At 41.7% G+C, this 518,968-nt stretch overlaps 12 protein-coding genes and 1 long non-coding RNA gene across 35 annotated transcripts; 10 read left to right on the top strand and 3 right to left on the bottom strand.

The window, feature by feature from the left end:
* The first annotated feature begins 12,170 nt into the window (after positions 1 to 12,170).
* LOC136101007 (albumin) lies at positions 12,171 to 445,685 on the top strand. 3 transcript variants are annotated; one of them, XM_071807911.1, is made up of 15 exons: positions 12,171 to 12,318; positions 13,147 to 13,207; positions 14,028 to 14,160; positions 15,078 to 15,292; positions 16,016 to 16,148; positions 17,211 to 17,308; positions 18,351 to 18,480; positions 19,280 to 19,494; positions 20,044 to 20,176; positions 20,771 to 20,868; positions 21,028 to 21,166; positions 21,669 to 21,892; positions 22,406 to 22,538; positions 23,573 to 23,630; positions 445,675 to 445,685. In XM_071807911.1, the coding sequence occupies exons 1-14, from the start codon at positions 12,234 to 12,236 to the stop codon at positions 23,621 to 23,623; spliced, it is 1,848 nt and encodes a 615-aa protein (XP_071664012.1). In that variant the 5' UTR covers positions 12,171 to 12,233; the 3' UTR covers positions 23,624 to 23,630; positions 445,675 to 445,685. The 3 variants fall into 3 exon arrangements, with proteins under 3 accessions (XP_071664012.1, XP_071664011.1, XP_065692772.2); XM_071807910.1 differs by lacking the exon at positions 445,675 to 445,685 and adding an exon at positions 249,973 to 249,984; XM_065836700.2 differs by lacking the exon at positions 445,675 to 445,685 and adding an exon at positions 23,866 to 24,057 and having other exon boundaries at positions 23,573 to 23,629.
* Positions 44,260 to 54,664, top strand: LOC136101430 (alpha-fetoprotein-like). Its single transcript, XM_071808363.1, is given in 14 exon segments — positions 44,260 to 44,344; positions 45,859 to 45,919; positions 46,138 to 46,235; positions 46,238 to 46,269; positions 47,226 to 47,331; positions 47,334 to 47,427; positions 47,979 to 48,123; positions 48,754 to 48,851; positions 49,576 to 49,705; positions 50,304 to 50,518; positions 51,469 to 51,607; positions 52,239 to 52,333; positions 53,537 to 53,690; positions 54,437 to 54,664. Coding segments are annotated over 14 exon segments (1,680 nt in total).
* Positions 60,700 to 81,448, bottom strand: RASSF6 (Ras association domain family member 6). 5 transcript variants are annotated; one of them, XM_071807903.1, is made up of 11 exons: positions 80,637 to 80,661; positions 75,197 to 75,286; positions 69,357 to 69,435; positions 67,942 to 68,093; positions 66,305 to 66,396; positions 65,691 to 65,875; positions 65,182 to 65,283; positions 63,861 to 63,912; positions 62,832 to 62,950; positions 62,646 to 62,743; positions 60,700 to 61,884 (listed from the first exon to the last, which is right to left on the bottom strand). In XM_071807903.1, exons 2-11 carry the CDS (start codon positions 75,265 to 75,267, stop codon positions 61,809 to 61,811), a joined length of 1,026 nt encoding a protein of 341 aa, XP_071664004.1. In that variant the 5' UTR covers positions 75,268 to 75,286; positions 80,637 to 80,661; the 3' UTR covers positions 60,700 to 61,808. The 5 variants fall into 5 exon arrangements, with proteins under 5 accessions (XP_071664004.1, XP_071664003.1, XP_065693120.1 ...); XM_071807902.1 differs by lacking the exon at positions 80,637 to 80,661 and adding an exon at positions 80,428 to 80,626; XM_065837048.2 differs by lacking the exon at positions 80,637 to 80,661 and adding an exon at positions 80,466 to 80,625.
* LOC136101431 (interleukin-8-like) lies at positions 107,730 to 109,570 on the top strand. Its single transcript, XM_065837575.2, has 4 exons — positions 107,730 to 107,793; positions 107,968 to 108,103; positions 108,872 to 108,955; positions 109,540 to 109,570. The coding sequence occupies exons 1-4, from the start codon at positions 107,730 to 107,732 to the stop codon at positions 109,568 to 109,570; spliced, it is 315 nt and encodes a 104-aa protein (XP_065693647.2).
* On the top strand, positions 115,650 to 118,403 carry LOC136101432 (interleukin-8-like). The gene is made up of 4 exons (XM_071808364.1): positions 115,650 to 115,713; positions 116,465 to 116,603; positions 117,655 to 117,738; positions 118,346 to 118,403. The coding sequence occupies exons 1-4, from the start codon at positions 115,650 to 115,652 to the stop codon at positions 118,401 to 118,403; spliced, it is 345 nt and encodes a 114-aa protein (XP_071664465.1).
* Positions 125,034 to 129,003, top strand: LOC136101267 (interleukin-8-like). Its single transcript, XM_065837269.2, has 4 exons — positions 125,034 to 125,225; positions 126,001 to 126,136; positions 126,817 to 126,900; positions 128,194 to 129,003. The coding sequence occupies exons 1-4, from the start codon at positions 125,165 to 125,167 to the stop codon at positions 128,222 to 128,224; spliced, it is 312 nt and encodes a 103-aa protein (XP_065693341.1). The 5' UTR covers positions 125,034 to 125,164; the 3' UTR covers positions 128,225 to 129,003.
* Positions 165,493 to 167,743, top strand: LOC136101514 (alveolar macrophage chemotactic factor-like). Of its 2 annotated transcripts, XM_071807906.1 has the most exons (4): positions 165,493 to 165,943; positions 166,078 to 166,204; positions 166,276 to 166,359; positions 166,545 to 167,743. In XM_071807906.1, exons 1-4 carry the CDS (start codon positions 165,892 to 165,894, stop codon positions 166,561 to 166,563), a joined length of 282 nt encoding a protein of 93 aa, XP_071664007.1. In that variant the 5' UTR covers positions 165,493 to 165,891; the 3' UTR covers positions 166,564 to 167,743. The 2 variants fall into 2 exon arrangements, with proteins under 2 accessions (XP_071664007.1, XP_065693767.1); XM_065837695.2 differs by having other exon boundaries at positions 166,276 to 167,743.
* Positions 207,525 to 215,361, bottom strand: LOC139827823 (uncharacterized). 2 transcript variants are annotated; one of them, XR_011738848.1, is made up of 2 exons: positions 215,166 to 215,361; positions 207,525 to 212,840 (listed from the first exon to the last, which is right to left on the bottom strand). It is a non-coding gene; the product is annotated as an uncharacterized lncRNA (long non-coding RNA). The 2 variants fall into 2 exon arrangements; XR_011738847.1 differs by having other exon boundaries at positions 214,561 to 215,361.
* LOC136101208 (epigen) lies at positions 215,367 to 290,279 on the top strand. 9 transcript variants are annotated; one of them, XR_011738844.1, is made up of 13 exons: positions 215,367 to 215,503; positions 222,346 to 222,530; positions 223,887 to 224,009; positions 229,076 to 229,228; positions 229,986 to 230,093; positions 235,807 to 235,899; positions 242,241 to 242,366; positions 260,138 to 260,258; positions 261,398 to 261,550; positions 261,830 to 261,967; positions 272,136 to 272,302; positions 273,283 to 273,431; positions 290,196 to 290,279. XR_011738844.1 is itself a non-coding variant. In XM_071807912.1 (10 exons), exons 1-10 carry the CDS (start codon positions 215,367 to 215,369, stop codon positions 261,882 to 261,884), a joined length of 1,254 nt encoding a protein of 417 aa, XP_071664013.1. In that variant the 3' UTR covers positions 261,885 to 264,641. The 9 variants fall into 9 exon arrangements, 6 of the variants coding, with proteins under 6 accessions (XP_071664013.1, XP_065693203.2, XP_071664014.1 ...); XR_011738845.1 differs by lacking the exon at positions 272,136 to 272,302; XR_011738846.1 differs by lacking the exons at positions 272,136 to 272,302; positions 273,283 to 273,431; positions 290,196 to 290,279 and having other exon boundaries at positions 260,138 to 260,254; positions 261,830 to 263,450.
* On the top strand, positions 281,968 to 293,177 carry EREG (epiregulin). The gene is made up of 5 exons (XM_065837137.2): positions 281,968 to 284,649; positions 290,196 to 290,279; positions 290,717 to 290,840; positions 291,591 to 291,737; positions 292,766 to 293,177. The coding sequence occupies exons 1-5, from the start codon at positions 284,604 to 284,606 to the stop codon at positions 292,824 to 292,826; spliced, it is 462 nt and encodes a 153-aa protein (XP_065693209.2). The 5' UTR covers positions 281,968 to 284,603; the 3' UTR covers positions 292,827 to 293,177.
* On the top strand, positions 307,228 to 315,369 carry AREG (amphiregulin). Its single transcript, XM_065837469.2, has 6 exons — positions 307,228 to 307,447; positions 307,653 to 307,835; positions 310,484 to 310,667; positions 311,118 to 311,276; positions 313,043 to 313,145; positions 314,097 to 315,369. Exons 1-5 carry the CDS (start codon positions 307,405 to 307,407, stop codon positions 313,128 to 313,130), a joined length of 657 nt encoding a protein of 218 aa, XP_065693541.2. The 5' UTR covers positions 307,228 to 307,404; the 3' UTR covers positions 313,131 to 313,145; positions 314,097 to 315,369.
* On the bottom strand, positions 393,948 to 431,915 carry USO1 (USO1 vesicle transport factor). 6 transcript variants are annotated; one of them, XM_071807907.1, is made up of 26 exons: positions 431,757 to 431,915; positions 430,947 to 431,033; positions 430,762 to 430,826; positions 423,603 to 423,682; positions 421,422 to 421,433; positions 418,212 to 418,312; positions 416,414 to 416,516; positions 416,198 to 416,253; positions 415,441 to 415,561; positions 413,525 to 413,703; positions 412,164 to 412,304; positions 411,241 to 411,329; positions 410,358 to 410,512; positions 409,894 to 410,105; positions 409,027 to 409,047; positions 404,668 to 404,778; positions 403,894 to 404,012; positions 403,119 to 403,300; positions 402,075 to 402,196; positions 400,925 to 401,063; positions 399,545 to 399,708; positions 398,904 to 398,990; positions 398,068 to 398,154; positions 396,420 to 396,518; positions 395,744 to 395,959; positions 393,948 to 394,863 (listed from the first exon to the last, which is right to left on the bottom strand). In XM_071807907.1, exons 1-26 carry the CDS (start codon positions 431,820 to 431,822, stop codon positions 394,786 to 394,788), a joined length of 2,892 nt encoding a protein of 963 aa, XP_071664008.1. In that variant the 5' UTR covers positions 431,823 to 431,915; the 3' UTR covers positions 393,948 to 394,785. The 6 variants fall into 6 exon arrangements, with proteins under 6 accessions (XP_071664008.1, XP_071664010.1, XP_065692240.1 ...); XM_071807909.1 differs by lacking the exon at positions 431,757 to 431,915 and adding an exon at positions 431,288 to 431,401; XM_065836168.2 differs by lacking the exon at positions 421,422 to 421,433.
* G3BP2 (G3BP stress granule assembly factor 2) lies at positions 435,763 to 465,716 on the top strand. 2 transcript variants are annotated; one of them, XM_065836349.2, is made up of 12 exons: positions 435,763 to 435,966; positions 444,866 to 444,984; positions 449,927 to 450,008; positions 451,016 to 451,189; positions 452,093 to 452,183; positions 453,147 to 453,249; positions 454,679 to 454,859; positions 456,131 to 456,229; positions 459,431 to 459,533; positions 461,628 to 461,756; positions 461,947 to 462,065; positions 462,777 to 465,716. In XM_065836349.2, exons 2-12 carry the CDS (start codon positions 444,890 to 444,892, stop codon positions 463,047 to 463,049), a joined length of 1,449 nt encoding a protein of 482 aa, XP_065692421.1. In that variant the 5' UTR covers positions 435,763 to 435,966; positions 444,866 to 444,889; the 3' UTR covers positions 463,050 to 465,716. The 2 variants fall into 2 exon arrangements, with proteins under 2 accessions (XP_065692421.1, XP_065692422.1); XM_065836350.2 differs by lacking the exon at positions 456,131 to 456,229 and having other exon boundaries at positions 435,764 to 435,966.
* Positions 465,717 to 518,968: the final 53,252 nt, after the last annotated feature.

Genomic DNA, 518,968 nt, shown 5'->3' on the forward strand with positions numbered 1-518,968 from the left:
CTTGTTTTCAATGGTCACATTTGTAATGGAAGGTCCATTTACAAGATGTCTTCTAATTCACATTTCACTACTGCGTGAAATCAGGTACTAACCAAAACTTTGGTTTTGCAGGTATAATTCACATTGCATTTGTCTAGATTCACTAACTTTCAGGGGATAGTCAGTGTAAGGCAAAATGGGGCCTACAGGACTAGAAATGTTATTCTGTGTTAGTGGGAATAGTGTCAAACATTCTGAACTTATACTGCTGCTAATGATGTAGCCTGCACTTTCCATATGTAGAATTTCAACTGAAACTTCACTTCCTCATGGCCATCTAATTTTACTCATACCGTGTTCCTTTTCGTATGGATTTTCTGACAGTAAGAAAGTACCCAAGGAACATGAGGCTTGGTCTTTTCAAGACAAATTGAGCTTTGTACATATTCCAGTGTAAGATCTCCATGAACTACATTAATCAACTTTTGGCTGACTGTTTCAATCCTTTCAAGTTTTGAGATTTAAGATTGTTCAACACTCAGATTTTCATTTGCAACTTGGGAGACTTGGAGTGGGTGTGGGTTTACATGTCTGAGAGTGTCACTGTGACTAATACAATCTAATCTGCACATTCCTAAAACTCTGAAGAGGCGAATAATAACCACTCTAAAGGCTAAATCTTTTGCAAATGGCCAGTCTTGGTGTCTGAGAAGAGATATCAAGGTCACACACACAGTAGCTGGACTCTGTCGTTCCTTGTCTGAGAAATGGGCATTTGTCCATGTAGGTCATAGGTGAGTACTAGTCCTAGGGTCGTAGTGTTGTAGTTTGTTAATTTGTTTTGAATTTTTATTGGACATAGGTCAGGGTTAGCAGATTAAAAGATATATGTCATTTGAAAGGTTTGAGCATTTTAAATGTTAACTGTTTCTTGAACTGCTTTGGTTGTAGATCACAAAACACCATCCCCAGGAACAATGGATGCATTCATAAGCGTAATTTCACATGGAATCAGTGCTGCCCTAGCTCAGGCTCCTGTTAGGAGTTTTACTGTTGTCTTCAGTAGGAGCAAAGGTGTTCTGGTGATATTTCTAAGCAAGCAACCATTATGACATAAAGTAGACATGATCTACTGATTTGTTGCCCAGTTTTTACATAAAATATTTCACTGGAAACATCAGAGTTCTGATAAACTTTCATGAAATCCAAGTTTATGTTTCCTATATATGTTTCCTATATTTCCATGTTGGCTTTAACAAACCTGTAGGGAGGCAGCCCTGCGCTTGTAGCATTTCTAGCTTTGGGGCGCACAGTCAAATGAGCCAAGAACATCAGAGTCCTGGGATGCCAAAGCATCCACACTCCCTGACAGGAAGCTGGGAATCCCCAAACTCTTACAGGGCTGACAGCAATGAGACTACAGTGACTGACTGTGCAGCAGGACTTTGGAGACTGTGAGACTCATGTTCATGTCAGACTCTCAGTATTTTCAGGTTTCCTGTTCTTTCACCAGGAACTGAGTCCTAAGTCTTGGCTCAGCACTGGGCTCTCCACTCTGCCAATAGGAACTATAAGAAATTTGGTTCAACACCTAATTGGCACAGCTTCCACCTTCCCTTCTCAGGGAGCGAGGAGTCTGACAACCTTAGGCAACCCTGGTATGGAGAATCCACAAGAAACTGGAGGAAGATGTAACATATAAATCAGGTAATATGACTAGCTATGGACAGGAGGACTCCTCATCCCACCCCATTGCTGTAAGAGACACAGGGCAGGATTCATCTCTTTCTAAATCAAGCGCCTACTTTTGGTTACATGACATGTGTCCTTAACTCCATGGCTATATTGACTAGATCTGCACTGACTTTCAAGAAAGCCTCAAGTCTCTTTGCAGTGAGAATAGCTCATATGCCTGTGTTGTAGATACCTGAAGCTTAGTAAGACGAATCCCACTCTGTTTCCAGCTCTCATATTCATGCAGAAAAGTCAGAAACCTAAGTTCACTTAAAAGTGCAGGAGCCAGATAAGAGCAACTGCAAATTCACTCATATAATTTAAAGAGTTAATTTTGAGACCTATAATTTGATTATGAACATGCTTAACTGGCAATATTGGACCACTGTTGATATTAGAACAAAAGGCATTTGAACAGAAAGCAAATGTCAAAGACTGTCAGTGTGGGGTTGGAAGGCAGTATAGAGGAATGCCCTAGCAACTACAGCCACTGGCTAGTTGATCCAAAGGACAACACTAAAAGGCTCATGTGCAACGAGTTTGTTAATATTTCCTTTCATGACTTGAGAAGGATTCTTGGGTTAGCATTCGAATTAAAAAAAGTAAAAAGCTATTCAGCCTTTGAAAAACCACAGATCTATCCAGTGCCTCTTTTTGCTTCCTTTGATGTAGCTATCTGGATAAATTCTTTTATTACTGGAGAGAACCACATTAATCATATGGGTATTTGTTAAGCTTAATCAGATGAAATTTTTCTGATTCTTAGAACTTACTGAGAAACCTCTCTTTTAAAATTGGGTCTTACTGAAGTCTATCAATTTAGGTACCCCAGATCACTTGTCTCTTTGGAAAATCAGAGTTTGGAAGTGCTATTCTAAAGAAAAACAAACAAAACGTGCAACATGTCCTCCATTTCATGCTATTTTTAGGCACTTCCTTAACATTGAGAATCCCAGGTTTCCAGTATTACATGGTATATTGTAACAAATACAGGAAAAGGAGAACATATGAAGGACAATTGCAACCAGAAGCATGACGATTTTTGTTGCTGGTGCTGCAAATCAAATTCTCTTCTAAGAGGTCAGTGGGACTTTTTTTCGTTTTTAAGGGTAGTACTAGATCTGGAACTATAAGCCAGAGTTCACCCAATAAACATGGTCTGTTTGAATGCTGCTTCAAAAGCTTTTAGCTGTTAAAAACAATTGATTTTTTGGACAGAAAAGTACACATGCTTAGGTTTGACTAATTGAACTTTGATTCTGAGGCTAAGACAAAAGTGTTGAAATATTTCACTGTGTTTTTAGATTTCACCTTCGGGGACAAAAAGCTTCACATTTAATTCATGGAGCCTCAGAATAATATGCAGAAGTGGATTATCTTTTATATGTCAGTGAGTAAATTATGGTGGCAACTTCCAAAATTTCTTAAACTGCCTGCTTCCAAAGAATGCAACAGGCTCAGTCCTAGCTGTGGCAGGCCTGCTTGGTGGCCTGCAGATCTCTGGACCCCGTTTCTTCCAGTCCATCCTTACTCCTCTGCTCTTAGAGTTTCAGCGTTCTGTGCCATGATGTCAGGAGGTGAGTCCTACCTCTATCCAGATACCGGCTTTGAGAGAAATTGAAAACCTGAGTTCTGATAGAAGTGCTGAAAGGAGCAATACTTTTGAATACAACTGTGATAGAACTTTGTTCAGTATACATAAGACTGAAAAGATTCTTCCCTACACATTCACTTGTCTCTCTTACACTATAAATATTCCTCCAGCGACAAGGACCTACAAATGGCTCTATAAACTTGTATTTCCCTGTTAAGGTGCCAGTTCAGGAGTCGTAGCTAAAGAAATTTCCAAGGCAGTATGGGATATTTGAGATGGAAAATATCACTCCTGAACACCATTTAGAATAAACATATTTCTATTTTTCAAAGTAATTGCTTACTAAGAAATGGAAGAAAGAATGAGAACAGGATCACTCTATTTTTTTCCTTAATGCTTGAAGATTTGCAAATTGTCTCAAATAGATAAACTAGTATCTTCCCAAGAAACAAACCAACTTAAAAAAATCCAGAGACCCTAACAGAAAAACCAGCACAAAATGACAGCACAATTACAACAGTAACACAGAATCTGTTTCTATAGAGGTGGACATGAAAGGAGAAATATTTATCAGCTCTACAGTTTTTAGGCCAGAATGGGAAAACTGTAAGTTTATGATGGAACTAATGGAAAATAGGGCAAAGTAAGAGTGTCAGCACTGCTAAGGCTAAGGGGCAAAGGCTGTCAGTGGCACAGTAACACTTGAGTGTGTCAGCTGCAAAATGGGGGAGTCCATGTAAAATCTCAGAAATTTTGCAGAAGTCCTACAACCCCACTGGACAAAGCGATTTTTTTCAATACTTAAAGTGTTTCAAGTTGGGAGCAAAACCAGTGGCTCACAAAATCATTAGTTCATTCTCAACATGTTTCTGATTTTAGCAAATAGACATGCTTACACTTAGAAGAAAGCTATTTTTGTAGCTATTTTTTTGGTAAATTTGGGGTCGCAGATAAATGCCTTAAAAGAATTCAAAATTAAAAAATCTCCAAACGTTTCCTGACATTGCTCAGAACTTTTCAGTATCTCTTTCACTGCTAAGCCTGAAGTACATTAAATCTAGAAAAGAAATATTAAAAATCTCTTGCCAAAGAAAAGTTTTCAGCTTTGGCTCTTGACTGAACTGTGTTAACTGATGCTTCTGTACTGCTGAAGACCACCAAGCTACAGTTGATTGCAATTGCACTTTTCCAGGCACAGTGCCACCAACAATTTCTTTGAGGATGAATGCCATTTATTGGCAATCGGAAACAAAATATAATAGCATGATGGAGACAGACTGGTGAAAAGGATGAACCTCAGAGACACTTCGTGAGAATGTTGAGAGAACTTCCAGCAGATCTGTTAGGATCATTAGAAATACATGAAGTAGCTCACAGCTAAACATAAGTGTAAGTAGAATAGATTCAACAACAGTTTATCAAACATGAAAATATGGAAAAAAATATCAAAATTAGTGGGAATGGAAGCACAGAAATAAAAATAGTTTAAACAAAACCAATGCTTCATGTACTATTGAGAATGCACACTAACGAAATGTATGTATCAGCTATGCCAACTGTTTTTAAATGGCACCTTAAAGAAGAATGCAAGCAGCTGCTGAGAATATGAGCTTCTCTGCAGATGTGGCATCAGCAGGATATAAAACAGCAAAAATAGGTGGGTGATAAAACTCAGAACAACACAGACTGCAGAGCTCAGGCAGCAACATGAAAATGGGAAACTGGCTGCCAAATAGTTTCTAGGGCACAAGTGAACGTGCTGGATTCCAAAGGTCTCTGGAGAATTATGTAAGAGGAAGAAAAAAAGATCACCACCGACAGTCACATCATGAAACGAACATCAATCATACCACCACAACTTAAATTACAGATAGCGTATTAAAGAAATTTATACAAAATACTGGAGCAAAAGGTTGTTTCAGATAAGGACTTAATGAATGAAGTAATACTGCACCTAGGATAATTCCTTCCTACATCTGTTTTGTAATTAGATGTATACTTAACCTGTATAATATCATCATGCTGATGTTTTTTAAGGAACCTGATAACTAGAAATGGATAAAATTATCAAGCCAATACCTCATCTACTTTGCATATTACCTACCTGTATTGACATGAAAAAAAAGTCACAGGGATATGGAAAAGGAGACTCATTCTTAGAAGTCATAGAACTTGCCAGCTGATAGCCCTCACAAAACACTGAAGGCTGTATATTTGGATAAATTCAAGCAGTTTAATGCATTATAGAGGACTCAATATGAAATGCCTGCAATCAATAAGGTATTACCTCACAAGGCATAACAAAACTATTCTTGTACTTGCTGCAGAAGGATGAAGTTGGCAACTGTTACTTGATAAGGAAAGCACCTACACCACCATGTTTTGGATTTTGTGAGACAAATTGGTAGGGATGGTGGATCCCCTGGGGATCAAATACGCAGCATTCGAAATGGAGGACAGGCAACAAGACTCACTCACAGGACTCAAACGCTTTAGAGATTAATGTTGAAACAGAATAATTTGGATGTAAAAACAACATAAAAAAGAAGTATAGCAAGGTAGGAACTCAGTCTCTTCTTCTCAATGTAAGTAGGGAAGATGGAAGAGCAAGGTGATTTCTGGCTCATTGCTGCACCATGATATACTGACTAATTCACCTGCACTTCCCTTCAACAGGTAAAACCAGCACAGAAAATATCCCACATTGAAGAGGTATTTTTACATCTTATCAAAGGCTTCATTAAAAAGTATTTAACATATTTTTTGTCAATGTTAGCATAGTATATATAAAATCAAAGCATGAGCAGAGGATGGAAATGCAAATCAGACACAGTTCATCTAAACAATGAAGTGTAGGGACTAACTTGCCTATTCTGCAATTCAGTGATATTCTGCAGTGTGCATGAGTAGACAACTGCCAAGCGTTGCCACAGAGATGGGGATTGGGACATTGTTTCTAGAAATATGCTAGCCAGGAGCTTTCACGTTAATCTTACTACTACCACAGAAAAATGTATGCATGACTCAAGTGTCTTGTAATCACCTGCAGGTGTAATAAGCTCCACCAGCATCTTGGGTAAGGAGAGTCTTCAGAACCTACTGTAAATGATCATAAGGCATTTGTATGAAGTACCCCACACATCCTTAGAATGCTGTCAAATGACGTTCTTGGAATAGCAGAGCTAAAACTGAGATACTGTGAGATGTATATAGATGATTTCTCACACAACAGTCCTAGATCATGAAAAGAAGGGTATTAAAAATGCAATTTTGTTCCTAGGGGAAAACATCATTTAAAGTAACTATGTAGGAGATTGAAGGCAGGAACTTGAAAGAACAATAAGCTCTGATCAGAGGGTTATGATTGCTACTAGCATCCTAAGGGTACTTAGAAGATCCACATATAAAACAAGACATCAAGTATAAAAAGCAATATGCTACTAAACACACATTCTCAAGGAAAGATGATATTATTGAAAATATACATTAGAGCCATTTTGACTACTTATATGCAGACAACTATAATAGAGATGAAAGACCTGGTAAATAGCTATGTCATACATTGGAAAATCCATAGCCAGCCAATGAAAATGTGCAGCATTCCCAATAGAGCCCAGTGGCTTCTCCATCTGCTTGCGAGACCTTCCTAGGACCTTTAGGGCTAGCATAGTGTGAAAGAACCTTTTTCCAGCTCCTGCCACTGTAAATGCCTTGTTAACAGGTAATTAGGGGACTACCTAACCAAAAAAAGAAAAAAAAGTTATAACTTTAAAAGCAGAATCTTTCATGTGTGTGTGTATGTGTGTCTTGAGGTGGACTTTGGAAGGTATGATGTTAAATTATGCAATCAGGTTATCAAAGTCAAGGTTATGTTTGCAATGTGGGGAACATCCACTATACGTAAAAAAACCTAGAGAAAACATTTTCATACACGTATGAAAACCATTTTTTTGGGTATGTTTTTCAGCATAATTAAGAAATGTCTACTTTCCAGATGGACTTGATGATAGAGCATAGAGGGGTCAATGAGGTCTACTTGTTATCCAGTCTGAGGTCCTTGAAGTAAGCGTCAAATACTGCATGTGCTGTCTGCTTTTGTCTGTGTTCTGGATTTGGGTATGCAGTTCAGGTTCACAAAACTATTTAGGTGCTGAGAATGCAGACTTTTGGTCTTGAATCTGTTCTAGTAGAAGACTACAGGAATAAAACAGTAAACTACAGATTTATCTTTTTGGAATTAAGTGTTTGAAATATTTAGGTGCAATGAGACTATGAATAGTCATTCTGATTGTTTTTAAAATGCTTATTTTAATGAGAGAAAACTCTGTAAAACTGTAGAGGAGTGGCTGATCAGCCAAGGTGAATGGTTTAATGTCAGAACGGAGGATGTGCCCCAGAAGATATTCCCTGTCATGGGATGCTGCTAGAGACACCTTAGCAGGTCTCTGCCTGTTCTGCTACAGTAATCAAATTCCTTACATGTTTATCTTTGCTCATCAGATGGGCCTTCTTGCTCATTTTATATCTATGAGTCCATCTCTGTTCAAATAAAAGGCATCTATCTGTTTGAGATGTTTGACTTGGTTTGCATGTGAGCCAAATATCAGCGATAAGAATAGCAAACATAAAGCACCAGAGCAGTAAAAGTCTGGTAGCTGACCACACGTCCAGAACTACAGACACTTATTTAGAAATACACTGATAGTTACAGTTATTTTAAAAATGAACTACTCTGCATTGGAAAAAACAGCTAAGCCCCATGTCTATAGGCACAGGACTGGAAATAGGAGATGGCAACACCTTTTTCAGCATTTTCTCACATCCACCTGCAGACCAATGAGAAGGGAAATTCCTTTTGCTGGTTCCATTCACTTTGGCAGCCCTCTTCGTTTTGAGGAAAAAAACCCACAATTGCCTGTTGGTTGCCCTCCTTCCTGTTATTGTTTGATACATAAAAGGCAAAGCAAAACAAAGAAAAACCACCTTCAAAACAGAATTGCTGTTACTGGCAGTAGTTGTGATTGTGCCACATGAATATCTCAAGGTTTGGAGTTACGTCTCACAGTTCCTTCACACAAACAAACTTTTGGTCTTTAATCACAAAGAAGAAACAGCAGTAGATAAAATGGAGGGCCACAACATTAGAGGGTTAACTAATAGTCTTTGTTTTTTGAGAGATCACTTCGAATGGTACTTACTTTCCAAAAGTGCTCTGGCCATTGTTCTTACAAAGATATGAGAGACTGGTTATTCAAAAGGTTCATGTAATTTCAGTACATTTTGGTCCACATATACGTAATTTTTAGTAGGGACATTAATCCCAGTGAAATATGAGTAGCTTTCACTTCAAATGCTGAATGCTTCCCACTCTCCTGATATCTCCTTTAAGTGCAAATCACCTGAACGCAGAATTGAATGAGTGTTTTTTTATCTGATAAAGGAGGTGTTATTGTAAAATTCATGGCTCAGAAATTCCATAAGAGCTATGAGTCTACAATGGCATCTTTTCATCCTTACTGATTATGTTGTATCCAGCATAAGTGGGGACACAGCACAAAACAAAGCCTGGCCATATGCAAACAGAAGTTGGTTAAATAAGTATCCCTGAAAGTATTTCTCCAGTGGGAGTCTGAGAATGAAGTTACCACTTTCTATTTACTCTCACCTAACACAGCATGTTATGATGGAATATTTTAAAATGCTGTGTCCTTTTTTTGCAGGTCAGTTGCACTTGGAATATTCTTTGGTCCCTCACATCTGAAATAACGCTAGTTATCATCTGTAACTTTAGACATAAATGTGTGTGAAAAAATGTGAAGACGTGTGCATGTCTTAAAATGCAATTGATTTGTTTCTTTCTGTAATACCAGGACAACTTTGTTGAACATGTAGTCAATACAGTATGGAAGAATTGAGTAACAGGAAGCTCAGTGTAGCATCTAATATTGTTAAACACACATCAGCATTGGAGTTCAGATCTCTATTTCAGCAGTTATATGAAATGTTGGCATGAAGTACAGGACAGACAACAGAAGATATCTAGAAATAAACATGGACCCTGTATTACAAACTTACATATTAACTCTAGCAGACTAGTAGTATTCTTGCTAACACTGCACAATGCTGCAGAGGAAAATTCCAGATAGCTTCCAAGATGCAACATAACAAATTGAGGCTTTTTCTTGTGCTAAATTTCAGCATAACAGAAAATACTTTCCCCTTCCACTCCTTAGCTGTCATTTTCTGAAAACTGCTTCAATACAGCCTGAGAACATCTCAAGAGCTGTTCTAAAGCATGATTTGCCACTAACCCATTTTTTCACCACTTTGATTTGGACAATGCAATGTTCCAGTGTGGTTGCATTTTATAGTTACTTCATGGTTATGAACACGACACCTAAATATGTGTTTATATGTCACTGAATGCTCTGTTATGATTTGGAAGGAGACATGGGTTCAATACTCGTGTAAATCAGGCTTATGTTTGTAGGAAAGTTGTTTCATTTTTACATTGGCTTTCATTGGATCAGAGAGTACTCGTCAGACTGATGACTTAGCTCCTTGTATTCGTTTTATTTGAGATCTTGGAAAAAGTATTGTTAAGCCCCTTGATCCATCATTCCGCCTCTCTCTGTTTATATCAATGTAAAATGTGTGCAGAAGTTTCCAAACTCAGAATGCTGATATATCCCAATGTCAGTGATTTAAGGAACTGTGCAAAAAAATGCTATGTACTCTTCAGCCATTCTGAAGGTTACAGGTTAATAAAAAAGATCCACGTTTTAGTGAAGGCTCATTCTTTGACAGAGGGATATGGTCAGTAAAACAAGTTACACGATGACGTGTTTAACCGGTTCTTTCCTGAGATTTTGTTAGGAGAAAACAGCACAGGTCTGAAAGGGCCAGATTATTCATCATAATTGTTCATCATCATTGTTCCTATAATTCTCCAGAAAGTTGTGATTTTGCTAGGACCACCTAAAAATAATGCTTATTTCTAACATTCTGACAAACCCAGAGGGCTTTTCTGCAAAATTGTCTTTCTCCCGCTATCTTTCATGTAAGAGTTCTCCAGATAACCTTTAATTCCTAAAATAGATAGCCATTCATTTAAATTGCTAACAAGAATGCTGGTTTTCACCTACACAGATATCAGAAGCAGGTGTGGGAAAATGCAAAACTTTTTGCAAAAGCAGCAGCTAGTACAAATTTCAAGGTATCAAATTATTCTGTAAACTCATCTAAGTTTCATGTGATTATTCATGGAGAACCAAATGGTCTTTTTGAAAGACAAGATGCGTTGCCTTGACATTCTTCTACATGAGAATTGCCTGCACATATTTTATTCTTGGACATGTCATTTATTTAGGAAATGTTTAAAAATGCAAGTCTGGAAACAAAGTGAAGTAATTTTTTCATTTGTCAAATATCCAGAAAACTGAAAATTGAGCTATTCATACTACTCCCAGTAGGAATAATACTGAGTTGTGGTAAAATTGCTCGCTTGAGAAAAAAAATAGAACACGAAAGGAAAGTTCATGGACTACAGAAGTATTACAAGACCTCACTCCAAGCTATACCGGGTGGATACTTGCTTCCAGAAGCAATGAGTTGCGAGGCAGAGCACAACCTCCAGATACTCACTGAGAGTAGTTGGGTGGGTTGTAATCCAACCACCAGAGAGAGAAATTAATTAAAAGTAAATCATAGTATTTCCTGCTGTGGAACTACATTGCTTCACATTCAGTAAGGATCCAACCTCATACTTCCTTTTTTTTTTTTTTTTTAAGACTTTCACTGAGCGTTCTGGAAAAATAACTTCAGTTTTTCCATGCCCATGGCCTGTGTGCAAACTTCACAATTCTTCCTGCATCTGATCGCCTATGTTACCAACTAATCAACAGAAACTTTTGAAGAGCAGAGTGGTGCTTAATTGAGATATTACTCTCAGGAGGATCTCAGCTCAAATGAGGAACTGCGAAAATTATGAAATGACAGCTCTTGCAAATGAGCAAGTCTTGGGCAGTTTTCTGGATCCTGGTGAGTAGCAGTACCTACAGAAAACCAGAACAGGACCTCACAAATCAGGTGTTTAAATCAGGCCCTTGGCTGTTTGAGCAGCCTTCCTCTTGGATGTTAGCCTAAGCGTATGTCCCAAAATTTGGAGTGAGATGCAGTCCTGAATAGCGTGGAAGTGTCAGTTCCCACTCACTGACTCAGGTCCTTTGTCTGCATGAAATTGTTCCACTCTGGAGCTACATGTATTGTGAGACTCGGATTCCTCGGTACCCATTCCACACTTTACCTTCTGTTTCTTAAGAATTTGGAAGCCGATTGAAATTGGAGGTGCTGTTTAGCTGTATGTTTGTGATCATTGCTGTATTTTACCAATCTGTATTTTTAATACTGAAGTCTAAATGAGTCACTTCATCTTTGTAAATTGATCTAAAATTTAAATTCTCTAGTTATGAGCAAGTATGTGAACAGAGTCCTATCTGGACGAATTGTGTTACTGTACAATACCAACTGGCTTGGCTTTTGAACAAATACTAGCAAAAAAAAAAAAAAAAAGGCATGGCTGTAGGATTAGACTTGATGACTTTTTTGTCTGATGCCTTGAACTCCTTGTTTGTCCTTTGATAAGGAAATTTACGCAAAACTTTATCTACTTGGGTGCTGGAAGGTTCAATCTTTTCAGGACAAAAAGGCCCAGAGTAACCCATAATAAACAAATGATATCAAATTCATTTTTGGCAAGGACAATCCAAGTTTTGTAATCTTCCTCAGACAAAACGGAAATCTACAAGCGCCAGCTCTATAGTTAATGTTTTACAGACACAGGTAGTAAAGAGTATATAAGCAAATGCTTTCTTTTCAATCTCCCTAGCATTTCTGAATAGTTTAGCCCACATCATAATCTGCAGTCATGAAGTGGGTAACATTAATTTCATTTATTTTCCTCCTTAGTTCTGCTGCATCCAGGAATCTGCAAAGATTTGCTCGAGGGGCAGGTAAGAAAGGACTAATTAGTTGTCTTTGAAGTCTTTGTCATATCCATTTGATGACTTTAATGCAATTTCACGAACAATTCTTGCAAGTTTGATCCAAAGAGAACAGAAAATTTTACTGACTTAAAAAACTGAACTAAGAAGTCTTGAAGAGATGGATAGAATGCTCCAGGCAGTTACTTAACTGGGTGAGATGATATGCACTGGGTGGAGCAAGAATATGAATCTGCCAAGTTAATAATTTTGTATTCAAAGAAAGAAAATTCTACTAAAGCTTACTCTAATCAGACTGTAGCTACGTTCTTTTATTTGTAATGTAGACATGATCATGTGGTTGGTTATGTAATGGCTATGTATGGGTATGTACATGTTTGCTACCCCTTGACAATAAGCTGCAACAGTCATTTTGAATGTCTGAATTAAGTATGTGCTTACAGAGGTAGCTAGTGTATTAGAATCCCCAAAATTACATGCTTGGATTCCTTCAGAGAGATGAGCATGCATAGGAGTTAGGTATCTGTGGACAAACAGACAAGAATGTTCATCTGGGGCAACAAAGACTTCAAAGTGACCTGAAGAAAGCTCTAGATTCAAGTTCCCAGAAAAGCCGTATTCATTACCCAGGGTGGTGTACCTCAGTGTGGGATTTTACAAGTGCTCAACATTAGCTTTATTTCTTCCCAAATAATGTTAGTCCCTTAAGTATAAGAGATGGGTTAATGCTGAACACGTCTGAAAACCTGGTCCAAGGTGCCCTGAACATATTCTTTAAGGGGTCTACCACAGTGAGCATAAATTTTTGGGGATTTGTTTTTGTTTTTTTTTTCCTAGAGCACAAGAGTGAGATTGCTCATCGCTACAATGATTTGAAGGAAGAGACATTTAAGGCAGTGTAAGTGAATGTTCTGCTTACGATTTCTAATTGTTTTCCATCTCTGTTGGTAACAGACAAAAAAGAGAAACTAAAATGTGTTGCATGAGCTAGTGAAGAGTGTATGTCTCACTGTAACAGGGCACTGAGTTAGCATTCTTACTGTTAGTATAGAAAACCTATAAATATTTTAAGGCCTGCAGAACTCAAAATTACTTTCTTACTCTCTGAGAGAAAAGAACTCACTGCAAACCTTATAAGAAGACTTGTGTTTCTTATGTGAAAAGAAAATAGGTGTGAATAATACAGCTTCAATAACCTTAGGATGGAAAGGAGTTAGGCTGGATTGAGACATTAACAAAAAGACCCCAAATCAACCTAGAAAAATAAATGTGTGGCAGGTTTCCTGGGAAAATTCTTTTTTTTTTTCTTTTGACACTGATTTTGGGAATGGCAGAGGGCCCTGACAGGAACATAAACTGTTGTGAAAGAAGGCAGCCTGAAGGTAATAATTTGTAACAATGGCAAAAACCTGCTTAGTTTGTGGCACTTATGGATATGCTGGTAAAAGGGGTAGAAAACTCAAATCACAGTCACTTCTGTTTTGTTTCTAATGCATTATTCAAGTCTTTTGTTCTTGGTAAGCAAAGTCAAAACTATTTTTCAGAAAGGAGGTGTGAAAAGGAAGGATATGGGATCTGGTACTATACTCTTCATGTTACTTTGTTTAAGCATTTGTGCGTATCATTTGAACAAACAGTTTTGACTCCAGAAGCACCTTTGAAAATAATGACTGTTATGTTTCTTATCTCCCTGTTCCAAAATGTGCTTTGTGTTTCAGTACCATGATCACATTTGCCCAGTATCTCCAGAGATGTTCTTATGAAGGGCTGTCTAAACTGGTGAAGAATGTTCTTGATCTGGCACAGGCGTGTTCAGCCAATGAGGATGGTCCTAAGTGCGGAAATTCACTGGTAGGCAGCTAACCCTTTGGTACTGTGTTTCTCCTCATATTATGCAGCTATCATCCTCATGAAAGCTTTATGCCTGAGCCTTGCAGGTGTTGCTGTTGTCACCAGCCAATGCTCAGATTTTAGTGCTGAAACAAAGGAATTCTTTTTTGTCAGATTCTGAAACTTTGCCTTTCAAAAGTGCCTAAATGATCTGTGGAGCCATGTGTTCGAGCCCTAAAACCAGATTTTGGCACATTAAGTTTAGCATTGCCTGGAAATAAATGTTATAATTTAGTACAAATATGCCAGCTGCAAAATACAAGTCTAATTCTAGGTATTCAAGTGACCCAAGCACTTGGGTTTTTGCAGTGGGGTGACTTGAAAAGGTATCTGTGCTCATTTAAGGTACTTAGGTAAAGACTTCTTTTAAAAAAACTCCTCCAAGATCAGGTATCAAAGAAGTTTGCAGGTATGAAATACCCCTGAATGTCTAGCAGGTTCAGACAGGCCCTTAAGCAAGTTAGTTGCTTGTGTTCTTGCGAGCTCTAACATTCAGACCAAATTACGTGACCACATCAGTTCTCCCTAAAGGTTTCCCAAGCTGATCATCAAGTAGTATATCGAATTCGTCAATTCATCAGAAAATTCACTTTGGTCAGATTATAAGTAAAAGGAGATCACTGTCATGCGTGGAGTATTTTAAATAACAATTTAAATTGTTTTTTTCAATAAAGCATTGCAACAGTTTTGATACTGGACCACATAAAATAAAACTTTCAGAAATTGTGTTGAAAACTGGATTATTCTGATGTATGATCTAAATCTTACTGAGTAAAAATTTATTTACTTTTCAGTCTGGGTTTTCTTTTAAAGATAAATAGAATGTACATTACCCTTTCTATAAACTATAATTCTGACCCCCAATATCATCCTTATAGCCCTCCATTTTCCTGGATGAAATCTGCCAAGTAAAAGAACTTCGTGACTCGTATGGTGCAATGGCTGACTGCTGTGCCAAAGCTGATCCTGAAAGAAATGAGTGTTTCCTGACATTTAAAGTTCCCCAACCAGACTTTGTTCAGCCATACCAAAGACCAGGTGCTGATGTGATATGCAAGGAGTACCAGGACAACAGGGTGTCACTCCTGGGACAGTAAGAAAAATAGCCATTTTGTACTATTTAAATATTTGGTCATGTAGAAGGGGGATGCAAGGCTATACAGAGTGTGTGGGCATGCAGGACATTTGAAAAAGTTGTGTATCCTCATATCAACCTCATATCTGCATGTATAAAACAGCTGCTCAATCCTTACATATCCAAAGCTCTGATCATGTTTGTCATTCCATGTTAGTATGGAATACAACCTGCTAGAACAGGTTTTCCCATTCAAAAATGGGCTTTAAGAGATCACATTTTATAAATCTTGGGGGATTTTTTTTGCCTAAAAAAACATGGTGTTTCCAATATTGATTTAATGATTTACGTGCTCCAGCTTTCCACTACCCACATTGGATCTGGAAAAGATACGAAGATAACAGTAAAAAGAACAAAAATTGGCAATAAAATCTCAGTGAAATGGCCACAGATTAATTTTTAACACTCAAAATCAGAATTTTTAAGTATTCGGTAGTGCATTTTTAAAAAACATATGTACATTAAACTAAGTGGCCAACGATATAAGTAGTTCATTCTTCCATCACTATTATTGAGCCCTCCTTTGGAAACAGTGAGAGCATTTACCATTAGCAGGCATTATTTCAGCAAGGTAGATTGTGTTTCTAAGCTAGAAATAAAAGTCATAGAAGCGTTAAGAGACTTCAGGCCATGTGCTGTTGCTGTTCAAATATCTAATTTATGTTTTCCTTTTCCTTTTAGTTTCATCTACACAGTAGCAAGAAGAAACCCCTTCTTGTATGCCCCAACAATCCTCGCCCTGGCTGCTGATTATGAGCACGCACTTCAGACCTGTTGCAAAGAGAGTGATATCAATGCTTGCTTAGATGAAAAGGTAAACCAAATCTTTCACTGTGGATGAAAACTAATCAACTGGTCTGCAACATAAAGGTTTTTTTCTGATATTAGCAGCAATTCTCTTCAAAGCAAGAAGTGATTTTGTAAGGCAAATGTTAAATATCAGTTTATAATCTGAAATTGTGCTTTCCCATGGTGGTTTTCAGTAAACTTTGTGTATGGCTTCATAGAAACTAAGATGGTAAAAAAAAAAATAATATTTTGATTTTATTTAAGTGAAAAACCAAAATAATTAAACTGTAGATAATTAAGCTTGTCTTTCCGTCCTTTTGCTAACACATTATTAGGCAGCCAAGAGTATCATGCAGATGCGCTGAGTCCAAATAATGTGTATCACTTGGGATTTTTCATCTGTGGTGAAATGCAGCAAGAAGGCATGCTACCAAAGAAGCACTAGGGAAAGACTGATCTCACTCGACAGCCTAACGTACCCTTGCCACATCCAACATGTAGGCGTATAAGAGGTCTCTCCTATTCTTCCCCTATTTGTTGCCCAAGCAAATGGAGAAGAGTGAGAAATGGGTAGAATCTTCCTGTTTCTGAAAGTCTTTGTATGAAGAACTTGTAGAGAAGTGCCAGGATTGATCTGATATGAATCAATAGCAGATGATTTCAACCTAGCCTTGCTTTTTAAATAACTGTAGACAAGATTTCATGTTAGCCTTGAGCCTGGCATGAGCCAAACTTTCCCTTGGCTTCAAACTCAGCCCAAGTGACTTCCATGTAATCTTGCAGTGCTTTGAATGACAACTTATGGTCCTTTGAAGCCACTGGGTTTCAATGCAATTGAGGTATTTGATCAATGTCTGTAGAAAAATTTCACCATGCCATAAGGTCTAGGGTACAGACTAGAAGTTAGGTGCTGGCTTGTGAACTGGTTAGGGCTACCAAAGGAATTGTCAGTTTGCTTGACTTTTCATCAGAGCTAACTGGACCAGAACCTGCTGTGTTTCTGAAGTGGGATTTTCAGATTTCCTTTTTTTCTCAGTCCACTAGATGTAATCAGTTTAATGTGACAATCTGCATCCTGTTACTGTAGGCAACTGCCATTAAAGAAAAAGCCAAGAAAGTAAGTGTGAAGCACCAGTATGCTTGTGGAGTCCTCAACAAGTTTGGAGAGAGAACTTTCCAAGCAAAGTAAGTTCCAATCCATTTTTTATAAAAAGTGGGCTAGTTAACCTTAACCTGAAACTACTCAAGAAGAAAATATCAGTGTGTATAATTCACTTCTATATGCTGAGTTTGAAAACTGCACTCATGGTACTTCTTAGCATACTTTTGGCTACGGACCATTGTCCAACAGAATAGAGATCAGCGGAACAGACTTTCAACACTAGGCCAACAGTGATTTCTTAGACTATTTATTTTAATGTATAATTTGATTCCAATCAGGTTTCACTGTAAAGACAGGATGCAAAGGGGAACCTGTGTTTTCCAGGCTGATAGTGAGCAAAAAATCAGTCATGAGAGTTCAAAAGAAATGAAACCAGCTCTAGAACCAATCCAGGAGATGTGGAGTAATTTGACAGAGTATCACTAGAGATTCCAATGTATTTAATCTACATTTTTGCCAAAGCTGTTGTGATACCTACAGCTTTTAGTTGTAGGCATGTTGGTAATCAGCAATTAAGTTGCCAGTTTGAACCTGAAAGTAAGCAAAGAATCAGATTTGGCAGAATCACAGTTTTTGTCAAAGGTGCGTTTTTAAGATTAAGAAAGACTTTTGCAATTACTAAGTGTGTCACTTGCCTAAGCTCAGAGAACTGCTTTCATCCTGTGGCTAGTCAAATACACTAATATTGACTAGGATTACATTATTAGATATAGTCAGCTTTGATTTAAAGGTTTAGTTAGAACTATATATGTCTGTGGTAAGTAATCTAGACATGCTTGATGCAAGAGTGATGGGGAATTGTAGGGTGTGATTCTTACATAGACAGCTCTTTTACATAGAACAGAGGAGTCATAATCATATTACTTTCCATTTTAAAGGAGTTCTGGGTTACTGGTGCAGGTGTATATTCCCTTTTTTTTTCTAGCCACCAGAAATTAGATGAGAAGAATGAATATTTACTTGAAACAATGCTGATCTACAGTACCATAAGTATTAGTGACTTGCAAGGTTTCTGTTTGAAATGGAGCTTTAAAGCAAGTGTATTTTTCTTCTTTTTCCATCTAGTAAACTTGCTCTCCTGAGCCAGAAATATCCTCAGGCTCCATTCTCAGAAATTCTTAAAATTCTCCGTGATACTCAGAGTACCTACAAAGAGTGCTGTGGAGGGGACATGGTAGAGTGCATGGATGACAGGGTAAGCTAAATATTTTTCAGAAATTTTTACATGCTTGAAAAATGTTTGGGAAGACAATTTGTGCAGCTATTAGTTCACAGCCCAAGGAACTAGTACTCAGCATTGCTGGAAGGTTCCTCAGCCCTGAAAAACTCAGGGGCATCTCAGCTGAGTGTTATTGGAACTAGGTTTTGGACCAGTTCCAGATCTAGTGCAGAGAGCAGAGGCAAAAAGGCCACAGTTGGGGTTTTTTTTTGCCATCCAGTTGTGTGTGCTGTCATTAATCCAGCTTTTCTGTAGTGCAAATGACCTCTGCAGGACAGCGTGCTTGGGAGAATTAGCAAAACTATGCAATAGCAACATGATTTAAGTATTGCCTGTTCAGCTGCAACTTACACACACTTCTTACAGCAACTGGTGTCCAGTGCTGTTTTTTTGAAGCTCCGAGGCTTTTCATCTTTTGTCCTTTATCAGAACTGAGCACATGACAGGATTGAAAAGATTAATAAGGCATCCTTGTGACAGACTGCTCAATGACTTTCCTTGGCTTTCCAGAGTTTGACTTCTCAAAGTTTCTAAGATCAGGGAGGAAACGTCGTTCTCTCCTGTGGCTGTGAACGTCGTGCTCAATACATACAGGGCATGCCTGTGCCTCTGATAATTCCTTTTTGTTTGGAGACAGCTTTTCTTTAGGCAAGTGCTAAGTAAATGGGTGACCTGAAGGAAAAGGGAACAGCCTGATAAAGAGAGAGGAGATGAATTAATCTGCCTTTGAATTATTATCTCATAGCTTGTCTGGTAATATGTTTTAATTTTGCAGGCAGAGATTGTGGCCTATATGTGCTCTAAACAAGATGTTTTCTCAAGTAAAATCAAAGGCTGCTGTGAGAAGTCAATTGTGGAACGAAGCCAGTGCATTCTAGAAGCAGAATTTGATGACAAACCTGAAGGTCTTCCTTCACTAGTTGAAAAATACATACAAGATAAGGAAATATGTAAAAGCTTTGAGGCAGGCCACGATGAATTCTTGTCAGAGTAAGTAGTGCCAACAGTACACACGCTTGTATTTGAACACTCCTACATGTGATCTGCAGTCTTTTTGGGACTATGGCCTATGCAGGACTCAAAAAACTTTCCTCTTGGATGTTTCAAGTGCATATGCAGAAAACAGATGACTGCATGAAAGTCTGATGTAACTAATGTAGTTTCTACCCTAGTTGAACCCTTAGCTTCACATTAATGCTTTGAGACTGTTTCTGTTCAGCATTGTTGTACCTATCTAAGCTGAGTTTATCAGTACCTTTCTTTTACACAGGGGCTTTGTACATACCGCCATACATTATCTGCTTAAGAAGTATTATGTCCTGGGGAACTGTTTTGTTCCTCTCACATTTACTCTGTTGGCAGACAACAGAATGACCAAAATTTTTTTTTTTTCTAAAACAAGCAAACGGCATTCCAAGCTCATTGGCCACCTTACTTGATCTCATCTGAGAAACTGCCATTGTCAATTACTGTGTTGTGTGTGAAGAAAGAAGCATATTATTTGGAAGCGCTGATACTCACAGCCTGTGTGTCTTTCAGGTTTGTTTATGAATATGCACGAAGACACCCTGAGTTCTCCACACAGCTGATTCTGAGAGTTGCTAAGGGATTTGAAACACTCCTGGAAAAGTGCTGCAAAACAGACAACCCTGCTGAGTGCTATGGAAATGCTGTAGGTGCAAAGCTTTGTTTACACATAACTAGAATGCTTAGTTGGTACTGATGATGAATAGCCAGTTAGTTGAATTATTCTATGAACTCCACTGCCTGTACCGAGTATGGCTCTTCATGGATTATGGTGGGAACCTGCATGGTCAGCTCACATTAAAACTCCTAAACTTAGGCCTCCCAATCTTTAACTGAATTGCACTCAAGCCATGGCACAATTTGAGTCACGGACAGCTTTGGCTAAAAGATAGAGGATGTTGCTCTCCCAGTTGACAATCCTATACTGTAAAAATATTCACCAATTTAAACAAACAAACAAACAAAACTCATAGCCTAATAAGTAGAGTCCGATGGGTAGTTAATTTAAATTAAATGACAAAAATCTTGCTGCTTTTTTAACTGAATATGTGTTAGAACTGAAGACTCACATAAAAAACAAGTCCTCCCTACGCCAGCCAGGCAATACTGAAGTGATCGGCCTTGAAAATAGAGTGTCTTCTAGCTAATAAGTTTTAGAAGAGATCAAAAGGTGTATTTGTATGACAGTTACCAGGACGTCCTGTTTCAGCTTTCCTAATAAATTCATATGTTTTTGCAGCAAGAGGAATTGAACAAACATATCAAAGAAACTCAGGATGTTGTAAAGACAAACTGTGACCTTCTCACCACCCATGGCGAGCCAGACTTCCTTAAGGCGTAAGTACTTTCTGATAAGTATTCTTGAGTGTAGACGATGATTTTGGCTGCTTCGAGCAAATTTATTTGGTCTTCACTTCTGTTTTCACTTCACTGGTTTAGCTCATTAGAGCATTCTTCAAATGTGAGCAAACAATCATTTTGATATGATTTTTTCAGAATTCTGATCCGCTACACTAAGAAAATGCCTCAGGTATCAACTGATACCTTGCTTGAAATTGGAAAGAAAATGACAGCTGTTGGTACTAAGTGCTGTCAGCTTCCTGAAGACAAACGCCTACCTTGTTCTGAGGGATATGTGAGTACATTTATTTATTCTCTCTACTCTTCTTGGAGATATCTTTTGTTCTCAAAAATGTCAAATTCTGATGAGACCATAAGCACAATCATTTTTCCTAAACCCCAAGTTAAGCATCCACCTAACAGAATTTGAAGTCTGTTCATTTTTAATGGGTATGAGAACTTAAGTAGTTCTCTCTGATGGCAGCTTGTGAAAATTTTAGCTAAACTTGGGTCTCCCTCAGAAAGCAAAAGTAAGTCAATTTGGTCCGTGGTAGCTTGGATTTGGAAAAGCTGAAGTCTGTTTGTAAGCCCAATAGACAGGCAATTTGCAGATTAAAGAATGCCCAACTCAAGGAACATATATTTATTTAAAATTTTAAGACCGTGCCATTTCCAAACAGGTGTTTAGATCCAAGAGGTTGCACTTCCAGCTGTGCTAGCGTGACATGAACATCATATACTTCTTCTGTTACTGCAGAAGGTGTAACTCATGTTTGTCCTTCCTCTTTCCTTCTCAGCTGAGCATTGTGATTCAGGACATGTGCAGAAGACAAGAGACCACACCTATAAATGATAATGTTTCACACTGCTGCAGCGACTCCTATGCTTACAGGAGACCATGTTTCACTGCCATGGGAGTAGATACCAAATATGTGCCTCCACCATTTAACCCTGACATGTTCAACTTTGATGAAAAATTGTGCAGTGCTCCTCCTGCTGAACAGGAATTAGGGCAGATGAAGTAAGCTAAAAGAAATATCTTGTAGAGAAACTTCTGAACTGTTACACTTTAGGTGGGAGACAAGGAAGCTACAAAACCCCTGTTTTGTCATCTGACTGGGACTTCAGTAGCAACAGAGAGAAAACCAGATGGAACTATGTGTTTGTACTGAGCTTGTCAGTGCATAACATCATGTATTTCAGAAGAGGCAGAATAGGGTATTTTTATCGAATGAAATCTATGTTTTAGCTAACCAGTTTCATGTAGGTTCCCTGCCAGTGCAAGTCTTTGGATTTACTTAATTAAGACAACCTACAGAAAATTTCAGTAAGTTGTTTCCCACCTGTAACCATGATAACAAAAAACTAACAAACAATTGTGGTAGACTGGGAGTTTAGAATCACCAACAGGCACAGGCTCCTCTAGGCAGGACAAAAAAGCCTCATAATTGAGCTGCATAGAGTTGTGTATTTTAAATTGGTAAATCAAACTACAACAGGTATCATTAACTATGTGTTGTGGCTTTGTTTTCAGATTGCTTGTCAACCTCATTAAACGCAAACCCCTGATGACAGAAGATCAAATAAAGACAATTGCTGCTGGTTTCACTGCCATGGTAGACAAGTGCTGCAAACAATCAGATATTGAGACATGCTTTGGGGAAGAGGTATTTCCTATCTCCTGTTAAAAAAAAAGAAAAGTATACAGGAAACTGGAAGCTCACTAGGAAACCACACACTATGAAAGTGGTTCTGCAAACTCCTATGGTTACTTGCCCATGTGCTTTTACAGTAAATTTACCTTCAGAACATAACATACATCTTAACTGTGCAGACTATTGTCACAGATTATAGTCACTGTACAATTTCACGTGGAGATAAGAAGTTGTTGGAGATAATGTAGTCCAATCCTCTGCTAAAAGCAGGGCTAAATTCCAGATTACATAAGGTTCAGGGCCTTGTCTAGAAAACTTGAATATTTAGAAGCCATAATTGAAAAATATTTTTGTGTAGAATTTAAACTATATTTCTAGCATATGTAAACTTCCTTTTTTGCTACATATTCTAATAGAACTCTGAAGGATTACCTGTAAAAAGTGCATCTGGATCAATTATCAAAGATGTCTAGCAAATAGAGATAATATTGGCAGCAGGAGTCCAGCTGTTTATGTCCTATGAACAGTTATTCCTTTTTTTTTTTTTCCCCCAAACTCATCAACCACAAATAAATTAATTCATGCCACATTCACTCGTCTCTGAAGTAACCAAGAGAGAAGTTTTTCTGTGGCCATATTGCTGAACAAGAGCAAAGCCTTTGCAGGAAGTGTAAATGACAGTTTTGAACATCAACCTATTTATTATTTGAAGCACAGAACTGTATTACTCACAGCTTAAACTGCTTATTGATTGAATTATTTTTTATTTATAATCAAAATATTGCCTAGGTAAATATGTTAGGAAGACTTAGACAGGAGTTATTTTGTCCATAATTCACTCCAAAAGTTGATTTTCTACCTTTGCAAGACTGAAAAATACCCAATATACAAGAGTGCACAGATTCTAAGGTTAGAAAGTGCCATTAGTATTATCCTTCAAACCATGACACAGACACAAGTTTAAGTTTATAAAAGTTCCTGCTCAAGCACTACATACTCTGCTCCATTGGTTTGTCTCTCACAACTGTTTGTATTCCTTTTTCTAGGGTGCAAACCTAATAGTTCAGAGCAGAGCCACGTTAGGAATTGGTGCTTAACACATGGTAGGTAACAGCAATAATGCATATTTATCAGGCCATCTGTCTACCCCTCTCTGCCCACAGTTCCACTCATTTAACTCCTTCAACTGAAGAAAGCATCTAGCTTCCCTTTAACCACCAGATATTTGCTTTTTCTAATGGGTGGTTTACCATCTGCCATTATATAGCATACAAAAAGTTGAAGTCCTGCTAGTATGCTACCATTTTACAAAATAATCCTTTTTGTTTCTCCAATATAGGTTGCCAGTGGGAAAAAATATGAAGAAAAATACGTCTGTATAACTTCTACCCATTACCTTTTTCCCTTTGGTATTGAATGAGTATTTCTTAAATCTCCAGTGTTTTGTCAAGCCACATACTTTTCCAGAAACTTTTCAATTCTATTACTTTGAAAAAAAATGAATAATAAATAAAAGCTTTATACATCTGCATCGGTCCTTGTCTGCTGCTGACTATTGTAAGGCAAAGTTCTGCAGTGCTCCCTACACAAAATGGTTGCCATAAGTAGTATACATGGACAGAGTTTCCATATTTCTTTTCCTGTTTCTAGCTCTTGGAAAGTATGTATGAGATAGTATGAATGGTGGTAAGATATTTAGCTAGGCTTTAATACCCTGAGATTCAATTACAGGATCATTTTATGCTTTACTTCGACAATTGTAATTACATAGTAAGAGGACAGTCAAAGGAACTGTTCAGTCTAAATAAGATGGCTCGCAACATGTTCTTACAATATTTTTTTTAAGTTGTTTTTATATCAGCCACAAATCCACTATCTCTTCACTTACAAAGAGTTGCCAACAGATCAGGTTTTAGACACATCTTATGTCTTAAGTTGTTTATAAAACAGCTTTTGACTTCAGAGATGCCTCTTGAAAAGCCAACAGTCTAAATCATGCCCTTCATTGGACAAAGCTCCTAAGAGAGAAATTTTTCAGTTCTATGCCACTAAAGCACTGTGATTTTCTAGTATATGCTTAGTTTCGGTCCATGAACACAAAACCCCCAAGTTTTCTACACTTTAATGAGAGCCCTTGCATAACCCTTGCACAGTTGAAGCACTTGCATAATAAGGAATTTCATAAGGGCAGTTTCTTGGCCCCGAACCTCTTCATGTCCTAACTGGGAATCTTCTCCAGACCCATAGAAGTACACCCAGAATGAAATATTCCGAGTCACAGGGTTCAAAATTTAAAAGCAACAATCATGTATCTTGTTATGGTTGAAAGGTTTGTACATTCAATTTCTCTAAGTCATAGTTACATATTGGTATAGAAGAGTTTTTGTGATCCCAAGGCATTCACAAATTTCTCATTCAAGACTTAGAGTTTCGTAAATTTGAGCACGAATCATTCATCAGTTGCATAAGTTTTCTCTTAGTTTCAGGGAGTAAATAGTCATTATAAAGACCATTCCCATTATCTAATTCAGCATCCAAAAAGCTGCCAGTCATTCATTGGAGCTAAGATTAACCTGCTCTAGGACAGTGTAGCTGTAGTTAATTAGGACAAGTTAAGCTTGTCCAGGGAAGAAGTTTGGTGAAGAGTCTGAGGCACAGAAATCAGCGCTAGCCCTACCATGTTTCACATTGGATTTCCAGTCTTTAATAAAATCTAGGCCATATCGCATTACGATTCTTACATGTGCTAGTTAGCTTTTTGTCACACCTGGTACAGCTTTTTAGCTACGCGTTGAATAATTCCAAATACAAAACAGGTTAAGGAATCCATTAAGATCAGTAATTGAAAATGTGTTTATAATCAATGCATTTGTAATTTAGCTGCCTCCAGAAAGATACAGAATTCAAATATAAATTCTTTCCAGGCTGCATTCATCATTTATCAATGCTGAAAAGAGTAATGTGTCAAGAGAGAAGCATCAAATATCATAATACCAGAAATATGTGTAACGAATTGATTCCCCCTCTCCTCACCCACATTTCTACAGTTCATAGGAACATATCTGTTTGACTCTTGCATGTGATGGTGTCTTTCAGTTTACAGAAATAGTACCACAGCCATGCTGCAGCACTTAAAGGAGTATCTTAAGCTTTAGTGTTGATGTGGTTTTGAAAATTACAAGAGATTTTGCTCCCATGGTAAACAACCTTCCTTGTATTCCTATGGCTCTCTTTTGGGCTGTGGTTTTCCATAGCTGATACATCTTTGTTCATCTGGGTTTCTTTGTAACGAGGTGACTTTCCATTTTCCCTGTATAGGCTGAGTTCAGAAGGCAGAGGAGCAAGCACACCTATTGCTGTAACTAACACCAAACTTGTACAAAAGTATTCTTTAACCACCTAGAGTGTCACTTAAAGTGGTAGGGAAACCTCCCACTATTACCCAGAACATAATTAAATTTCTGCAACCAAACTTGAATGATGTCTTTAAATTTCAGAAAGGCCAACTGTTATGATAACTACTAGCATAACACCTGTGACTTGTTTTCATGCAGCAGCTTTTGTTAGGTTATTTCAAGAGTCTTTTAAGTTTAATATTCCTTCTACTGCAACTTCTAGTCTCTAGAACTCACTGAAAACCACACAAGTATTCCTCACTATTCAAAAGGGAAAACAAAACAAAAACCAGCACATCCATTTTAAGGCAGACACCAGTTTTTTGACAAAGCAGATAGAATGTTCTTCCAGCTCTCTGTACCAACTTAAGATGTCCATTTTACAGTACTCAAGCCCAGTAAAAATGCATTAAAGTGTGCCCAGGCTTGGTAATGGGTGGTGGCTTTGGGCCAGGGCACATTCCCAGGCTTCCAAAAAATTCCTCTTGGTTGCCCACATACTTAGGCCTTTCTGCTCTCAGGTAAGTGTCATGAAGCCTTTTTGACTGCAGGAGATGGAAGACATGCAAAGTTTTTAAAATATACCAGAAATCGACTAGTACATTTGGGTATACGTTTTCTTAGTATAAATCTTGACAACCTATTTTACTGCCTATGGCTGTTCTCTGTTACCTGACACTAAGGGCATCACTTGCCTTGCTGCACAGCAAGGAAAATAACTTTTTTTATTTATTGTAAGTAAGTATACTTCGCTGTCACTGCTGTCTAAGTGACCTCATTCAATTTTTGGTGTTGGTGTTGCCCAAAGATTGAATGTGACTTTATCGCATACTATAATTACTAAATTGCGTTTCAACTGACATTAAACTACTACACACCAGCAGTACCAGGATTAAAACATACGGAATTTTGTTTTGGTTGCAGCAGTGGATCATTCAAATCTGACAAACTTCATGCAAGCATTGAACCAGATCCACAAGTGCATTCTGTTTGTTCTGGTCTCCTTTATGAACAAAAATGAACCTCTGCTTTAGTTCTTTCAGTGGAAGTGTGTAAAGCATTGAGAACATTCCAATGAAACCATACCTCAGCTCACGTAAAGCAACTGAAATTCTAAATTAGCTTTCTAATACTTGCAGTTTTAACTGGACTGTGACAGGAGGTCTCACCTCTGCCTGTCTGTCTTCACCACTGACAACCTCCCCCACCCCCCCAAAAAAGGAGGGACAGAGGAGAGCACAATTCTAAGGTTAGAACAAGTTACACTTTACATCAGATCTTAATTTGTACCTTTTCTTATGTAGCTGGGTAAGGCTAAAATCTGACTTTATGAGGTCTTTTCGAAACTGCCCCCTCTAAATCACAAACCTAATAATTTATTACACTCCCTTTTAGCAAGGCTGGGTTCAGTCTGGGAGCCCTCTCCAAGTCTGAATGGAAATTTACAGCAATCAGCATTTGTATGGCTAATTGTTTATAGACACTGTTTGATAACAGCAGATAAATTATTTCGTTGCCTTCACTCATATGCATTTCCAAGCTCCCCTGTATCATCTACACCTGCAAATATTCCACAGGAATGAAGTGGATACTGCTTATTTTCTTTATTTTCTCTGGTTTAGCTTCATCCAAAAATAAGAAAAAGCTTGCTCAAATTGCAGGTAAGAACATTCTAGTTGAATTGCTTTCCTTCTTATGATGTCCTTACAAGCTTTGCAAAAGTGTCAGTAACTGGTTGGAATTAATTCTGCATAATGTCATGATGAACATGAAGTGGAATACCCTTATTTTCAGCCAGCTGAACTTCATACAATATGCTAACTACTGTGAACTAAACACTGTAGTTTGGGATTTTTTGGGGGTTGGAGGATTTTCTTTGTTTATTTTTCCTTCTAACAGGAGGAATCTGTACTTTTAAGATTCTGATATCATTTTAGAAAAAGAAAAAGATGTAACAAATTTCAGTGAAAGGTAAAAATCTTTATTTTCAATGAAACATTCACTACTTCTACACAAACTGTGGGTTTAATTAAAAAAAATTGTTTACAGAAATCAACAAAATCCCCAAATAGCATCATTTAAAATGTCATTTTTCAGCATATAGTAATCCTCATTATCTTGCAAGTTTTAGTAATCGCATTACATATGTTTCAGATTTTTCAATGAATGTTAGAGAAAGGAGTTCAGATTTGCATGTTGACACACACTGCAAAGACCTGCCTTTTTCAAATACATTCATTTCAAGTGGGACAAATTGAAAATTTCAACTGATCCCATCTCTTAAAGAAGTTAAATAGTTGTGATTTGTATAGAATGCAATCAGAATCCTATCCAAGAGTTCTTTCTTTTCAGGATCTCAAAAATTAAAAGTTCTGCCAATATTTTCAAACTAAACTGTGGATACAGGAGTTTATTTGACACTATTTGCTAAAACAGAGTGAGTGTTGCAAAAAAAAAAAAAACAACCAAACAACAACAAACAAAACCAATACTTGCAGATTGCCCTTGCTGACACACTAATTATTTCGTGTAACTGAACTATAAACAGACAAATGCACAGACACTGTCATCAGAGACCTAGAGAACCCTATAAGGACGTAGAGTTAAGAAACACGAATGCCCTAGAACCAGACAGTCTAAAGGTGACATGTCATTCATCATAGAATATCAGGTCAGAAGGGACCTCAAGAATCACCTGGTCCAAACTTGCTTGGCAAAAGCAGGGTCTAGATAAGCTGGCCCAGCACCCTGTCCAGTTGAATCTTAAGTGTTCAGTGTTGGGGAATGTACCACTTCCCTGGGGAGATTATTGTAATGGTTGATTGTTCTCATTGTGAAAATTTTTCCTTTCTGCAGTTCCCCTAAATGAACAAAAACTAGTTTAGTCTCAGTACTCCCCTCATTGGTCTCCAACAGAATTGCTTAACTAAAAGTAGAGCTGCTCTATGCAGCTCTGTGAGTTGCCTAGGTTATATTCACTGTTAGCAGTAAAGCTCAGTGATCACCATGTAAAGGAAAACTTCAAAAATAAGCCTCTTTCAGTTACCCAGAGGAAGAAACTTTGAAGGGCTCAAGCTAATACGTGAAATCTCTTTAGGAAATGTACTCTTTTCTCTGATAACGAGAAACCCTAAAATGACTACCTACAGTATCTGTAATTCTGTTATTATAGTGCATCTCTCTTTATTGGACTCTGCCAACTCCCAGTTGCCAACTCCCACTCCTGTGTATTTTTGAAATGTAAAAAAATAAGTTTGCTTCCTTTAAAATACCAAAACTAACTGTTGCTGCAGCATTTTCTCTCTCTTTGGTCAGCTGGACATGGAGCTTCACAAAATGTACAAAAATGATGAGACCACACCTCTAAGTGACTAAGTCACTCACCAGCACAGTAATCCTATGCTCACACAAGGCCATGTTATTTCAGAGTAGGAGCAGAAGAAAGTTTTGTGTCACTAGCATTTGACACTGCCACAATAAAAAATTCTGTACTGCTCCAGCAGAAACACGGGACACATTGGCCAGGAGAAGTGTGACACCTCTTGGTTAATGCACAGTCTGTTAAACTTGGGATCGTCTGCTGCAACTGTGCTAGAATCAAGTTCTAAACTTACTTTACTAGTTATAACTATCCTAAGCAAAGCCGAGCCTTCCAACCCAGTTTTAGCAATGCTGCAAGTGATTACTGAAGGAAAAGTTCAGTGAGTCCAATCCACTCATAGTAGGGAGTTTATGAGTACAATTTCTTCACTCCACAGTTGATGCATGCAGTTCTGGTGGTTTTTTCCTTTGGAGAATGAAATGTAAAGTCCATTTGTTTTTAAGGCTTCTGTAGGCAAATAAAAACTTTATTCCAATGACATTCCACCTTGAAAGACAAGATTATTAGGACAGGTCAGTTATAATACAAAATGCAGCTATGCAGGAAAGATAGTTTCTTATCAATGTAAGTATCTCAGTTGACTAGATGGACATCTGTATCCCAGCAGATGCAAGTCTTATTGATGGGTTTCACTGAAAATGTCGATTTGTGCTTAAGAATAATATTCCACCACAGTTGTGGAAGAAGTAGACCAAGTGAGATAGAAATAGATCCATGGATGGCAGTCATGGTGTATGCTCTTCTAGACATACTGTACAGTTACAAACTTTGGATGATATTACAGTCTGTCAGTCTTCAGTAACTAGTCCTAATGCTGCATTTGACTTCCTTTCCAGATCGCTTGTTCATCTCATTAAATGCAACCCTCAGATGGCGGATGAACAAGTCAAGAAAATGATCACCGATTTTACTGCTATGAGAGACAAATGCTGCAAGCAAACAGACACTGGGACATACTTGGGGGAAGAGATATTTTGTACCTTTACAAACCACTTGACAACAGAAGCTGATATAGCAAATGTCAGTGAACGCATTTAGATCAAGAAGTTTAACCAGCTAGAGTGGCCATTTGTACAGCTAGTTTTGCCATGCATTTGCCCCCAGATAATAAACTACTCCTCTATATATACACAGACTATTTAATGTTTACATTGCACTGCAAAACATATGTTATCCATGACACATGTAAGGGTGTAAAAGGGGTCAAAAAAAATAGGAAAACAGATGAAGAGCTGGGGTGGTTGTGGTCTCAAGTTACACAACTTTTTTTTTTTTTTTTACCTCTGTTTTGACAGCATTCATTTCTTTATGCTGGCTATCACTGCATGCTATGTCAAAACAACTCAACAGTAGAAATCAAAGCTGAAAAAAAAAATCCACATCAACCCTACATGCAGCAGTTGAGAAGTCTCAAACTAGTTTCAGAAAGTGTAAATAATCAGTTTCTAAGCCTAAATTTTGCTCTGAAAAAACTTAAGAACTTAACAGTATTTCAGACTTTCCATACAATTTGGTTACATTTTCCGTATTATCCTGATCCTTCAGTGTGAACTCATTAGCTCCAAGAGGAAGTATTTTCTATTAACAATTCAAAAAATTAGTCTTTCTAGAATGGTATATTCTATGTCTTTCGAGAAATTAAAAAACCCTCTACACTAATACATGCCTTTTGAGTATAGCAATAGCTACGGGAAACATCCAGTTTGATACCAGACCACTAGGCATAAACTGTGTGAAAGATTGTGTTAAAGGTCCCTGTCCTGGTTTTGTTAAAAAACAAGTTTCTCTTTTAGTGAATTTTTGCCTGTCAGCTAAAGCCTTCATATTAGCTGCATTTTCCTGGAGAACCCAACACATGTTTTGGTTAAACCTAGCAATGGAATGCAAACTTATTGATAAGCACGGATGGACATCTCGCGAGAGGGGCAACGAGAAACTGGTGATCGAGAGACTGACCAACGGTGTATAACATGCCATTCACGTGAATACTTTATATAAAAGTGGGAGATCATGAGGTTCTCGTCCCTTTTCCCTTTTTTGCCTTTTTCCTTCCCTTTTTCCTCATGGCTGACATTAGGAGAGGACCTTGCTGGTCGTCCCTGCAAACTGAGGCCTAGTGAGAGACTGAATCCAGCTCCAGTTGGCTACAGAGTCTAATCCAGGACTTTGGGTGCTGGCTCTGCAGTTGCTGGAACTTACAAGATTGGTTTTGTATATTTTGTATTATTTTCTCTATTCTTATTAGTAGCATTAGTAAAACATCTTTAACTTTTCCAACTCTCTTCTCTCTGTCCTTCTTTCCCTCCCGATCACCTGTCCTGAGTGGGAAGGGGGGAGAGGGAGGGGCAAAAGGGGGAAGTGGGGGGGAGAAGAGGTTAACAATACATCTGCCAGGGTTTGATTGTCACCCCACAATCTTAACCCTCGACAGTCCCCTTTGACTCTATGTTTGTATTCTTCTTCTAGTTTGCAAACCCGATAACCCAAAGCAGAGCCATGTTAGGAAGTTGTATCCAAACCACTGCACATAACAGCAACCTCCCTCTGCTATACGTACGTTTTCAGACCAACTATGTGTATAATTACTTCTCTACTCTACTACCACATATAAGACCTATTGTCATGAGACAAAAGGCCTCAGTCCTAGAAAAAGATGACTGCAAAACAAAATTGTAGGAGAGAAAAATATTTTAAAATATAGCATAAAGGTGAAGAACAGTCTTGGGTCTTATAGCATGCCAAGTCTGAGACCATGAACTTCATCTTCCTGGATGCAAGCACTCCTCTGTTATCACTAGTGCTATAGGTTTTGAACAGCTTTGACTCATGTTATTAATCAATGCTCTGTTGAGATGCAGGTTTGACAGGGTATCACCAAGGCTGATCAGGAGCATAAATGTCCCTTTTCAGAACACAAGATGAAACTGATATGCTCTTGTATTTAGAGGAATCTAGGTTTCATAAACCTACTTACTTTTGTAAGCTGAGCTCTGCAGTGAGGCTGATCTTGCTTTCTTCAAGTCAGAGGTAAAGAGCACCCACGTTCTGAGTGACTAGCACTACGCACTTAAGCCTGAACTGCACCATGGACTTGTTACCAGCTTTGGTAGGTGACTTACATAAGCATTAGACTTTTATATAGTCTTTTTGATTTCTCTTCTTTTAGGTTAACAACACTAATGAGGAACAATCCTTTTGCTCAGCCCCTCCTTTTCTTTCAGGCAGCAAAGTAGTCACTTAAAATAAGTCTGAGAATACATCAATTTTTCATACCCTTTTCAATTCTATTGTCTGTTTAAATGGGTGTTCCGGTTTTGTTAAAAACAGGACCTGTTCTCTTTTAGTGAATTTTCCTTTCAGCCATGTTCTTCTAAGTGCCTTCTAAGTAACTGCACTTTTCTGAATTTTTGCCTCCAAAATTTTTGCCTGACAGATTTTATTGGTGGCATGACTTGGATTCGAATGAAAAATGCTGACAGTTTTATGAGCCCCAGAACAAGGACAAGATTGGCAAGGAGATTAGGTTTCTCTATTCTTATTATCACCAGGTGGCTCCTCAATTTCTTTCCTGTGAGCTAAAACACACCCTAACAAGTTCTTTTCAGAATACCACTACTGTGCTGTCCTCCCATTATGATTAATACAGAACAATACAGCTCATAACAAATACAAACTAGGAGTATTAATACATATATCAATACTCCACAGATAATACCAAAAGCTACTCACAACATACAATCCCCACTCTCTCCAAAACTTCCAATTAACACAAAACAATTCAGGCGCACAGCTCAAATCTATGTAACACTCAGTTCTACAGTTAGGACACTTTACAACATAGCTGGGTTCACAACACTCACACTCCTTACAAGTTAAAGCCACAGCAGCTTCTGTTATATTTTTAGTCATTAAAGTGCATAACTATGAACAAAACTACAATATACTTTACAACTATATGCAGAGCTGGCTTTAGGCCACAACAGCTTCAGCAGAGAAAGTTTTCACATCACAACCACCACAGCAGAGAGAGTTTTCCACACAAACCACTCTGCAGCAGCTACTGGCAACTGCATTGCCACTACAGTATACCTTCAAGGTGCTAGCAATCTGGTATATGCTATCTTGCATACGACTTATGGATAGTTCGGACTGGTCCCCTTTTACATTTTTCTTATTTTTGAAAAGAATGCCTTCTTACCAGAAGTCCTTGTCTGTCCCCACAGCAATCTGATTGAGACAAGGAGTGTGCCCAGAGAAATCTCCAGGGCATGCCAAGAGAGTCCTTGACTCAACAGGTCCTGCAGCCGGGCAGAGTGGGACCTCCTGGCCTGGTTCACCAACTGAAACGGAGAAATAAACTTAACAGTAGAGTCAATTATACTGTTAAGTAGCATTCTTTATTTTATCAGCGCTCAGGAACAGTGGGGATCATCCTCCATAAGTGCTCCAAAAACTGGATGCTCTTGTGTTGCTTATATTCACATAAATATTACATATGCATTACAATTTTTGAAAATTTTGACATACTATACATCTACACTAAGAAATAATTGATGATGTTAGTTATAATTGTTTAGTTTCTTACTTACAATACATCTATTAATTATTAGTTAAATATAAACTAAGCACTCTGCTTCTAAACAATGTATCACTTAATCTTCTGTCTCCCTTGTCTCCCTCTTGTCATGCAGAAGGATCTGTAACTTGAAAAATATCCCCTCATTTTACAGGTGGTCAGAAAGCATTTATCTCATGTCAATTGGTTAATGATGGATACGTCTTTTGTCGTTTAATCACAGTGTACGTTAATTGGGCAGCTTCTCTTCAGGTGGAGTAGAAGAACTTTCCCCTTTCAAGTACAAGGCAAAAATGGACACTATGTGCACTTGAACCAAGGGAAATCCTCATCTGTTTAAGCAAGTGGTATGAAATATCAGGCAGCATGGCTTCAAAAAGGAATTTGGACTTGACAGCTGTCCCTGCTCTGTGGGACCACTGCGGGGTAGGCTGCAAATGGAGGAGTCTTAGGAGTGCTACCAGTGTAAAGAAAACTAACCCAATGAAAGGATGACTGTCAGAAGAGAAATCCTCGACAAGGCAATGCCAGACACTTGACTCCAGGAATCAAGGAAGAATTTTTACTCCATAACCTAAAACTGCACTAGGTCCAGAATGAGCTGTACAATAGTCAACATCTTGACACCAGTGGCTTCCACAAAGCAGCCTCAAGGAACGTGGCCTTTTCAAAAGTGCATGATTTTTGTTTTGATAGCTGTGGGCAGATATAGGAAGTTCTCCACCTTACTCAAAAGTGCTGTGTAAGCAGGTCACAGTAACCAAAGTTTGTGTTGTGTTAAGATAACAGGGATTGTGTTGTATTAAGATAACTTGGTTTGACATTTGGCAATGGTGTTTCCCTTGGCTAGATCATCATGCGTACAGGTGCCAGATAAAGACAAGGACAAGCTGTAAATGTCACCCTTTGTACTTTGCTGTGTTCAGTTCAGTTGTAGCCAACTCAACATGGGATTTGGAACACAAATAAAAGTAGGACTGTTTTGCTTAGGAAGCTGGAGCGGGGAGGTGGGGAATAGAAGGAGTGAGTGGGAAGGATTATATCTTGAGGAATTGCTTACCTGTTCCATTTCAGATGTCATAGGTTCGTGTATGCTCTCATACTCACACGGATTTGCTTCCCGATAAGGAACATGTTGTGTTCGTAACAAACATAGAATCATATGCAGCAGCCTCTACAAAATATCACTCCTTTAACATTTTCACACTAAATATTGAGCTGCAGATTCCCCTCTTGATACTCAGGAACCACTGAGTGTCAATGATTGCTTTTTTCCCCCTCTTAGGGGGTGGTAACTACTGCAATTCAGAAGCTCCTGAAGGACACTCATTGCACTGAACAGGGAAAATAGGAGAGCATCTCCTGGAAGTGATCATCACCTAAGGCAAAACAAGGTTATATCGAACGAAACCATCTCATTATGGTGTGAAAGAAAGGATCCTACAGAGCAAAAGCAGAAACTCAGGTCCCTTGATGAAGCCATACTGGCACCAATACCACTCTCTTGACCTAGACTGGATCATGAGCTCACCCTAAACCTGATCCTGAATATAACCCTAACCCTAACGCTAACCCTGAACCTAACCCTAAAACTAACCCTAACCCCTAAACATGACCTTGACCCTAACCCTAACCCTGACACTGAACCTAACCCTAACCCTAATACTAATCCTAACCCCTAACCATAACCCTGACCCTGACCCTAACCCTAACCATAACCCTAAATCCTAACCCTAACCTAAGCCTAACCCAGACCCTAACACTAACCTCTAAAGCTAAGCCTGATCCTGACCCTAACACTAACCCTGACCCTGAACCCTGACCCTAACCCTGACCCTGACCATGACCCTAACCCTTACCCAAAACCTGACCCTAACCCTAACCAGGACCCTGACCCTAACTCCAACCAGGACCCTGACCCTAGCACTAACCCGGACTCTCACCCTAACCCTAACCGTGACCCCTAACACTAACCCTAACCCTGACCATGACCCTATCCCTAAACCTGACCCTGACACTGAAATTGAACCTAAACCCAACCCTAGCACAAATCCTAACCCCTAACCCTAACCCTGACCCTGACTCTGACAATAACGCGAACTCTAACCCTTACCCTAACCCTAACCCCTAACCCAAACCAGGATCCTACCCTAACCCTGACCCTGACCCTATTTCTAACCCTGATCCTGACCCTGACCCTAACCCTAAACCTAACTATAACCCTAACCAGGACCCTGACTCTGACCCTAACACTAACTCAGACTCTCACCCTGACCCTAACCCTAACCCCTAACACCTAACCCTGATCCTGACCCTGACCCTAATCCTAAACCTGACCGTAACCCTAACCAGGACCCTGACCCTGACCCTAACACTGACCTGGACTGTCACCCTGACCCTAACCCCAACCCTAACACTAACCCTAACCCCTAACACCTAACCCTGACCCTATCCCTAAACCTGACACTGACAATGAACCTGAAACTAACACTAACACTAACCCTAACACCTAACCCTAACCCTGACACTAACCCTAACACTAACCCTAACTGTAACCCCTAACCCTGATCCTTACCCTGACCCTAACCCTGATCCTAACCCAACCCTAACCCTAAACCCCAACCCAGACCCTAACCCTAACTCTAATCCTAACCGTAACCCAACCCTAACCCTAAACCTTACCCTGAAGCCTGCCCATTACCCTGACCCTGATCCTGAAAATAACCCTAACCCAAACCCTAGCCCTGACCCTGACCCTATGCCAGACCCTGACCCTGACCCCAACCCTGACCCTAACCCCTAACTCTAACCCTAACCAGGACCCTGACCTGACCCTAACACTAGCACGGACTCTGACCCTGACCCTAAGCCTGACCCTGATCCTAACCCTAACCAGGACACTGAACCTAACACTAACCCAGACTCTGACCCTAACCCTGACCCTGAAGCTAACCCTAACCCTAACCCTAACGCTAACCCTAACCCTAACCCTAACCATGACCCTAAGCCGTTACCCTGATCCTAACGCCAACCCTAACCATGACCCTGACCCTAGCACTAACACCTAAACCTAACCCTTACCATAAGCCTACACACTGACGCTGACCATAACTCTAATCTCTAGCCCTAACCCTGACACTGATCCGACTGTAACCTGACCTGGACCCTGACCCTAACCCTAACCCTAACCCTAACCCTAACCCTAACCCTAACCCTAACCCCTGATCCTGACCCTAAGCCTAACCCTATCCCTAACCCCTAACCCCTAACCCTAAGCCCTAACTCTGACCCTGACCCTTACACTAACCCTAACCCTGACCCTGACACTGAACCTGAACCTAACCCTAACCCCTAACCCTAACCTTGACCCTGACGCTAACCCTAACCCTTACCCCTAACCGTAAGCCCTAACTCTGACCCTGACCCTAACCTTAAGCCTAAGCCTAACCCTAACCCTGACCCTGACTATAAGCCTAAGCCTAAGCCTAACCCCGACCCTGACTATAACCCTAAGCCTAACCCTGACCCTGATCCTAACCCTAACCCTAAGCCTAACCCTAACCTTAAGCCTAACCCTAACCCTAAGCCTAACCCTAACCCTAACATTAATCCTAACCCTACTCCTAACCCTGACCCCTAATCCCTAACCCTAACATAAATCCTAATCCTAACCGTAACCCTGACCCTAACCCTAACCCTGATCCTGACCCTGACCATAACCCTAATCCTATCCCTAACCCTAACCCTGACCCTAACTCTAACCTCTGACCATGACCCTAACCCTGACCCTGACCATAACCCTGACTCTAAGCCCAATGCTAACCCTAAACCCTAACCCTAAACCCTGACCATGACCCTGACTCTAACCCCAATGCTAACCCTAACCCTAAACCCTAACCCAGACCCTAACCCTAACCAGTACCCTGACCCTGACCCTAACCCTAACCTGGACCCTGATCCTAACCCGTAATCCTAACCCTAACCCCTAACCCTGACCCTGACCCTGGCCCTGACCCTAACCCTGACCCTACCTCTAACCCTACCCTTAATCCTAACCCTAACCATAACCCCTAACTCTTAACCCCTAATCCTAACCTCTAACCCTGACCCTGATCCTGGCCCTGACCCCAACCGCTAACCCTAGCCCTCAGCCTAAACCCTACCCCTTCCCCTAACCCTACTCTTACCCCTAACCCTCGCCTGTAACTCCTAACCCGAACCCTAACACCCACCCCTGACCCTAACACCTAACCCTGACCCTAACCCTATCCCTAACCCTGACCCTACCCCTAACCCTGACCTGAACCATAACCCCTGATCCTGACCTGAACCCTAACCCTGATCCTGACCCTAACCCATAATCCTGACCCTAACGCTAACCCTTACCCTAACCCTAACCCTAACCGTAACCATGACCCAAATCCTAACCCTAACCCTGACCCTAACCCTAACACTAACACTAATTCTACCCTAACCCTAAACCCTAACCCAACCCTAACCCTAAATCTGAACCCTAACCCTAACCTCATGAGTCAGTTCTCGAAGTCCAAAATAGGTATCTATTTACTCTCCTTTTTTTCAACTGAAAAAAATGACTGTTATAAAAGAGATTCTTTGTGAGATGAGCAATAGCTCCTGGATTTAGTAGACTATTTATTTTCTACTCTGTAGGAGAACTACACTTTGCTGCTGACATGGTCCAGGAATCAAATGGAAGGGGAGGAGTAGGGCATGGTGGAAAATGGAGTTACAAAACTTACAGGGTACTCATGCCATAGACATGACCAAAATGCATTTTATGTGAAAGCTTGACATCCTGTACTCAGCAAGACTGAAGTAAAAGGGTGACTGTCTGTTGCATGGAGTAAGTGGGAACACTGCCACAGAGCAGTGGTGAGATGGTTGCTTTTTCCTCCTAAGCTCTTGTTGCTTAACAACATGCCTCTGAGAATGGCACAGTTTCATGCAACTGAAGCTGGGAGAACAGCCCTGAATATGGATGAAACCTGGATCTTTTCTTACAAAGTCAAGGAGTAAATCCCTCAAGAACAGGTCACCCAGAAATCCTTCAGCATTTATAAACAGCAACCATGTCTGTTAGGGGAATAAGGTGACCTTTCATGGGGTATCAGTCACAGACCGAACCTCATTAGGAAAACTAGATGGCTCTGTCGCCCTGCCATCCACATGGTATAACAGCCTGCAGACATTCTGGAGAGCAGCCACCCCTCTTTCAGCATCTCATCAATGTCACTGCAAAAATAAAGGGGAAGAGAAGGGGGACAAAGGGAAAGAGAAATCACAAAGCAAGAAAGGTTGAGAATTTTTTGTGAAATTATCTTGCAAAGAGAGCTACAGAGTCTGAAGCAAATGAATAGACCCTATACATGAAGATTTTAACCTGTCTGCTTTTTAACAGGCTTTGTTCCTTCTTGTTTCTCTTTCTAGTACTAAAGAAAAAATTACCAGCATCAAAGGAGCTGAAGACAAGGCAAGATTTCTAGTGCTTGACCTTAGGTGCAGTAACACTGAAGGATGGACAGCGGGACTGGCAGCCCACTAATCTGGTGAGCTTCACCAGCCCCTGTAACAGGCTACGTCTCACAGCTGGTGCACCAGGACAAAAAAGGAGAACCGTGTTTGCTATCACTAGACTTCCTCGGAACCCCTCTTGGGAGTGATCTGCATTGGACTCTCTGCCATATGCCAATCTCAGACTCCTGCAAAAAGAGCTGTTTTTTTTTGGAGACCTGCACTGTAAAGCTAAGCTGTCTCCTGCGTTGACGTGTTAGAGAGCTACACTAAAAATACACATATAGACAAGTCCTCCTGGGACATCTGTCAATTTATTTTGCACACTGAGACCATGCAAAGCACCCAGTGCGCTTTCCCCAACATGTGACTCTGACACAAAACACACAGCAAATGTGTCCTCACAAGCAAATGGGATGGAGAGAAGCACTGCCAGAAAAGCAATGAAGAAAGTTGTTTCATTCCCAGCCAAGTGACTCAAAGGAACCAAAGGACAAAGGAATTTGTTGCCAACTTATGGCAGCACATAGGTGTGTGTGGCCTGGGCATGCTCCCACCTGTACAGCCAAAGGTTATCCTGTCTCCTGTGCCAACATGCTTATATACCCACAGGGTAAGTACTCCTGAACACAAGAAACCCAGGAAAAACAATGAAATATCAAAACAAGGGGCCGTGCGAAACACCTAAGAATGACTAAAAAGGGGGAGAAGTCAGGCATTCTATGCTTTTCATTCCCTAAAATTTAAAGAATTCAAACAGAAACCTTTTAGCTAGACAAATTATGGTTTGTATTACGGTATGCGTATCTTTTCAACATAGCAAAGAGGTGGCATGGCTGGGGAACAAGATAGTACTTTAATTCCATGTCGAAGATGGCCTGTTTTTCATTAAACCAGTAATACTTCTCCATGGACTGACAGTCCCTAAATTTACAAGCCTTTTAAAACTTATAAAGTCAGGATTACATATATAGTCAGAAAACAGGTTAAGACATACACTTCTGGAAAATATACCCGTTCAGGCAACTATCTCCAGGTCAAACAGAAGTCCACAAATTATTTTGATATAATTAGTCATTTACATGGGCTGTAAAGAGCAATTCTTATCCTCAAGACTTCCTGACATTGCCAAATAATCTGTTAAATCATTTGCAGCAATGAAATGAACAACTTGAATTTCCTCCCTGTGTTGCCTCTAGGCTACATACACCAGAAAAGATTTACTGAATATACAAGTGATAAAGTTGTATATAATATATTCCGTGCTACACCTTAAGCTTGCGGCATAGATTCAGCAATGAGTACTAATTGTCGTATTGTCACAGGTGATCTTAAAACAAAAACTTCCAGTCTCTTCCATAAGCTTAGAATGCACAGTAAATTCAGGGTATTTTAGGAGGAGGAGCTGAGCATAATCCCAGTTCAGAGCACTCTGAATGCCATTCACACACAAGTGCGTCAGGACAACAAGAGGACAGAGGACTGTTGTTGACTTTAGAGCCAAGTATTTGCAGGAAGATCTCAAATATGTTGTAGGAAAGTGGATTTTTTAAAGGAATCTGCAGTTAAATACCTGAATAACATGTAAAAGCTGAATTGTTTTTGGCTTTCAATGGAAAATTCTGCGTATTCAACCGCAAAGAAGTTACTGGAAGATGGGAAGGAAAGCAGCAAGGTTTTCAATGCAAGAAAAACAAAGCAAACCTGCAAAAATGAACCAGACTGACTTTGTTACATTTTTAGCATATGAAACAATACTTTTTTATCTTTCAATCCAGACATAACAAGTTCTTGTTGTTCATAGCAGGGAAGTATTCCTCTTTTCCAAAAAGGTGTTATTTCTGTTGCTGGAGCAGAACAGCTGCCACCCACCATTCTAACAGTGACTTTGCTACCACTGTGGGAAAACATGCTCAGCAGATAAAGAAGTGCAAGCTGCATTTTACTTATCAGGTTTGTTTCTTGATCAACCAGGGCAAGCAAGCTCAAGTTATTACAGACAGCCCAATCACAATATTTACAGTCAGTGCTAGATGCCTTATAGACAACACAAGCTGTTTCCATACACATCAACCAACCTCCACACCAGCTGGATTCTTTATTCTTAAAAACAGAGGATGAAACTTCTTATGGATGAGATTTTTTCACAGGTGATCTGTAGCCACCTCAGCTTTACAGTATTGATAAGCAGTTAGGAGATTTTTTAATGTAGGTATACATCCATCTGTGTGTATGTGTGTAAAAGTATTTATTTACTTCCATCTTTTGACACAACTGTTTACAGGAAGGAAGTGAGGAAATGCACCAGTGACCCCTCATCCTCTAATGGTCATCATTTATGTTTTTATTCACTTTCCTTGAAAAGCCAAAATAGCACATGAGATAAGAAAGGACTTAGGAGCCTTTACTGAACAGATGAAGTGGCAAGCTGAGTCCTACAAAGATAGAGCTAAATTAGATACGTATAAAGCGTAAAGGCTTCAGGAGCAACAATACAGTCTCACTGCTGCTCAATGGAACAAAAAATCTAAGTAGGGAGACCTCAGGAGGGAAACAAAGACCCAGAGTATTAAAGGGCATGTTTACAACAGACCGTCTCTCCAGCATATGATCTAAACCTCATCTTTCTTGGCTGTGCAAACAAATGTTTTGAATAATGAGGTTGCAATAACCTCTAAGTTAGAGACACTCATACTGTGCAGCTTTCAGGGGAGATGGATCCACAGAAGTTACAGAAACATTCACCATTTGCGACTTATTACCAAGTTGCCAACATTTTTCTCCTCACCCCATTTTCTTTCTTTTGCAGGTTTTTTGTTTTCTTTAGTCAAGAAACATCCAAGGGCTCAGTTTTCAGATATTCACAATATTGAAATGCCTCAGTTACCAGCAAGGACTGCTTTGCCAGAAACACAGTAAATGACAAAAAAGTTTGTCCTTTATATGCTAACGTATTTACAATTATTAAGAGTGCTACTTCTCACTGCTATTTCCACTTCTCTTCTGGCCAGCTCATGCCTCAGCTGACCAGCAACAAAAAAAACCTGCATGACCAGCAAATTCAGCCTAGATTTCCAGCTAATGTAAATTGGGATAATTACACTGCCTTCAGCAGAACTAGCTTACACAAACTAGGACTGTCGCTCTTCTTAATTCATATACATTTCCTTGGAATATAATTTGTTCACTTCTGTAAATGTAAAGCATCCTCTCAGACATGGATGTAGGTTTGACAGGGTCATAAAAGAGTACAGCCTAGTGCACTCAAATAGATGTCAAGGCAACTTGCCAAATGCAAATGGCTCTGCACACAATACAAGAGAGAACATAGTTGGCAAACTGCTGATGTCCTGCTTCCCAGATCACCCACTGCTACCCATGCACTGGGCTATGCTGAGGTTTGCTACCTGCAGCTGGTTCCCCAGTATGAGAAAATAATTCCGTTGCCAAAGGAACTGATAAGACCTGTGGTGACTTGGGCCCACAACAGAGACAAGCACTGGGAAGGAAGTGTGGGGAAATCATCAACTCATGTTTCTGAAGAGCTGCTGCATCATATATTCTCCCAGCAGAAGACCCCAGTACCAAAACAAGACATAATCAAAAAAACATAATCAGATGAAGTCTTGTCAGCTTCCTTTTGTCATATCTCCATCTAATATCATGAACAGTAGCATAAAATAGGTTGTCTTCATATAAGAGTCTATAAAGATCCAACATAGTTCTTACACAGCACATCTCAGTACCTGAAGGTATGACAGGGATGTGATTGTATCATATACATGTGTTACTTGGAATCTATAGAATACCTCAAGAAGGAAGGGACCCATGAGGATCATCAAGTCCAACTCTCTGCACCTCACATAACTACCTAAAACCAACCTAATCTAAAAAGTGATTCACAAATTCCGTTCTCATTAGTAAGAACAGAAACAATATCTGAGTTTTGGGAAGACGTTCGCACTTTGTTGGCCTAGTTTGAGAATGATAATCTATGATCGACGTCTATAAGGAACATACACCAGCATAAACCACAGAAACCTTCCCCAAAAGAGGATAATTAACATCACAGAGAAATATCCAGTAAGAAGTAACTTACCTCTCTGCTGCATAACACACAAAGTGAAAGGGCTCTAAAAAAAACAGAAAAAAAAAACAAACTGGGATTTTTATCGTGCTGATGTTTATGGGATACTTTTAAAAAAATGATTAAAATAACTGTAGCAACTGGATTTTTTTCCCTTCATTCTACAGTTTTGGAGTTGTTTTGCTTTCAAAATTTGGAGACATTTTGATGGTAACCATTAATATTGCAAATATATTGTGGGGGATATTCAGCCTTTTCACCATGACACCTTGGAAGCTGGGAGCAAGAGACAGCTTGTTCAGCAAGGAGGGATGCAAAAATATCAAGTTAACAGGTGAAGTTGGAACTTTTCAGTCAACATCATCTTACAAAGGCATCTTCTGCACAGCAACCACCTTTGAACAAATTTGTAAGTAGGTAAGATCAGTATGTAGGATAAAAAGCCCAGGAGTGTTTAAACTTGTTTGGAGTGTGATAAGTTAAAAATGTCTATTTGTCTAGATTTCAGGGGGAAAAAGAAAGGAATCTACAAGGTCCTTTTTTTTTGCAACAAAATGGTCAGTTCATTATACTGAGCAAATAATGTCATGTTTAATTATTATGGGAATATTCTGAACAGCTAATGTCATATATGAAGTAAAAGGGTTTTGATTAACCAGAATGTCTTTGTGAGAATATAAAAGTAACTCTCTGCCCTTAATTCTTTCTGTCTTCCACAGTTGAACCAAGTCTACCTCAGGCCCCTGTCAAAATCTGACAATATGAAGTGGAGAACAATAATTCATGTTATTTTATTGGTGAGTCTTACTGTAGTCAAAGCCCTGACTCTAAGTTATTGAGAAACAGGTAAGACTACATCTCATCTTTTTACTCTCTTCTTTCCTAAAGTACTGATGGCTACAAATTAGCATGCATGCTTATTTGGTATCTCATTTTGCCACCGCCTGTTCTACACAGGCATTTTCTTATGGGTCAAAGGTATACAACAAAACTGTAGCAGTGTATTTTGTGATCAACTTTAGATGTGTTGCTTCTTAATGGCTTGAGAATCTATGTAGTGTGCAGGATGGCCAGCAATTCCTGAGAGGAAGTGTACTGAAGGGTAATTTAATCCACAGGGGTGCGGTTACACTACTGATTTTACTCCAAAAACTGCTGAAGTAAGGACTGTCGTTGTGCCAGCCTCCCTCCATACTCCACGAGGAAGCAAGACAGAGAAGTAACAAGATGGATAGCTAAGAAAAGGTTAAAAGGTGTTTTTATGGTGCTTATTTAATCATGGGGGGTGCATAATGTGCAACGATGTGACAATACTACATCCACATGGCTATTCAGAGTAGCTAAGCTATTGCTCTGTATGATCCTTTGGAGCGATTTTACTCTCTTCACTGACTACTAACCATGACCAAACTTCGCACAAAGGTTAAGTGCTTAAGATGAGACAACTGAAACCCTTCAACAGTGTGTACTTCAGATGCTGCTTTCACATTATGTATTTTTATCATTAGTCAACTTTTTTTTTTTTGTCTTTAGGACTTCCAAATGCGCTAAATGGCCCAACAGTGTAACACACAACCAATGGTTCTGTTGTTCATCTCATGTTATTATCTCAGTTAATGCCTCCACATTACTCAGAGGGAGAAGCTGGCTTATTTCTTTGATTTGTTCGACCCTTTTATACGGATCTCAGCCCTACCAACAAAAGTGTGAGACAGTAATGTCTTGAATCAGGAACAGGCTCCTTCTGTTAAAATTAATCTCAGAATATTCTCTCACAAACAAGAAACTCAAAAAATGATCGCATTTAGGTTTGCCCAGTAAGAAAGGCCTAGTGGCAGAGAAATAATATTTGAACATGTACTTCAGACAGAATGGACACATTTATTTTCTGCTGGACCAGTTCATGGCACATACAGAAAGATGCAGCTCTGTGAATTTTTGAGGTGCTTTGCCCATCAGTGTAGTCCTCAATTTATCCCACATTTTCTGCGTAGAAAAAACCTTCATCTCTAGCTAAAGAGTGATGAAGTACTCACCTTCAAATATTCAAGGTTAACAGGTGTTTTGTGCAATGTTTATTTAATCATGTGAGGTACATCATCAAAGTAGCTGAACACTCTCCATGTTTTAGCATATTTCTCTCCACAACACTTGAGGTAGGCAGGGAAATTATATTGGCCCTGTAGGGCAGAAACAAATAGTTTCACCTCAAATAGGAAGTTCAATCTTGTGCCTTCCTACCCCCAGTGCCACAACCCCAGGCCTTGAATTATCTTTCTACAAGACTCCAATACCAAAGAAAAATGGTAATTGATGAGGTATTTACTAAATATTTTAATTCAAATTGTCTTCTTTTTCAGAGGAAAAGGTCAGTATTGGCCAACATTTTTCTCATCTTCAAGAGAATAATTTTAAAGTCATGTAAGCAGTCAACGTAGAGCATCTACTTGCAAATTCACTGCCACTGAACATCCCCATAGCATTTTGTGGCACTTGGAAATCAGCATGTACCACAAGTTAAATACTCCCCTGTTCTGCCAACCTGGGGCAATTCCGATCTTCTGTCTCACACGTAAGAGTTATACAATTAGGTTTTAGGACGCCAGCAACAGATTTAGTGCTGTGTGTTCTCCTTATAGTGCCATGATCATGTTTGCTCAGTACATGCAAGGAGGGACATTTGATAAAGCAGTGAAAATGGCCGAAGACATCACAGACCTTGCCAAAAGGTGTGCTGCTGCAGAGACAACACCGACTGCCTGGAGCCTTTGGTAAGCACATTTATGCTTCTACTGTGGCAAAGCTTTTCAGAAATGACTTGTGTTTTCAGAACGCTAGTACGCATTTTTCCAAAATTAAATTAATACATTTATTAAGAAACATGAACTCCTTGTGCACTTGTGTACATATGTGTGGCCTTCCTGACTCTTTAGTTCTCCAGGCTCCCATCAATAAAGCATTGTAAGCTAAGTGGAAAAAAACAAAGCCCCTCTCCTTCCTACCCCAAATATCACAGTGTGTTTTAAAATCCTTGACCCGTATCTTTCTAAAACGTGTTCATAAAGTTGAGCTTTTATGGCTGGTGTAACAAAATTTAGGAGCAGCCAAACTGGATATTTCTAGCAAACATGACATTTGTAGGCATATGCTCCACTCCACTAACTCACATTCCTGGGTTTTGATGGTGTCTGCTCCAACCCGCTTTTGGAGCTGGCAGATGAAGTCATGAAACCTGAATGTCAGTCTGTGTTACAGGTAATTTCTGACTTGTTAAACACACTGAAACAAGCTCTGAGTTAAAACAGTTCTCAGCTGAGGCATGACTGACACCTGAACCTGAGCACTGCTACCTGACGAATAAGAAAAAAGATTATTTTCATTGTATAAACCTGACTGTAATTAAAAAAGGGTAGATCCTGTTATGCCACAAACTGTAGTATACAAATAGAACAATTATCCTGATTGCTATTAAAAAAAATAAAAGCAGTCTGAATATTGTTATCAGTTCAGAGTGTTAGAAAATGATTCTACTTTCAAGTCTTTCTTGGCATAATAGTATGTATCCAAGTTTGAGAAATCAGCACTTTTAGAGATCAGTCTGATATTCACTGCAGTCAAAACAGTTGGTAATAAAGAGGGCTTGTTGGCTTAAAGCAGCCTTTGCACAGAACTCACAGGAATAAAATGGGATCCTCACAGAAAGTAAATTTTTTCTAATTTTTCACAGGACAGGGTTTTGCTCAATACAATATGCCAGGAGGAAAATCTTCCACAGTTTACTGACTGCTGTGCTAAAAAGGATCCTGAAAGACATGACTGCTTCCTCTCCCTTAAAAAAATGCATCAGGAGACATTTCTCCTTTCGAGAGGCCAAATGTCAAAGCTGCCTGCAAAAACCATTCGCAGCATCAACATCCATTAATGGGACAGGAAGTAAATAAATCATAGGTTTGTTGCCTAGATATGACAGTTATGAGCCTGGAGACAGCAAATGGAGTATCAACCAAAAAGATCAGGACAAGATTCTCCATAATCTCATACTTGTTTTTCTTCCTAATGTGAATTATTTGCATCTTTCATCTAGCTGTAATTTGTCATTATGTGAAGTCTGTTCTGCCACCTCCTGCTTTGGATATAGGCCCAAATGACAAACAATCTGACCTGTTTCATTGTAGTCTGTGTAAAGGACTCACCTGAAACCAAGGGCCTCTCTGCAGTCCTTAAAAACCAAGCAGATATTTTGCTACCTGTAAGTCAGAACTGGCAGGATTTGAGATTTCAGTTTCCAGGAAAATGGCAGCCCCATCAGAATTTTTCCAAGATAAACACTGCACTGCACTTACAGTTTGTTTTGTACGACAGGAAAACAATCATTTTTAATTGCTGTCATTTTAATTTACCAGCAAGTGCTGCAATAACACTGCTGCCCCCAGCATGTAAGGGCTTACTCCAAAACCAAAGATATTTCTCTCAGTTTTAGTTTAATCTATGAGGTTTCCCTAGGGCATTCTTTCCTCTATGCCCCAACAATTCTTTCTGCTGCAATCCATTATGATGAGATGATGAACTGCTGCAGAAATGCTGAAGACCCCACTCACAACCAGGAGGAATGCTTTCAGAAACAGGTATTCCATCACAGGGTTTTACTTTAATAATGTGCAACCAGGGACTTTCCTATGGATATCTGTATGGGATTTGTTTTAAGAATGCTGAGAGAGGATGTGGCACTACACATAGTGCAGAAACCTGATTTTTATTTTTCCTGTTGATTAGCCCCATGACGCATCTCCTGCTCAGCCAACTGTTTGCGCTGTGGAGACACACCCCACATCTAACCAGTGTCAGAATTCAGAGCAAAATACCTGTAAAGGCGGAAAACAAGCAGCATGGAGAACTTGCCCTTGCTGAATGGCTGAACATGCCTTTTATGCAGTTTGGCTGGGCTGCCAGCAATTACACAGTTTGACATTAGCTGATAGTAATACAAAGTTTGTCAGTCGTGTAGGTCACAGACAACCATTTCTTACCCTGTGCTAAATACAGTGAAATAGTGTCTAAAAGGGTTCTGGGTTCTTTTCACAGAACACTTACTTGATAAATGGTTGTGACTGAATAGCAAGCCCAACAGCTAGTTCATATTGCATCTTGGTCAGCAATTTTCTTTCACTACTGAAAAATTCCTATTTGAAAAATATAAGTCGCTGTGATAGTTGTCTTTTCTTCCACTTCCATGGTCTGCATCTTCTTTCTACCAGGCACCTAAGGTGGTGAAGCCAATAAAAGAAGACAGCCTGAGGCAGGAACATACATGTGGAATCTTGAACAAGTTTGGAGAAAGGACCTTAAAGGCTCTGTGAGTCTTCCCCTTGTCTATCAAATGAGGCTTCACTTTGTTTGCTTTGGCTGCAGAACAGCCACACTCAGTGCTGAGATGCAAAGGTTGTTCAGGGTTGTTACTTTGAATACTTCCTGACCTCTTCAGCAGGCTCTATTCAGCACGCGCATTTTGAAATCAAGTGTGGGTGTTGCTGAAGGTGACTCCACACCTGCACACATTACAGTGACCCTGACTACCAGCCTTGTAGTTTTTGTATGCTGGTTACTAGGAGCATCTGACAAGGAACACAGCTTAGAAACACAAATTTATACATGAGAGCAGTCACCGTTTCTTTACAAACTGCTCTTAGCTTTTAAAATCTAAACCCAAAGTTTGAAACGAATGCATCTCTCTATGATGCAAGTTAGTGTGATTGTGAGCGAAATACAACTCATCTCAATCATTTTTGCCACAAGGTTGCTCCTGTAATTTCCAGTTCACCTACCACATTTATTTTCATCATGCCACAGGGAAATTTACTTGGGATCCTTAGATAACTCTGGGAAAAAAAAAAAAAAAAAAAAAAAAAAAGAAATCACAGCTATTGGCTTCAAGGGACATCTGTCTGTTAACTTCAGTGGGAGCAGGGAGAAACCATTCCCAAGCATCTTGGATACACCCCCCCTCCACAGAAAAATGATGGTAGCCATCACAGTGTCACATTGTGAATATAAGCAATACCTGTTTTCCTTCATTGTAGGAAGCTTGCTCAGATAAGCCAAAAATTTCCTAAAGCTGATTTTGTTACCGTTAACAAACTTGTGATGGATATTGCTAACATGCACAAGGACTGCTGTTGTGGAGATATGCTGGACTGTATGCATGATAGGGTAAAACTCATTTAATATTTACGTGTTTACAGAAACTACATGCATTTTTGTTATATTTTCAGATTATTTTCTATTCCTCCTGTAGTGTACTGATTGCTCTCCAAAACTGGAGTTTAATTCTTCACTCTAAAAACCTTGTCCATTGTCTCATTTGACTTTTTCTGTCAGGAAGTCATCCAAAAGGGCAGAAAGATCACTTTGTGACTAAATAGACCTAACAATGCTTCAGCAGATTCAGTTGCACCTTCTAGCTGTGCCACCAATTTTCTGTGCGACTTTCAGCAAAACACAGTACCTGCCTGTCCTCTTTGCTCTACTTTCTTCTAACACAGCAAATCCATTTACCTCACCACTTCTCTGTGGCATCTAGCTAGACAGCCAACTTCTCAGTTTAGGTGGTTACCTACCACCTATAGAATGGTAAACAAGGGACTGCAGCAAATAGATCAACAGAACTTCAGTCTTCTTCCTCGTTCTGCCAGTTGTCTGTTGCACAGGTCACATTTTCTGTCTGTAAAATGAAGTTTAAAACACTGATGAAAAAAAAAAATTACTAAAATCTGGTTACATTTCCCTCCTTCATTTTTTGGCTTTGCAGGAAAGGATTCTATACTATGTCTGCACCAACTAAGACATCATATCAAGTAAAATTAAGAAGTCCTGTGAAAAGCCTCTGCTACAAAGAAGTGAATGCATAGTTAATGCAGAAAATGACAACAAACCTGCAGACTTGTCCCCTCACATCAGAGAGTTTATAGAAGACAAAGAAATACATTAATGTTTTGCCCAGGAAAAAGATAGGTACTTAGCCAGGTAACATGAGTCTTTCTCTACTATTTAATTTTGCTGATTCTCTACTTGGGTCAAAAGATGACAGTTTGGACATTAAAGCACATCTCATCAGACTCAGATTCATCTGCTCTGTGAGCATGTAGCAATGTGACATTGTGCATGTTGATCTTCATAAAATACCACTCGACCCTAGAAAGTATGGAATGGAAACAAATGCAGAACAGGGCACAAGTGTTACTTCAGAAACAAAAATGAAGAAACACGTGAAATTTGGGTACTACCAGTTCTGATCTCAGCCCAAAAATATAGCTTTGATCCACTCTTCCGAGGGAATTCAATACTACTTGTTTAAATCAGATTCATGTCTTGATTTCTTCATAATTGATCCATTTTTGTTCTAGCCGTGTTCCTTTGTGCAATGAAGACTTGATCCTACCTGCAGTAAACCTGAGCAAAAATGCCACAGGCTGCAACAGAAACAGCATTGAGTCCCAAAGACAGAGAATTCACTGACTTCAAATAACATACATCATTTAATAACATACATACATTTATGAAAAGTGTAGCTAATTGATCGAGCACAATTTGTCTGCAGGGTGACTGCTTCAGTAGAGCCAATCTTTTCAGCATCTACTGAGAAATGCGTCTGTTACTGGAAATTATTTTTTTATGCTTTAAACAGAATTAAGAAAAAAAAAAGAAAAAAAAAGGTGTAAAACCCCAAGTCCCACAAGGCTCCAAGCTATGCCTGAGTCAAGCTGACACTGAGCTGGAAATGTTACATGCACAGGACTTGTAACGCAATGCTGTGCTCAGGTTCAGGGTCAGTCCCAGACTGAGATGCTGTACAATTGTCCCTGTTCCATGCAAAGTCAGATGAAACCATCCTGAGAGCACCCCTGCTGTCCTCACCCATTTCGAGGGCAGTTGTTTTGGTTTATTGCTAATTCCTGATATTCCACATATTGTAGGTTTATGTATGAATCTTCCAGGAGACACCCTGAATTTTCTGCTCAAATGCTTCTAAGAATTGGTAAAGGATACAAGGACCTGCTGAAAGAGTGCTGCAAAACCAGTTGTCCAGCTGACTGCTTGCAGCAGAGGGGTAAAGTGCCATCGTGATTCACACAACATACCGATGGATTCAAGCATGTGACCACATGACTGGTTTTGGCTACACAGGGAATATCCCTCTCCCAGGTCTAGAGCGAGTACCCACAGCTCCTGTAACAAACCCAACAAATCTCACAAAGCCTGATTAATTCATGTATGGAAAAAGTAACAACAGAGCCCTTGCCATCTTCAGTTGTGAAGCAATTTACCACAGACAGACAGAAATACCAGGGAAAGGGATGGAGCTAACATTTCTGTGAGGCACTGCTCTCTTTGGGCTCCCTAGCAATGCCAACTGCCCTCTTACAAATGTAAAAGGCACTTATTGTCTCAAAGAAAGACATGGGTGTTATAAATATCTGAAGTTACAAGCCACCCTGTGTCTCAGACCTCACCTTTCCTCGGGCATACAAAATGAAATATTTCAAGGTGATTTAGGGGGGACATTTATCACATTCAGGCAGTTTAGTGGTTTCAGACAGATGAAGACTTTCTAACGGCGTTAAAAATGGGCAGCATATACCAGGTGGCAGGCAGTTATGGATATCCAGGCTTTATCATGAGGCAATAGGGCATTTGGCATTCCCATGATACAAAGCCTCCTCAGATTAATTTTTTTTTTTAGGAGGAAGAACTGAGGAAACATATTTATGAAACTGAAAGTGTCATGAAGACAAGTTGTGACCTTTACAAGGAGAAAGGAGATTACTATTTCCAAAACGAGTATCACTTTTTCAGACACTTACACAATTCCCATACCAACTGGACACAACTCTGGTTGGACTAGAGGCACAGCTGTCAAAAAAGCTAGGCTAAGAGACACCACTTGAATGCTTGGACCAAAGTATCAATGACCTCTGGGATTTTATTTTTTATTTTAATATTTTCTAAGATGATGTTCTGGCCTGTCACAAGTTCTCTCTTTAAACCAACTCATGAAGTAATGAAATGGCAACTTGATCCCATATGTGTTTCCTGTGATTTTCCTGCTCTATATTATAGCTGCATTTTAAACTGCAAGCTATAACATAGGATTCATAAATTTGACCAAAAGACAGTTGCTGTGTCTTTTGTAAAAGACTTTGCTCTATCCAGTTCCCTCAGCAGATGTAAATTTTAACAATTTTAACAAAAACCTAACTAGCAAAACCAGACTAGCTGAAATGTATGCTATGCTTAAATGTAACACGCAAGCACAAGCCTACTGGAGGAACTTTGGCCATAATTTGCAGTGTTAATGAGCACATGCCTAACTTGAAGTATGCAAGCAATCTCAGTGAAATCTCTGGACTGCTCGTGCATTTACAGTCAGGCTTCAACCAGCCTTCTCTGGGGAGGTGTATTGGTCTTTCTGCACTCCCAAGCATGTCTAATCTTTAAAAGACCTTTGGAACTAGAGGTTTCCAACAACCATGGTGAGCTGCTTCTTGCCCTTCTGCCTCCTGTATCACTTGTTAAGGTTTTCTTGGCCATGATGGTTAATAAGCACAGGTTTGGGTTTTTTGCTTGTTTTTTTGTGGGGGATTTATTTTTTGGTTGGTTGGTTTGTTTATCAAGTTAACTTTTTTGAGCTTTATCTTCTCCTTCATCTAGTCTGTCAAAAAGTCACTTCAGTTCAATTTTGCTCTTAGGGAAATGAATAACATGACAAAAATATATGTACCAGCTCATAAGAAGGCACATCAACATGTAACTGGCAATATTGTTAATTTTATTTGTTTAACCTGGTAAGAGACTGGTCAGAAAAAGGAAAGAGCTCAAACAAACTTAGCACTGTTATGCTTGCCTACATGAGTTTTTAAATACCAAGCTTAGTCCTGCCGTTGGATTGATGAGTGTTCTGTGGGGTTTGGCTGGAGCTTTACACATGCAAACGCAGCAACTTGCTCACTGCTGCCTGGTGGAACAAAAACACCAATATCTAAGAAATTATCATTTCGGGCTTCTCTTGAGTTCCACCAAGAAGATGCCTTAGCTAACATCTGCAGAGCTGATAAAATTCACCAAGCAAATTACTACAATTGGCTCCAAATGCTGCCAGTTAAGCCAGGACAAGCTACTACCTTGTTCTGAGGAAAATGTGAGTATTTTTCTTATCTTGGCCTCACTTCTTGAAACTCTGACACAAAATCTGCTGCCACCAGAGTCCAAGGGCTTTTGGAGCAAGGGTAAACGAGAAAAATATTCACCGAGCTATTGAACTGGCCTGGAGTTTTATTTCTAGACACGTGCCTGAAGTAGGCACAGTTCAGCATCATGGAAGTTAATGCTCAAATTAAACCAGATGAAGAATGCCAGGCTAGTGCTAGGCGGTTAACGGTTATGCAGTGTGGGCCATCTGACCCCGTTCCTTCCACAGCTAATGGTCTCCTGTCCAAATTCATAATTTCTAGATGCCTGAAGCTGTAGCGCTCTGTGAAAAGGATCGATTTTTTGTAGCTCTTCTTGAAGAATTCTCCAGGCCCACAAATAAGCCAAAGTACTTAAAAACCTTCAGCCCTTTTGTACAAGAACAGTCAAACATACCCACAGAAACCCTGCTGATTCAAACAAATGAAATGCAAGCATGGTTTTATGAAAAAATTGCATCATTTCCGTGTGCAAAGGATAATCCCTAAAACTGCATATACATATTTATTCTGAAAAACCTGGGCCATTTTTGCACTGACAAAATCAGCATTCGGCAGAAAAACTGTTATCTATCTTACACACAAGGATGAATTTAATTTTGTTTTTTTTTAATAACTTTACTAAGAGCAGCATGTGTTTCAGGGATTTCTGAAAATGAGACAATAAAATTGGTTTTTTCCACCTCCTTTAGTAAAGCTGGATCTCATGCTTGGAGGAATACATAGAAGACACCTGACCAATCCTATAAACCCAGGTATCTGTCACTGCTGTAGTAGCTCCTATGCTCTTAGGAGGCCATGCATGGGCAAACTAGGCAGTGATGAGAGTTATGTGCCTTTATCATTGACTCCTGGTCTCTTCAGTTTCCATGACGACTTGTGTACAACTGAAGAGGACAAATTACAGCAAAAGAAACAGGAGTAAGACATAGCTGTTTTACTCTGTTACCCCTGGGTTTCTTATTCTCATGCTGGCAATGCTCACCTTTCCTTTGTGCATTCTGTCCAGCCTTCTTGTTCTGCAATACAGCCACGGAAAACAGCCATACCCCTCTCAGCCTCTCTTCCAAGCTGTTTTTTCTTTACTGTCATGCTGGTCCCAGTTTCTTCTACCATCTACATCAACCTATATTTCCCTGCCTCAGAGCAAAAGAAAGTCATTTTCAGAGGTCAGTAGCTGTACTGGTTGGTGTAGACACCACTAGAACACAAGAAACAGGCATCCAAAGTTAGGTCTGATAAACTTGCCCTCCCACTGCCTGTGATGGGAACTGCATAGAAAGATACCAGAAGAACAAGGAAGTTACTGCCTCAAGTTCTGCATTACCTTTATGGCTTAATTAGGGCTAATTTCCCAGAATGGAAAAGCCCATGTGTTCTTCCTCATCCCAGGCACTCCTTCCATCTCTGAGAAGTTCTAGTCTTTGGTTGTCTTGGTCAGAGAGAACTGGACACACATCACAGTCACTGCAAGAAAAAAACCCAAACTGCTATGGCCATTGATTCATACTGTGGTGATCCCACACTGTCCTGGACCTTCTAGAGTGGTGCATGACATATAAACCATCTGGGTGGTTTACTCATGGATATTCATGGTGGAATAACTCCAAAAAGAAGCACTGATATTTTATTTCTGAGGGGAATGGGACACATCCCTGCTCCCTGCTGCAAATAGTGGGTGATAGATAAAAATGAAAAAGCTGCAGAAAAGACGTGGGCAGTAACAAAACAGGGACTGGACTTTGCAGGACTAGCATTACAGAAGTGCTTTGTGAACAACATGATTACCTCCCAGCTTAACAGAGCTTGCTTTGCTTTTCTTGCAGAATGCTCATCTACCTCATCAAATACAAGCCCTAGATCACAAAGGAGCAGCTGAGCTCCACCATAGTGGCCTTTACTGCCATGAGGGAGCAGTGGTGCAAAGAAGAAAACCATGAAGCATGTTTTGTGAAAGAGGTATAATTTCTGTTTTCACATACACGTTCTGAATCAAAGTGGAAACATTGAGTATACATAAAAGTGCTTCATTCCTTCATTAGGCAGCAAAAGCAAGGCATGATGAGACAGAATTCCTGCAGTTATATTTCCAAAACCAAACACTGTTGCCTGCACAGGCAGATATGTGTACCAGTTGAATGATCAATATAGAATTTATCTAGTTAGTCAGATATTTATATGGAGCAATGTAGAGATACAGAGCTCAGCTACATCTGTTGCTTCTGGGGAGTCATTGGGACTTGCCCTGTTGAAGGATTCGAGTCTTCCCCTGCCTAACCATTCTTAAATAACTTTCTCTTTAAAAGTTCCTCTGCACTAAGGAAAGAAAGGATATTCCAAATTGTAGGTCAAAGTGTTTTCCCTGTTTATTTCCCTCACCTCTGTGTGCTTCTTTTCTTTCCTCTGTTATTTTAGCTCACTGTACTTCATACCACAGAGCTACTTTGGCTTCTCTTTACCTTCCAGTAAATCTGCTTCTCCCTACTTCTCATCTCTGCCCCTCCTTGATATATTCTGTAACTGAACTTTAACAAACCATTCACAACCCTTGAGCCTTGCTCTCTCTCTCGAAATCTTTGCCTTGTTTTGCTTTTGATGATCAAATACAGAAAATTCTCTCTTCTATTAAGAAGAAATTTACACCTCTGAATCTACCCAAAAAGCACATCTGCAAAGAACCTTTCTACTAAATCTTCCTCATAGAATTGCATTTCAGCATTTTTCCAAGAAATACCAAATCTTGTAAGGCAATCTGAGCTGAACAGTAAAAGCAAAACATACGTTAAACACAGTGATTTATATTTATGAATTCTACATATACAGTGTCTGTACACAACTTGCAAAAATTATTGAACATTACTTAGTGCTACCATACTCAGGTAAGTTGCTCACATGTGCTTCATTGCCTGATTTGCTCATGTATGTTTTGCTTTTTTTCAGGGTCCAGAACTTGTGGAAAAGAAGTGAAAAAATGTTGACAGTGTAAAGAGCTTACATAGCATAATGGAAATTATTTGATGAGTGATAGAAAGACAGACAAATTTAACGTGAGCATCTCTTTTCTAAACATTTGTCTTAGTGGAGAAAAAAGATGTTGCAGCTTTTTACTCACAAAACAAATGAAGTTGTGATGGTTTACACCAGCTACAGTTCTGCTACTGTCCGATTTGCCACTGTAAACCAGATAAAAGAGGTGCCTCAGAATGAAACATCAAATTCCTGCAAAGAATCTGCTGAGCTGTGGAACTGTAAAGCTCATCTGCTCAGAGAGTTCAGCTCATCTGAATGTTAAATGTGTGCATAAACTGTATTCAGATGCGGAAGGAATCTGCACACAAACTTCGTACATGTTTCCCATCACTTTGATTCAAAATGATCAATGGCATGTAAAATTTAAACTAAAACAAGTAATGCAAATGCAGATTAAGTCAAGAGAGAGGGTGTACTGCTTAGGGGAAATCCACCAAAAGAGTAAGTTGAATAGATAGAAGAAATTCAGGGTTCATATGTGGCCACCATCTTATGCTATGGAATATTATTTTTCTTAAAGCAAATAGTAACAGACAAAAATAAAACTGTTCTAAATCTTAGACTTACAAAGCATAAAGGCAAAGCAGATCAATTTTTAAGAAAATCTGCCTGTAACCACTTTTAAATTATTTTCAATCACCAAATAATTACTTTTGCATTTGTACAGCACTGTCCCTGAAATACAACACATTCATTCACTAATATGGGTTGATCTAGGGTAGTTATAAAGTTGTCTTTAAGCAAAGAAAAAATTATCTTGGGCATCCTGGAACAGGCAAGGAAGAATTGAGATAAGAAACATGTCATGGAAAGGACAGAAGATGAAACACCAGAACTCTTGATCAGCAGGGAAAGCACCAGATGGCTGCTATATTTATACTCAAGATACTCAAGATAGCTTGACACACAAACAGCATTTGGGTTTTTACTTTCTATTCAAATAAAAAGAGATTAGAAGGCATGTTAAAAAAAAAAAAAATCAAAACAGTAAAAGAAATTTTTTTTTTCTGGAAACCTGTGCCTTCAAGGAGGAGATACCCAGATTTTCAGATTTTTTTGGTGGATGTACCTAGCAGTTGTTATCCTAGGAGCATTTGAAAATATCTGTAAAACTTTGTGCAAACAAATGTCTCATATAATGCAAGCCTAGCTTAAAGTATTGTCATCAGAGAGAAGTTTCAGAGTCAGACTGAATAGCTCAACCAAACTGAGTCCCATAGGAATTCATCCTGTATATACTGCTAGGCAATATTTTAATTGAGGACAGAATAACAAAAATAACACACATGCACTACATTTGTGGCTGACAGAAAGACGGAGAGAAGACGGTGCAACATTTTAAATGTCAAAATCACCTTGGCTAGTTAGAGAATTAGTGTTGAAAAAAACAACGATGTTTTATGAGAACAAAATTGACATACGACATAGGTACAACTAAGCAGCTGCACAATTTCAGTACAGGAAAACTACTCGTTAAGAAGTTGTATGGATAACAATGCGGTTACAACAAATCAGAAGCTAACTCACCACTGGTTAGCTGCTGATTCAAGTCTATCATGGTGCTTGTGTACTAGGAGTATAAGCAGAAGAAAACCAGATGAACAAGATGAATAAGCCATGTAATGCACTGTGCAAGTATTCTGACATCGGGCCTGTGAGAAACTCCAAGAGTCAACAGCATAAGGACAAGCAGTGGAAAAAATACAAGAAGCAAGGACTGTATGCTACTTGATACATCAAGGACAGAGGGATTGATACACGATTGATACATCAAGGACAGGGGGGGTAACTTGTGATAGACAAAAAACTGCTTTTATAGCAGTAACTTTGGTGGGAACACAAACTACATCACTTATGTAACAACCAACTTAGCAAATCAGCAAATGTTTGAGCAAGCATCATAGCAAGTATAAGTGCAAGCCTGAGATTGTAATAAATGTCTCTCACGGCACCTTACCGAGAGCCTGTGCCTCTTTTGCTACAATGCACATATTGTGTGTCCATTTTCCTCACCTCCAATAAGAACAGTTCTTGGGCACTTCACTTCTAGAAAGTATTTCACTGAAAAGAGAGCAAGGGTAATGGTCAATGATCCGGAAAACATGAAAAGGAAAGCTCAAATAGATTGCAGTTGCCAAGTTTAGTAAGAAAGGCTGTAGGAACTCGCAGATCTTCACATAGCAAAAAAAAAAAAAATTGAACCCAGGACAATGAGCAGCCAGTCAGGGCCCAGTAAGGGGAACGAAGCACCAAGACCAACAGTCTGAAAAAGGTGGGGAGCTGAGAGCAATAGAGAAATATTTAACAAGCGTTTCCCAAGTATCAGTGATAGTTCTAATTTAAAAAAAAAAAAAAAAAAAATTAATAGATGACCCTCTAAGGCTTCTCTTAGCATTGTGCTTTGTTAGGATTTTACGTTCTGATGAAGATCAGTCTTCTGGAATTTGGAATCTGGGGAGGGGTTTGGGTTTTCAGCTTTTATTATTTTCCTTTTTTTTTTTTTTTTTAACCTTTGTTGTTGTTGGTTTTTGGGTTTTTTTGTGTGGTTGGTTGGTTTGGTTTTTTTGTTGTTTTGTTTTTTGTAAATCCCATGTTGATTTAGGATTTTTCTCATAGGGTAGCCTGGTAGTACAAATTGAGGTACGATTATACTCTAATTGATGCCTTAATGGTTAACATGTTAGACTCCGAATTCAATAGCAACCCCTATTTCCTCCATCACCTTTGTTTTTCATAGCTGTCTTACTCTGAATATCCAATAACGCTCTGGAATACGTTCATCCCCTATTCTCGTCTGTATTTATCAGAAACTATTCATTTAAATGACCACAGTATTCCCGAAGAACTAACACTGCAGCAGAGTTGCAGCTTTCACTAGTGCTTAAAACCCAGAAGACCTTAGATAGCCTGTGCTATGTTCTGTAGTTATTTTCCAGAATCTTTTAGTCCCAATTCAGCAGGACAGATAAAAAAAAGATTCAAGTATTTAACATCAGACAATAGCTAAAAGGCTCAATTTACAAATTGTGTACACACACAGAGGACTGGAGAACCTACCTGAAAATAATTTCTTTACCACACGGTCTGTGCGTTGAGTTTTGTTTTAAACTCAGACAAAGGAATTATTAATATTTCATACTCCAAAAATTTTCATACTTCACCTTCATACAACTACTCAAGCATTTACTGAATGGAACACACAACAGATATAGCCTATTCTGCATTAAAAAACAACCTAAATACTTTTTTACTGGTTCTAACAGATGGCAGCAGCACAGATCTCTGTAGCACTTGCAATTTCCCAGTGAGTGCAGACTGCTTCCCTGCTCCTGACCTTCAGCTATCTGAATCCTGCTTTGCAAACGAGTTCCCACTTGCTCCTTATAGTAACTTAAGCAGAAGAAAGCCAGAAATCCAGACAAACAGGTCTGCCCCTATTCTGACTTGAGCACCGTTTTCATAGTGCTTCTGTATACCCAGCTGGTGCCCGAGATGCATCTGGCTGCAGAGGGATGAGCAACTCAATACACGACATTGCTACAACTGTCACCTTGGAGTTTGGGTAGGGCCTTGACCATGAACTACTTCAAGACAACTGAAATTTCACTTTATCTTGCAAGTACATATCTCCTGCAGCAGGTATTTGAGTGGTCCCTGGGGAAATTTCAGTGATGCTTGTGTGCATACTTTTGTTGCTTCAAGGAAGTTATTATACATTTGCACCTCTATGTTATCTGTTATTTAATACCATGCATCTTGATTGCCGAGTTTTTGTCATCTTTCCTCTTTGTGCTCCCTTGCCTTTGATTATTTTCCTGGACAAGATAATAGACTGCACATTAAATTGAGGCCCTGAGCACAATAGCTTCAATTAGCACAGTGGTATTTCACTTTTAAATTACCATACAAGTAACAGCATCTCAAGCAATGTGATGTTTTCCACATTTGATTTATTCCACAGGATTTCTAGGCAACATTTTCTACACATTGATTTCCTCATCTCACAGTATTTTTCTTATTATCTGCATAAGCCAAAGGTAGCTGAGGCAAAACACAGATACCATGTAAAAGAGACAACCTAATGCAGGAGGACAATTAATTGTGCACAAATTGGATTTTATTTACATTTCTACAATTTGAGCTTTACTATTCAACATGACTCAAACAGACAGGATCCAATAGCTGGCTCCTGTACACTGCACTGTTCAAAAATTTCACTTGTGGGGAGGACACCAACCTGATGCTATCATGGCTGTGATGTTCAGCCTCTCTCACTGAACACTTATAATTTCCACCTTCAAATATAAAACACAGGAAGCAACACAGAATAATTTTTTTCAGTAACAACAACAAATGCTGAGGTGCCTTCCAGGACCTGACTGAGCAGATAAAACAGTATTTAGTCAGAGTTCTTATTTTGCAGTTCAAGAGATACTTCAGAGATATGCTTAAGAGCCAAGTAGCTATAAAGTGGGAGGGTTTCAATTTATGTTTTTCAAACTGTAGCTCAAAGCTTAAGCAAGTTAGGCATCTATTAATACCAATCTGAAGCCAGTGGGATTTCATGGTCTCTCTTGCCTGCCTATTTTTGTAAGGTAAGTGAAAAGCGTAACTGCAATCTTAGATACATAAATACCTTTTGCCACTTAACTCTACTGAAAAGAGTAATTCACACATTAAATTAGCATATCTGTTATCACAATATTTTTCATATATGCTAAACTTTTGCTAATGGTTTGGAAAATGGTAGGTTTTAAAGCCTTGTGCTTTTCCCAGGATTTTTTTCCCTATCTGAATTGTCTAGTTGGATTCAGCATCTGACTTCTGAGGGATTTAGTGAATCTTCTTAGGTGGTTCCCAACTTGTGTTCCAGAGCTGAGGCAGCATGAGTTCATTTTCAGTTGCGTAATAAGACAAGCTTCAGCACTTTGAACACCTTTGTGCTTGAAGTAATCTTCAGTCACAACACATGGAAGTAAACATAGTTACTGTCCTTTGGTAGAACTGGTGCATGGAGTATTCACAATAAACCTTTTACATCAAACTGTGGTCTCTGTTTTTTGAACAGTTCGACTATGAAGGTGCTGACATATCACACTCTTCTCTTTAAGGTACCTGAGATGAAGAGAGGGAGAAAGCATTTAAGTAGCATAGAATGCTGCATAAGTTCAACCCAAATTTTAACATGCCAGTTGAATGGCTGAAAACTGCTGTAATGAAAGCTTTTCTCATAGAAAATGGCAATGGCTATTTACTGTTTTCTTTACGTTTCCCTACCACTTTGATTCAAAGTGATTATCAGATGGTAATTTGATAAAATTGTACAGACTCTCATTACTTTTGACCTCTGGTCTCAGATACATGTTCAGACATACCGATGCATTTATAACTTATACCCATTGTGCATTTGAGCTACCATCAGAAGAACACACGCCACTTATCAGAAGCTAAGTTTTAAAGGGATGTCAAGAATTTGGCACTAATCTAGATTAAACGGTATGGCTATCTGAATAGTATCACAGTCTTTACTGCATTTATACTTTCCAAGGAAATACTGAGCAGCAAGTAGAACCTGGGGAACCAGTGTAAAGCTTAGAACAAAAGAAGTCCAATAGAAGTGACCACAAGGGTCCGAATTTTCTGGGAAGGTCCACCCATATATATGTAGTCTAGTATTTATTCTGGAACCTTTAACAGCAACAGTTCATCTGGGGATGCAGGATACAGAAAGGATTATAAATCCCACCAAGTTTCAGTCAAACAGTCACAACACAGTGTTCTAACTGCACACTGCTACATAAACCTCTTGAGCCAACCCATAACTGTAAATATTCACCTGGACTGTAAGCAATACCACTAATTTTACCTCTATTTACCTTGCAATTGTTTGTTGAATCTCCTGTTGTTCTTCTTCATTTATTCTGCGCAGAATTGATTCCAAAAAGGGAAGATGAAATTGAAGATACTGAGCAACCTATCAAGAAGACAACAAGAAATGCACATTAGTGAGTATGTGAGTTGGGAAAAACCCTGTGAAGTTTTAGAATTGAAGATATACATACATCACTGCTGATCTCTTCCACATCCCTGTCCATGAGAAAAAACTTGGCAATCTTCTGGGAGGGCCCCTGTAAGAGTCTGTGCAGTAAGGGAATATCTCTGCTCCTCAGCTGCTTCTTTTCTGTGATTCAGAAGAAATGTCATGATTCACAGACCATATAACCTAGCCTCTAGGTACCTCATGCAATCAGCAATCTTTTTTAATTGACAAAGATCCTATATGTGACTGATAGACAATTATTAGACACATATCAAGTATGTAACACATAAATGCAGGAGGACGTGTCACCTCACTTATGCTGTGCATTTTGAAAGAAATTGGTATATTTGACACAAAGGAGATGCAATTTAGGTACCCAAGTATGCAGTTAAGAGACTGATCCAGGCCCATCAGCTTGACCAGAACTTCCTAAACTACAGCCACTCCATAATTGTGAAACATTGCTTCAACTTCATATTTTGCCATTTAAGGTACACGCCCATCAGCTCTCTCTCCTGTTTTTTCAGGTTTTGTTTTTAATAAAGATTAAAGCTGCTTCATCCTGAAGCAATAGAATAGATGATGCTGCATAAGCAATACTTTTCCTCTACAAAATTAGTACTTTAAACCAGGCATCTGCAAATCAAGACTACAATCCAAACCATCCAGTGTCTGTGACACCACCAGCTGGAGCCTGGTATCCCACAGCTGCAGTGTGGCTGTGCAGAACATAAGTTAGACCAGAAAAGCATCTTAAACACAGCTGTCAAATACAGGAAAAAACTAAGGCCTGTTTAGCTGAACCAACCACACTCACAGCACTCAGAGCACACAGAAAAAAGTACTCATATTTTCCTTGCCATCAGAGGACCACACATCTCTAAGGGGTCTCTAGAAAAGCCCAAAAGCCACACCATGTCTACACTGCCTGAACAAGGACAGACGCCTGGGATTAATTCTGTCACTCCCAGTTAAGCGCTGCACACACACGCGTGCACACACACAGAGGATAATTAGAGATGAAGCAATCAAACAGCAATGTCTGGCTTACCTCCAGATGCATGGATAATATAAAGTGCAAATTCATGTGGACTGTTTTCTATCTGTTAAACACAAAACAACAACAACAAATCTATTCAGACTGACTGATACACGTCCCTAACATTTAATTAGCATCAGATATTCTCTGTGCTTTTCAACTCAGATATTTAAATCTAAGTCTGAGAGTGGGATCCCATCAGTGGAAAAGTTAAAGGATGGTGGATTTGAGTAAGATATAAAGCTGTGCTGCCATGTTCATTGTCCCTGTACCCCACCACATCATCTTTGCTTTCATTATCATGTTGCCCACATCAGTAACATGCCCTCTCAGCAATAACAGATCTTTCCAGTCTCGTTTCCTTGGAACATCCTTAACTAGTTCAGATAACTTCCTTTTCAGGTGATCAGCAGATTTACCAAGGGTATTAGGACTAGGGTAAAACCCTAGGATCTCTTCCTGCACCCTTGTCTACACAACCACATTCAAAAAATAGCAGTCCTCCTGAACACTTACTTTTTGACTTGTTCTCTACAACTTTGCAACCTGCTCAGTAATTCCATTCAATGTTATCATCCATAGCAGTCAAATTATCCTTTTTAGTATTTCACTACCAAGTCTCACTAAGCATGTGAAGTCATTCTGCAATAGCAAAGTCTAGACAAGCTAAACAGAGTTATCAAAAATTGTACACTAAAAAGCTATGTAGAATAAAGATATTGGAGAAACACACAGCACTAGTGGTAAATATATATTTCTGACTGGGTATAATCATGTAAGATGGTACCAAAGAAACTCCAAGGGGTGGGGGCAAAAAAGAAAAAAACAGCGTGACACTGATCTTGAGCATGATTTTTAACCCTGACTTTCTGGAGCTTTTGATGTGCCTGGATCTAACAGAACACTTACCTCAGCCACTCAGGCTATAAGAGAACTCCCTTTTGTTTCAAGCAAAAGACAATTACGAGGGCCTGTCATTAGAGGGAAGCACGGCTACGTGCATTTAACACACAACCCTCCTCTGTGCTTGGAAACGCTGACGGTGCAGCAGCACTTTCCCTTCCTGTGCATGAGTTTATACATTCTGTGGTTCTTCCTTCACTGCCAACTATACACTTAAAATACCTCTTCTAGACTCAAATAGCTGTGGAATAGTTGTAAAATAAAACTGTTCCTTAAAAAATGCTCTTTTTTTTTTTTTTTCCTGCGCTCTGTTCCATGAACTATACCCTCCCAGTCATTTCCTGCCTTTCACCCAGCACTGGTGTGACACAATTGATTTAACATTTCTAAACACGGCTGCACTTGCTTCTGCAACCACACAGATGGTTACCTTAAACTTTTGAAGCAATTGTTCTATTACTTGTCTTGTTCTCATCTGGCTGTTTATTCTTATTTTGGTTTCTGATCCAAAAGCCGGAGTAAAAACTGATGTCTAGGAATAAAAACAGCAGCAAAAGAGCATAATATGAGAACTCCTTTACTCAACAGCTGGGACTCAAAAGGATCTAAACCAGCATAGCTCCAGAGTAAACTGTAGGGTATATAGATAAGGGCTGGCAGTGTCCTCAGGAAAAGGAAACAGCACCCCCAGGATGCAGCACCACTGAGGATCCTGCACACCCTTGCCTCATGCAGTTGGCCATGCAGACTTGACCCACCTCTGAGGAAGACCCAGAAAATAGACCCCAGGGGCTGAGCCCAAGGCCCAGTGATGGGGAACAGTGGGGAGTGCCCCTCTTGGCTGAGAGGGGGCAGGGGAAGTCCAGAAACTTGCTGGACATTTTTATATGTCCCAGTAGCCAACCTCAGGTGATGAAACACAAGCACAAACATTTGTACCTCATGGTTGTAGAAATGTCCATTAATTGAAAACCTGTGAGTTTCTACTTCTGTCCTTGCTATCATGGGGAACTTGGTCCTCTTGCGCACAGCAGCTGCACTGCTGACAGTGCTGGGCAGGGTAGCAGAATCATGTTCCTTCTTGCTCTTGGGCTTCAGAGTACAGCTTTCGTAACATGGGTAACCTGGACAAAATGAAACTACATCGGCATATTGTACAGCTGCTCCCTACCCTCCTTGCCAGCAGCACCGCAGGAGGAAGGTTCTTGGTGGAGAGATGGTTTTCGCATTATTTTTTTAGGTGGCTGGGGGGATGGTAGTAGAACAGTGCATGGGTGTACAACTAAGAGCAACAGGCTGTTTGCAAAGGCCACACTTTAACATTTTGTTCACTTCTAGGGAATTATATATTTGGTGAAAACACAGCCCATCATTACTGTCCATTTGAAAAGTTTTCTACACAGTAATTGTCTTCACTAACCTATCATATGCCAGTATTTCGCTAGCATGCAATAGACATTTAACAGAGACAGATTTCCCTTTACTGGTCAAATTATTTTTGCATGGTCACAGAACAAAGAATTTTTAAGGAATGTAAGAACACAGACACGAACTTTGCTCAAGATTTGGCTTTTCTTCAGTAGATGTCAATGTCTCCCTGCTAAGACAATGCAGATCATCAAATTCTCCCCAGCGAGTCATTCCCCTGAAATACCAAACATATAGTTATAGTTAATTATTCCTCATTAACTCAGTGAATTCAATTTATCCTGTAGCCAGGCTTCACATGATACATTCCTATTGCTGTTCAACACTTTATAGATTATGACTACAGACTTCACTGTGGTATATGAAGGCAGTAATTTTTAGCTCAGATCGTAATAAAACTAGTTGGTAATGCATGGTATGACTAGGGATCCCAAATGCAACAGTCCTATTTAGAGCCTGTTGAACATTGACCATGATGTTCCTTAAATTATTTGGAGTAATTCTCTATCTGTTTTATAGTAATACCTTGCATAAACCACAGGAAGGATAGCAGGCAGGCATACAGAAAAAAAAAAAATCCATATATTATGGTTTGAACAGTCATAAGACATATCATGTCTTCACACAGATGGGGACATGAAAGATTGAGTTACCCCGCTGGCCTCTCATGTTATCCAAACCATTTCTGTAGGGGAACAGGGAATTCAGTCCAGCCTGCTTCAAACCCCAAATTTCTTTATGCCAATACTTCTATAAATCATTGCATAAACTCTCTAGCAATAAGTCTGTGGTCTGTTACTGTTCTAATGGAAAATGAACCAATTTTCAGGAAAAATATTAAAAACTCATTTCCTATATATATTCAAAACAATATTCAACTAACTCCAATGAACAGGCCAAAAACAATCTCTGTTTTGTTCCATACATTTAAAAAGTTAATTCAAGATCAAACAGTCAAGCTGCTCTGCCTACCTTAAAAAAGCAAGTCAGGGCAACTTCCCGTTTCTGTTATCATTAATTAATATTTACCTTAAGATTCAAATCTCCACCAGTCATATGTTTCTTAAGAAATAAAAGGCAAAGCTAAACTTGAACTGCCTAAAAGGCCACACACACCCCGTACCACTAGACCTGGTCAAGGTAAACAAAGAGAACCAGATTTGTCTCAGACTCTAGTTGTTTGTTAGTTACTCCTGACAAGTGACATCCCTTAATGTCAAAAGCAAGAGACAGGGATTTTACCGGAGCTACACTGAGTGGTAGAATTAAATTCACAATTCAAACTTGTACCATGGGCAACTTAAGGCAGTGGGTAATTAAGAAAGTGAGCTCTTAAATACAAAAATTATCAGGGAATTGTTCAGGGTAAACATTGGCTTAGCCTCCTTATTACACATTACTCAGCTTTAGTTCATCAGATGTAATAAAAAAAAAAAAAAAAAAATCACTAACCAAGGTTTGGAAAATAGTGTTCAAAACACAAAGAATAAATACTCTAAACACCTACCTCCATTTTTTTTTTTTTTTTTCAAAGATAGGCCAAATATAGCAAGTGTCAGATCAGCACAATGGACTCTAACATGAAATGTCACAGACAGCAGTCTGAAGAAGCAGATGATCTCTGTGTATTTCTAAGGTGTTTTAACAGAATTTGCATGACCAAAGCCCTGGCTTTAACTTCGCCCTGAGAAGCAATGGTATCACACCTGAGGTGCTTTGAAAGGTAATCTGTGATAGACAATCGCTTATCACTAACCCTTACCTTTTACTAGGGAACAAACCCACATTTTCTGTGGACTTCAAAGTTACAAAAGAGGGTATCTGCTTCTCATCCTGAATTTTTAATTGGATAGGATGTCGGACTCCCCAAAATATCAACAAGATTCCTTCAATAAATGGTTTGCTTCCTTCTTGCTGAAGAAAAAAAAAAAAACAAAAAACAAAAAAAAAAAAAAACAAAAAACCACAAACAAAAAAAAAAAACAAATAAAAAAAAAAGAGAGAGTATATAAAAAATAACCAGTGCAGTGCTCCATATTAACCAAATAATAATAGAGTAATAACAACTGATTTCTCCTCAAATTAACAGGAACATGTTGAAATTGGTCAAGACAGAGTCCTGGAACAGGTTACCCAGAGAGTTCATGTAACCTCCATCCATAAGGTATTTCCAAAACAGCTAAAGCCACTGCTGACCTGATCTCACTTCAGCCTTAGTATGACTTTAACCAAGAGTTTTTCCAAACAACATGTCTGCAGCTCCATGCAATTATAAGTCAAATCCTATTTGTTCTACTTGTACGACGAGCTCTTCTGAAACCAGGGCACTAACAAGGTAGGAAGGGGAAGAATTACAGCTGGTAAATGAAGAAGAAACAGTTAATTAATCTGTCCTTGTTGACACAGGGCACTGCATCAGTCCAAACCCCGTTATCAGTCCCATGCTTGCTGACATCAAACTGTCACAGCAGAATGAGCTCGGACAGAAAAGTAAGGACTATCTGTTTTCAGACCATTTTTGCTCCAAATTTCTCTAAGTGTCCTTTTTGGGTCTTAATATCAGCAGAACAAAAGAAATGCAGCTTGTGAAGGGAAGGAAGCTCAGACCTCTAAACGAGGCACTGTGTGGTATGAGAGACAGTTCATACTTCCATCATTCCTTCAGTGCCACAGGGTCTTCTAGTCTGCACAGAAGACACATTCCTGGGGCTACGCTTACAAGTGTACTGTAGATTTAACATTTGAGGAAGGAGTGACAGTACCTCCTTGACCAGAGTGATGGTAGTCCTGCCATCACATGCTTTTGGTTCAAGCTAGAGGGACAGGGGAGAACTGAACACTGAAGATTTGCAGTTCTGCTCACTCCCAGCTAATAATATTAGATTTGAGAAGTCACCCCAAAGAATGATTTCCTGTGGTACATGCAATGTGATGGCGAGGAGATCACACTTAAAAATCTGAAACTCTCACTAGTCTGAACATACCTATTTCTGTTCTCTTCACAGGATCTGACTCTCGCTGTGCTGTTTTGTTTACAGTGAAATACTCCATCTAATATACTGACACAAAACAGGTATCTCACACTGTTCAGCATAGCTGCATTAAACATCAGCACCTGTTACTGCTTTTCCTACTGTTATGCTGTGCTTTTCATATTATTTTTACATAGACCCTTACCTGATTATATGACAGCTGCAGATTTTCTTGATCAGAATAGTAAGAGTTGTAAGTCTTCAGAAGAGAATTGAGCTGCTCTCTAGAATAAAAGATCACAATGAAAAGATAATTTTTAAACATCTCTGTCACTGTAAAATCCAGGTGATAAGTGGCAGGGTAACACCCTGTATCTGTGTTACCCACTGAATCTTCGTACATGTTTGTTAATCATTAATACAGGAACTTCAGGAATAAAATTTTGTCAAGATCCTGGATTGCTTCTAAGTTGCTTGTTTAAAGACCTGATACACAGTGGAAATTAATTAGTCACAGTCTGACGTGACGTTAATAACAATGCCCTAGAATAACTTGTACTTTGGTCTTCCGTTACAGTTATGAGGAGAAAGCAAGCAGGAACAACACTCCCATCTACAAATGTTGCAGATAAAGTAGGTTACAATTTGTTTTCCCTGCATGGTGGTTTCCATGTTGTTTTTTTTTTGTTTTTTTTTTTTAATTATTTTTTTCAGATACTCTTCTTATTTCAAAATATCTACAGCATGCTTAGACAAAACACTTGAGTTTCCTTCTACTTGAAAGATAACAGATTTGCACTAAGTCTTTGCTCAGTAGAAAAAAGATGAAGAGAACCTCCGTCAACAAGCAAGGATAAGCCTGCACATCATCTCAGATTTCAAATAGAAATTCAGGATGCAATTGAAAAAACGTAGTATAGCGTTCTGCTGCAGAAACACTGCATAGAGGCAGGAAGGCAATGTGAGACACGCTGGTGCTAATTATGTTTAAAACTTAGTATTTAAGACCCACTGTGGGAAATAACTATGCCTGTCTCCACTTCTCAAAAACTCACAACACTGCAGAAGAAGAGAGTTTCAGAAAATGGTTCAAATTTGATGAAATTTCAAAATTACCAAATTAGAGCTACTGCACAGGTGAGTTGCTAGGCCATGGTCTCTACCTCCTCCCTTTGGCAACTTCATCTGGAAAGAACTTTAGCTACTGGATTTTAACTGAGTGATTGCCAAATCTCCTGGGAAATTCCAGCAGAGACTGAGATGCTTTTGAAGAAGGAGACACACCAAGTTGACAAGGTCCAAAGAAGAGCAAGGGGAGTGATAAGTGGTATGAATCATGATGAAGACAAGCAAGTTGCAGCTCAGGTTAAAGGAGGGCTGAACAAAGACAGAGTTAAGTGATGTCTATTTCAGGACTATCAAGAATGAAATGCTCTTCCCCATACCAATTAAACAGCAAACATTTAGACTGTAATTCAAGAAAGCAATTTCCACCAGCAGAGACAATTAGGCATGGGAAACAATTGCACGGAAAGGTACACATTCTTCCTCACAGACAAACCCTGAAGCACCAGATGAGCCAAAAAAACATCAAAATGGTTTAATGTACTGTCTTGCAGTGGTGAGTGAAGACACCAAGTTTGTTTCCAAATACTGTATATTACTTCCATGTTTTTGTCTAGTATGAGATAATGTAAGAGCCAAAATGTAGGCAAAACACATCTCTCAGTAAGTTCCACAGAGACTTATTGAAACTATTTAAGAGTTATGTACTACCAGAAGCACAACTGCAACTTCTACATCAATTTTAAGTTAAAAAAAAAAAAAGAAAAAATAAAACAAAAACTCACACCACAACAAAACACCCCAAAACCAAAAGCTGACTTCTAACACTGTCACAAAAAAAAAAAAACAAAAAAAAACAAAAAAGCAAATGAAAAACACCAAAAAAAACCACCCCCACACCCAAAAAAACCCAACCCACACTCAAAAAAACCCAAACCCCCCCCCCCCCCCCAAGAATGCTACTCAGTAGTACTCAGCAGAAATCACATTTTAAATATTTCACCAGAGTTCACCAAGAACAAAGAAATAACATCAGAGATGCAGGAATATATGAACAAAAACCATATACAAAATATTAGACACCTCCTTCTATGAGAGATATATTTAGAGAGAGGGGCTTCACAATACAGCCTTGGGGAACAGGAGACACTATCATGTATAGTTTCAGCAGAATTTTTAACTGTTGTTTTCCTGTAAAAGTCACAACACACCTACATCCCAAATTGCAAGGATATTATCAATGGTGACAGTGGCACTCTTATCAGAGATTACAAACCAAAGAGTGATCTCTACCCTAGGAACAGGAACAAGATCAGCTTGTCAGTTGTTGCAAAGAAGACCAGAAGGATATTTTCAGGGGGGAAATCAATGTTATTTCATAGCATCTCTCTGATCAAACTATGCCTCAATTTACTCAAGCTGACCATTTAAATGTCTGCACAATTGACTGTGTTAATTTAAAAAACAAACAAACAAACAAAAATCAGCATTGCTTAGGAGATCTCACTTTAGATACTAGGAAATGCCAAGAAATCAGTGCAAGAGAAGAGGAAAATAATGGATTATGCTAAGAAATGCAAATAATGTAGGTGGAAACTGCTATGTTTGATTTTAAGTGTACCAACTAGACAAAGGAAGTATCTTCTGTGACACTGTCATACAGTCTTACTCCAGCAGCCTACACCTTCTGTGGCTTATGATGCACACACTCTTCTTTCATTTTCAGCCTTTGCTGTCCACAGTCCCTTCAAGAGCTCAAGCAGGAACTTTCAACAGGGTGATGTTTCTCAGTCACCTGGTACTATTTCTATGTTTCCGAAGCATCTGGATACATATCTCTTAATAACACTAAGCAGAACTATATCATGGTGTGTCTCTACATGGGATACAGACCTGTAGCACCTGCTTCTTTGTTTGGAGTGAGGCAGGCAGATATCTGACAGGCTGGAGAGAGAAATAGGGGGGGACGCTTGGAGGCCAGTTAAGGTGTGTGTGCATGTGCTTGGAGTGGGGGGAATGCAGAGTGTACAAGTGAAAAACTTCCCCTGGCATACTCTATCCATTCCTTGCTCCACCTAATAAATCAAACTTGGCAATGTGCTGTTAGCTGGTGAGAAGGGAGAATATAAACCAGGCTTTCATTCAGCAGGTGACATTAGGACAAGGGCTGCACCACTAAACCCAACAAGGTTAACTGCATTCTCTTCTAACACTCTGGATGTAAACTAGCTACTTTGTTAACTTACTGCAACTCCTCAAAACATATTTTGAAGTGTCTTTATCAAGAGCGCTGGGTTCTAAACCAGCATTTTCAACATTTATTGCAAATCACTTTCATCTTAAATCCTAGTAACATGGGTGGTGAAAGCCTTTATTTCGTTGTGTTGGAATAGCTCATCATAGGTTCTTCGTGTCTCGTGAGCTATGAGGGATCATATTTCGGTCAACCCAACAAAAGTGTTAATGGACTTGGATATGAATCAGGTATAAGCTAAGGGTCAGCAAGATTAAGGACATCTTGGCCTCATAGACAGACAAAATACATATGCAATATAAGATTAACATACAAGTAGGAGATATGTAGGTTTCTTTGACCTATGTTGTGATAGACCTGCTTGTGGAATGTTTAAAACCTAAGTCTTTTTATGCTTAGGAGCCTAATATCTTTGGCAATCATTTTATTGACAGCTGTTATTTTTGCAAGCTTTTTCCAGGTAAAAAGTTGGGTAGATCAGTTCCCTGAAGACAGATTAGGAATACATAAGGATTTAGGTCACAATCTGAGACCCAGCTGTTACTCTTAGTCCATGTTGGCAGCATAAGCAAATAAAACCACAGTCTAAAAGCACTAAGTGATGTTTTAAGGGCTATCTCTGAGGCAGATGCCATTTCTCAGAGTAAGCTCTGAAAATTTTCACTTAGTTTCTTGCATTGTCTAGAAAAACTTTCCAGTAACTTCCACGGAAGTTTGCACATCGAAATCTTTTAAGTTTCAGTCTTGCATTAGTGCAAGCAGCTGTGATGAACCACACAAGCCATTAGAAAAGCCCTGAGGGAGAGATTTAACAGTAGCTCACACTGACTCGTTTGTCCTTTTGTAGTGTAAGAGGACAGAAAATTATTTTTTTTTTTTTTTAGCACCAGAATGAAGTAACACATGCATCAGCCTACTAGTTCTAGAACGAGTCTTCGTGTAACACAGCTCCACTACAAAGGCCCAAAGATGGCCCTAATCAAGATCCAGATGGTTGTCATCTCAGAGTTATGCTGCCAGAAAAATCAGTGGCTCTTGTTGTTTTGCAAGACTGATTCCCATAGCACAGCTTTTTGACAACAGCCGAATGCAGCCAGTAACGGAAGCCAAAGATAAGTAACTGGTAGAAAGACATAGTGATAACCCCAAAAAAAGGTAATGTTTACTGCAGATTCACCACTTTCTTCAGTAAAGAAGGTAGGATACAAGGGAGAAGTAAGGTCAAGACTCCCAGTGGTAAACCACAAGAGACCCCAAATTATGTTTGTTCCAAATACTAACCCAGAACAATTCACCTGTGTCCTCTTCTCCCCTAAGCCCTGTGCATTCATCCATGAATATTTATGACAGTTATGCTTAAAGACACAATAGTTCAGCCAGCCAAATAATCTCACGTGCTTTGGTCAGCCTTTTGATCCAGCCATTGTGCAATTCCCGAAGAGCAGGCTTGCCATGTCAGCAAGATTTGCATGATACCACTGTAAGAGTAGTTACCTAACAGCAGATTCAAGGCATAGATGAGGGATGATAGTCTGGAAATTCCACTGGAAGCAAGTTTGAGTGCATATGGAATACACCAGTGATTCTTGAAATGCTTATTAGTTTTTTCTTAAGACAAAGAAGCATGAAAAGTGCTTTAAACCATGACTGTAATGCAAAATGGTCTCGATCAGGAGGAAAAAAACACCACCACAAAACCCACAACACACAAAAACAAACAAAAAAACCAACAAAGACACTGGTTCATTTAGAACATTTCCAAATGCTTTTGTATGCCATACAAAAGTTCACACAGATTAATTACCCCTGATGTAGAAGCAGTATGTCCCAAAGCAGCAGCAATACAAAGAGAACAACTATTTAGGAGAAGGGAAGGGATGCTTTTATTGCCTGTCTGTTTTGGGCAAAGCTCCAACACTCCTTCTTAAGAAGGGAGAAATGAAGAGCAGTGGTCATGCTGCATATAAGAGTATCAGGATTCAGATGCAAATACCTATGGGAGCACGAGACATTTTACCCTAGGCTCCATCCCTGGGTGCATTTATGGTCTGCTTCTTCAGTGGTCCCACAGAAACATCAAGAGGCATGGAAGTGAAGTAAGAAAAGAACCCCCTCTTCCAACTCCTGTGCTCTGGGGAGCAAGGGAAAATTTAATCCCCTAAAAAAGTGATGGAACTACACGCCAGGAGAGACAGGGTTTATGGCATCATTAGGAAGAATTCCTACCAGCCAGATTTAACTGTGGAAAAGCATCCCACAAAAGCCAGTTCAAGTGCAATTCCAAGCTTTTTAAAGAACCACTTTCACTTGCCACAGAATAAAGATTGCAGCCTGACAGGTCTTTCTGCAAGTAAAGCCTGCCATTTGGGGCTAGAGATGAAAACCCGTATCTTAAACAAGTAGAGCTCGAGTTAAACACTAGAATTCATGTTCCATTTCAATTGATTTCAAAGACAGGAATGTCTTCCTCCCTAATATGAAATTTTATTTCAATATCCACTAAAAGCACTGTTTTACCTAATGAACAAAATGCACAGACCAAAAGGTTTAATGTTCTGTTCTTTGAAATCCAAATAAAGGGCAACTTTGCCCTGTAGATACTTCACAGAAGGCAAGTTGTAGGAATTGCTGCTGCTACTATGGGCTCAGGTCACTACAGGATCCTCTGAGTAGGGGGGACTAGCTTGAATTAATTGTCATTAAATGTGGGGGTTTTAATAATTTACCTTGTTATGGACTTCTCCTCATTGATGGAAACAGATGGTAGATGCTGTGCTTTCATAGTCACTTTCTTCATTTATTCAGAAGAGATGAAACTCAACAAAAGGTTAAAAAAAAAGAAGTTACATCCCCTAATGCCACTAACAAAAATACATGGTAAACACAATAATAAAACTTTAGTTTGCTAAATGACACAGGCCCAGACACTCATTCTAAGGGCTGACTACACCGTATTTTGACAACTTTACACTTGGCATTAACGCCTAAATATTTCCCACTCCTACTAAAAAAAGCCATAAGTCTTTCCCACCAAGTACATCACAGTACCTTAAATCCCAAATACTACATGTACAAGTAGTTTCAGGATTACTCTGCTACTCAATGATTATTCTTCACTTGCTAACAGACTGACACTGCAACCCATTTTCTGGTTAGCATTCATTTGTTAATTATGGATAGAGCATTGCCCAGGATCACACACGCTTAAGAAAAAAAGACGACTCCGCAAACCACCCTTAACCAGGTTTGTGAAATTAAACAAGAGGTGTTGATCATTGGCAGAGTCCTGCAGCACAAAAAGAAAGCAGTTGAGACACTGCAGAGAGAACAAGGTTATAATTAAAGTGATGTAGCAATATAATTTACAGGTCTCCATGTAGTGATTCTAGCGCACCATGTAGGCAGCAAGCCAGACCCACGAGACTCCAACAATGCATTTCTCAATAAGCTTAATTATGGAGTCTTGGCCACTTTCATTCCCCCTCAGATACTAGAAGAACAGGCAGACTGAGGAAAGTAAGTGAAGAGACTCAGACTCAAGATTGACAACTGATACTACACTGAAAGAAACCTTCATCTCAGCCCAAGAAGTGGTTTTCCGAGACGGGGAAAACAACAACCAAGCCAACCAACCAAAACAAAAACATGAATCACACTGAAAGCAATAAGATCTCTACAGACTGCAATGGAAGTGGATTACTCCATTTTTTATTTTTATTCTTTAGGCATGATGGCAGAGGAATCTGCCTAACAGGACGTGATGTCCTTCCTCCCTTGTGCCAGGAGACCGACTTGAATCTCATCTCACACTGCATTGGACAGAGCCTGGTCCTGGTGAGACCACATCTGGAATATTGTGTCCAGTTCTGGGCCCCTCAGTTCAAGAAGGACAGGGAACTGCTGGAGAGAGTCCAGCGCAGAGCCACGAAGATGGTTAAGGGAGTGGAGCATCTCCCTTATGAGGAAAGGCTGTAGGGAGCTGGGTCTCTTTAGCTTGGAGAAGAGGAGACTGAGGGGTGATCTTATTAATGTTTACAAATATATAAAGGGTGAGTGTCACGAGGATGAAGCCAGGCTCTTCCCGATGACAACCAATGGTAGGACAAGAGGTAATGTGTTCAAACTGGAACACAAGATGTTCCACTTAAATTTGAGAAGAAACTTCTTCTCAGTGAGCGTATCAAAACACTGGAACAGGCTGTCCACGGGGGTTGTGGAGTCTCCTTCTCTGGAGACATTCAAAACCTGCCTGGACACCTTCCTGTGTAACCTCATCTAGGTGTTACTGCTCTGGCAGGGGGATTGGACTGGATGATCTTTTGAGGTCCCTTCCAATCCCTAACATTCTGTGATTCTGTGGTTGAAGATGTCCGAAAACTGCTCTCTACAGTACTCATGACAAGTAGCATTCAGAAAACAAATTCAGAAGAGAAATTAAAAGCTTGAAAAGACCAGGGCTACCTTAAGAGTTAGCGCCTAGCTTCTGTGCAAACTATCCTAAACTACTGAGCTGCTTTTTTAGAAGAATAGAATCATTTAAGCCTGAAAAGAAGTTACATAAAGCTTCCATAGTCATAGATGAGCAGCTTCTAAAAATACATATGTGGACAAATTAGAAGTTTTGCAGAAAAATACATTATCTTCAACCTACAAAAGATACAGGAAGTTATTTCACAACCTCTAAAACTGAAGGCACTACCAAAATGAGCTTCATGCAAGCAACAGGGGTTTCTAATAGCCCTTCACCAGTAGTTCACCAAAAAAAGTAGGAAGGCTCCCATATATCCCCTGTCCTCTGGCTGACATCCACTGAGGCAAAAACATACCTGAAAGCCAAATAAGCCCAGGGACCTCTGTACAGACATGAGATTGTATATAAGGAAGAGATTGCTGTACGCTGGGATAATAGTGGGTTTTTTTGCCTCCGAAATGAGTTCAGTAACCATTGGCCGCACCTTGAAACCTGCTTTTATGTGATTTATTACCTCCAACTGAATCGACTGCCTATGCCAATCTAATTGCAAAACAATTTTAGAAGATGCAGAGGAGTTTATGTACATTGGCACCTGAGTAACTGGATATACACTAGGCTTCCTCCCATCTGTCAGGAAACAACATGTTCAGAAGAGCAGATAGCCAAGTCACCACTATTAAACATCAAGCATTAATGCTAGCAAGCTCTAGCACTGCTTCGTTGCACATAGTTGCATTCTTTTCAATATAATTTGACCTTGAAATGATTCATATGAAAGAAAAAGCCGATCTCTACAGATTAAGAGAAGTGATCTTTACACACACACTGAAAGAGTGAGATAATCACAGAACTATCTGTTCTGTTACAAAGTGAATGGCTCTCACTAAATTAGTTGCCTAAAAGCCTTATGCATATCTTAAATCAGGTGGCTGCCATTAAAATGAAACAAACTGGAAAACCAGTGGGTGACGGAAATCATTCTTCACCGATGCCACCCCTGTTCTCTCCCTCTCTGGCTGATTAGCCTGGACAAATACTGACCTTTCCTCCTACAGTTGGCACAGAAGCACAAAAAATGCTTGTTATATTTTCCTCAGTTATGTGACCTGTTTTACTTATTGGGCTTGTACAAAACATTTCCAGACAGCCAGTTCATCCTAGAGATAAAACACTTCTTTTCCATGTACCCTTCCCATCATCAGCCAGCAGGTTGAGAACACACAATGATGTTCCCAGCACAATTATTTGACACCAAAAATGACAGTATATTTACACTGGTGCTCCACAGATCCATAAAGCTGTCACATTTTCTATCACCTCCCAGTATTTCTTTGTTTTCCATGTCACTTCCCCATAGCTCTTTTGAGGAAGCAAACAGGGGAAGAAAGATTTTTTTTTTTCATAAATCCCATTCATTTGTAATAACAAGAAGTGCGGAAACTTTTCAGTTCTTCCAACAGTGTGTGACTGTGGCCATCTATTCACAGCTATCTCCAGATGTGCTCAGTGTCAGACAGTTGACTTCATCATTGAGCTCAATTGGACTACAACCACAAAATTCTCTCAGATAGGAAGACTTTGTAAGTGGGACCTTGGCTGGACTAACCTCCTGGCCTGAGAATTAACTAAGAACTGTAATGCACAGAGAAAGACTGACTGAAGCCTAAAATATTTCTGGAAGGAAAGAAAAGAAACAGATGGGAAATAGAGGAGTAAATGAGAAGTGGAACAGATGAAAAAAGAGCCCCTCCAGAAGAAGACTGCAACTATGGGAGAAATCAAGGAAAAACAAATGGAAAAAAAGAACACTGCACAATCCCAAAGCTGCGAGAGGAGCTATAGCTTCATCAAGGGCACAAAACAAATCTCACCAAGGTACTTAACTTTACTTTTCTATAAGATCAATACATTTCCTAAAGCATTTTTTTCTCCAAGAAAAAGTCAAAGCATTAGCAGAGAGGCAGATGAGAGGACCTGTTCAATCTTACCGAGTACAGCGATTTTTAAGCTATTTGCTTAAGGGGACAGCACATGGACAGGACAGCGGACGGATGATGAAGCAAGGGTAAGAGCTAACAGCCATGCAGATATTTACACAAGTATAAAAGGAGGCAACTGTAGAGGAAGCCTGGAAGGAGAGAGACACCTGATACCCAGAGTTAAGCCAAGCAGGAGCAGCCAAGTAGCTTTTTAATTTGTATGTAACAGCCTAGACGTGCTTTTTGGTGCCTCCCCATATTAAACTAGGGACTGCAGAGCTAGTAGTGTGCTATGCAGAGCTCCTACGACTGGTAAAAAAAACCCTCAAATCTGAACCTCTCCAAAGACTGAGGTATTTTTACCCAGTGCTTCCCAAAGTTGTTCCAAGAACACAGGAAATAAGAAGGTGGTGAGTGTTCTCAGTTTCTCATATAAACAACCACAAGGCTCAGTTCTATGAACTTGCTATCGACAACATATACCTCTATTATTTTGTACAGCACACAGAGCTTTGCACTGTAGGTACAATAGCCACATACCTACATGGTTTTCCTGACTCAGAAGTTTCTAGTATTTAGTAAACTTTTGGACCATTCTGTTTTTCTATAAAAACAAGATTAGGATTTATTCACAGATATAAGAAATTCAGTATTAGCAGATTAATTTTATTAGTCTTTTTTAGTCACACACTCTGGTTATACGACTCTTCATGTCGTCTTGTTTTCAAGTTAGATGTCCTCACCACCAATGCAGAAGTCTCAGCAAGAGAAAGTATTTACTCTGAACACTTGCATTTTTCCCACAAAAACCAAGGGTTTTTTCTGTTTTGTTCTTCCTTTTGTAAACTTATTTACACTTGATTTTAAAAACTAACCACCACAGTCCAAAGCAGTAACAGCACTACTTGAATATGAAACACAGCATAAACCCTCTGTTCAGGCAGGTTCAGAATGGGCCTTGATTACCAAAACCAAAAGTTGTTATACATCAGTGAAAATGGCCCCTTATCATTCCAAGTCATGACAGGAGAAATACACAAGCTACCTCCCTTCACACAAATGATTATGGTAGAGCAAGTCTTGCACTAAATCTATTTCAAACACTAAGTAATCCATTATTATAGTTACTTTCTATTTCAGGTTGCTTAGGGAAGATAGCTTTTACCCACCAAAAAGAACCGACAAGGTCACCCACATAACCTTTTCAATCACACTGGTAACCGAATGAAGGGCAGCAAAGGCTTATGCTTGTGTACACCCTTAGCAGCAACACTACCTATTACCTGCGTATTTTAATTACAACTCTGACTCATGCAAGTCACCTCAAGGTTTAGGAACATCTTTGACGAGAATTTCTGACCAAATATTTCTTCTTCCCTTGAGCACCTTAATTACCCAGAAGGAATCTGACTGAAGTTATAGGTGACTGCAAAGAACCCTGCTTTCTACTGACATTGCAGGTTACATAGCAAGCAGAACAGCTCCGGCTTTACATTTCACTTACCTTTACATATATATAAGCAGAGGAGGAGTTTCACATACCTTTCACCGAGTCCTGGAAGAGGCATGACAGTATCGCACTGGCTGACAGCTACCTCTGCTACTTCACAGAACCCACAGAGCTGTTAATTACTATTTTGCTTAACAAACTGGGAGTGCTGAAAACCCAGGACACTCCCCACACCTCAGTGCATGTCGGGAATATTTACCTACCTGCTTTCCTTCCTCCAAGCAGCTGACAGAAACACTCCCTTAGTCATGGTTACACCTACAGGGAGGCTCCTGTTAACACTTTAATCACTAACTTTATGATGAGAGGCAACCTGCTGACTCTTAGTAATTATTTGCTGACAGGGTGCACCCTGAAACATCCTGTGCCGAAAGGACTGTTAGGCTTTAACCTCTTGTCTTGTCTGTTTTCTAATCCATAATTAAATAGTTTTTCTTTCTCCAGATGTACACGGAAGTCTTTAGTGTTTAGTGGAATAACTAATACATACAACCAGATCACGCCACAGTGTAAATATATGGATTTATAACATTATGACAGAAATTATGAGAACACATATTGATCACTCAATCACACAGCTTTATACTCCATTTCTTGCTTAACTGTATAATACCGTTATGAATATTATTCATAGGGCAAGAGTTGTGTCTGTAAGAGAGAATGCATCACTCCTTCGCTTTATTTGCTCAGTAGGTAACTGATAAGCAGAATTTAAGCTCTAAAAACTATCTGAACCAACACAGATCTTCCAAGTTCCTACTGTTTGCCATCCATTTATAGTAATCAATTTATTCATAGAATCAAGACTGAAACTGGAAGTTTTTGGGCCACAGAGATAAAGTATGTACTGAGCCTGAATTTGCCTTCATACCTGCCTTATTGTGCCAGGATTTATATCAAGTTACTTGTGGTTTATATCATTTTATGTTAGGGAAAGGCAGAACAGACCTGTGAATATTTGATTCCTGCTCACACTATTATCCTCTGGTGTAATTCTGATGTGTCCCTCACAACAGCTAAACTCACAGCTGTACATGCTACTTGAAATTAGGGATTACCATTCCTGATGCAGCATTTGTAGTTCTGCACCTGAAAGACATTTACATAAGGATCTCATTGGTACATATAACGTTGAGAGGTATCTGAAAACACAGGAAGGAATCAACATACGAGATTTTTACTCAATTCACAACAGCATAGAAGCTCTGTGCTGTGGTCAGCTTGGAGTTTCACACCAAGCTCAAACTCTGGAGCTACTCCCACTCTTCTGTCATTGTTTAACACAAATCAATACCATGTCTCAGCTTGTTAAGAAAATCCAGAGGTTTGATTTTTCCTGTCACAGCTTCAGCCACTAGAGTACTCTGCCTGACACTCCTGGATTAGACAAGTAAACACAGAGCAAGCACAGCCTGGCACCTTCAAGTCTATAAACCAAGATAATGTCAAATCTGTTTCTGACAAGTATACCAGCCTGCTGGACACATATACCAGAAAGCTGTTAGGTACCAGGAATACTTTTAGCACTGAAGACCAGGTCCTTAGCTTAAAAGAGAGCATGTGTTCTTAACCCTTCAGTGTAACTCAAGCTTCATCCTGATTTTCAACTTTAAAGGTTTGTGGTTTGGTTTGTTTGTTTGGTGGTAACTTGTTGTTATTGTTGTTGTGGGGTTTTTTTAATACTTTTTTTTTCCCCAGGACTGATGTAAGTTTTTAGAGATGACTTTTTAAAGCTTACAAGCATGTTTTGAAAATTCAGTGCTTAAATTAGTTAGATTCATGCAGAGATGTCTGCAGACAGAATTAAACATAGTAAAGCCGTAAAAACCCCTGTTGTAATAATGGACTCATTTCCAATTAAACCAGGTGGGTTAATTTTTACATCAGCTTGGTGAATGTGGATCAGATTTCATTCTCACATTTGAACAACTCCTCCCAACAGGTGAGTTCCAAACTCGCTTGAGTTAAATGCTATTATCTGATAAGTACTTTGAGAAAGGAGACTGGGCATACGTATCACACTGGATGAGGAGGGTGAGGAACCAAAAAAAGTTATTTAGGGTCACAAAGCAGAAATTAATTTATTTACTGTAAATTACAAGAAAGAGAATGCTTCTATTCCTTTCACAGCAAGGTAAATAATCACATGCAAAGGGTACGTGATTATTTTCATCTTTCAGACTCAACAAAGTTTATATGCCCTGGAAACCTAACAAGTTACAACCTAACAACAATCTTGCCCCTTAAATGGAAGAGTAATGATGGTTTCTTTAGAACAGGCAGGGAATGTGATTATCTGTGAGTCTTTAAGGGATGGGTTGCATTTCTGGCTCCTTGCATCATTAACATTGAAATAATACTCAGTTAATAAATAATGGGAAGTTGGAGTTCAGCTGCTTCTTAATTTGGCCTCAAATCTTTAACAGATAGAAGGATAAAGCTAGAAGAACACCTGAAAAAGAAAAAAATCAAGAGGTTGCTGATGTATCTTTATTGTACACAGTCATGATAACCAGGCTGGCCATGGCAAGATTATAAAGGCATGCTGCACTTCAGTGGAAGTGTTTTTGAAAAATACAACAGAATATATGTGAGATCACAACAGATTTCTTTGCTTTCTAGTGAGAAAGGAAATCCCCGATTTTGTTTGCAAACAGCTGTTTCCGGACAACTTCAGATCATTATCTCCAAACCAGAAAATTCTTGAACTTTCTGGACCAGATATTGCAATGCAAAGGTAAAGCCTTAACTGATAAGATCTGAAATTAACAGAAAACAAGTAATCCATTATTTCCTTTACTTTACAAACCTGACCAGGAGGTTTGTGCTGATAACAGCAACAAATAAAAATAATAATAAAAAAACAACGAACCAACAAAACAACAACAAAAAAACAACCAACCAAACACAAACAAGCAAAAAAACCCCAAACTGGATTTACCCTGAAAAGGACCTCCCATTCTTTAGAAGGATTATTTTCTGCCATCATGCCAAAGTGCCAACAGCAATACTTGTGTGCCAGGACATGCTGTGCAGACAGAACTGATAAGCATGGAAAACAGAAACTAGGAAACAGATGGTTAACTCAAATCACTAAATATGCAATGTACACATCTATTAAAATGCATTGTTATCTATTATGAGCCATAATCCTTCACATGCACCATTTTGTGAATCTTGGGGCCCACCAATTTCTAAGGAATAGAAAGAAGCAGAGCTAATGTTTGCAGCAGCACAGGTGTTAAAGGCTTTGAGTTTTGACATCGTTTAAACAACTGGAACTGACCTTTGCCTGCATGGAAAACAGCTTGCAGATACCACCGCTTTTACTCATGAAGACACTGTTAAAGAGGCAGGTCTTACCTAAGAGTCTAAAACATCATTAGTTATGTGTCATAGATTAGCATTGATTATATACACCCATCAAGTCATCCATTTGAAATTACAGAGCTTTATAAAACCATATAAGAATTTTCATTGCCTAGAGCTATAAAATATTATGAAGAGCAAAAACAGGGGAACTGTCCTATCCAAAGGAGCTACAGTCATACACCTCCGCACTCCCATCAGAACTCAACCTTACACAACCTTACCACACCCAGCCAACTTCTAAGCCCTAACTCCTTTGCTCACCAAGTTTCCAGACCCAGATTTTCCTGAAATACTAGGTTTTCTGTGAAACACCGTTTCCACAGATTTCTGGCTGTGTATCCCTCTACATCTATGCTCTTCTGTCTTCAACACAGAAAATATTGCTGACATTCCTGTGAAAGCATACCCACTTGCTGCAGTTGGAACTGCAAATGATCTGTTATTTACTTCGTTACTTCTACACTTGCCTTTAGATTGTGTAGAAATGAGATTTGATTTGCAGCTGTTGTATGAATATTGGAGAGTGGACAATCATTGTGTCCAAATTTCCCCCATTCTCCTTATCCTACCATCACCCAAATCATAAAGGAAACTTCAGCAATAACACTAATTCCAGTATATTTTGCATCACAGACGTAGGTATGCAAGTCCATATTTTCTTCACAAACTCACTGAAGAAACAGAAAACGTCTCTGCTCCACTGAAGATCAGTCCTAGAGTCACATTATAAATACATGAACCTTATACAAAAAAGTCTAACAGTGATCAGACTGACTTTAATTTCTAATGAACACAATGCAAATTAGACGTGGTTTTCTTGATGGTGCTGCAGTACATGGCACTGTGTAATGCAATGATTGCCTCTGGCAAAAGGTTTGCAGCACTATTTTAAGCCCCGTGGAAGATGTCTGCATGTCACAGCACACAGGGAATCTGGGAGGCTCTCTGCTGACATGCTGTCAGTGTTCACTGCCCTATCAGTCAGATTTTAAATGGTACTATATCTTTTTCCTCAGAATTTAATTTTCTGAAAATCTATACAGTTCCAGATTCTCAGATGCTCGGAAATTTTGGAGAAGAGGTTGGCAGCAAATTTTTTTCGTGTGTAAACTGCAAGATATATCTGGGGAAAAAAAAAAAAAAGTTTGAAGTAAACTGCACTTCAGGCTTGTCACTATTGTATATTGTTCTGCCTAAATGCAGTAATGTACTACTAAACCAAATATTCCTGCTTCACAGCTAGTCAAGCAGAGCCATAATTACAAGGCAAAAATCTCCTGATGTCAAATTAGCTTAATGCCAGGCTGTATATGGGTTAAAGAACACTCATGAAAATACCTCATGATTGTCTATGTAAATACTTCAGTGGTTAAAGAAAGTAGTCTAAATTTCTAGGTATCATTCTCTTCATAACTGTCCATAGAAAGTACGATTTCTTCACACAACACTCTGCTTTGGGGCACTAAATGAACGTAACTTTAAGAATGAGAACCTATACTAGCCACCATTACTAGAACTTAAAAACTTCAAGAAAATGGTAAGGATGAGAGAGAATGTGGAAACTGGATTTAGCAGATGTTTTACTGAAACAGTTTTAATAAATAATGTGCGATACAAAACTATGTGACTTTATCCACCATATTTTACATGACTGTAATTTACTGGATCAAATTTCCTGATGCCATAAAATGATACAACACCATCAATACTAAAGGAAAATGAACTTTTGGTGTGTATAGCATCATTTGGAGACCTAGGAAACTGAACCACAAGTCCCCTGGAAAGAGCTCAGCACCTATAATGGGTTCTCATATTAGGTGCTCAGATAAACAGTATGAAGAGCACATGCACACTTGCTCCACCTCATCTGTTCCAGCATCTGTTCTAGAACAAAGTCAGATTTTCTTAAAGAACCATTACACACAAGAGCTTCTTCTAGGCAGATGAGGACGTAGTTTCTCACTGCATTAAAGCACACTGAAATGAGTTTCAGTTAGCCTTACATGTGTAACTCTTTGTGCAATAAAAATGTTCAGGTTGAAAACTAATGGCATGAGAAACAGTACTCTCTAGTTTTTACTCTGTAATTATAAAGTGAGAAATCAGAGGCTGGTGGGCATGGAGGGAATGTGTGGCAATTGCAGTCCACCTCTGTGTCTGAGCAACCCACACTCCTTTGCTCACAGTTGCTGCAGAATGCAGACATTCTTCATGTCCTGTTCCACTGTCTCTGTACGGCATACACTTCTTCCTTGTATGCTGCTAAGCACAAGTAACTTGAGTGATACATCAAATTGCTGGGAAGCTATCATAAAAACAGTGATGTCTGAGACCTAAAAACATTTTCATAACGAATACAACTTTGTAAGCAAGTAACATTCCCGAAGCGCATCATAAAAATTGGTCAGAGAAAGAACTGACTTCAATTTTGGTACTGCATTAGATACCTAAACAACTGGTAGAGCAGAACATCTAGAAGCATCTGTAGCACTTGTTTATTAATTTGCTCTTAAAAATCTCACATGAGCACAGACGGTACTGCAGGAGAATGCAAACCAAAAAAGACTGGGCTGACTCAGTGAGGTTCTGCCTCAGGTCTGGCTGTTTGAAGAGACCTCTGTGACTCCACCCTCTGATTCTGAGACACTTCTCACATCTGTTTGCTCTTCTTGCTGAAATCACCCCCAAATCACTGCTTGCTCTGGATTGTTTCTGCCCTTCTGTTGCTTTTCTATTGCAATATCAAATAACGCCTGTAGGTATTCAGCTATCTAGCATCCTCTACCAAGACTAAATACACTTATATACTTACTGTGTCATATTCATATCCGTCCCCTGAATGTCTGATTGCATGGAACACATTTTCCTCGTCATTCAGATATCCAGGACCCAAACTCTTCTGATTGGGGTCCTAGAGCACAGTGAACACTGCATGCTATGGGTGACAGTTATGTGCCAGTTCAAGGCAGAGGCAGTGGCATTTCAGTGGTGCTGGATGGAAAAATAGTGTCTCTAATTCTGAAGCACTAACTCTTCTCTCAGTCCTTAGCTAACACATTTACAACCTATGCTAGTTTTCAGGGAAATTAATTAGGCTAAAATTTGTCCTCATTGTTGAGGCCATCTGAACATCTTTTTGGCCTGTAAGAGCTTTGGAAAAACAAAGCCAGATGAGAATGGAACACAAAGGTATATAAAATCACTGTCTGATTTGAACTATGAGTTCTGCATGTAAGGCAACATAAGTCAATAGTTGTGCAGGAGATGCTGAAATTCTGGAAAGATTCTTCCCTGCCTTGTTGTTCTAAGGCTGTGTTTTCCAGTTTGGAATTCGATCCATCTGAAACCGTCATTCTGAGCCCTGCGGGCAATACCTTGCTTCTAGCCAGTACACATGTCCTTACAAGTGAAGAATCTGAACAAGCTGCCCACTAGAAATGCAAATTCAGCCTCTGGGATGGTGGTGTCCTAGCTTCCACAGCACATGCTGCACAGGGGAAATGTACTGCACTTGCAGGAGGAAATCCTCCCCTCAGGACCCCATGGGCTGCCAGATGAGAAAGGCAATCTCTAATAGGAGGAAGTTCAATCAGTCTTTAGGGCTGCAAGCTGAACAGCATGCTCACCCAGATCCATGTGGAGAGCACAGGTTCTAACAGGTGCAGGAATAGAAACAATTTCAGGAATGAAATATCACACTGAAGTTGTTGCAGAAATGAGAACCAGCTATTACTGGAGGCATAGGGACAGGGAGCTGAACGCCTCTCTCCCAGAGCACCTGGTAGCTGCACAGATCCTCTTGAGCTCCTATGCACTTCTCTGGTAGTTAGCTCAATAGTGCTGCAAGAGTTGGCACTGGATTTTCATGCCTTCATTTACAACAATAAACTTCAGAATTTCAGATACCTTTGTGAAAAATTAAGAAATATTAACTGAAATACCCTGAATTTGAAGGCTCACAGATCAATGACCATTTTTACAAGATTGATGTGAGTGTTCAAGCTCGGCACCTCTCTCTTGATATCAATCACAGATCTGCACTTAAATGGCAATGTTTTTCGAAGAGACACAGTCCTTTGTCTCTGCTGTTCACAGACTGCTGCCTTGTTACCTGAAATTTCAAAGGTGACATTCTTCTGGGGTTGGATCCTTCTGCTTCCTCAACTCCACACCAACGAGCAGGGCCCTGCCAAGTGCAGGATATGCTTTTTCCTAGCATAATAGACTTCATACAAGAATGACACATGCATAACTGCTGTAAAATGAAAAGTAGAAGCTCTTTCAATGTCTGTACTCTGAGGGTAATATAATTATCCTGATTTGCCTCACCTGGAATCTGCCCCCACTGACCCACACCTACAGGCCCATGACCCTATTTAAGCTCAGCCTTACAAGAGTTACCCTTTTTTTGAGCTGTGTTGTAAAAGTGTTGGTCTTTGTCTCAGCTGTTAATATATCTGTGTCTGACTACAGATGCTATCAATCCTGATCTATGGACTGGTTGTTCTCTTGTCCCTCTAGACTTGATGGACAGTCACCAGATGATCTAGCTGTAACCTGGGAGTTGACTTTTTGGCTTTATTTTGGTCTGCTTTGATCACCATGACTTTGCCTGGTACTTGGACTCTTGGTTGAACATGGCTATAGTCTTTGGCTCTGCTCAGCTTGCCTTGCTAAGGGATAATTTTACCAAGTAACATGACAAAAGGCTGTGCTGAGTAGCTAAAATGCTGCCAGGGAAGTAGCAGGGTAGGATGCCTGCCAGTGCTAGCTGGGCTTGGGCTGCTGGTAAGGTTGCAGCCCAATATGGTTAAGTTTACACTGGCCCCTGCTGGCTTCTGCAGCAAAACGTGCACCAGAGACCCAACATGAGTCATGGCTACTCCTGCTCTGCTTCATCTCTGAGCACAACTGAGGCTGCTGTGCCAGACACTGTACCCAAGACACAGTTACTGACAGATATTTATTTATTTAAACTACAAAAAGTAAACACAATGGCAAATGTAGTTAAAAAGGACCGAGCTAAAATACTGCAATCTTCATGCCTCAGGTTGTACCCAGGAACTTAGATCTATGGCACAATTGCACATGTCACTGCAGTACTTTATTTTTATAAGCTGCTAGGGGCTCTACAGAGCAAAAATAATTTTAATAATGTTAAAATATTTTCAGCAGTAGAGTAATTTTTAAAATTAATGCCATGTCTGTTTAAACACTGATGCTTGGAACGAAAATTTCATAACTTCAAATGTCTTACAAAATGTATAATTTCATATTTAATTTAACAGCTGAAACAAAACTAAAATGGCAATGGATTTTGTCAGAAGTTTTCATGAACACAAAAATAATTTCTGCCAGCTCTCACTTACCTCATCTATTCTGATCTCTTCTGACTTTCTTCTGCTCCTGTTTCCACCAAGTCTGTTTCCTGTAAAACATGTTATTGCAAGCCTTCCCTACTGCATCAACTGAATAAACATTGTTGCATTAAAAGTTCTATGTAATGATGATAGACTAATCAATATTATTTGATACGCTGACCATTTATCTTACATTGGGCTTGTTCCTTAGTACTTTACCTTTTCTTGACTCTTTAGGCAATAAATGCTCCCGATTACACATTGGTTTGCTTTTGTCACAGTCTCTACAGAACCAAAAAGAAATCAGCATTCCAATAGAAACACTAATACTAATAAATATATCTAACTGAAGCCAACGACACTATAATTCAGGAAAACCTGTAACTCTAGGATAATTAGGATGCAGTGGAGTGGGAGTATCAAAAGGTGACGTAGGCCCAGGGAGGAGCCTATTTGGCTGACAGAATTTGCCTTGACAAAAGTTTGTATTTAACTTGGCAAAGCTGAAAGAGATTTACTCTCCCACCAGCAGAGGAGACCTGTCAGCATTTGTGTAGCAAAGTTTAATGCTTGTGAGAATGCTTCACTGACCCTGGGCTGCAGAAAAAAATAACTGTTAAATTTATGCTGGAAAGATGTTTTAAGAGCCTATACAATTAAACAGTGTTAAGGAGGCTATTGGAATGGAAGGTAGATTCCAAGGCCTAAGGAATGGTCAAATGAAGAAAAGATGAAAGGAGTACCATTCTGGCATGCTATATGTGGAGATAAGGTACAAAGATATTAAATTTCTCATTTACACCTGCCTTGGTACCAGACTTGAAAATGGCCCAGTTTTAAAAGATTTCTGAATGTCTGGAAAACTACAGACAAGTTGACGTCATTACCAGGCAAATTAGTAGAAAAGAGAACATAGAATAGAGTCAGTGAACACAGGGCTACACCGAAAATATTGGGGAAGGGTTGACGCAGCTTTTGTTGGTGAAAGCCATAGCTCAGGATCTGCCAGGATGCCTGTAAGCAGTGGGGACCTGGCTGATAGGGATAGCCAGGCTCCCTGGAGGATATCAACAATGTCCAATCACCAAAGATTCAAGAAAGAGAAGAAATAACTCACAAAGAAGAATAAAAGGTTAGAAACAGAAGGCAGGATTAAATAATGGTCACTTTTCCTATTGGAGAAAGGTGGTCTAAGTCCCACAGAACTGTTTTGGGATCGATGCTGTTAGAGAATAAGCAAATCAGGAAGGTGAAAATTTCCGTCTTAAAGAGCTGAGTTACATACAAAGAGGAAAAAGTTCTTATTGTCCTCTAGACCTCTTCACATACATACAAATATGTACAATATAAGCATAGTACAGCAAGTGTCAAGCAAGTCTCCCATCTGTGACCCTTTAATCATATCTAATGACACATCATCACAGCTAGGGATAACCATGGGGAACAAATTCAGTCGCAATGCAGCGGTAGCTCCCGAGACGAAGGGAAAAGATTCTTGTACATAAGTAGTGGTCAGGTGGAATGAACTTGATGTGTATGAAAAGTGCAGGGCCAGACACACAGATTTTGGACTTGGTTTTGAATTGTCTCAATGATATTAAGTGTAAGCTCTAAACAGTGACAAGAGTTTGCTGTATCAGACTTGGCCTCCAGGTGGAACTATGGACCTGCCTGGACCCACAGAAAGAAGAAAGCAATCACTAAGGCACTACCCGCGTTTCTCTTGCCGCAGAAATGCCTGCAGTCACTGCAACATCAAGTCTGGGAATTGTTTACCCAGTTTTTATTTAACAGAAAAACCGGTGAGGGACGAACGCCGAGCAGGATCCTGGCAGCAGGATGTTTCATGCCCGAGTTCTGCTGCCTTACCAGTATTTTCATGTACCTCCTGGCTAAAACATACATGGGAGAAAACTTGGCTTCTTAATTAAATTGCTTCAAGAAGCACTGTAATTACATGTTATTGTGCTGCATTTTACTGTGGTGACCTGGGGTCAAAAAAGAGGGAGGGAGGGAGGTAAGGAGAATAAAAATGCAGGGAGGGAAAGCATGGACTTAGATACATTTCTGTCTTCCATACACTCTCCACAGTACACCAGTAGCCAGATTTCTGCACTTAAAAATCGTACTTATCAGATGTGAAACAGAAAATGAGTTCATCCTCAGGGATATCAGGACACCTTCCTGGACAAGAAATAAGAGCAGGAAAAGGATATGAGATATCTGGTTCTGGTTATAAGCTTTACTGTGATCCAGTGACAGCAAAGGTAACTGGTCCTGGACAGGGAAGCTGAAGTTGCTCCTACTTGCTTGAAGTTGTTAGTGAAACACTTGCAAAGAGAAATCCCAATATTCCTAGCAAAGCCAAATATTACTAAAGGAAAAAATCTGGACTAAAAATCCTAAGTCCTGGATAAAACAAGAGATAACTATGTCCACTCTAGCCCATTCTGTCTCAAGTGCAAGAGGCTGCTTCTGCCACTGTTGTAGATAGGAAAATATATTTTCTGTTAGCTTTCAGATTAATGAGTCTCTAGGCTGCAAAGAAACAAAACGTGCTCTTCCCATGGAACACTGCAATCAAGTAAAAAGGGCTGAGCTCTTATCTGCTAGATCTGTCAGCACCTAAAATGACTGAGATACTGGTGTGCTTAAGAGGCATGTCAGCACTGCATCACCTGCGGAAGGGTATAGATGTTATTTTTCATCCTGGTTGCTGTTCTCACTAAATGGAGAGCAAATAAAAACTGAATGTGAAAGACAGGGAGTGATACTGGCACTAGCACTACAAGAGGAATCTGTTGAGAGGGCTTCTCCTGAGATGAAACCCACATTGTCTATTAGACATAATTTTCACTGAGGCTGCTCAATGACATCTTGTTAATAAACAGAAGCTTCTTACCAGTTATGACCCATAACAATTTTCAGGACCAGGCAGATGTGCCTAAAACTGACTCAGCAAAACACAAGCACAAACTCCAAACTAGACTTGACAATACAATGCAGCACTTGTACTCAAAAGAGAAGGCTCAGTTAGTCAGGCAACAGCTTGCTATTTCCTGTGTTATTTGTGTACACATGCAGTAGCTTGTTGCTGCAGATAACTTTCAAGGTAGGATCATAAATTATGCTGTTTCTCGGAAAATAATATATGAGCACCTCTTTGTCACCAATTCCGGAAATCACATGGGGATCAGATTATTGTATTTCTTTTCAAAGCAGTTCTCAAGAACACAATTTAAGTCCATGTTTGGACACCATATTGGGGTGTATTGAAAAGCTTTTAAACATGCAGTTTACAAGTCTACAAGAGAGGCCAGTATTTTATTTTAGGTGTTATTCTACATTTCTCATATGTTTCACCGATAACACTTCTGGTGCTATCAAAGTGCCCTGCTCATGTATTATCGCATCTTGTTCTAAAATAAACACCAGACCAAAATGTGGGGGAAAACGCTTAATTTCATTGTACAAAATGTCAGGGGGAGAGAGGGAATGATTCTTTATTGTTTTTTCTGCTACAACAGTAAAAAAAAATTCCCTAGGAAAACCAAACCAAACCAAACCAAATCCCAAAAAACTCTGCAGTGATTGTTAACATTAAAAACCTGCCTCTGTGTAACACCTCCCACTCGGGAATATGAATGGATTTAGTCAAAAACGTCAACACTAGTGACAAAAACATTAATATTAGAAGCCAAAGGAATGGTGAAATCCATGGACAAGGGGTTTTCCAAATGATGACATGGTTTTGGCTACCTACTTTGAGATTCAAATATACCTGGCTTACAAAAAGAACTCAAGATGCACTCTGAAAATCACACCGCTTTCCAGCTTTCAGCAAAACTGAAGGCATCTGCAGCCAAAAGCTGGCCCACTAAACACAACACTAGGAGAATTTTGCCACTGCTGATGAGTGACACAAGATGAAGCCCATAGCAAGCACATGCAATTTAAAATCCCTTCAGAATCTGGCACTGAGCAGGTAATCTCACACAGTATAGTAGTAAAGGACTGCTGACACTGAGAAGCATGTATTGGAGACAATTACAAAAAAGCTATATGTTTCTAAAGCTTGGTTGTCATTTGAAGATGGTAGACAAAATATTCAGAAAGCGCTTTACTACTGTGCCACAGCTGGAAGGGAAAACTCTGTATTTTTCCTTTGCTGTTCAGAAGTTATTTTGATTGAGTTTTATTTCTGTAAAGAATATTTGGGGAAGTCTGGGAGGTCACAGAAGGTCACAGGTGGCCTCATAAGCTGCAACTTCAATTTCTGCAGTCTGTAACTGAAGGAAGAAAGGCTGCTGTGTCTTATTAAGTTTTGCTCCTTCGGTATTTCCAGCCAAATTCTTGAATGCTCTTGTTGAGCTCCTCTAGCAATGACAAGCAGGCAAAAATATGGTATTTCCAGCATTAGGGATTTCACCGCAATAGAGGGTGCCTGCTGTCAGGGCCCTGAATGCACCAATTGGCCTTACTAGCTCTGACAAGCCTCAGCCAGAGTCTATCCCAACCACACCCTCACCCACACGCCCAGAAACTCATTTAAACTCTGGCTTTGGCATTTTTGCCCTTTTTGAGCTACATAGGAGGACTGCCTGTCTCTGGTTCAGCATCAGCATTGGGTCTGCCTAGCTAGAGACAGCACTGATCCAGACCCCTGATCTGTCAGCTCAACTTTCTGGCTTGACTTTGGATTTGCCTCACTGTCATGAACTTGCTTGGTGATGTGGACTCTTGGCTGAACCTGTCTGATGTCTGGGCTTGCCTGGCTCACTTTGCTCAGGTACTATGGGGGGGGCCCTGGGAGTTATTTGGTTTAGAACCTCTGTTTAAATAAAGATGCTTTCAAATGAATTCCATGTGTTTACTTCTGGTGTAAGCAACACTATTCTCACTTTGTACCCTCCTATAACATCCCCTTTTTACACATCTCCTCATACATATCAACAATGCTTGATCTCAAGCTTTTTGAAGTAAAAGATTCCAATGGACTGTAATGGTCATTTAATAATCAGATGCTTATTATATTCATACATTTCATTCCTTCTGAAACAGGACAATTAAACTTCTGAATTCAAAAGACAGGTGAACTATGCACATGTACAAAGAATTTGATGTTATAGAAATGTCAGCAGCTGTAGAACTTGTGTGTAGTTACAATACAATTCTTTGATACCTAGTTGCTTGAAGCTTGCCCTGTGTCACATACCAGAAGAAAATCCAGGTACTATTTTAACTGAAGTGATATTGTTAAGGCATGTGAGATCAGGAAAACAAATCTCAGGTTACACAAGTGAAAACTGTGGTAGGGAAATCACCTCAATGATCTCAGTGGGGTGAACAAGACCCTTGCAATCCTCAACAATGTGTTAGGTCAAGTAATGCAGAAGAGAAATAGATCATACAAATTCTGTATTAGAAGTGTTACCTATATGAGCTTATGGCAGCAATTTCAACTTTCAGCTAGTGTCTATAACTGGCATTACAAGGAAAACAAAACAGGCTCAGATGAGGACCAGTGTGTCAACCATAGCTGAATTTCCTGGCTCTAAGGCGCAGACCAAAACCATAATCCAACTTAATACCTTTTTCTGTGTTAATTTATTTGTTTATGAAATTTGATAAGTGTGAAATATATTGTTTGAATCCTTTCCAGGGGATTATAAGACAGATTTCTTTCAGAAAGGAAGAAAACAAGCATTTGTTTTTCAGAATTACTGATTCTGTTTCAATTTTAAAAGGTTGAAGTGCCTAAAGTGTTAAAGATAAGCTTGTGGCCCAAATTTGCATATTTTCAAGCAAAATACACAGAAAAAAGGTGCTGGTTCTTTCAAGGGTCTTCTAGATTCACACTTGAAAGTATACTTGATAAGCCACAAAGCCTAATTTTGTAAAAATAAAACCCAGTCTTGCTTACATTGTCTGAGGTCTGTGCCTATTGTGTAGAAGAACTGTGCTAGTACTTCATGTAATCACATAACCCAGGGCAATTCTTTGCTCCTCTTTGTTTAAGCATATATATTCTTTATTAAAATAAAAATATTAATCACTCAGTTCTCAAGGCCTTTAAAGCAACTTTCGTCCATGCTTTGTACTTTTTTTTCTTTTTTCTGAACCTCTAGAAGAGTCACAGTAACTCAAATACATCTCCTGTGGGACAGGTAGCTTCAAGCTCTGCAGCTATGTAATTTTATAGAGGAGAAGTCAGGCACAAAGAAATAAAACCTGATCTTCAGAGGTAATGAATTTGCTCTGGAATTACTTTTGAGGATTACAGTCTCATCTTCGATGAGAACCTTGCAGGTCCTGGCCTAATCAACTATCTCAGATTCACAAAACTCAGCAACAAAGCCATGAGCTATCCTGAACTCTTCCGAATTCTAGGTTAATGCTTTAGGCATGTGATTATCTTTTCTCTGAGTTATCCACCTTCCACACCATGTACATGCAATAAATCTAATTTACTTGCTGATTTTTCCCTGGGTTGTCCCTATATTTTTCTTTCACAAGGGACCTTGCTTAATCTGGAAGTTCCTAATGCTTTCACATGGGCACTTCTAAAGCAAGGCATTGAATTTTTCTTGATTATTGCTCTCACAGATACCCAGCAACTTCAACAGTTACAAATACACAGCAGATGTGAAAATCAGGCCATTTATTTATTTAAGAATTCATATGTAGATTCAAGGGTACAACTTTAAATGTCAAAGGCCATGTAGTTAATGTGCCAGCAGAACGTTAACATCATATCCTGTACCAGAAACACACTAACTAGAAAACATGTATGGCTATGTTTTATTCTCTCAAAGTGATTTCAGATCCTTGGGGTGAGCCTGAGCCAAAGTTTCTGTATTCAAATACCCAAATGGGAATAGGAGCTTCAGATCCATATTCTGCTCTCAGCTTTGCAATTCAGGGCTCTCCTTGGCTGCTTGGGACAAAAGCAAATAGCTGCTGGTTGTGCAAGAGTGCTGACAGGTGTGGAAAGGCTTTGTCCGATTTCAAAGAGCTGCGGCTCAGCCATGGGGCAGTATGCAGAACATCCCAGGGCTGAGCCACTGTTACTATGCTTCACTTTTATTGAGGCAGTGTGTAAAAGCTTGGTTTCAGATTAGTTGCCCATTATTCTAGATACTCTTCAAAAAAAAGAAAATGGGAGGCTTTCTGGTGCTAGAGTCTTAGAAACAGCTGTAAGCTTTGCACCAAATGCGCGAAGATGCCATCTCTGGTAAGATGGCAAGTGTTGCTAGAAAGCCTGTATAAGCACTCTGCTATTCCTGTATGTTGTCTGCTGAGTTTATGCTGAAATAAAGGAACTAATTTATCTGCTTACTGATGCCCTTACAGGGACAGATGATTATGCTGGACTCACAAATGAGCTACAGCAGGAACTTACACTGAGTGGTGGTGAAATGCTTACTGCTCAGAGCAGAAGTATTCCCACTTAGCAGAAATGTTAAAATGCTGATGACTGCTCCCAGGCAAGAAGCTGTCCTGCTGCCCTTAAAGAGGGGCCACCACCGCTGTTTCAAAATGGCAGTGTCCTTGCTTGCGTGCCATTAGTGCAGAAGTGACTTCTTACATGGGGCTCCCAGGATGACTCTGTGCAACACAAAGAGATTGCAACATGATGTGGGTATGATTTTATTGTCTTGCTGGAAGTCATTACCAAGTTCCTGCCTCAAAGTAAAAGGATGTCATGAAAATGGCCTTTGGATGTCCCCACAGCAAATGATTTATTGTGAAACAAGTGATGGCTGGTGCATGGGCCTGAGGACAGTGCCCTGAAAAAGAGCAAAAGCGCAATATACTGACACTGCCTTTTGCAAATAAACAGCACAGGGAGACAAATACTGAGTCTGAAAGACAGGAGTCTGAAAGACAGGAGTCTGAAAGACATGTCTGTGAGCAGCTCATCTTAGGCAACAACTGGTCTTCTGGCTCTGGCCTGTTTGTTTTCTCTTTATAGCATCGGAGTCACATGCAACTCAACGCTGTAGCTGTAATGCTGTAGTTGTGATAGTAGATGTAAACTAGAAACAATAACAGTATGGTCTAGTTGCTTCCTGAGTAGCACTGAGTTCCTGATACCCACTCTGGTTTCTGTTGAGGTTCAGGCATTCAGCACATTATTACAGTTATCCAACACTTCCTTAATTCACACCCATGCCAGGAAGAGCCAACATGACTGAACTTGCCATGAAATCAAGTGACCTATGTGTTAGTAAGGCTTAATAAAGACAGTTTTTGTTCTGTGATAAAAATGTCTTGTAATTCTGTTGTGTCGTATTTGATAGTACCTTAGTTCTTTAAGACTTCAGAGCAATTGTTGCTAATCCTTCAGATGTTATCTGCCAGCTAATACAGCATGTCTGATGCTTCATACGATGGATTACAGTAAATAATTTTCTAGGCTATGTGGTTACAACTAAGGATGTAGTTCGAGGCATACAGTTTCAGGGAAGCCAACGTAAGAAGTTCCTATGCCTTCCTCAACCCTGGGGCTCTTGTTCCCACCTCTCAGTACAACTTTTGCACCACCTTCTGAGTTATTTCACTACCATTGTAGTAGAACCAGAGTATAAAATGGGACCACCTCAAAAAATAAGAAAGAAGCACCCAAAAGTGAAAAGATCGGCACTGGACTGAAAAAAACCCGTCCATTATAAGAATCATCTCAGAAATCTCCGCTCATTCCTATTCCCAGATCGCAAAGTAAGTCCCAAGTCTTCCACTGAAACTCTGATGTGACTGCATGTTAATGGGAAACATTATTACTTTCTGGATTAATCTGTCCAAAACCTGGTAAAACAGCACAATAATGTTAGTTATTGGGAAATATCTTTGATTCCAAAAAGAAACAAGGAGAGGCCAATAAAGGAGGACTCCCAGGATCTCACCATGGTGCAACACAACTTCCCTTAATGTTCTGCCTGAAAAGTAAGACATAATTTTTAGTATCTTCAGAAGGGAAGCAATTCTTTTGTCATCTGAACATGTGCCATCTGGTTTATACTTCCTACTGTCAACAAATCACAGAAGTACTCAAAAAATGTGTATGAAAACCAAACTTCTTTGCTCTTATTCCTTCTGTTACAGGTACATGTTTTTCTTCTGTAATTTCTTTTGGTAAATGATTACCATAATGTTTGGCATTTCCTTTCAATCTGAGTTGTGAAAAGAGTAGGACATGCACTGGCTTATATGGAATTACAAGCATTCCTTTCAGAATGCACTGTGTTGAGTTTAAGACATGACACACAATTTTTAATTAGTAACTTCTTAAACAAGTATCACAAAACACCAAATAAAAAAGTACATAATAAAAAGTACTACTGTGAAGGAAAGCTTTGGACAGGATCTTCTTGTCTATCATGGCAAGAGTGTTTATGTCAGAGTAATAAAGAACACTTCAGTTTTTCCATTTTCAATGTATTTTTCATGTAGACAGTGATGATAAATTGAGCTCCATCTTGACACTGGGCATAAAAGACTAAACATTTTGATGAGGCTGCACAAATATACTCCAGAACTCATTTTTTTCCCTTTCTGTCCAACTCCATGCCCTGAAGCAGACTTGGAGCTCTTCAGGGATCTGCTCAGAAGAATCCCATGGGATTCTGGATGCTGGAGAGCAGAGGTGTCCAGGAGCACTGGTTGATTTTCAAGTACCACCTCCCTGCCAGACTCAAGACTGGTCCATTCCAGTATGCAGGACGTCAAGCAAAGGCAGCAGGAGGCCTGTGTGGATGAACAAGGAGTTCCTGACAAAACTCTAACATTAAAAAATCATACAGGACGTGGACGCAGGAGTAGGGAAAATACTTTTAGTTCTGTTAGTCTTGATATTAGTACCTGAAAAAGATGAAGCGGGGAAGTTCTCGCTTTCAGGGCTTTGTTACGAATCAGAAAGCGAATGGTGAGCTTATATTTACTTCCTACCTGCTCTGAGGAATCCCTAGTCTCTAAGGTTTATTCCATCAGACCTCCTGGGTACTGGGAAGACAGAGTTGCTTTTGGACCATCTCAAAGATCCCTATGAATGACACACTAAGCATGAAGGAGAAAAATATTGTCTCAAAGTATCTGAAGTCCTTTAAGACTGGCAAGTCATAGTGGATTTGGTGGAACAAAACTTAGCCAAATGCATCAAGTAGAACAGTAAAACTAGAATACATGAGGACAATCTTTTCAGGAGAGAACTTTATAAACTTCACCATAGCCACAAGTAGATGCAAACATAAAGTTTAACCAAGAAGAAGGGGTCCTAGGTCTCTTGCATTTCTCATTTATTATCTGACAGTCTGTGAGAAACTCTTCTGGAGGGCATCATACTACCAAAGGAGTTTTTGTCCTCTGAAACTGAAGAAATCATGGAGATTTTACAGAAGACATGGAAATATTTTCTGAAGAATATGTGTGATTGACAGGATGAACGTTATGAAAGACTGTCAGCCAGTGTGTCATCGTGCATGCCACTTCAGAAATGAAAATGATTAAAGAGATGCTGAAATCAAAGCTTGTAATGACTCTTAACAGTTCCCAAGCTCTCCAGTGGTTATTATACTTAAGAAGAATGAGGAAGGGATATTGTTTGGTGTAGGTGATTAAACATTCCTCTTAGTGACTACCCTCGGTGCATGTCTTAGACTCATAATGGGTGGTTTTCTGGTTAACTGCACTGGGACTGGATATATCAATGGGTTGGACTTAACACACTGATATTGGCAGACCTTCAGCAAAAAAGTGCTAGGGAAAATAAAACACCTTGCTATAGGCTTATATCCTTGATGTACATGAAAGATTCAAATGTCTAGGTCTGACATAGACCACTGCTGGTCTGTGTCAACGCAGCTGTTTATGCTAAGTTGGAAGTGAAGAAATTTCTTTATTCTAATTACACTATTTTATATGAGAATAAATTAGCTCTGGGCTGGGAGTAAGTAAAACAGAGATGTTGGAGTGAATAAAGGACCCTGCACTCCGATTCAATGTGAATCACGCTAGAGTCATTTATTACAGAAACAAGCCTCCTTATATATGCAACTATTCTTTGATCACACATCCATGCTCCAATCATGCATTCACTAATTGGATATCATCTATGCTCACAAGCTGTCCACGCGCTGGAGTCTCACTGCTGATAGGTCTGTTGATTTACATCATATTGAGGCCTTGTTATTGTAGAAATGCCTCTCCCCATGGTAGGTCCTATTTTCAGCTTTCTGAGGTGGCCTTGAAATTCCTTTGGGCCTGGCTAGTTCAGTAACAAATCTCCATCTAATAGAAACCCATCCACACAGAGATACATAAAATTAATTTTCACATCTTTTATTGGATCACAATGACAAATACTTTCCCTACAATAAGTAGAATCATGGAATAATTCAGGTTACAAAAGACCTTTAAGATCATCAAATCCAGCTGTTAACACTGTCAAGTCCACCACTAAACCAAGTGCCATGTCTACCTGTCTTTTAAATACCTCCAGAGATGGTGATTCAACAACTTCCCTGGGCAGCCTGTCCCAATGCTTGACAAACCCTTCCATTAAGAAATTCTCCTAATATCTAATTTAAAACTCCCCTGATGCAACTTGAGACCATTCTCTCTTGTCCTATCACTTGTGACCTGGGAGAAGAGACCAACATCCTCCTCGCTACAACCTCCTATCAGGTAGTTGTAGAGAGCAATAAGGTCTCCCCTCAGCCTCCTTTTCTCCAGGCTAAACAGCCCCAGCTCCCTCAACTACTCTTCATCAGACTTGTACTCCAGACCCCTCACCAGCTTCATTGTCCTTCTCTGAACTCACTCCACCATCTCAAGGTCTTTCCTGTAGTGAGGGGCCCAAAAGTGAACATAGGATTCAAAGTGCGACCTCACTGGTGCAGAGTACAAAGGGACAATAACTTCCCTCATCCTGCAGGCCACACTGTTTCTGATACAAGCCAGGATGATGACGACCTAATAGGATAAATAGGAGAACATGTCTTTTTTTCAAAGAGAATCCAAGCCCAGAAAGGACAAATGCTGAAGCATGATACTGAAGGGAAGGTAAGATGTGAATGGCAGTTGGAGAATAGGGCTTTCAGAAGTTCAGGACACACTTTAGCAATTGATAAAGGTATAAAGCCACTTGTAAGTCTAATGGTGACAGTTCAATCTAGCTCAGGTCTTTGTTGATGACCCACAATCATACTGTACACATATCAGTCACACAGAGGTAAAATCTGCCTCAAATTAGGAAGATCAATCTAGGTAAGAAGTGTTTACGTTAGATTACAAATGACTACTTTCAATTGTCAAGTCACATTCCTTTGAAGAGTTCAAGAATAGCTTCATCACTTTCCCCAAAGCACCAAGGTGAATTGCAAATACTAGAAATGTAGGATGTGAGGAGATATGATCGACAGTATAACTACCAAGATGGTTAGACATAGATTTACACTGCTAACCAATAGTCTTTTTAATTTCAGGTTCATAAAATATGAGAAAATTTATACGCAAATAGACCTGCTTTCCAAAAGTGCTATAATACTGCAGGCAACCTACAGAGCCTTAAAAAATGAAAAAAAAAAAAAAAAGAATGCCACACACGCAGCAGGGCAAATATTTAACCTGTAAATAAACAAGCAGAAATCTACTCCCAGGTACAAGTTACCTGCTTGGACTAAGCTAATATTTCTGCAGTGTCTGACCAGCAGGACTGCACCAGAAGCAGATTCCTGAGCATGTGCTTGTTCCATTTTGGCCTTCAGTTTGGCACTTACTCAAGAGCATTTTCCCTCCACTACAGTGTCAGAAGTCTTTGTTTAAGGAGCCAAAAAGTCTGTCTTGGTTTCATGTGATGAGGATGTACATAGAGTCTGCTCAGTGACAATCAGCCCCATGAGGAGCCAGTTTCCCACATAATGGGAATAGGACCTCATGGATAAAATGCAGACTGCAGCTCTCTTCCTCTCCAGGTTCTTCTGTATTCACCCTTCGTTCTCTCAGGTGAAGGCAGGAGGCATACATGGACTGTCTCCAGTTCAAACTAATTTTTCCTCCATACAGCCAACACTTTGGAAATAAAAAATACCTTGATGATTTACACACAAGAATTCCAGGTTAAGGCACCCTCTTCTGTCTCCTAGTAGCTGTTTTGCTTCACATCATCTCACTGCCTCTGAGTTCAGGACCTCATTCCCTTCATAATTAGATCCAATGCAAAAGCACAAATTCACTGATTTTCATTTATTCCCGATTTACACCAGGGGGTGGATGTTTAGAATTGTAATACCCACATAGCACACAGTTGTTAATTTTGCTTTGTTTTGCAATAAGCTTGAAATAGATTTGGAAAAACGGTCATTAATTTAGTCTCCTCCTCAAGCAGAAGAAAGCTAACTAGAAAACAGACTTGTAGTTTTGGCATAGCTGAGGGGACAGAAATTTGAAAATGGGATGTCAGGGAGTAAGGAAGGGAATGCGAGGACAGGAGCAAGTGCTACTCGTAAGTGTCTTCTCTGGTTCTTTCCTTACTCTCCGCTACTGTTTCTTAGTCCTGGAAGTCTTTGCTTTGTCACATTAATTAAAATATTTGTTTGAGTAACTCTTTGGTTCATGTATTGTAGTTGGTTTTCAGTTACCTACTAATGAAAAAAAGTTGTTTATTTAATATGACAGACAACACATGGTGATACTGGGTGAAAAATTGGAAAGTCCCTGAGTAATCCTACTGCATTCTTTTTTTCCTTGCTGCACATTGAGTAGCATGACCATCCTGATCATGCTTCTGGCAGCATTGTTGGTTTTTTTTTTTTTGGCTTGCAATACTGCTTCCCTTTCTGGAGATTACTTCATTTCCTATGCAGTTACTAAATATGTGGGGAAACCCCAGGAATATACGAAGGGAGATATTTTCCATTAAACCTGACCAGTAGATGGCTTTTGATTGTATTGTAGATGAGCCAAAGGGCACAGAAAAGAAGGACTGCAATTTTGGATTCCTTTGGACTGCTGAAAACTGTGAATGAAATTCTGAGTCAGCCAAAAATGTTCTGACTGACACTTGAGGACTTTGCTGAAGCAATGCTCAACATCACACTGAAGAATTTTAGAAGTGCAGCAGCAAGAGTGCAGGATTAAATACATAGCACTAGAATCCAGAAAGAGCTAGCAAGATCAACAAAGTGAAATTAAGCCAGCTAAGAGAAAATTCAGAAGAGAGAGAAAGAATTGATATTGATGGTTTTACATGGTATGTAATTGTTCATTGCTGGAGCACTTGCTTGTGCTGCAGTGATATTCACATGCCAGATCCTCCCAAGACAGAACTTTAAGGCACTTCTGCCTCCAAAACAGAGATTTCATCAGCAGTATAGATGGAAAAAAATATTCACCAGTGTTGCAACTGTCATTCTCTGCAGCAAGAATCACCGGCTGCGCGGAAAATACAGGAACAGGGATCATCATCTGCTGTGCTGTGAGGAAGTGGCACTGTGGTACAGCAGAACTCTGGCTCTCACCTTTGTTCTCAGAAGACTTTGTGCAACGTTATGACTAATTAATGTTCATTTGTTAAAGCATTCACACAGTGACTTTTGTAACACCTGCCCAGTAGAGGACGGATTCAGAAAATACACTTCACTCCATGGCCAGCACTTCTAGAAATAAATGCAATTTCTATTCCTGTGAATGGTGGTAAATATGAAGTATAAACAGCTTCAGGAAGAGGGGCAGAGACAACCACACAAATTTCAGTAAGCCTATCCTGAGAAGAAGTGCTCATCAAAATGAGTTAGGCTTTCAGAATTGCATATTAACTAAATAAAAGAAAACACATATTTTTGTAGAGGGCTGACCCAGCCACTGCTGAAGCTCGTCAGGAAGATAGGTACTAAATATGTATCTCATGGTTGCATGTCTATTTACAGCCATTTATTCCACATCTTTTGTATAAATTTATTCAATGTGACAGCTGGCAAACTTAAAATCTTGGCTTTTTTGTTGCTATCTACTTAAGGAATAGTTAGGGGCAAAAAACATATTTATGTCATTTTTAGTTGTAAGTTCTGTGTTTGGCCTGCTCAAGTCAGTCAATTTGCCCCAGGTAAGGTTCAGAGTAGACACTGTCTCACCACCAAAGGAAATACAGATGACATTGAAGTCCCAGACTGTCAGACAAGACACAAAGAATTTGAGATATTTTGCTTTTATAGGTCAAAAGTATGCATAGATTTTGCACACAGTGTCACAGAAGTACAAGAAAACAAGAGGAAGAATTTGCCTGAAGGAAATCTAAATCTCAAACAGGACTACACTTTCCTGTTGAACCTAATATTTTTAAAATAAACAAACAAAAAACTCCAAACCAAAACAAACAAACAAACATAACCAAACCATACACTGACTCAGCTTTTCACCCATTTCTAAATGGTCTTTCACATATTTGAATCTAAAATTCCAGTTATGAGGTAGAATTTTTAAGGATATCCATGAGCAATCATTGAGGAAGACAAGGACAAATCAGTGCAAGGGTTTCCCCAGGGGAAAGAAATCCCCCACTGCTCATAGGAGTGTAAGGAAACGTAAAGTTTCAGGTCACTCACAAGTGAGGGAAAGTTGTGGAGAAGCATACTGAGACACCCCACATTTTTCACTCAGGTACCTCAGGTTCTCTTTTGTCCTCTGCTATGCTGTATCATAGCTGACATGGAAACCTTGATTAGTGGTATTAACAAATTTCACGCTTGCAGTAGCACCTACAAATTGATTTGTACTAATCTAGCATGTACTAGTTTGTGGTATGACTTGGACAGGCACTTCTGTACCACACATCATCAGAAGTTAGATGCAGGATAGTCTCCATTCCTATGTGCCGTATGTTGCTGATAAGCCCATCATTTCTCAGAAATCTTATAAAGAACAAGTGATGAAACTTGGTTGGTGTTAAGGCACTACTATGCCAAGAAAACCAAAGCTTCTCAATAACTATATGTATGACCCTGACAACAAAGGAAGTGTTTGTTCAGCAGGAGGCTACCAGGTATGGTTTATGATACTCATATTTAAGGCTTAGAAGTTATTCTTTTTAGTCAGAGTCTGTGTGTATCAGAAATTCAGCAGCTTTTAATTCACCTTCTTCGTGTCTCCAAAACCAAGTGCTTGTAATTAATTTGAAACAACAGCTCCTCTCTTTTGCCCAAATCATAGGAGTTTAAAATAAAACATGTGATCTTTTAATTTATGATTCATCTTTTCTGACTTCTCTCTGTAACCACAAAAGGAATTTTATCTTTGTTGGCTGTGGGTTTTTTGCAGGTCAAGTCTTCTGCTCACTAGCTCTTGCTTTTCTGTCTTTGACTTTTAAACTACAGATCAAAACATGAGCTCAGAGGTTCTTGTTGCTCTATATCAAGATTTGTTATACTGTAATCAATATTTCATGTATAATAGAGTTAAGACACCTATACCCTTTCTTTATATTTGAATAATATCATACAAGAGTCACAAACATCTCGTCTGTCTGGATCAAGAAAACAGAAATAATGCTTTCTTAAAACACAGTGAGTTTTATGCAAAGAAGACAAAGGATATCATCTTCATTGCATATGCAGTACAGAAACAATTTTATCTGAGTTAATGAAAATAGTTAATGAAATCAAAGAACAGGTTCTTGGGTTTATTTAGAAAAGAGGTCTACATTCCTCAGGCAGTACAATTCATACTTCCATTTTCTCCTTGTATGCAGGCCAGAAGACCTTTCCATTGATGCTGTAGTTTGCATTTCTATAAACAGTTTCCTGTGAGTGGAAATAGGGTGTTAGGGAGAAATAAAAAAGTCCAGAGATAGGAATTAACAACACCATCCATGCTGCTATTAGGCAACAAGACAATGTTTTGTAAAAAGAGATCAACCTGGAGATGTAATAAAGGTCTACAGAATTATGATTGAGAAGGAAAACAAAGATACTGATCAATTTCTAACTTGTTTCCCCATAAAAGAACCACGAGGCAACAAATGAAACCAGGATCAGAGAGACTACTAGGGATAAGTCTCAAACACACTTGACTTTCCTTACACATTCCTGGCCACCTGCTGATGGTCACAGCTGGAGAGAGGATACTCAGTAGGCAGACCTCTGGTTTAACACAGAAACGCAGTAGTTAAGTGCTCATGTGCACACATTACCTAATCCAGCTATCTTCACTACAAGCTGAAAATTACTGGAAAAACAGGTGCTTGGCTCCATATGTACACATCTTATCAAGTTACTATTGAGAACACACCCTCTAAGACTACAAACTTAATTGTGTAAAACTACAGACACTGATATAGGTGTTAACATTAAGTGTAATTCAGTCTGGCACACAGAAATCTCTCTGTCCTTCATGGTGGGTCAGAGAACAATAACCCTCTATTAGTTCATATCTGGTCCTACGGTTTGTTCCTTCGACTGTCTCCATTGCCAGGCAGAAGAACAATAATGGCATTCCTTAATGTTTAACCCAAAAAAAGGCCACTTGTGTTTTAGGGTTGTACATCTCTGATTTTATCTGAATAATTCTCCTTCATGATCTCATCTTCACTTTTCCTTTAATGTTACCATAATCAGAAGAAATCTTTTCTTTACAAGATCAAATTTAAACTTGTGAAAGTGTCTCGATGAATTTCAGAAGCAGACCCCTGAAGCAACTTCGAGAATCTTCCCCTGTCCAAATTCAAAGGAGCAAATAGTTAAGAAGTTTTGGCTTCAGAAGAAGCAGTCATTCTAAAAAAAATCTACCTGATTAGGCAAAGCAATTAATCATATCATAATAATATATTAGGTATGTTCTCGATAGTACGACAAAGTCAGTCTGGATTCTGTTGTTTATTTCAGTGATGTTAGGTTTTAATATATTAAAAAGTACTGTAAGTATTCCTGTAGAAGTTATCTCAGCATATAAAGAAAGATTATTTTTTTTTAAATGTAATTTCATATAAAGACAAGGGAAGCTCATTAAAATCCAGGTCTAGTACATATCATTTCTACAAAGTATTAGTTCCTATTTCTATCATGTCTTCAAATTTAAAAAAAATCAAATCCCAAAAACATATGGATACATACATACAGATTGTGTGCTTTCCACCAGGAGTGGAAACTCCCAGAGAGTAACACAAAATAACAGCAAAAGTACGAAAGTATGGAAGAAAATCACAAGAAATATGAGTATTACAGAAGAACTACAGATTCCACAAGGTCAGGTACAGGGCAATTTTGTACATGGTCTATGTTTTTATATTTCTTTAATTAATAAGGTGTTTTCTGTTAATGAAAAGCAATTTTGTGGTCATCTAGGGAAAGGGATTTACCCACTCACCTGTGACTCATCTCACAGTAGCATCTTACAGTTTTGGGAGTTTCCATGGGTATGACCCACACATGGTGCCTGAGCACACAGGGGAGGCCAAGGCAGTATATAAATCAGGCAGGTGCCAGAGCCCCAGCACTGGCCACCCTCAGGGCTGTGGGAGCTCACCTCATCACAGAAACAGACCCAGGCAACACAAGGAAGAAACATTCTTGCCTCATGATGTGCAAGGCTGCAGCTGCTGTGCTGACTCTTCTCCTGATCGCAGTGCTTGGAACAAAAGGTAAAGAAATTCTTCCTAAAGCTCTCCTACTGTAAATACTGACAAGAGAGATACTATGCTGTCTTACAAGTGAAGCAAATAACTCTTCTAATACCATAAGCAAAAAGAACATGGTGTGCTTCCTTTGGAAATGGTAAAACAGTTCACTTTTTTTTTATTCTTCTTGTTTTACAGGTAAGGCCCTGCCACGCTCAGTGATTGAACTCCGATGCCAGTGCATAAGCACCCATTCCAAGTTCATCCATCCCAAGTTCATTCATAACGTGAACCTCATCCCCAGTGGACCTCACTGCAAGAATGTTGAAGTCATGTAAGTGCTCTTGCAAAATCTTCCATTTACTTAACAAGGAGGAAACAGATTTTTGCATTAAGGATGATCTAAGTGTTCCCTGAAAGATGGAACAAGCCAGCAGGCATGGCTACACAGAATATACAACAGCAACACTTGTTGCTCTTACAAATCATATGCGATGTGTTATAAATTGCCCATTATTTTTGTCCATTATTTTTTAAACAACCCATGCAATATTTCAACCTAAAACTACAGTAATCAGACAGCAAATAACTTTCTAAAACTGAATTCCACCAGCATGTGAAAAGAGAATTAAACCCGTGAAGGCATGCTAAGCAAGTGATCAAAACATGAATTTTAATGACTAAGAAAATTATGATGACACTTCTACTCAAGTCAATGAAATAACTACCATTGCCATATAAATAATATAATCTCATCACAATTGCAGAATTCTTACTGTAACAAAATTCCTGTGGACTGGCTAGTAGTTTCTGAATCAAGATAGAAAGGTTTTGCCCTTCCATTAAACACCACCACAAAGGAAGCTGTAGGAAAAAAAAAAATCAATTTTGAAAAGACAGGCCTGCAAATGATTTAATGCATTCAAATAAATAAGATATGAAAACATTTTTTAAAAGAGTTTATGTTAGGCTACAGCCACATACATACAGCTTAAAGTAAAGGAGAACATGTCAGTGTACACCCAGGGTTATGTTATGAGAGAAACGGGAAATCGCCTTGGAAGTTACTAAGCAGACCTTTTCCCTTTTTTCTCTGTTGCAGAGCTACTCTGACAGATGGCAGAGAAGTGTGTCTGGAACCCACTGCTCCCTGGGTGAAGTTGATCATCAAAGCAATTCTGGACAAGTAAGTCAAGTGTTCTTAATGAGCTTATCAAAAAACAGTATTTTAAATGAGGTAGCAAACACGCACAGCGTAAAGCGTTCAAAAATTGTCTCCTCAGGCAACTGTTAGTATTTGTGTTCACTAACTGGGACAAACATTGTGATCACTTTGAACTTTAATTATAGTATTAGGTTAAATCCCTTACTGTGCCACACACCCAGTGTGAACTCCATTTACGTAAAGCACAAGCATATTGAAAACCTGCAGCTCAAGTGATCAGGAAATCCAGGCATTGACTAACTGGATTTCTCTTGCTTACAATGGTAAAAGGCAATAATCCGTTTTTCAAAACTAATGACGTTTAGATGAGTGGGGGAAAAATCAGGCCCAAGAGGTGTTAAGTGGAGCATCAAACTATGGAAGTGCACAGTTACTGAGTACTTGTGAAAAGGTCAAAATGTACCAGCATCCTTTATGTTCAGTAGCAGCTTTTAAGAAGCTTGGACAAAAAAGCACAAACTTATAGTTTAATATGATTCCAGTAAGTGATGTTTATTTCATGAACAAGTTCTAACTGTCTCCTTTTCCATTTTCTTTCTTTTTAGGCCAAATGCCAAACCTGAGACAGTGTCCTAAGACGAAGAAGAAAAATGTCCTAGTTCCTCCAGGAAGGCAGCCAGGAACAACCAGAGACAGACAGCCATTCCGCTTCGAGCAGCTCACCTCCTCCTGCCACCCATATTCACACTTTTAACAGCATCTAGAGAGTAAGGATTCCCTGTTTTCATAGTTGGAAACACTAGTTTAAATCTTTTGAAGAGTTCTCACTATATAGGAGAGAAACCTTTGACACCAGAAAAATCAGGCAGAAAAAATGGATTATGAAAAGAGCTGGAGATGATTCTCGAGTCATTTATGCTGAACACAGCTGTATCAGTGCAGTGCACTCTCAGCAGAGCTTTCACTAAATGATGCCTCCTCTTTTTGCCAATAGTTTAGGAATAGACCAGTAACTCCTCTCCAGGAAAGCAAGGATAGGTACCATCAACTGTACCTAGGCTACTGGCAGTCAGAGTGGGCTACTGACTGTAAAATTACTGGCTTGTAAAATTACTGACTATAAAATTTACTGGCTTGTAAAATTAGGAAGACAAAATTCTGAGGCATCAGTTTTTGTGCCATCATTTTCAAGATATTATTTATTATGAGTTAGTGTTGTGAAGGTGTAAATATTTATTTAACGACATATTTTTGTTATTAAAAAGCACTTTATTTATGTATTTATTTGTATTTATTTACTTTTGCATAAGAATGTAGTTGTCTTCAATATTTATTTATGGGAAATTATTTGTGTTTATGTACCTAATAAATGCTTGTTGATATATTTTCACTTCAATATTGTGTTATTAAGTTCCTTCTTTAAATACAAAACTGAAAAAGAGGATGCATTTTCTATCATTCTGTATCATGTAAGGGCTTCTCAGAAGGGCAAGTGGTGGCTGAGTTGTGGATTGCAGCTAATTACAACAGCAAGTTATGTCTATGAGTGTACATGGTTTCCAACAGGAGGAAATATAAAAATGATCTACTTTCTTCCTCCTTCCTTGCCAGACTGTGTTTTCAGAGGCCTGGGTGATAAAATTCACTGATAGAAAGTAATGAACAAATAATGGTTAGTCACAAAAATTCCAAGGCCATAGCAGTGGTGGTGCTCGGACAGCTCGGACTAACCTGGCACTGAACAAGGTTTTCATTAACTTTAATAAGCAGGGAAACTTGATAAACACCAAGGAAGTCACTGAGCATCCTCCCTAATTCCACTAAGGAGGGAGGACCAGATCAGGAGAAGTCCTAAGAAATACAACTCCGATTGTATGGCCATGTATCTGCCTGTGACACAGCCATTTACAGAGAAACGGCTGGAATACAAGCAGTGAACACTTGAGAAAATGGGAAAATTGGACAAATGTTTTGATATTTGTTTTACTTCAGTCTCTTTCAATAGGGAGCTGCTCCATATTTTGCATGAACAGCCCAAGTTTGCTCATAATGCAAGATAAAAAGGGAGTTTCTGGTACTGTTTGAGCAAGCTCTTATGCAAGATGACAACTATTTCAAGCATACTTGACTCCCTCTCTCCAGTGGATGAGCAACTGGCTGACAGGCTGGGCTCAAAGGGTTCCAGTAAATGGGGTTATGTCGGGCTGGCAACCAGTCACTAGTGGGGTTCCACAGGGATCCATCTTAGGGCCAGCACTCTTCAATGTCTTTTTAAATGACTTAGACTGAAGATTGAGGGATTGCTTAGCAAGTTCGCTGATGACACAAAATTGGGGGGGAGCTGTTGACACTCTTGAGGGTAGAGAGGCCCTGCAGAGGGATCTGAACAAATCAGAGAACTGAGCTATCACCAGCCCCATGAAGTTCAACAAAAACAAGTGCCGCATTTTGCACCTGGGACATGGCAACCCTGGCTATACATACAGACCAGGGGACAAGATGCTGGAAAGCAGCTCCGCGGAGAAGGATCTGGGGGTTCTGGTCGATGAGCCAACAGTGTCCCTGGCAGCCAAGAAAGCCATCTGTGTCCTGGGGTGCATCAAGCACAGCATTGCCAGCCACTCGAAGGAGGGGATTGTCCCACTCTGCTCTGCACTGGTGCGGCCTCACCTGGAGCACTGTGTGCAGTTCTGGGCACCACAGTATAAAAAAGATATTAAGCTGCTAGAGAGTGTCCAGAAGAGGGCTACGAAGTTGGTGAAGGGTTTGGAAAAGAATCTGTATGAGGAGTGGCTAAAGCCGCTTAGTTTGTTCAGTTTGAAGAAGAGGAGACTGAGAGGAGACCTCATTGTGGTCTACAGCTTCCTCACAAGGCAAGGAGGAAGGGCAGGCACTGAACTCTTCTCTTTAGTGACCAATGACAGAACCCAAAGGAAGATGTGCCAGGGGAGGTTTAGACTGGACATTAGGAAAAGGTTCTTCACCCAGAGGGTGTTGGAGCACTGGAACAGGCTCCACAGGGAGGCGTCACAGCCCCAAGCCTGTCAATATTCAAGAAGAGACTGGACAACGCCCTCAGACACACGGTGTGAACTGTGGGGCTGTCATATGCAGGGACATGAGTTGGACTCTATGATCCCTGTGGTTCCCTTCTAGCTGAGGACGTTCTATGATTCTGTCCCACAGCACTGCATTACACAGCCTGCTAGAACTCAGCCTCAGAATGTAAAGCAAATTTCTCAAGGAGACAGGTTCTGTTCAGACTTGTTTTACAACACTAAGCATTCTTGTTTTCCAAGTGATTTTTACAAGCTGGCTTCTTTCAGAAATCTAATTTGAAGGGACGCATGCTAGAAATATCAGCCAAGAATGGGGAGAAGTGGGGGAGAACCCCTTTATACACACACCCCATAAAAGCAGGTGTGTAGCCTAAAGGACTGGTACCAGTTTTAGTGCTATACCGATACTTATAGTAAGCGCATAACTTTTTGTCACCAGCAAAACCCCAGTCAAGTTACTGGGAGCTGAATCACAGTCAAGGAAGGATTCTTGTCATAAATTCTTCTGTCCAGAAATGTCAGCAATGGTTGTGCTCCCAGGACTCCAGGTAGGGCTTCTGCACAATGGCTGCACTGTATCCATGCTTTCTCCATAGGTTATCACTCAGTGGTGAGACATGATTCGGAGGCTGGCTAGAAATGACAAAATATTGCATTTCTGTTCTGTGTGCACTCACAAGATACCTTTCTTAGGAACACAACAACAATCCCCATACTTCCAAAAACATGTTTCAGTGTTCTCATAGCCAGCTAAGAGAAGCACTGCAGCTGTTCTGACTTGATGACTACCTTTGTCAAATGCTGGCTGTTCTTCTGTGTTGTTTCTGCTTTGCTAATACTGCCTCTCCAAAGACAAACTCTGACGCCATGAAAATTCTTCTGGCAAAATATTTTAATGTTGAGACACTTAACAATCCAACCAATTATTCACTAGTTAACAATCTTAGCTGACACATCCATAGTGTTTTCCTGCTCCCAGTGAGCAAAAACAATATGCCATATATGTTCAGGATAAACTGCCATCTCCCTTACATAAAATACCAAAGCTCTCCTTTGGCAGGTTCCTTTATGTTAGAGAATGGCTTGGAAATGGGGGACGTAGGTCTGCGGAGCAGTTGTACGAGCAGAACCTATTCTGATTGGACTAGATGATCTTTTGAGGTCCCTTCCAATCCCAAACATACTGTGATACTGTATTGAGGAGGTGTGGTCTAGACAATAGAGTAGTGAGGTGGGTTGCAAACTGGCTTAAAGAGAGAAGCCAGAGAGCGGTGGTCAATGGTGCGGAGTCCAGTTGGAGGCCAGTATCTAGTGGAGTGCCTCAGGGGTCAGTACTGGGGCCAATATTATTCAATATATTCATTAATGATTTAGACGAGGGAATTGAGTGTACTATTGGCAAGTTTGCTGATGACACTAAGCTGGGAGGAGTGGCTGACACTGTGCCGCCATCCAGCGGGACCTGGACAGGCTGGAGAGTTGGGCGGGGGATAACCTGATGGAATTTAACAAGGGAAAGTGTAGAGTCCTGCATCTGGGCAGGAACAATCCCAAGTTCCAGTATAGGTTGGGGCATGACCTATTAGAGAGCAGTGTAGGGGAAAGGGACCTGGGGGTCCTGGTGGACAACAGGATGACCATGAGCCAGCACTGTGCCCTTGTGGCCAGGAAGGCTAATGGCATCCTTGGGTGTATTACAAGGAGGGTGGTCAGTAGATCGAGAGAGGTCCTCCTTCCCCTCTACTCCACCCTGGTGAGACCCCATCTGGAATATTGTGTCCAGTTCTGGGCCCCTCAGTTCAAGAAGGACAGGGAACTGCTGGAGAGGGTCCAGCGTAGGGCAACAAAGATGATTAAGGGAGTGGAGCATCTCCCTTATGAAGAAAGGCTGAGGGAGCTGGGGCTCTTTAGTTTGGAGAAGAGGAGACTGAGGGGTGACCTCATTAATGTTTATAAATATATAAAGGGTGAGTGCCACGAGAACGGAGTCAGGCTCTTCTCAGTGGCAAACAATGATAGGACAAGGGGCAATGCGATCAAGCTGGAACACAAGAGGTTCCACTTAAATTTGAGAAAGAACTTCTTCTCAGTGAGGGTAACAGAGCACTGGAACAGGCTACCCAGGGAGGTTGTGGAGTCTCCTTCCCTGGAGACATTCAAAGCCCGCCTGGACACATTCCTGTGCAACCTCACCTAGGCGTTCCTGCTCCAGCAGGGGGAATGGACTAGATGATCTTTTGAGGTCCCTTCCAATCCCAAACATACTGTGATACTGTGATACTGTGAAGGCCTCAGCATAAGTAGCAAGACTAGGCCGCAGTGGGAACCGCTGACTGTTTCAGTAAAATCAGCAAGGTCACTGAGACCTTGGCAGAGTTTCACAAACGGCTTTCAAGAGCACAAGAATGTAGAATAAGCATAGCTAGCAGCTGCAAGTAGGAGGACCATGCAAATGTGACTGTTAGAGCTTAAGCCAATTAGTAGGTGACAGGTATGCATAATTATCGTGAACTGTATAAGTATATGCTATTCGGGCTAATAAAACTAACTATGCTTTATCACTTATATTGAGTCGACCCGCGTGTTCCTCCACCGCTCAAACCTTTACAAAACCCAATTGCTTTCTTAATTTTAGTAAAGTAATGAAATTCAAATGGACAAGATATTTTATCAGATCATAATGTGGTCCAGTTTCTTTCCTTGAGATCACCTTTTTTTCACCTCACAAAAATAAGAATATCCAATATCCCAATAAGTAAACAATGCACACTCTAGAAATGGATTCCTGAGGAATACTTGAGATATTTACTTATGACACATATTTAGCTTCTGTTTTAAACACCTATGATTATTCTAGATGCATAAGGTTACAAACAAGTGCTTATTTCAATCAGGTGTTGTTACAACTCTTATTGTCAGATACTTTATCTTTTCATATTCTGAATAAATGAAATATTCAGGAGAGCTTAAGTGATATAGGTGACAGTGCCTTAGTCATTTTAAGCTCATATTTTCCTGCCCAATGACTGGAGAGGCTTTACAGTACAGAATCAAGCATCCAAATTCCTTTAGCCAAACTGAAAATGACAAAATCATTTCAGAGAACAAAAGAAACTAGTTACATCTTGCCTTCATAAGGCACTGGCTAAATAACTTCATTAGATCCTTATGAAAATGTGGTCCATTAAGTTGCAGCAATTGTGTTGGGTAAAAGCTTGTGCACAACTCAATGCAAAGAGCTAAACACAAATTCTATATTAAGAGAGGGGGGAAAATTTGGGATGAGGCATGTCTGATAATGCTGTACTTTTTTCCAAGTGCAAGCTCAACATTGTTGGTTAAAACTAATATCCCATAAAGATCATGCAAACAGATAGTGATGGATAATAATCACAATTTAAATAAATAAATAAAAACATAAAGCAGCAGAAGTTACAGAGTTCTGAAGTGCTGCTGAACAGACTGCACAGAGATTTGGATTTCTTATGCAACACTCTCACACATTAGGAAACCTGCATGTACAGAACATTGTCCGTTGTGCTAGAGTACATTTGTTCAGCACTCAGGCTGCTGGGAGTGCACCTTTCCAATACAAAATGTAATGTGAAATAGAACTAGAGCAGGACATCTGTCAAGAAGAAAACTTCTGTGCAGTAATGGGTGACAAATATGTTGCTGTAGCTTTGGTTCTCTATTTGGTCTTAATGGTGGGATCAGAAGGCAAGAAAATGATTTCTTAAAACTCACATAACCATATAATACATATGCAAATGCAAGTGGGCTTATGCTATGTTAATGTCGACTTTTTGCGAGAGACGTACATCATCAATAAACTATCATTCAGAAATAAAAAGTATAATTTGTATTTGCATCTGTTAGGATGCTGTGGCTGTTTGTGGGGGTAAAATGTGCTTCCATCAGGAAATTAGTTTATTCTTATGCCTTAATATATGCCCAACCCTAGATTATAAGAAATATTTGAATTAAGACAGGACCTTATTCTAAATATGCTCAAACATTTTTTCTTTTCCAAATGACAACTTTCTCCTATTTGTACTTCTTTTTTGGTAGGCAGGTTAATGGTCACGCTTCCTCAAAGCAAGAATTATGCAATTTGCAGAAGAGAATAAAGAATATGAGCAGATGATTATGGCAGAAACTAGTAAAGAATATGTGGATATAGTTTATGATGTTTACCTACTTTGCATGATGCAATTTAGGTGTAGAATCTGTTCAGGCACAAATGCATTATGAAAACGGTAAAGTATTTTCACTTAGAGAAGCAAACTTATATGTAAGTGTATTTGCGTAACAGCAGCTCTGAAAATGTAACCTCTGCTGTTGTGCAGGTGCAGTTAATTTTACCTCTGACACTCAGAGTGTCTGAGTAACAAGAATAAGGCTTCTTCTTCATAGGAACAAATAATGAGATTGTTCATTTACGCAGACATAATTCATTTTTGTTCTATAGGCAGGGTCCTGGTGAAGACAGAGGAAAAAGGCTTCCAATGCCTGTGCATAAGCACTCATTCCAAGTTCATCCCTCCCAAGGCTGTTCAGAATGTGAGATTAAGCCAAAGAGGACCTGGCTGCAAAAATGTGGAAATCATGTGAGCACTTTTGCAAAATAGCACCTTGCTTTCAATAGAAGGAAGTGGCTTGGCATTTTGCATGCTAGTTACTTATTTACTTTGAGTGAAATTATATTGATATATCCCTTGCAAAGCCTCATAGACACCAAGTATAAGGTATTAGGCCTTCTATCCAAAGGAATGAGCTCATTTCCTGCCGATGTTACACGCCACTTCCAGACAGTGTTCTATAAGTCTCTCTATGCTAGTATCTTAAATATGACCAACATCAGAGGAGAGAATGAAACGCCTATAACATATTCATGGCACTATTAATAATTTAGACAATGAAGAATCAAAGATACAATCTTGATCCCACTGACATAAATTCAAGCAATTTCCTCTAACTTGGTCTGCATGTGGCAAAGCTGGAAATACCCCAAGTTATTCCCTATGTCAGTGTTCCCTGCGAGCATTTTCCTTTGCAAGGAATGTGGAACTTCAACTGTAAAATCCACATGAGTACCAAGCATAAGACAAAAAAATCCCATCAAGAACTATTCACATGAATTGAATCAATGTATTCATGTAAACAGAAGGGAGCTTTCAGGTTTTCGTGTTTTCGCTATGGTTTCCTAAACACATAACACCCGTACAATCAAACCCTCTGTGAAGCATTGCATGTCATTCAATTCAACCTCACCAGTAATCGGTAATTTCAGCCAGATTTTATTTCCAAGATAATTGAGTTCCTGAAAGATCTGCTAAACTATGACCAGATAGAGAAGAGAAACCTAATCTATAATTCATCTGGCTCATTAAAAAGTTTGCATCATAAGCACCTACACTGACACCATTCATTAAGAAAAAGGTTTTTTAAATGCCCCAGTATGGAAAAAGTACAGGAAAATATATTTTCCCCAGTTCTCTCAGAACTTCTAGTTGGAAAATCTCGAACAATTTTAATAAATGGAAGTTCATACCATGTCCTCCAGTTACTTAATTGTCAAATAGCTCATACAAATTTCAAAATATTAGGAGAGTGGCAGGGATCCACCTAGCCATAACTTCTTTGTTTCTTTCTTGGCAGAGCTACACTGAAAGGTGGTCAACAAGTGTGTTTGGAACCCACCGCTCCCTGGGTCTGGCTCACTGTAAAAACTATTTTAGCCAGGTAAGATGTTTTCTTCACCAGAATGCTTCAGCTGAAAGCTAGTTTTAGAAGGTAAAGTTTAGTTTCCTGGCATGAAAATGGTCACACTCTTCAGGCATTAGTAATTCTTCAGAACAGTTCCCTCTAAATCTATGTTTCTAAGTGCCTGAGGATTGTAATTCTTCCCTAGCTCTCACACAGCCCCTGTCTGTTAAGCCACCCAAAAGACCACAGGTATGATGCACCTAAACATCTGCTGAGACAGTAAAAAGCAAGCGTGTGGTTGACACTTCCAAAAATCAAGGTCTAAAAGGCTCCCTTCCTCTTTCCGACTATAATTTAGACCTGTTGCTGGCATTTCTAAGCTTCACTGCTGTACATGGGAACAATCAGGTACCTTCTTTGCTCAATTTGGACCCAGGCATAATGGAATTCCTTACTGTTGGAGCAGTACTTGTGTAAATACAGGATTTTTTTTTTGTCTTTGCACATATGCCAATTGGTTGATACAGTAAAAATAGGCCATTAACAACTTGTAAGCACCTGTTGCTCTACCTGTACTTCATATTAATGGTAATTGTTTCATTAATAAATTTCTGAATTCACTTTATACTTCATCTAATTATAGGGCCAGAGACAATACTGAGTCACCAATCAAAGAAAAATCAAGGAAAAATATACCTTGAAGTTTTTCAAGGATATAAAATGAGAGGAAACACTTGCTGATCAGAATGTTAAGTAAGAGAAAATCTTCTGCTATATTACTACATTTGATTTCTTTCTTTTTCCTCAAAATGGGTTACTGATTCTGCTAATTTCCTTTGCTGAGCATCTCTCTAAAACTCTCTGATGGATCAAGTGGTTCAAGCTTAATGAATGTGTTTTTAATGCTGTAAGGACAAAAATAAACAAGGTGAAATTAAATGGCCTTACTTAAAGTAGAAATATAAAAGATAAAATTAGTAAACACATGAATAAACACATAATAAGGAAGAGTTTGTGTAGCTTTGCAGGAAGCTTACTTTCATGCACTTGTTACAGTTCTTTGAAGATGACAACAAGCCTATGAATGTGGAAGGTCCTACAGGCATGGCCAAACTATCTTTCTGAAATCTTTTCACAGCCCTCACCAAACATTAGAAATAATGAGGCTAAGAAAGAAGTTTTGGAAATGGATCCATAACAGGTGAATACATAGAAATGAAGGACAGAATAGAAAGGTCAGCTTTTTTTTTAGTAAGTGGACATCACCCATGGCTTCCTACAGCAGTTTGTGTGGGGTCGTTTTGATTGGCATATCCACAAGTGGTCTGAAAAAGTAATTTGCTACAAGCTAAAGTATTCTGATGATACTAATTGAAGAGCAGTAGAAACTAGGCTCAACTCTGAAGAACTGCAGAAGGACCTTAGAAGACTCATTGAGCTGGCAATAAACTCCTAGGTAAAATTCACTGCAGGAAGTAGAGGAAATGATTGACATAGGAGAAAAAAATTATAAATTAGGCATTCTAGGTCAGCCATTAGCACACAGGAGAGAGATCGTGGGATTATGCCAAATTGTATGATAGGAATATCAGATCAGAGCTCTTCTGCAAAGACCAAAGACAACTTCATTTTCTATGAGTACCCAGAAAATATTTTTTTTAGCATAATATACTTTAAATGATCCATGAGACATGCCACTCATTGGAATGGGGAATGATGATTAAAGTACAACTGACTGAAGGAAATTAGGAGTACTTTAAGTCTAAGTGACTTTAGTTAAACAGTATTTGACTAGGGGTACTTGCAGCACAACTGCAAACAGCAAGGGTGGACTCCTTACTACTGCTGCAACTAAATTACCTCCGGTAAGGTGCTTCGCTATGTCATCAGCAGTTTTAAGTCACTGCCAGCCTTGGAGTAGCCCAATGAATACCGGTTAATGGCTTTCAGAAGGAAGCAGCTAAAATTAGAGATACTAATTACCTCTGTTACTTCTGAAGGGGTTTTTATTGTGTGCTGGTTTCCACTTATAGATAGGAAAAGGCAGGCACAGAAGCGCATATACACACTGTCCTGGTTTTGTTAAAAAACAAGTTTCTCTTTTAGTGAATTTTGCCTGTCAGCTAAAGCCTTCATATTAGCTGCATTTTCCTGGAGAACCAGATGCAGATTTTGGTAAACATAGCAATGGAATGCTAATTTATTCATAAGGACAGATTCACATCTTGCGAGAGGGGCAACGAGAAACAGGTGACCAAGAAACTGACCAACGGTGTATAACATTCCATTCACGTGAATACTTCATATAAAAGTGGGAGATCATGAGGATCTCGTCCCTTTTTCCCTTGTTTTCCCTTCTGCTTATGGCTGACATTAGGAAAGGACCTTGCTAGTCTCCCCTGTGAACTGAGACCTAGTGAGAGACTGAATCCAGCTCCGGTTGGCTGCAGAGTCCAATCCAGGACTTTGGGTGCTGGCTCTGCAGTTGCTGAGACTTTCAAGATTGGTTTTGTATATCTTGTATTATTTTCTCTATTCTTATTAGTAGCATTAGTAAAACATCTTTAACTTTTCCAACTCTCTTCTCTCTGTCCTTCTTTCCCTCCCGATCGCCTGTCCTGAGTGGGAAGGGGGGAGAGGGAGGGGCAAAAACGGGAAAGTGGTGGGGGAGAGGAGGTTAACAATACATCTGCCAGGGTTTGATTGTCACCCCGCAATCTAAACTCTCGACACACATATATAGAAAAAGTTTAGAAGTCATATTTCTGAAGAAAAGCACACACTATTTATTTTAATATAATGGGATTTTTTTCTCTCACTTTACTTCTACCTGACACTATAACAGACTACTTTTTTTTTTGCTTTGCAAAAGGATTTTGCAGCTTACATTGTTTATTATGTTGAATGTTGCTGCTCAAGGGCCCAGGAGATTATTTATGGGACTAGACATTGGTTTAATGTTTTAATTCCCATTGAATTTATTGTTAATTTCTTTCTACAGTCTAAAAAAAAATGTTAAAGATGTTTTCTGTTCATGATTTGCTACACCTCATTTATGCCTTGCAATAGAAATCTAGTTGCTGAGGATAGAAACCATTAAAGAGCAGATTCCAGCAGCAATCACCAGACCAGAGATAGGTGGTCAGAGCAATGGGAGACTGCGGGCCGAAATACCGTGACTGCCCTGTAGAGTTTGATCTTCTGAGTCCCAGAGTGAGAGAGCGGAGGTTTGGCTTTTGTGAAGAGCTGCAGGCTAAGCAGAGCAGCAGACTGCAAACAGACTTATAAGAAATTCTCAAGACAGTCTTGTTTTTGGCAGGGATGGACCCTCACTGGAACCCCCAACCAGAGCAACTCTGCACTCAAATCTGAATTTGTATGCCAACTAAATACATCGATTGTTCCTCCCTGCTGCAGCCTCCCTTAGGTTTTAGCAAACATTGAGATCCAATGGATAAGCAAGATTATATATAACAGCTTTTATGCAAAGCAGATCTTCCTCATAATACTAAACAGATTCAGAGTCCTACATTTTTGCTCTCCTTTCACAGGAGGGCCACCTACCTATGTTCACCCAAGTGCTACAGAGAAATTAACCATCTCTATGCACACCCTATCATGATTGCACTGCCAGGCAGTGTTCAGACTCACATCTGCAAAGCTACACTGGCTGTAGTTTAAACAAACAGCAAGCTAACAGCAAGTGACATTTTGAAAGTCAGAGATGAATGCATGATGTATATTATGTCTCCTGACCACTTCTAATTTAATCAAAAGTTCCCAGCAGGAACTTCCTAAAACTTACAGTGTTTCCTCCTGTCACTTCCATATCTTATTTCCACCATCTGCTGAGCAGGAAGAAAGTGCTTCCTGCCAAAGTCATGAAATGGAAATGCAGCTAAAGCAATAAATGCAGCCTTCCTGGAGCCTTCAAAACCCTAGCTGCTGGTCCCTAACAATTCTCTAGTTGGACTTAGTATCTCTTCTGTTAAGACCAGGTAGAATGAATTTATTTATAATGCAAATATTTGTGAATATTTGCTATTATTTTATGTTCATATTATCATTAATATTAATATAATGTGTAATTTTCGAGTATTGATAGATACTTTACGTTAATGTTTTTAATGACTTTTCCCATTTAATTGAATCAAACAAAACATTTCACTTAATTCACAACATTTTATAACTGAAAACTATAATAAAGAATTGACTGCTTTCAAATAGAGCTGAAACACATATCATAAAGAAATACACAGTCACATAAATGTATGGTGATACTCTTGTATTTACAAACATGTAAACTAAAAGGCAAATCAACTAAAAAGCTGCAATATTTTGTGATTCCAGAGGGGTTCGGGAAAGTCCAACACTTGCCATGATCTAAGGATACATAATCATCTATATTTAGACACTTATGAAAAAAAAATTACGAATTGACCTAAGCTTTTTTTCTTTCTTTGCTACAACTTCCTCATATAAAATAGCAAGTCAAAACCCACATATTTAGGAGACATTCTGCTTTTTACTTATCTGCTCCCTGTGCTCTGCCTCACTGTAAACTTCAACAAGTGTTTGCACAACACTGGACCCAGGTTTTGAACAATGGAAGTGATTATTTCCCAGCCCCTGTACTTCCCCCTTCCACTCCCCGCATGTCAAGTGGAATGGCAGGCAAATGCCAAGCCCTTTGAGGGGAATAGAGGTGGCTTTAGAAGACAGAGTGGGATTTTTTCCCTGAGGAACAAAAGTAGGGTGGTAGTGAGGACACACAGGAGGCAGGAGTTGACAAGGGTTGACCTTCCACAAGCTGAACCCTCGTTCCCGTGAAAGCTTTGTCTCCTGGGCCTTTGGGGTCTTGTGTGCACAACTTCTCAAGTGAGAGGTCTGAATTTGTCTAAAAAAGTACATATTCTTGATTTTCTTGAAGTAACCTTATCAGTCCCTGGAACTGAGGTGACCCAAGCCAGCCAGCAACTGGATCCAAGCTCTCCCCCATCCCTTGTGATGGTCCTGGTCACCAGAGTATGCATGAATCCTCCTCACTGTGGTCCTTGTGTTTGGATGTCCTTTGTTACATGCAAAGGCTAAATGATGTCAGCCAGATCCAAAAAGATTCCCATTTGACCTTTGTGCTCATTAGACAAGGTAATGAGTCATGAAATACAAAAACTACTAGTTTCCATCCTGCAGCAGAGAACACATCCTATACACTGACCTGAAACACAGGCAAGGGAGATATTTCCTTCCCTTTTCAGCAGTCTTTCAGTAGTCATCCTATTGCATAACTGTTGTTCTGTTCGTTAAAAGCGTGCTTTTAACAGGGTTAAGCATGGACGGTCTCTGCTTGCGGCTGTATCAGCTCAGTCAGTGACATTACCCTTCAGAAGGAGCTGCAATTATAGTTGCAAAAGTCGTCTCTGATAGCTGGCAGGGAAAACATGCTGCCAAAATCTGACAATAAATTTGGAGTTCCCATAGGCAAGGGCTGAGACAAGATCCTAGGCAAAGTGTTGAAGGGATGTAGGGAGAAGTTGGGCGAAGCACGGCACTCCCAGCAACACAGGTTAGGAGTGCATGGCCCTGGGGCTTGATCTCACATCTTAACCTTTTTATGCCATTATCATCACTATTACACTCCCTTTACATAGTCCCGATGAAACTGTGTCATATCAAGAAAAAGCGGAAGTAGAGGAGATGCTTTAGCTCTCAGAAAACATAGTGGATTTTTATTTCATGACAAATATCTTGCTCTTTTAGGCAGCTACTCACCCTTAGCTCAGGGGCAGGGTTAATCACACAGGTGGAGTAGGCTCTTGACTTCACTTTTGACCTGGGGATTTCTGCATATCTCTTACTGCCACACTCAGGAAATAGCTGAGTCTAGCGGTAAGGAGGACAAGCAATCCTTGTTTTTACTTGGGGACTTGAGGGGGAATTTTCTTTTTTTTGCCTCAGGCATTGATGCTATTTCAGTACACACCAAAATTAGACAATAAAGCTTCAAATAGTACCTTAGAAAAATGGGATCACTAATTAAATTTGAATTACCCTGTGCATGTGCATACATATGTAGAGACACAGAGAGAAAGAAAGAGATCCCAAAATAAATTAAAAAAAAAAAATCAGCAAAATCTTATTCAAATAAAGCTGGTTAAAGCTTCAACATCCAGAATTTTAACACTAGTGAAACGTGAAACCACCCTGTTATTTTAACATAACATGTAAGATGTAATAAAACATAAACCATAAAATATAACCTTCTTTACCTGCTAAAATCCTCTTCTTTTTCATGCCTTCAGAGAATTAAATTTATTTTTCAGTAAAGCTCCTAATCACACACACTCCAGATGGGTTAAAAAAACCAGATCTTCATTTAAGCAACAGATCAGCATTTGAGCCCAAGACTTCCCTTGAAATTGTCTCCCTTGCAAGGCAATATCTCCACCAGACACAGCAAATAAGCACTCAGCATTCATGCAACAAGGTTCTTTTACTGAAGTATTTATAGCAGTGCCATAATGTTATTTCCTTTTGTTAAAACCTAAGGTTATGATCATTGAAAAAAATTACAGAAAAGACTTATTAACAATATCTAGCACTTACAAAGAAAAAAAAAAAGCAGTTGCATTTGGCAAGTCATGCTATTTTGATTCCACACAAAGCTTCCTCTACTGATCATTCATTAACATGTGTGACATGAAAAATGCAGGCATGATTTTCCAAGCCATTTAGAATTCAGTATCTGCTTCCCACAGGAATCTTTGAATATTGCTGGCTCAAATTCTTTATTGAACAGGTAGTTTTAGAGATGAATTTACTTTGGAGGATACCACCTCAACAGAAAAAAAAAAAATCTGTAAGATCAAAATAACACTGAGGTAAAATCCTGATGCCAGTGAAAAAGCTGTTCAGTTATTCTAGCACTGCTTGATTCCTAATCTAGTTGTTTAAAATCAGATAAGTAGAACCTATTACCATAAACGGAGATAAGAAATTAAATGGCTTAAGTATAGATCTGGCAACCCTACAAAGAATAGTTACGACTCTGAAGAAAATAATAAATAGTTATAATATGAATGTAACTGAAACCATCATAAGGTTGTATTACCAAATAAAGGTATGCATTGGAAAAAGCACAACATTTACAGAAGTCTACAAAAGAAATTAGAACGCATGGTTATAATTTATTTTAATAAATTAATACATTACCTAATTCTCAGCAGAATAATTCCTCGTCATTGAGGAAGGAATTTCACAACAGTCACATGACTCATCTTTACTGCATCTGGGAAATTCCTCTAACGCAATCTACATGCTAGCAGAGCACACATTTTGGGTACAAAACAGTATATAAGGAAGATGGATCCTCAGACCAGGCATCAGCAATCCTCCAGACAAGAGGGGTCACTGCTCCACAGAACCAGAGATAAACAATCCAGCAAAAAACTCCTGACTAATCATGAACAGCAAACTTGTGGCTGTCCTGGCTCTTTTCCTGATTTCAGTGGCTGTGTCTCAAGGTGAGTAAATCCCTCCTAAGATTCTTCATGTAGTATTGTGTACGCATCTATCGAGATGCATGTCCTTGCAGAGAGGTAGCTTTGTATTTATATTTATATTTCAACAAATTAGTGGTTTTTTGAGATATTTTCAGCAACTTGTCTTCAGTCAGAAGTCTACCAAGCAGCCCTTGTCCTGAAGAGTTACTGACATCTTTGGGGAAAAATTTTAAGGATGCAACTTAAATTTGCTTTGTTTCAATGTTTCTCTTGAAGTGTATGTGACTGGAGACACGATCTTCTGCTTAAGTGTTTGAATGTTTCTCTGCCTTTCCACACACAGGACAGTTTATGATCTCATATTTGTTACTCAATGATCATACTGCCTCAAGCAAATAGTATAAAGCTGGGAACAGAGAACAAACAATATGAACATAGAAGCATGGGCAAGCCTCCTATAAATGAAATAAATTAGGGCTCTGTTTTCTGTATAGTTTCCAGTTTGTCAATCCAGATATTAAAATGATGCAACTAACTGTAAAGTGCGGTCAGTACAAGTAACCACAAAAGATGTGGCTTTGTTTTAAAAAGATGTGATAATTTAGTTTTAAATGTACTTGGGCATCAGCTCCTCTGAAATAAATAAGCAATTGATCTTGATACTGTGAGGACTTAGGCAACTCGGACAAGTGCAGTATTTCAATCAAGAAAATAAAATAAAGCAGTCATGCTCTATATCTGATACAGGGATAGTAAGACCACCTCTCAAAGCATGATATTCCTTTTCTGCTCACAGGTAGGACCCTGCCAAGGATGGCAACTGAGCTGCGGTGCCAGTGCATAGCCACTCATTCCAAGTTCATCCCACCTAAAGCCATTCAAGACGTGAAGCTGACACAGAGTGGCCCCCACTGCAAGAACGTTGAAGTCATGTAAGTAGCTCTGCGACAGCCTCCCTCTCCCTCACCTACACTCTGCTGCTGCTTGCAGGGGCTTTTAATATTCACAAGTATGACAGCAGGTTGACATTATGTAGTCTGATGTGGTTATTATTTTGAAAGAGACCATTTTAAGTAATATGCCATGTTTTTTGTTGTCTCTATGACCTTATGTATTCCTGAACTGATCATTATTTACCTGTCCTGGGACATATTAAATCATTCAGGAAAAACCCCCATTAAAAGAGTATGCATCAGTTTTAGAGAGAAAAACTAAGTCCCCACAAGCAGATTTAGAGAAGCAATGAAACTAATCTGGTCTTGAATGGCATGGAGGAGGGACTAAAATGTTGAAATCCTTATACTGCCAAAATTCCTTTTTACCACTGGAGGTTTCAATCATTGTGTAAGAAACCTTTACTAAAGTAGACAAATCCAAAACAAGTACTCATATCTACTGAGAAAGATTTTTGGGAATGTGTGACTGCTTTGAGAGCAGGTACACAAACTCACAAAACTTCTTGACAATTTTCCCCTCCTCAGCTGTGGAACACATCCCAGAGCACATTGGAATGAATTTATACTAATTAATCTAAACATTCAGTATTAAATTCTGTGAATAAAACAAATTCACATAGTAGTTTCCTGACTTTTCTTTTTTCCCTGTTTTGCAGAGCTACTCTGAAGGACAGCAGAGAGGTGTGCTTGGATCCCACTGCTCCCTGGGTGCAGCGGATTGTAAATGCAATTCTGGCCAAGTAAGTCACATTTGCTCTCAATTTGGGCAGTGGAGTGGTGAATCTTCCCCCCCAAAAAAAGCCAATTTGTAGGATTTCTTAGTGATTTTCTCATAATCAGATTTAAAGAACATGGAAACTTGCTGCTTAGTTATAGAATTAGTCTTTCTGACTCTGCTGCAGAGTCCTTGTTCAAGCCGATATGTCACAGAATCACAGAATCATAGAATCACAGAATGTTAGGGATTGGAAGGGACCTCAAAAGATCATCCAGTTCAATCCCCCTGCCAGAGCAGGAACACCTAGATGAGGTTACACAGGAATGTGTCCAGGTGGGTTTTGAATGTCTCCAGACTCCACAATCTCCCCGGATAGCCTGTTCCAGTGCTCTGTCACCCGCACTGTGAAGAAGTTTCTTCTCATATTTAGGCGGAATCTCCTGTGTTCCAGTTTGTACCAATTGCCCATTGTTCTATCATTGGTTGTCACTGAGAAGAGCCTGGCTCCATCCTTGTAACACTCACCCTTTACATATTTATAAACATTAATGAGGTCACCCTTCAGTCTCCCCCAAGCTAAAGAGACCCAGCTGCCTCAGCCTTTCCTCATAAGGGAGATGCTCCACTCCCTTAATCATCTTTGTTGCCCTGCGCTGGACCCTCTCCAGCAGTTCCCTGTCCTTCTTGAACTGAGGGGCCCAGAACTGGACACAATATTCCAGATGTGGTCTCATCAAGGCAGAGTAGAGGGGAAGGAGAACCTCTCTCGACCTACTAACCACCTCCCTTGTAATACACCCCAGGATGCCACTGACCTTCCTGGCCACGAGGGCACAGTGCTGGCTCATGGTCATCCTGCTGTCCACCAGGACCCCCAGGTCCCTTTCCTCTATACTGCTCTCTAATAGGTCATTCCCCAACTTATAGTGAACATGTCACTATCAAACTTTTGGGTACCAGCAACTCCATCTGGAAGGAAAGGAATACGGAAGTGTTTTGACTCCCATTGAAACACTAGGCATTAAAAAAATTCATCTTCCCCTTATTTGCAGTATCATATGTTAGTAATTCATATTTCCAGGTCAATTCGTTTCTTGATTCAAGTAAATGCAGAGACTCATACTGCAGATGTTTCCTAGCTGAGTACCAGATGTGCACACACTGTGACTTCAGTAATTGCTTTCAAAACACACCTCAATGTAGCACATAGGTTTGGAAACAGAACACTCATCCTTAACTGTTCATGCAATGCTAAGCAATAATAATGGTTCTTGAAACTCCTTTTAAATTATCCTCTTCCCTCACCTCTTAACAGGGCTCAACTCAATTCTGACTCGCCACTCTAAGAAACACCAGGACAGAAAAATCTGGGAACTCGTGCCGTTCCTCCATTGAGAGAAACAAGAGGGAAAAGCGTAATTCAGGCCACATACCACCTTCCACCTCCTGCATTAGTTTTATGATGTTAATTGTGGATTAATTTATCTATTTATCTATTTATTTATTTATTTGTGTGTATTTAAGAAAGGCTGTCAAAATGGTTCACGTTGTCTGTGGGACATGCTGTTTATTTACACTGAAGATGTCGAACAGGTAAAGTGCTAAAGGAAATGAAGAACCTTTGGAAGCCGCTTTAGCAAAACACAATCAGTTAAGTGCAATGCACTTACAGCATAGCTCATTTACACTAAGCCTTACTATTTTGCTATTGCACCAGCAAACTGATAATTCCTCTTGCTCCCCTGGAGTGCAATAGTATGTTGTGTCAACAACAGTTTCCTTAGACATGGTCTGCCTGTGGCTAGACTGTGATCTGTGATTTCTGACTTCAAAATCTAGTCTACAGAATGTAAGATAGTGGGTTTGGTATTTATTTATTGTGAATTCCATGCTGTTTATAAAAATATTGATTGAGTAGTTTTTGTACAAGAGAAAAAAGGATGATAATTAATTCTTACTGGATTTTTCATTCATACTATTCATTTCTTAAGAATTTTTCACAACCTCATTGCTCTGTACAAGCATGTCTAATTAGCTACTCAATCAGCTAATGGTAAAAAATTTAGCGTACATACGCAGAATTTGCTTGTGAGAGTGTATTTGTTCCTAACAATGTATTGTTATAATAAATGTTTTCTACCAAAAAAAAAAAAAGTTATCTATTGTTATTTTACATTTTCATTTGCTTTATTTGGAAACAGTCAGCTTCATTTTTGCTACCTCTGCCTGATTTCTGGAGCTGAAATGCAAATTTTTAGTACATAGTACTATAACTCACCTGGCAACCTGACATCACTGAACGCAATAGCAATGTCTTAGGGAAGGGTAATGTGCATCCTCCTCTCTTCAGGTTGTTCCCAGTCCTTGTGGACTGGTGGCCTGTAGAGCAAGACTCCTTATTTGAGTACCTTGCAGACAAGAGAATTTTACGCTCTGGTGCCTAAATACTGCCAGTGTCCAGTTCAGACCCAGAGCTGTAAATCTTTATGACATCAAAAGGCCACAATTTGACCATCAAAATGGGAATTTGTGACCTTTACTTTGGGTACCCAAGTATCAAGCATTTGCCCTTGTGCAGCACAGCCCTTGTGGATACCTTTCTGTGAGAGTCCCAGTACAGTTCATAAGACAGGAGTATAAAACAACCATCCTTAACAATTCTCTGAAATCAGCAGCTCAAAGTGCAACAGCAGCCAAATGAAAGCTTGTGGAACATTGGTCATCTTCAGGAATGGAACTGAGAATGAGAGAGAGAGGTCACAGGTTTGTTGCTGTGTAAACGATTTTAGCATGCTCAACTTTTGAACACTGTGTGCAGTTTAGATCTCTGCATGTCAAGAAGCAGGTACCTGAGCTGGAAAAGCTACAGGAAAGGGCAGCGGCAGTGATGAAAAGGACAGAGCAGATGCTCTACATGAGAGATTATACAGGACTTCCAATTTGGAAAAGAGGAGGTTGCGGAGAATTCGAGCAAGCCTTACCAAATCCTGAAGGCAAAGGGTGATGTACAGAGGACTGTGATTCATCAAATCCCACTCTTTAGGATACTTGATGAAATCTGCAGGTCAGTGTAGAACAGATAAGAGAAAGTACTTTTTTAGACAGCATACAGTCACCTGTTGGCAGAAGGCAGATACAGATACTAAAAGGAATACTGAGTGATGTATTCCTCATACCCCTAAAACATGCTAAGTTGTGGTACTGTGGGGATAAGGGAGAACAGCCCAGGGTGGCACACTCTCCTATTGCCACTGCTGGACACGGGCTGCTGGGCTGGGTGGACAGTAGTACTGATCTACTAGGAAGTCTGTATGTTCTGTGTTCTGGAGAATTCAACACATGTAAATGATCAGATCAGGCTTAGTTGATCTGAAAACATGGCTTCTATTTTCCTCTCTTCTTCAGTATCACTCCAAGAGCAAAAGGGAAGAAAGAGGCCCCCTCACGTCACCACAACAGTACAGGATTAGCATCATAGTTAACATCTGCGCAGAACAAGTTCTGCTCTCCCCTGACCTGTTGTCTACCCATTTGTGCATTGCATAACTAAAGGATGAATGATATAAGGAAACAGCCCTGCTTCTTCTCTTGAGAGAGGAGAGGGTTTTAAGATTTCAAGGGATTTTCCCTGGACAGGAGAAAAGAGGAACGTGAGAGAGCTATTGAGTGTTTTGGCAACTTGAAATCTGAAAGATATCCATTAGGTCCTTGTCCTGGTTGATTAGGAACAGAGGTCAGAACCTATACATGAAGGAGATCCAATAGGCTTCCACATGTACCTCTTTCTGTTGCAGATACTACCACTTCCATGAAAACTGAAAAATTCATGTGATGAAATCAACAGAGATTGACTATGCTGCAGCCCCGAGTAAGTGGTACTTACTCAGAATATGGCAAAAATAGGGCAGATTCCTGCTTTCTAACAGCAATAAAAGCAGTTGAAACAGAGGTGAATCCCTATCCATCAGACAACGCAAGTGTCTTTCTGAAGCAATCAGGAAAAGGTATGTTTCTATATGTGTTTCTACAGCAGAAATTGTTTTATTCCACCAGATGCAACACTCTCTTCAGCTGAAAGAGCTTTGAAAGAGCTTTCAGCTTTGATTGAAAGTAAGTAGCCATGTGACAAAATAGCACCATGTATTAGTTGGATTAAGCTGCCTAAGTGCAATATGCACAGGAGATGCATGACCATTCAAGGAATTTTAAACTAATGTTTATCTGTTTATTTGAGGTGTGCACAATTTAGTGCGCTTTAACCTGTTGTCTAGATATTCTTGAAACTGCAGGATTATTGCCATTTTGTGATCCTAGAAGAGGAGAGCTATCTTTGGCTTGCTTTGTCTTGAAGACCCTGTGCAGTGAGACTGAATGGTCCCCTCCTCGACCCATATCATTTTGCCATCAGATTGAGGTGTTCAACCATTGAACTCTAAACAATGTATCCGGTGGCCCTCCAGTTACCAAGCCATGCAGAAGCCACAGAAGAAAACTTCAGCCTTTGAGAACACATACGCTATTTAGCGTCTGTGTGTCTGCGCATTCCGGTCCGTGTAACACACCAGAAAGCTGAATGGGTGGTGAGTAAGAGTCAGCACATTTGCATCACAACCAAAGAAAGGCCCTTGAGATTTCACTGCAGCTAACTATATGTTCTTGCCCATCTTCTCCTTTCCCCAATCTCATCTAAGTTTATGCTCCTCTTGTCCACTTCATTTGGCATCAAAATTGTATTTCTACAATGCTGACAGAAGGTCATTCCATGTTACAGATGTGTATTCATCACCCTCCATTCATTTCTCTACTGCCCTCTTTTCAATCAAATGTAGCAAAGGTGTTTACATGTCCTTTCTGGCCTCAGCTATCTTCTCGCTCCCTTACTTCATCTTCCTTCCAAACCACTTTCACTTCCTTTTTCACCAACAATTTCAGTTTGGGAGCAAAAAGGACAGTAGTAACAACCAAACAATGAAGTAACAATCTCGTGCCATCTCTTATCCTCGAACTCCCTCTCTCGCAGCTGGTTGTTGTAGTTCCGCTCTTGTATCTAGAGCCTTTTCAGTCACGAGTTGTAATTTGTTCCCTTGAATTTCAATGTTACTGTTATTAAAATACTGAAAGCATATTTGTCTCTAATGTATAAATGCTGTAAACCATAGAGGAAGTTATTGAAAGAAATATTGGAAAGTCCCTGACAAATAATTTAAACTCTTCCTTAAAAGAACAAAGAATACAAACACTAGTTTGCTGGCCTCCAGTAATCTGTCTGTGCTGAAAATTGACTAATCCAAACATCCTGGTTATGTATCAGGTGACAAATGAATTATCCATGCTTTACTTGCTTTTGTTTTATGGATTGCTTCCCATTCTGGACATGATTCCATTTCTTACATTGCTATCACATAATATGGGAAAATCCCAGGAAAATTACACATAGTGCTGGCTTGATATTGCAGACTTGTTCCAAACTTTGCATGTGTTCTTGTTTATAACAGGATATTATCACAGAATCACAGAATCAACTGGGTTGGAAAAGGCCTCACAGATCAAGTCCAACCCTTGGTCCAATTTCAGTCCATTTACTAGATCACGGCACAAAGTGCCATATCGAATCTCAGTTTAAAAACCTCCAGGAATGGTGAGTCCACCACCTCCCTGGGCAGGCCATTCCAATGCCTGATCACTCTCTCCGTAAAGAATTTCTTTCTAATATCCAGCCTAAATTTCCCCTGGCAGAGTTTAAGCCCATGCCTCCTTGTCCTATTGCTGACTGCCTGGGAGAGGAGACCAATCCCCACCTGGCTATAACTTCTCTTCAGGTAGTTATAGGGACTGATGAGGTCACCTCTAAGCCTCCTCTTCTCCAGACTGAACAACCCCAGCTCCCTCAGCCTCTCACCATAGGTCTTGTGTTCAAGTCCCTTCACCAGTCTTGTTGCTCTTCTCTGGACCCGTTCCATCTTTCCTGAACTGAGGGGCCCAGAACTGAACACAATACTCCAGGTGTGGCCTCACCAATGCAGAGTACAGGGGAAGGATCACTTCCCTTGTCCTGCTGACCACGCTATTTTTGATACAGGACAGGATACCATTGGCCACCTGGGCACACTGTTGGCTCATGTTGAGCTTCCTGTCAATCAGTACCCCCAGGTCCCTTTCTGCCTCACTGCTCTCCAGCCACTCTGTGTTCAGCCTGTAGCACTGCAGGGGGTTGTTGTGGCCAAAGTGCAGGACCCGGCACTTGGCCTTGTTGAACTTCATCCCATTGGAATCAGCCCATTTTTCCAGTCTATCCAGATACCCCTGCAGAGCCCTCCTGCCTTCCAGCAGGCCAACACTCCCTCCCAACTTGGTGTCATTAGCAAATTTGCTGCTGATGGTCTCAATTCCTTCACCTAAATGATCAATAAAGATGTTAAACAGGACTGGACCCAACACTGACCCCTGGGGGACACCACTAGTGACTGGCCGCCAGCTAGATGCAGCCCCATTCACCAACACTCTCTGGGCTCGGCCCTCCAGCCAGTTCTTAACCCAGCAGAGAGTGCACTTGTCCAAGCCATGGGCTATCAGCTTTTGAAGGATTTTATTATGGGAGACAGTGTCAAAGGCTTTGCTGAAATCTAGATAGACCATGTCTACAGCTTTCCCCTCATCCACCAGGTGGGTCACCTGATCATAAAAGGAGATCAGGTTGGTCAGACAGGACCTGCCCCTCCTAAACCCATGCTGGCTGGGTCTGATCCCTTGTCCATCCTGAAGGTGCTGTGTGATTGCATTCAGGATGATCTGCTCCATCACCCTGCCAGGCACCGAGGTCAGGCTGACAGGCCTGTAGTTGCCAGAGTCAGCTTTGCAGCCCTTTTTGTGGATTGGGGTAACATTTGCCTATTTCCAATCATACGGGACCTCCCCAGTGAGCCAGGACTGTTGGAAGATGATAGAGAGCGGCTAGGCAAGCTCTTCTGCTAGCTCCCTCATCACCCTAGGATGGATCCCGTCTGGTCCCATAGACTTGTGAGGATCCAGATGGCTCAGTAAGTCACCAACTATTTCCTCCTGGAATACAAGGGGACTATTTGGCTTCCTATCTCTGTCAACCACCTCCAGAGGGAGTTGTCCGGAGGGCCACCTGTCTTACTGGTAAAAACTGAGGCAAAGTAGGTATTAAGTACCTCAGCTTTCTCCTCATCTTTGTTAACTGTGTTTCCCTCAAGTCAAACACAGAATGGAGGTTTTCCTTGCCCCTCCTTTTGTTATTAATGTATTTAAAAAAGGACTTTTTATTATCCCTAACAGAATTGGCCAAATTAACTTCAAATTGCACTTTTGTTTCCCTGATTTTTTTTCTGCACAATCTTGCTGTTTTCATAAATTCTTCATAAGTAGCCAGCCCTTTCTTCCGCAGTCAGTAAACTCTCTTTTCATTTCTGATTTCCTACAAAATCTACCTGTTTAGCCAAGCTGGTTGTCTTCCCCACTGGCTAGCCTTTCAGCACACTGGTATAGCCTGTTCCTGTGCACTCAAAACCTCCTGCTTGAAGCATGTCCAACCCTCCAGGGTTTCCCAGGGTATACCTTCAACCACTACTTCTCCCACCAGCCCTTCTCTGTTTGTAAACAGTAGGTCTAGTGGGGCCTTACCCCCTGGTAGACTAATTTACCAGCTGATGAAGGAAAACGTCCTCTATACACTCCAGGAAATTCCTAGACTGCCTCTACTGTGCAGTATTGAACTCGCAGCAGATATCCGCCAGGTTAAAGTCACCCACAAGAACAAGGGCTGTCGATTTTGAGACATCTGCCAGCTGCTTGTAGAATAATTCATCTCCTTCATCATCCTGGTTGGGCGGTCTATAACAAACACCCACGAGGATGTCAGCCTTGTTGAACTCCCTCCTGATTCTGGCCCACAGGCACTCAACCTTGCCACTGCTGACCTCAAATTTAGCAGAGTCAAGAGACTCTCTAACATATAAAGCCACCCCTCCACCTCTCTTACCCTGCCTGTCTTTTCTGAAGAGTTTGTAGCCACACATAGCAGCACTCCAGCCATATGAGTCATCCCACCAGGTTTCTGTGATGGCAACTATGTCATAGCTTTCCTGCTGCACAATGGCTTCCAGCTCCTCTCGTTTGTTGCCCATATTGCATGCATTAGTGTACATGCACTTCAAGTGGGCTGCTGATTTCAGTCTTAATTCAGGCTTTCTGCCCTTAGGCTGATCTTTGGAGAGCCCAGTTTCAATCCCTTCCCCCTTCAAACCTAGTTTAAAGCCCTCCTGATCAGCCCCGCCAACTTATGGGCTATAGTCCTCTTGCTCTTCCTAGAAGGATGAAGCCCATCTGATTTGAGGAGAAGCTCATCCGATTTGAGGGGAGAGAGAGAGAGAGAGAGAGAGAGAGATCCCGCAGAAAATGGATCCTTTGGAAATAATATAGACTGCCATGGATATTTTTGAGCCTGCAAAAGTGAAACAAGAATTTCACCACCTATAAAAATAAGCCTGAGATGTCTATTGTTAAAAATCATTGTGAAAATTTATTTTTAATATAACCTACAGTTAACTATGTTAATAATAACAACTATTAGAGCCAGTCAGTGCACTGATGACTTAACAATTTGCATGGATTTCTAGAGAGGAAGATACTATGTATGACAGAATCTAGAAGGCAGGCTGAGACACAATTTGAAAATTACAAAAGGAATAAGCTGTTTTCCTTTAGCCAGATCTAATGCTTAGTAAGTTCAAATGTAAACTCTGTACTATTAGAGCTGCATATCTACAGTGCTTACAATGTATTTTCTTCAAACCCGTCATACTTTCGGCCTGCTCAGCATCTTGTGACCATGACTACCCAGAACTTCACAGAGCTATTTACTTTCAACCTGAAAAGTTGAAAGCAATAATATTTTCGCTTATTTTACTTCTTTTTTTTTCTTCTTCTTTTTTTCCCCTGATGCCTTCCTAAATGCTTCCTAAAACTCAGGATGTCTTTTCGACTGCCATAATACATCAAACCTGTGACACCCAGATCTATTTCCTCAGTGACAAAAGCTAATTTACAGTTCCTTCTGTGCATATACAATAAGCTTATAGGTATAATTAAGCTCACCAGTACTAAACTTAATCTGCCCTTTCATGGAACAGGCAACATTGTGACATCTTGCTACAACTTTCTGCAGGCATATTTCAACATAGCTATGCCCAATAATTTTGCATCATTATCAGCCTCTGATAGGACCAACTGTCTTATTCCATGACAGTTAAAATTCATGAGGAACATTATCAATTATTTTTGAAAGAAAAGCATGCTAGGTTGACCAGATCCCAATTGCTTGTAGATCCACTGATTCAACCAATGACTTTAGTGAATATGTGAAGTAAGGTCTTTCATTCCAAAAGGTGCACTGGCAACTCCAGTATCAGCCTATCAGTTTCTCCTATTCTATACTGAAAGGTAAGTAAACTGGGGAAAATGTAATTTTTTTTTCTTTTTGAAGATCACTATTTTTCATAGATTTATACCTTAAAAAAAGCCGTGGGAATAAAATTTCATTAGACAAGTAGCTTGTTTTGATACCACATTTGGACCCAGTTAGTCACCTTTCCTCCTACAAGCCTTCAGTTTTTAGAGAAAGCAGTGGTGAGAGGAAAGTTTTTCTGATTCAGCTATAAGCTATATGCCAGAATGTCAAGACCATTTTTTAAGCACTGAAGCAACACTCACACTGAGCTGCTGAGATTAATTATTACTGCTTTTTCATCACAAGTGTTTCCTGAAATGACAAAAGTTGCATAAGACATTCAAATGAGTAAGTCTACCCTCTTATCCTGTTGGGGTGTTTTTTTGTTAAAGATATATGATACCTTCTTCCACAGAAATTATGAGACTTCAAAAATATGGACAATTGTTTTTTTCCTCCTTTTTTTTTTTTTTTTGGTTTTGAGATCATATCTCTTTCAAGATTGCAAGCAGGCAAGAAAATCACAATTCAGTTGCACAAGCTAAAACCAAAATGTCAACAGAATTGTAAAAGCTTGAAATACTCACCACTTCTGATTACCTTTAGTGGTAACTCTGCAAATGTTTTTATCACGTTGACCTTTTTTGTTAGGTAAGGATATCATGGAGAAGGGAGCCTTCTCATATTCAGGGGCATGGATCCACATTTCACCTTTTTTGTTGCCACCAAGTCAGGGCAATGAGAGTATTTATGGTGCTTGGATTCCCATCTGTTCTATTTTGACAGTTCTGTCTTGCTATGGAGTTGGGATCAAGACACGAGTGTGAAAATGATGAGGGGATCTTAAACGAACTATTAGCATTCCCAAGATTAAAAAAGAAAAATGCCAGGACCCTGGGCTCCTGCTCATCCCTCTGCCCTCAGAACTATACTTTCTCTGTGACAACCTGTTCAGATTCCCTTGGTGGGACAAACAAGATTACACAGCTGTGCTTACTCCACAGGGGATGCAAGCCCAGAGTTTCAGGTGATCGACTTGTAGATCTGTAATAGAGCTGAGCAGTGTTTGATCTTTGGGTTTGTACTCAGGCCTCTGCCACCAAAGCTACTCTCTTATTTATTTAATCTCACTTCTACTGTCTTACCTATCACATGACATCTGGCAAATTAAAGGAGTTGGGTGGTGCCAGGGAGAATTTCCCCCTGGGAAATAATGAATGACTTAAGAGAAACTAAAACATAAGCAGATGATAGGAAGACAAACCTTAGATCCAAGAAATTGAAAGGGCTTTTTTGTTTACAAACTATTAGCAGTGTATTCTTTCCTTCTTGACCATTTTATTAAGTGTGGAACACATATAGAAGCACACCTCTTCCTGTCCTATAGACTACAATCTCTCTTCGACTTCTCCTAGTGTATATTCAAACTATAGTAATCTTCAGCAGTGACTACTGCTAACTTTTGACAGGACTTTTCATGTCTCATTTTGTAGTGACTTTTTAAAATCCGAATAAGAAGGAACACATACATTTTGTGAAAACAAACTCTGTCCTTTTCCATTCACTTGAAGGAAACTCCATTTATGGCTATGAAGTGTCAATAACACCAAAGCACTAACAGAAGACATTCTTGCCCCATTAGCTGAACGCTAAAGCATTGAGTGGCAGATTTCATTAATCATAAGACTGGACATGCTAGTGAAAGCCTGGATTGCAAGTGTTTCTTTTCTCTTGATGCAGAACATCTAGAAGGAATGAAACTTCAGGAGAATGAGCCACTGCATGGTGGCAGAAAACAAGCATCAAGGAAACAATTAATGCCATGATCAAAAGGAAAGTACATGTTTACCAGTGCTTGGGAAAGCATGGCCACCAGCTGTAATGGGTCACGAGAAAATTAATGAGTAGACAGGCAACAGATGAGTGCCTTATGTTCTCCCTTCAGACAGACTTTCACAGAAGTAAAGGAGAAGCAATATATACCAAGCACAGCAAAGGGCCAAAGAGTAGAATTTCGAATGTCACCAGCCACTACCCAACCTTGGACATGGGACAGAACTGTTGCAGTATTCCTTCCCATACAGAGACATCTAGGGTGAAATCCTCCTCAGGGTCTGCAGCACTTCAGATTTAAGCCTCCACTGATGTTCAGATTGGATTTTTCTACTGATTGAAACCACACAAACTTTTATGTCCCTTAAAACTAAAAAATCTCGAAACTTGTTGGGACAACGATGTATCTAAATCCTTAGGCAGCATTCAAAAGAGGAACCAAAATCCATTTGCAAACAGAGCCATCCTAGATGCTTATATTGATTTAAATCTCCCAGGCTGACAGGAAATGACTCTTGATCAGGAAGTGAAAACACTCAAAACTGAGACGACTAATTTCTTGGTTTGTTTAGGTATGCTACTCTTCCCTTGCAATGTGCCTGAAAACAAAGGGGCCTTCTTGTGGTTAACTTTCCTCATAGGTAGAAAGAAAAAGTAGAAATTGGCTTTATATTCAAATCTATAACACTAGGTTTGAAATACAGATCTGGCATTTTGACTGAAACCACACGTTCCACAGAAATAAAAAACGTTAAATCTTAAAACATGTTAACTGTTAATGTGGTGAGAATACAAACTGGCAAGTGATGATATGGAAATAGAGCACCCAAGAAAATAAGCTACATTGCTGATTGTGGTAGTACACTCCCCTACCCTCCCCAACCTGGCTAAAAACTGATGTGGCAGCTGCATGTGTGCACACTCCCACACCTTCCTCAACACCTCCCCCCTCTCCTGCAATGGGGGAAGTTAGTGGCTCTTATTGTGAGACCCAGGCCAGAGTCCTTAGGAGAGAGGAGGGGATGCAGGTAGCCACAGTAGTGGGGTACAGAGGTGCAGGTAGCCACAGTAGTGGGATGCAGGGGTGCACATAGACACAGCAGGGTGGTGCAGAGAAGCCGCGAAGCTTCTAGACTGCCCACATCCAGATCTGACAAGACTATAACACAGGGTCCCGCCGAGGCTGCTTTTGTGTGGTCCTCTCGGATTGCAGGCCAAATGCTACCGCTGAGAGCCTTCCCGGGACTGGGATGCCGTCTAAGGTAACCTCCCGAAAGAAAAATGGGACTGCCTCATCTCCGCGTGTGGGTGAGTTACAACTTAGATATTTCCTCACCAGATAAGCGAGTATATTAAATAATTCCTCACTGCTTGGGCGGGTGTTTTCCTCACTAGAACAGTGAGTGTATTCCATACTTAAATATAAGCATGCGTAGTTTCCTGGAGTCAGGGATGGCTCCAGCGTTGTTTTCGGTGAGCCACGTGTATGCACACTGTGGATCTCTGTTACTCTTATTTGCTGTACCCCAATAATTTCCTCAAGTTGATATTCGAATCTGTATTTTATGTTACCGGAGTATAAAATGATTTTATAAGCCCCGTTTGTAATTGGTCGTTTTCCCGGACTTTCCCGAACGGAATAAAAGCCTGTTTTGGATCTTGTTGTCCGCCTAAAACTAATTTTGGGGTCCCTCCAAGACGCTGATACACTGGAAATAGATTTTTTCCATAAATTTCCACATATCTTACATCTGATTGTGTTTCTGTCTTTCATGAGGCTTCTAGTATGCATAGTAAGTTCACTACAATCCAGGGTGACATGCTGCTCATAGGAAAATTTTAGCTTTGCAACATGTAGGAATTTTTTAGGACATCACCAACCACTGAATGTGAAACACAAATTCTAGGGTGCAATATACACTCCACAGATGTCCATTTTGCTCTGGAACAAGTGACATCTGCATAGATTGAAATCTCTTATCTAATAATGAATGGCGTTACTGCTGCCCTGGCTCTTCCTGGAATCAGGAGTTGTGTCCAAAAGCAAGCAAATTTTTCCAGCCCTTATGACTAAAACCAGAGTAGCTTTCCAAAAATATCCAGTCACCTGCATGTTAAAACCTGACTATGCCTTTGCATGCATAGGCAGTGACAAAATCCTGGCAAGCAATTTTCAGGTTCAACAGCCTATGCTCATTGAGAAAGTTACCTGCTCTGCTCAGTACTTACTCTGAACATCAGGCATACATTTAAAGAAATAGTCCATTCACATTAGAAAATTATTTGTGCCCTATCTTCTGCTTGTCTGACCTCATTCTGGTTCAGTGTAGCAATGATTCTATACGAAAAGGGATTTTACAAATGGAAGAAGCATCTACATACATGCTTCAAAGCAATAACAAATACATATTTTGAAAGGCATTAATGCATGTTTAATATAACATAACTTACCATAAATTGTGCTTATATCAGGTTCTGGGTGCTCAAAACCAAACCTTTACCTTTTTCTTTATAAATACTTAGGTAGTTTAGAACAGGGATCAGAGACAATTCTTTATTCATGTGTCATTGATAACAGAGTATTCTTCTAATATGAGAACTAGGGCCATCATGTAAAGCTAGAGGAAGCAAAATCCAGACAAACAATCAGAGATGGTTCTTCATGCAACAAATACTTGACCTGGGGAACTTCTCGCCAAATAACTCATTGTATTTCAAAAGTGTACAGAGACTGAAGGCAAGATTCAGCAAGAACATAGAAGAAAATCCACTGAGGACAGCTAGATACACAGAAATGTGATCCAGGTCAGAAAATCCTTGCTCTAAAATTGGCTAGAGTGTGATGGTATTCCAGACAGGTAGCCCTAAATGTTTGTATTCCTCTTCTCCAAGGCATCTCCTCTTTTCCAAGGCATCCCCAGCTCAGGAATAAAATAACAACTTCGATGCACCTTTACACTGATCCTCAATGGCCATTATTACATTTTTCTGGTGTACATCAGAAAGTAATGTGATATATGAAGGAAACTTAAAAGTCACGTTGCAGATGCAAGATCAGGGCAGCCTGTCTGAATGAAATTTGTATAGGATTACTTCTAGAGATAGTGTCTGATAGTACCTACTTAATGATGCCTTCTCAGATAACAAAATATTTAAAGGTTATTGTCCAGTCAGATAGAACTAGTAAGTGTCAAGAAATCAGACAAAGTACGATACATGGAAGAGCATTTGGTCAAAATTTCTGAAGATGCTTAAAAAGGAGTAAAATTAATTCTTGTGATACTAAGCCAATTTCACTCCAAGCATTATGGGCACCACATAACAGTGCCACTAACTCCACCACTGACCTCAGCTTAAGCTTTTACAGACTGTCCCTGCATCTGTAGGGACACAAACAAGAGCATAATCCTCTCATACCAATTCACATGTCCTGTTGCCAGCCAATTATTATTCTAGCTCTTAAGAGCTATGAATTCTCTCTGTTGCTGTCAAACAACTGTCTCCATCTACAAGGAAATGCAAGAACCAGTACCCAAAGTAATTTTAGATCAACATTTCAGCCTCACTGGTGGGAACGGGAAGCACAACTATGTTCTTCTGTGGAAATATAGTAAATGCTTTTAAATGAATAGACTTAGTCTCTAAAACAATGTGACTCACTAACTCAATTTGCTTCCGTTTAACATATCAACAATTAGATACGATTGACAAGTGTACTTTGTCACCTTGCAACCAAAAGAGTCCTCAGAGCTGCAGTGTTGGAAATCCTGCACATTCTACTTTTAAGAAAGGCTGTAAATCAAATAGCCACATTCTAAATATATCTAAATGCCAAGTATTTGATCTGAGTGAGAAAAAATGTTTGCATACATTAATTCTTTCCTGTTTTATGCAAATCTTTAGGGTCACTGAAAGATTAAGATAACAGATTTTTTTCATTTCACTTAAGTCATCATGAGTCAGAAATTACTATAATGCCATCAAATTCCAGTACAGTTGCCCCATGATATTAAAGATGCAAATACATATTTAGGGAAAATTTTTCCCCAGCACTCAAAGGGCAACTGAACTTACTCAAGGCACATCCTTAATTCCAATTGATTTCAGTCATTGCACTGTAGGAGGTTTCTGACTCCCACCCAAAACAGACTGCAAACAATACCAGATTCATAAAATAAGGCACAAGATCCAATGTTCCTCATGTGTCCAAAAAATATAAAAAGTTGCTCTGCCCTTGCTACAGTGAGAGGTCATTTACCTTTTTTTTCACCTCTCTCCCATTTGCATTCCAGATCAATGAGGCTTGTTTGGATAAGAAAGATAGCATCAGCAAACACACTAACCTCTTCTGTTCATCTAATCTCCTCTTTCTGGTCAGCCTCAGCTCTTCTGCATAGTGAAGTGCCTGTGCAGCTCCAAACAAGGACATTTCCTTCTGAATGAGATCTAAAAATAATTTTTTACAATACTGCTGCCTTCAGCAGAAGCTGCTGTTGCCCTGCTTCCCCTATCTGGTCTCCACATTTCCTCTTATTTTCCAACCCTTCTAACATGCAGCCGCAAGTGTTTGTGCAGTTGCATGGTGCATCACACTGAAGAACTGATAACTGGAAAATAACACATCACAAAGTAAGAGTTAGCTCCATTCTCTTGACTTGTTCATTCTGTGAGAACCTGTATTGGCTTAACCAACAAGAGGGAATAAAGGCCACGAGTGAATATCTATAGTGGGATGGGGACCATTTCAACCAATACAAAGATCACTGCTACCAACTGTTAAACAGCAGCCTAGGATTGTAGGGCTCTCTTTTTCATCACGTAACAGAAACACACTAGTTTGTCCAGATTTTCCAGCATAATTAAGTGAGAACATGTTTGAGCTATAGCATTTAACTACAGCATCTAATAGCTTGAGTTTGGGGTATGATGATGTCCTGTGATGATCTGAACTGGTATCAGTCAATGCAAAGGCTTTATGCAATCCTTATACCTTTATGTTTAGCTTTATTCTATTTTTCTCCTGGTAGCCATATATTAACAGACTCTAGACTCTTTACAAGGCATCCTGTATATTTCTGAGACCAAATACTCTAAACCCCACAGCACCCTACAGTAACTGGCTTTGAAAGAAACACAAATACAAATTATACCACAGTGCAAATTTCTTCCCTGTGGGACAGCAAGTAAAAGGTTTAGAAATAGAAGGTATTTGAACCTCACCCATTTCTGGGGAAACCATAGAAACTGATCCATTTACTTGCTCAAGGAAACTGAGATGTTATTCAGTAAACATCCTAACTATAGTGAGCCAAGCATAGATACTCAATGCTGTTGACTGCACTGTTTCATTCAATTCTAGTCTGTGCTACTGGGCATCTGGTATATTGCATGTATGCATATGGCTGATGTTTTCATGGTAAATGTGGCGGGTTTGGTTTTGAAAAACATCCTCCCTTCCTCCAGCATTGAATGCTGAAAGTATTTGGGAGAGAGCGTGCAAGTCCTTTTCAATCCACATGCCGCATCTCCTGCCCTTATCAGATTAACAGAACTGTGAACAAAAGCTTTCTTTTTTTGTTCCTCCTTTATACTTCAGCACTGTTACTGTGTCAGGTATTTGGAAGCGGTTTTTCAAGCTTAGCTCTGAGCTCACAGATCATTAAGTACAGAGTAATGAATTGTTCCTAGGTGCTCATGAGATGTTGGTGCACCTGACTTGTTTTCTTACTCCCCAGGGGCACTTTCTCTGAGCAGCCTTACCTTATTGCAATGATTACAAAAGCCAAAGGGCACCGCCACCATGCTCAGCACCATCACTTCCTCAAGGTTCCTCATTTGTACTCTCATCCTGCCCTGCATCACTGCTGCATTCGCTGTAAAGAAGCTGAGGCAAGTACAACCCCAGTGCATCTACTCCACTACCTGTTGGTAGCATACAGGCAAAAGCTTGCATCCAAAGCGGAGATATTATCATATTATGTGTGCCATAGTTAATAACATTTTGCTTTCATGTTGCCTAGGCTAAGATGCAACTGAACAGAGTGAAAACATGAGACAGCCAGTACTGTGTGTTCAAAACTGGGACTGCTTCACCCCAAACCACAATGAAAATACCTTCCTGAGCTGTCCCCAGCTATCTGCCTATCCCAGGAACTGGCATTTCCAACTGATCAGCTTGATAATCAGCAGTTTGTTTACAAAGCAACAATTTCCCCCTCATAACTTTGATCTCACACCATCTCACAGTAATTTGTTGATGACAGATATCAAGAGACAGCTCTGCTTCTTCCGAGCTCTCTTGTGTTGTGTCATATATTCTCACAGGAAATAAGGCAACTCCAGGTTCTTGTTGAGCAAAATGACCATGATATGCTATTATTAACAAGTGATATCTTTTCCAGATGATCAAAACTAGCAGCAAAACAAGAACCCATTTCACTATGCAAAACAAAGACCTACGAAAAGCATGTGCAAGTAAAGGGATATCACAGAGTGATGTAAGCCAGACTGGATTATACCCATTCCCAGCAGCTCAACCTAAAATGACAGTTTTGAGAGCACTCCCCAACTCTCAGAGCTGCACAAATGACCCAGCTGCATCCCAGCTGCAGGTCAGGACAACATCTGGATTTTCGTCATCCCCTGCCGGATCCTGGTGTTCATAGGAAAGAAACCTGGATAAGCAGGGAACAGGATTAGGCACCAGGTTGGAAAATTTCTGTTTTCTATATACTAGGAAGACAAGGTCAGAGATGGAAATGAAGCAAGATAAACAAATGTGTACACCCAGCCCAGAAAAGCACTAGGAATATAGTCCTCAGAAAAAACTAAGGACATGCCGAGATAATTTCTGTCTGGAAAAAGTAGTGTAAACATTTTTTGCTACTTGCATCCAGACAAAAAAACCTTTGTGCTATCTTTGTAAGCAAAACAATTTCATCAAAGCAATATCTGACTTCATTGCAACTTCCGTTTCCGAAATGTACCTCCCTGAACCCCAAATTTAGGTCTGGTCAGCACAAAAACTGGTGATGTTATTTGCATGTCTCAGTGTGTTAACTACAGGTTCTACTATTAACTATGAAGGGAAATTGGTCTTTTGATGGGGGGAATACAAATAAGAACTTATTCACTTGGCCCTGGAAACCAGAAGCCTGAGCGCGTGAACTCATTTTCTGTGAAAGGGGTCAAGTGGGCACATCAAAATAAGACCTAAAATGTGGTACATTGTGAAAATCCTGATTTTAGATCTGACCCCTAGAAATCCCTCAGATCTGGCCCACGTACTTGATTAAAAAACCCCAAACATTAAAGCACTTTCATAAGTAACCTTGTACATTTAGAACTCCAGAAGGAAGACATTTTGAAAACAGAAAAACAAACAAAAAACCAATCAACCAAGTGATTGTTTTTCTGAGGTCATACTGGTTGTAAAGATTTTAAATTGAACATGATTACAGCATGTCTAGAGATCAAATATAATACAAGGAAATGCAGATTCTTTGTACATATTTAATAGTGGAATATTTGAGATCACTAAAGATATGATGAATACACTCAGCTACATTTTGCATCTGGAAGAGGGTAGATAAGGCAATTTTTTTTAGTGTTCTACAAAATAGCCAAGAGCTTTCAGTCCAAGTCGAATATCATCGGCATCAAATTTTTATCTACTGAGAAAGGAACATCTAAAACATGTGTTCACCATGTTAGTTAGAAAATGCAATTAGTTGCAGTTGTCGTGGTCATTCTGAAATATTGTGAGCCACATAAGGCTTATTTTAAGTTGTCTTCAGGATATTGCTCCAGACAGTATGCTGCTGACAGTTTGGCAGCTATGTTTTTGTGTGTGCTTCCATTATTTGTTGAAGTACCACTCACAGTATTCCAACTATGAACTCAGCTGTCCATAAACAAGAGCATAGCTGAACTCTTCCTACCAAGCCAGAGTTCACTGGAAACAGACAGCATCTCAGAGATGCAATTTGAGGGAATACATCTGTGTGCTTCAGGCTTCACAAGTCCCTCAGGATTTATCCAGTCTGCAGTAAGAAAAATTGTGTGAAGATTCTGCAGCTAAGAAGCAAAAGTTTCTGGGTCATTCCTCTCACCAGAATCCAGCAGGTAGGAAGACTGATGATTTCTTTCCCTTACTGCGGCAGAGGCAGGCAGCTTTTTATTTTTCATGTATACAGGGAATCTATTATTACCATGCCCCCAAGAAATGAAATCTGGAAAACATTTCATATTTGGAAGTTAATTCTTAAGTCCCTCTGTGTCATCCAGGAAAAAGAAGGAATCTGATTTTCAAGTAAAATATAGGTGAAATTGAGAAAAAATAGACAAAAGTGACATAATGCACAGGAAAGACCCATCACTATCATTCAGTTACCTTTCTCTGAACAATTACATAAGGCAGGCTGCCTAGAACAAATAGCTGGTGTTTTCAAACTGAAAAAATTAGCAGTAAAATTGATGAGAACATGACCTGCAGAAAACATGATCATGCACCATTGTAGCTTAAATAACACAGAGCCTTTCCACTCCGTAGCTTACCACTCCACCCTTTGTATTGAATGCTCTGCTGATGATTCTCTGTGAATCCCTCTGCTCCTCTTGAGGCTTTGCTATCAGTTTCTTCAATGAAATGCATGAATCCTCTCAGAGATTGCTTGCCCAAGTGCAGGGTGTTGGTAAACAAATGTTTGGTTGAAGACATTCAGAGGTTTTGGTTCAGTTTAATTATCCTTCCCCACTGGCAGGAAACTCATGGCTACTGAAGAAAATGCACAGATTAGAGCCAGCAGCAGGTGGTGACAGCAAGGCATTGTTCATCCTCCCTCAGTGGCAAACTGATGGAGTTCGAGAGTCACAACTCCAGGTTCTAGGTAGGAAATGCTAATACCTCCAGAATATACAGGGCCCAAGGTGCAATTATGTAGACAATCAGGTGGTTACACATATTGTAATACAAATACAAGAACAATGAAACACTCAGAAAATACCATCAGAAAGAAAGGCTGAAAGACAGGCCTCCAAGAATTGTTCTGTGTTTAAGATTAAGGTCAAAGCATTAAGGAGGGAATGCTTTGTTCATCACAATAAATACATGAGGTTATATGAAAGTACTTAATTCCATCAAGAAATCTTTTCTTCTGACCAACAAAGCACAATTGCTTCATCACCAATAACAAGAAAGGGTGACACTGGCATGAGAAGTAGATTCAACTTTCAAAGAAGATACACGGTCAGCTAGCATTTCTGATGGAACAGGATGAAATAAGTGAAGGAGCTGTTGTGGGTGGATGGGTATGGAGAGAGACTGGAAGAAAACGGGCAAAAGGAATTAAAACAAAGTGAGACTATGAAATCAAAGAGATGGAGAAGGTTCAAAATAAGCTATGATATTCTAAAACGAGGGCTGGAAGTCTTCCAAAGAAAGCTGCAAAATATGTGTGGTTAGACGTGAAAATACTTTTTTTTTGAACAGCATGAAATTTTTATTGTGAGTCTGCTAGCTGCAGACTTGCCAGTTCAGAATGGTGTAGAAATTAGGGAAGAGATGGGTAAATTGATCTTGTCCTCAAAACTGTGCGAGTCAGTCAGTAAATTTTGCATTTACTCTAGAAATCACCAGGTCTAAGCTGCTGGTCAAACACACCATAATTTTATTTTATTTAAAGAAAACAACAACAGCAGCAAAACAACAACAACAACAAAACCCAAAACAAACAAACAAACAAACACAAACAAACAAACAAACAAACAAACAAGTAATTTGCCCTAGAAGAACAATCAGTGAGAAGGTGATTTCCATAATTTGGAAGTTTTCATAATTTGAAGCTATATAGAATTGGTCAAGCCTCCATAGAAGCCCAGAGGTCCAGACTGATAGGTTTCTCACCCCGTTACACAAAACTTAATTTTGGAATTGCTTTTATTGTAAAACTATTACACTGGCTGAGCAAAAAAGGAAAGTACTACAGTGGTCAACAGTATATTCACTCAGCAGTTTTACTGACAAAAGGAACTCCTGACTTCAATTGCCCATGTTTCCAAATTTCTTTCACATCAGTTGTAGATGCTAATGCCTACAGTTATGAACAGTATTGACTGAACAACCCCAAACTCAAGTCCAAGGTTTCCTCCACAAAATATTTTACCCAGCAGAAGATTCTTGAACTTATTAACCTTTTTGTTACTTTTACATAGAAAAAAAAAGAAAAAAAAGAAAAACCTTATGGTCAGGATAAATCATACTGCCTTGCATCAAAATCCTGGGACAACCTCCGAACAAGCTACAAGCTACAAAGCTATGATCTCATTACTATTCACAAATCCAAGCACAATCATGATAGTGCTTGTACATTGCTTAACTAGCACTGGTAACTGTTTCACAAAATGGTCTGTCATTGACCCTTCAAAAAGCTATGTTGACAGTAGCAGATGCCCCTGTGAAGTAATTATTCATCATACCTGAAAAGCAAAGTGATTAAACAAGTGTGAAGAGAATTCCAGCAATTTAATGGCTTCTAGGCTCATGAAACACATCCCATATCTGCACACTGACAATTTAAGTGGGTGGTAAGAACGGTGGGGACAGTGAAGCACCTGCCTCTGCAGAATGAAACACAAGCACAGAGACCAGCACACGCCATTGCATTTAAGAGTTTACAGAACATCCGTCAGTAAGGCTATAAACCACACCTTAGGGCAGCTCGGGTTTGGACTTCACCCAGCATCGTAACACAATGATACCAAAGCATGCAAATGAAATCTGAATACAACCTACATGGTCTTTCTGCCAAATCAGAACGATATTTGTAAGCAGAACACCAGAGTCAGAATTTCATTTGCACCTCACTGCGCCACATTGGGTCTGGGAGAAGTTTGTAGGTAGCATACTGTAACTGGAAGCAGAACGGCATGCTTAAAATCAAGTACGATCCACGATGTGAACATAGAGGTTCTGTTCTCTTTCATTAAAAGGACACTGTGTTGCACCTTCTCCACATGGATCTGAACTATAGCCTGTACTTCCCTGTCACTGTTTACTGCAGGGCGACACTAAACCATGGCAGATGCTCTCTGTTAACCCCCCGTCCTACCCACTAAGGAAAGGTAATAGGAGGAAAAGGGAGAGAGACTCACAAGTTGGAAAAGTTTAAAATGCTTTACTAATGCTATTAATAAATATAGAAAATAATACAAGATATACAAAACCAATCTTGAATTTCCTGGGGCAGCACAGCAGCAGCACTGCAGTGGAGCTGGCGTGGTTCCAATGGCTGCATGGCAGGCACCCAGAAGTCCTGGGCTGAATGCCGCAGTAAACCAGAACTGGATTCAGGGATGCAAGGTCTGGATCCAGGCCTCAGATCGCAGGGACCACAGGCAGGGTCCTTTTCAGATGCCGGCCATGGTCAAAGTGAGCGAGTCCCCTCATGATCTCCTGCTTTTATAGGGTGTATGACATGTATGCGATGGAATACTCAGACGGTCAATTTTAGTCATCTGTTCTGTCTGCCCCTCCTTGCAAATACGCCCCTCTCACTTAAGGGACATGCAAAATTTATCAGTAACCTTGGCTGCCATAGCAATAAACCTAAACCCGGGCCTCTTCTGCATACCATTGCTCCCCTTATCAGCTCCAGAGCCCACTGCCTGAAAAAAAACCAAACATGCATCTAAATTCAGAAAAGTGCAGTTACTCAGAAGAACTTAGCTGAAAGGAAAAATTAACTAAGAGAGGAACTGGTCTTGTTTTTCGCAAAACCAGGACATGCCCCCAGAACTTCTGGGCCATCAACCTACACAGTCCTTCCTTAAGTACTAATTCGTATTTAATGCAGCTCAGTTGATCTTACTGAAAAGTGAGAACTGTCTACGCAGGTGTCAAACATTCATGTGAAAGGCACTTAGTCACTCAACACAAATAATGAAGAGCAAGTGACTTGTCAAGAAGTCTGATGCTCTGAAAGTTTTATCTTGGAATTATCAATAACTGATAAACAAATGCACAAGCAATCCAGGATGGTTCATGGCTGACTAAGCCAGAGATTGCCAGCAGCATACCAGTAATCAAGCCAATAAAAACACATTTGCTGACTCACTGGATTCCTGTTGTTGAAATTCTATCAACTCCTCACTTTCTGATAATTCCTTTTCCAGAAAGTTAAGGCAGGTGGAGTCCCTGTGTCCCTTGGGTCCTGCTGTGCGAGGCAGAGTGCACAAGACTGCAACAACTCCTCCTTCTCTCTCATTCCACTCTGGGCTTTCTCTATTTTGTACTTCACCTCCATCAGAAAAGACTGTCATTCTACAGAACAGAAGCCATTTATATAAGCACTGTTCACCATGAACACAACTTTAATAAAAAGAGAGACTAAGAAAACAGACATCGTTGTAGCTGGTTCATACTGCGCACTGTGGCTTTGCCCACTCCTGGTTAAGATTAACACACACAAAAAAAAGGGTTTTTTTGCAAACTCAAATCTTTTATGCAAGTCAGCAGAAAAATAGATTGAGTAATAAACACGGGAAAGAGTCGTAAATCTATCTGCACCTGTTTCACCTCATGGCAGGCCAAATCCTACTGAAAAGTTTCTATGTGGGAAAATTCTCATAATACTACTCCTGCTTGGAGGAAAGGATGAAGGAGAGCATCCACATGCTTCTGATACTAGAATATCTATTAAAAGAAACAGAATAAGAAGCAAATGGGTAATGCTGGATCAACAAGGTCTAGAAGAGGGAGTTCTCAGTACGAAGTACTGATTACATTTTTTTTCAAATGATGTGTGCCATGAATATAGCCTAGAATGCCCAGATGGAAACTATGTTGATAGAACAGTGGCCCACTAGAAAAATGTTGATTCAAACATGCTGAAAAACTTCCCTAAAAAGCCATGGTTTTGTCAAATGTAGGCGTATATTTGAATGCTAGTGGCCAGCTTCTTATCTAAATTAGACTATAAAAAATACAGCAAGAGTATTTAGAGATCAAAGAAATACAAGACAGATAAGGTAATGAGGAAGATAACCATTGACAGTAACCTCAGTGGTGATCACATTTATCAAACACATTATCAGTGTTTTCCGACTAAATACCTCCATCTCTAAACACCCTCATTTAATGAGCTGAAATTAATATCTCCACCTCTTGCTGTTTTCTATGCTATTTTGGATCATTCACTGAGAAACAAGCAAACTTATTAATATTGTTTTTTCTTCCATTTCCACTTAGAAGCAGGCTTTTTTTGCCCCAGCAATTTTACTACAGAGTCCAAATGCGCTGAAGAATGAACCTGCACGTAGCATTCAAAGAAATGCTTTAAGAAAGCATTCCCTGAGATAGCAGCTTTGTTATCTTCTAGGCTGTAGGTCAAGTATGACTTCTTAATTTTTCCTTCATTGCAACACACTCAATGAAAATAACATAGAGGGTTACAGTGTGGATGTCATAAGACTTGAAAGATTTTGTGATGATTCCAATGAGCATTCCCATCTTCATGTGGCCACAAGTCTTGTGTCACTGCTTTCTCAACTGATGTCATCACTTCAAACAAAAGACCACAGCTATCCAAAGCACAATCTCAAAAATTAATCAGCTCCACTGAACCTGAAAACTTAGTTGGATTGAGTTGGCTTAACCAAGGTTTGCTTTTTTGTTGTTGTTGTTTTGAGGTTTTGTTTTTCAATTGGGTGAACAGTTCATTTTTAGGAGACTCATGTTTCATTTACATCTATTTGCAGATGTAATATTTCTATGTATTTATTTTGAAACAGCCCATTTCCCACTTGAGGGAAATATTTGCTATCAGGCTTAAAGTGTAAGGATGTGAGGACTTTGTCTTTCACAGCTTCTTTGAGGAGTCCTGTTGGAAAGCAAAAATTTTATTTCAGGTAACAATGCTCTCAAATAAAACAGGTATTTTACTGCTTACGAGCTGCTCAGCTTAAACTGAATATACTGTTATGAGTTTTCAAACTGAAAACAACCCACACTTATTTTCATCAATCTTTTGATCATGCTCCCTGGGGAGCCTCACATATTTCTATCCACCACTTCAAAATATTACTACCTAGAAAGTATCAGTACAATGGTGGCATATTGCTGGCTCTGCATCCTTTTTCCCATGCTTAGATAACACCACTGGAACAACAATCAACTGTTGCACAATATGCTGTGTCATGCTTGTACAAGCCACTGGCAAAGTGTAAGTTCTTCTATCAGATGTTACAGCCAGATACACCAGTAACAGTGGCCAGTTGCGTATTCAGTATAATTGTATCTGAATTAATTTGCAAACCATAGGACCAAGATCTGCCTCAGCAATCAGAAAATTTGCTTGCTTCTGGCAGGCAAGCAGGACCTAACAGCTCACACCTCTCCACCTTCTGAATAAAGGAATGCTCCTGATGTTTTTACAGATCCAAGGGTAAAAACCTGCAGGAAGTTCATAAGATGCAGAGCATTTTAAGCTGCAGATAAGTCCAGGAGGACATCATAATGCCTTTCAGGAGTTGTGATGAATTCAAAGGCTTATCAACTGAACAGCTATGTGGAGTGCAAGGAGTAACCAAACTGTCATCTTTATCCAGGATCATACCTGCCACTAAAAAGTCTGGGGATTCTTCCCCCTTAGCGGGGGTAAGAACAAATTGCTGAATAATTTGCCGCCATCATCAAAAAGAAGCAGTCCTTGCCCTTGTATGTTAGATATGCATTCCCAGAACCACTCGGTCCACCACCAGCCAGTCAATCTATGCATTTTTTGTAATCATTTTATGTCTAGGAGTCACACAAAGTAATGTCACAATGTGGCCGTAATTGCAATCCCATTAGCTATCTCAGAAAAGGTACGTTGGCACTTGAAACTGAATAACTGAGAAATTATTACCAAATGAACTGATGTCAAAGCCAACCCTTTTTATTTGCAAAGTCAATGCTTGAGTAATACAAACACATTCCTTTGCAGTTATTAACTGTGTTTGTTCACGCTCTTATTGTCACCAGTAAGCATAAGTAAAGGAGGACCTCTAATTCTGTTGAGGGGAAAGAGAAAGACCTAAAGACTTCAGCATGTTGAAATTAGGTGAAGATCCAGGAAGACAGCTAAGAAAATACTGACTATCATTTGCTACATATCATCATTTTAAATGCAAATGTTACCATCTGAAAAAGTATTAAAGAAACGACTGCATGACTGCGACAATGAGAATCACGCATACAGACGCAGACAGAGATGCACAGAGTTCTTGTTAGCAGCAAGAGCAAAGCCAGGCAGAGTTGACTTCTATTAACAGTTCTCAATACAGATACAGGCCTGGACCAAGAGGTTAGACTGGATTTTTTTTCAAAAAATGTTATTCCAAATACACCACACTCGTGTCTGTTTTCAGTCACGTTCCCATGCATATCTTGTGGGTGGTGTTCCGACCCACTCATTCACATGCCTAGGCCAAACATTCACACATCATACATATGGGGGCGGTTTTCCAACCTGAGAGATCATTCTCACTGGCCTGGGCTATCACTCCTTACACTCATAAAAAGCATACTTCTGTATAACCTGTCCAAGGCCCTTTAGCTGGAACCACACGTCCTGCTGTTCCCACACACAACAGCATGTGACGTATGCCACAATGCAGTTGACAAAACTGAGTTGAGACCCTTCGTGACACAAGTTGAACAATGGCACATTTGTATTTCTTACATCCTCAGGTATTATTTACAAGGGAATATGGACTGGAAACTGTTGAAACATCTGAAAAATTCAAAATAACTATGAAACATATTTTACATCAAATTGTAGCATGATAGTGAAATTTGGCTACAGCTTCCAGCAAATCTTCCTAGAGATTGAAAAGCCACAGTACTGGCTCCCCAAGAGCAGAGCTGATTATATGTTTGCATGTCATGACAGAGCTGGATCCACAGAAGGATTCACAGGTGCAAGGGAACAGCACCCTGTCATAGCCAAGGAATACTGTGAATCATTCTAAATCTGCTTGGTGATACCTTGGTTCATGACAGCCTCAGCTGCAGTGATTACAATATTGTGAAGTTCGAGATCCTGCTGAGTACGCTGAAGGTAAGTACTACGACAAAGGTTTTAGATTTTAGAAGAGCAAACTGCAGCTCGGAACACAGTTGGGCAGGATTCCATGGGATGTTTCCACAGGTGATAAAGGAGCTAGCAAGTGCTGGGAGTTTTTCAAGAACACTCTTCTGGAAGCACAAAAACAGTTCATCCCCTTTAAAAGTAAGGGAAGCAGGCAAAGCAAGACATGCCCTTGGCTTAACTGCAAGCTTCTGAGCTTGTGCAGTTAGAAAAAGTCCTCACTTGTCGAAATGAAAGCAACTTTGTCTCTTCTTTAATTGACTTTTAGCTTTCCTGGACATGCCACCAGCAAATGTATGCTCTTACTACAGATGTCAAGCCAAATACCTACTGTGGAAAGGCAAGCAGCCAAAGTGTGCAACAAAGCAACAGAATCACTTCCTGTATTTAACGAATTAACAACTGGATGACATGAAAATGATAAAGTCATGTGCCCGGTAATACTTGTCGAGGGTTAGGATTGCGGGGTGACAATCAAACCCTGGCAGATGTATTGTTAACCTCCTCTCCCCCCACTTCCCCCTTTTGCCCCTCCCTCTCCCCCCTTCCCACTCAGGACAGGCGATCGGGAGGGAAAGAAGGACAGAGAGAAGAGAGTTGGAAAAGTTAAAGATGTTTTACTAATGCTACTAATAAGAATAGAGAAAATAATACAAAATATACAAAACCAATCTTGAAAGTCTCAGCAACTGCAGAGCCAGCACCCAAAGTCCTGGATTAGACTCTGTAGCCAACCGGAGCTGGATTCAGTCTCTCACTAGGCCTCAGTTCACAGGGACGACCAGCAAGGTCCTCTCCTAATGTCGGCCATAAGCAGAAGGGAAGGAAAAGGGAAGCAAAAGGGGAAAAAGGGACGAGATCCTCGTGATCTCCCACTTTTATATGAAGTATTCACGTGAATGGAATGTTATACACCGTTGGTCAGTCTCTCGGTCATCAGTTTTCTCGTTGCCCCTCTCGCGAGATGTCCATCCATGCTTATCAATAAGTTTGCATTCCATTGCTGGGTTTAACCAAAACATGTGTTGGGTTCTCCAGGAAAATGCAGCTAATATGAAGGCTTTAGCTGACAGGCAAATTCACTAAAAGAGAAACTTGTTTTTAACAAAACCAGGACATTCCACTCCTTATAATATGACATTCACTGAATACTTAAACCTTATCAATACCATCTATCAATACAATCTAATTAATCACTACTACTATATATATATATATATATATATATATATACATATGTACATATATACACAGGAGTAATTAATCAGTGGACCATCCTTTGAAAAGTTCATTAAGTTCATTTTGTCACAACAGTCTCCCAGGGCAGGAAAAATCGTACAAGTGCATCTCATGACCACTGTTTGTGGGTTAAGGACACCAACTTCGAAGAAGGTGTTGGGCGCCACTCGAAGAAGCCAGCTCTAGTTTCATCACCGTTGTCTTGATCTGAAAGACACTTATTAAACATTGTTAGTGCGGCAATTCACATCATACAGTTCAGCATTGCATATTTTCACCTAAAATCAAATCCCCTTGACGTACACACCGAACTTCTCCATCCTTAAGCATCACCCACCAGGTGCTGCCAGGTCCCTGGGCAAAAACAATCCCACGAATAGGTTTGCCTTTGCCTGAGGCAGGAGTAACCCAGACTGCCTTTCCTAACATATTTTTCATGTGTACTACAGGGACTTTATCTCCTTCTACAGTCTGTAGAATTTCTGATTGGGCAGGCCCGGCTCGATTGGTTGATCCCCTAGTGTTGACCAACCAAGTGGCTTTTGCTAAATGTGAATCCCAGTTTTTAAAGGTTCCACCACCAAGTGCCTTTAGTGTAGTTTTTAACAAACCATTGTACCTTTCAATTTTCCCAGAGGCTGGTGCATGATATGGAATATGATATACCCACTCAATACCATGTTCTTTGGCCCAATTGTCTATAATACTGTTTTTGAAATGAGTACCATTGTCTGATTCAATTCTTTCTGGCGTACCGTGCCGCCAAAGGACTTGCTTCTCAAGGCCCAAGATAGTATTTCGGGCTGTAGCATGAGGTACGGCATATGTTTCCAACCATCCAGTGGTTGCTTCCACCATTGTAAGTACATAACGCTTACCTTGACGTGTTTGTGGAAGTGTAATATAATCAATCTGCCAAGCTTCTCCATACTTATACTTTAACCATCACCCCCCATACCATACAGGTTTTAACCGTTTTGCTTGTTTGATTTCGGCGCAAGTTTCACATTCATGAATAACCTGTGAAATAGTGTCCATAGTTAAATCCACCCCTCGATCACCAGCCCATTTGTATGTTGCATCTCTACCTTGATGCCCTGAAGCATCATGGGTCCACCGAGCTAGGAAAAGTTCACCTTTATGTTGCCAGTCCAAGTCCACCTCAGCTACTTTAATCTTAGCAACCTCATCTGCTTGCTGGTTATTTAGATGTTCCTCAGTGTCTTGACTTTTAGGCACATGAGGATCCACATGACGTACTTTTACAGACAGGCTTTCTGGCCGAGCAGCAATGTGTGGCAGCCCAAATGGGTTTACCTCTGCGCTGCCAGTTGCTTTTCTTCCATTGCTGTAGCCACCCCCACAAGGCATTTGCTACCATCGATGAGTCAGTAAAGAGATAAAGTATTGGCCACTTCTCTCGTTCAGCAATGTCCAAAGCCAGCTGGATGGCTTTCACTTCTGCAAACTGACTGGATTCACCTTGTCCTTCAGTGGCTTCTGTAACTTGTTGTGTGGGACTCCACACAGCAGCTTTCCACCTTCGATGTTTTCCTACAAGACGACAGGATCCATCTGTGAACAGTGCATACTGCTTATCAGTCTCTGAAAGCGTATTATACGGTGGTGCTTCTTCAGCACGTTTTACTTCCTCCTCATCTGGAGACATCCCAAAGTCTTTGCTTTCTGGCCAGTCTGTAATCACTTCTAAGATCCCTGGACGGTTGGGACTTCCAATCCGAGCTCGTTGTGTGATCAGTGCAATCCATTTACTCCATGTAACTTCGGTTGCATGATGTGGAGAGGGAACCGTCCCATTGAACATCCAGCTCAGCACCGGCAGTCGAGGTGCCAGGAGGAGCTGTGCTTCAGTACTGATCACTTCTGAAGCAGCTTGAACTCCTTCATATGCTGCTAGTATCTCCTTTTCAGTTGGAGTATAGTTGGCCTCAGATCCTTTGTATCCTCGACTCCAAAATGCTAAGGGTCGACCTCAGGTTTCTCCTGGTGCTTTCTGCCAGAGGCTCCAGGTAAGTCCATTATCTCCGGCTGCGGTGTAGAGCACATTTTTAACATCTAGTCCAGTTCGGACTGGTCCAAGGGCCACCGCATGAGTTATCTCACGCTTAATTTGTTCAAAGGCTTGTTGTTGTTCAGGGCCCCACTCAAATTGGCTCTTTTTACGAGTCACTCGATAGAGAGGGCTCACAATGTGGCTGTAGTCAGGAATATGCATTCTCCAAAAACCTACAACGCCCAAGAAAGTCTGTGTCTCCTTTTTATTAGTAGGTGGAGACATTGCTGCAATTTTGTTGATCATATCCATTGGGATCTGACGACGGCCATCTTGCCATTTTATTCCTAAAAACTGGATCTCTCGTGCAGGTCCCTTGACCTTGCTTCGTTTTATGGCAAAACCAGCATCCAAAAGAATCTGAATCATTCTCTCACCTTTCTCAAAGACTTCTTTCGCTGTGTTGCCCCATATGATGATGTCATCAATATATTGCAAGTGTTCTGGAGCTTCACCTTGCTCCAGCATGGTCTGGATCAGTCCATGGCAGATGGTAGGACTGTGTTTCCACCCCTGGGGCAAGTGATTCCATGCATACTGGATGCCCCTCCAGGTGAAAGCAAACTGTGGCCTGCACTCTGCTGCTACAGGAATAGAGAAAAATGCATTAGCAATGTCAATTGTAGCACACCACTTGGCTGCCTTTGACTCCAGTTCAAATTGCAGTTCTAGCATGTCAGGCACAGCAGCACTCAGTGGTGGTGTAACTTCATTCAGGCCACGATAGTCTACAGTTAGTCTCCACTCATCACTAGACTTACACACTGGCCAGATTGGGCTGTTAAAAGGTGAGCGAGTCTTACTGATCACACCCTGGCTTTCCAATTGACGGATCAGCTTCTGGATAGGAATCAAAGAGTCTCGATTGGTGCGATATTGCCAGCGATGCACTGTCATGGTAGCAATTGGCACCTGCTGATCGTCAACCATCAGCAGTCCTACAACAGAAGGGTCATCTGAAAGACCAGGCAAATCAGACAGCTGTTCAATTTTCTCAGTGTCCACAGCTGCTATACCAAATGCCCACCTATACCCTTTTGGGTCCTTAAAATACCCTCTCCTGAGGTAGTCTATACCCAGGATGCATGGAGCATCTGGACCAGTCACAATGGGAGGCTTTTGCCAGTTTTTTCCAGTTAGGCTCATTTCAGCCTCTACAACAGTCAGCTCCTGGGATCCCCCAGTCACTCCAACAATATTGATGGATTGCGTTCCTTTATAATTAGAAGGAATTATTGTGCACTGAGCACCAGTGTCCACTAAAGCTTTGTACTCCTGGGGTTGTGTTGTACCAGGCCATAGTATTTGTACAGTCCAATAAACTCTGTTATCCCTTTCCTCCACCTGGTTGGAGGCAGGGCACCTCTTATTTCTGTTTTGCACAGTCTCTGGGTGTGAATTAGAGGTTCCTTCAAGAGCATCAGAATCTCTTCTGCTCCTTTCGTAAACTGGAGCAGCCACCTTCCTAGGAGTTTTTCCTTTTATCTCACGTACTCGTTCTTGAAGTTCTGAGGTAGGCCTTCCATGCCACTTATCCATGTTTTCTCCCTGCTCATGTAGGAAGAACCACAGTGAACCTCTTTTTGTGGGCTGTCTCTGCCCTCTCTCTCAAGATTGGAAACGCCTTCTCCTAACAACTGAAACATAGGTTTGTGCAGGTCATGAACGGTACGAGTCTTCTCTGAGCTCTTTGATTTCTTGCAACAGCTTTTCAAACCGGTCATCAGATTTTTCACACAGTTTCTCCACAGCGGAGACACAAGCCCATAGAGAACCAGCAAGGCTGTCCTCAAAGTACCGGAGCTGCTCAATCACTTCATTAATTTATTGTGCACCTCTAGCTGACCAGACCATTCCTGCCAATGACTTAGCATATGCAGGTGGTGCACTTTGTACAAATCTGCGCCACATAGATTTTGTACAATTGATTCTATCTGGGTCTGTCCCCTCTTGGCTGTTTGGTCCAAAATAGATGATCTCTCGCACAGCTAATTCTCTCAGGAACTGGATACCTCTCGCCATAGTATTCCATTTCCCTAACGTGGATATACAATCTTCCTTGTAGGGAAATCTGACTTTCATAGCTGCCAGGAGTCGGGTCCAGAGAGTAGCGGCATTAGACTCTCTTGAAATTGCCCTATCAATGGTGGAATATTTTGACAGAGATCCCAGCTGCCTGGCTTCACCACCTTCTAATTCAATTGTTTCTGCCCCATTGTCCCAGCATCGCAGCAGCCAGGTTAAAATATTCTCGCCTTCACGACGGCTAAAGTCTTTTCACAGATCTCTCAGTTCACCTGGAGAAAAGGACCGAGTGGTGGTCACTTCATCTCCACCCTGTCCTGATGATTCCCCTTGGATTGATGTTGACCCTGTGCCATCACCTGCTGCATGGGTAGTCTTTCTAGTGACTTTCTTACAACCAGCAACTGATGCTGAGATGGGTTCACCATCTTTTGATTCATTTTCAGAGTCTGAATGACTGTCACAGTGATTGCTGTGGTTACAGCAGCAACAGTGCCCAGTGTGTGAAGACGGGGGGGCTGCCTTGTTAGCCTTGGAGGCTGGAGAGGTAACGTTATCTGCAGCGACCTTGGCAGAGGAGCTCTGCGGAGGAGCTGTAGCTTCAGCCTGTGAAGCCGCGGTTGGGGGGGCAGTGGCTGCAGCAGCAGCTTTGGCTGTTTTGCCTTTTCTCGAGCGGCTAGGAGTGCTTTTTGCTAAAGCTTCCGAAGACGCACTGCAAATCTCAGGACTAAAAACAGACGCAAACCTCCTACTGAACCTCATTTCTCTTAACAGTAACACAAACTGACACACATTCAGCAAACCAGATAACACCATCACAGTTCTATCAAAGCTCCAAGGATGTTCAAAGCTCTCTAAAACACTTGCAAACTGTCCTAGCAAAAACACGAAAGTATTGTTAGTCAGCCTTTCTGAAGATTCGCTTGACCAATTAGCAAATATAGAGCCATTCTGCTCTTTAATCTCTCCTGGAGGTTTTTCAAGGTAAAGCAGAAGCGAGTAGAAATTCATTAGCGGCTGCAGTATAATGAAATAAACCAGTGCCATACCACACAGAATCATCATGGCCGCTGTCCAGTTTCTTGTTGTTATATAATGAATACTTCGATTCAGAAAGAAACACCAACACAGATATGGGATCAGCGAGCACAATGTAGAAAATAACTGATACAACTTTTGCCATAACATCTTTAAATCAATGTAATTCACTTTGCCTTAATACCACTAAAAAATATCCGAAGCAAACAGACGCGCGAGTATCACAACTCTATGAGTTGGCACCGTGCCAAGAAAATTGAAAGGTACGTCAGAGCAGTAGAAAAGCCAAAAATCTCCAAATTTACCTCTTTCTCTTTGCCCCACGTTGGGCGCCAATTATCTGTCAAGGGTTAGGATTGCGGGGTGACAATCAAACCCTGGCAGATGTATTGTTAACCTCCTCTCCCCCCACTTCCCCCTTTTGCCCCTCCCTCTCCCCCCTTCCCACTCAGGACAGGCGATCGGGAGGGAAAGAAGGACAGAGAGTTGGAAAAGTTAAAGATGTTTTACTAATGCTACTAATAAGAATAGAGAAAATAATACAAAATATACAAAACCAATCTTGAAAGTCTCAGCAACTGCAGAGCCAGCACCCAAAGTCCTGGATTAGACTCTGTAGCCAACCGGAGCTGGATTCAGTCTCTCACTAGGCCTCAGTTCGCAGGGACGACCAGCAAGGTCCTCTCCTAATGTCGGCCATAAGCAGAAGGGAAGGAGAAGGAAAAGCACGAGATCCTCGTGATCTCCCACTTTTATATGAAGTATTCACGTGAATGGAATGTTATACACCATTGGTCAGTCTCTCGGTCATCAGTTTTCTCGTTGCCCCTCTCGCAAGATGTCCATCCGTGCTTATCAATAAGTTTGCATTCCATTGCTAGGTTTAACCAAAACATGTGTTGAGTTCTCCAGGGAAATGCAGCTAATATGAAGGCTTTAGCTGACAGGCAAAAATTCACTAAAAGAGAAACTTGTTTTTAACAAAACCAGGACATACTCTGTATGCATTTCCTTAAGGCCTGCCTAAGGTGGGACAGCTTTCTATGCTCCACTAACCCTGAGACCCACACTAAGGACGCTGAGGGATTTCAGCATGTCTTCACACAGCAGATAAGAAAAGGATGGTAAATTGAATAGTAGCTTCAAAGAGGCAAATACAAACACTTCTGTGAGTTCCATCTATATTATATATACTTATACTCTCTCTATATTGACCGCACCACTCATGATAGCTAATTCAAACTTAACTCAAATGTATCTGTACCATCAATGTACCGTCAATGTGTGACAGACATCTATAATGAAAGAGAGATGGCAGCAGGCAGGGAAGAACTCAGCTTTCTGAATTTTGGTTGCTGTGATGCTATCTCTTCCCTGTCTTTTCCTTACTTTCAAAAGGAAACATGTCAAAGGCAGTGAGGGTAGCTGGAGGAAAGACTAAAATCCAGTAGAGTTCATCTGCTTATCAGCCCTGTTGCTGTTATAATCTGGACTTGAAGAGGGCCTACCCACATACACAAGGAAAGTAGCTAGAGGTGATCTGGAAGCCTGCAGGAGCAAAGCCTTGCTCAGGCAGATGGTCTTGACTTCTGAAATACTCCCAGAGATACCCAATTCCACTTTGCCAAGCCTGTTTGTGTCAGTACTGACTCACAGAATGAAGCTCTGTAATGCCCACTGCACCTCAGCATGTTCTTGACCTCTCTGACTATAGCTCATCTCAGCACAAGTCTCTGCTGGAGAGCTGACTGCCAAGTTCCACACATTGCTGCTCTGTGTCCAAAACAGCTTCATGTTTCAGACCCCAGGAGGCTTCTTCTGGAATTTCCTCAGCAGTAACCACTGTGGAATGAGTCTGACAGTTCAGATATTGTGAACAGTCATTCAGGCATAAAATCAAGCACTGTCACGTAACCTGTCCTTACTCATGTGTACTGTCCAAGAACAACATGTAATCTGACTGAATATGAATGACAATTTCTTACTCAACTGATCTGCTCTCTGCATTTATTCAGAGCTGGATCTGCTAATGGTAGCTTCAATGACTTGCACTGGATTATCTTTGCATCATACTAACTGTTTATTGCCTCAGTTTGCTACAGCTAGGCAAATCCTTCTTCCTGGTAATAGAGTGTAAGCCTCACTTCTGCTGTTCAGCTTGCAAGGGCTAAGTTTAGGAGAAAACTACTTATGAACACACAGAGGGTGGAATAGGGCACTTGATCCCCATAGATTAAGGTCGTTCAAATGTGTGTGCTCCTATCAACATAGTAATGTACATATACAAATAAAATCTGTGCTCATCAGTGTTGTCTGCAAAGCACATGGCACTTCCTTGGGGCAGCCGTACCTGGAGCTGAGAGTGCAATTCTTCTGGTGTTATAGCCTAGAGGAAATGGTGCCTCCACCCCTATGATTTCAAGGTATCCCAGGGAAGGTTTGTAACTTTTCTATTTAGTAGTTGCCCCTGAACACTGTGGCCAATTGTCCATTCTAAACAGATGTGTTTGCTATGGTTTTCTTAAGGAGTCTTTCTAGTTTTCAAGGCAAGCAAGCCTCTGCCTCTCCCTGACTCCAACCTCTTCAGCTGCTGCTCTACTGGCTTAAAAAAAATCTTACAACACTACTTACCAGGGTCTACTACAACTATTACTACTTAGAAGGGTGAGTCAGGCTGGAAAAACAGAGCCTGGAAGAGCACCACTGCTGCAAAGCTTTGTCTTGAAGCCAGAAGCTCAAGTTACACGATGCATCAGCTTTATGCACAATTTCATATACATATCAGTGAAGAATTACTTTTAATTAAAAAAAAATAATTAGTTTTCAACTAATAAAAATAATGTGGTATATGACTCATGGGAATGTAACAAGTTCAGATGTAAAGATGTATGCTTTTTCCAATCTACTCAGTGTAATACCCACTGGACTCCCACAGAACCTCTACGTCCCCTAGTAGACTACAAGTCCTCCTCATGTCCACAGTTGATTCTCTTGTAACATCATTTCTTCCCAAGGCCATATAAATCACCTGCATTTCCTCAAAAGTTTTCAGCAGCACAAGGGACAGTGCAGGAGGTAGCTAACTCTAAGCTATGCACTGACTGCAAGCAGGAATGTCTGGACTGGCCAGCTGGAAGGAGCACATCTTACGCTGCAGATTTTCCCTTAACGGCAGTGCTGGTCCTCCCTCCATCCACCACTGACTCTCCACAAACTTATACTAACTTGGTTGATATTCCTTAGACTTATAGTACTTTGTCAAATCTTTCTAAAGCTGGAAAAACAATACAAACTTTACTGGAGGGGTGAAATTGAGGAGTGGGGGAAATGACAGAGCAGGACAGAGAGGTATCTTGATCATGTAATTTGCTTTTAAGACCAAACGACAAGCCAAGATCTTGCAAGGATGTCATTACCAAACTGCAATTGGAAAGGGGTACCAATAAGTCATTAGCTATTTCCTGATTATATGGGGCAATCACCATTTGCTTATGACGTACAATCTTCTCACAATCCTGATCTCCCAATAGACTATGCCAGCAGCCATATGAACTATCTGATCTGTGGGTGACAAAGCTCAGGATTGAGAGTCTCCATGTGCCACTAGGATGTCACCTAATTAAGTTCTCACTAGGACTGATTCACATGCTACATCTTACCTGTTTTGAGTCCTGACTTGGTTTTGTTTTCAGACAGTAAATCTTCTAATGGGATTACAGTACTGTGATCCTTGTAATTTCAAAAATGACCTTGTTTTGCTTTCTATCTTGGCATCCCTGCCAGTACAGTTTTACCTACAGTTAATTTGTGTTCTATCCTGTTAATGTCATTATAATACAATGATTATTTTGCTTGTCTCTAAAAAAAAATAAGTATAATCTATACCCTTCAGTTGCAAGAAGCTACCTCTGTGCTGGCAGTCTTCTTATCAGGAAACAATGTCAATTTTCCCCTGAAAATCAAGTCAAGCCACTTCAAAACAGTCATGGTTGGTTTCAAGTAATTCTAATTATGATTCATGAGCAGATCTATTCTTCACAAACCAGGAATGTTTCACTTAAATATGACTAGGCTTATCCGATTTTCCATTAGTGCTTAAAGTTTCAGAGGTATAGTCTACAGCAACAGGGATTAGAAAGTTTCAAGGGGAAGGAGATGTAAGAACGTGCTTGCAAATCTTAAATTCCCACACAGCCATAAACACATCATAAATCAAAACAATACATGATGTGGTACAAAAAACCTGACCTATTAGCTTTAGGGATACACAAGGCATTTAAGCTGTTAGGGCAAGACATATGGCAGCCTGATCCAGGAACAATTTGATTTAATGAACTCCACTCATGTTCACAAGGACCTGTGAAGAGAGAAAAAGGGTAGGCTGCAAAAAGAGAAGTTCAAAATCATATCTCATACCAAAAGTAATTACAAAAGAAAGTGCTTTGACCATATCTGAACTAAACTATGTGTAAATAAATCTCAGAAATGTTGCATCTAATTTTCTTCAAAAGCTCCCAGAAAACTAGTGACCTGTCTGTTCAGAGAAGTGGAATAAAAGGCCTGTAGAAGTGGAGTGTAGGTAGGGAAATTTGAGTGTCTCCAGGTCGTAGGAAAAACAGATTAGCAGCTTTCAAAAGGCAGGTGAATATAGGGGTGCTCAGGGGAGCAATCACCACCGGATGAGAGTGAGTTGTTGCATGGGGTTAGCCATCAAGCCAAGCTTCAGAACCCAAACCCTTCTTCAGCTCAGCACCCTGCACTGGAACTAACCAAAGGCAAACTGATATCCCCCACAAAGGAGCCTCAGTTCCTTCCAAAGAATGGGGTGAGTCGGCTCGAGGTTCCCCGTAAAGCCTGAGAAATCCTGGGGGCTGTGCAGTGCCATGCTTTTCCCGTTCCTGAAAGAACAGCTGTGCCGGGAGCCTCTCGGGGCAGGGAGCAACTCCATTTCTCTCCCTGCTCCGCTCCTTCAGCAACCCATACCTGAAAGTAGAAAGGGGCCCAAGGGGCTTCCCTTCCGGTCCGGCCCGGCCCGGCCGCCCCACTTGGCCCGGGGCAAGAAAGGTGAGCAGCTAGCTTCACCCCCACCCCCGGCTGCACTCTGCGCTCAGGGAATTCCCCGACAGCTCCCGGCAAGAGATAAAAGCAACGGCGGACAACAGGACCGCACAGACGGTTCCCGCAGTACCTCAGCCGCCAGCACTAGCCATGAACACACGTCTCTGCCTCGTCCTCCTCCTGGCCACCGCTCTCTGCCGGGGTAAGCGGCTGCGGACGCCGAGCCGGAGCCACCCAGCCGTTCGCGGGGGGTCGGGGCCGGGGGGATCCCGCCGGCAGGCGGGGCTGCGGGGAGGCCCCGGAACGGAGGCTCAGGCGGCGCCTCCCGTCTCCCAGGTTCGCCGCTGGCCGGGGAGCTGCGCTGCCGTTGTGTGCGGACCGTGTCCGAGGTGATCCCGCCGCGGCGACTGGCCCGCGTGGAGTTCGTCGCCGAGGGGCCGCACTGCGCCGTGCCCGAAGTCATGTAAGTGTCGCCGGCTTTACCCCTGCCCGCCGCGGGCCCTGCACCGGCCTCACCCCTCCCTCGTCCCGCAGAGCCACGACGAAGCACGGACAGACGGTCTGCCTGAGCCCCTTCGCACCCTGGGTCAAGCTCATCGTCACCAGGATCCTCAACAGGTACCTGCCGCGGGCGGAGGGCAGCGCGTCCCGCCCCAGCTGCAGCACACTCATAGAAACCCTCACTGGCTAAAGCTGGGGGGAGCCTCTTTCACCTCCTCCGAATCCCGCTTACAAGCAAGCTGAAGGCTGGCAGGTGATGGCAGGCAGTGCTGACCTCCGTGTTCTTGGCTTTTGGCTTTCAGCTCAACACAGAAAAACTGACAGGGTAGAGCAATTCGCCGGAAGGGAGATGACACCAAGCCTGAAACTTCTGGGGCTTTCTTCTTTTGAAATGCACTGCGTTTGTGTCAGCCTATTTATTGAGGACTTTAATGTAATGATATCTGACTCTACTTATTTAAATATTGCAAGTACTATCTAAGATGTATCCTTAATTTGGACATTGTCTGAAAAGCAAAATTTGAAGTGCTGTACTAATTTACTGCCTTTAAAACCTTGCTTTTGGGCTGAAGTGCAAAAGAAAAGATACAGGGAACATCTGGACTTCTTTCAGTGGAAAAACTTTGCCTGTGCTCCAGCATAAGCAAGCCAGTGGTGAGACTTCAGCATCAGCATGTAGCCTCTCCATGCTACACTCCTTTCTAAGTGTTCGAGTAACTCTCATAGAAACATTTACTTTACACAGCAGCTATGAGTAGAGAAGGGAAACTGCAGCCTCCCAAAACACGTTTGTTTTGTTTTGCACATCTTACAGCTATGTGCCTGGGGAAAAAAAGCTTTCCGAGTTATTGTGGGAAAGCCATGCAACATGCTGTGCCAGAGCCAAAGGTTAACTCAGCAATGTGAGGTCACCAGCAGCTTCCAATTCTCTTCTCCTGCCAGAAGTCCTGGCATTATACACAGCACTGCTTACCTTTCACATTTGAATTTTGAATGAGATAGTGTTATTTCCTCCTTGCAACCTCAGATGTGTTATGTCTTTTTTTTTTTTTTGTATGGCATAGTGTCCTAATTTATATAAAGTTATATATAAGTGAACATGCTGTTGCGCTGATGGTTGGTTACTTATTCTAGTTCAAATTCATTTTGGAACTGTGTATATGCAGTTTCCCTTGCTCCTCCTTTTTCTGTCCAGCAGAAAATTAAAAAGAAAGGGGATCTAAACCACTTTTGAATACTTGTACTTAAATGTCATCATGGCAAGACCGTATGATTTCTATAAATCTACTAATTTTCCAAAATGTTGAGGAAACCTTCAGAGTTACATGATTGTGTAGATGCATCATCATATATCCAGAATAATCATAGTAAGTTCCTGTAAATTAAATAGAATTTTTTTCTAATGGTTTTATTACTACCTATGTTTCCTAGTTGAAATTTTTCCCTCATTACCTACAGAGTTTTGTTGTTTGGTTTTTTTTAATAAATATTTAGATAAACACGTCTGATGTGTGTTTCCATTTGTTAATATAAATGACAGTTCTTACAACACCAAATTGTGTTGGTTTAGTTAATGGCTTGTATAAGCTGTGTCTATTAATATACTTTCACCATTGCAAAACTCCAGTTCTCAGGCTTCCTTTGCCTGAATGGTACTTCTGCACTGAGAGAGCAGTAGAACTGAGCCTCTTCTATTTGGTATGGCTTGCAGGGAAATTAAATTATTTAGGAAGCTGATGTGAAAAGCGCTATGGTTCCATATTCCTCTCTTACGTTTCACACTGTATTCACCTAAAAGCTGAAAACTGGGCTTGAGACAACAGGATTCGAAGCCATGAAACAACACTTTCCTCTCCTCACCACTAGCCCAAATTTCTGTGCCAGTTTCTGGTTCCTTTTGAAATGACGAAAAGGACAGGTCTCATATGGTAAAACAGCTTAGGCCTTTTCTTAGCAAGGTTATGAAAGGGTTTTGCCCTTACATCTTCTTGCTGTGCTTGAAATAAGCTAGTGCCACCACTGACCTTTTGGCAGAGCCCTTGGAGACCAAGGGCAGGGAGCAAGTTTGAGCTGATTTAGATTGAATAAAGCCAGTAAACTGTGGTCTGGATTGCATGGAGATAATGTAACTTCACCTGTGATAACAGATTGACACATGAAGCCGTATGATTGTCTCAGGTTTCTCAAGCCTAAGAGGCTCTTCTTTCTGTCTACTGGCACACTTCTGTCATTTAACCTACTGCAAAAAAGCAAGGCTATTTTCACAATACATTTTTTTCTAACACATCCTCCATGAAAACGCAGCAGGAGGTGGTAGGGTGTGGGTAAAGTAAGAGCAATTCTACATATTTCAGCCCTGATTAGTCTGCTGCTAATTTGTTCCTCATCATGCTGACATTTATGATGGCTTCATAAAGTTAATTTCCAGCCTCTGTGAAAAACAAGATCAGGCCGGACATTCTCCATAATGAAAGGGAAATTGTTGGGAATGTGGTATTTCAAGAGCTTACAGAACTTGCTTTGCAAATTGCCTAGTTGTTCCAGTAACAAATCCATGCTGTAAATGAGCAATCAGAGTTGTTCATATGTACTACAGTATCTGCTGTTTGCGACATCTGACACTGCCTTTCCCAGTTCATACGGATTGTTGTGACTCAGCTCTGGAAGCCTTTTTTGGGGAAGAGTGATCAGTTCGGTCCACATTTGCACAGTGCCTAGGACTGAGGCTTCTGGTCCCTGTTTGGGAAATGCATACACTGCCTTAACGCAAATCTGGCTTTGGGGCCATTACTCCAAGAAAATTCTTCTGCTGCAATAGGGAAAGAAGGCACATTCTTCCTTTCCTCAAATTTACCTCAGTTTAAAAAGGCTGGAGATCAGGAGGTTCATAGCAGAGAAGTAACTGAGCAGATTTTCAAACCTGTTTGTTGGACCTAAGAGGAGATATGGCTTCCCCAGCACTCTCTCCATGACGTTTGGACATCCTCTGGCTACTGGGGCACTTCTAGGTGTATAAAGGAGATTGAAGAACAAACCAAGCACAAGCTTGACTGTGATTCACAACTCACTTTGTGAGTAGAAGCAGGATTTCATCATTTTTGTCCTCATCTGAGTATCTTTATTTTCACCTCCACTCCCCCATCTCCTCAGTACACACATATTTAAATACGTCCTGAATGGTTGGATATCCTTTTCTCGCTACCCCTGCTACATGTCTACAGCTGCCATAGACAACATGAGGATTTTCTTTCTGCATAGCTATTTTGCAAATATGATGACTTTATTTGGATGACCACATGGGAGTGGAACATTACTGAAATCCAGTTTGACATCTGTTTGGCAGCATCTAGCCTGGTTTTCTTAGTAAAAAAAAGTCTATTATGTGATGAAGTTGGCTTGATTGTTCTGTATTCCTCTGTTCCCCTTTTGAGTAGTGAACATTTTCAAAGCATTAGGATCAAAGACATTCCCTTTCTAGATGTTTTCTGAAAGTCTATGGGTGGTTGTAGAAATTGCTATTGTGTTTACACTGAGGAAAAGGCTGCAGTGTAAGGACATAACACAGTCCCATAACACACTAGAGAAAATAAGGTAGAGGAAGAGAGAGAAGTTAAAGTGACTTAACTAGAGGAAGTTCCTCGGTTGGATTGTGTACCTAATTTGACATCAGAGAATCCAATCACAAACCCCAACTCCATTGAAAACCAAGCTTTGTCAGTTCTGTCACTTGTCTGCTCAAAGCGCCTTAATCATGCATTGCAATAATCCTCACCTGGTGGGAGCAGGGTCAGGTCTACCATTTCCCAGTGTCAAGCAGAGGTTAATGCTACTGGGCTTTATTAAAGTTTCCTAAAAAAAAATATCATCTATGCAGATGAGCAGGATGAGCTGTGCAGATTGCACATCTTCCTTACATTACAATACCCATATTTATCCTCTTTGTGTCATCAGACAGACTTCTCGACAAACTAACCTCATTACAGATCAATGCTTTTAAAGTTACTCCTTCTCCTTGGGCTTCCCTGATTCATATTCACTGGCACAAGAAAATTATCTCCAGGAGGCAAAAGGAGAGTATATATATGGCCTTTCATCACACTAATGGGCAGTGGACCAGTCAGCCTCTCTTATCTCTCACCAGTAACAAATGACCAAGTGTGACCAACTGGTTGTGTCAATTAGAAAAGGGAGGGGAATTTCCCCGTAGCCGGAAAAGTCTGGCCAGGAGTTTGGGCTGATCCCACTTGCAAAATTCAGCTAATCGCCCAAGGCATCATCCTTGAAAGAGTTCACTTCTTCAGTGTTGGAGTGATAAAGGACTCAGCATTCCGATTCAATGTGAATCACGCAAAGCCATTTATTACAGAAACAAGCCTCCTTATATATGCAACTATTCTCTGATCACACATCCACGCTCCAAGCATGCATTCACTAATTGGATATCATCTGTGTTCACGAACTGTCCACACGCTGAAGTCTCACTGCTGATAGGTCCGTTGATTTACGTCATGTTGAGGCCTTGTTATTGTAGAAATGCCTCTCTCCCATGGCAGGTCCTGTTTACAGCTTTCTGAGTTGGACTTGAAATTCCTTTGGGCCTGGCTAGTTCAATAACAAATCTCCATCTAGCAGAAACCCATCCACAATTCCCCCTTTTTGTTCTTGAACTAGCCAGGCCTAATTTACAGCGTGCTGAATCATCTTTGAAATACACTGCAACATATAATATGTGATTAACAACATACTTACAATTACATATAATGCAGTTAAGCCTTACTTAATAACATCAAACAACTACCCACCTATTCCCAAGCTTTTAAACCATTTGTCAAACCCTAATTCTACTATGACAATCTTCTTAACATGCTGTTTTAGTTTGTCTAAAGTACTATGAATAGATTCAGAGGATCAGACAAGTTAATACAACACATTCTCTCAAATTCTTCACAACCGTGACCTAGTTAAAAGATCTATAACTGTGTGATTTTGTAGAGTAGCATGCCTAATACCATCAACATCTACTATTAATTGAGTTAGTATTTCAAAAGTAAGATTAACCTGTTTAAAAGGCCAATAGCTTAACTTTGATATGTCTCCTAAAGCTTTACCAGCTGCTAGATCAGGGAGAAAGAGTACAATAGATGCTATGGTAGGAATGTCCTACAATTTTACCTCAGTTCTATCTAAGTGTTATATTGCCCTTTTGGCTCTCCTCCTGACTGTTCAAATTGCCATTCTCCACAGAAGGTACGCCACCTGCTTGCTAACAGGCTTCTAGACCACCAGGTCTGTGAGCATCTATAACATTGAATTAGGATCCATGGTTTACATCTGAAACAGTCCTCACAATTTATCTCCCTCCTGTCCACCTGCATCCGTTCAATCTCTGTTGTCTTTATTCAGCCATGACTTGACCCATTTCACGGGAATCCACTTCGATCATTGGCCTGTACCGACACAAGCATAACCTTTTCCCCAGGTTATCAATTGATGTGACCTTTTGCATTGACCATTAACTAATGATTTGACCATAACTAATGTAGGTTCTTTCTGATTTGACATGGTTTTGGGTCATACTTGCAAAGTGTTTCATCAGATACAGTGCTTTTGACAATTGGTTTTGTGGTGATTCCCCCACTTCGACCCCTTTCTGTTGTTTTGTTGTTTGTTGGTTGGTTTGGTTTTGTTTGGTTTTTTTGGGGGGGTGTTTTTGTTTAAAAAACAAACAAACAAACAAAACAAAACCAGTTCAGAATCAGATACATGTGTTGAACCTTGACTACATACTCAGAATCACAAATCAAATTTAGAGGTTCCTCCTTGAAAAGCTCTAAATAATGTAAAGCTGCACCAAGTTCTGCTAATTGGGTTGAACCTTCAATAATTTTTACAAAATGATGCCAATTGTTATCTTCGTGCCAGACCACTCCAGCTTTATGAGACTTCCCAGAACCATCAACAAAAACTTTGCAAGTATGTAGGATCAGACCAAATACAAGTATGGTCTGTGACCTGATGTTAAAGACTTGCAGGTTCTGCAGCAATTTACATTTAGGCATGCCAACAGCTGTGCTGTTAAGAAAATCAGCTAGTGCAATTTACAAGGACATAGATTGCAAAATTAAAAAAATCAAAATTAAATTTCACAAATGGTACATATATGACAAAAGGATCATGGCCTATTAAGACTTAAATTCATTCCCTGCATTTTCTTGATCAGAGTGACAATTGGTATATAACAATCAGTATATCAGTCTGTTTGCAATCTCATCATACTGTCCCACAATAGCCACAGGTTGTTTCTATGTTGTAGCTATAAATAGACAAATCTGCAAGTCTAATCAAATGCAGTTAGCTTGTAAGGTTGTCATAAATTTATTCATCAAAATTTCTAACTCCATTTTGGCTGTCATATTTATTGGATATCGTTTTCCCTTACCAGATTGAAGTCCTGTTTCAGTTCTATCAGTGTAGTATTTGATTTATTGAAACATTGACTGTTAATACTAGTGGAAATACAGCATTCAGAATTTCCCTGGAGATTTCTTACTTGCAGCAAGCAGATCTGCACCATCCAAGCAGTTTCTTGTAGGACAGGCAACTAAACAGAATTCTCAGAAAACGTTGTTTGAGCTTACAATTTACTTAACAAATCTTGACCCAAGAGAGGTATAGGGCTTTCTGGCAAATACGAGAATTCATCAGTAAAAACTTAGTTCCAAATTTGGCATTCCATTGGTCTCAAAAAAATGGCCTTTCTTTCATTCTCTCCCATGACCTCAAAAACTATCACAGTGATTTTACTAAGAAGTCTTTCACAACTAGTTACCACAGAATAAGTCTATTAACAAATTTTTTGTTTAATTTTCCAGTTTAATTAGAACTGCAGATCTGCTAGGGATGCCTTTAAACTTCACCCTCAGACTGCTCCATTCAGTATTACAACATTGCTGCAGTGGGGAGGAGAGAAAACCCCCCTTTCACCGCCTTGAAAGCAGGCAGCCAGGTTTTTCTTTTCTTTTTTTTTTTTTTTTTTCCTTCTTGCTGCAGTTCAGATGTAGCCAAGGCCACACAGGTGGTGTAATCACTGGTACAAAGTAGGAGGCTCTGGCAAACTCCTCAGTTACAATGAGCTGCATTTACCTTGCAGCTTGACACAGGCCTGAAATACATGTTCAAGCACAGGCCTCTTTTGTTTTCCCATTTCATTCCAACCATAATACACTTTATATGCAATTCCAAGTAGCTCAGCAATAGTTACATTTCTTAGCTCCATTTACCTTTTGTAATTTACAGATGTCAAAAAACAGCATATTAAACATCCATCCATGATTCCATTTTCCTAAATCCAAATCAGTTCATATTCTCACAACTTTTAAATACAACCTCTTCCAAATTCACATCTATCATAGCATTTAATTTTAGTTCACATACCTCCAACAAACACATGCATTCAATGCGAATCAGAGTTTAACAACCTCAATTATTTTCTGGTCTCAAAATTATTAGATAACAATATAAGCAATTACTCTGAAGTGTAAGGATGCATCCTAAGTGGGGAGCAAGGTGGTATTTTAGTAGTGGAACCAGTTCCCATTTTGTAATTATCTCCCCAAACAAAATTCTTTTGGTACCAAATATATATATATGCAAACTAAAATACTGAGCTCAGATATGAAAACCAAGTACCAAGTTCAAATATGCAGATGGATCACAGTTACGCTTATTCAAGACAACATCTCGATTTTAGCATTGCACCTTTGAACTGCTTACTGCTCAGCCAGGTGGAGGCACTGCTGGGTCTCCCTGACAAAACAGGTCAGTGCGCGCTGGAGCCCAATCGGCACCCACGCCCCTGCTGTTGCAGCAAGCTGGACTGGGCAAGGCTGTTATTAGCTTCTCATCTGGTGTGCTACAATTGTTTTCCCAAAACCAGGATTCTTTACATGGCGTGCATACAAAAGAGCCAAATCCACCACATCGAGATGAGACACAGCCTATCACAGAGTTGCGCAAATCTGGATACCGGCATAAAGCTAGCATGCTAGAAAGAAAAGTAACAGCTACTACACACAAAAATTTTACCATCACATTCATACAGTAAAGAACTAAATTACTCATGGTTTTCTATATTATCACAAAACACACATTTCGAGTCAACGGATTCTCATGATTTAACAATCTGTGAATTCATTGTACCATATAACAAAGACCTACCAAAACTGTAACATACTTAAACAGATACCCACAAAGAAAAGAGGTTAATAAGGAAAGCATCTTGCAGACTTCATCAAGTTTTCTGACCTGTGTGTTATCAGTTAACTCTCTCAGCTTGTTGAAGTTCAAAACGTCCCGCCTGTCAAACCGTCTGAAATGATCTAATGATCTCTTGTAGAGTTTTATTTTCGTCCTGTTCTTCTCACCTTAAAAACAACATTAATTGCAACAAAGTATTATACTTTAAGATTCTATTCTCTGGACACTTTTCCCAATCATTTAACTTATACAGCAACCACCATTAATTACAATATTTAACAAGATCATCTTTCCTCCTTTTTCCAAGTGCTTTCCTATGTTCTAAAACACTTCCCAATACCGATTACTTAGGAACATGACTGAAAACATTTCTGACCCCATCTCGTAAGTAAAAACCTTGAGAAGAGGGGGCGGGGGGGAAGCACAGGGCTGCTTGTAGCATGAGTGGGAAAAATGGGGAGAAGGTTTTACAGTGCACTTAAAAACAACTAGTAAAACAATTAACTCACATTCCTGACAAGCTGCTTGATTTTCAGAGAGGCAATACACAGGAGCACATAATATGTACTGTAAAACTCGCAGATAACACATTGATAGCAAACATTAGCATTCTCTACTGCTAATTTCAACACTAGTGCTTCCTTAACTTCTAAGTTTTCAACCTGCTTTTTGATGGACTCTTGAAGATGGTCAATAAATTGCATGTAATTCTCATTGGGACCCTGATTAATAGTTGCAAATGATTTGGCTGCTTTGTTGGTTTCAAGCACCTCTATCATAGCTTGATATGCATGGCCTGCTGACTGCCTCAGGATTTCAGAAACTAATAGCGCCTGTAATTGTGGTGTGTCAATTAGTGTCCCTTCCAAGAGTTGGGGGATACCCACCCCTTTCAACGAATCCGCATCATCCCGTCCTAGATGATCGATAGCTGTTACATTGCATAGGTCTAATTTTGCTTGAGTCTTTAATGGTTTTTATCTGATCTTGGGGCAACACCTACACATACTTCTTTTCCTTTTAACTTAAAAAAAAAAAAAAAATGCTGCAACCCCCCATCCTCATCCCAGTCATCAGATAATGTGGACTTGAATGGTGCTGGAGAATCATTAGTAACAGGGGGTTTCGGAACAGTGCACATTCTCGCCAATACTTTCTAGCATCATCATTATTTGTATAACCTGAGTTCCCAAGTGCACCTCCTTTCCCATCACGATCAGCATGACTGCATTGCCGACTGCTGGATTCACTCGCTATTAGCTGATCTAATCTTTCACATAGTTCTTTTGCCCAGTTCTTATCCAGCAACTCCTTCTGCTCTCTCGTGGAAGTTGGAGGGTTAAAAGGTGGTAAAGGCAGACACAAATTGGTAAAAGTGTTAGCAATCAGGACACATAACCACGGACGTAGTTATATGCGGTGCTTTATTTCAGCGTTGGGAAACCAGGGGTTCGCACCCAAAGCTGGCTTCGAACAGCTGATTCAGACCATACCTTATTATACAAATTAGTCACATACATATTCATTACACCCCTGACAACCATTAGCATATTCCACACCTATTCTAATACAAACTTTCTATCTAAAAGATGTTATGATTATCAGTTATTTTCTATGGTACCAACTTTAAAAGAATATATCGTAAATCTATGTCCACCTTAAGAATAAGGCTCGGTTACAGTTACCTGCCTTATAAGAATATACCATAAATCTATGTCAGCTTTAAGAACAGAGTTTGGTTACTGATTACAAGAGTTCTATGGCTACAGGGCTGGTTGCTATCCTAATATTAATTCAACTGTAACAGATCCAGCGATATTCAGGGAAGACCCATCCTGTCCTGTTCCATGGAAAAAAAACATCTTGTAAGGTTGATTACTATCAAAAGGACTGATAGTACGCTTGTTTACGACTTTAGCATTCTCGGCTTTCACAGGTTCTTTGGGCAAGTTGTTTGATTCCAATCCTTTGGACTTGCTGTTCTCGTCAGGGTTGGGTAATAGTGTAGGAGGACACCCGCTCGGCATTTTTCTTCCCCCCGCCCCAGACTGCTGAACCATCGGGGGTGCCGAAGGCACAGCAGGGGATGGAGTAGGGAGGATATCAAAGACACGAACTGGGTAAACTTCACAGCGACTTTCAGGATACTTATCAGGCTGCAACACTACAAAAATTCCAGCAGCAGGAGACCATTCAGCCTTAAGATCTTTTAAGGTAGTGATTATAAGCTTCCATGTAGTTCCTAATGATTTAGCTTCTTTATCTCCATTGCTGACCTTATCCCATAATTTCTGCCCTATATTGTCCCAAAGTTCAAGTTTAAAAGCCTTCTCGGTTTCTGCTGGATAGCCGTTAGTTCTACACCAAACTAACAGTCTATGTATGTTACTTTCTTCCTATTTAAGTCCTCTCACAGAGAGAATATCAGGAGGAGCTTCACTCTTCCCGCCTCTTGCCCCAGCCGCTCACCTTTTCCAGTGATTTCTTCAACAAATTTGTCTGTGGAATGTCCGTATGCCTCCACCCGGTTCTCAGTCCAGCTGATCCGCCTCCGGCTGGGCCACTCCAGGCTTTTCCCCGATCGTAGTGATACGCCGTTCAGAATATCACGTAGGGGTCACCATTTGTTGGAGTTATAAAGGACTCAGCATTCCGATTCAATGTGAATCACGCAAAGCCATTTATTACAGAAACAAGCCTCCTTATATATGCAACTATTCTCTGATCACACGTCCACGCTCCAAGCATGCATTCACTAATTCGATATCATCTGTGTTCACGAGCTGTGGCAGGATGCAAATCCCCCTCTTTCCCCCTCCCTCCTTCGATATGGAAGGAGTAGGCACATCTCCCTCTCTCTCTGCTGTTTGAGGCTAACAGCTTCTTTTGTTTGGTCCCAGAGCACCCTGGCCAGGGCCATTAGGAGAAGGGAGTGCCCATGCCCCAGGGAGCTGCTGGACGCTGGTGGCCAGTGTGGGGAATGTTTGGAAGCTTCAGGGGCACCCCACAGCCAGTGTGGGGGTGCAGAGAAGCTTCTGGAATGCCTACAGTCAGATCTGATGAGCCAATAAAAAACGGGACTCTCCTCCAGACTCCGTTGTCGCGGGTCTGTAGGTAAAATTAACCCTCGCAGGATTGCAAGTGCATCTACTTTCCATACACATTTGCACATGTATTTATAGTTTCCATGCACATTTGCACATGTATTTCTCCTCGCAGGACTGCAAGTGTATTATAAATTTACCCTCGCAGAATCTCAAGTGTACACTTTCTGTACTCAATACGAGTACGCGTAACCCTTTAAAATAATCCCACACCATGTTCAGGCAAGTGTGTACCCTTCCCAGACTCAGGGGCAGCTCTGGCATTGTTTTGGGTGAAGCCATGTGCATGCACACTGTGGACCTCCTGTTGTATTAGTTGCTGCCCCTTAATAATTTACTCAACTGATATCCGAACCTGTATTCAAGTCACTTTGGAGTGCTAAAACCCTGTTTCTCAACGGTTTACCCTCTTGTCCCTTAAACTAACCTCGGGGTACCTCCATGACACGAACTGTCCACGCACTGAAGTCTCACTGCTGATAGGTCCATTGATTTACGCCATGTTGAGGCCTTGTTATTGTAGAAATGCCTCTCTCCCATGGCAGGTCCTGTTTACAGCTTTCTGAGTTAGCCTTGAAATTCCTTTGGGCCTGGCTAGTTCAATAACAAATCTCCATCTAACAGAAACCCATCCACACTTCAGGATGATCTTGAGTTGTTTTCCTCTTAACTTTGTTGAGAGTCTATCTAAAAGTGACAGTGTGGACTACATATTTGCAATTTCAGCTGCCTCCCAGACACAGCCTTCACTGAAGACTATTTTATTGGTTCCAATACAAAGGAATAGTTGTAGAATATCCTGAGCACCAGTACAAAAGGCACAAGTTCTTGTTTCACAGGGTCAGAAACAGAATAAATGATGCTCATCTGACTTTTTATTGTCTTTTTCTTTTAAAACATAATCCTGATAATACTGCTTTCGGTGTCCCCTGATGGAGCCAGATGTGTAGGGTTAGTCTAGCATAGCTTAAAAGGAAGACACTGAGCAATGCTCCCGGGTATGAGACATTTTTTTGTGTCTTCATACATCTTGAGTTTTCTCTTGCTCAATTAGTATGGTGGGTATTTGCACAAGACTTTCCCAGAAGTCTAGCCTGGGCTAGAGGTCAGGCCAGCTGTTGAAGAGTTTGATATGTCAGAGATTCTAACCCATCAAAAATGTTGTTGTGAACATCAAACAAAATGGTTAATTACATCACAGGAAAATGACTGGGCAAATAAGCTTCTTCATAAGCACTGCAGATGTTCCACATTTGTCAACAAGCCACATTTGTCATTGAATAGTATTTCCTTTTTGGCATGGTGAAGCAGTCTCATAACTTCTTCCCTTCTTTCTCCAGTGAGTTTTTGCTTCCCTGACACGTCATTATTTCATTGTTATAAACTGCTCAATGATCAGATTTCCCTTTAAAAGTAACATACCTTAACAAGATTATCTGCTGAATTCATGCTGAATCATGTTATAATTCACATCAAGAGAAGTCAGTGGCAAATGAATAGGCACTGGGAGGTGCTGCTAAGCCCAAGAGAACACAGGCACGTTGTCCATTTAATTTTATGAGCCCTGAACAGGTTAAGTTCCAAATCTTACAAAAACCAGCCCTACAGATTTGGAGCATGACTGTCTCATCAAAAAGATGGCATTTTTTCCAGTACACAAGAAGCACAGCTTTACTTCAAGGTAGCTTGGATTTTTAAGGTCCTCGCAGTTACCTGTTATGAAATCTCCCTCTGGGCACAGGAAAGACTAGAAAGTGGCTTTCCAGATGTTTGAGAAGGAAGAGGAAAATAAAGTAATTTAGGATCATATTGCTGGAGTTGATAGTTCGAAATCCACAGGGCAGAAGGCACATTAGGAAGATTCTCACTGTATGGGGGATTTATCACTGCTGTTTTACCATTTGCATGTTGAATAGATGAACTGATCTGATAACTGGTATTGCTATGTATTTTATTTAGCTCAACCTATTCCTGGACATTAATTCTTGCTGAGCCCCAGTTGTTCCTCTATCTCTTGTCTACTGGAAGTGACAACTGAAGTCAGTGATGAAAAGCCTGTTTTACCTAAGTTGACATTGACGTGAGTGGGATGAGGACTTCACGCCAACAAGTACATTTACCCTGAAAACCAAGAGGGTTTTGTCTTTCATTTTAGCAGAAGATGACTGTGTTCAGAACCAGGCTGCTATTGATCTGACAGTTTCCAAAGCAGAAAGTCTGTTTGCACAGAAAGTTGCAAAAAAAAAAAAAAAAAAACAAAAAACACAACACTGGTAACATCAGAAAGATTTCCCCAAATAAACAGAAGACAGCACATAATGTTGTATCTTATAAACAGCCACAAGCCAAGAAATGTTAGTTTATACAGGGGATGTGGGAGGAAGTGGGAAACCTGAAATACAGGGAGAAAAAAGTCAGGAAACAGTTCAGAGAGACTATATTGCTTACATTTTAAAGCTAGTCTGCATCTTTATGATCCCTTTGCATCTGGCACACCTAGCATATCACTTCAGGTTCTACTCTGAATATTTTTTGTATTGGAGAAACAGAATTCTCAGCATTAAGCAGTCATTCTTCTCTTGGCACCTTGTAAGGAAATATTGCAATAACAGGCAGGCTTGTAGCTGAGATTCAGTGTTGTGAAGCAAGGACTAGCATACAGGCTACTGTTAGATAGTTGGTGCTAACCTATTGAGCTAGCACCTCTAGTTCTTTCAGAAAACTCATGAGCAAGGCAGAAAGAATCACAAGTAGGAATTAGTTATTTGCTCCCTACCCTTTGGCAGACTGAGCACAATGAGAGGCAGGTGCTTTGGAGAGAAATACAAACCCACACTGATCTGAAATCTTCCCCTCCTGGTTACTTTAGTGCTTCCATAACTTCTTGCATGGTGGCCAAATCACGCAATATTTAAGTGCCACAAGGCTTACAGATCTGATGGTCCTAGAACCACAGACACTGCAGTTGCAAAGCTCAAACCAGGGAGTTCACACCCAGGACCAAGAGGAGAAAAGTCAGCTCATTAACAGCAAGGCAGTCAAATTGGTCAGTGTGCAACAAAATATTTGACAGACTAATTATGACCACAAACTTATCTCTGTTCTCAGCTTCTCTCTTCCTGAGAATATTTTGCAATTAACCTGAGAGCTGGTTTATAGGCTTGCAGACACCACATTATTTTTTCTTCCCACTGCCTGAACAAAAAGAAATGAGATAGCCATTGCCTAATATCAAATTTGTTCTTTTGCTGATGAGGGCAAGGAAAAAAGTTAAGACATTTATTACGTCTCAGGAGAAAACATTTAACCTCTCTTCACTGCCCCAGAAAGCACAATAGCATTGCAAAGAAAAGCTGCAGGCCTGAAACGAAGGAACACACAGTCTCCAAAGACTGGAAACAGAGGGTGTGATGGCTGTGACACCTCTGGACTGCACCTGCTGTGCAGAGGCAGCCCTGGAACTTCCAGCAGACTTTATGCCGTGACATCTTCCTTTCAAGAAGGCTGGAGGGGGCCCCTACCACTCACTCTTTTCCATAACAATCAAGGCTCTTTGCTTTGAAAACTGACAACTAAATCCTCAATGAAACTACTGTGTGTTTGACAGAGAAACCCAGGTGCTAAAATTAAATGTGAACTTAACTTGTGGATGCATAAACCAAATTATTCTACATCTCAGTTTCCACTAGCATCTTTCGGTCTTATGAACTTAACAAAAACTTGAGCTGGACTAAGTTTAGCCTCCACATTCTGGTGTTTAAAAAGCAGTCTGTTCCTGTGTGAGTTCCCATGTCTGGCTCTGAGGCACTGGTGGGCTCCCTGGGAAGTGGAGCAGGCTGAACAGACACAACTGCCAGACACAGACACTTCCGGAGGGCCAAAAGCAATGGAGCAGGAACACTGGTCAAGCACTGAAACCAACCCCTTGTACCCTGGAGGGTGCCGGGTGATGCCATGCCGACCTGGAGGATCACAGGCAGAGAAGAGGGTGAGCAGCAGCCATCCGGAGATGTACAGGGAGGAAAGATTTGTGACGGCGTTTGAATCATGTTTCTCCTGCCTGCCTCTGCACCCTGGGTCAAGCTCATCATCACCAGGATCCTCAACAGGTACTTGCTGTGAGCCAGGGACAGCTATTGTTTTCCTTGTGGGGATGAAGACATGCACCACTCAGCAGCCACCTCCAATACAAGCCCTTTTGGAGGCCAAGCTTAGCTTTTGGCTGGGTTTTAAACCAATATCAGTGTCACAGGAACAACAAACCTCATTCTGCCATTAATTTATATGGGAAAATCTGTTTAGTTATGGCACAGACTTGCCCACGAAGTGGCTTGTTTGTTGGGAAACAAAAACCTTGTGGGTCAGGTAGAGTAGTCACAGAAAATGCCTGATTCAATGCAAAACCAGCTGTAAAACAGGGCCAGTGTGTTTCACCATCACCACCAGTCATCTTTTCCAGAAGACACATCTCCTACGGGTCTTATTATCTGGGGTATGCAAGAAGATTTAAGGAAAGATTTCCTGATTGGCTTTACAGTTTGGTTTCTGCCTGTTGCAGTCCACATAACCAGCTCTGAAGGAAGAAACGTGTCCAAATGAAGCTACCTGTGTTTGCCATAAGATACTAAGAAATAGATGCTGAAAGAAGATAATAACCTCTGTTTTTGATGAGTTTGTAGACCAGATATTCTTTGTTCAATCCTCCTAAGACTCTCCTCATATTTATTATTGCCTATTCCTGTATATGTATTTATTGACTCAGCTAAAGTGATTGAATCCATTTGATAAGACAGCATACACTTTGCTAGGCACCTCTCGGTGACCTTGCTGCATTTCTCACAATATGAGTAAGCTCCTTCCTTCTAAACAATATTTGCCAACTAGTTCCTATAAATAGCATTAGTATCAGAAAAGAAGATGGGTCCATTGTGGAGACCATTGTACAAATGTCCGCAGATAGTCCGATATATCAAGGTTTGAATGGCTAGGGTTGTGAATAGTGGGTAATCCTTCTGTTAGGAATAACAAGATCACTGCATGTGACTGTTGTTTGGTGTTTAGCGTTTTAGTGCCCATTCAGGTTTACACAAGAATAAAAACTGGTTGAAGCAAGCACAGTACTTCGCTGCCACGCTAAATCTGTTGTCGCATGTGCCTAAATAAAGCCCAGGTTCAGAAGGATATGCTAAATCCTTTTCCCCCTCTAACTTGCTAAAGTTTACAGTAGAATGCCTAGGATTTTTTGTTGCATAAGATACAGAAAGCCTGCTCCTGAAGTGTCACTCTATTTAATACAACAGTTTAAGAATTGCCATGAAATTGTGGGTTTCATGCCTAGAATGTTTTTGTTCTAAAAAGATAATTTTGGTGTCTGTGTACTTGGTTTTAAATGTTTACATTTAATTTTTTTTTATTTATACACAGGATGTAAAGGAACAGTATATGTCCTGAAGAGATTTAGATATTTTATGACATACTGTCATAATTAATACACAATAAGTAATTTTTCTTATTCTGCTTTGGAAAAAAAATGTATTTATGCAAAAAGTGGATTTATCATGAAATGATAATGTCATTAAATGCAGTGCAATAAAAATATTTTCTTGTTGAAAAATATACTGGGTTTTCCAATCTATCCTGCGTCAAAATAGACCTGTGTACCTGTGTCAGCTGGCTAGATGAGAAGTAGGGAAGCAGTAACCTCTGTGGTGCCCAGGGGTTCCCAGGCACACCAGCAGTCCAGCTCTCTCTGAAATGTCTGGGAAAATTCGTCCTGAACAAACATACTTTTAGATTCAGAGACATGTTATTTAAACCTTTTACTCAGAGTTGCCAATGTGGAGAGATCAGCCCTAGGATAGATGTAGTGAACTCAAGTAAGCCCCTGAAATCTACAGGAGCCTGTATTCTGATCTAATAAAGTAGGGCTGTGCTTAGAGCTTAACATGTTTTGCTGAGTAGGAAGAAGCAACTGTGTCTGCTGCGGTAAGAAACCATCACAGTTTACAAGTGGAAACAGTAAATTTGTTTCCAGAAAAAGAAACTGTTCGAGTCCCAGATGTAACAAGGAGCCACCAAACATTTTTAAACAAAGAATCTCCATTTCTGGATTATTTTTTAGTGCACATTTCTAGTGCAAATAGTATATTCAGTCACAAGGCACATAGTACTTATTTAGTGACAGAAAAATCAACTACTGTTTGCTCATGAAATTCAATAAGACCTTACCTGACAGTATGATCATATTCTGGCCTTGTTGACATGACTGAGAGTCATATAGTGTTCTCCCATGACACCTGTGGAAAGCTGATTCATCCTTGTAACACAGCCTAGCCTTTCTTTGAGGAATCATTGGAAAGAAAATTCATTTAAAAAGATTGCTCTTGTTCCTTATTTCTTCCTCTTCATGTAGCAACTCAGACAATCTTGGGGCACTGGAAGTTATTTTTTCTAGTTTTGAAAACTTCTTGATGTATAAGATAACTTTTCTCTCTGCAATGCCAGAATTTTCAAGTCCAGTATTTAGGCTGTTGTGGTCAGGAGAAAGTGTTACTGTCCTGGTTTTGTTAAAAACAAGACTAGTTCTCTTTTGGTGATTTTTCTTTCAGCTAAGTTCTTCTAGGTGGCTGTACTTTTCTGAGTTTTAGCCTGCATATTTTTTCCTAGGATGCTGTACTCAGTCCTGATAAGAAGACCAACAGAATGCTGAAGAAACTCATGTTTAGATTTATTACTATGGTAGCCAAGAAAGACTGATAAGTTTTCCCACGTTCTGTTGTGAGAGAGGCATGTTTGAGGAGGGGTGGATGGAACAGGTGACTAGGACTGACCAACTGAAGTATTCCATCCCATAACAATCATACTCCCTATATAAGAGGGTGATCATGAGGGTCAAGCTCTCTTCAACCATGGCTATGATCTAGAGAGGACCCTGTCTGTCTGCCTGTGATCTACAGGCCTCAGGCCCTGCATCCCTGCAACCAGGTTCCGGTTTGCTGTAAAGTCCCACCCATGACTTCTGGGGACCTGAGCTGCACCTGATGGAGCTGCCAGCTCCACACACCCAGCTCTGCTGCTGGAGTGACACCAGCTCCACATCGAGCATTCGAGTTTGGTTTTGTATATTTTGTATATATTCTCTATTTATTAGTAGCACTAGTAAAACCCTTTAAAACTCTCCAGCTTGAAGTCTAAGCCTCTCTTCCTTTCCTCTTATCTTTCCAATCATCTTTCCCATCTGAAGGAAAGGGGTGGCAGGAAGTGAGGGGATAACAGGGAGCGTCTGCCATGGTTTATTGCCACCTTGCCTTAAACCTTGACAGTTACATCACTCAGAAAAGGAGAAATTATTACTTTTTTTTTTTTTTTTTAAGTGATACTATCTTTCTACTGTTGCTCTTGCAGGAAAAAATTCTTACTATGTTAAAAACATTTCCAGGGAAAAGAATTCATTCTGCTTGACTTATCCAGCAGATGAGTGCAGAAATGTAGAGGAGGAAAGGGTTAAAAAGATGTCCTGCATTTGAGGAAAAATAATCAAAGTTTGCAAATATGAAAGAGAGAAGAATTCGGGGAGAGTGTAAGCTGGACAAAGCTACATATCAAAAAGCAATGGAGAATGGGAGGGGTTACCTATATCTGTATAATTAAATAAAATGCCTATCAAAGGGTGCATTTTACAATATGAGAACTATATATACATATATATATGCACAGATCTACTTAGATCAACTGCATATTAGGAAATCACAAAATGACTCAAGTGATAGATATTTTCTACCCAACTGGCTATTCCGTTGGGTCATGATGTGAACTACCTGAAAGTTGGAGGTATTTACATGACTGGTGTTATTGGTTCAGTCATATAACAGAATCACAGAGTGTTAGGGATTGGAAGGGACCTCAAAAGATCATCCAGTCCAATCCCCCTGCCGGAGCAGGAACACCTAGATGAGGTTACACAGGAATGTGTCCAGATGGGTTTTGAATGTCTCCAGAGTAGGAGACTCCACAACACCCCTGGGCAGCCTGTTCCGGTGATCTGTTACCCTCACTGAGAAGAAATTTCCTCTCAAATTTAAGTGGAACCCCTTGTGTTCCAGTTTGAACCCATTACCCCTTGTCCTAACACTGGCTGTCACCAAGAAGAGCCTGGCTCCATCCTCATGACACTCACCCTTTACATATCTATAAACATTAATGAGATCACCCCTCAGTCTCCTCTTCTCCAAACTAAAGAGACCCAGCTCCCTCAGCCTTTCCTCGTAAGGGAGATGCTCCACTCCCTTAATCATCTTTTTGGCTCTGCGCTGGACTCCCTCCAGCAGTTCCCTGTCCTTCTTGAACTGAGGGGCCCAGAACTGGACACAACATTTCAGACACGGTCTCACCAGGGCAGAGTAGAGGGGGAGGAGAATCTCTCTTGACCTACTAACCACCCCCCTTCTAATACACCCCAGGATGCCATTGGCCTTCTTGGCCACAAGGACACAGTGCTGGCTCATGGTCACCCTGCTGTCCACCAGGACCCCCAGGTCCCTTTCCCTACGCTGCTCTCTAACAGATCATTCCCCAACTTATACTGGAACCTGGGGTTGTTCCTACCCAGATGCAATACTTTACACTTGCCCTTGTTATATTTCATTAAATTTTTCCCTGCCCAACTCTCCAGCCTGTTCAGGTCTCCCTGGATGGTAGCACAGCCTTCTGGTATGTCAGCCACTCCTCCCAGATTGGTGTCATCAGCAGACTTGCTGATAGTACATTCTATTCCCTCATCTCAGTCAGTGATGAATATATTGAATAACACTGGCCCCAGTACTGACTCTTGAGGCACTCCACTAGATACAGGCCTCCAACTAGACTCCATCCCATTGACCACAGCTCTCTGGCTTCTTTCCTTCAGCCAGTTCGCAGTCCACCTCACTACCTGATCATCCAGACCGCACTCCCTCAGTTTAGCTGTGAGGATGCTGTGGGAGACTGTGTCAAATGCTTTACTGAAATCTAGACAGACCACACCCACCTCTCTGCCATCACCTATCCACCTCGTTATGTCCTCATAAAAGGCGATGAGGTTGGTCAAGCACAGCTTGCCCTTGGTGAAGCCATGTTGACTGCCCCTAATGACACTCTTATCCTTGATGTGCCTTGAGATGGCACCAAGGATAAGTTGTTCCATCACCTTCCCAGTGATGGAGGTGAGGTTGACCAGTCTATAGTTACTTGGGTCCTCCTTCCTGCCCTTTTTGAAGACTGGAGTGACATTTGCTTCCCTCCAGTCCTCAGGCACCTCTGCTGTTTCCCAAGACTTGACAAAGATGATGGAGAGCGGCCTACCAATGACCTCAGCCAGCTCCCTCAGCACCCACAGGTGCATCCCATGTGGACTCACGGATTCATGGATGTCCAGATTGCTTAATTGGTCCCTAACCCGGTCCTCATCAACTAAGGCAGACTCCTCCATCGTCTGACTTCCTCTGGGGCCTCAGGGGTACGGGGCTCCTCAGGACAGCCTCCGGCAGAGTAGACAGAGACAAAAAAGGTATTCAGTAACTATGACTTCTCTGTATCTTCTGTCACCAGGGCACCCACCTCATTCATCAGTGGGCCTACATTGCCTCTGGTGCTAGTTTTATCTGTCATGTATTTGAAAAATCTCTTTCTGTTGTCCTTGACCCCTCTCACCACGTTTAAGTCTAAGGAGGCCTTAGCTTTCCTAGTTGCCTCCCTATATTCTCTGACAATAGCCTTATATTCTTCCCAAGTGGCCAGCCCTGCCTTCCATGATCTGTAAACTCTCCTCTTCCACTTGAGCTTACCCAGCAGTTCCTTGTTTAACCAGGCAGGTGTCCTGGTTCCCTTCCTTGACTTCCTATGTGTTGGGATGCTCTGATCTTGAGCTTGGTAGAAGCAGTCCCCGAATGCTACCCAACTATCTTGGGCCCCTTTACCTTCAAGCAGCCTTGCCCATGGGATTTCCCCTAGCAATTGTCCGAAAAGGCCAAAGTTTGCCCTGCTGAAATCCAGGGTTGCAATTCTGCTTGCTATTCTGTTCCTGCCACATGAGATCCTGAACTCCACCATTTCATGGTCACTCCAACCAAGGCAGCCCTCAACCTTTACTACTTCAAACAGACCCTCCTTGTTAGTAAGGATGAGATTCAGCAGTGCACCTCTCCTAGTTGGCTCATCCACCATTTGCATGAAGAAGTTATCGTCAAGGCACTGGAGGTCGGGAGATTATGATCTGGTGGCAATTACAGAAACGTGGTGGGACAGTTCACATGACTGGAATGTGGTCATGGATGGCTACGCCCTTTTCAGGAAAGACAGGCCAGCCAGGCGTGGTGGTGGAGTTGCTCTCTATGTGAGAGAGCAACTGCAATGTACTAAATTCTGCCCAGGAGCGGATGAGGAACGAGTTGAGAGTGTATGGGTCAGGATCAAGGGACAGGCTGGCAGGGGTGATACTGTTGTAGGTGTCTATTATAGGCCACCGGATCAGACTGAGGAAGTTGATGAGGCCTTCTATGCGCAGCTGAGAGTGGCCTCACAGTCACAGGCCCTGGTTGTTGTGGGTGATTTTAACTTCCCTGATGTTTGCTGGAAGGACCATTCAGCCAGCCAGCCACAGTCCAGGAGGTTCCTCCAGTGCATTGATGATAACTTCCTCATGCAGATGGTGGAGGAGCCGACCAGGAGAGGTACACTGCTGGATCTCTTCCTCACTAACAAAGAGGGTCTGGTCGAAGCAGTAAAGGTCGAGGGCTGCCTGGGTTGCAGTGACCACGAGATGGTGGAGTTCAGCATCTCGTGTGGCAGGAACAGAATAGCAAGTAGAATTGCAACCCTGGACTTTGGCAGGGCTAATTTCGGCCTTTTCAAGCAATTGCTGGGGGAAATCCCCTGGGCAAGACTGCTTGAAGGAAAAGGGGCCCAAGAGAGCTGGATTGCATTCAGAGATTGCTTCTTCCATGCTCAGGATCAGAGCATCCCCACACGTAGGAAGTCGAGGAAGGGAGCCAGAAGGCCTGCGTGGTTGAATAGGGATCTGTTGGGTACGCTCAAGCAGAAGAGGCGAGTTTACAGGTCATGGAAGCAGGGACTGGCCACTTGGGAGGAATATAAGGCTGCTGTTAGAGGATGCAGGAAGGCAGCTAGGGTAGCCAAGGCCTCCTTAGAATTACAGCTGGCGAGAGGGGTCAAGGACAGCAAGAAGAACTTTTTCAAATACATAGCAGATAAAACTAATACCAGAGGCAATGTAGGCCCACTGATGAATGAGGTGGGTGCCCTGGTGGCAGAAGACACAGAGAAGGCAGAATTGCTGAATGCCTTTTTTGTCTCTGTCTACTCTGCTGGAGGCTGTCCTGGGGAACCCTGTACCCCTGAGACCCCGGATGAAGCCAGGTTAATGGAGGAGTTTGCTTTAGTCGATGAGGACTGGGTTAGGGAACAATTAAATAGTCTGGACGTCCATAAATCCATGGGTCCAGATGGGATGCATCCGCGGGTGCTGAGGGAGCTGGCTGAAGTCATTGCTAGACCGCTATCCATCATTTTTGCCAAGTCTTGGGAAACGGGAGAGGTGCCCGAGGACTGGAGGAAAGCAAATGTCACTCCAGTCTTCAAAAAGGGCAAGAAGGAGGACCCGGGTAATTATAGACCGGTCAGCCTCACCTCTGTCCCTGGGAAAGTAATGGAACAGCTTATCCTTGGTGTCATCTTAAGGCACATCAGGGATAAGAGGGTCATTAGGGGCAGTCAGCATGGCTTTACCAAGGGTAAGTCATGCTTGACCAACCTCATAGCCTTTTATGAGAATGTAACAAGGTGGATGGATGATGGCAGAGCGGTGGATGTGGTCTACCTTGACTTCAGTAAAGCCTTTGACACAGTCCCTCACAGCATCCTCACAGCTAAATTGAGGAGGTGTGGTCTAGACAATAGAGTAGTGAGGTGGGTTGCAAACTGCCTTAAAGAGAGAAGCCAGAGAGTGGTGGTCAATGGTGCAGAGTCCAGTTGGAGGCCAGTATCTAGTGGAGTGCCTCAGGGGTCAGTACTGGGGCCAATATAATTCAATATATTCACTAATGATTTAGACGAGGGAATTGAGTGTACTATTGGCAAGTTTGCTGATGACATTAAGCTGGGAGGAGTGGCTGACACGCCAGAAGGCTGTGCTGCCATCCAGCGGGACCTGGACAGGCTGGAGAGTTGGGCGGGGGATAACCTGATGGAATTTAACAAGGGAAAGTGTAGAGTCCTGCATCTGGGCAGGAACAATCCCAAGTTCCAGTATAGGTTGGGGAATGACCTATTAGAGAGCAGTGTAGGGGAAAGGGACCTGGGGGTCCTGGTGGACAACAGGATGACCATGAGCCAGCACTGTGCCCCTGTGGCATCCTTGGGTGTATTACAAGGGGGGTGGTCAGTAGATCGAGAGAGGTCCTCCTTCCCCTCTACTCCGCCCTGGTGAGACCCCATCTGGAATATTGTGTCCAGTTCTGGGCCCCTCAGTTCAAGAAGGACAGGGAACTGCTGGAGAGGGTGCCAGCGTAGGGCAACAAAGATGATTAAGGGAGTGGAGCATCTCCCTTATGAAGAAAGGCTGAGGGAGCTGGGTCTCTTTAGTTTGGAGAAGAGGAGACTGAGGGGTGACCTTATTAATGTTTATAAATATATAAAGGGTGAGTGCCACGAGGATGGAGTCAGGCTCTTCTCAGTGGCAAACAATGATAGGACAAGGGGCAATGGGATCAAGCTGGAACACAAGAGGTTCCACTTAAATTTGAGAAAGAATTTCTTCTCAGTGAGGGTAACAGAGCACTGGAACAGGCTACCCAGAGAGGTTGTGGAGTCTCCTTCCCTGGAGACATTCAAAGCCCGCCTGGACACCTTCCTGTGCGACCTCACCTAGGCGTTCCTGCTCCAGCAGGGGGAATGGACTAGATGATCTTTTGAGGTCCCTTCCAATCCCAAACATACTGTGATACTGTGACTGTGGCTGGCTGGCTGAGTACTCCTTCCAGCAAACATCAGGGAAGTTAAAATACCCCATGACAACCAGGGCCTGTGATTGTGAGGCCGCTCTCAGTTGCCTGTAGAAGGCCTCATCAACTTCCTCATCCTGATCTGATGGCCTGTAGTAGACACCCATAACATTATCACCCCTGCCAGCCTGCCCCTTAATTCTCACCCATAGACTCTCAACTCTCTCCTCATCTGTGCCTGGACAGTACTCAGTACACTGCAGTTGCTCTCTCACATAAAGAGCAACTCTACCATCTCGCCTGGCTGGCCTGTCTTTCCTGAGAAGGACATAGCCGTCCATAACCACATTCCAGTCATGTGTGCTGTCCCACCATGTCTCTGTAATTGCCACTAGATCATAAACACCTGCCCGAACACAGGTTTCTAACTACTTCTGCTTATTCCCCACGCTGCATGCATTGGTGTACAGGCATTTCAGGGAGCAAGCTGACCACACTGATTTCACCCTAGGGGTATGGGAGGCCTCCGGGTCTTTATCAGTTCTAGAGTGCTGCCCCACTGGTGCAAGCTCAGCTACAACCTCATCCCCCTTTGAATTTAGTTTTAAGCTCTCCAAAGGAGCCCTGCTAATTCCTGTCCCAGCATCCTTTTGCCCCTGCAAGATTACATTAAAAAAAAAAAAAAAAAAAAATCTGGCTGTAAAGAAAAGCAGTAGCTTTCAAACTGCTATTATACTGTTTGTCAGACAAAAATAATCAGATTTTTCCCCCATAGTCCACATTGCTAAGAGAGATGGAGTGATTTCTTGCTGTCTTCCTCAAGAACATTTTCCTTCTCAAAATTTATCCTAGTAGACTGTTTCCTATTTGCATTTTTCAGCCTTTTGTCCTCTTTTAGACTACATTTCACTTTGTATTAGTGAGAAAACGACAAACTTTGCTCTTTTTTCTCTCAGTGAGAGTTCTATTTCATATGCATTTAAGTCTCTGTGCCATTTAGTACCTAAGCCAGAGGTCCCCCTTGTAGAGATCCTTACTGGGAGACACTTGTGCATTAATGATCCACCAAGCTCAGTTAACCTGAGCTGTGCTGTGCTGCACATACAGTTTGGCCTTCAGGCCTGTGCTGCACTGCACATATCCCCTGGCTGCAGGATAAATTTAGCCAGCTCATTTTAACGAAAAATTCTGCAAGCAGTTCCCACTCCATGCTGATGGCTAGCTCCGTGTCCTTGCCCTTAACTAAAATTGCAGCAACAAGTTCTCATATGAACATCTTTCTTATCTGACAGTAGAAATTATAAGTAGTGCTGTTTTCTTTTTAGAAAATCCTCAGAAACACACAGGAAAGCACCATCACCTGTTACATCACCATACAATGAGACCTCACTGCTCTAGACAGTTTCTGATGAGGCTCATCCAGACAATGAAGCAAGACTACTGGTTTTCCCACTTCTCCAAGCAGAGCAAAAAGTTCTCAGACAGGAAGCACAATGACAAATTATCTCAGCCCCCTTCTTTCTCACCTCTAGTTACACCATGTTGGTCTGCAGAACCAGAATTGTGTGTGGCTTCTTCCTCTTTTCCTCCTTTCCTCTGCTATCCAGCTCTTTTCTCCATCATCCTCATTCCACCACAGAAATGGATGCTTCTTTCCAAGAAAGGACCATGGTGTTCACATTTCCACTGGGCATCATTATGTTGAAACCGCAAGTCTCCCCTCCTGGCCATCCCATTAATGTCATTTGTCACTATATGCCTACAACCCAGCCTTGCTGGTTTTGTAGAGCTTTTACCTGTTCATTGAGGAATTCCACAAGATACTCCTCCGCCGGTCGCCTGTCCCAGAATTTATGCCTTGCTTTGCACACTAGTTGTTCTCCATTAAGGACAAGCTTGAGATTATAAATTTTCAGATGGTGGTAACAAGCATATTGGGCTGTGGATAGTGGACCAGGAGGTGCAGCAAAAATGCAAGTATTACGATGTCACAGAAATGTTCAGATATAGCAGAGCAGCCCTGCAGTTGATGCCTGCTGAGAATACAAAAACATGTGCCTTGATGTTCCTTACAAAGTAAAACTCTCTGCAAATTAACATACGGACCAAAAGTGAAAGGTTATGTTGCATGACATGTCAGCAACTTCTCGGAAAGACATATATACAGATACATGTAGAACAAGTCTTTTATCCTGGTCCTTAGAGTAACCAATAATGCTTTTCTACTGTGTACTTCACCAAACTTATACAGTTTTCCATTGCTTTATGAAACAACCTCAGTTGTGAAAATAACCTTAGATCTGTAGAGTGTTTTATTATATGTTTTTGAAAACAAATTATTTTCTAAATATATACTTTAGAAAAAATGTTCTTACTTGTACTTTTGAGTTAATAATCAAAAATACTTGCAATTAGGTACCTCTTAGCATTTTAACCTCTTTTTTTCAGTCCTTCTCAAAAATTACTAACATTTTAGTAACTTCACAAAATGTCCAGTGTAACAATATGCAAATACACACAGAGAACCACGAACAACCGTTCATTTTGTGAGCTACCATTTGCATAGCAATACAAAACATTTCTGTGTTGACTGGATAGGCTTGAGTGCCTGAAGTTCAGGGATCTTTTCTGAATACAGTATTTTAGGTATATCAATACTTTAGGCATATCAAAATCATCAGCAATTCATGACAACAGAAAGCAGGGCTGGACTGGGATTTCAATCAGTGTAGTGTGCATGCCTGGTAATAGTCCAGGAGACAGTGACCAGTGGTGTGGCAAATGAATGCGTATTTTTTTAGTACAGATCTGAATTTTCCTCTCAGGAGAGGCACATAGAAAGGAGTGAGAAGAAGAGATCTGAAAAAAAAAAAAAATAAATGAAAGAAAAAGAGACACATTCTATAGGGTTAAGTGCAAGAGTGCAATAAGAGGCAGCCTCTTTGTGCTTGCAAATCTGAAGGGACTTGCAAGAAGGAATTAAATTGCCCTTGACTGAGAAAAACAGAGTAAACCAAAGAGGGCTAAGGGCAGGGAAGGGACTGTGAACAGATGGTGGCTGTTCCCACCATTTCCACCATTGTCTGGTTTTTTTTTTCGTGTGTGTGGTGTTGCACAAGTAACTCAAATGCTCGTTTTACCAAATCCTGAACCACACATTATTAGTCCCATTTTAAAGGAATGGGAGCTGAAATGACAAAGTTAAGCATAGCTATAAGTGCTTTCTAAAACACCACATAATATTCAGAGGTGTTGAAAATGGAAAGCTGCTTAAAAATTTTTTTTTTTTTTTTTAGTTATACAATATGAATAAGCATAGGAGGTCAGGAGCTGTTTTCTGGACATCGACGCATGTGGAATGGAATGTCTTGTCCATACAGCTGAAGTCTCCTTTCCTACAAAACAGTGTGTCCTCACCCACAGGGAGAGTCCCTTATTCGTTCTGGCCCATGAATTTGCTGGGCATTTTATGGGACAGTGGCTAAGTATATGTAAGAAGTTCTTCAAATCATTACCTTAATGTGATAATACCCTGACTTCCTCATCCTATCCAAATAACACAATTACCTAGATTTTTGCCAATGTTCTATTATTAAGTTGATTCTGTCTTGTATTTCAGCACTGAGAGAAAATAAAGTACTGAGCTATAAATGATGACAACAAAGCCTAGTATCCCTCTCATTGCTTTAACCAACATGTTCTCTCTCAGTATTTTACTATTTTCTTGGAATTAAGAAGCAATCAAAGCAGCAGAGTGGCTTCAACTTAGTGCTGGGTTAGAGGTGTGTTTAGTACAAACTGTTTAATCTTGATTTTTCCCACTAGTTCTTCTGCTTATGGCAAAAGGCAGCCACAAGAGTAATTACATCTGTATATACATGTTCATAAGAAACAAATCCTGGAGTATAACAGTCCCATGTGGTCTGAAGATACTGGAGTTTGTTTTCAGTTCACCATAAAAAGGCATAAAGAACAGTCATGGATAGCAAGACTGTAATCTCCCTCCTGATTCTCTCTTTTATGGGCAACTTTCCTAAAAAAAATTCAATTTATTTTCCTTTATAATACAACTCTTCTGCAATATGGTTTAGCTAAACAGAATGTTTTCAAGGTGTGTAAGACTTGTGTGTTCACACTGTCTTTGAGGTAGCAGGTCAAGAAAAACATATTCATGGAGAGTCAGAGCAGGCCAATTTCTTGTCTCCTATTACTCTTCTGCTAGCTGAGATTCACTGACATTGGTGAACTTGTTCTTTAAATATTTTGAGAAAAATGAGATTAAAACCAGGACCTGAGAATAATAGCCTGTAATAACTTTGGCATATTGCATCGCTATCACTTTTCATGCTGGTTTTATAACAACAGGCCCTGAGATGAAAACTGGGAATATTCCACTTAGTTTGAACTAATCTACTTCTAATCAGCAACCATCTGTTAGATCTCTTTCCTGAGAAGTGTGAGGGTAAAAAAACCCACAAAATCTGCTGGGAAAGTCCAAAAAGTATTTTGCAGGCAGAAAGTATGCCCAGTTTAGAGGTCTGGAATGCTTCCAAGACTCAGCACCTGTGGATGCTTGCTCCTACTGCATGCTGGCTTCATGTTGGGATGACACACCTCCGCAGTCTCTTGTGAGCCACAACAGAGCTGTATGTGGCTAGTCTCCAGGCTGGACAGCAGGCTAACAGGATGTCTGTATCATTACACACACCTGCATCGAAGCCCTGGCACAGCTTTGGGAATCTAATCTTCTGTTGAGCCTGCAGATGGAATGCTGCTGCTCTGCTGTGACACTATGTGCTACCTAACGTTTGGCCTTCAAGTGCATTTGTTTCTGCTTTCTGTCAGGTAGGTAGAGAGGTGTTGGTCAGCTAAAAGAAGCATCAGTAGATTCAATTAGGCAGAAGGTAAGTGAAGAAGGGAAACAAGTGGATGATGGTATCAAGATACGGAGGGTGACATAAAGGGTGTTGCTGTTTGATCCTAAGGGATGTCAAGACTATAGACAATAAGAGAGGATTGATGAGCTAACTGGGATTTTGGCTCCTGTGGCCATCTCAGTAGCAGGAGCATGCATGTGCCCCACACCCATTTATCTGGAGCTTGTCTTTGCTGCTTGGTGATACTGCTCTCAAAGTACTCAATCTTCTTTTTCAAGTATGTTCCACAGTTCAGCTGTCAGGAATTTGATGCTGAAGATGCAGCTTACCTTAGTAGGAAAAATGGACAAATATTGTGATTGTAAATTTTAACCTGTGATATCTGACTTGAAAACAGGAAGACACCCCAGGGTTTGTAGTGGATTGAGCTGGGGAAGCCCTGGGCTTCATGGCTTGTGATCTTGAATACCTACTGTCACTTTCCTGGTGTTCTGTACTCAGTTTCTAAAGCTGGAAGCTGGAATAACTTTTTTTTTTTTTTCTTCAGTAGGGAAACATGCGTCTGAAAAGATTGTCAGAGAACAGCAAATTCAATCTATGGACTTGCATACTGTACAAGTGGGGCGTAATTTTATCAAACTCCATGCCAAAGCTTGTTGGGTTTCTTACTCCTTGCAGTTACACAGAGATGCTTCTCCAGAGGTCTCCACACCTTTCCTAGCATCTTAATTAAGCTTCTAACTGAAATATATTGGTGGTTCTTTCACACCAAGTAGCAGTGTAGAATTTTAGCTCCAACAGGTTTCACCTCCAGACGGTATGCATGGGGAGTAGCAATCTGCCTCTTCAGCTAGGTTTTTTCTTCCTCTCATATGACAGAACCCCACACTTCCAGGAATCTTTCATTGCACTTGGTGTTGTGGGCTTTCAAAATGTTATAATGGCAACTTATAAACTGTTACTTGTTCAAAGTCTGCAGATCTCAAATGCCCTGTTCTTCCTCAGTGAAGGTACTAGCTCAAACCCATAAAAAGCAATAAAAAATCAACTTTTTATCCCTCCTGCTTTCTCCAATTATATTTTTCGTTTTTAGTTTGGTTCACTTACAGACATTATAAGCTTTCCTTTTATTTCCTTTCCTCTCAGAGATGATACTGGCAGTGGAGCTGTGGTGTCACTGCATCCAGACTGTCACAGGATTAGTGTTTCCTAAGCACGTGGCCAACATGGAAATCATTCCTAGGGGCCCACACTGCAACACTGTTGAAATCATGTAAATAAAGTCAGCAGGCAAGAAAAGGTATGGCTTACAAATACCAAAGAGTTGACAGCACTTAAGCTTATAATCCTCAGCCTTTTCTTTGTCCTCCTCTGACCTCCTCAGGTAACAATATTATAATAACTACAGTGAAATATTCTTTCAATTGCAGAACAACACTGAAGAAAAGACAGCAAATCTGTTTAGATCCCCAGGCCAAACGACTGAAGCAGATAATTAACAAGATTTTGTACAGGTAACTGCCAGGATTAGCTAGTAACTGGATTTAGTCCACCAAAGGGCATATTTTCTCCACTATAAACACCAAAGTGCATGCAGTCTTCAGCTATTTCTCTGAGAGCCATTTGATTAGTGTAGGCCTAGTGTTAGCAATCAGGACACATAACCACGGGCGTAGTTATATGTGGTGCTTTATTTCAGCGCTGGGAAACCAGGGGTTCGCACCCAAAGCTGGCTTCCATCGCCAGTTTAGGTTACACAGTATTTATGCAGTCCATTCACATACATATTCATATATTCATTAGGATCATTAGAATATGTAACAGTTGCTCAACATTTATTGCAACATCGATTGCAACACCTTGGAACTACTTTGATCATGCGCAGTGTCCTCTGGTGGTCTTTCAGGGGGTCTTCAGGAGGAAGTAAGTAGTCTTCATCGCTTCTCTCCTTTTCACCTTTTGATGCTGCACATGCGCACTACTCTAAAATTGCACAACTGCTGACTAGCTTAATTTCCAGAGATACTGTATATATTTCTCCTCATTCTAAGCATATTTGGGCTAAGATAAACACTAGGTTGATAAGATAAAGGTATGCTCAATTCCCTTATTAGGTAAAACACGGTATGCAAAGGTTGAATCAGCCTGGTACCCATCCCAGAAAAGAACATCTTGTAAAATTGATCCTGTTAGTCTCCTATTAAGATTGACTGTATTGATTGTATTAGTATAATCCCCTATAAAATTGATTCTATCTCTAACATGTCCCCACTTTGAGAATGCTTTTCTATTCTTAGACAATGCATTCTCACCTTAATCAACTATTTTGATTATTCTTCATAAGCTGGAGGGTTTTCGAATACAGGATTATCATAATTCCTACTCAAGACACTAAAAATGCGATCATTCCTAGCACTTGTTTGACTAAGTACACGCCTAATACCTACATACAATAAGCAAAGAAGCACAATCACAATTGCAAGTACAACTACACTTTCTAGTAGTGAATGTACCCATCCTCCCAAATTTAAACCAAATGTATTCAACAGAGCGCCCATCCAGCTCTGTTCTGCATCCTGCTTTTCTTTTTGCAGCTCCATCTCTGTTTGGGTCAGTTGGGAAATGTCCTTCTCAACTTCTGAAGTTACATTTGGAACATAGATGCAGCAATGATCAGTTCTGTCTTTCAAATATCCACAGACACCATTTTCTTTCAGTAACATTACGTCGAGTGCCATTCTATTCTGCAAGGTCATTTTAGTTGTAGCCTGTAATTGTATATTAAGTTCCCGAAAACCCTTTTTAGTTATTCTGGCCAATCGATCCATTTGCCCAATCAATTTATTAATCATTTCTCGGTTTCTGTATGCCGCAATTGGTGCAAAGAAAGATTCTAGTGCCCAGCCAAATTTAACACTGCTTGATGGTTCGTGCCACACATCTTCATCTATGTCTCGTTTGTGCCTAACCTGTAGAAGTTCTTGCCTATTTTCCAAGGGTGACTTTTTCCAAATAGGACATAGGGTTGGCAGTCCCAGAGTAATTTCCCTTACTGGTCCTCCTATTGGTAGGTGAGTTGTCCAGGTCCCATCACTTAAGGCCCAAACCAGATGTCCCACACTACCTATAACGCCTCTACAATCAATTCTATCTCCGTCAGTGCCTATCTTGGTTGCTTCCTTTGGATCCAATTGTTTCTGACAAATGCAATCTGCAATTGTTGCAACTTTAATGATGGACAGAGGTATCTCTTTTACATCTGTCTGGCAGGTTATTACTTGTGAACAATTCCACCATGGTACTATTGTTCCTCCTGTTACATTGGACCACCGTACACACCATGGAAATGCTTCACTATATTGGTACTGTTGTACAATACTCAGTGTCCACATGTTATTCCATGATTCAGTTATATTTTTGCTATTTTGATCTTTGCATTCCCAGTAAGTCCGTTCAATCTTTTCATTTACCGTCTCTTTGGTCCAGCTTTCATAGGTGCACCCGGTTTTCCATCCACCTGAACCAATTTTCCCTCTGAGTCTCATACAATCTTCTATTGTCATTACTTCTGTCTTGGGTCCGCTTTTTACCCATCGCTCAGTTGGGACTTCTTCTATTCTAGTGCGAGATTCACATGCTATTTTACTAGTTTTATTTACTTCTGGTAAGGTGGTAGATATTATTTCCCACTGTATTGGATCTTCAGCCGATTTTGGAACTGGAAGGCAAGCAGTGATGCTACTGGTATTCTGGGTCAATGCAAAATCTCGAATTAGCCCTATCATCAGATTCTCTGCCTGATTCTGTACGCTTTGTACTACCTGTGGCACCTGGGTACTTTCATTATTGTTTACTGCTCTTCGTGGCCTAATTTGCAATCCCATTTGAATTGTCCCATTTTCCCACCGTTTATCAGAGGCCTTGTGGAATAGAGTGGCACTTCCCCCTCCAATTTTTAAAAGTACAAACACTCTAACCAAAATCACAATTCGGTAATAAAAACCAGACATTACTGCGATGTAATCTTGAGCGTGGTAGGACCCACTATCTGCGATTTCCACAGTCTTGGAACTCTTTTCACTCGGGTATAGTGTATCCAGGAGTCTACTCCAGAAACTTTGACTGCGGTGAATGTAGTCAGGAGCACTTGATAGGGTCCGTCCCAGCGCTCTTTTAAGGGTTCTTCATTCCAAGTTCTTATATACACCGTGTCTCCAGGCTCTATATCATGTACCGGATTTTCGAGTGCTAGTGGGCGATTCCACACCAGTGCAGATCTAAGTTGGTTCAATGTCCTGCCAAGAGACAACACATAATTGTGCAAGTCCTGATTACCTTTCACATGTACCTCTGGGTTTGGGTCTGGTGCTTCATATGGTTTGCCATACAAAATCTCGTATGGACTTACTGACATCCCACTCCTAGGTTTAATCCTAATATGCAGCAATGCTATTGGCAATGCCTGAGGCCATTGAATTTTTGCTTCCTGACAGATCTTGCTAAGTTGCCTTTTTAGAGTTTGATTCATTTTCTCCACTTGTCCACTAGATTGGGGTCTCCATGGGGTATGTAACTCCCATTTAATTCCCAAACATCTGCTGATTTCTTTTACTAATTGTGCCGCAAAGTGTGGTCCTCTATCAGAAGATATCCCCAGTGGTACCCCAAATCTAGGGATTATTTCCTTTAGTAACCATTTTACAGTTTCTTTTGCTTGGTTGGTGCGACAAGGGAAAGCTTCCGGCCATCCTGAAAAGGTATCTACCCCAACTAGTATATACCTGAATCCTCGGGTTCTGGGGAGCTCTACATAATCTATTTGCCAATAATCCCCAGGTTGTACACCTGTCTTAATTTTCCCATTTCTATTTTTCTTTTTACTAAAGGATTATTTTTCAAGCAAATTTCACACTTAGCTGTAATAGACTTTGCCATTGTTAACATCTGGACCGAGATAATTTGTTTTCTTAGATAAGCTACCAATGCTTCTGCACCCCAGTGACACTTCTGGTGTTCCGTCTGAAGTATTCCTCTCATAATAGTGGTTGGTACCACAACTTGTCCATGGGTGGTTACATACCACCCAGAATTATTCTTGCTGGCTCTTACTAGACTTACCAATTTTTCATCTTCTGTAGAATATTTAGGTGGTTCTGAAGGTAATAAATCAATTGCTCTTACCTTCTGAGAGACAAGACCCACCATTGTTCTTACTTGCCGTGCTACTGACCGAGCTGTTTGATCAGCAAGCCGATTTCCCTCGATGATTTTTGATGTTCCACTTTCATGAGCTTTACAGTGCATTACAGCAACTTGTGATGGTTTTTGGATGGCCTTAATCAGGTTCAGTATCTCCTCCTGGTATTTAATGTTTGTTCCTTGTGAAGAGAGCAGTCCCCGCTCTTTCCAAAGGGCTCCATGCACATGAACAACTCCGAAAGCATATTTTGAATCAGTCCATATATTAACTTTCTTGTTTTCGCTGAGTTCCAATGCCCTGGTTAAAGCGATTAACTCCGCTTTTTGTGCTGAGGTGTTTGGTGGTAAGGGCTTAGCCTCAATTACTGTCTTGGCAGTAGTGATCGCATATCCTGCATACCGCATTCCATTCTCCACAAAGCTACTGCCATCAGTAAAGAGTTCCCAGTCAGTTTCTGCCAGCGAGTGTCTTTCAAATCAGGGCGACTTGCGTGGGTATATTCGATGACTTCCACGCAATCATGTTCCAGGTCTCCTTCTTCAGTACCTGCACCCAAAAACTTAGCAGGATTCATTAGGTTAGTAGTTTTTAGAACAACATCATCTTGTTCTGTCAGAATTACCTGGTATTTCATCATTCTGCTTGGGGAAAGCCAATGGCCCCCCTTTTGTTCCAGTACTGTTGTCACCATATGGGATACAAACACTTCTATCCTTTTTCCCATAGTTAGTTTTCGGACCTCCTGGATCAGTATTACTGTAGCAGCTACCGCTCGTAAGCATGCCGGCCACCCAGCACTTACTGGATCTAGCTGTTTAGAAAAATAGCCGACAGGTCTTTTCCAAGATCCCAGTCGTTAGGTTAATACCCCCAAGGCAAGTCTTTGTCGCTCATGTACAAACAACTGGAAATCTTTGCTCAAGTCCGGCAGGCCCAAAGCAGGTGCCTGCATCAAAGCTTGTTTCAATTTTCGGAAAGCCTCTCGTTGTGGCTTTCCCCACACTAGGGTCTTATTCTTCTGTGCCTCATATAAAGGTTTGGCAATAAGTCCATAGTCCATGATCCAGAGCCTGCACCATCCTGTCATTCCTAAAAAGGATCTTCATTCATGTAAGTTTCGTGGTTTTGAAATAGCACAGATAGCATGCACACGGTTTGTACCTAATTTCCGCTGTCCTTGAGAAAGCTCGCATCCTAAATAAATCAGTCTCGGATGCGATTTGAGCTTTACTTTTCGATACTTTGTACCCATTCATTCCCAATTGGTTCAGTATTTCAATTGTTACCTGGATGCAGAGTTCTCGTGTCTCAGTCACGATCAAAATGTCATCCACGTATTGTAGCAACAGGTACCGCTGTCGAGGGATTACGATGTGGCCTTTCGTAGTCCATTCCTCGAGTTCCTTAGCCAACTGATTTCCAAACATGGTTGGGCTATTCTTGAATCCTTGCGGAAGACGTGTCCAGGTTAACTGAGTTTTCCTTCCATTGTGTGGATTTTCCCATTCAAAGGCAAATAACTTTTTGCTTTCCTGGTCAAGGGGTATGCAGAAGAAGGCATCTTTTAAATCAAGTACAGTAAACCATTTATATTTCTCCTTCACAGATGTTAACAAGGTATATGGGTTTGCAACTACCGGATAAATATCCTTAGTGATCTGGTTTACAGCCCGCAAATCTTGGACTAATCGGTAACTACCATCGGGTTTCTTTACTGGAAAAATTGGAGTATTATATTCTGATTCACATTCCTCTAGGATTTCATATCTCAAAAATTTCTCAATTAGAGGAACTATTCCTAACCTAGCTTCTAATTTCAGTGGGTACTGTCTCAACTATACTGGCTTGGCCTCTTCCTTTAATTCCACTTTTACGGGCTGGGCTGCTTTCGATTTCCCAGGTATGTCAGTCGCCCATACCATAGGGATCACCGCCTCCTCCACAGCTTGTGGTACCTCCGCTACCGGGTTTTCTTTTAATAACAGAATTTGTCCTACCTTGGATTCTGGAATTTTCATTACCAGGTTTCCATTCTCGAATGTTATTACAGCATCCAATTTGGTCAATAAGTCCCGTCCTAAAAGGGAAACTGGACAGTCTGGAACATATAAGAACTCATGGGTTAATTCCTTTTCTCCGAAACACAGATCTAAGGGTTGAAGGAATGGCCGTACTTCTTCCTTCCCTGTGGCACCAACAATCGTTGTCTTTTTATGACTTACTGTTCCCTGTAAAGAATTTAGCACAGAATAAGTAGCCCCTGTGTCCACCAAAAATCTCACATCCTGATCCCCCACTTGTATTGTCACCAGGGGTTCCTTATTCTGGATATCTGTTTCTGTGCTGCCATATAGTCAGCTGCTGTTATTATACTCCCCCAACACTATAGTTTGTATTGCATTCCCTGCTGCGCTTGGTACCTGACCCGTAGAGCCCGGACGATTCGGGCATTCAGTTTTCCAGTGTCCTTCCTCCTTACAATAAGTACATTGATTTATACCAAGCTTTACAACAGGCCTCAGAGAGGTTCCTTGAACATTCCGAAAACTGCACCCTCAGCCGCCTCTAGCTCCCCTGCCGCGGGCTTCCATTCCTATTCCTCTGCCTTGCCCTTGGACCAGGGCCAACAAGTCTTGCTGAGAACGCCTCGACTGCTCCTTTTCTCTATTAGTATAAACTTTCCAGGCTGTTTCTAACATAACATCCAGATCTCGCAATTGTGCCCCCTCCAGTTTCTGTGATTTCTTCTGAATATCATCCTGAGACTGCCCCAAAAAGATCAAAGCCAACTGGACCCTTGCTTGTTCCGTTTCAATATCTAAATCCGTATATCTTTTTGCAGTTTCCTTCAATCTTTCTAAAAAGGCTGAAGGGGATTCATTCTTTTCCTGCCTAACATTATACAATTTTGACCAATTCATTTGTTTCGGCATAGCAGTCTGAACACCAATTAATAACCAGTCCTGATATCTCCAGAGGCAAAGCTGACCACCTCCAGTATTATAATCCCACCGGGGATCCTCTTTTGGGAAATTTTCATTAACATTACCGCCCACAGTCCCATTCCGAATATCCTCTCTTACTTTATCTCTTGCTACCCATATAACCATATCTTTTTCTGTAGAATCCATTAATGTGTTAAGAATCACCTGCAAATCATCCCAATCAGGATTCTGTGTTTTAATTATCATCTTAATTATCCTTGCAACCTTGTCTGGGTTTTCCCGGTAAGGACCAGCTGATTGTTTCCAAATCATTAGATCTCCTGGTGAAAACGGGACTTTTACATAAACTGGTTCTCCCCCCACTCCTACCGCTTGTCTCAAGGGTGCTATTACATTTGACGGTTCACCTGCCTGTTTCAAAGGTGCTATTACATTTGACGGTTCACTCCCCTTTTGGGCTTCCTTTTCTCTGTTCCTAGTTCTGTGGGATATTGGTGTAGTTGTTACTCCTTTTACTCCGGTTGCTGCCCCCTCATCCCCACTGGAATCAATATCATTTTCAGTAAGACGCACAGGTGCCGAGGGTTTAAGGGGTTTAGGTGCAGAGGGTTCAATTTCTGAAGGCGCAACGTCTAAACACGGCAGATCTGAAGCGTTGCCGCGGCTACTCTCTACTGCCAAACACGTTATGCATTTCTTTTCCACCGTACAGCCCGTACATTTATGATTAGTACCGCTCCTCTGGACTAACATTAACCCACATTCCTTCCTCCAGTCCTGTTTCTGTTCAAGATAGAAAAAGAGATCCACATACTGTACTTCATCCCATTTACCTTCCCTTTGACAAAACCTCATTAATTCAACAATAGTTCCATGTTCTAAAGTACCCTCCGGTGGCCAACGTACTTCATTAGGCAAGTCATATTCAGGCCACCAGTGAGTACAATATTCAATTAATTTCTTTTTACTCATTGATTGTCCAAATCCAGCCTCCTTCCAATGTTTCAGCAAACAATCTAATGGTGGCATCATGTACCACACATACCAACACAAAAGACTAACGCAGAAACGGGTTAATACAGAAAGATAACACACGGATAACTTTGAAATCACCAGTCTCAACAGCGAACACAGGTCAAATTACCAGAACGATGATCTGTACTCACTGTTGAAACCGGCAACCCCAGACAACCAGATAAATAACCAGACCAAGTGGTGAGCCTGAATAACACTAATAACAGACCAGGTGTGCACAAATAATCCAGACCCTAAGTGCGCGCAGATAACCAGACAGGCAAAACCAGAACCAGACAACCAGATACCAGATGCCAAACCTGCAGAGGTTTCCCTCTGTCTAACGGATGGCTGCCTAGGCAATACCTCAGGAGCTCCCTGCCCAACCGAGTGTGGCTTTCGCCGCCTCTGACTGGCAGGCTACCGGATGCCTGACCAACAGGCTACAGGACCAGAACAGAACCAGACCAGATGGGTACCAAATAATCCAGGTAAAACAACAGATAAAGCACCTTCTTACCAATCAGAGGTCCGTCGTGAGCAGCGGAGAGCCGGTCGCGTCCGATGCACTCCCCAAGAATACCTCGGTGCCGGCCAGAGCAGGATCGAGACGCGAGCCGTCTCAGCAATGCCCGCGAGGTCCCATCTGGGTCGCCAAAATGTTAGCAATCAGGACACATAACCACGGGCGTAGTTACATGCGGTGCTTTATTTCAGCGCTGGGAAACCAGGGGTTCGCACCCAAAGCTGGCTTCCATTGTCAGTTTAGGTTACACAGTATTTATGCAGTCCATTCACATACATATTCATATATTCATTAGGATCATTAGAATATGTAACAGTTGCTCAACATTTATTGCAACATCGATTGCAACACCTTGGAACTACTTTGATCATGCGCAGTGTCCTCTGGTGGTCTTTCAGGGGGTCTTCAGGATGAAGTAAGTAGTCTTCATCGCTTCTCTCCTTTTCACCTTTTGATGCTGCACATGCGCACTACTTTAAAATTGCACAACAGCTGACTAGCTTAATTTCCAGAGATACTGTATATATTTCTCCTCATTCTAAGCATATTTGGGCTAAGATAAACACTAGGTTGATAAGATAAAGGTATGCTCAATTCCCTTATTAGGTAAAACACGGTATGCAAAGGTTGAATCAGCCTGGTACCCATCCCAGAAAAGAACATCTTGTAAAATTGACCCTGTTAGTCTCCTATTAAGATTGTATTAGTATAATCCCCTATAAAATTGATTCTATCTCTAACACTAGGAATGCAGAAGGACTAGAACAAGTTGATCTCCAGACAAGGCCAACAAAAACAAGGCCAACGTGACATATCTCTGTAACTTAGCACAAACAACCAAACAGATATGTGTCATACTTTTCAAGCAAGTATATTGATCCAGGGTTCCTCAGGATTGTGTTCAGCACCACATCGCCTGGGGCCATGTTTAGGCTTTCTGGAGGAAGAGCCTTGAAAGCAATACAATGTTGCTCAGCACTGCCCTGTGCAAACTGGTCTGGCCAAGAGATAGGATGATCAACAGAACAAGCTTCTCTTGGGTCCATGGGAGGGTGCATTTCCTCAGAGATAAATTACACACAACAGCTATCTGGACAAAGTTATTCCAGAATAGTTTCAAGTGACTTCCCACTAGTGCAAATTAAACAAACGTTCAACTAAAAAGAAACAAGGAAGAAATATTTTTGTTTGTCTCCCACTAAAAGTGAATCTGGTTTTGTCAGGTTTTAAGGTTTGTAAATTAATCTCACTGTTTTGTGTCTGCTGTAATTCATTACAATATCTGCATTACAGCTCATACAAGAAATGGCATCAGTAAAGGAAACAGAGGCACCTCTGCAAACAAGCAAAAACTGCATAGGAATGCCGTTAGCCTTCAAGTGTCTTCAGGGTCAGAGTATTCATTATTTTATTCTAGCTCTTTCTATCCTTACTGCTCTCCATGTACAGGTTGTTAATCTGCAACAGGAAACTGCTGGGCTCAATAGGCTGTCACAACACTAGCAGACTCTTATATTTTATGGCAAAATTTTACATGGTGCTTAACCACACAGAAATTTAAAGCAATTTCCTAACCTCTCGTGGTTTAACCCAAGCTAGCAATACAACCACGATAGCTGCTCACTCAATCCCTCCCCCCAAATAGGGGAGAGAATTGAAAGGGAAGGGAGAAATTTTGACTGAGATAAACACAGTTTAATAAAATAACAAAATACTGATACACTACTAGTAAATACATATATAAATTAGAAATAAAAGATGCTCAAGACAATTCCTCATGAACTTGGTTCATGAGCAGCCAGTCCCAGGAAGCAACAGCCTGGTCCTGATCTCAAAGAGGAGGAAAAAAAAAAAAAAAAGGCAGAAAGGCTCAGAGGCCTTTGCAAAACAGCAAAAGATCAAACAAACTGTTCCAAACCAAAACTCCCCCAGCTCGAGAGAGAAGGTATCTGGAAGCAAGCAAGAATGATGCCCCAAAGAGAGAGACCAAAAGATCTCCCCTCACCCTCCTTAACTATGAAGCATGACACTAACGGGATGGAATACTCTTATTGGTCAGTCTGGATGACAATCAAGCTCCACTTCATCCTGAAATATGACACCATTCATGTAGAGCCAGAGTTTTTTACTGGAAGGTAGCCACAGAGTTTGAATTCTGCACTTCTTGTCCCAGCATAATTCTTCTTGTCCCTAATGACAAATTGATGTGGCCACTGCACTGAGCATTGCTGTGGGAACATACCAGTGAGTGCACAGCACCAGGGTGAGATCACATTCAGACCAGACCAGCAGACACATGATTTGTTGCGGCGATGAGGAATGATGCATACCAGGACGCAGACAAAGATGCATACATAGACAGAGATCTTGTTCAGGAAGGAGCGCAGAGCCAGACAGAGCAGAGAGCTGAGCCAGGCTGAGACCCTCTTTATTAGCCATTGACAATTTACAGGATTTACAGATATGGGCCTGGACTACATAAGATATTTTTCCAATACTTGTTATTAAAAACACACCACACTCATGTTATGTTTGTTTCAGTTACATTCCCACTCATTCACAGAAGAGGCTCAAGGACATTCACACATCCCATGCACTTGGTTCATCCAGTCTGAGATACCATTCTCACGAGTCTGGGCTATCACTCTTTACAATTACGAGAAACGTACTTCAGCACAATCTGTCCATGGCCCTTTATATTTTGCTATGATCTAATTATGTTAGTACTATTTCTTTGACCATCCAGATGGTCATGTTAGTATTGATTGTCCTGTATCATCCAGGTGGCTGGAACTGCACATCTTACTTTCCCACAATTTATAAAGCTGCATTCAGGATGCCACATCCTTATTGGTGTTGCACTCTGTGCCATCTTTGGATATCTTGAGGCTTTAATATGATGAGCTGCTTCATGATTCTTTCTAAGTGAATTATGGGAGCAATCATTCTGTGAAAAACAGGAGTAAGTGGTCACTGGAAGACTTGTGCATTCAAAACGTTCAGTGTGGTTGCTGCAAAGGTTGTGACTTATCCATGAGGGAATCAGGTCAGAATTCAGAAATGGACCCAATTAATGAGAATGAAAGCACCAATAATTCTGCATGAAAAGCCCTTGTATACATCTTCAGATCAAAACCCCAATTAAGTTAATTATACCCTCTTACCTCCTTCAACAGGTTTCACGTGTGACCTTTAATTCCCAGCTACATGTTACTTTCTAGTTCAGCTAACACAGGTTACAAATAGTTTCTTACAACAGTTGAACAAGAAGATGAAAGAGGAAAAATAATCCAAAGGGCAAAACAGCTGGACAAGTCCAGACTAAAAGGAAAAGAAAGAAGGATGAAGAAACAAAGGAGCTCTGGAATATAATGAAATAGTAAAGATTCCTTAAAGGGTGTGGAATCTTCCTGCTCCCATTTGCAATGGCCTGAGTCATTACAGCATTAGTTTTGGCACTCTAAATTACTACCCTTGTCATCCTATGTCAGATGGAAATGTCCTTTTCTGATGCCTGATGTAGGAAATTATGTGGGAAGTACTGATTCACTGCAAGGAAAAAAGAATATTCACAAATATTCACCTGTGAGGCTGGTGGCACACTAAATAAAAATAGTATTAAATAAAAGTGGTGAATACACATATTAATTCTTCAATCATATAGAAAGAGTCAAAAAAAAAAAAAAAAGAAGCGATTTCTTTTAAAATCCATTTTGATATTTTGAATACTAGCATTTGGGGCTTGAAAGGGCCTCTTCTGTCCAGTTCTTCATTCTAAGCCACAAGGGTGCAAAGGTCCACTGGTCAGCAAGACAGGATTTCTTGGTAATGACAATATATTTATTAGACTTACTGGTAATGATAATACCTTTATTAGACCAGCTATTTATGTAGGAGAAGTAAGTATATGGACCACAAAGCTTTCATCATGCCACTTACGTATTTCCTTATAAAGTGAAAATACACAGGTTATTTAGCTGTTCAGTAGAGTTTTGTATTTTTTTGGCAGAAAACTCAGCAGGCACTTTAAGAACAACACTCTCAAAGCACAACTTAGGAGCCTTCTACAGTGAAGAACTGAATCTCTGCTCTACAGGAGGTAAAGATCTATTATCACCCTTGGCTTAAAAATGGAGAAATTGAAGTCCAGGATATTTAAATTCCACCTATAATTAAATCCAAATAAAAGTTGCAAAGCATCTGGTTTGTAGAGTAAGGAAAACAGAATTATGTTAATAAAGTTTTTTAAAACTACAATAAAAGCAAACAAATTTAGATCCAGATAAATGTATTCAATAAAAGATTGCTTATAAAAGGCCTATTTATTCCTTATCAAACTCTGTTCATGTGACATACCAGTTTTTTGTAATTTTTACTTGCACTTTCATTTTGACTAATATTTGCTTTACAGGAACAGTGCACTCCTCACCATAAGGATATTCAATTAGATTTTTACTGCTACACAATCAGATAACATAGACCCTTTTTCTTTCTACACTTAAACTAGAACATTTCAAGATATTCTTTGTGAGTTTACGCCCATGCCCTCCTCTCTAAGAGACAAGACCCCAAAGTAACATTTTCAGAGATTTATTTAAGCTTTTTTTTTCTGTAATTCTCCTCCTTAACCTAGACAGCTGCCACGATACAGGCTCTCTAAACATGACATACCCAAATCCCTTATACCCTGGATACCAGTTTATCAACACCCATCAGCATATAGAGGTGTCTTCTAAAAAGAAGAGTCCTCAGATATTAGTTCAGCAACCAAATGCAAATTTGCCTGTGTTTCCTCAACCCCAGCCTACCACAGTCTTCGTAGCTTTTCCCAGGTGGTTTTCAGCCTTTTACAGCCCTGCTCCTAAAGTTCAATCAGCTGGTCATCTCAGGCATAAATGCCAGCATTCCACGGTTTGCTCAGAATTAAAGACGTCTTCAGACCCCAGAAGCAAAACTTTGGTAGGAACAACCTGTCCTTGCCTGAAAGAAAAACCATAGAACATAAAGTCAGCAACGGAAAGGTAGAGAATTTCAACTCTGTATTGGACAGAAACTTAGTGCCGTTAAAAAAAACAAAACAATAACAAACCAGATATGAAGAGACAGGAACTTGGCACCAGTGGCACATTACTGCCGCCATGTTTCTAATTCCCTGAAAAGGAGGATGGTGATATTGTGAAGATATATATGAGAATAGCAACTGTAATGCACAGATGACAGCTATTTTAAACTCATAACGACATCTTTTGTTGTCTTCAGTAGCAGTGCTAATACTGAAGTAGAAGTAACATAGAATGGCGGTTTTATGTTTTGCTGAAGCATGTTATTAGATTTTTTTTTTTTTTTGAACAGAACAAGCTTTACTGTAAGATCCATGGCGAGATCCTTTATCAGACATAATTTGTAATGTGTGGTTAAACTACATGCTAGAAGTCTCAACAATGTTCATAATTCTTAATGATTATTTCAGAATAACCTAAAAGATAATATAAATGTAATTAAGATATGTCAATCAAGCTTAAAAGAAGCTTCCCAAGGCAAAAAGTTGTGTTCCCTTCTGTTGTACTCATAGGAAAGAGGTCAAGTACCAACTCACCAACTAGATATCTGATTTTCATTTGTGCATAGTTATATAGTCAGTTACAGTAACCAGAACAAACATAGCTGACTATTACAAATTTGTCTGGGAAACAATCTAGTTTCAGTAGAATTTACTTAAACTTACAGCACATTTTACATTCCTTACAATTCAAATAGACTACTTGGTTTGTTTGTCTAAAAATGAAAAACAACAAAAAAATCAAATATATTACAGAATTTGGAGCTTGTTACCATTTAGAAATACATGTTACTATTAATAATAGCAGTAGTCTTTACTGTCTACCAATGATTTTGTAATAACACAAACTGTTGTGCCATTTAAAATCATGTAAAAATAATTTCCTTGTTTCTCCACAAAAATAAGCATTTAAAGGATCCAAGAATATTTGTGAAAGGCATTATAAATTTATATTGCTGTGGTTAATGATTCCTATTTTATTTACATTTTTTAAAAAATACCAGAATCTTTGCTTCAAATTCAATCCTGCACCAAATGCTAGAATTTTCTTTTTTCACATAAAAAGGTACTTTTTGCTGTTTCTACTGTAAGATTCTTCAGAGTGCAATACTAGGACAGGGTAAAAAGAAAAGCAAAACTTTAATTAATTTTAGTTGTGATAGAGAAAGATGGCTATAGCTGAGAAAAAAACATGCTCAATATTTAGGACCTCTGTAGAAATACAATGCACTGTTACTGAATTACACAATCTACCTACCTTGCATCAGCGCTTCCAATGCTGTACTCACTTAAAAAGACATTTCAGAGTCAGACCATGACAGAAAATGTTAGTTAATAAAAAATGCATCTATCCATAAACTTCAGCACTCTGAGAGCACTGATTTACTGTCTTGATATCGGTAGAAAGGGATGCCAAAATAACTAAGATTAAAAACTCTCATTAAAAGAGAATTGGCTGGGTATTTATTTCTTCAGTTTGTGCCTTAAAACTGTGTATCCGAACCTGTCTTTTGATGTCTATATTTATCTTCAAAAGCATAAATATGAATTTCCTTCTTCAACCTAGTTCTCTTTCATCTCCTACAGAAAAAATTAATATCTGCTTTCTATTGCAGCTGACACCTACGTTGAACGGAATTTGTTCTCCCGTTTGACACTGTTTCCCTGACACCATCATCCAGGAGCAGGTCCTAAGGGAAAATAAGCTATTAAAACAAGTGACGTGGCCGGAGGCTCTTATTTTATGTCTGAGAATAATGACTACATAGCAGTAGATGTAGCTAAGGCCATCATTAATGCTTTTCATGACATTCAAACTGAACTTTGGCTTCCCAAGTAGTGCATTTCCAAAGATGGCAGCAGCAGGGCAAGGCAAGACTAACAAGTGGGCTGCCTGCCTCCAGGTGGCTACCTTCCCATGGGGCAGCCACAACCAGGGAGGGCAAGCACTCACTTTTCTAATTATCCTAATACACTCACAGACTTTATATATAAGAACAACAAAAAAGTACAGTTCAGATTACTGATGCTGATGATGCGCACTTCAATAGAGTCACAGCACATAGTAACTTGCGCACACACAGGCACAAACCAGAAGTTGTGATGTTGGATCAAGGTGCAAAAAAATGCATCTGTTAAATACATCAATAACGCATTTTTTTCTTTAGTCTCTCTTCTGGCTTCAGCAGTAACTGTGACTCTCATTTTTGTTCACATTCCACAAATTCCCAGTATTCTGCTGTCAGGGTCCAGGTTACATATACCATTTGTTGTTGCAGAAGGCAGACTCTGCAGCAGGTGTTGAAAGTATCAGATCATGGGATCTCAAGCAGGGTTTCTTCAAATACAGTAATATGTTCATCCTGAATACTATGTTCATTCCAAATGCTGGTGTCCTTCGAAAACAGAAAGTGAGGGTGGGGTGAGGGTGGGACTGCTAGAAAGTAAAAAAAGACAGCAAATACATTTCCTTAAAGTACAAAGTTTCCTAAGGGTGACATTCTGTTTTCTTAAACAATGTTTTTCTTGGGTTTTTCCTCAACTAGGACTCCAAAACAGGAGATGATTCACCTTTCTTCTTAACCTCTTGGTCTTATACAAATGTACACCACCTTCCAGCAGCTGGGAAAAAAAAAAAAAAAAAAAAAATACAGAGAAGAAAAAAGTGGAGAAGTGAACAGAAAGACATAATATTCTCCCAGGATATAAAAAGAAATCACTTACAAAATTGTTTGTAAAGCTATATTTCCTGATACAGGTTTTCATAAGATGAGAGAACAGTGATATGGCTACAACCATGTTTGACTTCCTCTTCACACACAAATAATTGTTGAGATAATTTTAAGTTGATGAGATTGTTAATGCCCTAGACAGTATTTTATAGATATAGTCCATTAGCATGTGCACATAAAGCTCCATTTCTTCACAGCTCTCAATGTCTAGCTCTGCTTTAACTCTTAGGCAAAGCAAATTGCACATTTTCAGTTTTATCCTTTCTAGCAATTTCATCAGTGCATTTTTGTGGATCATATGGATACTGTTATTTATTATTGTAGCATTTTCATAACATTTTGTATATAATGTCTTCAGCCGATCTTTAGCAATAGTAAGGTGGTCATTTTTGTAGACTACGCTCTGCAAACTGTTAATAATAAATATTATTGTAGCAGTGGTACTCTTTCAGATTTATTTTTTCAGGAATGATATGAAAATGGAGCATATTAGTTTGGTGTGAATTACAGATGCTGGTAGCATTTTTAAATATGTGCAAGACTATAGCTTCAAGGTCAAAGCTGAGGAGTGGATAATCTTTTTCATCTCAGACAAAAAGCAACTTTTGACAGAATTAACTCTTCTGTGATACAAATGTTTAGGACTACTGATCTTTTTTTCACTTCTCCATTGTGTTTTCTGTTATCTTAATCAGATTTTTTTTTTTAATACCTTGCCTATTCTTTGTGATATATATATATACACCTCCTTCAAGAAACCTACTCTCTTTTTTAGGATTATTTACAATTGCTCTGCCCACTACCACATAAAGTGCCATCATTTTGTTTCAGGTTCTGTGTTCCCAGGCAATGTCTAATAACTGAAAGAAATTAAAATGATCAAGACAATTAAATTAAACAGTATTCCCTGAAAATAAAACAAAGAGTTTCAGAACAAATATGAGGCCTTGGTACTTATCCAGAATCAGCATCAAGTGGCCTGCAGGTAAAGAAGGATGTGTCATTATCCTTCTGGCTTTGTAATCAGTAAAATCTTTTTGCTTTAGATGAAAGCTTAAATATCATCTATATATATGCATTGGCTTAATATCTTAATGTTAGTGAGTTAAGATCAGTATAAAAATGAGAAACTCACATTAAATTTCTGAATACGAATAATTCAATTTGGAATACTAAGTAGTCTAAGCAAAGCACTAGTTAATGCTATACAGCTAAAAACTAGAATGAGACTTTTAATCTATCTGTATTTGAACATCTCTGCTTCGATGGAAACATAGATATGACAGGCCTTAAAAAAAAATAAAAGAAGACATTCAAAAAATAGCTAGTTTTTATATACATGAGCTTAAATATTCAATTTACATTCATAATCTTCAGTTCTTTAGAAGCTGGATAGGATAGATTAGCATTGAAGATTTTTGTTCTATCTTAAAGACCCACTATCTGTTCAGGACTGTAAAATTTCATGGTACTTCCTATATCCTCACATTCATTTTTCTCCAAACAGGATAGTAACAAGAATCATAGGAGTAAGCACCAGCATATGTGTATCAATGAATCTTGATAAGTGTACATTTTTAAAAAAGCTTTATAATACATGCAGTACATACATGCTAGACAGTGATCTGATTAAAAAAAATTGCCAGTGCCATAGCAGAAACAGCAACTTCAGTAATCTGGTGCATCTTTTCAAAGCTTTCACCAGCTTGCCAACTGTCAGTAGACTCAGTATTGCAGTTAAGGTTGACATTATTTCGGCACGCTTCGTATATGGAATTTCAGATCTGCTGTTTTCTTTTTCCTCTCTGCACAGAGGAATTTTTTCCACAGTTTTTAGTGATAAATCTGCCACAGACCAAAACAGAAAGCACTAATACGCAAGTTGCAAGAAGTCCAGGAGGCTTCCTCTGGGAAAACACGAGGGTGCAACTAAGAACTACGACTCGATGTTTGTGTGTGTAGGTCTGACTCGGTGTCGGGAGTGGGAACACGTTGTCGGTGGTGGTAAGAGAAGTTCACACAAATCAAGGGATGCAGACGAAAACCGCTTTTTGCATCATTTGCAGAGGTTCCCATCACAATCCGCTGAAACACTTGAAGGGTGGCATGAAGTGGAAAGGGGATATGCTCCTCGCCCTTTCAGCACACAAACCCGCAGGGTCTACCAGCCCCGGGCCATCACACGGATGACAGCCTGCCCACAGGTGTGCCTTACCTGGAGACGCTGTCACCGCCCACCCTTTCAATTTTACCGGGTGGTGTACACGCCTCGCGTCCCAAGCCCACCATCCCTTCCACGAAAACCGGCGGCGCCGCCCCTCCCTCAGCATCACCCCAGCGCGGCCCGAGGCCCGCTACTTGCCCTGGCTCCTCCCTTTCCTCGTTTGGTTGAGGCGGTGCTTCCGTCGACACAGGCATGGCGGCCGCTGCAGTCGTTCTTTCTTGCTCTGCGCTGCGCCCGGGCTTGGCGCCGCTGAGGAGATGGCGAGCCCACTCGCTCCCGGCGCCCTGGGTGGACTACAGCGCGAGCAGCTCCCCACGTAGCGCCTCCAGGTATGCCGCACTGCTCGGGGCGTCTTCATACTCCCTCCTTCTTCTTCCTCTTCCTCCTTCCGATGTGGCGAGAAGCATTCAGGGGGACGGCGGGCTGGGCAGCCGCCGATGTGCGCGCCGCGGCCGTTTAACGGTCGTCCTTGGCAGCCCGCGAGGGCGCGGCGGGCTGAATGGGCACCAGCCGTTGGGGGGAAGGGGAGTTGGGGAGCTTGCTCCTGATACCTCAAAGAGCAACTCAGTTGATTTATGTAGAATTTATATATATATTTGTTTTCTAGGATTATTTGTGATGATGGGTTGTAGGTGAGTATTTTGATCTTTGCGAAATAATGTTATTGTTTGTAAGGAAGACTTGTGATGGCGGAAGCCCATTGCGTCTCACTTGTCCTCAGAAATACAGATGGTGTGATACTGTGGTGCTGCTTTGTGCTTGAAAAAATAAACAAAAAATTAAAATTAAGAATTAAAATAATTTTTTAAAAATTAAGAACACATAATCACTCTGTAGCTCATGTAGTGCTGCAGTGTGAAGGGGTCTGCTGGTGTTTGCTGGAAGGCTGGATCCCTGAGGTGAGCAGGGCACGCTTGAACACAGCAAGGACTGGTCTCCTGGCTTTGTTACCCCCTGCGTTTCATTTGATGTACTGGCTTGATTGAATCTCTCGCATTGGTGGTGTGACATAGCTGCTACAAGTGCTTGTCTGGGTGTGGAAGGGAAGGTTTCAGCTGAGCTGTTGCTGTTTGGGGCTTTGATTTTTTTACTGGAGTTTTGTGTTAAATATGACCTGAAGGTTGGCTAAGTTCATCAGGTCACAAGTAGCCTATACTGAAAGCTTTGTAGCTGCTTTATGTTTTCAAGCATGAAGAGTTTAGTGAGCAGTACTGTGACAGTTGAAGTAAATGCCTGACCTCCTAGGTATTCTGTATATCCTGTACGATAGAGGATTAGATTCTGCTGGTTTTGGCACAAATAACTATTTCTGGAAAAGTGTGTGCCTACTTCTGGTTTTTGCAGCTGGTAACTGTTTTTGCCAGTTCTGCTGAAAGCAGATGCTCCCATGATGGTGATTTTACAGTTTTTCGTGTTCCAAGTATAGGATTGAGAAAATACCTTTGTGATGCCCCATAGGATTTTTGATTTTTACTGTAAAGGTTGAGCTAAAATAGCAGCAGCAAACTTCGTTGTTTGTGTAATGTCCTAGATGCGTTAACAAGAAGGATTCGGTATGTGAATTGTTCTGTTGCTAACTCACACAAGGTTCAGAATAAAAGCATCCATGAGTGGGTAGAATAATAGTGGGACAGGATGGCATATTATTAAATCTGTCATAACACCTGGTCAAGCCTTCATGTGAATGAAATTAAAAATAATAATTTACTCCGTAATTTCAGTGTCTTGGATAGCTTGCTGCAGCATAGCTTTTCTGTACAGCTGATGCTTTACTTTTTTGTGTAGTTCTTGGTTAATATTTCCATGGAAGGACTTAAACTGTCTAGATTCTAAACCCAAAAAGCATCAACATATTACAATATTTGCTTTTCTCATATTTGACATTTGTGCCAACTTTTCTTTCCCTGAGAAGCCTTGTAGATAAGATTTTGAAGAGCCTGAGGGAAATGTCAAGGTATTGGTATTTTTTCCTTAGCTATATATTTGAAGCTTGGGTGGGTTTGGGTTTGTTTGCTTGTTTTTTCTCCTGCATGAGTTAACTTTATAACTGTGCAGTTTTGCTGAGACAGAGTTCTGAAGGTACAAATAACAGATGTGATAGTATTAACTGAGCTGTAGTGAAGTGTTCTTGATATTTATTTCACATATGAAAATACTAGCTGATTCATAGAAGACAAATTACAGTTGAATTCAGGAAATCACAGGTGTTTCAAGGTGACCTCTGTTTTGCTTAAAAAACCACTTTGTTCAGGAGGTTGCTAGAATCGGAAGCTGAGCTGATTTTAAGTATGTATTGGCAGCAGGTGTGTGTGTGTAGGCTGCTGCTTCATCCTTCCCTGATAAGCTCTCAGCACTTCATGCATCACATTTGGAAGAAGCAGCTTGAAACTTTAATGGTTGTGAGGTTAATCCAGAGACTTCAAAAATGTGTTTTGAGTAGATGGTGACTGTGTAGCAGAAAGTCGGTTCTTAAGGAAATGCCCTTGAGAAAAATGAAATACTGTATAAATCAGATATGCTACATAAAAAGTCATGTCAGTGCAGCTGTTTCTTTAGAGGAGGGTGATTTCTGGAGTCATGAGGAATAGAGAATAATCTTGAAAGAAGGAGAACTAGAAACTTCTCTGTTTGGAATGGTAACTGACAATGCATTGTTACTTGATTGGTTTCCTTTTTAATATTTGCATCTAAACCCAGGAAGTTTTTGTTTGCTTGCTCTTAGCCATTGGCATTTTAACCAGTTTCTTTCAGTAGTTTGGTAGGTGCTAGCAAAAATGCTCTGGTGGTGTTTTGGGTCCAGTTAAAATGTGTGGAAAGTTGTTAATTTCTTGCAGAAGTGATGTCAACAGCTTACAAATATGATCTTACTTAAGCAAAGGGATGAACTATGTTGTGGGTAGGATGATGCTTCTGGCAGTTTATCCTTCTTGGATATTTTTTTTTTCCTGTCTTCAAGACCAGCAGATGAAAGAAGTTATTTCCAAACTCACCACTGTGCATTTCTTCCATATGCCATTAGGGTGATATTTAAAAATCCTTAATGTTCTGCTATCCATGGGTCAATAAGGCTTAAACATAGTATGGTATCTGCTGGATTTTAGATATTTTCCCTGTGTGTTTAATTGTTAACATTTTTCATGTTTGAGTATGCTGATAAACAGACCAATATGCATCTTATGACAAAGCATTCATCACAAGTTGTTTTACTCTAGTTGTGTAGTTTCTTGTCATAGAGAGAATGCAGAACTGGTTTAAGACCAGAGAGCGTGATGGGTTTTTCCTGAATGCTGTTCCAGGTGCAGACTCATTCATCCCCTTAAAGACTTTAAAGCACTTTGAAAATCAGTCCAGTGTTGACATAAAACCAGAATCATTTATAGTTTTTACGAATTGCTTTGAACTACTTTCATCAGGACAAACTAACTCAACATATTTTAAATATCAATGTTAAACATGTTGGTGTACACGTGCACATTAAAACTTCAAGTATATATATTCACAGAGGGTGTTGAAATGTGTTTTTTGTTCTGGATATTTGGAGTGGTAAAGCAAAGATAAGATTACTGCTGAAGGATGTTGAGCCTTTATTCTCCTAATATTGCATCAAACATTTTTTAATCTACTAGGTCTTTTTTTTTTTTTTCTTCTTTCTTTCTCCTTTTCAGGGAGGTTTGTCTTTGGAACTGAACGCACACTCCTGTTACATAACAGATAAATCATGTTTCCACAATATACTGAGTTTGTACCCTTGTCTTAGAATTCCACATTAGAACAGATAGTGATGAAGAGAAATTAAAAATGCAGCTGTCTTCATAGAAAATAGCAGTAAAATAATGTGTAGAGTGCTTTTAATAGCATGGAACTTTTGACTACTGGGACACTTGGTTTCTGACCCGTTATAAAATTATTAGCTGTGTTCCAAAAAAGATTTGCATTACTGACATTGTACTGATATTGGTAAACTATGGGTGATTGAGCCCATGTGGCTTAAGACAGGTGTATGATCATCTGCTATAAGGTTTCTTGCCTTAAACAAGTAGTGAAATTTAGAGAATGATTAGCAAAAAAAGTGTCCTTAAAGGAAAGAGCAATACATTTGTAACTTAATAGGTTCTTTATCTGTAACTCTATAAGATACAAAACTGACTTTTCACACCCTATTTCACCAAAATTCGATAATTTCAGTTGCTCTGTCGTTTGTCGCTGGTCTCCAAAGCAAAGGCTGAAAGTTTTATCAAAATGTTGGATTTATTTATTTTTTTTTCTCTGTACATTCTCTTAACTGAGATTCTCCTTGAGTTCTGGAATCTCTTCCATAAATGTTTACTGTAAATGTGGATGTTGTTTATGATGTCACTTCCCAGCACCTTTAAGTTATGACTAAGGAAACAGCACTACTCCGCATTGATTCCTTGACTTCCACAAAGTATCGATTTAGCTGTTGGAATGCCAAAAGAGAATAACTCATTTAAAATAGGGTGATCCCATGACTTCTTACTAAGGTATAATTTTTCTTATGTTCTTCTGCATATGTGAACTAACCTGGAATCATTTTAATCGTCTACATTTGAGCAGCCCCGGAGTATTAATTTTTCAGAGTAACCTTAACTGGAAACATTTCTGTTTTCCGTCAAGCTTTTTGTCATTTACAAATAACATTCACTTAGGCTTGTAGAACTTACTGTATGTTGTCTTCAGAAAGTTTGAAGTGTTGAAGAGCCTTTTCACAGTGCCTCCTGGGCTATGATGTTTTACATACATTTTGTCCTAGCTTCTAACCTGTGTGAGGGTTTTCTTATTCTGTGTTTTGGGGTGTTGCGGGGGCGTGTAATATGTGCTTTTGCACATATACATTGCACATAAATGTATCAGCAGGGTATGTTTGTTTTTCTTCTTTTAATACTAGGCACTGTAATTTTTTTTTGAGTTGCAATGACACCAAGAAGGTGTCATTATAAGTCACCTGGAGTTCTTCCTAAACTATGTTAGTTAGAAATGGTAGCCATGTTGAATTAATTTATTTAATTCAAAAGAGGGGTGTTACAATCTGTGTGTATACATGTAAAGCTTATCTTACTGAAGGAAGTGAAGGGTGTTTGCAGAGGAGAAACCCTCTCATAGTCAGGCTTACTATCTAGTAAGAAAGATCAAGTAGTCAGTCAACAGTCTTTGGTTAGGAGCTGATATACCACGAGTGTGGGTTGTTTGTTGGTTTTGGTTTTGTTTTTTTTTTTTTTTTTTACAGTGTGGCACAGTTGTGCTCATTAGAAGAGGGGTGAACTTGTCTAGTAGGAACTTCAGCTTTGTGTCTGTCTTGGTAGTTCTGCTTCTAGGGAGTTGGTATTATTTTACTTCATTTTTACAGTTACAGTAATATTTAATTTCTTGTTATATAAAAAATTTGCCAAGGAACACTGTTAACTGTGTTTATGTATCATTATGTTTAGATTTTTGGAGTGTCTTTCAGAAGATGAGAGGTTCAATTAGTGAAGGACATAATGTAGAATCTAGCTTAAAAGCTTAAATCATGGTAAAATAGATCCCATGGATATGGACAAGGTGATAAGCATCTATACTTACAGTGAGCAGACAGGCAGGGAGATGGAGAAGTCTCCAGAGACTAGGAAAACAACTGGACTAAGACAAAGCTGTCACTTGGGAGATCTGAATGAAATAGTCCTTATAGAAGTGCTGTTCAGTGGAGAGGGACTTGATCTTTGAGCAGTTAGCTGGTGAGGTGAGCATAGGAAGTTTATAAAGGAAATTGTTAAAGCCCTTAGAGGGCGAGTCTTCATTTTATTGTCACCGAAGTGTCATTTGAGGGGCAGGACTTGTAATCTTAAGTAAGTTGACTTCCATTCCATGGTGGTGTTGGAGAACTGTTAAGGTCTACCTTGTATGCCATTTGAAGTAAAATTTATTTTAAAAAACATTTTGTGGATTGTCGTCTCACTACTTGCAAGTTATTTATTTATTTGAAGAGACTGAGCAGTGTTAGAATTTAGAAAGTTGGATACAATTGTTTCTCAAACAGAGAATTGTTTTTTTGATATCTTGCTGTTCTTGGTCTGGCAGAGTCCTCTTAGAACCCTTCTTTGGCAACCTAAAATGTAGAGTGGATTTCTTAATTTATCAGTCAGATACAGGGGTTAAGTTTGGGCAATTACTTTGTTTAAGACCATAAATAGTCTGTGACTTTGGGTGGTTTTGTGGGTGTCCTGTCCTGTGTGGTGTTATCACTGCTGCTCCTTCCCTACCTTCCTTCCTCCATACCTTCCTTGGTCATGAAGATTTGGCTGCCTAAAATTGTTTGAATCTTATAATGTACCATGTTTTAATCCAGATCAGTGACAGAATTTCTTCCTGTAAAGTTTTATCATTCTTCATTCTTTCTCCCTTGCAAGCACCATCACCTCCAAACAATAAAATTAGTATCTAAAGGCTGCTTGTCTGATACAAAAAGAATCAATATCTTAGCATGTGAAATTTTTACGTGCTGGAGGTTTCTTGTTTGTTGTGGGTTGGTGGGGTGCGTGTGTGGGTTCCACATCATTGTTTGGGGTGATGATCGTAGCAATGATAGAGGGAAAGAGCAGGGCTGAGGAGTTCTGGGACAAGTTGAAGGCACAAGATTCAGTTTTCCTCTGCGTCTTTTACATGGGTGGGGCAATGGTTGTGGGCCCTTGACCCAAGGAGAATGTATGTCTGCTGTAGTGCTGCTTGAGCCGTAGAAGGATGTTACTAGAAAATCAGGGAATTAAAGAACAGAAGCTCCTGAATTAGTCAGCATTAGCTTATATGGGTTAAGTCCCAAGAAAGCTGAGAAGTAGTATCATCTAGGCTTGAACAAAATAAGTGTGAATAATCCCATGTCAAATAGATTTTTAAGGAAACTTGTATTCAAGCAGGCTGGCTATGTGTGTGAGAAGGTGGGTTGTGACAGGTGAGCTCCTCTTCTGTATGCACCAGTGGCACATTCCTGCTCTTCAACTAAGAGGCCTGGGAACCATTTCTCTCCCCAAGTGGATTTGCAGCATGCTAGCATTTTTCAAATAATATTTTGAATACTAGCAAGTTAACTAATCAAAGCATTTGCAAGTATTTAACATGATAGGCGTCTTGTGCATTAAATTTTAGACTTAAATATTATGTATCTTTTTTGTCTTTCTAGTGATGAAGCAACCATTATCTCGGGGACAAAGCTTGCTAAACAAGTTTTGAAAGAAATTCAAAGGGATGTAGAATCATGGATATCATTTGGAAACAAGAGACCTCATCTCACTGTAATATTGGTAGGAGACAATCCAGCTAGTCATATCTATGTCAGAAACAAGATAAAAGCAGCTGCAGCTGTAGGTATGTTTTCATGCAATAGAGATGATCCTTTGGTAAGCACAAGATATTGTTCAACAAAAAAACAAACAAAAAACCCCAAACAAGCAAACAAAACCGAACAAAAAACACACACAGGAAGTGCAGGACAACCCCGTTGTATTTTCATTTAATTTGGCACTGTTTTCTTCCTCATCTTCTCTGAGGAACCTAAAGAAAAGGAGTTGCATTGATATGTGTAGAAAGTAGTTTTAATGGTATATGAATGCTAGCCATAAGTTTAATTCTGTATTTTAAAATGTTGTTAGGAAATAGTTTGCACCCTTACTGTTAGAAACTAAAAACTAAAGGAAAACACTAGGGAAGCCTTTTGACAAGTAAATGTCGTAACCGTCTTTGAGAAGCTTGGTGAATAAAGATAACAGGAGATAAATTGTGTAAGTTTTTAGTTGTTACTGCAAGATACTTTGATATCCTTTTGATTGTGAAATATTTATTATGGAGTTTTCCTCCCCAGTACCTCTTAGGTTTCCACTTTAATATGCAAGCTTTTCAGCCTACCTCAAATTATGGTAGCAAACCCTGCTGCCCTGGAATTAATGGGAACAGTGGTTAAGTAACCACTTTCACAGGAAGATGAGAGAAGATCCTTTTCTTTTTTGTGTCAGCAATTTTGTCATAATGTGACATGTACATCTGCCGTATCTCATGTAATATCCATCCTGTTGCATGCTTTGGTCCACAGTAAAGCCAGGCAAGTAAATCCAAAAGCAAGGTGTCACAGTTCTGCATATGAAGGGCAAAATTTCAGACATAATGAAATTAAACAGTAAAGCTGAGTGATCACCCGGGCTAAATCCCAGTCGCTACAACATCTCATCTCCAAATGAAAGAGTATCATGCCTAAACAAGGAACTTAATGTTGTTGCAATCACTGAAACTGCAGTCTTATGAAGTAACTTGAAAAATTTTCTTTTCAAATAACAAGTTTTGTCCCACAGAAGTATGAAAGTTATCAGGTAAAGTGGTGGTAATGGTAGTGTAGGTTGCTCTGCTCAGTTTTAGTTGTAATTCTCAAGAGCGCATTTGTAGAAAAGATACATGCTTTGTTTTCCAAGTATTTCTAAACTGTTGTTGAATTTTTGAGCTACTGTGTCCTACTCTAGGTTATTTTTTCCTGTGTATTTCATCGTAAGATACTTGATGTCTAGAAAAAGAGCATTAAAGACCAAATGGCGAAAGCAGAATTTTTAGCAAGTCTTCCATGCTTATTTAAGACAGTTGTTAAGGATCAGAGAGGTTTTTAGGCAAAATTCCTAAGCTGTCCATCGATAAATTTCCTGATACTAACATATGTCTTCTGATTTTGTTTTTTATCAGGCATTTCTAGTGAGGTCATACTGAGACCTAAAGACATTTCTCAGGAAGAACTCTTAGATATGATGGTAAAACTCAACAAGGATTCAACAGTTAGTGGTATATTAGTTCAGCTACCTCTCCCAGGTAGGTAACATCTTTTGTCCCACTTGTCATATACAGTTAACATAAGAGGAAAAAGTTTGAGAATTTGGCATTGCAAATATATCTTAATGACTCAAGAAGCTCTTGAAAGGTGGTATGCATAATGAAGGACTAGTTGAGATACAGTTTTTGTTGTACACTAGCTTGCAGTTCATTTTAAACAACAAAAAAAGCAAATTAAATAATAGCAATAATTTCATATTATCAACCTTGCCTTTTTTTCAGTTCAGACAGAATGCTATTTCAAGGAGTGCACACCCCTGCTTTATCCACTTTATTTATCTGCTTTTGTTTGCTTTTTTTTTAACCATCTTGTGATGTTTTGCCTATAACTCCAAGACTTTTGCCATATTTTCATCCCCTATATTGTGCCAAGTTATGCTGTCTAGAAGATGGTACTACGACCTTTCTCACAGTGATTCTAGTTTTTGCCCTAAACATTTTTTTCGTTTTCTATACTGTCCCTAATGTTCCAGATGAGCTCTGTGTTAAGATCCTAAAAACCTGTACTATATTTTTATTTATAATTTCCTTCCTATTTTTTACTACAATCTCACTAAAATATCACGTGGCAGCAGCTGGCAAGATGGTATTTTGTCAGTGATAACACTTGCAGCTTTCTATCCAAATCTATGGAAGTCAATTTACTTAAACCACTGTATGCTTCCTAATGGAGAGATAACTACATTAGTAGAGTTGTAATAAATTGACTGGCATATTGGGCTTCCCCTGTCTTTGTGTTTCCAAATATTGTCTTTTGGATTGTATGTTTAGAAGGTATGCTCTGAAGGGCAGGAGCTGTCTTTATGGCCTATATAGGCATGATTTATAGGGCTAGCTGGGACTGCAGGGGTTACTCTCAGGATGGTGAAGTTGAAACTTTGTTTCTAGGTAAGCTCTTACTTGTAGCCTTGGTCTTCACTTTCAGACAGTTCAAACTGTCTTCATTTCATACCTGCAAAACAGCAAAAATTGGGGCAGGTGCTGAATGCTACAGAGGAAGAGTGATATGTTTTGTTAGTATTTGTAATAAAAGTCAGGGTTCATGATTTGGAAGTTTTAATGCTTTGTATTAGGTGAAAGCTAACTGAAATCAGCCTCTTGCCACAAGGTGGAAGTATAACACAAGTAAGGAGGCTGAAATCTTGGACACTAAGTAACCAGCTTTGGAAGCTGATTGAATGCTGTTGGTTTACTTTGAACAAACATGTCTCCCGCTAATAACAGGTTAGGGGAAACAGGTAACTTCAAAAAACTTTATTTCAGTAATAAGAACTTGTGCAAAAGATTGAGCACTGACAGCCTAGGGGTGGAAATTTTTCTGGCTGAAGTGTATAGCAAAGGAAAAAGATGGATCCACTGGATTCTGGATCCATTGGATTCCCAATCCACTGTTGTGTTCCCCAGAAATGGGAGATGTCACTTGCCACATGTTTTACTTGTGAGAATACTCGCTAAAATTGTTAGGTATCAGTTGCAGAAATGTGTTTTTTTTATTGAGGAGGAGATCAGGTCATCACAGTCTGTTCTTACACTGTCTGCATTCATTGATACCTAGTTCAACAACAGACTTAAGCCTTGAAGCTTAGGGAATTTCAACCTGTTGAGCATTTGAATAGGAAAAAATATCTGAAAATAATTCTAGTTGTGTCAATTCAAATGTCTCATGCTAGTACACCTAGATGTTTTGAGCCCTAAAGAAATTGATTGAAGATCCCTCTCAAGAGCTACCATACATCTGTCATAATAACTACAAGAAGACTAATTAGCCGTCCTCTAACGTGTAAAACCTGCTAGTTTGAGGCTTGGCTGTTGCCTACCTTAGTGAAAAGCTTGGAGTAATTTTATCAATAGATCTTTTTCAATATTACATTTTCTGTATAGTCAAGTTAAATATGCGAGTTATCATGAACTTAAAATATTCAGGAAGTTCTTTACTTAATAGGTGTCAGATATAATTAATTACTGAAAACTTTTTTTTTTCTCCCCAAGAAACTTCAGAAACAGAAAGGCAGAATGCCAAGTTAACTCAGTTTCCAAAATTCTTTTGATCTGTACTGTAATGGAAGGAGACAAAGCTCAGAAGTTGTAAAAACTTTATCATTAGAGGCTGCTTATTCTGGAGTTGGGGTTGTTGTGTGGTATTTTGGGTTTCTTGGAGTAAAGCACACACAGGTGTGGCTTTTGATCAATAGTGGAATAAAAATAGTAGCAGAAATAACTTTGTTCTCTTTCACTTTTGTGAGCCAGGGCAACTTGACTTTGAGGATTATGATCTTTGCCTGAGGAAAACAATACAAATGAGTACATTACTTCTGATGTGGTAATTATTTTGTGGAGAGTTTCCTGTATCTTTTTGAAACTGCCTGGAAGGATGGCTATGATATGTTAAATATTTGAGATAGAATATGAAAAACTCAAAATTCTCTTAGTTTTAAGCAGCAAAGAACTGTGAGACAAATGAGTATAAACGTCATGTGCTTCTGTTATGAAAGACTATGCTAGCTTAAGCGGGGCCTACTTTGGTGGAACTGTCTGTTAAAATCATAGCAGTTTTGCAGTACAGCTTCTCAAAATTATTTCCAGGGAACTCGGTGCTGCTGCTGAACAACTTCCTGGTATTTCTTGATCTGTATGCTATGTTTTCAGATCTCTTTTGTGCCATGTTTTTATTTTCAGCAGTCTTCCCTTTTGAAAACCAGTCTTAATTTTCTGCATGTTGACATTAGAGGTGAATTTTGTTTATGATGTAAATATAGTAAGAGTTTCTCTATGGGCCTGTCAGAGTAGGTAGGCAAGTGCTGCTCAGTGTCATCTTGCAGATTTGGTTAAGAAGTGAAAGGATGAGGTGTGGAGAGAAACTTGGCATGGAGAATAGCTTGGGATGGCAGCAAGTAGGTTTGTCTGAGTATCATTTGAGAGGAGGTTATCCATGTGCTGTGAGACTGAAGCTGATGTATTAAATTTTTTTGTTCGCCTGAAAAAAATGAGGTGATCTGCAGTCAGTGGAAACAAACCAGGAAAAAACATTTCTTGATGCAAATAAAATGTACACATTATGTAACATATTAACTATTTATACAGTTTTAACTGGGTTGATTTGTTTGCAGGATGACCCATCCAAATAGTGTTTTCTAAGTGTCTCTGAGGAGGAGGGGAACGTGTCTACATCCTCTTTTCTCAGGGCCATGTCAGCCTTCTTGTTCCCAACTATGCAGCTGCATCTTTTTCCAGCACTATGTGTCCTTTTCTGAAATTCTGCGAATCGGTTTTGAGTGGAAAAACAAATCTATGTAAAGCGTGATTTCTTTTCCATTTACATGAATGTATCTATTATCTTTCTATTTCTGAGACACTGAAGACAGACAGCAATGAGGAGTGTTAGTCAGAGCATATCCCAGGCACAAAGAAAAGTATGACTACTGACTTTTTTAAATTGATGAATAACTAGCTTGCCTAAGATTAACAAGTTTTCTTTTGCAAAAACTGTTTAATAGGTTACTCTAAATTTCTTTTTTTTCCCTATTATTTTATTTATTCCCCAAGTTGACATAAAACCAAGATTATTGTTGCCTTCCATCTGAAATAGTCTTGCTTGGCTTTTAAGAGACTCTTTCATCAATGTACTTAACATAATTCGCACTGGCCTTTCTCATTAGTATTCAGAATGGAACTTCCTCCCTTCAGAAAATGGAGAATTAAATTGTAGATCCTAGCATCCTACTTCAACTCTAGGATTTTTTTTTATTTGGAAATCTTTTAACAAGAGACTACCATGCTTTAAGTCTTATAACATGTGTAATATCTTTTGGTTGATGCTCTCTTTTTAAGGGAAAAAACACAAAATACCTAGACTTAATTGACTACTAAAATCAAATGTCTATGTTTACAAAATATTTTTCTGGAATTGCCTGAATTTCATAATCAACACGCATTTCTCTTTATTTGGCTTTTTTAATCATGCTGTTATGCTCTCTGAATCAGACATTGGGATATATAGCTTCACAACTGCAGAGTTCTTTTAGGGATCTAGTCTAGAATGGGCTTTGTATATTGTAGAAAAGATGCAAAAATAATCATTCTGAGATGGAAGTAAAGATAAAGGTGTAATCCTGGAAGCAGTTTGGGAAGTTATTAAATGATGAAGCAAGAGACTGAAATTGTGACTGAGATACTGCTGGGTAAATATATTTATAAAACGAAGGTTTCTTTCTGAGTCAGTATGAGGATGTTTTGTAGAGCTGTTCCTCCAGAGTGTGTCTATGTAAGTTTTATATTTGGGTATGTAACTTTGCAGAAGTAGGACTGGCTAATGTGTCTGTTCTTTTCATAATCAATACTAATGTGTATGTAGTACAAGCTTTAGGCAGTTGCAGGCCTATTCCCTGTCAGTAGTGCATATGAAAAATGTTAGTTACTAGTAGATATGAACAGTCAATTATGCATATGGTGTCATCATGTAAGCCATACTCAGTGTTTTGAGCTCATCAGTATTAAACAATTTTATGCATTCTCACAGTTTTCCAGTGAAGTAGGATATGTTTCGGTCCTACTAATTAGCAAATTCCTCAAAAACAGTTGTATGGTTGTAAAATCCAAAATGAAATTTAGACCTGCAAAGTTATGTTAGTTTAAGTCTTAGGTCATGTATCCTGTGTGATCTTGCATAGATAATGTGAACAAGAACTTTTTCTGCTTTTTTTTTTTTTTGAGCTGCTTTGTAATTAACACTTCCATAATGCAGAAGTGACTCTGAAGTATCTTGCTTAAACATTTATTTTCATAGTTACGGAGTCATCATTCTCAGTTGAGTATCAACCTCTGACATTTTTATTAAATCTGTTCTATTAGCAGTGTCACAAACAGAATAATTTTCAGTAGATGACTTAAGAAGTTGAAGTTGTAACTGCTGCCTTTGAGAGAAGGGGTGTAGTGTATTTACAATGAAAAATAATAATTATACTAGCTAGATGAAACTTGTGTCTTTTTCTGATAGCATTGATAACTCCTGACAAGTGAGTGTAATTTGAAAGCAATGTGTTTCCTAGATCACATAGATGAGCGAACAGTTTGTAACGCTATCACACTTGAAAAGGATGTAGATGGATTTCATATTATGAATATTGGACGTCTGTGTCTTGATCAGCCTTCTATAATACCTGCCACTGCTTCTGCCGTGTGGGAAATTATAAAACGAACAGGTAAGAAATTAAACTTATTGAAACTCTTTTTATCATGGAAGATGAATGAAAGAAAGTCTAGTGTGAGTTAAAAGGTCTAGGCTATATTAATGCAATGGGCTTATTGAAGAACAAACATTTAGAGGATTCATCTAAATAATGAGGAGATGCCAAATAGATGAGAATTTTTGCCAGCAGCACAACTATTAATTGAAGTGTAGACCATAGTCCATGTCCATTACTTGGTGAAACACTTTGGTAACTTATTTTCTGTATTTTAAAAGGTTGCAAGGAACTTTCTGTGATATTATTAACCTCCTGATTATTTATTCAAATGGAAGACTTGAATGCATAAGTTATTGTGGGGGGAAAAAATAAGAACAAAAATGAGAATGTTTAATTTGGTAGTAGAAGGGGAAAAGAATGTATGTATTCGGTAACTGCTGTTTTAAAATTGTAAGACTGATCTTATTGATAGACGTAAGAGATACCATTTCCCTCTGTGGTCAGAGAGATGAAGTCTCTCCAAAGGGTGATTCAGATAACCTGAATGAGTTGCCAGTTTAGTTTCTCTAAGGTGAAGGGTGAAAGTTGTTTCATGGATTCATCCCTCGAGTTCAGACTTAGGGATTTTCAAGTCATGCTGGTGTCAGCAGTCCACAACAGCAATTAATTATGTCTTGGGGATTGAGAAGAAGGGTTTAGATATATCAAAAGAGCGGAATACAGCATTTTGATAGTTGTGGTTTGTTTGTTTGTTTGTTTGTTTTCCTATAAGGAATACAAACATTTGGAAAAAATGTTGTTGTAGCTGGAAGATCAAAGAATGTTGGAATGCCTATTTCAATGCTTTTACACACTGACGGAGAGCACGAAAGGCCTGGAGGTAAGTCTATGAATATTGTTTTAGTGTTGACATTTGTGAAATCACTGAAATAAAGCTGAGGGTTCAGGTAAAAAGAGAAATCTTTTATCTCTTCTGTGTTATTTGCAACCAGAGCAAGGAAATAAATTTGCTAATATATTTACTGATATATTCTTAGGTAAGCAAGGCAGTTTCTGGACTTGACTTACTCTGGTGTTATGTCATCATTTTGTCTTCCATTTGAAACAGCTACTGTTTAAATATGGTTAACAGTTAATGTTGAGGTCAATACCTGACTGTGTGACCTTGAAGTGTTGTGGAAGTTCATGTGATGTTTATGCAAAGTAATATACCTGTATGCCTTAACCTCATATTTATGAAATATTAATGTCAGGTTTTTCATACACACACGTGTGCTCACACACCACATATATATATGTGTGTGTGTGTGTATATATATATACACACACATATTTTTAAAAAAATGACATTATACCTGTGTTGTGGTGTGTTAGTTAGGTGATGATTATGAAAATATTGAAATGACCAACAAAGTAACTTCCAGTGTAAGCTCTGTGATATTACATGTTGACCTGGGGGATTTTTCTGCACTGCAGTTTATATTGCCCTGGAAATTCAGGGTTGTAATGGAAATATTTTTAACTAATTAGAGAAGCATGTGTGTGCTGCTATAATTGTGTTGTAGAAAGGAAAACAAATTTAAATAGAATACTGTCCTTTTGCAACTTCATTTTGATGTTAGAAACTGCCAAAGTGGTATGTGCAAATGAAGTAACCATGGTTGTTTAATCCCTGGCTTATTTAATAGTGGAGTGAAATCTGTTATTAATACAATAAAAGACTAAAAGCTTCTTACTAATCATGGAGTGGGTTTTTCTATTTAGTCTCTGTGGGAAACTTGCTATTTAAAAATTCTCTCAGTATTTGAATCGTAATTACCATCAATGTATAGTTCTAGTCTCATCCCCATTCCTATGAAAATTAGTAGCATTTTTGCTATTTGCTGCAAATATTGGGATTTATATATTCCTGGCAGTGCAGTTTGGTGAGCCAGCAATGGAGTTTGAAATAAGCTTTATACAATGCAGTTACGTTGCAATTACTTGAATGTTTCTAATTTAAAAATTAGAAAACTTGATGACCTGTGATTCTCTCAGCAACTTGTTACAAAACCTAAAGTAGTTGCATGGAAATTTTCTAGCTGTAACTAAATGCTGGTTGGAGCTTTCAGTTTTTTATTTAGTTGGATCTGTGACTCAGTTTTGTTCTCTTGTATTCTAGGTTTGTAGTTCTTATTGACTGGTAGTAGTGTTCCTTGTTTTGAGGTCCTTGTCTGTGAATTTGTTAGCCTATGAATGAATTTTGTTCTGCTTCATGGTCATTTGCCTATGTTCCGATTTCTGACATAGTACACATAACTTGACTGGTAGCTCTGTTTACTGGCATAGTTATTGGTGCTATGTATGTCAGGTATTCTATAGGGGGACAGAAAGACATATGGATGCTCCTGTGCTCACAACACTGGAATTGGGATGTAAAAGAGTTTACTCATTAAAATTATCTTGGCTTATTCTGAAGAAATTTATATATTTTTAAAGTAGTCTGTCTTCTTTTCCAAGCTGCCAAGTGGTAGTGTACAGTACAAAGCAGCTGACAGTGACAAAAGAGGAATTTATGTACTTCTTTCAAAATAAATGAGCATTAAGTATGTATTTGTCATGTACATGGTGATAAATCCTTTCATAGTTGGGGTAGTCTTGGTTTAGTTTTCATTTCTGACTCACAGATTGGGCTATCCTTGGAGATCTGGTTGATCTTCTATAGTTAGCGTTCTCTTCTGCTCTGAGCAACAAGAGGCCAGCATGTACAGCATGTGGAAAGAAAGAGTAGTTTCAGCTTTACCCCAATGGTTATGAAAATTTCTGGATGTATCTTGATGGAGGAGAAACTGAGGGCAGTTGAGATAAGCTGAGAGATACAGTGAAAGGGAATGCGTAAATCTAATGTATAATAAGACCAAGGGGTTGGAACTAAAGGAGAGATTTCAACTGTGAACATAATAAAAATAATAGCTTAATCAAAATAATCTTTTCCATCTGTATTCTTAGCAGCTAATGGCAGAGCAAAATTTGTGCATTATGATCAGAGTCATCTGTCATGGTACAAGATGAGGTAGCTTTAGCAAGTGTGTTAATTTTCTAGATGAAGTGTATTTTGAAGTTGAAAATTGCGTCAGTATTGCTAATTTTATTTTTTACTAAACAAAGGCAGGCTTTCTTGTTAAGTGAATGTTTAGAACACTTTAAACCTGTTAATGCAAATGAAGTGGAAAGTTTTTCTTATTTTTTATTTTAATCCAGGGGCGCGAGGGCCAGACAAGACCTACAGTTAAGTGCTGAGAAAGAGCTTTCTCAGGTTATCGGTCAGGATAGGGTTTTATCAGCAATTGGACTGTTTTAATTAAATTATTTTTCTTGAAGTGATGCAAGATCTGTGTGATCCTTTTTTTTTTTTTTTTTTTTCCCCCCTCCACTCTGTTTGGTAGGTTTTAGTTGTTGACTTTTTACACATGATAAACAAAACTGAAAAGCTGGACTCTATTAATCTGGTATTTTACATGTAGAAACTGTAATGTCCTGCAGGTGGCAATATCTGATCAGATAGGAAAACCATCTGAGCCCTTACAAAACAGGTCAAGATACTATCTCTGTTTTATAAGGTAGTGAATTGACTCATCAGTGTCATGCAGACTCTTAATTGCTAGATATTTTCCTCTGTCTTCGTTCAGCAGAAGTAGCAGTGTAAAAATAGTTGTTTATTTTCTGTTTTTGGCATTATTGCAAATAAATGGAAAACTTACTCTTTCTGGGGTGTCTGTGAGCTTCTGGACTGCTATTCTGAAGGCAGGGACTTTCGTTTTGCCTTTTTTTTTGTAGTGAGAGGAATTCCTTGGTTTCAGGTACTGATGACAGACATGTTTTGCACTATAATCTTGATGGGAAAATAACACTGATTTTATTTCTAAGGCAGTGTGAATATTTGTAACTTTGGATTTAATCCATTGGGTTTTCTCTCAGAATAAGAGGTCAAAAGAATGTCGTGTATATATTTTTGGAAGCAATGATTGTGTTTTGGGTAGATATCCTTCATTTGCTCAAAACAGGTACCAGAAGAGTTCTTAATGTTTGTAGAATGAGGCCTCCAAAGAGGGGAAGACTGACCATCTGTAGAACCTTTATGCTGCTCACTCAGAAGAGAGCGTATGTGGCCTATGTGCAAACAAATGAACATCTGGAGAGATGTTGCTTTAGATGAGTAAAATAAGGAGTATTGATTAATAATTCTTGGGTCCTGTTCCATTTGTTTTGTTTGTGTGAGTTATTTCTTGATCCCAGAGATAGTAAAGGAAGAAAGCTGAAGGAATATCAACATGCAAGCTTTATGTACTGGCTGGGATGTTGCTATCACAGGAACAGTGTCTAAGCTCTTGATGCGCTTGAATTCATGGGAACTTATAGAGAGCTGGTGAGAGACTTCTCACTTCTGGCAGTTTGCCTTATGTCATGGAATTGCTGATGCATATCTGTACTTCTCATTTTCTGAGAATGTATTCATCTGCATCTCTTTGAGGAGATGTTATGCATTGTACAGACTGAAGGAGGAGAGGTGGTGATTGAAGGAGAAGAGGGATCAAAGATCATAGAATAGTTTGGGTTGGAAGGGACCTTCAAAGCTTATCTAGTCCAACACCCCTGCAATGAGTAGGGACATCAACCAGATCAGGTTGCTCAGAGCCCCGTCCAGCCTGGCCTTGAATGTTTCCAGGGATGTGGCATCTACCACCTCTCTGGGAAACCTGGGCCAGTGTTTTATTACCCTCATTGTAAAAAATTTCTTCCTCATTTCTAGCCTGAATGTCCCCTCTTTTAGTTTAAAACCATTACCCCTTGTCCTATTGCAGCAGGTCCATGAGGGGAAAGAGAGCAGTCAGAGCACAGACGGATTGAAGATGAGATGCTTGAGGAAGAGAGTTAATGAAGCGAGAGGCACAGATTAGATCAGTCAGACACATTCCAGAGGAAGCAATGCCATAGTAACATCTGAGATGGTAATTACTTCTAGTTTAATGCCTAATGATGTGGCTTAGGACTCTATGATAAGTGGAGTGTGGAGATGAGGGGATGTAACATCTGAACACTGTGCGGTAGAAGTAGTTGACAAGGGAGAGTGTTAGGAGGAGCCTCCTTTGATAACTGTTGTCTTTGTTCTTTTCTTGGGCAGTCCTTGTGGGATCACCATGATTGCTGTTGGATACAGTATGAAACTTCAGTCTGTATTCCCATGACAATTCATTTTGTGTGTAGTGGTCCCTCCTCAGTATATCCACCAAACAGCACAAGGTTTTTCATGTGTTCCAAGGAGGATTTATTTATAGTTTCTTGCCAAGCAACACAGATACGTGCAGGAGCAGGTCCCAGATCTTTTGAGTTTGCCCAAATGGATGTGGGCTTCTGTTTGTGATAACTTCAAACGCTTACTACTCTGCTGTAAAGTAAGGGTTCAGCAGTTTTTGTTGTATCAGGAGATACAAGAGATGGCAAGACACATCTAAAAATCTGAACTCCTTTTTGTCCAGTTTTTTCCATTCCTGTTGTTGTGTTTGAACTACATGAAATGATGAGTTGGAATGCTTTGAGCATGTGGAAAAATATATGCATTGGATGTATTAATTCCTTAAGTGGTTATGATGATAAACCTTCTCAGATCCATCCAGTTGGAATTTTGTAAATACTGATGCTGCTGTTCCTCATATATGTTCCAAGAATGCATCTCCTTGATGAAATCTGTTTGTGTTCCGCTCAAGAGGGATTTTGCTGTGTGACCCATGCAATTATTGGTCAACTGGTTTTCTAAGCAAAGACCCTTGGCCCAGAGGTGTCCTTATTGTCACAGCTGCTAGATTTGTTCCCTGTGCAACCAGGCCCTACAAAGAGAAGAGCCTCTGTTGTCATCTGTTTTTGCTGGACAAGTTATCAGCCATGTTAATTCTTGAGAGGAGGAGTATCAGTAAGAAATAGTGCTACTTCACTGAACTTGAATTACCATTTATTCCTTAAGCACTCGATCTGTCAAAAGCAGATGCCGAAGACTAAACTTTCACTCGAGGGAAATGCTGTTATGAATTCAAGTCGCGGGTACAGGGAATACAATGATCTGCCTTCCTGTCTATACAAGAGAATGTCAAAGGAAGCATTTAAGGAGCTTCAGGACAGATGAATGACAAATGTGATTGAGGACAGAGGTCTGAACATAGTGATCTTTTACTACAAGCTTTAGTTTGTGACAAACAACTGGGTTTTATGTTTTATGGTACACTATATAAATCATGTTTAATAAGGTAGACACCACATTCCATACTGGGCTTGCTCTGTGTAATTCTGCTAAGTGTAGTGAACCTGATGAAGGAGTAAGTTACTCTACAGTGTATGAATCAGTTCCGTGAGAATTTTTTAGATTAAATGTCTTGTCATGTGTGTGAAAAGCTAGTGTTATGAGCATTCTGCCTATGCTGAAATAAATGATGTCTTCCAGGAGAAATCTGATATCATCTGTACTATTGTTAATGTACAGGAGTCATTCATTTGTACCTGAAAGTTAATGCTATACATGTGGTTTTTATGTGATAATTAAGTGATCATCTCTTTCTTTTCAGGTGATGCTACAGTGACCATTACTCACAGATACACGCCAAAAGAGCAACTCAAGATCCATACACAGCTTGCTGACATTGTAATAGTAGCTGCAGGTAATGCTAGTTGTTGTTCATATTTCTGTCACAAAATTAAAAACCTAAAAAATGTGTTGGTGGCACTGCTGACTATTTCATGTTTTGCCAAATAATTGCTGCTCATGCTTGAGGAGGTTGTTGCAGTAAGTAGGATTTCTTGTTGTAAGAGGGGCAAGTGATTTGCCTCTTTGTTCTTGCTCTTCACATTTGCAGACGTAAACTGTTTCTCATCACATGTGACACCTTTCCCTTAGGGAGACTTCAGAGTGAACTCAAGATTGGAAACCAGTCAGTGCATAGTTTATACATGTATAATTATGTAAATTAAAACATTATTTGTGCAGTGCAAAAGTCATGAGTCATTTAAATTTTTACAGGAGGGTTTCTGTAAATTAGCTGGAGGCTGCATTCTTAAAACAATGGTATAATTCCCTTGCTGTTAGAATTAAGGGCAACCTTGCCAAATTAACTGGTAGTTTTGGTAACATATGTTATTAATATCTGAATTTTTTTTTCTTTTACGATTATCGTATAATGCAGAAGAGAGAATGATAACTGCCTAGATGAAGGGATCTGAAAGATCAGCGTCTATATTCTTTAAACTATGTAGAGTGAAATATTTGCAGTTTGACTAGTCTTGGACAAAGAAAGAAACAGAGCTCTGAGCAACCTCTGTTTTTTTCTTTACAGGTATTATAAATAGAAATATTAGTTAATAAAAAAAATAACCCACCTTGGTAAAATTCTGTGTCCCCTTGCAGCTCAGGATACCCTCCTTATCTTGTATGATTTTGGAGGACTAAAAATGGATTGTGTCTTTCCTCTTTTTTCCTCCCTTCCTCTCTCATCATAATCCTCAAGACCCAAGTCTTGCTTGCTGATTTTGTGTCTGAATACAGATGTGTGCCTGTCTAAAGCTCATAACTTTCTGGTGAAGTGACATGTCCTTCGCTTCAGGGCTTAACTGTACTATCTCTTTCTCATGCCAGGTCAGGAACAAGAAACAGCTTAGTTCTTCCATATGTGATTGCTAAACTGTGGGCCTGACCAGAATTCACACACTGTGAATGAAAAGTAAAAATGTGTGTGCTCATTGGAAATAAACTTGAAACTTTTTATCCAAATTCGCTGCTTCAAATTTAATCATTGCTTCTGATTTTTGTGCTAGACATAGCTTGTCATCATTTATGCTTGTAGTTCAACAGTTTAGTAGCATCCCAGCTGTGTAAGTTCTTTACATTATTTTCCTCATGTCATTTGTAACAGGAGCATGATACAACACTCATTACACAACGCAAAATACACTTGGAATGATGAAAAAACCTAGGGCTAGATTGTGCAAACAGTATGCAGCCCTGCCTCAGTGGATGCTCTGGGAAAGATTGCACTTCAAAAAAAGGTGGAATCCCTCCAAGTTCCCCTTGACCTGTTCAGTGAGTGTTGCAAAGAAAGTAACTTCTACCCTGCCTGGTAGAAACAGCTGCTGCTATAGGCTGCTGTGTGAGATGTGCAAATGGAAGATGGCTTTTTGTCTGCATATCAGAGCGAGATTTCTATTCTTGTTTTCCTTGTCCCATATAATACTTTTAGAAGAGCCATTTGCATTCTTCCTCCGGGTTTGGTGACCTGTTGCAATGTATCTATTCATTCTGATGTAGTACTCCATCTCTTAGAAGTCATGGCTTTTGTAACCCTTCAAATCAGGTGCTTCTGTTTTTACTCTTGAGTTTGAGAAAACTCATCTTCATATGTTGTCTGTCCTTCAGCCCCAGCCTTGGGACCCTAGTTTTCCTGCTTACTGTGATTTTAACTGTCCATGTAGCTTATTCCTTCCCTCTTGTTCCCACTCAGCTCCTTGCGTCGTAAGTTCTAACAATGCTGCTCTCGTCCAGCCTACCCCTCCCTAAAATTTCCCTTTGCTTCCAGGTGGAGTTTCCTAAACTCTTTCAGTGCCATGCAGCTTTTGGATTTTTAGCCAAAGCATAATGTTTCCTCCTAAGCACATTTGGCATTTCTCATCTCACTGTAGCCTTTCCTATCCTTGTCTGCTATCCATGTCTATACGGACATCCCACGGAGTCTGTTCTCTTTGTCATCAGCCCAGAACTGTAGTAGAAGACTAAGTGCAGCTTTACCTGTGGTGCTTGCATAGCCACTAGGATACTTCCAGGGTGGTAATGGAGGCAGTAGGCAGTCTTTGAGTCGTCCGCCTGCTGTTGCTGTCTTGTCTTTCCAGTCTGCCTTGAGAGAGAAGGCTCATTGTTCTGCTAGACTTGAAGAGAAGGAATGGGGGGGTGGGGGGCAAATGCCAGATTAAATTGTTCTGGGATTACTTGGACTGTCCTTTGGCACACGATCTGTGGCCACATTGTATAGAAATTGCTGATTTGTCAGACTTCTATTCAGATAGTGGTTGGTTAGCTTTCTCAGGAGTTAGGTACAAGGCCTGTAAAATAGCTGAGCTGAAATTAGGTAGGGCTTTGTTTCTTCTTTAAATTGTGATTCACTGTTTTCTACAAAAATTACCAATGAAAGATTCTCCCATATTCTTCAGTCAGTGCATTTTAGGAATAGCTGCTCTAATGCTTATCTCTTTCTACTTGATATGTAAAGTAGGCTTAAGTAAATAGATCTGCCTGCTTGGTTTGCGGGTTAGTTTATTTGTTGCTATTAGGTATTTGGCCTACTATCAAACCATTTTACAAAGAGTGTAACTGTGCAGCTTCCATTAATATGGTTCCATCCCTATCACACACAGATCATTTACTCCTGTAAGACTGAGGCATTATCCAATTACCAGCCAGCTTGAAATTGATTGCATAAGAGTGTGATGTAGTAGTCGCAGCCAGATGTTATCAAATGGCATAAGAAAGAATTTGAGGTCCTGGGTTGCTCAACATTAGAAGCAGAGTTTCAAGTTTATGTCCTATAGGGGACTGAAAAACAGAGAGCAAAGTAGGTTCTTGTATTGCTTGTATTTAAATGACTGGCTGTGATCCAGCACTTCAAGTGAAGCAAAAGCCCTCGTATAGCAGCGCTTGTCTCTAATAAAACTATAGCTTCAAAACATATTGATTTTATTCCTTTTCCTCTTTTTTCCTTTTCTCCACCTAACAGAAAGCTGCTTTGGTGGGAAGAGAGGAGCTTAGGCTCTTCCTTGGGAGATAATCTGTTACTAGAATGAACATTTCTCACAGAACATAGAACTGAGGGAATAACTCAAGAAACAGAGTGAATTGTGATTTTTAAAGCTGGAATTTCCTATCACTCAGATTTGGAGGTTGCATAGTAGGAAAGAAATGTAGGAGGTGGTTTAAAGTGGCTACAAGAAGATTGCTGCTGCAATTAAGGCCTGATAGGCTATTGCAGATGATGTGTAAGGGCTTGATATTCTTGGCTGTCCAATAGCATGCAGGGACTACAATTGCAGATATTGTTTTGCTTTCACGTTTCAGGAGATACTTCATTTGTTGTGACTGTCCAGGAATGAATTTTCAGCTGTCTCGTCACATAGTGATGTTCCTGTTTGTAAAGCAATGCTAGTACATTTGTTCTAAGATAGCAAAGAGCAATTTTAGTTACAGGAAAGGCTAAGAGGCCTCCTTCTGAACTCCTGCTCTTGAAAGTGAGGTCTTTTCTGTGCATCCCGTGGAGCTGTTGGCATGCCATAGAAGTCTTTACCTCTCATTTCAGCACATTGGGGGAGCCAGATGAGCTTGAGCTCCTCAAAGTAAATGTGTGGTACCACCTGGAGTTTAAAATCCCATGTGGCAGTGATCTTTACAGACTGGAAAACATTTACTGTCCAGGACTACTGCCTTAGAAAATGGTGTTTTGCCATCCCCTTCAGTAGGACTCAGGTCAGATTTTATCTGTAATGGAGTTGTAATTTTTGTACTTAAGTTCTTTTAATACCTAAATAACTGTTTTGGTATCTCTTGCTATGGATATAGATATCTCAACTGTGCTGACTGGAATTGTACAGCCATTGACTCACCTCTTCATCTGGAACTTGTAGTGACCTTTTAGGCTCTCTGGATCCTGACTGAACATCTTGGTGATGAATATCAAGATTCTTATATTTAAATGTGATCAAGAAATACGGTGTGTATGAAAGAGCTGAGGCAGCTTGCTGCAGCTCTCTGTTTTAGCTGGTGTTTCTTAATAGCAGAAAATAGTACTCCAGGATGCTATACAGATGTAACCCACTGGGAGATGGTGAATGTGTGTAGTGCCGAGGCCAGGCCCTCTTTTGTCAAGCAGGGAGGTCTCCTCTTGATATAAATAGGACATGGAGTTTTGTAGCAGCTCCCCTGTGAAAGGTTGGTGTCACACACTTGAGTTACCAGCAAAACAGTTTCACTTGCTTGTTAGCAGAGTATGTTTATTCAACCAAAACCAATACTGTTGTACAGCTTATGGTGGTTTGTTTTGTCTTTGTGTTTTGTTTGTTTGCTTTTTCTTCCTGTACTAGTAGTAGAAACTAACATTAAAAAGCCTCAGCTGTTTCTGATTCAGTCTCAGGCTGCTATCCTTCACACTTAAATTTTGATAAATGTGTTTGCCAAGTGTCAAAGGCTTCATAATCTAAGGAGTGCAAGAGTCAGCAGTGTTTTCTCTATATCACTGAAATATGAATCCAGGAGATCTTCTCAGTTCTCCTTTACTGTGTCTAAATGGAAATCGTAGACTAGCAGGGCAAAAATAATCTTTTGAAAGCCCATATAGTCCATACTAGTGCACCAAAAGTAATATGTTGTGCACACAAGTACGTACTAGTTCAGTCTACTCTCTCAAATCTCTAGCGATGGAGACCACTTTATACTTCTTAGGCTACTTGTGCCAATGTTTTTCTCTTCTTGTGGTTAAAAAGTTCTGAACAGTGCAGCAAGGAAACAAATGCAAGTCTCTTATTTTGTGTCACATTGGTAATAGACATGGCAAAGAAAAGCATAGTTCCTCTTCTTGTGCCAAAAGTTGTTTGTGTCCTTGAAGACTGTCATGAGATCAACAAGGTTAATTGTTTGCAAAATTTCCTCATGATCCTAATTGTTCCTGGTGTTTTATAGAATTGTGAACAAAAACATATGTTAGGTCTGGCACCCACAGCAAGAATAGGGTATCCCAGCTGATGTCATATATTGGAGATCAGGGCTTCTATGTGTGTCTAGCAGTAGCCTGACTGTGGCTATTTGTGTTCAGTTGATCTAATCTAAAATTATTTTTCTGAAGAATTACTGCCTGTTTGTTTCGTATCTTGCCTTTGTGACGGGTAATTATTCATATGTAAATGCGGTGTCTTGCCTTCCTCCCAGTTGAATGTCAAATGGTTTTTGATGCTTTGCTCTTTTTTGCAAGTGACATTTGAAATCTGAGCTAATCTGTTTAAAGTTCTTTCAGCTTTGTTATCTGCACCTTGTGCTACTACTAAATAACAAGTGCTCTCTACTATTGTGCTAGTGGCATTATAAACAAACACTTGGCTGTTTTGGAATTCCTTCCATACATACTTTCATTTTCATAAAATACCACTGGACCTTCCTACCCAGGTACAACTACCCAACTGGTTTTCCAACCAGTACGTTTTTCTTGATTATGAGATCAAATAGAAAAAGTTTTACCTGAAAGGTAGTTACTTCTTTCCTGCAGTTTGTGCTGATGCTGTTTATTATGTGCAAATCTAAGCTGGCTTTTTTTTTTCTTGTTGTCTATCCGTTGTTTATAAATCACAGGAATCAAAAATAAGATTAGGAGATAGATCAGATTCTCTCAAGTTAGCCATTTTATTTTTTGTAGCAGTGGTATTTCATGTAGTTCATGTTCATTGTTTAACTGCTCAAAATGTCATGCATCTAATAAGTATATGAGAAATCAGATAAGCCAAGAGTAGCACAAATACAATACAGATATTTAAAAAAGCAAAGACTAAAGAAAATGCTGCAGGAATAACATACACAGCTTGCTTCAACAGTTGACAGAATTTCTGGATCGGCAGATCTCTGACAAGGCTAACCACCTCTTGAGGCTTGCAGAACATCTTTATAATCCAGGTTTCTTTTGGAAATGCTGTGAAAGTGACTTATTGCCACAAAACAGCAAGTCCTTTCTTCCTTGGCATCATGTTGACTATGTTTGTGACTGCAGGTTTAGCTGAAAATATTTAGCCAAAATAAACAAATACCAGCTTATAATTGTGAACTGTATGAAACAGATAAATAATTTTCTGTGTGTGATGTATCAAGAAAAATTGAAGTGGAATAATTATCTTCTTTCCCATATGCATGCACACCCCTTGACATAATTTGAAACTGATGACCCAAAACTACCTGGCCATGTTAATTGTCTCTTTATGATTTCAGGTATCCCAAAGCTGATTACGGCTGATATGGTTAAAGAAGGTGCAGCTGTTATTGATGTAGGCATCAACTATATTCATAATACTCTTTCAGGAAAAACCAAATTGGTTGGGGATGTGGACTTCGAAGGTTAGTGAAATGTTCTTTATATGAACCTGTTGGATAATTATCTTGAAGTTTGTGGGATTCTTTTATGATAAACACATGGGATAGTCAGTGTCTGAAATGAGATGACACTTGGAGGAATTATTTTAAATTTGTTTCCTTAAATAACAGAGCAAACTATGTTTGTATATCTGCTCTTAAAAAAATGGCATGTTATTCAAGAGAGGAGGTGTTACTTGTGATTGCACATACCAGTGACCTTTAAGAGATGCAGATGCGCTATTATGGCAGCATGGTGTCAAAAGATGCTTGTATCCAGGTTTCTTTAATCTTTGTGAGTCTGTGAAGTGTTTCAAGAGTAAGCAATAAAAACAGTTTCTGCTTTTTCACAAGAATAGGGTCTCCCACTGTTTATAAGCAATATACTGCAGCTTCTAAGCTTCCTTTTATGCTCGCACTCTAAATTTGTATGTGCAAATATTAACTTGTGCTTCCAAAGTAGTCTTTATGCTAAGGTTTAATCTGAGCTCATCTTAAACTCCTGAAAATCTTGGTCCAGGCAAGCCTGAGATAAAAATTCGTGTTACATATTGATCTTTTTATGTTTAATGTGTTTCAAAGCAAGTTCACAATGTAACTTGATTAAATATCTCTCTTCTGGAGGAGTTCCAGACTGGAATAGCAGGATTGTTGCAGTGAAAAATTAAAGCTTATTGGTGGAGTTGATTGTGGGAAGTTTAGACAGCATTTACCCACATTATTAATGGTTCTCAACATTTCCTTATTTTGATAAGTATGAAAATCACCCACTTTTTATTTTTTTTTCACGGTTATTATCATCTTGGCTGGCGTAGTGTCTCAAAGCTTAATTATATTCAGAATATTTCTAACCGGCTGTATCTATTTTTAATTATGTCAGTCCCTTAGTTCCTGCTTCTTTTACTCATACATGATACCTGTCTGTTAAAGTCAATGAAATTACCTGCACGAGTGCAGCTAAGTGATTGTCTCAGCATGCATTTGAAAACATATAACTGTATGTGTACAATGGAGTTCCAGAAGAAAAATACTCTTAGAGTTACAACCTGAACATTTTTGTTCTGTTATCCTGCTTATGTTATCACAAATAGAGGGTTATATTTTCTGTTTTCAGAAGTGAAGTATATAACACTTTCAGGATTTTTTTGTTTGCTTTAGCAGGTTTGGGGAAATAAGCTGTAACTTTCAGAAACATTAAATTGTATAGTTTTTGTTCTTTAAGTGTGCAACCTTTTGAATGTAATATAGGTGCAGATTCAGTGGGAAGACTGTGATTCAGAGTTTCAGCAATGCACTGTATGTGTCTTGTCATGTCTGCTGTGGGTTGTGCTTGGGATTTTACCTGGGGGGAGGGAAGATCCAAAAAAGAGGGAGGAACTTCAACTTGGATGATGCCACTACAGTTGCAAGTAGCATTTCATTGTGCATTGCCAAAGGGAAATTGTTGTTGGTTCATTGGTATCGGTGAAAGTTTCGCTAAATCTCTAACAAGAATAAAAAACATCCTGGTGTATACAATTCTGAATACTAAAAAGTAAAACACCCTTGCCAAATATTTGATTTGGCAGTTAGGAAATGGAATAAGCTAGTGTATTCATGTAGCAAATCATTTCATCCTTTTTCTCTGATTCCTTGACCTAGTTTATATTTAAGCCTAAGCAAAAATGTCTTTGGCAGGTTAAGGCCAGATACGTAAGTGACTGGTGTGACATACAGCATCTATTTAACATCATGTAGCCCACCAGTATCTCTTGTCTTTTTATCCCCTTCCTTAAGTAAAGGAATGTGTTGGGGAGAGCAGAGATTTAACTGGGCAGTTGGAGGTTAAATTTGTTTTACTTGAAATAGGTGGAAATGGCTGCCTGGACCAGGTCATCTGACTGAACAAGTTGGATAGTGGATGTAAAGTTTAATAGATAGTTGAAACTGTTTTGAGTTCTCAGATCCTAGCAATATTTGGATGCCATCCTCTAATCTCTAGAAGATATGTTAGACACTGAAGTTTAATTTTATCTCTTTAACAGCAAAAGGATATAATTGCAACTTTTTTGTGTAGTTCGTTATTAAATTCTATGTAAGAAATGTCTGGAGATGAAAAATCCTATCACAAGCTGAGAGGAATTCGATAGCTGCTCAAAATGAGTTTTAAAGTTTTGAAATCTGTTCTAAAATGTGCATTTGAGTCATGTCCACTTCTGCTGTGAGCAATGGAGTTGTATGCAGTCACCTGCAGCCAGAGACTTTGCCTATGACTGTGCTTCTTGCTGACCATTGCTATATCGTAGTGTACATGGATACATGTTCTCAAGCCACTGAACACACTTTGGCTGTCCTTTAAACTCCTCTAGATGAGGAGGAGCAACAAGATTGTTTAGTTTACTTAAAAAAAATTCAACAGTATCAGACCCATGTGTATCAGTATTACAGCTGCTATAATGGTTGGCCTGGTAGTGATGGCATCGAGGTGGTGTTGTGGTTGTTAGGCTTAGCTGTTTATTTTGACAAAAAAATCCCAGACTGTGTTGTGGAATGCCTTCAAACAATATTTGTGACTTCCCCTACCTCCATATGCTCTCTTTGTTTTGACACTCCATTTATAAAAAAAAAAAAAAAAAAAAAAAAAGTTGTTCAGAATAGTTATGCAGAGGTCAGCTGCAAAGCACTGCAGTACCTAGCCCTGATATTGCTAGGGTATCTTAGACTGCCTGTGCATCTCTCCATATATAACCAGCCCAACACATTCAGTGTGTCCCTATTTATGTTAAGAATTTGCCAAAATAAGTGGTCTGGGGAGGAAGTGTTTTGTAACTTCTGGGAGCCACAAGAGGGAGAGTGAAGTGGCAGGAAGGAGGAGAAACAGTGGCATCCTTAGGTTATTGCCAGTGTTATTAGTTACTTTTGGGCAGTGAATTTCAGTCGCAGAAAGGGAGACATGTTTCTGCGAAGAGGGTAATATGTGTGTGGGTGTACTTGGCCCTGTTTTATATGGCTTTTGTTGCCACAGCAAAAATGCTAAGGGGGGAGGAGGGCTACAAGAACCAGGAACATGAAATAAAGCAATAACTTACATAGAGCATTTAACTGGAACGGCTTTTTTGGGTGGAGCACCATTTCCAGGAGTGACTGGTAGAGCAGGGTAGTAACGTGCCAATGTAGGAGCTAACCTTTGTTACAGAGCTCCTTGTTACAAGCTGCTTGTCTCTACGCTGCTCCTGCCCTGCTGCCTGGCACGCAGCCATGGCAGTTTCCAGGAGCACAGCATTCAGAGATCCTTCCTGAGCTGCAAACCGAAATCCAACTCAAAGGTTTTCATCAGTGTGCTGGCAAAGTGGGCTAATGTCACCCATGGGTATTCCTTCTAGTAGCTGACTGGGACTGGCTTTTTCAAAGGCTCCTGGGTCCATTTGTCATGGAGTTCAATAATAAAATGAGGAAGGAGCTTCTGTACTTGAATTGCTACTGCAATTTTGGTAGCTCATGAGAAGGGGATGTTACTGCTGAAGAATTATGTCATGCTGTTTATGGGATTCGCAGATGTTCCTCGTGTAGAACAAAAATGCCGAAAGTTACTAGTATTAACTGCAAATGAACTGGAAGGGCCCATGAAACCAAAGTGTACAGAACTGGAGTGGGATTTGCTTAAAATGCTCCCTGTATTTTTATATGAATCCTCCCATATCTTTGACAAGCAGGTGGTAATGCTGTTTTTTGAGTGTTCATTGGGTGCATATATAGAAAATAAATTATTCGTAGGTGATACAGTTTCAATATCAGTGAAGGGGTTTATAAATGGGAATTTTCATGACTCATCTGTGTTCTGTGCAACCTAGACAGTGCAAAAGAGATTCTGGCACATGGGTGCCACCAGGAGCCAGGGAGAGTTTCCCAATACTGAACAGCAGAAGAGAGTTCCTCACCGAATGATTGATATAGAGAGGGGTGATGGGTGTATATTATGATTTTCCTTTGAATGAGGGACAGTTGGATGGAGGTGAAGGCAGGAAAATCTGGGAAATGATATGTTTAATACTATAGAGGTGGAGAATGGAGATTCATATATCACTTCTGGGTAGACCAAGTGTACCCAAAATAATTGATTTAATGAAAAGTGGGTAAATGTATCCTTTCCACATCAGCTACAGGACTAATGACTGCAAAGTAATCGAACAAGTTGACAAGTTTCTTGACATTTGTTCACGTAGCTTGAAAGATTTACCTCAGTAATCTTTTAATTCAGTTTCTTAATGGAAATGGTGGTCCTACAGTTGTACCTTAGCAACATTTTACACGATACAAAAATGTTTAACCCAGGCTTCATGGCAGCCATCATTTCCAATGGTTGTTTGCTGCTGCTTTGTGTTCATTGTGTTACCTTCCAGGCTGTAGGCTTCTTTTCAGATTATTGAATCCTTTCCAAAGTCTCTCTCTGGACAGCTTATCCAAACAACAGTCATGAAAATAGAACATGTGTGTTCCAGCTGCTTTTGTTATAGCTTTGTTAGTTAATTTCTAAGTTGATTTTGAAGACCTGGCATTCATTTTGCAATCTATAGAAGTCTGTGTAATGTTGTCACCATATTGCTACCCTGCAAAAATCAGGGGGAGCATTGCCTGTTGTTGTGCTCCATTAGTGCAAGAAATACACCAGAATGTTGGCATTAGTCTGGGACTGTCAGAAGGCCAGTCTGATTGGTGCTAACTGGTGGCAGAAAGCTGCTGGATTGCCAAGTCTAGTACTTCTCTGTAGAAGAGTATGTTATGGAGGGATCTAAGTAAGTTATCTTTGGTATCTTGAATTTCTGCTGCTTCTGCTTATTATCCCACAGCTACAGTGATACCCTATCCACCTCTCTGTACTAAGTAACTGAATGCAAAGAAACTGTTGTGCGTACTTTTATGATGGAATTCTCTGCCTGGGATGCCCTTGTTGCTTGGCTTTCATAGGTACTGGAAGGGAAAGATGTGTACATTATGAGAATTACAGTACTGGGCAGTAATTCCTTGGTTTTCCTTTATATTGCTGTAAGAATAGTTGCAGTAGGAGAAACAGAGACAATGTCAAAGAGAAGGAACTGTGAGAAACGGGGTAGATGTTTGCTTGTCAGTATCCCAGAGTTCGTAGTGAGGAAAAAACCCAGTATGTGTAGAGGAGGACATGTGATATTTACTGTGATTGCTGAGCACGTGATTCACACTTACGCACCGCTGCGGGGATGTAGTGATCCAGAGCAGCTTTGCAGGGCCTAATAAAGCTGTGTGGAAATAGTGCTTAGGCAGGAATTTTTCTGCATCACTTAATGCAGATGCACAAGACCCAGAAATGCCTTCAGGTTGAGACTTGCCCTTGGTTTGTGTGATTAACCCTATTAGGTGTATGATGTCCTTAGCTTTAGAGGAACCTAGGAATGAAGGGCTGTATCCAAAGCAGTGGATCCTGTTTTTCAAGGAAACAATCTACATTTCATTTCTTTTGAAGAATCAAAGGAAGATTTTAAGGTTCTACATATGCTGCAAAATGGCATCTCCTCTCCCATAGGCACCTAATTTGTATAGCAACATTATTCAGATTGGCAGAGGAATTCCTGGGAGAAGGGCACACATCTTGAGAAAGCAGAGTTAAAGCTAGGGGCAAAGTTTTAATGTTGCTGAGAAGCAGATCTCCTGAAGGAACCAACAGTGTGGCACCTAATTTGCCAATAAGAGATCAGTCACACTGAAGTGCTGCCTTGGAATTGTGCTTTTGCCTACTACACTTCACAAGGAAAGGAAAATCTGTTTATATTTTTGAGAGCCAGGTTATTTTTCCCCCTTTGGTTACTGGCATTTATCTTCAAAAATTGCATTCACCATATCTATATTTACTCTGATAGGTGGAAACTTATCAGATAGTAGCTTCCCCAACTTAGACACCTGTTGTATGTTTTAAAATCTTGATCAGCTGTTGTGAATAAGCTATCCAGGTGGCTCTCTGCTAACTTAATATGTTCTCTTACCCCACTGACCCACAAGGATTTTCATAATGATAGAGGCTGGGGAATTTCTCTACCCATAAACTTGTGAAAACAGTGTACTGTGTGTTTACTGCTGTGTACAGTTTCTAATACTAGAGGCAATGAATGGTGTACATGATACTCATTAGAAGGCTTTCTTTATTTAAGGCATGGTGTAGTTGTGGATTGTAGGTCTTCATAAGTAACATAGGAATAGTGTGAATAATACCACAGAAAGAGGCATCTAACATTATCATGGAAACTTACTTATTTCAATTAAAAATGCGTAAAATTAATTATTGTATTAACTTCAGATCTGGCTACATTCCAGTAATTGGCATTCACCTGGGAATTTGCAGTAACTGTATTGACTGTAAACACCAATCTCAAATGGTAGTTAGTTCAAAATAATATAACTCATAAAAAGACAAATTATTTGTGTTTGAGGATATTAAGAATAACTGTCACGTGTTATCTTAATTAATTGGTTAAAATTAGCATGTTAAAAAACCCTACATTGCAGTTTGTTTACCTTTCTAAGTATTTTAACAGTATTGCTCAGTTGACTGATACCACCAGATATAAAAACCTTCCCAGTTGTAATTACTATCCCTCTTCAATGAGGCTTAATCTTCTGTTCTTCAGTTCAGTGAGTTAGTTGCTGCGAACTTCTTTGCATGCTCTTGTTGGATCACTGGCTTGGTGAGTTCAGACAATGGGTTTTTGTTTATTCTATTTACCCCCATCTAGAACTTAGTAAGTGTTCTGTCAAAACAATATCCAACTTTTCAAATTATTTTTAATATTTCTTTTTTTAAAACCTTGTTATTCTGAACAGTAAAGCACAAAATAAATTCAAGATTAGTATACTGTGAGCAGAGGCAATTATCTTGTTTGTTCCAAAATGAAGGTGCCTAATTTTCCATCCATTCATCTCTTCTAATGGCCAGGTATAGATTCTTCTCTGTGGTAACTTCAGTGGAAATGTGTGTGCTTGTATCAGAGTTATATTTGCTGCATTTTCTCCTGTGTATGTGTGTGTGCTGTTTTAAAAACAATGCCTTTAAAATTAGAGTGTGAGTTTCCAATAAAAAATTTCTAAGCAAGCAAAGAAACCTCAAACTAACAAACAACAAATCTCTCACAGTGACATTTAAAGGAAAAAAACATTCCATAGTAATCAGATTAGTAATATGCTGTTTGGACTAATCATTATTGGCCAATAACTGCTCATTAATTTGTCATGGAATGAATTCCCAGCCAGTTGCATGTGATTTCTTTGCAAGTAACCTGCAATTCCAGTTGATTGGTTTTTGCACAGTAGGTAATAATATCAAGTCCAGATTTATTGGTACGTTGTGCTCCTTTGTTGTACAAAGAGGTTAACTTGACAGATGTTAATTAAATGCTTTAAAAAAGTATACAGATTTACCTTGTAGCACAAGGATTCAAGTTATATACTAGCTTTGGATAGTCTGTGGTTCATGGTTGGAGGTACTTCAGCTATAAGAGTTTCCTTTCTGTTGAGATTTGGTAAGATCTGTGCCTCCAGGTCTCTTCTCTGAAGGAGGTGACTATGGCTGAGGGTTGCAATGGGAGTTTTGCCAGTGGAATCTGTTTTTCCTTTAAGAAAATTCTCATTTTTGTTCTTTGTCCATCTTTTGAAGCATTTAAAAAAAAAAATCATTCAGGAAAGAGTACTAAATCCATCTGTGGTTTTAAGTTGCCTTTTCTGATTGTAAAAAATCCTTGTTAGAAGCTGCAAGCCAGAGTGGGGGAAAGTGGCTGAATAGGTGACCTAACTGCTGGTGACGCAGGTCAAACAGCTGAAAACTTGTCCTTAGCAAAAAAATTTGTCAGGAATAACTTTTCACATGGCTGGCCACAGGCTGCATGAGTGTGTGTTGCTCCCATAAGGAAAGTGCAGCCTTCTGCAGTAAATCAGCTTGCACAGTTTGTAACACCATGCCCCGGAATTAGCCCCTGGGTAATGATATTCAGATGAAGAAAACTACAGCCTGGTCCTGACTGCATCCTGATGCTACTACCATTGCTGTAATAAGACTTCTGCCTTAGTTTTTCCCATATTCTTCAGTATTCTCCAAGTCAGTCTTTTATGCTCACTACCAGTTAGGTATCCATGGACAACTGAAAAATAAAAAAAGTTCTGGAAACATTCTTAGTCAATACCTTTTTCTCTTTTCTCTTAGAAGTGAAGAAGAAGGCTGGCTTTATCACTCCAGTGCCAGGAGGGGTGGGACCTATGACTGTTGCAATGCTTCTGAAGAACACACTCATAATTGCTAAAAAACTCATTTACTAGAGCAAGCGGGCTACCTTGGAAGAAGAATCCAAGTTATTCTATTTCTTGAAACACAAAATGTTTATTTTTTACTACAAATATATTTATTTCTACATTGTATTTATTTTTTAATGTAAAGTATACTGAGCGCGATGGTTTACAAACTGTTAAAATACTTTGTGTTACCTCCTACTGACTTATGAGCAAAAACAAGTTGAAGAATGCAGCCTATGCAGATACATTCTTGGTGGTAAATTATGTGTGTGAAAATGAAGAATCAAGCAGGAATCACAAATACACCTGTGTATCTGGGGATGGAGTGCAGTTACCAAAATCTTCGAAGCATTCAGGACCGTCAGTTTTGATCAGAGTGTAAAAACTAAGTTTCAACATGATAGATATCTTTTAGAAGAATGTAGTTTGCCTTCTGAGGTCGTGAAGAGCTCTGAATGTAGTTTGAAGTCTTGAATTTTTATTTTTTTAAAATACTTAAAAGCTAACCATAGGGATCTTGAATCTGAAAGGAGTGAAAGACTGGAATTTTTATTTCAACTGCCAGGCAATGATGTTGATATGAATGCAAATGATCAGTGCATGTTTTAAAATATTCATGTACACTTGAATGTGAGTAAAATTCTGATGTTAAATGTAGGTAAGAGGTATGCATGAATAAATAGCTAGAATTGAGGCTAGAATTATTTTCTTTCCATGTTTAGATGGAAATGTTTTGGTGCATAATGCCTTCATCCCACAAAAGAAACCTGAGAAGATTTACTGGCCTGAATCGGACTTTAATTGGGTAGACTGTAGTTAAAATTATTATGCACGTGCAGTGTGTGTGTGTATATATATATATATATATGCAAAAGTTTGTCCCTGATGAACTATTTATTGTCTGAATTCTAAGTAATTTAATTACTCCCTTATTTTTCGAAACTGCATGAAGTTGTTTTGTTGTGTTTTGTTGTGTTTTTTTTTCTGTCTTGTAAGGTTGAGCCATATGAATTCTTGGCTACAATGTTTTGCTGCTTGGAGAGTTTCGGTTCTAAAGATGGATCTGGAATAGTCTTGTGGAATGCAAAAACTGGACTAGAATAACTGCTAAGATACCAGTTGAACCGTGTATGTGCACTATGGATATGAAGAGCCTACCCCAGTTTCCACTGGAGTAATTGAGAGTCAGTTTGAGCTCTTATCTTCGTGTTTTTATCTCAGTTGAGATAACTTTGATTTATTTTCATCAAGAACCTTAGGTGTTTGCCAGTACGCTATAGATAACTTGAAAGAGGGAGAAAAAAAAACGTGGCTTAGTACTACTGCCATTAAACAAAAAAACACGCTTTGTCTAATAAAAGAAACAAGATGGAGTGTCACTTCTGTGCTGATTGTTCTTATGATCATCTTTCTGAGAGTTTTGTTTAATGCAGTGTTTGCAAAAGGGGTTGGCAGAATCACTACTAAATATAGAGTACCATTAGTGCAGATGCTTGCTTATCTGTTTAAATAGTGGTAGAAATGTTGGGAGGATTATGGTGGCTATGGAGATAATAGTTAGACTGGTCAACCTGTCATTGACTAAGATGAAATAAAATCTGTTCACTGTTATGTTCATCTTTGTGAAAAATATTAATACAGTTTGGAGGGTGGTTGGTTGTTTTTTTTTTTATCAGTGTGTTGGGAGTGAAGCAAATGGAGGTGGTTTGTTTGTTCAGTCATTTACTTTTTTTCATCTGTTTACATTGCTGTGCTAGGTTCTCTTTTATTTGATTTAACTGAAAGAATCTCTGCAGTTTTTGGCATAAAAACAATTTATGACACACTTATGTCACGTGACTGAGCCTGTTTCTTTCATGTCTTGCAAACAGTTTATTGTGCATCTTAAGCTTTTTCTGTGTTCACCTTTGGTGGATCAACTAGCATTACACAAAAGCCAGTGAGAGTGAGGTTTTACTCAACAGCTTACTCTTTTCAGAGCTGCCAGACACATCTGTGAGCGTGTTCTTCACTGAGAGAACATCCAGAAGTAGCATCCAGAGGGAAAGGCTTAGCTCATGTGCCAGACCTGGTTAAGTCTGGTCCAAGCATGAATGCCCTGTGGCAGACAAAGGCATGGCCTTATCCACTGAAGCCTTCTCACAGGTCTGCCGCTCCCAGCTGTATTGCCTAATGACAAAGCCACCTTGGATTCAAGCTGGATTAAGTTCCCATTGTGTAGATGTGTGTTGAAAGCAGGGCTCATCATACTTAGCCCTGCTTTGGACTGATAGCAGAGGTTATCCAGGTAGGCATAACCACTCCCGTCAATTCGGGGAGTGCACAAACTGCACTTGATCAGTGTGCAGGCATGCAGCAATTCAGGATAGCAAGGGAAGGGAAAAAGCCTCTTGGAATGTAGTCCATGAGCAGGAGAACACCTAATTAAAAATGTGCCTAACTAGCTTGTGTTTTTCTCTTAATATGTGAAGTGGTTAGATGTAATCCTGGGGATCATTTGGGAGAGTGTAGCATAGAGGGAGAACTTGAGCTGACCAGAGTTATTAAAGCATTTATCAAGATTTTGGTTTTAACATAGAGATGTTGTGAAATGTTTGTTTTTTGCTTGGGGTTCACAGTTGAGAAAGTAGAAATTGTTATTGGGGTGAAGTCTGTAGCTCTCCTTCAGTGAGAGTCAAGATTTTGGGGGTTGTTGGGGGGGGTGTGTGTGTATATGTATTATTGAACTGGGCCTTTTTGGCAACCTGCTCTAGTATGTCAGCCAAGGTAAGTACCCTTCAGAGGGTCCAGTCCTACTTGTTCCAAGTTGCCTGTGGCCCATGAAGTTGGACAGTGTTTGGGGCTGTGGAGAGTGCTCTTTTTTCCCCAAGAAATGTGTGTGATGACTGTGTCATAGAGACCTACAAACACTTTACATAAAAAGTATAATTCTCTCATTATGCATACCCAATTTTTTAAAAATGTAGAGGTGGGCTTTTATGACAGTATACTGGCAGCAGCAATGAAGGGATTGCCTAATATGGGAACCAACAGCTGACTTGTCTTTCAGCCTGTGTTTTCTTGGCACCTGCACTTTCCCAGCTTTCAGTTTCTGCCCTGCATAGCTATGTGTAGCTCCAGCCAGCAATCCAAGTCCTTGAGCAAAGCTGGTGGCCTGCCTTGCTTCAGTGTTGTTCAAACAGGAAGGCTAAATGAAAGGTGGTTAGCATGCCCCACGGGCTCACCAGGGCCTGTGTTCAAAGGCCTCTTGCTGGTAGTCACAGATGGAGAACATCATCTGTTATCTTTGTGTCTGATTGCTTCCTAATCTTGGCACTAGCCGTTCTCCCAGTTCCTCTTGGGGATGGCAGGGAACTGAGGTACAGGAAGGAACATGCACAAAGTAGGGGTTGGACCCTGAACTCCAGAATAGCCTGCTGAATGCTGACTGACCTCCTAGAAGTAGCACAAGACCTACATTGCTAAGGGAAAGAATGATCCTGTTTTTTACCAGACATGATTTTTCATTTTGCTCACCTCTGTTTTATTGTATTTCGTTGATCTGCTCTGGCAGATACCATGTCTTCCTTTAAAACTGTATCTTTGCATGCTCAATTATGCCCACAGGTAATAGGAAACCAGGGTTTCAAAAGAAAACCTGATCCCATTTCTAGATAATAGCAGTTTCCTAAATAAATGTGTGGTTGCCCTGGGGGTTGAGGTCGTTGCCAGATGCACCTTTTTCTGATTGGTGAGAACAGCAGGTGACGCTTCATGTCATATAAGTGCAAGAGAAAACACAGGACAGATAAGCAGAGCAAGTGAGCCATCTGAAAAGAAGAGTTGAGAAGGTATTAAAGCAGCTGCTTGCCATGGCATTTGGAATGCTTATCTATATTTTGCTGAAAGGTGGGTTTGGAGGAGACTTTTCAATGGCATAAGGTTCCAGGCTTTGAACAGTAGTTCAGTCTTTCTGAAATAAGCAGTGGTGGTGGGAAGCATGCAAAGATGCTGCAAAGCAGAATTGTTTTAGCAGTTTTAAACTTGGATGAGATTTTAACTGATGGGGTATAATTTATACTCTTTGCAAAGAAGCTACTTAGGCTGGTAAGAGGTGTAGTATATTACACGTATCTGTGTTATAATTTGCATAAGACAGAATGGAGAACATAATGGATATCTGTTTTGGAATTTTGCGAACAGTAGTTTGTTACCGCACAATCGTAATTATGCTGTGGCAAAAGGAAGTTTGAGGCAAGAATGTTTTAAATGAATTATTATATTGCTTCATTGTATCGGAATTGTATTAAGTGAGTACTTGTTTTCTGAATTAAATGAACCTTGCATAGATATGCTGAGTTTTTCTGTTACAGTAAGCATCTATTTGCATTACACAGCAATGGGGGTGCTGAGTGAAGAGTCAGCTGTTAATGTTTCATCCCTCAGCACAGACTTATGGAATAATTGGACAAAATACAATGCTGAAGGTATTTCTTTTTTGTTTTGTTTGCCTCTATTAATCTGTCACTTAAAAAAAATCCCCCCAAACCTCAGTCTGTTAGGATGATTGCTGATAAAATGCTCCTATCGTGTGGACCCTGTTGAATTTTGTGTGGTGTATTTGTGAGATGAGCAGCTTGTTTTTGTGGAACCTTAAAAACCTCTCTGAAGGAATAGATGCCATTCAGCTGAGGTAGGCTCAGTATTGACCAACTAAAGGATCACTTATACAAAGACAGTTATAATTTGAAGATATTTTAAGATTAATTGGGATAGATGATCTGCATTTCTGATTGCCATTTCTGTTACTTTTAACTAGTGCTTGGTTTTTAATCTGTCTTCAGCGTGAATTTTCATACACCCGAGTGAGAATGCAGCAAGCATAGTGATGCATCTCCCTGCTGTTACTCAGTAGTTTCTTTCTTGGTTGCAGTTTTCCTTTCAGCTACCACAGCTTCCACAGCCTTTTGCAGAATGCTAGCTCTCTCTTTTTTTCTTTTCTGACTGAAATGTGAACTCAAGCTATTTACCTGCCAACATCTGAGACCAGAGGGCTGTCTTTATTCTACATGCTGCATTCTTGATGTTACTTGAGGTGCTAATGATGTCATTACTTTGGGAGAACTGTGCAATCTGGAGCTGAGGTTTTGGCAGGTCAGTAAAGGAGGAAAGGATTTTAACTGTGATACTTATTAATGTCTTTGTACTTTAAAAGGAACATAAACATGCATACAAATCATCTTCTGTTAATTCTAAGTCATCACAGGATGTCTTAGAAGCGTTTTTTAGTAACTCCATAAGCTTTTTATTTTACTCATAAAAAGTCAAACTGTTCTCTTTTTGGTCTAATTTGTCATAGTGGTACAGTATAATATCTGTGTATACATTCATACATATATACATGTGGGCTTCATATATATGTGATAAATATTTTTGCGTAATATTTGTTTTATATATATATGAAGTCAAGATGGTGTTGATTTTGACTGTAGTAGTTTTATCACACTATGGTCTGGCTTAGTGGATTTGTCTGTGAGACGATTCTAGAGCTGCATACAGAGCAAACAGGAATATAATGAAATACAAATATGTTGTGAGTTATTAAGTACCTTGTTCATTTTATTTCTAGAAAGCAGGAGCTCTGGGTCATTGAACAAAGAAGATGCTTATTTGCACAAACAGAGCCATGTCTGTGATTGCCCTGTGTGCCTTTACACCAGCTGTGACTGTGCAAGTTGAGTAGATACCAGCACTTTTAGACGACAGAATGTTCCCTTCAAAGCTAGACACAAATGCACAAGCATACAGACACACATTTACACAGGTAGTTAAAAGTATGTTTTGGTGGACCTTTCACAAAGTTGTTGAAAAGTTTAGAGAACAGCATTTCTAGAAAGAAGATTGAAAAGAAATGCATAAAGAGTCACCAAAGAAACTGGCTGTATCTCTGTGAAGTTTTCTTGCAGCTCCTACTCTGGTACCAGTTAAGTTTGTAGTGAGGGTTATAACCGAAGTTCAGTAATACTGGTTCCTGAGAAAATTAATTCCTGGTTAAGTATTATTGAAGAACTTGCAGTTTCTTTTGGGATTGCAAGTCCCTGGGGACTGAAGTGCAGTTTGTTAAAAAGCATTATTTTCTACTCAAGCCATTTGCCTCCTATTGACAAGATTATGTCCTATTTCCATATTTTACATTATGTAGATTTTACTTGTCACCAGTGCTGGGACTAGGAAATATTAGGCTTGGTGATCACCTTGGGGGGGAAAAGGTAACGGAAAGGGTGCCTGGCTGGGAGCTGACATGGCAGGCATGAAGAACTTGAGACACTGTTTGGACTGAAGGGGAGCCTTCGTAGCAAAGTGAACAGCTAGGATACAGGAAGGGCTTGGTTTTACTGGGGAAAGAATGAGAACCCTTTATTGCCATGAGCTTGTTCTTCCTTGCAGCCTGCAAGCGAGACCCTGAACCTGGGGCTGATCCCTCCCCTTTCTGACTCCTGTGTTCCTCTCAGATGCACCATACTTAAAAGCTGAGCTGTCATGGTCTTAGTGGTGGACTCTTTGTGTTGCCGGTCTGTCAGTTTTTGCATGCCCAAGCTTCCAAGTACCTGGAGTTTTGATTTCATGTCAGATCTTGCCAAGTGTATCTGCTTGAATGACTCACCTGCAGGCAGCTGTCAAGTGCTTACACAGCATGCTTTTCTTTCCTCATGTGACTTGAAAGGCACATGGATGTGTTTATTCAACAGCTTATTTAGTATCTAGATGGATAATATGATATGAATTATCATAATGCTCTGGGATGGGTTAGAAAATAATTCTTTTTGTTTTTGAGACTCATCATTCTTTCAGAGGTAATTATTTATACTTTTGCAACATCAAAATAATTAGCACTCAGTTTTTATGTGTACATTTAAGATCTGATCTTGCAACCCACACTGGACAGAGACCTTGCTCCTGACAACAAGGGAGGAATGTATTGTTCATTTGTGGCCTGTGCAAGAAGATGCTTGAAACGCTCTCTAGGCAGGCTTCTGCTCTAGGCTGACTGTTTCTAGTGACAGGACTAACTTTCATGGCACTCAGGGGAAGAGGTTTCAGGTACCTTCATGAAGTGAGGTTTCTTCCAGATGTTGGTATGTGGAAGGCCGCCACCTCTTGGCAGTAGTGTTGTGAGGAAGGATATTCTGGCTCTGTGAATCCATCTGGGGGAAGATTGAATAGAGGTAGCTGGGGATTTAATGCCTCTGGCATATAGATTGGTACCTTCCGCATTTATTTTTTTCACTTGTGGCAGAGATACAAGTGAAATATTAAGTGTTTTCAGGGCCTGGTAGAAAAGTAGTACTTTGGGTGTCAGGAAACTGAAGAGTCCTGTTGAGTGGTTATATTTAGTGGTTTCATAGCGCACTGTTCAGCCCCCCTTTGCACTCAAAAGATGATTCAAAGCAGTTGGTGCTGGAACATTTGAAGAGAGACACAGGATGCTTTAAGTTGCTGAAGCTCTTCCCTGCAGAGTTTTGGTAGCTGGTCTGCAGGTACTTTAGTGAAAACGGGCTTTTGCAGATCTTGTACATTCTGGATCTCCTTGGCATGTTAAACCCTGCAGCTGTCTTGACCATGTGCTTTGTTTTGCTTTGTGCTTTCCCCAGCAGCGAGCATCATACAGTCCTCCTGTGGAAAAAATCTATCATCCCTCTCTTGTCCTAAAATCTGTCTTTTCTTCCTTAAATCTATTCTTTCTCAAGTTGTTCTTCTCTTCCTTAAATCAGTCCCTCCAAGGCCTGGTCCTGTGCTGACTCTGCTCTCGGTCAACAAGCTGCTGTGTGATGCTGCCCACAAATTTAGTCTGAGAGGCACTTGAGGCAGGGTCTGATAGAGATAGGGCCTACGTCTTGGTACGTCCTTCGCGTGTATGTATTGCCACTTCATTGCTAGGCTGCAACTGGGTTTGCTTTATAGTTTTTAGCATTGTGTTTCTAGCTCTAGGCCTGCCTTCTCCACAGTGTGAAGAGAAACTTCAGATTATTCATTACAAGAATGGAAAGATGCCCTTTTCCCAGACTGAAGCCATTCGTTTTAAAGCAAGACATGTTATTTCGCTGCTCTGTAGCTTTTCCTGAGAGAGTAAACCAGCATCTTTATTTTCAAGCAGACTTGAATTGTTAATTGTTCCATTTTATCAAGAGACTTAAAGAGAAGTCTGATGACTCTGTCAGATTTTAGAGGGCACTGTTTTCCAAGTAGTGTTATTTGATCTGAGTAGCAATGATAGTATCAAGCCTCTTTGGTGTCCAAGCCATGTGATTCACAATGGAATTGCCATAACACACAGGTGTAGAGTAGAGCAGCTGTTTACCATTGCTCATCATCTCTGTGAAGCTCTATAAAGGACAAAGCAAAAAAAAAAAGTCGCTTAGTTGAGCACACGTGGAGTTTCTGCCATGAAATGGCTCAAACTGGAATTCTGTCAAGAATTTAGGAGGCTGATGGTGTTACTCCTGAAAAATGTGTTGTGGGATCTCAAGTTGCCTGCAGGAAGACTGGAGGCTTATGTCTCTGACAATCGTTCCATCAGCGTAGTATCTCCAGACCTTGATTCAGCACTTAGTCAGAAAGGAAGACTTTTTGCTTGCCGCACCATTGATTAGTCACATTGCGCAGAACTTGTCACCTTCCTGTGTGATGTTATTTTTCTTGTGGTCATAACTGAAAGTTGGTGTTGACATGCACTTAGGAAATTGCCTTCAACCATCACTAAAACAGTCCCCTGAAATACTAAGGCACTGCTTGGACACCCCACCTCACCAGTGATTCCTGTAACTGGGTAGAGAGACCAGTTCAAACAGATACTTGCGTTGACAGTGAAGCTTTCGAGCTTTCTCTTGGGAATAAGGTAGTTGTTTTCTGTGCTTTCAAAGCAGAAGCATGCTTATTGACCTGGATGCTTTTAACTATGCACAAGTTCAGAAACTTAGTAGTTGTGGACAGTGGTTTTGCACAGGAAGAGCATCTGGGCCATCTTGAGTGTTTACAAACATAATATGGATGGGAGGGAGCAATCCCACCATTCATCACTCACTCATAGTTGCAGAGCTGGCATGCAGGAGTGTTAGAAATGTAGTAGTTTGTCTTGTGATGGGGAAAAGAAAACAAAAAATTCAGACTGGGAAGCATATTGAGAATAATTAAATGCTCTCATTGTGTCCTAAATACCTGATATTCCTGGGATGGTTTTTCTGATGGATTGCAGGTTGGATAGTGTTGGATATTTTTTTTATTCTTTCTCTAAAGCTATGCTGGAACATCTTAGAAGCCAGTGCTGTGTGGTAGTGTTTGAATCAGCTCATGAGACTTATCACAGTAAATTTATGTATTCTCTTTCTACAGGCAATGTCTGTTCATCTTGAGTTGTGAAAATATATTAAAATGTTTGTTGTGTTGGGTTTTTTTCCTCCCTGAATGTAACTTGACTTTTCCCCTTTTCACAGTAGACTACACAGAGCCGCCGAAGCTCTTGAAGCTTATGCAGACCTGTCTTGAAGAACACTACAGCTATTGTATCAATGGGCTTTGTGCTTTCCACAGTGAACTGAGGAAACCCATATGCAAGTACATAATACTACTTATGAGTATCCTGCTTAGAAAATAGCAACTGTAGCATTGTTTCTTTGTCTGCTACATGTTTTCAAAGTGATGTGGCAGCCAAGTATTTGGGGGCTTAAACTTTGTCACAGGCTTGAGTGCTATAGTCACAGTTTATTGTGTGTGGCCTTTCAATAATTAAGGGAGGCTTATAAGTAAGATGGGGACAAACTTTTAGTATGGCCTGTTTTGATAGGAAATGGGATGATGGTTCTAAAAAAAAAAAAGAGTCAATTCAGAAATTCAGACTAGGTATAAGGGAGACTTCTTTTTCCCTTTCCGTTTTTTTGTTGGTGTTTTGTTGTTTTGTTTGTTTGTTTGTTTACACTGGGAGTGGTGAAACGCTGGCCCAGGTTGCCCAGAGAGGTGGTGGATGCCCCATCCCTGGAAACATTCAAGGCCAGACTGGACGGGGCTCTGAGCAACCTGATCTGGTTGAAGATGTCCCTACTCATTGCCGGGAGGCGGACTACATGACCTGTAAAGGTCCCTTCCAACAGAAACCATTCTGTGATTTTTAAAGTGACTCAGGACTGTTACCGAGGCACTAGTGCTCTGCTAGTGTAACACTCAGGAAGCAAGAGGGAACATTCACATCCTTATAGGTCTCTGATTTGATGGCATCTCAAATCACAACTGATGCTATAGTGAATAGTAGAGGAATAAGTAGATTTTCACAGTGGGCACGATGAAGGAGGCAAGATGTCAGCTGCAACTCCCTTATTCTGCAACTGCTTACACACCCATCAGGACCATGGTACTCTTAAAATTTTCTAGGGTCCATACTGGACTGCCTTGGCTGTTGGAAGCATAGCAGCTAAGGATCAGCAGAGGACAGGGCTCTTAGTCCACACCCTCTGTGATGAGGGTATGTTTAGATTGTGTTTGTTGCTGTGACTGCAGTACTTGAACTAGCTTTTAACTAGGTAGACTGGGATAACTGGTAGTCTTTGTGGAGTAAAGAGGTTCTGACAGCACCAGATTCAGCCCATCCTCATTTAGACTTGTTCTAAATTGTTTAAAACTGATGTAAACTAACATGTTTCTGAAATTCAAAGCATAAGAAGTTCTGAATAATTTTTACATGGTGTGTATTTATTTTGTAGGTGCCTTGCGGGTTATAATGGAGAGAGGTGTGAACATTTAACACTGAACTTGTATGCACATAATTCTTACGAACGCTACATTGCTGTGGGAATTGGTATAGGAATACTGACAAGTGGGATACTTGCTATCATCTACTGCTACGTGAAAAAGAGGTATGGGAGAGATATAACCTTTTGATTACATTCATCTGAATTACAGTGGGCAGAAAAGCTGTGCAGTTTTGAGGGCACTGGGAGTGAGTTCTTGCCTGTTACTCATTTGCTGTGTGATATTAAAGGAGCTGATACTTGATAATTCTGCTTTCCCATCTGCTAAAACATGGGTTTCATTAGGTCTACCTAACAGAGTTAGGAGATGAAATTTCAGTTCTGTTCAGACTACTGTGTGTTTAGATTTGTCCAGTTAAAATCACTTGATATTGTCTGTTTTAGATGCAGAAAACTGAAATCACCCTACAAAGTCTGCATGGGTGAGACAGCATTGTGAAGATCTGGCATTGGGACACTGACCAATTTGCCTGTAAATGAGAGGAAGTTCTGCTGGGAAGGCTGCTCTGCGCCATCTGGCAGGTACCCCAGCTTCAATGATTAGATGAAATAAAGGGAATAACGGGGAGTACATGAAGGAAACTCCTGCAGAACTGATGGGCTCCATTCACTTTTGAAGAAAAACCCTCTTTTCAGTAAATGTTGCTAGATGAACAGATCAGAACAGCTATTGATACTTTCAGCCCTCTCAACACTTTCCTGTGGCTGGTAGTTGTTAAGGGGAGGACTGATTCGTTTTAGCTGTTTTCAGTCATTTCAAACCTTAGTAGAGTGTTCTGCTCTAGCCTTTTCTGTCTTTTGTTGGGTTTTTGTGTGTTTTGGTTTTTTTCTTCTCTGGAGGAAATGTACAACCTGTCTCCCAATGGAGCTATATTCTGAACATCATATGCTGACAAGAAACCGTTTGGCTACTGATTTCATCATCTACTGCCTTTACATGTGAATAAACAGTCCTCTTCAAACACTGCTGGTATCTTCACTGTACTATGCAAAGTATAGGCTTCTGTTGTCATAATGGACAAAATCACCAAATGCTTTGAACTGAGGAAAATGGATGGTTCTCAGAGGCTTACTTAAACTTAGGAACAGAATCAGCAGTTCCTGGAAAAAACAGGCCATGACATCCCTGGACATGGCAACTTCCTTACTGTTTTCACAAGTAAAGGAATTGGAATCTTTCTCCAAATGGATTATTGAGTGTGTTCATGACAGAGAACCCTACTCTTCCATAACAACATAAAACAATTCATTAAACTCAAGGAACTTCAGGCAGAACATTATGTTGCTGCACCTGATTTCAGTTGCTTGAGAAGCTACACTTCAGTTTACCTCTGCCCAGGAAACAGACTCTCTTTATTCTGTTCGCACATTATGTGCACAATGTGACCACTCAAATAAGAAAAAAATAATGACTGGGATTTTTTTCCACCCTGGACAAACAGTTTGCATATCAGATGCTTGATTTTCTTTATCTTGTCTACGAAGAATCACAAAGGTAAAAAGATTTTGTTCAAGGAAAAGAGAAGAAAATTGCTTCTGGAGAAGATGGAACTAACTGTGACTTTTCACTGACAGTTGGAGTATTTGCCAATGATGATGAAACTGGAGATAGCTCTGAGAGGTTTTCATTTCAGCTGTTGCATGTTATAGGTGCCTCTGTTATGCTTAGTCACCTATGAGAAAAAGGCAGTTGGGTACTTTGTGATGTTATGGGGTGATACAGGCTCCTAAATTTAGGTGCCCTGCCAGAAAGCTCTATTTTTGTTGTGTGTTCATTTTCACAAAAGGTTGCATGTCTTTTGTTTCAAAAAGCCCTCTGTATTTGTGAGACTACAATGGTAATACTGAAATGTGTATGAAAGGCTGGGTTTTGAAAGAGTAAATGTACATTTGTCACTTGAATGGTCTGAAGTTCTGTGGGTTTCTCCCACAGGGCATTCTGATCAGCAGCTGAGTCATCTTGGCTCTCGATTTGATACCCTTCAATAAAACGACATGTCACACACTGGCTAGACTCCCTGTGCAACAGACTAGAGGAAGCAACATATGCATATGCAGAAAGGATTGTTGATGAGGAGCTGGATGGAGACAGCAGTGCATTCTTCTATGTGTTGACATGAGTGTTTTTTAAGAGGCACTGAACTGATTTTTCTGACTCTCTGAAGCCTTTTTGTTTTCTTCATCTCAAGTTACATCTTCAGATTTCCTTGTTGTTTGCTCCTTTCCATCTTTCTGGTATTTTCTTAGTAACCACTGAGAGACAGCTGCTGGTTGTCATGATTTTCAAGTCAGTTTTCAGTATCTGGCCTAACATCTTTTGTGTCACATTTATGCAGTGCGAGTGCAATTAGATGTGAATTAGATTCTGCACATCCACACACAGACACACAAAAACCACCCTTCATCCCTCATATACTGGACAGACTGATGTGAAATACCTATTAGAAATATGCATGTCATCAGGAAATACAGGTGAGAGGTCTTTCTCATCGAGCTCTGAGAAAATTTTAAGAGCTAGATAGGCCAAAGGATGAAAATCTGTCATGTGAGTGAATCTCCTCTGCACTGAGTTGTGTCTTCCTCCATGCACATTGTGAGTGCTGCATTCACTTCCAGAGGAAGAGGCATTGGAGAGGCTACGTCTTGCAGCAGATATGCACAGTAACGCAACTTGCTCTGGGTATACATGCAGTTGTTAAAGAAGTTCTAAGGGTGGGAATTTTAACAACTGGACTTCTGTTTGTCCAAAAAAAAAAAAGCTGTTAGGGAGAGGTGGACTTGGTTTTAACCATTTTCCTGTCCTTTTACTGACTTTTTTCATATCCTTTATATATCAGTGGCCAAGCAGGTGCCTTGCAGGATATGTAAGTGCTTCTTGAAAAGTATTTACTCATTGCAGTGAGGCACTGTGTACCTACAGAAACACACTGACTTTTTTTTTTTTTTCATGTTTGGTTAAACATAAGTGGAAAAAACGTTTATTTCAACACCACAATTCAGCAGGAAACTAAATAGTGAAATATTTGTTCTAGTTCATTTTCTGGTCCAAGGAAGCTTTGGAAGGGCTGCCAGTGAAAGTTTGCCAGTAGAAGAAGAGCTTGAGAGCGAAACATCGGATGAGTCTGTGCCATGCAAAATGTGACTTTGTGCAAGGGCAGAAGGAGAATAAAATGGAAAGACAATGATAGGAAAATGATGTCTTTGCTTTATTTTTTGATTTTTTTTTTTTTTTTTTTCCCAAGTGGTATTGAGGCTTCTAGAAGTGGGTCCCTCACCACCTGCACATTGCATGCCATTTATGCTGAAGCACAAGGTGGGAGTGGGCTGCCAGATTCCCAGTCTGGTGGCATCAATGCAGATGATGGCTTTCTCCATCAGTCTGCAGCATTTACAGACTGTAGTCCATGTGGGAGAAGAGTGTTGTCATTGCAGTTTCAAGGTATTTCTTCAGGCCCAAGCTGTGTTTGAGGGATCACGGCATGAGTTAATTGCACTGCTGTTTGACCCAGCTGAGGAAGCCTGTGTTGCCTCAGATTGCTTTGTGGAGTCAGCTGTGCTGAGGGCTGCCCTGATAAGTGACAGGTGTTACTGGGCTGGTATGGTGTGTTGCTACTTAAGGTGCTGAATTTCCTGCAAAACTGGCCTGTCAGAAGATCAGGATCATCTTTCCTGGCTCATTTATCAGGCTCAGACTCTTTCTGTAATTAAGAACATGGTATCTTCTTCTTTCTGTTAGCTGCATGTGCCAAAAACGGTCATTCAAGAGGAGACCGTGTGTTTCTGTGACTTTTGGGTAGCCCTGTACCAGCTTTGGGGCACTGGCTCAGCAGGGTCAAGACAGAGATGTTAAAGACTGGGACCTGCCTTTCCGAATGACAGAGCACTGGCCCTGCATGTGATGCTGGCTCCTGGAACCACACTGGCTTTTCCTCAAGCCTAGTTTGCCCTTAAGCCACTGAGCCCTCTCCCTGCTTCACTGGCAACTGCAGTCAACATGAGAGTGTACTTTGTTGCTAATGCTTTGCTGTGACTTCAATACCTCTCCTGCATTCAACACATATTTTCTATTGAAGTGTGTGGCTGGCCTGCAGTTTACCTCATCCCTGCAAGGTCCTTCTAAAAACAGTAGGTGCAAGCCTGTGTAAAAGATGACTGTCCTTGCAAAATATGACTTTTAATCTTGGAAGTAAGCATCACGAAGTGTATTGGTTGCTGATGTTCAGAGTATGTGGTGTCCCTGGGAGCAAGCAAAACTGTCTTGTCTGCCTGACAGGATATACTGTTGATTGACAATGGTGTCATAGCAAACCAATGCCTGCAGACAGTGCCAGGGCCGCCTGAAGAAGGTCTTGGAGATCTGATGGCAGGCAGGTAGGTAGGAGACAGTTTTCCCTCGGAGAAGGTTTTCTTTTATTCTTTATAACCAATAATATGTTTTGCATAATAACACATCAGGGTTTCTGGTCATTCCCACTTAATACAGCAACATAGCTTCTTCTGGTGCATTTTAAAAGAAAAAAAAATGATTTGTGCTCATGTGGCTAGCAGAATGCTAACTACCATACAGTGTAAGTATTGGGTTGTGTCCTAAAAACTAGCTGTGAAGCTGGTTGCTTGCTATTGACTTTGGACTTCATACAACAACCCCGCCCTGCCCCACCGAAAAAACCTCTAAAATTTTATAACTGTTATTCTTTACACCCATTATAGGTTTTATTTAATTTCTGTTCCATGAAATATACTGTAGTTGGAAAAGCATCTCACAAAGAGAAGGCTAACTTGGCAAAATGCTGGATTTAATCATTAAGTTTAGAATAGCTCCAATGACTCTTGAAGCTTGTGGTCCTGTGTGGCTTGGTCTTTGGAGCAACCCTATGCTTTGGGGATGATATAGTGTGGAGAACTAAGACAGGAAGGGATTAAAGTCCATGAAGGAGAGGCATCAAACCTGCTTTTAGTGCTGTAGGTGATAGACCAGTGAAATGCCTGTAGAGGTCCCTATTGTACTATAAATCCAGGAAATCAGCTGGGACTCCTTAACGACAGAGTTAACAAACAAACAAAAAAGTGCAGGTACTCATTAAAAGCTCAGTGTAAGTAGTCATTAATTATCATGACAGCAATAAAATCATGTGCTATGACTAGATTTGAGGCTGCTCCTACTCTCGCTGAATTAAATGGGAGGAAGAGCAGGCTTTGTAAGAAGCAGCTCTTAAGAAGATGAAGGAGGTGTCACAGCACAGCTGGTACCTCTGATTTGTGCAGAAGAGGAGAAGGTTTATTGTGGTATCACTTGGAGCACTGTTATGGCAGGCCTCCTTTGCTGGTTGTGCTGATGAGAAGAGTACCCTTTCATGGGGTTGTTTGGGGGTAAGAGATAGTTTTGGTTGAGAGCAGAGTTTGCCTTGGTATGCAATCCCATTGCCAGTGTTGGCAAGCAGGCCCCTAAATGAGAGGTGAAATTAGATAACCGTAGGAATAAGAGGTGAGTTCCTCTTTTCTGGATGAAACAATATGAGAGGCAACTGAGGCACAAAAAGAAGTTGTTACTTGATCTGAATTGCTCGAAGTTGGACATGGGCATAGACCCTGGCCTGTTCGCCTACCTGTCCACAACCTGGGTGACTCCTGTTTGCAGGCCAACATTTCATCCTTATATTTAAGGGAAACAGTAGAGGCCTAAGGCTTGGATAGAGAGCCAAGATGCTGTTTGCTGGATTTGGTGGACACCTCGTTAGTGTAAGGATAGAAATTGGTAGTGCTCTGCTGGGACTTTAAATTGTTCACAAAGAAAAAGGAAGACAACAAGTGGCACAAAAATAGATGAACGTAACATTCAGAGAACTCTGACATGGGGTTTTCGATGCAGCTGATTTTTTTTTTTTTTAAGATTAGTTATGGTCCACATCCTGCTTTTAATTCCATGTAGAAGCAATGGTTCACATTACCACATTGAGGCTGTCATATAGCTGGTCCAATTGCATTGTTAGGTTGGTCAAGTCAGGCAACTTAAAATTCTAATTTTATTTTTAATAAATAAAAACAAAAATGTCTTCGATATTTTTGTCTCGTGGACTAAATTAGGATAAAAATTGTTTTACATGCTCATTCTTTAGAGTAGTTCAAGAAGAGCAGAACTTGGGAATCAAGGCATCTTGCATAGGCATTTTTGGGAGTTTTCCTTCTGATTTCCCCCACACACCCCATTGTGGAAATAAGGCCACCTGTGAAATGGAGCTGTAGCTCTTGACTCAGTTTGTGAACTCATAAAACGGTCAGAGGTATCCAAATACAAGGTTTTGATTTAATGCCTACCATTAAGCCACTAAAATTCAACGTGACATTTTCATTAAAAATTGGTGTTTATCTTCTGAATGTTGGCAAGCAAGTTTTTTCCATGTCAAGATTCACTACTGACTTGTTTAAGCAATATTTTGCACTTAAGCAGAACTACAATTTTTTTGCAGTTTTGCACTTTAAGCAAAAATACAATTTGCTTTACTTAAAATACACAATTTTTGAATGTCAAGCTGTGTTTTCTGGTCATGCCTGACCAAAATGCAGCACTGGAGCTGTCTGATGGGTGACTGGCTGATGGAGAACCATCCCGAAGCAGCCAGTATGAGAAGGTTGCTCAGGCATAGTGTGTCTGGGAGCTTGGAGTTGAGTGCATGTACCTGCTGTGCAGGGACTAAAAGCCCCAAATTGCTCCTGGAAGCCCCGTCTTTGGTGTAGCTACTACTGTTTGCAAACTTATCAGTGGTATTCTTCACCTTCCCAAGACAAGGACCTGTGTTATGACTCAAGGATGTAAGTGTTAGAGCTGCATCACTGTCACTCCGTGAAATATGTTATGCTCTCTGCTTTTTGTGGTTTGTTGTTTGAGTTTTTCTTTTTTGTTTGGGGAGAGAAAGCAGCAAATTTAAATCCCAGGACCCTTCCCCTGCCTTAGATGTTCAAGACTGGAGTGCAAAGATGCATCTCTATAGCTCTGTCTGACAAATAGTACAACCAGGATTGAGACATGAGAAGAGAGGGCTGTGCTTTGCGTCTGACTAACTTTTGCAAAGATAATTTGTTTGACATCATTTCTATATGTAAGACTAAGTCTATTTATGTCACATTGTTATGGCAAGTGCCATGATGAACTGCATTTTATTGACTTCTGCTAGCCATTTGATGAAGCTGAGCAGCAGGTTTGAATATGAACACTGTTCCAGGAATCTGTCTTAATAGATACTAATTCAGAATTTAAAGGTTGTGGGGCAACAAATTGTCCTCACATGTGGCAGTGGCAGCTTTACGTAGCAGGGAGGACAAGCGTGCTTTGGTGCCTCTCCACTTTGCAAGCCAGTCAGCTCAGCAGCCGCCCATCAGGTGAATGAAGCAGGCTGAGATGAGTCACTGTCAGGCAGGGGACAGGGTCAGGGCACCTTAAGTTACGGGTCATCCCACGAAGCTAGAATGTGCACTATTTGGCTACTAGTTTTGTGCTTTTTCCCCTCTTTTCAAGGCTACAGCTTCACACGTGTTTATTGGGGGCATGCTGTTCAGACTGAGAAACACAAGAAGGACCCCAAAGTGGCCTTGTCTGTGTTTGTGATTTTTGGAAACTTAGCATCTAAAGTGTTCATTTGTTGGTCTTTGTAGCTCTGGCACAACACTTGTTGGACATGGGCAGCTTCATCTGCCTTCTGTTTGTAGCAGTGCAAGCTCTGAAGCTTGGCAAGCTGGCATTTATCATAGTTGTAGACACAGGCAGGGAAGGGAGAGGAGCTGCTGGCAAGGGTGAGAAGGCGAATGCAGCAGGTGGACTTCTGAATGGGACATTGTTTCTGCCCTGCACAGATGAACAGGACATGGGTACGTGCTGGTCTTAATCTTGGCTGCTTTCAGTGACTGTGGCATCACTAATGTCAGCAGTGTTAGCATCGATTTGTCAGTACTGAGGATTTCCCTTGCAATGGATGGCACGGTTCTAGAAGAAAAGCCAGCCTGTCTTAATGGTGGTTTTTTATTTTCAGCAAGGGATACAGTGGAATGCACAATTCCCACTTGATTAGGCAATAGAGCCAAATCTTTTTGTTTGACTTGTGGCTTCACAATGAGAGCAAATCCTTTGATACCTGATGGCTGTAACAGAGTGGTGGCTATGAAAACCTTCAAGTAGGAGTTTGTGCTAATTTCTCTTGCTGCCTTAATCTCAGAGTAGTGGTGAGATGCAGAGCTATGAATGTCAAGATAGGTGTGAACAAGAAGATGAAGGCAACCTGAGCCTACAAAATACGCTGTTCTTAATGAACCTGTAAAGTCACTTACTTCCAAACTGATCCGGTAAAACAAGTCAAAAGAAACACGATTGAGTCTTCCAAAGCAAAACAAAGTTCAAGACCCAGCTCCTTTGTTCCGCTGATGGCAGAATGAGATGTGTGGAAAGTCACAGGAGATGCTTATCTCACTGCAGCTGCCTCTGGTTCAGCTGCGTTCTTGTTTCCTGCTTATGGTTTTACAGCTGAGGAGCTTGTTTTAGCCCTTGTGTGAGGGTGAGCATATGCAGCTCGGCTTGCATAGCCTTAAACAACAGTTCTTACCTTTCCCTGCTGGATGTGTGGATCCCTGTTAAAAGAGCTGGCTTTGGTGGTGGTGTTGCAAACCCCTTTTCCGTAGCTTGTGGGCTGGTGATGTAAAGGATCTGATTTTGCCCTGGTTGCCTAGGAGGCAGAAAGTTATCCCAGTTACAGCAGTACCTGTAGCTCACTGTGACCTCCCATAATTGAGTATCACTTGTACAGTCTCCTGTGTTAAGGCATACTCTTCCTCATTTTCCAGTTAAGAGTAATTTTATAGCTCTAGCTGCCTGTGGATGGCCTTTGTGGTGTCTGCTACCACTTTCAGAGCAGTGCCCTTTCAGGCTGTTGGCGTTTATTGGAGTGAACCGGTACACAAATGCAAGCAGGACTCCGAAGGACCTGAAAGACTGAAAATTCTCTTGCCCTTTCCCCTTGTCTGGTTGATACTTCTCTTTACTTCTTTGGTGGCACATTCACAACTTCTCATGTGCAAATACATTTGAAACTTCTCCTCCCTCAGGTACTTCTCAGCCATCTCCTGAATTCCTTCTTCCATCACTAACTACTTTTTACATCAAGATTACAGCAGCAAAAAATGTTCTCTATGAGCTAGGTGCTCCCCTGTGCATGAAAAATGTGTGCAGGAGGCAAGACCCACCAGGAGTTTCTTCCTGATTGTTCCCAAGAAGAATGAGTGACACAGGCAAAGGGCATGACCTTGCAGTTCTCCCTAGTTTGACCTCCTCAGTTCATTTAGGCAGAGGGAAGATAGCTCTGTGTGAGTTACCACCATAAACTTAACCAGTGTGGTCTTGTAATTCAGGTACTATATTGAAACTACAGCCTGGAAAGCCTTTAAAGGGGTATTTATTTAAGACGATTCCAAGGAGGGTTAGTTTGATTACTTTTTAAACTATTAAGTATTTGCAAAATGTAGCAATTTAAGGCCTCCACTGAGGCTTTTCAAGGGAATTAATCATGAAGTAAGGATGTGTGATTTTCTCAATTAGCTCTGGCCTAATTCCAAGCCCTGATGCAGGCTATAGTAAAGCATCTGTTGACCTAAACGGACATAGACTTACACTACTTGCACTATCTAAGTCCTCAGATAATTAGGCATTTATGCCTCTTGAGTGCCATGGGATTCTTAAAAGTTCCCGTTTTTTTTTTGTAGTGTTCTCTTTAGTGAGAAGTACCATGAGATGCAAGACAACCAGGGTAAGAGATATAGGCCAACATGCTATTCAGTAACAACAACTCAAACACAAGCATGCTCTGAATATTACTAGAAGGTTGAAAAACCCTGGGTGGAGGAGAAAACTGGAGGCTACTTGACTATATTTGGACATGGAGTGAACAGAGCCTATTGAAATCATGGGTGGTCTTCCATCAGCTTCTTTAGGCTTTGGAGCAGGCTGTGAGTGGCTGTGATTCCAGTGACACAGGAGAATCTTGGGGCATTTGTCACATTTGGGCCAATTCTGTGTCTCGTGTTCACACAGGTGACGTAGCAGAACTAGCATTTCTGATTTTAAGCACAGGCTTGTGAAGTAACACCTGACAACAGGGACAATTAGACTTAACGTGGTTTTACGTTATTTTTATACCAGCTGTCCATCAGTTCTTCATGACTACCACAGGACTTCTGGAGACTGTGTGCGCTATCCACAATCTAAGTGAATTCCATCTTCTTTCCTTCAATACAAATAGTTGTGTCTATTTGTATTGAAAGAAAACATGATACATATATGAGCCAAATTCCCATTGTCTTCAAAACTTTTGAATAATTTTGTTTAAGAATGTGCATTGCTTTGTTATTTGCTAGTTCTGTCTTCAGCATTTTAGTTGTCTACTTCCATAGACAGAATTTCTGTTATGCTAATGATATTTTCTGTGATCATTGTCTAGCTGACATGGAACTATATAGTCAAATGTTGACAAAGGTGACCTGTGCGTATGATAGAAAATTGTTAACTTTAATGTGCATACCATACCTTGTGCTGATGCACAGCTGAGGCTCTGACTTAGATTTCAGGTGTTTTGGTAATGTTGAACAGCAAGTTTGTCTTTTATTTCCCATAAAAACTTCTTTGTTAACCAAGAATCTCATGTTCACACAGATCAGTACGCATGCAGAAAGCCCTGAAGACATCCCATTATCCTTGAAGGAGCTCAATTAGAAAATAAAAAATAAATGCAAACAAACAAAAAAACCCAAACCAAACAACAACAACAATGAAAAAACCAGAACCCAGCTGTGACGGGGGGAGTGTCCCTCCTGAGGCCGGTATGAGTCTGTGGAGTGTGGGGTGATGCACGGTCTGTACGCAAGAAGATGCAGATCAGGGCCTGCGTGTGAAAAGTCTCTCAGCAGACCGTGGCTGTGAGCGTTTTGTACCTGTGTTAGACTGGTTACAGCCTTTGGTGACTGTGGGGTGGCTTGGCCTGGTTAGGGTGCAGGAGCTCTGTGCTCTTACGTCTAAAGATAGTGTTAAGGTATGAAGGTTAAAACAGCACAGACTGAATCACGCTCAACAAAGGGACACAGGGTGCTGTACATCCAAGAGCATGTGGAGAAGTTCTGGAGTTCATAGGGAAGAGCTTTCAGGGACTGCTTCTGATTAATAACAAGTAATTACTGACTGCAAAGGTAAAACCTCTTCTGTTTCTGGACAGTGGGGAAGTTAATGGTACTGAGAGGTTTTTCTTCATATTCTGCACAAAATCTTTAGTGCAATTCTTTCCACAAATTAAATTCCCCCAAGGCTTGTGGTCCCGTGCAGAATGCAAAATGATCACTTTATAGAAATCACATGTAATTGGTATTCTGTGTGATTTACCACAAGTAACTGTCAAAGAAATCCAGGCAAAGGTTTCCATATACCACAAGGAATTAAATGGTACAAAATAAGCTTCCATCTGTTTCAGAAAGCCTGTTGTTTTAGAAGCTTGAGCTCAAACATGAGTCCATCTCAAATTGCAAACCTTCTAAATCTCCTGTCTCTTTTGTAAAACAACAAGCTACCTGGGTAGAAACATGAGCTAAAAGTTTCTTCAGCCCGTGCTACGGGTGAGGAAGCAGCAAGGGGAAAAACATCACAGGTTGATTCCCTGGGACCATTATGCACAGGATCTGACTTGTCCCAACATGCAGAGTAAATAGTCCCAAGGGACCAAGTGGTTGTCACACTTGAATATAATGATCAGACAGTTTTGCCACTGTCAAATCTTTCTCCTTCTCAGCTTTAAATTTTTGTTGTCCCACAGCTTGGATCGGAGCTGTACCATCAGGAGAAGGAGTCTGTGAGGCAGCCAGCACTACTCCAGCTCACAGTCCACAAGAGGAAGCGATTTGTGAGGAGGACAGGAGTCTGGATCACAGGAGGTACAAGTCTCTGACTCCACATGTGCATTGGGTAAGTTGCACGCGATGAGCGTGCGTCAGTGCTACCATCAGAGAAGTGTCGAAATAGCTACAGGGATGCCATGAGGATAGAAGTATGACAGACTGTAAAGTACTTCTTAGATGCTGGGGGATGGTAAACCAATAATTAGTCCTTAAGTAACACTTTGCAGGCAGCAAACATTTCAGCAACTGGCTGGAATTACACAGGGGACTCCCCTGGCCCATCGCACTGCAGAGAAAGTGAATGCTTCTCTGTCTCTTCCTTTGCTTTTGCTGCTTGCCTCCTTTAGCCCTGCCATCCATAAACAGCTGAGGAGAGTTTCGGGTGTTACTGATTTTTAATAAAGTGGTTTTAGGAATGTTTTACTTCTCTGTAGCTCTCATAACACACTAATAGAGGTTTTTGGCAAGAGGAGTAAAGCAAATTGCTCCCACCCTCTCTTAGCATGTGGTAAGCAGTGTCTATCCTGGCAGCCATGTGACTGAAAGTCTGAATGTAGCACAGCACCTGGTAAACTGGGAATGTCCTTGTGCAACAAACACCCAGGCACCTGTGTCCAGTACAGAAGCACAACCCTCTGCCATCTCAGGCTCACTTTGCCCCTGATCACTGCCACCTCATGTAGTTCTTTGGAGCCACTTATTTTTGAGCTGATGGGGAATGTTCTGTCATTGGGGTTGCACATCCTTGCACCATTTGCTTTGTTTTCGATGGCATGCATCAGACTTTCAGGCACTATCGAACAGAGACATTTATATTTATCTGCCTACCTCGTGAGGGAAAGGTAAGCAATTTTTATGCTTTAAGTGCCTCTCATATCTCACCAAGGGCATTTAGTTAGCTCGTTCCTTAGCTGTAGATAAACTTGTAGTGGGTGTAAGCTCCAGTTTCCTCCTGCTTTATCTGCAAAGCAATCTGTGAAGCCCAGCTGAGTTCATAGTACAGTACGCAGTGATTTACTTTAGGACAAGTGATGTCAGGACATCAGACCACTGCCTTTTCCTCACTGTTTTAAGTTAAAGAGTTTAAGGTCAGTTCACTTACAGCAAACTCCTTTTTCAGATGCAGTTCTCTGTGTTCAAGTGGTGCTAATGATGGGTTAGGGGTATGAAAAGCGGTCCCAAGATTTCCCACTTTTGATGGCAGCAGGAATGATACCAGAGCAGTCTGTGTCACCACACTGGTACAGCCAAGGCAGCTCTTACAGCCAGAGCTGCTCTCAGAGGTTCAGAATATGTCAGGAATGGTCTTTCTTCTGCCCTCCCCCTCCTCTCACCCAAGTGACTGATGTGAGAGCAGAAGAGAAGAAAATGGGGTCCTGTCTGAGAAGGTTTTGGTGCTTTCAGCACCACTAAAGTTATTCTAGGAATCAGACTGATGCAAGACAAATGCTCTATCTTTTTCTTGTTTGTGACACAGCATGTGACTCATGTCCTTTTTACCAAAGTCTGGGGGAAGTGTGTGTGCAGGGCAAGGTGAGATGCAGAATGAGAAGACCAGGAAATGTAGGAAAGCTTATCTCAGTCTCCCTGGAGTTTTGTGCAGGATGAACAAGACTTGCAAATCTAGTCCATTTTTCTGAGACATACTGAGGACTGCTGGGAAGAAAAATAATTACAAGACCACTAGGTGCCAGGCAATCTTGACTTTATGCACTGCCATCCTACCCACTTGCTCCTCAGAACTGTGATCAGACAAAGCAGCAAATGAAGGTGATGGCCGTAAGGGATTCAACCAGAAGATTGTAGAGGATAGAAATGTGCTGGTGACAAAGACAACATGGTTAAAATGAGCTATGCATCCAGCATTCAGCTGAGAGCAAAGGAAAAAGAAAAGCTGTCTTCCAGAGTGGGCCCAGCTAACCAACACAGATTGCTACATGCTGAGCATGCTGCTAGAGGAATGGGACTGCTCTGTGAATGAAGAGCTCACGAAGCTGGGGAAGATGATACAGCTGCGATCCAGGGACGGAGACATAGCTAAGGGGATGTTGTGCCCTTCCAGAGAAGCCAGGGCACTAAGCTGTGCCCTATTCACCTTCAGAACTATCTTTGGCAAGGACAGTAAGCCGAACTGGATCAGACAGAAAGCTTTTACTGCGGTGCACAACTTGACTATTTCTGCGTGGGTGAGAGTGTCTTGGGTGGGAGACCATAGAGGTTTTCTGGTCAAAGGACAGAGAGAGGGATGTGGGAGCTGGGGTAAACTAGCTTGGCTCAGAGAAGCATTTAAATTCTTGGGGACAGTGTCAGGATCTGTGTGAAGTGCAGACCCCAGGGCTTTACCAATAAATAGCTCTGACTTCAAAGGACACCAGGTAGGCGAGATGAGATCTTTTTTACATGCATTGTGTGTGGAGATGGTAACAACAGACATTCTTACAAGGATTCCCTCACCTGCCCAAGTAGTATTTAAGTTTGGATCAACTATTATTTCTTGAATGCTTTACTGGCATCTGACCTTATGCTAGCACACCTGTAGCCTGGAGTTATAGTTCTTTAAAGCACTTGTTTTGGAGCTAAGGGTGTACTGTCAGACTACTTTGTAACAGTCCACTCCCATTAATGGGCTATTCACATTTGGATTAGGAATGATACAATTTTGTGTTTCTATTTTTCCCACACCAAGGGTTCTTACTGTTGTTCCGCTCTTAGCTTCCAAGCTGGAGCTTCCCTCCTCATGAAGGCACCTAGCACTAGTTACCCAGTCAGTTCAACCCATGCCAGTGAAGGTAGGCATGTGTGGCTTTCAATACAGTATTTAGCTGAGAAGGAAATGTCGGCCTCTATCTAACTCTGCTGAGAGGATATGTTTTGAGGTGGACTGCTAAAACATGAGAGGTTAGTGTTACAACTTCTCTTTGAAAGGTATTCTTAAATTTATTGGAGAAAATTTACAGGATTATGTACAGATATCTAACTGATAACCATCAGAACACCCTATTTTGCAACACCAAAGGAATTCACAAGAAAATTTCAGAGAGATTTTTCTGTGTGCATGTGTCTGCAAGTACATGTGTGTGTCACAGTCTTCATACAGCTGGAGAGGAAGTTTATATGCAAGGGAAAAAATACTTCAAACCTACCTCTAGGTAAGATGTAGTGTAATTCCCTTACTTTCTCTACCTGAATGAGAACCACATCATGTAAGCTTATGGAAAATTATCACAACAATCATGTATTATTTCTTTGATTTATAGTTTCCTGGGAAATGTTCAAAAGATGTATCAACACCACAAACAATTTGTAGAAGCCATGAAGTAGAAGCATTGGCACGTACAATTAGAGGCAATACTTGTGTTTAGTAACAGTTGTGCAATGTTACCAGTGAAGTTTTGGTAGAGAGAGATTTATTGCAGATGGGCATATATCAAACTGGTCTATTGTGAGCTTGCAAATACAGCTGAGGGATTTCTAACAGGATATTTACAAATTGTTAAATATCCTGTTTACAAAAATCATGTAAACAATTGAAGGCCATTGCCCAAAGGCTCCAATGTTGTTTAAATCTACGTAAAAGACAATTCCAACATTTGCAATGCAGTCAGCACCTCTGATACATGACATGGTAATCAGAGTTGCCCCAATGTAATCAAATACACGCAGCAGTGTGCAGCGTGTTGCATAAGAATGCTCTAGGAGAGAGGGGAAAGAGACCTCTTTTTTCATTTAGTTAACCTACGCGCCATTTAAAGTGGTTGATTTGGAAAAATGGGGAATTAGCTTTTTGTACAGCAGCCCTTCCTGGAAATCTCTCTCCTGGTTTGCAAAGGGGAATGTCACAAGAACAAAACAGGAGGAAGGGTTGGGGAAAATGAGATGGAGACAAAAGATCGGGGCTGTGTTCTGCATGGACTTTCACGTCTGGCATGTTTCACCTAAGACAGGCCATCTCCTGGTCTAACTTAGTGGTCCATGTTTCAGTTGATGTCAGGTTGCTTGTGCGCATGGCTTTGGCAGGGTAGATCAGTCTGGATGTGGAGCTGGAACATGCGTGTTATGTCTGAAGGGATGACCTCTGCTGTAGGCATACTGCAAGTTGGTGGCCAAAAGTGTCTCATCCTGAGCAACTAATGTGCATCCTCTATTCATACTCTTACAAAAAAGTAGCTTTCGGGGATACCTATTTTCTTTGAATGTCCTGTAAAGAGAGACTCTTGTTATTGAGAAGTTTACCTCAGAGACCTAACTTGTGTTTGACAGCTTTGGCTAATTGACCCTTATCTACAGCCCTTGTTTTCATGGATGAAGGACAGAGACCCTGGCTGCAGGAGCACTGATCAGGAGCTGCCAGCCCTAGCTTAATGCTGTTCTTAATTTAATAACTGCCGCTAGTCTAAATAAACCCAGGCATTGCCTTTGTCCTGTCTCACTTGATTTACATGCATGTGCTCTGAGTGTCATAAAGGAAATCTCCTGCATCTCTTATATAGCATCAATCTGCAGGAATGAGGATGTGTAGATAACACACAGAGGAGTTATCCACAGAAGTGTCACAGCCAGCCTGCCAGCACCTCTCCCTCAGGACATCAAGTTGCAGGTTCTTCTCCTTGTCCCATCTTCCATGCACACACCAGGTGACCAGCACCCTCCCTACCTGCAGGTGGAGAGTTGGAGATGAGTTCCTGAGGGGTAGACCTAGGCCTTTGCTCGCCTTGGGTAAACCCACAGCTCATTGCTGAGAGTGCAGAGAATCATGCAGGGGCTAAACACATTATATTTTGTTTTGCTTTTTAATCAGGAAGGAATCTAGGCTGTACTCCCAAGATGGGTTGGGGAATCAACCAGCTCTGACCAGAAATCTGGGGTCTGTCTCCCTTTTCTGGTGACTGATAGCAGCCAGACCTGCATGTAGGGGAGGAAAAAACAGTGTTGCAGGTAGATGGTTTCCACATGTGCTGGAGCTATCGCTGCCCTTCTCTGGCCCACAGAGGCCTGCAGTCTTTCCACAGAGCTCCCTGTAGGTACCCCATCCTGTGGCCAAGCTAGCTAATCTTGTTCTTCAGTCTGTGACCTGGGGACTGTCCCTAGGGAGGCTGGATACTTGAGGTAATGTTCAGACCACAGATGGGAGGAGAAGGTGACTAGAAGATGACTTCAGCTCATCCTGGTCATTCCCAAACCAAACCCCAGAGGTTCTGCGAGTTAGTGGTACTGACTTCATGGGAGATCAAAGAATATGGAGTTCCATAGCAGGCTGGGACCACACAGGAAACATACAGAATGAGGACATCTTGTTGAGTGTTGTGACCCCAAAGTATTGCTGAAGCAGCTGCTTTCCCTTCTAGCTACATCTCAACAGACAGAGAGCATGACATGAACAGCCTGACTGCAAGCTAATGCAAGCTGCAGGGAATGCCATGGCTTATTTTTGCACAAGTTGTAGGGGAGCTTCATTGTGGACCACAGTGTCCTAGTTTGAAATAAGACTCTAGTGATGAACTAGGCACCCATGTTTATAGGTTCCCTGGGACAGACTGTCTCATCACCTCTGTATGACAACAGCCAGCACAATAAAGGCCTGATCCTGAATGCCTTTTTTTTGGTCACTTCAGTAATAGTAATGATTAACAGTAATTATAAGAACAGTAATGGGAGTGTCCCATAATGCTAGTGGATGGGGGAATTCCACTAAGTGCATCTGCTCCCATGCCCAGTGCTAGTTACCAGGCCAAACAAATACACCATGGACCCATGCCTCTTTCCTAGATCCAGCTTCTGGAACGTGTGCTGGCTAGGCTGGTTTCAGGTGAATTGTTGTTTACTCCATCATCCCTAATGACACATTCCTCATGTCAAGGGTGCCCCAGCTCCCCATGCACATGGCTGGCATGCAGGTGACAGTCACCACTGAATGGCAGCCAAAATGTGGAGTATGCAGACTCCTGCCAAGCACAAGAGCTCTGAGGCTGGGAAATAGCCTGCACATCAACCTTTCTTTCTGTGCTTGACGTGCTTTCAGTCCCTTACTCCCTGCAGCAATGAAAGGGGAGAAATATGTTTGTTGAAGGAATTGAGGCCATTGTGGCCAAGGCCGATATAACCACTCAGCTGATTGCTGAAGTTCCTAATGCAGTGAGTGAAAGGGCAGGGGGCTCTGCTTATCACTTGTGTGCATCACATATTGTTTAGGTTTTAGTGCAGACCTTAGATGCTGGTCTTGCTCCAGTCCAAGGCAGGTGTTTCCTTCTCTCTGATGATGGCCCTAATATACAGTGTCTTCCTCTTATCTTCCCCATGCTAACATCAGCTGTCCAGGTGGAAGATACAGGAGAGGGACAGAAAATAGTGGTGGAGAGCCCACAGTTGGGGCTGCCTGCTGTGGTGAAAGCCTCACAGGAGCTGGTGAGTGCCTGCTGAGTCACAGCAATCCCTGTAGTGGTGGCTTTTGCTGTCCTTTCACTGTCCTGAGATGGATGTCACTCTCAGGGCAGAGCTATTGAGTGGATGTACCACACAGTCAGCCCCCAGCAACATGCTTTCACATAATTATTTCAGTTATATCGGCTACCGGACAGGGGTCTAAATGCTGCACCCATGTCTGTATCTGGTGAACCTTCATAGAGAGCAGTTATCATATTTGTATGTGTTCTGTCTCCCAGTGGTTAACTCTCATCTTCCTGGAGAATGAAAAATACTGTTGAAGAGATTAGTTTATGAACTTGAAAAAGGTGCTGATGGACAGAACAGCACATAGGACTGGTGAGTAAGGGGCTGGTGTTCTTCTCCCAGCTCGCTTACAACCTGCTACATATTGTGGGGAATCCACATTTCTTCTGCCTTGGTCTATCTCCTATTCTTAACAAATCACTTGGAGTGAGGAGAAACAGTTACTAGATATATCAGCAGTCATATGGGAGGGACTTGGTTTGATAACACCCTTTACAAGGGTACAAATAAAATGCTTGCACACGTTTGTTTAACAACAGATAAAGGCAAAACCCATGAAAAGACTCCACAAATGGAAAAAGCTACAAACCCCTTGGAGGTTAAGAAATTACTCTGCATGGAACACTGAGCTGTAATTAGGAAAGGGAAAACACCAACTGAGCATTATGAAGCTCTTACTACCAGTGAGATGTGTTCAGCCATTCAGGAGTTGCCCAGGGTAGACTAGTGGAAATTTCATACAAGCCAGAAAAATGAAGTTTTAAAAACTGCCCTGTAGGGAGAAATCCAGCATGAACTGGCAGACATTTTGAGATGGATGGAAATTAGCTGTTTGGTTTTTATTTGAGGGGTCTCTGTCTTTTTTAAATTGCTAGTTAATGCTAACCTAAGAAGTTGGGTAAGAAATCAGTGAATTTGGGGATTTTGGGGATTTTTTTTTTTTTTTTTTTAACAACAAAATGTCTGTGTTGTCCAGTAGTTTTGACCTCACCCTACATTTACAGGAAGAGGCATCAACCACTTTGAGCCTCTGGGACAGCAATTTGAACTCTCATAGTTTATAGAAAAGCCTGGCTGTTTTAAGAACATCTGACCTAATTCATTCCTCACACACATGACAGATTTGAAGCTGACCTTTATTTATATGGAGTAAGTTCAGCTCAAGGTTTTTTCTTATTCCATTTCGCCATACTCTCTCACCTATGCATCGTTCTTAGAGCATTTGTGCTCATACGTGAGCCCCATGCTTTTTACCATGTAAGATTTTCATTCTTAATATGAATCTCCTGTAGTTCAAATGAAAATGCTGTCAAATGAGCTGTATTCCAATTAGGTGCCTTAACTTTTGAGAGTCCTTCTTGAGGATCTGTCATGCTGTGCAGTGAAAGCTTGCTGCATGTAAAAATTTCACTTACACATGTACCTGAGTATGCAGTTGTGCTATTCTTGAAAATACCAGCTGATTTTCCTAGGAATTTATGAAAATGCTGCTTTGTGTGTGTGTGCACCAGGTACTTCAGTGCAAGACTAGTGATGATTTTTCTTCCAGTTTCAAGAATACTTTCTAATAAAATTAAAAAAAAAAAAAAGTTATTTTGTTATGGATTGGAAGGGACCTTTGGAAATAGGTCTTCTTTGGAAATAGGTTGTCTTCTCAACAGGCAAAAACAATGCAGATCCATCCTTGAAACAGCAGTGCATAGAAATGGATGCAAGTCCTACAGAAAGCAGCTGACGTAAGTAGTGACGTAAGGTGACTACCTGTGATTTATGCGTTTAATGATGTAGAAACACATAAAGTGACAGTTCATTGCTGTGAACCTGTGTATTCTACAGCACATCACCATAAGGAAAAAGTATTTTCAGGCACAGAAAAATGTACAGTTAACCTGTATTTTTTCCTCTCAAAGTTGAAAAGGGTATGTTGTTCATAGAAAATCTTCTGTGTCATGGATCATAAATAAACTAATAGACAAAGCCCAATCCATACCCTGGAAATAATCACTGCTATGAATCTACTGCTTTGTCTGAAAATGAGAGATGAATATTTGTGACATTGAAAGAGGATTAAGCACAACATGGACTTGAGTTGAGCCCATATATTTTGTAAATAGAGATTATCTTTAAAGATGGTTATTACCTTACAATGGTTTAATAAAAGCAAGTAAGTCTTTTGCACAAGTTCTCTAGGTATTACCTCATATACTTGTGACACTATAAAAAAGAAAATCCTGAAGTGTCAAAGCATTCAGGGGGCTACTTGCTGGTCTGATGCCAAATGGCATATATCCATCGACTTGACTTGGGTGTGTCAGTTCACCCCAGCTGAAATTGAGGCCAGTAGCTGCAATACACCCGTGATACTCTGTTGCCCAATCAGTGCTACCTCTCAGCATTGTGCAGACATGTCACTCCGTGTGCACATCTGTGGGATGCCATGAATCTGCCTTACCATGAGCCTATCAGTACAGGAAGGCACTAGTCAGTGCAAACAGCCTCTTGGAAAACTGGCTCTTAGGGTGTGTATCAGCTTTTATTCAAAGAGGCAGCCTCCATGTGGAGGAGAGGATGGTGAAAGCCACAAGTGGGGATGCCAGGTGTGAAATCACATGCCAGGAGACAAAGAATATGATAGATGAAGCAAAGATGTATGTGTGATACGTGTTCACATCTGAAAGGAAATTCCAGTGAAATGCTCCAATTGTGTCAGTGTTACTTGGTATCTGGATACTGGCACAAGACTATAATTAAATGCTCTCTTTCAGAGGATAAATCATGCTAGAATTTAAGGGTGAAATTAATTATTAAGTGGAAGTTCAACAGTTCATCTGTATGCCCACACAAAGAAATGCTTTAGTAATCATTGCAGTTCCTTCCTTTACTCACTGTGATACCTGGAAGAGCAGACAATAACATTCTTAATGGAGGGGATCAGCCCAAATAAAAGCAGCAATTAGAACAGTCATGTGGCATCAAAAAAGTTACCATCTGCTCACCTTAAAGCAATATACTGATTGCATGGGGGTGAGCCATGACCCTAATGCTAGAGGGGGCGAAAAAGGAACTTGGAAAAAGATTCCAGCTCTATGTCCTGCTTACTTATGGAGTACAAATTTCTGAATGTTACTTTCAGACTGATCTTGATTGCATTTATCTGCCAACTTTCATATAATTTGGATAATTAACAAATTGTGCTGACATACAATTCTATAGTCAAACATTGCTTTTTAAAATTTCAGCACTTCCATGCTTTTGTAGACCTAGGGGAAATGCTGCCAGAATAAGGAGTATGACTTGTAAATACCAGATCTATTCCAGCTCCCTGAATTACTGTTTGTGACTTAGAACTGGAATTTGAACATGGAAATGTTGTATATTGTACTCTGCAGTGTCTTCTATAATTCTCTTGTATCAATAACTGCTTATAAAAAGGAGAAACTATGAATACTTGAGTCATCAGCCATTAAACTTGCACCTGACTGTCAATACTCAAATTCCTTACGCTGTGGGATAGGCTTATCAGTTCTGCAGTAAATTGTGTTTCACCTTGCCTTTTTTGACAATGGAAAGCAGTAAGAAATAGGGAAAAGTTTATTTTTCTTTAAAAGGAAAAGAAATAATCACCATTGTTGAGCTTGTTTAGATAAAATATATTTTATGTTTGGGGCAAATCCATACGGTGGGGATTTTGGGGTGGGGTGTCCCTCAAGTGTCTGATGATGGGATGTAGGTGCCAAATGAGGCCTTACCTAATGTAGCAACAGCATGATCTGCTTCATGAAGATGCTTGAAAGGAATTTTTTCAAAAAGAACTGAAGGACTTGCTGGTACCAAGAACTGCCCATTCCAGTGGATTGTGACAAGACCAAGAACTGGAAGAGCAATGTGGTGTAAGCACCCCTGACCTTGAGACCATCACAGCCAGTCCCTGTGCTAGGTAAGGTGCTGGCATTCCTGTGGTCTGTGCTGTAACTTAATGGACCATTTCATTTCTGCCCCTAGTGCTGAGCCTTCCTGGCAGCAATGTGTGTGCTGAGGGTCACTTTAGAAATGCCAGGAGATGGGAGAGTAGGGAAGGCAGAAGGTTTATGGCTTCCCACCCTGAAATGTTTTCTAAACTATGGTTTATGCACAGGCAGTGTTCATGGCTGTGCAATGTCCCCACAGTCATTCCTGCACAGGCTGTTATGCCTTACAGTGATGAACTGAGCGCGGGGAGAAAGCAACAGTGTTGAGGCTGTGTAGTCAGCTGTGGGCATTGGCACCTTGGTGAGATTGTTTAGGTGGGACCTGTGTGCTATTTGCAGTGATGCTTGCTAATATAAAGAACATCAAGTGTATGTGGATAACAGCCACCAGACAGATGGCTCAGGCAGTACTGTGTCCGGCCAGGCCCCCCCATTCCTACTGAAGCCCTTGGGCAGCCGGGCTGGGGTGCAGCCTCTTGCCCGCTGTCGGGGCATCACCCCAGGTGCGGGGGCCGGGAGGATGCCTGCCCCGCCTCCGTCTCCCTCACCCCCACCCGCCCCGGGGTTGGCACTGCTGGGCTCGGCTCGGCCCGCCCGGGGCGGTCGGGCAGGAAGCGAGGAGGCCGGGGCCTGGCACCTGCCCCGAGCCGAGACGGAGTTTCATCACCGGCCAGCGCCGCCCCGCCTCTCCCGCTGGCTCATAAAGGTCCGGGGCGGCGCGGCCGGCACCCACACCGCTCCCGGAACGCCGCCGCTCCCCTCGCAGCCGGCTGCCGTCTCCTTCTCCCGTTCCTTTTTCTCTTGTCCCCGAGGACGCCAGGGCGATGGATGCCGGCTGTTTGCGGGCCCGCAGCCTGGTGCTTTTCCTGGGTGAGTATCGCCGCCGTGCCCATCGCGGTTGGGGGAGCCCGGCTGCGCCCAGCTTTGACGGACAGCCGTCTCCTCGGACCCGTAGGGGCTGGGAAGGGCTGGGGTGTTCCCTCACTGTTGGAAAATCTCTGGCAAAATGTAAGGCTTGGCTTGTCTGAAGGTGAAGCAGATGTGTTTTGTCTCTGAGATGAAGTCAGGGGCAAGGATGGGGCTACCCAGATGGCTTTATGAGTAGAGGAATGGAGTATATGGGTCTTACTCTGTGTTGTGCTGTAACAGAACATTTTATTGCTTGTGCGGTGGTCCAGGTATGTCCTGTGACTGAGTAAAGGTGAATGCTCCTTCCTGTTCTCTCCAACTCTGCTCACTGTCTGACTTGCTAAAGGCAGTAGGATCTGTTCTCTGTTATCTTGTCCTATCTTGTTTGTAGTCCTGTCCTGCTGCTTTCACCCACCCAGGCCGTGCTCTGGGTGAATTCAGCAGGTGAATCCCCACAGCGGTAGAGACTTCCTTATGGTAACAAAACAGGTTGTGGCCTCCTTCTGCTTGATGCTTCTCCACCTCCTCCCTGTGAGCGTGTTACTCCATTGCATGACATCAGCTGCCTGAAAGTCCAAAGTGAACACGCGTATCCTTAGAGCATCAAGAGTCCTGGAGCCTGGGTATGTGGTGAAACAACAACTGATCCTTGCCACACACCTTCACTGGATGCTGTGAGTGACAGGCAGTGACTGCTGAGAGCTGACCCTTTGAGGTGAATCTAACTGTGTGGGCAGCAAACATCTGAGACAGGACCAAGTCCTGGAGCGCTCGCATGCTGCATTAATGACAAAGCACATTCTTACAATCACGATGTTGGGCTCAGGGTCACAGTTAATGAGTAAGCTCAGTTCCCAAGACTTTTCTTGTGGGGCGGATGTTCCAGCATCTGCTAAGCCCACTGCAGCATGAGTTTCTTTCTTTCATCTTGGCCACATATTTCCATAATAGCTTATGGATTAGCTACTGTACAGCATCTTACTTACCAGGATGATGGGTTAAGCATCTTGTAGGCTGTGACTCAGCCATGCTTTGCACAAAACTGGCACTGGAAGGAACTGGTATCTCTTCATGGGTTTGTATATGGATATATTTCTTTCTGGGGCAGGCACAAAATCTAGTAGTAAAGGATAGATTAGTCATAGTCAGATGGCGTCATAGTGAGTAGTACGAGTACTTTTCTGCTGTTCATTCCCAGGTCGGCAGTGTAAGCAGAACTTAGTGCCACTGGCAGAAGCTGCTAAGACTGTCTGTAGCTGGTGTTATGCCAGACTTTAGGAGGTTAACTGCTGAACTGCTGAAGCCTAACTAAAGTGACAGTTGTCAGCTTCATATTCTGGGCTTGCAGTGGGAGAGAGCTGTCACTCATTCCCTGCCTCCTTGCAGTCACTCTAATGCCCACTCAGTGGGGAAGCCTCGAATCTCCAGACTAACTGGACAGTTTCAGGAGCTGCCGACCTTACACTTTCCTGTGCCACATTTGCAGGGCTTTCCTGGCTAACCCTGCATTTCTGTGATCCTCACTTAGTCTTTATTGTCAAGGGTGATTGCTTAGAGATGGCCTACAAACTTCTGTGGAAGGTTAGGGAATTTAGCAGCAGAGAGATATAGAAGGTAATGCACTACAGTTAAATGGTGGTAGTAGTGATGCTTGCAAAGCTAATAGGACGCACTGTCTACCTTCCATATTTCCTGCTTAGCCTACACAGAGAAGGTCTTTGACAGTCAGACATGCTCTGGGTGTCCAAAATCAGGTGACAGGGGATCCAGCTTGATCTATCTCTAGAGTAAAAATGGGCTGAAATCCTCCAGGTGCATATCAGCTGGACATCTATGAATTTGGCATTGCTTTGGAAGTGCAACCCACGTGGGAAGTGTAGACACTACCTCTGTGACAGAGATTACAGAGATGCCAAATGTAAAGTAGAATCATGGGGTCGTCTTCACGTGAGTTAGTGCAAGACTAGTGATCTTGGTGGAGGCAAAGCCAACTCAAATGATTGACCTCTCAGAAACCTAACAGTTCCCCTTTAAAGTGGGTGTAAATCTTGCAAAGGAGCTAGTTTTCCTTTACATGTATCCTGTATGTGCATCCTTCATCCTTAGCAGTCATCCTGTAACTGGAAACTATAGCTGGCTTTCAGTGGATGAACAGATAATTAGCCCTTGCATGTCATCTCCGACAAAGGCTGCAGGAAGCAAAGGCAGCCAGTCTCTGTCCCTTGTTTTCCTTTCATCCTTCATGGAAGGACCAGTAAACAGCAGCAATATTCCTGTTCCAGTAATAGCCACTGCTGTCAGCATTAACCTTACTGTAATACCTGCAACACCAAACTCTGTCATATCTGCATGCTAGCAGTGTGGCAATAAGCATAGCACTTGTGTTCCTGCAAGGCACGCATGAGTATCCACTGTCTCATTACTCTTATCTTGTACCCTGTAGAGTACTTGCCTAGTGAACAGCAAAGGAATAAAAATACAACTACCTCTCCCAGGTCCTATGTTTGGTATATGTTATCTGGTAATTATGCTGGGAAAGCCTTTTCTTGGTCATTGTGGTGTGTGGATCCCTTATTCTCCTGCAGGTTCCCCCGCCCATTGATGTCAGAGGAGAAAAATGTGTATGGGGGAAAAGGGCAAAATGTGACAGTGGAGAGCAGGAAGAACTTTGCCCGAACACAGAAAATACTGCTTGATGTCAGCAAATACCCACACCTGCAGTCCAGCTTTTCCAGCCAATGTGTGTCTGCAATCAGGTGGTGGAGGCTATCAGTTGTTACATGTGTCTGGAATGGGGCAAGCCTTTGTTCTGTGTTGTAGGAGGAGGTGCATTTTAATTTGTCCCTCCCAGGTGTCTGAGGTTTGTCCTTTCCTCTAGGTGGAAAGCAGTGCCATTTTCTGGAGCAAAGAGAAGAGCTGACCCAACTCAAACCTATGCATAGGTTTGAGTTTCCGAAATGTGAAAGTGTGGTTCTGGTAACTCTTAATCTGGGAACTTTAGATTAAAAAGTAACTGCTCAATTTATGCTTAGATCAACAAAGTATGCAAGCTGAAACAGAAATATGTAGGCTAAAAGAGATCATCACCTGGCTTAACCCATCTACTTAACCAAGTATGATAGAGGTAGATGTCTGGGGTACCTTACTCATGTTTTACCTTATGTTCATTACTGTCATGTGGTCCCCAGACCAATCCTGCCAGAGCACATCACATAGAGATGATAGTGGCAGTTTTTGGGAAACAGGAGGGAGCGTCAGGTCACTGACTCCCACTGGTCTCAGGATTTCAGCATCCCTCCTTTCAATGACATGGCATCACTTCATGGACCAGAGCTGTCCCGTGCCACAGCTGCTCCCTGCCAAGGAAGCAACTTAGTCCATGGAACACTCCTGAAATGTCCCTCTAGTTCCTGGGAGGAAGGACTGACAAGTAAATCTTCTTTTCTCAGCGTCATTTGGGACACAGGGTCCGTGGCTGAAGCTCAAAGCCCACCATTCTGGCAGTAAATGAGCTGCCATTATCTGTCTGCTGATGGTCTCATCCTTCAGACACTTAAACATTCTGTCATGGCAAGTCAAATTGGCCTTGAAAAAGTGTTAAACGTATTCTCCTGATGAAATCTATAGTGAGCACAGTGCTGTTTAAAAAAAAAAAAAATCCCTCCCTGAAAGTAAACTTGCTGGTCCTGCCCCATTGGAGTGAAAGGCAGGTCCTGCTGAGTCATGCTAGCGGGAGCAGATGTCTCCAGCTTAGTCTCCTGTACAAGTTGAGATGCTGGCATCATTGGTCTACTACCATGGCTCTCACTTTGGCCCGCATAGACTTTGTCCTTTCTTCTAAAGCTTGGAGGAAACCTGGCTAATTAGCTTTGCAAGGAATGCGTTGGAGAGGGAGGTAAGGAGAAGGAATGGTGTTTTTAAAGAAATACAACCAAGCCGTGTTCCTCTAAGATGGATATTCCTGCTGTTCTTGTATTTAACTGGAATAAAGCTTTAAGGAAGCCTTACTAATCACTCAGAAATAGATGAGCTGCCGGAAATCCATAAATCACTACTAGATTGAACACTGAGATGTAACAAAACTTTCTAATAACTGGAGTTGAATTAGAGTGATCAAGAAATTATGAAGCCACACTCCCTCCATTAGGCGTGCATGGCCTGACAAGTTAATATAGGCAAACGGCCCAAAGACACAAATTACAGACCTCTGTGGAATGGAGCTGATGACTAAGCAGTTCATGAGCAGGTTAGTTTGTGACCGCAGTAGGAGTGTTAGCCAAGTGGATTTTATGGCCAGCTGGAGCAAACATCGACAATTCCTCATGGGCTACCCATGGAGCTACAAATACTTGTGCTGGCATGGGAGTGTTCATTCAACTAGTAGAATGCCTGAAAGCTGTGTCAGTCAAGCACCATACAGCCCAAAAGACATCAAAATGCTTTATAAGCTGGATCTCTGAAAGAAGGGAAGGAGTGCCCTTTCTCCCCAAGGAAATGCAGCTGCTGCTCTGGTAGCTGAAATCCTCAGCCTGCATGGTCCAGTGTCCTATTATGTCTGATAGCCACATCAAACCTGGTGAGCTGCAGTTCTTTCTTTACTGCACAGTGAAAGGAGGACAGAAACATACCTGTTTTCTTCTGGGGTTCTCCTGAGAATAAGTAACACTGGCCCAGGATCTGTAAAGTGGTCAGTAACCTCTCCAACCCAGTGACCAGATGAAGAGGGTTTGGTATCTCACATGAGATGTGTCTGAAAGTGCCTTGTTTTAACTGAATAACTCCAGCACAAGAGTATTAGTTCGGGAACTGCCCAGCCTTTCAAGCTGGGATCAGCAGCCAGAGGGCTGAGGAGGCTCTTTGCTGGTGAAGAGCAGCTTTCATGTTAAGCCTGCCTCAAGCTCTTTATGGTCTCTGAAACCAGGGGAGGTTAAGCCTGGCTCAGTGCTGACCTGGTGTACTGAGTCACCAGCCACTGCTGACTTGCTGAGTCCTAGAAAATCCTCTCTCCGTGGACTGTTGTGACTCAAGGACATCTTGATTTTGATCACCAAACAAACTCCTCCTGCAATGAATGATTGTCACACCTAATTGTGGAACCCTGGCTCTGTCCCTTGCACAGCTGCTATGCCAGACTAGTCAGAAACCAAACATAATCAGAGTTGGACTAATTTCTGCCTCTCCTGTTGACCTGTGTAATCTTTCCAAGCCTGTTCCTGCCCAGTTTCACTCAGGGCATGGGTGAGAGGTGGTCACAGACACCAAGTTCCTGTTTGATCTCTGTTCTACATTGAAAGTTTGGATTTCAGATATGTTTCTTTGTGATGCCTTATGTAACACAGGTAGCAGATCTCTCAGACCTACATTTTTTCAGCTTTTACAACACTAGGTTTTTCCAATAAAGATAGAAAGCTTCTGTTCTTATGTTAACTTAATGAGTACACCTTCTGAAATACTCAACTATACTTGAAAAGCACCCAGTTTTAACTTTTCTTTTTATTCTCTTGTAGGTTACCTATTACAAACAGTCCTGGGTACAACAGTGATCCCATTATGTGGGCCTGGTGAAATGGAGAACTGCACAACCGCACTAAGTAAGTGTACTTACACAGCTTGCTTTGTAGATAGTAAGTCTTTGCTTCCCATCTTTCTTGGGCTGGTGGCTTCACTGAGGTGGCATTGGAAATAGTTTTCCTGTTGAGCAACATCGCCAACATTCTGCCAAGTGTTCAGTGTTGTTGAACAAAAACCGTTTTTAAGCTTGTATTTCCTTTAATATCACTTTGCCTTAAGTGAGAACTTTGCTGTAAATGCAAAAATAGCTTACATGGAACTCCCAAAGGAAAAGTCAGTATGACTCTGGCCTGAGAAAATCCTCTCCCTATTCAGAAGGCTCACCTGCTTTAATGCTTATGACATTGGAGGCCTCTTGATAGCGAGACTGTTAGTCTTACTTATAAAGCTTGTACCTTGTTTGGGAAATACAAAGGGAAAATAAGGCTGGCAAGACACTAACAAAATCTCCTTACAGTCCAGACAGAAAACAGTCCACGTGTGGCCCAAGTTGGGATAGCAAGATGCAAGCCCGAAATGAAGGACTACTGCTTCCATGGGCAGTGCATGTACATAGTGGACCTGGATGAGCACTATTGCAGGTATGGACAGAGAGGCAGGCTTGGAGATGAGCTGTACATGGCCTTTGATCTTGCTGCTGTTGACACTTAGCTGGAACACCAATCCAGCAAAGCCTTTAAATGCTCCCAAGAACTCAAAGAGGAGCAGTATATCTATAATACGCCTCTGCTGCATTTAAACAAGTGTTAAGGACGTGCTGGCTCCAGTGAAACCTGAGTGAGAGCCTTAGATGCCTGAAATTAGACAGCAACCCAACTTAAACTTGGGACACTCGTTCTGTTGTGTTTCCCTCTTCATCTGTTTTTACAGTAGAGTGAAATCTAGACCTTAGGCAAAACAGCAAGGTTTCTTCTTTGATTCAGCCTGCAAAATAAAGACCCTCTAGGCGTGGGGAGTCAAACTCATTTTCACCAGGGGCCACATCAGCCTCGTGGTTGCCTTCAAGGGGCTGAATGTAATTTTAGGACTGTATAAATGTAACTAATCCTACAGTTATACAGTCCTAAAATTACATTGGGCCCCTTGAAGACAACCGTGAGGCTGATGTGGTCCCCAGTGAAAATGAGTTTGACAGCCCTGCTCTAGGCATTTTTAAGGGTGTTCCTTACTGAAGAATTTGCAGCCATTTCTAGGACTACATGGGCTTGAGTAACATGAGTTCAAATTGCTTGTCCCTGGAGGAACAGCAGGCCAGCAGTATGGCATGCCTTATGGACTATTAAAGTGTAACCCCATGGTGATGTCTCTAGTTCTGTGTCTCTTTTCTTCAGGTGTGATGTTGGCTTCTCTGGTGTCCGATGTGTGCATTCAGAACTTGTCAGACAACCCCTCAGTAAGGAATATGTGGCACTGACAGTTATCGTCGTTCTGCTTTTGCTTGCTGCCATCTCTATTGCAAGCTACTACATCTGCAGAAGGTATAAAAGTTTTCTTCATGGCTCAGGAAGGGGAGTTAGCTGCATGTGTAGCAAGATGTCCGCTGAGTGTCTCCAGATAGATAGGAATAACTACACCTACTTGACGGCATGGAGGTAGTTCGATGTACAGATGTCCTGCTAGCCTGCACTTAGTGAAGTGTTCAAAAAGGGTGTATGCTGACAGCATAGCATACCCCAAACTCCAGGCTAGGTATAATAACAGTACCCTCAGATGCCTTTGAACCCTAATGAAAGACTGTATAAGTTAATTTGCATCTGTCTTTTTAGAGGGGGTGTTGAGGTAATGGAGAGAGCAGACAAGGAACAGGAAAATTGCAGTTCCTTTTCTTGGTAATGTTATTTCCACAGTCATCAGACATTGGAAAGCAACTGGATTAATGTTAGGTAACTGGTTTATCTGCCATGTTATTGTGTTGACTGTAATATCACAAGTATTGACTTATCAGCTTTAGCATTGGTGACAGTAGTCTTCTGCATTAAGACCCACAAGCAGCAGGAGTTGTTCTTCATGCTAATAAGTAATCGCTGTTAGAGAGCCAGGAAGGTGGAACAACCCCCAGAGGGAAAACTTAGTTTCACAGATCTGATTGCTAGCTGGTAATCACCATAATTCCACTTCCCTGTCTGAAGACTTGATGGTGTATCATCTCAAACACAAGATGGCCTGTTTGGTTAGGGTACTCAGCCCCATTGCAGGGAAAGATCCAGCAGGATTTTCCAAAGACAAACCTAGTACCAGCAGCAGGACTTTAATGCAGATGTGAAATCTTCAGTGAAGAGTTGAGAAATGAGATTCTGCATGCAAGTTATCTCAGACCTGGAAATGAGCACAGACAGAGCCTAGCTGCTAGAGATTTAAAACAAGCATGAGTAGGTCATAGAGGTTTTGTTGGTGGTGGTTTTTTTCCTTCCTTCACCCCGTCACCCCCTCCCTTCACTCCCCAAAACACCATTTGGAGCAATTGGCTTTTCAGAACTCATACTTCTCTTCTCTACTCTACTTCAAGGTACCAAAGAAAGAAGAGGCAAATGAACACCAGTGAGTACAAGGAAGTTGGTGCCCTGTAGAAGAAACGGTGGCTTCTGTACAGTGTTCTGTTCATCCAGATGGACTCAGTCGCTTTCCATCTATTTAAATGTTATTTTTATTAATAATATTTACAATATTTATATCCTTTTAAAAATGTCAGTTGTTTGGTGATGCAATCAGTATAGGTCAAGCATTTTATTTTCAGTGTTTTATTTTTTTATTAAGTAATATTTCCTAATGAGAACCCTACCTAAGTGGTTCTGTGGGATAGAGATATATTTTTATAAGAACTCCTCTTCTTACTCTGAAGAGTAATTTTATATTTATTCTTGTGAATATGCTTGAAACAATTTTACTCCTTGAAATAGAAGTTCTAGATAAAGTCAAAATGTCTGTGTGGTTTGATTGAAGTGAAACTTGATGTGGCTTGTCTGAGCTTGAAGACCCAGCAGTTATTTTTTGAGAGAGAATCTGTGGTATGGTTAATAATACATGTCAATGCACCTTAGTTCCAATGAACACAAGATATTAGCTGGTGTAATTGGATGAAGACATAAAGGAGGAAAGAGCACAGCTCCTACTGCAGCCTGTCCAACCTGGGCTGCATGACAGCAACATGGACCTGGGCTCATATGTACACAAGGGAAAGTTGAGCTGGGTATATTTTGGATTACAGCAGGGAGGTGGCAGTGCAAGTTGGTTGATGTCTGCAGCTGAACACAGTAACATGACAGCTCAGGGTTATGAGTGTCACCACAGGAAGAGTGCTCCCTGGAAACCAGTGCCAGCACTGGAGTCCTCCCCATTGCATTTCTGTCATAGTGTCTATCATACAGCTGGGAACAGGGAAAAAGCAAAGTTTATGAGTTTGGGATTAATGTAGATTATCTTGTTGGCCTAAAATAATGGTAGAAAAGCCCACTGGGTTTAGCTGCACCTCAAGTGTGGCTGCCCGTGAAAAGGAAGGCTCTTGCAGCATCTGATTCATCCCTGTTAATCCCATCACTTCTGACACTTTCAGATGTTAGAGACAGCACAACCTTTACATCATTCCTGGCCTTTGCCAGAGGTCCACGTGAGCCACGTCAGCCTGCATTGGTTGGTGTTTGTGGGTGCAAGACCTGTGATCTCTTGATCTGTGCAATGGGATCTTTGTAAAGAAAAGTGGTGGGACCTAGCCCTCACAAAGTGAGACTGCTATTTCAGAAGCTCTCAGTCAGCCAGAGGCTCTTGTGGAGGAATAAACTGGCTCTTTCCCTGTCTTCTTAAACTGCCCTCCTGTCTTAGATGCTCTTGAGATCAAACAAATGAGAGGGGGCATCTTACTTCCAAAAGTGACTTCCCTTGCTTTTCTGCTATGTGTTGTCCAGTAAAAATTTTCAGCTGAGCTTGCAGGTAACAGTGCTTAAATCTGCCTTGCATCAGCCTGTCAAGTAAAGCTTGTCTGTGAGCTGCCACAAAAGGGGACCCATCAACTTGTCCCTGCAGATGCGCAGCAATCTGGCTGAAGGAGGCTGGTTGTGACAAATCGTTTGGCCAGCAGCGATCTTTGGGAATGTAGCTGTCAGTCTCCTGTCTGGAAAACAGAGGGTCTGTGAATGGGAACCTAGGAGGATCCCTGCAGTTAGGGCAGGGAGGCAAGGTGGGAAAGGTGTCCTTAAGTGCTCTGCCCTGGCCATGTGGTCACTTGCTTTGGGAAAGCTGAGTCACGTGAAATGATAGCCCTGCTTCTTTCCTGGTTTGATACTCATTTCCTGACTTGGACTTACTTTTCTTGCTATCTTTCCTCTGACAAGTGTGAACCACAGCAAAGTTGTGGTCAGGCAGACCTGGGTGTGATGAAATAGCCCTGCCCAGAATTTGCCAGTTTGATGTAGAGGTAGAGAGGAGCCCCTTTCCGTGCCCTTATGGCTGCAGGCAAGCTGGCGCTTGCTGTTTGTTTTGAGACGAATCACGGAACAGCCTGTGTTGATCTGACTGTGGGATATCTTGTCTATCTTTTTCAAACACTGGGTTATGCTGTAGGGTTTACGCTGGATGCGCTGGGTCTGTGCAGATGGCCTTCTGCCATCTTCTGAGATAAGTGCTCATTTTTGGCAGTGCTACAGACCAGTTCTTATCCAGCCTTTGGTGCAGGTCAGTCAATGTCTAAGATGGGTCTGCACGGTACAAATTTTTCCCTGGTTTGCCTGATCCTTTGTGTCTCCCTTTGACATCTAGTTCGAAGGGGATTGTTGGTCATTCACGGTTAACTGGGTTATTCTGTGTCACAGGGCCCTTATTAGCTGCTCTTCAGCTTTTTCCTTCCTCTCTCATTCTCCTGTAATCCAGTTGTCACACAGGAACTTGTTCTACGAGGCAACTGGTGGCAGCTAATGGTAACCACAGCCACAGCCTCACTGTTAGTGCAGCCTTTCCCAGTGGGAAGATGGGGCAAAAATCCATTTTTGAAGCCTCCTTCTATTCTCGCTGTGACCCACTTAGGATACGTGGTGACAAGTCTTTGTTTCCCCCTCAGGCCTCCCTGCCTGCCTGTGAACTGCTCTGGCTGGTCTCTGTTTGTCCTCCAGAAACTTTTCCTGGACTCCCTGGAGAGATGCAGCCCAGAGGCACATGGAGCCCAGCCACGCTCTGAGCTCTGACTCCCACACGCTGCCCTTGCTGCTCTTCTGCTCCCCTGGGCAGGAGCATCACAAAAGGGGACTCAGTTCTCTCACCCCATCTTTTGTCAATGATGACACCATGTGTTTGAGGTCTCATTACTAGAGCTCCAGTGACCAAAAGGCTTCATACTCTACCCCTGCCCCGCTTGCTGCCAGTCCCTCTGTACCTGAGCAGCTACAGTAGCTGAGGATGCATCTTTCTGATGCAGCAAATGGGCTCCATGTACCCATTGCTGCACTTACAGAAGTTTTAAGTTGCAGTAATAGTGACAGCCTGAGTATTATCATGCCTTTAGTTCTCTGGCTCTGGCAAATCCAAGAGGATAGTCCACTTCCAGGCTTGAGCAAGATTGTTGGGCTTTTTTTCTACCTGTCTCAACTTTTAGCTGACTTGCTGTCTTGCTTTGGCTTAGGCTTTCTCCACCTATCCTGTTGCTCATCTTACTCCCTGCTCATAACAGCCCTTCTAGACCCTGTATTTTTCTCACTCCTGCACCTGATTGAGCAACTGAAAAGCTTGGGGCCACATACCAGCCTGCCACCTCAACAGCTTGTGCCGTCTGGAGGTAGATTACCAGTGCAGCAACCACACAAACGGGTCCTGATGACACACCCCAAATAATTTGTCTCAGAGAATGAACCTCCCTCATTCTTTCCACAGTTTCTGCTGGCACCACCTCCATCCCTCTGGTGCAGCTCTTCCCTGCCTGCCACCACCCACTGTCAAGAGTCACCTTTGGCTGCAACTCTCCGCTGTTGAGAGCACCTGTGATGTGCCTCTGAGGCTGCCTCTGTCTCCCTTACCAAATGGTTTTGCCTCCTGCATGAGTGTTGCAGACTCTCGTCAGGGAAGTTCTACCATGCCCATGCCAAACTGCATCATGGCAGAGTAGGTGTATGAAACAGGCAGGGACAGGGAGTAAGGACGGGGACTAGGGCCAGGTACTGGAGAGACTCACCTGATACCGCAGCCATCTACATGTCCTCAGGGCCGCTGGTAGATCGCTCTGCAGATTTTCTGCCTGGGACACTTTTACTGGTGGCTCTCTGGAGGACTGAGCAACCCCAGCTCCCATCAGCTGCAGCAGTTTGACATCTCCCTGTGGTTTCATAACTTACCCCATCCCAGACCTGCCCCGTCAGGAGCCCTGCTGTGTGGTTCTTGCCCATGTGTCTCTATATTCTATCTGAAACCCTTTCCAGACTCTTGGGATTCAGGCAAAGGACAACTGATGCTTGCTTTCAAGCCTGGGGCTGTTGGACCTAAAAGCAATGGCAACAACTCCTTCCTTGGTGTTTTGTGGAAGGATGGTGCTTTTTTGAACTAAGGTTTACTGTAAACTCTCTGAAATATTATGCTTTTGTGCAAATGTTACTCGTGTTAATATTTCCCCTGGTCACAACATATCTGATGTTTTTTGAGAGAGCATTAGAAGAAAAATCTTTCCAAAAGCAGCAGCCAGCTGCAAAGCTGCGAAGAGATCAGAGTGGGAGTAGTCACAGTTAACTTCAGCTATCCATCACTTTATCACTTCTTGAGCAAGAAACTTCTTCAGCATCTGTTGCATGCCTGGTGTCGCCAAACCTGGAATTACCATTACCACAAAATCTGTGGCTACCACAAAGGGTAAAACCAGACCTTATTTAGCATCTTCTTCATCTGCGACCCACACAAGAGATAATATGGCAGTGTATGTAACTTGAGAGGCTGTCTTTTCTCTCTCCAGATGCCATCTTGCCTCTCGCGTGCTTCATGGTAATGTCACTAGAGGTGCTTTGGCAATCTCAGTCCTCTGTGAGTCACGTGTACCCCAAGCAGGTTTCCTCAGGGTGCATCAGTCAGTAATGTCAACAGTTTGCTGAGAGCTGGAGGAAGCCTCTATTACAGTCTGGGGTTACATCACAGAGGTGGAGGATGTTTGGACAACTGGCCCTAGTCCTCGCTGAGCAAGCCTCGGATTGCACAGTGCATCTGGAATCTCATTTTAGGGCTGCTCATGAGAAGGCCAGGTATGGGGCACAGGGACGAGAGAGAGGAGGTTAAATGGGCTGGAAAGACTTACAAATCATGCACTCGTAAATCTGGGCTGGGTCAGTAGCAGTCATCCTTGTTTATGATGAAGGAATGATGGACGGATAGCTGAACAGATGGAAGGAGGGAAGAAAGGATGAAAGGAAGGATGGAAAGTGTTCCATCAGTAAATATAGAAGTTTGATTTGCATAAATAGTCATCATTGTTTTAATAAAGCCAGTGCCAAACCTAAATTGCTCCAACACTCCCATTGTATAATTCTATCCTGTATGATTAAAAGCTTTCCCAGCAAACTGTGAGATTAAAACAGCTGATCAAAAAAATATTGAGAAATCTCTCTGCCCTACCCTGATGGATGCCAGTCTGATCCTTCTGACCCAATCACCAGAGGGCATAGCCCAGTAGGAATAGGAAAGCCCAGTAGGAATTTAGGAGATGAGATGCAATAGTGAACAGGCATCAGCCCCAACTGGGAACCACTGTTTGTCCATGGACATGTGTCAGTGATCCCCAGTGGTCCTGCAATGGTGGCTCTTCTGGTTTGTCAGGCTGGTTTTTGGGGCCCTTCACTGTAACGGGAAGCCGAGGCAGTTGTACAAGCCATGCAAATGAGGAAGATAAGCCAATTTAGCTGTCTCTCCCAGACCTGCTGTCATCTAGGCAATAGAGAAGGGGAGGTAGGAGTTAATTTCAGGAGAGAAGAGTTGCTGGTGGTAGGTGGGTATCCATTCAGATACACACAACAACAGAGGAACAAGCCCTCAGGTCACTGAGGAGATGGAAGCCAGATCAGAGACTTGTTATAAGAGTGCAGAAAATGATTAGGGCTTAGATGGGAGCAAGAAAAGATGGTGAGACTTTTGATTGCAAAAAGCCACAGTATTGAAGTCAGCAGGAAACAAGAGAACACAAGTACCTCACAAAATCAGTGTACCTGTGGCCTCCCAAACATTTGGAGCATAGTCGGGAGCTCTCCCTGCTCATCCCACTGGTGCCAAGAAAAAGCATGGCTGAGACAGTGGAGCAAGGCACAGCAAGTGTCAGCCTCTGTGAAAAGGTCACCAGGAGGACACAAACATTTAAATGAAGAAGGTAAAATACCAGAAATCAGATTGGATTTCCAACAGCTGGAAAAGCCAGGCAAGGTGAGTGCAAGCCATCTTTTTCAGGCAGCCTGGTTTTTATCTAGCTCCAAGAGCCATGGCTGCTGTCCTTCTCACTAGTAACAAGTTTGTCTTTTGAAACAGGAAGAAAATACCTCAAAAAAGGGGTATTCCCAGCCCTATCCTCAGCAGCTTCAAAGGTTCACCCAGGGCAAGGTTGCTGTCAGGGCTACCAGTGCCTGGTCACTGCTGCTGGCCTCCCGAGCCAGCCGCCTGCTGCTCTGAGCAGTGGCCTTGTCCCAGGTGACGCTGTTGGTAATGCTACTTTGTCCTGACTCATGTAATTCTTCCTCAGCCATTGCCTCCACTGTCTTTCTGCAGTGAAGTTTTGCTGAGAATTTTTCCACCCAGAGCATTATTCTGGCAGAAAATACAGATTCTGAAACAGGCACGTAATCTGATTTGGGACTGTTTCATCTCCCACTCCAGATCCAGATTTCTTTGCATGGGGCATCACAACTGTCATCCCACTGTGTCATGCTGGGGCTCAGGTATAGGACTCACTGAAGGGACAGAGGGAGGGAGCACAACCTTCCTGCCATGTCCTGCCATGGGGAGTTAGCTCAGAAATTCCCTGTGGAAAAGCAGCATTTTGTGCTCATCTTCCAAACAACAGAGAATATACTGAGCTCATGAAAACTGATCTTTTTGTATGCATGAAAAAAAAAGTGGAAATTCAGGGTTTCAGCATTTTCATAATGCAAAATTTGGAGCACTGCCAACTCCAATTTGGAAAACAAAAATTAAATACATTTTTAACATAATTCTCTATTTCAGAATAGAAATGGAAGCTGGAAAGCCAGACATCCCCAAAGGGGCAGACATGTGGCTTTGGTCAGTACTGATCTGAAATGCACGGTGTCTCTAGAAGGCTATCATCATTCCTTATCTGTGCTGTCCTTAATGGGGTTAATAATTACTGCAAGGCTCAGTTTCCTGATATTTACCAGCAAAGTCTTCCTTTCTTTCCAAACTGAGGGCTAGCATCAGCTGCCCAAGAGCTCTGCAGCCACGGAGAGGATTTTGTCAGCTTTGTCCATTACAGCCACAGGTCCCTGGAATTTCAGTCTGCCTTGGGCAGAGGCTGCAACTGACACCAAGTGATATGACAGATTTTATTCACCTCACAGCCACCCTTCCTGCAAATTCATCAACTTCAAGATGTTCAAGCTCACAGTCTAAGAATGCAAGTGTCAGTGCATCCTCCCAGGGATTTGGGAATGACCTCAGCCCTGATGCGTTTAGCCCACCGGTGGACAGCCAGGATGGCTGCTATGGCAGTAATTTGGCAGTTGTGGGTGGCAAGGAAATGGCACGTGTGCAGTTTGTGGCTCTCTTGGCATGGAGTGCAGAGCTGTCACAGAGAAAGCTGTCCCTCAGACTTCCCTCTCCTTGATGATGCTTTACCTGCCTGTCTCTCTTGCAGATTTTTTACCTGTGGTGCAGCAGGCAGTCACCATTTTCTGCACCAGAGCTCAGGGGTTGTGGAGGGGCTGCCTTGACACTCCACTTGCTGCATCGAAGGTCTGACTCCTGAGATTGCCAGGTGAGGGACAGCTGTTTCAGCAGTGCCATGGAGCACAAGGACGTCAGGGCGAGTACGTGGTGCCCAGCAGCTGCAGGCAGCAGACCGACAGGCAAAGCCCCATCAGTCTGAAAAGCCCTATGCAGACCCAGGGTGGGACTTTGGGGAAGGGCTGTGGGGACACAGGCAGGCAGCAGGCTCTGCCTCTCTGGGCATGTGCCGGCAAAATATTCACTCTGCATTTAGCAGCAGAACCTGTGTGAAAATTGCTCTTGCAGAGGCGTTTCTAAAGCTAAGTGTGAGGCCACCTGACGTCGTAGATCAGGGCCTCAGCTCTCCACCTTTCACTTTCTTCCAAAACATTTAATATGTTTACTTATTGTGTTACTTAATGTTCAATGTGTCATGCCTGCAAATGAAGAATTTGGCATTCATATGGGTCCAGATACTTGAAACATGACTCTTGAATGGAAAATATACAGTAATTTCTGAGGTTTTGTACAAAGTCTTGTGCATCTCCTCTTTTTAAATGCGGGTAGGTGGTTTTTTTGCTTACTACCCTGCTAATATGGGGAAAAAATGGCTGACTACAATGCTTAGTGACTTGTTCTGTGCCAAACCAATATTTCTTTAAATCCAAAAATAATTTAAATGTAGCTGAATAGCATTAAATTTCCTCTTTCTTCACTTAGAAATGTGTTAGTTCCAGGCAACTTGAGCAAGCTTGATAATAACTTTCTGGAGGTAAGGATAGAAGAGAAACTTCATTATCAGTGAAGCGGGTAAATCTTGAATAAAGGTTTTAGAAGACACTGGGCAGGGACAGGGGGGGCACAAATCCTGTTACCAAAAGCTTGTATCTTAGAGGGGTCCCTGGGCAGATAAATCCATCCTGCCCTTCTGTAACTCAGAACAGCATCACCCAGGTGAGAGGGAATAGACACAAGGATCTCTTTCCCTGCCAGGCAGCTGATTTTGACACAAATCCCTCTCACTACCAGGATCTCCTGTCTGCATCTGCTCTCTGCCACTTGTCTGAAACCAGTTTACATTCCTCAGCATAGCTGAGTTCGTTCTCACCATGGCAAGGGAACAGAGCCGCTCTCTACGCTTCGAGGAAAGCCTTGAGTGGTGGAGACCAAAGTGCAGTGCTTGGCTGTGCATTTCCTACCTCCTGATTCCTCCCTTTCTGAAGCAAACCTCTGCTCCATTGGAAGCCTCCTGGGTGAAGCCCACCGGGACAGGAGGAGCAACACATGCACTGGAGCACTGGTGATGTTGAAAAGCCTTTTAGGAGTGGAACGAGACCTCTTGTCAGCAAAGCACAGCCTATGTGAGCAGGATTCCTGAATCCTGCTCAAAGCAGAGACTCTGCTTTGCTTCAGAGAGGCAGAGGGTGCCTTCATGCAGTCAGCCTTGGGTGAATTCAAACATAGGACAGCTTTGTGGTATGCAAACATAAACTGGTTTCTGTCCAAGGACTTCAAGAATAAGGTTTTTCCTGCATGAAGGCAAACCTACCTACAGAAGGAAATGAGACTGTGCCTAGGGAACCTCCTTCACAGAATGAGTGTGCAATTTTTATGCAAACAAGATCTTACTCATATGGTATGTCTCAGCAGTCCTCTCCTGAGAAAGCACTGGCCCTACGCTCCAGCCTGCCAGGGACACACGCAACACACGAGGAAGAGGGGACACGAGGTGTACTGCCTGCACAGGTTTCATTGATGGATGGACCTGTGTGACTGGAAGCAGCCACACAAAGCATTTGCTCACCAGTCCCACTTCACCACGTTGAAATGAATACCTGAGCTGCCAGGACTGACTTATTGCAGTGGCACCTTTTTCATTTGCCAAATTTCATGCTTAGGTGCCAGCACCCTAGCACAATTAAAGGCAGACGACATAAAGAGGACACAACACCTGTAGCCAAATGCAGGCACTACCAGCAAACAATGGGATTTCCAAGGGAGCATAACATGCCTGTGAAATAGAGTGTTCTCCTGAGCTTCTTTGCTTGCTCATGGCCTGTGAAAAAAACAAAATCCAGAGTGATCTGCATAATCATTGCTGTGCGTAGGAAGGCTTGCCTGGGCTTTGTTCTAGGGAAACAATCTAGCTTTGGCAAAGGTGAGAGGAAAGGAGTTTCTAATTGCTGTAGGCTTCTCTTTGTGATTCATTGTTTCTTCACATACGAAATGACTTCAAATAGGTAAAGAAAAATCACCTCCTGATGCACTGATGGCAAAAACTCAGCTGTGGTAAGGCGGTGCCAGCTGCCCTCCTCTTCCTGACAGTGGGGTGAATCAGAAGGAAAAACGTTCAAATCAGGGGAAATACTGTGAGTCTCACACCAAAGACCTTTGCTCTGCTCCAGCTGCAGGGAGCTCAGCAACGCAAACCCGCACCTGACTTGGACTGACGGTAAAGGGTCCCTCCAACAGCCAGGCAAAGGGCTTTTCATGGCGATCCAGTGATCAGCCCCAGGCAAAAGTCGTACTGGCTCAGAGAAGAATCAAAAACTTATTTGTGCACCATTTCTGCTCAGTTTGCCCATACTGGGCCTCAGTTTGATCTTTGCCTCCTCCTGCTCTTAAACTCAGATCAACGAGTCAGGAGCTCTGGATACACTTGTTGTCGGGCAGGAGATGGACAGGAGGTGTGACCCTCAGTGATCACCCTGGACATGAAAGCGGGGGCATGTGTTTATTTATAAAATTTGTGTTTCTTTCTCACATTGGACAGGACGACTTTGAGTACCAACAAACACAGTGGAGAGGAGAAATGGGCATGCATGCAGGGACAAAACGGCAGCCCCTCCCTCACATCGTGGCCTGCAGGTGTCTTTGTAAAGATCCTAAGACAAAAAATGAAAAGTGTTCAGGTTGGATGGGAGAGGCCCCTTCTTGGCTGAGGGGATTTGCCCAGGTTCCTGCAGGGGATGGATCCAGGCTGCTCACAGCATTTTTCTGCCGAGATGAAATCCTTTCACAAAGGAGGACATCCATGCCCTGTTCTTCTGTTTGTGTTAATTTGCCTCAGCAGCCACTCAGCTTGGGAACCAGATTGAAAAAAATGTTGTGCGAGGAAGATTATAAAGTAAAAAAGCTAAAACTTTAGCTGCACTTCCAGGAGAAAATTGCCACACAACTCACACATGTCCTTTATTTCTCTGTTACACTGGATAGCTGGAAATAACATGCGATGCAGAAGCAAAACATCATGCTATTTCTGTCACATGTTCCCAGTTCTTGTGTAAGACTGCTAACCCTCAAAAAGTGCGGTACCATATAATTTACTCACATGCTATGCTTTCAAATGAGTTGTGATACACATCTTCAGAGTGACTTCATAGCCAAGCCACTAAGGTGAGGAAAGGGATATATTATTCACCCCACTTAAACTCAGTCAAACTACCCACTGTAGCTTTCGTTGGCACCAACACACTTTAGGTCAGCTGGACTTCCATAGTGAAGATCCTCTTAGGGCAGCCTTAAAGGTAAGCCCAAATTGTTGCTCCTCCATCTGCATGAGACCATCTCAAGGAGCTTTGCCTTGTAACTGTAAAAAAATTATTCCTCCACTGTTAAAACTGGCTGTTGTATTGTCCCTGACTGTAGTACACAGTGCTCCTTAAAAAGAAGGCTGCAGTTGGCATGGGATATAGATGAGAAAGGATAACTCATGTTCAAACACCCTGGTCAGCTGTGCCCACCCTTGCCAAATAAACATTTGATATCAGTGAAGAAAATCAATGGGCAGGAATTTCAGATACTTCCTTTCCTTTCACACATTTCTTGAGGATTTTATCAAAAGTAAAGAAAGTGAATCATGAGATGGCAGTTGGCACTCAGACTCTCCTGGAAGACACAATGCCCAAGTGCACTTCACCAAGGCCAGGCAGCTGTTAGGATTTATGTCACTTCCCCTCTGTGAGACACGCCCTACCACAGGGGATAGGAGAGATGTTTGCTGGTCACCTCATCCAGGGTGAGGGCAAGGTGGCTTTTCACCCTCATCCTTGGGGTCAGAAGAAAATATAATTCAAATACTCTGTCAATCTGGGTGCTCCCAGCACAAACCAGAGCTGACAATGTGCAATTTCACACCCTGGGCACATCCTTCGTTTTAGTCATCTCCAGGTGACAGGCCATGGTCAGTGAGGAGGACAGGAGGTCTCAGGAGCTGACAAGTGAAAGGAGAGAGCACATTAATGTTAAATCAGCAAAATTTGCTGGGATTTACCACAGAGCAGGAGATGTTGAATTGCTGCCTTGGGCACCCTTGCCAGGGTGGCCTTGCGGCCCCAGGGCTGCAGGTAACCAGATGATGCGGTGCTCCACAGCAGGAAACACAGCCATGGTGTTTATACTAGGGACATTTTCTGTAGATGAGCCTGGGAGGGGAGGTACACTGGTGGAGAGAAACCTCGACTCTAACGTGGGCACAATGCTGTATTCCATAGACATAGCTGGAGGCCAGAGGGGAAGGAAGTTGGCACCAACGCCACCTGCGCTGGGTCCTGTTGGGTGCTCTCTGAGCGTGGTCAGTGCTGAAGGTTTTCCAGGCTAGTGAAAAGATGGTTGAGGCAAGGGAAAGACCAGCCCAGCAGCCCCAGCCTGGGTGTCATGCTGGAAAACCCCAGGTGCTGCTGGGAGCGGTGGCTCAGTAGGTGGCACTCTGCATCCACAGGGAACCAGCACCTTCCCAAAAGTGAGCCCTGCCCTTGCTGGCCCAGCAGCCTGCTCCACCAGCCCAGCAGCAGTGGGGCAACCCACAGGGGTGACCTTTGCAGCCCCTTCAAGGCTTCTCTTCCTTTCATTACTCCTGCAGACATCCTCCAGGAGTTTGGCAGAGTCCAAGTGTCCTTCCAGCCCTGGAAGAAGGTCATTATTAAGCTTCGTGCTTTCTCCTCAACAGCACATAGCAGAGCTGGGGCTTGCAGTGGGATCCCACCCTAAATATCCTGAAACACGTGGCCTCTGAAGGGTGTCCTCTTGGAGAAGCAGCCAAGCAGAGCTTTGCCAAGATGCCATCATTTGGGAAGAGCTTCCCGATGTCCCACCTAAACCCCTGCATGCACAACTTGTGGCCATCACCACCTTGCTGTATTTTCTAAACACCAAAGAGTGGTTCTGGTTGATGCCAGGGTGACCCTTCTTCTTTAAGGAAGCAGAAGGAAGTCAGCAAAATGCCTGAAAAATCTAAAGCATGCTGAGCCAAATTCCTCATTGCTGCCAGTCAGTGAGATGTAGCCGCCAGCTGGAGACTGGAGAAGAGAGGGAACGTCATGAGTCAGGCGCTGGATATGTTGTGTTTGGTCTTTAAACAGCGCAGGTAACACGGGCAATTGAACTCAGGTCATTCAACCTTTCCCCTGCTAAGCTGCTCCTTTCAGTTGCTCCACGGTTTGCCAAGCATAGCACATGGGGCTGAAATTTTCAGTTCTCAGTATATTTCTCAGATTGAACTTAAAAAAAATTAGTTGAAAATGTTTCCAGTGAACATCTGATAAAAAACTGGGAGAAATACTTCATTTTAATAACTGCAAAAAAGAAAATTTGTCAGGGAAGCTGCAGTGCCTCACTGAGGGAGCTGGTCTTGAGCATGGGAGATGAGGGGGAAGGAAAAATCCATTTACAAACCTCCGTTCAGCTGGTCTTGCACAACCAACCCCAAGTTTTGACAGAAGAGACCCCAACCCCCAAAGTCTCTGCCTTTGGAGAACCTCCATTCACATGCGCTTGATCCCTGCTAACACCAGGTCCTGCGACTTACAGGGGTCTTGTGGGAGGAGAATTCTGGTCTGAGGGGGAAAGGAGGGGCCCTGTGGAGGACCCAGCTGCCCCCAAGTGATGACCAAGGCATAGCTCTGGAACAGCTCAGCCACTGTCTCCTGGAGCTGCAGCTGGACCAAGGTGTGGTGGCTAAGCACGATTTGTGTTTTCTCTGCTGTCAATACTATGGGAAAAGGCATGGGAAATGAGCAGAAAAACAACAACAACAAAACTAAAAGAAAAGCTGTCAGCTAATTGAAATAAATTTCAGTTGCACTACACACAATGAGGTTGACAGAGGTTTGCTGGGGCTGTCACAGGTTAATGTCCAAGCAAGTGATCTGGGAACTTCTTTATCAGAGCTCTCAGGCATCTCTTCCTGGGATCAGCATGACCCAGCAAAGATGGCAGCAGGACCCATGTATCCTCTTTTGTTGTGCGTGGAAGAAGGGAAGAAGGTTTGATGACTGAGCAACTTGGATCCTGACCACCTCAAGCAAAGGCTCTGTCAGCTTCCAGAGCTGTGAGTAGCATTCCAGCCCCTATCAGTTAGACGGTCACCCAGATCCTCCTTTTCCAACACTTGTCAGCATTGCCACATGCCACCTTTGAGGGTCTCTATACCAGTGGGCACTGCAAAGGCGTGATGTCCCAGCTGTCCTCCCACCCCACCACGCTAGGCAGAGCCTTTGCAGGGACCAGAGCTACCAATCCCTTTGTCCCTCCACACCTCAGGGCTTTTCTGGGTTTCCACGCTACATCAGCACCTTACTACCCCGTTCTCTAGTTTTTCCTCCCCTGAAAGCAGGTCTTCATGCTTTTTTACACAACAGTTTGGGAAACACTAAGGGCTACAGTGGCAATTATGAGCCCAAGCGCCCCCAAGGAGCGCATTTGCCTCTGCCTGGATATTTGCCCACCCTCCTTTTCACTAGTTACTCAGTCATTACTCATGCACTACTCAAGCAAACGGACACGGACTGAGGGTAAGGGTGATCACCAGATTTATTGCCGTAACATATTTCTGCCGTATCTCACCTGCTTCCTCTCTGAGGAGCAGGGGAAGTGGGGACTAGAGCGAAGAGCAGAGTGGCCAGACAGGTGTGCCTGTGCCATAAACTCCTTGTGTCTCCGTATACAGGGCTCTCCATGGCAACGCCGTGCAGTACCGTCAACTGCCAAGATCCCCGCACCGGTCCCGAGGAGAGTGAGGCGGGTGGAAAGCGGGAGGGGCGCGTGCTGCACCAACGGGTGCGCCTGCGCCTGGCCCTCACCTGCCGCCCAGCCCCACCCCGCTGACGCCACTTCACGTCCGGGCGCGCGAGCGGCGGCCGACTATAAAGCGGGCGGTGGCGGCGGGCGCCTCCCTATGGGGCGCTGCGCACCGCCGCGACCAGCCGTTGCCGGCTGCCGCGACACCTGTCTTTCTGTCGCCGCTAGCCCCCGGGACCGCCAATGCGCCTTGTGGTGGTGCTCGCCGCGCTGGTCGCGCTCGTAGGTGCGTGTGAGGCTGGCAAGAGGGGAGGGACACGGCTGAGTGGGACCCCACAGGGCGGCGCTTGGGGCCGTTGGTGGGGTCGGGGAGGTGAGGGGGCTCTCGCGCGGCGGCGGTTGGGGCCATTTGTGGCGTCGGGGCGGTGAGGGGGCTGTCGTGCGGCCGCCGTTGGTTTGCCCCTTGCCCACGGTGCCGTTTCCCCTCGCAGCCTGCCGGCCTGTCGCCGGGTCTGCGCCAAACGCTACGGAGCCGGAGCGGCACGGGGATCCCGGGCAGCGGGAGTCTGAGGCCCGCGAGGGAGATGCCGTGTCGGGTCCCGACTACGAGGAGGATGAAGAGTACGAGGAGGTGCTTCCCGTGCACCAGTACATTGTGGACGACTTGATCCGAGGTGAGTCCGAATCCCTCCCAGTGCTGAAGGACAGGGCAAGGTGTGAGGTGGGTTTATCAGTTTTGCAGTGCTGGGCCTGAGGGTTCTCGATGCATTGGCTTTTTCCATACTTTTCTAAGGCAGCTGTGCGTAGCTCATTGAGTATGGAGCAAAAGTGTGCTTCTGTGTGAAACTGGTGTGTTAAAAATAGGCTTTCAGGGGTGGTGTGTGCAGTTAGGGTGGGTGGAAGTTGCAGGTTAGCTGATTGCTTGCTGTACTGCCCTCCTTTTATAAACCTGACAGGAGGACTGTGCTGTGGTAACTACCACCTACTTAGCATGGAAGCATCAATGAGATTTATGGGTGCTGCTCGGCCCTAAAAGTAGCTTTTACATCAGGTTTTCTCTCTTGTTCCAAGGATGGGTGTTTCCTCATGATGGCTTATTTAGGTTGGAGTTGCCTAAAACTTCTTAGAGAAAGCAAACACTTAAACCCTTTAAGTGGCTGCAGGAAAGTTTAAGCATTTTTAAGGCAATACTTAGTTGTCAATAGCTATTGTGTGAATTTACTGTAGTCTGACCACTTGTAAACTATGAGGAGATCTGAGTAGCCTGCCTGAATATGGGGATGGGAGGATTTTATTTGTTCTGGCCTAAGTGTGATTGTAAAACAAGCCAGGTACCTACAGGTGATTCGAATCTCAGTAGATGTTAGTAGGCTGGTGCTGTTGCCCTCTAGGATGGGATCTGGCAACTATTTTTCCTGCAGAAACACCCAGAGACTTGAATGAGACTAAGTGACCTCTTAGGTGAAGGGCGAACATGCTCCAGATGCCCAGTCTGGGAAGTTTGTGGACCTTTGCTGAAGTTTTTCCTTAAGCTGAAGACCGCCAATGGAAACAGGAATGTCAGAGTTATTGAGTAGTTCAGCCTGTGAAACTACTGGCTTGATGACTTAACTGTTGTATAACTGCATAGAAACCAGAATTGTTAGCAAAGGTGGTTGGTTTGTAGACTAGCTCTTCTGCTTGGCATGAGGTTTATCTGTGGAGTCTTCAAGCTGTTATGATTCAGCTGTGGATGGCTTTCCTGGCTATGCAGCTTGCAGACAGGGACATGGAGATCAAACCAACATGCTGAGCCTTGCAGAGAGAAGAATGGAAAGAGCCTCAGTTGTGGAAGTGTGAACCTAAATAATCAGGTCCAGCTGGATGGAACAGGGGCCCCAGCTGTCAGTAGTTAGCTCACACTTCTAGGGATAGGAAACCTTGCTGCAGGAACAGTGTTCCTCATTTACATACATTAATTTAGCTTATACCATTTGAATCAGACTGCTGATTGCTGAAGGCATTTTTGCTTTTAAGTAACTTCAAGCCAGGCTTGTTGCTCTAGAAGTTAAAATGATCAGCTGTCTAGACAACAGTGAACTACACCTTGTTTCTTTGTGCAGACTCTGTTCTTGTCACTAGAAATACAGGGTTAGGAAGTAGTCAGATCCAGTTGCGTCCTATTGTGGTGACTACCTATATGCATAGTGCTCTGGGTAAAATATTAATGCTCCAAAAATTATTTTAATTAGGTCTGTAGAGCACAATAGAGAAATAATAAGCCTGGAAGAGTATCGTAAATAGCTGTACTGTTCTTAAGACCTGTTCAGACTCACCTGGTTAACTGTTACTCCTGAATAGCATGGTATTGCACTGAGAAGACATGCTTTGCAGCTAGTAGTAAAGGGATGGTTTCTTCAGAGAGCCAGTGTTTTATGAAATTGCTTTAAAATTATGCTATTGAGCTTTGACTGTTGAATGGAGCAGCTCCGGAGCTTATGATCTATAGTCAGTGACTGGCTTTAGTGTGTTCTCCTCAGCGAAAGTAAGATGATTGCCCTTGCTTGAATTCAAAGCCTACTAAGTCACCAGGATTTTGAACTACACTCTCCTAGAGGTTTGTTTTAATTGAGATAATGAGGAGCAACAGTAAGTGGCAGAACAAATAACCTGACTCTTGTGGGCTATCCTGCCTTCATTCCTTCAGTGCATTCGGCATCTCTGTCAAAGTAGGAGAGCTGGAAATGAACTGCCTTCTGCTGAAGACAGCACTGCAGGTTATTTGGGAGAAACAAGTATGCTAACTAGGATAACAAGCTGTCTTGCCTCTGCAAGTGCTCAGGAGGACCTGGGGAGTTAAAATGCCTTTCATCACTGATGCAAATGGAGAGTTTAGAGCAATGGATGTTGTTAGCCTTGTATATGAGTTGATAATAAAACTAGTGGATGGCTTGGCTCAATGTGAATTCAAAGTTCTTTGCAGATCTTTGCTTGAACCTGTAGGGTTTCACTTGAGTATCTTATACTGTGGAATACTGCAGTCCTTCAACTCTGCTGCTTTTCGTCTCTGGTGGCCCTCTCAGCTCATCTTCTCATTCTGCTTTTGGTGTGCATTGCACAGGACTTAATGGTGGCGGAGTTGAGTTTAATGAGCTTCTAAGCTTGCTGCCTTTGTGCTGGATGTGAAATGTACAGCTGTTTACTCACTTGCATCCTGTGCTTCCTGGTTGCAGATTCTCCTGTAATGGCCATCCCCCTACCCCTCAGCAAATTCTGTAATTCAGTTTTCTCAGAATGTAGCTTTTTAGCATTGCTAGGCTGAGTCACCTTGTCCTTTTTTCAGTTGAACCTGTGGTTAAACCCAAGCCAACAAAGAGGGGGGGTGAGAAGAATGCTGGCAAATCAAGAAGGAAGAAAAACAAAGGGAAAAACAAAAAGAAAGGGACTCCCTGTGAAATGGAATATAAAAACTTTTGCATCCATGGTGAATGCATATACCTTGAACATCTCCAGATGGTGACCTGCAAGTAAGTTACTTGTACCTTGTGAGTTAGGTGTCATTGGCATGTGCTGGTGGCATATGAGGGCTTAGGGGAAAAATAAGTGTCAACTTGACATAGATCCATCTCCTGCTGTATTTTGACTGAGAATCTTTCTGCCATGTAAATTAAGTGATGATGGCATCTGAGATGCATAACAAGCCACTGAACTCATCAGTTGGTCATAAACTCAAACCAAAAGAATGAAAAGGCGTGTCTTCCTGGAACATCACGCCCAAACTAATCTTGACTTGTTGAAATGCTGACAAACCTTGTGCTAGAGCAGTGACTGCATTTCATGAACATGCTCTAAAGCCAGCATCTTGAGATTCATGGGAAACTCTGAAGATATGTAAGTCAGCTTTGCATGTGTGTGGGTGTCCTTGGCTCCAAACAGCATGGGAGCTGATAAGAACTTCTGTTGATGTTTGCTTGCAGGTGTCATCAGGATTTCTTTGGTGAGCGCTGTGGTGAACAGTTCATGAAGACTCAAAAGAAGAATGATGTGGCAGACTATTCGAAGACTGTGTTGGTAGTGGTAGCTGTCCTGTTGTCAAGCATCAGCTTCATTACTGTACTTATCATTGTGATTGTGCAGTAAGTATTATACTTTTTGGTGTCTGTCTAGTTTAAGCATGAGCTGGGCTTGTGTCCCCTAGCCCCAAAATGTGCATGGCTCATCTGAATTATCTGTGTGGAAGACATCCAAAAGGGCTGAGTTCTTATCTTAGCTTGGATATGTCTTGAGGGTAGAAGCGTAGTCTGACAAGTCCATAAGTGGCTAGATGTTCATTTACCCTCTCTTGATACTGGCTGCGGGCAGTCTGTGAGTGCTATATTTTAAAACAAGAGCCTTTCTGCTCTTGCTACAACTGGGGTAGTTAAAGTGCTGCAGAACATCAGCAGGAAGTAGAGGAGGAGCATTCATGCTGACACAGCAGTGTCTGCCCTAATCCTTGTGGAGAAGAAGCCTGCAAGCAGTAATATAACAGCCTCAGGCGTAGCTATTATCCAACAACTGGGTACATGGCTGGAGGGAAGGAGATGGGGCTCCAACTGTACATTTACTAATGGAGGCTGCTGGGCTTAAATACTTCAATTGGGGAGGAAGCAAATGGGGGAACAAGTGCTGTCAGCACACAATACTGTACTGCTTGGTCTTAAAGTGCAGGGAACAACCATTGCAGCACAACCAACTGCTGACAGTTCAGTCTAGTAGGTAATCACAATCTAGGGTCCTGTTCTGAATAAATGGAGAGAGTTTATCTGGGTATGTGTTCCAGGCCTTAAATCAAACACTTCTTTGTACCTGCTAACAAGCAGTATGCAGTAGTTAGACCTGCCTGTGCTTTTCCTTCTGCCTAGTGTGTTCCTCAGGAGTTCCTGAGGTCAGGTAGTTAGCATGGGTAGCCTGACTCCAGTGTTTCCTGAATATTGCAGCAGTCCTCCAGTTCTGAACTGCAGCTCTGCCTCAGTAGGGCTTGGGATATTGTAGGCGAAACTCAAAAGTTCGGTCTAATTTTAGATTCTGATGAAATACATAAGCTGAATTGGGTACATGCTGTACCCTTTCCTGCAATTCCGGAAACAAGGTGTGCATTTGTCATTTCATTGATCCATATTTAGATCTGAACTAGAGGAATGCTGGGATGAGCGTTTGTTCTCTGAACACTGCCTCATTCCTTACTGCTAGGAGAGAACCAGTTCTGTAGTGCTGTAAGAACAAATTATCAGTGCTACTTTCTGGAGCAAACTATGGAATGGGATAGAATTTATTTTATTTTCTGAACCATCAGGACCTTGAAGTATGAGGTACGTTTTATCTGTACCTTCACCCAGAGAAGCTAGATGCTCTGTTTGGAACAGTTATCAGGAAAGACTGGAGAAACTGGGAGAAAATCAATAAGCAGCTTGTTTATTCAAGGGATACATCAAGTATTTGAAGTCCCTGTCCCCTTGAAGTCCCCAGGACTCTGCTGTGGGGAGGAGGAAGGCAGTCTAGTCTCTGCAACCATTTGCTAAAGCCACCAGGAAATCTATCCTCCAAAAAGCCTCCTGGTGCTTTGCTCAATGTCAGCAGTAAACCCTCTTCATCTTGCTACCAAATCAGGCTTGAGCTAGGAAGGCCTGGCTCTGGGAGGCAAAACTGCTAGTGCCTAACTGAGGGGCTCCCTTGGTGTTTTGCTGTATACTGCTTGATGGTGAATATTTAGAAAACGTCTTGCTTGAAACTTCCTGGTGCTGAGGAGCTGCTTGAGGATTCAGAGGACGTAAGTCTAAATGCTGCAGGGGGTGTGGAGGCTGGTAGCAACAGGATGTATGTCAGGGTTCAAAATGACCTCTAACATGCCATAATTCCACAGAGTCAGGAAAAAGTGTCCTCAGTATGAAGAGAAAGAAGAAAGGAAAAAACTTCGACAAGAAAACAGAAATGGCCATGTTGGTGTGTAAATGGGGAGAATGCAGGTATGAAAGCTGACTTGAAACACTTTTCAGTCCTTCCAGGATGGAGTTAACCATATGAGAATTGCATGCATGTTTTTCAAAGCTAGTTTTTGCTTTTAACACTTGAAGTGTCTTGAAATGCACAGGTTACATGTGAACGACTGGCACAGTTTTCTGGTTTTGCAAAACCCACCTGAGTTGTGCGAGTTTTTCAATAGCACTGTTAGCTTTCTAGCTGCTGTCTTAAAGAAAAATTGAGGATAGGAAGCTGTACTGAGGATAGGATAAGCAGACTTAAGCAGAAAAAAAAGCCCTTGATATCTGGGCAGAGGCAACTTCAGTACAGGTAGGCTTGCACCTTGGAAGATAGTACAGCAGCCAGATGGATCATCATTACCCCTAAGAGAAATACTGAGCATTTTCATGTCTTCTCTGCAAGGCGTTGGGGAGTTTCTGGTGCTTGGAGGCTGTAGACCAAGACAAAGCTGCCAACCCTGCGAGTGCCATAGGTAGCCTCTCAGATGAGTTACATACTGCTATAGCAACTGAGCACTAAAACTCCTTGACCTAGGTGAATCACTCCTTGGAAAAGTCTAGTGGCTTTTAATGAGCAAGCAAGTTTGGCTTCTTCTGAGCTTAAGTGTACTTATCAGCAGACTCAAGGACCCTTACTGAACAGGAGTTATGCTACAAGCTGAAGGGAAAAACTATAAAGGGTAGTCCTGAGAAGTTCTGGCAGAACTCAGAAGTTTTGCTTTGCCACATGTCAGCTACAGACCTTGTCCAAGGTTTGTCCAGTGACAGCTGTAGTGTTTTGCTCAAAGCTTACTTAAGGCTGAAGAGTATCTTAGTGGAGGATCTTAGTCCACCAAGTGTGTACGCATATTTAACCTACCTGCCTTGGATGTAGGTTTGAGCTCAGAGTGCTCGTGTCTTGGGTGATGATTAACATGCCTGGTCTGCCTCTTGCAGAACGATTCTGATGTGGCCACTGCCAAGCTGCGGGGTACCTCTGGCTACCTGACACATCCACTTGGACACTGTGGGTGGGAGCTGTTGCCACTAAGCCCTGATTCATCAAGACAGAGGCTGCTGCAAGGAGATGTCAACATGCCACTTGCTGCTGAATCGCTTGCTGGGGAAGACAGTTACCACTACATCTTGGCATAATGATGTGGAAGGAGCTGCTGCTATGGGGTAGAGGACCTGCTATCAAGACCTGCTGGAGACTATGGCTACTGAGCTCTCTCAGTGCTGGAACTCCAGTCTCTGCTGTTGTGTGGATGGACTTTATTCTGTTAGCAAGTCTCCTTTGGCAGCTATAACATTAAGGGAGAGAGCTTGTTGCGGTTTTGAGGGGAATGGATGGAGGGGAGAATATTCCCTGCCTGCCGCCCACGCCCCCAAAAAAAAAAAAAAGTTAAAGGAAGAGCTCTGCGTGGCTTGTCTCTCTAGACCTCAGTGGATGAAAAACCTAATTCTCCTGTTGCTGTACTCCCTGTTGATATCAGCTTCAAACAACTTCATCTCTAGTTATGACTTGCAGGGTGTTGGTGACAGATCTTTGTCAGCCACACCTGGGTTCTGTTACTGTACATGTGGAAAGTAATCCCTCTGAATTCAGTAGGACCTGTGTGAGTGGTGCTACCCATTTGTGTGTGTGCTAGCCTGAGTTAAAACTAGTCTCCTCAGGATGCTAAGACAGTAAATGCAAGATCTGAAGCTCTGCATCTGAAGGAAAAGATCCATGCTTAAGCAAGCTAATAAGCCTGGACCCATCTCTTATAAACACAAAGCTGCTTCTGTTACCCAGATACTCAATGATGCTTTAAGCAGCTTTCAAAGTGTAAAATGCTTCAAGTCAGATCCAGTGAGTTGAATGTGACCAAGAACCTGTTCCTTTTGAAGAATTAAATTCATGCAGTGACACTCTGCAAGCAGTGGTCTCTTGTGCTCTACCTTCTGGTGTGAAGAATTCAACTTACCTCAAACTTTTCTGACCCAAGTGTCCTTGGTTTCTTGAACTGTCCATGTGATCTTGAGCACGGAGTATTTGAGTTTAGTTTCTTCTTGGAAGAGTCAATGTGTTCTGTTTAAACAGAGCAGAATTCTTCTGGTAGCAGAGGAACGCCGTTAATTGTCAAGTCATCTCTGTAAATGTGTAAATATTTATTACTGTATTTAATATTTAATGTTTCCATAACACACTTATTTATTTTATAATTAAACTTTTTACATAACCTAATCATGTTAAGATTTTTTCTTGCTTTCAGGAGTACATGTAAGCGCTTCAAATTAGAGCTTGGTTTCTCCTCAGAGCAGCAATTTCAACACTTAAGAGCACAAAGCAAGGCTGTGAAGAGCTGCAGGCTTGTGAGCTTATGAGCCCAGTGCTCTCAAAAGTGCAAGTTGTTTGTAAACAGAATGTGAAAATGCAAGTACCTGTTTCAGTAGGAGGTCCACTTAATTATTTACAAAGGAATCTTTTAGTTACTGGATTAGGGATGGGCAAAGTAACCCACCTTGCTAGAAGCAAAATCTCAGACTGAAGTTTGAGCAAATGAATAGACCTTTGCACTGGAATCAAGAGCTGGGAATATTGATGAGGAGAGAGCGTTCAATCTCTGTGTGGTCAGTGAGAATTTGGACAGCAGCTTGAAACTCAGTCTTTGATAAATGAGAAGCAGAATAGCCTCAGGCCAATGACTCCCTAAACAGAAAGGAAGCCTTGGCCTCCACAGTCTCCCTGGAATTAATTTTCCTTGCCAGGTGGTTATTAGTCCAAGTGTGTGCTGGTGTTCCCTCTAAACACATTCAGCAATGACCTGGGGTCTAAGTTCAGAGTTGACTGAAAAAAAAAAAAAAAACCTGACAAGGGGGTGAGTTTGGCCTTCAAGCCAGTTTTGAAGAAGGTATTTGATAATCTTGTTTTGAGGCCTTTCTCTCGAAAGTGTCTTCAAGAGATGCTACTGGCTGTGGCTTAACTTGTAGCAGAGAAGGGAGGAAAAAAAAATAAAACCAAACACAACCGGTTTCAATTAGGACCTGTGTTTTGAATCCAATATAGGAACAGAGCATAGTACTATCCAGAGTAGATAAGCTACATTGCCTTACACTCCTGATTTAGCCAAGTAGGTCTCAGACTCTTGAGAGTCTGTATGGTATGTAGCTGAGGTACAGGATAATGTATTGCAACATCTCTTGGGAAGATTGCAAGGTTTCATTCTGGGGAGCTAGCTTCATTACCAAAGTAAACAGCAGTTCTCCAAGCAGCTTTTCCACAGATGTGTGCTATTAGAGCTCTGGCAAGGACAGCTGTTTCTATAAGTCATGCCAAGCTTTTTGCTTTGGAGTAAACAAGCTTGATCTCAGTGGTAACTGAGCCATAACCTAGTGAGACTAAGGATGGATTACAACTCCCATTTGAAAGCTGGGAGACTTTTCTTCCAGAAACTCTATTTCTTATTTTCTTTCTGGAGTATTTATTCATACCATATTTTCTACTTGATAAAATAAACCAATGCTAGCATAGAAGACTGAACAGACAGAGGGACTGTTTTCCCTCTTCCATCCCCTGGTTGAAAGCCTAACAGAAGTAAGGCTATGAGTGTAACTTGTAAATTCCATCTGTTATGTATTTTTTGTACTCTGATTACTAAGTGGATTGGTGGGTATTTTCTGAAAATAGGCAGTAAGGAAGCTGAGAGGTCCAACTGAGGTTTTTCTGGGTGATCAGACTCTTGAAAATTGTAGTGTCAGCTGGAGTTGTCCTGGCTTGGACTTGAACTCAGATCTGAGATCAATTATAACTTCCAGTAAGCAGTAATGTTTGTGGGGCTTTTTCCTACTTGAGTTATGGCCCCAAGCTGCTTACCAGCTTCCTAATTGGAATTTGATATACAAGCACCACCAAGACCCATAGTGTCCAGTGGGCTGATAAATTAAAAAAAAAAAGCCCACAACTGGTGGGTGGAACTATATGTCTGGAAGTCTCTTGCTGTCTAAAGATGCTATACTTGTGTGACAAGCAAACCTGATCTGCTGCAGGGCAAGGCTGAAGATGGTTTTTATTGTTGATCCTGCACAGCCAGGTCTGCTCTTCAGGGTGTATACATTATCTGGTTTTTAATCTGTTCCCCTCACCATGGAGTTATGTTAGTTCCACTAAGCATGCCTGGATTTCTGGTTCCCCATCTTACGTTATGCCTCCAGATTTTTCTTGACTTTCAAGTGGCAATGTTATTTTGACAGGAGAGCTTCTGTGTCCTTGTCACTTGTAGTGGCCTCTCTTGAGTCCTGGAAGAGTAGCCTGGTGTTTCTTGCATAATATTCTGCATACATGGCTGATTTTGCAAAGTAATTTTTAGTATCCAGCTCCATATCCAGGAATTCTGGTAATGTGAAGGACATGTCTGCTTGCATAATTCCTTCTTCTTTCTCAAATGTGGTGTTATACATGATTATTGCATTTTCTAGAATAATGATAGCTCCTTATGGTATTTTTCTCTTACGTGTATTTGTGGAGCTTTTGAGTGTTTTACAGCTGTCTACGACCAGAATAGCTTCCTTTCTGTTTGCTTCCCTCTTCTTATTCTCCTACCAGTATTTCCCTTTTCCCTCAGAGTAGTAGTAGATGTTACTTTGAATTTTTGCCTGCTGGATGTTACAGGAAGGCCAGTTCTTCTCTGTGGCAATGGGAAGGTATGAGTTTAAGATATGTTCTTTTCCCTGATAAATGCAGATATACACAGACACCTATGAAGGTGTTTCTGGCAGTTGCCAGAAGTAGTTGTGCAGTGTTTTGCCTAAATCCACCTTTGAGTTATCCAACGCCATTTCCGTAATTGATATAAAGCTTTGTGTTCTTAAAATAACTTCCAGCATTTTTTATATCAATATACTTACCTAGCCTCTTAGCACTACAAACACTTCAGTAAACTACCTGAGCAAATGTATCTGAAAGCAAGGTTTTTAATGGGGACAAATGTTTGTCTCTTTTTGAAAAAGTTTTCTCAGTGCACTGATGGTATGTCTTGCTTTGGTGAACAAATCCTGCAATTGCTAGCCTCTTGAGGTGTTACCTTTGATAGAAAGCAACGGCTTTGCGCTCTTGGCGACAACTGAATGCAGTAGGCATGTGTGCTGAAGGAGCAAGGGCCAATTGTTGGTGTTGGAGTCTAGTCTCATGAGACAGATGAGTGGACAGAAGGGTCAAACAGCCTTTAATAAGCAAACCTCGATTCCTTCTCATTTTGTGAACAAAGCTGTACATACCTATCGTTCTTCTGGTGATTACGCCTTCCTTGAGTGAGTAATTCTGATTTACTGCAGGTCTGGCTTTGCCTATGACTTGTGAGAGTGCTCAGTTGAGACAGCTACACCTGTGAATGTCAGAGGGAAACAGCTATTGTTTGCTCATGATGGATCTAGGTCCAAAGCCAAGGAAGCAGGTTTTGTGTCTTTTTCAACCAAAGGAGACCTGTGAGGTGGGACATCTTAAGTCCAAGGTAGAGAAATGCTTTCAAAATACTTTTTCTTAGTAAGGAGAGTAGCAGTTTTTCTTGAGCAAAACCAAATTTTCATTCATACACTTTATCTGTCAGAAAGACATGTTTTTGCATTCAAATCTTAGCTAAATGTTTTTTGACTGAAATAATGCACTCTGTTCTCTTTGCATTTTGGGACAAAAACCAGACCTGAATAGTCCAAGAGCCTGCTCTAATCCAGCGTTTCCAGTATGTCTTAACCTAGTTGTCATTCCAACCTCATCCATGCTAAGTCAGATAACTCTATCATTACTTTCAACTGCTTTTGGATTCTTGCTTATTGACACTTGGGTCCAGACCTTGAAATATAGCTTCCTTCTTTGAGTGTGGTTTTCCTTACACAACTGACAATGAATTTATATTTGGGTACCTGACAGCAGTCACAGGTGGAATTAGTTCGTGGGTGGTGCTTGAAACCTGATAGTTTTCCAGAAGACAAGGAAGTACATGTTTCTTTGTCAGTTAGGTTCTTTTTGCTAACGAAAGGAATTCTCCTCAGCATCACAGGTAGCTACTTTTAAACTGGTAAAAAGAGAAATGACTTTTAGGTGTCTAAAGCAATTAATGTATTTTGAAATGTGTCTATTAGAGTGTCCACTTATATAGCTCCTGTGAGTGTGGGGTCTGAGCACCTCAGAAACAATCCAGATGTGCATTCCACTCCTTATTTCTCTGCTCGGATGGGAAGGTGAATTGTTGGTGGTTGTACAACAGATGAACCTGTTAGCTGTTCCAGGTTTTAGCCACAAGACTTCCTCTTTCATCCTTTGCCTTCCCATTTCTAAGCAGTGTGATTTATGTTCAGAAGCGATTAAAGGTGCGCACAGAAAATGCAGGTACCAAGAGCTGCAAATGAAGCTTTCAAATGTAATTTCCATAGGCACAGAGTTAGCGTTGTTATCTGTCTGCATTGCTTTCATACTATATCTAGCTCCTTCCAGTGTAAAGGTAATTTCCTGTCTTATGCCTGGAGTTTATTACTGTCAGGGATGAAAGGCAGGCACCTCTTGGGTAGAGCAGAAGGGAGCAAAACCAAACCAGGGCTCAGGGCAACAAATGTCCTGTCAGGTCTTAGTCCCTCTCATTTGTGATGAAAGCTTTTCAAGAACATGGACAGTAGCTATGAGTCTTAATCCTGATTAGATGTTCTATGCAAGCACTAGTGTATTACCTGAAAAAGACAGTAGCGGTTGGAATTTCAGCTGGAAGGAGGAGCAAAGTAGGACAATAAGAGTAGCAGAGTAGAGCAAAATGGGCCAGAATGAGTACAGGATTTTATGTTACGACTCCCCAGTAAATACTGCTGCCATGAAAAAATAGTAACTTCCCTTCAGTTTTCAAGATTTATCTGGGATAATTCACATGAGCTACATTGTGACGTATGAAGGTGCTAAATTCAACCAATATCTCTCTCGTAGCACTACAAATATTAAGGAGAGGCATAGTAAGGAATATTAAGGTGTAATAAGGCATATTAAGGAGTTCCTCTGTGCACTAGTAAGTGTTTCAATGCCTTTTGTAAGCTCAGCGGTAGACATCTCTTACCTGTCTGCTGTAGGGGAGAGGCTTGACAGGATACTGATGCAGTGGTGTGTGCTGTGACATAGATAAAAGCAGAAACCATTTCCAGGCCTTTGAGAAGCTTGTGTTAGCAGCAGCAATAAGAAGAAAATGATCGTTTTAGCATGGCTGCACACTTATTTTTCTCAGTCACGTTGTCTTTGAGAGACTACTTAGATAATATATGTTGCCATTAGCTGCAGAGCCGTGCCTTTAAAAGATGAAGTTAAGATTTCAAAGAAGACTTGAGGTCCACGGACAAAAGTTCTTATCAGTTTCAAACCTCCAGTTAGGTGCACAGAAAATGCTGTTGTTACATACAAACTTGGAGACAGCACTTGGAAACAGGTAGCCAGGGGAAATTTGTATTTGGAATAGTCTCCCTGCATATGCAAGGATAATTCTGCTTGCAAGCAGAAGATATGCAGTGACTGCTTTTATGCCTCTTTCTTGGTTTTATATTTTTAGAAAAAACAAAACAAAACAAAAAACAACAGAACAGGATCATTAGCATCTGTGCTTCTGCTCCTCTGTTCTATGTCCACCTCAGCAGTGCAGACTGGAATTGAACTGGTTTTTCTGTGGGCTGGCAGAATTTACATAAGAAATCACTTACTGCAACGCTAATGAGTGAGTAGTGCAAGACTTAACAATGTGTGTCTGTTAGGAAAAATATTGCAAGTAATGTTGGAAAGGGGTGGTGAACAGTGATGGTGGGGAGCTTGTTAGCAGCCAGCGCTGTCTAATCTAGGTCCCAGTAGCATCAGCGTAAGTTTTGTCATTGATTTAGCAGAAGGAAAACAGCAGTGTTCAGAAGATCTCATCCTTTTGCTGGTATCTGAAAAATTCTGCTTTAAGACATGATTAAAGCATTTAGCAATTCTTTTTGTTGAGATTATCTTGCTTGTGCAAGTAGCTGCTTTTCTTCAGAAGACATACATAGGTAACTGAGGCCTCCTTGGTGCATGTAGAACATAGTTTGAACACACAGTTTGAATTTGCATATTTGTCTGTTCTGGTTTTACCTGGTTCTGGAGTGTTTATGCTCACCGTTCAGCTGTTTCATCTCCAGGATGTGTTTAAGTCCACGCTTGGCTGCAGAGCATGTCACATAAAGCTGTTACACGCTGAATCCTGAGTAGGTTGAGTGTTGCCACTGAAGTAACTCCGTGCTTTACTGTCTCACACCGCTGTTGCACAACAGTCTCTAAATGAATCCCGCTCAGATATCCCAAGTGATTGCTCTGCGGTTCAACACTGTGATTCAACATCCACGGTCTCACTAGTGCTGGGGAGATGCTCCGCAGAATGGTAAACTTACAGCATAACAAGGCAGCTCGTGTTTTCTTGGGAGTAGCCAATTAATAACAAGCATTATCTTCATCAAGGGTTCTCAGCTTTAATGAAGGCCGAAGGCCTTTTGTCCTCTGGCTCAAATTTTGTCACAGCCATCCCCAGTCTCTTCTCAGCATGCCAGCCAGTCTGGAGGGAGCTCTTTGGAAAGCCATTGGCTAGTCTGCCGGGAGATTGGATCCAGTTGCATCAGCATGGGAGCAGGAATGCTGCTAGGACTGACGGGACCAGTTCTGACTGGTTTTCCCAAAGCTCCTCCTGCAGGAGCTCCTGCAAGGACATCCACTTACCTCACCAAAATGCATCTCACTGGGTGATAATGAAAGTAGAACAGCTGTTACCTGCCAAAACCAGGTAAAGGATTAACCCTTCCCTGGGCCCCAAGCCCAGTGGCAGAGTGAAATGATAAGTGCAACAGTACCAAAACTGCTACCAAGCCATATGTATGCACTGTCACAGCTACAGAACTAACAGAGACAAACATCTACCCAAACAAGGATGAGCCAGGCCCTTGTTCAGTGGAAGATGAGATCAATTGGTCTGTGCTGATTAACAGCTGATAATACAGATAACTTTATGGAAGGTACTCAAGCCTTTCAGAAAGGATGTCTCAGACTGCTTTGTGCAGAGCTATCAATGCTTGTGACTTCACTGTGAACCTTTCCATCACAGATGGTGCTTCAAGGAGTAAGTAGTTGTAGTTTTTGGTCTTTTATATTAACAGTGTTTCAGTTTGAAGCTTTGGAGAAGCTTAAAGTATTTTGTACACATATGTGTATGCCTGCACATCAAATGGAAGTATTTGCAATTGCTTGGTACTGTGGCAGACTAGATGAGGCAGTCCCTTCAGGGGCCCAGTCCCTGGAGGTGCTTAATGGTGCACAAAGGGCTGGCTCCTGTTATGCAGACATGGCCTGAGAACCTAAAGTTTCACATAGCGATTTTGAGCAAGGACATTTACGGCCCCTACGGCCAGAAGGGATGAAGTTCAGTGTATTAAATGAATATTATTCTAAAGACTTTTGAAAATAGCAAGACTTACTTTATTTCCTCTCTTGATTTTTAGAGTCAATGTCATGATTTGGGAGGCCTGTCTACCAGCAGTAACATGACTTAAGCTGGAAGCCCAAGACCATGAGTGAGAAGGCATGTTCGACCTCAGTAGGTAAGTTTCCATCTCGCACCCAGGCAGCACGGGAGTATTATATGGGCAGACATTCCAGCCCAACTGATCTCAGGTGATCTGAAGGAAGTAGGACAGGTAGCAGACAAACCCTCAGGCCTGTTTATGAAATATTCCTGTGTAGTAGCTCCCAAAGCAGAGTGTAGGGAGGCTCTCCATGAGATGAGGAAGCAGGAGCTGGCAGAAGGTAGTTTGCTAATAATGCCACAATCTGTGCAAAAAGAAACCTGACAATTGCTTATTCACCCCCCTGCAGCCCACAGACACACTACTTTGGCTCACGTGGCTAATTGCAGCTCAGAGGCCTGGCCAATGTGACTGAGGCCACTGAGCACAATGACAAGGCAGTGGGCAGGAGAAAACCACTGGAGGTGTATTATTTTTTTTTCTGCACTCTGCCAGAAAGGTTTCATCCTGGCTGGAGTATAGCCTCCTGGAACCTCTTATTCCTCCTTGCTGTAGTCTCTGTCCTACAGGCAGTGTGGTACCACTGTGCACGTGAGTAGCTGTTCCCAAATATGTGCACCCTTCTGAGCAATGGGTTGCAGTGTGTTTCCCCAGGAACCACAGCTCTCTGCTGTCTCCTCCCTAGGAAGCTTAGATGTGCTTCGCATCTGTAAGCGTCCTTTTCTTACTACCCTTTTTAAGGTCTGTGAAATGTAGTATGCCATCTTAGAGAATTGGCACAGCTAAGTGGGAAGTTCATCCTCACATGGACAAATACCTGACAGTTGCAGGATCTTCCATGAGACTCAGCTCTGTGTGCCAATTTCTCACTTTCATGATTAAATGATTGTGATCATTAAGGGTCCCATTAGTGTAATAGCACCACTCTGATGTCCTGCCCAACTGCAGTGTGATGGTGATGCCTTTCCTGGACCTCTTTGCTGTCTTCTTCAGGCTTGCACTCTCTAAGCTCTTCCCTGCATTTTGTCCAAAGCTTTGTGCTCTGGGCTATTGCTGCAAGGGGAAGGTTGGCTGGAGATGCCTGCAAGGTGCAGGCAGGTTTTGCAGTGTCTGGAGTGTTACCTCACTGTACAGAGCCTACCTTGAAAAGATTAAGCAACTAAGACCTCATTGGCAACAATACTATCTGACCTCCTTTCAAAGCTGTAGGAAACCAGCAACAGGGCATTGACCATTGCCTCATGCTTCTGTCAGCCTGCACAGCTCCTCAGATGTTAATGTAATTTATAACTTCCAGTGGATAAATCAGGATTGATCTGTCCTCTGTAAAGAATCTCAGACTCATTAACTCTTGTTCATTGAACCTTAAGAGTTCTTCCAACAAAATCAGAAAATACTAGAGATTTCAGCCCACTCTGTGCCAAAATGTTTTTTTTCTCCTCTAGCTAGGTGGGAGGGAGAAAATTCCCTGTTAGTGAGATGCCCTAAGTACAAATCAGTTTCTTCTCCACCTCCCAGGTGATGAGTTGTAAGCTGCAGCTTACCAAGGGGGCACTGAGCCAAGCTTGGAAAGCCAGCCTCCCTTTTCATGTTGACTTCTTGATGCAATCTCACAGCTGCGTCCCAGTGCTGGTTCAACCAAAGTGTAGCTGCCTCTGCTCACTCCTGCATCTAAGCACCTGTGCACAGTTCCAGTTGTCAGAGTTCAGTCCCCAGAAGAGAGGGCCCAGTTGAAGGTCCCATTAAAAGTCAGACCTTTCTCAGAGGTGTCTGCTGCAGCTCTGTAGGATTTTTGGTGGGTCACTGGGAAACAGGAGGTAAAGAGAATTTGCTGTGAGAAATGCCATGCAGTCATTTATTCCCACCTGCTGTTGTGGGTTTGTTTCTTTCTGTGCTACCAGGACAATATGTAGAGCCTCTGTAGCTGGTTCTCACCTGTCCACTAGTTCAGGATCTAGGTGTATCTGCTTAGTAGCAGAAATTAATATAGGTTAATTCCCACACTCCAATGAATGAATTATTAAGGGAACATAGAAAGGTGCTTCCTTTAAAGTATCACTGCAACCTGCATGATGAACATATGCCCACGTTTACCTCTGCGTATTTAACCCCTTAACAGAGCAAATAAATGACAATCAGCTCTGGCACTGGCTGTGCCTCTAACATGGACGGCAGGAGCAAACACGTTATTGCACTTGAAAGTAGTGTGCAAAACTCAAAATAATGCTGAAAAAGGCGATGCAGCTAGACCTGGCTAGAGGTATGTCCCACACCCTTAGGTTTCCCGACATGTTGAGAAGGAGCAATACCTTGCAGAATTGCTTAGCATCTGGCAAAACCGAGCTGGAAAAGTGTACCTCCCACCAGGAAAATCCAAAAGCTTCCTTGCTAGTAATCGATGAGTAGTTTGAGTGGAGCAGCTGACAGTCAGAGCCAAAGGATGCAGTAGCGTCCTGGGAGAGCAAATTGTGTCTTCTTGAATGCAGGTAAGAATAGCAACCCCTTTAGCTTAGATCTGCAGATTGGCCTGAATTGCATGGGGGTAAAAGGGGGCCAGATGTATCTCCTGTGTGTTTTTCCCACTTGGTTGGGTTGTCAGTGTATAGTCTTGCAAAGAGGTGTGCCCCAAGGATGTGAAAGGAGATAAGCCATTGAACTGTATTAGCACATGAAAGAAAAAACAGTGGGAGCTTCCAAAGGATGGCAAAGTTTCAAAACCTGCTCACAGAAGCACATAGTTGTGGATGATTACTGCAGCGCACTCCTCCAGCTGGAGGTGTGGCAATGTTGTGTGAGACGAGAACATGGCAGGTTAAGTGAGTAATGCCAGTGCTGTTCTTAGTAAGAAATCATATTTTTAGTACAGATTGGCTTGGAATATAAATGACTTTAAAATCAAAGAGCCAGTGAATGGAGAACTCCAGTGAAAGGCACTGAGGGCAAAGAGAAATTACATCCTCCCTCAGAAGATGACCCCAAGACACAAGATGGCAGAAACTGAACGGTGTAGACTCTTTGGCCCACTGCTCTGTACTTGTACTGTCTCACACCCTTTCAGGCACCATTAGAGGCAGGATCCTGTACTTTTCTTTTGGTTCTTGCACTCTGCAAGTGCCCAGTAAAGTGCTGTGCAGCCAGGGATTCCTCCTGATGCAGTCGGGGAGATAGAGGTATGACAAGACATCAGAAGATAGTGCCTAACTCCTTTTGCATCCGAAAGAGCTTAGAAAATTAAGTCATGCAGGGATAGTGACCAGTGCAAAGCTTGGATCATTGTGGGCTAATTATCATCCCTTGGATGCCCAGTGTGTTTCACAGGTGGGCACATTCTGGAGGGGCAGCAGGACATTTGTGACACATGTTGTGTTATAACAACTGCAATCTTTATAAGGCACAACTTACTTGAGACAGGAAAGAGGCTGAAGAGAGCAATGCAAAAGTTTGTATCTTTCTCTGGGAGTAGAGGTTTGCCTTGGAAAGACTGTGACATATCCTGTTTCCTGTGGGTGATGTAGGTTCACCTACGTTTATCGATCCAGCAGCAATTACAGCTGAGGCTGTTGAATTGTTATTACTATGCAAATACCGTCTGTGTGGAAATGAATGCCACTGCATGCATTTCTGAAGTGCAATGACATTAGTCAGGGCTGTGCCACAGCTAGTCAGGTCAAACAGCCGTTCCCATCCCAAGCTATTCTTAACAGGGCTGTTGAAAGCCAACTCTGGCAAGCTGTGCTTCCTCCTGCCACCCCTCAGTGCCTTACACTTGGAGGCCTTCTTCCTCCTCCCTCCATTGCCTCCCCAGCACTGGTGCAGATGGTCCAAAGCCTGGGAGCCCAGATTTGCCTGAAACGTGTCTTCAGAGGAGGAACAGAGTTTTCAAAACACTCAGAGTTGCTGCTGGTTTGAGACCGACTCCCATGTTTGTAGCATACTGTACAGGCACGGGGAGTGACGGCCTCTGTGTGTCCCTCTGGGATAGCCTGGGTCTCCACACAACAGCAAAAGCAAGACATCTCCAGATGCTCTGTGTAGGCATACATAGACTTTCTGCAACTGTGGCAGGATTCCAAGTAAACCAGAGCTTTGAGGTGGCTCTTCCTAGGCGTTCTCTGTATCACCAGCTCTCCAAAGACCAAGAAGCTTTAAAACTCCTAAGCTGGTTATGTTAGAATATAAACTACAGTAATTAATTTCACTTCACCAGTAGAACCAAAACTACAAAGGGCAGATTGAAAAGAAGAGGTGTAATTGGTGATAACACCTCTCCCCTGTGCACAGACACCTTCTGTCCTTGTGGGGGCTTGCTTTGTGCCAACTCAGTGGCTCTGGATTGCAGTAAACTCAGAACAGTCCCTTCTGTCCCACAGGAAAAACAAAACCTCTCTTATCTTTGGGTTCTGTCTGTGAGGCCAGTCCTCAGAGAAGCCTGCCTTTTTTTAAAGACCATAGCACCCAAATGAGAGGCAAATAAATAAAGCAGATACAGTTTTTCACCATGACTCAGAAACAGATAGTCTGGCTAGTGGCCTGTGTGTGTATTGCATACATGGCTGTGATTTCTGAAGATCGAATACCCTGACTCATCTGTAGGACATCTAGAAATCCAGGGCAAATATCCAGAGGCCTTACATTCTACCTGGACACCATTTTCCAGCAGAAAAGCAGGAACAAACTAGGGAAACGCTGGTAATTTGTGGGACCTACTGTGTCCTGCACATAGATCTGATCTGCTCACTGCTCTGACTTGTCAGTTTGATTCAGTTGACACACATAGAGCATGAAGGTTCTTCATGCCCTTTTATTGTAAATAATGTAACAAAAACCCACTCTCCACTGTCCTATTGCAATATGGCTGAGATCCAGGACATCTTTTGGAATGGATTTTGCTTTAAGAGCAGCTCTTAGGATGGTAGAGGGCTCTAAGAGGTGGTTGAGAACTGCTCTGGAAAGCCTGTGGTGGAGAGGGAATGACTTGGGGGCTTCTTATTTGTTTTTTCTGTTGCTGTATGATATTAGAGGTACCATTTGGGATTTCTTTCCTTTTCTGGTTGGTGGGACGTGAAGCAAAATTAGGAAATTAAATCTGATGTGGCATGTATCAACTTCTGGCTGAGCAGTGAGGAATTGTAGTCTGACTGAGACCATGTGATCAGGAACTTGTTCTTACATGCATAAACTATGTGGTTGTTTCTATTCCTTTTTCCTTGACCTCTGCCCTTAGATGGGGGGGAATTTCAAGGAGTTTGCAAAATGGCAGCTGTCACTGCTGATAAAGGGATGCTTTGCTCTGGTCTTTGCTGGTGTTCCTGACCTGCCTGCAGTAAGCACTGTATTGAGGACAGCCAATGTGATGTGCAGTACATCAGATAGCAGCGAGCACCCGGAGTGATCTTCCTGCTCTTAACACATGGAGCTGCTGGACATACTGAAGTTCATATGAGAAGGTTCAGGTATGCAAAACAATAGGTGTGATCTGAAGGCTTGTGTGTTTGTTTTAGAGGTAAAGAAACACAGTTTAGTACTTCAAGTGCTTTCCTTTGATTAACATATAATCTGACATGGTGACACTCTGCAAGGGAAATTCTGCCCTAGGGTCAGCAAACGGTGTTATTGGTAAAGTGCCTAGCTGCTAATCTCTGACCATGATTCCAGGTGGGAGGTAGTTCAGGGAGAAGACTGCTTCTCTTCCTTCTGGTCAGAATGTCTATCTAGCAGATCAGTGAAACTGGTCCAGCAAGAAAGAAGTGTTGCAGAAAGGTCTAATTTCACCCCTTTCAACTGAAAACCTCTTATTTATTCTAAAAATGATCATTTAATATTTAGAAAACATTTTCTATCATTTCTTGTAAAATAAATCACTCAAAGAAGCAGAATGCTTTGTTCTGAGTAGAAGGCATTTTCTTTGACTTGGAGTATTCTCGTTGGGTGTGTTTTCACTTGGGTGAGAATGCAGGGAAATATCCACTGTGAGGTTGGAGTTGTCCAGGCTGTCTAATGGGGACAGAAAACAAAATATGTATGTGCAGGTATGTACCCGCTCATTCACTCGGTCCTGCACATCATTTGAAGATATCTTTATTTACAATAAGGTGACTTAAGTGTATGGCTTTGTCCTTGCTGTTTATCCACCCAAACACACCTCAAAGTAAAACACAAGTGACTATAAATAGTTTGGGATCCTTCAAGACAAAATATGGGTGCAGTGTAACCACATCGTTTGGTCTAAGTTTCATGGATGACAGAAGATGTAGTCCCGCAAATCTACGGTTAATTTTCAAAAGCCTTGAGCACACCCTGCAGTCCATAACTCTGGTGTTTTCCCACTGTTCTCAACAGGCCAGAGTTGGGCCCATGCTGAAGACTTTTGAAAATGCTGCTCTACAGTTGTGGATTTTACTCTGTTGCCTCTTGTGAGCCCAGTAACGTTTCATCACTGTAAGAAACAGCAAGCTCTGGCAGCTCTGCTCTTCTCCAGCCTAAGTGCTTAACAGATACTGGTTAGTAACTAAATATATGGCGTGATTGCTGAAGAGGCCAAAGCTCTCAATAACAAATATTGTCAAAGTTTGATGTAGTTCTTTTTCTCTGTTGGGGAGGCAGGAAAGATGTTCCACTCATGTTGGAACATTTTGGGTTTACATGGGCGATTTGCAGTGTACTGAGTCCTAATGTTTGTTCTTTGTTTCCCTTGTGATTGTGTCTGTATGCAAATCCCTGGGGTTTTCTTCGGGCATACTGCAGGAATAAGCTGAGTGAGAGGAGCAAGCATTGCTGGGAGGACAGAAGCAAATGGGCTATTGGTTTCAGTAAGAGACAGTAAAGAACTGCTGTGAGTCTGGGCATGGAGAAAATACGTCAAGACTCTGAGCCAGGGCTGGATGGCACTGAAAGGCAGGGAAAGCAGGAATAGAGTTGGTAGGGTCTTGGTGAAGCCACTTGACAAGTACATCTGAGGTGGAGCAATAACAAGCACTGTAAGGAATAAGATAGTGGAGAGGTGGAGACTGAAGAGATGGACCGAGTCAAGAATGATCCCTCTGCATGTCAGTGCAAGGATGCTATAGTACTGAGTGCTGATGGTTTCGGTCCTGTAAGTTGTGCTTTTGTGCTGTCTTAAACTTGAAGAAACAGGAGGAGCACAGTGCTTTGTGTTCCAGCAAGATCCACTTGAACATATCAAAGCATTCAGTTTCTGCTGGATTAATCTGGATGTGCCAGTGTTGCTATGGTGCTGCCTGACCTTCCTCTGCTCTGTGGGCTGAGCTATGCAGCCATGCCACATTTCTTAAAATACTGCAGCCAGCTACAAGTGGTCTGAATGTCCTTCAAAAAGGACATCAAAAGGCACTGTGACAGCCCAGCTGCAGGTCGAAATAAGGCTTTGGTCCTGGTCGAGTGAAACCTTTTGATTTGGCTCAAGCTAGCCCCAAACAAATGTGCTAGGAATATTAACATTATGTGAGGCAGTGAAGGAGTTGCTTTGCTTCCTTTTTTTTCCCTCCCTCCATTGTCTATTTCCAGGAGAAGGTTATGACTCAAGAGAAACAACTGAGGAAAGTGCAAGACATTATCTCCTGATATAAATGACAGGGCCCATCCTACAGAAAGGCTCATGCTCTGCCATCAAGGTGCTTGTGTGGGTCTTGGAACAATAAGACGTGTTAATAATCTTGGGCTGGGCAAACGGCGAGCTCTGAAATCCCCAGACCCTTTCTGCATGAATGGGGAAAGAACCTGAAATTTTTCAGAAATTGTTGAAAAGTATTATGAAGTGAGGGGCTATTCAGAACATGGGTGATGGAGCAGACAGGCCATGTATTCTTGTTTGGAAGCAGGTGTGTGTACAGGAGGCTTGGCCTTACTGGAACTTATTGAAGGCATGCAGGCACCCATTGCTTCCAAGTTGCACACAAGCCACCATACATTTTCTGTTGTGGTTTTACTTCCTCAAGCCCAGTAGATTCTGCACTGGCAAGGACTCTGCATTTGTCCAGGTTTTGATGGTTTTTTGTCCTTTTGAATCTGAGATCTGTCTGCAAGGGCATTAAGCATGCAGTAAGCATCTCAGTAAGCATGCATGCGGTCTCCCACACTTGTGTGCATACACGACTTATCTGTGTCATAGGCTGAATCCAGTTAAGAAGAAGCTGTGTGTGCACAATAATGACCTTGACACCTTCTTGCTCTGTAATGGTTCAGTTCTTTAGAGATGCTTGGGCTTGCTTACAGAGAGAGACAGCAGGGACATGCTAGCCACCAAGGACGCCAGTCTTCCTCTGTGCTTGGGACTGGCTGGCTACATCCCTCCAGAACAGCCCCCCAGAAACCATGCAGACCTGTTGCTAGCTAGAGCAAGTGAAGTCAGAAACAGGTCCCTTGGTTCCTTTATCCGGGCTTTGCTGAGGTATTTCAGGCATGCATGACATAATGACAGTGTGTTGCAGCCCAAAGGTGTGGTGGAAAATCTTGTTAAGCACGCTGGCTGAGCTGCTCTGCGGATCCTCAGCTGGAACATGCTATAAGGCACAACTCAGCCCTGTTAGCACAGGAAAGACAAGAGCTGTTTCTCTCTCACTTTGACTTGAAGAAACCGCATTTTTCCATTTTGATTTTTTCCATCAGCTCTTGCATCCCTACCTTAAGTGCTTGCATATTTCTATTAGGTGCCATGTCATATTTTTATTATGATCAGCTCTTGAAGCAGGTATCAGGGACACCTGTTGTACAAACCCACTTGTTTCCTTCAAATGCAGGTTTTGGAGGCAGGATATTCTCAGCTGCACGGTCTCTCCATCATGTATTCAGAGTCCTGCTCTGGGTTCTCTGTCAAATATGAGCTGTGTAAACTTAATGTGTGGTAGTGTGAAAACTAAGAAGATCTGTCTGCAGGGGAAATATTGTATGGTCAGATGTCATACCTAAGGTTTAACATGAGCTGGAGACTCAGAAATTGGAGAGACGATCAAAACGATGGTAGAAAAATACATTCTGCGGCTGTACCCTCACAGGACTCTGCAGACCAATTGCCTTAACATAGGAGGTCAGGATAAACACGTGTCTGGCTCCTTAAGGGAAAAAAAGGTGCAACATTTTTTGTCAATGCTGATATGAGTGTGGCCCTGTTCAGGCTTCTGGAGGCTTAACATCTCATCCTGAGTTGGAGCAAGCTGGTGTGGCTGTCCGTGGCTGCTTGGGTCTGTGCGGAGAAGTGACTTGGGGAAGATGTTTTGATAAGCCAGTCTTTCTCCCTCAAAAAATATTAATTGCACTTTTCTTGTCCCAAATCAAGTCCAATAGCTGCTATTTATTTAACAGAAATTTCCAACAAGATATAGCTTGAGAACGTTGCAGGAATGCAGCTCGGACTACTCTGTCTGCAGTCAGGTCAATATTAAGTGAGATTTTCCCAGAGGAGCACGTTGCTTTACGAGCATTGCTTGCCTCCTTGTTATCCTCTCTGAATCAAGCCACATGACCACATCAGTCATAAAGTACCCAAAATCATGTGTTCCCATGCCATCCCTTGCAGGGGAATTGAGTGGAGGACGTTGCCCTCAAGGATGTGTCACTGCTGATGTAGTTCAAAGAGGGGCATGAAGACCCGATCTGTTAGTCAAGTAAAACAAAATCCAGTGGCATATTTTTTCTCTGTTGGTTCAAAGTTCAGAAGGGAAAAAGATCTGTTTGCTTTTCCTGAACTGTGTTTTCCTTGGAAAAATGGAAACTCCAAAATCTGCAGAAATTGTGTTTGCAACAGTAACTGCAAGAAGTTTAGGATTTTGAATGTATAACTGCTAAGAATTTTTGAACAAATGGTAATAAGGGAAATGGAGAGAAGATGAACTTTACAGACCTCTTACCTTGGTGTCAGTTTGTAGTCTGACCTACCGGCATTAATCTTTCCATTTGTAATGACTGCAAGTCCAGCATGGTTTGATATTTGATTTGAGTTCTCCCTGTTTGCTTAGAAGCAGGGAGGGTGCCAGCTGGGCCGAGGCAGCCCTGAAAACGTGTAATACACACCTGCAGGCTTTCCTGCTCCTTGCCCTCTGCTGGAAATGGCAAAGGCACACAGCATCCCTGCAGACAGGGCTTTCTCAGCTCTGCAGCTGTGTGGGGAGATCAGAGGGACTCAGATAAAGATCTCAGAAGTAGCTGGCTTTGTTGACTTCATTAGGCTTCTTCCAAAGACTGCTGAGTCTCTTTGGCTGTGCTGCACCATCATCTGGGAGTGAAAAATCCAAGCATCCTCTCTCTTGGGCCTTGCAAGTAGTGCTTTTTGTTTGTGTTTGTGACTTTGCGTGCACAAAATCCTTCTAGAGGAGAGGAAGTGAAACTGCCAAGCCCAATGGCTGGGATTTCTACTCAAGGCAGCAGGATTCCTTTCAGCTTCCTTGTCTGCTACCTCAGTTTCCTCATCTGTAAAACAAGATTAGTAGTCCTTGTCCTGTAAGCTCTTTTCTGGAAGAGGAAAAGGATGGGAGTGGAGAGAGGCTTAAGTGCTAGAGCAACACACCCAGTGTTTCTAACACCTGTGTGCCAGAGAATCTGTTTCTCACAGACTGTGCTGGGAAATAGGAGCAGATTACCTGTGCTTCCATGTGTTGGTTTCTGATCCATAGCTCATCTTCCTTTTTTTGTTCACTTGCGATGGAAAGACTCTCCCGCTGTGTAAACACATGTAAGTGCTTGCAAAGAAGAAGAAAATGGTCCAACATCAGCATTCCTCACTTTGTGCTCTTTCTTTTTATAAACCTGTATATTTCTTTACCTTCATCCTCTCAGACACTTAAGACTCGTCCCATCTGGGCACTCTAAGCTGTTCACGTCAACAGTGCCTTTATTCTGGCATGTCTTTACTGAAACTATCAGAATAAAAAATTGCATGGGTGACATGAAAAGAGAAATACAACACCTAAGCCAACAAAGGAAGCTTGGAGGAGGACAAATGGCCCAACTTACTTTAATTCTGAATGCACCCAGGCTGAGCTGTGTTTGTGCAGTGTTACCTGGTACTGGGAATCAGATTTTGTTTGCATTCTCTTTGGCAGGTAGAGGACACACACATCTAAGGCAAATCTCAGGAAGCCCTATTGTAGTCCAAGGGCTTTGATTCAGGCCTGTCAATTTGTGCCTGATTGCAGCATATGGGCAGGGGCTTAGAGCAGGAAAGGACAAGGCTAACTGCACTGTGCATAGCCTCAAGATTTTTCTGTACTTGTACCTGGGCAGTAGTTTCTGCTAACATGAGCAGCAGTGAGGTGCTGGTGATACTGGCCTTTGCAGCTAGAGTCGAGTAGAACAAAACCCCATGATTTTCATATGAAATATATGCAGGAGGAGATGTTTTCCTTAGCTGAGGAGCTAGGAGGGCGTTTTTAAATGAGCCTCCTGATAAATGGGCCATTCAGCAACTTCAAGTGTAGAAACTCAGTCCAGAACTCTCAAACCATGGCAAAGATCTTAGAAATTTTCTAGTGCAGTGATTACAGGAATGGACAGACTGATGGCCATCTGCTCATATTTATTCCCTTCTTGAAGTCACAATTCTCTGTTCATGATAACCATTTCTATAGCAATGCATAAATGAGAGTTAATAGATTTGCATTAAAAGGGAAGATCATGAACACATAGTTAAAAAAAAAAAAGTCCCGCGAAACAAGTCCTCTGAGCAACCACAATAACCACAAAAGGGTGGTTTCCTTTTCAGGAGGTGGAATCATTGCTAAAGACCAAACTTTTTCAGGTATATTCAGGCTTTTGTGGCTCTGCTAAGCCAGATCTTTAAAATTACTCCGTACCCATGTACTTGTATGGCAGTGCTCATGATCTAGATGTTTCCTGCACACGAGCTGGGAAAATTTTTAAGGAAAAATCTATTTTTGATTTTTTTTAGTTGGAATTTCACTGAGGGAACAACTTATAGGTGAGACTGCTATGGATCTCCTCACTTAGCCTAGGTATGAGACAAGGGAAGACCCACTTGATGCTTGTGATAAGAGTTTCATTGTATTATTTACAGATGACCAGACACAGGAACTCTTCTGCGTGTTTAATTCTAAAACTTTTGTCACTGTTTCCTCTTTGGCCATAATCTCCTTTATTAGGTTTAACAATACATGTTTTAATATCACTAAGAGGAGTAGTTATTAAAATCAATCACAAAATTATTATAGCCCCAACAACATGAATTATACTTGTGCATGGAACACCAATGTAATATTTGCATACAAATGAATTTATGTTGTTTATATTGTGTTGCTAGTTACTGTGAGTAATTGCTGGGCTGGGCAGAAGCTGTATAGGTCATTTTCAGCTTGAATTCTGGAGGAGGTGAGCCTGCATGAGGATATTATCTGCCTTATAATTTGTCAGTCTCCTCTTAATAACTTTTGAAGGCATTGACAAATTTCTTCTAAATTCGACACGGGGGTAGAGGTTTTTGTGGTGGGGAGATGAAGGGATAAAGGACAGAGGCACCTTGTGAACTAGGACTTGTTAATTCTGCTGCTCAAAGAACAGTTTGTTTGGAATTAACTTCAGGAAATGCTCTTTCACTGGGCCCAAATCTTCCTGCAATTATATGGTGATTGTGGCAATGTTTCACTTAAATCATATGAATGATTCTATTTCAGCTTGCTGGGCAGAGACCTTTACATTTATCTTCCAAAAAAGGTTTTCACTTACATGTTTGTTAAATTTTGAAAAGCCAAATGAAGTCAAAATTCATGAACTGATTCAGAGAGGAGGAACTTTCTTACAAGTGTTACTCTCAGAAGGATTAGAGGGGGGAGTTCAGAAAGAACTGCTAGTCTTTTCTTTAGAATAGTGCAGCCATATATAAACACAGTTTTGTCTTTAGAAGCTGCTGATCCTAAATTCTTTTAGTGGTTAGATGGAACTTGTATAAGCTCCGTCCCTCAATATTAAATTAGATATTCCTCTTTTTCAGTTTGGAAGATGCAGGTATTCACAAAACCATGCTGCAGACCTCTTTCCTGAAATGGCTGTCGTGACTGAGAAAGTGGGGATGGAGGAGCTGAGTAATGGGACAGTGACATCTGCAGTCTGCCTTCCCTGCTGAGGAAAATGCATGTAACCATGCTTTAAATAAGGACCACCTCTGTGTAGAGTAGCTGCGACCACTGCATGGAGTGAGACACCTTTGGATGTGAGTAGAATAGCCAGAATATGGCAGTTCTTATATAATAAGAGAATATTTTTATCAGGTAAGATTTGCGGATACTTTTCATCTCCAATAAGGTGTTTCAGATAATGTTACAGACCAGTTTGTCATCTCAGGACCATGAAGTCATTCACAACAAATACCATGAGACTAGGTGATCAGGTCTCTAGGTTTTTTCCCCTTTCTGCAGCACTACAGATTCTCAAATAAGTATGCAACACAGTCACAGTCATGGAGTGGAAATGAAGAGAAATAACGTGAAGTACTTGCTTTCGAATGCTAGTGTCACATGTTTGGAGTAATTCCACGAAGTTTTTATGTGAAGCCCAGTTACTCATTGTCATTGCACAAACATTAGGTCTATGTTCTGCAGGGAATAAAGGAGGGGTTTAATTTCAGATGGCAGGAGCAGTCCACTCTACTCGCAAAGTGGCAAAAGGTCACTGCATCCTGCTTTAAGAGCAACAGACTCATTTATACTCAGATACTGCTTGTGCGCAAACACTCCTCTGCCTTATCTCAGGGCCAGAGTGAAGTAAAACATTACTTGTGATTTCGGTGTGACTGAGGAGGGATCTAGCTGATCACTGCTTGCAAGCCTGTAGCCTTTAATTCCTCTGGTAAGTTAGTGTAGTCTTTTTTCTTACTATTAGATGTGGAAACTGTCATTCTGCTGTAGGATCCTTTATCACTCTTTATCTGCGGATACGTCAGATAAATGAGCTATAGTTCTGTCCACAATAACTTTAGTAAAAGAGATAACACCTGTGAGGAGAAAAAAAAAAAACACACACAACTTTTTTTTCAGGAAAAAAACTACTAATGTCTTCGTCTGAATTTCCAGTATAACCAGAAGTGCTTCCAGATAGAAATAGTAGGAGACTAGAAAGGATGAAAAATGAGGCCAAATACATTAGAAGAGGAAAGCAAAAGAGAGGAAAACAATAACTGGAGAAAAATGTTGATTTTTTTTTTTCCATAAAAATATTTCAGTTAAGGGCTTTTCCCCAGTGCTTGTAAGATGTGATGCAGAAAGAGGACAGGTGCGTTTTAAAGGTAAAAAACATGTGGAAATTTTAATTGCTATTAGTTATTATCTTGCTACTGCTATTTTTGTGGGTTTCTTAGAGGTGAGTTTTGAATAAAGAAATGTAACAAAATGAAAAACTCCTAGAAATTAGCCTTTGCCTTGTACTTCTTGGTTAATATCATCAGCCTAATTCCAAGCAGTGTGAGGTCTGTTATTTGACATTACCTTGAAGGCAAATTTTTATGCCATATTTGAAATAAAAATCTGTGATTTATATTTCCTACTTTTCATCAGAAACAGGGAATGTGCAAATTAAACAGAACTTCCTGTTTGCAACCTTTCAGCAAGCACTTGTTTTAGTTTATGTTCCCTTCCCATTGCAAAAGCGGAGGGGGAAATGATGCACTTGAAAAACGATGGATCCTTACCTTCATATTATGTCTGCACAAATAAGTTTCAGACATGTCTGGACATGACATGATCTTAGTAAAGGCTTTGATTCACAAGTGGGAACGCTTTGTATTGGGACAGCTGTTGTTATTCCTGCCCGAGCTCTCTGCTCCAGCCCTCAGAGGATACCACCTCCGCTGCAGGGCTGTCTCGGTTGGTCATGAAGCAGCTGAACTGCCACAGGTTATAACCAAACAAGTTAAAGTAAGACCGCACTGCAGGTTTTACCTACCTTTGAACGTGACCGGATGCACAAGAACTTCATTAGAACTTCTTCAGCTCATGAATATCCCCCCAAGACATCCCAGTTACCCTAGGTGAATATCTGGCTAGTGCTAGGTGGTCCACCTATGAGAAGAAGCCCTGGGAACCATTCAGTAATTAGTTGGTGTAGCTCATAATAGCAGATGGGATTGTAAAAGAGTTCATGTTCTCAGTTCCCTGCTCGTTCTTCACTGTTGAAAGGACACTGCCATGTTAGGCCTTTATTTTAGAGGTGGGTTGCCAGTTAAAGTTCTCTTCGGAAAAGGCAAAGCACTTGAACACTGAAGATTTAAGCTTAGCTTCCCATTTTTTCAAGTGTGCAGACAAAAATATGAAACATTATGGAGGGGACAGGTCTTGTAACAGAAAAGTGGCACTGAATGTGACCAGACCTTGCATTTGTCACAGCTACATCCTCCTCATAGCACTAGAGCAGGCACAGCAGAGGTGGCCAGGCCCAGGATGCCTGCCACTGCTTCATGCCCTTTCCAAGCTCTGCTTGAGTTCTCTGGGAGAGAACTCCCCTGTCAGGCCATGCATTTCGGTGCAGCGATCAGCAGTAGCATGGCTAATAGGCTGGTGTTTAAATGGCTGTAATTAGGCTTCAAAGTAACCATTATGATGAAAGGGGAAAATCTCACATTCCTCTCCACACTATCATTTCAGGGTGTCTAGCATCACCCCAGAAAGACAAAGCTGCATCACTTGATGCCACCAGAGCTACCTGTTTGCAAGGAACGTCTTTCCTTTGGTTTATAAAGACTTTTTCCAGGGGAAAAAAGAAGGAAAAAAAAAAAGAAAAAAGACAAAACAAAACAACCAACCATGCACTTTTGAATATTCTCTTTTCTCCATTCTTGTGGGTTGTTATCTACACAGTCTGTAAGCATTTTGCAAATATTTGACTGGAAATCACAAGAGATAAGGACATGTGATAATCTGCTAGTATTGTAGCAGGCATGCCCCCACCAAGCTGCACAGTAGCTACAAGGGATAGTTTTCAGCTTATCAATATCCTAGAATGAGGCTGTACAGTACAAGCTTCACTGAGAGATCAGCTGAAGCCTGCCTCTTTTATTTACTCATTTATCCACTGCAAATGTCATTTGAATACCTAAATGCTGACATATACTTATTGCACTAGTCCTCTTTGTCCCCAACTCCATGTTTCAAACAAACTGGGCTGTATAGCAGGAGGAATTCTAAGGGTGATGCTGCTAAATGCTGGTACTGCCTTAGCACTGTCTTCTTCTGGAAAAGGACCTCTTTCTTTCCAAGTCTCTCCGCTTGGGGAGGAGAGCAGGCTGGGGAATCTCCCCTCAAGTGCACTCCTCTGTGCTGTTTGTTCCAGCTGTGTGTTGAAGGATATTAGCAGTTTCCATCGTCCTCCTAATTCCACTGCCGTAAAAAAATCCTTCTTACTCATGAAGTAGAATACCTAGATCCACCTTCTTGCCTCCTGGCTAATTACTGTAATTATCTGGCTAGACAAACTTGTCATGAGATTAGAATCTCCTCACAAAACAGGGTCATCTCAGGAAGTTTTTGCTATCCAGTTTTTTGTAAATCAGTCACCTCTGCAGCTAAGAGGCAGCTCGGATTCTTGAGAATTCACACGCTCCCAGAAGGGGAGCAGAAAAGCATTTCCACGTAGGAGCTGCTTCAAAAGGTACTGAGTGTTCTCACTAACATCAGTGAGGCAAAGACTACACCCACTCTCTTGCACCTGCTCAAGGAGCTGGCTAAGCTGGCCTTTAAAGATACTGAAAAGTACTAACCACTTGCATCAATTTCATTGCCTGGATGTATCATTAATGTAATAAAGTTGTTATATTCTACTTAACTGTACCCTTTACCCCTGTGCTTTTGACGTTTACCTCAGACATAACTCCACAGCAAGCTTAGACATGCAGGTGTATGGAATAAAGGCAGAAGCCACAAACCAGGTTGGTCTTTTTTTTTTTTTTTCCAAGACTTCAGGTAATTGCATCTTAAGATCCCAAACTAAAAAATGTGTGTGTGTGTGTGTATATATATATATATATACACACACACACATATATATATATATATATATATATTTTCAAAACCCCATTTAAAACAGAAGCTTAGCTTTATGCTTTTGTGCTATCAGCACCCGGTGGCTTGCCCTTAACTCTATGGGGCTTTTATATGGTCTCTCTCAGGGCCGGTTGTTTCAGTGTATTGAGAATGTACGTCTCCTTGTGCTTAGGCAACTGAAGAGTCAAGCATTTCTTACCTAATTCCCTTCCCAAGTAAGTGACAAGAAACAATCCCTCCTCCCATAAGCCTTTGGTGACACTTCACTTTGCACACTAGCCCACACACAGCCTGCCATGCTGAAGAGCAGTGTGTTATTAATGCACTAAATAACTGTATTGAGTTTTAACAGGCCTGTGGCATCAAGGAAATTTATATTATGCCATAAATGCTCCAAAATGGAAATGTGTGCAGTTATAGGCTACTGTCACCATAGCTACAGCTAAACAAAACACTCCCACAGCTATTGCAGAGACCTAAATTATGGATTATTCTGGCTGTCCTATACATTTGCAATGTTTCTGTGACTCTGCTTGGGCTCAGAATCTACCTTACAAAGGTTACTGTCTTCCCAGCTATCTGCTTGACATTGTCTCTGTGCAAGAGTGGTTCTTCCAGAATACAAATTCTGGGAGCAGAAAGTTTCCTAATTAGTTTACCTGGGAACAGAGAGCCACTGAGAAATAGGCTCTCCTGGAGAGGCCTGGTGAAACCAGAAGCAAAGGTGACTGAGAACAACAAAGCTGAAAGAGGGCACAGTAATAGTGACTGTGGGGTGAAATAGCAAAGGAAAGATGTGCTGCGAGAGCTGGAAACCCCGCAGCCACCCTTGAATGAAGGGGACATCAGTGCCCAGAATCTGGAGTATAATGAGACTGTGCAGATATATCAGATGCAAATTTTGCATTTTGTTAATTGACTTTCACCTCCCTGTGCCCTAGTTTCCAGATCAGTAAAGCAAGGATAATAAGCATCTCTTTTGCAGAGTGCTTTGAGATTTCCTGATGAAAAAATGCTAGATGAAAATGTGGGTGTTTTTCATACACCCCTGTGCCAAATCCTGGAAGCAGCTGCTTATTCTCTGGTGAGAGCAACACAACTGTAGTGGAGGAAGGGTGCTATGAGCCAGCAGTCAATGTAAGTTCTCTCATTTTGCATGTGAATCTCTAGGCCTTGCCGCAATGCACTATTCAAAGTGTACCTTGTAGATAAAACCAGTAATGTTCTCCTTGAAATTTTCTGTGCCCTTCGTCCCTATGATACCTATGTAATTTGCAAATCTCTTGTTGAAAAACCTGACAACTTTGGTCCCCATTGTACAAACTAAACTGAGGCTGGTAAGCACTAAGCTTAAAAAAAGAGTGTTCTTTCCTTTCAATAACCAAGTTTCCTGCATTTCTGGAGTGCTAGTGCAAGGCTGTGCATCAAAGGGGTGCATGCATACATCATGAGCAATTCTGAAAAATTCCAGTTTGTTACTTTGCTCAGCAGGGGCAGGATAGTCACCAAATCCTCTGGGCAGCAATTGGCTGCCCTAATCCTTTCTCTTCCTGCAGTTCCCTGCTTCACTTACACGTTATTTTTCAAATTCAGCAGATGTTGAGGCTGGGATACTACAGACTATAGTCTTCTTCTCTGATTCATTCTTAGAGCAGGCCCTGTCCTGTGTAGGAAAGGAGGCAAGAATCAAATACTACCTGTGTGTGTAATGAGCCTGTTTCATAATGCATACACACGAGACAGCCAAATGAGGATTGTACAGACATGCTATTTCCAAAGGTACCCAAATAAATGAAGCTTCCTGCTTCCTTTATAGTGGCCCTATTTGGATAGATTTGTGACCTAACCAGCTCTGGGATGAATCCTACCACTTGCCAGTCTGTACAGCTTGGGAGTGAATATGGTGGATGAGGGCGGTTGTCTTGGACTGCTGAGCCATTCCTTGACTAGTCACACTTCAGCACCACCTTTGTATAGTGGTGCTGTGACTTCTCCCAGATGGAAAGGAGGGTCAGAACTGAAAAAGCCCTGGGCACTAGTCAACAGGTCCATGAGCTCCACTTGGTGGATCCTGGAAGAGGCTTGTTCCAAACCACTGGTCCTTAAATCTAGTTTGTGTGCCTGGGTCAAAGCAGCTGTAGGAGAAGATCTTCCTTTGGGTTCTCCATTACAGTTGAGCCCACTTTGCTGTACAACACAGTCTGCTTCTAGAGTTCAGTCCTGGACCTCCATGCCAAAAGCTGAAAGACCACTAGCCTACTTCCATGCTATAAAATTAAATATGCTTTGCTTTTAGCATGGGAGAAGTTAGGTCAACCAATAGTGCTGGTAGCCTATACTTCTGCCACTGTGCTGCTTCTGACACCTACAAAGTAGTTAATCTCACTTTTTATTTCTAACTGGTCTCCATTGCACTAGCAAGTATGCTGGTAGAGCCAAGAGGGAATGGCCTACTCTAGGGAACAGCTGGCAGACTGCAAGGACTGCAGGGCAACCTTCAAGAAGATGTTCTTAGTGAGATGCAGACTAAGTTTTGAACTACATCCCATTCATGCTGAGAACATATTTATCAGCAGGCAGTTAACCCAGTGGGAGCCACCTCTCATGCTCCCATTGAAGTCCTCTACTTTGGTTTCAATGGCTCTTTGTAAGATGAGAGGTCACTCCCTAGGATAATATCTGTGCCACGTTCCCTCAAACCAGGGCCACACATATTTAAATTCTTACCCCTGCTCAACTTCTTGATTCTAGTGAAGGGAAACTGTTAGATTAGAAGATACTACTTTGAGAGTGCCGTATTTGTGAAAGAAGCAGGTTATTCCTGTCGTCTAATGAGCAAGGACTGTGTTGTCTGTGATGGCAGTCTAGCTCCTGACAGCTCTGTTGGACCATGGAGTCAGAAAGGTGAAACAGACCACTAAACACCTAATAGCGAAGGGCAGCTCCAGCAGAAAAGTCTGAGGGGGAGAGAAAAAGCCCAGATTTACAGCCTATTGGTCTAGGGACCTGCTTGAGATAAGGTACTGCTTCAAGTCCTGTTCTGCTGGTTTTGGATCTCAGGTGATTCATTTCTCCCAGGTCAGAGTGATGGAGCTGCTGACCTCCCATGTCATGGTCCCCCTTCCTCCATATCACCTCCAGCTCCTCTGTTTGGTGCAACAGTACCATCAGGGGAGCGAGGACCTCAGTGCTGGCTTCTGAGACATGTTGCAACTCTCAGCATCTATAGAGTGTCAAGGCAGCAAGAACAGCTATTTCTCTTTGTCCTGACGATGAGGGAGAGGCACTCAAACAGTGAGCTGAGGGGGATAATTGCTGCAGTGTGTTTTCACCTGAGGAATGATTAAAGAAAGATTTGTAATCTTTGCTTAGGCAGGAGGGGAGACATAACATTGAACTTTACTCTCCCATCCTCCTTTAGACTTCTGCTAGTGACATCTCTTTTTCTCTCTGTTGTAGCTAAAGAGGGTTAAAGAGTTAGGTTAAACACCTGATGCATTGGTCAGGCTGTTGGGCCAAAAGGAATGCAGAAAAGCAGGCCAGCCGCCTGCAGAGCATATCAGCCTTGCTACCTCCTGCAAGCTACAGAAGCCCTCTCTTACTAGAGCTTATTCCTCTGGATGGGACAGAAAGAAGGATTTATTGGTTGCTGCTTCTCTTGACCCAGGCACAGCTCTGTCTGGGCTGGTTTTATAAGCTGGAAAAATGTCACAAGTCTAGCTGAAGTTTGCTCTTGCAGCCTTTACCCTACAGGCGTACCTCAAGGGCCAGTTTCTCTCTGTTGCTTCTTGAAGTGCTTTAATCATCCACAAGTTGAAGGAATTTTGCTGTTTGAAACCATTTGAATACAAACTGCCTGTTGTTCAAATATTCTCCAAGTCAGGATTTCACAAGATGCAGCCAGCGACCCTGTGCAATTATTTGCAAACCATACGCTTGTACCAGAGTGGTGCTCAGAAATCTTTTCTGCTGAAGAGCAGGAAGATAAAGCCTGGACCTCTATGCTTCCTGGTCATCATCTCAAGCCTCAATTCATTTAAACACTCTAAGTGAGTTTGTTGCTGCCAAACCAGCTGTAGCTGTAGTACAGCTTCAAATTACTATGACTTTAGTAATTTCAAAGCACACATTTCACTATCGAGTTCCACAGAAAGTAACTCGGTGGTGTTACAAGTAATGGGAAGTGGCTCTTTATCACCAGGGAGCAATTGCTGTGCAGCATGCAAGGGCTCTGAAACTCTCATGCTTGAGTAGGAGCAGAGAGATCTCTCATCTCTGTCAGTGGGACAGAAGAAGTTAAATTTTGAACTCTATCTCAGGGCTCTCAAGTGAAACAAGATGCTTCAGAGCTACCGTCTCTATCAGAAACCTCTAACCCATTCAGCAGTCTCCATATTCTCTGTATTGTATTGCTGGTGATACACACAGATCTATAACCATTTGGGAAGTCTGGCAGAGCATAAACAAAATAACAACCCAAAATAGAGTTACATGTTAGCTTGGTTTGTGGTTTTTGAGTTGAAGGTGCAGAATAAATTAGACATCAAGCCACTAGTGTTGGATGCACAGTACACTTCTGGGGCTGAGTCGATCTTTCTGGGACAATACATTCCCTCTGATTGCTGACAATGTATGGTTCTGCCAAACTTTCTGGTACCTTGAAATCTACTTTCTGGAGAAAAATATCTCGTCACATCCTAAAATCTCATTGTTGGCTCTTAACTATTTTGAAACGTAATTGCACCCTATGGCTGAAAGGCAAATGAAAGAAACAATCTCTTCAAGCCCCAAAGTAACAGTGAAGTCACAGCAAATATACATTGAAGAAAGAGAAAGGAGAAGGCAGGAAAAGAATGACGAAAAAAAAGAAAATAGAAACAATAACAGAACATTCACACTATTATGTACACTAGACTTCAAGGATCCCTCTTTGAATTCTTTTAGGTAATTTTTGCACCAGTTTATACTTTTGACTTTCACTTCAGGATGTGACAATGAGTTTGACAGGTAAATGATGCACACAAAATTGAAAGAGAATGATGGCCTCGGTGAGCCTGTTTAGGCAGCAGCCTTGAAGGAAATCACTGTGTGGAAAAGCTCTTCTATTTCAGAATTGCAGTCTAATAATTAAAATTATTTTTGCCTACTTATTGTGTTACAGGAACAAGTGAAAAATAATTCCCTGATCGCATCCTCTACATCAGCCTGGAGCTTCAGTGCGTTTCCCTTCAGTCATCTTCTTTTTAAGTAAGAGAGGCCTAATCTGTTTCTTCTCTGATGCTGCTTGAAGCCATTTTGTGTCTCTCATCAACAGTGTCATCTAAACTTTCCTAGTTCTGAAGAAGAAAGGACATAGCAACAGGATCACTAAGACCACAAGTGGATTCAAGGTGTTAACATATTATCTAAGTACACTGTGGCACAACTGTATTTTCTTAACACCTTCTAACATCCTTTGGGCTTTTTTGGCCTCTGCAGGGCACTGTGTAGGATGAGGAAGGCTCATGCATCCAGTCTAGACAATTTTTGGAAGGTCTTTGAGTTTTACTGCCACAGTCTGAAAAGACCACAAAGAAACAATAGGCAAAGCTTTTGGCAGCTTGGAGAACAGTGGTTCTAGGGGTGGTGAGAATTCTGCTCCAGGAAGACATCTGAATGAGGTTCATGAGGGGAAAGAGGGAAAAACTAAACAAAGCCTCTTTGGTTTGGGCTAACGTAGCACAAAACACAAGATTCTGAATATGAATCAAAAGCTTGAGTCTACCTCAGGCTACTCCTCAGGCCTTAAGTAAAGCTACGGTCCCAAATTGTCCTGTTTAGGCTGCTGCTGCCAGAGCATGCTTGGGCCAAAGAGCACCCTGGGATCAGGGATGGCCGGCACATCTCTGGTTGTTACATCTGCACTGTGGTATGTCCTGGAGGGACCTGACATGTATTAATATACGCTGTCTCCTTTCCTGCGGCTTTAGGAACATGGGAAAAATGATCCTTTTCATGCTGCTTGGTGCAGCTCCCTCACAGAGGTCAGTACAAACATTTTTTCTAAGCACTTAAAATACATAAAGTCTGATATTTCTGTTGCTAGAGGATTAGATAAGCTTCAGCAAATTGTCATGACCACCTTTTCTCCTCAGGCCTGCAGTGTCTTGGAGATTCTCTTTTCAGAGGGCTGGTGTCTTCTGAAATGGGCAGCCTGAGCAGAGTAGCTGTGGCTGTGCTGCTTTCACTATAAGAATTGCCATTACTTTGAATGTGCTGAATTTCCTTTTGGTTTAAATTCTGGAAAGTTAAGAGAAAAAGGAGGAGCTTCCTCTTAAGATCTTCTTTTGCTTCATCAACCAAGTTTAATTTGAACTGCCTTTGGACAAATACTTCCTGAAAGTCAGTAATTGAAGTCCATGGTGTTGCATAGGGATAAGTGAAGGCAGTTTCTGCTTAGTCTGCATTACAGGGTGTGCAAAGGGGACAGACACAGTCTGAAGTCTCAAATCACAAGTTACATTTGTATTTCTTTGCTTGTAAATGAAGTATATTTGACATGGAATTGCTGGGACAACAAGCGTGGTGCTTGCCTGCTGTTATGCAGCACAGTGGAACTAAACCCTCATACTCAGAAAACACAAATAGAGCCCGAAAAAACTCTTAACACTGGTGTAAACTTGATGAGATGTGGCATTGTAGCCTACATATTGTGAATTGCATTTATTTGCTAATCACCTTTCTGAATTCAGGGGTCAAGCATTTCAGTATCTTTCTGTAACCCTGTGGGCTAGAAAGGTACTTATTTTTCCTTTTTTTCTTTAAAATCAAAGGTGGGAATCTGGTATAATTGCTGGAGTTGCAGCTGTAAAAGGGAAAGATTGCTCTGAGATTAAGAGTGCTGTCACTATAGCTGGTGATACTACAGATTATTGTCTGAGAAGTGCTAGTCCAGGCCCCTCCTCAGCCTTCTGGGAAACGCATGTCGTTGATTCCTCTTTCCAGTTTTGTTTCATGAGACTTCTCTCTTCTGGTTGGTCTATCAGCAACAATATACTTTATCCTGAGGACCCGGCATCCCTTTAAGCTGCAACATTTGACGTACTTTAAACAAGTATCACTGCTGTGATTATGATGTCATTATGATATGACCTTTTAGCCAAATACCCAGGGCAATGTCTAGGGCTCCTTCTGTGGAATAAATGAAACCGTGGCTCCATCTCCATCCCAGGACTTGTGTCTCTAGGAAGGATGGCTAAATCTTTTCTAGTCATCCACAGAGCTTTCCTCTTACTCCTTACTCCTCCCCAGCCCCAAAATACAAAGAGCCTGTTTTCAGATGTCCCACTGTTTTTTACTCATGCCAGTGCTGCTCTGGATGCACATCACTGGTACCTGAGCGAAGGATGTTCTCTGTCAGTCTGCATGGCCAGATCCCATTACGTTCTGCAGGGACTGCAGCAGTCTCTGCTTTGGCCAAAGATACGACAAAGTCAGTTCCTCTCTCTAGCAGCTGGATTTACTAAAAGCTCAGGGTGAGATGAATTCTGTTTTTATGACACCTGCTCAACACACTCTATAAATGAGCTAACTGAGAAACTCAGAACAAAAAAGAGCCTGTGAGCTAGTTTCTGTTCAGACAGACCTGTAGTCTTGCACAACACAACCTTTTTCCCTGTCTTCTCAGTCAAACCCAAGCCTCCTGTCTTGGCTCAAACCTTTTCTTTTGTACAGTTAGAGTGACCTCCCACCTGAGGCTTGCCTGGCCCATTTGTAAGCCCTTTATTAATGATAATGCACACAGGTTCCTCCCAAACAGGAGAACTTGTCAGATGAACCATGGGTAAAAGCACAATCATTTATACAAAGGATGGTATTCGTTTCTTGCCTCCCTCCCCACCAAATCTTATACAGGTAGTGTTTATAATTAGTCAGAGCAGTATTAGGTTTATTCAGACACAAGATCACTCTGCTGTAGATGTACCATGTACTAAGGATGCAGCTGACAAAACCTCACTGTGTCCCAGTGTCTCTTCAAGATCACATCAGAAATGGCCTGGAGAGGGGGCTAGATCAGACAGACCTTCCCTTGCTGCAACATTGCATGTGGTTCTCTTGCACTGTGTCGTAGCTAGTTTTTGCCCGACTCTAAAGTTTACTCATACTTTATGTGAGTGTGATGTATCTAATACAAGAAGTCTCTAATTTGAGATGAGAATTAGCTAACCATCTATGGAAAATTCTTCATGGAGGAAACAAAATAATCACAATGCGTTCCAGCTTCTCTTAGAGACTGTGGCTTCTGGTATCATTTTGGAGTGGGCAGTAGGAAATGATAGTGAATCTGTTACACATTGCAATCCCTCATAAGCTACAAATAATGTATATTAGAGCCCCTTCGCATCTTGGGACTGAAAGAAGGGTGTCTGCCCTGATGCACACAGTACATATAGTGGACATGCTCTACTCTGCCAAGGGTCAGAAAGGATTGTCACTGTAAATACTTGTGCTGTTCTGCACAGTCCTTCTTTGTTTCATTGTGCCACTTCAGTTGACACAGCGTGTCATGCTTGCCATAGTGAACCTGTTGGCATCTTTTAGATTTACATAAACTCTGGTGTGGATGAATTCAGCTGCTTGCTCTTGAAAACCTTTGTCAAGTGACTTGCATGCTTCCCCCACACAGCCCTGTTCCTTGAAGTCAGTGGGAGATCTGGGCGTGGTGAAAAGTCAAGATCAGACCTGTAAATCAGATGATAAAGTGAATTAGTAGGAAATACTCTTGGGGAACAACATATTCCTCTCCCATCAGTTAAAAGCACAGGGAATGGCTCTGGAATAGCTTCCCTCCGACACATAAAAGACTATATTTCAGCCGCATAATGATCTAATAGAACTTTCTAATATGTTGAGAACATAAAGGCATGCTTGTACTAAATAAATTGTTCAGGCCATCTAATAAAATCGATTTCTGAAGAAGGACATGCAAATTTGTGTGGTTGCTCCAAGGATGTTTTCAGACCTCTTGTATAGCATTAGCATATCCTGTGGCAGAGCCCAGTCCCCAACAAATTGACATGCTGCATACTATGCCCAGAAATGTTTGATGTGGCTATTTGGCTATTCAAGCTTCAGGTGCTCAGCCCTAAGGGATCATATTCTGCTGTGTCCAAATATCTTAGGTATTCTGAAAGTCTCCCTTATTCACTGACTCCTCCAGAAATATCCGTGGCACATCACCGTGGAAATTATGTGCCACATCTGTCCTTTTGTTTGCTGTGTTTATTTAATTAATATTATTCCAGCTTTCTTCCTGACTTTCTTCTCTCTTCATTGTTTCATAAGCTAGTGGTACTTAGCCTCTTGTGGGTCATAAGTCATCAAAAGGTTTCCCATGACATCATTGCAAATAGAATAAAAATGCATAAAAACATGCCCACGCACGCAGAGGACCAAAGTGGAGAGACGGAAATAGTAAATGAATGTGCAGGTTTTCACTGACAGCAGTTGCAATGTTCCTGGTACTGTTTGCTCATGTGAGCTGCTCTGGCACAAGCTGATTCTTAGACTTTGTCCCCAGAAAATTAGATGGTCTTCCATTAGAAAACAGACTGAGAAATGGCGTTGCCAGTGCCGGACATCTCTGCTCATGTTGCCTGCACTTGCAGCATTTCCTGTGTTCCTCCCTTGCCCGTGTTGCCATGGGTCTGCTTGTGCTACCACCCCATCTTGGGACTTTCTGTATTGCTTACAGGGCAGTGTTTGTGCAGTTGAGTGCCTTTTCATGAGCTGTTTCATCATGTTGCTTGAATCATGAACAGCAGCGGGGCTAATAAAAGAACCTTTGAATGCTCTACAGATGGAAGATGTCATACTGGGAAAATCAATCCACAGATCTGCTCTTTGATGGAATCTAGCTGCAGGCAGATGCTTTCATGTACAACAGCATCTTCCCAGACAGATTATTTCCTTGCTTACATTGTGTACAGTCATGCAAGTCCTGGGATAAGCAGCTTTGTACTGCAGCCCTTTTATAAACACAGCTAGAGTTCCTTTCTCATCCAGGCTGCTTCCCTTTGGAGGTGTTTGGAGGTGAATGAAAGAGAAAACAGACTGGCAGTGACCATCTGACTCAGTAAATCTAGTCTCAGGGTTAACAAATAGTGATTCAACAGCAGATTGCAGGAGAGACCCTTTCAATGCATGTGAGCTGCAACCACATCTCCACGCAGCCCCCAGTGCAATACACACTGAGATAAATGAGCAAATATCTAGCATGTCCAGTTGCTGAGAAAAGGCAGGAAGTTGTTTTGTCAGCATTTCCATCCAGTTTCCTCACAATTTTTAAGGTTAAAAAAAAAATAAATAGTACAGCCATCTCTATTGCTAGGAGTGAAATGATAAGGATCAAATAGGAGCTCTGTTCAGGCAGCTGTGCAGAAATGGTCTGGGTTCTCATCAGAAGACAAGACGCATTGAAACATGTTGTGATACTTTCTTCTATTACTCATTATTGCATTTGTACCTAGAAACAGCATGAAACTCCCAACAGGCCAAGTGTTACACCTACCAAGCTCCAGAGAGCCTCCATAAACAGAGAAAATGGCATCTCTTTGTTCATTCAGATCTCTCATCACACGCTGAAACAGTAATAAACCCAGCTATCCAACTCATTACGTTTTTATGAGCCTACGTTTTAGGCGGGAGTTTCTTTTTAGTGAGATTTTGTTCGGTATCCCTTTCCAACAACTAAAACTAAAAATAGTAAATTACCACTTAATCCAACCTAAAGTGACTCAGTTACTTCTTCCAGGTTTATTTGTTTTTCATCTCAATGCCACTTATTGAATATTAACAGCTTTCCACAAGAGATCTTCTAGATCACAGAATCACAGAGTCAACTGGGTTGGAAAAGACCTCAGAGATCATCAAGTCCAACCCTTGGTCTAACTCCAGTCCATTGACTAGATCATGGCACTAAGTGCCATGTCCAATCTCAGTTTAAAAACCTCCAGGGACGGTGAGTCCACCACATCCCTGGGCAGGCCATTCCAATGCCTGACCACTCTCTCTGTAAAGAATTGCTTTCTAATATCCAGCCTAAATTTCCCCTGGCAGAATTTAAGCCCATGCCTCCTTGTCCTGTTGCTAACTGCCTGGGAGAAGAGACCAATCCCCACCTGGCTATAACTTCCCTTCAGGTAGTTATAGACAGTGATGAGGTCACCTCTAAGCCTCCTCTTCTCCAGACTAAACAACCCCAGCTCCCAGTGCCAGTTCAGAGGAAACACAGGAAAATACAGTGTAGTGTGAAGGTTTGTGAACTTTTTAAAATGGGGATTGTGGCTTGCAATGAGCATTGCCTCCTAGCACACCTTCCCAATCTATTTGCCTTTGTAACGCCCTAAACACACCTTGTGGCAATGTGAAAAGGTATTTATTTACATGGAAAAGCAACCTTGGGATAGTGCCAGTATGCCTTGTCTTTGGTATGAAAAGCAAGTGGGCTTTGTCTTTAAAAAGTTTTTCCTTTTTTTAACTTTTATTTCTTATTTTACTTCTCATTGTATATTTTTCTTCCTGTTTTACTGCCAACAGCCCTGGAAGCTTATTTCCACCAGGAGGTGCACCTGTGCATTACCCATGGACAAGAGAAATTGGCTCTGCTCCACATCACGCATGAGAGGGGCTGTTAAAGAAGAACAGGCAGAGTGAAATTCCACCTGAGGCATTTACATTCAGCCATCCCCAAATTCCCACGTAAGTATTGCTAAAATTGAAACCAGTTATTACTATTTGGCAGTTCTGGCTGTGGGGCACAGCACTATACATGTATAATAGTCTGTCCATCTTTCTTACACAAAATTTCAGTGACTTCCTTATAACAATTTAGTCTCTTTATTGTTCTGCTGTTTGTTCTTCCAAAGTGCAGAAAGGTTATTTCACTTCAGATCTCAGAGTTAATGGCAGACAAAAGGAAGTGGGTGTGAAGTAGCTTATATGCGCACTGTGAAAACCTGGTGCCCTTTCTATTTATAGGTCTACTTTAACTTTCATTCACTTAGTTGCTATTTTGGTACGGCAAACATTCCATCTCTCAGGGGAAGTACGTTAGCAGTACAGGTGAGCAGGATGGAGAAAACATTGGTCATGCAGACAAATATTTAATGGCCCTAGAAACCACTGCCATTCCCAGAAACCATATATAACCAAAGTGATATTGAAGTGAAGCTTCCCTTGCACAGTCAATCAGCTAATAAGCAGAGCAATGTTTTGAGGTAAGCCAAAACCTTTTTACTGACTTCATATATTTTATTAAATTTTAAATCAAAGGAATTTTTAATATTTCTGATCTCAGTGGAATAGATTTTCCTGATAAAATGAATACCCGTGGTCACTTGTGCTATGCTCTGCTTTCTGGATAGAGAGCTGGCTAACAAGCATTAAGAAGCTTTGGGTGGGATTTTTAGTCCTGAACAAGGGGTTTCCTTAGCTGTTCAGAATCTCACATCTTTCTGTTACAGTGCAGCCAGGGTTAGCCGAGAGTCCGTATCACCAGGCAGGCCCATAGTGCTCAGAGAGATCTGAGGTCAGGCACGAAGGTGACCCACAGGTTGAAATCAGTGCCCAGATCAATGAAGATTATTACTTAACTTCTAACATGGCTAAACTGATATGCAACAAGTTTAATTCCCATGGTAGCACAAAGCAGAAAAGCGTGGGTTTCCAGTGATTCATAGACTCTTCACAAGAGAGAGAGATGAACAACTTCATGGTTGGATGACCTATCACATTGAGCCAGGAGCTCACATTGGTTATCTCCAACTGCCCCTAAATTCTCAGCCCAAATGACCAGACACCCATCTGCATCTGTTTGAAATAAGAGTAGTGTTTGTCTTGAAACAAGTTTATGAATAATTGTTACACAGACCTATGCTCTGGTAGCCTCTGTGACACTTCTGAAAGCAAGGGGTCGTCCCAGTACTGCTTGTTGGCGATGGTGGGACTTCAAAAGAGGGGAACGCTTGGAAGTGGGTAGTTCAGAGATAAGCTGTCAGCTGTAAATAGATATCAACTACATTGCCATTGTCTGTGTTGCAGAAGGTGTGAGAGACTCTGTAAGCCCACTTTGCCAGTAGGTATGAAATTATCTGAGTTAGAACTGCTGATAAAAGGGGTTCAGTCTTTGTGAGATAGGTAAGCTAGGCAGGTGTCACTCTTGCACAAGCTGTAGCCATAGCCATACTGCATATGACAGGTGCAGTTGCAGTATAAAAGGGAAGATCGGAGTTTCACAGCAGATGGGCTGGTATGAGTCTGTTCTCAGCCCAGTATTCTGTGGACCACATTGTTAAATGGTGGACATCTGTCTCTACACACATATTATTTTCTCTGGCCAGAACTCTCACATCTTTCAGAGGCTAAAATCTGTTCAAGTCCTGCTCATTTCTTCAAAGAGAAAATGGATAATTTCAGGTGAAGGCCAAATCGTTCTATCCGCTATGCTTAAGGGTCTCTCTGCTTGAGTATATCAGTAGTCCTTGATCATACTACAGCCATACTTACAGTTAACACCTTCCTCCACATTGTCATTATTTAGCAATCATCATAGTCATAATATCTTAGATCATTCCTTTACTTGCTCACTGGCTTGGCTGATTGATAGATGATATTTTTAAAGAACCAGAGTTGTTGGTTCCTGCTTTCTTTTCCCATTTTTATCCATTAATAGTTTTATCTACCAATACAGACCTTTTTTGCATACTGAAGTGTCTTCTCACTGAACACTGATGTTTACCTGCTGAACAGGCAGGGCTTCCTTCAGAGAAAAAGTCTGAGGCATTGGCTTAAATTGAAGCAACTTCATGAAGGAAAATTCTGGACATAGTCTGATGTAGCCCATAATTCAAGGCCTTATGTGAAGCACATGTATGAGCAGGCAGAATGAAGGTTCATTGTGAATTGTAACTGCTGGACTTGAGAACCCCAATAATACTGCAGTGCAAGCTGGGAGAGGGAACTGTACATGTGTCATCTCACTGACACTTGAGGCAGGCATTTCCAGAGAACTGTTTGCTAGACTATGGCCAATCTGAATGCTGCTGAATTTACTGGCAAACCAAGAGATTTGACATGTGTCACTTGCCACACAAAAAATTACTGATATATTTGGCATGAGGACATTAGACAGCCAGGTCCAGATACTCAAAGATCCTTTTTCTCCAACAAGAATTAAGGGTCTTACTGTCTTTGAGGATCTGGCCTTTCTGCCACAATTTGGGGGCATCCAGATGTGTTCTAACATAATGTCATGTCTCAGGAGTCAGAGGAAGCTCCCACATATTTCTTGTATGCCAGTTATTTTTGAGCTAATAGAAAGGCTAAAAAAAAGAAGAAGAACAAAAGGAAAGAGGAGTATAAAAGTGCTTTCCTAATTCATCACCTTTACTGTCTCTTCCCTGGAGCACAGAGAAGTCAGCAGCAAAAAATCATGCTTTAGAAATTTCCTGGATCAGAAATGTGGAGTTTGACTCATTGCTAATAAAGAAAAGCAGGAGTTATGGGTGAGCTTACCAGTTAGGGGACTCTGTAGTGATTTGGGACAGGTACAAGCATCTGCCACAAGCATCTTTCCTTCCTATGGGAGAGGCACCTCTTGCCGCATTTTTCTCACATCTAATCCTGACTACTAATAGTCACAGGTCTTTGTTTACCAACGCTGCCTTTATAGGGCTACATGAATCATTTTAATCAGTGTTGTAGCCAGGTTAGGAACCTAGTTGTAACATAAGGCATATTGACTGCTGCTGAAGGTCTCCCTCTAGCTCAACGTGAAAGATTTACTTCAAAAATGAACACCTGCCCTGCAACCATTTAACTGTGCTCTTTATTTCAACTCAGAGTTTTGCAGGACAGGTTCTCGGCCTGTTGTATTAGCACCAGACTCCTTGGTTTCATGCTCCTTTCAGAACTTCTCCAGGTTACACTGGCATGAGGATTTAGGTTCCTCCTTCACCCAACACCTATCCTCAGCTCCTACCCACCATCTATTTCCTTGGATCTTGTGCTTGCAAAATAGTCTCTGCACCTCAGCTGGGACAAGGAGGAATTAATATCGAGCAACTCCCCTCAGTCTCTCACCCCTCTTAACCCAGTTTGGGCTACAATGGCCAAAATCTGCTAGTCAGTGACTTAGTTGACTGCTATCAATACATATGTTTTCTTCTGGTTATGGACACAAAATAAGAATTCTTGTCATTTTCCTGGTAGATACTGAGGACACAAATGCAAAATGGCATTTGCTTCAAGCTGTTGGTTGCTTTACGAAAAAAGTATACACTTAGTGATCTTATGACCAAAAGTAGCCCCTTTCTATTTCCATGGCAGGTCAGCCATGCATTATGCAGGAGGTTTTTGTGGAGCCACAAGTCTCAGTTTGAAGAAAACTGAGAACCTGTTACTTCAACTTGCCTCTAATTGCATGTGAGAGTATCTGAAGAGGTGGAAAGTCTTCCACTAGATGGAACAGTAGAAGAGAGAACTTCCTTCATCCTTTTCTACAGTCAGTTTGTAGACATGAAGAAATTTAGAAGCATATCATTCAACAGGCATCACACTTTCTCTCCATCCTGGGGTTAAGATCTGAGGGCAGAAGGAAACATTGAGAAGAGAGCTGTCCTGTGACTATAAATGAAGATGCGTATGTCGATACTGACATCTCCTATGGCTTGAGCAATCCTGGACATGGGGCGAGGTCATTCACACTTTCATGTGCTAGCCAGCGAGTTGAATTCTCACACCCTTATCTATTATACTGGCTAAGGCGTCGCTCTGTTTTCTATCTGCATAACCAGGTGTTGAGCAACTGGAATGTCATTCCAGAAATTCTGACTGGCTTGGGTGTGTGCTGCTTACAGGAATTACTTCTGGGAATCATTCAGGAGGGCCAAACAATATAGTTTTCAAAAATTATGTTACTGTACAGTATGCATTTAAATGAATTGCATAATATAGCATTATATAGTTGTAGAGCGGCAGACTCCTCTGCCTGCTATTTCAAAAGGTTATCCATCTCCTAGGAGCTGTGTGCTATTTACATAGTTATTATGTTTATTTATAGTATGTATATGTGCCAGCAGGGAATCAGGGTTTCTTTAATATTTTCTGTTGTTTTAAAGCTGCAGCAGCACTCTTCAGCCTCCCACAGCCACATGTCTTCATAATTCAGCCCCATCATTCATTTAACTTGGCTACAGGCAGGACACATTCCCAAATGGAAGTGACAATGCCACAGGCACAGACGTTCAGAGGGAGCAACCTTCAACAAGGTTAAACACTACTTTCTGAGCAAAACCCTGGCATTTAGAGCAAAAGACTGCATCGTTGTGAGAAAGAGGGCACAGCATGCAGGAAAGATTGGCCAGCCAGGGAGCTGCCTTCCTGCTTAGCCCCAGTCTTTCTGGGTACACATATGGGGGATTCCCCCACCAAGAGCAACTGCAGGGCAGTTCCCAGCCAGAAACAGAGGGCAGAATGAACCACATATCCCTCCCAGACACCACAGCAGCATCAGAAGCCCCCCATACTGGCCCAAACAGATTAGAAGCAGCCTTTAATGGCCAAGTCTGTTGTCTGTGTTGTTGCCACATCACGTGGAATTGCCCTGGCTTTGCTTACACCGATTCAGTGTCTGAAGGCTACCTCTCAGTCACTTGTCATCTGTACTGTTTACAGGCAGGCTGGTACTTTGGCTTTCACCTGAAACAAATTAACTCACTCTCCAGGGAGGAAAACTCACTCCTCAGAGACCTGGTTGCACAAAAGCTCCACCCTTACAAGTAGCGTGGCAGTCTTTGGCTGTTGAAGCAGCAAACCCAGAGAGAGAACAGTTGCCAGAAGGCACGTAGACATAGCTCAGAAAAACATGAAGAAGAATTCTGCCCTTTTTCTTCACTTGATAGCTTCCATTTTTAAGCTTTTTTTCTGGTACTTTAGGGGAAGCCAAGGGATCTGACAAAGCAGCCAAGATCAGTGGAAGTCAAAGGAAGGCAAAGCTGCAAACTCTTCAGGTGCCTGTCACCAAATTGCAATGGTCATTTTGAGCACTGGGAGCTCAACAGCCAGGACACAGAGAAGTATCTTCTGAGGGAATTACCCTGTACACTTTTGCTGGCAGGGAGCAGGCAGTAGAGAGCTGTTTGCCGTTCAATGCAGCATAGAAACTAAGACCTCAGTCTAGCTTGTATGTACGTAGCTCCACTGGATGTTATCTGATGGCCTAGGATACAGCTGCCTTATATTATAAATATGGTCCAAAGCTTATATAAAGACAATCAAGAGCTTTTAATAGAGCCTATGACAAAAGAAGATAAACAGGGCCTTGAAGGGGGCATAGTTAATGTTCTCTTAGCAAGCCAATGGGATTTGACAGCTGCCCTGAGTCATCAGAACTGACCATACATGCAGAATACCAAAACAATTCATTCTGCACTTGTGTGCAATATGCCAGGCTTTAGCAACTTTTGTAAAGGTTGAGATTTCCATTTTGTTTGTATGATTCTGCTTACATCTGTGGCCAGGGCTAACATAGGTGAGTGACTCTGCAGTTGTCTAACCACAATGTCTGGCTCACTGCTTGTGTGGCTTCTGAGACTCCCTCTGAATATCTAACAATTTCATTGCATCTAGATCTCCCTTCAGTCTCTACCGCTTTGAGTCTTGGCGCTCAGGGCTCCCTGAGAGTTAAAGGACAACATGCCATATTTGACACTTGAGTTCCCTGTCAGTTAGGTGCAATGAGTGACCACGGCCTGCAAACCTTTCAGACTCTAGTTAAAATTAAAGCCACAACAATGTATTCTATGTGGTCCAAGAGCAGGGCAGATGCACAGCACTGGGTGTCATCCAGTTTTCGTGGAAGTGGCTGGAAAACCTGTCCTTTGGTAAAGCTCAGCTCCACAGCTCTTAAACTGCTGTGAATTTCCTCCCTCCACCTGCAGGGCAGTAACCCTTCCAGAAGTCTGCTGAGGTTTTGCACAGGGAAAGCAATGACAAGGTGAGCTCATATCTCCTTCCAGACTATGGCCAAGTATGCAGCACTTAAGTGATGGATTATGCTAGAGTTAGTGCCATGACTTTGTGATCTTGAAACATGGCCCCCTTTAGAGCATTTACAAAGATAAATTCAGCTGTAACGATAAGGACAGATACTAGTTTAAAAACTTTGACTGGCAATCATACCTCATATAGTTACTTAGCTTACTGTACAACCGCATTTCATCTGTGTGTTATGCAACTGCTATTAGCATTAATGAATTACGAGACTAATATACTGATACTGTTCCTAGAAACAGTCTGCCCGGGAATGCACTCTTTTGAACTAGTTAGGGGAGTTAGATGAAGCAGAGGGGACCTGCATACTTTGATGCTCTATGGGATATCTGGATCCAAATCCAGATGTGGATCTGGTCTTCAGCCATTAATTTCAAAAGTAAAAAACAAAACCAAAAGCAAACAAACAAACAAACAAACAAAAACACCTCTGTCTGGAAGAACTACCTCTGTCTGGGGTCAAATTTGAATTCTGGTTAGGAACGTCTCTCAGATGCTCATGAGTTTGATATCCAACCTGATGTGGATATAGGGAACCAATTTAAAAGCAACTATTTAAGACCTATATGCTGAAGAGCAAAATAAAATTCATCCCCAAGAAGATAACCTGCCATGGAAATCTCATTTAATCTTTATTTTCAGTAAGATGAAAATAACTTTCAAGTGTTAACATTTCTAGTACTGGTGTACAGACTTGCACTTAGAAGAAGCCTCCTGCCTTAAAAGGAAGATCTACAAGGGCCATGAGTGTGTAGCTTCACCCATCTCTGATAGACCACTGATGCCAAGAAATTGGTATTGGTTTCTCATGACTGAACTTCGTACTTGTTTTTGGGCTAGCAAAGTAAACCTCAGCTTTCTGGGGTTGGCAGACATGAAATTGAGGTCTCAGATTTGTGTGCTCTCTCTAAAGGCTGCACTTGCACTCAGCAAGAGCTATTTGAGTGTCCAGACCAGGCAGTGGTGCGGCTGTGTACTTAGCTTCACAAACCAGTACTGATTTTGCTTGTGGAAAATGCAAACGCCCTCAATTACCTGTGGAAAATCCTCACCAAGGCTTGAGATTTCTGATCTGCTTGGATGTGGCACTTCCTATCATGTGCCCTGGTAGCTGCACAGGTCTTCATTTGGAGAAGAGCCTGGAGGAAGACGAGGAGACGATGACAGTTTTAGTTGAAAGGCAAACGGATCAAAGGCAGGTGATTAGCATCAGAGCCTCTCATCAGGACAGGGTGTCTGAGTGCAGCCTTCCCCTGTATCTCACCCCGAGAGAGACGGGTCACTCCTTTGTTTGCATCAAAGCATCTCGAGTAAGGGGCAGCCTGTGCATGGGTCACACATCAAACAAGCAGAAGCAGGAGCCCAGACAAAACATGCGGCTGGGACCAGCAAGATGCAACTGGAGATTCCCAGAACGCTCTCAGCCAAACACGAGACCTGAAAGACTGGTGGGAGGTGGTCAGGTAACCAGAGAATAAAAGCTGGGGTTCTTGAGCACATAAACAATAGAAACCACAGAACAATTGCACTTGCTCTGGAAAATGGCACCTCACTTTTGGGACCAAACAGCTGGCCAGATGCTCGGGCTTCAAAGGCAGTGACTCAAAGCTAATACCAGCCCCTGATTCACTGCCTCGTGCCTAAAAGCCACGACATCCTCAGGGCTGTCACAGAGTGGTGTTGAGGAGAAAATTGTCTCATCACATCTCTGTTTGTCTGCTTTTGTGTCAAGATACTGCATCCCAGGCTGCAGTGCTGAGCCTAATGCTCATCTGTGGATATAGATCAGGAAAAACTTGACTGAAGAATTATTCCAGAGTAAACTGGGAATGAGAAGGGAGTCTGCAGACTTCATTCACATGTTCTCATGCTGTTTTACCAGCCTGAGCAATCCTGTTTTCCCTAGCCAGACTGCAGAAGTGCATTTAGCTGTCTACACATAACTTGGTCTGCAGCACCCAAGGACCCTGTGCTACTTTAGGGTGTTTATAGAGATTTAAGGGCTAAGAGATAACTGGGGAATTTTCTAAAGCACCAGAGCAGGTTAGGCACCTAGTGCTGGAGTAGGTGGCACCTAGAGAAGACTCCTTGAGTATATCCACCACTTCTTTCCTATTGCCTTTGAGTTATGGGAATCATCCTCAAAAAGCTGTGCCTTAAGCACATCATCCCAGGCCTGCCTTTCTCTAATTACCTCCTTTAGGCCCCATACGGATCATAGCCTTTTCCAGGTAGAGATTTAGCTGTTTATTGTAAATACATAGACAGGGTGCTCTGGTGTTAATCAAATTCTGCCTTCATTGCTGTCACTGGCATCTCTGCTTTGGGGGAAGCAGAAGTAGACTACTGAGAGCATGAAGGGAACCTTCATCAGCATCTTTCCACTTAGCCCCTGTGCTTTTCTAGGGTGCAGTGCCAGGGATCAGATCACCCTTTCTACCATTAACTCTGGCAGTCTGTATGCATTAGTGCTGTCCCTGTAGCTTTGTAGTGCATGCTTGGCACCCTAGCATTAGCCATCTGAAGAGAAGACATCAGTCTCCGCTGATTGTCTGCTGTCAGTGGAAAGGCAGTAGGTTCACCAAGAGGGCAGTTTGTTGCCCTGTGTCAGGTAACTCCTCAAGGATGGTATTCTGAACTCCGAGGATGTGAATCTGGACAAAACAGATTGTTGTGTACACAGAGGAGGCTGTGGACTTGCCACAAGTACTGTTTTCCTGAGATGTGCAGCATACACAGTTTTGCAAGGTATTCGTTGTTTACAAGTATTTAGAAACCATCTTGTATTCCACTGAAAGTGGAAAAAAGTCTTCTGTAGAGCTGCGCATGTTCCTTCAGCTGCCATTTTTAATCTCTTTTCCACAGTCCTCCATACTGGGTTTAGCTGTGGGAAATATTCCCAGATCTGTATATTTATGCATAGTCAGTGTATACAGAATTGTACATGTATGCTCAGCTCCCATTGTCAGCAAAAATAACATATGTTTAATGTTGTCTTGGGATAGATGTGCTCTGAGGCACATGTCTTCGGTCTGAAGTAAGCCCCTCTCCACAAAAATCTGTCAAAGAAGAGTTTGACTTGTAGGTCTCCCAGAAAAACCTCCATGTGCAGGTGGTTTCATTCACTCATATAGTTACTGTTCAAAGGACTGGGAAAACCTTCACTGTTTCCCATTCAAAGCAGCAGCAAACAAATCCGCTACAATTAGATCTGTCATAAACGCAGAGGAAAGAAGAAATCACAAAGAGCAGAAAGGAGAAGAGAGTTCTCCTGAAGTCCGAATGTTTAGTGTTAACACAGTTTTCTTCATGCCCAATTAGAGCCTGATGCTATGTACTCTTTTGCATGCCAGTTCTACAGTCTTGGATGCAGCCTAAAAATAACTTGGGAGGGATTTTTTTTTTTTTTTCCTCAGAGGCACAGTTGAAGCTTAAAAAATGCTTCCTATGACTAGCTGCCAAACAACCACAAAACAAAACCACCCCTAAACTTACAGGGGAAAGAGACAGCTTTAGCAGAAAGTAAACCTCTCTTGAGTTTTGCCCGTCTCTGGTGATAAGAGACTGACATACTTTTCTCTCATTCTTTCTGCAGATTGGCTGCTGATGCTCTGCTCTCTAAGTAGGCCCACTCCAGCATTGTGGAAGAGGTGGGAGTCTGCATGTACAAAACATGTACACAACAAAAATGTGTCTGTGGTACTGTTCCAGCCCAGAAAGACAGTGCTTGCCTGCCCACATCTGTGTTCTTTGTGGAGCTCCTAGGATACAAAAGCAACCCTCTCTGCCAAGTAAGGAAGAAGATGATGCAAATAAAATGTGGTTAGCTGCAGGAGATAGAGAGATGTGGCCATGTGCACAGACAGCTAAGCAGAAATTCATCCTGCAGGTTCAAGCATTTAGGGCAGGGGCCACAATGTACAGTGGGCTACTTTACTTTGCTGATAATTTTTTCTGCTCTACTACACTGTCACTGCACCAGTGACAGTGAGGGACAAAAATTTCTCAAAATACTAACATTTCTTGACCTTGGCATACCAAACAAGAAACCCTCTTCAGAAAGCCTTCGGATGCACTTGTGGTGGGGCTTTCGGCCCAGGGATCCAACTGTGTAAAAAGGAAGTGCTAGGGCCTTGTATATGAATGACTTCAATCCAGATCTGCTCCTATCATGCCGTGCTTGATGATAGCCACTGACATAGCCACTCTAAATTGTACATAGCTTCACCCAGGTGAATGCGTCAGGGCTGTAAGGTGTATGTTTTCTCAGGTAGTGGGTAATCAAGGAAATACATGGGTTGTGATGTGAGAAAGCGCAGTAGCAGATCTGTGGTTTCTCCAGAACCAGAAATCACTGAAGAAGGAAACAAGCTAGAGGGATTAGGTCCAACGTTTCTGTTTTAACTGTACATTCTCTCCTCCCAGGGCAAACGGACACAGAGATGAAGACAGTGTCATTGTGCATTGAACAGGCTGTGGAAGATGAAAGATGGCAGTGAAGGCAAGTCCTCACTTTTATCAAATCTACGCTAGTAATCCTCACACCATAGTTGACTCCCTTTGGAATAACTGCACTAACAAGACCCTCCCTCCTCATACAGGACAATGACAGCAGGAGTTAGAGCCATGGTTCCCAGACCTGGGGAACATCAACTTGAAGCAGGCTGTCTTTGTGGTTGTTTCAGGTGGGAGTCTGATCATGAAGGAGCAGGAGAGTCTGCCAGAAAAAGTGCAAGGGTCATCAAACAGAGTTGTTAACCAGCTGATTGAGAAGGCTTGGGAACTGTTATTTCTGACATCACTCCTGTCATTAGTCCTCTTCTGTGGAACTGAACAGGCCAGTTAGCTCTTTGCAGACAACGTGAGTTCAGTAGAAGTCTTGATTTCTGGTCTTTTCTGGGTAGTGCATTTTTTCTCTTCGTGAACAGATTGCTTACAAAGCTAGACAGCAACACATTTAGTTAACACTCAGTGATTTCCATACCTAACTCTCACCCTGCAGAGCCTATTTTGAGCTGCAACTTTGAATTTTGCCATCTGTGGTGGCAGTATGGTGGTCCCAGGAAAATCCTGCCACCTCCCTTGCTTCAGGAAGCTTTTCACAGAAGTCTCTTCCCCAAACATTGTCCATGACTAGATTTATAGTCTAGCAGTATCACAGCTTGGGGCCTCCGCAAAGACCCTTGCATAAATAGCAAATCTGCTGTGACTAAGCAGTCAGCTGCAATTTTAGAGTAATGGTGTTTTAAAGATTAGGATGTGTTTGACTACATGGAACAAAAACAAATGTCTCCTCACTCATGGACCTATGCGGCAAATTCTTCTGCTTTGTGTCTCTTGTTTTCTCTTTCATGGTAATATTTGAGCATGACTTTGTGGGTTTCCTTGTTTGTTTTTAAAGGCAATAGATGGAACTGGAAAAGGTTTTCTATGCAGGAAGCATGAACCCATTGGTTTAGCTCTGAGTAAGGGGATTATAGAGTCAGAAACGTGGGGAAACCCTGTTCTAGTAGGTCCTGTACACATTCCTTCAAACTGTTTTGATGTGTGTCCAAAAACGATGGTGGTTTATGTAAGGCATTATGAGAGAATGACAGGAGCATGAGTATAAATCTGCCTCTCAGTAAGGAGAGAAAATATGCTTGCTATTTCGTTCTAGCTTGTTCAGGGGTAGAAAGGTTAGGCAGGCATAATACTGAGTAGTAAGGTAGGCGTTGCCAGTATCCACTGAGGAAATCAGGATGGTTTCTCGCATTAGTAATCATTCCTCCTCTCATTTTAAGGTGAACAGTTCAAAACAATTCAGCCTGACAGTGCCTAAAACTTCAAGATCTTTGGGAAAGGGGTCCAGTATTATAATTCAAATAAAAACTAAAATGGTTAGGAACACCTTGGGTTTGAACGGATGTGGAGGCCAAGGGTGGGGTTAGCTAGGCCATTCTGGCTGCAGCTGAACCACTTAAAGAAGCTTCTGCTCCTATAGCTCGGCACTGTCCTACCCAGATGAAGGATGTTGCCCCTTACCAGGCTGATCCCTTGGGGGTGGTGCCTGATCTTGGCTCCAGGAGGAGGCAGGCTGAAAACAGCCATTGCAGTCACCAGTAGGAGCCTGTCTTGACTCTAGACGCCACCCCCCAACTTTATTGTTCCATCTTCCTTGAGGAGTGAATATTGACTTTCATGGTGAAAGCATTCCCCTCTTCACAGGCATGAGTTACATCGCACATAAAGCTCTGCTTCATTCTGTGTTTACTCCCCAGACTGTCCTTTTCCCAAAACACAGCCCTCATGGGCTCCATTTTTTGTCCTGTAGCAAATTTCCCCTCAAAAAACAGGAAGAAACTATACTACTCTCTCCTCCTACTTGCCATGTGAATGAGCAGTAATTCTGCTGATCCAAACCTCTTCCAAAGTACCAAACCCATTCCATTTGGCTTTTTGATTGCATTAGTTGTACATAAAGATCCTTTGGACTGTACTAGAGTCAAAAATGTTAGCAGTACCTCCTGGGCTGTAAATCTCAACCAACCCACACCGCCACATGTTGTCCGGGAGTTCAGTTATTCTAGGACTTTGTCATGGGGCTCTTTGCATCCTGGGCTGAAATGTCACAGTTGGTTTTGTCCAGGCTCCACACTTTGTGCCATGAGAGGGGTGCTTTCGTCGCCAGTGCTCAGCAATCCCCCAACAGCTTCCACAGGGTGACTACTCCTTGAAAAGTCAAGGTGAAGACTGCCACCTACTGGGTCACCAGAACTGCCTCCAGGTACACCTAAGAGTGCCTTTGAGGTTTCTAAGCAGGCAGGCAGGCACACCGAGCCTCATTTCCAGCCCTTTGACAACCAGTTGCTCTATTGCAACCAAATGTGAGATATACACATCTCTTAGCACTCTGTATGCCCTTTCTACTCATCTCACTGACCAACCCCAGAGCTTTGCAAGAAGCTGTGTTTGCATTACCCTAATCCAACAGAAACAGGGGCACATGCCAACAGTACCATAGGCACGGGTCTCAGGATTCAGCAGGACCCTTGGATCTGAATTTTTAATAAGCAGCATCAACCTCTCGCCCTGTTTTTACATTTAGACACATTTCATTTGGATAGAAGGACTTTGGTATGAGTTTGCTCAATGCAGTCTTGCTTTTTTGAGGAAGAATCATCTTCAAAAGCACTGCAAGGATGTTACACCTTGTTACCAGTTCATAACAAGGGGCTCCTATGGGTGCTATTAAAAACTGCTTCTGAACGTTATGCCCAAGACTAAATACTGGGGAAGCCAACCGCAGAGTAATTCGGATAATTACTCCTGATCTTGAAGTGCTCATATTCTGACTAATGTGACACTTGACAGTTTGAAAGGATTGGAAAAGAAGGGCTTTTTTTCCTCCCTCTCAAAATCTTGAAATTAAAAGCATTTAGTCCCCAGGAACTCTTGCTGATCCCTGTCAGCACACACATACACAGACATAGAGTAATTCCTGTTTCCAGCTCTTCCAAATAAGTTTTTAACTCTGTGAGGAATTCATTCTACTCAGAAGGTGCCTCCTGAATGCTGCATGCTGCCTGGTCTGATAATACAGATCATTAATTGCCTGGCTGCTGACATTTGCAGATTTCCCTTTCTGTTCCACACATATTCACGGAACTTCATACCAGTCAGGCAAATGATACTGATCTGCCAACTTGGAGATTTTTGCCCGGTATTAGGATGAGGCAACAGTCCCCTTGCTCTTTTCGCATCAAATGCCACATTGGAGCAACCTTCTCTTTATTCTCGTACTTGGGTCTCTGCACACAGAAAGGTGGGCTTTATTGTAGTTAACTTTGGTAGTCTATATATTAAGCATCCCATGCCTATCCTCCTTTATAGCCAGTAGAAAGAAACATCTCCAGTGAATGATTCATCTGGATTATTTTAGATACCTCATTTTAAATTAATTTCCCTGTGGAGGTGCCTTCTCCTTCACTATGTCAAAACAACTAACTGAAGTTTGGTACCTGTCCACTCAGTGGGTAAACATGGGGTGAGTGAACACAGCATTAGTTTCTATAGACAATTCAATACTTTAGACCTCACTGAAGTAAAAAAGGCCACAAGGGATAGACTGGCCCTGTATAGCAGTGGATATTTAGCAACTGAACTCTCTAACATGAGTGATACTAGATACCAGATTTACTAGAATCATATTCTTAAGGCAATTAAGATCTGATTGTATAACGAATGAATTGGAGATCACCACAAAACTGAATTTTCCACCCTTGTTTCAAGTTGCAAAGACCTGGGGTCATCTCATATAAGCATCTGTTGCAAGTACAGTTTATTGTGCCACTGCTGGGAGGATTATGATAAGGGAACAAAGCTGTAGAGTAAATTAATTAACTGGAGGGGGAGTACAATCAGGCTACCGGGTTCTCCGTACCTTTCTCAGGGCTCTTGTTATTCTGGAATGTGCTCATGGCTGCTGCCATGAGCCGGAATTGACTTTGATCTGCGGATGGTCACAGGCCTGCTTACAGCTGGTGGGTGTGTTAGCAGTCTTCTGTCAGGCTTCATGGAAGGCACAATTAAACCCTACTTATGGAGGAGATAGCCTTGAAACAAGAGAAGACAGCAACCCACGAATCACATGAGAGGACCTGCTCAAAGTTAGACTTTATGGGTGACTGAAAGGGTCTTGCTATTCAGCTTGCAATTACTGGGGAAAACATACTGTTTCTGTTTGTATTAAGTGAACTTCTTCAGGAAAATATGGTTTTCGTTTTTTTTTTCCAATGCCTGTTTTTAATCAATAGTCGATTAAGCCCAGACAGGTTTTTGGTTTGGTTGAATGAGACTCTAGTCTGACTACCTGCTGACAGAGGTAAGGCTGAAGAGCTCTGAGTAACAGCACTGAAAAGGGAATGATAGCAAGGTACTGCCTTTGGAAACTTCAAACAAATCACTTTATCAAAGCGTGATTCAAGACATCACTCAGCAAGTTGCTACAGACACCTGAACACCAAGCACATTCCAATAACTGCCTCTGAAATGAGAACATTTCTTACTCAATATTGGTCAGTATTACACCCTTCCCCTTTTGAACAGATGTGAGAAGAACTTTTTGTCTTAGCTGAGATGACAGGCCTGGAATCCACTGAAAGCTCTGGGAACTAGCAAAAATTTCTAGCAAGAATAGCTCAAAATTTTTTAAATGTGCCTAGTTATTTAGAAAAAGAAACAAATAATATTTGCAAAAGCTATGGCAGTCCAGTAAGGAGTTTGAACTTTCAGAGACAGAAGCTCTCTCTCTGAAAGAGACTGCTTTGTGCTCTCTTCTCCCTGCAAGACCAGTCTCCCCAAATTCAAACCTGAACTGTCCAGAGAGGGAATCGTGGGCTGGAAATGCCCTTTGTTTCTGTGCATGGTTTCTTGTGCAGTGAGTCACAGTGCAAGGAGAAAGTCAAGGGCAGAAGGGATGGGCAGCCTGCCCAAGGCACAGCTCTATCCTGACTCTGGCTGCTCCTGGCAGGGGACATGAACATGAAGACCACCCTTACACACCTTCCTCTCCTCTTTGGAGAGAAATCTACTTGAAGTTCATGTGCCAAAGTGCTTTGCAGTACAGAAACCTCACGTTGCTCAGTGAAGCCACAGAAGGCCTGCAACAATGCTGCATCACAGTACAGTATCTTCAGCTTATTTTCCTAAGAAAATGAGCTTTAGCTATTGTGCAACATGTGTCTCTCTTAGTCCCCTTCTAACAACAAGCCAAATTCAGACACGTATCAGGAATATCAAGATATGGTGTTCCTGTCTGTGTCATGAATACAGCTCACTGCAAAAAGAACAAAATCCCCCTAATGCCCCCACTAAGCAGAAACTGTCAGTGCAAGCTCACCTCCAAGAGCCTGCAGCATCCACCCCTAGATACTAATCCAGAAAAGACCTGGGATCATCAGTCCCTGGGGAGCAAGTGCTTTTGAACAGGCAGCACAGGGACAGTCAGAGGAGTGAAGATAAGAAAACTGTAGGAAAAAGCCTTTCTAAAGCTCAAGCCCATCCTTCCTTTAGTCTTGCTCTGATCACAGTGTTTATGCAAATTATTTGATAAGCTTTAAGAAGTTGAACCAGTTGGCTGTTGATGTAAGCACCTGTCAACTCACTGGCTGAGGGCACCCACTGGTCTGGCAGGATGAAAGCCCAGTGTGAAGCTATGATCTGGTTTAGCACTCCTGACCTGTATCAGCAATATGAACCAGAGAGAAAGCAGAACTTTTCCCATCACCTTTCCCTCTGATGCCAAGACAGTGTTTTATTTACAGCTCAGGCAGCTCATCTCAGCCACAAAGCACAACCGAAAGGGGTCAAAAGAGCACAGCAAGCATGTAAAATATAAATGACTGGGCCTCATAACATTAAGACTGCACAGCAACTGTTTTATTCTAAAAAAAAAAAAAAAAAAAAAAAAAAATTAGAGATACTTTCTTATTTATCAACTGATTTCTTGGCTTTTTGGATGCACTGAAATAATGTTTTCAATTTTTGCGTCCACAGCCCTGAGGGAATAAAACCTCTTTTAAGGGAAAAACAGCTTTATACCTTGTTGAGAAATCCACATCTTCTGGGGTCTTAAAATCTTGACAAACTAGCAGGAACTGGTAATTCTTATTCTAATATGTCAGAGAAGTTTGCACAGATTGTCTATACACATAATTGCACTATTCCAAGCATTTTGTGTCCTGGCCTGCTTGAAATTTACTCATGCCTGGAATAAAGTTGTCCACTTATCTCAGAGAAGCAGCTGCAAACATGGCCAATGTGTCCTGGGCATCCAAGGCCTCAAAGCCTTAACCAAAATCCTCCAGCTCTAGAAGTAGGCTGATATGAGGCGCTTCACCAAGCCAGATTAGTTCTTCAATGCATGTCACTGGGGCCTTGTTTGTTCCCTGCAACACACACAGAAAACCTAGTACCTTCAATTTGGAATTGGCTCACCAATAGAAATATCAGATAACCCACATGGAGCTCAGCTGTGAATTACTCATTCACACAGATCAGGAAGGAATGCATTTTGGGCTCTGATCCTTATGATGGTCACAGAAATCTGTAAGAGACAACATATCTTAGGAGGCTGGTGCCCTAGGATCAGTAGAGTTATGTAAACTCTACCTTTCTCTTTGTTGTTGAATCCTGCTGGAGATTTACATGTTGCACTGCATTCAAGGTGGTGCAAGCAATGCACCAGCAGTAACCTAAAGTGAGCTGAAAGTTCTGCATGAGCAGCCCGCATAGCTGGGGTTCTCGTTCGCTAAATTCACAAGCAAAGAGCAGGGGCAATGTCTGAACTGTAAGGGTCCTGGACAATTGTTTAATACGTGCATTTTAGTCCATTTTGTGAATCCTGGCAGCCTTACATATCACAGCAGCAGTTTCCTCCCTCCTCCACCAAGGTCCATTTGCCTTTAAACAGCAGGCAAGATTCAAAGTAGGATGTGTAGGGTGCGTACCCCTAATTTCACTGAATGTGCTACACGGGAGTGGATGTAGAGGTCATAAATCCAACTGTACGTCCTTTGAAGAGTTTCTCTAGAGGAGACACATTTTCTGGATCAAGGCTCTGTCCTCTTTATCCCCCTAATTTATCAATAGCAGAAAGCAACAGCATCCTGGCTATGCATTTGGTGGGCATAGAAGAATGACTCATTAGCTTAATGGAGAGTTATCTGGACAATAAAAACATGAATAAGAAAATGTGACCATGAGTCACCATTTGATTGTATGCCTAGGTAGAACAGATACAGGTACCATTTTGCTAGGGATTGGTGTAGGGCAGAGTTCAAGGTGGGTTCAGGGAAGGCAGGATGCTTTTTTTATAGCTTAACTACAGACCTTTAGCTGTAAGATGCAGTTGCCAAGCTCATCTGGATTCGCTTCACTAGCAGCATCACCCAAATAGGGTCAGTCTTGCTGGATGGAGAGATCTTGGAGCTACAAAACTTCATGGGCACCATCACACAACAAACAATTGCAGCTGGTTTGGGGAGTAGAGTCTCCACCTTGAAGTATGGTCTATACCACTGCTTTGCTTGTGTTTTTCCAGGGTGTGATTTGCAGGTGCTGCTGAAGTTGCTTTATCCGAGGCCATACAGTAGGTAGGGGTTGCAGCTGACTGGGGAGAGTTCTTGGGCTTTCTGATAAATATGAAAAGAGGGCAACTAGATCTGGGGATGCAAATGTGGATGTAGGACTTCACTTCTGCATGGTTATATTATGTTTCTTGCCTCAAGCTCAAACGTGACTTCGACAAACTTGTGTGTGGCCAGTAGCGGTGGTGCTGGGCTGTCATCTATGCTGGTGGTATTAGTCCAGAATCACTGTGCTCCCTGCGTTAACACCATATTGTTTATGGCGATGCTTCCTATTGTTCACATCAGGGCAATGACATCTCCTTAGAGGATCATCTACCCCTGTCAAGCTGAGCCTAAACCCCAGGCCTACCTGAATCCCAAGCAGGGAGTAAACAGGAAGAACAATCCCCATGCAACTCTGAGCACTGGTGTTCAGTGTGTCTCACTTCCCCAGAGACAGCCAAATTCTCACCCTCCACAGTGATCGGGGCAACAGGACCAACAAGCAGGACCAACATGACAGTGCTGCCAGGTGTTTTGACACTAAGGATTTAAGGGAGTTCACAGCAGAATAACAAGCAGTACTGCTGGAAAAAATACTTTCCCCCTCTTCTAACAACTCTGGCAAAAGCCAACAATCAGTCCGAAGTTCCACACACAGGACTTGGTAATTGCATGAAATCATACGGTCACATGATGACAGGTCATAGAAGTCTTATAGGGCGTATTGCTCAACCCTCTTAGCGTCTTTCTGTATCTGGAGTGGCTCCTCATCCAGGGGAGATCTGCCAAGGGGGTCTAGCAAAGAAAGGCCAAACTAATATGGCTCATTGGACCAAATACTTCCAGTCATATCTCACTACAAGAGTTCTTCTGTCTTGATAGAAAAACAAAGCACGTGAAATTACAGGAAAAGATTATGTGGCTGCCACTGCATCAAATTTTTCCTTTTCCTAGCTGCTATCATCCTATGTTGGGCACACGTTCCCAGCACTAGTCTGGAGCACACTGCTCACGTGTTCATGGGCAAAGGGGACTGCAAGCTGGCTGGGGAAAGCAGGGAACTGCCTGTCCAAGGGAACTTAAACCGATCACAGGCAGTCCCACATTTCAAAAGCAGGGAAATTCAGGAGCACCCAAGAACCAAACTGCAAACCATATAGCAAAATTTAGGTTAACATTTACATACATGAGTGCTATGTGTGTAAATTGTAGTGTTAGTGACAAAATGTTGTTTGGGTTTTTTTTGCCCTGTGCCACACCTGTGCAACATCCAACAAGGTCAGGGAGCACTTTTATTTAGATGGTTTAATAGGTATTTTAGGCTTTGTGCACAAATATAGTACTGGAAGGTAATTCCTAATGCATCAAGACCAGCCTCAGAAGTAACAATATAATTTAATTTAAAGTAAGCTTTTAATTGTTCCCTGGAATTGTATGCCTCAAAAATTAGTAAATGTGATACCAATTTAGAGTCTTATGTGTAAGGTAACAATTCATTTTTAATGGTGCAGTTCTCCCCTCTCGGCTTGATTTTCTAGCTATTTTATGTCTGTCTTCTGTGATGGGCCCTAGTCCCCTGTGTTTGGCAGCTCACGGGCAAATTGTCTGTAAGTTGCTTGGTCCATGAAAAACAAAAGGGACATGAAATACACTTTTAATTATTATTATTTGGGAAAGTTTGTTGTTGTTGTTGTTGTTGTTGTTGTTTTTAATTGATGTACCACAAGAAGTGTTGTGGTTTGTCATTGTGGGATCTCATTCTTTTTAACTACTCAAAGAAATGGTGATAACATTGGTAGACTGCTAGGGAACAACAGTATTTGATGTCTGCCACTGGGCTGGTTTGTATATGAGCGTATGGTCTAGCTCTACTGAGACCAATACAGAAATTCATATTCACCTCCATGAGGATCTACACCAGTATTGCTAAAGACAGATTTTTTTATGTTTCTTTTTAAAAAGATCAGGACCTAGGAGCATTTATGTGAAACACAATTAATGCACAGGCAAGTAATTTGTTTGTGAGCACAAATAGAACTTTAGCTGCCAAGAACTTGAGCCTGTATCACCTGTGCCTTGAGACAAGAGGGAAGAAGAAGAGGGAGAGGCCACTGCTTGTACCAGGAACATGTCCCAAAACCTGTAGCTGACCCCAGTAACTGTTGTGGCTTCTCTGGACTTCAGTCAGGCCCCTCTCTGGTCAGTGGGCACACATCAGCCCTGCAGTTGTGGACATAAAAGAAAAATCAGGGCCTAAGCATGAGGATCAGGGCCTTTTCCAAAGGGAAAAAAAAAAAAAAAAGAAGGTAGTTCCCCTCCTAATGCTTCTTCCTTTCTTTCCATCCTCTCCCCTAAATCCAGGTTACCCAATTCCAACATGATTTATCTTACAGCTTCCACTTCGAAATGCCTTCCTTCTGTCACCCTTGTCTGCCCTTCACTATTTCTTAACTATTCTGTCATATGCCTTGCATCTCATGACTTAATAATTTGAGACTTTGGACTAAATTTACATATATAAACAAATAAAACGATACACATCTGCAGTTGCTTTGGCCCAATGACAACTGTCTGAGCAATAGCTGCATTCCTGGATCGTGACACTTAGCAGAGCAACAGGTGTAGCTTACACAAACTCCTCCTCACTGATGAGCATTTGCAGCAACCAGTGCCTTTGCTCCCCTTGGCCCTTCTCCCACGAAGATGAGGCACAGTGAGAGGAAGGCCAAGAGCACCAGATCAAGTTATCTCTGCTTCTTTTTGTGAAAGCACCTTGCAATCTGCTCCAGCACATGGCCCAGGAAATTCAACCAGAACTGTGGGAGTGGTTGGGAGTCTCCAGGCAGAAATTGAGATGCAGAACGATCTACGGTCGTTCACACAAGTAGCAAAGACAGGGCGTGTTCCTGCATCTTCACTGTCTCAATCCAATAACTTGCAGTGGGAAAAGAGAATTGGAAGTGTGGGATGAGAAAACAGACATATTCATGTCAAGCCCTGGCTTCCTTCCCTTTGCCTTCTGCATATGGGCAAAAACCTCAACTATGTTGTCTTTATAATCTGAGACAGATGGCAGTTGTGGCCCAGGGTATCCCCTTTGTCCCTACCACATAAGTTGCTGAAGTATTTCATCTCACCTGTAAGCTTACGTACAGCTTGACAAAAATACTTGTTACCATCAAGGGCCACCATCAAAGCATCCTTATATTTAAGTTTTCTGTGCAAATGTCAAAGCTTGGCTCCTGTCTTGAAAATTTTGACAGAAATGGTTCCAGGTATTACAGACTCCAACTGAATGCAGCTCAGAGACAAACAAAAATCTACTGATAGCTATTGTACTGACATATTCCAGACATTTCTTTAGCAAGAAAAGAAAGATGTAGCTAGAGCCCTGCTTAGTTTCAAGGGCACATTAAGTGCTCAGTGCTTTCTGATGAAGGATTTTGAGTAGGAGCTGTAAGGAAATGAGGTTAATAGATGATCAAACATGTTTTTGACAGTTAACATTTCTTGGCATTGTGTGAAAAGTATTGGTAGCTCCTGTGGCGGAAATGAGAGTGCCCACATTTTAAGCCAGGCATGTGTTTAAACACTTGAGTCAATTAAAACTCCAGGGCAGCACAAGTTTCATTATTAATAATCCAGTGTTTCACCACAGGATACTCTAATTGTTCCTCATCAGGAAGATGTGATCCCAGGGACAGAAAGATTAAGCTTTTAAGAAGATCAAATGATAACATTGAAAGCACTACCCTAAATGATAATGAATTGCCTGTTCATCTTGTAGACTTAGATAACAGCAACCAAGACACCTGCATGTTGTGCAGCTGGTTTTGGGGACAGAGTTCTTCTGGATCACAGCAAATCACCAAATAAGAACCTGTCACAGTTTGAGGAGTCACAGTACATCATGATACCAGTTCAATTTTCATTAGACACTTGGGAGCTTTGCAACACACAAATTAAGCTTTTCTATTGAGAAAAAAGCATTCAGGAGCAACACAGCATCTCAACATAAGCAATCAGAAGTCTAGATGGTTGTTGTGATTTGGGAAATCCTGTGCATAGATGGTGTTGCTCCCTGCTCCCAGGTGGCAACTCAAAACTTTACCCAATGTAATCCTTGCCATGGGGTAACTGTGCAGAAGGCACTGGCTGTGGAGACACCTTTGGAATTCAAACAGCAAATGAAAGCAACAGAGATCACAGGGAAGGATCAAGACTGTCTCACAGATATCTGGGGAACTTTTTCTATGTCAGGATTCATTCTCCCTATCTAATCGCTAGCCACCCTGGCCTTTTCTCTGCACTCTGCTGCTTTTGACCAGGAACTGTGCATGAAAGATGCCTGGAACACATGTGCAGCCACACAAGAGACTTGTATGTGGAGGAACTTCTCTGTCCTTTTCCTCACATTTAGAAAACTGCTCCCTGCCTCATTTCCTCTATCCTCTGTTGGAAAACTGACCATCCACTAGGTGCTGCAGGATGAGGTGAAGTGGGTGGATATCCAACTCCACATAAGTGAAAAGGAAATCCAACTCCTGATCACCACAATCCCTTCTCACCATGGCCCTAGAAGGTATTTACTCCTGTTGCTTGCATGGCAGCTAAGACAAGTGATATTTGGGACCTCAGCTCCTGTTGGTCAGCCTCTAAGGGTATGCAAGCAAGAACAGTTAAGGTTCTCACAAGCACTCTTACCCAGCAAGTTACTACTCTGGTAGGATTTTATCCTGTATTGTATTTTGAGCTAACACCAAGAATTCTCCTGCTCCTCATGTGCAGAGAGTCGTAGGCAAAAGCCATGTTATAAAGACGAAGAAGAAAGGGAAAAAAAAAAAAAGTATTTTATTGCAGTTGTGCAGATGAAAGGGAACTGAAAGCAGGGCTATGAAGCTGCTGGGAATTAGACTAATGAGCAGAGAGTTGCAGTGCATTCAGGAGCCTGGAAAGATCTCCCCAGACGTTTGTGGTGTTGTTCAGAGCAGGTTATGCAGAGAGGAGACATTCCAATGGACTGCTTACAGATCAATGGCATGAAGAGAACACCTGGTGTGGGTAGCTTCATGGGCAAAGTAATTAACTAATATGAAAATACAGGATAAACACACAGGAGAAGCTGATAGGAGAATATGTGACAGAAAGAAGATGAAGCAGCTTCAACCCAGATGAAGGGTGATCATGGGATCTATTCAGAGGGCTGGGCAAATAGTATCCTCTGTGTGGAGAAGATAGCCACCAGCTGTCACCTGTGTCGCCCTGAATAAAGGGGCATTCCTGTCAAACCCTCTTTGGAAGTTAGCCTTATGGCAAGGCTGGGAGCAGTTGGATCAGAAACCAGCTCTGGAGCTGCCTCCTGGGGTGCTGATAATGGGAGAGGCAGACCCTGGAAGCAGTAACCACCAGCAGCACCTTGGCATGTCAGCACAAAGCACTCAGGCACCTGGCTCTGTTGACTCACTGTGACAGCAAAAATGCCCTTCTGCATTGAGAACTTTGGGGATCAGGCCCCAAAGGCAAGCCGCTGCTGTCCCCACAGCTGTCAAGCAAGCCAGCAGCAGCCATACTGTGAATGAGGCAAGGAGATGAGCGTGGAGGAAGCCAGGCAGCTCTCAGGGGTCTCTCCAGACCAGTGCTGCAGCAATGGAATCTGAGATGTTTTCCCAGGGCAGGTTAAAGCCGGACAGAAGGCAACATTAAAGACAGATCCAGAAATAAAAAACCTCAGATTTACATATATTTACCTCGCCACATCATTCACAATAACACTTTGATCTTAAGTCGTCTGTTGCTATAATTACTGAAAGATTCTTGATGCAAACATACTTCCCAGTGTGGCCTGGTCACTGCAACTGGGACTTGCTCATTCTAGCACTGACCCAAGTTTGTGTTCCCAATTCTTTTGGAGCAAGCGCTTCACACTGTCTGTTTTCTGACAAGTAACTATTCTTTGGATATCAAACCTTCTTGACAGGCAGTCAGTTAGACCTTTACCGTGTGTATGAAGCACTCACTGTGAAACAGGCTCTGGTATAAGGGAGAGATATAGGCTCTTGAGAGCTCATCATGGGCAGACAAACTACTAAGCCATGCCTGGGAGTAGCTCAGGATCAGACAGTTTGGGCGCTTATCTGCAGATGATCACTGCACCTTTTGATGTTCCCCTGCCGCTGTTTGGACAAGCCCATTCAGGAGCTGTTCCAGAACAGCCACTGCACTTTACATTTTTAGCAGAGTAAGACAGGATCCGATCCTATATGTAAACACACCTTCAATAAAACAGGTGCATTTTATCTTCTGCAGCTGCTTCCCTCACAGCCTGCCTCCACCAGTGAGGTCAGTCCTGCACAGCTCCCACTGCTCCCTTGGCTTGTGGATGGCATTCCTATGGGACAGGCCACAACCTGCAGGCATTTGCTTTGATGCTGCCTGCAAGCTGCAGAGGATATGCCAATGCAGGGAAGAAATTGCTGCTTCATGAAAAAGAGAGTAGGGAAATTGCTGGAAGTAGGGATAACAACAGGAGAAGCCTACAACCTGTTGTGGACAAGAGAGAAAAGGTGGTACTTTAGAGATGCTGTCTCCCTTGAGCTGGCATGCAATCATTAATCCAGGGGCTGGAGTTTAGTCTTAATTAAAAACAGTCATGGACTCCTAATCATCTTCATAGACGATCCAGCACTGTCAGGTTTTGTTGTGAGATATGACTCATGCAAAATGGTTACGGACACAGCCTTTATAAACAGCCAGCACAAGGAAGAATCATCTGCACAAGCACAGCAGCATGAACTGCTAAAGGACAGGTTCGCATCTGTGGAGAGTCTGCAGGGCTGGTGCTCAGACACAGGCCCACATGTCCCTAAAGGCCACCTGAAATAAAGATAGTGTTGTTCATTCCAGAGACAGGACCAGAGCGAGATGCAAACATCTCTGGGTGCAGCATGGAAGAGAGGAAGAGGTCCACAGACAGACCACTCAGACATAGGGCCTTCCTTTAGTAACCACTTGAACATTAAAACACTTCCAGCAAATATTTCTCTGTGTCTCAGGCTGGATATCTCTCTGTCTCAATGCAAAAGTTTTTCAGCTTCTACTAAGCATGATAAAGTGTTGCAGAGAGACTGTGCAGAGCATGGCAGCTGCTTGTACCCAGGGTGGAAATGACAATTTGGCCTCCATTGTTTTCTGTGGTGGGGGAGGACGGGTTTTAATGAGGAGGTGGTCAGAGAGCCTGGACACTGATGCCTTCCTAGAGTTTGGTGTGTGATATTCCACCCATTTTGAGTTAAAAATTTCCTTGGTCCTATCTGAACTTGATGCTGTTTCTCTCTTTTCATGCCAACAGCAGGAATGACATCAGAGGCACTGAGTCATGAGCGGATGTGCCTTAGACTCTGTCATGTTAGCTCAAATGCTATGCCCTCTGTTTTTTTATAGAAAACACAATCCTTCCTAAAGCGGGTCTCTGTTACCGATGTTAAAGGCCACTTTACCAGTGTAGCCCATTGCCCATTAGGAGAGGGCTTTTATTGGTTTTATCAGTTTGCATTTTGCCATATGGGTGGTTTACCGTTTCCACCCACTATCCATCCAGTTTCACTTGCTCCTAGGGCAGTTACAGTCAGATCATGTATGTTAGCAGTTGTCACGTGGTAATTTGACTTAAGCAAATTACAAGTAGCACATGGGAAATAAGAAGAGAAAATATTTATGGGAAGTGTAATTTTTGAGAAAGAGGCCACTTAGTGAAGTTTGTCTCAGATACTTTGTTTGGAGGTTCTTCTGCTTATATGTCACATAATTTCTTAGGCAGGAGAAGGGGGAATTCCCCTGTATATGTAACTGTAAGGTTTTTTATAATAACACTGCAGAAGAGACTCAAATGGGAATACAGACTTGGAAATGCCAGGATTTCACAAGCAGAAGATCCATGCTGAAAATTCCAAGTTAATGATCAATGTTGCAATGGCAATGCAACCTCTAAGAAGAGCATTTTCCAGGTTTCCTGGTTTCTTTGCTGTGAATCAAAAGTAGGTCACGGGCCCAGAAAGCCTGCAGCTTTTCCCTGTCCTTAATGCATTCTTGACACCTCAATCCTGAGCAAGTAAGCCTGGTGTATCTGTGGTCTAGAGCTGGATGCGAGTTCCTCTCATTCCACCTGTGGCTTGAGGGTAAATAGTTCTGGTGTTACAGCCAATCAGCCCCAGTGAGGAGGCCACGGGAACTAAGGGTAGTTGTCAGCAGTCATGTCAAGCAAATCCACAGTGATGGCAATCCAGCAAGGCCATTCACTGTACCAGGTACTTGAAACTTGAGTTCTGCTTCTCTCCCACACAACCCAAGGCAGCTCTGCCCACTAGAAATCAAAACCTATTCCTGTAGAAGATCTCAGGAGTGAGGTCCTGAGGGAAGGACTTAACATAGCACCGGACCTTCACTGCTTCCTGTTCCTCTCCTCCTTCTTTCTGTAGATCTTCAGCCTTCCCAGGGCATCCTTAGTCCCCTTCTGCCTGTTTTCTTGCTCTGGTTGTGAGAAGACAAGAATAATCTGTTACAGGCCCTATCTGCTCCTCCTGATACAGCCCTTCCAACACAGCAGTTCTTCAGCCCTGCCACTCCCTTACCTCTCACCAGGTCTGTTGCCACACACAGGAGTCAAGGCCTTGCTCCCGAGAAGACAGCTCTAGCTTGTCTTCTGCACCGAAAAGAAAAAACTGAGAGTTTCTGTTCCAATCTCTACCCCTTGGGACACACAAACACTTCCTCAAGTCAAAATGTTTTCTTGGGGCAGGAAGTTGAGATTCAGACTATAGTCTGTGATCAAGTTTCAGTAGGAACATGTTCATCTTGCAAGTCATGGTGCATGTGTGCACCAGTGGTGACCAGCACAGGTGCATCTGCTCATCAGCCAGACTCTTGTCTTCCCAGCCACTCCCGTGTGCCAGGTATTCTTCCTCTTTCTTCTCTTCAGGTTTCCTTCTTATAAAGACTGCTCCTCATCCTGCCTCCAAAGACTATAATTTTCATTGATTTCTTTTGTGTTATTGTTTCCATTTCATAGTTATGTTTAATACTGTCTCAGATATTAAATGAAACATATCATTACTGCCTTTTGACAGACTAGTATTTTCAACGTTGTCAAAATGAAAGACACTAATGCTATGGCAACAAAGCAATTGCATTGTCAAAACAGAAAGTTCAAATTCTTGAGGATCCCCATTCTGTGGGAAATCAGCAGCTCTGGAGTTTTGCTGGTGTCTGACCATGGGAGACCCTAGAAACTCACTGCTGAATGAAAAGAGGCTCCAGAGACTTTAACCCTCCTGTTTTTCAGTCATCTCCAGTGTCTGTTAACACAAATCATTAAATATGTATTATATGGGTCCATTCCAATTCAACTGCAGGGTCAAGGAAGGAAGGAAGGAAGGAAGGAAGATCTGAAATTTCTCATACCTGAAAATATTATAAATACTGCTGTACTTTGCGTTAGTGTCACCAAACTGCTGAGATATTCCAAGCCAAATCTGACCTCAGTCTCTGCAAAGATCAGCCTCACTGAAGTGCATCCATGTCTAACAGTCTGGTTACCCTGGTTTTCCTGGTAGGAACCCAAGTGGAAAAGTACTGCCATGGCAGACTTACCTCACCCCCTCATCAAGGGCCAATGATACAACGTAGCATGGCTGGTATCCTCTATTTCTCAAGCATCCTCTGCAATAGATGGAGCTGATAAAGTGTGCCCACAGCAAATATGAGGAGGTCACAAGGAGGCATGGCTTAAGACAGCAGCATTGAAAATTATGTCACATGTGCCTGCTCCGTGTATCACCGCCTCCATTGCAAAAAAAAAAAGAAGAGATAGGATCAAAGCATCTATAAATAATTTAAGTAACCTGTGGCCTCGTGAGGGACTGTAAGGAATACTGGTTTTTAGGTCACAAAACAAGCAATTATGTGCCAAGAGGAAATTGCCTAAATATTTGCAATGCATGGTTACTTTTCTTAATTTCACCTTCATAGTACGTCAGTTACAAAGGGTCAATTATGCTTCCAAAAGATAAATGTTTCTGTAATTATACTGGGTCCACAGTTAAGCTAAAATGTGCTCTACAATCTGACACTTGACTATGTGAAATACTGTGGGTATGGGTAAGACAGCCCAGGCAACCCTTGAGCATCCTCACCTAATGACTGCCTTTCATTTCAGTTAATTGCTGGTCTGCTTTGGGAAGCACCATAGCTTTCTCAGGCTACCAAAGACCCAATGTTTCTGCCTCTGCTCCATGCCTTGATCATTTCCCAAAGTCCATCAGGGACCCCAGTCTTGGGGTGGGAGGGGTGTTACAGGAGACAGCAGAGAAATACAGTGGTGTCCTGAGCCAGAAGTGAATTTCACTGGGTGAAGAAGGGAGCATTTTAAATATCCATAGTCCTAGGAAGAAGGTAAGTGAGGTCATATAATTGAAACAAGGCATCTCACGTAAAGGGGTGCGATTCCTTTATGTTTGATTCTCACTGAACTTGAAATAGTTTGGGAAAATAGTTTGCAATGCAAAAGAAAGTTTGGCCCAAGATTCACACCGAAGGTTTTACCTGGCACACTCTGCCAGCATCCACAGAAAAACGCTGCCATGTAGGAAGCTGGAAGTCACATCTTCCATCTGGTGTGTGAAAAGGGATGCAGGAAGTGTGGCATCTCCCTCCGATGACAGCATCTAAGCAGTGAGGAGGTACTGAACCACCGAGCTCCTGTCTGGATGGCAGTTGGGGGGCTGGCAGTACAGTCCTCTCCTGGGGGGCAGCAAGCCAGTGGGGTGGCAGAGCAAGAGTCTTTTCCCTCTTGTTTCTGCTCTGCCTGTTTAGTTCGTGGATCGGGGTGGCCCATGTCCGGCCAGATGTGCACCTCAGATGCTGGCCTCACTGAACGTGGGTAGTCCTGCTTCTGAAATGAGTAATACTAACTGGGAGAGAGGTGATAAACAGCAGCCCACTCTGTTTAATTGTGACACTGGTCTTGGGAGTTGTGTAACTCTTTTCCAGCCTCTGCTTTGAGCCCTGCTTCACCAGCCTCTTTCTTCAATATTTGGTTTGTTTCTAGAGCTTTCTCATGATTCATAAGGCTATTCTGCTAGGAAACGAAGGCAGGAGAAGCCCATCTGTGGCAAAAACCCTGATGGCAGGAAGGAAGCGTTCAGCAGGTAGCATTCAGAGCTCCCACTCATAGCCAGCCCTTCCCTGCCAACAAAAAATGCTCCAGCTTTGAAGTTTATTTGGAAAGCTTTAAAAATACTTACTAATTGCCTTAACTAGATGAATTGGGATACAAAGAACACTTGCAATGTAAATATGCTCCCTTGATACACTGAGAATTAAATAACAGTACCAAGCTCATGCCTCCTGTAGAAAACATAGCTCGTCACCACTACAGCCTCTGTCTCCAGAGACCTTGAGTTATTCTTTTGCCTTTTCATAGTGAGTGGTTTCTGTGCCGAAAAAATTACACATGAAAATGTGTATGCTTAGTGTCTCTCTGATCGGTTTTATCTTCCATCTGTAGCACTAGCCAAAAGCTTTTGTCCCAGAGAACTCTGAAATTCACCCAGCACAGTCCATCTTTGTCAGCAGATGATTAAAATAAGTTCCCATTTCCCAAAAAAAAGCATATCTGGAAAGCAAAAGGAGTAACTGGCCCTTGCAGAGATAAAGTCTTTCTCCATTCTGTTGCAGGGCCTGACCTGTGGCTGTTGGCACAGATGCACGGAGCTGGGAGCACAGCAGAGTCTCCAGGAAGACAGGGAGGTCCATAATGCAAAAAAACCAGTAATGGAGCCCGATGCTAGATGGGAGAACACCCGTAAAGCAGAAGATGTAAGTGATTGATTGTTTCTACAAGATAAATACATGTAATGTTAGCTGGAGCCAGTCTGGACTAACAAGGGCATGCTGGGGCAAGGGAGGTGTGTGTATAGGGAAATGAAAAATCGACTGCTAGAAAGAGTGGGTGGTTTTCAGAAAAGATGTGTTATCCTGACAAAGAATCAGGCCAGGTGAAACGGGATGCCAGAGAGAAAAGTATGGGGCTGTTGTTCCAGGCAGCTTCTTCCTGGTGAGTATTGGCCATGTTTACAGCTGCCTTACCTTATCTGTAAAATATGAACCTCTATCTATTGCCCTGTAATCTTTGTCAGCTTTTGAATATCTGTGAAGGAATAGGAAAGATAGGAGCAAAGACATTTTACTGCATTTTACATCCACAACCTGGTTCTACCAAGAATTTTAGCCTTCCTTCTAGCTCATGGACAGAATTCCCTTTCTTCATTCCTCAGCCAGCCCTAAATGTTCTAAGACTGTGACCCAGCTGTCTATAGAGGTACTGACTGGTAGAAGTGCTCCTTTGACACCTACATCATAACAAAGTGCCATTGACTCAAGGAGGACAGGATCAGGTCTTCAGAAAGTAGAGAACCTACCAGTTAGTGGAAATTGGTTAGGGGAGATAGCAAGGTCTGATGTTTTACTCATCTGATAACATTACTCTAGAATTAAGGGAACTTCTTCAGGTGTGGGCAACTTCCAGGTCCTTGCTGGGTGGGGGATTTCCTGGCTGCATTTAGTTTGTGCCTCTTCCAAAGCTTGCGGTTTGCAGAGTGGTGTGTGCCTTCCGTTAACATCTGCTGGATATTTAATTCATTTTTAATTTTACGACTGTGGAAGTGAGTCCTGACTTCTGCAACTGGCAGAATGCATCCTGGCAGCTGAGTCTGTGCTGCCTGCTTGTTCCTGCTATAAGCCAGACCATTTGCTCAGTTTTGTTTCACTGACAATTAACTTGGTAATTGGAAATGGAAACCAAATAGATATAAAGGAGCAATGCAGGAGCATAGTTTCCGAGTTATCTTTGTTGATTTGCCAGCAGGTTGTGCAAAGCCTTGCATTCTTTATGCAGACTCTAAAAAGCACCCTTCACCCTCCCAACTATAAAATAAAACTCATGAAATCTTCCCAGTCTACACGTGAAACTGCCTCAAATGTGGCCAGATTACAATGAAGGATCAAAATCCTCCAATTTCCTAAACACATGTGAGCTGCCAGTATTTGTGAGTACTCATAGACAGTGTGTATTCCGAATTCATAGGGAGTCAGCTCAACCCCCTTTTTCCCCAACTCCAAATCATACAAGATCAACCAGATCAGCTACAGCAGCCTTCTCTTTGGAGCAAGCATGCCACAAAGCCCACTGCCTTTCAGATGCAACCATCTGCTTCGATGAGGAGGACAGGCACTTCATCTCAGCCTATTTTTGATCAAGCAGTGTTTGCACCTTGGAGTCTGGTCGAGCTGGAGAAACAGCATTGACTTGGAAGTGCTGCATTAATTTTTCAGTTTCAACTTCACAACCCCACAGACTGTTAACAGCTATATGTAAAATACATCTGCTGTGAGTAGATACATTCAAAAAGTGGGGTTGAGAAGGGCATTTTTATTAAGGAAAAACAAAAAAAAAAAAAGTCAAAGAAAATACTTATCTTTTGCATCAGCCTGAAAGTATTTTTTCAACAGAGTGAAAGGAAGACTCATCAAAACTTCCTTTGGTGTTGACCAGAACATTTCCTTTTTTTCAGCCTCTAATCCTGGCTATTTTCACCATGAATGCAGAAAGTAAAAAATCCAAAGCATTTCCTTAAAAAGAAATAAAATTATATGAAACCAAAATGAAACAAGAATGAAAAGTGCCACACCCTCCTAATCCTTGACTCAGCAAACGTATTTGCCAAATCCAAGTTATAATCCTCATTTCCTGAAAGTGTATTTCTTTGACTGTATAAACAATCCACCAGATTAAAATAATATTAATTCATCCAGTGGTAGTATTTAAGTACATTCTTGGCATAGTTTTTTTTCCAGTTTCACGCCACAGTAAAGATCTTTATGCTTTTTGACATATTTTAAGCCAGAGGCTTCTCAGGTCAATGGGACCTTTTCATCAGAAGCTGTGGGTTTTGCTGTGACCCACACGTACTGGTCACCTGAGGATGTCCTGGCTGCAGTTAACCCCAGCACAGCAATATCACTCTTTCAAGACAGATACTGAAGAGCAGCCCCCTGTCAGTACAAAGTCTTTGAAATAACAGGGAGGTGCACCCCACCCTACTGATGCTAGCGAAGATCTTAGCATGGAAGGATCTTTGAGGCATATGAAGGTATTTCATTTGACCTGCAGCCATGGCAATAAATTTTAATTAGAGTCTTAAGCAGATTAAAGGTAGAGTCATGGATGTGTACATCCATACTCAAGCAAAATCTATCTCTGAGGTACAATGTTTCTATCACATGCTATAAATCAATCTCCAGGACACATTTCAGTCCTTTTTCATAAATATGCAGATAGCATGAATTCATATGAGGTGCTTTTCCAGTACCACCTTTTCTTGAGCTCCATTCAAAACTTAGTGCTATAATAATGAAAAAAAATGCTTCTTTGAGGCCACTCTTGTAAAGAATTTTTAATAGCACAGAGAGGAGCTAGAAAGCATTAGCTAACAGTATCAGCATCCTAAATACATACGTCAAAGCTGCTACATCTGATTTCCTTTTGCTAAATCCAGAGCAGGCTCACATTGGCTAACCTGCGACTTTTCAGAAGGATAAACAAGTGCGTATATATACATATATAATGTATAATGCAATATATGTAGTTGATTTTGTTGTGTTTTTGAAAACTAGGAAGTGAGGTTTGGGAAAATACATAGTCATTCAAGTTTCCTCACTGATACCAGGTATGACTCCAAAGTTGTGGCACTTCCTTTTAGCATTAACAGCCCTCCCCAAAGCAGAGCACAGCCCAGAGAGAACAAAACTACTCAGCATGAGGCCAGAAATCCCCCCAGGCCAGAAGCACACCAGAGCTGCAGTTGCCCTGTGTGCCATTGCAGTCTTCAGAACCGTCAGGTCTGCAGCTCTTGGGAGTCTCAGTGCTTTGAGGAGAACAAAAGCCGTGATATAGAAAGGCAAAAATGCTTCTTGTACTCTTACTCAACACTCTTCTGTCAGCACAGGGTGTGCAAGATGTTAGTATGAAGCCATATTAGCTGTAAGTCTTTGTTCTGCTGGAAGTTTCTAAAGAAATCCTCCACCCTTCCAGGGCTGAGGCAATGGGAGCACAATTGAGTCAAAGACCAGCTCTTGGCACAGAGGTCTCCATGACATGTGATGGATGTCTTGGTGGCTGTACATGCTTAGCTTATGACAAGGCAATGGGAGGGTTGAGATGTGTCCGAGCAGCCCAGGGCTCCTGAGTGCCTTCGTTTGCACACACTGAGCAGCTTCCCCACCGCCAATGGTGATGGGACAAAACGCAGCTCCACACAAAACAAACACCACAGCGGAAGCTGTGATTTTACAGAATACCTCCTGCTGCCAGGATCTCACAGGAGATTGCTTGCCGTTTAGTCAGTAGGCAGAGTTTGTCTTTGCCCATTTGGTATTCTGCCAGGCACACTGGCTGCTGTTGCTCAGACACACTGTCTTCTGAGGTGCTACAAGAATGCACCTTGCATTAGGCCAGCTCCTTCATCCCTAATTTGCCTTCTGCTTTGAGCCAGAAAACTCTAAGCAGATAGAACCTCTTCTGTTCTCCTCTTGTCCAGCTGAGCTGTTGGAGGGACTGGTCAGCAAGGAGCCATGCACAGGCCATGTGAATATTATTGTCCTTAGGCCACAGCTGCAAGGTGGTCCCCATTCTGTCCCCATTAGAGTGGCTTTGCCATCACACCAGCAACCCTCTCTTTTCTTTTTCTTTAGACAAAAACCAGAGAGACAAAGGGTCGAAACTGTTTTGCCCTGTACTCACCTATGTCTGACAAAACTGGAAGACTGCTGCAGAAACCACATACGTGACACATGCATGGTTTGAGACCTTGCAAGAGTGAGGCCATGTGAAGTGGGGATTTCCCTCCCTCTATTTCTCTCCTGAGGGTTCTAGGACTCAGGTGTTTAGCTGGGATTTAGACAGATGCAAGACATATGCACACACCTGGAAATCTGACTGGGAAACCAGAGCCAGAGATGTGGGGAGAAACCAAGTTTTAGCTTTACTCTGCAAGAATGCTCTTCCTTCCTAGCTTGCTCCTTCCTTCCAGGCAGCACCACAGCCTGTAGCATTTGTCAGATGTGGACACTGTATGTGAGCAGGCAGAGCAGGCCTTGAGATCTTCAGGCAGCTCATGCACATTGCTGAATAACAGGTGCAACAAACGCTCAGTAGCACATCTCTGCCAGCATCCTTCAAGGAAACGGGTACTGCTTTCCCTTGGTGGCAGAGAGGACTGGATATAAGGAGCAGAAAGCAGGGATCCTCCATGCAGTTCCCCATCTCATGTTGACTTACAGCTGCTGTCCGTCCTGTCATCTTCTCAGAGATGGAAAGATGTGCTACATCATCAATCCTGTTGCCCTGACACTTCACTTGGGAGATGCTTCAGGGAAATATAGCAGCAAATCTGCAAGTAGCAGATATTTGTAGATAGGTCATTCCTGAAACAGCAGGTTCCTGGAAGCAACTGTTTTGACTAATGTCCTGTTGCAAACCATGAAGCAACAGGGAAGAAAGGGCAACTGTCACATTATCTGCTAAATCAGAAGTCGGCACAAACTTCTGATGACGAGCTGGTAGCGTCAACAGGAACACTGAAACAGAAGTTGAAGGTTGAAGAAAAATACTGTTCTAGCCAGACTCATTGTAAAAGCTATGTTTCAAAGGTAAAAGCAGAAATGGGGGGGGATTTCTCACTTCATCTTTTCTGCTGTCTGCTGAGGTCAAAGCACGAGATTCCTAGAGCAAAGGGCGGATATGACTCAAGAGTATACAACATTTCACCAGGAAATTGTCTCAAGTACCGCAGCAATCACATCAGAGCACTTCACCCACAGCACTGGGCCTTGCACGCTCTCTGTGTACATAGCAGGACCAAGTCAGTGATTTGTACGGATGATGCAACCAGCCTGAGAGTGCACATCTAGAGCATAGCTTTAGATAAAGGGTATCTTTCTGAAGTTGTTTGATGTCTGACATAGCTGTCGTAAGTCCAGCTGCTTCTGCGAATAAGTGCAAGTTGTGACACTAATTGTCATTGGGGTAGTCCTTCAAGGCCACCAAGTCAGTCACAGCCAGAAAACATAGCACTGCTGGCAGGACTGCTTGATAGCATCTGTCATTCAGGAAATAGTAGTGCAGAGTCCCCAGGTATGCACAGAGATATGCAGGCCATGTGCACAGTGGCACAGGCAGCTGTTGCAATGGTTGTGGGGGAAATGCCACAAACACAACACACAGGTGACCAGGGCAAAGCATGATCTGCCAAGAGCTGGGAATGAAACTCCTGAGGGTCCTTGTTTACTCCATTCCCCTTTGGACATGCACTTACATGTGTGGGAAATAGGCAGACACACCGGTTGGAGAAAAGATGCCTCTAAGTCTGGTCTTGGATTAAGAATAATGTGTTGAAAACATTGTTGGAAATGAAGGTGTAATCTCCTTGCTGAAAGCTTCTAGACTCTAGACAAAAGGTACCCGATATCCCTCTTGTACAACAGAGCAGAAAACTGGGGGGAGCAGTTGCTCTCGGTCCGTAGCAGCTGCAAGAGGAAGACAGACCTGCAAGGGCTGCCCAAAGGGTGGCAGAACTCCCAGCAATTCATGCCCCTTCAGACCTCAGTCCAAGTCCCCTTAGTTTTGGCATGGCAGTCGGTCCTGCAGCCTGCAGCTACATGTGTTCAGAAATACTTTGAAAAGCAGGTAGACTGGGCCCTGCCAGGAAGAGGAGTGAGTAATTGACTAGCTGAAGCCAAGGTTGCTCAGAGTAGAAGCCTTGTATCAGTTGCCTAACCATCACCGCCTTCCTTCCCATTAAAGTGCACAGATAAAAATCAGCTCCAGACAGCTTGTGACCAAAAGTTGACTGTAGGTGTCTGAGAGATTTTAAAAAAATCATAGAGAAAGTTTGTTCTTACCTGAGCGGATTTCCTGGAGTGATGAGTGAGCCTGGCATGTTTCTACTCTACTTTTGGCATGTGTTTGTACAGCTGGGCTTGCTGATGCAACCCTGTCCATTTCTTCTGAGAAGGGATCAGTAAACCTTAAAAATGCTCTGTTAAAGCCGAGCAGGCTGTCCTTGCCTCTGCTGCACCAGTCAAAGCACCAGCCCCATGCACATTCACAGTGTACCCTCTGGGGCAGCTGCAATGGAAAGAACAGGGGAGAACTCACCTCCATGGAGAGCATCTTGCTGCTGTCACCTTGGGGTGCCATATCTGCTGTGTTTGCATGTTGCTTTGGCCCACAACCAACTGCCTCCTACCACAAGCAGCTTCATTAAATTGAACCTTTGGCAGCCTCATGTATTCTTGTACTTGGTTATGGCTGTGACAGGCCAGAGAAGCCCTTTGCTCATTCACCAAGTATCCTAACATATACTGTCCTCTCTAGCCATGTGGGAAAATGTTTTTCCAATCAAGAGCTGTTTGACAGAACCACTCCATCTCAAAAGAAACCAAAAAACAATCCTCCCAACAAATAAGCAACATTATGCATTTAAAGTTTTCAGGTAGTCCTTCCCTAGTGCTTGTGTAAGCCAAGACATTGACACATTTTGTACTGAAAAATGTGGATGTTTAATTTTGTGAAGCACTGTTTTTATTTCCAGATTTTTTTCCCCTTAGGAACCTTTAACAAGGTATCTGGAACACTTTCACCTGCTGCTCATACCCTGTGTGATCTCAAGCATGCTGGTATTTCCGGTCAGATAAAGCTTTTCATTCAACCTGGGAGATTTTTTACTAACTCCGTGATTTACTGAGACATAAGTAAACAAGCAGCACTGCAGTCACCTTGCAATAAACTCAGGAACAGCAATTTAACAAAAAGGAGCTAGTGAGAGGGGAGGAGAGAGGATGGGAGGGCAGCACAATGCCCGAGCTTGTCCTCAGACCGGGAGTTAGTCGTACCTGCATACACACCTGCATTTCCCAGGAGCCCCACAGTCTCTTGGGAAAGAAGTAACAGAGATTCTGGCTCCATATCCACATACAGCACGACCTGCATCGCTGGAGTTTTCAGAAGCCCAGGAGAGGAAGTTGCATGGAGGTTGAGGCAAATCACACCACTCAGCTGCAGAGGTCACATGGTGGATCAGTGGTAAAATGGGACTTTTTAACTTGGTGCAGCACTCTTCCTCTGACAATCTGTTACTTCTCCATTGAATAGTGGAAAGATGGGCTTTCAGGTTTCCACATGCATCACCACAACGCTGAACTGGAGTTTGTAAGGTTTGAACCCAACCCAACACAGTGGTGGCTTCAGCCTGATAGCAGATACATAAACAGGTTTCTTTCTGTCCCACTTGGGACTTAGCAGCTTGTGACTGCCAGGCACAACCCTGTGGAATTCAGCAGAAGAGACATGTTTGTTGCTTAACAAGTACACAACAGACATCCCAGCAATTCAGAGGCTGCTAGGTAAGAACATAGTAACAAGTAGCCACTGCAGACATGCTGGAGCGGGGAGCCCACACTGGCTGTGCCCTCTTGCAGCTGCAGGTTCACTGTGTGCATCCCTGGCACAGGCACAGCCCTTCCTGCAGAGCCCAACCCTGGCTGTGAAGAGCCAATCCCACGGCACTGTGAGTGCATTGCAGGACAGCCTCGCCGGCTGCTCTGCCTCAAGAAGGCAACATGCTCCCTGCAGCTGAAGTCCAAACCTAAGTTCCACTATGAGCTCATGTTTCAAATAAACCTGTCCTCAAACTGTGCCAGCTGCTAATCCTATTTTGGGTTCAGAATTACTAGACTTGAGTAGCAGGAGAGTAAACTATACTGTAGCTCTTTGCCTTACAGTTCTGTTTAAAACCAAATGCATCTGGCTAGCTTGGAAACCCTTCCACTTGCTTGGGTTTCCAGCCTGCAAGTCAGGGCTGCTTTAGCTGGGTCTCTCTGCCATATGTAGGAAGACCATGACCTCTGGTGGCCACGCTGGAGCTTGACGAGGAAAGCGTTCCCCAGGATCACTGCGGTAGGCCCAGTTGGCTAGAGTGGCTGCCTAAGGACAAACAAGTCTAACTAATTATCTCAGCATCTTTCTCCCTCCTAGCCACATGAATGCTTGCCCAAGCCACTGGGAGAAGAATGCAGCCTGCAGTAAATCGCTGTCCCTTGCATCATCATTTTGGGGACTGAAAGCACACAGATTAGAGTCTGGCATCCTCCAGGAGGGCACGTTGAGCCACACCTTGTGACTTTGTGCTGTCATGCATCATGGGTGATGACATGAAACAATATTTGGATGTGCTTTGGTTTCAGTTTAGACCACATGTCACTGTGAGTGTTCAGCAGGCTCCTACTGATAGCTTAAATTAATACGTATCTCAGGACTCCCTTAATTACTGGGAAAACCTCATTTCTCGTTTGCCTTGGGACTGTATGTTTATCCAGGAGCTATACAGTGAAATGTCCAAATCCGTGATGGATTTACTGGTGTAAGTACACACCACAGAGGGAGCCTGTAGAGTTAGAGATGTGAGCATGCAGCAACCTGACCCCTCCTCCACTGAGGCAGCAGAGATCCTACCATTTTGCACCTACTTTGTGTCTTAAGCTGTGAATATGCAGACCCTTTGTTCCACTCTGCCCTTTATTCTAAAGGTAGGGGTATGAGCCCACACGCTAAAGCCTGGGATAAGCCAGATACAGAATGAATCAGAAAGGTCTTTCAGATAACATCCCTGGAAATATGTTAAGATACCAGTAACAAATCTGTCCACAGGGGGAAGAGCAGGTGATCAGGAGTTCAAGAAGCAAATGCAGAGTTTTGCAAGTACCAGCAAAGTTTCTTCATAGACTTCTGTGCTTCCGCAAGTTGGCTCCTGCCTGTTGGAAATCTGGGGCAAGCACGATCGAGAAGCACAGTATCATAAAGTTATTGGTTTCCTAAATAAGCAGCAGAAAGTGATCCCAGGCTTGTCCAGACCTATTTCTTATTTCTGAATTGTCATTTTAAGGTAATGTCATGTTCTGTGGCTGCTTCATGGAGCAAAGGAATTAGATAGGCACAGAAAACCCTACAGCCTTCTCAATGGGGCTACAAATTTCAGAGAGCAGTTTCTAAGGGATGTAACTACCTATCTAGTGACAGAGATTCACCACTTGTTTCCACCAAGAGCTCCTGTGGTTTTTCAAAAATCAGTTTAGTTAGATCAGCATGCCAGATGATCTACAACATCTCATCTGGTAAAGATGAGCTGTAGATGTCACTTCCCAACACCCATTTCTGCAAAGGGTCTGTGATTAGGCTGTTTCACACAAAGCACACATGCTTAACAGTGCCATGCAGGTGTAAGATGTGATTTAGAAACTTGTCAAATGGTGTAACAGAGAGAAATAAGTAGTATGATGCTAGTCTCACCTTAAATAGCATTTGAGAGGAATAGCAAACAAATTGAATATGTGTTTGACTTTACAACGGAGTTGAGCTACAGAAGAAAAGTGCACAGCTCAGCCAACCACAAGGACCTCGTTCTTGTTTTACAGTAATTGTCCTTTTGCTCACAAGTGCATAAGGCAGGCGGAACCCAGTCAGCTCTTTATTTAAAATGGAGATGCTGTTTGGCCAACACTTGGGCACTCAGGAAGAATAGTTGAAAAGGTCCTCGTTCTCCCCCCAGCATAACTTGGGAGCTGAGGGATTGCTTGGCAACTAGCTCCCCACTCAGTCTCCCATCTCTTCCCCATTCAGGCTTTCCCTTATACTTGTAATTTTAAGAAAGGGAGACTTTTTTTTTCTAGTGAAGTATTTACAAAAAATAATCTCTTAAGATGAACACTTTGTTTTGATTTTAATTTCTAGTAAGAAATTTACACAAATGAAGAGTGTTTGGCAATTTTTGAGCTTGCAGATCAGCATTAGGCAGAGGCTGTGTATCACAGGTAAGGCTGCTTTTGCTTCCCTGAAGTCTGTACTTTGCAAACAACTGATCCAGAAGATTGTATAGCAGCTGTCTTAAAGAAATTGCAAAGACTTGCCCTGTTCAGACAATACAGCACTGGACCTTTTCTGAAAACCCTTGCACTGAAAGGATGTATATGACAGCACCCACACTGCCTGGTGGGTTATGGTGTTCTACTGTTAGCATACAATAATCAGAATTAGTTGCTTCTGCTTTTCATTCCTGGTACTCTGTGCAGCTCAGCACTCCTGGGCCTGTTTCTCTGTATCAAGGTCAGTATGTGCAACAAGCAAGTTAGAAACCAGGGATATATCTACCTCCTCACAATCGCTTGCTTTGACGAAGAGACTATGTGGATAGGATCCAAGCCCTGCAGAGAGTGAGGAAAAATACTCTGCATTCATGATGCCCCAGTCATGATGGGACAAGATTCCAAAGAAACAAAAATAAATCTAATTCTCATGACACAGCCAAGAATGCACAGTGAATATCTTCCAGTCAAAGGCCACCTGTTTGCCAATCATACAGTTATAATGCAGACACACCTACTAACAGCAGGAAGGTGCACCACTAGAATGGTGCAATAAAAACATCAACAAAACAGGATTTCTAAAAAGCGCTTTGAACAGGCTTTTTAAAAACCTGTTTGCAATCAGTTTGTCTCCTGCACTTCCTATCCCACCTAGTTGTTTCTTCCTTCATTTTTTTGCCATTTCAAACATTCTGAAGTTGCTTCCAAAAGACAGAATTTCTCAAGCATAACGCTGGAGAGAATGACAACCAAAAAAAATGTTGAAGCAAACCATCTCTTTAGGAGTGGCACTGATGTCCAGGTAAGGCTGCCAGATTCACAGCTCCCAGTCAACATTAGGCCAGACCATCAATCACATGTGTTGTGTTTTTTCATCCTGAGTCTGTGTTTATGCTTATGAGCAAGCTGACAACTAGTATGATCCAGGTCATTATATAAAACTCATACCATGAAGTCCAGACTTACACTTATTTTTTCCTTTAACAGATTACAGATGCCATGCTTAAAGACTCCCTTTGCTCTGTGCATGAAGGAGAAACCTAGTTGTAAAGAGAATTTTCAGGGATGATGAATATCAGCCTATATTCATGCACATAGCAGGAACTAAGTACTGAAATTCTTCAGCTATCTGTAATAATGCCACCTTGTGACTGTAGTACCTGTAAGGATAACAGCATACCATTTAACCTATTTTGTGATCAGTCCTAGCACAGAAAGCTTGGGCAGAAGTTACTCTTTTTATTATTATTCACCCTGTTAACTTCTGGCACCATACATCACTCAGTCTAGTTTGACAAGAGCTCCAAAATATCCCTGACAAAGCAAATAGCCTTCACTTCACAAATAGCCTCCTGTGCTTGAAAAACCAAATACATCACGACACTTCATACCTTCCTTGCTGATTTTTGGGTTTGGTGGTGTGATTATTTGCTTTCTGGTGTTTGTTTGTGGGTTTTTTTTGTTTTGTTTTTTTGTTTGTTGTTTGTTTAGTTGAGGTTTTTTGGTTGGTTGGTTTTGTTTGTTTTTGTAGGCCATGCATCTCTTGCCTTATTTCAGCTCCTCTTCTGCCATTGCTTCTCATCCTTGCCCTTTTCTCCCCAATTCCACAAAAATATGGCTAAGGACCAACGTCAAGAGCAGAGCTTATCTGAACTACTCTTTCCAATTATTTCATATTAGAGACACACTGAGAGTGTAAGGTGACTTCTATAAAGTCTTTCCTTCTTGGTCTTTCTCAAATTATCATTTAAAGAATTATTGTGTAAAAAACTCAAACAAACTCTGAGGAAGTTAAGCAGCTACTGAAGTCTACATTGTTGAAAAATGCAAAAGCTAAACCAGCATCCCTATATACCCATGTGATGAGAACCTCCAGTACATGGTATATTATTACCTTCATCTGCCACTCTAGACTGGATTTTAGACAATTTTACATGTGTATTAAAATACATTTTATTAAAACAGGACAAAATAATTAAGTGAGTACTAAATGGACATACCTATTTTTATTACCAAAAAAATGAAATTGATGCATTTACTGTATTAAGTTTCTTTTAAAATTTCATCTTTTATTCACTTGTCAAGAGCCAATAAGTTATATAAATCATAGTAGCTTTCATTTCCTTACTGAAGCAGTCAACAAGATTTTTACTTATTTTTATGCTGACTCGGTAGCACATTAGATCTTTAGAAAGAGTGTATTGGACTTTGTTTTTCCAAATAGATTGTTCTTAAAAACACCATCTTGCACAGGTTTCCTTGAAACCTCTTCCACATTATTAGCACAGTATGGTGGTTCCCTCTGGGAGGTTCCAAATGCAGCTGTATTGGGTGTTGAGGCACTCCAGGCTGTGCAGGTCCCTTCATGCCTAGAGAACCAGCCCAGAGGCCTATGCAGCGGCCAGCACACACCACAGCCACCACCAACCATTCCACCTTGCCACTGCTCTTTCAAAGAAGCCACAAATTACACTGAAGCTCCATGCTGAAGGCAGAGGCAATTATTCCATTTGACAGATGTTAAACCAAATACTGTTGTATTTAATTATGTTAAGAGTCCTAGAAAGTTAAAACCATAGACGAATAGACAGGACTTTTGTCAATGACTGAGGCAGCAACGTTGCCATCCCCATGCTTTAAACAGTGCCTGAAGCAACTTCTAAACAGGTACAATTTGGGAGACTCATGTATAACTTAAACAGTGATTTTTGTTGGCTTTACCTAACATGAATTGTTTTCAAACACTTCAGTAACTTATAACCAGTCCCACAGTTGTCATTTTCCCATCTGATTTTCATAAGCAGATGTTTTGCTTTGTATACCAATAACAGATTTTTTCCCCAATAGCAATGCAATCTAGTTTTCACGGTAACACACAAGAGCATTCTAGTCTTGTTCCTCGTCATCCCCATCCTCATCTTCATCCCCTTGATCTCCAGATTCAATATCATCTTCATCTTCAACCTGAAATGAAGAAAGATCTGTTGTAAACAGTAATGTCCCTTACTCTGATCCAACCTTTTGAAGGCAAGACAAATGCTGAGGGACTGAAAAATAAGCTTAAAACTAACCTAAGATTATCATGCTGTATCAGTTAGCACTTAATAAAGGCAACTGTCATCTTGTATTGTCACACAGTTTAACCTCTCTACTAAGGATGGCTGACTACTGCAAACAGCAGTCTCTGTTGAGCACCATCAGTTCTGCCCTGTAAATCTGAACAAGTTTCTTCATACTCATTTCAGTTTCCCACAGCGTTGCGTGAACTAAAACCAACATTCTTGACCAAATAGGTTGAGGAGGAAAACATATCTGTCATAGTAACTGCAGCACAACAGTTGGTTATGTCCATCTTGCAGTTACACTTTCAGATGTGAGTCACAAGGATTCTTAAAGGAAACTGCCGAGAAGACAAGGCTCACAGAAACTGCCCTGACAGTTTGCAGCACTGCTTAAGACTAGAGCTTTCTCGTTATGACTCGGTATTATCTGTGGAACCATCCCTTAGGATTAGAACATGGCCATCATCTGCTTTCTAGTTGGCAGCAGCAAGCCCAGGCACATGGTCAGGTATCATTCCAGACATACATTACAAGTAGCTTTCATCACAGGAGTTTGGCAAGTACCTCTCAACATCCCTAACTCAACACTGCTTTCAAGAAGCAGTAATCATCTTTTACTGATGGATGCCAATATAAGTTCAGAAAGCAACTCTGATAGATTCAACAGCCCCCTACTTATAGAAAGATGCCTCGCCAGATTTACTGGATCAACTATTAGCATACCCAGCCCACTCAGACCTGCCACAAACCTGAGAACTCACTTGATCCATTGTTCTGCTTACCGGTACACCAAGATCTTTCAATTTGATCTTCAGTGCAGATAGTTTCTGATCCTGGTCAGCCAAAAGCACCAGAAGATCATCCTGTTCTTTCTTTGATTCTGCCACTTCTTGCTGAAGTTTACTTTTCTCATCTTGCAATATAGCAATGGTACTACTGGACGAATCCAGGTACTCTTTTAGTGATGCTTTTTCTTCAGAAAGGGCTTTTACTTCACTCTGGCAACAGGAAAAGAAAAAATCCCACACCAAATTACACCATAAGCACAGGAACAGCTGAAACCTTGTTTCCTACCAACACGTTCCATACACTACTTGCAACTGCTCCAGCTCCACCAAGCACCCTGTGGCCTTGCTCCTACACACTTCCTTACCCAAACACCCCTTATTAGCAACCAGGAGTCAGATCGGTCTTGAACAGTGGCTACCATCCTCCCAGTCAAACTGGATTGCTCATGTCAGAATAAAGCTATTTGCTAGGCTCTCCTTACCAACTATTTAAAGGCAGACATTTCCCCAGTGAAAAAAAAGGAAGAGACACATCCAGTTTCCCTTCCATAACCTGAAACATCTAAGATGCTGAAGAAGCAAATTACTTATACCCCAAGCCTTTCCTATTGTAGAAGTCCTCACTGAAGGCTGAGTATCAAGTGACTTAATTTGGTGATCCACTACCAACCTTCAATTCTTTTATTTCTTGCTCAAGTTGTCCCTTCCATTCAGAGTTCTGTGCTGCTGTTGCACTGCTGTGTCCTAACACAGGATCTGCAGTTGCATTCTGTGGAGGAGTTTGGTATCAGAGCACTGAATGCCACACATACAATGACAGCAAGCTAAGACACTACAGTCAGTTGCAGAATTTAAAAACATATCTTCTTACAGCATAGCCAAGATGTGACAGGTATGTATCTCCTGCACTGCAAGGCATCAGGGAACAGATCTGTGCTTCCTGGGGCCTTAAACACATATGCACATGCATACAAAAAGGCAAACACAATATGCATCCTCTATTTCACAGAAGCTGTATTGTACAGAGACTCCCCCTGACCCTCCCCAGTAGATCCTGTCTTGTACAGGCCACCAGCTTTCACTCAAGTACTTCTTACATGCCAAAGATTTTTTAATTAGGCTAAACATCCAAATTTTCTATGTGACTACTAAAAAAAGCAATAGTTTAGTCTCAGCCAGCCCTACCCAAACATGCTATTTCCAAACTGTGGCAGCTGTCTTTCAGCTAAAACTGCATTATGGCATTAATTGCTTCTCCAGTTATATGTGTTTAAGTCAAAGTTCTAGGAAAGGTAGACAGTCTACAGGATGGCAGTTAAGTGGCCTGACAACTGGCAGCAGCATAGAGCAGTTGAATGAGCCTTTGCCTCATGAGCATAAATGGCCAACATATGTGCAATGGCATCTTAGAGCAGCTGAGACTTCAGATGATGGAGGTTTTAAAAGACTTTCTCTCTCAGATGATCTGTACATTAAACATTTCATGTTTTATCTGGCACAAGCCCTCTTTCTTACAATGCCAAAATTAGAACTCTGTGCACAAGTCAAAACAAGCCAGCCACAAGCAAGAGCCTCAGTGAGTCCAGCCACCACAGACCAACTACCCTGTCTTTATTACAGCAGAGCTGTCAAGCAGGGCACACAGGAGCTACTCTCATTCTGCTTGAACACCAAACATAACTTATTGTTTGCATGACCTGTGCTCCTGCAGCTCTGTCAGCTCTGCAGTGGAAATGTCTGTAATGTTTTCATGCAACTCACTGTCTAAGTGTTCTAGATGAACATTCACTGTCTAATGCCATCCACTAGTTTTGAGGACAGAATGACATTTAGTTATTCTCTAAGGCTTTATTAACAAATCTCTTCAACACACAGCTAAAAGTTCTGAAGCATTTGGAGATCTGCATAGACAGATGCACCTACTATTTGCCATTCAGCTGTACACAGGCTTTCAAATTAGTATCCTCAGCTGTTTAGAAGAATAATGATCCCTCTAAAATACATGATATCATACATTTGTCTCTCATGGGAGACTACTACCTTTGATTAAGGTGTAAGCTTGAAACACTGAATAGTTGGTATTCCTTGGTTTAAAAATACCATAGACCAATGGCCTCACAGAGCACTAACTTCACTGCAAGTTCCCCTCTTTCCTCATGAAGGATTTGTCTAGGTGACACGTTCCTTCATTTGAAACACTGTTGGAATCACTTGCTGATGTGCATTTTTAAAACAATCCCTTCAGACAGCCTAAGCGGGAAAGCAAAGTCGTCAAGATTTAGTCCCCAAAGAGAAAACAAGCAAGTTTTTACTGGTACCATTACTTGTAGCTTTTGATTCTCAGTCTGAAGTTTAGAGATTTCTGCAGATTGTAATTGTATCTGACTCCTGAGCCTTTCCAGTTCCTTTGGGAAACAAAGAAGAAACATATTTTTAAGTTAATTTGATAAAACAAGATAATTATTCACTATTTTTTCTTAAGTTAATTGCTACCAGACCAACTGCTTCCTACTAGCATACATGAGAGGGAAGCTGTATCTTTCTCTCTCAATAAGAGCACAGCAACCATTTCTCTAGAAGCCAAAACTAGTCAGCAACAAGCACTGTTTTCCACCCGGTCTTACGAACTCTTTTCTGTAGAATGCTCAACTAAGCCATCTGTCCAAGCCTTAGTCATGTGTACAGAAGTGTTTCGCACCACTAGCACTTCCATTAGCATCCTCCACCATGTTTATTCTTGGTGCAGAAACTCATTATGACTTATCAGCCCAGGCATTATTAGTTTCCTAATCACAGTATTATTTGAGCAACAGCTGCCTTAGATTATTGAACCTTCAGATATTTAAACATTTACTCTATGTGGTACATCTAATACCTGGAAGCTTTCATATCAATATTCAAAAGTATGTCTTCCAATGGGTAAACAGATTTTGCAAGACCAAAGCATCAGTTCATGTGTCTTTGGCTGGCTCAAACTGGCTTAGCAAAAGCAACTGATTCATTTTTGCATGCATAATCTTTATGCTCCAAGATTATGACCATCACCACATAAACATACACCATTAAAAACATCAACATGCTCAGGAATCCATGCTCTTTCCTATCCCCAGCTACCACTGTTCACTGCAGCTTTGCTAAAATACCACAAGTTCACCTTCTGTAGTTCATTGTTGTGCTCCAAGCCACCAGATTTGCTGATCTGTGAAGACTGCTCTGTTCCCATTTCCAACTGTGAAGACTTCTGCAACAGCAACAGGAAAATCAGCCATAGAACCAGACAGACTGTGTTCTGACAGCACAGTCTAACAACATATTTAAAGTTCCCAGTAGACAAGGTGCAAAAAGGATAAGAAATCCACATCATAAAGCTTTCCGATTACAACAGAGCAGCTGGATAGCCTCCTGTAAGGTGGATGTGAAAACATCTTTCACCAATTCAAATGCATAAGACACACAAAGCAGCGCATCATCCTGCATTTTGACAAGGAGGACAAATGCAGGCCACCCTAAGTACGTCTTAGGCATTACCCCCAGTATGCTCCTAGGAGACACCTACCATTTTTTTCCCTACCCAAAACATGCTAAAGAACACAGATTCTACAGTACAACAGGCAACTGCACAAAGTACTCTTCGGGAACAACGTGAAGCAGAAAAGGCTCTGCTCAAGCCCTCTTCTCACCATAGCTCCTGTTATCAGCATGCAACAATGACGACTTACACAGCTCGCAGCAAACTACAATAGAAAACAGGAACTGGAAGCCACACGAAGTTCTTCTGAGACAGTTAGCACTTACTAATTTTTCAATCACAGAATCCTTTTCCCTTAACTGTCCCTGCAGCAGTTCATGCTTGGTTTTCCATTCCTCCAACTCCTCCTTCAATTTGTTCACTTCTTCTGTCTGAATGCCATTCATCTGGAATGTATCACCATGGGAATTATGATGCTGAGTGTCCTTTCCTAAAAGAGTTTATAACAAAGGTCACAAACAGGAACATAATTTTGAAGTTGGCTTCAAACACCAAGTATTTATTGACTGGCCTCCTCCGACCCCACAAGGCAATACAAGCCATTCTAACTGAAGAACTGAAGCAGAGTGTTTAAAAATTATTTATCAAAAGTTCAAAGACCTCTGATTTACCATTCCTTCAAGGCTGTGTCTGTGTGCTGGTTTAGTTATTCAGTTCATCCAAAGTAAGTTCATAGACAGATCATTCAATACTGGAAGGACAATTGTTTCCTTACCTCTTTTAATTGTAAATAATTCCAAAGATAGAATTACTTTTTGAAATCATGTCATATACAGTTTATCAGGCATCTTGACCTCAAAATAGCATGAATATACTGTCCTGATTTAAACATTCCGTTAGCAGTCTCTCTAATGACAGTAACAGGCCTCATATTACACACCCTGTCATACAACAATTCTTCCCTAATTCATGCTTTCATTCACAGATCCAAACTTCAGTAAAGAACATGGCTAATCTGTTCACCCTCCAAGTCTGAACATGCAATGAGTATTTTGGACTAACTTAAGAAACAAAGATGTGGAAAGCCTCTACCAGCAGCTCCCTGGTAGCAAACAGTCCCTACAGCAAGCTTTAGCTTTCACCCTTCACCAGGCACCTGATGTGACATCAGGATCAGGTCAGAAGCTGTTACTAATCCCAGTATTTCCATGTGTCTAGTTAAGTGACCTGTCTAGTCTATAGCGGTCTTCTTCAGGTGCCTGTTTTGCCAAGGCACAGGCTTACGCGGCAGAGAGACCCTAGCTCATGTGCTTAAACGGATCTTGCAGAAAACTGACCTGTTATTTCAAGAAACACAAAACTTGAGCACAAAGCAAGAACAAGTTACAACTCACATTTTTCAAGCTGTCCTTTCAGTTATTCCCATGCTTTACTCTGTAGTGTCAAGGCACTTAAAGCAAAATCTAGTATTTGTAGGAAATGAAGCAAGTCTGATGCTTAAACGAAATTGTTTGCAATACTCACATCACCTTGTATAAAGTGTGTTTTATCTCTCTCACAAGTTTGTATATGCTACAGAAGATACAACAGCAAGCCTGAAGTGACAGAAGGTTGTCTGCTGGAGCTGTTCTGTAGCTTGCCATAAATTACACAAGATCTTTAGCACTAGAATTTTTTTTTTTTTAATTATTCTTTCCAGAGCCTACCTAGCTGTACTTTAAGGAGATTATATTGGTCCTTATGCTGCTGGATCTGTGACACTTGCTGTGTAACTGTTGCTTGGAGCTGTTCATTTTGAGATTTTAAAGTGTTGATTTGTTGTTTTAATTCTTCGAGCTCCTGGTCCTGAAAAAAAAAAATAATAATTTAAAAAAAAAAAACCAAAAAAAAACCACAACCAAACCACAACCCACAACAACACTTCAAGTAATAACACCTGAATAGAACAACATCAGGAAGGAAAGAACAGAAAAATCTTTACTCCACCAGTACACACTACTGGTTCATGATATTGCCAGTGTTGCCTGTGAGAAATGAACAGAAAAGCCTCATGCAAACCAAGATCGCTATTTCTAGGGAAAAAGGCAGGGAGAAACAGAAGCAGCCTGTCACACCAGACCAATGCCTTCCAAATCTTTTGGAAGAAAGCTCCAGCATCCCCATAGCAAGGACAGTGGGAGGAAAAAAAAAAGGAAACACATTAAATCTGACAATAGTAATTTTTCTTCATCACACTGAAGCTGCAACACATTTGCTCCACTTCAAGAGTATTTAGAGCCTCACTGGAGGTTGAAAAGTGTCCCTTAATTCCTCATCTACTGCTATATTTTGTGTCTATTCCGTGTCCCTGGACTACAAACACCTGCCTCAGCTCCCCATTAACTAAGTTAATTAGCTTTGTTCTCTAAGCTGTGGCAACAAAACAAATTAACTACTGTTGGGGAAGAAAAATATTTGAGAGTCTAACCACAGCAAGTATACCCAGACTTCATTGACAAACTTCATTTCTTCATTCAGCCACTTTTTACCTGTCATCTTTTCAAAGGTGAGAGCATAGAATTACATCTTTTTTTGAAAGGCTGCAAATACTGCAGTTCCTCATTTGAAAAGAAAAACTTAAATACAGGAAAGAGTTGATGTACCCCAGGAAAAGAATTAAACTTAACCATTCTTCTAAACACTGACATTTCAGTTGAGCCAGAAATTCTTGGCTTAAGTGTTTTTATAATTGTTTCTGCATTGCTAGATTTCTTATTACTTGTTTTGGAACGTCGGGTATCAAACAGCCCTGCAGTGCCTCCAAAAGCCATAACAAAAAACTTCTACATGCACGTGTACAGTGTAACTTCCTCTTACCTGCTCTCTAATGACTTTTTTGTAGTGAGTCACAATGTTGTCATGTTGTTCCAGTGTCTTCTTGACCTCCTCCTCCTTTTTATCTTCCTCACTGGACTTGTAAATAGCTTTACTTATGACACCTGTCAAAAACAGTTTGCCAGCTAAAGCCCAGTTCACGTATCTCTTTTGTCCTCAAAAGAGTCTCACAATTTAACTGAGTTCAGAGCATTAAAAATTCAACCTGCACTTTTAAAAAAAGCAGTTGTCACGAACAGGTTTAAGAAAATTGAAAATAACAATTTCTTAATAGCAAGTTCTGCACACTTTCTGCTTTACACAGTTTCATAAAAGCAAAAGGGTCTTTTTAGTCCTTTCCCTCAAAAAAGCTATGTTTCACTTGCATGAGGGCTCCACTATAGCTGTTGCCCAAGTAAAAGACTTAAGACTACAAGGGCAATATGCAGATGAAACACGATTGGGCAAAACCATCTTTACTGTTGCTGCTTCAAGTTTTTTTTCCTTCTCTGGACTGACAGACGTTGGGCAACGTTATAATAATAAACAGCATGAGTTAGATGTTAAGGATGATGGCAACCTCTCTCTTTTGTGAAGGACAAAAACAAGTAAATAAAGTCCCTATCATTTTCTAACAGGCCAGAAAATTCAACAGTCATAATTTTTCTTAATAAATCAGTTAGAAACAGCAAATACCTATATTGTATACTTACATGAATCAAGCTCCTATGACCATCATATGTGCTCAATACTCTAGTCTCTATGTGAGCAGAGGTAAATACACCTCTTGGACACAGTGTGATAACTCACAGCACGTACTGGGAATCATTTCACTTAAGAATATGAAGTTCTCCATTTAGTATTTTTACTAAATACTTCAACTGTAAGCTTGGGTTTATGATCATTTAAAGCTATTACTGTAACCCGCATTTGAGAATATTCCATTTTAGTATCATCGCACTACTTTTAACAGCGTTACAATTAAGCGCATTCGGTAGTTCAGTCATCAGTTCATCACAAACTACAGAAATGAGCATAACATCTCACCTTCCAATTCCTTTACAAGTTTGGTAAATTCATGATCAAACATCATGTGGTCTGGGCTAGAAAAACTAGGCTGTGGTTTTTGAGCAGCTCTGGAATAAAGTTCATGTTTGCTAATAAAGCCAAGCTTCTCAATGAAGTTCTCTCTTCCAATTCTCTTCTCAATCAGCTGTTTCAGCTTCTCCCTAAAAGGAAGAGATAAATCACAGTGTAACAGCTGAAAAGAAGCAAACCCAGTCTTTCCTGAAGATGGTTTGTCCAGTTATGCCTAATTATCTGTCTCAAGTCTTAACCACACTAGATGCTTTACATTCAAGATGCAATTTTCTTTGGTGTGCCACTGACATCTGTTCTGAGCCCAAGAATATGTAGGTTAGGAGGACCTGTGCAAAACAACTACCTGCTTTGCGTAGCTAGCCATGGGTCAGTTATTCTGTATCCCATGAGGAACATGCATAGAAAATATTCAAAAAATAGAAATATTTTTTTTTACTATGCAGGTGGTAAAATACTGGCCCAGGTTGCCCAGAGAGGTGGATAGATGCCCCATCTCAGCCCAGGCTGGGCTCTGAGCAACCTGATCTGGTTGAAGATATCCCTGCTGATGGCAGGGGGTTGTTGGACTGGATGAGCTTTGAAGGTCCCTTCCAACCCAAACTATTCTGTGATTCAACCAAATATTGGTGACTGCATCACCTCAGTTAAAAGCCTCTTAAAACACCATCTGCTATTCACAGAACCTTTCCCTACTGTCCCCTTATTTCTACACCATACTTACTTCCTGTAATTTTCAAGGGAATTGTCATTATAGTAGATGGAAATGCCAAGCAAAAGTGCACACAGGCCTTGGACGAGCTGCTCCTCTTCTCCAAGGTTTTCAGCTATCTGTCCTGTGAGCTAGAGCTCTTGTTAAGGGTATTTGAGGTATTTCATAAGCACAATACATGTAACACACTTCTCCCTATATAAATTGCCAATTAAAATTATTTTCACATAAAAAACAACCTTAATTAGCAAGTAGGCAAAATAGTTGCTGGAATCCTCAGAAAGCTAGCTCCTATTTTAAAGGACTTGAGTGGTTTCCCTGAAGCTTTTCTCATAAACTGTTTGCTTAACCCAAGGTAGGTAGTTGTTCCAAAACAAACTTGCAGTTTAGACAAGGTGTCAGTTTATCCTTGTGTACTTTAGTCAGATCTTTTCCTGAAAAGCAAGCATTATAAATAAGCTTCAACAGAAACAGGAAGCATTCTTCCTATTTCTTGGGTGTCAGCATAAGTCACACTAAAAGTATAAATGGGTGTGTCACAATAAAAAACACACCGACAAAATGACATCGCTTTCCACTGTTCTTTGTTACATGCACATCTTAAAGATAGGTCAGCATACACAGAGTACTGTCAAATAGCTGATTGTATCTCTTGCCTCAACACATTTTCTTTTTGTGTCACGCAGCATCCCTGCAAACTGACCTAAATAAATATGTGACTTGAACATGAATAATCCAAGTAATTTCTAGGCAAGCAGTTCTACTCTGCAAGCAGGTCAAGGATACAAAAGGTATATTGGCTGGATTGTGAAGGAAGTGTGTGACAGCAATTGAGCAGTTGCTTAGCCAAGTGCAAAGCAACATCAGTAGTCCAACCCTGGTCTGTACTTTGCTGCCCTGAAAAGAATAAACCCCTCCATCATTACATTTCCACAGTACAGAACTAAAAACAAAACAAACAAAAACCACACCCCAACAAACAAACAAACCAAAACCAAAACCCCCAAACCAACCAACCAACCAGCTGTATGGGTTCAAAACTCACACACTTTCACCTAATTTTAAAAACCACAAGTCATGTCTTTCAAAACATCCATTTGTTAGTTATACTGAACACAGATTAAGTGCTTTGATGAAACAAGTATTAAATCATTCAAATTTAACTTTCCAGAGTAAAACAAGCAACACAGATGTGAAAAGTGACTCAATGCAAATCAGCACTGATACAAAAATCATGACAAATTAGTTTTGCATTTATAATTAATACTAGGGTAACATGAAAGAACATACACACAACCCCAGTAAAGAAGTAACAAGGCATAAATTAAACCAGGTAAGGATTCCCTATAAAAAGAGATGCATCACTAAGACCTCCCCTGCTGACTAAAAATTGCCATGTGCTCCTATTATTGTTTTCTAAGTAAAGTAAGATAATACTCAAATGGCTTTTGATTCAGACAGTCAGCACATTAAGCCAGCACGAAGAATGTTAACTGCAGGATTTGTTTTTGTTAACTAGGGAAAATGAGCTTTTATCTAAAAATTGACTGCCTTCTCAATTCTGTCCCCCTTGTCTTTGCTGCAAGTACTGTGGGCACAGCAGCATTCAAGACAGGCATACATCTCTTCCAACAGTCAACGTTCAAAAGGCAGCCAAGGAAAATGTTCCCTGTATGGAAAACTGAATTTTAGACACACATCTAATAAACCAGGTAAAGTAACTGGAAGATAAAGTGAAGTCTTGAAGGCAGGAAAAGGCTTATAGAACTGCTGGGATACCTTCAAAGGGGGGCAAGAAAATACATTGGAATGAGCAGTCACAGATCAAGACAACAGCAAAAGAGAGGTATTAATCAACAGCAAAGTGTATCTGCTGGAGAGTTATCTGCGCTTGAGACACTGAATTTCCATTCATGCCTCTGGTAACCCCTGTGCTTTCGAGCTGAAGGCAGTGTTGTTTTTAACTTTAGTTAAGCACTAAAAAAAAACAACAACAGCCCCCCACACTAAAAAAGCCCCCCAAAGTCTTTGAATAGGCCTGTTTCCCACTGAAATAGCCAGTAAGCAGCTGTCCAGCAAGCAGCGGTCTGGCAGGCTCCCAGCTACCCCTGCAGACCACAGAACAGGGAGGAACTGAGTCCAGCAACTCTGGAAGACAATACCTAGCTCAGAAGAGACTGCCTTCAAGGACTTCCTTTTGAGTTGCTGTGATTTGCTGCAGTATACCACCATCACCAAGATGAACCATCTCCTTAAAGGAGTAGGAGAACACAGATGACAGATACTGAGACTGTGGTAGTCACCTCTAATGCTGCACACATAGGAAATGGAGCTTCTGTCCCTTTTTCCTCATGACCATACTCATTACTGCCAGAGACACGAGTAAACTGTGTCAGAACCACAGAGAATACAGCCATCACCACAAACTGCACAGCACCTGTCTGATGTGTTTCACTATAAGTACTACATGCCATACTAGCAACTGTTGTTCAGTCCTTACTGAATATTTGTCTGCAGCTTTGTTGTGACCCTCCCATGATGTTGTATAAACACATTACCTTCCTTGCTGCTACCCTTGCAGCTGAATAACACAACTGGTTTCCACTGATCTAGACCTCACTGCAAGTTGCAGTCCCCAAACCCTATTCTCTTTCCCCCCAATTGGCTCATTTAGCTTTCCCCATCACCACTGTGTATTTCCCCTACCCACCTCATACTTGGTAAATAGTTCATGACTTGTATGCAACACAGCACTTTCAAGTCTCTACTCATGAGGTGACACTTATTTCCAAGACAGTCTAATGACACAATATGTTTAAGAGATATTCACTATCATATAACAGGTTTATCTACAAAAGTAAGACAGGATACCAGAAGAGCTGTCTCACCACTTTTTATTATCCGCAAATTAAGGCTAAGGACTGTGTTCGCACTCCAGTCTTCAGGTTAAGCATAAATTAGGACACAAGGTCACAAATCAGAGGTCTTTCAAGTTCATACAGGAAATCATCTGCCACGTCACACTGCTGTAGTGAACGGCAATAATATTGTCATGTCAAACAACTTAGCTAAAGAACCTGCTGACCACACAGGCCCTTCTTGCTATACTGAAGCCTCTAGACAGGCGATTTGTTTTGTCATTGCCACTTCGCATAACTACAGGGTCACCTAGGTTGAAAGGGACCCTGGAAGTCACAGAGTCCACACTCCTTTAGCACAAGAGCAATGTAAAAGCACCACACCAATTCTGCTTAAATTACTTCCAGATCAGATGCAGTAACAGCCTCCTGATACTGCCAGCTATGTAACTTACCTTGCCACAGAAACCCCTTTGGGGAAACACGACCCTGACACAGCACTGGAGGATGGAGTGTCCTTGTGTCCACTGGATGGATGGAGCATCCATCCTCCACACTTGCAGCTTGACCCCACCTGCAAGTACTGTTATGCAGTGGTCAGAGAAACTGCGCTTTTTCCCCCCATTCATTGCTCCTCACACCTCAGACTTGTTCAAAACTGCTGGGAATTGCTTTCCCCAGTCCTTCTGCTCTGAAGGGATGGCTATGTTCCTCAACCTATGCTCAGCCTCAACGTCTCTAGCAAACCTGAGAAAAGGTCACTGGGCTTGGCCAGTTCTACCATGCTCCTTTTTCTACAAATGACAGACTTATGTTACACTTAATCAGTTTAATTGCTGACAGTCTGCATTTAATCCCACGGTAACCACCCATGCAACATTGCTTCCACTCTTCTGAGAGAGATGTAAGTTACTCGGAGGGACCAGAAACAGCCCAAGTATAAGAGTTCAGACTGACTAATTACTGACAACATGGCTATGACATCCATCATCTGTGCAGAGACCTCAATCACAGCAACTTACTGCTGTTCATCAAAAGATACAGTCAATTCTTCTCTAACTGAACAAAAATAAATGCTGGCTTCAAACAAAACAAACAACCAGCACTAGAAATCCCTTTCCCCTCATTTACATTTACAAATAGTGGCTCTTATCATCCTGACATTATGAGCCGGTTCATACACACTGGGAATACCTGCTGTAACTGGCAGTCTTGCCTTACATCACATTGCCACACCTCGTACTCCTTAGGAGACACTGGTAGAAGTGTCACTCATTAAGATCTTGTCAGAAACACACAGTTACTTTTGCATGTGCTACCTGGCATTTACAGCACACGTTGTCTGCCGGAAGAAATTGTACACCACATTTATTCTCAAGCACTGCATGCTATTCTGAGGTCACACTAACAAGTTCTGCTTAAGGTTTTCCACACAGACCAAAACACCCTCTGGAAAAAAAAAAAAAAACCAAAAAAACAGAAAACCAAAAACAAACAAAAAAACCAAACAAACAAACAAACCACCACACAGCTATTTCCTAGACATTGCACGATAACCCCTACTGAGATAGAAGACAGCTCCCCATGGCTGCTGTTCTAACAATTTAGGGCTGAGAATAATATCATCATCCCTCAGGACGACTGTGACAAATGTGGCAAATAAAGCAGTATTTCAAAATTGCTTTTTCTGCTGCTGATAACCACCTTAGCAGCACTGCAAGTAACACAGCCTGAAACCCTAACAACTCACTTCAGGGGTCACTAGCTAGTATTGAGATCCCTTGCTATTCACAACTAGTAGCTCCCAAGGTTAAAACTTTTTGCTAGTAAGTAGAACATATAAAGTGGTTGGAACACAGGTTTAACAACAGCTTTTCTTTTAGTAGTCAGGAAATAATCATCATGTTCCTACTTTAGATTGTGCCAGCTGTTTCATAGAGGTCAGTCTGGGAAAACAGCATTTCTAAAAGTTTTAATTTTTCTTACAAGAAAGTGCATCTGTTAGGTGAACAGATGGTGAATGAGTCTGCCCCACTGGAAAGAAAGCACCCATCCTACCCAAGGTATTTATCCCATAGTTTTGTGGAGTATCCCCAGAGAATCCCCTGGAGAAACAGAAAGAGCTTGTTACGCTAGGAAAAAGCCCAAACCCAAGTGCAACACAAAGCCGTAAGTGGAAACACATCAAAAAGCTGTTAAAGAACACCTCCCCAGCAAAACCCAAGACAAGAGGAAAAGGGCTGCTTTTGGCAAGAAAATGCCAAAGCTGTGCCAAAAACATACATACCCGTCTGTCGATCTTATCACCCTGTAAGTTACACATGCATTATTTGAGAACTTTTAAGTGGAACACATTTCAGAAATGTCCCCCCAAAGTCTGAATCCCTTGTAGTTTTTAAGACTAAAGAGCTGCAGGGAGTTTTACTGACTCAAATTTACTGTCAGCAAAAACATCAGGAAAAGGATACAAAAGAGTACTGTCTGTTTTCAGATAAAGCAGGTGAGAAGTCACATGAATGAATTCAAAATACAAGAATTCTGCCATTATTCTTACTTGCAGGACAGTCTAATCACTGCCAGAATTACAGTAACTCCTTATCATTACAACCATTCAGGGTACAAGTATGCATAACAGAAGTGCACATCATAAGAAAGTGTGGTCTAGGATACAAAGTTTAATTACTTGGCATTTGCAAAGCCAAGCATTAATACACCGAAAAAGTTTAAAAAAGCTCTTAGCTTTAAATAGCAAAACCAAAAACGATCAATACATGAGCGCCTGGTATTTTCAAAATGTTACAGGCTAAATACTAACCAGGCACTTCCTCAGCAACAAAATGTGACTGGGGATCCTGCCAGTTTGCCTTGTCTTTTAAATCAAGTTTAATTATAGATGCTTTAGGACCCTCTGCCTGCTGAGAGTAGACAACATCAAGCAGCAATCACTGATGAAAAAGCAACATTTGCCGTTTTTCTCCTCCCCCTCAAGCATATGGTGCTTTAAGCAAAGCTTAAGAACTCTCATCAGGGGAGAGAGTCCTCCTTCTCAGTAAGCTAGCGCTCGCATCTTCCTGTGACGCACCTGCAACAAGAGTAGCATTTTTCCTGGATATCCAGAGTTTTACCCCAAGGCTGGGAGCAGTCAGTGCCGTACCTGCGAGAGTATGTTGGTGCACTGCTGCAGCAGTGACACTGGTGGGTTGCCGATACTCGTTGCAAGCTGAACTCTCAGGAGCTGTTCTTTCAGAGTTGCATTTTCCTGTAAAGCATGGGCCAGGGCCACAGCAGCACACCAGTTTGAGAGAGAGTCCGTGGAAAAGAGGCCCCCACAGAGCAGCTGACCAGCTGAGACAGAGTTACCTGTAGCTACCAGAATGGCCAAGAGGTCCAAGTGAGATTAAAACAAGACACAAAACCAGCAAAATATTTAAGACGTAAGCATACAGTTAAAACTCAGAAAAATGGAACTCATGAAGACTTAGGGAAATCGTAAGCCAAATCATCTTGCGTGGATCTGACATTCAATTGCAGGTACATAATTCTGCAGAAGATATCACTTGATGCATTAAACATTTGTGCTAGTTCACAACTCACTGCAGAGATGTTAGTTCTGCGTACCATCAATAGTAGATGGCAGAAGCGTTGAAACAATCTCTCCTTGTCCTTTTTGGTTTTTGTATAAAAAGCACTGGAAACAGTAGAGAACAGCACAACGTAGCACAAAAGGCTGCCTTTCATTTACCATGGACATCAAAAGCACTACAATTGCAGGCCTGTTTGGAAAGGAAAGCAAGATCATTAGGACAAAGTTGTGAATGAAGACAACTGCACATCAACAATTTAGAGTGTATTCTCCAGGTAAATAAAAAGGCTTTTGCCTACTCCATCTATTGCCATTTCACACACTTCAATAAAGCCTTTTATTTTAATACCGAAGCTTTTCAGTCAGCTGAAACACAAAACAGTAGATTATACATGACTGCGGCGAGCCAGTGTTCCCCAGCTATATTCCTGTTTCACACTGAGTTCCCTGCTAGTTTCAGTAATAGTGTAGAGCAACTTGTAATACAGAATGCTCTTCTTCTACCCTCACCTTCATATTCAAATATTGAGTTTAAGTTCTCATTAAGGTAACCCTTGCTGTTCCCAAGTCGGAATAAACATCAAATACCTGCCTGATTTCCTTGCTTCTAAATCTTTTTGTCAACTGTCCTCTGGCTGATAGTGGCAGCTCATCCTCATCCGGGAATTTCTCAGCTACTACTCATTCACTTTTCAAGTACCACATAATACAAAAAACCCAACAGTTCTAGGCCTCATCTCTGTGGAAACGCACTTCACAACCTTCTTGCTGTAATGAACATATCCAATGTGAAGTTGAACCTATTGGCTCCATATCATAATTACAGACTCTGAACTTAAACAATCCTTTGCATTAGACTGCCATTGTCCACGCCAATACATCATTACCTAACACAGTTAAATACTTTTCTTCCTCTACCTTGGTGGATTAGAAGGTGCATTTACAGAGGCAAAGTAGTCTTGATTCATCTGGCATCCTCGAATGACCTCTGATACAGTATTAATGGTCTACAGAAAGGGCAGAAAAAAATAAATGTAGTTAGTTAGATGTGAGCCACAATCTACTGCCTAGATGACTCAAAATTGTTCAAGATCACCCTGACAGCTTGATATCAAAAAATACATACCACATCTCAGAGATTTATTCCATAAAACCATTTGAAATTAAATCCAAGCAGCTAACAGCTGTGAAGCATGCTGAGCAAAGGTTAAGGGACAGAAAGCTCAGGCAGCTCTATCGTATCCAGTTACCTCCAACTTCTTTTTATGTCAGATCAGTTCTGCTATGACAGCCAGTTAAACTGGACATTTTAGAGAAGTCGAAAAACAGAGAAAAGTCTGCAACTCATCTTTTAAGAGATAAAAACATTGGAATGGAGGCCACGCTAAAGGAACTGGTCCACACTCAAAGTAGATCATTTTATCAAGGGGAAGAACACCTTATCCTAGATTGCTGGTGAGGCTTTCTATTACAGAAGCTAGAAGTCTCTCCTCATTGGAAACCTGCCAAGTCAGAATACTTCTAGACTCCCTCAGAAAAAAAAAAAAAAGTAACAAAAACCAAATTAATAATAATAAACCACCTACACAAAACCAGTGAAAAACATTAATCCAGCCCCTCTGCAATATGCTAAAATCCAACAGGAAAAAAAGTAAACAAATCTGAATACTTTCTGGTTGCAAAATACCACAGAAAAGACTATCTTACACTGATGTTGCCCACACAGGAAACTGGTATCTCTGCCATCTGAAATAAATTCTTAGCAAATACCATTATCTCATTATGTCTCTGCCATACCCATTTAGCTGCCTCTGTCCCTACATCTATTTGCTCCCTCTTACTTCTGTCAGGATATCAGCAGGAACTCCAGTTGCCATCAGGATTGTGCACAGCTGCTGTAACAGCCCACAGTGAAACATTGCCTTCTGACAACTGCTGGTGGCACCAGGAGGATTTGTGGGAGACACGAGTACCCGCACAAGCTAGAAAAAAAGAAATTTTTCTGTTTAAAGAGAGCCCAAGACCTTCTGAAATGCAGAATGAAACAAGTTAGTCCATTTGCAGTTTAGCCACGAAATGGAATTGCTCCAAAAAACGGACATAAAACCCAACAATTAAACAGCATGTTCATCTCATTACTACATGTAGCCATTGGATTTTGAGTTTAGTAAAACCCTCTAAAATCTTCAAATATCTGAATCTATGGCAAATGTTGCAAGGAAGTGATGAGAAATTTAGCTGTAACTCTTATTATTTGGTTTACCATTTGTCAGAACTACATTTCAGAAGTGAGAAACTACCTTCATCATTTATCTTCAGTTTCCACAAAGTACCATAGAACAGGAAAACATTTCATTTTTTGGAGAGGTGAGCAGAATGGAAGATGCCCAACAATCAATAATTACGAACCCACAGCAAAGGCAGCTACTGGAACTATGTTCACACACCACAGCCGTACATGAATTCATACAGGCAGATTCCTTACATAAAACCCCTCTAATTATACACTTAAATCACTGTTACTTCTTAAGCTACATGAAATGAAGTTATGTGATACACCAGCTATTACAAAATCACAATTTGGAAATAGTATTTGTGCTGAAAGTAGTATATCTCACAGAATCACAGAATGTTAGGCATTGGAAGGTACCTTGAAAGATCATCTAGTCCAATCCCCCTGCTGGAGCAGGAACACCTGGATGAGGTTACACAGGAAGGTGTCCAGGCGGGTTTTGAATGTCTCCAGAGTAGGAGACTCCACAACCTCCCTGGGCAGCCTGTTCCAGGGCTCTGTCACCCTCACTGTGAAGAAGTTTCTTCTCAAATTTAAGTGGAACCTCTTGTGTTCCAGTTTGAACACATTACCTGTTGTCTTACCATTGGTTGTCACTGAGATGAGCCTGGCTCCATCCTCCTGACACTCACCCTTTATATATTTATAAACATTAATAAGGTCACCCCTCAGTCTCCTCTTCTCCAAGCTAAAGAGACCCAGCTCCCTCAGCCTTTCCTCATAAAGGAGATGCTCCACTCCCTTAATCATTTTTGTTGCCCATTCATTCTCATGAATGTCAGTAGCTAACACTGAGCTCAAGACAACATACAGATTTCACAGCTGAGTGTTACATTGCGCTATTCTTCATTGCAAGAGAGGTGGAGAAGTCCTGACATTGGTACTTAAGAGTTAGTTTAAATGTTCTACCTGCAGCATTAGGTGAAGATTAGTTACTTTCTGTGCAGACCACCCACAGTTGTCATCTCCAACTTCAAACCAAGGCTTCATACGCTGAATGTATGAACCTTCTTTAAAGAAATTCTGATTGGAATTATTATTCTTCAACAAGTTTTGTAATAGGAGGAGACAGTCTTCCACTACTATTCCTGGTGAGAGAAAAATTAAAGATTAGTCAAAACATGACACCTGTAAAACTAACTAGTTTCTCCACGCACAAAGTATGTTCTAGATGGAACAGAGCACACATTTCTGAACTCTTCATTTTTACAAACATTAGATTTGGCCCTAGAACTGTGAAGCTCATACATGAGAAAATAATCAAAGGCCACTCTAAATTAAATGTATCAATGTTGAACAAGCATATTTCCAAGGAAACCACAATTATAGTTCTTCCACAAGTCTGAAGCACAAAATCTTATTTCCCAAGAACATACAGTTTGTATTAATTAATTGGGTAGGAACGGGAAGAACTTCAAAAAAAGCTCACAATCACTTTGTGTCTTGAAGTATAACTACTTCAGAGTCAGGCTACACTACTGTCTCTTTGTATTTTAAGCATTAAAATAAAGTTTCTCTGACGTTGCATCGTGATTCAAAGGTAGCAATTCTTACTGGATTACACATTTGTTATCTTTAGTCACCGGCTAAATATTAAACTAATTTCAAAACTACTTTTTAACTTTTCTGGTAGAGAAATAATTCCTAAAAATAGCTCATACAACAAGCCAACTCAACCTCAACTCCTTGGACTTGTGACAGTTTTTTTTTTCCTCCCTCAGGTTATATTCCTGAAAAAGAACTACACATAGGAATCAACTATGTACTCGATGAAGAAAAAAATACTCAGACAATGCAGTCCAGAAGACAACATGAATAAAGGCAGCCTGCTTCTGATACTGCTGGGATGCCTCTAAATCTAGACTCTACAAAAAAAAATAAAGATTTACTCCTTGTGCTTCTGAAAACACACAGGCTGTGCCAGACTTGGGAGCAGGAGAAAAAATGGAGACCAGCTGCTACATTCCCCCCTTCCCACACCTGCTGCAAAGCCACAGCTGGTAATCCAGCCTTTGGCAGAGCTGCAGAGACAAGGAAGGGACATGTAGGATGAGAGAAGCAGACACCTCAGTACTTAGGAATTTACATACCAAGTGTGCCAAAACTATTAGCTGCCTAAAAATAGCACCTTTGATTCAAAGATTCACATAATCCTTCCATGTCAACATACCCGATATAATTCAGCTGGGAGAGAAGCATTACATTAACTGCTCCCACAGCCCACAGAAAGGTCTTTTTATTGAAATAGATCCTGTAGCCAACTATGATTAGTGGTAAAGGGATAATGTGTCACTAAAAAACAAGAGGCACCTAGGTGCTGCATCACTAGCTTTTTTTTTAACTCCAACAGGTAAATGATTTGGCAAGGAGCTGAACGGAAAACTGAAGTTAGGCTGAAAAAACTCTGCAAGCTGTTACTTCCCACCACTCCAAGCATCCAAGGATCTTGCAGGAGGAATGCAGATGATTAACTCTGTAAGTGGCAAGTGCAGCATACACATATCTGACACTACTGTTCAAAGTATATACATTCACAGACATAAGCCAAGCAGAAACACACCAACTCACACACACATGCCCAGAGAAATTAAGTGATGTTTTAATTAAGTATCTCAAGGGTAGTTTTCAAAAGATGTTGAAACTTTCCCTAGTTACTCAATCTGGTTTTGCTTGTTTCAGTACAATCAGGCTGTGTTTTAATCTTTCTACCCATTTACCCATTGACCTAGCTCCAATTGCATACTAACATCAGCCTGTAAACATTGTCACCTAATAGTTCATGCAGAAGCACAAGACTATGAAAAAAGTCTTGGACTTCTGTGTACCTCCATCACTGTTTCCTTCTTCTGTTATGATATCCAGAAGTCTTTCAAAGGCGTTTTCAAAGGCAACAATCTTCTGTATGGCAGCATTACTTTTTGTCAGTTGCTGTAACAACAAGACTCCCTTGACAAGTTGGGGAGAGAAAAAATTAAACTTAGTTTTACTAGAACTAAATTACTTTTCACAAGTCACAGCTCTTAGAAGGATGCTAAATAAGCAGCATAACCTTTGGCCAGAATCACAGGACAGAAGTGCACACCTTGCAATTCAGCACATGTAACGAAATCAACTGTGGACACCATGCAATAGTTTTCTCACACCTCACTGCACTTCATAATAGAAGCACAGTAGTGCTAAAAAGGACGCTTAGTGGCTGTACAGAAGAAAGAGGGAAGTTGTAAAGCACCTCATCTCTTCTGTAGTACTTAGAGCATTTTGCCATCTGATGAGTAAAAAGAAAGAACTGAAGTGAGCGTGACAGAATGCCAAGACAAAGATCAGCTAACACGCTAGGAAAACCCTACACAAGGGTCAGTCTTGGCATTGCATATATAGTAACAGTTTGCCTTCATTAAGTGAATTGAGATGAGACATCCAAAAGCCACCCAACTCCACTGGAGAATGAAATGTTCCCAATGAGCAACCACAATGACTTCTTCACATGCATTCATTTAACTTAATCCAAATTCTGTACAAGTACTAAACAATTCAATTGACAGTTACTATTAAGAGGATAAACTGCCTTTCTTCTGTACTTACATCATTTCTTATAACTTCCCTAGAGTCTGCTAGTAAATCCATGAGTCTGGAAACACCTGTAAGAAATGCATTTAAGAAAAAAGAGCATAAAGACAGTGCAGCTTTTTCATGCTGGATGTCTTTAAAATATCTTGCTCAATCCTCCTCCAGCTGTCTGCCATGATGTTTGCTGAGTTTCCAGCTTCAAGTTTATCAGCAATAAAATCAATCACTCACCCATAGGGCTGACAAGAATTATCTGCTGCACCTGAGGACCTTGCTGCTTTAAGAGAGATGTAAGTAGTTTCACTCCAGGCCAACGAACATGGAAATCAAATTCCTGCAGAGGTACAGAGGAGTACATTAAGTAATAAATTCCTCATTATTCAGCTTTCTCTTCTAGACAACAGTTATGAATAGACACCAAACGAATAAGGAACTTCATCTTGTCTGTTTCTTTATCAATCCTATTCCAGCACATGGCCAGCAACTCAAAAAGCTATCATACTCCATGGTTCCTTTTATTTCATGATCATCAATGAGAACTCCAGCAGTTTCCTTTCCTCCCTTTCCTCTGGGATTGCTTTCCTAGCTTTTATTTTTTTTAAAAAAAAAAAAAACAGCTAGTTCAATCCTCTAGGGATAAGCCCATATTACCTAGAAATCCAAGAGGTAAAAAAGTAAGCCTTTTTGTATCTTCTTCCTATTCCCACACTGTAACAGCATCTTCTCCACTAAAATTTGGTCTTATCAGCAAGAGAAAACTCAAGCACTAACGAGTCCAGGGACAGACTGACCACCACCACCAAACCTTTGGGCTCCTTAGGTCAGCTCAAGCTCATTCAACAGCTGGTGACTGGACTCACATCTCAACTGAGTCACCTCACAGAGCTTTCTGTACTTCTAATCCTGCTGGGTTTAAAGCATCACCTTGAAGCAAACCAGCAGAAAGAACACTAACAAGCAGTCTTACTTTAACCCTGTTCCAAGTGAAAACTGAGTGTCATCCTATTCCTCAGCACCCTACCTACCTCAGCTCTGGCCAAGATACAGAGCTGAACTCTCACACAGCTCCACCTATAGGTGTCACCTATCTTGAGGACTGATGTTTGAAACTTGCAGATCTCAGATTTGGATCAATAGTCAACAGAATCCTGCTGCAGAGTAAGGCTAACTTGTAACAGATACATCCATTAAGTATATCCTGGATTTTCTGTAACAGATATGTCAGTCAAGTATATCCTGGATTTTCCAAAAAGATGTATTGCATTTTCGCATTTCAGGAGTATATTTATAAGGCAACCTTTCATACAAAGTGGTTTTATAGAATGTTCAGCCACAAACAGAAGTTCCAGAAAGATCATTTCACTAAGTCACTTATCCCAGTCTACATATTTCTGCCGAGGCTGAAATTCAGCATTCAGGTATTAAGCCTCAGAAATAATGACAAATGTTTGATACCGCTGAGAGCACGACATAGGTTCCATATGGGAAGAGCAGAACATCATCTTTTTACTGAAGATGGACTACCAGGAAAAAAAAAAATGTTGCTTTTTTTTGTCAAACAATAATATTCTTACTTTGGAAAGAAAACTTGTAACAGCTGACAATCAAGAGGCATTCCTTGAATATAAAACCATTGGTAGAGGAGTTGAACTTAGGCTGATGGAAAGCAGTCACCCTTTCTACTCGAACTGCATCTTAAGACATTACTTTCTCATTACCATTTAATGATCATCTGGAAAGTTATCCTTGCACAAGTGACAAGAGACGTTATTTGTGGAGCAATAATTTTTACTGTTCGTAATCTAAAACACTTTCAATGTTACTCTACACTAAAAGTTGCACCAATGGCCTCCATGCATGTCATAGTCTTTACTTAACTCCAACCCCACATTTAGTGTGCCAAAGAAAAAAATGCAGATTTTACATAGTCTTCACTAGAAATACAAAAACAAAGCTTTATCCATTAAGATAACCTCCCTGTACAGTACTACATGTCCATCAGTGTTTCAAGTATGATACTGTCACTCACCTCCACAAGAGTCAACAAGAGTGTGACATTTTCTTGCTGTTTAATGAAAATCTCTGTGAACTGACTTCCCAAATCATCAACTTGTTTTGGTAAGTTTTCTTCTGCAATAGTAAAAAACAATGTATTACAACACATGGTTGGAAGAACTTCAGGTAGTTGGGATTTTTATTCTTACTAAAATAGGGCCACGGGTGACAAAAGGGTTTAGAGTTACTGCTGTAATGGTGAGTAAATTCTTTTCAAAACAAACACTGACACAAGCTTTGTACAAAATAAAATCACATTATTCTAAACATAACTTTTATTGAGAGGTATTAAAAAAAAAACACAGGAGGAAACCAACAATCTATTAAACAAACTCAATTCAGCATTAAAAGAAAAAAAAAAAACCACAAAACACAAAAATCCTATTTCCATTGATAATATCTGACCAGATTCACAGTTCTCCATCAGTTGCCTGTTACAGATATAAGCAAGCACACTTAAGTCAGCAGAGAATTCAGAGAGGAAAGAGAACCCTCACAGCAGAGGAGGAACCGAAAGCCTGCAAATGGCTACATTCACCCGCAGCTGAACTGATCCCATAGAGAAGTTCCTCATAAGGACCATTCACTAATGTGCAAAAGAGAAGGAGGCTTAATGAGAGCACTAGGGAATATAAACTATCTAAAGCTAAATGGCTTAAACACTTAATTTGTTTATTTTGGTTTAGCAACAGGAAAGACCTAAACATCAGGAAGGGAGCATAAGTTTGGAACAGATGAGCATGGAAACATCTTAGTCTTAGCCTCTGAATTAATTTCACAAGGGTAAATTCTGTTTTTTACTCCTCAGTTGTATAGAATTAGGGTAGCACAGCAGTCTCATCTTACACAATTGTCTCATGCATCATTGCTGCACACACAAAAAACAAAGTAAAAGTATCACACAAAACAACAGAAAACATGCAAATCACATCTCTGCACCACTGCTGTTTTTCTAGGCTGAGTGATAATTTACAAAGCTATTTCACAAACCAATTGTTTTTAGGTACTACTGGTTGACATTGCTAAGAAATTTCAATTAAAAAATTGAGGGACAGCAATTCTAATTCAAAGGGAGTTTTAAAAATATACTTCCATTCTGAACAGGGAGAGAACACACTTCGTTCAAGTCCAACACAGTTTCTGAGACCTCAGCTTTTCAGTTGCTTAGCAATAGGTTCAAATCCAATCCGACTCAGCAAAGGCAGGAATTTAGTTGTAAATTAGACCAGTGGGCACCCATATGAAACAAGTCGCTCATCAAGTATAAAAAATAGGTGGATTCTTTGCTTCGTTGTGTTCACGCAAGGTTTGTCACAGCAGCACAGAAAGACAAGGGGCTAAACAAACAGTAGCTAATTAGCTACTAGGGGAGCACCACACCAGACACATCCACTTGTATCTAACGCCAGTCAAGCACCCTTCTCCCTACAAAGCTTCCTCTCCCCAAACACCCCCTAAACAACTTCCTTCTTTACCCCCTTCACACCATCCCATGCGAGCTGATGAAATCACAAGCACAGGAACTGCCTGAAGCATAGAAATATATGGTAACAGCACTGAATTTCTGACCAAATCTGAAGGTCCCATTTGGGTAACTGAAGGCAAAACAAGAATTTTTCTCCCAGCTTTAACTGCAGTATTCACAGCCTTATCAAAAAAGTCACTGACAAACCCCTAACAACTAAGCACCTATAAAAAGGGACAAAGACCACACATAATCTTAGAACTCTGTAGCTTGGTACAGGGTATGGCAAAACAGAGAAATCAAGGGACTCTACCACAAAAATTTGGTGCCAAGAAAACCATTCAACCAACTCGATTTCCTTTGAATTCAAACTGTTGGCTATAGTGATTCATTGCAAGCTATCAGTTTATAAGGTCTAATTTGTAAAGATGCTCAATACAGGAAAAAGGTTTTTACTTGGCCTTTCACATATCTGAGAATATCTGATCATTTCTCTAATGTAGCACAGCTGTATTTCTCCCTTGAAGCAGGCTTACAAGAGGGAGACAGAAGCATCACCCACCACCTGTAAATTTTTAGCAGCTGAAACTATAGAAAAAGAGGCAACTCAGCTGAGAATTGTACATGGATTGTGCTGTAGCTTGCTGCAAACCGAGGGAAAAACATAGGGCTATTTTTGGGTTTTTGGTGTGTTGTTTGTTTTTGGTTTTTTTTTTTTTTCCCCTTTTAAACAGATTCTTAAATCAAAATATTTCACCTTGAATTTTCTACAAGCTGTGACTGAACATCTTGTCCTTTACCCAATCCCAGTTATAAATAGCAGTTGTTTGAACTATGGATTCCTCCTAATCACAGCCCTTGTCTTTGCACAAGTTCTGAGTCTTAAGGCAAAACCAGAACAGTAGACACAACTTATACAGCCTCTCAGAAGCCTGATGTAGTTTTTATTTATTGCAAAAGCTTGCCTCTAATTCAGGATGTTTTGGAGTCTTCTATAAAATGGCCAAATTAAAGTTGTCTGTTTTTTTTTTTCTCCAACTCTTGCTTTTCCCGTATTTTTACTACTAAACTTAAAAAGAGGAGCCAGACAGAAAGAAACGGGCAAAGTGAAAATGCATCTTCTACTTATGCAGATATACCACATATCTTGCAACCACACTTCTATCTGTTATCACTCTTTAAATCTACAGTCCCATGGCTCAAATGAAGAGAACAGCTTCCATCTATTAACTCTTAGTGATTTACTAACATCCAGCAATGAATTTGATCTTAAAATCAACAGACTAAGTGCATTTTGACAAAAGCAGTTTAAAAAGAGAAAGCACATGAAGTGTTAGTGGTAAGCTTACAGTAAAAGTGAACAGTCTATTTTAACATGCATTGCTTAAAAGAGACACTGTGAAGGATGCTTACATGCAGCACAAACATTTGTGTTGAACTTCAGGGCTTCTTGAAAACAGAAACTCTGACAACCTTTCACCCATTAAAATTCTACCAGTGCTGAGGCTGCAGACTTTCAAGACACCCTAAACAAGAAGTAAAACTGGGAAGACACTTCAGCTCCTAAGAAAATGCATATGGCAGAATGCAAAAAGCTTTCACTGAGCTCCAACGCAGTCTTTACAGTGTCCTTTTTAAATAGCGAGGAGTGTTATGGGTGTTAGTAGCAACTAGACTGATAACAAAGTGCCACATTTATATAAGTAAAGGTTCTTTTACCTTCAGAATCATCTGTCAATGCAGATAGGGAAAAGAAAAAAAAAAAAGAAACAAGACAAAGGTTCACAACTTGAATAGCTTTCCAAATAGCACAACCAATAGTCACCTAAGTTCCAATTTTCAAAGCAGCCATACCAGCTTTCTACAGCAGCAGTTACTCCTGCAGGTACTTCTTAGAGAAGCAGCCATAGAAAACAACCCCACACTCCTGTAACACTGGTGATCTCACATAAATAACAAGTTAGTCAATTCTTTGCTCTTCTTAAGAAACTGCTAATAAGATTCTTGTCAAGTTCATAATCAAGGCCACTACCATAAATACGGATTCACCAGCACTGTAAAACTCTGATCTTGTCCAAAACCTCCTTCACCAAAATCAGTCAGCTAGATAAATAAGGAAAAGAAGGACGAGTAAGTAAAGCAACGATTTGAGAGATTGTTAAGAATAAGATACTGCAGAAGGACTTCAGCTTGCAAGTCTCGCAGCTATGTAAGACAATTCATTGTAGAAGGCACCATGAAAGGACATACTGCACAACATACTGCCAGAAATTTATTCGGATTGGAGAACCATCACCTACTTTCCATAAGGTTCTTTATCACTTAAGGAACCTTTGAAGAAATATCTCAGACTAAATACTGCAGGTAAAAGACTGCAATTCCAATGTCACTATCGCCTCACATTTTGCTCATTCACAGGAGAATCTGCACTCCACTACATGTAATGGAAACCGAAAAATTAGATACAAAGGTTGTCAATAACTATAAAGACTCTTGAGGTGCATGGCAAATGGAAGGCATTATGAACCCACAGGTGTTCAGTCATCTTCAACGTAGGCTTCTGCTCACACTGTATTCATGCTTGCTCAGGGCATCTGATTTTTTTTTTTTTTTAGACAAGCCTGTATGACGGATCATCATGTTCATTCATCCAAAAGCAGAATGAATGTCCTACAACCCTTTTTATTTGTTGTTGTTTTCCTCTTAAAACCTTGGAAAGCAAGTCTATGGCCATTTTGTTTCGATTACCAGTTCAAACAGTGACCAAGTCGAGACCTGATTGGCAAATACAAACATAAGTGATTTTCTAAAGAACATCCACAAAAAGGCACAAGTGTCAGAAAGGTCAACTGAATCCCATAGTTGGCTCTACTACACCAAGTACTGCAGTTTAACAGCTGGTAACCTTTCACCTACCCAGCAATTGCTCATTGTAATTGCATTTTCCCCAGTGAGGGAGCAGGCTCAGCAGCTGACAGACACAGCTTCTCCCAGGCCAGCACTCACATAGCCCAGCCCCACTCTCTAGACACATCCTTGATGCTAAAAGGAAGGCAACTTGGACCGCCCTGCCCTCCGCACAAATCACCCTTCAAAAACCTGAAATGGTCAAACTCAGCAGCTGTTTTACTTGTCAGATGCATCTGTCTCTTCCTCACTCTGGGGACTCACAGCTCTGATTCATGGTTCTAGTTTTAAGAACAGTCTTTTTGCCCAAGCCTAATTTGGGTTACCGATGTCATTTTCTTCAGCATACTGATGTTTCCATGAAATATGGTGTTATTTTTAATAGCTGCAATCATTTCATTGTCCACTGAAACCAGTTTTGATGGCCTATCAAGAACGGCCTTCAAAAATAAAATGCAGGCAGGAGGGGCAGGGAGTTTCACAACCTAGCTGTATAGTGTCTACTTCTCCATCTATCTTGGGAAGAACAGAGTCTCTTTCTAAAATGCCACAGTAAGGCCGGGAAAGATTTCCACACTTAGATATAGCCACCTTATAATAAGTATTTGAGGTTTTATCTCTCAATATCCCTGCTAAATCATCAGTTAGTAGTATCCCATTTGACCCTAACAGCCAGAACTGTCCTTTTCCAATAGCAAAGACAGACCTGATTATTTACTTACAAACTACAAAAACATGAAAAATTAATTATCCTATTCCAGTCTGGCTGCTGTTCACAGAACATAGATTTTAAAATTAATAAGTAAGAGATCCAGTATTACTTTAACCCAAGCTGCGCAAAAGATTTTTAGCATTGTAATAACGGCTATACAATAACAAAGCAAGTTTCAACATTAGTCAATCACATGGTATTACAATTTATAATTTGAGCAAAGCCACCAAGGAAAGCAGCTCCACAGTCAATACAGCTATTACTTGGTACCAAGTGCTTACCTTGCTCCTCCTCTTCTAGGTCATTCGATATTACATTGTAGAGAGTGTCCAAGGCATAGCCAATTATTTCAGAATCTGAACTGCAAACGAAAGAACCACTTTTCTTTAATGATTTATTTCCAACTCCTCTTACAACAGTGTTTTTCTGCACAGGCAGTTCCTTTTGCAGCGTTACAGCAAGTGAGAAGGGCTGATGTTGACAGATATTGTATAATACCATATAATCATGAGCTGTCCAGTCCCTAAATGGAGTCAAATTCTTTTTTTCAGTTATGTTCCCTCAGGCAATCACATCATGACCATAGGAAGTTTCACTGTAAGTGTGTCTTCCACTTCTGAGTCACTCCTTCCAACCTGCTTCTCATATATACCAGCACCAACCTCTAGGAGGGATTCAGACCCCTTCCCAAGGAAGCTGCACACGAGCTTCAGGATCACCACAGGAAGGGCCCTCCCCACTACCCATCAGCAAGAACGAGAGGCCAAAAGCTTGTGTTCCACTTGAATGCTGTGATGACAGCTGGGGATTCTCCCAAACAGGCCAGCCTCTGTTACCAATGCAGACTACACCCAGTTATTAAGAGATTTGTAACTCCAAGCATCCCCAGGAAGCTGCTGGGCAGTCAATCTCACCCCAAAGCATTAGTTCACCTGCTTACACCAAGACTCTTAGTAAGCCCTGCTTTAAGAGACCTGTTTATTCTGCATTACAAAGCCTGGACAATCTGTCAATACTGCACTAAAACGAAGACATGGTACAAGAGTTTTGCCGCTTAGTTTGTTGCTTATAAACCAGAAAAGTATGAATGCACAGCTGGTCAAAAAAACAAAGGAAAAGAAAACATAACATCACAAAGGCAGGTACATCAGAAGGCAGAAGGACAAACCTCGCAGCTGTTTTCATGTCTTACCCAAGCATCAGAAGAGCATGCTGGCAAAGCAAGATCTCATTCAAACTTAAGTATTTGCTTTCCCTGACCTCTAAGGCATACAAAGTAAAGCCCCCACACCAAAGACAAATTTGCATCTTAAGAAACTACTAAGGTCAGTTCAGAGCAGAGGCCTAAAAAACAACCTGTCTAACCAGAAATCTTGAAAGCTAAGCCCTAATTGAGGCCAGCTATCTCTGTTAGACCAGTCATTAAAGATGACAGACATACAGCAGTTGTCACAACTGAGAAAACTAGACATGCCTCAAGGTGATCCACCAGCTTTAAAAAGACAGAAAGAAGCAATCTGTACCTACATGTCTTGTATCACAGCAAGGGCTTTAGTGGAGCCGTCAAAGTGACACCTAATCTCCCTTTCTATCAATCTCACACTAAAACAAAAGCTAGAAATAATCAGGTATCAGTGTAGTTTATTCTTTTATGTTGGGTTTTGAATTGAACCCTTGTGCTGTTGATGTCCTCCCAGTACACATGCATATTTCCTCAGTGTGCGTCACTCCATTCATACCACCTACTTTTAAACTGGCCTGTAATTAAAACAAAAGGAAAAAATTATCTTCTCTGCTGAACTGTTAGTCAAAGCAAGTCAAGGAAGCTTTTACACCATGTAAAGAGTCTCATGCAGAAAGTATGCTCATATTTCCACCCTGCCCATATTTTCCCTTCCTTGCAATTTTAGTTCTTCAACACAATACTACAAAGACTATCGTTTCCTTTTCATGTAACTGAAACAATTCCATATCTGAAACACACATAGAAATTATTTCCTGGAGGCTTTAACAAAAACAAACAAAAAAACCCCAATACAACAACAAAAACCAAAAACAAGTATCAGCCTTACTCTTCCTTGTAAGGGAAGTCACAACAGCTACAAAAGAATAAGCAATTTTTATGTAGAAGTTGGAAAAGCAGGTTTGTTTCTCTTGTCCAAAGAAGAACACATCACAAAATGAGAACAGCAGCATCCTTCCGATCTTTGCTGTTGTATTTTGCTACCATCTGCTGTTCACCACATACAACATGTTATTGATAATTCTGTTCAGATTGAAGCTGTGCAGCTTCTGCTCTATAGTTAGAAAAAAAAATAAAATAAAATAGACTTCCAGTCTCTCATGCATCCATAAAAGATGCAACCTTTATGCACTGCAACAATACAGCATAAGCCACCTAAGGCCTCTTCCCTCTGATAAGAGTGCTTTTAGGTGGCACTCCATCAAAACGTCAGAGCAGCAATCCATGAGTTCAAAAAAAAAGCAAAGAATCATGTGGAAGTGTAGGCACCTGTGTATTATCCTGCCCAGGAGCGTGCCTCAAAAATGCTTTCACCTGTTCTTCTAAAATTATAACACTTCACTGTCAGAATAGAGACAAGCATCATCTATACTGTCAAGAAAAGCATCAAAAAGCAGAGTGTTTCTATCAGGTCATCAGTGACAGCATGACTGGAAAGGAGGGCATATTCTTACCCCTAAAAATTCAGCTAATGGAAAAGCTATAAAAGGGGTAACAAACACATTACCTCTTACGGAAGTTTTAATAAGAAGCCTGTCAAAATTTCCAAATTTTGAACTAATAACATATGAATAGCTGAGGTTTGTACCTTAAGAAAAAAAAAATAATTCTCTCTCTCAGGTTCATGTTAGATTTCAAACTATTAGAATGGTCATACTGAAATTTAAAAACCTTGCTACCCAAGTAGAACCAAAGGAGTTAAAGAGCCAGTTAACATCTCGCTCTATTGCCCTTTCCCACACCAACAGTTAAGTGGTACTGACCTAATCTACAGTCAATGCCAATATTTTCTTCCAAAAAATCCCTGGTGGTATGTGGCAACATCTATATAGCAAATCAGGAAATGGAAAGCTCATCTAGTAGTTCACAGTTCCTACTTTATCATTACAAAATAATCATATGGCATTAGAACAGCGGTGTGTATAAGAGTCTGGAACATTTAAAGGCTGACTCAGGAGTGTTACCAAGCTCCAGGCTTGCTGACATGCATAGCTGAAAAGTTAGTGAAAGAAGCTTCTTCTACAGAAAACTGACTTTAAGTCATCTCAGTCCAGGCAGGAGACGGAGCTTAAGGCAATCTGCAACTAAACCATATAACAAGTGGAACTCTGTGCTCATTTAAGAGACACAAGTTGCATATTTTTGTTCAAGGATAAAGGCTGTATAAACTCTGAGGACAAAAACGAGAACAGGACACAAGAAGTACTTGCCATTTCAGCACAATCATAGAAACCAGGCCCTTTCCCTCCTAAAGATAGGAAATGAAGCTATAAATGCCTCTCATCTTGTACTATCAACTTCAGAATTAAGGAAATATCAGCATGCCTTCGAACACAAAGAGCTCAAAAAAACCCAACAGAATTTACTACAAGAAAATTAAATTATTAGCACAGAAATGAGGTTGCAAATGGAAGAATAGAAATAACTACTACAGAGCTGATACAGTACTTGTGCCTATCACTTCACATTTCAATGGAGGGAACAACTGATTCACCAAAATCAGGAGATACACCAGAGATGAAAGCTACTTTTTAACTCTAGGACTACATGAATAACAGTTAATATAATTCTTCAGAAAATATAACAGTTGTGCTGTCATATTGGTTGAAAAGGTTGTAAAACCAAATGACTTTTCTATTGGATACCAATTTTACAATGAGCTTATTTGTATTAGGAAATAATCTCTTACCCGCAGAGTTGCTTCAGTTTTTCATACTGCTATTACATATTCCAGTAAAAGCAATGCTGCTAAAGATCGAACAGTTGTGCATCTTGAACTATTCCATTTATTTTGGTAAATACATAATAGGAAAGTGTGGTTGCACTTGCCATTCTTCTCATGTTACAGCACTCTCTACACCAGCTATCCATTCCACACACACTAAGACTCTGTGGATTCAGAGACACATGCCTGCTGCTGGCTCACCACCCGGTAATTCTTTCCACCCAAACACCCCATCCCTGCAAAATAGGCTGGAGAGCAAATTAAGCACTACCTGATATAGCAGAACCAAGTCCTGCCTCTACTTAACTGGGAACTAAGAGTTGAATCCCACAGATCATATTCACATTCTGATGCACAAAAACCACAGTAACTACATGTGTGCATCCAAGACAATGGGCAGACACAAGCATGATATCTCCAGTCTGTAATATGATAACCATCAGCAGATTCATAGCTAAAAGGTTTCAACTCAAGAACTCAGTCACCCATCTTCAGACCAATCTAATAATCACTGAAAAAGCATACTTGCCTAAAACTAAACTACAGAAGAAAACAAAAGTCACAGTTTTGACTTCAGCATTATCTTTTCTTGGTCCTTGACTATTTCTAAACAAATTAGACCTTCTGTAATCTGAAATATAATGAAATATACCAAAGGAAAGTGTAGAGTATTGCATCTGGGTGGGAACAACCCCAGGTTCCAGTATAAGTTGGGGAATGACCTATTAGAGTGCAGCATAGGGGAAAGGGACCTAGGGGTCCTGGTGGACAGCAGGATGACCATGAGCCAGCACTGTGCCCTTGTGGCCAGGAAGGCCAATGGCATCCTGGGGTGTATTAGAAGGGGGGTGGTCAGTAGATCGAGAGAGGTTCTCCTTCCCCTCTACTCTGCTCTGGTGAGACCACACCTGGAATATTGTGTCCAGTTCTGGGACCCTCAGTTCAAGAAGGACAGGGAACTGCTGGAGAGAGTCCAGCGCAGGGCAACAAAGATGATGAAGGGAGTGGAGCATCTGCCTTATGAGGAAAGGCTAAGGGAGCTGGGTCTGTTTAGTCTGGAGAAGAGGAGACTGAGGGGTGACCTTATTGATGTTTACAAATATATAAAGGGTGAGTGTCAGGAGGATGGAGCCAGGCTCTTCTCGGTGACAACCAACAGTAGGACAAGGGGTAATGGGTTCAAACTGAAACACAAGAGGTTCCACTTAAATTTGAGAAGAAACTTCTTCACAGTGAGGGTGACAGAGCACTGGAACAGGCTGCCCAGGGGGCTTATGGAGTCTCCTTCTCTGGAGACATTCAAAACCCACTGGACGCCTTCCTGTGTAACCTCATCTAGGTGTTCCTGCTCCGGCAGGGGGATTGGACTAGATGATCTTTCAAGGTCCCTTCCAATCCCTAACATTCTGTGATTCTGTGAAACTTCACAGCAACACAGTCAACATACAGGACCAACATATGTAAGTCACACATATGAATACAGTGACACCTGAGAAGACAACTTGAGTCAATAACTCTTCTCTGAAGTTGCATTTCTGCCTCTTAAAAATAATCTTAAGCAGCTGCAATGGAAAAAAATAAAGGACAACAGGAGGAAGAAACAAGCATTTTCCATTTCAGAAAGCTTCAGGACACCTCAAGTGGACACTAGAAAGGTCCAAAGATCACACCCATAGGCACAGACTGCAACAGTGATGATACAACAGTACTGTTCTCTTCAGACTATCGACCTCCCAGTTCAATACACCAGTCCTACTGGGCATCAGGACAGCTGAGCGTGCGACTCGTTTATCAGGCGAGCTGGCACTGATTTGTATTCTGACAACTGAAAGAGTCCCCATAGCCTCCGCTCTACAATCACTGACACCAAATGGTGCATTCATACCACCTGTAACACGTACCTGAATGTGTAAGACAGAGAAGCTACAAATAAACTGCTCTCACATGAGCATACAACATGTAGGCCAGCTGCTGTGATAGTCCACCATAAAACATGTATTAGGAAATGAGTCTATCAACATTTTGTGTAAGGCACCATCTTTGTAGCTGAAAACCCAAAAAACCAATAACAGCTATTTACTGGTTTTTTTGAACTGCAGCCCGAGTTGCCCCAGACATCTGAACAGAGCTTCATCACACATAACTTCTAAAGGGACAACAGGAGCCCAAAAAGCACAGAAAAGCTCTTAAGTCCCTACTCTCAAGGCTTAGATTTAGCATCTCAAAGGAAAGGAGATCAATAGACCCTGCCTCCCTTCTCAAAGTTCAAATTGTCCTCAAGAGCAGATAAGTGGATGAAAAGAAGGTCCTTGACCTAATTTTTTGAAGGGCTTCCCCTTACATCCGTAACAGTTACTCCTATAACCTTCCCTTTTACTGTTTTCATCATCCAAGTTCCATGCAGGCCAAACATCCATTTTTAACTACCCAGCCAAAAGAATAGAAATAACATGTACTTATCTAGACACCAGCCCCACACCTTCTTCCCAGCTGGCATAACCGGCCAAGTAAGGAAGGCCACCAACAGCCTTCAGCTGAGCACTGAAAGGTTTCTTGTCCTCTACATATAAGCAGAGCAAGATGCCTCCTTCTAGACACTGAACTGCTACTTTCCTAATTCCTGTTTCCCATGTATGCACATGCAAGTATTCCACACCTGCCCTTATGACAGCTTTTTATCTTTTTACCAGTTTAATGCTCAAATCCAGACTGAAAAGCAGCTACAGAACACTTGCCTACCTAAGCACCAACAATGTGCAGTATTTGAAGCTTAAATCAGAGCACGGCAAACAGGTTCCAAGTTACAACACGAGTGCTATCAAGTACAGAAACGCAATCACTTGCAGAAAGAAATGGACAGCAAAGATACTTTAAATTCTGAATTGCATAAATGTTACATTCTAATTCACATATTCAGAATGCTGTCACACTTTAACAGCAGCCCTTTCTACATGGAGTCCAGCTCTCACATTAACTTGAACCCTTCAATATAAGCACCTGCACTATTCCCCGAAACAGATTCATTCTACCGATTCAGCTGATGACAACACATCTGAGAAAAACATTTGCTGACTTCATTCATTTCCTCTTAATTCTGTCTAGTTCACTTTTTGTGCAGTAATATGTTGACTTGGGTTATTTCAAATACATTATTTAGCTAACCTTCTAACTTTGGATTTACCTTGCCCTGTTTCCACAGTAGTAGAAACAGACCACTTGGCAGCATTAAGATACACTTTGGTACCACCTTTACTCTAGAACTGGTCTTTCTGTCCTGCTCATCCACATTTCTAGAAATCTGTTCTTTTCACCACTAACTATGCTCCAATTCAGTTTGTCATCATAAAAAGCCACCAGGACAGAAAAGCTGTTAAAAATCCTAGCATTATGTATGAAGTCTGTCAGTTTTAGCAGCAGAGCAGGGTCAGGTTATCAGCTGAAGGCCATCGCCAGAGGCTAGCAACATCCTTACCGGTCTGTCTGAAGAACATGGATGAGATGTTCCATAGCTTGTATGCCCACCTCCAGTCGGTATTTCTATTTGGAGAAAAATTGAATAGTCAGCGGTCTCGCTCAAAGCCCAAACAAAGCTCTTTAAGCAATACATCACAAAACTACAAAAAACCCATACAACTCTTCAGGAAAATCGGTACTTACCTTTGATAACGATTTAAGAGCACGTACAGCATCCCTCCGGTCATCCAATAAAGTCGAAGAAGCTACGCGGTCACACAGCTTCTGAATCTGGATATGTACAAGATACGTGGTAAAAGACAACGTGCCACAAAGATGTAACTGATTCCAAATCAGTCCACAAAACAGAGCCCCATTTCGGCCATTGCAAGGCAAAGCTGTTAATTCCCCGCATTCAACGATAACTTATCTGAGCAGAATAAGGCACCGCACATTCAGACTACCCGAACAAAACCAAAACTGTCACAGCAAGGCAGACAAATCCAGGATACTTGCAGAAACCTAGGACAGCTTCCAGGACCTGCCTGCTGGCAACAGTAGCAAAGCGTTTTCCCAGCCGTCTGCACTTCCCGGCCCGGGAATGGAGAGGCGAGGCCGTTCCCCGCCCCTATGCTGCCACTGCAGGGCACCAGGCCGGCTCTGCCTGTCTCCCGAACACTCGGCTGACGCGGGACACACTGTCACCACCCGGCGCCGGGGGCAGCTGGAGGGACTCTCACCGCCGCGACTCGGGAACGCTCCAGCAGCGCCTCCCCCACGCTGCCCTGCGGGAACGACCCCGGCAGCGCTCCCCTCTGGTCCGGCCGGCCGCGGCCTGCCAAAAACAAGCCGCCGCCAGGGTCCGAGCGGCGCCCCGCGGCCGCCGGCTCTCGCCGCAGCCCCAGTGCAGCGGACGAGGGACGCGGCGCACCGGTGCACCCCTGCGCCTTCCCGACTCCACTGGGCCACCCGGGAGCGCCTAGGCCCCGCCGAGCGGCCGCCTGTCCCGCTCACCGTCTCAGTGCCGGAGGGCTGCGGCCCGGCGCTGGGGCCGCCCATGACTCCCCGCAAGAAGTTCATGGTGGCTCGTCTGGCGGAGCTCAACCCGCGTCCCCCGGACCTCGCTCCCGGACCCGCCGCCTCCCCGCCACGACGGAAGCGGCCGCCGCGCGTGCGCCGCGACGTGGCGCGTACGTGGCCGGTGGTGAGGGGGCGGACTCGGAGGGACGCCCAGCCCTGCGCGGCCGTGCCGCGGTCAGGTGGCGGCAGTGGCACAGTCTTCATCCGCTCCTCCTCTGCCTTATGACAGGGCGCACCCCTCCTTGGGTCCTGCAGCTGCACCCTGCGAGCCCACACAGGCTCCACAGCGCACACGAGGGACGAGGCGCTCCCGCTTCTGGTTGTGTTGAGCAGGACCCCTCCGAAGCCCACACCTGTGACCCGCAGCCCTGTCACCCCATCCAGCGTGCAACCACTGCCTGTGCTGTTGCATTTCATCCCACCCAGAATTAATGGAGCCAAAACAACCTTCCTTCCCATAATTATCAGCCTCATTAAGCTTTTTTTAAAATTTGGCAGAACACAAGATCAACATTCACTCCCAGGTCAACCCCAGCTTACAATGCTTTTTGCCATAATCGTTACCCACATTGCTGCCTGCGTTTGTCACTATCAAAAAAAAAAAAAAAGTAGGAAACAGGGCTGAATACTACATGAGACACTAGAACATTCTGCAGATCCACAGGGGCTGGGGGCATTAACCTGCCCTAAAAACTAAAACCAGCACACTCCTGTAAGCAGTTCCCCTCCTGGTGTCTCAGGAGTTGTTGTGTCCAGAATAACCCCAGCACACCCTAAGGCTTGGAATTCAGGAATTGTTTGCTTTTAAAGGAAAAAGAAAATGTGATAAAAACTAACTAGAAGAAGAAAGCTGCTGTATTACATTTTTGGAAGAGAGTCAACTCAGTGAGAAATAGAAGCTTAGCCAGATACCACTTATGGTTAAGTCTAAGAGAACATCAATAAGTAGATAAGTTTCTTGCAGGTGCAGAATTTCCCTTCATTTGATGCTACTGCAATAGTCTCCATATTCCCACCAAGAAACAACATCCAACAACCAGCCCTCCAAATGCTGCAGACACCACATCTGCTCATGACCTTTGATCCTGATGCAGCCATCCTGATGGTTACCAAGAGAATTTGTGGTTTTGTAGTATTTTGTTTTTCTGCATATTAAATTACAGCAAATTTCATAGCAACGGTAGCAAATTAACACAGAAAGGAACTGATAATTCTACTTAGTACTAAAATGATTTCATTTCCTTCCAAGGAAAAAACCCATTTCACATCAAAATTTAATGTAAGAGCTTTGGAGATTTTATTTTCATAATCAACTAAAGAATTAATTTTTTTTTAACTAACTGTCCTGGTTTTGTTAAAAACAAGTTTCTCTTTTAGTGAATTTGCCTGTCAGCTAAAGCCTTCATGTTAGCTGCATTTTCCTGGAGAACCCAACACATGTTTTGGTTAAACCTAGCAATGGAATGCAAACTTATTGATAAGCACGGATGGACATCTCGCGAGAGGGGCAACGAGAAAACTGATGACCGAGAGACTGACCAATGGTGTATAACATTCCATTCACATGAATACTTCATATAGAAGTGGGAGATCACGAGAATCTCGGCCCTTTTCCTTCCCTTTTGCTTCCCTTTTTTTCCCTTTTTTCCTCATGGCCGACATTAGGAGAGGACCTTGCTGGTCGTCCCTGCGAACTGAGGCCTAGTGACAGACTGAATCCAGCTCTGGTTGGCTACAGAGTCTAATCCAGGACTTTGGGTGCTGGCTCTGCAGTTGCTGAGACTTTCAAGATTGGTTTTGTATATTTTGTATTATTTTCTCTATTCTTATTAGTAGCATTAGTAAAACATCTTTAACTTTTCCAACTCTCTTCTCTCTGTCCTTCTTTCCCTCCCGATCGCCTGTCCTGAGTGGGAAGGGGGGAGAGGGAGGGGCAAAAGGGGGAAGTGGGGGGGAGAGGAGGTTAACAACACATCTGCCAGGGTTTGATTGTCACCCCGCAATCTTAACCCTCGACACTAACATATGTAACTGAAACTAAACATTGTCAGTATTCTGAAACTAACAGCTTCCTCCTCCATCTAAAGACAGACACCAAAACCAAATGCATTTACCTAAAAAGACATCACAAAAGTCAGTAAAAAAATAAACTTTTGTCAAGCCGTTTCTGATTTATAACTGCTTTTCTTCTGGAGTCCTGAGCACTTCCAGTCCTTAAGAAGCTACATAAGCTTTTAGATGCCATAAACCCCTCAACCTAATGAAACGATGCAGAACAACTACTCATTTCTGACGTATTTCACAAACACACACCTGCAATTCATCTTCAACCTGCTGTGCATTCCACCTCTTAAGCAAACACTTTTTCTAAGCAATTGCCTTTTCCAACAAACAATCCAAAACTCTCAGAGGGCTCTACTGTACCTCTAAGAACTTCCCAAATGCCTCCTGCTGGCCATGTTTTTCCTTTTCCACTGACCCTGCTTTCCTCTGCATGGCAACAACCTGGCACACAGCCCCAGAGTTTTTCTACCTTCCTGAACAGCAAGCAAACCTTCAAAGATGTTTACTTGCCAAATTACATGTTTACAGCAAACATGGCCATGTCAGCAGTGCTTGTGATCTAAAACTGGACAAGCACAAGCTCTCTAAATTTTTTGTATGCTTTCTTATACTTCATTGCCCAGTATCAGAGAAACAGGTGCTATTATTTTTAAAACTACTTTTCCTAAGTAAAAGTGCTTTGGATACCATACGGGTTAAAAAAGGGTCCCTCCACCCTTTCCAATGAGAATGGACCAGTGATAGGCACAAACACCAGAACTCATTAGAAATGTTCAATTTGGGCAGTGGTCAAAGAGGGGGGGGGGGGGGAAGGGGGGGGAAAAGGGGGGAGGGAAAGGGGGGGAAAAGGGAAAAAAACCCATGTTCTCCCACAAAACACTGAATTCTTTATTTGAAAGTTTTACATCCATACATATACAACATCAGTGAAAAGCCATTTACCTTTCAGAACGATATGTGATGTGTCCCTACTGCTGAAGGCATCCACACCTCAAAAGTCAAATTCTTTAAAAGTCAATGGGATGAGACAGAGCCCTCTGAAACAAGGAGTTTGGACACGGAATACATTCCAAAGTCCAGGTGTTGTCACATTGGGAAGTAATTAGTTGATAGCTATTTGATATTTGAACCAAAACTACCGATTATTTTAGAACTTACAAATGAGGGTGCCACACAATGACACCCATTTTAAACCAACTGTGATTACACCTTTCACTTTTCAGGTTGCTAGAACTAAGTCAAAGAGATCTAAGGAGCAAAACTCCATGTGTGACCCAGTGACCTCCCTTCAGGTGATCCCGTGTACTGCTACAGCTCCCAGCCACGCTCCCACCACGGACACCCGTGTCCTGTCTCCACCACAGCCAACAGCACGGTAAGACCTCACTACGAAATCGTACCTTTTGCAAGCCTGTAAAACAGAATAAGATTAGTTAAACAAAGAGCACGGAGCTTCCGCGCTCCCAAGGCAACCGGTGGAGCTGCAGGAGTCGAGAGAAGCCACTACGGACACCCGGAGCCTCCCAGCCGTCATCCCTGAAGCCCAGCAAAGCAGCGAAACAGACAGATGAAGCCAAAATCGGCTCAGTCTCGCCTTGCGTCTTTTAAGGGTTGCTCCTTCGCCACTTAACGGCCGCTCGCCCCGCCCCGCCAGCGGGCACGCACCGCCCGCCCCACCGCCACTCGGCGGGAAGAGGGCGCCCTAGCAGACGTCACGGCGGGCGGGCGGCGGAGATTGGCAGAGAGCACTCAGAGGGCGGGCAGGCGGGCGAGCCCGCGCACGCAGAGCCCAGACAATACGGAGGGCGCGGGCGCGGGCGCGTCCGCCCCCTCCCCCCCGGCCCCGCCCAGCTCCCTCCTTTCTCCGCTCCGCTCCGCGCACGCGCGCACAGGCACGCGCGCACCGGAGCCCTGGCCGCCCCTCCTCCGCCCGGCCGTGACATCGCTGCCGCCGTGCTCCGGTCGCTCCGTCCTGCCCCCCGCTGCGGGACGCGCCGAGGGACAGGCTCGCCGCGCCCGACAGCGAGCAGGTCCTGGGGAGGACGCGCCCCGCCGCCGAGCACTGAGACTTCTTCCCTAGGTGAGCGATGGGAGATCGGGGGATTGGCCCCGCGGCGGTTCGGGGCGGGGGCGGCCGTTTAACGGTCGCGGGGCTGAGGGGAACGGCGCGGGAGGCGCGCACCGGGCGGCAGCGCCCCGGGGCCTGGCTTTGCCGTTCGCTGCTTGCCCCGCCTCGGCGCGGCCGGGCCTGGCCTCTGGCTCTCGGCCCGGTTTCTCGCCCGGTGTGGTGCGGGGGTGGCGGAGCCGGGGCGCGGAGCGGGCGGGGGGGGGCTTTTGTTCTTCGTCACCTTGACGGCGTGTTGCCCGCCGACGATCACTCTTCCACCTCGTCCTGGGCGGTGGGGGTAGGCCCGAGGAAAAACCGCCCGCTTACCCGCCGCTTCCAGGCGTAACGCCTCGAGCCCTGCGTTACTTGGTGCTTGCTGCAGCGTTCGGCCCTGTTCTCTACCCCTCATGCATCGCCTCCCTGAGGCCTCTAGAGGTATCGGGACTTGGGCACGTGCAGGATGCTGCATTTTCAGTCTCATTTGCACTGCAGAAGCAACCTCAGCTTTCCATCCTCAGCTCCTTGAGCCTTCCTTTTCTCTTAGGAGTTGGTGTTGCGATAGCATCACTGGCAGTAAAATCTCTCCCAGCTCTGCGGACTTTCTGTGCTTCCTCATTTCCCTATCACAACCTGAGCATCTCTGTTTTCACACATAATATGGCTGAAGTTGTTACAAGCACCTTTTATTTTGCAAATCTGTGCTTTCCGTGGCTCTTCTGTGAGCTTCTCTAGTTTGGCTTCTGAACTGAGCTTGGTATGTTTTCAGGCTTTTGCTCCCCTTCACCTCGGAGGATTAAAGTAAAGGTCGTTGCAGTTCCAGTGTGGGTGCACAAGAGCATCCCCGGGGCAAAGATTTAAGATTCCTTGGTAGCTGGGTGACCCTAGATCTTGAGCTTTGTTCCAACTAGTACCACCACATGAAAGAAGTAATGTGGTAGAGAATGAGAGAATATGAGATTATTGTTTGATTTCAACCAGAAAGACTTAGTCGTGTTGAGTTTTTTAAATTGTGGCCTTCTGTGTGGGTTTGGCAATTCCTGAGCCCTCTAGGCATTTCAAGTTCAGTGTGCAAGTGTTCTGCTTTGTTTCAGAAAGAAGTGTAAAGATACCCAAGATACTTTTGATCTGTTGAGAAACAGAATAAGTTATTTTGTTCCTTGCTCAGTTTTTGTGCCGGTAGAATACTTATACTGCAACCTGTATTTTTAGAGCCAATATTCTTTGATCTATAATGGGATGGAGGAGTGTGAGGGGAAAGATAACCTCTCTTAGTAAGAATTTATTTTTTGTGTAAAGTGCTCTCTACTGCCTCAGATAGATAAGGGTTTTTTCATTTTGCTTATGGATGCTTTTAATTAGGGAGGAGTAGCAGAATAAGATCAGCCACCAACTTAGAAGAAATGGTTACTTAATGGTATAGGCCATGCTGTCCTGCTCAGTGCTGTGTGGCAAACTTGAATTAATATGGAGCAAGCACTACTATGTGTACCTAAGTACCTCAAAATAGTATAGCTGTATTATCATAGCACTGTGAGTGAGTATAGGGTTTGTCAACTTGCATTCTGAGCCAAGAAGGTGGTGTTAGCAAGGGACCCTTCCAAAGTTAGAGATAATTTATCTTTAAGGAGACATTCTGTCTCCATTGTGACTGTAAGTATGCCTATAGGGCTATACCTGCCCTAGGAAGGCCTTTTCGTTCTTAAGGAAACAACATCCTGCTGAACTTGTGGGCTCTGGTTGCTTGGGTATAAGGGGCATAATCCTTGTTTACCATTTGAAATATTCTTGTAATATACTAATTGGCAGATGTGGGCTTGCTGTATGGAATCATGATCTATATAATAAGAATTTTTCAGTACCAGAATTTTTTTTTTTGCTGTGACAGCTTGCTCAAACTAAAGAGAGAACAGAATGAGCTGACCATCCAGTCTACTTATCTGCCAGTGTCCTTACGAACAAAATGTTTTCCTTTATGAAACTGAGCTTTTCAATTATACATCTACTATGTCATTTAAAGAATATTTTACAGTGCTGAAAATATGCTGAGGAAACACAGTATCTTAACACACAGTGTTGGAGTCTTCCTTCTTATTGTAGGAGTTGTGACACTGGATGTCATTTCTTTTGAGACTGCTTGACAAATGAAGAACAGCATTGCAACTCAAGGAACGTGTGAAAAGATTAATATGTCAGACTAATAAGTATATGTGATGAGATATGAGAAGAAAGGCACTGAACCTGGCATTGGATGATGGCACAGAGGTGTAGAGGCTTCCCCAGAAGTTGTGATACCATTGACTATAATTGCTGTTGTTATTTGGGTGGGTGTTAGCCTTTTTGGATAGTGCAGTTTAACTGCCCAGAAGACAGTCCCCTCTAATAGTAATTTGCCTAAAATACAGGGTGCCATTAGATTCTTCTCTCTCAAAAAAAAAAAAAAAAAAAAAAAAAAACAAACACCCAGACCAAAGAAACAACACACCAACACCCAAGGCACTGGACTGCTTAATTTGAAAGAGCTGCATGCTGTGCCTTGCGGCTCAGCCAGTTCAGATTGTAGTGGATTAGGTGAAGCAGATCATAAAGTAAAGGGATTATGTTAGTTTATACAGGTTTGCTGGCCCTTACTGCAGATGGAGGATGATCTGAGTGCTTACCTTGGAGAGCATGAAAGAGAGAGAAGGTAGTTTCAGTACTGAACAGAGTTGTTTGGAACTTCCAATTGCTTTTTTAGTATTTTTTCATTTTAGTCAATGCTTATTTTTACTTTACCATGAAATACTTGCCAGCCTTTGCAGAGCTGTATGACAGATGCCCTAGCTCATGCTAGCTGGACTGTCAGTTGCAGTTTGGTATTTCAGCTTTATTCAAGGTGTGGCTACTCGCACAATGTGTTGCAGTAGTGGCATCTCAGAGTCATGGTTGTGGATTGCGATAGCGAGCACACTATTTAAGGCATTATTTGCTTGTCTGTAGTAGGAAAAGCAGTTTAAAAGTGGTAATTTGGATTTAGGAAAAATGTGTCCAAGATAATGAAAGCTGTTCTCTTCCTTTTTTTTTTTTTCTCTTGGCTTCTGTGGTGTGGGAAACACCACAGTGCCCCTCATGGCTTTGCTTCACGGGCTCACTGTGTGGGGAGCATCTTTCTGATTTGCAAGAGCATTTTGCCAAATTTTATTTTCAGTTTAGGTGGTATATTCAAATCTGATCAGCAACTTGGACATGAGTTGCAGACTTGTGGATTTCAGAACAAACCATGCTGTTGCAGATGTATGTGAAACTGTAGTTTGGTGTCTGTGTGCTTACAGTCACAGACTAATTGGTCTATGGAAGAATTGTTCAGAGGATGAAATTTGCTTGTCAGTAAAGCAAAATATTTTACTTGCTCATGGTTTTTTAGTGAAGCCAGCGGAGAGGCCTGCATCTTCCTCCCAAAGCTTACAGGTTTGTCTTGATGAAGGTTACCTTCAAGTTCAGATGATGCTTTCTTGAGCTCCTTTCAGAACTCAGTTCAGCTTTTTCTTTTGACGTAGAATTGGTGGGGCATCCTGGCAATGTCACTGTTGTCAGTCTGTCTTGAAACATGATGGAGGTAGGTTTGAATTACCTCTTTTTGTACAGTCAAAGACTTTGTGCCAAAGTTTATTCTTTGGATACCTAAATTTGAGGGTGTATGCCACCATATGGTAATTCAGTCGTCACCTCAGGTAACTTAATGTCTTGCCACAGATGACTATTTATACTACTTTTTCTATGGGTAAGGGAAATAATAATGAGAAAGCATGCATATGTTTTAGAAAAAAAGCCTCTCCAATGTGAGAGCTGCTTATTGAGCAAGATGTATGCCAGTGATCATTTTGACTACTCAGCACTTAGTAGCCTTCAATACTTCTTCAAAAACGAATTGCTGCTGCCCTCCTGTGCAAACTGATGGGTGATAGTTTGGGTGGGTTTTGTATTTATTTGAAGAACTGACAAACACAGCTTAATAAATAAAGTTATAAATAAAGTATAAAAATAATTATGGGCTGAATGAATTTGCACACTTAATTTGGTGTGGACTTGAGAAATTATTGTGGGAGTTGATTCCCACATACTTCAGCACTAATGTCCCAAAGCGAGCTATATCTCATCCTTTTATCCCTTAGCAGTTTCATCTAGTTGCAAAGTCTGTCATCTTCCTATATTTGTCATGGCTTGCATTTGTTATTCCTGGCCATCAAAAGATGGTTTTTGCAGAGCTGAGGAAAGTCTGTAATAATCTTGTATCTGAATCTAAGAGAATGTAGCTTTGATGTTGTTACAAGGTTAAATTAATGTTACTATTTATTTCAGAACTAGCAGTTGCAGTCAGTGTTGTTCTTTAGAGGAAAATAACCTTTGTGCTTTTGTTCATTTGCTTATCTTTGCATGCAAATAACAAATTTCTTTCTGTGCTAACTCTCCCTTTGTTTTTGTTTTCTTGAAAGAAGTGAAGGTGGCAATAACTCAAGATAGGAACTTGGTTGTTTGAGGTAACAGTGACAAGTTATCCAGTCCTGGCTGTGGGCTTAAGTTGTTGTTAAATTGTTATGAACTTGAGTTGTGCAAATTGAAGTTGCAAGAAGTATTGCACTGGTGCGTGTTACTTCAGGTTTGGAGTCTGCACCCCCAGGTGGGTGTCTCTGTGTCCCTTACCTCTGAGCCTTGTCTGGAGAAGAAGAGAATTCCATGTTCCATTGGGTCCTCCAGTTTGAGAGTCTATTACAAAACATATCATGTGGCTGCCAGTTCTCCTTGGTTCAAGAATGCACTGCAAATCCAGGATACCTTTCTGACAGCACAGGAATTTGAAGTACTGAATATGGTGGAAATTAAATTTTGTTAGGTAATTGTTAACGTCTGCTTGATGTAGGCAGAATTACTTGTGGACAAGCAACAATTGCACGGGTGTTAGCCTGTCTATGTAGCTTATGGTTTTTATCAGTGTGTGTGATGGAGGGGCATTCTATAACACAACAGTTGCACCATAAAGAAACTAGAAGATAAATTTTCTTGATTTTTGGTGTTTGCCATCTCAGTTTCAGTATTTTGTTTCTGGGTAGTATGTACTCAAGTGTCTCAAGCATTAAGTTCTCATTGAGGCACTTTCCCAGTGGCTATTCAAACTGACCTAAGAATGTGGCTCATTTCATTCAAGTGAGACAAGTGCTCAGATTCTTTCTTAGCTGTTTACTCTTTACTCTTTAGTACTCTTTACTCTTGAGTATGTACCAATGAAAACTGGAAAAATAAGAATATGTATATGTAGTATCTATGGGGCTTCCATTAGTGTCTAGCAAAACATGGAGATACCATTCTTTGTGAGTTTACACTATTTAAATTGTTGATGCCAATGCCTTAGATTTTTGCTTAAATTTCATTGGTGCCTTTACCTCCAAACACCTCCGTGACCTGAAGAAGGTGCTGTACTAATTGGTACATGTGAAGATGTTAATCTTTTTAAAACCTGCTTTCACAGCATCCATGTTGATAGCAAGGAGTATTTGCACTTTCATTTTACTGCCTTTTAATGTCTTGGGGACCTGAACAATTCATTAAGCCTCCACTACCCCATAGAGATCTTTGAAGAGATAATGAAAGGAAGTAATACTGAGACAGGCAAAAAGTTTTACTGAAACATCCTGTAAAATACTACGATTTTGTGATGTAAATCAATAGTGCTATCACTTGAAATATGGACAGAGGTGGACTATACTAATCTCTTTGAGCATGTAAACCAACTTATGTTTCAAGTCGTTAGGGAAGGATTTACTTTGTGGGATTATTGCTTACTTGCCTTTCTCAGATTTTCTGAAAGGTTTCAGCAGCCTTTCCTGAAATAGCACAGCTTCCAGTGAAGAAAAGATCTAGTATGATACAGATCTGATGTAGTGTAATGACTTGTCACAGATTATGATGTTTTGTACCCAGAGGCATATTCAGTGTTCCTTGTGGCATGCCAGCAATTTGTTAACATATATACTTTTCTTATTGCTGTATTCATAAGAATGTGTGTTGGCTATGATCTGCTTTTTAATAGTTTCTTTAATAAAAAAACAAAGGGATGAAGCTCTGTCCTTGTGTATTCTCACAATTGTTTGTGGTAATGACTGTATCACCAATTTTGTGTTCATCACCTGCTGATGGGCAGAGGAGCAAAAAAATAGCATGCTCTTACCTGTAGAAACTGAGGTTCTTTTAAGGTTGGTTTCTAAGTAAAATTCCCATGTGTGTGCCATTACTGTAGCATGAGTCATGTTAGGAAGATCCCCAAATAGCTCAGTGTTTGTTTCTTTGGAGGTTCCCACTTTGAACATGAACAGAGCTCAAGCCCTTGATGTCCTTTAGTGTTCTTGATGATTGGTTTGGGGTCTGATTTTCAATATCACTTCCTCCAGGGGCTTGCCATGAGTCCCTGCTAATACTGTGTTTCAGAGTCATGGAAGGTTATAACAAAAATTTTGGTTAATCTTAAGTAAGTTTTCTGATTTTTTTTTGTCTCCAAGTTCAAAACCCGTATTCCAGTCTTTGCCTGCTGCCTTGCCTACAAGGTTTTCAGGCCGTTGTTTCAAGTGTGATTCCTGGCTAGCTGTATTTGGGAACAGTTTTTGGTATTGTTTTGTGGCTTGGATTGCTGGGTTGAGATTATTTTGACAATCCATTGAGTGTAAGTTATTTCAGCTAAGTACTTGGGTTTTTTTATTCTGAGTTTCCTTTTGATGCAAGATCTGACATGTTTGTGGCACTGTTCCTGTGTATATTTTACCTTTATTACAGGCCCTTCTTGAGCTGAGGTTAATCTCTCAATTTCACTTCATGTGCTTTATGTCCTGGCCAGCTGTAATTGCAAACAGTCTTTTTTACTTACTGTTGAGTTGAATTGCCTGGCTGAGGTTATTTTGGTAACAAAACTGAAGTCTTATTCTAGGATTGACTCCAAGTTTGAAACTTGAATTTTTGACCTGGTGTTCTTTGCCTGCTGTTTTACCTACATATTTGTTTTTTGAAAGAGAGAAAGTAGATAAAGCTTTCTTTAGAGAACGGGAGGAAATCTCATGGTTGCAGACCCTGGTATTTATGAGTGAGTTCAGCCTTCCTGACATGAACTGAAAAAAACGTCATGTCAAGTTCTGTCAAGCTGTCAAACAGACTTCTACAGTGCTGAAGATCATTTTATGACATGAGTGATCTGTGAGACAGGAAATTGACAAGTTATAGTTGGCCCCTGGAGAGGCTTGTAAAGCAAATCTTGGGTGTTCAGGTCTGTGAAGGACAAGGTGTTTGGAATAGCCAGAGTGAATGTACCAATGGCAAATCCTAAGTGACCAAGTAGCTTGCCCTCTGATGACGTGAATGGCTCAGTGGAAGAGGAAAGTACAGTGAATGTTTCTGTGATTCTAAATGTGGTTTACCTTAATTTCAGTAAGGCCTTGGTTTTCTGTAGTACCCTTGAAGCCAAATTGGACAGCTATCCTATGAAGTGGATGGGAAGCTGGACAGCCAGAATCAAAAGGTTGTGGTGACTGATACAAAGTCCAACTGATAGCTGGCTGCTAGCGAAGTTTCTCTGGGGACAATACGGGGGCTGATGCTGTTTAATGCTGTTTGACACTTTTCCTATGACCTGGATGATGGGCTAGAGTGATCCACAGCAAGTTTCTGGAGGGATAGCCTGGAGAAATAGGCTGACAGGAACAGCACAAAGCTCAGTAAAGGCAGCTTACCAACTCCTGTGTGTGCATGGAAAAACTGCATGCAAAAGTGAAGGCTGGGACATGTCTGGGTAAGAAGCAGCTTTGCACAAATGGACCTTGGTATCCTGGCAGAAAAGCTGTATTAGAGTCATCAGCGTACCTTTGCAGTGATGAAGGGCAGTTGTGTTCAGGGCCAAACAAGCAGGAGCTTAGTGAGCAAAAGTCATTCTTCCCTTCCACAGAGGATTTGAGTACCTGGAGAATGGAGACTTTGAGAGGGCTGGGCCTGTTTAGCCTGAAGAACAGAGGAGCAGCATGGGGAGGTGATACATTACTGCTGCCTTCAAGTACCTAATGATAAAATGGCAGCCAACAGGCACAAACTGCCAATGGGAGTTCTGTTTACGTGTTAGCAAATAATCTTATCCAGAACTTATTTTAATGAGCAACATGTTAGAAACTGGCCATGCTTTGCACTTGGAGTTGAACCAGGTGACCCACAGAAGGCCTTTCTGAACGAAATTATTCTATGACAAATGTGAAATGCAGTGAGCTTGGACAAGGAGTACCCAAGACTTTGGTCATCTCTGAGATATAAAGATTTCCCTTCTCAGTCTACAGGGAATGCGAATCCAGCTCAGAAAATAACTTCAGAATACTGGTGCTACCACCTGTGTGTTACAGATGTGAGAGTAACCTTTTGAAGCAGATACACTTTGATATAAAGGAATATTACTGTCCAACTTAGGAAAGTATACTCCTGTTTGTTTTGCAGTGCTGTTGAACTTGAATTTTTAATTGCTCATCTCTTTATTGCCAAATTATTACATAAATGGTGGTAGATGTTTTTAACAGTTTGCTTGTTTGTTTGTTTGTTCCTTGGTTGATTTGTGTTAGTTTTATTTTGTTTTGGTTTTTTAAAGTACCTGTTCTTTAAGGGACTTACTTTCCCTTATTCCCTCCTTGTTAAAGTAACACATGAATTGACTGAAGTGTTTCTATTTATTCAAAGGAGGTGGGAGAGGTTGTCCTGAATTCGTGGAGAAGTTCCGTGTGAATTAACTTCTTACTCGCATAATTGTTTAAATTCTAATATCATTATGGTCACCCTTTTATGAAGCTTGTCTTCAAACTAATATAAATGTTTTTAATTACAGCATTTGACACTGCATACCAAAGAAATGGTGATGGAGAAGCCAAGTCCCCTGCTTGTAGGGCGGGAGTTTGTGAGACAGTACTACACTCTGCTAAATAAAGCTCCTGACTTCTTGCACAGGTAACACTTGCACATGCAAAGTGACTAATGTTTTTGTACAAAAATGTGTACTGTTCATTATAAATCAGATAAATATTCATTTCTGAGTATGGCATGAAACAGACCTCACTAACTTCTGGGCTCTTGGAAAACTATTTCATCTTACTGAAAACTCTTTAGGCTCGAGAACCAAATCTGACCATATGGTTGTATGGCACATTAGCAAGGTATTTCCTGTGTGGAAAAGTGAGCTATTTCTCAGCTGATAAAATGGTAATGTGGACATATTCCAGAAATATTTGCCTAAAAAGAGAAAAAAAGGAAAGAAAATGGAAGCACTTGCATTTAGTACCTACAACAAGCATGCTAATTATTTCAGGACACCATATTTTGCATTGCCTTTTAGAAGTTTTTCCCCAGATTATGATTGGAGATTTAATTGGAGATTTAAGTATAAATGTCATGGCCTGGACAAGGTAGGTGGAAAATACAGTAGTTTTCTTTACCCGTGTTGATTGTTTAAGTGATACTCTGAATGTATTTCTCCCTTTTTTGTTGTTGGTGGTTTGTTTGGTTGTTGGTTTGTTTTGTTTTTTTCCCTTCTTTTTCTGGTTTTGATTTGCTACATGCAGTTTGGCACTTAAGATTTTGCATTTCCACATTTGGACTTAGAACAGCGCAGACTTGTAAAAAATAAGGGTGAAAGTAGCTTTGCCAGTGTATAAAAAGGAAAAAAGCAATCATTGCTTCAGTTGGTCTTGTCGGAAATCTTGACGTAAGGTTCATGGTGAAGAATTGGACTGTCTGATGGATAACAAGTTAGAGATCTCAGATGGCTTACTTAAGAATTCAGTATTTTGAATAATGCCTCTTTTCATCTATAGCTTTGATTTAAGGAAAATGAACGGTGTCATTTTTACTTAAATCACTGAACAACTGTGGAACCATGTTGTTTTCTGTATTTAAATCTAGTTTTTAAGGCATCTGAGAATCTCTGTTTTGTAATCTAACAGAAGTTGAAAGCAGGATTTTTAGCAATTGCAGAATTTTTTTTCTCACCCCCAAAACTTCAGCAGCTGAGACAGATCAAATTAACAACTGGGCAGATATGTTCATGTAACACATTGATACCTGATATACAAACTGTCAGCTCTCTCTGACCCAAGAACTACATTCCTTAGGTACATATCACAGCTGGGTGTTCTCCCCAAATGGCCTGGGAAAGGACCTCTGGCCTTGGAGGCACCTCTTCGACGGGTCCATCAGAAGTTAGTGTCTTGTCGATATGCATAACTATCCATTGCCTACAAAGGTCAAGCAGTTGAAATTCTTTTAACAGACTGAAAGTGTGACTGTACCAGTATTTCAAGGCAACAGTTATGTTGTGAGTGATAATGCAACAAAAATCCTGTTATCGAACAGCAGAGTCACTTTGGAATGATAGAAAAGCCCAAGTTATTAAGACAGTTTTCTTGTTGAAGTGTGCTGTCATTTTGCTCTGTAACCTAAAAATTGTTTGTGTAAACAAAGATACAGGGAAGAGTTTATGAGGGCTCATTAGACCATGTTTCCCAGCCTGATGTCAAAAGTAGAGCAAGAATGCTATCAATTCTGCACTGAGATTGTCTTTCATAACATATATTTTCAATTGCAATTAAATTGTATATTGGGGTAAATCGCCCATGCCTGAAACCTGGTGTTGAAAATAGTCTCTGATTTTGCTCATAAGAATGTTTACCTGTAATGATTGTGACTCTAACCTTGGTAGGATTTGAAGGGTGTGTGTGCATTTTGATTTAAGAAGCAAAATACTGTTAGTATGTTTTTCCTCACTGACTGCTTCAGTCCAAGGCCAGCCAGCTATTCCAGGTTTACCTTCCCTCCGCCTTCCCTGAATATGGAAGCATTAGGGAGCTGGTGTTACTGGTACATTTGAGACGTAGACTGATGTTTCTAGACTGCGGTGATATGGCGTTAGCAGAAGTCTACACGTGAGGAAAAATGGTGTCTCTGGAGACATTTGGCCTGTTGAAGACAATTTTGATGTTTTGTAGGAGGTACTAGATATTGTTCCCACCCCTCTAAATCTCAGGCTTGACTCAACTCTTGAAAGGCAGCTTTCCAAATTATGCTGTATGCCTGGTAGATTGAGTGGGAACGGGGAATTGTCCATAGAGTCTACTTTCTTGAGGAAATTGTGTTTTCATCAAGGGCTCTAGTCCAAAAACACTACAGGATTATTCTTCATTTTTAAGGTGGAGGTGCTGTTGATGAGTGGTTGGTTAACTGTCTCCTGGAATGGCCCTGCTAAGGTTGGGGGAGCTGGATAGACACTCATGAGGCAAACTCCCCTGGTGCAGGTGATACTCTGGGCTCAGGAATATTCTCTGTCAGTTTGAAAGGTGACACAGGTTGTCACTGAAAATAGCATCCGTGAAATTTCTCTTAAATACCTCTGGACAGAACCATCCTAGAGGTTTTGATGTGGTTTGGTTGAACAAGTTGTTAAAATCATAGCTGATTGTTGAGCTGATTGTAGAAAATGTCTTCCAGCCATCTTTAGTCTCTGCCACTGCTGTCCCTTTTTTGGATCATGTAGGTGGCTACTTTTTACTCGTAAGGCTCAGTTACAGAGGACATTTGCCTTTCTGTTCTTGGGCCCCACTTCTTTTATGAGTGATGTTCGTCTGAGAGGGCGTCTTATCTTCCATGTTTCTCTTCCTGTTAGTTTGAACAACTTGCTCACTGCAGTGGAAGGATTTTGGTTTTCATGGTTTCCTGGTGCTTGACATGCTCCTTCTTGCAGGCAGTGAGTTTGAACAGCAAGTGTTTAAGTTATTTGTTGACAGCACAAAGTATCCTGTCACAATTCATTATCTAAAGCTTATCCATGAGTTACAGGTAGGCAGAGATGAGCGTGCCCTCCAGTGGGTGTTACTCAGTGTAGTTTGCATGCGCATTGCACTTCAGGTTAATTTGTATGGCTTTCCTGGCCCCTTAACTTCAAATCTATAATTCCCTATAGCTGTGGATTCAACGTTTACTCCTTTCTTGATCTGCATTTCCCACGTGTTAAGTTTTCTGCCTACCAAAGAGTTTGAAGGGTTCCTTAAAAGTGAGTTTAAACTCTTGGTCTCCCTGTGAAAGCACTTAATAAGATATGCTGACTGTCAGAGAGTCTACTTCGGAATTTAAAGAGCAAAAATATGTTTTCCTATCTCCTTGTGCACTGCCTCAACTGAACTTTCGTTTTTCTGTGCTGTTAGGAAGTGCAGGACCACACTCAAAAATGTGGTTATGCAGTTGGTACCAAAGAAAACAATCTTATATTTCCCAAACTTTTTTTTGACATAGTCATGGGAGTTAAAACCTTGGGTTTGTATTTTCAGGAGAGTAGAACTGGGAAGAGTTTCTAGGTTTAGAAATGCAAATGTGGAAGTTGTAGTGTTTAATTCCTTATGTTAAAACTGACCTTTTGCATTGGCTTGTTTAGCTAGAGATAAATGTTCTGTGTCCTTGCCAATCTGTGTGACAGTGAGTTTGTGAGAAGAACTTAAGGAAAATTTTATTTCATATATACAGTACAAGGGTGGATAATAATGGTTATCCTGTAGAAGTAAAGCAAGTGTTAGGACTGAGACCTTGTGGCAATCACTTCCAAGGCAAAAGGTGCTTCTAAATAAAAAAGGGTGTGATATTATGTTTTTGCCTGATCTTCTGTTAATTTAAATGTGCAGAAAATATTAAGCATGTGTCACATACTTTGTAACCTGCCAGTAAAAATCCAAAACAAAACTTAAACTGTTCTGGGCTCAAAATTTGGAAGTGGAAAGAAAAATATTGGAAAATATTGGAAGCAAGTGTATGTACATTACATATAAAAATATAACCTTTTGAAATCCAATCCAGAAGCTTGATCGAGAAAGGATTTTTGTTTTAGTTGGTTGGTGAATTTGTTTGTTTGTTTTCTGTTGTTATGGTGTTCTTTTGGTTTGGTGAGGTTTTTTTGAGTGGTCAAGAGGTTTGTGCTATTTACAAGACCAAAAAGACACTGCTACTTGCTGGGTAGCATAAACATGGAATGTTAGTCTTGTGTCAAAAGTTACACAGTGGAGGCTGCTGTAAGTAGTGATTCAATTACTGTAAAAAATGTTGCAATTAATACAAATGAAATATTGTTCACTGCCTAACTGTAAGAAAGATAGAGAAAATGCTGCTTTTGAGCTACATATACTACTGAACTTATCCCTTGGTGTGGCAGCAGTAAGATGTAGTTTTGTTTGGCCTTCTTTCATTTGCTGTTTTATAACACTTAATTTCAGACAGCATTTCTTGTGGAGGCTTTTTATTCAGCTGTGGTGCTGAAAAGAAGAATCTGGTGTTTCCTAATACTTTGGAGGTTTGTAATGAGGTCTTTGGCCATTGTTTCTGAGAAAGCTGAAGTGTGAAATGACAGACACGTACAGCAGAATAGATGAGGAGGCTGCATGCCTGGATAGACAAGTTGTTTAGACTGAACCCAAGAGAGAATCCCTTGCTGCTGCCACAAGCTTTGAAGAGAAGGGCATTCAGAGAGGCACACAGGTTGTTCCTCCTTAGGCTAACGCATTGCCTGGGTGGTGTAGCTTTAACACAATCAGGTGATTTTGATATTGGGAACCTTCAAGCCACCTTCCTGAATCAAAAGAAATCAAAGGCTGAGGTTGATGTAGGAGCTTGCTATAGATAAATATGTATGAAAAAAAAAAAAAGAAAAAAAATATATATATATGGCGAACTGAAATGCTGACTGTTGTTTGTTCCTGTGTTCTGGGAGCCTTGGAAGTGGAAAATATATCTTGAATTGCTGTTTGTGCTGAAATTCCTGATGCATTCATTGAGCTGTACAACTTTTGGCTAAAATATTTGCTAGATTTGTTTCTGGTTTTTCACTGCTATGACCTTTATATCTCTTCACTTGCAGGTTTTACGGCAGGAATTCTTCTTATGTGCATGGAGGACTGGATGCCAGTGGGAAACCACAAGAAGCAGTGTATGGTCAAGCTGTGCGTATCAAAATGAGTCCTGTGGTCCTCAAATGTTCAGAACTTCCTGTATAAATTAGTCTTTTTCTTTAACCAACTACTTTGATTTTCTTATCTGGTAAATAATGTCTTGTAATACTGCCTTCTGTTCAGAGGCAGATAGGAATTTGTTGGCGTGACTTTTTTTGCTTGATTGTTGCTGGTTTTACTGTGGATTGTATTTGATACATTGGCTTTGCATCTAGATGGCAGAAGATACATTGAGGATGGGAAACAAAATCAAGACGACCTGTTAGACTAGCATTATTTCAGTTAGAAGTGGTTCGTTGGGAAGGAGACTTTGATCTTTGTGGCTTACGTTGAATTTTGTATGTTATAATACCAAATTCTTCTGTGGGTGGAGTTTTCTTCAAAAGGAATAAAAGTGAAATAAGTCCAGGAAACACAAGTTTTTGCTTTGGTTGTAGCTTTTTCTCAGAATAATGTCTGCTACCTAGGGGCATCTGTTCACGTGGTACCCACATCTTTGAGCAACATTGCTCTAAGCCCAGGGCAGGTTTTCTTCTTTTACCAGCTGAGCCTGGGTTGGCAGTAGGAAAATCTTGGCAGTGGAAATGTTACCCACTCCTGTGATGTTGGGGTACTTCATGGATACACAGACAGTTGGGGTTTATATTTGCAGGAGTGGTGGTGTTTTTTTTAAAGACAAGGTAAATCCTCTCCCTCTTAAAGGCCCTTTAAAAAATGAAATCCTTAAAATAGGTCCTGTGTAGTAATACAGCTAGAAGAAGTGGATAACATGTTGTAAGCTATTTGACTACTCTGAGAAGTACTTCAACCCTGGTGTAAAACTCCAGGATAAAAATTACATGAGCTCAAGTAGACTGTCATCAGGGAAGACAATTCCTTGTTCCTGTATTTACCTTTTGAGTTTCAATGGGGTGCTTTTTTGTGTTACTCAAAAGTACTTAAAAGGCGTAAAGCTCTGTACAAAACTCAATGTAGCTGAAATGTAACTCTGTTTCTAGGAGATACACAAGAAAGTGATGTCATTACAGTTCAGTGAATGCCACACCAAGATTCGTCATGTGGATGCTCATGCTACTCTGAGCGATGGGGTGGTTGTGCAAGTCATGGGAGAGCTGTCAAACAACGGGCAGCCAATGAGGAAGTTCATGCAGACCTTTGTACTTGCTCCAGAAGTAAGTATATGTAAAATTGCTTTAAACTCCAACTAATGATGATGGAATCCTGACCTGTAGCTACAACTTGTCATACTGGGACAAAAGATATGATCTGGATTTTAGAGCTTGGCCCAGAGGCTGTCATTAAATGTGTCACAGTATGTGGATGCAGAGAAATGGGTGTATTGGACCCATCCTGAGCTGGTTTGTTTTTTTAGACTTGAGATATTGGAGCAGTAGAGCAAAGCAAATTGGAGCTTGCATTTGGGAGCTGCCATAGGCACAAATAAATTAAAAACAAAAAAATCAGCTCTGTAGATCCAGTCTCTAATGCGGTTTTGTACTTTCTTAAAGTCTGCTGGCACATGTGAGTATGGGTTGATGCTATACAAGTTACTGCTCAAATTTAGCTCCTAGCAAAAGAAGAGCAGTGCTAGGGTAAAGGGTGTTTTGTGTTCTTTGTAGTTCTTTTCCTCCATCACAAACTATTGTGTGGCTGATAAATAATGTTTCAGAGTCTTCTTGAATGTCTTTGTTGTTTTCCTATGCAATGCAGTAAGCATACAGCCTCCCTGTGAAAGCTCATTCTATTTTTTTATTGTAAGTTTTCATAATAGGGAAAATTCAGACTCCTTGATGAAACTGAGGGACTTTATGTTTAGTTAGAACCTATGATGGTCGTGACTTAGCAAAAGTGTTTTTCTTTTGCTTGAAACTTCTGTTTTCAGTTGAGCAGAAGTTACTGTTCGATTGCTTGCTTAGAGAAGAGGTACCACTTGCAAAATGGCATTAGTGAAATAGTCTTCTTCCAAAATGTTGGTGTGTACCCCAAAGTTTATATCTCTAATCCATCCATGTTGTTGACTGCTAATTTATAGGATTAAAAAAAAAAAAAAAAAGCAGCGTGTTGGTCTTTTACAGGGTTCTGTTCCAAACAAGTTCTATGTCCATAATGATATCTTCAGATATGAAGATGAAGTATTTGGGGATTCAGAAGGAGAACTTGATGAAGGTGAGAAGAACTGTACTTGTGATGTAGAGTTTGTCTTGTTCTTGTTCCTCCAGCACATATGCAGAGCTTTCAGAAGTGTACAGAGGAGCTGGAAAGACACAAACTATATCGCATTCTCAGGGAGCATTGTAATTTGGGAGGGGACTGAGGCAGGCAGTATAGCTTATGTTGCTGAGACTATCTGCTGGTCCAAAACATTATGTCAAATTAAGGTGGTGTAGTTGTACCTTATTCCTTGAAGGACCATACTGGCTCAGGGTGAGTGAGGCCTGGTACATAATGGAAAACAGTAGTACTCTCGCTGCAGCTAGTTTCATCAGGTAGCCTTGATTTCTCTGCTCAGTCAAATTTGTAGGTCAAGTGATTTGAAGAAAGGAATCTAATTGTCTTTTAGAATATGAGATGTAATTCACCTTCATAGCATCATCCCATTCATCAACTGATTTCTGCTCACAAGCTGAACTTGACCTTACTGTTTGGGTGGAACTGTCCACTGAGACAAAGCAAATCAAAGGAGAGTACAGCCAGGATGTATGAGCATGTGTTCACCTGATAGTTTCTGGACATTTTTCGTATTGCTTCTATGGAACAAAGCATCTTTGGCAAGTCATCCTTGTATTTGAGGTTAATCATAGTTTTAGGTACTGAGATTTATGAGTTAACAATGCAATTTTTCTCTTTTACTGCCACCATATGAAAAACATGTACCGCTTTCGAAGACCCTTGAACCTTCCTCCCAGAATTTTCTAGCAGCAGTGTGTTTCTAGTTTCTCCTTTTTGTGAAAATAGTAAGAAACAAAGCCTCTTGAATGAGTGGAAGGGTCTTCTGCCTTTTCTTGCAGCTGATTTTGCCTTATTTTGTTGATTAAGCTTTGCTTTGATTACTACTAGTTTGATCCCCTTTTAAGTGCGGCTTGTGTATGCTTGCAGAGGTACTTAAGGAAGGTTTTCTTTTTGTGTCAGAATCTGAGGAAGAGGTGGAAGAGGAGCAGGAGGAAAGACAACCATCGCCTGAACCTGTGCAAGAGAATGCAAGCAATACTTACTATGAAAACCATCCTGTAACGTAAGAAGTCAATTTTATTCTATGAAGTTGCTTTTTTAACAAAACCAACAGAATTGCTTTAGCTTTGTATTCTGGATGTGGTTTAGCAGGAAGTGTAGGAAACTACATTAAACTTGATGTGGATCTATGTTATGTTAACACTGTATTATTTTGAAGCACTGATTCTTGAAGGGAGAGAGGAAGTGGGGCCTGTTGCTATGTTTGTAAGTTATTTTCATTTCTGATTTCAAATGTGAGGTGAAAGGTAGCAACCATGTTTGCATGCTGACTTAATTTACTCTTTGTTATATAAACTTAGTGAGTTGCATGATGTAATTTATAGGAACAGGTAGTTTAACAAAGGGGTGGCTAATTTGTGTAGCATTTGAAGTTGAGAGGAGGGTCTACTTTCTGAGGAGCTGCTGTACAGCTACATTGGAGGAATGGGTGTATGCCCCAAGTGTCTTCAAAACTAAAGAAGATTAAAGGAAAAGTTTATGTTTTTACAAGAAAAATACATTTTGTTTAAAAACAAAAACCAACAACAAACAAAACCAAACAACACTAAAAGCCTGTGCTTTTTTTTTTGAAACATAGGAATGCCTTTTAAATTACTAGAACTGATCACCTGCTTTCCTTGTTCAAAAAAAAAATTCTGACATCACTAGATGAGGTCTTACCAGCATCATCGGTAAGACTAAATGCAGGTCACATAATGCTTTTCCTGAGAAGTCTTACAGAAGAGGAGAGTCTGCTGGAATTCTGGCGGTGACTTGGGAAGTTTTTGGTGCCTAAAAGAGTTAAGTCATGTTTTGGGGTTACTGTGCCAATTGGAAAGAAGTTGCAAAGGCAAGATTCATTAGATAATCACTTAGACATAGGCTAACCCATGGCAGGAGTTGCATAGGCGTAGGTGGAATTTGGTAAACTACTTGGGTGACTGAAGAGAGAAGTGAAGATCTTCAGATCCCTTACATTTTGCACACACAGAGTGGAGAAGCTATGTGCAATTTTCAATAAACAAGACTTGCAACTTCTTGGGCAGTGAACTTACGTGGTGTTTCTGTAAATCAGCTACAGGTTTCATTCCAAAATTGACTTCATTTTTGTGTATAGCTGAATCTTCCATTGGTCTCTCTCCATGTTTCTATTATTTTAGGAGCAGTAATTCTGAAGTACCCAAGGGTTTATATGTCTGTGTAATTTTCAGATTCTCTGCAGAGAATTGTAAAACATGTCTTAGCTTCAGCATGAAGGAAGTTGGCTTTGTACGCAGCTACAAGGCTACAGCTTAACTTGCCACAGTATTGTCAATGTAACTGCCATGCAGTAGCAACTGGAAGCAGAACAATCTTTTTAATACCAACCATTACCATAGCATAGCTTATATAAAAAGTCATAAAATACAAAGCAATTGATGAGCTGCATAAAGTGCATTTGATTATTGTAGCAATGGGATAGAGGAGGCGCTAGAGGAACCATCTCATGAACCTGAGCCAGAACTGGAATCAGAAACAAAAACTGAGGAGCTGAAAGCTGAAGGAGAAGAGAAGACCCTTGAAGAGCTAGAAGAGAAGTCTCCATCTCCACCTCCTGTAGAACCTGTTTCACTACCACAAGAACCACCAAAGGTTAGTTAAGATTCATGTCTTTGCTTCTAGGTGCAGATGATAAACTGGAAGATTTGGCTTTGAACTTAGCCTTTTGAGTGGCCAAACTCTTTTCAGTGTTATGTTGTATGAACAGTTAGACCTTGAACTTGTGAAAATGTGAAGTTTCACTCAAAAAGGAAAGAAGGTTGAAGTGCTGCTCAAGTCACTATTGTAAATAGAATGCTTTTCTTGTAAAGTGTGCATGTGGTTTTCTGTGTGTATAAAACTTTTTAAATATGGAGTTAATTTATTTTAAGAAAATACCTCAGGCTACCACCACCAAAACTCTCATACAATGGGAACCACTGCTCTTCCTTGAGAAAACCCATAATGCATTGACACTTGCAAAATTGCTGGCAGTATACATTCAGAATCAATATGGGGTCATTGAAAGGGGTCTTATAAGAAAAATGGGGACAGACTTTTAGTAGGGCCTGTTGCAATAGGACAAAGGGTAATGGTTCTAACCTAAAAGAGGGTAAATTCAGACTAGGTATAAGAAAGGAATTTTCTACACTGAGGGTGGTGAAACACTGGCCCAGGTTGTCCTGAGAGGTGGTGGATGCCCCATCCCTGGAGGTATTCCAGGCCAGGCTGGACGGGGCTCTGGGCAACCTGATCTGATTGAAGATGTCCCCACTCATTGCAGGGGGCTTGGACTAAATAAGCTTTAAATGTCCCTTCCAGCCCAAAGGAATGATTCTATGAATTACCGTCTCCCTTAGAGGCAGGATGCCTAATCTTAAAAACCGTCATGCAACCCATGTATCGTCTGACGTAGTTACACTTAGGTAGTTTGAAAGAGATGGGAGGAACTGGTGAAAGCTGGGGAGGGGTCATTTTCTAGCTCCAGCATGTGTCCCCTATCTTTTTTTTCAATCCTTTTCCTCTTCATTTTTACTTCTGACTTCTGGCATCCGCTTTCTTTCTTTGTGTAGAAGACACGTAACGCTACAGGGTTTTCAGTCCGTGGTTTGGTTACATCATGGAAAGCAGTAATCTGGGGATGCTGAGGGAACCAGGCTCACTCAAGTAGTGACAGTGGGTATGGTACATACTTGCTCAATACCATTGGAGTCCGCAGACAGCTAGAACTGCAAATCTTTGTGTATCTTTGTTGTAATGCTTGCACAACAATCATTTAATAGTTCAATATGAACCAAAAGTGTATTTTCAGCAGACAAGTTTCCCTGTAGGAAAATCAGTGGTTTGCGATGATTAGTAGTGTAGGTGTGTTGCCTTTCCTGCAGGCTTTCTCTTGGGCTTCAGTGACCAGTAAAAACCTGCCTCCTAGTGGTACTGTTTCTTCCTCTGGAATTCCACCCCATGTTAAAGCACCAGTCTCACAGGTAACCCATCTGTGAACTTTGGATTGTCTCATTACTTCTGCAAACTGCTTCAGTTCTTAAATTAACAGAGCAATTTGTTTGACTTAGAATTGCACAGATTAATTGTGTCTTAAATGTTAATGCACTCACCTTGTTGCAAGAGAAGGCACATACATGTAACAGGTGTAACTTTGGATGATTGTGATGTTAAAATCTGTTCATGTGGAAACAAGTAATCACTGCTGAACTTTTTGATTTATCTTAATGGGATATGGTTTTGTTTACAAGGAAAAAAAAAAAAGGAGGAGAAAAATGGTAGTTTTCTAAAGTGTGTTTGACGGGGGTATTTCATTGGCAGAAGTGCGCCAGCAGTGAAAAACGATAGCACCATTTCCAAGAAGGTGCAAGTGGTCTTGTAATGCTAATGTCTACTGAAATACACTGGATTTCATTATCGGTTTACAATTAACTTGTAATAGAACCCTGTACCAACTTATGACTGTGTGAGGAATGGAAGGATTCATATTTCCTTGCCAAGACAATGCTGTCCTCCCATTCCTAGGTTGGTTGGGGGAGAAGGAGAAAGAGAAAAGAAGGTCTGACTGGGTGATTGCTAATGTCATGCACATGCCAAGCTGGTGTGAGATGGTCTGAGACTCTCAGTTCAGCTGCCTCCATGTTATAAAAATCCTTAAAATAAAAATTTGTGCTTTAATCTCTTCTACTGATGCTGCACACCAAAGCACTGTGTGTTGGAGTAGCTCACATCCAACCTGCTTTAAAAGACTTCAGTAGAGCAGCAGGGTTACTGCATCTGTTGGTTTTGCACTGATGTTTTTCTCAATTTTTTACTGACAGAGAAGAGCCTGTCTAGGATTGCCCTTCATCCAAATGCAGGTTAAAAAAAAAGAAAACACAGAAAAATATAAAGACGGGGAAAAAAACCACCACCCTTGTGTGGTGCTACTTCTGGTTTGTCAGGGCTGTCATGGAAATCATATAATGGCTGTGTAATGAGTTGGGAAGCCTGTCTGTCTTCATCAGCTTAAGAGGGCTTTGAGCAGTATTTGAGCAGTAAAAGCTGTGTTTTTTCTAGGACAGAATAGATTTTCCTTATGCAAAACCAAAACTGTTTTTCTAGTTATGACTGATTTGCAGGAGAGAGGGTTGATTTTTGTAATATGACAACAAGAATCATTTAAAATCACCTGTACAGGAGAGTAGAATGTAGCTTAGAGCTGTCCACTTAAAACTCTTTTGCATTGCCTATACAGCTTGTCATGTTTTCTGCCTTTTCAATTACTTTTGCTATGACTGTGTTTAAGTAATTCTGCATGGAAGTTTCTGAATGATGCCTAAGTGGCAAGAATTTAAAGTCTTGGCTCTTCTGGAGACAGAATTAGTCAGTTCTCAGCTCCTCTTCTTGCACACTTCTCAGACATAGCATACAGAAAACTGTTAGAAAAGGCACCTGAACAGTTTCTACAAGGGGTCACAAATCAGTAGTAGCTTTTTCATGTTCTGGATCCATTAATGTCAGGTACTGTGCATGTAAATGAGAACAGTAAGTGGCCCCAATGGATGGGTGGCTCCTTTGGGATGCTGTTCTAATCAACATCTGTGATGTTAAAAGGCTGCTGTTAACTGTCCTTCTCATTCCTTTCTCCACATCACTCCCAATTTTTCCACCTTTTATCAAGTTAAAAATATAGCCTCTGTAAGTACTAACTCAGCACCCCTCTAAGGATGTGCACATACTGCTTTGGTTAGAAACCAGTTCCATTCCTGTTTTGGTACAGCTATGAAGTTAAACGAGTCAGTGTTTCTTGCTCTTTTTCTTCTTAGAAATCAACAGGGACGGAAGAACTGAGTACTTAAACCTGATAGCAATAATTATCTAAGAAATGGGGGTCTGAATGTACTGAGTTTCTCTTGAGAGGTATAATTTATAATGCAGTAAAGATATGTGAGTAAAAGATGGAAGGGGAGCTCCAGTGACCCATGAGGTGGTATGACAAAAAGAGATTCAACAGGAAGGCTGATTTTTCTAGTATATTCTTGGAATTGAAAAACTGATCCTAGCACTGCTTGAAGGACAAGCTAATGCCTAGCTGTGTAGAGCATGAGTGATAAGAGGGCTGAAACCTTTATTTGATACATAATACCTGCATATTTCCTGTAAAGTAGTCTTTTTACCCCAGTGAGCTAGTCTCTGGCTGGAACCGTCAGTTGTCTCGAGTCATTAAAGGAAAATAATGGAGGTGTTTCACATAGAACACTATCCACAGTAGTCTGGGCCTATAGCCATTCTCCTTGTGTTTAGTGTTCCGCAGGAGTTGGTGTTCTTCCTGCTCCTAAGGATAATTTTGTTCTTCCAAGTTAAGAACCCAGCACAGCAGCAGCTGCTGGACTGTTGTACAGAAAATGGAATTTAAAACATGTTGGAAATTGCTTAAGTAACCAACAGGCTGTGTGGAAATATTTTTGATTGTTCTGTCTCTTTTTCCTCAAATTATCTTTAAAAGCATTTTTTGCTTGCAAAAATTGGAATAGGTGTTTTAGTTCCTGCAAATTTGAAGGGTATCCTTTGAGCATCATGGACTTGACATCAGGAAAGTTGAAGACTCCACTCAGCAGGTAGTCTGTAGAAATTGTCATTTCAGGTGGCTTTATTGTATCGGAAATAGTTACTACACTTCAGAAGGCTTTTGCTTTGTTCTCCTCTTTTTTTGTGGTAGTTTCCCTGTAGTTGTTCTGCAGTGGAGGAAAAGAATCCTTCAGAGACTTGGAGAGATCTCTTTGTGTTCATCTCACACAACCTCTTAATATGTGAAGTCTGATCTTGCCATGAGAAAGCTTCAGTTGATCAATGTGGGCTTTTTAGTCAGGTTGGGCATTGGGGTCTCAACACCCGGTCCAACATGGAAAATTCACCTTAGCTGTGTCTTGTGGAGATGTTCTGATTGAGAGATGCTTGCTTTGAACACTGCAGTCCTGGATTGGTACAGAGGAATTTATAGAGGTAAAAAAAGAAGTATTCCCAACCACATTGACATGGATATATCTCTTCTGGAGTTAGTTTTGTGCATGCCACTTATCTGTGCTTTGTGTTGTGGGTTTTGTTTTTTGTTTTTTTTTTTTTTGATCTGGTGAGTTTTAGGGGTTTTTGTTTTGTTTTTTACTGGCCAGTGTTTAATAATGCATATTCTCCTCCTGTTTTAGCCAAGAGTTGAAACTAAACCTGAAGCTCAGTCTCAGCCTCCTCGGGTACGTGAACAGCGACCCAGGGAAAGACCGGGTTTTCCACCTCGAGGACCTCGACCAGGTAATGTGGATCAGCATGTGTGTGTCCGCTTGGGACTAGTTAAAGAGAAGTGTCTCCTTGAGGGATCTTGCCCATACCTGTATTGTATTTGGCTGTTCCTGCTGTCTTCAACTAGAAAGGAGAGTATGTGATCAGGAGTCCAAGGTGGCGATGAGTTCTTTGCAAAGCTCAAGACATTATTTCCAAGCTTCTGGTTTGTTGAAATGGTTTTTTTTCATAGTCAGACTACTAGCTTATGTGCTTGAGTACCTTTCCCGTGGCTTGATGCAGTTCTGAAAAGCTGGTCTGTAAATGTGATGTTTTTTTCCGTGTCCTCTGATTTTGCTGAACCTTGGAAGGGTTAAATGCCTGTTGTTGCTCTTTGTTTTAGAAGAAAACCTTCACAATATGACAGCCTTAGTCAGTTGATAATTTTATACATATTTTTCCATCTTGTGTAATTGTCTAAAATGCTGTTCTCCATTTGACTGCCTCATATTTGTCTTGGTTTATTAGCAGGCAGCTCTTTTTATTCTCTTACTCATACCAAGTATTCAAGTCTGCAGGATGGTCTGGCTAGAAAACATGCACATTTCCTGACAGCCATCACAAGTGGTGTTATGATGTCAAAGTCTTCTGCATGGCATTCCTCAGTCCAGCCTGATCACTTGGCAAGCTTCTGTGCCAGTTGGACAAAACCTGTCTAGTCAAAGGCCCAGAATTACAGGTTGTTGATGACTTCATCATCTTCCCTACGCATGAAATGAAATCACGAATTTTAAGGGGAAAGTGGTGTTTGTGACTATCCTGAAGGGCTAGTGTAAAGCTGACAGGGTTTTGGCAAAGTGCTGCCTGCAGAAGTGGTTAAGCCTCAGTGACTGTAAGCCTCTGCACCAGCTTTAGCTAAAATTGGCTGTAATTAAGGTTTTCAGTAAGTGTATGCCAAACTACAGTACAGACTGGGCTTAAAAGTGTTTTTCTTCTTTTTACTTGGATAATGCAAATATATCTTCACTTGGGGCAACACTGAAACTGAAAGGATTTAAGGCATCAGGAAAGAACCATGACGTGTTAGCAGTTAACATGTCTTGGGTTTTTTTAATGTCATTTGTACCAAGGAGCAAAAGCTACAACTTGTGGTTAAATGAAGTTGCAAATCTGCATTTCTGCTACTCTTGGATGCGAGTGCAGCAAAACTGTAGTGCAAGTCCTACAGAGAGCATGTTAACAGCATCTGAGTGTTTGCATTCTGATCTTATACTGGAAGGCACCAGGGGCAGGGGAGAAAAAGCTGAAATCTCAGTTGAGCTTCAGCTCTTATTTTCAAAGGAAGTCAGTGAGCCATTTTATTTGTTTAAGGAAAGATTTCAAACACACTAGCAAGCTTCTTGTAAATGGGCTTGTGGGGGAAGCTGGGGAGAGAAAGAAGCACATACCTATGCTGTAATATTTTGGGTACAGAAGGGGTAACAGTGTGCTGCTGTCACACTGCAAGGCAAGTAATGATTTAGTATGGAAATACAGGGAAAGATTTTATTTTGTGTGCTGCTAACCATACGTTGGCTGAGCTAGAGAGAACGTGAGGAGCTCTCTTGTATTTGGAACAGAATGGTGGAAGATTAAAGCCAGAAGGGGTGACTGGCAAACACTATTTTTCATGTGAGTGCCCAAGTAAGGATAATGGTGTTGTGCTAAAGAATTGATGAGGAGATGACTTAAATCCAAATCTTTGAAAAAGTGTGTTGTAATAGGTGGTGAGTTCCTCTTCAGCAACATGATTTAAGATATAACAGGAACCTCTTACAAACTTACCTGATATGCCAGATGTTTTAGTTGACATGGATTTATTTAACCTAACCGGGGAAAATGGATGAATAGAAAACAAATACTTTGTGGTATTACAGAAAAAATGTGATAGAGATGTGCTCGTAGGTGACAAAATTGTCAGGACTATATGAAGAGGAAGATAGTATCCTCCACCCTGTGTCACCCATGGTGAATATAAGCTCAAGGGCTGAAGGGTGACTCTTCTCAGTGCTGTTTGTAGATGCATTCATAAGAGTCTACGCGCATGTCATAACCTCAGCAGCTCTACCTTCTTTCTGTTGATCACAGGGAGAGGGGACATGGAGCAGAATGAGTCAGATAATCGCCGAATAATTCGCTATCCAGACAGCCACCAGCTCTTTGTTGGGAACTTGCCACATGACATCGATGAGAGTGAACTGAAAGAGTTCTTTATGAGTAAGTAACAATTTCAGCTGCAGAGACTAAAAGGAAAAACTCTAGAAAAGTCACATAGCGTTCACTTAGGGCCACATGGGGGAACTTCTACACAATGTGACTCTACAGCTGTTGTCTGGAACAAGCAGAGGGGTGGTAGCTCTGGCACAGTGGTTTTAAATGACATGGCTTTTCCCTTGTGTTTTCCCAGGCTTTGGAAATGTGGTGGAACTCCGCATAAATACCAAAGGAGTGGGAGGAAAACTGCCTAATTTTGGTTTTGTGGTATTTGATGATTCTGAGCCAGTCCAGCGAATTTTAGTTGCAAAAGTAAGTATTGACATTGAGTAGATATCACAAAATGGACCGAATGCCCTAAACCCCAAGGAGTGTGGACCATCCCCTTTTGTGTTGCTGTTGTTCCTGACATTCATTCAGGAATGACAGTTGTAAGAAAAAGATCATTTTGGCTTAGATAAGCTGTGGCAGCATTCCTCAAACAGCATCATAGGGAATTCAGGTTTTTTAGCTCTGCACATAGACACTGCATGGATCTCAATGTTTACTTTTAAGCTGAAAGCCAGGTATGTGACATTTTGAAGGCCATTGCCTGAATCTCTGAATTGTACATCCTGGGGCAAGAAAAAGGAGCGCGGTTATTTGTCATTGTGACATGAGGAATTGGAAAGGAGGAAACAGCAGTTTTCATTTCTAGTATGTGGGAGCAAGACCTGGTAGAGTAGTTCTTCAGGAACATTAGCCCCGAAGTGAAGAGTCCAAAGACAACCCCTGCCCTTACTTGAGAAAGAGATTTTAATTCCTTGCATGTCAAATGAATTTTAAAATGCTGTTCCATTTACTGTAGACTTCTAGGGCTAAGGTTGTGTGTTGCAGGGAGCCCTTAACACTTAATTTTTGTCTTTGGCATGTAAGTGAAGGTAGGCTGTAGCATGCAGCAAATGCAGTGTTTTTATATGCCTTGTGTAAATGGACTTTGTGAAATGGTGACTAACATGTGCCTTGAAAACTTTTCCCTATAAGCCTATTATGTTCCGGGGTGAGGTGCGCTTGAATGTGGAAGAGAAAAAAACAAGAGCTGCTCGTGAAAGAGAGACCCGAGGCGGAGGCGATGATCGTAGGGATATTCGACGCAATGATAGAGGCCCCGGGGGTCCCCGTGGAATAGTGGGTGGTGGCATGATGCGAGACCGTGATGGAAGAGGACCCCCTCCAAGAGGTGGCATGGCACAGAAACTTGGCTCTGGACGAGGAACCGGGCAAATGGAAGGCCGTTTCAGTGGACAGCGTCGCTGAAATCCCCACTGTGGGCAGACAGTCGTGGCAGTGGTACATTACCCATCGTGTTTGCATTCTTGTTAATTTCTTTTGGCTTTGGAATGTGACACAGCCCTTCTGATCATTTCTTTGACGTGAAAGCATCCTTTGGTTTCCAGTTTAAATTGAGGTGGACATTCTTTCCCCAGTTTCACAACAGGAGTCACACTGTTAATTTATAAATGTAGACTTGGAGAATTGAGGACTGGGGAAAAAAAAAAAAAAAAAAAAGACCGGTTAACTATCTGCTACAAAAGTGAACTTAAGGACACGCCCACTATAATTCAGGTCCTTTCAGTCAAATATCCTCTGCTGCACGTTTTGTTTAAGTGTTACTGTTTCTGCCTGTTACTGTTGGAAACACAGATAGTGCAACTGGTGCAATTGGAGAAGCTTGCCTCTTTCTTTTTTTCCTTCTTAGAACACTCTGCTCCAAACTAACTTATGTTTACGCACTCATCAAAATGCACTAAAGGGTACTCTGAACTCATTTATATTGACATCTGCAGGAGGCATCGGAGGAAAAAAAACCTTCATCCTCTTACTCAGACAGAATAGCTTGTGAACCGATGCGGGCATCTGATCTGCTTGCTGTGACCAACATATGTACACACACAAACCTTAATAAGACTGCAAGTTTCTTCCAGAAGGAATCCATTTAGCTGTAAACTCAACAGAATCCAGAGTTTCAAAGTCATAGTCCCGAGTACGCACCAAGTTTGATAGCTGATGTGAGATTTTTCTATCTGCCCCTCTTCAGTACGCTGATGGCTGCTCAACATGCTCCTCCTTCCCCTTCCCTTTTCCCCTTCGATAAGCACTGTACAGTGAAATTTGTCTTGACTGTATTTGAGTTCTCTGGTAATGTAATAAGCATGATGGTGCCTTCTATGAATACATCATTCCAGTCTCACTGGTCATTTTGTACAGTATAGTGTATGAACTACTGTGCTGCAAAGCCAGTCAGCTGCAAAGCATTTAAATGAAATAATTGAAAAATTGTATTAAAAAAATTGCAGTATCTTTCAATCAGTAAACGTTGCTAAAATTATCATCCCCCTTGCTCTTCAATTAACAAGTTTGCCTGTTATTTTGCAGAGGGGGGGAAGGGAGGAAGAAGGCATCCAAGTAGACTCCAGGTTGTCTCTTCTCTTTAATCGAAGAAAATGGAGTTGAAATCTCTCTTGGGTGTGAATTTCAGAAGTCAGCCAAGAAGATTGAACGCTGTTGGCCAGCTCGTAATTGGTAGAACTCAGCATCCTTTGTGAGGGCGAGCTTGCCAAAGGAGGATACTGCAATTTTCAGAGAACAAAATAGCAGCTCTGAAGTATTTGCATTTTCCAGTTGCGCTTTTTAAAAAACTCTTCCTCATTTTGCACATAACTCTCAGCTGAAGTTGTTGACACTTCTGTGGCTCTGGACTAAAGGATAGAAAGGAGACATCCTCTTCTTCAGTATGATGTGTGGGTTTTCTCAGCAGAGAGGTCCGTTTCTGGATGACGTTCTGGAGCACAGTCCTGTAACCACGGCTGCAGCAGACGGGACGTTTTGGCTTGATGCTGGGGCATGCAGCAAGCGCCTGGCCCTGAGGTGTCGGGAGTAAAGAAAGGGGGTGTGTTTGTGTGTACGTCTGTGTGAAAGCGTGACCACTTGAAGCTGCTTCTAAGCATGGAAGACCTCAAATAAAATAATTGCAATTTCAAGTAAAATCAGATAGGGCATCGTAGCAATCTGTCTCTGGGTTATGCAATCATTTGCTGTTTGCGAGTACTTCGGGAGATTTTGCACGTGTTTTTCTGATACGTTAGGCAAAGTCAAGTGGCATCTGTTTTCTCCCAGGCTCGAGGTCTTCTGTGTTTGATGGTAAGTCTTGCACTATTTTCATACACATGTTTTCCAGGGCACATTTTTTCCAGTCTCTGTTTTCATGTTTCAGGTTTTTGTTCAAAGTCTTGCATTTTCAGCTGTTACGTGGAAATCTGTAGTACTTGAACTGCTCACCACACCACAACCCCATTTAAGTTTGAAGCCTTTGGACAAATTGCTGTCATCAGTTAGCAGTTTGCCACCAGTGTGTTTTGTGTAGCCTTTTCTTTTTTCCCCCCCTTTTGTAGTGCTGTGGTGTTTTGCTGCCACCTGATCCATTTGTATGGCAAATGGCACTGGGACTAATGTCAACAACAAAAACCAGAGTATTAAAAAGAGCTACTGAGTCATTCTGCTTTTTGGCTTGCTTCTTAAGTGACGTGAACAACCGTTGGAACGTCATCCGGAGAAGTTTACATGGTGATAGCTCACCTGCTGTACTGTGGACTCCTTCCATGTTCTTGACCCTCTGGATAGTAAATGTACCTCTTGGGGCAAAGGAAGGGATTCACTGACCATTACTGTTAGTTGCTGATTTGTGGCTGGTGGGAGTGTTTTGTCGTTACGGTTCTATTTCAATACACTTGGCTGACCATCTTGGCTTTAGTAGGTATACAAGACAGTGGATTACCATCTTTATTGCTGTAACATGTCAAGCATTATATGCTAGTAGATTCTAGTTTAATTGTTGCAGGTGGAAAGTATTTTTCCTTTTAAGTTTCCATTCTGAATGTGTTTTGACTAAACATACCAATAAACTACTGATGTCTGCAGCATTTATCCATGTCCTTCATTCTCTTGAATGCAGGTTGCTGTAGAGCACTGGTTCAGACCTTGCTATATAGAAAATTTCTTTTAAGAAAATTGCTGCTGGCTTGTCAGATGACGGTGGGAAGCCATAGTAGCACAGTGTCACATACTTTAGTGTCATGTATTTCAAGTGTTTGACACAAGTCGACAAGCAGTGGTTTGTTGTAGCTGTATAAATTGATTTCCTGGGGCACTGACTTAAAAAAAACACAGGGCCAGAAAGCCTGCCAGCAGCTGGAATGGAGCAAGGTAAAAAATCTGTATGCATGCCATATGTGAGAGCTGATGGGCATCTAACAGAGAAACAAGTGAGAAAAGGTAAGGGGTCAGCAGTGACACATTCAGTGCTGTGGTGGCCTCAGTTATTCGCTTGGCAGTAACCACATGCAGACACAGCCTGCACTGAGGTGCTGTTAGACAGGTGGCTGTGATTTTAGAAAGGCCTTTGCAGTCACAGCGATTGCTGGGGTGTGCATTTCCTGTGGAGAAAATACTACAACTTGGAGAAGGGGATTTCTTGGACATGATGGAAGACGGCGGCCAGCTGCCTGATAAACCTTGGGAAAACTCCGCTTGGGGTTCATGGGTAAAGTCTGGCTTCTTCTAAGGGGGAGAAAAACAGGTTGGGACCTCAGTGTACCTGTTGTGCAAGTTCTGACTGGTGTCACTTCTGTCATGGTGCTTCTGATGCTGTCTGTGCAGCACCTCCTGTTCCCTCCAACAACTGGGAACAGGGTGAAGTACAGCAGGTGTGTGTGCATGCGTTGTTTTGCATACCTGTGCATCAAAGTTGAGAACAGCTTTTGCAGATGCTGCCATGATGCCCTTCTACACTGCTTTGCTTCCATGCAGTTTTAATTGCAGCCCCACTGAGGTCACATGAAATGCCACTCTGCCCTCCCTCTCCAGATGGGTCCCCTTCCGCACTCGGGGTCAATCTCTCACACAACTTAAGTGCTGCTGCGGGGGAAGAAGGAGGGGTGTACACAGGTGTGGCAGCAGCCAGGGCCCTGTTGACACTCAGGACCGTGGGGTGGTCCCGGGGAGTTGTCCCCCTGCCAACGGGGCTCGCCCCACGCGGCGTGGAACGGGTGGTTGTCGGCGGACACGGGCTTGCGGGAGAGCGAACACGGATCATTGTAGCGCCGTCCGGAGCCAATAGGGGGCGCCAGAGCGGCAGGGCAGCCAAACTGGGGCGTTACAACCAGCGGGGGCGGCAGCTGCAGCAGGCGGGGGAGACGCCAGGGGATCGGCTGCCCCCGTTCTTCCTCCGGACCCACTGAAACTGGTTCCCGCGGCCCAGTGCAGGAGTCGAGGAGCAGCAACGGGCTGTGGTGGAGCGTCGGCCCGGGAGCAGCGGGAAGTAGGTCGCGGCCTGCGATACCGTCCCGGGATCGCCGGGGGGCGCTGCGGTGATAGGTGGCAGCCTCCAAGGAGGCGTTACCGCACAAGCGTCGCAGGGAGCGCGGGGCGGGGCAGCAGGAAGCGTTGCGGCTGGGAGCGGGGTCTCTGCCCGGCCCGCCGGGACCAGGGACGTGGACGGTAACTGCCTGGGGACGGATTCTCCAGCGCCGGTCAGAACCTGGGGATGCCCGTAGGGGCAGCGCTGACGGCGTCTGCGTCCAGGACTGCCTGGCTGAGACACGGGAACCGCCACCGCCGGGCGCGGGCCGGGCAGCTGGGTGCTTGCAGGAGCACAGCTAGGTTTTTGTTTTGTTTTTTTCTGCTTAGCAAGACCATGCATACAGGGAGGCTGTTGGGCGCCGGCGGGGGAGAGCTGGGAGCACTTTCTGGAGCCGGGAGCCAGTGGTGAGGACCAGAGCTGCACGCAGGCCGGCGTACCTCCGTCTGTGGCTCCTGGTATAGGCTCTGAGCCGGGCGAGGCCACCGGCTGCCCTCCCTGGGCTATGCAGCCCGGCTGGTCCCTCGGGGCTGGTGCCTCTCCAGGGGCCAAGCACGTGTCACCCGACAGAGGGAGGGAGCAGAGGGTGACCCCGAGCTGTGGCTGTGTGTACCCGAGTGCTTTTTAAAAAGCTGTTTCTGTTTGTAGACCCATCTTGAGAGAACCCGTGCTTGGAGGGCTGCTAGCTAGAGCTGTAGTGTGGATGGGAGTCCCCCAGTCGCAGCCAACCAGCTGCCCCTACAAAACTGGAAACACCTGGGGAAAGGCTTCCTGAGTGGCTGTGTCTCCCGAGGAGCATTAGGGACAGCTGAGCCTCATTACTGGGAAGCCTTATGTGGGTGGCCATTCTTGGCACAGCTCAGTTTTTTCTTCTGGGCTGTGCAAATGGAGGCAGAGCTGCTGTGGGAGGACCAGGAGTACAACCAAACTGCAGGTCAGGCTGGGAAGGGGGTGGCTGAGGGTGGCCTGCAGCCAGGGGAGGGGGTGAAGGAAAGGAGGCAAAGTCTTTACTCTGCATCTTCTTTCTCACAAGGGGCTTTTTCAGCTCAGGTAGCAGAGCACAGGAGTAGCTAAGCCAAAAAAAAGGCTCAGCCTGGGCAAGGAACACGGGCAAAGCTGGGCAATGCCAACACAGAAGGATGAGCCTGGGTGAGGAGCATGGGCAGTACTGGAGAACACCAGTGCGTGAGGAAATGTCTGGCAAGTGCTCTGAAACTGGGGTCTGGGCCTAGCTGTGTTCTAGAGGTGTCCTGCAGGCTCGGGCATGTGAGAACAGTTCAGATGCACGTGAGCTGAGGAAGCCACATCTGGCTGTGGAGGAAAACATGCCATATTTGTGGCTTCTGTTGCTGGACAGTTTGGGGCTGTGCAGTAGCACAACACAGGGACCTTTCCTACAGTGGGCCTAGGCTGGGGCTGTGTCCCACGGTGCCAGGACACATTGCTGTGGGGGAAGCTGAGGGAAGCCCTGGTGCCAAAGCTGCCCCGGGGCAGCTTCTCCCTGTGTAGTCCATGAGCACCCCAGCCTGTCTCTGATAAGGGCTGGTATGGCTCTTGGCCATGGCTGGGGTGGGGACAGTCCTGTCCTGCTCCCCTGTGGGGCTTCTGGTGTGTCTGAGCTGCTCCTGCAACCTGTTTGGTTCGGTTCAGTTCTGTTTGGTGTTTAGCACTTGGCAGTAACATACAGCAGGATGAGGAGGGCAGCGTGTGGCTGCCCTAGTCTCCCTCCTGGGTAGGGTCAGGGGGAGGTTGGCAGCTGAGGGGACGAGTTCTGTGCCCTGCCAAACCTGGCTGGGGACAACCTGTCCTCAGCCCCAGCACTGCTCGGTGGTGTTTTGTGCTCTGCCTGAAATGCTCCTTGCTGAGCAGTGTAGTTTCAGGAAGGTGTTCATTCTCGTCTGCTCTCTGTGGGAGAAATGTGTTTTTTCTGGGCTGAGCCCCTACCTCTCCTTTTGTCATTTCTCCCTTCCCTGCCTGTATGTGGCACTAGGCAGCCTCTGCCAAAAGCAAGGGGCAGGCAGGAGGGAAGAGTTATTTTCTGAGCTGTGAAGACACAGGACTTGGTCTGTTTTCAAATGCTGAAAACGCAGGACTTAGTCTTTTTCTGAGCTTCAGAAATGGAGGACTCTGCCTTCAGGACCCAAAACCAGTCTTCCCCTGCTGAGCTTGTTTGCAAGACCTAAAAACACAGCACTTAGTCTCTGTTTCTCAAAGGTGAAAACACAAGACTCAGACTCCATTTTTAGGCTGCAAAACACAGCACCGGTTTGAAACCCGGCACTGAAACTCCGTTTTCAGACCCCATGTGTGGTGTGATGGGGGGGCTGGTCGGGGAGTGTAGCCCACCCACAGCCCAGGGGCACTGCATGCAGTTTTGGGGAGTGCTTGGCAATTGGGGTGGGGGTGGCCTCCCCGCAGGCAGGGTCCAGTCCCGTGACTCGGGGGGGAGCAGTACCAGCACACGCAGGGAAACACGTTATTCTGCTTTAGTTTACCAGCACTGCCGGCCCTGTACCCCAAACTGTCCCCCGGAGCACAGCAGCCGCAACCCCCCGTGTGGGGAGCCTTGCCCAGGCACCCGGCGGCACAGCCCGGCCGGGCAAGGAAAGCTGCAACCCCCTCCCGGACAGGGGAACGCATGGCCCCCCAAACTCCTCCAGGGGAGCCCCCTCTCCACTCCCATAAACTCCTCCATGGGAACACACACCCCCTAACTTCGCCAAGGGAGCCCCCGCTCCACCGCCCCCCAAAATTCCTCAAAGTGAAACCCTACGGAGGCAGCAGCCGAGACCCGTCCGGGACCGCAGGAGCCCCGGGATCGGCGCGGCCCGAGCCGCACCGGGATGGGGCTGCCCTGCTCCATTCGGCCGTACACGGGCCCGGCCCCGAAACTGCCCGGCGGGCCCGGGGCCGCTCCTGTCCCCAGGAGTAGAGCATGGAAGAGAGGAATCCGCACCTGCCCGCAAGACAAGGGTTCCTGAGGCCCCGCTCCCAGCCCCGCGGCAGAACTGAACCCTGACCCACCTGCTGCCGCCGCTTTTCTGGCCCCGCGCAGGCGCTCCAGGACTGGCACCGCCCCGGCCCAGCCGTGGCCCCGTCCCGGTATCGGCCCCGCTCTGGCCCCGCCTCACCTGACCCCGCCCCCATCTCCCCTCGGGAGATGAGGAGGCTGAAGTGCAGCCCCAGTGCCATGAACAAACATGATCTGGTCCTGGGCAGTAAAGCCTAGCACAACTGCCTGTCGTGTTTGCTCCATCTGCAGGGATCTCCCTCGCTTGGGTGTCCCTTGATGAACCAGCCTTTCCTGGAGCTCAGTGGGAAAAAAAGCATCTCCCTTCCCGGGGTGGCACTGATGGGCAGCCGGAGGATGGGGAGCCACTCTGGGAGCAACAGATCCCAGGCTCTGCTGCATGGACACCACCTCCTGGGTGGCATGAGTGATCTGCATACACATTCCATGAAAACTGCCAGAGAAAACACAGTTTTTTCCCAGTTGCTTTTCCCCCTTTAGGTTTTCCATTACAAGCTTTAGAACAAAGTGTTTCCAGCCCAGGATCCTCCACGGCTCCATCATGTCACTGCAGGGAGCACAAGTTCACCCACTAGCCTGTGGGCTCTGGTACCTGCCATGCTCTTAGTATGTCTTGAGTTGGAAGGGACCCACAAGGATCATCAAGTCCAGCTCCTGTCCCTCCATATGACAGCCCCATAGTTCACACCATGTGTCTGAGGGCGTTGTCCAGTCTCTTGAATACTGACAGGCTCGGGGCTGTGACGCCTCCCTGTGGAGCCTGTTCCAGTGCTCTGGCACCCTCTGGGTAAAGAACGTTCCCTGCCCCAAACAGGCTGGCAGGGGATGAGGTCTGGGCTTGAGTGCTAGGTCTGGCCAAGCTCAAACTTTCCCTCCCCAGAGGAAAAGGGAGGGCGTCTTTGCCAACTCGTCCTCGCCCATCAGGCGGTGGTTCCCTGCCTGCCTGCAGGACACATACCTGTCCATGGGCAGCTGTGTCTGTGGGAGGCTCTTGGTTATGGCCATGGAGAGAGAACAAGCAAAGACACTTCCTCCATGGAGGAGCCTCAGAGGGTGGCATGCTGCATGATCAGCATCTGGACGTAAGTAAAGTTGAGGATTTCTGCCACCTGACTGGAAGGGACAAAAAGAGGTGTTCTGTTTGTGTTTTCCCCATCCCCCTACAGAGCCCAGACACAGCTGTGCAGACAATGAGCAATGCCAGTTCCCCTAAGAGTTTCTCAAGATGCAGCCCAAAAGGTCACCCTGGCGGTTTGCAGTGAATCCCTTCTGCATGCGGAAAGTGCATCTACCCTTTCCACCCAATCGGCTCCATCAGTCTGATCGCCTGCATGAGGTACTCACCCTCCCTTCCAGATGAATCCAGCTCTCTGAGGATGCTTGCCTTTCCTCCAACCTCTTCCTTTCTCCCACATGCACCCCCTTTCCCCACAGGAGAGGACCTTCCCCTAAGCCTTCAAAGCTAGAAACTGTGATCAGGATGGACAAACAATGGGGTCACTGTCCTGTGAGAGTGCCTAGCTTCTTCTGATCGAGCTGGCCCCCAAACAGTGACACAGGCACTGTCTGTTCTCTCTCTTCACTGAGGGTGATAGCCGTGCAGCCTAGGTGATACAGGATCGCTGGTGACAGCCAAGCTCGGGAAAGAGAACAGCAACATTGTAACATGCACCAAATACAGAGTAAAACTCAGGATGTAAATTGAACTGGGGACCAACAAAGAGCAAGTAGGGGAATTTTGCTAGAAAATGTGTAAAAAAAACTCAGAAGCACAAGGAGGACAAAACCCTCAGTGTCAATATCGTATTCTTCATGAGGAAGGAACTGGGGTGCCAACAACTCACTGGAGCCCCTGCACCTTCCTGTTGTGGAAGATGGTTCTGTCCTCCTTAGGACCAGGGGCAGGGATGGCTAAGCAGCCTAGAAATGGAGAGCAACTGCGAAGTCTGGGTGTCTCAGCTGTAACTGCCTCGGTCATGGGAACCAGCTGGGTTTGGCCTGGGAGCGTTAGTGTCACTAGACCAAGAAGAGGTCCAGGATGTGGCTACCTGCACTCAGATTACTCAAAGTCCTTGGCTGTCCACACCACATGTGCTCCTTGAGCCTACACTCACTGCCCGCAGTGCACTGCAGCAGCTGAGATATAAAGTCTAGAGACAAAGGGAAAAAATGTCTCTTTTACCTCTATGAATAATCGTGCCCCAACCTCCACCCCCCCGCCCATTTCTCCAGCAAGTTTACCAGCCACTCACCAACTGCCTCAGCACACGTGGGGCTGATGGACAGCATCCCACCCAGGAAAGCAGAAATGAAGTCAATGTGGCCTGTGCTGGGCAGGGAGGTGTATATGCATCTCAGCAGTCTATAGAGAAATTGTAAACATCACAATTCTGGCTCTTCAAATAGCAGAGGAAACTCAGGCACGTAATTAATGGGGTGACCAGTCAGTCCTGGAGGGTGGAGTTGTTTTACCATCCAGCAGTGCATATAGAGCTTTTGGTATTCTGTGTAGCTGAGAGATCTGGATGCATCTCCCTGGCTCAGCAGGGCCACAGTAGCAAGGACATGCCACAGCCCTGCCACAGGCCCACTTCGGGTAGTGAGGGCTGTGCTTTGGCATGTGCTGATCCATTAGCCTTTTCATCACTCACCACTGGGCAAGACGAAGTTGAAATCTGCCCTTTTGCTGCCAGCTGCAGTGGTGGAAAAGCTTGGGCTGATGGATACGGTGTCTAGGGATATTAGGAGCTTGTTGACAAGAAGTTGCTGTTGATGTGAAAAAACTTGGATATGAAATTTGACACAGTGATCTGAAACCGGGGTGATTTTATTGTCTTGCCAAGATGGTGTGTTTCACCCCGTCATAAGAAATCTCTGTTTCTCTGGTCATCCTCTGAGGCAAGAGGCCCCTAAAATATCTGGCCCTGCTACTGCCAAGTTTGAAGCTTTCCTTGTCACTCAGCTACCACAGTCCACCATCTAACTCATTTGCAATGTTTTGTGTTGGTCCAAAGCAGAGGAAGAGCTCTAAATTGTTCATTCAATTTCCCATCTCTCCCATGGAGAGCTTCCTGGAGAGCTTGCACTGTGGAAAGTTCATAAAACATGGGCTTGTAGGAAACTACCATGGAAATTTTAAAAAGCTGGCAGAAAGCTAGTGCAGTCTCAGAGGCTTGGGAAAGCTCACCAAGTGTCAGAAACCATGGGCTGGTGTGGAGCTGCTGGGGCCCAGCAGCTGTGCGAGACACCCATCTCTTTCAGTCCCGTGGAGCTCCATAGCAGTGATAGGCTCCAGCAGCTTTTCACTGCCAAGGCAAACACCAGGGATGATGAACACCTAGGGCACGTAACAGTTTTGGGGATCTCTGAAGCTGACATGTGGTAGTTCAGGGACAGTCTGCTGTCCAAATGAGCTTTTCTGCAGACCATGTAACAAACAAGTCCCGGGTATCATAAGAAGCCAGAACTGCCACAGATTGTAGGATAATTCTGGTCAGAAGTGACAGTGGGAGGTTTCTACTCCAATCTCCTGCTCAGACGAGGATCAGCTCTCAGATCAGACTGGGTGGCTCAGGAATCTATCCTAGTCCAGGTTTGAGGACCTCCAAGGATAGGGACTCCACAAGCTCACCAGGTAACCCATTCCAGTGACTGACTGTCCTCGTGATAAAACTGTTTCCCCTTATGCCCAGGTGGATGGGAGAGCTTGTCTTGCAGGAACGGAAACACAATGCCTTGGCTGTACAGTGCTCCAGCAGGGCAGTGGCAGTGGGAAAAATGTCTGGGAATGGGCTTGCCAGGAGTCTCTTTCATTGCTTCCTTCAGTTTGCCTGGATCAGACCCACGTAGAGAAGCAAAGCTGACAGGAGCACAGAAGTGGAAGAACACATTTGCTGGTTAAATCGAGCAACTAAGTCAACATTCCCGATAGCCTGAGCCCATATTCCACCATGGGAATCTCTTTGGTTTTGTTTTAATTGTTTGAAGGCTAGCAGGAGAGGAAAAAGAGATGAGAGGATACATATGGATTTGTCTCACTTTTCTTCCTCAAGTTTAGTTGTCAGGAAGGAACTGCAGTCCCTTCCCAGTGTGTGGGGACAAAGAGATAGGTAAGAGGAGGAGGAAGAAAATCCCTTCTTTCCTGAAAGGCAATGATTGTGAGTGAACAAAAAGAACTAACTCTTGTGCCAGCTCCACCTCCTACTTCTTGACACAGGTTCATCAGCGAGAATCATAAGGTAAAAATCTGTTATTTTTCTGAGCATGAAAATTGTATTCAGTACCTTCTTTCTAGCCCATTAATCCCTGCATGTGTACTCCCCCTTCCCAGTGTGCTGAAGAGTTGAAAAGCACAGTCTGGCAGGGCATGGTGCACCTAATCAGTCAGATCTGTGTCAACTCCTCCAGGCTTTGAAAATACAGTGCCGGTAACTGAGAGCTACTTGACTGACATGTTCCAGGTCTTTATTTTAGTAGTTGTAGTACAGCAGGATTTAGCTGCTGGCTGGCAGTGTGAATCAGCCATGTAGAGCACTGTGCACACCACAGCTAGGAAGTCCCTCTTCCCAGCACCCCCGTCTCCCAAGCCAAACTGGTGAGCATGTGGAGAAGCCAGTGGTGCTGTTTCCACAGACCTTGTTTTGCTGCTGAAGGCTGGGTTACCTCTCAGATCCGTTATGCCAATACCTGAGCTGTGCAGGGAAGGGGTTGTTGCAGGAACAGAAATAGGCATCCCAGGGCAGAAGGGACAGAGGGATTGCTTATTTGCTCAGGCTGCAGCCCGCAGACAGACAGACTCAGTACCCCCTTGAGCATCCACCTGCCCAAAATGCCTTCCGTTTCCTAATTACACAGGAGGCTGCGCTTTCCTGAAAACCTAAGGAAATCTCACAAGCAAGCACCACATCTGAAATACTTCCTTGCTGCATATGCTAAAGGTTTGGCCTTGGGTGAAATGATAGACCAGGAAAACTGGCCCTTTGTGCCACAAGCAATGTAATAGCTTCTGGGTGTTCTTATCTCCTTTTCTCCCTGACCTCTGCAAATTCTCCCTTTCTCAGTTGGATTCTCCTGTTCTGAAAATAAGTTTTGTTGCCACTTCATCTTAACAATGTTAGTTTTGTTGATTAAAGTCAGATATTGTCACTTGTTAGCTAGCAACATCCTCCTGCCCTCCAAATGCTTTGCAACCTTTGCAATGTCTGCAGAGAGACCTGGCGTAAAAAAAAAAAAGTGAAGATGAAATGTCTGTGCCTTTACACAAGTAAATGCTCTCTGCACCAGGATCACAGTTTAGACATAGGAGGAAAAAGTGGTGCTGCTGTCTGCACCTCCTCTGTGGCTAGGCAGAGCATTCATGTATCCAAAGTTGTCAAACAGGAATAAAAGTCTCACTGCATGTACTAGATATCTTTCAGTGCTAAATGCATATAAAATCACTCTACTTGTTATGTTTTTTCTAATGAAAAATTAGCATTAGTGTCAAATCTGGTTAATGAAATATAAAAATTATTCTGTGACTAGATATATTACAAGCTCAATTTTTGTATGTTGCTATATTGAATAATATAGGAGGGAACAGGAGCTTTCTATTAAACACAGTTATTGCAGTGTCTTGATTGGCCTACAAACATGGGAGAACACAGGAGGGAAAGCATCGCAGTTAGTATTTCTAAGTATGGATTTCTTACTGAAACCTTTCATTGAGGTACTTACTCTGGATATTATTTTTTACCTCAGGCAGTAACTTACAAGTATCAGCTTCCTTGTGAGCACAGATCAGTGTGTTCTTCAAAGAGTCTGTTTGCTTTTGTTAAACACGCCATGGAGAGTGAGCAAAAGTGGGGCTTATGAAGTCATATTATAGCATGACCCTCTGCCCAGCCATGCTCATGACGTGCCAAACGCACAGACATGGAAACCTGCGGCTTTAGCTTTCAAGCCCCTTTGGGATGTGACTCCAAGTTAACGCTGACTTTTCTTGCCTTTAAATCTGTGCCTATACACAGCAGTAACACCAAGCACTTGATCATCTGGAAAATCAACCAGAAGGAGAGACCTTTTGGAAAGAGGTCATGGCTCAGTGCCCCACACTGCAACAGACCCACGGCACCACCGTCCCCACGGCCCTGCCGTGGACCGAGGTGCTGCTGGGGGCACCCACAGCGTGGGCAGGGCGTGCAGATGCACCTTTCCGCTCATGCCACCCCTCTGCCAGCCCTTCTCCCAGGGGTCCTATTCAGGCACAAACTTTGACAGGGCCCATGTGGATACGGCAGGACTGGGTTCTCAGTGACCAAAGAGCAGCTGCAGTTCCCACTGGGTCTGTCAGGATCTATAGCTGCTCACTACTCCTTTAAAACATCCAGCCTGTGCCCACTTCTGCAGGCTGCCTAAACTCAGATACAGCCAAAAGTAGATGTCCCTTTTGTTTCGGTAGTTGAGCCTGGTGCTACTCATATTGGCTCACATCGTTTTCACTACAAATCTTTCTATTGATAATCACCCGTATGATTTCTGTGTAGGAAGATGACTCACCTTACTTCCCTCTCTATGTGAGAAGCATTTGGACTTGACTCAGCAGTACAGAAACCTTTTTCTTATAACCTTGATATTCAGTGTTAGATCTGTGTGACCCCAAACTCTGTTCACCAAACACTCCTATATCAAATTGCTTTTCCTTTTTACCTCCTATACCCAATATAGCAGTAAATCCTTTGTCTATTTTAAAAATGAAGTATTTATCAGCAGATAATGCCCTATTTAATTATTTCATCTTCTTGATTTAGGTCTTAAAATAGTGTAGAATATCCAAGGCCTTAGTTAATTCTACCAGAATAGTTGTCAGGCATGGCATTAAATGTGTAACATGGAATTTGCCTAGCTGGCTCAGGCCACAGCAGAGCTGTGCTCCTCCAACAGCAGTGTCAGAGGAAGGAGTGAAACCTCCAGAAAGTACCTCCTTTTGTATTAATTCCGTCCTATCCACGGGCTAACCAGTGTAAAACAGGCTCAGAAATACTAAACTGAAAAAAAATTGCTCTCATAGTGAATGACATGACACTTAAAAATGAATTCCACCCCGCCTACCACCACCCCAGTGCAGCTTGCCCAGTAAAAGCAGTAAAGCTCTCTAAAGTGATTACAGACTCCTGTTGTATATGTCAGATGACAAAATGGGATGACCATTTACAGAGCATTCAAATCCCCACAGCTGCACTTCAGGTCAAAGTGTGTTTCCAACTACAGTGGTACCTTACAGTTCATGGCAAGCAGGGCTCCGGTTCTCAGGCCTTTTACTGAACCCACCCACTGCTGAGGATGGGTGACAGGTTGCATCTTAGTGTGCCTATCTATACAGAGGAGCAGCAAGAGCGGGTCACTCAAAGGCAGGCAAGCCAAGATGTCTGGCTGACTGTCAGCAGGCAGGGCTGCACTCTCAGCAACATGGGACACAGTTCCTTGGTACTTAAATAAAGCAGCCACACCAAGTCTAATGAGGGCAACCCCAGTAAGTCACAACCTAACCTTTAAGAGGCCACCTACTGCAATAAGACAATTCTGAAAGACACCGAAGGCAGCAGGACAGCAAGACACTGGTCTAAAAAATAGGTAAAAGCACAACATAACACCAAAAAGAAAAGGCAGCCCCATAATGCTGCAGATATATACTGCCCTAGCTGTATAACTTACCTTTACTTCAGGAAAGAAACAACGGGGTTACTAAATGGATTGCAGTCCAGAAGAATGAGATAAGATTTGCCTCTGTGGGAATTAGTGATATTCTCTAATGCTTCTCAGGTCTCCACTGTGTGGAAGGTTTGCCTAATATCCCAAAGAAAGAATGGCACAATAACATGAACAATAAAAATAAATAAAACAGACACATGATGTTCTGCTCCAAGATTTAGAGGTTATTTGAAAGGAACATGTGTCTTTTCCTCTGCTGTCTTAAAAGCAGAGCAAAAGTGATGGGAAGTGGCACTCCTCTCTACATGAGACAAAGGGCCAGAAAGTTTGTCTAGCTGGAAGGCAAACTAATGGAGATTTGACCCATTTGACTTTTCATGCTATGACATCTCTCCTGTTGGAAGCACCTGGCATAGCATGGATGGGTGTCCTTTTACCTCCTAGGTTTATCTGTCTGTAACACACATCAGGACCTCAAGCTTAATGCATTCTGACTTATGGGTAGGGCATGTGTCTATCTCCTTGAGCATGGGAAAAGCTCCTAGGGAGCTAAATAAACCACCTGCAGGACCCCTCTGATGTGGAGCAGGGTATTGTGCAGTGGGGCACAGGGTTGGCTGGGGCACAGGGTTGGCTGGGGCACCTCTCTTTTTGGATCAGAAGTTTGTAGCATATTGACAACAGCAGGAGCCGTGACCAAGGTCACTCTTGCTGTGGAAAGTTGTCTCTTTTAAACACAAGCTGGACACACTTAGGTAATTCTGTTCCTTGGTATAAATTAGCACATACAGATTTCCTCAAGGCCTTGTTGAGATGCAGTCCCCCTACAGAAGGTAATAGGCACCTGAAGTTTAAGTGCCCCATACCAGCACCAATGCTAATTCTGTACTTTCTGGTCTCACTGGCTCCCAGAATTCCCCCTCCAGATCTGTTTTTACATGTGGGGAGTTTCCTGTGACTCATATGATGTTCTTTTATTTCCTTTTTTTTAAAGGAAAATTCTTACTGTCTGTATTTAAGCAGTTTGACAGGGCCCTGCTGAGCTTGGAGGGACTGACAACCTTGCAACAAAGCATTTTATTGATCGGGGAACACAGCTAAATGGAATGAAATGTTTCTGCAGGAGGGTTTCTGTGATGGGAGGGAGAGTTTACTCTTCACTGAAAGAAAATGTTTTGATCTCATATTGGGGAACACTTCTGTGCTTTGTTTCGTCACAATTGAGAGGGCATCAACAAAGAGGAACCTGGACAGGATGTTTCAGTGCTAGCAAAACACAGTGTTTTAGTGGTACTCAAAGTGCCTTTTTCCTCCTGCTGTAAACCTGTTTTGTACTAACTGGTCTGCTAACTTGACAGCCTATCCTTGCATGGTGTGAATACCCTTTCCTCATTATCTGTGTGCTCTCTTCCAAGCGATAGACAAAAGTAAAGACATGCATGCAGTTACCTGGCTGCACACTTAATGGCTCTAAACAAGGAGACAAGTTCCTGGATCTGTATGTATTACTTTCTCATCTCCAAAACTGAGTTTGATGGGGAAATAAGCAAACAAAAAAACACAGGGAGCACAAAGGCAACACAATCTCATCCACCAATTTTCTGCGTCTTGCATGACTCTGCAGAGTCTGCCTAAGTCTCTTCAGGTTGCCTTTTGTGGCTCATTTCTCCTGGATGGTGTTTCTTTCCTCCAATGCCAAATCACTGTCTCCAAGCTTTGTAAAACAGATAGGTTTTCTAGGGCACGTGAATTTGCCAGTGTTCACAGATACTTTAGCCTTCCTAAAGGCACATAAGATGCTAGCAATATAGCACATGTGAAGAATTTTTTTGCAGTGGATCCTGTTCTGCCGGTGCAGAGTCACTTGTCAGGCACAATAGCTGTTGGTAGAGCATTAATATAACAGAATTGGGCATATGGTCAAGGAAAGCAAATTCTTTTGTTGTTTATGCAATGTTTTTTGCTGGCCTGTCAGTTTGAGATCACCATTGATGACAAACTGAAAACTGCCTTTCACCATTAGTAGAAAAAAAAAAGACTATTCAGCAAAATGGATGGCGGATTTCACTGAACACGCACAGGAAGAAAAGCAGGTTGGGTAGATGATGCATGCCTGCATGTGTGTGTGTGCTTGTCTTACAACAACTGCCCTCTGTGTTGGAGGAGCCCTGCACAGTAGGTGGCAAAGGTTACTGTCTGCAAAATGGAAGTTGGAGTGTGGTCCTCTTTACATTGGCTTCTAAGAAAACTCAGAGATTATGCTGATTGCATGAAACAAAGAGTCTTTCAACTTCAGAGATTTTGGCTACAGGGCCATCTTTGTACTTGGAAATTCTGCCTTCTTGCTGCTCCAGGGATCACTGAATCATCTAAATTAGCTTTAAGAAGCTGACTTGCTTTTGCATAAGAGATCTTCTGACATTGAACAAACTAAATGAACAGTTGCAACTGAGGTTCATGAAGTTTCAATTATTTCTTGAGATGTCTGGGTTAGGAAGAAGAGTGCTTATTGATTTTCATCGTGTCATTCATCCATGGGAAGTATCCCTGAATGCTTGGAAAAAGGCTATGTCTAAAAAGCTAAATGTCTGTAACGGTTTTAATTCACAGAAGGAAGGAGCTATGTGGCTGTGACCATACCAAGCTATTAGTGATATCTGTGACTTATCTGAAATCACAGCCTGATATACACTGATTGCTCTTGTTTCTAGACACATGTCACTGCTAACCTTTCCTTATTGCTCACACCTTTTAGTCTCCTAATCCTTAAAAAGGAGCCTACTTCTGCTGTACTTACACATGTACTAAAATGAGGTAAGCCAAAATAATGGTACTTTATTTCTAACTAGGAATGCCCTCACCACTTCATTGTCATCCAATTAATCCATTTTCGCTTAGTGCCCTTATGTCAGAAGACTTTTTGAGCATCCTGGGGAAATGAATCTGCTTGTGTAATAAAGTGGCAGCTGTGGCTTTCAAGGCTGCCACTGTGCAGCATCCCCTTGTACAGTATCCTGACAAAAAACGGAGAATGGTAATGATGTTGCGTGATATGGCTGATCTCATCATTGCACAAGCTGGTTCGAAATACGTAGAACATATGCCACTGAAGGATTATGACCACGCCCCATGTACTTCTAGAGACCATCTGAAACAACACATGCAGACTGTGCGCATGAAATGACAGGGTGTGGGCTTGGGGCTTGTTGTCTGGTTCCTTGTTCCAGCTGTTTGAACAGTGGTAGTACAAGCTGCTGTAAGCTATGTCCCTCTCTTTGGGGAAAGGCGCAATAGTCCGTACACTGCAGAACATGAGCTTTAGGTTGCTGAATCAGCAGAAGGCTGATTTTCTTTCACCTCTCTATAACTGCCTGGAGTTTCATAGAGAAATGTTTTTAAGACAGCACTGGAACATTTTCTGTTTGGCTGCAGCTTCCTGTTTTGCCTATGTGCTCCACCTCCATGCGTTTCACTTCCCCCTCCTTTCCCTTCCCTATCTAGAGTGGCTCTTGCTTTTTTTATCTCTGGTGTCAATGTGCTCAGTGCATGAACACTCCCCGTTCGTCACCCAAAAAACAACCCTCTCAAACACTAAATTCTCTGCATGGTTGAATATCAAGGCGGTTTCAAAGGATGCAAACAAACATTTTCTGTAGCTTCCAGTAGATTGTATAGTAATTTCATTGCCAAGGTATTTTTTCTAGATATTTAATTTGGTAAGGGAAATGTGTTGTTATAAAGAGGACTTGTTAGGACTAGCAGGTGCCTTTTGGGTGCAGGTGTACAGAGAGACTTTGAGTTCAGAAAGCATGAAACACTCTTCACCCCTGCCTAAGGCATTGTGCTTAATTGGGTGACTTTGCTTTTAGAATAATAAAGTTTACGCACCACTGGATGACACATAACATGCTAACCAGTGTGACCAGCAGACTGCCACCAGTTCTGCCATTTGAGGTTGTACAGATTTCTTTGTTTTGCCATGTCCTGTCCAGAAAGCATATCAAGACCTTAGAAGTTACAAAGTAATGTCATTGCTGTGATTGATTCTGTGGTTCAAGAGCAGTGGCTACCTCTGGCATGGAGCCCTTCCTCTGGAGATGAAATGTTTACCTTTGGCTACAGCTGCCTATGCTTTAGCCCAAACATCCTCACAAAGACTTTGTAGCCTGTATAAAATAGCATGAGACACTCAACGAGCTGGTGCAAAGGGATGAAAGAAAGTGACTTTGTGCTAAGAGCCAAGAGCTTCAGGAATGAGAGAAGCTGGCACTACCTGCTATAGGTGTGCTGCACTAGGGGGTCTCAGCGACATGATACAGGTCAGATCTGATTTCCATTATTTTAAAAATGCATTTCAGCAGAGATGGAGTCTGTGAGGAACAGACTATGGAAGTGGCACAATTTTTTTTTTAGTTTCCAAATGGGACAGGTAAAGGTTTTTGCTCCTTTTCACCTGGTATGCCAAACCAGAAGTCAATATTCCTGTAACTCCCAGTATAATTGTGTGAGTGCCTCTTTAAATGCCTGTCTTCCTCCAGAGCAATGATCAGTCAGGACTTTGTGGTTCTCCCGGCAGCTGTGTGCCATCTGACCTGTGAACAATATATAGGAGCAAAGGAAAGTGAGCAGCTTTCCTGCCCTTTACTTTCTGCTTATGGGAGTGTCTATGTATGATTTCAGTTCTTCTGCTCTACTGTAAGGTATTTGTGTAACCTCTTGTTGTAGATAGATGGAAGCTGGTGTAATGCACTCAGAATGTGCATTGTAGCAGTGATATTTGCTGCAGTTGCTTCTGAATCTGTATGTTTGCTGGCCTGTATTTTGAATGTATTTGTAACTGAAAACTGTTGTGTTGAAACATTAAATGGTATAAGTAAGAGTAGCTCAGTGCCATACTCCTAAGGATCCTTTGTTCATTTCATGGGCAAATCCAATTACGGTTACTGTCTTCACTACTGCTGGTAGCTGATGCTTGCAGTCCCTTTAGCAGAGCCTGCAGGAGGCATCTGTGTTAATTCTTGATCTGTTTAGTTGGACAGTCTGGAGATTCTGCCTAGCTGGCCTGTATTAAATGCTTGGGAACCTCTGGACTTGGCACTGAAGCAGCTAAAGGTTTTTTGTTCATAGTGTTCTGTTTCTCATAAAGGGACGAGGAAGGTGGCCTTCAGTAGAGGTAATAAAATCAGCTAATTAACAGAAACCCCTGAGGAATGTGTGTACTAACACAGATGTTGGCTTGGGCTTTACTATGGCCCTGAATTAGGCAGTCACTCTTGGTGGGAGCATTACACCAAGAGATAAGTGAGGCGATGCCCAAGCTATGGGGTGACTGGTGCCTCAGAGCAGCAGGGTGAGTGCTCATACTGAGAAGTGATTAAGGCAGGCTGTTCCCTTCAGTTCTCCAGCTAGTGCTTGTGCTGTCACTTATCTCTGGCAAAGGGACAGCTAGACTACACCCAACACAAGGCAGAGATTTCCCTGAAGGACTTGGGTAAGTAGGGAGCAAATGACTTGTACTTCAAAGTAACAACACTGCGGGAACAAAGCTAAGGGAACCCAGACAGGTCGTCAGAGAGTTAGTCACACCTTTGATGTATCCTTATCTTATCAGGATATGCAGCTATAACACCTCTGTAGAGGCTGCCCGAGTGGCAATTTGTTGGTTGTGTAAAGGCTGAGTCAATCAGCCTTAGTTCCTTAAGGTGAGCAAGTCCTGGAGGGTTTGAATCCTAGAGCATTAAAAATATACAATGACAAGGCAAACTATGAACTGTAACTCTTCCTCCACAGAGCAGCTGACATAAGTAAATGGGATGATGGCCTGGGCTGGGGTACACACAGCATGTTGCAGCCTTGGGAATGTTTCAAGTGTTCCCAGCTCCTGAGATCTGAAGTCATCACCTGCAAGCTCAGATAGCTGTTCTTTGTAAACATGATACCGACCCACTTACTTCAGTTATTACAGAACAGCCAGCTCTGTGGCTGCCTGCCAGCCAAGAGCCTGGGTTGTACTCTGCTGCACTTGAGCAAACCACTCGCTAATTTTCAGTACAGGGAGGCTTTTCTCCAGGCTTTGTGAGGCACTTGCTCCTTAATCTGTTGGCTTGTTTCAACCCTCCAGAGGAGAAGTGGTTAATGAGGGGGTAATCACTGGAAGCTTGAAGGAAAAGTTACGTATTATTGACATTAATTTTTACTCAACTTACATGCTCAAACTAAATTCTCAAATAGAGAAATACATTAAGTTGTGCGTTTTTTTCTTTCAAAAAGGGACACCCCCCCCAAATGTCTCGTTTAGGTAATGACTTGTCCGAGGAAGAGATATTGCACACATCCAAAGCTGCCTTCTGAGAAGGTGACTCTGAGCAAAGGGATGGTTAATGTGTGCTTTCTTGCAACAGAAACATAACCATCTGTAAGAAGTATAATTTTGACAAATGTCATACAGGGTTTGGCAGCTTGATAGGGGAGGTGTTATCACTTGCTCTCAGATCCCCCACCTTGAGCAAAAAAGGATGATTCAGCGGAGCACTTGTGAAAGGTGAATGTTTAGTTCTGTGTTCTTTCAGATCAGCTTAATTTTTCAAGTACCCTCTAAAGAGAGCCCAACTGACTCTTGAAACAATTGTGTAATGAACTCTTGACCTTAATAGTAGTCTCTTGCTGCCTTGGACTTTCACAGTTGAACTGGATCAGCAGCTTTCAGCTCCCCTGAGCATTGTGCTCTTGGCTGATCACTAAGGCCAAGCACCCAAGGTTACATGTGAAGTTGAAGGCAAAGGGAAAGGTTTGGTACCTGCTACAGTGCAAGATGCAGGATCCCTGCCTCAGTGTCTCTTATTTTAGGGCTTCTAATTTCTGTCAGCTCAGGCTATCAAACAGCTTCAGTACTTTACTTGGGTCACTTTAATTTGGAAGGGAAAAAGCCTTCCCTTCCAGTTTGTTGAAGCAGTGAGCCCAGTACAGGCCAAATTAGTGGCATGGCACTCAAGTGGTTAACAGTCTTGTTTTTCTGTCCTTGTTTTTCCATCCACATGAGAAAAAGGCTGTTCCTCTAAGGCTATTGCTCTGTGCAACAGGCTGCTGTTCTTCCTGGCTTTCTGCATCTGGTGGTGACTTCCTCCTTTCAGATACAGTGGAGTTTATCTGTAGCATTCTTAGTAACTGGAAGAACAAGCAAGAGGGGCAGTCAGGAGATCTGCTGGTACGAGCTAGCCTCAGAAAACTGAAGGTGAGCATGCCTTCCCTCACCAGTTCCCACCAGAACAAAGAGAGGTTCCTTCTAAAGGGGAAATAGATGTCTGGGTCACCCAGCTCTGAGTTCTCACACACAAGGTTGTCCTGAAGTTTAAAGTGTGTAAAATTCAGTGCAGAAGTGTTAACACTGCTTCGTTGGACTTGGTTTGTATCCTGATGATAGGGTTAATAATTGAAGAACTCTGGGGCTTGTGTTCTGCTCATTGCATTTGGCTTTTGTAACATGCTTTATAATCCTTAAAATACAGTACTTTAACCACATATACAAGCACAAATCATATGTATGTCAACTGTGTACTTATTTTCTAGTCCTACTGTTTGGTCAGGGGTGAAAGGTCAGAGTTCCAGACAGTGGTACAGGTTTGGCCTTAAATGATGCTTTGAAAGACTTCCCTGTGTGTCTGTGGCTATTTGGAGGCATTTCAGCATGAAGTAAAGAGCACTGGCTTTTAATTACAGAAGGGACAAAACTGAAAAGGAAAAGAGTTTCCAAAAGCTATATAACACAAGACAGGTTATTTGGAAAATGAATTTTAGAGTTGCTTTACTCAGGTGGTGGCAGGGGCTGTCTGAGCCTTCAGGACTCTGGATCTGCTCATGATGACCCAGAGAGCTGGAACCAATTTCCAATCCTGTGCACTTAGGTCTCCACCTCCCATATAGTAAGAAATTATTATCCCCGGTTCTGTTCCATGTTCTCACATTTGTTTCCCAAACCTTTCGGCTTTGCTGCAGTGACAGGGCCCAAGCCCCATGGTGGGCAGTGTGAAGAAATGTGTTGCTTAGTGCACTTCAGATCACAGTTGTGGTTTTGCTGGATTAACTCTGTCCTGGCTGTGTTAGAAATAGAATCAATTTTATAGGGGACTATATTAATACAATCAATACAGTCAATTTTAACAGGAGACTAACAGGATCAATTTTACAAGATGTTCTCTTTTGGGACGGGTACAAGACTGATTCAACCTTTGCATACCGTGTTTTACCTAATAAGGGATTTGAGCATACTTTTATCTTATCAACCTAGCGTTTATCTTAGCCCAAATATGCTTAGAATGAGGAGAAATATATACAGTATCTCTGGAAATTAAGCTAGTCAGCAGTTGTGCAATTATAGAGTAGTGCGCATGTGCAGCATCAAAAGGTGAAAAGGAGAGAAGCGATGAAGACTACTTACTTCATCCTGAAGACCCCCTGAAAGACCACCAGAGGACACTGCGCATGATCAAAGTAGTTCCAAGGTGTTGCAATCGATGTTGCAATAAATGTTGAGTAACTATTACATATTCTAATGATCCTAAATGAATATATGAATATGTATGTGAATGGACTGTATAAATACTGTGCAACTTAAACTGACCGCTGAAGCCAGCTTTGGGTGCGAACCCCTGGTTTCCCAGAGCTGAAATAAAGCACCGCATATAACTACGCCCGTGGTTATGTGTCCTGATTGCTAACAGCTGCAGTCCCATTCTCTACAAACATCGATGGGAACTGATGGTTGAATTCAGAGTCCTTAAAGGAGAGTACACTGTGGTTTATAGGAAAGATGGGGAAGAGATTCTGAAACCACTCTCTTGACAGAACAGTGAAGTTAATAAGCATCTGTTTGGATGGACTTCATATGATACTAATGTCTTTAGGAGCAAGACTTTAGGCTTAATGAGCCAGGAATTTCATTTTGGTTCTGTGGACCATTGGGTTCTCTTTGCAAATACCAATCAGATCTTACATCCCTCGATACCAGTCTGTGCTTCTACCACCTCTTCCCTGGGAACACTGCCAACCCTTTGAGACAGGTGTTTCTTCTGTTGTGATTGAGACTTAATTTCCTTCTAAAGTACTAAGCAGCCTTAGAAAACAATGTAAATTACTTGAAGGAAAGAGGGTGTGAATCCAACACTTAGTGGCATTGTGGTATTACCTTTCTATGTCTGCCTAAGAGAGAAAATGAGTGACTTTGTTTGGAGGTAGAGCGCTCTCATACTAATTTTCTGAGACTGGCAATAAGAGTTGTACAGGACATTTGGTGTTGCATGGTGGATGATCAGTACCTGCTGCACCAGGTGCTATAGAAAGCAAAACAGTAATTAGGCAGAAAATAGCTCTGAGATTGCTGCAGCTGTGCTCAAACACTATCAAACGTCCATTGCTCTCCAGCATCTGACAAGCATCTGAGAGCACTTTAGCGGTACTACAAAATGGTCTTTCTCTTCACTTCTCCTAATAATAACAGAAGTGCAGGGCCTTAATGACTTAGAGACATGTGTAAAGTGTGAGCACACCTTTCAAGCCACACTTCATGAGGATCTTGCCTCTGCTTGCAGTCAAGGCAGGAACTGTGGTTAGGTCAGCGTCAATTCAAAGTGGGAAGGAAGGCAATAGGCAGCTTGTACTTGTTCTTTTGGTCCCTGGGTAAGCTGAATTTGTAAATTATTGAAGAGAGAGGGAAAGGAGGTAAGAAATGAAAACAGCTCTAACCAGCTGGAACTAGATCTCTCCTAGCTGGACAGTTACAATTTGTCAAACAGAAACAATGCTTAACTGTTTGCCTTGCAAGTAAACATGACCAGAACAAAGCCTCAGTTGTATGTGTGTGTGTGTGTGTGCTTGTGAACCTCCTTGCACTTATTTTACTGGCTGTTCACGTGCTGGTCAGTGTGTGGCTTATATTTTTAATCAAAGACAAAAGGAGAGGGATGGGTAGGCAGCGACAGGCAAACATAACCCTTCCATGCACTGGGAGAACTGCAGTTTGTCTGTGCCAGCCCTATTCTATGCCTCTGGTGAGTCCGAAAGATTTCTGTGTGTAGTTCCACTTGTGAGCAAAACTGGAGCTGGTAAGCAAGTTCAGATGAACCAGGATCAGATATAATTACCCCATGGAGCTCTACAAACAAAATAGTTGCCCTAGTGAGGCTTATAAGCAGAGTTAATTTGATTGCTAGTCTGGTCATTAGAACTGCATGGTGAAAGAGAAGGCGATTCACAGCTTGGTGCTACATGCGCACCTTTATTCTACATGCACTGCAGCACTGTTCAGCTGCCGCTATATCACCTAGCATGATGGGGAGCTACTGTGTTGCCTGAGTAGTCTGAAATTGCTCTTCCATTTTGTACAAGGGAGGGTTTCAACCATTTGTATTAGCTGGTAAGGCACAGAGCTGGGGCTGTTTATAGAGAATCTACTCCTCTGCTTCATTGCTCTTGGCTCACACCACACCTCTGTTCTGATTGTGAAAGCTGGAAACAGTGAGGTGATGCTTTATTTTCCAATGTTGTTTTCAATTGTGGAGTCTCAAAACAGTAATAAGACATAACTCATCTGTTACTGCTCTTAGTTATGGGAGAGATGAATGAGGGGAACCTGTCCCATGGTGCCAGAGTGAATTGGAATCAGAACAGTGAAGTTTTGGTGAACTGAAATAGACTTAGTCTAATTAGCCTTTCCACTTAATCATAAGTATTTTCTTTGTGTCAGTTTGTCCAGGGGCAGAAAGAGGGGGGGAGAAGTTGATGTGTGCCTAGGAGCATCTGGAAAATTATGACATGAGGGCAGGAAAAGAGGTGGTCAGGGAGTGGTAAAGTGCAGGATGGGCAACAGGAATACTGGAAGTAGAAGTAGTCTTGGCAGTGATGGAGACCGGAGAGTCCATTTAGTTTCCCTGAAGGCAGTGCAGAATTTCTCATTCAGGGAAAGACAAGATGACCTGATGCTTCAATCTGGAGACAACACTGAGAATAACATGTAAAGGCATTGCCTTGTAAAAGCATTGCCTGTGCAGGGACAGGCTGTGTGATTAAGTCCCTGTGAACAGAGCACTAAAATCCTCACTCCTTTTCTTTCTGCTTTCTAAGAGCCTTGAGGAAGCTGAAGCACTATGTTTCTAGTTATGCCTATATTGTTCTCTTAAAGCTTTTCAGTGCTGAGGTCCCTGCTACCACAGTGGTCTCCTCCTCAGCTGCCACCTTTCAATTCATTCTGACCACAGAAGATGATGGCAAATGGCAACATAAACTGATTTGTCAAGTGCTGCAAACCAACCCTGGAACGGATTAGCATTTAACTTCACTTATTTGCTTAATAGCCCAGCTCTCTGAAGTAAGAGAATTGGAAAGGGGACGCTGTGTTGTCTTGCAGCGAATCTACATCCAAAAGGTTTCCTTTAGGGCTATCAGGAAAGTGCTTCATGAAGGCTGAAGAATGAATGGCCGATTTTCTGAATTTCTGCATGGGATTAAGCTTGCCAATATCTATATATGATTATATATGATTAAGCTTGCCAACACCTATATGATGAAACAAAAGCCCAGGAGCATTTAAATAGCCAAGGGTATGCTTTAATGGGTTATAAAAGGTTCCCAGCACAACTAAGGCTAACACATCTTGTGTGTGCTCCATATCTTAGACTTCAGGAGATGAGCACTGGCTCATGCAGCCAATGAAGAGTCTTTGATCCACCTGACACAGATCCTTCCCAGTGTGCTTCACTAACTTCCCCTTAGGTGAGTCCTATCCTTTAAAGCCACTTGCATCCCTTTTCCAGCCTATGTCTTGCAAGTCTGGAGTTGTGCAGGTTGGGAATTTTGCTTGGTTGATCATTGTAGAAAGAGCAAAAAGCTTTTGAAAACTCCAAAATTAAAAGAGGTAATTGTTAGAACTGAGAAACGTGGCACTGCCAGGCTCCTGTCAATGAGGAGAGCGAGAGCAGGACATGGGAGGAGGGGGACAGAGAGGGAAAATACAATGGCTGTCAGTGGTGAACCTTTGTGCAGAGCAAGGCTGTCTCCTGGCAACATGTGGCAATTGGTGGACAGAACGAAAGGACTCTGAATGAGGTGCCAAGGTCCATTTTGAGTGTTTTGGAGAAGTTTTGCTGTTCACTTACTGCAGACCTGCTTAGTTTATTAATAATGCTTCCTTTAGATGTAATCCTTGCTGCTACAGAAGCACTGACAAGAAGTATATGCAGGGCACAGATCTGCCTGCAGACAAGTTGGGCAGTACTTTTGCTTGGACCTGTTCTGGACCTGTTCCTTGGCTGTGACATTATTTTGCCAAGCATTTGGCTGCCAGGATAACTTTTCAGCGTGAAATGATAACCTGAGTGTGGTAGGAGGCAAAAAGCCTTTTCAGATCTAGCTCTTGTTCTCCCTGTTGATCACATAACTGGTTGTGTGAGTGGGGTTGGCTGGATGGCTTGTCAAGAACAGCCCAGATGAAAACTCAGCAGAAGAGAAATAACAGTTCACTTCAGAAATAGATACAGAAGGGAATGGGAGAACTGAAAGGATGGCTAGAAAACCTGTGACCTCTTTTAGCCAGGCAAAATATCATATTATTCCTATTGTATGAAGGTAACTGAGCATGTGACAATAAATTTTCAAACTTCTAAGAGCAGACTGCTTAAAAAAAGTGGTTTAAACCAGTCAATGGAATCAGAACAATGCCTATGAAAAAGCATTTGGTTAACAGGAAGGCCGCGCTTTGCGGAAAAGAGATGGGGCCTGAGTTTGCACTCCCAACCACTCTTTTTTAGAACTGTTTTGCAGCAGAAAGCTTTTTGCCCATTGCTTTAATGAAACTGCATACCTATAGCTTGGAAATTATCAAATGCCCCAAAACACAAGTCAAAACATAAAAAAGGAGTTTCAGACAAGCTTTGTTGGGAGAAACAAGTTGACTGGTCCTGTTTTAGCCTTAGGATGGCCATCTGGGGTGTCAGACATCACCGGGGAGCACTGTATTAAAAGTCTCTATTTTTTAAATACTTCATATCTGATCTTTTATTTTGGCAGGTGGGGGTTGGATTTCACAAGTGAATGAAAAATTTCTCATTACCTCCCTCTGGCATCACAGCATTGATACAAAGAGCACCCCAACAATACAACACTATTAGGTGTTTTATTTCACTGTAGATATCCCTGTTGTTACTCAAATATGACTTGCACTGGTTTTTGCCTGCAGTGTGAGGTGAAAGCAAGAGCAACTCTGCTTGTTGTTTTTCTATTTACTGTAATGTTGGTCAGTAATGAGAAATATGATCTCCATGTCAATCTGCCCTAGATTTTACCTGGTTTTCCACTTGAATTACTTTGCTAAAACTCTTATTTGGGACTAAAGTCAATGGTGGGTAAGGCCAGTGCAAGAACAGGAGCAACAGCTGTCCTGGCATTCAAGAGACTTGCTTCTTGGTTGCAAGGGAGATGAGCTCTGGGTAGCTGAGGCAGGTTGCAGTCCAGTTGATGGTGTTCATATCCAGCTTACAGACTGTCTCATACACCTGACTTCCAGTGTACCTTATGCTGTCATTTCAACCTGCTCAAAGAGGGGGTACAAAGCACTTGGGCTGCTTTGGGCTCCTCTCGTGCTACAGTAAAGCCAAATGCCTTTCACTGACATCTAGTCACAGTGTGACACAACAGGAGAATTCCAGCCCTTGTGCTGCAGGAAATAATGATATTTTCTTTTGCTCCCTTGTCTGAAATGTCAACTTAAGAGAATGAGTGGGAAAAAAAAAAAAAGGCCTGACAAAAATGTAGAGCAGAAGAGTTAAGTGAATGCAAGTTGGATGTTATCACTCTGATCCAGATAAATGTTCCTGTCTTTGAGCAGGTACAAGTAACTATACAAAGAATAAGACACATGATTAGGGGACAAATCTGTTAAATACAGATATCCATGGAAGCCTAGTATTTAAGGTCAAATCTAAAGTAATAACTGTTGAACCTGACCTGCTGCCTTGGGTCGCTGAATTCATGCCATGTTTACAATGAATACTGTACTTGCCCTCACTCTCTAATTCTGTTCAAGAATATGCTAGCAACTGCTGCGTTGAAAAACTGAATTGTACTGCAGGCAACAAGTTAAAGGGAGTCTAACACTGCATCTTTTCTAAACGGTACCTTTTATTTCAAGTATTGGTAAATGAAAGGGCACCATTTGCCCTTAATAAGGAAATAATCAAGAGCTACGCAAAACGCAAGATCCTCTGAAGGGCATCATTCCCACACTAGCAGTTGGTGCTGGAGGAGCTGTTTTTAAGAACAAACACTGTGGCAGTTTACAGGAGCTCTGGCTGTGAACCAAGACCCGTTGTACTGGCTGCTATACCAACACAGAACAGTATTTTGAGTGTCCAAATTCTGTTTGTTTATAAGCTAAAAATACCTATTCAAATGTTTCAAATATGCTACCACTTAAAATGCGTGTTCTTAAAGAAAGTACTAATTATGTGGTGCATGTTGACTGTAAAAGCTCATGTTGGGAAGCTCTGATTTCAGGCTCTCTAGGTAAGTATAGTTCAGTAACTTGGACATAGTTTGTTCCTTTCAAAAACAGAAACAACCTGGTAAAGCATAGGTATTAAAAGGATTTGGTAGGTTGATCATAATTGCAAGTGAAATTGCATGATAGTTTTACTTATATCTTTATCTCCTTCAGCTTTCATCTACAATGTGCAAAGAATCTCAAGCAAAAATCATCATTTTGACTCTGTAATCCACCTGTACTTTTAGACTGCTAATCTTGTCATACTGCAATGAATACTGAATTATTAATGTACTGAATGTATTTTAAATAAATAAGTACATAGAGTTTTTTATTGCATGAATTAAGGAGAACCTTGACTTCAGATGTTCTAAGTTAAAATTGCCAGCCCCTGCATATCATTGTGTAGTCCTCTAGTGCTTTGTTCTTTTTCTTATAGACTAACCTTCTCTGTTAATACACTGAAAGGAAAACCATAGTTACCGTGTTAAAAAAAGAACAAGGCGACAAGGTTTGGAAATGGGGCTGGGGCTTCCCTTCAGGGCTCAGAAATCAGAAGATAACTAGAGGGGAAATTTTTCTGAACTTATACTAACACTGTTTGACTGTCTCAAATGACTGTGTTCTGAAAGGCTGATATAGGCAGTACATGAATGTGAGCCCCTGGAAGAGGCTGCTTGTAGCTTTGCCAGAGCTTTTGGCATAGCAGAGTGAGGCCTTAGTGATGACTGACTCTTCAGAACAACAAGTTTCATCCTTGACTTTGTTGCTCTTCAGCTGTTGTGCAGCATAATATAGTACTGAAAATACAGTGAGAAATCGGAGGAAATACTTGTAACACAGCATGGAGTAAGTAACCCGTCTGGACTGGTGTGTGCACATTGGAGATCACATATGACAGTTTATCTGTACCCTTCATTTTCATGGTGTCCAGGAGATGGTCTGTGCAACCCCTAAAGCCAGACAGCAGTCTGGGTTGCTCAACCCTAATTTGCTTCAGGAAACAACTTGTAGGCAATATGCTAGGCACATACACATTATTCCATTGTGATTCTGTAGAGTTCAAGTGCTCAGTTACTCAGCTTCATGACTGGTCAGAGGAATGGCTGCCAGTGTGAAGGTCTTCTTGCTTGCAGACTAGTGTCCTGTATCCTAGTCAGCACTACTTATTTGAGTCAGGCTTCCCATGAGCTGAAAGAGAATGCTGCAATTTAGAGGTAGAGACTGTGCAGAGGGAGATATGGGGGCTTTCTTACTGTATAAAAAGAAGTGTCACCAAGCAAAAATTCCATGAGAGGAAAAAAGGAAGTGAGAAGGAGATTGCCTTTATGCAGCAGCGCTGTTGCTCTGTTTTGCAGAGATGTTGGCATGATGTGGCGGATGCACTTGACTCCCCCACAACACATGATTACAGAAGTGTAATCATGAAGATCAAAGAGGCAGTCTTGCAGATGACAGCAGTTCTTGCCAAATCCGACTTCTTTATAGCCCTTGCTTCAGGGAGCTCTGACAGCAGTGCTAAAACTCTTTACTAATCAGGTGGTAGGTTAAAGGAAAACTTGTCTTGCAGGCTTCACACTGCAAATGCAAGATCTTTGCCTGCGGAGTGTGGTGTCTGCTTTAAAGTTTGCACACTTTCATACACCTGAGTACAGGGACAATTTAGATAAGTTTTCCTGGAAGATTAGGGCTTCTGGACATTGTTACTTCAGGAGAAACAGGACAGTAAGCAAGAGGCTACGGGAGGCAGAACTATGCTGTGGGACTGGCTATTTGAATGGTTGATCATTGGTAATTCATCATTAAGCTAGCTTGAAGAACTCCCTAATCTTGTGTGGCCAGAGACAGGCAGAATTGCCACAGGTTTTAGCTAGAAGCTATCATAATCCTGAGTGTCTAAATCCAAGTGTGAAGAGAAATGCCATGTCGGTATGGAATCACAGCTAACCTGGATGCCAGTTAGTGCATCTTGGTGGGTGAAGGAGGTGACTGCAGTTGGTTAGCCACTCATTCTGAAATGGGTGGGAAAGCCTTGATCAAACAGGACCTAGCAGTCAGCAGCAGTGCTATGCCTTGCATTGCTAGGAGGTGATCCCTGACCAGTTGGAGAGAGGAGAGTTTTGCTGCAGTATCATCTGTTATGAAACAGTTGAGCTACGTGGAGATGGGATGACTTTCGTTTTTCCAAGCAACGTGGCTGAAAAACGACTGTCTCTAGCTGGGTACAAAGTGCTTGACGTACATTAAGCTCCAGAAGATGTTTTCGGAAAGCAGCTGCTGGAAATGTGCACCCATTTTGTTTACATGTGCCTCCCACTGTCTTTGTAGCAGCTGTCTGTAGAGCTGTTAGTAGGCACCAGATGCAGCCTGACCACAGAATCCTAAAGAGGGGCGACTTCCAAAGCAGGAAGAGAAACACTGAAAACCACCAACAGATTCTCAGTGAAACTCACTTAGCAAAGAGGAAGCTATTCTTGGGCAAGGCTCTGTACTCTGGCTCTGTCAGCCAAGCCAGCAAAAATGCCTGTTTTCCAACCCTCGCAAAATGCTATGTGGTACTTGAACTGATTGATTCAGGTGGCAGTGGAAGGGCAGCAAGTAGGCCTGGTAGTGGTGCTGGTCTAGGTTCTAGCTGAGCCATATGGTGTGGACTAGGTTGCATCTTCATTATGTAAATGAGTATCAGTAGACAGATATTTCAACAGTAAGGCACACAAGGCTTTTCTCCAGTCTGAAACAGAAGCAGTAAATTACCAAGTTGAGCAAGTTGCCAAAGTTTGTATGGGATATGCAACATGTCAGACCCTTGGAAGATAGCTGGTGCTTGAGGGATGGTGTTGCAGTAGTTAAATCCTCAAGGAAAGAGAGAGACAGCACTGGAAAAAGGGACTGACTGGAGAATGTAAAATTATGTAAAACTAATATGTTGGTTTTGAGTCACTGGAAAGGAGGAGTAAGGGAGAGATTGGACTGGCCAGGTAAAGGGCAAGTATGGGGCTGGTCAGGAACTGTATTCTGAAAAAGTATTCACACCCTTTGTTTCACTTATAGAAGAAAGGAGGAATTGAAGCTGCTCATAGTTCTCAGTGTTTCCTCTAGACTACAAGATAAGTCTCAAAGGGATCTCACAAGCTCATCCTATTTCTTCTCCTACCCCAGAGCAAGATTAACTACACTTATTTGTCTAACCTGTTCTGAAAACCTTCCTGTGCTGGAAACATCACCATATCCCCAGGTAATTCATTCAATACCTAATTATCCTTGTAGCTACATGATTTGTCCATGATGTTTAACCTACATTTAATTTCCTATAGTTTAGGTACACTTTTATCTGCTTTGATTAAAGTGAACATGGCCGCACAGACTGTTCCCTTCCCTTTTGCTATTTTTTTAAGTCAAAGCCTATGTCTTCTCTTTTTCTGGGCTAAACCACTCCTTTCACTTAATATTTATGCACAGGTGATGTGGTTTTCAGACTTGTGATGGTTCTCACTGACATCATCTGGATTTGACCCTGTTTGTCCACACTGTGTTGAGAATTGCAGCATGCCACTTGGTCACAGCACTCCTGTGGACATAGAATAGAAGGGAAGGGTTACTTCACACCTTTTGCACCCTCTGTTCTTGTTTAACATGGCCCTACTTAGTGTTGGCTCCTTGTTGAAACCACACGATACAGCTGACTTTGGTCCAGTCTGTGATCTGGTGTAACCCCTTGAGCCCTTCATGCAGTGACTGGTTGCCTCTCTTCTCTCAGCTCCAGGACAGTGAGCACTTGACTCTTGTCTCTACCTAGCTGCATTCTTCTTCAAGTCACGCTTAAATCTAATTCCGTTGTTCTGTGGTACCTGCAGGCCTCCTGGCTCAATGTCACGTTTTAGAGGCACGATCCCTCTTTTTTATTTTTTTTTCATTGGAAGTATCACCCAGATTTTCTGTGGAAATATTTAAAAGCAATGAGGTAGGAAATACCCTATGAAAACTTGCAAAATACATTTTTCCAGCTGGATGGTGGATTATTAATAACTAGAATTTTCTAGCAGTTTTTGCACTTCTGTTAAAACGTTTTCCCATAGACTGTTTCTTTTGTGTCTTCGGAATGTAAGACAGCCAGGTCTCAGTCCAGAAAGGGAATGCTGCCCTGGCCTCACTTAACTGTACCCTCTCTACAGAGTTTCCAGAGTATGATTCACAGCAGTTGCTGCTTTCCAGGCAGTGCTCTGATGACTGACCCTAATGAGCCTACAGACTGGAGGCCTGTCAGGATTTTCCTGGTGTGCAAAAGCAGGAAAATAGTTGCTTGGGGAGTTGTGGCTCTCTTAGCTAGTCATATCACAGCTAAACCTGACAGCAGTTTTTGGGGGCTAGAAAAAGGGCCTTCTTGGGCCACAGGGCACATAGCCTGACAAAGAATTGGAAATGCTGTTGTGAAATAGAAGTATGAGGTCTTGTTTGAAGGTGGGTTTACTATAATGCAGTGTACCAGGCCAGCTTGCTCTTCCATCTCAAGTGATGTTAGCAGAGATGTTTTAGCACTTTTTCCTGGGCTGCAATACTAGTGTTCTTATTTCTTCTAAGCTTAAAATAAGACATTGTGTGTCTGCCCAAACTAAATGAGAAGATGTCACTTTGCAGCATTTCTCAGCAGCTGGATCTGAGACCAATTTTTTTTTTTTTTTTTTTTGGTGGTTGCTGAATAATGGGTTCAGCATTTCATAGAATCCTTGGAGGAGTTTTTAGTCTGTGTCTCAGGCTTCTCCAGAAATTAGCTGCTTCCTCCCAGCAGCTTGTCAATAAGGAAGAAGATCTTATGGGACTGGTCAAGTGGTGCCTCATGCCAGTCCCTTTTGTCACTGGAATGACTCTGGGTGAGAAAAGGGAATATGTTGCTTCTGTAAGAAATCCACTGCCTTGGACAGATCATGTATGTGGTGTGTTAACAGGACCAGAGCCCACCTGTCTAGTGTGGCTATGTGGGGAAGGAGTTAGGTTTTTACCCTCTAATCATGCTCATGGAGCAGTGGAGGAGGGATTTAATGTTTGTTTTGTCTTGCATAGTGGGAGTGATACTCACACCTGCATCTACAAACCTACTGATAGGAGGCTCATGGGTGGGAGGCACCTCTCCCCTGGAGCTTCCTAAGGTTTTGATCATGGATGCTTAGGGTTGGGTGGGGTGAAATCTGTAGCAAAACTAATCTATAGTGATGGGCATGTGCCTAGCTCCATTGTCATCTGCTGCTTCTGGCTCAAGAGCTGTGTCTGGGGTTTCCCTTTCCTCCCTTCCCTTAATACTAATACAGAAGTGGTGGTATAGGACTGGATTGTGGTCATTTGTCAGGCCTGCCAAATGTTGATAGTGTGAAAGGCAGCTGTAACCTGTGTGGAACCCTGAGACACTCTCCAGGTTGAGGAGAGTAAGAAAGTCGTTACGGGCCTAACTGACTAGTTTTTCTAAAGGAAAGTATTTTAAAAAATCCCCTTGTGGTCATCACCTGTATGTCCTTCAGCATTATTTTAGGAACACATTATCTATGCTTTTTCAGAGAAGCAGTGCCAGGCTTTCCAGATGACCTTGCCCTTGCTGTGTTTATCGAGCTAAGGGAATTTGGCACCAGAGCTTTCCCTTTGGATGTTTTGCTGTACCAGGGACCCTTGTTTAGTCTAACACAGAATGCATGGAAGGTTGGCCCTTGTGCTAATAAACATGAATGTGAAAAGTGTGTGATGCAAGCAGCCCTCAATCTGAATGTGCATTAAAAAAACCATCACAACCGAGATCTGACTAGGCTTGTGGGGGGATGTGTTTCACCTCTCTCTGTACCACACTTAGGAGGAAACCTCTGCTCAGGAGCACTGCAGCTGAGGGGGCAGGACGCATTATCCTTCTGGTCCCTGCCTTCCTCTTTCGCAAGTGTTTGCTTATCCAACCAAATGAACCCTGAGGTGAGCCATGATGAAGGGAAGATAGCTATGAGTTGCTGGCTTTTTGCACCCCACCCAGTTCTGGCTCTGTTGGCTTTTGGTCATTTCCAACTCCAGTGAGTAAGGCTATGGTTGACCTCAAACTTCCTCAGAATTAGGGCTGTGGTTTGGAGATTACTTGAGAATCTTCTGAAGTACAGAACTCCAAATCCAACTAAAATAGATATTTCCATGGTGACATATGTTCAGTCCTGTAAGAAAGTGATGATTTGTTAAGCCTCTGTTTTATTTTTTCTTCTTGTGACACTCAAGGAACTTTCTATCTGTAAGGTTTATCATAATTTTGACTGTTGTCTGCACACACCTGAGGTAATTCAGGAGGGAAGCTACTAAATGCTTTCGATGTGCAAGATAAAAGCTATCTGCCTCTGAGGAAATGGCCTTTTAATTGGAAGGCAGTCAGCTATGTTACCTTGAGTGACAGATATTGCCTTCTCTCTCTAGCAGTAGATGATCTCATGAAACTTTCAATTCCATTTCTAGAGGATTTTGTGCTTTACAGAGGGAAAAATGTCCACGTGAGCTGTTCCTTGTTTGAAATAGCAGCTCTGGAAATCTTATAATTAAGGGAGAGTTTTCTGGGGAATTTTTAAAAAGCCTCTTTCATGATGGTGAAGAGGAGCTAAAAAAGTAAATTCTAGAAGCATAAATGTGGAAAGCTAAGAAATAATCCTGACTGAAAGAAGAAAAAAATCCCACCTATTATTTAGGAGTTGGGACTCCCTGGCTTAACAATAACTTGAATACATGGTCTGGCTACTTAGAGCACATTTGAGTCATTGATGTGAGGATGTGGACATTTCAGAAGGGGAGGAAGAGGGAAATAAATGTAATGCTAAATAAGACGTCTCGTATGATCTGCAATTTGCCCTCGTATGAGTTCAGCTGTGTGCAGTCCTGCCAAGGGAGCAAACCTTCATCTTTATATTCAAGGGCTATGGACTTGAACAGAGAGAGACCTGAAAAAAAATCTTTTTCCCAAGAGTCACTTGTAGTAGCTAGCAGTGAGGATGTAGAGATCTGCACTTGAAAGTAGAGGGGTAGCAAACTAGTTAAGGTAATCAGTAATATCAAGGCTTTTGCTGTAGGGTAAATGATTTCTTTATTTTTATTTTATTTTTTAGATGAAAAGAGGTAGCTCCTGAAGTATTTACATAATCCTTGCTTAAGAAGTCACCAGAGTATAGTGAATTTAACCATCTGTTGGTTTAACATCTCCGCTCTGCTACAGCCACAAATGCAGAAAATGTTGTCCATCCTTTAGGAACAATCAAGCATCCTAAATTACTTAGTTGAAGCTGGGCTCAGAGCTACGTTATTGCTCTGTGACAGTGCTCCTCTCTCTCCTGCATTTGCTTCCAGCTGTCCCTTGAAGAAAAGGATTTTGGTGCCATTTCCAAGCTGACAGGCAGCTGGGGTGGCAAAGAATGTCTCTTTCAAAACAAGCCGAAGACCCTATAATGTTTATTTTCTTATTTATAGTGGGAGTTTTGCACTGTATTTTGTTAAACAGTCTCTAAAAAAACAGTTTTTAGTCAGGTGCTTATGTTAGATTTTTAAATGCAGGACTAGGAGTCCTAAAAGAGACTGTTAAAAAAAGAAGGGAAAAAGCCCATGTGGAATCAGTGTTGAGCAGTTCCTGTGTGTCTCCCTGAAGCAAACTTCAGCAGCTGATGAGCAGTAAGTTTTCTTTTGTTTTTCTAACTGTCAATGTTGAAATGCAGAAGCTGACATTTCAGCTAGGTTTTCTTGCACACATCCTGAAGAGGAAAAAAAAAAAGAAAAGAAATGTCCTTCTTTCTGAATTAATTAGTCTCTCTCGCAGGTGAGATGACAGTTGTCGAGGGTTTAGATTGCGGGGTGACAATCAAACCCTGGCAGATGTATTGTTAACCTCCTCTCCCCCCCGCTTCCCCCTTTTCAGCCCCTCCCTCTCCCCCCTTCCCACTCAGGACAGGCGATCGGGAGGGAAAGAAGGACAGAGAGAAGAGAGTTGGAAAAATTAAAAATGTTTTAGTAATGCTACTAATAAGAATAGAGAAAATAATACAAACTATACAAAACAAATATACAAAATTGCAGAGCAGGCAGCCGAAGTCCTGGATTGGACTCTGCAGCCAACCGGAGCTGGATTCAGTCTGTCACTAGGCTTCGGTTCACAGGGACAACCAGCAAGGTCCTCTCCTAATGTCGGCCATAAACAAAAAGGAGAAAGGGGCAAGATCCTCGTGATCTCCCACTTTTATATGAAGTATTCATGTGAATGGGATGTTATACTCGGTCAGTTTCTTGGTCACCTGTTTCTTGTTGCCCATCTCGCAAGCTGTGCATCAATTCATTATCAATAACCTCGCATTCCATTGCTATGTTTACCAGAACATGTATCTGGTTTTCCAGGAAAATGCAGCTAATATTAAGGCTTTAGCTGACAGGCAAATTCACTAAAAGAGAAACTTGTTTTTAACAAAACCAGCACACAGTGGAATTCCGCATGCTGTGAATAACAGTACTGCAACCTATTCCTTGACAATGTGAGATTAAAAAAGTCTCACTCCTATTACTATGTTTGATCTTCAGCTCCAAGAGGAGAAGTAGGAGAATCTCCTGTTGATTAGGCAGTGGCTCTGGACACTCACAGAAAAAACAAAACAAAACAAAACAAAACAAACAAACAAACAAAAAAACAACAACAACAACAAACCAAAACCAGGTAACTTCATACAGAGATTTACTCTGCAAGGTAAAGCTTCCACTCAAAATGGCATAGGGAACTTATGCAATTATTTCATATGAAAGCAGCTGTTAGACTGAAGCTAAAATCCATGGCCAAAATGTGTCTGTTCTGTTTTAATGAGTTAAGTACCTGACAACATGAAATGAACAGCTGATGTGTTTCTGATTGTTTCTGAACACTTCTGCCCACTACACATTGTAGTTCTAGGAGTTACTTCTGATGTAGTAGTTGCTCTAACTTAAAATTGCTTCCAAAACAGCACACCATGTGCCAACTGCTGTAGATGTGAATCTGATTGTCAGCTCTGGAGCTGATGTAAAATAAAATTTGCCTGTGGAAATGGTGTCTGTTTCACTTTAATGCTTTTATTTTCACCAATATGGACTTGATTACCAATGGGGGGTGGAATGTATTAAGTGTTTATGGAGATGTTTCTTTCTGACAGATCACCAGAAAAAGCCTCAAAGGAAATTAATCTTGCCCTGCTTCTTTCAGTGTCTTTAAACTAAGGCGGGAAGGAAATATATATATCATTTTTTTTTCCTCTTGTGAGGAGTTTTAAACCAATTGTGAATCCTTGCAGCAACTCAAATGCTGGAACTGGGCTGCTAGCTATAAAAGAGACTTGAATTGCGTGTCCTCGATTTGTCTTTGCAGCACTGCTCTAGCTAAAGTTTATCTTCTGTCCAAATGTGACACATTGATGTGCCCTGCTTGGTTGCACATTTATTTACATTTGCATGCATTCTATGGCAATTCGCTGCTTCTCTGTTTTCTCTCTCCCTTCCCCCTTTCTTTCCTTTCAGTGTTTCAGCTCCTGGAATCATCTGCTTCCTGTCCAAAACTCACAAAGGAAACTTCTGCAAAGCATGCTAATAGAAACTGGTATCTAAAAATGATGTGGGTCTGCTACTTTCTGAACTATTACAGCTTTGAGAGCACAAAACTTCCAAATTAGCTGATCTGACAGAGCATTGCCATTTTTCATTGCCCGAATTGGCAGCAGATCTCTGGAATAAGGCATGGGGAAAGCAGCAAAACAGTCATTTCTCTTTGAAACAAAAGCACTGAAGATGGAATGTCCAATTCTCTTGTCACTTAGCTTGGTGTAAAGCAGGTACAACTCCTCTGAAATGGAGAAAAGAACTGCAGGGAAGAACAATGGAGCTCTTGAACCATATGCTTCGGCAAAAGTTAAATGTCAATTTTGTATGCTACAGAATGATCTGCTTCACTGGGTGGGAGGCAAGAAAGGTGAGAAACAAACTTGCATCCCTTAGAAGGCTTTTTTTAAGATTGATTTGGTTTTATTTAAGGTGTATGTTCTCTATACTGTAGGCATAATTTGGTGAGAGCTTCTCTAGATTTCTGATGATAATGCCGCCAGAGTAGAGATAATGCTATTCAATTCTCTTGATAGCAGGATTTCTTGTCTTAAAAAAGTGATAGACTTCAATAATTTGCAGAGTGGCATTTATACGTTTTGCAAGTGAGCTTAGATCAGCTTTTCAGCCTTTCTATTCTAATAGCAATCCCAAGTAATTATTAACTTAGTGATGTTTTGCTGTCTCACTGCCGGTGTGAGATCAGAACTGGTGCTTAAAACTTTCCTGTGTTCAGAAGATCACTATTTTGAAACAATCTGATCGTGGTTGCCAGTATGTACAATGTGGAAGTGAGAAAATGCTGAGGAAGTAAAATGAGCTGTTGAATGACACAGACCTCATCAGCTCTTAAAGGGAAACTCTGAGGTTTCAAAAGAGCTGTTTTGAGCAGCTGATGACTCAGAATAGTATCTGTGACACACAAGCCATCTACCATAGGCTGATATGGGAATGGATCCTATACTTATACAACTTGTTATCAAGCAGAACTCCTACTGAAGTAAGCAAATGGGACTTGGGAGATATATATCACTTTCATTTTGCAAAGAGACAGTCAGGGTCGTGTGTGTGTGTGTGTGTGTGTGTGTGTTTGTTTTGTGCTGTGTGGTGTGTTGTGGTTTGTTTGTTTGTTTTTCTCTCCCCAGTGTCATCCAGTGAATTGGCAGCAGAGACCAGGTAAACTTAATCTATGTGTCTCAGTGGTCTGAGCAAAGCATACTTTGCTTGCAGATTTATAGGCTGAATCTGAGCGCATGATGTTGCGTGGTTTGCAGAATTAGTTTGTTTCAGCTCCTCTGGTCACCTTGTTATGTAAGAAATGTAGCTTTTCTCTGTGTGTTTATACATGTGTATGTATACACACAGGTAAACTGAGTAACAGAAGAAAAATCCCCAAAGCAATTAAAGACAAACTAAAGCTAAAATCAGAGTTTGGTGCTTTCTATTTATACGTTGTGCCTCACAGTTCAGAGATCAGACAATCCACGTGGTGAGAAAATGTGCTCTAAACCTTAAATTTCAGACTAAGCAGATATCTATGAGTTGCGATATATTTACTTAAGTGAGTAAATTTCTGCTGCTTTTGGGGAGGGGAGAAGGGCATGCTTTTTCCCTGAGGAATTGTCTCTGGCTTTTTACGTTTTTCCGTTTTGAACAAATTTCTCATTTATAACATAAAAAGAATGAACAGAGCCACACACTTTTCATTTTGACACGTAAAGGCAAAAATAATTGTGCTTTGTGTTAGTAGGCCAAGATGCTTCTGTCGTCTGGGTTAGTTTTTAGTTCCGGTTAAAGAAATTTTTTTTGCGTTGTGTTGGGTGAGTTGAAAAGCTATATTACAGACTTATCTCTGTTGCCATAACAGTGTCAGTAAAGGCTGAAATTAATTTTGGCCATGTCTGGACTGTGGTGTAAGACATAATGTTTGCATGTGCCATGACAACTTTCCATTTGAAAACAAGGTCAGGGAGTACTTCTGAGATTGCTACAGGTAATTATTTATCTGAAAGTTGATAGCAATATCAGCAGACTTTTTTCTTTTTTCCTATGAAGTGTGTTCCATATGAAGATGTAATTTAACCAACTATTTATGTGTCTTACTTGGTTCCACTTCCAGGGGAAAAAAAAAGGAAAAATTGTTTTCTCTTATTCTGCAGTGGGACTTGATCATGACCTCCCTGCCAGCAGGGCAAACGAGTGATATCACAGACAAGAGAAAACATAGTATGTTTTCTTTAAGAAATATTTGTCTCACAGACCAGAAAAACCTCTGTTTGAAAATTTGGCACCACACCTTAGGGCATCTCAAAACATATCAGCAAGCATATCAGCAGCTTCCTGTTGCTGGCAGTACTGTCTAAGCATACCCTAACGGTATGGAGAGACCTGGAAAGCAAGCAACAGCCTCTTCAGAAATCACTTTGCCTTGGAACAATCGCATCCCACTGCTTTTACAAAGGAGAGGACTACGAGAGCAAATTGTCTTTAGAAATTCTGTTGCTGTGGCAAGAAATGGAAGATTATTTCTTCCTACTAAAAACAGGTGATTCTTCTTTATCTTTGCAGATTTCATGGTGGTCAAGTACACTGATGCACAGAATGTTTTTGTCCATGTAGACAGCCAGATCACAGACTCTTTAGTCTCCTGTCACTGCAGGTGGTCTGCAGAAGCAGGAACAGCACCCGGGTCTCCTCACTGTGAGTCTCATGCACAGTTCACTGCGCTATGCATTGCTCTAACTTAAATGTCCTGTGTACTGCCAAGTGAGGTGGATAATAAGGCTTGTCTCTGCAGCGTCTACTTTTCACAGAAGTCTAGTGATCATGAGCATGAAGAGAGCCTGAAAAAAGCATGCAAGTAACAATATTTTTTCCAATGCAGTCCTGTCAGAGAACTTGTTATCAAGGGAGGAGCTGGAAGCAGTGCTCCCTGAAGGGACTGAAATGCTGTAATATCTGAAAGAACCTTTCAGAAACAGTTATTGCATTGTAGATGTGCAGAGGAGCACTCCCTATATTTGACATCTTCTTGGCATTTATAGCCATACCAAAAGACTAACTTTTTGTGTGTGTGTGTGTGCGTATAACTCCATTATTAGAGTAAAATGTTGGTTTGGGGCATGACTGCTACTTGCTTGATCCTTCTTGTTCAGACCAAATTGTGAGTTACTTTCAGGGAAACAAGAAAATGGGCCTCATGAAGTGCTGAGCCTCAGTCCAGCTTCCTTTGTGAGGTCTGTAGCACTGCTACAGTTCTGCAAGATGGTGTTTATAATGATTTGAATGTTGTGGGATAATTTTAGTTGGCCTGGTGAGCCACTAACTGATGGCAAATAAAAGCAGGCATCAGTCTTGACTCACCCTTGACACCAGATGATATCCCTGTGGGATCCGATACTGTGGCAAACCACCTTCCAGGTCCCGTGGCTTAGGCCTATAAAGTGCAACTCAATTTGCTTTTGCTGCTACCACCTACAACATGAATCCCTCAGGAGAGGGAAGTTATGCTACAAAAAGAAACCAAAGGGGAACTGCAGATTAGGGCCAGAGAGAGGCAAAAGGGAGAGTCAGGATGAAGGGGGTATAAGTGGAAGGCAAAGTGCAAACCAGAACAGTGTGCTAGGGAAAAGGAGTAACATGCAAACAACTGAAGAGAAGGATGAAACAGAAAGGTGTGATAACTTTCAAGGTAGGGCTGAGAAAGAACAATAGAGGAGGAGAGAGAGAATTGATGGGTTTTTCTCTTTGGAATGTTTCTGTGATGAATTATCCTAAACGTTCCCTTGAGGAAGACAAGAAGGGAACATGAGGAAGTGTTTTCCTTATGAAGCTGGGAGGTTCACTCTGTTGTCCCCTTTTGCACTTCTGACCTCCCATCTCTTCCCTACTCCCCATTATAAGTGTCATAATGACTATCAAACTGATCACCCTACCTGTGAAGAGATATCACCCTCCTCCTTAATGCTACAAGGCATGTTCCCCTTCTAGACAAAACCATCCTGCCTGTGCTTGTAATTGTGTCTGTACTGTTCTAGACAAGGGTCTTTTACTTCCATGGCTCAGTGAGCTATTTAGGCCAAGCACACTGAATGAAACATTTATTGCTTTCTCTCTAATATGATTTCCTTTTACAGGACACTCCATTTTAAAAAAGCTGCAATTAAATAGCCCAGGAAAGGCTAGACCAGAAGAGATTGTTTGTCATAGCATATAAAACATGCCACAATGCTATCCCATAAGGAACACCGATACTCCTGCTGAGTGTGAGGTGGATGAGGTTCAAAAGAGATACACATTAAAACATACCACTTAAAATAAAACCTGTTAAAATGAAAAGATGGCATGGGAAGAATCCAGTCCTGGAAAAGCCTTCAGAGTGCAGAGAATAGTTTGGTTCATCTCTCTGAGAATAAACAACTTCTATGTATGTGTTTTTGCTGAAGACTTTGAAATCAGGTTATTTTTGGAAAGTATCTATTTAAAGAGATCTGTGTAGGCCAAATAAACTCACTTCTTACTAATTTTGTAACAGCTTCACTGGGACTTGGTCTTGTGGTGAAAAATACATGGCTTCCTCATGGTAAGTTTGTAAAGAAACAGAGGCACTGGAAATAAGGGGGACAACATCACTCTCTGAAAGTTATGGATTAAAACTGGAGAGATTTGGTCTTCTGTCCCCTCCTGGCCTGCATTGTGGCTAGTTGAAGTATCTCATCTGTACTGGGACTGAGCTAGTTGTCAGCTCTGTCCCTTTTTATGTCCTATGCTGAAAGCTTGCCACCTTTCAGTGCTGTGGGGTCTTTCTCAAGCAACTGCACCAGTGTGCTTTTATGTGCAGTGGGTGGACACAGGCTTGAGGGGTTTTAGTTTGAAACCTGCTATTGCTGTACTGTCAACTTTTTTTTAAAGAAAGCTGTGTTACTTGAAAATCTGCTTCACGAATTTATTTGCAGGCATGTTTGGTAACACGCTTGCTCCCTCTCTGACCAACTCGAGCCTAGGAAGTTGTGTTCAAGCTTGCAACCGCATGCAGAGTGTCTCAGAAGTAGAACATCAGTATTGCTTTACTGGCTGGAGTTCTCTGACAAGTCAGGCGGCAAGATGCACATCAAGTCAGAACTGGAAGCAGGATTTGTATGTTAATATCAAATTTGGAAATAACCAGGTAGATACACTGCTGATGCAAACAGATACAGCTGTATTATACAGCCTGGTGCTGTTCTATGGCACTGTGTGGATTTAATTAGCTTCATTAGAGAGCTGCAAAATGCCCATAAAACTCACGCCAGTGGTGTTTTGAGGTCTGCAGTAACAAGGTGTGCCATCATTGGGATGGAAGAGAACTGCAGCAGGGAAGATACTCGGGTCTGACCTCTGGCTATCTTAATACTCTTGTCCCTGGAGGCAGTCAATGGGATTTATTGCTTGTGTCAGGAAACAGCATCAACTGTAAAGCAGGAACTAAGCCTTAGGCTCATATGGCGGTGTGCTTTGGCTGCGAAGTGGCTTCTCTGCCTTTGTCACTTCCAGTGCCCTCAAATGCAGAGGGAATGCTCTTCCCTATCTTCCCCTGAGCACTGGTTTCCTCAATGTCCTGCAAAGCCCAAGAGCACCCATATGATCCCTTTGATAGATACAGTGCGGTATGAACAGCTTTCCCCTCCTTGTTTCCTTGTTTTAGCCCACATATGTAGTGCAAGTGACTTGGACTGAATTCTTAGAAGACCTGAAATGAAGTTGTGGAATTATTAATTCTGATAACCCCATGAACTTCTTTACTTTCAAATGCAAGGCTGCTGTCTTCAGCTGTTGATAAAACGTCTCCATGAGCCGTGTGCTTTCCCAATATGAGAAATTATGCTCCTTCTTCAAAAGAGTTCACCAGACAAGGGCAAAGGTTACAAGATGGAAGTTGGAGGAGAGGGAAAAATAAACACGGGATGTTGGGCAAATTAATGACAAACTGGACTCTGCCTCTAAGACTGATTTCAATATGGAAAAGGTATGGCTCTCACATGCACTTCTAGCATATTTCATTCTCATTTTTTTGTTAAAGGAACTCTTCCTATTTGAATGACTTCAGGGTAATGTAATACTTGTAGAAACCTGGTCATTTTGTATTTTCTATATTTGGGGAAAAAGGAGAGAAAGGGCATTGTATTTTTCCAACTTTATTGTTTCTCATAGGGAGTCTGCTATTTTCTTGGCCATTTATATTGTGGGGAAAAACTGTTTTTCAAAGTTTCAAAGTTTTCAAAGAATCCTTAAGCCTGCAAATAATAGTGAGTCTCCATATATATCGTGTCTGTACAAAAGTAACTTCTGCAAATTGAAAGCATGAACTTACATACACACAAACATCACAGTAGTGTAAAAGGCCACAAAAGATTATCTTTTAAAGGGGAAACAAATGAAGAAGTCTTTGTCAACTTTATCCAGCTCTGCCCAATTGGTAGGCACTAACAAAGGTTTGCTTTACTTTTTGGAACAGAGAGAGATGCTGGGCAATGAAGAAAACATTGTGCTGTGGGAAAGATAAACCAAGACAGCTGTTATAATTGCTTGCTGTAGTATTAAGCTGTTCTTTGTACTTTTGTTTTAGTGTTTGTGCATGTTTTTGTCTGCAGTTGCTAACATAGACTAGTGTATGAGGTTACAAATCAAATGGCTGGAATTATATTTGTGAGCTGGCAGTGGAGGAAGAGAGGAAGCTCAAGCTGTGCTGCCTGGTTAAATCATTGTAAACCTGGATGGGCAATGGGAGCTTTGCTTGTCACTAGGATAGCAATCATGGAAACAAAAAACAGTATAACAGCAGTTAGCCTGTGCATTAATACCAGCTGAGAGAGACACTAGAGCCTTCAGTCTTCATTCTTCAAAGTATAAGTGGTTCACAGGAGGTCAAGTAGTAATCCGTCTTAAAATAATGCTGCACATTTGCCTCCTTTATGCAGACTTGAAACCTTTTAGCTTTCTGTCAATTAAAAGCAGACCCTTAGACAAGCTATTGTTGAGGTAAATGACAGAATAAAGTTCACTGAATTGCAGGGAAAGGATGATGCAAGCTCAACCTTTCCTGAAAAAACAACAAAAAAGAATTGATTCATTACAGATACTTATTGAGGGAATTATGATAGTCAACAGTCAAATTCCCACTGGGTCCTGCAGCTGTAATGTAATTATATATACCACTCGGGAGGGAAAAGCCCAAGAAATGATAATGCCAAGTTGAGTCTGCCACCTTAAGCCTGTTCTTTTGTGCATTAGTGTGTCTTTAATAATGTGACATATTATTTCTCACTTAGACTATATTGGGCAATCTATTCTAGACTCTAAGATATGCTGTGTGTTCTGTACTTCAAAGAACATCAACCATCCTTGATCTACTTCATCAATGACAGGCAAGCTTGTATCTTGCTTTTAATGATGCTGCACATGCATTTTTCCAGAGATGAAGTGTGTTTGGGGAAGAAATGTAGAGCACAGCTCAGCAGAAGAGTTGTGCTCTCATCAGATTGGGGTATTGTGGTGGTTGTTTATCAGGCTGGTACTCTGTAGCATGATTTTTACCTTCTTACAGGCTTCAGCTGTAGAATGCTAATATAAAGACCACTTCCTTTCAACTCTGTTAAATGCTGAGTTGCCTCTCTTTTGCCCAGGAACACAGGGCAGAATGACCATGTGTGATCTGTTTCATTGGAATGGATGGGTGTTCTACATGCTCTGGCCCTCAGCATGGGGAGGCCCCCCTGTTGTATTTGCTTCTCAGTTATTGCCATGGTTCTGTCTCCACTGATGCCCTTCAGAATGCCCAGGCTTAACATTAGTGTACTGGAATATTTCAATACCTGCACATATACGTACGTGATCATCAGGGATGATGAGGCACATCAGAGGATAAGCTGCACTTCAGACAAGGTATAAACTGATTCTGAAGGATACACTGGCTTTCCTCGCTATACATAAATGATGCTGATGAATTCAGACACCAGTTTGGTGCTGTGGTAAAAGACTAGGATGAAACTTGTGGGCAAATGGTGCTTTCTGTGCTTTTGCAGAAATCAGCGCAACCCCTTTTGGTCTTCTGCCATTGATTAGTGGCATTAGTGTTTCCAAATTGCAAAACCACACTTAGGGGTTCATTTGTCTACAAGTTAGTAAACTTACCTCATTTTAGGTGAGCAGGGATTTCATTTGATGATAGAATGTAGCTTTGAACCTCAGACATCATTACAGAAAAAAAGAAGAAAACCTGTACTGCAGCTAACGGTCCTCAATGGTTTTTCTGTCATGCAGGTTTTTAGTATATGCTGGTATTGACTTCTGTCCTAAACACGGACACGTGTTCACCATGGACATGGAAATGTTTAAGTTGATGACTGGTATTATGTTCTCCTCTTTGACAAATACCTGAGTTCATATCATTGCAAAAATGGCCCCTCTTACCCTCTTTTGTATTACACAACAGTTATGTAGCACTAAAAGGAAGATTTTTTTTTTTCTTTTAATCTCTGGAAAAAAAGGTAACTTGTACATTTTAAATACTGATAGAAAGATTTGCAAAACATCCAGTTTTATTTACTTAGCCTTCATGAATGGGTTCTGCAAGGTAAAGCCTGGATCTCGTTTTTGTAGACTACTCATATGTCCTGTCATGAAGCTGTGACTTTTGCCACATCGTTGTTAAAAAAAGGGCATCATAATATGCTTTTCTGGTAGACATAGGTGCCTTCAGTAGCAAGCCTATGCTAAGACAATCTAGGCTGGCTATTCTTCAAGATCCTGAAGTGTTTTATATTTGAAAGCATACTGTTCACAAATGGAAGCAGAAATCATCTTATGCGCGCTAAGGCTAACTGAGGCTTGAAAATGCTTTCGGAAACAGCTCTTCCTGAATCAATGGATCCAAACTAAATGAAGCACAACTGTGACATTTTTTCCCATTTTTCAAAGTATCTAATGTAACAAAGCTTGGAAAACAATGACACTTTGTTTACTGCAATAGAACATAAATCCCTCCCAACAGGTTTTGCTTTTAAATAAATAGACCACTTTTGGGGAAAACGTTTACATCTCATTACTGTTAAAAATTCTAGCACACATGGAGATGTCTTCTGGAGATAGATGTGCTGTTTAGGTAAATTAGAATATTCCTATAACTATATTAGAATATATTGTTGTATGAAGTATCATTTGCTAGTGGGCACCGATTCATCTGGACTTGGAAAGGGAACCATACCAGATCCTAAAAAGGGGAAAATAAACAATCTGTATGACAATAATGAAGACACTTTTCTCATTACCAGGAACAAAGCACTGAAGTTAATAGTGCTCATTAATTAATGATTCATTTATCAAGCTGCTTGAGGTAATTGTGACTCTTCTCATTATCAAAATAGATGTCTCCTTTGCATATACCTAAGCTCTTTATTTCCACAACCTTAGTGGCAGAGGGTTCCACAGGTTAGTCCAGTATTATATACTGTGCTGGTTTGACTGAAAATGGGTTAATTTTCTTCATGGAGTTAGAAACCTTTATTTTTCATAGCTAGCATGCTCATTATTTGGACTTAGTTTGAGAACAAGCAGATGACACCCCAGCACAGAGTTAATGTTTTTAATTGCTCTGGTCTGAGAGCCAAGGACATTCTGAGTGCTCTGCCCACAGGTGAGAGGCATCGAGGAAGGGGGGTGCAGCAGAGATAGGGCAGAGCTTGACTGACATTCAGATGGATCAATAAGAGTATTCCATCCCATTACTGTCATGCTAATTTTATAAGGATAGTTGGGATCTTACGGTTTGCTCTTCTACTTTGTCTTGCTTGCTCTTGTTGTTGAGCTGGGGGAGTTTTGGTTGGGATGTTTAGAGCAGTCTGTTGCCATTTTGCAGAGACCTCTGGGCTTTTCTGTCATTTTCCTCCCTTTTCTCTCTCTGGGATCGGCTTTAGGACCAGGTGTGGCTTGCCGGGACTGGCTGCTCAGTCATGGACACAGTTTGTGAGGAATTCCCTTGAGTATCTTTTATTTCTATTCTCTATATATTTACTAGTAGTGTAGTAGTATTTTGTTATTTTATTAAACTGTGTTTATCTCAATCCAAGTTTCTCCCTTCCCTTTTGATTTTCTCCCCTGTTGCGGGGGGTGAGAGAGGGGGAGAGCAAGCAGCTATCATGGTTGTATTGCTAGCTCGGGTTAAACTGTGCCATATACATACATAATATTATTTCTATTTCTATTTTTGTATGTCTGCTGTTGTATATTTACATTTTTCCACAAGCAGTTCAAACTGTCTGCTTTGGGCTTTAATTCACTACCTTCTTTTTGGAATGCAAATATAGAGCATGCTAAATAAATGTCCTTATATTATTCTTTTATATACCAATACTAGGGTCATAGCATTATCAACATTACCCAGTCCAGTCCTCCCTAACTTTCCTCACATAGTCTTTCCCTGGTGTTTCTTATAGTAACACTGACAGATATTAGTGATGGACATAGTTGCTTTAGATTTGGATGCGGCCTTTTTACTGATTTATTTTCTAGACACTTGAGTGGTAGCAGGGTAGTGACAAATAAACATGAATGCCACACTACTCTCTGGGTATACCCACTGCTCACAGGGAACAGGGGGAAATGATCGCTTTGATCACACATGAAATACTTGAGCAAAGTTCGAATAAAGACTTTGCCTTGACTGATTGAATTAAATCACTTTAAAAACTGCTTAAGCAATGTGCATGCTGCAGTGATTTAATTAAGCTCATATCTAAATCAGTGCTGCTACATGGGAGTGAATGTGAGCACCCTGAATTTAATCACTACTGACACTGGTGAATGTTTGATATATCAGCTAATGTGAATTAAGTAAAGAGTCTTTATCATGGCTGGATGTTACTGTCAAACCTGGGCTTGGTGCAATGCATAGTTGAGCTGTCCCTAAAAATCAAAATTGAAGACCCAGCAGGAGTCAAGAGATTCCCCTTTCTCCCACAGGATAAACAGCTGTTGCCAAGCCTTGATCCCTTCTCTTCTGATGCTTCTTGGGCACTGTATGTGTGGAGGGGCACAGTCAACACTGAAGCGGCTCTGTTATCCTGTGCACTAGCCCCCTGTTCATGTTGATGAGAAAAAGACTTGTAGCCTGATGGAAGCTACTTTTGCCACTGGGATTACTAAAGTCAGTGTGGAGTTCTAGCTAGAGCACCTAATTACAAATGATAATTAGAACTAACCTCCTGGGCTGGCTGATATCTTCTTGTCTGATCCTGTGTTTTCACGAATGGTCACAAGTTTACAGCCTTGTAACTGTGAACAAAATGAACTAGACATGATGCTGTGTCTTCAGGAGGCAGGAGGTCTGGAGTAGTGATGTTGCAGAAACTGTCATAATGCTTAGCAGTTTCAGACAATTCTGGCTGTAAGTCTTAGGGCACAAAAAAAATCTATAACTTAAATGCTAAAAACCTGTGCCTGGTCTGTTTGAAGGTCTAGAGGCGAGTAGGAATTGCTTATGAATGAAGAATCACTCACTGCTGAAGAGCCAGGCTCTGGTGGTTGCAGTCCAAAGTGCTCATGTCTTTTTGTTTCTGCTCTTGTCAGCAATAACTATGTTTACGTGGGCAGTACCCAGGTTTTGTTCTTGGCTCATCAGATTGCTGTTACTCATTCTCCTCTCAAGGACACTGCAAGTCTTAATTCATCGCTGTATGGGATTTGTGCAAGAATGGCGGTGAGGTTAAATGTAAATACGCTCAAGTGACTTGCAGCTGTGGTGTCAAAAAAGCACATACGTCACACTAATTGTTTTACTGAGCTCGTATGCTTGACAAGTATAACATCTCTGTTAAATAACATAGGCCTGTGAGAAACTCTAAGGCACCTTACTGTTGTGCCTGAGATTCCTGCTTTGTTATGAGAAAGACCACAAGGCTGTGCCTGCTTGAAGCCTTGAAATACAGGCGAACGCAGCAGGCCCAGTGATCTTCTACCAGGGCTGAAATGCTGCAGCGCCTGCGTCCCCACTTGTGTTACCTCTGCATAGGAACTTAGGTGCTATTTTGGAGATCCCTCGGTAGAGAGGTAACTAAAATAAAACCCGCTCTTTGCAAATGCATTTGTGGCCTCTGGCTCTTCTTGCAATGTGCCTGCATTGGTTTACACAATCACTCTTGTAAGGATTGAAACTACTATTTGATGACACTCCAATGAAACAATAATGATTAGGCATAGGCGTTTCCTAGAGACTAATAAAAGGCTGGAAGGAAGGGAAGGGCCAAGATTCTGCAGAGAAATTGCTATTGCAAGCTGGGAAAAATCAAGGGGGAAAAAATGCAGGAAGGATTTTTTTAAAATGGATTACACAATTTTATTGGCATTGGAAAGCCAATGCATGCTCTGAAAAGAATGCATGTCCTGAGAGCTTGTCAGATTGTTTCAATCTTCTCTCAAGTTCCAAGCCAGCTTAAAAAGTGAACTTGACAAACATTTTATGCTTTTGCTGAGTTTAGCTCACAGTCCCTCCTTCCAAGCATATCCTGTCACAAATCTTCATGTATAGGCCTATGTTGTTTTTTTCTGCGGCAAAAATTATCTTTCCTTCTGCTGTTAAAACTAGCTTTCATGTGTTTTGGAAGCTAACCTGTACGACTTTACAATCAAAATGTGAATTGCTTACCCAGTGAAGTCAATACCACAGCAACCAGAAGGCCCCTTCCAACCAAGCATAGAGGAATATGCTGCAGGCTGGAGCCATTAGTTGTTAAATTCTGTGCCACCTTTGTTAGATACCACAATAAATTCAATCCAGTTTGTGTTTCCTTGTCCTGAAAGCAAATGTAGAAATACAGAGTTGAGAAGAATCTACTTAGCTCTTCTAGCACCACGCACTGAGGAGCATCATGTGTATTTACAACTCAAGTTTAATATCTTCTGAACTGATACTTGTCTATTTACCCTCTAAAACAAACCAACCAAACAAACCCAACAAAAACCAACCAACCAAAAAGGTTTAAAGATCCTATGGCCTCTTTGATAGGGGTACTGTGTTTAATGAGGACACTTTTTCTAACCTTCTTGTAGTTGCTGCATTTCTCTGAACTAACTGATGTAAAATAACATGTCTTAATGCATGATACCCAAAATGGGATGTGGTACTTCAGATGAAGCCTCAGCAAATTAATTACCTTCATGTCCTTCAGACATAATTTATTTCAGTGTAAACTGGATTGAATTTTGCCTTTGTTTCTTGGTTAGGGATTTCTGTTCAGACTGTGAGCTTCTGTTGCCCTCACACCCTTCTTGACAGGCCTACTGCTTTGTCAGATACTTCTGATTTTTTACTGAATAAGCTTTTTCCTCCTGCCTTTAGCTACTGCATTTGTATTTGCTGGTTTTTATATAGTTATTTTCGTACCATTTCTCAAGATCCCACCAAATTTGGATTCTCTCCTCCAAAGAACTTTCAGCGCTGTTCAGGTATTGATTCACCCAAACTGTTTGGAAGTATGTGTTTTTCTGTCAGTCAGGCTATCCAGTAATCTCTAATAAAATCCATTCCAGCACGTACTACTTAAGGATGTGAAGGTCCTTGAATGTGTCCAGAGGAAGGGAACAATGCTGGTGAAAGGGCTAGAAGGTATGTCCTGTGAGGAGCAGCTAAGCACTTTGGGTTTGGCTAGTTTGGAGAAAAGGAGGCTGAGGGGTGACCTCATGGGTCTCTACAGCTTCCTGAGGAAGGGATGGGGAGAGGGAGGTACTGAGCTCTTCTCCCTGGTATCCAGTGACAGGATGCCTGAGAATGGTTCAAAGCTGCTCCAGGGGAGGTTTAGACTGGACATTAGGAAGCATTTCTTTACAGATGGGGTGGTCAAACACTGAAACAGGCTTTCTAGAGAGGTGCTTGATGCCCCAAGCCTGTCAGTGTTTCAGAGGCATTTGGACAATGCCCTTAATAACAGGCCTTAACTTTCGGTCAGCTGGGAAGTTGGTCAGGCAGTTGGGCAAGACAAACGTTGTAGGTCCCTTCCAACTGAAATATTATGTTATACTGCAGTGCCCCAGTTCACAGCCAAATGGGCAGTAGTAGCCCTAGCATGAATTCTTCAGTCTATTTAGATAATCCTTTAAAAAGTTTCCATTTCAGATTTTTATATAATTTCCTTACTAAGCTGCACATCTTTCCAGTTGCTTTGTCTGTTATAGACCTTTCTGAAGTCATCAGGTATTTTGTGCTCCTTTATTCCTTGGCTTGCTATCCCAAGGTCTCATCCATAAGTTCCATTGATACTTACTGACTTTTTCTGAAGTTCTCTACTTTTGCTTTATCATTACTACACCTTTCTTTACGTGGTGAACTTAATTGTTTTGTGATCATTTTCACTTAAAACACTTGACTCTTCTAGCTTTACAACTACTTTCAACATATTCTAAACCAGATCCAACATAGTTCTCCTAACAAACTTTTCTGCTTTCCAGAGAAAACAGCTACTACTGTATGAAGAAACCTGTGGAGGTTTGTTTTTGTGAAACTAGCTGTGAGAATTTTCAAGATGCATACTATGTGCTGCGTAAAGGCAGTAATTGGAATAACTTACATGCTATTATAGATCTACCATTATGCAATCACTAAAAAAGGAAGAAAGCATCAGCATTTTAGACCCTAGGTGATAAAAGAAAGGAAGAAGCAAGATGTACTAATATTGTGATGGAGACATACACAGCATGTGACTGGGACACTTGTTTTCTCTCCTGTTTCTGTGCTATCAAAGTTCACTGTCGACTCCAGAGTCATAAAAAGCAGAAGGTGATCTTTATTGCTCTTTCATGGTTTTTGATAACAAAAGCTGAATATCTCTTTATGATTTCATGATTTATCAAGTTGAAGGTTTAAGAAAAAACACTGTATACCACCCCCCCATAATGATAACTGATATCCCAGCCTCAATGGAGCCTCTGCACTAAGATCCGCCCATCTTTTCCACCCCTGTAGTTCATCTCTACTTTAGGATTCATACTTTTGATTTTCTGTCCTTTGTCACTGGATTTTTTCTTCAGGCCGTCTACTGTTTGACATCACCCTGAAAATAACTGTGCTTGTGGGTACTTTTAAGGTTTTAAAATTTGTTACCTGGGATTTTTTGGGTTGGTTGTTGTTGTGGTTTTGGTTTGGCTTGGTTTTTTGTTTGTTTTGGTTTTGTTTGTTTGTTTTGTCTTTGTGTGTTTTTTTTTTTTTAATTAGTGAAAAGACTTTTCTGATCCATCTGTCTTACTGTCACAGTGTCAAGCATTAAAGAGGTCAGTTTTACTGCATGTGTTCCAGATGTAAATGACTGAAGCATCCCTGCTCTGCCTGAACCAAACAGGAGGTTTCATTTCAGTATGGCAGAACAGAGTTTACTTTGCATTTCATACCCTGAGTGAAAGATGCCTCGCAGGTCTTCCTTTCTGGAAATTAAGATATCTTCTAGAAGTGTCAAAATGTCATTCTGCTCAGGCGAGGAACTAAAGTCAGTGGGCCTATTCGCTTATTCAAAGTTATTGCTCACCTGCTTGGAGGATCAGGCACTTTTTTTTTTTAGTCACCTGTCAAAATTGTCTCTATTATTCAACCTCATTGACCTGTAGTGAATAAAAGGAATCCTTAATATGAAACCTCTGCACAACATGCTGTCATCTTAAAGAAGAAGACCATTCATGTGCGAGTCTGTGATTAAATGGGCTGTGGAGCATCATAAGGTAGCTGCGGTGTGGCTCTTGGAGATTCTTATGAGAGATTCACACTTCTGTGGCCATCTATGCATTCTTTGCCACAACTCCATGTGTAACAGTGATATACTTATTTGCCTACAGTGCCTAGCAGTTGACCTCTACATCCACTGGTATGTCAAGACAAAGGTTAGTAGCATTCAATCCCAGTATAACAAGAGTGCTCGTTTTGCCCAGCCTATAAATAAGTAACTCAAGCAATCATTTAATCTCTTACTTTAAAAAGAACAAAGATACATGGGCTATGCTAGGGAACCCCAAAACAAAGAAAAACTAACCAATTAACCTAAAAGCCAATCCTAGCTTCTTGCAGTGACTTTTAGAAAATACATTATTTTTACTGAGGACAAGCAAAATTGCATTACTCACTGGTGCTAAACTTATATGCTTTTAACCTAGCTGCAATTTTTCTCCAAGACATAATTAAAAGCATGTATCTAAGGAGTGCAGGCAGATATCACTATAAAAATGTCCTATTAATGAAATGCCGCTGATTATGCCATTCTCCTCACAGTACTCTGCTTCTTTCATCTGCAGTCAAAATACCTTTCTCTTCTAAGGAAAACTGTGAATTAAGAGTATCTGCTGCTGAAAAACTGATCTCTAGTTACTGAAAGGATGGCAATGACTACAGGAAGAGGGACTACTTACACAAATAGCTGTATTGGTGCTTTCAATGTATGAATAGTTGTCACTTCAGAAGAGAAATATTGTCATTTGGTTACTGACTCATAAGTATGGCAATATGATTAAGTCAAAACTAATTTGATTATTGAAACATTAACCCAAAGATTTAAGCTTCTGACATCTCAAGAGCTTTTACTGAACTGATGGGTGCAATTGATGTCCATCGAAAACTAGATGTTCATTGTGAAAGACTGCATTCTTAAATTCCCACAAGAGATGCCAAAAATGCAGCTTCATTCATTCATATGGAAGACTGACAAGAGATCTCATATCCATTTTGTTTTGATTGTATTATTTCATCTGTTAAGGGTGAAAAAGCCCTTGTTTGTATTTGCACAGGGGTGACTACACAAAGAGAACACACTAGAAGCAAAGCTTCTGTGTACACATACGCAGGCACGTCGCAAGAAGAGCCAGAGGCCATGAATGCATTGCAAAGAGCAAGTTTTATTTTAGTTACCTCTCTACTGGGGGATCTCCAAAGCCACACCTGAGCTCCCAGGCAGAGGTGACACCAG

The sequence above is a fragment of the Patagioenas fasciata genome, chromosome 4 (assembly GCF_037038585.1).
Source record: "Patagioenas fasciata isolate bPatFas1 chromosome 4, bPatFas1.hap1, whole genome shotgun sequence".
Lineage (NCBI taxonomy): Eukaryota > Metazoa > Chordata > Aves > Columbiformes > Columbidae > Patagioenas > Patagioenas fasciata.

What these genes read in the sequence shown, in the direction of transcription:
- LOC136101007 (XM_071807911.1), top strand. Translation starts at nt 12,234, where the DNA reads ATGAAGTGGGTAACATTAATTTCATTTATTTTCCTCCTTAGTTCTGCT. An exon ending in GAGAGAACTTTCCAAGCAAA is followed by an intron (nt 17,309 to 18,350) that starts GTAAGTTCCAAT and finishes TTTTCCATCTAG; the next exon opens with TAAACTTGCTCTCCTGAGCC. An exon ending in TAGAGTGCATGGATGACAGG is followed by an intron (nt 18,481 to 19,279) that starts GTAAGCTAAATA and finishes TTAATTTTGCAG; the next exon opens with GCAGAGATTGTGGCCTATAT.
- RASSF6 (XM_071807903.1), bottom strand. Translation starts at nt 75,267, where the DNA reads ATGAAGAAAGTGACTATGAAAGCACAGCATCTACCATCTGTTTCCATC. An exon ending in GGTTTGTTCCCTAGTAAAAG is followed by an intron (nt 66,397 to 67,941) that starts GTAAGGGTTAGT and finishes TTGGTATTTCAG; the next exon opens with GGGAATGACTCGCTGGGGAG. An exon ending in ATTCAACAAACAATTGCAAG is followed by an intron (nt 61,885 to 62,645) that starts GTAAATAGAGGT and finishes TCTTCATCTCAG; the next exon opens with GTACCTTAAAGAGAAGAGTG.
- LOC136101431 (XM_065837575.2), top strand. Translation starts at nt 107,730, where the DNA reads ATGATGTGCAAGGCTGCAGCTGCTGTGCTGACTCTTCTCCTGATCGCA. An exon ending in TGCAAGAATGTTGAAGTCAT is followed by an intron (nt 108,104 to 108,871) that starts GTAAGTGCTCTT and finishes TCTCTGTTGCAG; the next exon opens with AGCTACTCTGACAGATGGCA. An exon ending in ATCAAAGCAATTCTGGACAA is followed by an intron (nt 108,956 to 109,539) that starts GTAAGTCAAGTG and finishes CTTTCTTTTTAG; the next exon opens with GCCAAATGCCAAACCTGAGA.
- LOC136101432 (XM_071808364.1), top strand. Translation starts at nt 115,650, where the DNA reads ATGGGTGACAAATATGTTGCTGTAGCTTTGGTTCTCTATTTGGTCTTA. An exon ending in TGCAAAAATGTGGAAATCAT is followed by an intron (nt 116,604 to 117,654) that starts GTGAGCACTTTT and finishes CTTTCTTGGCAG; the next exon opens with AGCTACACTGAAAGGTGGTC. An exon ending in GTAAAAACTATTTTAGCCAG is followed by an intron (nt 117,739 to 118,345) that starts GTAAGATGTTTT and finishes ATCTAATTATAG; the next exon opens with GGCCAGAGACAATACTGAGT.
- LOC136101267 (XM_065837269.2), top strand. Translation starts at nt 125,165, where the DNA reads ATGAACAGCAAACTTGTGGCTGTCCTGGCTCTTTTCCTGATTTCAGTG. An exon ending in TGCAAGAACGTTGAAGTCAT is followed by an intron (nt 126,137 to 126,816) that starts GTAAGTAGCTCT and finishes CCTGTTTTGCAG; the next exon opens with AGCTACTCTGAAGGACAGCA. An exon ending in GTAAATGCAATTCTGGCCAA is followed by an intron (nt 126,901 to 128,193) that starts GTAAGTCACATT and finishes ACCTCTTAACAG; the next exon opens with GGCTCAACTCAATTCTGACT.
- LOC136101514 (XM_065837695.2), top strand. Translation starts at nt 165,892, where the DNA reads ATGAACACACGTCTCTGCCTCGTCCTCCTCCTGGCCACCGCTCTCTGC. An exon ending in GGCCACCGCTCTCTGCCGGG is followed by an intron (nt 165,944 to 166,077) that starts GTAAGCGGCTGC and finishes CCCGTCTCCCAG; the next exon opens with GTTCGCCGCTGGCCGGGGAG. An exon ending in TGCGCCGTGCCCGAAGTCAT is followed by an intron (nt 166,205 to 166,275) that starts GTAAGTGTCGCC and finishes CTCGTCCCGCAG; the next exon opens with AGCCACGACGAAGCACGGAC.
- LOC136101208 (XM_071807912.1), top strand. Translation starts at nt 215,367, where the DNA reads ATGGCGGCCGCTGCAGTCGTTCTTTCTTGCTCTGCGCTGCGCCCGGGC. An exon ending in AGTTCAGCTACCTCTCCCAG is followed by an intron (nt 224,010 to 229,075) that starts GTAGGTAACATC and finishes TGTGTTTCCTAG; the next exon opens with ATCACATAGATGAGCGAACA. An exon ending in TACTGCTACGTGAAAAAGAG is followed by an intron (nt 261,551 to 261,829) that starts GTATGGGAGAGA and finishes TGTCTGTTTTAG; the next exon opens with ATGCAGAAAACTGAAATCAC.
- EREG (XM_065837137.2), top strand. Translation starts at nt 284,604, where the DNA reads ATGGATGCCGGCTGTTTGCGGGCCCGCAGCCTGGTGCTTTTCCTGG. An exon ending in CTGGATGAGCACTATTGCAG is followed by an intron (nt 290,841 to 291,590) that starts GTATGGACAGAG and finishes TCTTTTCTTCAG; the next exon opens with GTGTGATGTTGGCTTCTCTG. An exon ending in AGCTACTACATCTGCAGAAG is followed by an intron (nt 291,738 to 292,765) that starts GTATAAAAGTTT and finishes CTCTACTTCAAG; the next exon opens with GTACCAAAGAAAGAAGAGGC.
- AREG (XM_065837469.2), top strand. Translation starts at nt 307,405, where the DNA reads ATGCGCCTTGTGGTGGTGCTCGCCGCGCTGGTCGCGCTCGTAG. An exon ending in CGCGCTGGTCGCGCTCGTAG is followed by an intron (nt 307,448 to 307,652) that starts GTGCGTGTGAGG and finishes TTCCCCTCGCAG; the next exon opens with CCTGCCGGCCTGTCGCCGGG. An exon ending in CTCCAGATGGTGACCTGCAA is followed by an intron (nt 310,668 to 311,117) that starts GTAAGTTACTTG and finishes GTTTGCTTGCAG; the next exon opens with GTGTCATCAGGATTTCTTTG.
- USO1 (XM_071807907.1), bottom strand. Translation starts at nt 431,822, where the DNA reads ATGAACTTCTTGCGGGGAGTCATGGGCGGCCCCAGCGCCGGGCCGCAG. An exon ending in CTCTTAAATCGTTATCAAAG is followed by an intron (nt 430,827 to 430,946) that starts GTAAGTACCGAT and finishes TTCTCCAAATAG; the next exon opens with AAATACCGACTGGAGGTGGG. An exon ending in GCACCTTCTAATCCACCAAG is followed by an intron (nt 410,513 to 411,240) that starts GTAGAGGAAGAA and finishes CTTTCCAAACAG; the next exon opens with GCCTGCAATTGTAGTGCTTT.
- G3BP2 (XM_065836349.2), top strand. Translation starts at nt 444,890, where the DNA reads ATGGTGATGGAGAAGCCAAGTCCCCTGCTTGTAGGGCGGGAGTTTGTG. An exon ending in TTAAAGCACCAGTCTCACAG is followed by an intron (nt 456,230 to 459,430) that starts GTAACCCATCTG and finishes CTCCTGTTTTAG; the next exon opens with CCAAGAGTTGAAACTAAACC. An exon ending in ACCTCGAGGACCTCGACCAG is followed by an intron (nt 459,534 to 461,627) that starts GTAATGTGGATC and finishes TGTTGATCACAG; the next exon opens with GGAGAGGGGACATGGAGCAG.